The 512230-nt window shown below is 44.3% G+C and overlaps 1 protein-coding gene across 1 annotated transcript; it reads right to left on the bottom strand.

Annotated features, from left to right (window-relative positions):
* Positions 1–188739: 188739 nt before the first annotated feature.
* DRAM1 (DNA damage regulated autophagy modulator 1) lies at positions 188740–454796 on the bottom strand. The gene is made up of 8 exons (XM_078674633.1): positions 454316–454796; positions 436697–436764; positions 396381–396523; positions 338864–339041; positions 292751–292809; positions 210222–210263; positions 204332–204424; positions 188740–190884 (listed from the first exon to the last, which is right to left on the bottom strand). Exons 1-8 carry the CDS (start codon positions 454447–454449, stop codon positions 190837–190839), a joined length of 765 nt encoding a protein of 254 aa, XP_078530759.1. The 5' UTR covers positions 454450–454796; the 3' UTR covers positions 188740–190836.
* Between the last annotated feature and the right edge of the window lie 57434 nt (positions 454797–512230).

Raw genomic sequence — 512230 nt, 5'->3', positions numbered from 1 at the left:
CTGATAACAAGCAGAGATGAATTCATACAAAAGATGTGCTTTTTAAGTTAGGCAAAATATTCAATTTGAACACAACATTGAAGCATCAAAATTTACAAAAACAAGACCATAAAGACCCCTTATTCTTCAGGAAGCATAACAGTTAAAAAGCCAATTATAAGAAATGTTTGAGGCTCCATAGCCTTGATCCAAAAAGAGCAACAGTACTCGGTTTTATGACAAATATTTTCGGAATCACAATTCAGGTTGATTTCCGGATTTCTAGTCCGTGGGACAGGCGGACTCTGCCTTCTCCAACTAAGAAAGCTTCTGTCGTACCGTGGCCACGCATGGCGTCTAATTCGAAGGAATATAACTTAACAATCACAGACACTATTCTTTTTTGTAAGCCTTGAGTAAGTCACTGGATGTGACGAAACACGTGTCGACTGTTGCGCTTTTTGGAGCAAGACTGTAGAGCCTCAAACATTTCTTATAATTGGCTTTTCAAGTGGTATGCCTTCTGAAGAATAAGGGGTCTTTATGGTCTTGTTTTTGTAAATTTTGATGCTTCAATGTTTCAATTTTGCCTAAATTAAAATGCACATCTTTTGTATGAATTCATCTTTGCTTGTTATCAGTTGTATATTAAGAAAACGGAATGTAGCTTGCTTAGAAAGGCTAGACAAAAAGGAAAAAGGATATCACTTTGAGTGCTGGGGTACTTGCACTGTATATTGTATTGCACAGTTACTGTCATACAGGATCTGTGTGTTTATGCACCCAAGGTAGTAGGGGGCATTTGTTACCCCAAGTGGCACCACAATTAATTGTTTATTTGCCATTTGTGATTAGGAAAGTTAAGAATACAACTTTTACTGCCCAGTCTGAATTGATATTGGTTTTTGAGGTGCAATCTGTCAGACACTACTACCGCTCCCTTGTATTTTAAGAACAGATAGTAACAGGGTAATAAATATTCCATACTTCTATTGCTAATGGTGTTTTATGGAGTGAGGAGAGGTTACTTCTGATCGGCTCCTCTATAGTAAAAAAAGAAATGTGTAAACAGTTACTATTTGCAGATTTGTAAAGGATCTAATGTTACTTTCCAAGATGGATCACTACAGAGTCATCGTCCCCTGCCACCGCAGTTATAACACATGCACCAGAGAAGTTGATTGGTTCCCTTCTCTGCACTGTTAATTAGAAAAATGTCAAGCCATAGAGTTTCTAAAAAGCAGTGTTAAGCACACATTGGTTAGCTTTACCACTTAAACAGTCTGCATTTCTAGGCCCTATACCTATGATGCTTTCTCTATTATTTTTAAATGCGGTCGTGTTTACATGTAGTCAGCCCTGCTTGGCATGTAACATGCATCAATGTCACATGAAAGCCACATAGGACTAAACAAATGATCTATAACGTGTCCTTAGTACAGGCTTCCGGTATAATTTAAGGCTGCTCTGTAGAAGTGAAAAGAAGTACATCAGTGTTGGACCTGGACCTTTTTGCAGGCTCATCCCCAAACCTTTTGCTTTTTTGAAGTGCATAGGCTCTCTGTTTAAATTGTGATTATGATTGGTTATCCATGATTGGAATTTTTATTTACTGGTAAGTCCACATTAAAGTGCACTGCTGCTTTCTGGGAGCTAATGCCTTCCCAATTCCGACCTAAAACATTTGGGGCCCCCTGCAACTATATATCAGTGCACATGCATCAGATGAGCCCGCCTCACATCCCTTGGCCACAAGTGAATAGCCATGCCACTTGTTATAATGGTCATAGAGTGAAAAATGAGACCCATCATAGAATTCCAGTTCAATAAGTGCATACTGAACACTTCTTCCTCCCTTGTTTCCCCCTCAGACTTCCCGTTCCTCCTCCCCCAGTTGTATGTTGAGCAAAATGCTCCCTTGAACATAACAACAACTGTTAAAGACACTGAGTAAACAGCTCTAAGTTTCCAATTAGAACCCACAGTGAGATTAAAGGACAAGTTAACATGAGATACGTTAGACATTAGACCTCATATGAACAGCAAATAATGTAAAGGGCTATTTAACTGAAGGAGCATTGTATTTGCAGCCATGTATATGATGGATAATGTAAATGTGAAAACTGAATTTAAAAAAAAACCTAAACAAGGACCTGGGATTCAACTTAGGGAAAACTTAACAGCCAAGTGAAAAATCCATCACCAATGACATAGTGTCATGCTATAAATAATTCAAGGCTGCAATTAATAACATGCTGTCATTAATTCATGCTGATACCTGAAAACAAAAAGAACAATTGATGGACAGAATGCAGAACAATGTCATACATACACCCGAGTACAGAAATCTGGACCTAAATCCATTGTATTTTTGCTCACCATGCCATTCCAGTTTGAGCCCAACCATATGCAAATCAGTCTTGACACTGTGCATCATGGGAACAATCCAGCCCGAACTGCCAGGCCAGGTCCTCGCTGGATTGGAAACAGCATCCTAGGACCGGTTTCGGGGTTTCGCCCCTCATCAGCCAGGACAGCTCGACTCCAGTGCCATCGAGAGCAAGGGACCCACTTCTGGGCATACCCGTCCCACTCTGTCCCATTCGGGGTGACAAACGCAAAAAGAACAATTGATGGACAAAATGCAGAACAATGTCATACTGTGATATGTTTCCTATGGGAACTGTATCGATATTCCTATTTCTGACCCTTGTCCGGTTAATAATTCACTAATGGCCATACAATGGCACAGAAACCCGTTTTCTGATTAGGTCATAGCGCATGCTACCATGTTAGGCAAGCACTATTCCTCCAGCCCCCATAGAAAGCATACCGAGTTCTCAAAACAAATCAAACCTCCAGCAACCTGGGAAATCCCCCGCAGCTATTGTTTTGATTTAACCAAGAACTCCAGTAAAGAATGTACGAACGACCAGTTCTTATGACATCCTTATTGACGTATTTATGTCCATCCTTATGTCAATCTTGGCACCTTTCAGGTATAAATATTACCGACATTGCCCTAAGCAAACACACGGTGGTGGTGACGAGATTGGAGCAGCGATACTTGCCGAGGAGCCCAACTGATGCAGGAAGCCCACGGACGCTGCCCCTCCCTTTTGACGCGCTGAGAGAGAGACGCTGCCTTTTCTCTTGCCGAGAAATCCAGCTCCGGCGTTCCTAGCCGCCCTTGCGGGCAACTGGGATATCGAGTCCTGAGATAGAGATACCAGCCCTCCAGCCTTCTAAATCCCAGGTACTGAACTGAATAACCCCTCACAGAGAATTCTTGAATCAGATCCTTGGCAAAGCAAACTCAACTAAAACTGCTACTTATCTACTCCCGCCCACGTATTAGGCTTAGGTCAGGTACACCGGGGTAGGCGTAGTTAGAAGCACCAGTTGAGTATGATTAGTCAATGTATATATGTATATAACTTTTATCCATTTTAAGTATTATATGGCTAAGAAACCATATCAATGCTTTTACAGTATTATTTTATAATTCTGTTTTTACTGTATGCACTTTACTTAACTATAAGTATTGCAATGATAGCGATTCATTTCTCTTGTACGAGAAAAGAGACTGATCAATAAATAACACCTTTTTGTTGAACACGCCCGTCTCTTCCTTTTCTCTACAATCTGGTGAAACTAAGAATGCACGTACTGACTGAGTAAAATAAGTTGTCTTTTGTTTTCACACGACTCTAGAGATATACTCTTGATTAGGGGAGAGCAAAGTTGTCATGTTCTATGGTTGTCAGAAACTAAATCCCTTCTTGTCTATCCAGGGAGGTTAAACTCCTCCTTGCCTATTCGAGAAAGTTTCTAGTGAACTCTGAGCTAGCTGGCACACATATAACTTTAAGTCTAATATCGTCAGTAGAAGACCTAGTTAACCACAGTCCTACGTCTATACTATTGAAGATATTATTCCAATGCGCAGAGCCTATTGGGAAAATAGGAACTACACTACATGGCGCCCAACGGTTTGGATAGGCGATAAATCTAACGTAAGACATTAGAGTAACTCAGTCGTGCTTTTTCACACAGACCCCTTTTTCCCATAATACTCCAAAGACGTCTGGAGTGGGTGAAAGGTTAAATCCTACAAACTTCGTAGGAGGAGACTCCTATGTATGGTTCTTGGTTTATTCAATTCAATTCAATTCAAAATTTCTTTATTCGACTGTAGAAAAAAACAGTCATAAAAGTACAGAGAAAAGCACATATATATACAGTTCATTAGTTAAAAAGAATTCAATTTAAAACAATGGATCACATAGTAGCCTATCACAGCTCATACAAATGTGAATGTTCAGTTTATCAGAGACTTATATACATAAATAAAACAGGGCAGGTAGAGGTTATCCTTCCATACTTTTTCTAAATTTCAGGGCTGCTTTTAGGAAATTACATACGTATAAAGTGCTTTCACAGTGCAGCATTTTAAGGTAAATTAGTGCAGGCCTTAATTGCACAAATTCAGTTTTTTAGAAAGAGGTTTTAAAAACATTTTCCGTGGTAACGTATAGTAGGAGCATATAAATAAAAAGTGTGCCAAATCTTGCGGAGACTTATTGTCGCAGCCGCAAGCTGGCAACACTTGTCCCCTATGGGCTCCACTGGGCACGGCTAGCAACAGGTGAAATAAATCAAAACGAAATCTGGTCAATAAAAAGCGCTCGTATCTGGAAAGGGCCCAGGATAGATATGGTTCTGTTTGAATGCATGATTTAGTTAAAACATGACTCATCACACTACCCTTCTTCAATTCGGCCTCTTCCCTAGCCAACTGTCGGATCATTAAAAAAGTGCTCTTTACAGATGTTACATCGCTCTTAGATACTAACTGTGGTGTTAAGAAAAGATCCATCCAGCCCAGATCACGAAGACAATTACGAATATATTTTTTCCAGGGTATCTTAAATTTCCCATCCCAATCCAGTGCTTCAGATAAAATGTCTTGGGTAAAAGGTATTTCATTGTTCATCCAACAGTTTAGCCAGCACAAGAGGGGGTTTACCGCAATTTTGTCCTCTAAGTAGGGCATGCCCAGTTCCTCGTGAGTGGAGAAGTTAGCCGTGCTCTTCGGTAAACATAAAATTTGTTTTAAAAAGTTATTTTCAATAATTGCAAGATCGGACACTGGTAAGAAACCCCAGAGGTCACTCCCATAGCAGGCTACTGATATACTTTTTGCTTGGTATAGTTTCATTAGTGCTACCACTGGAGTGTTACCCATTTTACGAGCAAAATCAGTTTATTCAACGTTGAAGGATACACTGTTCCAAAATATTGTGCATCTAATCTTTGTTTCCATAGAAACCTGATCTTCAAATAAACAAAATAACCTTCCTGACAGTAAAATGTCAGAAACTGAAGAAGAAAGGGAGACAGCTAGAATAACAGCTCAACTCCTAGCGAATGACAAAAGTCTCCTACAGCAAGACCCGGAGGCAATACTCATCCCGGTCAACATAAGAAAAACTATAACCTTAAAACTTATAGAAAATGGACTAACACCGAGAGGTGGTACAGTCATATTCGTAATTGAGGCACACGAATATCGGCAGACAGAGGTATTCTACTCATGGATAAACTTTCCAGCAGCAAACGCTGTAACAAAAGAGTTCCACTATTATAAAATAGAGGAACCACCGGATATCTACACTCCTTTCGAGGAAGTGGAGATACCACTCAAATACCAAGAGCACCTGCTCTGGTTTAATGGCGCCCTAAAACATAATAATCACATCACCAGGCTCGGTCCACTAGGTAGACCAGGAGCAACGTGGCCGCTCCTAGCCGGATACACACCACATCCAGACATTGAAGAAATGTCTGCACCAGATCTTTTAGCACAGCTAAAACAACTAATTAAAATACACAGACAATTAGTCCAATATATAATGCGGACTTCAACAGTCCAACCAGCTATTAAAATTCCACAGCTGACCCCTCATCAGGAGAACACAAATAAAATTACACCACAGAACATACAGTCCTGTCTAGGTAAAGTACCCGCAAAACGGGAACAAATTCCATTCTGGTTAGCACAAAAAATCACTCAAATAGAGGCAATATTTCCGGATACCACCGCTCTTGAGAAACACAGGATTCTGACTATCTGTCTTCCAATGGGAATCGCACCACATATGGAGGACTGTGACACTTGGGGTACAGTCTTTGCTTCCGTTTACACAAAAACACATGGTGTTCCATCCATGTCAGTAATACCAGATGTGCTAAAACAAATTCAAGATGAATACGGTCCAGAACCTGCTTTAACTCTTGGTATGAAACTACTAAAAGACTTCAAGCAGGTCTCGGCAATATTATTAGCCAATATAAAGGGAGAAGCAGCAAATGTGGCGATCCGCCAGAGGTTGAAAGAGACAAATATAGCAGATCAACCATTTGAAATTACCAGAATCATAGAAAAATCCTATGAAGAACTAGGAAGAGATAGTTTGGGTGGAATACCTGTAAAACCCCAACTTATTGAAAGTCCTGAAAAGGTGTTTATTAAAAATAATCTAAACAATCAAAAGAAGAGCTGGGATGGAAAAAAACAATCCACTCCCAAAGAAAAAAGATTCCAGTCCAGAGGAAGGTCTCCTCGGCGGAGAGAAAGATCTCCGGACCAAGGACGCAAGTCTCCCCAAAGGGAGCCCTTTGTGAAAAAATACAACCTTAGAAATAGGGATGATATAAAAAAAACTGATAGATATCAAGATATTGATACACGTCCCTCTCAATCTTTTCAGACTTCCTCGCAGAAATCGGAAAGGAGAGGACGGTCAGAACACAGGGAAGAGCACGTCAAGTCCAAAGACAAGGAACCTGCTCATCAAAATAAAAAATTACAATTTCCAAAGAAGAAGGTAGCCAGTATTAAAGTAATCAACCATGCCGAGAATACTGAGGACACAGCTGAAAAGCGGAGAATGGGCTCAGACAATGCTAGACAGCGAAGCAGAAGTGAGCATAGCTCGCAAGATCCTGATGAATCATCTGGAGACAGTGGACACGAATGAATACATTCAGGTGGAAACTGCAGATACTAGAGTTAGCAAACCTCATAAAATATATGAAATAACATTGCGTATAGAGGGGGATAAGACTAGGAAAATAAGGGGTCTATTTTGGGATAATCTCTCTAAAGGCTATGACATCCTTCTAGCTGAAAAAGACTGGCCACCAGAGTTTGTCAGGGAGTGCCCTCATGGCGAAGAAATAATTATGCCTGCCTTCTCTAATCATATTCCAATACATAAAAAGTATACACTTGCAAGAAAGTGGGCAGTAGCCCAAGCTCCTGCATTATATAAAAATCATGTGGGATGGGATGAGGACTCTCCTCCTCACAAAATCCAGTTAAAATCACAACCTACTGCACAGAGGCAGTACCCAATTAAGCAAGAAGCTAAAAAACAGGTAAAAGAGATCCTAGATCAACTTGAATACCAGGGGGTGATTGAAACTTGCACCTCACAAATGAACAATCCTTTGTTTCCTGTCTCCAAACCAGATGATTCATATCGTCTTGTTTTGGACTACAGACACTTGAACTCATGTTGCAAAACTTTTGCAGTGCAAAACTCACACAGTGCAGCACTAATGAATAACATAGTGCGCAAAAAATACAAAACAACATTAGACATCTCTAACGGATTCTTTTGTCAAAATATAGCACCAGAAAGCAGATATTTGACCGCGTTCTCAATAAATGGCTCGCAAAAAAAATTCTGTCGTTTACCACAGGGGTTCAAGAATAGCCCAGGATTATTCTCAGCGAGAGTAACAGAGTTACTACAAATATATGATGACGAGGCATTATCTTATGTCGATGACATCTATCTAACAGATGATGACTTGGATACTCACTTGAAAAGAGTGAACACCATAATACTTGGGTTCGCAGCAGAGGGTTACAAATTCAACTTTAAAAAGTCAAGAATTGCCCATCTAACTGTCCTATTTTTAGGATATGAATTATCAAATGAAGGCAAAAGCCTGGCTGACAATTTCCTAGAGAAATGTGCTGTAATCCAAGCACCAAGAACATTAAAAAACTTACAATCAATTCTAGGTTTCCTAAATTTCGGAAGAACTTACATTATAAATTATGCAGAGAGGGTTAAACCCCTCTATGATTTAATAAAACCAGATTTTAAAAGAATCAACTGGACTCAAAAACACACAGAAATTTTGAGATCTTTACAAACAGACATGTTAGTTAAAACAAAACTACAAACACGTGACAACACACGCAATCTTGTGATTCGAGTCATCCCAGGAAGATGCGGATTCACATACCTGACCTCAAATGAGGGAGAAAAGGTACCAATAGCATACAAATCACACTTGTACACAGAAGCTGAAAAGAGGTTCAGCATTAAAGAAAACATTGTTCATACGGTTCAAACGGGTGTAGCAAGAGAAAAAGACCAAGCCGACGGTAGACGTATTACAGTCAGAACAGCAGAATCAGCTTTTGAGGCATTAACAACCCCATGTAATTTACCGACAACAGCATTGAATCCAGAATGGGTACAATGGGTAAATTCTATTGCTACAGACAAAATAAAATACTATTTTGATGAATTAAAATATCTAGAATATGAAAGAGAATATCCTCTGCCAATCGACATTCTGCCTTTACGACAGTACGCCTGTGTAATCTATACAGACGGACATGCTCAACCCTCAGTTTGGGGAGAGCAAGCATACAACGCCACATGCGAGATTATAAAAACGTGTGGCGCGGAGGTAAACTGAGACCTCTATTTACAAAAACACACTCAGTAGAAAATAACTCAGAACAACAAACTGAAATAATAGCGTTAAAAATGGCGCTAGATAATGCTGATCGCGAATTCCCGACACTTATAGTGTGCGACTCGTATTACTGCGTCAAATCATACAATAACGATTTACAGAAATGGATTCAAAACTTACAAAGATGACACAGGTGCAACAATAAAGCAAAAATCGCTTTGGGAACAAGTAGTTCTTTTACAGAAAGAACTACCAAAAACTCACGTGATACATTCACTGAGTCATCAACGTGATGGTGTTCACGTTGCAGGGAATTCATTGGCTGAGACAGCCACAGCGGTAGCAACTAAATCGGCTTCCGTAGCTACAAAAAAGCGTTCAGTAAAATACATTGACGGTGAAACAGTTCTGGCGGTGAAAACGTCATCAAAAGGCGACTGCTCAGCGTTACCGATCAACTATCCACTCAATTATACATACATAATCGATGCAAACTCCGTTCCTTTCGCTCGAATCCCTGGAGTGGGGGATAGAGTGATTCCAAACATGAACAGGAGAGTCTTGTTAATAGTAGACGCACATATTGGCGAGGGTCTTAGACATCGCACAATTAAGGATTCTCTAGCAGAATTACAATCAACATACTGGTGGCCAGGAATGAGTCTGGACCAACACCTATTCGCGAGAAACTGTTCAAACTGCAACAGAGATCGCAGTGGTGAACAAAACGGTGTATTCCCACGGCTTTTTGCTCAATAAGGAATAGGCTAACAACATAAACTCACCCAGTATGAATAATGCGTCTTATTAACATGTAGAGACTATTTTCACTTGTAATGTAGACCCCAACTTTCGGCTGACGTCTGAACTGTTATAAAAGATTTGCGAGTCTATAATGGCATATACGCTAGAAGCATGCTACGTCCTGACCAAAATCTTTCCTTTAGCTCTAAAAAGCTTGTGGGGGGGGGTGCTTGGCCAGAATGAGCATTGCATTGCGGGACTCTTCTCACTTCCTTCCTGAGGGAAACGGGATGGTGTAAAGAAAAAACCAAGGCATAGAGCAATCGGTAACAGCAAAGGTATTAGGCTCGGGAGCTGGGTGGGTCAAACATCTAATAAGTGTCCAACGTAGTCTAAACGATCTGCCAAGAAATTCTCTGAGAGGTCTCAGTCCGTACGAACTATTATTTGGGACTAGAATGTTAGTCCAGGACTTAGATAGTCAGACTTCAGTGGTTAAAGAAAAATGCTTTGATATCAAAGATCGCTTGGCTATTTTACAGGACTTAAATGAAACAAGAAGAGACCTGAGCAACATAAAGTTGAAACAGCCAACAACCACTGAAGAGAAACCACCTGTCCCAGCAAGGCCTGTCTGGATTCCAAAAATCGGGGATCTGGTCAGAAAGAAGATCGCGGTAAAGAAGGAATTTGGGCCTTCTTACAGAAAAGCAGTTCCTGTCTTGTCTGTCAACGGGACGAGATCAGTAGTATTACCGCCCCTTGCTGGTAAAAAGGAGAACCGAGTTGTATCCATCGACCTGGTTAAACCACAATCATGTGGCCGATAACAAGTAGTAGGCCAAGTGGACTCCCAAGAAGTAGCAGAACACCAAAGTTTGCTACAAATACAGAGGTTCAAACTGAAAGACTAATCACATTTGATAAACCTACAGTGAAACAACAAGGACTATGCAACAAAGCAATGGAACTTAAACCTCTTGAAACCCAAATCAAAGCTTTACATCAAGAAACTCCATTCTACAGTGATGTAACCACAGACTATGCTAATGAAACAAAGCAAATTCTAAAAGTAAAAAGTAATCCAGAAGCAATTGAAACAATTGACAGAACAGCATCCGGCTACTTCATCAACTTCGATGATTTTTCTGAGGATCTGAATGAACCTGACGATCATCCAACGAAAAGAACTTTTAAAGACAAAGCAAAGGAACTTTTTCATCAACTAAAAGAAACCTATCTGATTTCTCCATGGATTGAAATTTGGGTGGCATTTGGTGCATTTATCCTCATACTTTGGCTCATCATGGTACTATGCTTGGGACATTTCATTGAGGGAATATATGCTAAAATGGACACAGCAAGCCAGAATATCAACTTGGTCCTTAAACCACACACATCTTCACACGTCGAGAAAAGAAAACTTTCGTCTGTAAACTTCACAGCCAATCCTATACCCGGCGGGGTAGCATGGGACAAAACTGAATATGAAATATATGGTCCGGTTGAACTCCTGAAGTATCCACACCAATTTAAGATTTCATTGAGTGACTTTGTAAAACCAAGCATATTTGCTGATGATTGGGACTTTGAAAGTATTAATAATATGATGTCTGATCTAGTGATGTCAGCTAAATTTACAGAACATGATTATTTACAAGGTTCATCTAATTACGATCAAATGTTTTGCTATAACCATTATGGTAACCATTATCTGCATAAATCTACTCAGCCTAGAAATGTTTTAAATTTTAACCAGTGGGAACATTGTGCAACTCCACCAAAAGGCAGTTCAAAAACATTTTTTGATAAATATTCATACTTTTCAGGGTTTAACACAAGTAATGCAGAAACATTCTATTTCAAATTGTTAAATAAGACAGGAGTGAAAACCATGCTTACAAACACAAAATTGATATATTCAGACTCATTTTTTTGATAAAATGAATACATTTGGTTTTGATTTCTGGAACAATAACATTGAAACGAAAACGATCTGGGGCACAAAAGATTGGCAAGTGCAAGGTATAGAATCATTATTTAGAGCCTGCATGATCCCAGAACAAATTATATTTTTGAATGACACAATTCAGCAGACCACCTGTCTTGGTCTAGCCAAAATCAAAGACTTAAACAAACCGTCTATTCCAAAGCCAACAATGGATAGTAATAGCACCTCTGATGTTGAGATAGACATAACCAGTATTTTAAACCAAAACAGAACACATCCTGAATGGAAACAATGGTTGATCTGGCCCACAGACACAAATAACTGTCAAGACAGATTCCTGAACAAAATACAGGGGTTCACATTGACCAGGCCAGACCCAAGATACTCCCAGAGACAACATCCAGGGATAGTAACTACTTACAGTGTGGGAAAGCTCTGCCTTCAGTGGCTACATACATCTGATAGAGATCGGGGGTCACCTGACCAATAATTTTCACCATATAGTTTTCGGGCCCATAAATTTCAATTCACCATATACATTAATCGGGCGACCTCACAATCTACCATCAGCACACTAATTCCTTCCTGTTGTATTCTAGTGTACCCGACTTACCATCCACCGTTACGGGTACCTATGACCACAATGGATCAGGGAGCTAGCTGTGAAGAAAGGCAGACAAAAATACAAAACCCAACTTAAAATACCTTTGACATTTCATAAAATGACCACGGACAACTGAAAAGTTTTAAAGGTTTTATCTAGTAATCAATATCTGCTAGCATTAGGTTTACAGTTAAAATGCAATCAATAATCAAGATAACAAAGAGAACATAACCATACAAGAAAAGTGTAAGGGTAATCATTTAAGTTTGTAAATAGAGTAGACTTAAAACTGAAATTCAAGAATTGACATCTATAAATGAGCAAGCTATTTGCATGTACTAGAATTTTACTACTGGAACGTACTTCATGGAAATGGGTGGAAAATTAGGAATCCTATACATCTATCAAAAGGGGTAAAAGTGAACTACGCTAATATTCTAATATGATTATTTCAAGAATAGAATTCAGGAGAAAATATAAACCACATCTAATTTCATAAACAGTATGGGGAAGAATTGTGCTCTAAAAAGGTACGGTAACATAGAAACATACTATGAGAATAAAATGAAAATAGGTTTCCATATGGTAGATTGCGGAAAGCATGGAAAATATAACATGTGCAAGGTATGTCTTTATTGAAGCAAAGACAGAAAAATAGAAAGGTGCAGTATAGAGTTTCAGCCCTATCTATATATTTACCTAGAATGGTGTGAAAACCAACCCTGGGCACGGATCAGTCAAGGACAGGAAATACCCCAAGGAATAGCAGTCATCAATGGGACAGCAGGTGCAGAATGGACACCCCAGGACAGGACAGGAAACCCAGATTAGGATCAGGACAGGACCATCAAGGCACGACCAGCACCCGCAGTTCGGAAGCAACGCCTGCGCTCCACCCTCTCTGCAGCTATCAGTCAGAACCCCGATTGGGTTAGCGAACTCCCCAGCAAAGTGCTCCGCCAGCACTTAAGGTTTAGTAAAACCTTTAAAAGTCTATGGTCAAATTCGGACAGAGTGCTCCGCAGCGCTCTGTAAAATTCAGTCACCTATTGAGTGCGTTGGGTCAGTGACAGGTCAGCTATTCAGACAAGTCGGACAAATTCTATAGCTAAACCTAGGCTAGATATACTGTTTTCGGGTCAGTGTACCACCCCCCAATGTTGCAAAGTGTCAGAATCCACAATTTCGATTGGTCCCAAAGTAGGCTAGGTTAACACACCAATCAGAACAGACTTTTCTAAGGCCTAATTTACATTCTAGGGTACCGCCTAGTCAGTTTAGGTTTCCCACAGACAAGTAACACAGAACACAATAGAGAATTTACAATGTAGCAAGTTAGGAACACAATTTCTCCATCCTCCTGGGTCAGAGGTGGCTTTCTCAGGAGCATCTTGTCTGTGGCTGCCAGCTGGCTGAGTTCCACCGCTCAAGGCTACTGTTCCCTGGGCTGCGCGGTCATGCGCGGAAGGGACCTTCAAGATGGCTCTCGACCCATTCGGACCCCCCGTTTACCATGATACATGAAAAGTAAGCGAAAACAAATTAAAACATAGAAATAAATGAATAAACTACATAACATGATTGTGTACTTATGAATTATCACTATAAAAAATATACTATGCAATTATTTATTAGTGCAATACACAATAACACGAGAGCATCTGCACAAGCTTCACCATATTATTACACCAGCACCATCTTGTGGCTATTTCGCATGCGCACCCTTTCCCTCCAAATCACAACTACGTCACGTCACGTGAGTGTGACTAACGCATGCGCAGAAGCAATCTTCTAAACGGCGACCATTTTAGAAACACAAATTAATCGTATTAGTAAAACACATAGGCAAGCATCGCTAGGATACATGTATATAGAAAAATAAAGGAAATTAGTAAAACGTACAATTTTTATTAGAGATTAATACATAAATCGAGGTTCTTGACTTCAGCAAGTCGCGTAATGTGCGAAATCTTGCTTCATCAATCCCCTCTTTGATGATATTTACTATCATCACAAATACAAATGGAACCAGATGCCAACTTTTCACACTTTATGCATCTCAATCTCTTCCAACAAGCGATTCAATTTCTCTTTCACATCCTTATCAGGGTGAGAATTTTCACCTTTTTGTAAATCTGATTATTCATTTCTTCCAATTCAAGCTCATCCACACTCCGTTTCACACCCCTTCTATCCACCGTGTACTTCTTTGTGTGTTTGCGACATTTGCAACAGATGAATATGAGGAGTATAAGGAGACCTATCACTCCAATTGGCATCAGTACCTTAAACAATAAACTCCTACCTAAATTAGCAAACCAATGACCTACATTGGAGAGACCATCGACAAGTCTCTTCCAGGCACTGTCAACCTCCAGTGGTTTGAGTTCTTTTTCCAAATTAGTAATGTTTTTCACATATTTTTTAATCTGTACACTTTTATCCGGTATGTAAGTGCAACATTGTTGCGCCTTCAGCATCCGGCAGACTCCGCCCTCTTTTGCTAATAAGGTATCTAGCGCAAGTCTGTTCTGCAAAACCATTGATCTGATCGCAACCATTTCGGTATTGACCAGCAGGAATCCATGAGCTGTGTCAGTAGACAACACATCCACTATTGTGGACAATTTGCAAATTCTGTGAGTGTTCAGAACCACTCCCACTCCAGGTATCAGTGCACTAAAAATACTACCCATTATTTCACCTACGCTTTCTCTTCTACTACGCACTAAGCCATTAGTGTTTTCATTGCTTCCAGCTACTTCTTTCACATGGTATATTTTCGGGAAAACAATGCCAAAGTAGCAGCTTCCATACCAGTGATCCGGCAATTTGAAATAAGCCTTGTTTCCACATATATAATAAATTCCGGGAAACACAAGTTCTGACCCATTTTTGAAACCCCAACCTCCAATTACCTTGTAATTGTGTTCACATTGACTGGAACCAATAAAAATGTTATTATAATAACTAGTCTTCTCGCGATGAAGACAACGTTTCCCTTTCCTTTCGAAATCCAGCAACAAAGCAGGACCACTCCCACCATTTGAGGTGCCTTCCATATTTTCAGCCCATTTAGGAGTTTTCTGTCTCTTGTCATTTGCCTTTCTTTGGAAACTCTCCCTTCTTTTCTCTGCCATGTTCAAAAATATTTTTTCTTGTTCATGTAAAGAACAGGTCAAGTTGTCTCTGTGTGCTTCATTTAAGTCTATGGTACCTATAGTCAGAAAGTATTCTCCCATATAACGTGTAACGTCACTTTTAGTATATACAGGATTCAGATTTCCACGTATAGGAAGTTCAGAAAATATCACGTCTGAATTAGAATAGTAATACTGTAATGGTCCTCTTTTGTAAAATAAGCTTGCTAAAATGCTACAGGAAATTCCATAGGTCAAAGGTAGGTGATGATAAGTCACGCCTTCAGCTACAGAAGTAGGTAGCTTCATGCAGACATAGCAGTCTTCTATTTCCATAGTTTCTACATAGTGCACTAAAAGATTAGCGAAAACATTTAATTGTGTCTGGTTTCTAACTCCGTGGTAATGTAGTCCTTCCTCATCTGATGCTTCTAAGTCTCGTTTTGTTTGTCTGAATGCTTTTTCACGTCTTTCTACACTTCGTGTTGTCAGTTCTTCAGTGTCAGTAGTCACAGTCTGAGTAGGGTCAATATTAGTATTTTTGCTTACCATAAAAGGAATGAAAACTGTTAGCCCTATCCAAATTATTATCACTATAGCTATACTACATATACATACTTTGCAGCATGTTTTGCAACAACTGCGTCTAGGCCTTCCATTCACGTTTGAATCAGACATTTTCGTTCAGAAGAGGATTTCTCAACCCCTCTCTGTAACTTTGCACAGTTAGCTTACTTTGTGCAATTTAAGGTTAATTCGTCTTCCTCTTCTGTAGACTGATCAGCAATCGGTTCTCCGTCACTTTCGTCAGTTAAATCAAGATCCTCAAAATCTTCCAAAATTAAAAATGTCCATTCAGGATCTTGGTATTTCTCGTTCAGTCTTTTTATCCGATCACTCCTTCTTTTGGAGCTTTCTCCAGCTTGTTCTGCAATTCGAGGACTTTTTCTTCTTTCTGCAAGTTTTTCTTCTACTGTTTTTATTCTCAGTCTCAGTTTCTTAATAAATCCTGGTTCAATATTTTTCTTTTTCTTGAGTCTTTTAGCTGGCACTGTAATTTGGCTTTCTTCGAATACTCTTTTATTTTCGTTTGTTTGTGGCACTTCTGTTTCTGTCTCTTCCCTTCCTATCTGACTAATCCCAGGTCTTGTATCTATTTCTTCTGCCTGGTTACTAAGCTGGCCTGGTTCAGGTGAATTTTGATTTTGGCTTTCGAATGTCTCTGTTTCTGTGTCCTGAACACGTTCTTCTAATTCTATCTGATCCTGTTCAAGCACTTCGATCTCTTGATTTTCTTCTGCTCGAACTTTTGTACTAGTTCTAGTCTGTCCCTTTTCAATTTCAGGAGTCAGTGGAGGAGTATCGATCACTTGTTCTGTCCCTGTCTGACCTCCCTCTTCGTCCTCAGATTTGATGTGAATCTCAATGATCTGAGGGTCTTCGCCTGTGCCTATCTCTTCCTCTCTATTCCACTCTCTATCTTCTTGGCTTCGCTCTCTTGTTCTGATTGGGTCTTCCGTTAGGTCGATTATGGGTATCCAATCATCTTGGCTGGTGCTCGGTCGTTTGTCATCAGCTACTTCAGGACCGGTGTCTGCAGACCCCTCAGCTGGACAACCTTCAGCTCCAGGTTCCTTGTCCGGAACTACTTTCTGTGTATGGCTGGCATGGATCCACTTAGGAACGCCTGCACACTTCACTACTGTCGTGGTCACCAGTATTATCTGGCGTTTTTCTCCCCACCTCGGTTCCAGGCAACTCGAACGAGTATGCTTCTTGATTCTAACCCAGTCACCAGGAACCAATTTGTGAACTGGAGTTGTCGGGTTGGCGACGGCGTCTTCCCCAATCTGGCGAGAGATAGAACGCACTTGGTCACCCAGTTGCTTGCAGTATTCAAGTACCAAATCATCAGAAATGCTTAACAGTTTGTATCCTGGTACCCATGCTTGTCTCATCACTCTTCCCATCAGGATTTCATGGGGGCTCAGGCCTGTTTTCCGATCTGGAATACTTCTGAGTCCCATCAGAACAAGAGGCAAGGCAGTAATCCAATTCATGCCAGTAGAATCACACATTTTTGCTAATCTCGATTTTATAGTGCCATTTATTTGCTCGACTACTCCAGAAGCCTCTGGACGATGTGCACAGTGCAGCTTTTGTGTAATTCCAAATGCTTTACAGAGCTGAGCCAATATCTCATTCTGAAAATGTCCGCCTCTATCTGATTCAATCATGACTGGAACCCCGAACCTAGGTATCAATACTTTCAGTAACAGTTTGGCTACCGTTATGACATCATTCTGTGTGGCAGGGTAAGCTTCCACCCATTTTGAAAACAGGCAGACAATGACAAGGACATACCTTTTTCCCTCACAACGAGGCATGGTGATGAAGTCAATCTGAATTCTTACAAAGGGACCCCCTGATCTTCCAATTTTCCCCAGTTCAACTACGGTTCTTTTACCAGCGTTGAACTGTTGGCATGTCAGGCACCTCTGGCAGAGTGATTCTGCTACCTTCCTGAACTTCGGGTTATACCAAGTCTGCTGAAACACCAGAACCATGGCATCCCTGCCAGTGTGTGAACTGCCATGTATCAACCTTGCCATAGAGGAGAGCAGGTGTCTAGGTAACACAGGCATACCTTTTGGGCCCACAATGACACCATCCTCACTCCTTGGTCGACAACCAAGTTCCTTCCATTTCTCTTTCTCTTCCCAAGGCACAGCATGCTGCCATTCTCTCACTTCATCCCAGGTAGGCACTTCTTCAAACACCATAAGTTGGCAGCTGTTTCCAGTCCCTCCCAGTTTGATATTTATTGACATGCGATCCATAGCACATTGTTTTGCCACTCGATCAGCAAAATCATTTCCCAAAGATACAGCGTCAAGGCCTCCTTTATGGGCAACACATTTGACTACTGCCAATTCTTTTGGTAATTGGATTGCTTCCAGTAAATTTTGTACAATCCTTCCATTCCGAATGGGGCTACCTGATGAAGTCAGGAATTCCCTTTGTAGTAGTCATGCACAACCCCATAACAGTACTGACTGTCAGTATACACTGTTCTTTTTTTGTCTTTTCCCAATTTGCAAGCTCTTATCAATGCTATCAATTCGGCTACTTGTGCAGACTTTACTCCAAATAAACATGATGCTTCTTTAATGCTGTCTAAAGAGACTACAGCATAAGCAGCGCTTAGGCCTACAAGTTCGTGTCTCATACATGAGCCATCCACAAACCATTGCTCATCATGTACAGGCAAAGGGGTTTCCTTAATGTCTGGGCGGGGTTTAGTACTGAATTCTGTCAGGTCAATGCAGTCATGCTCGTTCTCTCCTTGGTCTTCTACAACCATTGAGTCAGGAAGTAGGGTGGCTGGGTTCAGTATATTACACCGAGTAATAACTACATTTGCAGCACCCACGAGAATCCTCTCGTATTTAGTCAGCCGACTAGGGGTGAGATACTGAGTCTTGGTTCGGGTCAGTAAAATTACAACTGCATGTGGGACATACACAGTTACAGGATGTCCCATTACAATGGATTCACTCTGCTCTAAGCTTGTGCAGGTGGCAGCTACTGCTTTCAGACATCCAGGTAATCCAGCAGCCACTGGATCCAAAGTGGCAGAAAAATATGCCACTGGGCGTCTAATCAACCCATGCTCCTGGGTTAAGACTGACAATGCACAATTGTCTCGTGTGTCACAGAACAGGGCAAACTCCTTAGAATAGTCAGGCATTCCTAAAGCAGGAGCTGTACACAGGCAGTCTCGTAATTTAGTGAATGCTGTTAGGCTTTCATCATCCCATTCAACTGGGTCCTTCGCTCCCTTTTTGGTCATGTTTATCAAGGGCTTTGCTAGGACTGTGAATCCCACAATCCATTGCCTGCAGTAACCTACAACCCCCAGGAACATTCTGATCTCTTTCTGAGTATGGGGTAATTGCATCTTTTGAATTATACTGACTCTCTCGGAAGTGACTTTTCTGATGCCTTTTTCTATCTGGTGCCCCAGATATTTCACTGATTTGGAACAGAACTGCAATTTCTCAGGGGCCACTTTATGTCCCTTTTCACCTAGGTGATTCAGCAAGGCAATGGTGTCAATCACACAATCCCTATGACTTTTAGACGCCACCAAAAGGTCATCTATATATTGTACCAAAACAGACTTTCCAGGTAAGACTACGGATTCAAGGCATTTTTTCAGGATTTGATTAAAGATAGAGGGGCTTTCTGTGTACCCTTGGGGGACACGATTCCAAACATACTCGTGACTATTGAAAGCAAATGAGAAAAGAAATTTGCTATCTGGATGCAATGGGATCGAAAAGAATGCATGACATAGGTCAATCACGGTGAACCACTCAGCATCCCAAGGAATCTGATACAGGATTACTGCGGGGTTCGGGACAATAGGACAGCAAGGAACAACGATCTTGTTTACCTTTCTCAGGTCCTGCACTACTCGGTACTTGCCACTAGGTTTCTTGATTCCAATTATGGGAGAATTACAAGGGCTGCTCATTACTTCTTGTATGATATTTGCTTCTAGTCATTTCTGTATTTCAATGGCAACTCCTGCTCTCACTTCAGCACTCATTCTGTAAGGCTTGGTATTGGGGTAAACTGCCTTTTCTTTCATGGCTATTTGTATGGGATCTACATTTGCCATTAAACCTACATCTTTTCCAGTAAAGTCCCACACTTCTGATTTCACTGTCTTTTGAAGTTCTTCGGGTAAGTCTTGTACAGTCATTCGTTTAATTTCTGAGTCAGGCCTGATTAATATTAACTTATAGATATACAAACAAAAGGGTGGGTTTGCCTAAATTAATCCGCACATCTACTCACTTGTCATGAAAAGAAGCAATTACTTGGATTGTACAAACGGTCAGTAAGGGGTGCTTACTACGATATACAACATCTACCCACTGAGATATTGCTAAAGTCAGAGATTCATAGAATTCTGATCTATCAATTTCAAAAATATATCAGAGCACACCCAATCACTATATCTATAATCCACCTATTGTAACACACATTCATAGGTCTACAGATAAATGAGTTATTTCAAGACTGTAGTATGGGATTCCCAAATTTTCAATCTCAAAAAGGGATCCAGTCACATTCTTCAATCAGATCCATGAGTTTTTTTATTTTCCAATCATAGCATTGTTGATAAGCAGCAGCCGACGCGCGTTTCGCCCACAGGGCTTTTTCAAGGCTGCAAATAGAATGTACACTAGTTTTAGATATTATATTTTCGTTACTAAACGTAATGTACACATGTTGATTGGCCATTCTAAGCAACAGATCTGGTTTATATACAGAGAGTGATAAGCTCCCGTGCAGAAGACAGTTAAATAAATCCTTTTTGCCACGTTATGATTATATGCAAAGTTAGAAAATATTAAAAACGTTTTTGGAGAGAGAGTATTAAGAGAATGTACAATGATAATTCTCCTCACCTCATTCAATCAAGTGGGGTGCATGCTCAGTATAAAATATGAGGTTACCATATAGTATGATACCCGCATAACCATCATCAAGTATATCCTATGTTTTAAATTGATATTTCCCATTCTCACCTTCAAATTAGGAATAGGATCCAAAGTTTCAAATAATGTCATAAATCCAAAAGTACGCAATGATGAGAATCAAAAATATAGAGGTGATGTCCGTAAAATCACTCTTTATATCTGTAAAGAGAAGTGATTTGGAGATTAATTCCTTGGGGTAAGGCTCTTATGAGTTTTCCTTATATGGGTTCTGCATGATATATTTCGTCTTTTTGCAGTAGTGAATAAGTGCGTGGAATAGGATACTATGAATGTTGGCTTAATAGACAGAGACACTCACATGTCTCTGACATGCGCTAAATAACAGTATAAAATATAAGTCGACAATGGAGGCACAAGAATAAAGAGAGGCACTACTTTCTTTCTTGTACATATGGAATAATTTTGTGATTGGATTGATTTCTTTTATTAGCAATGCTTTTATGGTCTACATACATGTACACTCAATATTTATCACCATGAATCGTAGTGATGGAGGAATTAATCTCCAAATCACCTCATATTTTATACTGAGCATGCACCCCACTTGATTGAGTGAGGTGACCTTTAGCATTGCACCTCCTTAGTTATCAACTGACTCTTGCCACCAGCATAAATAGGACTCTTTGGATGAGGAGAATTATCATTGTACATTCTCTTAATACTCTCTCTCCAAAAACGTTTTTAATATTTTCTAACTTTGCATTAATCATAACGTGGCAAAAAGGATTTATTTAACTGTCTTCTGCACGTGAGCTTATCACTCTCTGTATATAAACCAGATCTATTGCTTAGAATGGCCAATCAACATGTGTACATTACGTTTAGTAACGAAAATATAATATCTAAAACTAGTGTACATTCTATTTGCAGCCTTGAAAAAGCCCTGTGGGCGAAACGCGCGTTGGCTGCTGCTTATCAACAATGCTATGATTGGAAAATAAAAAAACTCATGGATCTGATTGAAGAATGTGACTGGATCCCTTTTTGAGATTGAAAATTTTGGAATCCCATACTACAGTCTTGAAAGAACTCATTTATCTGTAGACCTATGAATGTGTGTTACAATAGGTGGATTATAGATATAGTGATTGGGTGTGCTCTGATATATTTTTGAAATTAACTTATAGATGCCATCTTCATCAGGGGTCTGAATTTCGACGCCCTTTGGTGTGCAAAAGATAGTACAGTTCATTTTGCACAACAAATCACGTCCCAGTAAGTTTACTGGACTAGTGTCACAAACGACAAATCTATGCATTTCCTTAAAGTTCCCTATTGTAATCTCCATGGGCTCAGTAACTGGGGTACTAATCAATTGATTAGATACATCTACTACCTGGATTGCTTCTCCCGAGAGGGGTAGGTTTGGAACGTCCGCTGTTCTCACAGTAGAACGGGTAGCACCAGTGTCCAACAGAAAGGTGACATCATTTCCATCAACCTTTCCTTCAATGTATGGCCCTGACTGGTCTACCGGCAAGGAGGCGCCAAGTACACACTCCTTGTCCTCCCCTCTCAGGCCCCGTCAGTACTCGTCGTCACAGAGAAAAGTATCATTTAACAAATACTGCGAAGTTGCTGCATTTCTGTTCTCATTACCTCCCCAGATTTCTATGTCGTCACCCTGCGGTGATTTTCCCTTAAAATTAGGTTTTGGCGCTCGGGGCACTTGGATTGTTTTTACCTGCTGCTGTGTCTTTCTTGGTCTTTCATTCTGCGTCTGTGGAATTAAATCAGGGGTTTGGGTATTATCATGCTGTAAATACGGACACTCGTCTCGCCAATGTCTAATTTCCCCGCACTGGTGGCAGGGGAATTTCTTTTTAGCTTCTTCTCTGCTCATTTTTACTTTGGGCTTTCCCCCACCCCCAGGGCCTTGATTTTGGGTACTTTTACTCAATTTACTGAATTGCTTTTCCTGTTGTTCTGCGAGCTTTACCTGTGCCCACATCACTTTTTCCTTGAGGGCCTTTTTCTTATCTGCCATCTCGTCCTCGCAGTATTTCGCATACCGTAGGACCTCGTCTATTTTCTTGGACTGCCAACAGATTTTGTTATCTTTGATCCACTGACAAATTTCGGGTCTTAAACCGTTTACAAACCTGTAAATGAAGTGGGTCATGTCCTTCATCTCGATGTTATCTATACCACTGGATGTTTTAAACACCTGTAACAGTCTTTCATGAAAGGAGTGCACAGTCTCGTCCCTTTCCTGCGTGGTTCTATCTATTTTTGTCCAATCAGTTTCCTTTGCGGGCACCTTTAGCTTCAAATGTTGAATTACTTGATCATATTTTCTCATCACTTCTTTAGAGGGTTCCCCTGTTCTAGAGTCCCTCGGGTACTCCTCACTAGGCCAAGCTATGGCTATTTTACACTCGGTCCATAAGTCTACCGGAACTACGATATCAAAGAACCCATCCAAATCTTTCCACAGGCATTTTTGAACCTTTACAAACCTTTCCACCTGCCTGTACCAGTCCACAGGCTTCTCTCGTAATTTTGGGAAATCATTTGTAAAAGACACAATATCCTGTCTGGACCATGGGACATGTACGTATTTTCCACCTGGCACTTCACGCATAGGACACAACTGCTCTGGTTTATCAGCTTCTTTCAGAACGAACTGAGGAGTCACTTGTTTAGATCTAGCCTCATCTTTCTTTTTGGCCCACCTGGCTTTCCATCTGTCCACATGTCCCCATTTCTGTAATACTGTCAATAACTCTTTGACCTGTGCCTTCTTCCCTGACATGTTCAGGTTTTCCAGATCCTTGTCTGAGAAATCTGCTCTGTACGGCTTTTGCAAAGGCTTTGATTTCGAGATATCTATTCCCATGCTAGCTGCAGTGTCAGTTAGTTTTTCATGGAGTACCCTGGCATTTCGAGTAAGGCTCTTGCAGATAAACAACAGCTCTTCTTCTGTGTAGGTATGTAATCGATCTAATCCTACATTTCCTGCCATAAGTTCTTCTATTTCTACTCTCAGTTTGTAGAGATCTAGAGGTTTTGACTGAAGAGTTTGTTTTTCTAATTCTCGACTCCATCTTTCAATTTCTTCAGGAGTTACTACCGTGACACTCTTAGTACCTGAAGTTGATTCCATTTGAATCTCCCTCACATTAAAAGGATTATGTCTTTTCTGCATCCTTTTCCCTGGTTCCCTACTGGGCAGATCTATTAGTGAAACTTCAGATTCACATTCACTTGTTAAGTCGTCTACAATTAAGGGCTCTGATCTCGGTTGGGCTATAACTGGGGTAATAACTGGAGTTCTTGGACTTCCTTGTCGGTCCCCATACAAGGGAACCATTGGTCCAATAGTGACCGGAATTGTTAAAGACTCAGGACTTGCATTTAACTGAGAAATCCTCTGAACTATTTCAGCTCTCTGTCTAGCTAGTGCTTCTCGTTCTCTGTCCTCCAATATCCTTTCAACGGAATGGTCATGTAATACTTGGGGGGTTAAAGTTGGAGCACAACTCGGGGCAGTGGGAGGTGTCTCTCTGGGTCTTTCACCATAACTAGGTCTAGGGTGCAAAGTACCTGTACCTAGGGATCTGGGTTCCTCCTCATATGGAGGGTTTAGGAACGGTATTCCTGAACCGGATGGTCTCGCCTCACCTTCATAGGGAGATCTAGAGCAAAAGTCTCTTTCACAGGAGTATCTTGTGTCCCCACTAGCAGGCATCCTTGGATAAATATCCCTCGCATCTACGGGACCTAAACTCTCGGTATAGGGAGGCATGAAGCAACCCCCTCCCACACTGGCAGATCGGGCCTCTTCCTGGGGCTGAGGTCTTCGAGAATTATCCCCTTCACTAGAAGGTCGGTGTCCTTCATTATAAGGAGGTGGACTTCTTAAAAACAGGTCATCTAACAATTCATCATCCCGCTCTCCAATAGGCACCCAATGTTTACACTTTTCTGTCTTCTTTTCCCCTGCAGGAGGACCACCCACTGGCATCATTGAAAACAGTCCTTCTACAATCATATTCTGTCTCCACTGCTTCATCTTTTTGTCTCGGGTCTCTTGTTTCAGTTTCGGATAAAATTTAGTTAACCCTTTATCCATTTGTGGCTTATCCCTTTCAAAAGCTTCAATTTCCCACAATTCTAATGCTTCATACTGCGATATTCTAGGTCTGGGATGTAAGTCATTCATTCGGGTTCTCAAATTAAATAAAATTCTGCCATTAAATGTACCGTCTAACGGAAAAGCCAATACTCCGTCATCCTTGGTGTACTCCACCCAATTTTCCAACCATACGCAGGTATGGTACCCTTTGTCAAACAGCATGAAAGATGCGGGAGTATTTGGTGGCGGAATGACAACACCTTCTCTGGTTCTAATCGGTTTGTCCTTTTTGAAGTAATTCTTTACTTTCTTTATGAGGGACACTTTTCTTTTATTTCCGTACATAATGTCGTTTTTAACACCTTTCCACTGATCGTTCTCAAATCCCTTATACCGAGGATCAGGTCTAGTATGCGGTCTGTACGAATGCCACGTACGATTTTGTGCGAGCGGCTTTGTTTACAAGTCGCTCCCAATCCTAGTGCGTCTCTTATTTTCGTGCGACTAATGAAATGCACGAATTCAAATATTCTCGACCAATGGGTGCGCGGCCTTTCGCGAGACAGGTTCTCACGCTTCGGCACTCACCCCTCCTTTACAATTCCAGCTCCGCTACGCACCCGCTGCGTCTACCAATCCCAGCGCGGCACAGAGTGACGTCAGAGCAGCTTCGCGACTGACTCCCTCCTTCACAAGGTAACGGAAACTTTCTTTCTTTCTAAAGTGCTAGTGCTTGGTTATTTAACAACTAATACACATTCGCCACTGTACTCAAGTGTCTAGACAGGAAAGATTTGTTTCACTACAAGTAAACTACTTCCATTTACTTTTCACACACTACGGATAGATCTCTTCTGCCTACCCTTCACACAAGCATTGGAGAACCTGCTACTTCCCTAGACTCATCCAAGTTTCCGGGATATATCCAAGTCTAAAGTTTCACCAGCGAACCCCTTTGCTTTCACCCAAGCTCCGATGAACCTGCTACTTTTCCGGTGTGACCCTCACTAGGTTATGCCACAATAGGAATTTTGCCAATGAACCTCGTTGCTAACATTTATTCAAACATACATTCAGAAAAACCCTAGTTAGTGCTTCCAGTTCTACCTAACCCGCACTAACCTTCCTGGAGTAAGTGACCTCAAAGCAAGTGGATTCTCGTCACCACTCGCTATTCAATTCCCCGGGGATTTCCAACAACACTGAAGACGTTATACTAACGAATGGATAAATACATATAACAGTATAATAACAAGAATAACAATTTTAAAACATTTCATAATTTTTCAAAGCAAACATTTCAAGTGAGCGATCAATTCACCCGAACTGCCTACCCTCTTAGCAGCAACAAGGTTTGTTACTTAGCAGCATCTAACTTATCTAACTTATCTAGTCCTACCTAACTTTAACTAGTCCCTAACCATTACCTCTGCTACCAGAAATACTGATAGAGATCGGGGGTCACCTGACCAATAATTTTCACCATATAGTTTTCGGGCCCATAAATTTCAATTCACCATATACATTAATCAGGCGACCTCACAATCTACCATCAGCACCCTAATTCCTTCCTGTTGTATTCTAGTGTACCCGACTTACCATCCACCGTTACGGGTACCTATGACCACAATGGATCAGGGAGCTAGCTGTGAAGAAAGGCAGACAAAAATACAAAACCCAACTTAAAATACCTTTGACATTTCATAAAATGACCACGGACAACTGAAAAGTTTTAAAGGTTTTATCTAGTAATCAATATCTGCTAGCATTAGGTTTACAGTTAAAATGCAATCAATAATCAAGATAACAAAGAGAACATAACCATACAAGAAAAGTGTAAGGGTAATCATTTAAGTTTGTAAATAGAGTGACAGGGAACATGCTAAGTAGACTTAAAACTGAAATTCAAGAATAGACATCTATAAATGAGCAAGCTATTTGCATGTACTAGAATTTTACTACTGGAACGTACTTCATGGAAATGGGTGGAAAATTAGGAATCCTATACATCTATCAAAAGGGGTAAAAGTGAAACACGCTAATATTCTAATATGATTATTTCAAGAATAGAATTCAGGAGAAAATATAAACCACATCTAATTTCATAAACAGTATGGGGAAGAATTGTGCTCTAAAAAGGTAAGGTAACATAGAAACATACTATGGTTTCCATATGGTAGATTGCGGAAAGCATGGAAAATATAACATGTGCAAGGTATGTCTTTGTTGAAGCAAAGACAGAAAAATAGAAAGGTGCAGTATAGAGTTTCAGCCCTATCTATATATTTACCTAGAATGGTGTGAAAATCAACCCTGGCCACGGATCAGTCAAGGACAGGAAATACCCCAAGGAATAGCAGTCATCAATGGGACAGCAGGTGCAGAATGGACACCCCAGGACAGGACAGGAAACCCAGATTAGGATCAGGACAGGACCACCAAGACCACCAAGGCACGACCAGCACCCGCAGTTCGGAAGCAACGCCTGCGCTCCACCCTCTCTGCAGCTATCAGTCAGAACCCCGATTGGGTTAGCGAACTCCCCAGCAAAGTGCTCCGCCAGCACTTAAGGTTTAGTAAAACCTTTAAAAGTCTATGGTCAAATTCGGACAGAGTGCTCCGCAGCGCCCTGTAAAATTCAGTCACCTATTGAGTGCGTTGGGTCAGTGACAGGTCAGCTATTCAGACAAGTCGGACAAATTCTATAGCTAAACCTAGGCCAGATATACTGTTTTCGGGTCTGTGTACCACCCCCCAATGTTGCAAAGTGTCAGAATCCACAATTTCGATTGGTCCCAAAGTAGGCTAGGTTAACACACCAATCAGAACAGACTTTTCTAAGGCCTAATTTACATTCTAGGGTACCGCCTAGCCAGTTTAGGTTTCCCACAGACAAGTAACACAGAACACAATAGAGAATTTACAATGTAGCAAGTTAGGAACACAATTTCTCCATCCTCCTGGGTCAGAGGTGGCTTTCTCAGGAGCATCTTGTCTGTGGCTGCCAGCTGGCTGAGTTCCACCGCTCAAGGCTACTGTTCCCTGGGCTGCGCGGTCATGCGCGGAAGGGACCTTCAAGATGGCTCTCGACCCATTCGGACCCCCCGTTTACCATGATACATGAAAAGTAAGCGAAAACAAATTAAAACATAGAAATAAATGAATAAACTACATAACATGATTGTGTACTTATGAATTATCACTATAAAAAATATACTATGCAATTATTTATTAGTGCAATACACAATAACACGAGAGCATCTGCACAAGCTTCACCATATTATTACACCAGCAGCCATCTTGTGGCTATTACGCATGCGCACCCTTTCCCTCCAAATCACAACTACGTCACGTCACGTGTGTGACTAACGCATGCGCAGAAGCAATCTTCTAAACGGCGACCATTTTAGAAACACAAATTAATCGTAATAGTAAAACACATAGGCAAGCATCGCTAGGATACATGTATATAGAAAAATAAAGGAAATTAGTAAAACGTACAATTTTGATTACAGAGTTATACATAAATCGAGGTTCTTGACTTCAGCAAGTCGCGTAATGTGCGAAATCTTGCTTCATCACATCCACACTGGCAGAAATTAAGCAACACCTAACTTTACTTAAAGAAGGTGCTGACTTGCGCGATTTCATTATGGGACCACGCAAACAGCGTCAAAAACGTTTCATAGCGGCCTCTATATATGCAGCTTATAACGAAACTTGGAAATAAACTCAAATTGAGACAGCAGAAAAAATACGGGAAATTGACCGTGTTAATTTGGAAAAATCACTTTCTGTTGTGGACAATGGGTTAATGACTCTGTCTTCCAGAATATATTCACTGGACAGTATTGTGTCTTCAGCAATCGATATAATAGAGCAAGACTTACTGATGTTACAACACGGTCAGTCTCAATTACGTTCTATTGTACAGCTTGGCTGGACGTTACAAAATCTGCGTTCAGGCTATGTGCCTTGGCGTTTAATCAACACAACGTCACTGTTTAATATCTTTAACCTTACTGATAAACAAATCAGTTTGGCACAGAAGGGTGCTGACTATACAATTCTGAGCATTGAAAAACTTGAGAGATTACCATTGACAATGTCAGAACGACCTGTCATTGAATGATAATACATGGGATAATAAATATTCCGATAACCACTTTCCAGTTTCAATACTGCCAAAAATATATACAGGCAGGCCAGTATGAAAGGTTGGGTAAAGGATACATTAAGTCGACATGGGACTTGCCCTATACACACACATGTGTTAGTAATAAAGGACAGAGTGTATTTCTTAGTGGCAATAATTGTGCAAAGTCACTAAGTGGTATACTTCTGTGTCAGGGTTTAAGTTTGCATGGGGCCTGTGAAGGGACTTCAAATAACCTTTCATGTCACCAGCTAGGCACACCTGCAACACGAATAGAACCATTCTTTAGGAGACTCTCGAACGGGAGTTACATTCTAATTGTAGATCGCAGATGTTGCAGCCTAATGCCCGGAAAACCTTATCTCGTAAGCGTGACTACCAGGGTCATGTGCTGTGAAAGAGTATTGTTCCCGAACGATACTCCAGACAGGGAGGCAAGGTTATGGCCCAGTTTTAATTTCTCTTCTATTCGAATTGATACTTTAAGCAGAATGAAGACTGTGCTCCTACAGACGCCAACCAGGTTGACATCATCAAAAGAAACGTATGATCTCCAAGTTGCAAGGACAACGGCAGAGATTCATTCACTGCTATCAACGAATAGCCCCCTACACTTCGCAGAAATACTAAACAAAATCTTAAATATTTCTGATACAAGTGGTATCGCAAGTGTATTTAAGACAGTTTTTTCAGGAGCTTTGACCCCATTCAAAGCCATCCTTGGTATTTTTCGAAACTTCGTCCATTCCCTCTTTGGCGGACTACCTCTCCTGTTGGGACTAGTAGCAGGCGTCCTATTTTTGCTACTTTTGCTTCGATATGGCAAACCGTGTCACAGACATGACTCCATCAACAATGGAAGAAACGATCCTAGCTATACGCTACCGGGACCGCATAACTAAAGTCCTTGGACTAGCACGGCTACGAGATTTAAATATGACCTGGTTTCTTTCATTCAGACCTTTGTGGCAGACTTGTGTTATGCCTGTATTAAGGTGCTTGCTATGCGGCGAAGAATGCGTGTTGGACACCTGTCTCACACTACAATCAGAAGTGCCATTGGATGCAGAGACTTTGTTGAGTCCAGTAAAGGCTCATGCATTGTGCTGTCCCCAGCGGCTACCAATCCTGATGACGGCATTCGTGGAGACTTCACCACTGCGATTGAAGGGTAGTGAAGTACAAGATGAAAGCAGCATCGATCAGGTACGACCATCTGTCAGCTATGCTGATCAAACCATCAATGAAAGCAATCATGCTCATGAATGCATGGTTGCGTCATTTTCCAACCTTGTCGAACTCTCACCAGAAGCTGTTGACTGTTTTTTCGAACATCTCAATGATATGATGTTTTCACCGGAACAGAGAGAATGACTTTGAGCAAAAATTGCACACAGCGTTCCCTGAACTCTGAATTTGGCCTTCAATTTTGATAACGAAGCAACTAAGAATTTTTTTCAAGTCTGCTCCTGCAAACAGGAACTTTTTTCCAACATCCAAAATATTTACCTTTCAGGCACTTATCTTCTGCTTAAAGTGAACTATTCTTAGAGAACAGAAACTTCTATTTTAGATAACTCTAGGAAACATTACCTCGACCTCTAGGTTATTTATACATACGAATGCTTTTCTATGTGATGAAATGGTCTCGCACTTTTTCTTCTGTATTAAGAGCCATTTCATGTGTTATTTTCGCAAATCATTCATGCTGTTATAAGAAATATGCATCCCCTTCTTTGAATGATTACACTGCTTACATGCATACAGTAACTATATTCATTTTACCTGTATTACGCTAATATGCAAATTAATGTATTGTGGGGCGGTTTAAAGACACATACAAATGTTAGTTATGTTTACTATGCTTAGGTTAGTAAATATGGCCATAGATTCCGTGGAGTGGGTGTGATATGTTTCCTATGGGAACTGTATCGATATTCCTATTTCTGACCCTTGTCCGGTTAATAATTCACTAATGGCCATACAACGGCACAGAAACCCGTTTTCTGATTAGGTCATAGCGCATGCTACCGTGTTAGGCAAGCACTATTCCTCCAGCCCCCATAGAAAGCATACCGAGTTCTCAAAACAAATCAAACCTCCAGCAACCTGGGAAATCCCCCGCAGCTATTGTTTTGATTTAAACCAAGAACTCCAGTAAAGAATGTACGAACGACCAGTTCTTATGACATCCTTATTGACGTATTTATGTCCATCCTTACGTCAATCTCGGCACCTTTCAGGTATAAATATTACCGACATTGCCCTAAGCAAACACACGGTGGTGGTGACGAGATTGGAGCAGCGATAATTGCCGAGGAGCCCAGCTGATGCAGGAAGCCCACGGACGCTGCCCCTCCCTTTTGACGCGCTGAGAGAGAGACGCTGCCTTTTCTCTTGCCGAGAAATCCAGCTCCGGCGTTCCTAGCCGCCCTTGCGGGCAACTGGGATATCGAGTCCTGAGATAGAGATACCAGCCCTCCAGCCTTCTAAATCCCAGGTACTGAACTGAATAACCCCTCACAGAGAATTCTTGAATCAGATCCTTGGCAAAGCAAACTTAACTAAAACTGCTACTTATCTACTCCCGCCCATGTATTAGGCTTAGGTCAGGTACACCGGGGTAGGCGTAGTTAGAAGCACCAGTTGAGTACGATTAGTCAATGTATATATGTATATAACTTTTATCCATTTTAAGTATTATATGGCTAAGAAACCATATCAATGCTTTTACAGTATTATTTTATAATTCTGTTTTTACTGTATGCACTTTACTTAACTATAAGTATTGCAATGATAGCGATTCATTTCTCTTGTACGAGAAAAGAGACTGATCAATAAATAACACCTTTTTGTTGAACACGCCCGTCTCTTCCTTTTCTCTACAATCTGGTGAAACTAAGAATGCACGTACTGACTGAGTAAAATAAGTTGTCTTTTGTTTTCACACGACTCTAGAGATATACTCTTGATTAGGGGAGAGCAAAGTTGTCATGTTCTATGGTTGTCAGAAACTAAATCCCTTCTTGTCTATCCAGGGAGGTTAAACTCCTCCTTGCCTATTCGAGAAAGTTTCTAGTGAACTCTGAGCTAGCTGGCACACACATAACTTTAAGTCTAATATCGTCAGTAGAAGACCTAGTTAACCACAGTCCTACGTCTATACTATTCAAAGATATTATTCCAATGTGCAGAGCCTATTGGGAAAATAGGAACTACACTACAATACATTCACCCCAGTACGGAGAACGGGGCCTAAATCCATCGTTTTTTTGCTCACCATGCCATTCCAGTTTGAACCCAGCCATATGCAAATCAGTCTTGACCCTGTGCCTCATGGGAGAAGTCCAGCCCAAACTGCCATGCCAGGTCCTCCCAGGCCTGGAAACAAGCATCCTAGGACCAGTTTAGGGGTTTCACCCCTCATCAGCCAGGATAGCTTGACTCCAGTGGCATGGAGAGCACGGAACCCACATCTGGGCATACCCGTTCCACTCGGGTGACAAATGCAAAAAGATCAATTGATTGTCAGAATGCAGAACAATGTCATACATTCACCCCAGTACAGAGATCTGGGCCTAAATCCATCGTTTTTTTGCTCACCATGCCATTCCAGTTTGAACCCAGCCATATGCAAATCAGGCTTGACCCTGTGCCTCATGGGAACAATCCAGCCCGAACTGCCAGGCCAGGTCCTCCCTGGACTGGAAACAAACATCCTGCATCCTGGGACTGGTTTCGGGGTTTCACCCCTGATCAACCAGGATAGCTTGACTTCTATGGCATGGAGAGCACAGGACCCACATCTGGGCATGCCCGTCCCACTCTGTCCCACTCGGGGTGACAAATGCAAAAAGAACAATTAATGGACAAAATGCAGAACATTGTCATACATTCACCCCAGTACAGAGAACTGGGCCTAAATCCATCGTTTTTTTGCTCACCATGTCAATCCAGTTTGAACCCAGCCATATGCAAATCAGTCTTGACCATGTGCCTCATGGGAACAGTCCAGACCAAACTGCCATGCCAGGTCCTCCCTGGACTGAAAACAAGCATCCTAGGACCAGTTTAGGGGTTTCACCCCTCATCAGCCAGGATAGCTTGACTCCAGTGGCATGGAGAGCACGGAACCCACGTATGGGCATACCCGTCCCACTCGGGGTGACAAATTCAAAAAGAACAATTGATTGACAGAATGCAGAACAATGTCATACATTCACCCCAGTACAGAGATCTGGGCCTAAATCCATTTTTTTTCTTCACTACGCCATTCCAGTTTGAACCCAGCCATATGCAAATCAGTCTTAACCCTGTGCCTCATGGGAACAGTCCAGCCCGAACTGCCAGGCCAGGTCCTCCCTGGACTGTAAACAAGCATCCTAGGACCGGTTTCGGGGTAATTGGGCCCCACAAGCCCTTAAGGGGTCTATATCATTGGATGAGGGGAAGCTGGAGTGTGTTTTCAGATTAAAATATCTAGGCTTATGTTGGACAGTAGGGTTTCTTGGTCCCCACATATTGAAAAGAGGAGGGATGTGCTTCTGCACCAAGTTTCATCCATTTACAAAAGACACCAGGCATCTTCCACCAGAGCCATATTCCCTGCCATGGAAGTGTAAAAGGTTAAAGGCCCAACCTGCAGCACTTTATGGTGCAGACATTTGGGGGCATGTTAACTCTCAGCTACTGACCCTGTGCGAGAATACCTTTGCTCTCTCTCTCTTGCACCTCCCAAAGAGTACCCCTCTTATTCTTATGTTTTCTGATGTTGCACTCAAAAGGGTGAGTTGTACTGCCCGGCTAAGACCTCTCTTATACAGGATGAGGCTTTGGACAACAGAGGAGTTGTTGCCTTGTAGAAATGCTGTGAATGAACTGCTAGCCTTAGACAAGAATATTACTTTCCCGTAGTTTAGGCATATTGAAAAATGAATTGCAAAGCTTGGTCTTGCTTCTAGACAGCACTGGAAGAGTTAACCCCATCTTCTAAAAAGCAGTTGAAAAGAACTTACTGGGATCACATTGCAGTCAATTTCCTTCACAACCCTTCTTTCGGGAGATTATCAGAAAAGGTCTCGTCTATCAAGGATGCCCCACACTATGAGCCTTTTTTTGGAAATACTGCAACTACAGCTGGCAAAAAGCTTGTACTTGAGGTTTCATTATGGACCCCTAGATTTAGGATCCTTTACATCCCTGTAGCTTGCAGGAAGGCCAACCGAGTTCCAATGTGCCTCTCTTCCTTTAAGAAAAACATCACCCACGTGTTGTTCTTCTGTCATACCTATGCAAACCCAAGAGCCAAGTGAATTCGACCATTATGCATCCATCTTTGCGTCAGACACTACAAAGAGGTCTTGAGGGTTTTTAAGGGGTAACACATGAATTGATACAATGCTCTCATTGAGTAAATATTTACAGGGGTGGGGCTATTGAGCAAGTTCTAGTCCTAAAGAATAAAGGAGAAAAAGGACATTTTTAGTCTGGTTGTGCTCTACTGTTTAATGTTCCAGATTTTAGATATCATTCTCTTAGCAACTCACCATTCCTCATATTGTTCCCAACTGTCGAATACCCACAAACGGAAATGACATCGGTGCTACAGCCTGCAGATTACTGTCAAATATGCGCAAACCATAATGACATTGGTGCTATATTGTGCAGATATTGCAATTGCTCTTAAACTCTATATAGTGTGTAAGCTCTTTTATCTATTTAACAGTGATTTTATGGGCTGGACTGGAAGATAATCAAGCATAGTCATGCTTTTTAAAAGAAAGGAAAGAAAATAAGGAAAAACCTGCAAGGTTTTTTTGGGGGCTTTTAGTCCACCTCTAGTTTTAATTTCTTAAGTGTTCTTAATGATCCTACCCTACCTTATTGTACTGCTCGTCTAATTTTGACTCCAATGCGGCTACATATTCTTACATTTTTAAAGCTTTTAGTGCCGTATCAGGCTTGCTACCAGTTGTCCTAATCATATTCTATTTCATGGATTGCACTAGCACCATGGTATTTATGCTATAGACCAAATAATGGTGAAATCCCAGGTTCTATCGACTTATTGCTTACATTAGATAAATATATACTGTCTTTTAATGTCATTGTTTTACATGTTTTAAGGTTTTTATTAATTCATTATATTGTATTATGTACTGCATGTTTTATGGAATTGAACTTACGAAATAAACATTTCTGACACAAAAGGTATTTACAGGACCCATATAGATATTTAAATTAGAGTAAATGCTATGAGAGAATTACCAGGCAACAACATGTACTGATGATAAAACAGTATCATACAGAACTTAAGGGCTGGTATGATAGAGGTCTCCTTAACCATGATGAGTGTATGTTCGTTTAACAGGAAAAGCTTAGGTCGCTTGCGTTTTATACGATTATTAAGATTCACAAGGACCCTATGAAAACCCTGAGTAGGCCGATTATATCAGCACAGGGGAGTTTATTTGAAAATGCATGTAAATATATAGACAGTTTACTCATACCTTATGTACAAAGCGTATTGTCCTATACACAGGACATGAGAGATTTCTTGAAGCGGATCTTTGATATATCTTGGAAAGAAGATTTTGTGCTAGTAACTATAGACGTTAATTCATTTTATAATAGTATAATACATCAGCATGGGATCGGGGTATCCAAGCATTTTTGGAGATCCCGTCCACTACATTTTTACCATCATACCCAAATGATATTGAAAATTATGCAATATTGTTTAGAACATAATGTATTCCTATTTAATTATGATATTTTCTGTGATGGGCAGCTGCTTCACCCCCAGCATGCAGATTTGCATATTGGCTGGTGGGAGGAGCAGGTGCTCCACAGTACGGAGATGGTAAAATGGTCTACTAACAGTGTTATGACTGAGGTTTATCAATGACCTTTTTTGATATGGCTGGGAGTTGAATGTGAATACATTGAATTTGAAATTTACAGCGACTATGAGTAAAATTGAAGTCGAATTATTGAATGTCAGAGTGAGAGTGGAAGCAGGCAGGATTATTACAACTTTATACCGTATATCCATCTTGGGAAATAGTATATTACACGCCCACAGTTTTCATCCCATACCTTTGAAGGAAAGTATCCCTTATGGGGAAACTGTATGTAACACAAGGAACTGCAGCAGGGAACGGGGATACGGGGAAGTAAGTAGTAACATGATAGATTTGAAGTGAGAGGGTACAGGCAGAGTACGATCAACAGGGTAGTATGCAAAGTTGACTATAGAATTATTTTATTTGGCAAGAAAAGGACAAAACCAAGTCAGAAGGGTGAGATTCTCAGGCTAATAACAATGTATGTGTTAGCATTTATGTGTTTGTAACATAATGGCATCTCATTAAAATGACCTGGTAATAGAACAGGATTTACCTAAGAACCCTATGATACCTTTCCGCAAAGCTAAATCAGTACTAGACTATGTGATACAGAGTAAAATACCAACCTAAGGAGAAACCCAAATGGATGCAATTCAAGCCTGGAATTTTACAAGTACAGGGCCTGCATGGCATATAAGAATGGGGAGAACAGCCAAACACTGACCAACCCTTTTTCGGGAATTAGCATGGCCCTGAAGGAGATTTACAGTTGCAGAACTGAGTTCTCAGTCTGTATTTAACATGCCCTTGTACTAAGAGGTATATAGGAAGTACTAAATTACCAATGTATTCGATAATACTTCAGCAACTGATGACCATCAACAGAGACAGAAGATACCGAGTGGATAGACATTTTTGGGAACACCATGATGGAGATGAGAGAGGATTGAAGTATAGTGTAACAGATGCAATCCAACCAAGCACTAGAGGAGGAGACAGAGAAGGAGCCCTAATGAGGTTAGAATCACATTATATAATAGAATTGAACAACCATGAACCCATGGGTTTCAACATGGATAAGGAGCTACATGTTCACCTATGAGATGTTCTGGTAATTAAATTGATGTTTTCAGACAATTTGGGTATCATTAAGTGTACTTTTTTCAAGATGGTCCGTTTTTGTGAATAGATCTGTATTAAGTTTCAGAAGCACTTTTCTTTCAAATCTGTTTTATTGAAATATGCATAAAAAATATATAAGCAATAACAACAACAAACATAAAGGAAAATAACAAGAAAAGAAAGGGGGAAGAACAAGAAAGAGAAGAAAAAAAAGGGAAGGGGGAAAGGGAAATAAAAGAGGGGGCAAGTGTGAATTCTCATTCTCCGAATATAGCATTAAGGTCCAAAAACAAAATTTGTAGTAGAACCCAGTTATCATACAATATCATATTCCAAACAGTTGAAGGAAGATCAACTGATCAACTGATCTAAAGTCTTGAACCATCTAAGTAGGCAATTCAAAACTAATAAGCAATAGAGGAGGGAAAGAAAAGGAGAGACCAAAATATCGCTCCAAAGAACAGAAAACCCCCTAAGATGGGAAGGAGGAAGAGAAAAGCAAAGCACGGGGGAGGTGTGAGATAAGTAGACACATTGATATACAACACTAAATGCCATGTAACCAATTCGACTACGGACGTTCTCTGTCTGGTCCCCAGAAATCTTCTGCACATGAAGGAAGTATGTTATCTGCAAAAAGGCATCAGGCCTGAAGTTTAGGTGGCTGTAGATTAGTGTGTTCTAATGTGCAAAAATAGTCTACCAATGTCTGCCATGTGCTTTCAAAAAGTGAGCCGTGCTGTGAGAAGTTCCATCGCCATGATATGCCACAGACGGGTAAACCACAGGGTCACTGGAGGCGCTTCCGCCTTCTTCCAATACACGGCTATTGTTTGTTTAGCCTCACCTAGCATATGTGAGATTAGACGTGGGTTTGAGACCTAGAATAATTAGTGTCATGTTTTCAGGAATAGGGTAGCCAATCACCTTTCTAATATGGCTAAGGATCTCCTTCCAGTAGATGGGCAGTAGTGGACAATGCACCACACATGAAGGAAATCTCTATTTGCACTTGTGCAACACCAATAAATAGGGGAGGAGGTAGGAAATATTTTATGTAGCCTATGGGGAGTGTAGTACCACTGCGTCATAACCTTTTAAGCAGTGTCCCTCTGGGGCATACTGCGATAAACCCTCGGTATATCACGCCAGAGTTGTTCCCATGATTTAGAAGCGATCTTGTCAGGACTACTGGATTGCCATTGTGACTGGTAACTGTGCAGAGTGGTTCGGGAAAGGTGCTGAAGCGATTGATATGTGCAGGAGATAAGTCCCCTAGATCGACCAAAGGAGTGAATTTGTTTTTCAAATGAGGTAAGGGGGGAGTAGCACCCTGAATAGTAGACGGTGTCTATACTGCCCTATAATACCTGCCCTATTACTTGCGTCCTTGTCTATCCCCCCCCCCAATCAACACCCCACTTTATTACTGGGCTTCAGGAGTTGCTCGCTACTTTAGCAGTTAACAACTCCTCTGTTCTAGTTCTTGGGGACTTTAACTTCTGGCCATCCGAACCCGCGGAAGACGCGGTGTCTAAAGATTTCACCGACCTTCTTCACAGTTTAAATTTTGTGTTGCATGTCCACACACCCACCTATGTCCGGGGGCATACCCTGGACCAAATTTGGTCACTCAACGTCTCGGTCACAACCCCAATCATCACGCCCTGTTTTTGGTCTGATCATTTTCTGATCTCGTTTTTCCTTGACCTTAGCCTCGCCAAACGCCCTTCCTTTCCCAAGAACACCTGGGCCCGTAATTGGAATATGGTCGACATGCCCTCCCTTTGCTCCTCCCTTCAAGGTTCCTGTCCCGCCCTAGAGGAGCTTGTCCCCTCATCTCAGGTAGCTGCCATCAATGAATGGCTCTCTAGGGCGTGTGACCAAGTGGCTCCCTTGAGACGCGTCACAGTTAGACGCGCCCACAATGGTTCACCGATGACCTTAAGGAGAAAAAACTGGTCGTGCGCCAGGCCTAGCTCGCCTGGAGGCACGCTTACTGCCCGACTTTAAAAGCACATTATTCCCTCACACTTAACACATACCAAAAGGCTATCCTCCTTGCCAAGATGGACTACTTTTCAGGCAAAATTCTCTCGGCCGAAAATCAGCCCAGGAGAAATTTTCTCCACAGTCTATGAGTTGGCCTCGTCAGATAGAGCCTCCCTCAAACCTTCCCCCTCCCAATCTATTTGTGATTCCCTTAATAATTTTTTTCTTTGAGAAAATCGCAGTCATCAAGGCCAACATACCACCGCCTTCCTCTCCTTTGTTGCCCCTCAGCCTCCGCCCAACAGATCCCATTTGGATCATATACCTACTTTGACCAGGGAAACCCTCTCCCCCCTGCTGGCCCGGGTCAAATCTGGTTCCCCCTCCGATTTCTGCCCTGCTTTTGTATTGAGAGAGATCTTCCTAGCTTGCCCTTTTCCCCCCTTGGTTTTCCTCAATGACTCCCTCAAACAAGGCATTGTCCCTGACCACCACAAATCGGCAACAATAATTCCTATTTTGAAAAAACCCGGTGCGGATCCCTCTTCCCTCTCCAACTACCGTCCCATTTCCCTCCTCCCCAACCTCGGCAAAATCCTGGAGTGCCACATTACAACAGTCCTCACTCTATTGTCGAGGACAATGGCTGGTTAGCCCCCTGCCAGGCTGGCTTTCGTCCGCTCCACTCCACTGAAAAAGTTGTGGTCTCAGTCATGGACAAACTCAGAGAGGGGATGGATGTCAACCGGCCCCAGGCTCTGGTCCTCCTCGATTTGTCCGCCGCCTTCGACACGGTTGACCATTCCATTCTTCTTACCCGTGTCGAGGCGGCGGGCGTCAGGGGGCCCGTCCTGGCTTGGCTCACTTCTTTTCTGAGAGACCGCATTCAGGCCATCCACCTGGCAGACTTTTCTGCCTCCCCACGCATGGTGCAGTGCGGTGTCCCTCAGGGTTCCTCACTTTCCCCCCTTCTGTTTAATTTGTACATCTTTCCCCTCATTTTTGCTTTACAGCAGCTGGAGGTTACGGTTTTCAATTATGCTGATGACCTCCAGCTCATCTTCAACCTCTCTCACTCCCCTCAGTCCATTCACAGTTTTCAATCAGTTATGATTTTCATCATGGACTGGATGAACCTTAACCATCTTAAACTTAACCCAGTCAAAACTGAGTTAGTTCTTACCGGCGGTACATCCAGTCCCTGTACCCCCACGTTTTGGCCCCCCTCCCTTGGTTCCCCCCCTTCACCCTCCCACTCAGTCAAAACACTTGGGATCACGCTGAACCAACATCTCACTCTGCACTTCCAGATCAGCATGGTGGTCTCATCTTGCATTTTTACCCTACGCACCATTAGAAAGATTTCCGATTCTTTTCATTTTCTGCCTTAAAACTCATCTTGATAGAGGAGCTACGCTACCAACTGAGATGGCCGCTTAGGCGCCCGGCTCCGCTGACCTCCGTTTCCAACCGGATGATCCTGCAACTTATCCTGCTGTCCTGCCTGACCTCCAGGGAGATGACGCATTGCTGAATCGTTTGGTTCATTCCCCAGACCTTTGTCGCCAGAATTGACTGAGTTATGTCGTCTTTTGGATCCTGGCCTATCGCAGCTTGTAAGCCGGGGCCTCGAGTTTGAGCCCAGCCGGGACGTAGTGGAATAACATCGGCCGTGTGACTATGTCGGGGTCCGGTCTCAACCGTGGGAGTCTGCATGTCTGATTTGGATGGCGGTCGACGTAGTTTTCTTGATGTCGTCGGACAATTGACCTGAGACGTCTGTGGAGGTTTGGGGACTCCTGCCCGGGGACCCGGTTCGGCATCGCCGGGGTCCGCTGGGGGTGGGCCCTCGCTCGCTGTCCAGATCCATTTTGTCTGCAGGACGCCCTCAGCTGCGCTCCGCTCCGCTCTGTTATTGCCCCCCCGGGAGGACCGGGCTCTTCGGGGACTGCTACTATGTTTGTGATCGGAAGAGCGGAGTCGGATCTGACGACTGAAGAGCCGACATTGGGGACCATTTTAGCCGCCATCATGGAGCTGCAAGCTCATGCTGAATTTCGACTCGATAATATGCTTGCTGCTGGGCTTGAAGTGGACTGCACGGGCCCGGGCTCTGATTATCTACTACGACTACCAATATCGACGGTTCCCGTGAGGTCTGGGTTGACCAATGATGACCGCCCATGGCACAACGATCTGGTGCAGGGTTGTGTACCGACAGAGAGTAGCGTACTTGGTCCCCCGGAGAGTTGGTCGCACCCGCCATTGTCGCCGCCTGGGGTACTTCCGCTTGGCCTCTTTATCCTGGAGTTTTCCGTCGGAGCCGACTGGACTGCCACAACATTTCTGCCTTCCCCGTCTGCTTTGCCGCTTCCGCGGAGGGAACATCACTTGGGCGGGGTGCCGATGATAGAGGGCCTATTGATGATCGTGGCTGGTATAGACTTTGTTTTTTGGGCTTTCTGTGGACTATCCCCTGCGGTACTCCTCTCGTGTCCTGGATCTATAATGACTGCGGTGCTGCTGCCGGATGGTGTTTGCGGGCGAGATCGGAAGGGCCAAGGATGAGACTGCTTCGATGGGTTTGACTTTGGGGCCTTGGCGGACATGGGACTGGGATCTGGGTATTAGAGTGAGGTCGGGTGGGGTTTAGTGATTCCCCTGTATTTTTACTGCCATATCTCCTGGTATTACTTGAGCTGTCGCAGGGGTGGTTGGTGTCCGGCTGGGGAGAGGGAGTCCGGGTGCTCATACGCTTTCTCCTCCTCCACTTCTTCCTTCTTTTAGGGTCTTAGTTATTCGGGCGATAGGCACGCTGCTAGGGGGGTTGGGCTGTAGCCAACTGCAGGGGTGCAGGGTGGGGGGTTGGAGGGTGGGATTCTTGTTTTGCCTTTATTTTGTTTCTATGGCCTTTTTCTTTCTTTCCTTTTCTTTCCTTTTCTTAGTATAGTTGGTGAAATGTTCTAATTAGTATCGTATATCCGTATCGGATGCTCTTGTTTCTTTCGCTATCCTGATCTTTGGATGGGTGGGCTCTTGGGACTGCCGCTTAATGTAGCCTGGGTATTGTATGGCTTCATATCCTGAATAGTATTCTTAAACGCCAGCGCCGCAATAGTAGCTGTTCCTGATTTGCATATCCTGTTTCTCTGCCTAGCCACCGTCTTAGTATCTTCGATCATGTGGCGCCCGATGCGTTTAGTTAGTTAATTTAAAAATTGAACCTTTCTCACATCCTGTGACTTACCTATGCGCTCAATGCGACTTTTATCCTGAATTGCTGCCGGACCTTAGGGATGTCGGCTGAAGAGCTGTAGCATACTGCAATATATTTGCTTCTACGTTGATTAGTGGCCAGCCCCTGTGGTTGTGGGCCCATGCCTGTAATGTTGTTGAAATGACTAATAAAGGTTTTTAAAAAAAAAAAAAAAAAACTCATCTTGATGGCGATGGTTCTATCGCGCCTAGACTACGGCAACATCTTGTACAATGGCGTCCCCGCCTATGCCCTCCGACGTCTCCAATTGGTCCAGAACCAAGCTGCCCGCCTTATCCATGGTCTTTCCAAATCGCACCATGTCACTCCCCTATTAAAGGCCTTGCACTGGCTCCCCATCAGAGAGCGGGCCCTCTTTAAGCTGGGATGCACAACGTTTCAGGCCCGCGCTGGAACTGCTCCAGCTTTTATGAACTCGGAAATTAAAAACTACAGTCCCGTTAGAGAACTGCGCTCTTCTACCCAGTCTCTCCTTTTTGTACCGCGGTTCAGGAAGAATAAATTGGGGGGCATGAAATTCTCTGTTCTTAGCCCCATTTTCTGGAACTCCCTCCCTCCCACTATCAGATCTACACCCTCGTATCCTGAGTTCCGCAAGGCGCTCAAAACTTTTCTTTTTCTGCAAGCTTTCTCGCCCTAACCCCCGCACCTCTGCCTCCCAGGTTTTGCATCCCTCAGCGCCAAGAAACCACCTGGTATACGTGCGCTTAACAAATACTTTTAAATTCAAATTTATAACCGGTGTTGGAATTGAAGATATTGCATTTTCGCACCCTCTGAAAGATGGAATTCCCATTTGCACTGTTTGAAAGTTTTAAAGTGTTGCCCACAAAAAGATCGCTTATTTTTCGACATTATCCCTCAGACCAGGCCAGAAACAAATGAGGCTGAAGAGCAGGTGGAAAATTAGAGTTACGTGCAATAGGAGTGTTGGACGAATGGAAGGATGTAAGGTTTTTGGTGAAAGCAAGTTTGTCCCATATTTCCAGCACAGTTTTCGTGGGTATGTCCATATATACGCACTACGTGGTTGGGCTCCTTGCAGGAGCATGCCACAGACCTATCCATGTGGAACCAGGTTTTCTCGCTCTCCCTCACCACCCATTCTGAAATGTAGCGTAAATGAGACGCCCAGTAGTATTCTAGTAGGTTAGGACACGCTAGCCCTCCCCTATCGCGTGACAGCATAAGCAAATTTTGGGAAAAGCGTGGTCGCCTCCCTCCCCAGATGAAGGTAGTGAGTTTGCGTTGTAGAAGTAATTTTTGGCTTTGCGGTATAGAAGTGGGCAGTGTTTGAAATAGGTATAGTATTTTAGGCAACACCGACATTTTAAACGTGTTCAGGCGTTCCAGTCACGATAGTGGTAGAGATTGCCAGGTTTGCAGATCCTTCATAACTGCTCTTTTATAGTCCTGCCAATTTGCTTGCATCCATGTGTGGACTGTAGGGGTTAAATTAAGCCCAATCAATCAATCAATCAATCAATCAGGGGTTTGTGAAGCGCGCTACTCACCTGTGAGGGTCTCAAGGCGCTGGGGGAGGGGTTGGGGGAGGGGGGGAATAGGCAGTTCCGGATCAGTTGAAGGGCCAGGTCTTGAGGTACTTTCTGAACATGTGCAGGGTAGGTGAGTCTGATGTTCACAGGGAGCTCGTTCCAGGTCTTAGCTGCAATGTAGGAGAAGCCCAAGATACCTAATGGAGTGTTGGAACCACTGATAGGGGACTAAGGACTGTAGTGCAGAAATTTTGGTTGCAGGGATTGTGAGGTTTAAAGCCCAGGACTTTGCATGGTTAATTTTGAAACCCGACACAACTTCAAATGATTGTAATATTGTGTGGAGAGCCGGTAGTGAAGCATGAGGTTTTGTCAGGGCAAAGAGTGCTATTTTGTGTTTCCTCACCTCCGTGGATGATGCCACTCATATCTTTTGAGTGACGAATCATTATGGCAAGGGCAAAGAGGAGAGGGGATAAGGGGCACCCCTGTCTAGTGCCCCTATAAATAGATTTAGGGCTCGTGAGTTGGCCATTAACCCTGCCCTGGGTTGGGGGGGGAAGATATATGGTGCCATGATTCTAGAAATCATCATAGGTCCCAGCCCTATCTTCTTTAGAACAGCCCGTAAGAAGTCCCAGTCCACTCGGTCGAATGCTTTTTCAGCATCAAGTGATAGTAGATATGCGGGTATATCTCAATGTTGTGCCTTCCCTACCAAGTGGGCTATCCGCTATCTGCCCCTTGCCGATGTCGAATGTATCCAACTTGTTCAGGTTCAATAAGCTGTGGCACGTGTGGGTCTAAATGCATAGCTAGAATTTTAGTAGAAAGTTTTATGTCCATATTGAGGAGCGCAATAGAACGAAAGGAGGAGCATAAAGTGGGAGCCTTACCCGGTTTAGGGATGAGAGCTATTTCAGCCAGGGCCATAGAGGAAGATGGACCAGTGTCATCCATGAAGTAATTAAAAAGGTAAATCGCAGACTCGGGGTCTCAAAGGCAACTGTGTCATATGCCTAAATCCAGATAGCGGATGTCACCAGCATCCCCAGGCCACAGCAACACTGATCGCGTGGACTTTTCCGCGCCCCAGCGACGTGTAGGGCCATCTGTGAAGTTCACAGGCAGGAAAACTTCTCAGTCGCACAGGCCTTAAAATGGCGGCTTCGGTATTCTTTCTCCAGACTGGATGCTGTAATCAGGCGCCTTCAGGCGCCGGTCGAAGGCTGTTACTCCCTTTGCAGTGTAGCGAGGCTCCGTTTACTCTTGCTGGCAATCCGGGGGAGAGGTGCGCCCACTCGCCATCAAAAGCCAGTGTGTTAAGGCGGCGGCCACAAAACAGCCTCCTGGTCCCACCGCTGCAGAGGCAGTCCTGAGTCCTGATGGCACCCAAGGACTCGATCAGGGGGCTTCCAATCCTTCCGATAGGTATTGCTTCGTCCTGAGAGGCCTTAATGTGCCCCAGTGCCGTGGATTTGGCTATGTATGGCAGCTGCAGGCCGTAGCTCCTCAGGCGCATGTCTCACTCCATGCACAGCGAGACCACGCCCCCCTCAGAAACACTTTTGTCATGGCTCCAAGGAGAATTCACGGCAATATGCGCTAAGGGAGTAATGAGTTTTCCAAATTTATAGTTGGGTCACTGATATGATGATATTATGGTTTTTTAGAGACTAAGATATGCAATTAGGAATCTAATCTAATGATGTATGTAGCAATGGGAATGTAGCCCACTTGGGCAATAATTTAACATTTCTATATTTTATTTATTATTATTTTGATTTGTATACATGAGTGGATTTATTTTCATATTGAGAGATCGATTTTGTTGAGCAAATACGACATGTAACTCATGCATATTTATTTGGAATATATTTATTATTTTCTGGAAGAGGACTTGAACATGCATTGCTATGTAACACAAATTTCTAATTAGAGCTCACCAAAGCATTATGGAACTGGTATATTGAAAATTGAAGAACATTGTCTGTTTTCTACCATGACCAGGGTTTGTACAAAGTCTGTTTTCAATGTTAACTATCACTGTGACGTCTAGGAAATGGTGCCTTTGTATCTGTGAAAAAGGCTACAGAGTTAGCCGAAATGCCTCCGGTCCCAGGACGGGAGCAAAGAGCACTAAATCTTCCCGTGGTGTGCCGTAGCCTTTTGTTGAGCATTTGATGGCTAGAGTGGAAGCCAGTAGGTAGTTATAGTTAGGACCTAATTTTTATTAAAAAGATGTTTTGGACTTTTGGCACTGTTGATTAAGCTGTACAAAATTTTCCAAACTAATACCCCGCTTACTTCAGCTGCTATCTGGATAGTTTTGGTGTGGCCCTTAAAGCGGGGGCTGAGAAAAAGGGGTGGGGGGCGGTGTCCCATAATGCATTTTCTCCTTGTTGACTCTTTAGCTGCTCCTCCAGCCCGAACTGCTTGATGGAATTACACCACATTTGGCAGAAACCCAGCTTTTGGTCTGTAGATTGTGCTTTTTGTGACTTGGTGTAAATCCGTTCAGTAGTTTTTGAGATATTAAGTGAGAAACAAATGTGTATATATAGGGACGCAGCTCCACCTGGCACAGAAAATTTGTGGCCACCCTTTTGTTTGTTGCATCGGTTGGGGGTGGGAAAAGAAGAGTGCAAAAACAGATAAGGGGTCAGGATATGTGTGTCCCTGACCACATACCCATAGGACACATAAAGGGAACTCTTAGGGAACCCTTGTGGGCAAAACATTGCCCACTTTTTTTTAAATGTCTGGTCCATGGATTTGCGGATCCCCCGCAAAGCTCACTGTGGCCTCCTGTATAAAATTTCAGAGTATCCACGAATCCAGGGAAGATATGGAAAAAAGCACTTTGGTTTGGGTGCATCCGGTAGGGTTGGCTGCATGCGGCGCTGGTTATATTAATGTGCGAGTTAATAAGAACATAGAAATTCACTGAAAAATATGGTTACAGGGACTTTATAGTTAGGTTCTTAATTTAGTCACACAAAACCATAGAAATTCAGCAGTTATAATTATATTTATAGTTAGACTTATCTTGAGAAACTATAACTCTTGTCATTAAGTAACTTATAACAGCGAGTCATAGTTTCTTAACATAAATCCAATTATAAGTATAACTATAACTGCAGAATTTCTATGTTTTTGTACAACCTTTGTTTTTTTACAGTGAATATATTTTATATATATATATATATATATATATATATATATATATATATATATATATATATATATATATTCAGTGAAAAAACCATAGGTTTCAGTCACTTTATAGTTAGAAATTAGCATTTAAAAAACCTATAAAATTCACTGAAAAAACCATAGGTTTGAGGCATGTTATAGTTAGAAATTAACATTTAAAAAACCTATAAAATTTACTGAAAAAACCATAGGTTTGAGGCATGTTATAGTTAGAAATTAGCATTTAAAAAACCTTAGAAATTTACTGAAAAAACCATAGGTTTCAGAAATGTTATAGTTAGTTGGACATTTCACTCGTACAAAACCATAGAAATTCCCCTAACTATAGCTCGCGCACCAGCAATGCACTGCTGATGACGTCACATATTACATCATTCATGACATGGTCAGTGACATCACTGATGACATCTCAAATGACATCACTGATTACATCATCCACATGAAAATCTGATGCACCTCCTAACACTTTAATATACCCTTTAATACATCCACTCTAAAATATAGAGTATCATTTTCAAAACCATCAACACACAATGAATTTCAAAGGTTTTTTAAATGCTAATTTATATCTATAACGTGCCTGAAACCTATGTTTTTTCAGTGAATGTAACATTTTTCTTATGCGAACTTCTAATTATAATGTTCATTTAACCTATATTTTTTTCCGACACCCAAGAAAGACACAACACCCACTGCCACAACCCTCAGGACCTCCCCCGTAGCACCCCTCTCCCTACTACCACCAAGGCAGTGCAGAACAGGACAGCGAACACTTCAAAAAAACAGTATGGTCCCTCACCCATATAATAGCTAAATTTTGGGAAATGTGGCAATCGTTTTTTCAGTAAATGTAAAAAAAAAAATTAAATACTAATTTCTAACTTTAATGTTCCTAGACCTACTTTTTTGTGAATTTCAAAGGTTATTTAAATACTAATTTCTAATTATAAAGTTAAAAAAAGTATGTTTTTCTCAGTAGTTTTGAAAAAAAAGATTATATTTTGTAACTTTAATATCCTAAAAATATTGTTTTATTTATTATTTAAACCAGAGCCACATCTGAAGACCAGCACATGCCATAGACCTACTGATCAAGCAGCTCCAACACCCAAAAATACCACAACACCCACCACCACCCCAGGACACCCCCCCCCCACTACCACTGAGGCAGCGTAGAACAAGACAGCAAACTTTCCGAAAACAGCATGGCCCCTCAGCCACGCAATAGCTGAATATTGGGACAGGTGTGAACAAACTATATATAGTAAACAAACTATATGTGAAGGAAGCAATTCACCCATGAATAACATTGCACACAATGCAAAGTGTAGTGGTGATGTGCTGGACACATCTCAGTATGCACAATACACACCTCTCCATGTGTACAAATACTACTGGTGCTTGTAGTGTTGTGGAGAGTGGACCCAACCATGTTACGTCAAACATTAGGGAAGATCTCAGTCATGTAGCTGTGTCCCCCCCCCCCTGTAAGCATGAGCGTAACCGGAGTGGGCTGGTCCGACGTACGCCACTTCAGCGTAGGAGTGTGAATAAATAGGTCGTATCAGCAAGGCTCACAATTCACATCAAGTCGCGATTGCAGATGACGCAGTCCAGTAGGCAATAGACATTGCTCAAGTCAACAACACATGGGTGTGGGCCCTTCCTCACCGTTGCCTCCAGCCTACACTGCGGTGAGTAGGGCTCAAAATTCAGATTGATTAGTGATTCAAGAATACGCAGTCCAGTAGGCAACAGACGTTGCTCAAGTCAACACGACGTGCCTGTGTGCTCTTCCTGACCGCTGCCTCCATCCTACACTGCAGTGAGTAGGGCTCAAAATATAGATCGAGTTGCGATTTCAAATGATGCAGTCCAGTAAGCAACAAACATTGCTCAAATCAACACCACATGCCTGTGGGCCCTTGCTCACCACTGCCTCCTGCCTCCACTGCGGTGAGTAGGGCTCACAATTCAGATCGAGTTGCGATTGCAGATGACGCAGTCCAGTAGGCAACAGACATTGTTACCAGTAGTCCTGCCCGGACGCCGCATCATTGGTACAGTAGATCCCACATGTGCAACTGTGTCCTGAATGGCAGCGACCCCAAGTCCGTGGCAGCGACCACTGCACCAGACTCCCTTCGATGAGAGATGCATATTTCCATATGCAAGGCCGGCGACACGTGGTGCCACACTAACCCTGTACAACACAAGCCGATCCCACATGTGGAACTGTGTCCTGAGTTTTGAATGGCAGTGACCCCAACTTCGTGGCAGCGACCACAGCACCAGACTCCCTTCAGTTCTATTTGTTGTTGTTTTCTTTAAATTAAAAGATTTATATGTAAATCTATACATCACTAAGATACTTGTTTGTGCAACCGCACAGGGACACTTCCGGGCCCAAAAAGGTTGTTGTGGGTATGTTGGTAATGTGGGAAGAGGGTGCGTTACCTGCTGATGTGGGCAGACGCAGCTTGAAAGAGGTATCTCTCACCTAAAGAACCCCGGTATGTTTTCAGAAATGCCTCGGACAGATGCCAGCTCACAGACTGAATCACAAAATGGCTTTTCAATGGTTATGTAATGTGACTTATGAACAGTTCGCACCCAGTCTCCCAGAGGGACAACTGCAGAACTACAAGCCGTCTGCGCCATTGTGGCTATCCCTGCCCTGTTCCGTCGTAGCCACGCCACTCTGACTACGTTCTGACGTTGGCCCCACTTAGCTACCTGTTGCAGGCGTACTCACTGTTGATGTGCAGGTCAGTGGTCTAGTTGTCAACATGTCACAGCCACTCCCTGAGGGCAGGTTCACACACACACACCACACCCATCCGGCACATGTGACCATGCAAATATAATGGATCGACAATGTCACATCCTTTATTGCCGGTGGTGTCTGGATGGCGGTCGCGACACGGGTCTGAATCATAAAGAGTCCATGAAAAGTTGCGCAGAGGGTTAGTCGCACCCGGAGCTGTATGGCCGTCATGGGCCTACCACCACGTGGCGCGGACTTGAGTTGCACAGGGTTAGTGCCACCCGAAGCTGATGTGGCCATCAGGGGCCTACCACCACGTGGCGCGGACTTGAGTTGCACAGGGTTAGTGCCACCCGAAGCTGATGTGCCTGTCAGGGGCCTACCACCACGTGGCGCGGAATCGAGTTGCACAGGGTTAATGCCACCCGAAGACGATGTGGCCCTCAGGGTCCTACTAGCACGTGGCGCAGAGTTGAGTTGCACAGGTGTTGAAATGGTACAAAATTGGATCCAATGATGACCAGAGGTAGCCAGGAAGTATAACACAAGTATAAAGTTTATTGGTTGGTTCAGTAGAAGTATATTACAGGTCCCACCAGGAGCAGCATCTTTGCTGCTCAGCCCACTCTCTCCAACTGCCACTCTCACCACACAAGCAGGCACACCAACATTCCACTCTCTCTCTCATCAGGCATTCCAACATACCACACAGACATCACATTCATCCTGGCTGAGCAGCTAAGGAGAGGATGCACTTGAGGGAATTAAGATACAACGACAGGTTAGTGCCACCCGAAGCTGATGTAGCCATCAGTGGCCGACCACCATGTGCCACTGACTTGGGTTGCACAGGGTTAGCAACACCAAAAGCTGATGTGGTCTCTGCCATTGATAAATGAAAAGGCAAGGAGATGAGTCTCTCCATGCTGGTGGGAGCACTGTTACCAATACCTCAAGGTATTAATCCAAATAATATGTAAAATAATACAAGCTTATATCCAGAAGTTCATTCAAACATGAATAATCTTTATTCATGTGATGCATTTATCGTCTTGTGCGAGCCAGTGAGGTTAATTTTCACCAATAGTTAACATTTAACATTCAGCAGAAACCCAATGCATTTTGGGTCGTACTTCGACCCTTCGTCAGGGGTCATGTCTCATAACTAAAAGAAAACGGAAACAGGAGGCCTTTCAGTATGGCTTGTTCTAAAGTGGAAATAGTGCCCAGTGTATAGAAACCAAAAATAAGCATGCATAAGTGCATGAAAGACTCCAAACTGGAGGTTAAATGAAGGAAACAAGTGACGAATAAAATAAAATGAGAATACAGAAAGATATGTGATGCTGCTAATTCCTTCCGTGAGGGATCAAGTTGTGAGGTTAAAAAGTGACAAAGACTAAATCCGAATCTATTTAGTGGTTGCGGTGATATTAGTGCCTTCTATGCAGGTTCGAGACGCCAGGTTTAAAAAGTGACACAATTCAATCATGCTGTGTCGAAATGCAGCTCTATACTATGATTATTAAGTGCAAATAGTTACGAATGCTTTAAACTAATGCCATATATTCAAGTAGTGTAGCACTTACGAGAAAAAGCTCCGATGAATTGCCTCTATCGTTCATGGCTCCCGCAAGATGCCTCACGGCAATTAAAATGCTTAATCGCTGCGTTTGACGTCAAACATAAGGCGTCTTAAAGGAGCCTGAGTTTGTTAGTATTCATGAATCAGGGCCGTATTTAAAGGCGTATTAACAACATACGGCGTTTGTTAACAACAGAGATTAATAAAGTTTAAAAAATCACCCATGAGGATGTGTGTTTGCGAAAGGGAAAGAAAGAAACCTATGGATTATTGTGTGACAATATTGTAAGCAGGATCTAGAATATGGACATAAATACTGAAGAAGAAATTAAGGAGAAAAATGAAAAGAAAAGACTAATGTTATTAAAAATTCAATAACCTCAATACTGCAATGTTCAGCATTTAACAATTAGCAGCAGAAAAAAGATCTGTGGCACTCATCAACATATATAATCAGTTATAAAGACTCATAACTGTGTTTTATAATTATATGTTATAAAAAACAGTTATATTCGAGTCTGTCGTTCATCCCCTCTGGTTGTAGGGCATGCAGTTTTTTTTGTCCAAAAAAATTCACATCTTGCTAAAGCTTTAGACGGATCAGTGTCGTTTCTCACTTTCACTGCTTCAAGAATGGTAAACCGCAGTTGAGCTATATTGTGTCTGGCTTCAAGCCAGTGTGATGCTACTGTGGATTTCATGTTGAGGTTTCTGATATTACCCTTGTGTTCTCCTACAGGTGTTTTGATTTTTCGCTCAGTTTTTCCAACATACATTTTTCAACAAGGGCACTTCAATGCATACGTTTGATGAATCACATGTACTGGAATGTTTTAACTCAATGATATGGCCTTGTGTAGGGTGAATGAATTTGTTGCCCACTATTATGTTGTTGCAATGTATGCAATTCATACATTTTTGCATGCCTTTGTATTCCTTTTGTGGTGGACCTTTCTCTTTTTTGAGGAGCTCCTGTAGGTTGCGAGAACGCTGCATGGGGAATGTAGGATGTGCAGGAAACATGTCTTTGAAAGCCGGAATGTCTCATTATTATGGATTTGATCCGATTAGACTCTGTAGAAAATTTTAAAACACAAACTACCTTATTAGATGGTTTAGGGATGGTCTTACGGAATAGCTGTGTTCTGACCAAAGCTTCCACCCTCTTAATTGCTTTCTCCAATATTTCCTCAGGATATCCCTCAGTTTGAGTTTCTCTCTGAATTACTTTGTGATTGTATTTGTTTCTACTGGATCTGAGGTGATACGTTTCAGTCTTATAAACTAAGAGTATGGTAGATGGCTCTAAATATTTCTGATAAAAGCTCCGAAAGTGTAGAGAATTATTTCTGTCGGTTTTCTTCGTGTATACACTTGTTTTAATGTTACCTTCCTCAATCTCAATCAGTACATCCAGAAAGGCAATGCTGTTTTTTTCAATTTGATGTGTAAATTTAACTCGGTCATGAATGCAGTTAAGTTCATAAATGCTGTTCTTAAGAGTGGTGATGTCACCTTTCCAAATGACTAATATGTCATCTACATACCGCTTAAACAAAACTAGATGTTCAGTCCATGTTTAATTGTAAAAAATGTGATCCGTTTCAAGTTTGGCCATAAAAATATTGGTGTACGAAGGTGCACCAGCAAATCTCATAGAGGTTCCATTGTTTTGGGCATAAAATGTATCCTCCCATTCAAAATAGCTATGCAGTAATGGAAACTGAAGAAGTTCCAGTAAAAAAACTTTTTCAACCCTTGGTGTTTGATGTTCAAGAAAGGCCCATTCCATTGCTTCTATGCCATCCTCATGAGGTATTGAAGTGTAGAGTGCAGTAATGTCAATCGTGCATAGTAGCCAATCTATTGCTTGATCTGTATTGAGTTCCAATAGTATGTTCAATAGTGCGGTGGTATCTTGAATGTAACTGGCTTGTTGTTGTACTATGGGTTGCAGGAAACTATCTAAATATCTTCCTATCGGCTCTGACAGCGATCCACACGCTGATACAGTTGGACGAAAAGGTGGTTTTTCCGTGTCCTTGTGTATTTTATGGGAGCATGTATTGCTTTCGGCTTCTTGGGTAAATAGTGTAAAAATACTTTTTGTGTTTTCATCAATCCAACCCATTTCCAGTCCCTTTGTTAATATTTTTTGTAATACTTTCTGGTAAGCTGATGTTGGATCTTGATCAAGTTTCGAATATGTGTCACTGTCTTGGAGATGGTCTAATACACTTTGTGTGTAGAAATCTGAATCTAATACAACTAGTGCACCTCCTTTGTCAGCTCTTTGGAATGTCAAACAGTAATCTTGTGCCAGTTGTTTCAGAGTACTCCGTTCTATCCTAGTAAAATTAACCCTTTTATCCTTCTTGAAGTTGATTGACCTGAACTCCGCTTTAACCAGTCGTTCAAATGCATCGATTGATATATGGGAAATTGGTGAACAAGAGGTACTTTTAGGTCTGAATGCTCTAACCGTTGATTCATCTGCCGAAGTTGTAGTTGGCTCAATAGTATTGAAAAAATGTTTCAATCTCAGGATCCTGGTGAATTTAAAGAAATAAATTTCTGTCTCTGCCAGGTTGCTATGATACGTAGGAACATATGAAGTGCGCTTTTGTTCACCCTTCTCCCTTTCAGGCAGTGTGGTTTACACTCCTATGCTTGTTCAGTGGTGTGATGTTGGCGGGTTGTGTAACTTGTGCTCCTTGTTGGTGTGTTTCATTTTGGCGATGGTTTGTCTGTAGTTGTGCTGTACTTAATTGTGCATATGTGCCACTGTGCCCATCTCCCCTGTCCCCCCACTCCCTGCTTGTTTCTCTTCCTGATGCTGTTGTGTCCGTAATTTTGTTCCTCCACACAGAAATACATGTAAAGTACAAATTACAATAGTTCCTTGATTCTTTTAGATTGCAAAACTTCTCTCTATTGTTTTTTTGAAATTTTCCATACAAACGTTTTTATTTAATATTCAAGGACACATGGAAGTCAGAAGTTCAACGTTTTCTACCAACACATTTTCTAGAACATTCTACAACACGTGCAGGTTAAAAGTTCATCATTTTTTTTAAGTTCGAACAGTGCCTTCCAAATGCAAGTAGCAATATGGTTGAGTTGAGCACATTTTAGCCTATGATATGTACTCCACGTTTAAACTGCTTTTTCTTAACCAATCACAAAGATGCTTTTCCACAAAACGAATGTGCACCCTACTTTTAAAAAAGAATGCTTTTCACCTCCCAATTAGTTATCGTTTTGAATGGGAAAAAAAAGAAGTTCCCCATCTTTAAACATATCTCTTATTCTACAAACGGACTGCATGAGCTACAGACATCTATCCATACCTCCCAGCCATAACTTCAAAATGCTAGTGTGGATCGTAGGACATATCTATGTTTTCTGGTGCAAAAGGTATGCAGAACAGAGACGTATTGACTTAGATTTAGGTTTGCAAAATGTGGACATTAAATGGTTTGGACAGAGAGGATTGAAGTGGCACCAATTGTTGCCTTTGGTTAAAACCTGTTTGCGTCTCCAACACCCTGACCTCATGATTGTGCACTGTGGTGGAAACGACCTAGGTACATTGACTGGGGTAGGTTTGGAAATGATAATGAAGGACACCTTTAGACAATTGATGTTGCTTTTGCCTCACACTGTCTTTGTATATTCCAATATATGCCAAAGACAGAAGTGGAAACGGCCAAACCAATTTTGTCCTCAGATTGAAAAATTGAGGAAGAATGACAACAAAGCTGTGTCTGCATACCTCAGAGACCATAGAATCTATTTGTCCCACTTTGACTATCACTTTCATTGCTCTACTTTTCACACCCAATGCATCATGTACAAATCTTGAGTATTTTTCAATCTTGTCTCTGAATTTTTACAGTGATCATTTCCCTATTTGGAGTGTTGCATCCTTCCTGATGCAACCTAGAAAAGGGAACTCTTCACCTCATTACCCCGAAAGGTCTAAAATCGGTTGTATAATTTGTTGTCACCCTGTATGCTTATACCATCTTTCTCATTTCTTGTTTCACACCTTTTTGGCATTTTACCACTAATTTAAAACTTTCCACTATTTTATTACCACTAAGAAGATATAAAGAAGGCACTCTGTGCTTGTAGGAAAGTGACCCTTTTTGCATGGTTGCCACCCACTTGTTATCTAATTTTGATGCACTTTGACTGAATGTGCTCTGGGTTCCTGCCAACCAGGTACCCAGAGCCTATGTTCCTTCCCTAAAATGTACTGTTTCAAAACCCAATTGGCAAATCCCTGCCCACATGTAAGTCACTTGTAAAAGGTTCCATAGGTACCAAGGGCACAGTGACCAGAGAAGGACTCTAAGTGGTGCAGCTCCCCTTAGACGCCCTGTACTCCTACACACACACACTGCCATTGCAGGCTGTGTGTTTTGGTGCAGAGCAACGTGAAGAGTTGACATGGCACACATCCCTGAGTACCATGCTTATAATCCATTGCCCTGGCATAGGTAAGCCACCCCTCTAGCTGGGTGAACTATACCGGTGGTGAGGGTACCTGTGCATGAGCCCTGTACCCCTACAGTGTTTAAGTTTATTCTTAGACATTGTAAGTGCAGTAATGCCATATAGAGTATATGGTCTAGGAGTTTATCATTATTTACTCCACAGTGCCATAATGGCTTTACTGAAAACTGGGAAGTTTGGTATCAAACTTCTCAGTAAATTAAACCTACACTGATGCCAGTGTGGGATTTAATGAAAAATGCACTCGGAGTGCATCTTAGAGATGCCCCCTGAAAAACAACCTAACTCTAGTATCCTGGCTGAGTGGCTGCTTGCCAGGTGCCACCACCAGACATGTTTCTGGACCACTGGGTCGAGAGCCTCCTGCTCTCGTAGTCCTGAAACAAAACACATCCTGGGACGAGGTGACAAGCCCCCCCCCGCCACACCCCAGGATGGGCAGGGTCCATGAAGGGTCCGCCTTTGTGAGCTACCCCAGCCATTTGTTGCTCCCAGCAACTGGCCCCCACCGGTTCTGACCCCCACTTTGGGTGGGAGAATCAGCGGGGAAACCAAGTTTTCAGACAAGAAGAATCAAGAAGAAGAAGGACCGAAGAGCTGTTCTGAAGAAAGAAGAGAAGGACACCAACTGCCTTGGCCCCTGCCCTACCGTCCTGTCCCAACCTTAACCTGCTACAGGTGAATCCCATTGGGTCCTGCAGCCACCAGCCCCCCAGAACCCGGAGGACCTGCCATGCCTTCAAAGAAAAGACTTTGTCTCCCTTGAGCACTGGATTTGCTCATCCGCAGATTCTGGTTCCATCCGGTTTCACAAGTCTGCACCCGACGCCCATGGCCCGAGTTCAAGTGAGCCAACACCACGACGAGGTCTCCCTGGTAATCCTGACCCGAGATTCTGTGACCCTTGACCTGCCTCAAGCCTCCAGCTGACGCCTGAAGCCGGAATCCGGAGGGTCCCCCCAACCACGATCAAGATCTAATAAAAAAACCCGATGCCAAACAACACCCCTGCACCCGACGCCCCACGGCCTTGGGTGGCCCAACCAACGGTGTCCAGGCAAACCCCAGCATCCCAACTTACCTCTCCAAGTGGTGCAGTGTGTTTGCAAACCGGAGAATGGCCACTGAAAGTAACAGGGCACCCGACGCCGAAACAGCACCCTGCATCCGGCCACCCTAGTGCTGCTGTGGGTGTGCCTCAGGTGCTAACTTGAACTCCCCTTTGCCCTGTGCTTAAGTCCAGGAGCTTTGCTCCCTCAACCTTGTGGCCTGCTCGTGAGCAGCGACCAACAGGAGGCCCCCTATCCTCCATTGTATAACATTGGGCCTCAGCCCTCTGCACCCGGCCGTCCTAGTACCGCTGAGGGTGCTTTGATAGTGGATTATTGACCCTGGGGGAACCCTGGTTCTAACCCCAGAAAAGCAACTCCCACAACAAAGTACTTACCTGTTAACTAATAGCTCAATTTCCTCCCATACGATTGCATTGCCTGCTTTTCTGAAAAACAGTTCTAAGTGTGGAGTTGGAAATTCTATGAAAATTCATACAAGTGTGTTTAAGTAACACAACTGTGTTTACTTACCTTTATTCAGGAAATGTCCTAGCTATACCACACTGTGTAAGAAAGGTAGCCTGCAAAGTTATACAATCAATACTCACAAAGCAATTATAAGGTATATGTACAGTCCTTCAGCAGTTGCTTTTGACAAGTGATTTATCTGTAACCAAAACCAAGTACATACAACTACATTAAACTGTATTGTTTCTGCAAAGTATCATTTCACTTACCTGTACCAGGCTTGGCTTGGTTTTAGAAAATAAATACAACATCATAATAGTTTTTATACAAAACAAACTGGTCGGAGTTCTGTCCTTGAGTCTGTGAAATGATGTTGTGCTTGAGTGTGTACAATAAATGCCTAACACTACTTTCTGATAAGGCCTTACTGCTCGCCCACACTACCACAAATAGAGAATAAGATACTTTCTACTTAAACATTTGCCTACCTTTGGGGATCCACTGGACTCTGTGCACACTATACCTCACTTGAGTATAGTATGTTCAGAGCCAGCTTCCTACAGTGCTCAATGCCCATATTCTGTAGATAAGGTCTCATTTTACTCCATTATCACTAATGAAGGCATCCCCTAGCAAAGGAATACGCTTGTAAGAACTTCCACCAACTGTTCAGTTTTCACAGTTTCACCAACTCCCAGCTATGCCCTCTTCACAATTAAAACGACAACATAATTAAAATTCCATTTCTGGCTTGAATTGATCTAGCTGTGTTCATCAGAGCCTTCTACCAAAGGCATCCAAGCACATAAGATAGGACATAATGGTGGGTTAAAAGCCCCTGTCTCGCATCCTCACATAACATTTCCACTACTTGCCACTAGATTATATCTCTAACCACGTTTTAGAACAACAAATACTTAGCTGTTCTTCCTTACTTAGATTCACTATTTTCTGCCTTTGAGATGGTGTATAATGTTATTCATTAGCACTGCAGACAACCACATAACATATTTCTGAGCTCTTAAAGAGATTTCTCTTTTACTACTAATTCCATTTTCCTTGGCTATCCATCCGTCCTGAACATACTTCCTTATTTTCATTAATAGCACATCATATTTATAAACCTTTAACTCATGTCTATTCTTAAAATGGATATATCCGTGCAACTTCTCACAGTTGCAATCATCACAAATATCCTCCTTGTTCTCTATGAGTCCCATCATCCTTGTCAAAACAATCTGCAACTACATTCTTCATCTCAGTACCATACCACCTTTAAGGAAAACCTGCAGGTGCATAGATAATATCACAAGCTTCAGCATACCGCCTGAATGAAGCAATGTTGTCAGTGGTTTATGGTCACATTCTAGAGTAAATTCACCATCCCACACAGACAGTATGAACGGTTGCATTCTCCACGCATACTACTGAGATTTATCTCTCTTCTGCTGGTATCAATAATCCGAACGTGAATACAGTTACATTCATCCCTTTCTTTCCTCTTTGTCTTAAAACATCGTTTGCTAAATTGCTTTTCGCTGGTGTCTTTGATAACAATGTTTTCAGATTTGGGCACAAACATTGCATTCTTTGAAAACGCACATGTCTTCTGACACACATCAGACCACACAGACTTTACATTGTTATAGATATATCCCTTACGGGATGTGTTTTGTGCAAAATTAAACAGTACTTAGAATAACATTCTGCAAGGCCTCGAAGTGATTTCAACTTATCACTATACAGTGGTGAATGTTCCTCTCTAATTGCCACTCTGTCATTCAACCGTATGGCCTTACTTATTTCCTTTCATTTCATTTAGTCTTTATTTCGGTAAAACGAACCATAAAAGGTTTACAGAAAAAATAAGACAATACATAAATTTCCACAATACATCATATTAAACATAAAATACGATACTACTAATTCCTCTAGATTCTACATGGATTTGGCCGACCAGTTTTGTGATGTTCTAAAGACATGTCAAATTTCTCAGTATTACATAATAATATAAAATAAAAATAAAAAGCAGATTTGAGAAATAGACCTATCAGGACATTTAATAATACACCAAAGAAACAAATAAATACCTCTAAAATAGTCTTTAAAAAACTTACTATTAATAAAATAAGAGAATTTTATACATGATATATAAATAATGTATATTTCCTATTATAATAATAAAGTGCACGTGCCAAGCTCATTATAATTTCCTAATTCGTTTTCTCAGCCGAGAGTTTCAGACCTTCCCTTTTCCTTATCAAGCTTACGCCAAACAAATACCAACTAACACTAACAAGCATTTGCAATGCACTAGGTCTCGCATTAGGCAAAGTTTGAGCTTTTAGTATTGTAAATGGCATTGGCTATTTTTTTTTGCAGTAGTTACGTTTTGTTTTTATAAAAAGGGACATATAAAATATGTTGCATATTGACATATAATGATGCAGCCCACCTATGACTTATGCAGCAGCAAAATGGAGCAGCATTGAGATCAGAGTGCAGCTCTGGAGGCCACATGTCCACCCACATAAGAAATGTTAGAGGTTGTCCACTGACAAGTTTCCGAAATGGCGCCACCTCCTCTTCGTAACTGAATAATAAACAGATACAGAAAATACACACCACAAGCACTGCAATTTGGCAGCTGCGGCGTCTTCTGCATGATTATAGCCCCTCCCCTCCACATAATTCATCACTTGCCAAATAATGTATCACTTGCCACATAATTCATCGCTTGCCACATAATTTATCACTTGCCACATAATTCATGACACATAATTTATCACTTGCCACATAATTTATCACTTGCCACATAATTCATCGCTTGCCACATAATGTATCACTTGCCACATAATTCATCGCTTGCCACATAATGTATCACTTGCCACATAATTCATGACACATAATTTATCACTTGCCACATAATTTATCACTAGCAAAATAATTTATCACTTGCCACATAATTCATCGCTTGCCACATAATGTATCACTTGCCACATAATTCATCGCTTGCCACATAATGTATCACTTGCCACATAATTCATGACACATAATTTATCACTTGCCACATAATTTATCACTTGCTCTACAATTTGCAGATTTTAGCAAAAGCAAACATTCCTTTGTATCTGGAAAGGATCAGAAGTTACATCCTTACGGTTCCCCTACTTTCACTTATTGTAATGCGGTATTTAAAGCACATGCATGCATGTTCCCGTCCATATAAATCCCATTAACGGTTTCACCCATCTTATAATATTCCGACTGCGCATTTTCTACCTGGTGCGCCATACTCTAAAATCAATCCTTTGTATAGTTGACACTCCCAATCCATATATCTTAATACAGACATAAACACGTCATATTGTCAGTTGCCCCAACTCACGTTATTGTTATCTACCTAGATATAAATGTACACGTTCTTTCTGTCACTGGTATTAACGGTTTTCCCCAACTCTCTTTTTACGAACTGCACATTTGTTTGCTCCCAATTGTCACTATTACCTTATGTAAGTAACTTCCGCGCTATATAAAAAAAATTGATAATTAAATAAAAAATAAATACCGCAAAACATCCTCGTTACTCTGCCGGCCTGCGACCAGGAAGTCAGGCAGGCCGGCGCGACAACAGGAAACAGGAAGTAGGAGGGCGGGAGCCTACCCCGCCTCCCACGGAAGAGCCGGAAGAGCCGCGATTGGTTGCAGCACCGGAGCAGGCAGGAGCCTACCCTGCGCCCCGGTGCCGAAGAATGGAGGAAGAGTCCTGCTGCCGGTGAGTGGGGCTACGCTTTGTGGCTGGCCTGCGAGGGCGGGAGGGGGGCATGTGTGGGCGCGCGCGCGCGGCGGCGGCCTGTGTATGTGTGTGAGCGTGCGTGTGTCTTGGAGTCTGTGTGTATGCGTGTGTGACTGTGGGGGAGGAGGGGGTTGCCTGTCTGGGTGCCTGCGTGTCTGTGTAAGTGCGAGTGCGCGCGCGTGTGTGCGTGTGTGTGTGTGTGTCTGTGTCTGTCTGTGTGCATGCATGCATGCGCGGTAGGCTGGGAGTATGGGAGGGCGGCGCAGGACGGAACGTGCGCGTTCGCGCACACCAATCCAGCCTGGACTGCGCTCGTGCACCTTCTCGTCCGTCCTTCCCTCGAGACAGCTGACTATACGTCTCCAACCCTGGAAGCATCCTTTGGAGGCTAATTCCAGGGCGAGACCTAAAAACCACTGTTTGCATGGTATCAGATCGTAATAATCTTTCTGCTTCAAAGCAGGATCTAGTACCAAGCAAGTGGCAAATAGGTTTTATCCATTTCTTCCTACATTGCACAGAGGCTGAGCAGAAGAACAGCAGTTGTGCTTCATTCTCTATTGCACCTAAATCACATAAAACACATCTGCCCTCATCCTCTTCGCCTGGCGCCCATTTCACAGTATTTGACTTTATTTGTAGGATACCATAGCAATATTTAAGGTATAAAGGTTCAGCTAGCTGTGGCTGTATTTCATCTAGGAAGGGCTCGAAGTTCCAAACTGTTTTCATTTGTAGGAACCGTGTTGTCAATGATCCCACCCTTAAAGAATGGGACATAGAATCATGTGTAAAAGACCATTAGGTTTCCTTTAAAAGCTTTTTTGAGGCCGTTGTCAATCCAAACGGCTCGGACCAATAGTGCCTTAGCCCTGATTGAGCCTTATATTTATGTAATTCAAGAGAGGGTGAAACCGCTTTGGATAGACTACTTTCAATTTTCCTTATTAACCCCTTCGCTGCGGTGGCAATTCTGCCGCAGCGCTAGGGGGCCGGGGGGGCGCTCGGCGCTCACATGCTCATGACGGAACCGCTCCGTCACGAGCCTCTGGTGAGCTGTGTTTATGACGGAGCGGTTCCGTCACGGCCCCGCCCGCTCAATAGAACGCGCCGAGCGGGCCGTGACCGAACCGCTCTGTCACCAGCACAGTCCACCCGAGGTTTGTGACGGAGCGGTTCCGTCACGAGCATGGGAGGGGTTAATGGAAAGGTATTCTAGAGTAGTATGGTTTTACTTTTTTCTAGCTGGGGTCTCCAAGTCATTTTTTAATCAAAAGGTTTTATGTGGGTTAACTGCCATATATTAATTTTACTGGGGTTTATTTTTAGCCCCTTAGCTTTGCAGTATATCCCAAATGAATTTATTACATTTTGCAAACCTTTTATGTTTGGGAAATTAAGATTGTGTCGTCAGCAAAGAGGAGTGCTGGAACAGGCACCCCCCCTCTAGCCCAAGGGAGTCATGATCACAACCCAAAAGGTAGTCAGGGATGTCGTTAACATACAATGAAAATAGAGTCTGAGCTAAAATACACCCCTGTCTTAAACCCCTATTAACCCTAATTGGTTCAGTTAAATCACCTAGTGGGCCCCATCTGACCTTTGCCCAGTTGTCTTCATGTCATCTTATCTGTAGAAGAATTTCCTCCAGGACCCCTTGATCTTTTAGGGACTTCCACAGGAGATTTCTGGGAATAAGGTCAAATGCTGCTTTTAGGTCCACAAAGGCGATATAAAATTTGTCCCTTTCTAAATGTTATATATTTCCAGGCTATACAAAGAAATCTAAAAACCTGGTAAATCCTGACAGTTTATACTTTAAAACCTGCCTGATATTGTGATAAAATCCAATCGATCAATCTATTTAAAATTTGCCTAGCATATATCTTCTGTAGAACATCAATAAGACTAATTGGTCGATATTGTGAGGGATTATGGCGATCGCCTTTCTTAAAAATGGTCTTGATCTCTGCCCCTTTCCAAGTTTCTGGTAATGGTGCACCTGAAGCAAGGGAATTACACACCAAATTATTGTAGGGGCCCCACACACCTTTATCATGCTACCATAAGTCTCCAGGTATTTTATCAGGACCGGGAGCCTTTCCTGATTTCAGTATATCTATGGCTATTAGTGTTTCCTTCAAGCTAAACGTTAACGGTGCAGCATTTGTTATAGTTCCATAATTTATTGGTCAATAATCAATATTGTTAGGGGAGGAAGAGTAAAGACTAGAAAAGTGTTTTACCCAGGTATTTGCATCTAGGAAAAGGTCCTTACTACAATCGCCTTTTTTATTGCCCTTTGAAATTAGTCGCCAAAAACCAATTTGATCTTTTGCTTTTGCTGCTGCAAGTAGTTCTTCCCAAATGTTCGCCTCCCATTCTTTCGTTGTAGAGGTTAATAGTTGCTTATATTCTGCCTTTTTTCCCTTAAGGTCCCTATATGTTTGGTTTTTGAGGCCACAATGAGCTCATTTATTACAGTGCGGAATGCTTTATTGTACCATGGGCTTTTCAACTCTGCAGTCACTATAATCCCATTATTAGCTTTCTTCGGGATTTTACTCAGTATAGATACTAAATCCTTGACTAGTTTGCAATGGATATCCATAATCGGAATATCTGAGACAGGTAAATCTACATACAAAGAGACTCCGTCTGCAAAAGTGTCATAAATCTGCTTAATTGCCACTGAATTTCTCCCTATCGATGGCCATTTTAGAGCTCTTCTATTACTTAATAGTGGATCTATATTATCACTATCAAGTTCTCTTAGTCTTGGGGTGACAAGATAAAAAAGGTGAGCTGCCAGTGTCAGGCGTAATGGGTAACGGTCACTCTCTGTTCTATTGTCAACTACTAAATCAAGGGCCATCGACCAGAGCTCAATTGAGATTAATATATAGTCTATGTGGCTCTTTATGTTATTTCTAATAAATGTGGGGGCTTTTGGAATGTCAGAGGGCAAGCGGCCGTTACAGGCTCTCAAGCAGTGTCGTGAGACAAGTCTTAATAACTGCGCAACTGCTGTGTGCAAGACACTACTGGATTACTTTCCAGGAGTGGGATATTGTTAGCCAAATCTTCTTCCTCGAAGATGTTTTCTAGTCCCACCGTAGGTTCGAATTTACGGTTAAAATCTCCTCCCACAATTTTCAGCGCCCTTGATTCAATCCAGCTAAAAAGATTGTATAAATGCTCAAAAACCATTGATTGTTTGCTTGTTGGATATGATCTGGTGTATATATTTAATATATAAACTTCCTTTTTGTCCCAGGATATCCTGCGAGCATGTTTCGACTAGTTTAACATCAACACCAAGAGTCACCTTTACCCAAATGCAGAGGCCTCCTGAGGGCCTTCCTCTATCAGAGGGAATAGCGTCTTTGCTAAAAGTTTTATAGCCTACTTTATAAAAAGGTTCTACGGCCCAAGTCTCTTGAAGCATAATTATATCCTTCTGCCTAATATATTCCTGCCATACAAAATCTTCTAAATTCCTTCTAAGACCTGCTACGTTCCAAGAGATCAATGTTATCTCTCCTAGACAACCCGCCTCACTTTGTTCCATACACCCATTATTTGTACTAGGAATATACTTAGTACAATTGGTTCTAATGTCCCTTCTATTATTGTTAGCTGGGTCTTCTGGATCAGTATTTAAATTAGTAAGAATAGTCATGGCAAACCCTTCCTCTTGAGGTTGCAGCTCAACTGCCAATAGTTCTGGTGCCTGAGATGTAAATAATTGTCAGTCTTGCATGGTATCTATTTGTTAGTGGCGCTAGGTACTGTCTAGCCTTTAGATGCCATGGCTGTGGTCTAATAATAAAAACCAACAGAAGTGTACAAATTTTGGTATTCGTCGAATGCATTACCTCATTTTTATTCAGAATGTGGCGGACCAACTGAGGCCTACGAAAATTGACCACTATACAATCTCCATCCATATTTTTAATGGATTGACCTATCCAACCTACTCTACGGACCATTAGTATCTCCTTAGTGTCAGCTAGTTGGAAGCTTTTATGTTTAGCTCGCCAATCTAGGGTTTTATTCCGTAGGTCTTCCTAGCTTTCATTCTCAGTCATTCTAAGAGCAGGGACACCAGCCAATATCAGCGTATATGGGCATTAAGCAGGGGGCATGTTTAGGATGTCCAAATTGGCAGTCCTACTAGAATTATGCATCGTCGTAGGGCTCAATGTATCGTGCCACATCAGGACGTGCTCTACTACTTTCCTGTGTGTCTAAAAGTTTGGGTCCAGTTGATGCCTCCAGGGGCCTGTTTTCCGTGCTAATCTGCATAGTTTGAATAGAATTACCACCATGTGCTTCCCTAATTTAAACTGGTTGGAACAAGATCTCTCCTTCAGGACCCAGGCTACCAAATTGGCTGGTGTCTGTTTCGGTCTTCTTCGATCGATACGCAAAGTGTTGCCTCTGCTTCCTTTTCTGTCGCAGAAGCTCCTGATCCAGGGTTTGATAATATCCAGATTAGATTTCAGCAACGCAATCTATCTGGGTGCCCCTGAGACCACCTTGAACAAACTCCAGCAAGTGCAGAATGCAGCGGCATGAATGCTTTATAACATCCCGCTGTCACGCTCGGCCAAACCCGCGTTGAGGGCGCTGCATTGGCTTCCAGTGCGAGAAAGGGTGAAATTTAAGTCCCTCTGCCTTGCTCACAAGATCTTGCAAGGCAATGGCCCCCCTGCCCTTCATAAACTGGTTGCCCCATATAAGTCAGGTAGATCATTACGGTCAGACCAACAACACTTGCTCATGATCCCCAGGGTCAAAAAGGCCCGTTCAGGAGGGAGGAGATTTTCCGTTAGGGTTGCCACTCTCTGGAACTCACTTCCCCTGGGCTTACGCTCAGAGACATGTCTTCTGCGTTTTCGTAAACACCTGAAAACCTTTCTCTTCTGCTAAACCGCTCTGCTCCTCTTCTTCTTCCCCATCTTATCTGATACTCTGCTGATGAAGCGCTGGGATGCTTAAGGGTAACTACGCGCTATACAAAACTGCTCTAATAATAATAATAATAATTTGGTGTATAGTTCTATCCACCCTCTCATTGTGTCCCCTTGTTTGCTCTTCAGACATTCTGCCCTCCTTATTATTGCCTAGATTTTTTATTGCTGTTTCTAAAGTAAATCTCTCTATCCTAAATCTGATTGCCAAGGACCACTACCTTAAAGATTCTGTGCAATCAACCTTTCCAACAAAATGTCCTTTATAAACACCATTTGGTTTGCTGTTTAGGATGAGCAACATTAATTTCTCAGTGGAGATTGGCCCAAAGAAGGTTCTGAGCGGATATCAGTACAGATGCCTATGGCATAAACAATGGACCTAATTCACAAAAGTATTTCTGGCTGAAAACAAATGTATAAAGGAGAAAATACTTCATTTGCGCAGGCCAGGAATTCACTAAAGGGTTGGTAGGTGTAAATGGTTTTACTATGGTAGATGTCTCCCTGGGATGTATGACGTTATAACGCATACTTTAACAACGCATACCTTTACAACGCTATTTTTACAACGCAGGAACCATTACAACGAATTACCATTACAACGCATTTTTTTACAACGCAATACTTTTACAACGCAATACCTTTACAACGTAAGTATTGGTAAGTATATAATATTTTTTTAAATGTAATTAATTAAATTTAATATAATTTATTTTAATTTAATATTATTTTTATTTTATTTTTACCCTGTATCCTTGTATTGGTAATTATATAATATTTTTTTTAATGTAATTAATTAAAATTAATATAATTTATTTTAATTAAATATTATTTTTAATTTATTTTTACCCTGTATCCATGTACCCCAAAACCCAAACCTGGCCCTGAACCCTAAAAATACCTCTTTACCCAAAAACCCAAACTTAGCCCTGAACCCTAAAAATACCCCTTTACCCAAACACCCAAACCTTGCCCTGAACCCTAAAAATACCCTTTTACCCAAAAACCCAAACCTAGCCCTGAACCCTAAAAATACCTCTGTACCCAAAAACCCAAACCTAACCCTGAACCCTAAAAATACCCCTTTACCCAAAAACCCAAACCTGGCCCTGAACCCTAAAAATACCCCTTTACCCAAAAACCCAAACCTGGCCCTGAACCCTAAAAATACCCCTTTACCCAAAAACCCAAACCTAGCCCTGAACCCTAAAAATACCCCTTTACCTAAAAACCCAAACCTGGCCCTGAACCCTAAAAATACCCCTTTACCCAAAAACCCAAACCTAGCCCTGAACCCTAAAAATACCCCTTTACCCAAAAACCCAAACCTAGCCCTGAACCCTAAAAATACCCCTTTACCCAAAAACCCAAACCTGGCCCTGAACCCTAAAAATTCCCCTTTACCCCAAAACCCAAACCTAGCCCTGAACCCTAAAAATACCCCTCTATCCCAAAACCCAAACCTAACCCTGAACCCTAAAAATACCCCTTTGCCCAAAAACCCAAAACTAGCCCTGAACCCTAAAAATACCCTTTTACCCAAAAACCCAAACCTAGCCCTGAACCCTAAAAATACCCCTTTACCCAAAAACCCAAACCTGGCCCTGAACCCTAAGAATACCCTTTTACCCAAAAACCCAAACCTAGCCCTGAACCCTAAAAATACCCCTTTACCCAAAAACCCAAACCTAGCCCTGAACCCTAAAAATACCCCTTTACCCAAAAACCCAAACCTAGCCCTGAACCCTAAAAATACCCCTTTACCCAAAAACCCAAACCTGGCCCTGAACCCTAAAAATACCCCTTTACCCAAAAACCCAAACCTAGCCCTGAACCCTAAAAATACCCCTTTACCCAAAAACCCAAACCTTGCCCTGAACCCTAAAAATACCCCTTTACCCAAAAACCCAAACTTATAACATTTTTACTATAATAATATACTTACCAATACTTACGTTGTAAAGGTATTGCGTTGTAAAAGTATTGCATTGTAAAAAAATGCGTTGTAATGGTAGTTCGTTGTAATGGTTCCTGCTTTGTAAAAGTAGTCCGTTGTAAAAGTTTCGTTGTAACGGTAACATACCGTCTCCCTGTTGGGTAAGAAATCTGCAGTGATATGTCCCAGGCAAAGCATGTGAATGCATCCAGACGTACATTTGTGGCAAAGTGGCAGACCCTGAAGCAGAGATCGGCCCGGGACCAGGGTTCAATTCCCGACACGGCAGGGTCTTGGGTCAATGTCCGCGGACTCGATAATTCTCGCCACGGTGCCTACGCTAACCATGGGTCCCACTCTGCAACTCTGGGCAATAGCTTGCTTAATCTCCACTACGGCCCCATCAGCGCTGGGGATGCCTGGCTTCACCTTGGAGGTGCCCAGGAGGGACCATCTCACAGGGAAAGCAAGGACGGGTTCCCCAGCGGTATACAGCGCCAGGACACTCCGAGATGGAGTAACAGTGCGCTTTACAAGTATACTTACCTTTAAAACCCTTTTCCAAGGTGGCTGATTAATTCGAGCTAAGAGCTTCAATAACTCTCCTTACATGAGAGGAACAGGGACTGGTCACTCCACAATTGGTGTGTGTACAGAGTAAGAGAAAAAAATAGTTCTCATTTGGGCAAAAAAAGGCTTTTGCACCTTCAGCTGGCCTTGCCGCTATGCAGAGTTGTACAATATGTATTATTTTGCACAGCGACAGAGGTAGCCTAGAAAAATAGTAGCATGAGTTCAGTAGGCTCCTGAATCCCTGTGCCGGGCATAGCTTGCCAGAGGACTATTCCATCTGTTTTGTGAACTACCAAAAACTGTAAAAGGACGGGTTCGTTCAACTCGGTCTCTACCTTTACACTTTTCTTTGTAAATCAGGTCCAATGTTGTTTTCTCTTCAAGAAGTAATAATGATCATTATTGCATTGTAGGTGATAACACGCATAAATCAAATGGATCCAGTGCACCTGAGAGTCCTATGTTTACTAAATACATTGTCTAGAATTCTGATCACAGAAAGTAATGAAATTCATGGTCTCTATAATGACCATTTTCAACCACTATTAGGCAGCTAGTGCATTTGGTTTGTAGCTCTCTGCCTCCATTTCTTATTTTAGCTCCTACAGGTTCAGTGTCATGGAACCAAAATTGAAAAGCATAACTATGATATTCCACATAGTGCACGGCCAGGAAACTTTCAGAATCCTTGTTTTTGGGAGCCCCAACCTCATTCAATGCGACCGCACATGGTGCAGTCACAAACTCCCATTTCTCTATGGGAGCTTGTGAGGTGGGTGGAAACTGGTCACAGCAGAGGTCCCCATTGAGAAATCGGAGTTTGTGTAAATCTCTGCACTGTGTGGCAGGCATCGTGAGGGATTTTCAAGGGGTCACAACAGTAAGCCGCGGTGAGATGGGGGCCCAAATTTGCTTTCTGACAGCCTTTCCATGACGGAAAGGGCAACATGGAAAGGCTGTCGGAAACCGACATCATATTCATGATGGCGGAAACACCGTCCTTACGAGATTGTGAGAGGTTTATGACTGCCCTAAGGGCTCCTTGAACCCATTGGAACCACGTCGGATTTCCTGGCCGGTTTGGACTCCGACTGCCGACATTGAAATATGGCAGTTGGAATTCAATCCACTGATGTTGGTCAGAAAGCATCCGACCAGCAGTCGGAGGCTTTCCAACCGACATCGAAATCAGGCCCTATGTGTATTTAGCTTACAGGTTACGTTAAGTTTTGAGCAAATCTGTCAGGAGAGCAAAGATAAATGGGAGGCAGTTAGAGTTTTGTTCACTAATAACTTTAGCTCAGTTCAAATAATCTGAATGGGATTTAGCAGCTAGCAAATCAAGGCCAGGCAAGCCCTGCAACCAACACCCGCTGCACGCATGCTATATGGATGAGCACAGAGACTAACACATGGCAGCCATTGCTCAGTGGCAATTGTACACTCACAGTGGGTTTGGCACAGGGCCTAGCACTTCCACCATCTCCTACAATGTCCAGCCAAAGGCTTTGTGCAGCATAAGTTGGGTGGCCGGCCATAGTGAATTGGGAGCAGGGTACACAGACCCTGCGAGGCACAGGCATTGTAAAATCCACTGAAAAAACACAGTAAAAAACTGAGCTATGTTTTCAGCTGAAACATATAAAATCACTGAAATTAGCCAATTATATTTAAAACGCCCAGAACACAGAACATAAATAACTGTTGGGTAGCTTTCAAGTTAGCTATTTTGTTCAGGGCTGTTGCCTATGAGTTATGTAGTGTTCTGTACGTTTTAAACATAATTTGTGAATTTCTGTGATTTTATATCTTTGAGAAGCAAAAATAACTCAGTTTTTAACTGATGTATGACAACTGTGCCTTTAACCTTTATGACTACGATTAACAGGTTGGTATTTATGTGCCTTTCACTGATGGTAAGATTTCTAATTGTAAATGAAATATGTGATATGTATTGTATTAGATGTTTTAAGAATAAAATGAATTTAAATATAAATAGTATAATGAAATGTTGGTAAATCATATGGCTATTTATTTTTATATAACACATTACTGCCGTGAAGAAGTTCCAAGTCTGTGGGAACAATACATGTCAGAAGCTGAATTGTGGCTGTTTCTTCAAAGGGATTTCTGAAGATGAAGTTTTAGTAAAGGTTGTTCATGATGCAAGCAAGGACTTAACCAGTGCACTATTTTCGGTGCTGCGGAGAATTCATAGACTTTGTTAATGTTCTAGAAGCTAATTTACGGGCAACATCGTGGATGACTCTCTTTTAAGTTTCTTTCCACTCTATTCACTAAAATTGTTATTTGATATCGTTTAACTGGGATTTGTTTATCTGAACCTGAACATTGCTGAGTTCAGCAAAAGGCTAGTGCTATAAATGTCATAAAGAATTCCCAATACTTATCAAGGTTGTATGATAGAATATCTATACCAAAAATATCATCTCGTGTGAATATTGTTACCTAAATATTGTTAATGAAAATATCACAACGTTGGGTGTAGATTTTCTATAATTATCTTCCTTGGAGCGATAGTTTGGGATATTTAGGACACGTTATTTTTGTTACATATTTAGGCCACGATATTCTGGTTTCCACACCACTTATCGATGTCCTTGGTTATTCTGCTAACTGCACTTCTTTTCAGTTCCAGTTGCCTGTGGTATTTTTGTAATCTCCATTACACATACTCTGACAAAAGAAGTGTCAGATAGCCAGTCCTCTTGAAATACATGGCTGCTTGTGTTGGCAACCCAGAGAAGCTTGGTGTGGGTATCTATTTCACCGCCAACCAGTGGAAAGAATCCTTTGACAATGATTTATGACCTTAATAAGATGACTAGCATGCTAAAAATTCTACAAGTTTGATGAATGTCGAGTACTGTGGGGACAAAGGAAACGTGCGGTATGGGCTTGTGCAAAAGGACTAAACTGTTCTTGTTTTCTTCGGTTATATTGCATACCTATTAAAAATTGCATTTATTTATTATCAAAGTGCAACTTTTAACTGTCTCTGCTTCTTCATATTGGTAATAAAGCCTTAGTGGGATCTTACCAGCACTGGTCATTGTCATGTGCCTTCGCAGCTTGTCTCGACAACCAAACACGTCATCATCTGGCGTTATTCATTAAGGGCCATATGTATCATTGAAATTCGCATTCGCAAAATGATATGTATGAAGGAAATGCCGATGCAAAATAAGGAATTGCAAAATTTGCGATTCCTTATTTTGCAATTGCATTTAAGGAATCGCAAATTTTGCGATTCCTTAAATGCAATGTAAGAAGGCAAAAAAATTTGCTAAATGGCTTTAAGGAATCGCAAATTACCACCAACTTCTAGTTGGTGGTAAGTTGCAAATTCCTTGAAAAATGCACATTTTTGCATTTTTCAAAGTGCCATGTGACGCACATACATGCCCTTAGGGCATGTATGTGCACCACATGTGCACCTATGCTTATTTCAGGGGTGCAACAGGGTGTCCTTTGGACACCCCTGCACCCTTGAAATTATTCTCAATTTGCAATTGCTAATTTGCGAATCGCAAATTGAGAGAAAATTCCCATTCCTTCCTATGGGCCTCCTGGCCCATAGAAATGAATGGGAAAGTATTCCTTAATTGCGAATTCGCAATTAAGGAATATCAAGAAATCGCTAAATAATTGCATTTTTCTTGATACATACCATTTTGCGATTCTGAAATAGCGATTTCTTAAAAATCGCTATTACAGAATCGCAAAATGGTTCCTTGATACAAATGGCCCTTAATGTCTGTCTCACTGAAGGGTTTCTCACGCTAGATCCCTTGTCATCAAAATCACCATATGTGGGGTGTCAGATCTGATAATTCCCACTTGGAATTCATCAAGCAGAACCTACTTTCTAGCACCAGATACCGAGAATATATACTTCAAATAAGAGTGAAGTTCATGTATTGTGGGAGATGTTGCTTGACCACCAAGATCCTAACTGCCAATGGATACATCCTGAATGGACCAATGGGATAACTACGAGCTCAACACTGTGGCTGAAGTATATTAAAGACTTTGGCACTGCAGTCGAAGTGCATTAAAAAAAGTATGAGACGCGTGATCCTGCTTAAAATGGGGCGGGATCAGTGAGCGGTAAAAGGTGTGGCTAAAGAGAATAAAATGTTCAGAAACTACTTTGTTAGTGTTTCAGATTCAGATAACTACATTTAAAATAACAAACACCTTAAATGAAAAATAAATACAAATTAAGCTAATCAATGGGAAATGCAGTATTTTACTTTATGCAATCTCCTTTGGTTAATGTGATCACTGCAGATGCCTGTGTGTAAACAGCAAGCCAAATAACTGAATCCTGATTGGTGCAGTAGAGAGTAGTGATGCTTATTTTTTGTGCTATGAGCTCCCAGTCTGTGACAGGAAGAAGTGTGAATATGTAAGTCATTATTTTAAACTTGCATTACACACAATATGAGGGTTGGCTAGACAGTTGAAAATCAGTGTATCAAAAGAGAGCTGCAGGCAGGAAACTCATACTGTGCATGCAAGAGCGTAGCCAGGCCTTTTGCCGCCTGCAGCGGCTGAATGTAAGAGTGGGGGGTGCTGGTGATTCCTGCATTTGCCACCCCGCAACAGTCCCAGGTAAGTGCAGACGGGAGGCCGCCACCTCCAAAGCTTGTGCCGCTTGGGGTGGACTGCCACGCCTACCTCCCTTGCTACACCACTGTATGCATGGCTAATGTTCAACAGTCTTTTCTCAATCCAAAATGGTCTCAGTGAAAATGGCCCAAAAGCATGTATGTTTTAAAAGTTTTGCCCTTATTCAAGATGCCACCTGATTCTGCACATGTTTGAGACAATGCGCTATCAGTGAGTTCTGCCATATTGTTTCAACTCCAGACATGACATGAGTTGAGGACGCTGTCTATGAAGAGATGCCACAACCTAATACTCTCATAGATCCCAGCACTGACAGTAAATGCTCCACATCATGTGATAATACTGCTGAGTGGGTCCGCTTGACTAACATTTAGGCAGCCCTACATTTAGAAATTCATGGTGTGGCCAACAGCTGATCTTGTAGAGACAGCCTGGCACTGTTTGTAAATGTTCTTGACAGGTTCGCAATCAGCCTTGCCGAAAGATCCACAGGAGAGTTGAAGATTGTCTTGGAGAACAATTCACAGCAGCAAAAACACATCAGATGCAACATCAATTTTACATGCAAATACCATTGGTGAAAGTGTGGAAAAACATTTAAAAGTGCAGATTTGTTTCCAGTGCAGTGCATGGGTGCTTCACTTGACTTTCCATACACAGCTATCAGAGACATTGTTTATGCAGGTGGCGTTACATACCTAATAACCAAAAGATAACAGTGAGCCTGAAATCCTCCTCTGGCCCGACAAAACAGTGTCTGAAGGGGACTTTCTCAAACAAACTTATGGCTGAAGATGACTGAACACACATTTTTTATTGATTTAAAATATTTATCTGTTAAGATCTTTTTGACCCAGAATTGTCAAAGTCACATGAACTAGGCTTTGATCAGGATTCATAGATCCATTTGTTAAACTCACACATAAACACTGTAAGAAAATGCTTTGTTTGGCAAAATGACCCCCATTTTTCTAGACTGATGCTGCTGTTTTTTTGACTCTCTGCACTGAGACTCTGCAAGCCAGCCCCCAGTGCATGTGCTTTTACCCCTAAAACATGTAGAAAGTGACTAAACTACTGATTGGCACATTTATCTTGTCTATAAATCACTAGTATATGGTACAAAATGTACCATGGCATGTAAGTTAAATGTCACTAGTGGACTAAAGCATGTGTTGCGCCACCATTAAAGTGATAATGCATCCCATGACTGAAAGCCAGCCACCAGTAACTTGGCTGTGAAGTTTAAACTCCAAATTTGGCTTGTGTCAAACGAACTCCTTTGACAGGCCAACACCCTTATTTTCAGTATTATTACTGCTAAGTAGGCTTTAAATAAGGCAGAGTGCATGATATTTAAAAGTAGAGCATGTCAAAATTTAATGTTGAACATTTTCAAACAGTGAAATGGCCTAAAAATCTATTTGTACCGTAACAGAGTTAGCTGTTCATTAGAAAAACATTTGGATACTTTATTAAAGTTAATAAAGTTATCTCTGCATATGAACCAGATAAAAATTATTTTTTTAACTTTTTAAAATATTGACAACAAATTCCAATTCATTGGTAAAGTTGGATTTGTAATAAATATTTTTCAAAAGGTACTTTTGAAAAGTTATCTTTAGACTGCCTAAAAACCTTTAGAAGCCCACTTTGCCTGAGCTTCCAGCTGTCACACAGGAGCTGAAAAGCTCCTTTATTAGGTGTGAAATGCTTCTCAGAGTTAAAACACAGGGTTTGGGGGTGGGAAGGTGTCCCTGTTCCTCTGACAGGATGACTGTGCAGTGGCCAGGAACCTAATTATCTGTAGCTCGTGCCTGGGCCTGCCCCTTCTACTGTCCTTCTAGCCAGCCAGATACCTGGCCTAGTGGGTGAGGAGCTGCCCCCAGAACTTGTTTAGAGTGACCCCAATGAAGGGTTTACTCATTTCACTGACCACACCTCTAGGGCGGGTACAGGAGCTCTGCACACAGGAGGAAATGTTCTGCCATGTTGGATTTAGATGTAGGAGGGCATTCTGGGATTGTTTGCAGTAGGACACCCAGGAACTACTGCAAACACTAGTAGGAGTACACCTAGAACATTTTGCTTATTGGTCAGGGAATGGTCAGGAGTCACCCCCACCCACCGGCTAGTGGCAGGTATACATTTTTCACCCAGTGGCACTTTCTTCATAACACTACTGGACCTGAGGCAGACAGAAGAAGAACTGCACCTGCTGTTGAAGAGAACCCTAAGGGCTGGTCCTGCTCCCAATTGTACCCAGGACAAAGAAGTGGACTCGGAGGATCAGTTGCATGACATTAAACTACAGGGACAAGAAAGCTGCAAGAAGCCCCACCTTCTGAAGGTGCCCAACTGACCAGTTTCAACTGGACCTGAGCTGGACCCTGCTGGTTGCTTCTGCAGAGTGAATGAAATGAAATGAAATTTATATCGCGCAACTAAGCCCGTAGGCATCAAGGCGCCTAACAAAGTGAAATCAAAAAGGCAGAAACCAAGCTAAGGATATGCTATGGCAAAAAGCCATGTCTTGAGGGCCTTTCTAAAGGCCTGCTTTGAAGGAAGGGTTTTAATGTCAGAAGGCAGAGAGTTCCATAGCCTTGGGGCCAAGGTTGAGAAGGCTCTGCCACCCCACCTAGCTCTACGGACACGGGGGATGGATAGCAAGGCTTTATTGGCCGAGCGCAGGGATCTGGAGGGGGTGTAAAATTTTAGCAGATCCCTTATGCCTCCTGACTTGTTCGAGGCCAGGGCCCCATAGATCAATCAAAGGGACTTGAACGAGATCCTGGCCTCGATTGGAAGCCAATGCAGTGCTTTCCTGGCAGCCGTAGCAGAAGCCCGCCTGGGCAGATCTAATACAAACTTTGCAGCCGCATTCTGCACCATTTGGAGTCGCATTATAAGACTCTTGTTAATGCCAAGGTATAGGGCATTACAATAGTCTAGTCTTGAGCCTATCAGTGCAACTACTATTTGCTTTCTTGCTAGGGGGGACAGGTAATGTTTTATTTTCCTCAAGATGTTTAGTATGCCACAGCAGGTGGAAATGGTCCTGCTTACTTGCTGGCCCAGCCCCAAATGAGGGTCGATCATGACTCCTAGGTTCCTAGCCAGAACAGTGGGTGTGGGGCACACTCCCAGGGATGGAGGCCACCATTCCGCTGACCAAATATTCTCCTTGCCTCCGAACACCAGAATTTCGGTCTTCTCACCATTAAGCTTCAATGAATTGCAGATCATCCATTGAGCCACTGCCTCCATACAGTGTCTAAAGTTGGAGGCAGCCGAGATGACCGGTTGGGCGAGAGACATCATTATCTGCGTGTCGTCGGCATAGGAGACTACCTCCATCCCGTAAGATCTAATAAGCCTGGCAAGTGGGGTCACATAGATGTTGAAAAGGGTCGGACTTAAAGCTGACCCCTGTGGGAATCCTGACCCTCAAGTGCAGTTCCTGAGGTCCTGTAACCACTAGCTGGGGAGGAGTGTACTCCTCCTGCCAAGCACTAAAAACCTGAAACTTAGAAGCCTTTTCAATGATTTTTGCCTAAAGAACTGGCAGATAACTAGGACCAACCTGCTAATTCAATCCACTGCGTCTGCATCACCGGTGAGCCTCAATTCACCACAGCTCCCCCTGCGTGCATTATCCTCAACAGCAAATCTGATTCAGCTACCATCAAGACTTAGATTAGTGCAATTAAAAATCCTACACTGAACGTACTACACCTAAATGCTATTGCATACGATACATCGCATAGGTACACCGCTTTGCCTCAGAGAATGTGGAGAAACAGGTACATTTTACCACACCATGTGGATATGCCCTGAGATAGTGCGTTACTGGATGGCAGTGATGTGTATGCTCTCCCAAGTCACGGGTGTCACGGTACTTCCAGACCCGAGGTGCTGTCGTCTTATTATCTGGGAACCCACGGATTTTAAATACATTGCGCAGGACTGGGTAACACTAGGTATGACAGTAGCGAAATGCAACATTGCATAACGTTGGGGATCCAGACTTAGCCCTACTCTTACTCAATGATGTATAGACATGGACATGGCGGTGATTGCGAAAAAGTCTGTATATATCCATTGTGGGTGCCCTAAAAAATGGACAAAGGTCTGGGAAGGTTGGAACACCTATCGAGGCAACATATTTGAGCCGCCTCCGTTGGATGAGTCCGCGTCGGATACTAGTAAAGAAGCACAAGGTGCTGTATGATGACTACGGAACACGTTTTGAGAGTTCACTTGGGCAAACAAGTTTGGGAGGTTACGTCTCTTGTGGAAAAGGGGTCAAATTAATGTCTGCGCAATATTCCAGCTATGTCTGTACATCATGTGTAATATACTGTCAATGTAACACTGAGCGAAATGTTAATAAAAATCGTTTGAAAAAAAATCTGATTCAGCGGTCCCCCGACGTTGAATGGCATCCACTAATGTCAATCCCTCTCCGGGTACAGCCTGCCTTCTTGCCCTGTTGAAGGAATCCAGCTTCCAGAAAAGAGTTTAACTAAGGTAGAAATCTTCATCGGACCAGTCACCCAGCAGCTTTTGGAAGAAGTCAACAGCTTTCTGATGCGAACTCCAGTCTTTTCCTGCTCTGAGCTTTTCTGGCCTTTGTCGATGGCTTCACTGAAACCTCGTCCTTTATCAACCCGTCATCACCGACTCAGTCTTTGGTTCCAGCCTACAGCCTTGCCTCTTTGAGGATTCTACCTTCTGTGACAGGCCAAAGGTAAGCTTCTAATTGGAACTAACCCAGTTTTTGTATCTGACCAGCAGTCCATCACTGTTGGCCTTGAAAATGACCTTTGTCCTGGTCTAGCAAAGACCAGTTGCTTGTTATTTGTTATGTTATGTTATTTTGTGGCTTTTATAGCGCACGGCTACTCAAAAGAGTGTCCCGGCGCTTTATTAACATCCTGGCAAACACAACACAATAAAAAGAAGGGAACGAAGAAGATAAAATCTAAGAGGCAAAAATCCAGGTTTTCAAGCCCTTCCTAAAAGATAGCAGGTTAGGATTGTTACGTAGCGAGAGGGGCAGAGAGTTCCAAAGCTGAGGGGCCCGGAGCATAAAAGAGCGACCTCCCAGGCGGGCCCTCTTCACACGAGGAACAATGGCGAGAAGCTTCGATTCTGATCTCAGAGATCGAGAAGGACGGTATGGCAGGAACCTCCTCTGCAGGTATTTTGCCCCAGTAGAATAGAAGGCCTTATGCGCGAGGGTCAGAGTTTTGAAGACTATCCGCTGTCAGATAGGCAGCCAGTGAAGCGACTGCAACAGGCCGGAAACATGAACTCGCCTGTGCAGACCAAAGATGGCGCGCGCCGCCGCATTCTGGACCACCTGCATCCGTTGCAGGAGGTATTCGGGCAGGCCAAGATATAAGATGTTAGCGTAGTCCAATCTTGAACCAATCAAGGCCTGCACCGTAATCCTCCTGTGATCCTCGGAAAGCAACGGGAAAACTTCCGAAGCATGCGGAGAAGTCCAAAGCAAGTGCCCGTAAGGGCGAGAATCTGAGATCTTAAGGTCAAGCTGTTGTCAATTTTGACCCCCAGATTCTTCGCTAGCTGAGATGACTGCCTCGGAGGAGACATGTCCGCAGGCCACCACACCTGCCAGTCTGGGTCGGATTGACAGCCAAAGAAGAGTACCTCCGATTTATCTGAGTTGCACTTGAGGCTGTTCAGTTGGAGCCATTTAAAAACAGCCCCAAGGCACTCGCGGATACTCTCTCCATCAAAATCCTCCCCTTTCCGGCAGGTGAAGAGCAGCTGGGTGTCATCCGCGTAGGATACGATCTGGGCACCGAAAGACTCGGCCAGAGCCGCCAGAGGGGTCATAAAGATGTTAAAAAGAGTCGGGCTCAATACAGAGCCCTGCGGGACTCCGACTCCCAATGGCGGCATCTCAGCGGAGGCTGAGGAAACCCAGACCGTCTGTCGGCGACCAGCTAAGAAAGATGTAAACCAGCTGAACACCGTCCCCCTCAGACCGATCTCATAAAGTCTGATGAGCAAGCCCTCATGGGGAACGGTGTCAAAGGCCGCCGACAGATCGAGCATGATCAGCATAGCTCTCCCACCCAAGTCTAGCATCTCCTTGATGGCCTCAGACACCTCCAACAGCGCCGTCTCCGTACTCCGATTAGGGCGAAAGCCTGACTGAATGGAATGGAGCAGATCATTAGATTCCAAAAAATTGGAGAGCACGCTGTGCACGTGCTTCTCTAGGGTCTTGGCCAGAGCCGGAAGAAGAGAAATAGGCCTATAGTTGGCCAAGACCTCAGGAGCCAGACCAGGCTTCTTGATAAGGGGGATAACCATGGCTTGCTTCCACGCCAAAGGAACCTCGCCTTGGCTCAAAGAGCGATTCAGGAGAGGGTTAACCAGCGGGTTAACTACCTCCGCCATCTTCGCCAAAAATTCGGCCGGGCATGGATCTAGTGGCGATCCAGATTTGAGATTGGCCAGAAGTGTCAAAGACGAGGCAGTTGAAATAGGCGGAAAATCTGACAGGACAGGCCCCGAGGGGACCGATGTAATGGGACCAACCTCGGAGCCAAGCAAGGCAGCCGCCGGCCGCGGTGGAAAAGACTCCTGTATCAACTTGATTTTAGCCGTAAAGAAGCAAGCCAGATCCGACGCCCACTTCTGAGTGGGAACAGACTGGACCGCATTCGACCGCGGGGCGATATATTCCCTGACGATCGTAAAGATCTCTTTACAGGAGTTCGAGGCATCCTCGATCCTCCTGGCGAAATAGCTTTTCTTCTCAACAAGAATGGCTCGGTGATAGGCTTTGACCCTAGTTCTATATTCAAGTCTGGCCTCTGGGTTATACTGGGCTCGCCAGGTCCTTTGCGCCACCTTGCACTGCCTGCGAGAAGCAAGTAGCGCGCCAGTAAACCACGGGGCAGAAACCCGTTTGGGTAATGATCGAGGAGGCCTCAAAGGGGCCAGATCATTTAGCCTATCCTCAAACCAGGCCTGCAAGGATTCCAGATCACTATCCAGAACCCCCGTAAGAGGGCAGGGATGTTCACACAGTGCTTTAGACAGCAATTCTGGAGTCACCCGGTGCAACGCCCATGTCCCTAAACCAAGCTGCCATGGGGCACTACTCCGAGGTTTCTCCTTGCCCAGTATATAAAACTGAACCAGGCGATGGTCAGTCCAAAGAACCGGCATAAATGCTGTCACCTCTATGGGGGAGGAAGAGAAGACCTGATCCAAGGTATGGCCTTTGTCATGCGTTGGTTCGAAGAGAAAGGGGGCTAAGCCCAGGGGAGTCGTGATATCAGATAATTTAATCACTTCTGAGTCCAGCGCATCGTCCATGTGAAAGTTAAAGTCACCGGCCAGAATGCAATGATCGGCTCTCATGGCCAGCGATAGCATAACAGACTGAAGTTCTTCAAAAAAAGAGCCTGCTGGACCCGGAGGTCTGTACACTAACAAACCTTTCACTGACTGATGCGACGCCAAAGATAAAAAAAAAGGCAAGGGACTCAGACCCTTTGATGGCATCAGTGGGAATAATAGAACATGCAACAGAGTTCTTCACCACGATGGCTACACCGCCACCCCTTCCTTCCGATCTGTCCTGCCTGTAGATGCTATAATCTGACGGGATCGCCCAGGCGATATCTGAGGTGCCGGGTTTTTAGGAACCCGGTGGTGCCAGGGGACAACACCCGAAGACCTCTGAGTTCTCCCTTGTTCCGGACCACAGAAACAATGAGTCTTCTAGTCGCAGTCAGAGATCAAGTTTTATTGGTAGCTACCAAGTAACACGTGTCCTAGAAGCACGACAAACACGGGTCATGTATTCTCAGGAGACTGTACGTGTTCGTTTTTACAGAACCAGTCTTCTCCTTTTATACAGAAATAATGGCTTCAAGCAAGAATTCTTGAGTTTATGATATGGCTGTAAACATATTTCTGTAATAATACAAAGTGCGGCGTCACGTAAGCAAACCCACATTTTAGATGTCCAGTTCGTGACAGATTACCCAGCAAGATCCGGGACTCCCATCAGATATCGATGAAACACCAATAAAGGCAGGTACCACCCAGTCATAAAACTGGCCATAAAGAAGAAGTATGGACAGGTGCATGTTTGTAGAAAGCATGTTCTGTATGGGGTGAATGGTTTGTGGAATGTTATGTGTCGATAGTATCGTGTTCGGCCACTGGGCGGGGAGCCGCCCAAACAGGTTTGGCTTAAGGCAATGGAGTCAGTTTGGACAGGTCAGGGGGAAGTCAGGGAAGGTGGATGTGTCCTTTTGGATCAAGCTCGACCTTTAATTGACTTAACATGAGGGCAAGACGTAAGATGGATGCCGTTCACAAAATGGAGTCTAAGGGATTGGGACGGAAACTACGATTTAGGGGTGTTGGCTACCCTCGATTGTCACGCAAATACATAGGAATGATGTCCTAATCATTATCGTTCACGGACACTAAATTCGTCATGGTACGTTGATATTTTGTGACACGGGTATGGGACCTCGATATTGGGATAACAATAGGGTCCAGATTTTCAGAACCACAGACCCTCCTTTTGCCCTTATGTAAGGCAATAACTCATGTTAATCCGAGTCCAAATCTGTATGAAGGAATTCGTGGAGATGCTGCTGTAACATAATCCTGTTGCTTAGTTCGTCCCTTGACGCAGGCTTCCGTACACATGAAGTAGCACAGAGGCCACAGAGTGCAGGAGTGCACTGGACACATAGGCAGAACATAAACAGAAGTGTTAAGATCATCCCAATGAAGATTAGCGTTTTCCATCCCCAGGCAGCGATCAGTCCACAGAACCACCCTAGCAAGGACCAATCCCCTTTCTCAACGTGAAGGGAACCAGATATTTCATGTAGTTTAGAGATGGCCTGGTATACTGTCGGTGCATTATCAGGGATGAATATGCAACAACTGGATTGGATGACTCTACACACACCACCACGATCGGTGAGTATGATATCAAGGGCAATTCGGTTCTGAAGGGTCATAAGTCGATCCGACTGAAGCTCGGTTGTCAAATTGCCAAGTGCTCCGGCCGTTGTAGTCACGGCGGATTCAACTATCCTTGCTAACTGGCGAATATTCCTGCTGTTCACCATAGGCCCCCAAAACGGCAGAAAACCTTTTGTGAAGTCAGCGAATTCCTGACCCGCGGTGTCGTCTTTACTCACGACACCTCTAGCTGTCCTTGTCCGATGGTAATCTGCTCGGGCCGTGTAGGTAGGAGGCAGCAGAAATGAGATGAAGCACGTGCCTGAGAAGTCAGGGGGTAACCATGTATAGGCTTGGTCGTGGCAGACGAAATACGTGCCTTTGGCTGCTAAGAGTATAGGGGAAGTTCGGGAGGCGAGCACATATGTTTCTGTGCAAATGCTCTTTCCTAACTGTGCAGTGGGATCTCTACCAATACCGTGTAAACATAGGTGACCTCGGTGGGGCACTATCCAAACTGGGCGGGATTTCTTTGCTGCCTGGCTCTTGATCAGGTAAACGCCATGTTTGGTTACGTTCCAACGAGCATATGGGGTCAGTTCATCTTTGGGGATAGTCAGATATGTGTCGAACTCTCTACTCATATTTCTTATCCCTGCTATTAGTGCCTTGTTACTGGAATCGCTTTCAGTGGAACGGGTCGGGTATGGTTCTAGGGCGAATAGGAACATGGTCTGAAAAGCCCACAGAGAACCATAATAACTAAATGGCAGGATGAAGTATGGGATACCCTTATCCGTCGTGTGCGGCATGAGTCCGCATATCCAACAGTTTGATGTGTTCATTATAGACTGGTGTTGGTGTATGAGTTGGATGAAAGAGTTATTTACAAATTCGAGCCTTCTGGCAGACTCGTGTTCAGGTAGAGGGTGAAAAGAATGTGGTGAGAGAGTGAGAGAAGGCGTCGGCAGAGTGTCATTTGAGAGTAGGGAAACTTGAAATACGAATAGAGCATAACCAATCAAAAGCATCACAGTGCTACACAGCATTAGGACACATATTATTAAAAATCTTTTCTTGGACAGTATAGTACACAATTGTTTTTCAAAGTTCGTAAGCTTGACAGGTCTCTCTACCCTTGGAAACTCCATCCTCTACTTGCTGCCCGCGGTGGTAGGTTGATTCTGCCAGGGAGCGCACTCCGTTCGGTTCGGGGTGACTCCCTCGGACCAACCAGAACCGTGGACCTAAAACTTCCTTGGTTGCACTCCCTACACTTCAACCGCGACCCTAGCAGCGGAACCGGATGGCGGTTCGAAAATCAAAAAATGAGCTAGTTCCCTGGGACGAGAGAGCTGGAAGATAAAAAATAGTTCTTGGGGGAAAAGGGAAATCACATTAGATTAAGGTTTTATTAGTCCCTGGGGCTGGATCTCAGGTTGTATCGTCGCTTCTCAGGTACGGTGTGGTCTTTAAACAATGTCTCAGGTTCGGTAGTGTCCAATTGCATAGATGGTGACACACGTCCTTGCAAAATACGATCACTCTCCTTTTCGGTACCAGTCTCTTTTAAACGTGCATCGCTGAAAGGGGTGAAACGAGGTACGGATTCAGTCTTAGAGTCGGCAAGTCCTTTATCGACCCACCGGTCGTATGGAAGGGGCAGAGGGACCCGTTTGCAATGGGTCCCATGCACCCAGTTCTTTTTGCCGTCCACCCGAACCGCTGATCTCGTGGAAAGAAGTACCAGGTATGGTCCGGTCCACCTCGGCTGTCCGTTGTTGGTGCGCTGGAAGTTCCGCACCAATACCCACATACCGGGTTTGATTGTATGGCCTGGATCGCCAGAGGCTGGCGGAGAGGAACTGTGAACCTGTTGGTGTAAAACACGTAATTTAGCTGTCAATTCGCACAAATAATCAAGCAGTACGGGGTGTTCTATTTCACGGAGTTTCTTTGGTCTTGGCACGCCCCAGACGTTGGCTGGGCGGCCAAACACGATCTCGTGGGGGCTAAGACCTAATCTGGAATGGACGGTCATCCTAGTTGACAAGAGTGCTAGGGGCAAGGCGTCAGGCCATTTAAGACCTGTACTGGCTTGGATCTTGGCTAGCTTGAGTTTCAAAGTGCCATTGTAGCACTCTACTAATCCAGCTGATTGGGGGTGATTTGCAGCGTGGAATTTCTGGTGTATGCCTAGACACTCACCCACTCTCTTCATCACTCGTCCTATGAATTCACTTCCATTATCACTCCAGACAATTCTAGGCATACCGAATCTCGGGAAGAACTCTTTGACAAGGGCTTTGGCAGTTGTCATAGCAGTATTGTCTTTAAGGGTGTACGCTTCCACCCACCTTGAAAAAGCGCAAACAACAACGAGCACATACTTTAGATTGTTGCACCTTTCCATGTGAATGAAATCGAGCTGCAAAACCTCGAACGGATACGTAGGAGGTGCAAAGTGACCAGCTGGAGTTGGAGTTCCTTTACCGGGATTGTGTTTTAGGCATATCATACAGTTTCTGACCATATTTTCGGCATATTTTGGGATATTGCTATTCTGCCATACTGGGGCAAATAGCTTACATATTCCTTTCGAACTGATGTGTGCCATGCCGTGAGCCATTGTTACTACTGCAAGTACGTATGCATTAGGTAGTAGCCATCGCTGGTGTTCCGATAATTCGACCCAACAACCATTCGCATCCAATCTACCCTTACTTTCTCTCCATTCATTCAACTCATTCTCAGTTGCCTCAGCTTGTATGCATTTTACGCTTTCAATGGTGTCCTCACACATTCCCACATCAGTAGTACATCTAGCGGGACCCGCAACATACATTCGACTCATCGTGTCCCTTGCGGTCTCTTTCGCAACCTCGTCTGCAAATGCATTCCCGCGGCCAATATCGTCTTGAATTTTCTTGTGTGCACTGCATTTCATAATGGCAACTTGTAGTGGCATGGTCAGTGACTCAAGGAGCTCATTAACTAGCTGACCATGTTGTATCTTTGCACCATGTGAGGTAAGGAAACCACGTTCACGCCATAATCTCCCACAACTGTGAGCCACGCCAAAGGCGTATTGGCTGTCCGTGTACACATTCACTCGCTTTCCTTTTGCTAACACGCATGCTCTGGTAAGTGCAATAATTTCCGCAGCTTGTGCAGAGTTGTGGGAAATACGTGTGGTCTCTATAATGGTGTGTAATGTTGTTACAGCATATGCGGCAGTCGTATCACCATTCGGTAACTTGAAACATGAACCGTCAACCCATAAAGTATCATTGCATTCAGGAAGGGGAGTGTCCTGTAAGTCTACTCTCCCTTTTGTCTCTTCTTCTGTCCTAAAGCAGCAGTCATGTTTATCACTCTTGTCTGTTCCTGTCGGAATGGGTAATAACGTTGCGGGATTCAGTGTATCACACCTCTTTATGTGGATGTGGCTTGCTAGCAACGTCAGTTCGTAACTGGATAGTCGAGCGCTAGTAAGGTGTTGTGTCTTCGTCCTGTTTAGTAAAATGTCTACTGTGTGCGGAACCATAACGATCAGAGTATTATTCATGACTAATCCAGCGGATTGTCGAATGCAGACAGCTGCTGCGGCGGTAGCCCTCAGACAACTTGGTAGTGCCTTAGCCACAGGATCCAGAGTTGCCGAAAAATACGCGCATGGGCGCTGTCTGTTCCCAAAATGTTGTGTTAAGACTGATAATGCACAACCTTCCTTCTCATGGACATATAATGTAAAAGGCTTACTGTAGTTGGGGTTTCCCAACACAGGGGCTGAACACAATGCATCACGCAACTTGTGAAAACTCGTCTGACAATCTTCAGACCAGGGCATAGGATTGGGCGTATCTTTACGGAGTAGTGCCAGCAAGGGTTTAGCTAGCAGTGAGAAATTCGGTATCCATTGTCTACAGTACGATGTTATGCCCAAAAAAGCTCGAACTTCTCTCTGTGTCCTTGGGGCACTTAGTTCTGCAATTGCCTGTATTCTTTCTGGTGTCAGTCTCCTTCCCTCCTTCGACAAGACGTGACCTAAGTAGGTTACTTCTTGTCGGCAAAATTGTAGTTTGGAAAGGGAGACTTTGTGCTTCATGTCACATAAGTGATGCAATAATGATAACGTAGCTTTCTTGCAAATTTCTTCAGTGTCCGCAGCGATCAGCAGATCGTCTACATACTGAATCAGAGTTGAACCATTTTGTAGAACAATCGTGTCTAGTTGTGTTTTCAGGGCCTGACTGAATATGGATGGACTTTCGCAGTAGCCTTGAGGAGCGCACTTGAAGCGGAAGCTTCGTCCTCCTAAATTAAATCCGAAAATATCTCTACTCTCCTCGGCAATCGGGATACTGAAGAAAGCGTTCTTCAGGTCAATCACCGAGAACCAATTTGCTGAAGCTGGAACCATTGTCAATAAAGCAGTAATGTCGGGGACGACTGGAAACTGTGGGATAACTATCTTGTTTACTTCTCTGAGGTCGATCACGAACCTATACACAGGGGGTTGTGAAGGATCAGTACGTTTTAAGACGGGCAAAACCGGACTGTTACAGACATTTCCTGTCGTTTCTTCGATGACGTCTTTATCAATCAAATCATGAACAATTTTCAACAACGCTTTTTCGCATTCGCTAGATATTTTGTATTGGGGAATACGTGGCAACTTAACGTTGGCTTTCAACGTTATGACATATGGTGTTATCTCCAAACGACCTACATCATTAGAACCATTAGCCCAGAGTATATCAGGAAGTGACAATAATTCAGTTGGAATATTTTCCTTTGATAAATACATCGAAGAAATGACCTTCTTGCCTAAAGTAAGTTGTACTCCCGAGGGAGAACAGTACAAGGTCGCATATAACCTTTTTAGTAAGTCCAAACCTAGCAAATTTTCACCACAACCTGTTGTCAAAATGAGGGGTGCTTCTAATTCGCATGGGCCAACAGAAAGAGACATAGGACTAGAGATCGGGTTTCTAACAGGGGCGCCAGAGAAACCTACTGAGACATTCATTTCACCAGACAAAGGTGCGCCAGGAAGTTTCGAGTGCATGATAGAACTTTTTGTGGCACCAGTATCCAGCAGAAATGGCTCTGACACTCCTGAGGCTATTAACTCGACATAAGGTCCATTCTGATCTACCGGAACTGAGACAACTCCCTCTCTTTGTCCATGGCTGTCCTAGCAATCGTTACCCTCATTTTCGTGTTCAGCGTAATAGTCGTCAGCATAGTACTGAGCTGATTTAGACGATGAATTATTCTGTTGGTCAAAGCTATTCATGGACTTCTGAGGCGGAAAAGAAGTTGTATTCTGAGTGAAATTTCCACGGCCTCTACCTCTAGGGGCATGTTGAACACCTCTCCCCCTTACACCTTGACCACCGTTTAAACGTCGCGCAAGAGCCGGACAATTATCCTTAAAATGACCCTCTTCCTTGCAATACGCACATTGATTCGGGCCATATGTAGGACGCTGGTGGGAAAACTCGTTACCTTGCGCGTTCCTCGAATACTGCTGTAGCGGTTGATAGTCGGGCTGACTAGCCGTGCGAGGCGGATAGGCCTGCTGGAGGAGAACCTTAGTTTTCAAATCTTTCGTCTTTTTATCTGCCTTGTCTAGCTCGTCTTTACGCCTATTCTCATAGTACTGGGCTGTAGCTAAAATCTGTGCTGACGTAGAGACAGCCCAAGCACTCTCAGAGTCTTTTAGTTTATTACATAGTTCAGGGAGCAAATTATGTACGAACTTGTCCACAAACAATCTTTGGCCACCCTCGGTAGCCATATCTTGGCCACTGTGGTCGGTGAATGTTTCCTCAAATCTCGTGAAAAAGTCAGACACATTCTCATCTTTCTTTTGTTTACATGCTGATAGCTTGTCCCAATTTACGCGTACTTCAGGCATTATTGTCTTCATGTACGCTATAATTCTACCGGGAAGTTCAGCTATTAACGGCTCAGGTTTAAAACCACCGACTTGTCTAGCATCTGTAGTCGCAATGTTCGCCCATGAGTCACCTAGTTCCTGATCGTGATCCGTATGACGTATCTTGCTCCATAAAGGATGTGGAACAACGTTCCCAAATAACATGTCTACATCTGCTAAATTCATTATACATGAGCTTGCAGTTTGCGATAACTCCTTATAATACCCAGTTGGGTTCTTACGAGGGTCAGGTAGTGACTGTTTGAGTGCTAATACTTCCAATCTTTTCCATGGGACATGTACCCTTACACGCTGGAAATGGGGCAGAATTGGTGGATTAGCATTCGCATCACCTTCCCTCCAAACAGGAGGAACCTCTCTCATGGGGTACTGTTTCGCTCTTTTCCTACTAGACGTACCACATTCAGACGATGACCCAGAGTTACCACCTGTGCTTCGATATGATAATAATACCTCAACTGCTTTGTCGACATCGGGACCTACAATCATGCCTTCCCCGAATTTAAATCGTATACTACACAACTTTCGAGAGTTGCTCTCTTGACCATTATCTTCCAAATCCTCACACAGAAAAACACACATCTGTTCAAAAACATATCTTTGCGTCGGTTCATCCCATTGACGGAAAACGTTCATGACGGACTCTACATCATATCTGGCTGTATCCAGAGCCCAATTCCGTGCTAACTTATTCAGGCATTCCCTCTCTCGATAATCAGGCATTTGGCTTCATAACTGTCTTAGTCCCGTATTAGGGGTCGTTTTAGGCGACCGAAAAAGTGGTGAAGGAATGTTAGTAATAATGCTGGCCGTTTAATGCCAGACGGAAGGTGAAAGTGGAGGAATAACTGGTGTCAGAACAGAGTCACGCAAAGCAGAAACAGAAGCGTTCGCAGAACTAGTATCGGAAGAAATAGAAGGTGCGCTAGGCGAAGTTGTAGAAGGAACAGTAGGAGAAGTAGATGTGACTGGTGAGCCTTGAGGAGGCTGCACTAGAGAAATAGAAGCCAGCTGAAGAGTAGCTGGTGAGTGCTGTAGAGGAGCTGGTATAACAGCTACCAGAGGTGCAACTAAAGGTTGCGGAGGTGCTGTGGCATTTTGCGCATAGGGTGGTGGCGAACTCAGCAAATGCGCCATTAATGGATCTTTCTCACGCTCTTTTACTGTCTCTTGCTGAAGAGATGGTAAAACAGGATAGCATTTATCTATTGCCATTTTACGTTGCCTGTGCAACTGCTCACTTATTCGATCCTCTTCGTTGTCTTTAAATTTTATCACGGCTTGTATTACTGAAATACCCCTTTCCCTCTTATTCTTCTTTTCTAGTTTAATTGCCTTTTGTTTGGCCTCTTTACGCCATAAGCGGAAAGAGTCAAACATCGCCGATCGGGCTTTCTTTTTGAACAGTTTGACCTCTAGGTTATCTAGAATTTCTGAGTCGAAACTACCATATTGGGGCCATTTTAAAACACCATCTTTACGGGTGTATTTTATCCACACTTCATTATATGTGATAGGACCTACGCCATGTTTTACATAGAGCTCATACGTTGGAGTTCCAATTGGAGGAACCGGACACGAATCCTCTAATCGGGAGTCCCTATTATAACCAAGACAAAACAAGTTTCCAAGTCTGCTAAAACCAGGCATCTTCGCTCACTAGTCTAGCTTCAAACTTCAAAGGTTTATCTATTATGATATTTCTCGTGAAGACACGAGTCCTTCGTCTTTGGGGCTTGCAAGTGCCAAATCAAGTCGTATCTCCAGGATACCAAAAACTAAGGACAAACTAAGGACTGGGAGACGCTCCACTTATACTTAACTGAAGTATTTGAAGATCGGTGACGTCGCTAGAAGACTCGTCTATCGTTTCGCTCTACCAAGGATCACTGGGTCCAAAACAAGGCGATAGTCAGGGCAGCAGTCCTTCGTAGCCGTCGGGATGCGGGGAACCTCGCAGCAAAGACCTTCGGAACCACGTCGACATACAGGGGTCGCTGAAGTGGCTGGCCGTCCTCCGGAATTTTCACACGAAGCTCCTCACGAACATCTGGCTTGGACCGTCGCCGCTTGATATCGCCCCGAGTTGGGCGCCAATTGAGGTGCCGGGTTTTTAGGAACCCGGTGGTGCCAGGGGACAACATCCGAAGACCTCTGAGTTCTCCCTTGTTCCGGACCACAGAAACAATGAGTCTTCTAGTCGCAGTCAGAGATCAAGATTTATTGGTAGCTAACAAGTAACACGTGTCCTAGAAGCACGACAAACACGGGTCATGTATTCTCAGGAGACTGTACGTGTTCGTTTTTACAGAACCAGTCTTCTCCTTTTATACAGAAATAATGGCTTCAAGCAAGAATTCTTGAGTTTATGATATGGCTGTAAACATATTTCTGTAATAATACAAAGTGCGGCGTCACGTAAGCAAACCCACATTTTAGATGTCCAGTTCATGACAGATTACCCAGCAAGATCCGGGACTCCCATCAGATATCGATGAAACACCAATAAAGGCAGGTACCACCCAGTCATAAAACTGGCTATAAAGAAGAAGTATGGACAGGTGCATGTTTGTAGAAAGCATGTTCTGTATGGGGTGAATGGATTGTGGAATGTTATGTGTCGATAGTATCGTGTTCGGCCACTGGGCGAGAGCCGCCCAAACAGGTTTGGCTTAAGGCAATGGAGTCAGTTTGGACAGGTCAGGGGGAAGTCAGGGAAGGTGGACGTGTCCTTTTGGATCAAGCTCGACCTTTAATTGACTTAACATGAGGGCAAGACGTAAGATGGATGCCGTTCACAAAATGGAGTCTAAGGGATTGGGACGGAAACTACGATTTAGGGGTGTTGGCTACCCTCGATTGTCACGCAAATACATAGGAATGATGTCCTAATCATTATCGGTTCACGGACACTAAATTCGTCATGGTACGTTGATATTTTGTGACACGGGTATTGGACCTCGATATTGGGATAACAATAGGGTCCAGATTTTCAGAACCACATATCCGGGTTGGAGGAAGCTCCCAGCCAGGTCTCAGTAAGCATCAAACAGACCGGTTTTTCCAAAGTAAGGAGGTCAAAGAGCTCCTGAGCGTGACTGCGCACTGACCTGGTGTTCAATAGCATACAGAAATGCTTCACCGGGACCACCTCCCGATAAGGGGGTGGCCGTAGACCAGCGCCTTTCGACCAACCACAACCAGGGCATTTGCTCTTGCCCCTATAACGACCAGGGAAAACCTTGAAGCAACCACACGATACCCTTTGTAGGGACCGGAGTTGCACAGATGTGTAGCTGAGCATGGTTGCTACGATTGAGTACGGTCGCCCTAGGTCAAAGTCTCCCGCCGCTCCGCCCGCCTCCGGGACGCTGACGGGCGCAGACGGGCACGACTCCGGCACAGCGAAGGCACGCCCGCTGCGCTGGTCCGCTGCGCGGGAGAGCGAGCTTTAAATAGGAGTCCCTGTGGACATCCAAAGCACTACACTGCTCACTCATGCGGTTGCTGACATTCACCCCACTCCAAGATGGCGCCCGTTCCTAGCTCACCACCCAGAACCGGGAACCGGACCCGCGAAATGCGGTGATCAACAATTAAACGTGCAGGTAAGGGCCCTAGAAACTGTCCGCTAAAAACAGGGTACAAGAAACCTAAAATAAATGAAATAGGCAAACGGGAGTATTTCAAAAGAAGAGCGCGATCAAAAGCGCCCAGCGTTATTGCAGTCTTCCGGTGTCTTAGTATGGTATCAAGGGCTAATCCCACAGGTGCTCACCTTAAATAGGAGTCCCTGTGGACATCCAAAGCACTACACTGCTCACTCATGCGGTTGCTGACATTCACCCCACTCCAAGATGGCGCCCGTTCCTAGCTCACCACCCAGAACCGGACCCGCGAAATGCGGTGATAAACAATTAAGCGTGCAGGTAAGGGCCCTAGAAACTGTCCGCTAAAAACAGGGTACAAGAAACCTAAAATAAATGAAATAGGCAAACGGGAGTATTTAAAAAGAAGAGCGCGATCAAAAGCGCCCAGCGTTATTGCAGTCTTCCGGTGTCTTAGTATGGTATCAAGGGCTAATCCCACAGGTGCTCACCTTAAATAGGAGTCCCTGTGGACATCCAAAGCACTACACTGCTCACTCATGCGGTTGCTGACATTCACCCCACTCCAAGATGGCGCCCGTTCCTAGCTCACCACCCAGAACCGGGAACCGGACCCGCGAAATGCGGTGATAAACAATTAAACGTGCAGGTAAGGGCCCTAGAAACTGTCCGCTAAAAACAGGGCTTGCAGTTGGCGCTTTCTGCTTTTTGGCGCTTTTTATATTAAAAGTTAAAAAAAATAATATTTCCAGTTCCCTTTCTTGGATTTTTTTCATTTTAGGGCCAGATTGTTTGTTAAAATATTCTCTATTTTAATAAATTGGAGTGTGATTTCTATTGTACTATTTTCTTTGACTTCTAAACTTTTTGACACTTCTAAATGCTTTACACATTTTCTTAAGTTTAGCCTATCTGCTCTGTGCCATAGCTGCCAGGGTTGAACTCAGGTTAAAATTACTGAAACACTTACTGGACTTAGAAAGAATAGGGCCATTATCTGCTTGTGGTGACCCAGTCTCTGTCCAGCTTTCTGGAAAGCAACACCTGTTTGGATGTGGCCCAGTTCGGCTTCCGGCCGGCTCATGGTACGGAGTCGGCGCTGGTGGTCGTGCTGGATGATCTTCGCTTGCAGGTCGACACTGGTCGGGCAGCCTTTTTAGTGCTGCTTGACATGTCGGCTGCGTTCGACACGGTCAGCCACTCCACTCTCATCAGCAGGCTGGAGGAGACTGGGGTAGCGGGATTGGCACGGGATTGGCTAATCTCATATCTTCAGAATAGACACCAGGTGGTGGCTTTACCACCTTTCAGGTCAGGCATCAGGAGAGTAGGGCAAGGTGTGCCCCAAGGGTCAGCGATTAGTCCCATTTTATTTAATTTGTACCTCCGTCCCCGGATTAGTCTGTTTAAGTCCTTCGGCATCTCTGTGATCAATTACGCTGACGACACTCAGCTTATCTTCTCCCTTGAAGGAGAAGACGCTGTGTCCAAGGAGACTTTCCATCGATGCATGACTGCCACTGCAGACTGGTTGAGAAATAATTCTCTCCAGTTTAATGGTTCAAAGACCGAGGTACTGTATTGTTCATCTGACCGTACCCCGCCTCCTCTACCGGCAGATTTTTGGCCTTCATCCTCCTTGGGTACAGTGGTGGCGGCGGACTCTGCTCGCAACCTTGGAGTTATGTTCGGCCCTAATTTACAGCTCGATGGTTTTGTTAACAAACCATTTCCACCCGCATGATGCTACTCCGCATTCTGCGTAAAATTCTTCCCCTGCTCCCGGTTCAGGCCAGGCCAGAGGTGGTGCGTGGTATTATCCTTAGCAGGATTGATTGCACTGCTTTTGGGGGCACTCAGCACTTTGATTAGCAAGCTGCAGCGTATTCAAAACATGGCAGCGAAGCTCGCTCTTTCCAGGCCGCTCGCAGCTTCCTCCTCCCTTCCGCTAAAAGACCTTCACTGGTTACCAGTCAAGCAGCGAATCTGCTTCAAAGCATCCTGCCTGGTCTTTAAGGCTTTGCACGATCAAGGACCAGTCATGTTGCAGAAACTTTTTTCGTGGTACCATTCAGCGAGACCGTTATGCTCCTCCTCGGCATGTTTGGTGGTGGTCCCGAGAATCCAGAGGTAACGGATGGGTGGCCGCTCCTTTGGATACACAGCCACCAAACTCTGGAACTCCCTCCCCCTGTCTTTGAGGAGTCTAAGGGTATTTCCATCTTTTAAAAGGGGCTTGAAGACCTACCTCTTTCCTAGGACAGTGTAATGGTGTGATTGTGTATCTGGTTCAGTAGAGTCAAAGCGCCAGGATACCCTTTGGGTGACAGCTCGCGCTATACAAATGTGCAATACATACATACATACATACATACTAGCATCCACCCAAACTAATAATCCACTTAATCACAAACACTCCAATCAGGGTTTAAAATATGAATTTAGTATGACCTACCTCCCCATAAAATCTATGGCCAGATTTACTTACATTTGATTCAGCCTAGCAATCAAACTTGCTTCACTGCATTGCTTCAAAGGGAATGAGATGAAGAGCATCTTATCTATTACAATGTGGTGCTGTTTCTCTTTTCCCTTGTACTAGTGCACTTTAGGCTGCCTTGTGCCACACACATAATCATGCACCATAGTGCCAGAGTATGTGTGTGATGTCTAACATAGGCTTTGTACTGAGTGTATACATTCTCAGTACAAAACATTATGCATAGAAATAATTTAAAGGTTTTTAGTTTTAAATGTGTATGTTACAATATATTACATATACAAAGTTGTAACCGTTTGGAGGAAAAAACAAATTTCTCCAACAGAATTCTGGCCTCTAGGAGGTGTATATTAGTGACACATGTTTAGTAGACAGGGCTTTGCTTAAAAAACATGGGTGGTTGCACGGGAAGCCTCCTTGATGCAAAACAGCAGATACTGCTACTTTGCGCTACTTTAGGGCTACTTGCCAGCGCAAATCAGGATTTGCACTGGAAAGTAAATCCAATTGAAGCCTTTGCAAAAGTTGGCAACACTCTTTGTGACACTGCAATGTTCTAAAAGCTTGAAACCTCTGTCCTTGGAGCTTGTTGGGTAACCTGCTAGAGCAGAAGGATAATAGTGTTGCCTCCAACCCCCTGGCAGAGGACTTCCCACAGCATGTAAAACTCCTTCCTGCCTGATTGGTGTCCCTGTATTAAAAGCACCGCCACAGGTTCAGCAGATGTGAATGCTAAGTGGGCCATTGTGTTTCTTAAGGACCGCTTCACATTCTCGTCTGCGTTCAGCAAAAAAATCCTACAGTGCTGTTTATTTCTCGAAACACAGATGTCCTTGGTATGAAGAGAGTTTCCTAGTGTATATCAGGAACATTTTTACATTTTACTGTCTCTCACAACTGTTCTGGGAAGGGAATAAGTTGAGGTAGACCTGCCCCAGCACCATGACTTGTCCTTCGACTAAAGGGGTTCCCAAGAAAAACTCTGCGGTTTCCCCAGCTTTGGATAGGGTGAAGAATATGCAAAGTTAGAGGATGGTGCATCTGTCACTTTTTGGCAGATTCCCGGCATTATTTTGCCCCCTTATAAATGACTTCGTTAGTCTTATAAGTGTTTCGTCTATTCCGTACGTAGTACTATATAAAGTGCTAGTATACAAAACAACAGTTCTAAGCAGAATGTCACATTGGTTTTCATTGGGTTGAATGCATGTAAAACAGTTCGGTTCAAGAACTTCAACATTAAGGACATACCAAGGAATGCATGATAATGGTCTAGTTACCTATAGCTAATCTTCATTACTCCGAATTCCACTCTGTTGTGCCACTTGGATCAAATACAGAGAGGGCAGCAACAGTTCATTCGACTCTGAGGCTAAGATCCCTGTCAGCATTCTTGCACTGCTAGGGGATTGCTCCCTTGACCCAATTGTGCCACATCACTCCAGGGCCAGCCAAATACTGGAGAAAACTACATCTTGAAGAAAGATAAGTATTTAAATGGCGAAGTGTAATTCATAAAGTATCAAAAAACATTCTTATACAAATTCCAAAAAGTTCCTGAGCTTTCCTTTACCCTTCCTTCAGGAATGGTCCAGAACCTTCTTTAGCCTTCCAGAAAGTTTTAGAACCTTCGCTTAGTTTTCAATCTCACATTCAGAACTAGCGAGAGCCTGTATTGTCGCTCAAACTAGCAGACATCCAGGGGGTCTCGGCACTTGGACACCTGACAGTTGATTTTCTAAGTATTAAAGTCGAGTATCTGATTGAGTTCTTCCTGGATGATATCCAACCCACTCTGGCAAGGAAATTATATATCTAGTTTAGAATAGAGACCTTGCCGCTCCGTGCTTTCACCAACAAATGGCTAAAAGCCACTCCCCTTGGGTGCCATGCTTGCAATTGTGTCGATGAGTCAGAGCTTCATGTTTTTTTCTTCTGTCCTGGCTATAAAATAGCCAGACAGCGCTGGCTCGTCCCACTTTGCAGGAATTTGGGCTTTATGCACTGTGTGGAGGCATTTAGAATTTTGAAGTATGATACCCACCCACCCATTGTTTTTGCCGTATCCCGATTTTTAAACTAAATGTGGCGTACTCATACGGTGTTGGTAAACTCGCTATCACACTCACAAAATTCCCATAGTGCCTGCAATGGCATTTTTTAAACTTTTAACTCACTTTTAACCCCTTCCATAATTTAACGACCGGTTTTCCGGGTTGCGATCATGGGGGTATGTCCACCACCGGTCCGGCGGTTGCCACTGCCGGCCCAGAGTTGGCCATCCGTCCACCATCCTATTAGACCCCCAATTCTTGAGAAAAGTAAAAGGCAGAAAGGATCTTAGAGAGGAAGGCCTGGGAAAGTCGGACAACAGCCTTATTCAGAAATAAGCTGAGAAAATGTTCATCACCAGTAATGTACTGAGTTCTTCCACTTACAGTTTGAAGAAATGACAACTAGCAAAAGTAAATTTCCAAGAGAAATTTTTAGTTTACAGTCTGAAAAGTTTAAAAAAGGGGAATTTTGCAAACCGTGTTAAATTAAATGAGGTCCCAAGAAGATACTGGAGAGTGGGCACAGGACGTGTGAGAAAAACTCAGCAGCTGACTAAAATGTATCCTACCATTTCTGCAGAATGCCTGAGATGTGGGGAGGATGGAGCATCTTGTCTGCACTTGTCAAGGACCTGCCTGGGAGTCACAGACTTCTGGACAGAGATCATCACAAGACTACATAGAGGGGGATCCCTACATGGGGATCCTGCTAACTCTTTCCTCTTTCGCCATAACATTGTTTACAAGGTATTATTCTCCAAACAAAACAGAAGAAGATGCAATATACGTTTCTACGGTTGGCTTTATTGTTGGATAAGAGGGGCATTGATATTGAATGGCTAGGTAAATGGAGCCCAAGTGTTAATTTGTGGGTAAAGGATACACCGGAAGGGGCATTTCCCAGGAAACAACATGTTAAAACATCCAGGAGAGATGACATGGTGGTGGAAGACTTGTCGATATGGGTGGATGTAATGCTAGCATTTTCTGATATGACACCAAATGCTACACTAAATCGTAGTTACTAAGAATCCGGAAACACCCAGTGGTGTACTAGTTATATGCAAAGCTCTATGAGAGAAATATTTCATCCATGGGCAAAAGTTGGTTGCTGTAAAGAACTCTCATGTATTACGCGCTCTTTTAGAGAAGCAGGGAGTAGGTTCATGCAACACCTGTTTTGTCTAACTGCAATATTTGTAGTTTTGGTTTTTGTGGAAACTGCAAAAATAAAGATGAAAAAACACTAGGAGAAAATATGACCTTCTAAAGGCTCTAATACACAGCCCATTGGCATTTCAATGTGGGTACAGCAAAGCCCACCAAAAACCCATATCAAACAAATTCAGAATTTTAACCATAACAAGATGAAGCCAGAAGACCCTTTCAGGTACACCACATCTCCAAATGTCATTCATGTCTTGCATGTGCCTTCAAAGCTTCAGGAGGTCAGTACTGCTGAACGTACTAAGCAATCTCAGAGGTTCAACCCTGAGCCTCCAATGTTAACCTTTCAAAGTGCCAAGCATCTAGTCGGAGACATTTGAGAGATGCTTTTGAGCGAACTGTAGATTGATCTATGAGCTATTTCATGGAGACTGAATTGATACGTTGACCACAAGATGGTACCAAGGAAGCCTTGGACATTAAAGCATTACCAGAAGAACTTAAATATGATCATCCTGACTCTTCCTCAGCAGTTTGTGAATTTAGAGGAAATAAGGAAAAGTAGAGAAGGCCTTGAAGTGTTCAAAGAGATTGGACATGCTTCCAGGACGTTGGTAATGGAATGAGGGAGCAACAGTTGAGAGGAAGTGCATTCTTCTCTGATGCAAAGGGATCTAGCCATGGGTGACTGAACCAAGCTGACATCTTCTGAAACAGATAAGGACAATAGCTCAACAATGCTGATGAAGGGTCGGTCCGACGCAACTGGACAACAGCTAAAGGTGCGAAGAATAAAACGCATGAGCTCTCTTGGCGACTAGCATAAGATTGGGCCACCTCGTTGTTCTTTCTCACATGAACTGCTTGACTTTGTCACCTTGATTGAAAATGCACAAGGGCTCGATGGATGACAGATAGCTCTTTCCAGTTGTAACACTTTATCATCTCTTCTGAAGGCCAATGACAAAAAATACAAACTTACCAAAATATTCATGTCAAAATATCTGCTACGAAAATATATAAACGATCTATACCTATAGTTAAAGCAACCAAAATATCTAGTATCAAAATATCAACATTCAAAATGATAGTACATTTAAAAATGACCTACTACCAAAATATCTATTACAATATAGCAATTTAAATGTAACATTACACTTAAAAGATCTATAAGAATATAGTGTGCGAACATATTGATAATTTACAAACATGAATATTATATCTAATACTAACTATGCCTACTTATAATTTGTCATAGCAAACTGTGGTTTGGTTTTTGGAAGAAGAAACCAAACCAGATTGCTTTTCCACACGGGGAGCTGCAACTTAGCAGCTCCCCATGTGGAAAAGCAATGGCGGCTCCCGCAGGTCGTGCTGGGGGCCCACCCCTTCCCAGCTATACTCTGCAAACGCGCCATGTGGTGCGTTTTACAATGGGTAATTAATTCCCCTTCAATACCTGGGGGCCAACTAGCTCACCAGGTACCTCCAGTAAGCGTCACAGGGCTGCCTTGCAGAGAGGTGGTCCACAGCACACCCCTTTTTACACCTCTCTGCAATGCAGCTATGTGGCGCTTAATGGAGGTACCTGGTGTGCTAGGTGGACCCCAGGCAACCTCAGGATTCAAGGGGACTTAATCCCACAACTTAAAATGCACCACGGGCGCGTTTGCACAGAGTGAAGGGAGAGGGCGGGGTCTGAGGTGACATGTGTGCAAACATGCCCTGCGGCGTGTTTTAAGTTGGGGCATTAATTCATCTTCAATCCTGAGGGTCCCTGGGGGCCAACAACCCCACCAGTTGCCTCCAGTAAGCGCATCTGTGCTGCATTGCAGAGAGGTGGCCAAGGTAACACCCCTTTTTACACCTCTCTGCAACGCAGCTCTGTGGCGCTTTTTGGAGGTACCTGGTAGGCTAGTTGGCCCCCAGGGGCCCTCAGGATTGAAGGGGACTTTATCCCTCAACTTAAACCGCACCACGGGGCGTGTTTGCAAGTTGGTGAAGGGAGGGGGCGGGGCCTGAGGTGACATGTGTGCAAAACGCCCTGTGGCGCGTTTATAGTTGGGGAATTAATTCCCATTCAATCCTGAGGGTCCCTGGGGGCCAACAACCTCACCCGGTATCTACAGTAAGCGCCACTGTGCTGCGTTGCAGAGAGTTGGGCCAGGCCTCTTTTTACAGCTCTCTGCAACGCAGCTCTGTGGCGCTTACTGGAGGTACCTGGTTGGCTAGTTGGACCCCAGGGACTGTCAGGATTCAAGGGGACTTAATCTCCCAACTTATAACTGCCACAGGGCGTGTTTGCACACATGTCACCTCAGGCCCCCTTCCCCACTGTGCAAACGCACCCCGTAGCGCGTTTTAAGAGGTTGTTTTAATCCCCCTGCCCTATTATGTACTAGGGCCTTACAGATGAGGTCATGCTAATCACAGGGGTACCCCAACTCATAGTGCTCCCTAGTGTATGTAGGTGTTTTAACTGTATTCTAAGTGTCTTTTAGCATAGCACTGGCTCTAGGCCTGGTTAGTCAGAATCAGTTACCACCAGTGCCTGTCTGAAAAAGTTGTGGGCACAGGAATATTTTGCAACAAGGCCTCTTTCTGCTCCTCTGTTGGTTCTTTCTGCACATGTCTTGCTTCTTCCTGCACTTTTCTTCGTCTTTGAGGACTTCTGTTGCTTCTTTCTCCATTTCTTTTGCTTCTTTCTGTGCGTTTTTTTCTTCTTTCTTTACTTGTCCTACCTCTGTAGGCATAGTTTGAAACTAGCATTTTAAAAACCTTTGAAATTCACTGAAAAAAAACATAGGTTTCAGGCACATTATAGTTAGGAATTAGCATTTTAAAAACCTTAGAAATTTACTGAAAAAAACCATAGGTTTCAGGGGCGGTATAGTTAGATGGACAGTTCACTCTCACAAAACCATAGAAATTCCCCCGTTATAGTTAGTTCAGCTAACTATAACTCGCACCCCCGCAATGCACTGCTGATGACGTCACATATTACGTCACTCATGACATGGTCAGTGACATCACTGATGACATCTCAAATGACATCACTGATGACATCATCCATGTGATAATTTGATGCATCTTCTCACAACTTACTATAACCTTTGAGACACCCACTCTAAATTACAGACCATTCTCAACACCATAGACACTCCAACTCCAATAACTACATACACACTCACTGACTCTTAGGTTTACACACACATCCACTCACTCACCCGTACAGTCACTCATACCTATGGTCACTCAGTACAGAACTAGCATATGCGCTCATACACTTATATAGACACTCACACACCACCACTTATCCATAGAGGTACTCACACACCTAGTCAGTCATGCAAATAATTAATCACACTGCCATTTACTCACCAGCTCAATTACTCATACAAATACTAGCACATTCTTATGCTCTTATACAATCACTGATAAAAGCACACACTCATCTATGCAGCCACTCTCACAATTAAACACTCCCACTTATAGCCATTTATGTCTTCCAACACACACATATACTGCTTTTCACATATCTAGTTACTCACACATGTACCACTGAGATATACATTCACTAACACACCCCGACACACACTCACCCACCCACACAGTCCATCACAGATGCACTCTTGAAACCATGCTCCAGTGAATCACCCACTAACACATCTATGCACAGAGTCACACACACTCCACCTACACAAATACTCAGGCACCCATACAGTCAACCAATCAATAACCCATATAAACACTCATGCAGCTATTTGCAAACCCATGCAGCCGCATACATACCAACAGACAGACGGATACAGACATTCACACAGTTTAGTCCCATGCATTCAGTAAGATAAGTTTAATCACTCACTTATAGAGTCAGTCACTCACCTTCTAAATCAGCCATTCAGACACTTATACACCCATCCATTCTTCAATACTCCTTTGCTTTATATATTAAACATATTTAAACTTTACAGAAACACACAGTCACTGGATGATGTCATCAGTAATGTCGTCAGTGATGCTATTTAAGATTGTGATGATATCGGTGTACCCCCTCCGATCAGGTGCAACCAACTCCGTGCTTTTGAATCCAACGGCACGTGGCTGTGAGGTGTTGATGACCACTGCCTCTGGCCTACATTGCGGTCAGGAGGGATCACAATTCAGATCGAGTGGTGATTGTTTAATTACAGTATCCAATAGTCAAGTAACTACAACGTCTATTGAAATTTACACAATATCCTTTTAGTATACTTGCTTGAAGAACTTTTCTTTAGATGACTTATAGGTTTAGTACAATGACCAAATTCTTCTTGGTAGTGGAAAAGAACACTGAATAACAGTCTACACTGTGGACAGCAGAGATCGCAATTCGAATTGTTTTGATTTATTTACTGCAGAGTTTTTTGTAATTTATGTTGTATTTTGTGAAGAGGACGTGAGAAAAAGTATTCATGGATGTCTGTGTGACTACTGCCTTCAATTTACACTGCAGACAGCAGCGTTCACAATTCAGATCGAGTTGCTATTGTAGATGACGCAGTCCTGTAGGCAAAAGACATTGCTCCAGTGTGCTCTGTCCGCCCAATGCATACGCATCATCGCAGGCTCCGCAAACGCTTTTTGTTGCTTCATGTATTACAAACTGGGCAGCTCAAGTCCACGTTATGTGGCTGTGGGCCCTTGCTGACTGCTCTCTCTGGCCTACAATGCAGACAGCAGTGTTCACAATTCAGATCAAGTCGCTATTGCAGATGATGCAGTGTTGATGGCAACAGACATTGCTCCTAGTACGGCCCGCCCGCAGCACGCATCATCGCTGGCTGTGCACATGCTGAATGCTTTTGATGTGGCTATCTGAGTGCACTAGAGCTGATGAACCCTTTATGACACCATCTTTTTGTGTATCATTTCAGATCTATTGCCTGTGTCTCAGCATACCACAAGTTGTGGTTCTTTTACGATAGATTTTTTTCTGTATTATTTCACATCTACTGTCCCTACCTTACTGCAGCACAAACTATTGACTCTTTTATTATTGAATCTCTGTCTGTGGTCCAATGATTACTGTTGTAGTTGATGCTAGCTGCAACCATTCCCTGAGGGCTAGTTTACACTCACCCCACACGCATCCAGCACAGACGTCACTGGATATGTAACCCTGGTAATAAAAAGGAGTCAAGTGCACGTGCCCGTATCCACTTCCATTATATCTATCTGTGTCTATGTGTTCATTATCTATGCATGATGCTGCCCCTGGGCCGTACCACATTACATTGTGCTGTGGACAGCGTATGCAACCATGATACCTCTGGCAGTGGGGAAAACTTTGGTTATGTAACTTTTAGGTGCATGGCTATCACAGGTGGAAGGCTACTTTACAGGCCATGAATATTGATGAAGATGATGGTTGAATGTTGTGTGTAGTGTAAGATATGTGTACATAGCAAAACATTTTCAAAAAAGCTCTCTAAGCAGAAGAGGTGTGTCTCATCAAATGCTGTAGAGAGAATGACTAAAATGGGTGGTGGTCTCCAACTGCTATATTGGGAAATGTTATGAACTGATCAAAGGCTTTTTTTAAGGTCACATGGAAATAGTGCATCCAGCGCGCAAGGAGACGGCACCCGATGCAATGTTAAGAAAATATATTTACTATAATATTAGTTTATTACAGTTAGAAATGTGTAAATGTTTAAAATATTTTATATTGTTGCTTGCTCTCATATACACTTTAAAGTTATTTAGATATAGTTTTGAGACATAAAAAAAATTAGGGAATGGCGTACCTGGCGTGACACCATACGTCTATGATGTAACACAGGGCCTGGCAGCGTGCACTCGTTGCATAAGCAACGCGCAGCGGGCGCGACCCCATACGTACATGACATAATGCACTGCTTAGTACTGAGTACCCGTCGCATACCAAAGTAGCAGCTGGTGCAACCTCATACTTATATGCTGTTACGCGGGACGTGGTGCCACAAACCCGTCTGATACGAAATGCGCATCATTTACGAGTTTAGCAATATGGTGGATAGGATTCGCGTGCTGATGGAGCTTGGTACACTACCGGTACGGGAATCTAGTTTTCTCCCATCTTTGAAGATATAAAACAATACATAATTTTTTAAGTTAAAAAAAAAGGATAATAGAGTTCCAAAATATTATAAAAAATTAGAAAATATATAGGTTTTATAAATATTAAAATATGAAATGAACATTTAAAAAACCTTTCAAAATTCACTGAAACAACCATAGGTTTTACAGATGTTATAGTCTGGAATTAGCATTTAAAAAACCTTTGAAATTCACTAAAAAACCATAGGTTTCAGGGACGTTATGGTTAGTTGGACATTTGACTCATATAAAACCAGAGAAATTCGCCAGTTATAGTTAGTTGAGCTAACTATAACTCGCCCGCCCGCAATGCACTGCTGATGACGTCACATATTACATCACTCATGACATGTTCAGTGACATCACTGATGACATCACTGATGACATCTCAAATGACATCACTGATGACATAACTGATGACATCATCCACGTGATAATCTGATGCACATACTGATGACCTAATATAAACTTTGATAAACCCACTCTAAAATACAGACAACTATTTTTGAAACCATACACACAACAATGCCAGATTCTACATACCACCGACTATTTCCTAGATCTATATACACATCCAGTCACTTATACATGCAGTTACTCATTAATAGAGTACTATATTATGCACTCATACACCTATACAGACAGTCACACTCCGCCACTCATCCATAGAGTTACTCACACACCTAGTCAGTAATGCAAAGAATGAAATGGATGTATGTATGATGTTACAACACATACTATTACAACGCATACCTTTACAACGCATTTTTAACAACGCAACATCCTTTACAATGCATTCCATTACAACGCATGCCATTACAACGAATTTGAAAAAACTACCTTTACAACGCATTCCATTACAACGCTTACTACCTTTACAATGCATACCATTACATTGCATGTATGGTAAGTATTGGATAGTGTAGGGGTAAAAAATACTATTCTAACTCCAGGGGGGTGCAACAGTGGGGTAAGTGTTGGATAGTGTAGGGGTAAAAATTACTATTCTAACTCCAGGGGGTGCAACAGTAGGGTAAGTGTTGGATAGTTTAAGGGTACTATGCGTTGTAATGGTATGCGCTGTAATGGTATGCATTGTAATGACTGTGTTGTTATGACATGAGTTGTAATTGTATGCGTTGTAGTGTCATGCGTGGTAATGGTTGTGTTGTAATGGCATGCGTTGTAAGGGATGTTGCGTTGTAATGACTGCGTTGTAATGGTAGTGCGTTGTAAAAGTTGTGTTGTAAAGGTTGTTTCCCGAATGGAACACATACCCATTTACTCATGTATACAGTTATACACACCAACCCAGTTATTTATACACACACCACATCATTTATTTATGCAGATACTAACAAATACTTACTGTCTTATACAATCACTGATACAAGCAGACACTCATTTATACACCCACTCTTCAAATAACCTACTCTCATGTATAGTCATTTACATTCTCCAACACTCACATATACTGCCTTAAAACATCTGTAGTTACTCACACATATACCACTGACACATTCATTCACTCACCAACATACCCATACACACACTAATTCACCCATATATCCCTTCCCAGATGCACTTTTGAATCCATTCAACCAGTGAATCACCCACTCAGACATCTATGCACAGTCACACCCCCCACCCACCCACACAGACACTCAGGCACCCATACAGGTACTCAGACAACAAATCAATAACCGATATAGACACTCATGTAGCTTCACCAACCCATGCAGCCACTTACACACCAACTGGGAGACTAATACAGACTTTCACACTGTTTAGTCACTAACCCTTGCATTCAGTAAAACACGTTCAATGACTCACTTATACAGTCAGTCACCCACCTACTAAATAATCAATTTAAGCACTTATAAATCCACTCATTCTTCAATAGACCTTGACATAGATATATATGAAAAATATTTAAACTTTACAGAAACAGACATTCACTGGATGATGCCATCAGTGATGTTATTTGAGATGTTATTTGAGATGTCATCAGTGATGTCACTGACCATGTCATGAGTGATTTAATATGTGACATCATCAGAAGTGCATTGCAGGCGCTTGAGTTATAGTTAGCTCAACTAACTATAACAGGCGAAATGAGTCAAATGTGCAACTAACTATAACGTCCCTGAAACCTATGTTTGTTAGTGAATTTCAAAGGTTTTTTAAATGCTATTTCCGAACTATAACATCTGTAAAACTATGTTATTTTCAGTGAATATATATATATATTTTTTTTAAGATAATATATTCAACACTTTTCTCTCCAAATATAACAATTGTTTGTAATTAATATACAGTGGGAAAAATCAATTGAGATGTTTTGTGTTTTAGTAAGTTTAATCTAAACAATATACTTAATTTATAAAAAAGAAATATACTTTTTTTAGCAAGCTTATTTCACGTAACAAATAAATAACATTAACATTTTTAAAAGTAGTAAACAGTATTTTTTAATTAAAATTAAAATGTTCGATAATTACAAACATTAAGGAAATATATATCTGGTATTTTGAACACAAACACATAGATCTCAAAACATATGCTCAAGTGTTATTCAACCAAGGTACATTTTTGAAATTATTAATTATTGAGAATCATACTGTTCTAAAACTGTTTAGTAATTACCAGAAATGTTAAAAAATAAATATAAAAGTCAAATAACAGAAAAAGAAAGTAAAGATAAAAAATATAAATTAATAACCTTAATCCTAAAAACATTTAAAAAGTATATAATTTTATGTGGGGGTGACACATTTACTACTCTGACTGAAGTCCCATGAAGTGTGTAAAATTCAAATATTTATTGGGGTCAGATTTTTTATTCTAATTCCAGTCCCACAAATGTTAGGGAAGGTGCATATAATTGAATGGTCATATTGTTATTCTAACTTCGGTCCTAGACACATTGAGGAAAGTGCATACATTTTCTGGGTTCAGATTACATATTGTATCTCATACAACTCGGGGAAGGTGCATATAGGGTGACAGATTGACTATTCTATGTCCAGTCCCAAAAACACTGTGAAAATCAATATGTACAGTGGGGTCAAGGGGTGAGTCTTATTTACTAATCCACCTCCAGTCCCAAAAACATTATGTAAAGTGCATATATCCTGCCGTTAAATTATATTAAACAGTCTACCCCAGTCCAACAAACATTTGAGAAAGTCCAAAGACTTGGGTTTTGGATCATATTTACTATCCCAACTCCTGTTCCACAAATACTGGTGAACATGCATATATTGTTTGGGGGGAATTATAGTTAATATGCTTAATCATGTTACACAAACATTGGTAAAAGTGCATATTTGTGTGAAGGGTGGGTCAGATTAAATTGTCTTTCTCCATTTACACACACATAGAGGATAGTGCATTTTGGGGGATAAGAGGGCTAGTATTCTAACTCCAACCCTACATATAATAGAAAAAGTGCATATATTTTGGGCTGTGGGGTTGGGGTTCAAATTACATTTTCTGTCTCCAGTCCAAAAAACATAAGACAACATGGATATACTTGGGATGGTCATATTTACTATTCTATCTCCAATTTCAGAGACATCAGAGAAGCGCATATATTTGGAGGCTCAGATTAAATATTCTAACTCCATTCACACAAATACTAAAGTGAATATATTTGTGATTCCAATCAAACATAAAACTTGTGTAAGTGTAACTAATATGATGGGTTATATTCATTAACAAATAGTTCTAAATTATGCTGAAACTAAATGTAATGTTTTTATTTTAAATCCAAAATCCATAAAATTTAACATTTCATTTTAATGTATTTACATTAATATGTTTATAAATGAATACTCTTAATACAAAGGACATACCCAGCTCATTTCCAGAATTCTAAAAAAATTATAAATTGTAAATTGAGAACGCTCAAAAATGTAAAAAATTTTATGCTTTTCCTCTAAAAGATTGAATTATTTAATAACATTTTAAAGAATAATATATTTATATATTAATTAAAACCTATTTTAAATCAAACACATAAACCCCAAATAATCCTCACAACTGGAAAAAAATATGCATTTATAACACAATTAAAATATCTCTGAACATATATATAAATAAAAATATATATACAATAATTATAAATTATTCTTTTTTATTAAAACACTACTCCTTTAGGAGGGTTTGCATTTCTGTAGGTATTCATCAAGGCTTTCCCATAATTGTCTTGAGATAAAAAAAAATAGGTGTAATTTTGAGTATATATCGTTATCAGCACTCAAGGACCACCATTTGGTGAATGAAATCATTGATGTTGAATCCCACTCCATCAGAATGACGTTAGTACCTAGGGTTATAATTATGCTGAGGAGTGATGAGTGTTGAGCGGATAAGGTTGATGAGATTGAATTTGCAGAGATTCCCACCACAATCGTTAGTAAGTCTATTCTAAAAAGTGCTTTAAAGATTTCTTAAATCATAGATTGTAGTCTCATCCAAAAGGGTTGGTCCAGTTTACAGGAATAAAGCATATGTTCCAAAGATCCCACCACCACTTCGCATTTCCAGCAAATATCATATTTAGTGGGATCCGAAGTATGGCTAGGATCCAGTTCTGTCTAGTCCAGTTCAGGCACCGATGTAGGAATATCATGTCCCTTTCAGACAGCCTTTCCATGGCTGTCCAACCTCCATAGAAAGGCTGTCGGGAAGAGACTTTGGGGGCACCTACCCCCATCCCCGGTGGTCTTCTCCCCGGTGGTCTTCTCCCTGGTGGTCTTCTGCTATGACACCTGTGGTGTCCCCCAAAAACACCTGTGGTGCACCCTCAAACATCATTGCCTCGGGTACCTGGCACCAGATGATGCCTGGCACACGGTGCAAGGATGTTTCAAAACATCCTTTTTTCCATTGCCATTTTTGTGCCACAGCACAAGCTACGATGGAAAAAGCCATGATTGCGATGGCCTACACGGCAGTTGCATCATAATTTGGCAGGTGGGACTACCAACTACTTACAGGTCAGTCCTAATCCCGCTGCGAGGGCGGTTGGACACTCGTCCGACGCCATCGTAATCAGCCCCATTTTCACTGGTTGAAGAGAATTACGGGACTGGGTTTAAGGTTGTGGATAAGTTTTCATTTACACCCCAACATATCCCGGCTAGCTGGTTTATGAGTGTTTAAAGGGTTACATAGGTTCAGAAATTAAGAATACTAACCACTGCTTATTTTTTTAGTTGTAATGCAGAATAGTCCTTCTGATGGTATGCTAGTATGAGATGTACTAATTCAACTATTGGCAGAACGGACATAAGATTCAATATAATGGGAGAGGTGTGGCACAACGGCGTGCAGGGTTCAAGGTTCGACCCCTGGCGCTGACAGCAGCAAAGCATTATGTGACTCCATCCAATGCTTACTTAATCTCCCAAACCTTAATGGGTGATATGTTTGTTCTTTACAAAAATGGATTATTATTATATAGTGCATAGGACTGCCACTGAATATGTGTGGCTTGTCAGGGTCCATTAGCAAATCAACAATTGACAAATGGGAGTGCATTGTTCAGTGTGGCACTTATTGTGGTCTCTCAGAGCTTGCTGGAAACTGAATTTTAAATCAGGTACTGTTAATTTTCAGAATAATGTAAATATACAGAGGCTGGGATACCACTGTCATGCCTTGCTAAGAAAGTTGGCAGATATGGCCTGTCTGCCAGTGCTGCAGAACTAGTATACTCCCACACCCCATCGCATGTGTAGTTGCAAAGAAGGAGAAAAAGTGACAAAAATGCCCAAACAAACAGTGTTAGTCCGCACCTGTAGACAATAGGAATACAATATTACTGTTATTGGGTCAATTTAATTAGTGTCGGAACTTTTCCTACAGCCCCTGCTTATGCTTAATGCCTTGAAAACCAAATCGGTATGGATGACACAGTCGCTACATCTTTCATTCGGGTTGTCTTGACAAATAGCTGTATCCTCAGTTGAGGGTCTCTCTAGCATTAGCTCAACAGATCGTTTGTGCTTCAAGTATTGATTTAGCAGTTTGATCATAAGGGACTCCTGTGTTTATAGCTCTTAGCCTTTGTACTGCTAAAGTATGCGATCTAATTGAAATTCCAGGTTTGTGAAAAGTTTTTATACTTTAGCATAATATGTTCTTGCTACCACGTTGCACGAAATACACCAAGACACACATTGCCTACCATTTTCATACAGCATTCTTAAAGTCTCTTCCATAAATTAGCATATGTTGTTACAACAAGGTATTACAATGGGGACACTTTGACTACTATCCGCCAACAACACCACTACATTCCCCAGGCAGGGGAGAGATACCATGAGAGGAGCAGCAATGCGAGACGACCAGTACCATCACCCCCTGAGTCTGGGAGCGCTCATATACACAACACCAGCCCGCGGGACGCATGCCCGCATGCTCGCAGGCCCGTCTACGCCCGTCAGAGCCCGAAGGAGACTGGGATGGGGCACTTTGTTCATAGATGGGGAAACGAAAATATGCCATATCATCGCTCGGAGATGAGTCCACTAAAACCTTAGACTCCTTCCTACTAAGAGCCAATGATGCCCTGGATGAGGAGATCAATCCATTGAGCGCTGACTATCCATGGGGATATAGGGGCACCTACCCATTCGACAAGCCCTTATTCAGTGAGCCTCTCACAGTGGCTGTACCAGACACTATACAACTAATCCCAGAGACAGCCACTACTCGGTCCAAACTTTTGATTCCCCGCACAGCTAGCATCCTACTCTCCCCCTGTAGTGTAGTTCCTATATTCCCAATAGGCTCTGCGCATTGGAATAATATATCCTAAAGGTTAGACATAGGACTGAGGTCTACTAAGTCTCTATCAAATATATTAGACTCAATTGTGAGTGCCAGCTAGCTCAGAGTTCATTAGAAACGTTCTCGAATTCACAAGAAGGGATTAGTCTCTGACAACCGCATAAACATGACAACTTTGTTTCCCCAAGATAAAACTGATCTTCAGAGTCGTGGAAACAATAGATCGATATTTCACTCAGTCAATCATGCATGCTTCGTTTCACCAGAGGTGCAGAGAAATAGATAGACGGGCGTTTTCAATAAAAAGGTTTCATTGAACAGTCTTCTTTCTCAAGCATAAGAAATTAACTCCTATAATCGTAAAACTGGTTGTAAAATATAATGCATACACTATAAAGAGTAGAATAAAAAAATACTGTAAGAGCATTGTATGGTTCCTAAACCATAGATCAATACATACATAAATAACAGAGGCTAAAAGTGCTCAACTGGTGCTTCTGAAATACGCCTACCCCGATGTACCTAACATAAGCTTAGTACGAGGGAAGAAGTAAGTGAGGTGTAGCATAAATGTAGTATTCTTTTGCCAAGAATCTGTCCAAGATTTCTCTTAGGGTCTAATCAGCTCCGTACCTTAGTTTGGAATGAAGAAGGTCAGGCTCAGGAATCGATTTCCCAGCAACCCTCAAAGGTAGCTTGGAAACACTGGAGCTGGATTTCTCGGCAGGAGAAAAGACAGCGTCTCTCTCAGTGCGTCTGTTGGAGGGTCGGCTTCCTTCGGCCCTTACTGTAGCAGGATGCGTCGGGCAAGTAGATAGTCGAACTGCTCCAAACCACTGTGTATTTGCTAAGTCAAGTGTGGGCATATTTATACCTTGAAGTTGCGGAGTTTGACGTAAAGGTGGACATAATAACGTCATTAAAGACTCTCAGTTCTTTGAAAACTCCATGAGTTCTTGGATAAATCAGTACTCAAGCAAGGGGAAGTCCCTGACGGCTGAAGGCGGGTTTTTCCAAGAAATCGTTGTAGATTTTCGGAACTAGCGGAAGTAGCCCTGCCGTATTTGGACCGCATGAGCTATGACTAAATATGGTTATGATTCTTATGCCTATATAAGGACATAGTGATTTATACCTATATAAGGGCATGAATCGGGAAATTAACAATAGTGTCCTAAAATGGTTCACAACACCCACTCCACGTTATCACGTTCATCTAAGATTAAGTACTAAACATAAAAGCTAGAGCATGTGTTTTTACAATCCCACCCTAAAAATACATGAAATGTATTAAAAAAATGGTTGTATACAAAATGAGCATTTGTACAATATGCATCTAAGGGTAATCATTTCATTGTAAGCATATGATATGATATTAGCAATGCTAAGCAAATGAATCACAAAATGTACATTTATGAAATGGCTCTAGATACAGAAAAAAGGTCGAGACCATCCCATAGCAGAATATACAAGCTAGTTCTATTTGTGCATTAGGTCAATATTGTTTCTAGGAAGAATTCTTGTTCTCTAAGAATAGTTCTACTTTAAGAAGATTGCTTTGTGCCAATGTTCAGTCTGTTTTGGAAAATAGTCAAATTAAATTGTAGTGAAATAGAGTTCCAAACTTGGAAGCTTTTGTTTTGAAAAAAAGTGAAGGTTGAATTTCAGAGTTCGAAAGAACGCTGTGTGCTAATTTCAAAAGTTATTCTTGGTGTCAGGAGAAAACATTAAGTCATCCAGGCTGGCAAAGAAATCGTCTACCACAGTAGATGAAAGTTCAACTGCTTCATTAAGAAGGTCAATTGTACACAGATGTGAAGCATCGCCGTCAGCGTCAGCCGCATTAGCAATGTTAATAGCAGATGGTACCTGTGTGCCTGTTGGTCCGCATATCTCACCTCCAGTTGGATTTGCCGGTAAAGAATATAAAAATAACTTCTTGGAATGTTAACAAGTTAAGAACTAAGAGCAGGCAACGGAAAATCTTTGAATATCTAAAATCTATTGATAGTGAAATTTTAATTTTACAAGAGACACACTTACTTAAAAAAGAGTGGGAAGAGATAATTAAAACTCTCCACTGGGTCGACGCTTATGTATGCACTGATCAACAGTGTGTTATAAAAGGGGTTGTTATCCTCTTTAAAAAATCTTTGAAAGCAAGAATCTTATCATCTGAGATAGACCCTAAGGGGAGATGGGCGTTAGCTAAGGTTAGTATACTTAGTAACACTTTTATTGTGGCTGGGTACTATGGACCAAACACAGACAATCCTACTCCACTACAATCACTATACTCCCAATTGATTTCGGTAAATTCTCCTGTGATTTTGGGCGGAGATTTTAATATCATCCTAGATCCAAAAGTAGATCGAAACCCTAGAGGAAAACAGGCTAGCCTGCCAAAAATGAGGCAATGGTTGGGAGTGTACAAAAGGGATTTAAGCCTTATCGATGTATGGAAAGAGAAGGGCATCAAACAGGATAGATTTACTTTTAAGAACAAAAAGCTTGGTATACAATCAAGAATTGATTATTTCTTAATAGATCAGGGGTTAGTAGAAAACATTCATAATGTAATTCATCTTCCTGCTCACCTCTCAGACCACTCGGAGGTCCAAATGACGTTAAAAATAACTAACGATATAATGATCCCGAGATGGACACTAGATCGTTCAGTTCTCCTAGACCCTGCAATAATTGACCAACTCATACAGGAGACTGAACTATATTTCCAGGACAACATCGGGAGTGCCTCACCCCAAACGGTTTGGGAGGCATATAAGGCAGTAATAAGGGGCAAGATCTGCGGCCTAACTATTTATAAATCAAGGGAGGTAAAAAAAGAGATCTACAGAATAGAAGAAAATATAAAAACACTGGATCGTCAGATCTTGATAGATACATCCTCCCCGAGATGTCAAGACCTAAATAAGGAAAGGCTTAAACTGAAAGAAAATTTATCAGTATTACTAGAGGGCAAAATTCGGGAGAGATGGGAAAGTAGTAAACTCGCCCATTATGAATATGGAGAGGGCTGCGGGAAATTGCTCGCTTGGAAGCTTAAAACAGACCAAGCTAAAAATAAAATTAGCAGTATATACCCAACAGATAGTTCCCATAATGGGTCCGAAGAAGCGGTAATAAAAGATGAATTTTCAGCCTTCTTCTCCAACCTTTATACGGAGGACTGTAATCCTAAAATCGAAGAAATAACCAAATTTCTAGACGCACAAAACATCCCGGTTCTAACCTCTGAAGAAAAAGAAATTTTAAATAGTGAAATAACAACAGAAGAGGTAGACTTAGCGATAAGAAAATTAAAGAGAGGTAAGGCAGCAGGTCCTGATGCCCTCCCTAACGACTTCTACATAAGGCTAAAAGACATACTGGCTCCCCAATTAACAGTGCTATTTAACAAGATTTTTATAAATAATGACAGAATCCCGGAGTAATGGAATGACGCAACCATCTCTATCCTTTTGAAACCTGGTAAAAACCCGAAAAGTTGTGAATCTTACCGCCCAATATTTATCCTAAATTTTGATTACAAGATCTTCACCCAAATCATTGCAAAAAGACTAGGGAAAATCGCGGGGTCACTAATAAACTCTAATCAGAAGGGCTTCGTGGCAGGAAGACACCTTCAAGACCTCACACACAAGTTGATCGGGGCAATCGATACCGCCATCATAGAGAAAATTCCTCTATCAATAATCACAATCGACGCTGCTAAAGCGTTTGACAGAGTTAACTGGTGCTATTTAAGCGAGGTTCTAAAGAAATTTAATCTGGGGGAGAACATCTTAGAAATCGTAGAAAATATCTATAACTCTCCTAGAGCTAAAATATTAATTAATGGTAACTTAACAAATAATATCCTGATAGGTAGAGGACCCCGCCGAGGGTGTCCCCTTTCCCCCTTGCTTTTTAATTTCTATTTTGAGCCGATCGCAGAGTGCCTTAGGAATCTCCCTTCAATTTCCCCATTTTGTTATCAAGGGTGGCATAAGAAAGTAGCTCTTTATGCAGATGACCTCATGATTTTTACTTCAGACTTAGAAGAGGCTCTTAAAACAACAGAAGAGACCTTAATAAGTTTTGGGAAGATATCTGGTTATCAGATAAACCAAACTAAAACTGAAACCATGAGCTGGAATGAAAATTTTGTATCCCCTTTTTGTAAAGAGAAAATAAGATACCTGGGTATCGATCTCGTAAAAGATATTGATAAAATAACCCATATAAACCTCCGAAGGGTAGAGGTTGAGGTAAAAAACTTTTGAAAGTATGGAGGGGTTTGCCTTTAACATTTCTGGGTAAATCCAACATCATAAAAATGGCAATTTTGCCGAAATTCACCTTTATGTTTAACGCTATCCCGCTCGAGTTTGATAGAGAAAACATAAAAAAGTTCCAGGGAGATTTATCCAGTTTTATATGGTCTTCTAAAAGACCAAGAATCGCCTGGCATAAACTAAGGAGCAGGGACGTATAGCTTGTCCAGACCTCCTAGAATACTGCAGGGCCTTCCAATTTAAAAACAGTTGAGTGTTGTTGGGCTCTTACGAAAACTACCCATTATCCCAACAAAAATTAACAAATAACACCAGCCGCTTTTTGTACAAATTCGGTCACCCGAAGTTCTTTAAGAAAATTAAGTTGAAGGTCCTGAAATCAGCCGCTAGATTGTGGTATTGTGTCAGATCTACAGTAGATATCCCCTTCTATAGCGATAAGGCCCCGATTTGGGATTCTCAGACTACACCAGATTGCCTTAGGGACAGTTTAGCGATCCCCCTAAAATCAGCTGGAATAACAGAATGGGGACAACTCCTGTTTCAAAACAAGCTTCTTGATTGGGAAATATTATCGCAATGTACAAACTCCACACTTTCGAAATTCAAATATTACCAACTATTGAGTTGGAACAAGTCTCTCAAAGAAACTAGAAAAGGTAATATCTCCCTGGAAATTAAGATGCAGGCTAAAAAACCGTTCTTGAAAGAAACATCCTTCTGGTACTGGGCCCTAATTTCGGCCGGGGAGGACGACTTCCGGATTCCAGAGAGTATCTGGGGTAAAGACCTGCCGACGCTGGATACAAGTAATACATGGCATCAGCTACCTGCTTTGGCCTTCTCAGGATGCTAAAGAAAGTTTTTCATCTTCTACCCATGGGGGCTAAGCAGGTAGCCATCCAGGGTCTGATCCAGTCCCGCCTGGACTTTAACAACGTCCTCTACCTTGCTGCGCCAGATTATACACTGCGGAGACTTCAGACAGTGCAGAACTGTGCAGCTCGCACACTGCTTCAGATCCCACGTCGACAATCAGTCAGAGCTGGCCTGATCAGCCTACACTGGTTGCCAGTACGTCAAAGAATCCACTTCAAAGCGATGTGTATTGCCCACCAGGCTTTCTGGGACACAGGTCCTTTGATCACCCATGACCTAGTCTCCCACTACCAACCTAGCAGAAACCTCCGCTCAAACCAGGCCTTCATGCGTACCGCACCTAGAATACAAAAGGCCAGAACAGGCGGCAGGACCTTCACCCACAATGCCTCCAAGACGTGGAATGCCCTTCCCCTTCATCTGAGAGCCAACCCCAATCTCTCCTCATTCCAGAAACAGCTAAAGACATTCCTCTTCAACTCCCCACAGTAATTCTCTGCCAAACTTTTTCTTGCTTCCGCCAATTACCTCTGTCGGTTCCTAGCGCTTGGACGCCCCTGGGCAGCAATTGCGCTCTATAAATCCACATACAAATACAAATACAAGTATCTTTGAGCACATGCTGGTCGATTGTAACGTCTGCTGCTCTCAAAAGAAATCATTTACTCACTATTCATAGAGCCTACTGGACTCCGAAAAGGCTATCCAAACTGAACGGGGCCACAGTGAACAGCTGCCCAAAATGTGGTTTACAGATGGGTGACGACATACATATGTTTTGGCGATGTCCCAGTCTTGATGGTTTCTGGAAAGATGTGGGTATTACCTTAGAAGGGGTAATGGGAAGACAACTTTCTGTAAGTATGGATTTAGTTATTTTTGGGGTTATAAGTATGAATGTAGCAAGACCTTTTTCAAAAGCCCAAGAGAACTTAATGTTCATACTAATACTTTTGGCAAGGAGGGAGATCTGTATAAAATGGATAAATCCTGTCCCTCCAACCCATAATGAGTGGCTGGCGTCAGTTCTGAAAGTGTATAACTTAGACAAAAATAAGAAGCTGGGCTCTAAAAAATATAAATTTTGGGATATTTGGGAAGAGTTTCATAAGGGGTGATTTATATTATGGCCTTTGTATATAACATGGTAGTCATCTACTTGGATTTTCCATCAAACCCCACTATAAGTCCAATGATTACGCTATCGCAACAATATGGAGGAAGGCTTGCAAGAGTAGCCATGATGGCTAGCTCACCCCAATCCGAAACAAGAATCCTTCTTCTCCATACAAGTATATGGATGTAAGGGGTTCCCTCTCTCAGAGATGCCGGGAAGATGAGAAGGGTCCCTGAAGACCTCCTTACTTTAAAATGTTGCGTAATGAGGACCAAAAAAAAAAAAGAAATCGTCTACCACAGTAGATGAAAGTTCAACTACTTCATTAAGACGGTCAATTGTACACAGATGTGAAGCATCGCCGTGAGCGTCAGCCGCATTAGCAATGTTAATAGCAGATGGTACCTGTGTGCCTGTTGGTCCGCATATCTCACCTCCAGTTGGATTTGCCGGTGAGATCTCAATGAATGCTGTCAACAGGATTGGTAGCCATTGGGGGCAACACAACACATGAGCCGTTACCGGACCCAGTAATGCGTCAACATCCATTGGCATAGCCGATGATAGTGTTAGACAGATATCTAATACGCATTCCTCTCCACAAAGCAGGCATCGTAGAACAGGTAAGATGCAATCTTGCCAGATTGGTCTGAATGACAGTGTGGTATTCAGATCTCTCAAACGAGCCAAGCCAAGGATCTGTGTTATTCTGTCACGATACCTCATGGCCTGGAGCGCTTTCTCCATGCTGACTTGGGTACCGCTGGTCGCCGGATTAGCCATAACGGAGCAGGAGGAATAAAAATAGTATCCCTGCTAAGAGTCCCAAAATGAGAGGCAGGCCGCCGAACACAGAGTGTACGAAGTTAGGAAAAATGCCAAGGACTGATTTAAAGGGTGCTAACAGTCCCAAAAAAATAGTCTTAAATACTTGTGCAATACTGCTGGTATCAGACATGTTAAAGATACGACCTAACATGTCTGTGAAATGTTTTGGGCAGTTTGTTGATAATAATACATGTATCTCTGCAGAGGACCTTGCAACTTGCAGATCATACGTCTCTCTGGACGAGGTCAGTGGCACAGTTTTTTGCAAAAGAATGGCTTTCATTCTGCTTAAAGTATCAATTCGTATATAAGAGATGTTCAGTGAAGGCCATAGTGGCAACTCCCCGTCTGTCTTAGTTTTAGGAAACAATACTTGCATACAACAAGTGACCCTGGCTGACACACTGACGAGATAGCCTATTCCTGGCATCAAACCACACCAGCTGTGATCATTTAACATAATGTAGCTACCATTGGAAAACTGCTTAAAAATTGGATCTATCACCGCTGTGGGCAAACCTTGCAGGTTGCAAGAAAGGTTACTGGAAGAACCCTCACAGGCTCCGTGTAAATTAATACCTTGACATAACAGTGTACCGTTTAGTGAGTTTTTAAAATTTTTACCACTAAGAAATACCTCCTTTCCCCACTCCAACATTTGTGTGTGTATGGTAAATCCTATGTCGACTTAATGTATTCTTTACCCATCCTTTCATACAGGCCTGCTGGTATGTGTTTTAAGCAATACTGAAACTGGAAAGTCGTCACTGGTATCGTGATGGTACCATGTATTATCCATTCAACCGATGGCTTCTCAGAAACGGTCAATGGTAATCTCTCCAGTTATTCTATGCTGAGCACCGTGTAGTCTGCTCCCCTCTGTGCCAACAAGATTTGTTTATCTGTAAGGTTAAACACAGTAAACATTGATGTAGTGTTGATTAAACGCCAAGGCACATAGCCAGTACAAAGGTTTTGCAACGTCCATCCTAACAGCATTATAGAACGTAATTGAGACTGGCCATGTTGTAACATTAGCAAGTCCTGTTCCATTATGTCTATGGCAGAGGATAGAATGCTGTCCAAAGAATATATTTTGGACGACAGAGTTGTTAACCCAGAGAGTGATTTCTCTAAATGAATACGATTCATTTCTCTTATTCTTTCAGCTGTTTCCATTTGCGTGACTTTCCATGCTTAATTGAATGCAGCATATATACCGGCGTATATATGAAACGTTTATGAAGTGGATTACGAGGTCCCAGTAAGAATTCTCACAAATCAATGCCATCTTTAAGCAAAGATAAGTGTTGTTTTATTTCTGGAAGTGTGGATCTCTGCAGCCACTCAAGGCATAGTTTTCCTATACTATAAGTTGTTATTATCCCTGTATGTTGTCTTTGGATATATCTTGGATCTGGCCGAGTTACTGTGAACCCTTGTGTCTTGTTCAGGAATCTATCTTGACAGTTATTCATGTCTGTGGGCCAGATTAACTATTTTTTCCTTTCAGGATTTGTTCTGTTTTGTAGAAACATATAATTTAGGTCTACCTCCTCACCTGAAGTTAAATTACTATCAGGTGTGGGCTTAGATATTGACGGTTTGTTTAAATCTTTTATCTTAGCCAGGCCAAGACAAGATGTCTGTTGAACAGTTTCATTTAACAGCAGTATTTGTTCTGGGATGATGCAGGCTCTGAACAATGCTTCTAAACCTTGTACCTGCCAGTCTTTTGTGCCCCAAACAGTTTTTGTCTCAATGTTGTCTTTCCAAAAGTCAAAGCCTAAGGGGGACAATTGAGCATATATTTGTTTAGTATTTGTCAACATACTTTTCATGCCTGTCTTATTCACATTTTTAAAGTAAAACATTTCTGGGTTTGTAACATTAAAACCTGTGAAATATGGAACTTTTTTAAGAAACGTTTTAGAACTACCTTTTGGAGGTGTTGGACATTGTTCCCATTGATTATAAGTTAAAACATTTCTAGGGTTTGCCGATTTATGCAAGTAATGATGGCCAAAATGATTAAAACAATACATTTCTTCATAATTTGACGAAACTTCTAAGTATTCATGTTTTGTAAATTTTGCTCACATTTCTAAGTCTGCCATCATGTTATTAACAGTCTCAAAGTCCCAGTCAACAGAGAATGTACTAGGTGAGACGAAATCACTCAAGGAAACCTTAAATTGATAAGAAATCTTTAGCAGCTTAATAGGGCCATAAATGTCATAATCAGTTGTATCCCATGCTATTCCACCAGGTAGTGGGACTGCTGTGATGTTCACTGATGACAGATCTTGTTGTTCACGATGAGATGATTTGTGTGGCTTCAGGAGCAAGTTGATGTTCTTACTTGCTGTGTCCATTTTAATGTGTTTTCCATCTATCAGCTTTCCCAAACTTAACACAAGAATGAGCCGTAGGAGGAGATAAAGTACAACTAACACAATCCAAAGTTCAACCCATGGTGAAACCAGATATGTATTTGTAAGCTCTTACCAAGTTCCTTTACTTTTTCCTTGAAAGAATTGTTTGCTGGCGTAGTTTTGTAGTGTAGCTCCTATTTTCCCAATAGGCTCTGCGCATTGGAATAATACCTACAGCAGTAAAGGCCTAGACCAGACGTTAACTAGGTCTACTACTGTCGATACTAGACTTAATTTTTGGGTTTGCCAGCGTAGCTCAGAGTTCGCTAGAAACTTTCTCGAATGTTCAAGGAGGAATTAACTTCCCTGATTAGACAAGAAGGGATTTAGTTTCTGACAACCATAGAACATGACAACTTTGCTCTCCCCTAATCAAGAGTCAATCTCGAGAGTCGTGTGAGCACAAGGCAATTATTTTACTCAGTCAGTACGTGCATTCTTAGTCTCATCAGAATGTAGAGAAAAGGAAGAGACGGGCGTGTTCAATAAAAGATGTTATTTATTGATCAGTCTCTTTTCTCATACATGAGAAATGGATCGATATTATTGCAATACTTATAGTTAAGTAAAGTGCATACATTAAAAGCAATAGTATAAAATAATACTGTAAAAACATTGATATGGTTTCTGAGCCATATGATGTTTGAAATGATTAAAATATATTTACATACACATATACATTTGACTAAACGTACTCAACTGGTGTTTCTAAATACGCCTACCCCGTGTACCTGACCTAAGTCTAATGCGTGGGCGGGAATAGAAAGTTACAGTTTTAAGTTAAGTTTGTTTTTGCCAAGTGAATACCTAAAGAATTCTCTGTGAGGGGTTATTCAGTTCTGTACCTGGAAGTTAGGATGAATGAGGAATGGTATCTCTTTCTCTGCTCTCGATATTCCAGGCTGCCTGCGAGGGCTGCCCGAAAGCGCCGGTGCTGGGTCTCTCGGCTTGAGATAGCAGCGCGTCTCTCAGCGCGTCAGGAAGGCGGGGCTGCTGCCAGCGGGGTCTGCTTCTGCTCTCGGCTTCGGCAAGTATGGCTGCTCCGTCTTGTCACCACGCGTGTGTTTGCATAGGGCAAGGTCGGCAATATTTATACCTTAAAGGTGCCGGGATTGACGTAAGGATGGACATAGGTACGTCAATAAAGATGTCATACGACTTGCTCGTTAGCACATTCTTTACTAAAGTTCTCTGTGAAATCAAAACAATGGCCGCACGGATTATCCAGGTTGTCATAGGTTTGATTTGTTATGAGAACGTCGTATGCCTTATCAGGGGCTGGAGGAATGTCGCTTGTCTAATTAGATCTCAAGCGTTATGACCTAATCAGATAACACGTTCCTGTGCCGTAGTGTGACTGCGTCAGATAACGGTATCTGCATCATGGGGGTTTTCTTGCCTCATGGGCTGACTGTTAGTTAACTTGATAGTTAGTTTAACCAGAATAGGGTCAGGAATAGGGGGACTGATTCAGAACCTATAGAAATACACGACACCCACTCCACGCTAACTATGGTCATATCTACTAATCTATGCATAGTATAACATAGTACAACATACTATAGAGTATAGTGTATACCTTACCACCCCAAAATACATAAATGCATTTCGAAATTTTCAAATATACTGAAAAATTGCAGTCATATATATTGTATGCACTTAAGCTATGAATTAAATGCAAAAGTAAACACGCATTTTTATGCATTATTGCTTATTGGTATATGAGAAATACACATGAAATGGCTCTTAATATAGCTATACAGAAAGGAAGTTCGAGACCATTTCATCACATAATAAAATATTTGTGAACATACCAGCGGGCAGCTAAAGTCTATAAATTATCTAAAAAATAGAAATTTTAGTTCTCTAGGAATAGTTTCTTACTTTAAGCAGAAGATCAGTGTCCCGGGAAAAAATATGTAGAAAAATATTTTAAGGGGCTTGCTGAAAAAAATTGCTGTCCGTGAACTGGAGTGAAATTGTTCATGCGACTTTATTTTTAAAGTTTGAAGGCCGAATTCAGGGAACGCCGTGTGCGAGTTTACTCAAAAGTCTCTATTTCTGTTCTGGAGAGAACATCATATCATTCAGGCTTTCGAAAAAACTGTCAACAGCTTCATGGGAAAGTTCCACTAAGTCGGAAATAGGGGTAACCATGCATTCGTGCGCATGATTGTCTGCATTGACATTCTGATTCGCATTGCTGACAGAAGGTCGTACCTGTTCGGTGCTGCTTTCATCTTGAACTTCACTACTCTTCAATCGCAGTGGTGAAGATTCCAGGAATGCCGTCATCAGGATTGGCAGCCTTTGAGGGCAGCACAAAGCGTGAACCTTGGTAGGAACCAACAGTGTATCTGCATCCACTGGCGCATCCGATTGTAGCGTCAGACAGGTGTCTAACACGCATTCTTCTCCGCATAGCAGACACCTTAGTACAGGTAAAACACACCTTTGCCACATTGGTCGAAATGATAGAAACCAAGTCATGTTTAGGTCTCTAAGCCGGGAGAGTCCCAGGATTTTTGATATCCGGTCCCGGTATCCAATGGCTAGGATCGTATCTTCCATTGTCGCGAGAGTTTGATCTGTGACATGGGTTGCCATAACGAAAAATAAGGACTAGGAATAGGATTCCTGCAATTAGTCCCAGAATCAGGGGAAGTCCGCCAAAAATCGAATGGACGAAATCTGGAAAAACACCCAGTATGGCTTTGAATGGTGTTAATGCCATCGAAAATACTGTCTTAAATACTTTTGAGACCCCTTGCGACTTGTAGATCATACGTTTCTTTTGATGACGTGAGCCTTGTAGGCGTCTGAAGAAGCACTGTTTTCATTCTGCTTAAAGTATCTATTCGAATAGAAGTAATTTTCAAACTGGGCCATGCCCTTGCCTCCCTGTCTGGAAAGGAGCTGGGGAATAAAGAGCGTCCACAGCACTTGACCTTCGCCGTTGTAGTGACTAGATAAGGAGTCCCGGGCCTAAGACTGCAACATCTGCGGTCTACAATAAGAATGTAACTCCCATTATAGAGTCTTTGAAAGAATGGTTCTATTTCAGTTGCAGGTGCGCCTTGCTGGTGACATGAAAGGTTGTATGAATTCCCTTCACAGGCTCCATGTAAACTAATTCCGTTACACAGAAGCGTGCCGCTTAGTGACATAGCACAATCGTTGCCACTAAGAAACACTTTCTGTCCTTTATTACTGACACATGCATGTGAATAGGGCAGGTTCCAAGTTGTTTTAAGGTACCCCTTTCCCAATTTCTCGTACATGCCAGCCTGTATATATTTTTGGCAGTATTGAAACCTGAAGGTTGAGATTGGAATATTTATGATTCCGTGGATTATCCATTCACTGACAGGTCGTTCTGACATTGTCATTGGTAATCTTTCTAGTTTTTCAATGCTCAAGATTGTATAATCAGCACCCTTTTGCGCCATACCGATTTGTCTATCAGTAAGGTTAAAGATTTGGAATAGTGACGTTGTGTTGATTAAATGCCAAGGCACATAGCCTGAACGCAGATTTTGTAACGTCCAGCCAAGCTGTACAATAGAACGCAATTGTGACTGACCATGTTGTAATAACAGTAAGTCTTGCGATAATATATCGATTGCTGACGACACAATGCTGTCCAATGAAAAAATTCTGGAGGACAGAGTCATTAACCCATTGTCCACTACAGAAAGTGATTTTTCCAAATTGATACGGTCAATTTCCCGTATTCTTTCTGCTGTTTCAATTTGAGTAACCTTCCAGGCCTCATTGTATGCTGCATATACAGAGGCTGCTATGAAACGCTTTTGACGCTGTTTGCGTGGTCCCAGAATGAAATCACGCAAGTCAGCACCATCAGTAAGTAAAGTTAGGTGTTGCTTAATTTCAGGCAGTGTGGAAGTTTGTAGCCACTGAAGGCATAATTTGCCCACACTGTAGGTTGTTATTATCCCTGGGTGATGTCTTTGGGGATATCTAGGGTCTGGCCTGGTCATTTTGAAACCCTGTGTTTTATTCAGGAATCTATCTTGACAGTTATTTGTATCTGTGGGCCAGATCAACCATTGTTTCCAATCAGGATGTGTTCTGTTTTGGTTTAATATATGGTTTACGTCTATCTCTTCATCTGTATCAGAGCTATTGCTAAACATTGTTGGCTTTGGAATAGACGGTTTAATTAAATCTTTGATTTTGGCTAAGCCAAGACAGGTGGTTTGTTGAACAGTGTCATTTAAAAATATCATTTGTTCTGGGATCATGCAGGCTCTAAACAAAGCTTCTATACCCTGTACTTGCCATTCTTTTGTACCCCAAACACTTTTCAGATCAACATTTTGTCCCAATAATCAAATCCAAAAGTATTCATTTTTTCAAAGAATGAATCTGAATATATCAATTTTGTGTTGGTTATCATGGTTTTCATCCCTGTCTTGTTTGACAATTTAAAATAAAATGTTTCAGCATTACTTGTGTTAAAACCTGAAAAATATGAATATTTGTCATACACGGTTCTAGAGCTCCCTTTTGGAGGTGTAGCGCAATGTTCCCATTGATTATAATTTAAAACATTTCTAGGTTGTGCTGATTTATGCAAAAAATGGTTACCATAGTGGTTATAGCAATACATACTGTCATAATTTGTAGAACCTTGCAAATAATCATGTTTTGTAAATTTAGCAGACATTACTAAGTCAGACATCATGTTGTTAATACTTTCGAAGTCCCAATCATCAGCAAATGAGTTTGGTTTTGCAAAATCACTCAAGGAGATCTTGATTTGGTGTGGATATTTCAGGATCTCGACCGGACCATAAATTTCATAGTCAGTGTTGTCCCAGGCTACCCCACCAGGTATAGGATTGGCTGTGAAGTTGGCTGAAGAAAGTTCTCTTTTCTCGACGTGTGAAGATGTGTGTGGTTTGAGGACCAAGTTGATGTTCTGACTTGCTGTGTCCATTTTAGCATATTTTCCCTCAATGAAGCGTCCCAAAGTAAATACCATGATGAGCCAAAGTATGAGGATAAATGCACCAAAACCCACCCAAAACTCAATCCATGGAGAAACCAGATATGTTTCTTTCAGTTGTTTCAAAAGATCCTTCGCATTGTCTTTAAAGGATTTTGATGATGGCTGTGTCTTTGATTCACTGAAGCCTTCAGAGGAATCATCGAAGTTGATGAAGTACCCGGATGCAGTTCTGTCAATTGTTCCAATTGCTTCAGGATTTTTGTTTCTTGCATTGTCACTTGGTACTTCATTGTAGATTGGTGTGTCTCTGCTAAATGTTTTTATTTGGGATTTCAGAGGTCTTAGTTCTATTGCATTGTTGCATAGTCCTTGTTGTTCTTCTGTAGGCGTTTCGAATGTGATGAGCCTCTTTGTTAGGACCTCTGTACTGGTAGCAAACCTTGGTGTTCTGCTACTTATTGGGAGTCCACTTGGCCTACTGTTTGTTATCGGCCACATGTTGTGGTTTTACCAGGTCGATGGATACAACTCGGTTCTCCTTTTTTCCAGCAAGTGGCGGTAGTACAACTGATCTTGTCCCGTTGACAGACAAGACAGGAACTGCTTTTCTGTAAGAAGGCCCAAATTCCTTCTTTACCGCGATCTTCTCCCTGACTAGATCCCCGACTTTTGGAATCCAGACAGGTCTTGCTGGGACAGGTGGTGATTCTTCAGTGGTTGTTGGCTGTTGTTTCAACTGTATGTTGCTCAGGTCTTTTCTTGTTTTGTTTAAGTCCTGCAAAATAGCCAAACGGTCTTTGACATCAAAGGTTTTTTCTATTACCACTGAAGTCTGACTATCAAGGTCAGAGATCAACATCCTAGTTCCGAATAATAATTCGTACGGACTGAATCCCTTCAGAGAATTTCTTGGCAAGTTATTTAGACTACGTTGGACACTTATTAGATGTTTGACCCACCCAGCTCCCGAACCTAATATCCTTTCCATTATAGATTGCTTTCTGCCTTGGTTTTTTCTTTACACCATCCAGTACCCTCAGGAAGGAAGTGAGAAGATTCCCGCTGGGCTGTGCTCATTCGGCCATGTTTCCCCCCAGGCTGGTATGCCTGAGTGAAAACAATGGTCGAACGTAACATGCTCTTAGCGTATATGCCATTTAGACTCGCAAATCTTGTATAATAGTCCGGACGTCAGCCGAGTGCTGGTGATCTACATTATAAGTGGAAACTAGCCTGTATATGTTAATCGCAAGCCATTCTTTTTGCTGGTAATATTATCTGCCTTGATACGACGAGGTATTAAACTGCTTCTCTCCCCACTGCGATCTCTATTGCAGTTTGGGCAGTTTTTTACAAACATGGTGTAGTGCAGGCTCATGCCTGGCCACCAGTACCGTGATTGTAATTCTTCCAGAGAATCTTTTAATTTAAGGTGTCTGAGACCCTCGCCCATGTGTGCGTCTGCGATTAACAAGTTTCTCCTGTCCATGTTTGGAATCACTCTATCCCCCACTCCAGGGATTCGAGCAAAAGGGACGGAGTTTGCATCGATTATGTATGTATAATTGAGTGGATAGTTGATCGGTAGTGCTGAGCAGTCGCCGTTTGATGACGTTTTCACCGCCAGCAATGTTTCACCGTCAATGTATTTTAATGTATGCTTTTTTCGATCTACGGGAGCCGGTTTAGTGGCTGCCGCTGCGGCTGTTTCAGCCAATGAATTCCCCACAACGTGAACGCCATCACGTTGATGACTCAGTGAGTGAGTCACGTGAGTCTTTGGTAGTTCTTTTTTCAAAAGAGCTACTTGTTCCCAGAGCAGTTTCTGCTTTATTGGTGCATCTGTGTCATCTTTGTAACCATTCTCAATCCATGTCTGCAAATCCTTGTTATATGCTTTGACGCAGTAATATGAATCTGACACTATAAGTGTAGGGAATTCGCGATCCGCATTATCTAGCGCCATTTTCAAAGCTATTATTTCAGTTTGTAGTTCTGAATTAGTTTCTACTGAGTGTGATTTTGTTAATAGAGGTCTTAGTTTACCTCCGCGCCACACTTCTTTTGTAATCTCACATGTGGGGTTGTATGCTTGTTCTCCCCAAACGGAGGGTTGAGCATGTCCGTCTGTATAGATTACACAGGCGTAATGTCGTAGAGGCAGAATGTCGATTGGCAGAGGATACGTCTTTTCATATTTTAGATTTTTTAATTCTTCTAGTTCTGGATCAAAGTAGTAGTATACTTTGTCCGTTGTGATTGAATTCACCCATTGTATCCATTCCGGATTCAATGTTGTTGTTGGTAAATTACACGGTGTTGTTAGTGCCTCAAAGGCTGATTCTGCTGTTCTGACTGTGATATGTCTGCCGTCAGCTATCTCTTTTTCTCTAGCTATTGCGGTTTGAACTGCACGAATGATTTTTTCTGTATTACTGAATTTCTGTTCAGCTTCTGTGTACAAGTGTGATTTAAATGCAATTGGTACCTTTTCTCCCTCATTAGAGGTCAGGTATGTGAATCCGCATCTCCCTGGGATGACTCGAATCACAAGATTGCGTGTGTTATCACGTGTTTCTAATTTTGTTTTAATTAGCATGTCTGTTTGTAAGGATCTCAAAATTTCTGTGTGTGTTTGAGTCCAATTGGATTTTTTTAAGTCTGGTTTAATTAGATCATAAAGGGGTTTGACCCTTTCTGCGTAATTTGCAATGTATGTTCTTCCGAAATTTAGGAAGCCTAGAATTGACTGTAGGTTTTTTAGTGTTTTAGGGGCTTGGATTACGGCACATTTCTCTAGGAAATTGTCTGCCAGGCTTTTGCCTTCACTTGATAACTCATATCCTAAGAATAGGACCGTCAGATGGGCAATTCTGGACTTTTTGAAGTTGAATTTGTAACCCTCTGCAGCGAACCCAAGTATTATGGTGTTCACTCTTTTCAAGTGAGTATCCAAGTCATCATCTGTTAAGTAAATGTCATCGACATAGGATAATGCTTCATCATCATATAGTTGTAGTAATTCTGTTACTCTCGCTGAGAATACCCCCGGGCTGTTCTTGTACCCCTGGGCTAACCGACAGAATTGTTTTTGAGTGCCATTTACTGAGAATGCAGTTAAATATCTGCTCTCTGATGCTATGTTTTGACAAAAGAATCCATTGGAGATGTCCAAGGTTGTTTTGTATTTTTTGCGCACTATGTTATTCATTAGTGCAGCACTGTGTGAGTTTTGCACTGCAAAGGTTTTGCAACATGTATTAAGGTGTCGGTAATCCAAAACTAGACGATATGAATTGTCTGGTTTGGAGACCGGAAACAAAGGATTGTTCATTTGTGAGGTGCAAGTTTCAATCACCCCCTGGTATTCTAGCTGATCTAGTATTTCATTTACTTGTTTTTTAGCTTCTTGCTTAATTGGGTACTGCCTTTGTGCAGTAGGTTGTGATTTTAACTGGATTTTGTGAGGAGGCGAATCCTCATCTCATCCTACATGATTTTTATATAAAGCAGGTGCTAAGGCCACTGCCCACTTTCTAGCAAGTGTGTATTTTTTATGAATAGGGATATGATTCGAGAAGGCAGGCATAATTACTTCTTCGCCATGAGGGCACTCCCTGACAAACTCTGGTGGCCAGTCTTTTTCAGCTAGAAGGATGTCATAGCCTTTGGAGAGGTTATCCCAAAATAGTCCCCTTATTTTCCTAGTCTTATCTCCCTCTATACGTAATGTTATCTTGTATATCTTGTGGGGCTTGCTAACTCTGGTGTCTGCAGTTTCCACTTGAAGGTATTCATTCGTGTCCACTGTCTCCAGATGATTCATAAGGACTTTGCGAGCTATGCTCACCTCTGCTGCGCTGTCTAGCATTGTCTGAGCCCATTCTCCGTTTTTCAGTTGTGTCCTCAGTATTCTCGGCATTTTTAACTACCTTGATACTGGCTACCTTCTTTTTTGGAAATTGTAATTTCTTTTTTAGCTGAGCAGGTTCCTTGTCTTTGGACTTGGCGTGCTCTTCTGATCGTCCTCTTCTTTCCGATTTCTGCGAGGAATTCTGAAAAGATTGAGAGGGAAGTGTATCAATGTCTTGATATCTATCAGGTTTTTTAATATTATCCCTATTTCTAAGGTTATATCTATTCCCAGAGGGGTCACTCTGCGGTGACCTCTGTCTTTGGTTTGGAGATTTCTCTCTTCGCCTAGGAGACCTTCCTCGGGACTGGAATTTCTTTTCTTTAGGATTGGATTGTTTGTTTCCATCCCAGTTCTTTTTTGGTGAATTATTATTATTAAAAAATATTTTTTCTGGACTTGTAGTCAGTTGCGGTTTTACTGGTATTCCACCTAGACTATCTCTGCCTAGTTCTTCATAGGATTTTTCTATGATTCTGGCAATTTCAGCTGGTTGGTCTGCTATATCTGTCTCTTTTAACCTCTGGCGGATCGCCACGTTTGCTGCTTCACCTTTTATGTTGGCTAGTAATATAGCCGAGACCTGCTTGAAGTCTTTCAGTAATTTCATACCAAGAGTTAAAGCAGGTTCTGGACCGTATTCATCTTGAATTTGTTTTAGCACATCTGGTATTACCGAAATGGATGGAACACCGTGCGTTTTTGTGTAGATGGAAGCAAAGACTGTACCCCAAGTGTCACAGTCCTCAATGTGTGGTGCGATTCCCATTGGGAGACATATAGTCAGAATCCTGTGTTTTTCTAGCGGGGTGGTGTCAGGAAACACCGCCTCTATTTGGGTAATTTTCTGTGCCAACCAGAATGGTATCTGTTCCCGTTTAGCTGGAACTTTACCTAGGCAGGATTGGATGTTCTGTGGTGTAATTTTATTTGTGTTCCCCTGGTGAGGGGTCAGCTGTGGAAGTTTAATCGCTGGCTGAATTGTTGAAGTCCGCATTACATACTGAACTAATTGTCTATGAATTTTTAGTAATTGTTTTAGCTGTATTAACAGCTCTGCTGCAGGCATTCTTTCGATGTCTGGATGTGGTGTGTATCCGGCTAAGACCGGCCACGTTGCTCCTGGTCTTCCTAAAGGACCGAGCCTTGTAATGTGATTGTTATGTTTTAGGGCGCCATCAAATAAGAGCAAATGCTCTTGGAATTTGAGTGGTACTTCCACCTCCTCGAAAGGAGTGTACGTTTCAGGAGGTTCCTCTACTTTGTAATAGTGGAAGTACTTTGTTACAGCATTTGCTGCTGGAAAATGTATCCATGAATAGTATACCTCTGTCTGCCGATATTCGTGTGCCTCGATTACGAATATGACTGTGCCACCTCTAGGTGTCAGTCCATTTTCTATAAGTTTTAGAGTTATAGATCTTCTTTTGATGACCGGAATGAGTATTATATCCGCGTCTGCTGCTTGCATGGTAGCATCAGCATCTGCGAGTTCAGTTGCTAATCTAACTGCCTCTCTTTCATCATCACTCTCTGCCATTTTACAGACAGGATGGTATTATGTTTGTTTGCAGATCAGGTTTCTTTATGGAACAAAGATTAGATGCACAATATTTTGGAACAGTGTATCCTTCAACGTTGACTTGACCAAGAACCATACATAGGAGTTCCCTCCTGCGAGGTTTTGGAGGATATTACCTTTCACCCACTCCAGACGTCTTTGGAGTATTTGGGAAAAGGGGTCTGAGTGAGAAAGCACGACTGAGTTACTCTAAATGTCTTACGTTAGTTTTATCGCCCTTTCCAAACGCGTTGGGCGCCATGTAGTGTAGCTCCTATTTTCCCAATAGGCTCTGCGCATTGGAATAATACCTACAGCAGTAAAGGCCTAGACCAGACGTTAACTAGGTCTACTACTGTCGATACTAGACTTAATTTTTGGGTTTGCCAGCGTAGCTCAGAGTTCGCTAGAAACTTTCTCGAATGTTCAAGGAGGAATTAACTTCCCTGATTAGACAAGAAGGGATTTAGTTTCTGACAACCATAGAACATGACAACTTTGCTCTCCCCTAATCAAGAGTCAATCTCGAGAGTCGTGTGAGCACAAGGCAATTATTTTACTCAGTCAGTACGTGCATTCTTAGTCTCATCAGAATGTAGAGAAAAGGAAGAGACGGGCGTGTTCAATAAAAGATGTTATTTATTGATCAGTCTCTTTTCTCATACATGAGAAATGGATCGATATTATTGCAATACTTATAGTTAAGTAAAGTGCATACATTAAAAGCAATAGTATAAAATAATACTGTAAAAACATTGATATGGTTTCTGAGCCATATGATGTTTGAAATGATTAAAATATATTTACATACACATATACATTTGACTAAACGTACTCAACTGGTGTTTCTAAATACGCCTACCCCGTGTACCTGACCTAAGTCTAATGCGTGGGCGGGAATAGAAAGTTACAGTTTTAAGTTAAGTTTGTTTTTGCCAAGTGAATAACTAAAGAATTCTCTGTGAGGGGTTATTCAGTTCTGTACCTGGAAGTTGGGATGAATGAGGAATGGTATCTCTTTCTCTGCTCTCGATATTCCAGGCTGCCTGCGAGGGCTGCCCGAAAGCGCCGGTGCTGGGTCTCTCGGCTTGAGATAGCAGCGCGTCTCTCAGCGCGTCAGGAAGGCGGGGCTACTGCCAGCGGGGTCTGCTTCTGCTCTCGGCTTCGGCAAGTATGGCTGCTCCGTCTTGTCACCACGCGTGTGTTTGCATAGGGCAAGGTCGGCAATATTTATACCTTAAAGGTGCCGGGATTGACGTAAGGATGGACATAGGTACATCAATAAAGATGTCATACGACTTGCTCGTTAGCACATTCTTTACTAAAGTTCTCTGTGAAATCAAAACAATGGCCGCACGGATTATCCAGGTTGTCATAGGTTTGATTTGTTATGAGAACGTCGTATGCCTTATCAGGGGCTGGAGGAATGTCGCTTGTCTAATTAGATCTCAAGCGTTATGACCTAATCAGATAACACGTTCCTGTGCCGTAGTGTGACTGCGTCAGATAACGGTATCTGCATCATGGGGGTTTTCTTGCCTCATGGGCTGACTGTTAGTTAACTTGATAGTTAGTTTAACCAGAATAGGGTCAGGAATAGGGGGACTGATTCAGAACCTATAGAAATACACGACAGTTTTAGGTTCACTGGGATCCTCAGCAAAGTTATCGAAGTTGATAAAATAGCCAGAGACAGTTCTGTCAATTGTTGGTATTGCATCCGGATTCTTTGAAATCGCTGGAGCTGCTTGTTCCCTTGACATGTTTGTATAGTCAGATGCTACTTCATTGTAGACGGGTGTTTCTTGACGAAATGTTATTTGGGTTTCAAGAGGCACAAGTTCCTTGGCTTTGTTGCATACTCCTTTTTTTCTCACTGCAGGTTTATCAAAGGTGATAAGTCTTTCAGTTTGAACCTCTTGGATAGTAGCAAGATTTGGTCGTCTGCTACATCTTGGGAGTCCACTAGGCCTACCACTTATTATCGGCCACATGATGTGGTTTTACCAGGTCAATTGACACAGACTGGTTCTCCTTTTTTACCAGCAAGGGGCGGCAGTAACACTGTTCTTGATCCGAGGACTGCTAGAACTGGTACTGGTTTTCTGTAAGAAGGCCAAAATTCCTCCTTGTCCTCTATTTTTTCCCTGACCAGATCCCCAGTCTTTGGAATCCAGACAGGTCTGGCTGGGACAGTTGGTTTTTCCTCAGTGGTCATTTGTTTTTCGCTGGTATTGCTTAGATTTCTCCTTGTTTCAATTAAGTCCTGTAAAACAGCCAAACAATCTTTGATATCAAAGGGTTTTTGTTCCACCACTGAAGTATGACGGTCGAGATCCTCAACCTACATTCTAGTACCAAAGAGGATTTCATATGGAGTGATTACACCAAGAGAATTTATTAAGACTACGTTGGACATTTATTAGATGTTTAACCCAACCATCACCCGAACCTAATACCCTAACTGTTATAGATCGCTTTATGTCACGTTTTTTTCTCTCCACAACCGAATTTCCCTCAGGATGGAATGGACTCGAAAATCGCAATGCAACGCCCAAGCTGGCCATGGCCTCCTTGTAAGCCCTAGAGCTAAACGCGGGACCCTGGTCAGAATGTAGCGTGCCGATTGCGTATGTGCCGATAAAGACTCGCAAATCTTTTATAACAGTTCGAGCATCAGCTGAGCGCTGGGGCCACATCAAAAATGAATCTGGTCTTAATATTTGTGGGACTGCATCAGTCCATTCAGACGTCCGCATGTAGATAGCCTTATGCTGTCTAACTGTGGTGTCTGTACTGGGCTGGCTACACTGTAGTCAGGAATCTGGTGGTGTTCAAAGCTGTGGTATTTGTAACAGTCATCGCAATTAATTCCGAATTCGTATATGTGAGCTTTCATCCCTGGCCACCAGTACTATTCTTCTAATTCTACTAGAGATTTAAAGATCCCTTGATGTATCAGACCCTCTCCCAAATGTGTTTAGAAAATGAGAGCACCTCTCCGGTTCCTGTTTGGAATTTCCCTATCCCTCACTCCAGGGATTCGAGCAAAAGAAACAGAGTTTGCATCAATTATGTATTTATATTTGAGTGGATAGTTTAGAGGTAACGCAGCTCCACTGCCTTTGCTCGTGGCATTGACAGCGAGCATCGTTTCACCGTCTATCGTTGTTTTCGAACGATTGATTGTTGCTACGGAAGCCGTTTGCACAGCTGCCTTCGCGGCTGCATCAGCCAAAGAATTCCCTGCAATGTGAACGCCATCATGTTGATTACTCAGTGTATGAATCACTTGAGTTTTTCGTAGTTCTTTCTGCAAAAGAACTACTTGTTCCCAAAGCTTTTATGCTTGATTGTGCCACCTTTTGTATTTTTAAAACCATTTTGAACCCAGGTCTGCAGATATTCATTGTATTTCCTGACGCAGTTATACGAATCGCACACTATGAGTGTGGGGAATTCGCAATCGGTATTTTCAAGCGCCATTTTGAAAGCCTGTAGTTCAGCTCGCTGAGCTGTACAGTCCCGGAGAGATTGAGTTTTTGTTACCATAGGTCTGAATTTACCATCGTGCCAGCGACCTTTAACAATCGCGCACGCAGCACTGTAAGCTTGTTTGCCCCCAATAGCGGGCTGTGCTGATCCGTCTGCATATATTATACAGCCGTAATGTTCTAGTGGCAGAATTTCAGTCGGCAGAGGACATTCTTGTTAGTATTGGAGAAATTCTTGCGTCTTCAAGTTATGGTCAAAAATGTATTCAACGTCTGTTGCAGCAAGAGAATGTATAGCTTTTGCATTTGGAATGCTTGCTTTTGTCACTGTCTAAGGCAGGTACAGGTGTAACGATTTTAATGCTGAAGTGAATTTCATTTCAGCTTGTGTGTACAAATGTGACTTGTAAGCTATTGGTACCTTTTCACTTTCCTTAAAGGTTAGGTATGTGAATCCGCATCTCCCTGGGATGATTCGGATCACAAGGTCGCGTATATTGTCGCGAGTTTGTAAGTGTTTTGTTGCTAACATGTCTGTTTGCACTGAACAAAAAAATTCTGTGTTTTTTTGAGTCCAATTATTAGGTTTAAAATCAGGTTTGATTAATTCGTAGAGAGGTTTAACCCTTTCTGCGTAATTCAGAATGTAAGTTCTTCCAATGTTTAGGAATCCTAGAATTGACTGTAGGTTTTTCAGCGTTTTTTGGAGGTTGGAGCAGCGCACATTTTTCTAAAAAGTTTGCTGCCATGCTTTTGCCTTCACTCGAAAGTTCGTATCCTAAGAATAGGACATTGAGGTGGGCAATTCGTGATTTCTTAAAATTGAATTTATACCCTTCTGAGGCGAACCCAAGTATTATGGTGTTCACCCTGTTCAAGTGCCTGTCCAAATCATCATCTGTAAGATAAATGTCATTGACATAAGATAATGCCTCATCATCATACGTTTTTAGTAACTCTGTTATTCTGGCTGAAAATAATCCTGGATTATTCTTGAATCCCTGGGGGAGACGGCAAAATCGCTGTGTCCCCATGATTGAGAAAGCGGTCAAGTACCTGCTTTCTCGTGCAATGTTTTGACAGAAGAAACCATTTGAAATGACTAATGTCGTTTGTATTTTTTGCGCACGATGGTATTCATGTATTTTGTACTGCAAAAGTTTTGCAACAGAGTTTAAATGTCTGTAATCCAAAACTAGACATATGTATTGTCTGGTTTGGAGACAGGAAACAAAGAATTGTTCATTGACGAGGTGCATGTTTCAATCACCCCCTGGTATTCAAGTTGATCTCAGATCTCCCTGCCTTGCTTTTTAGCGTCCTGCTTTACTGGATACTGCCTCTGAGCAGTAGGTTGATTTTTTAACTGGATTTTATGGTGAGGAGAATCCTCATCCCATCCCACATGATTTTTATATAATGCTGGAGCCTGGGCCACAGCCCATTTTCTGGCATAGGTGTATTTTTTATGAGTAGGAATATGATTAGAGAAGGCTGGCATAATGATTTTTTCGTCATGTGGGCACTCCCTGACAAATTCAGGTGGCCAGTCTTTTTCAGCTGGAAGGACGTCATAACCCTTAGATAGTTTTTCCAAAAAGAGTGCTTTTATTTTCCTAGTTATATCCACCTCTATTCGGAGCGTTACTTCATATAACTTATGGGGTACACTAACCCTGGTGTCGGCAGTTTCAACCTGGATGTATTCATTCAGATCCACTGTCTCCAGATGATCCTTCAGGATCATGCGAGCTATGGTGACCTCTGCTGCGCTGTCCAGCATTGTCTGGGTGAATTGGGTTTTCTTATTTTTTGGAACATGTTGATCGTCTTTGGACTTCACGCGTTCTTTTTGTTCTGATCGTCCTCTTCTTTCGGATTTCTGCAAGGAAGTCTGAAAGGTACGAGAGGATCGTGTATCAGTATCTTGATATATATCAGGGTTTCTTATATTATCCCTATTTCTAAGGTTATATCTCTTCTCAGAGGGCTCCTTCTGAGGAGACCTTCCTCTGGACTGAGAAAACTTCTTTTTAGGAAGTGTCTGTTTAGTGTTCTCCCACTTCTTTTTAGGAGTAGTGAGATTATTTTTGATAAAAACTTTTTCAGGATTTTCTGTTAGTTCGGGCTTTACAGGTTTCCCTCCCAAACTATCTCTACCTAGTTCTTCATAAGATTGTTTAATAATTCTGGCAAGTTCATATGGGTGCTCAGTAATATCTGTTTCTTTTAGCTTTTGGCGGATTGCCACAGATGCTGCTTCACCTTTAATATTAGCTAATAGTATAGCCGAGACCTGTTTGAAATCTTTCAGTAATTTCATACCAAGATTAAAGGCCGGTTCTGGACCGTAATCATTTTGAACCTGTCTTAGAACGTCTGGTATTACCGCCATGGACGGGACACTATGTGTTTTCGTGTAGATTGAAGTGAAGATTGTACCCCAAGTGTCGCAGTCCTCTACATGTGGTGCAATCCCCATTGGTAAACAGATTGTTAGAATCCTGTGTTTCTCATGAGGTGTACTATCGGGAAATACTGCATCTATTTGAGTAATTTTCTGGGCTATCCAGAATGGAATTTGTTCCCTTTTTATAGGCAACATACCGATTACTGACTGTATAGTCTGTGGTGTGATTTTGTTTGTGTTCCCCTAAAGAGGGGTGTGCTGTGGAATTCTTACAGCTGGTTGGACTGTTAAAGTCTGCATGACATATTGTACCAATTGTCTATGTATTTTAATTAAGTGTTTTAGCTGAGTTAACAATTCAGTTCCTGTCATCTTTTCAATGTCAGGATGTGGGCATAGCTGGCTAATACCGGCCATGTAGCTCCTGGTCTACCTAGTGGACCGAGCCTGGTAATGTGATTTTGATGTTGTAGGGCGCCATTAAACCAGAGCTGATGCTCTTGGTAAGTTAGTGGAATTTCAACGTCCTTGAAAGGAACGTATTCCGCTGGAGGTTCCTCCATTTGATAGTAGTGGAACTCATGTGTTACTGGATTTGCTTGTGGAAAGACAATCCATTAATAGAATACCTCTGTCTGCCGATATTCATGTGCCTCTATCACAAATATTACTTTACCACCTCTTGATGATACTCCATTATTTATTAGTTTGTAAGTTATAATTTTTCGTACATTTGCCGGGATGTGTATAACATCCGGGTCATTTTCATTAAAACCTGTAGTATCTAGATTTTGTGTAAGTGCTGCTGCTGGAGCTCTAGCCAACTCTTCGTCACTCTCCGTCATTTTTAATGAAGGTATGCAGAGCAAGTTTCAAGGAAATAAAGATAAGGTGCACAATATTTTGGAACACTGTATCCTTCAACGTTGAACAAAAGCAAAAACTAATACATAGGTTTTTTCGCCCTACTCAGTTTGAGGTGCATATTTTATCCTTTAACCCCTTCCATACTTATGACGAGCTCAGCTCGTCATGCAGTACAGTGCTCCTGTGCTCATAACGAGCTGAGCTCGTCATGACCACACCCGTTTTTATTGCTGTCCAGCACAGCAGAGGAACATGTGCAGCAGCCATGTGGTTAACCCACTCCAGACGTCTATTGGAGTATTATACGGGAAAAAGGGATCTCTGTGAAAAGCGCGACTGAGTTACTCTAGCATTAAATTAGTGACTTACCAAACGTTGGACGCCATGTAGTTTAGTTCCTATATTCCCATATATTCCTATATAGAGCGCGCTACTCACCCGTAAGGATCTCAAGGCGCTGAAGGGAGGGGGGGTGCTGCTACTGCTCGAAAAGCCAGGTCTTGAGGTGTTTCCTGAAGGTGAGATGGTCCTGGGTCAGTTGTAGGTTGGCGGGGAGGGAGTTCCATGTCTTGGCAGCCAGGTAGGAGAACGATCTTCCTCCGGTGGTGGTACTGCGAATCCGTGGGAGAGTGGCGAGGGCGAGGTTGGCGGAGCAGAGCGGAGCTTGCGGGTTGGAGTGTGGAACGTGAGGCGGTTGTTGATGTACTCTGGGCCAATGTCGTGGAGCGCTTTGTGTGCGTGGGTGAGCAGCCTGAACGTGATCCTTTTGCTGACGGGGAGCAAGTGCAGGTCTCTCAGGTGGGCAGATATGTGGCTGTGGCGAGGGATGTCGAGGATGAGTCCTGCGGATGCGTTCTGTATGCACTGGAGTCTTTTATGAAGTTTGACTGGGGTTCCTGCGTATAGGGCGTTCCCGTAGTCTAGTCGGCTGGTGACGAGGACCTGGGTGACCGTCTTTCTAGTTCCGGTAGGGATCCACCGGCAGATCTTTTGGAGCATGCGCAGGGTGTTGAAACATGAGGATGAGGTGGCGTTGACTTGATTGGTCATCGTGAGAGAGGAGTCCAGGATGAATCCCAGATTGGGTGCGTGGTCTATGGGTGTCGGTGCGGTGCCCAGTGCTGTGGGCCAGCACGAGTCGTCCCAGACGGATGGGGATGGACCCAGGATGAGGACCTCCGTCTTGTCTGAGTTCAGTTTCAGACGGCTAAGTTTCATCCATTCCGCCACGTTTTTCATTCCTTCCTGGAGGTTGAATTTGGCGGTGACTGGATCTTTGGTGAGGGAGAGTATCAGCTGGGTGTCGTCGGCGTATGAGATGATGTTGAGGTTGTGTTTGCGTGCGATTGCGGCGAGGGGGCTCATGTAGATATTGAAGAGGGTTGGGCTGAGCGACGAGCCTTGTGGTACGCCGCAGATGATCTCGGTGGCCGCGGAGCGGAAGGGAGGGAGGCGGACTCTCTGAGTTCTGTTGGAGAGGAACGAGGTGATCCAGTCCAGGGCTTTACCTTGGATCCCAGCGTTCTGGAGGCGGGTTATTAGGGTGCGATGGCAGACTGTATCAAAGGCGGCTGAGAGGTCTAGGAGGATGAGATTGGTTGTTTCCCCGTTGTCAAGCAGGGTCCTGATGTCGTCGGTGGCTGCGATGAGGGCGGTCTTGGTGCTGTGGTTGGCTCGAAATCCAGACTGGGATGAGTCGAGGGATCCATTGGTCTCAAGGAATGCGGTCAGCTGTTTATTGACGGTCTTTTTGATGATTTTTGCAGGGAAGGAAAGAAGCGAGATGGGGCGGAAGTTCTTGAGGTCTTCAGGGTCCGCTGTGGGTTTCTTCAGTAGGGCGTTGATCTCTGCGTGCTACTAGCTCACTGGGAAGGTGGCGGACGTGAGGGAGTTGTTTATGACATTCCGGAGGTGGGGTGCGATAATGGTGTCGGCTTTGTTGAAGATGTGGTGAGGGCATGGGTCGGAAGGAGAGCCGGAGTGGATGGTGTTCATAACGTGGGTGGTGTATTCAGGGCTGATGGGAGTCCAAGCGCTGAGGGTGGTTGTAGGGGGCGTTGGTTCAGAGGCTGGGGGCAGAGTCTGGGCACCGAAGCTGTCCTGTATATCGGCAATCTTGCGGTGAAAGAACGAGGCGAGGGAGTTGCCAAGGTCTTGCGATGGTGTGATGTCGTTGCTGCTGGCGCTGGGGTTGGAGAGCTCTTTTACGATGCTGAAGAGTTCCTTGCTGTTGTGTGTGTTGTTGTCCAGCTGCTCTTTGAACGATGTCTTTTTGGTGGTGCAGATCAGCTGGTGCTGTTTGCGAGTGGCGTTCTTGAGAGCTGTCAGGTTTTCTGTCATCTGTTCGCGGCGCCAGGTTTTCTCGAGGGTTCGGCAGGATTTCTTTGATTCTTTGAGGTCGTCGGTGAACCATGTGGCTTTCCTGTTGCCGGGCTTGCCTGGAGGGTTCTTCAGTGGTGCAAGGGCGTCGGCGCAGTTGATGATCCACTGTGTGAGGTTGCGGGCTCGTCGTTGGTGTCAGCAGTGTTAATTGGTGGGTTCTGGCTCAGTGATGTGGTTAGCTGGTCTGTGGTGACTTTGCTCCAGCATCTGTGGGGAATCTGTTGCAGGCGGTGGTGGGATGTGGTCTTCTTAAAGGTGAAATGGATGCAGCTGTGGTCGGTCCAGTGTAGTCCAGTGGAGTGACTGAAGGTAACGTGGCCGTTGGCAGAGAAGATTGGGTTGAGTGTGTGGCCAGCGTAGTGGGTGGGGGTGTTCACCAGTTGCTTGAGTCCGAGGTTGGCGAGGTTGTCGAGCAGGGTGGTGGTGTTGTCATTGTTGTTTTCCAGGTGGAAGTTCATGTCCCCTAGGAGGATGTAGTCTGATGAGGCGAGGGCGTGCGGGCTGATAAAGTCGGCGATGGCTTCACTGAATTGTGTGCATGGGCCCGGGGGTCTGTAGATGAGGGTTCCTCTGAGGGTGGACTTGGGGTCGGTGTGGATCTGGAAGTGTAGGTGTTCGGTGGTGGTGAGGGCATCTTCGGAGTTGGTTGTGACGCTGATGGTGTTCCTGTAGAAGATGGCGATTCCTCCTCCGGTTTGTTTGACGCGGTCCTTTTGAGTGATCTTGTAGCCGTCCGGGATGGCTATGGCGATGTCGGGGGCTGAGGAGGCGTTCATCCAGGTTTCCGTGAGGAAGGCGATGTCTGGTGCTGTTGTGTCGAGGTGGTCCCAGAGTTCGACAGCGTGCTTGTGGACGGAGCGGGCGTTGAGCAGGATGCACTTGAGGTGGTTGTTGTTGTTGCCTGGTCCAGATGGTGGGGTGCAGGTTTGGACGGAGGTGAATTTGCAGACTTGGCAGGAGAAGGGTCCATGGGTGCGCTTCGGGGTGGCTCGGTAGCAGGCAGATGGTCGGCCGGTGTTGAGTGCGTGGAGGGTGGTGGTGTCGTATCTCAGTCGGGTTTCTTAGTTTCGGCGGGTGCCACTGGTTCTGGCGCTGGGCGTGGTCGAGGCGCGGATGGGCGCAGACGGGCTTGCCTTTGGCGTGCCAGCGGCGCGCCCGCTGTGCCCGGCCGCTTCCTGTCCTCCATATGAGGGGCTGTGGGAGGGAGGAGCAGATGGGAGGTGGGAGCGGGGCGGCGAATGGGGCACCAGGGTGGCGGGGCAGCAGGGAAGCAGCGGTGGGAAGCACGAGGGAGGGGAGCGGGTGGGGGGTGACACAGAAGGCAAAAAGGGGCAGGGGGAAAGGGCACAAAGGGCACCAGTAAGCGACGATAAACAGTAAAAACAATCAGTGGCAACAAAAATGAAAGGTCGGAATCAGGAAGTAAACAAGCACAGGCAAACCAAGCAAGACCGGCTGCTGAGCTGGAGAAGGCGGTCAGGACACAGAGGGTAGCGGCAGCAGGAGAGCGGCACAGGAGGACCGTGTGGCCGCTGAGGGGGGTGACCTACCTGGTGACAGGGTCAAGGGTCGCTCCCTTTACCACCGCGCGCCTCCATATGAGGGGCTGTGGGAGGGAGGAGCAGCTGGGAGGCGGGAGCGAGGCAGAGAATGGGGCACCAGGGTGGCGGGCCGCAGGGAAGCAGCGGCGGGAAGCGCGAGGGAGGAGAGCGGGTGGGGGTGACACAAAAGGCAAAAGGGGCAGGGGGAGAGGGCACAAAGGGCACTAGTAAGCGACAATAAACAGTAAAAACAATCAGTGGCGACAAAAATTAAAGGTCGGAATCAGGAAATAAACAAGCACAGGCAAAACAAGCAAGACCGACCGTGGAGCTGGAGAAGGCGGCCAGGACACAACGGGTAGCGGCAGCGGGACAGCGGCACAGGAGGAACGTGTGGCGGCTGAGGGGGGCGACCTACCTGGTGACAGGGTCAAGGGTCGCTCTGACAGGGTCAAGGGTCGTAGCACTGAGGTTGACTGGGTCTCTACCGAATATACTAAACTTAATTGTGTGTGCCAGCTAGCTCAGAGGTCACCAGAAACTTTCTCGAATTCACAAGAAGGGATTAGTCTCCGACAACTGCATAAACATGACAACTTTGTTTCCCCAAGATAAAACGTATCTTTAGAGTCATGGAAACAATAGATAGATATTTCACTCAGTCAATCGTTCATGTTTGTAAAATATAATTGGTGCAGTATAAATAGTAGAATAAAATAATACTGTAAGAGCATTGTATGGTTCCTAAACTATAGGAAAATACATACATAAATAACAGAGGCTAAAAATACTCAACTGGTGCTTCTAAAATACGCCTATCCCGGTGTACCTAACCTAAGCTTATTACAAGGGAAGAAGTAAGTGAGGTGTAGCATAAATGTAGTATTCTTTTGCCAAGAATCTGCCCAAGATTTAGCTACGGGTCTAATCAGCTCCGTACCTTAGTTTAGAATGGAGAAGGCTGGTCTCGGGACTCGATTTCCCAACAACCCGCAAGGGTAGCTTGGAAACACTGGAGCTGGATTTCTCGGCAGGAGAAAAGACAGCGTCTCTCTCAGTGCGTCTGCTGGAGGGTCGGCGTCCTTCCGCACTTGCTGTAGCAGGCTACGTCGGGCAAGTAGATAGCCGAACTGCTCCAAACCACCATGTGTTTGCTTGGGCAAGTGTGGGCATATTTATACCTTGAAGGTGCCTTGTTTGACGTAAGGTTGGACATTATTATCAAAGAGTCAGTTCTTTGAAAACTCCATGAGTTCTTGGATAAATCAGTACTCAAGCAAGGGGAAGTCCCTGACTGCTGAAGGCGGGTTTTTCCAAGAAATCGTTGTGGATTTTCGGAACTAGGGGAAGTAGCCCTGCCGTATTTGGGCTGCATGAGTTATGCCTAAATATGGTTATGATTTCTATGCCTATATAAGGATATGGTGAGTCATACCTATATAAGGGCATGAATCGGGAAACTTACAATAGGGTCATAAAATAATACATAACAGTGGAAAGAGAGACCCTATACTGCCAGTGGACTTTAGCAGGCTGACAGCAATAATAGGGACAACAGTGACTGAATGTAGCTCAAATTAGAATCAGAATTACTTTAGTAGGTTCACAAAAAAAAGAACATGTTGTAATTGTTACCAAGCCCCTACAGTGATCAGCATCACTATCTGTTGGCAGAGGTAGCCACCGATGGAGGCAAGAGGTTTTGTTGTGTTGGTTAATTGTATGTGGCCAGGCCCCGCAATGAGCAGCTAAAAGAAGACCATGTAAGTGGCTATCCTTGCAAACACAAATGTTAAATGGTTCTGGTCTTCTGAAATGAAACGGAAACTTTTGATACCAGTGCTGAGGGGAGACTCGCCGATCGGGACCGGACAGATATCTTTATAGTACACTAGGAAGGGAGGGGCTTAACATACCTGGGCAGGGAGGACTGTGGGAAAAAGTAAGAAGATTTACCAATACTGCTATGTCAGTGGGCACAACCACACTTGTAATGTCCAAGATTATACTTAGGTTTGAGTGGAGAGACGCAAGCGTAGGCATAGACGTGTGCCTTTTAAGCATAGTGAGGGCACTAGAGTTAGCAGGATGCAAGTAAGGTTAGGTAGGGATGCGGAGCAAAGCAGGGGAAACAAGGGGAGCAGCAATGGGGCCTTAACCCGTAGCACCATGGCAAATGATCAAGCCATCAGATTCAGGTTATGAAATGCTCCAGTCTAATGACAGCCAGAGGAGGGCGTTAGGCAAGTCAGGGGCCTCGAGACGCCAAACGACAGGCCTTTTTGAAAAGACTGTTAAACAAAGTTCCCCCATTACAGACACAAAAGCAATCTATAACGTAGCATGTTACGCCTAGAATCTGTAAAGTGGGACAACTAGCTCCTAAGAAAGATCTGAAGGAGGGACAATATTAATGAGATTATTTTAATATCTGATCTTTTGATTATGAAATTGATTGAGACTATATATATATATATATATATATATATATATATATATATATATATATGACAGAATGTTGACATCTGTCAGTCGAGCCAGAAGCTTCACCTCTCAATCCATTATACTTTAGGCCAGACCAGTGCTGGTACAGTATATAGCCTGGGTGAACAGATGACATTGTAACTGGGTCAGATGAGGCACCATGCAATGGCCGTAGATACCGTGCCACTTACAGGCATGCGACAGGCATGAACGAGCTGCGCAAGGGCACAGTTATCATTGATAACTGCATTGAAACAGGCTGTGGAGAGGTTCATACATACCAGACCATTAGAAATCTACAATCCTGTAACACTTGGACCTCTAAGGCAGAAACATGTTTGATGTTACTTGTGTTCCTGTACAGAAGGATGCGATCCACCTGTTCAGGCTGAGGTGTTCTGTTTTGGTCAGGTCTAAGACTGATTTTGGCAGCTATCTGGAGTGACATGATTAGTAACCTGCAAATGGACTTCATGAAGCCCAGAGTGCTTATCAGTGTCTGAAATTATTTCAAGCATTACATTCAGACTGGCAAAAACACCACAGTCTCAATACCAGGTGGAGTGGAGCGCAATTTCCGAATGGATTTCCGCTCTACAGCATTCTAATTTTATATTGGGGCAATCATGTGTTGGCAAGTATTCCAGGATTTGGGGATTTTCTGGCTGAGAGAACAATAGACCCAGTTTTACTTGCCAGAGATTCCCAATGGGTTACGGCTGCATTGCAGCCTGGATGTTCGCCAGCCAACATCTTTCTCTTCTCTCAACACTTCCAATACCCTGCTCCCACACCCCTCAAGCTCTCATAGACGCTTACTGTCCGTTCTTAGCAGGTGGTAAATGTCTGCGTTAAACCCCATTGAATCAGAAACTCCATACAAAATAGAAACCAGAAAAAAATGGTCCGTAAGTTATTCCCCTTTCGGGAATTCAATTTGGAAATGACTTCAAGGATTGTAAATTTCCACCAGGAATATCCATACAGACCTCCAAATGGAGACACATTCATGTAGCTGTAAAGCAGTTGTGCCCATGTTAGAACACACTGTATTGCACAGCTCTCTCCAGTAAGCAAATCATACTTGCATTGCTTTGTGTGCTCACTAATATCTACAGGAGACTGCACCCGGAATGCTGAACCAATCATTCACCCCCAGTCACAGGTCTGGATTTAATACATCATTTTGTTGCTCACCGCGCCACTCAAGTTTGGACCCAACCATATGCAAATCAGTCTTGACCCTACTCCCCATGGTAACAGTCCAGCCCGAACTGCCCGGCCAGCTCTTCCCTAGCCCGTAAACAAGCGTCCTGGGACAAGTTTTGGGGCATCACCCTTCATCAGCCAGGCTAGCTTGAATCCAGTGGCACAGTGAGCAGGGGACCTTTTTCCACTTAGGGCACCAAAAGGTGCATGGTGCTATGTTATACCTATAGTGACATTATAACTAAGACATTCAATAACTTAAAAAGTTCTTATTCACTTTGCTTGAAGAGCAGTATCTACAGAATTTAAGCCAACCTTGACTTTAGTGGCATTTTAATGAGTCAGCTCTGTCTCTTACTAAAAAAAGAAATTAAATTGAAACATTTGCTGAGTTAGTGCTATTTTAGCATCATGTTGCTATTATACCTACATTTAAGCGTTTACTTGTTACAGATTCATCTGTTTCCATTTTTAAAGCAGCAATGACATCTTGTGGTCGAAGAAATACAATAAAAAATCTTTGACCTGAATATTCTACATTGGTTTATTCCTATAATTTTTTGAATGTACACAAACAATTTTGGAGCTGGATCTTCAAACATGGGAGAATGGTTCCAAAATGGCAGAAATTGCACGACCATATGTTGGTTTTTAAAAATATAGTCATGTTTAAGGCTATACTCCAAGAAGGAAAAAATACTGTTCTATATTCCAAAAGCAGATCATATTCCTAAAACTTCTTTTCATCTGACCAGTGTGAAGTCTTATTTTGAGATTCTGCGGAGAAGATGGTTGGGAGGGTTTTCTTCAGCCAGACGTTAAACTCAAAGCCAAAGGCAACTTGGTGTAAAGGGGTAACTTGTCAAAAGACACCAAGCTGTTTAGGTTGTGTTACCAGGCCGGAAAATTATTTTTTCTTTAGATTGATTATTGATTGAAAAAGTATTGTCATTTAATTCGTTTGGAAAATTATCTAAATTCGTTATTTAGTAGGGGAAATAATGAATTAAGAGATTAATACAGGAAAATTGAAAAGTAAAACAGCTATAAGGTATGAGACTACTTGCATTTCACAGCCAACATCCGATGAGAACCTCCTGTGAAAGACACGCAAACATGTCTTCTATTAAAATATTGGACTACTACAATGGCAATCAATTTTTATGAACCCTCCTACAAAGGCGAGTCTGGGCATGAAGAATCGATTGTACCTTTATTTGCAGATTTATTTCCTGGAAGTGAAATTCTTAGGCTCTTTTAAGGTCATGCTGCAGGTAACTTTAGTTGTCTGATTTGAGAATTCATGTCATGCATTGTCGAAAACCCCCCACAAAGTACAGATAGCTACAGTTGGTTTTGGGTCAGCCTCCTTCAGCCATTAGCTTTCCTCCTTTTTTCCGCATTAGGCATCGCTTAGGGGGCTAGTCAGTGAGTGAGCTCCACAGCATTTGCAAAATGTATGTTTTCATTCCATTTATAGCTTTGGTGATGTAGTATAAAGTAATTACTTACTGTGACTGCAGTGATCAAGTTTCTGTTTAATCAGGGCTGGCTTAAGTGCTGGTGGCGCCGGGTACGACAATCTTTCTTTCTGCCCCCATGAACTCCTTCTTCACGGATTCCCTCACTAACACCCTCCACCAGTGCCCCTCATCTCTCCATAGCTCCTCTATCACACGCATTTCATTTGTTTTGAATCGCTATTCATATCAGGATAGGGTGTCAGGGCACTTTACATCACACACATTATACTGAAGCAATGAATCATACTTGTGTAAATTAGTCTGTAGGAAATGCTACATAAAACAATGAGGATTACAAGGTGTAGGAATCACACTTCATCCATACAATATGCAATAATATTTTTTAAGAGTATTTGTTCTGGTGAAGCATAAACCTTAGATTTAGAGCATACTACAGATGTTGGTGTTGGTTTTACTAACAAGAGTGTACTTCTATCCATACTAACCCTTTTTTTAGCAACATTAGGAATATCGATTTCCTAATTGTGATTGTCCATGAATCGCAATTAGGTCATCGGTATTCCTAATGCATGAAACTCTTTTGAGTTTCGTAGCGATTCCGAGTGGGTCACAAATAGACCTACCTCATGAATATTAAACGCTCTTTTATGAAAAGACAGTGGAAGAAACTAACCCCTGCCTCCATGGGTCCAGTCCTAGCCCAGAATACACCCACCCTCACCTGCAATGCCGACTTGGATGCCCGGTTGCTCAATGACTGGGTTGGGAATATGGTGTCCTCAATCGCACCGGCTGCACTAGCCATATCTAAACGTAGCTCGCCCTCGGCTCCCTGGTTCTCGCAGGACCTTAGAGCTCAGAAATCCGAATGCAAAAGGCTGGAGAGGCTTTGGAGGTTAAACTACGATCCTCTAAATAAAGCCAGATATAAGGAAGCCACCAAAAAGTTGCACAAAGCGATCAGAAAAGCAAAAAAGCTGTTCTACGCGGACTCGATTCTGAAAGCAGAACATTCAAGTAAAGAAACATTTAAAATAGTACAATCCTTCCTCAAACCCCGCTGTATCGAGAGGGAGATTCAACCGTCAACCGTGATGTGTAACAGGATCTCAGACTTTTTTGACTCAAAAATCAAACTAGTCTATGAGTCCTTTGGGCCTGATAAGAAAACTCAAAAAACTGATCTAGCTGAATCAGTATCAGACTGCAGCACCTTGTCACAATTTCAGCCCTTAACCCTGGACACGGTCTTGCAAGAATTAAACCGTTGTAAATCAGGCTCACCAGATGATCCATGCCCGCCAAAAATATGGAGCACTATAGCTGTCTTTGTAGCCCCCACAATCCAGCAAATATGGAACACGTCCATCTCCTCCGGGATCTTCCCGAATGTCTGGAAACATGCCACTCTTCTCCCACTAAAGAAAAAACCTAACGGGGACCCCCTGGACTTGAGCAATCTGCGCCCAATTTCTTTATTGGCTGCTCCAGGCAAAATGCTAGAGAAAGCAATCCAGCGCCAACTTAACAACTTTATTGAAGAGAATAAAATTCTGCATGAGACACAATCGGGCTTTAGGCCCGGTTTTAGTACAGAAACAGCACTAATCAAGGTGGCAGAGTCGGTGAGGTGGTCGATGGATTCAGGTAACTCAGCAATGCTGGTGCTCCTGGATCTGTCGGCCGCCTTCGACACGGTCGACCACGATAGATTGCTGTTACGCCTGGCTGAGATAGGCATCCAGGGTCGGGCTTTGAACTGGCTTCAATCCTATCTGACCCAGAGAACACAGAAGGTAGCACTGGGGACATCCTCCTCAACACCGAAGCCCCTTAGTTGTGGCGTTCCTCAGGGGTCGGCTCTCAGCCCTTTGCTATTTAATTTATATCTTGTCCCTCTATTTACGCTGATTGCCAACTGGGGAGTCAAAGCAATGTCTTATGCTGATGACACCCAGTTGATGTTCCCGTACTCAGAGGTGTCGGAAGCATCCTTTTTGCGCTTTAAAGGTTGCCTCCAAGATATAGCCTACTGGATGAACACAAACAAACTGAAACTTAACGCCAATAAGACAGAAGTAATCTTTTTTGGAAATGGCCCTCCCCCTCCTTCTGATCTTTGGTGGCCGACGGAGATGGGAGAAGCTCCCTCACCCAGCCGGGCGGCAAAAAACCTGGGAATACGGTGGGATGACAAGCTATCCTTTACATCCCACATCCAGCAAACAGCTGGCAATTGCCTATGTAAGCTGAGGAATCTACGTAAGATTCTGAGACTCTTACCGGTAAATTGCCGAAAAACTGTAATCCATGCCACACTAACCAACGGCTTGTACCTGGGCCTTCCCAAATACCAGGTACAGCGATTACAACTGGTCCAAAATGCGGCTGCGAGACTGTTAATGCGAATCCCTTTCAAGCAATCAGTCTCTCCGCATCTCCAACTACTTCACTGGCTACCGGTAGCTAGCCGAATTAAGTTCAAGGCACTCACACTGGCATACAGATCGTTGTATGGCACATGTCCAAACTATTTGAAAACCATGTTTACCGAGACACAGTCAAGCCCGCTCCCTCCGATCCAACAGTCGTGCTCAGATTGCTGTTTCTCGAGCAAAAAGAGCTCGGCTAGGAGGTCGGACGTTCTCAGCCAACGTGGCAAAACTTTGGAACTCCCTGCCCCCAGCCCTCCAGCAGGCCCCCTCTGAGCCTTGCTTTAAACGTATGCTGAAAACATGGCTCTTCACCCAACCACGCTAGTCACTTACCCTGCTTAGTCCTCACGGTCAAAATGTGCTCTGTAGCGCCGGGACACCTCCTGGTTGAGGTAGCTGTTCGCGCTTTAGAAAATTCTATATTATTATTATTATTATTATTATTAAGACGTAATTTGAGAGACTTTATGAATCGCAGCCATCACATGAATGGTAGCCTGTTGAGGTCTGCAAACCACCATGTCTGTGATTACTTTTTAATAAAGCAATCCTTTGTTTTTTGTTAAATATAGCCTGTTTCCCTGAAAGGAAAACAGGATACATTACAACAACAAAAAATGAAACTTTCCAGTTTCATTTTTTAAGAGTAGGCAGTGGCCCATAGGACCTCTTTCTGCTCTTAAACCTATTTTATTTACATTCTCAAAGGTCCCTTGGGGACCCCCTACTAATGCAAATGGGTTACCACTTATTTGAAGTAGGTTGTAAAATGTGGATGTTTTCTGGATGCATTTCAGTTGCAAAACATTTTTACATACCTTTGCGATTCAGTATTAGGAAGGGATGCCTAAAACCGAATCGGTATGTATTCGTAATTTCAAACTGCAATTCGTTAAAATATTACGGAATCACAATTTGGGATTTATACATACCAAAATAAATGTTTCCAGTCGCAAATGGCCCGAGTCTTTGACTTGGGCCGTTTACGACTGGAAAAATGCTTGCTATGTCTAGCCCATTATCTGCATGGTACATGTTCTTTGCAGAGTCAAATTTCATCAAGGCAAAACTCCAATCCCTCTCCAGCAGGAGCATTAATTAACAAAGTTATCTTGGCATTTTTACTGTTACCTAAAAACTACTGATGAGTAAGAACTTTCCAGCAGGTGCTTTTGAATCCTTCAATAATTTATAAACACAGCGCCCCACGAGCTGAACTTCAGGTGTGGCTACACCAGTTGCGATGCCCTAAAGCAAGCACTTTGCTTGATGTTGATGCAGCGCTTTGGGCCAGTCCTCTTACAATTCGTCCTCTGATGGACCTTTTCTTTGCCGACTGAGAGTTGATAGGTGTCATCCTTACATTGATCAAATTCAATTAACAGTGTACCCCATTTGGCTACACAGTAAGGACCAGGAATCAGTAACTATAGATAAGGAGTTTTAATACAAATTAGTGATCAAGATAAGGTACACAAATCTTAGCACCACACAATAAAAATACAGGATAACAACTGGTAAACCCAACCTTCTAAAGAAGTTTAGGCGTTTAAGTATAAAGCAAACAAGAAGTTCAGTCATAGCAATACAAAAGATCAATCATACGATCTGGTACTCAGAGAAAAGTTTCTGGTCTTCTCATCTATACATGAAGAACATCTAGAATCATCTAGGTTCAAATCCAAGCTTACAGGATGATTCATTTAGTCTAAGAAATTTCAAAATTCAGGGAAGTGCAGAAAAATAGGAAAAACCGGGCATAGGAGGAATAGTGAAGGTGTTACCATTGCAGAAGTTCAGTCAAGGGTCTTCTTGGGTCAGAGGAATTTGAGTGTTAGCCTAAGCCACACTCAGCAAGAATCAAAGGGAATAAGCATAGAGGTCTAAACCTTTCAAAGTCCACCAAGGAAAAGTATTTCCCTCATCAGACAGTGTAGACTCCAGTTATTTGTACTAGCATCTCTCAGGCGCCACCCCTCAGTTCATACCATCAGGGGTTCCATTGTCCTTTTCCATTTGCACTTTGTAAGCTGCAACATTCACAAAATGCCCCACAGTGAACATAGGAACAACATCGTCCTTGCTCAACCAAGCCATGTCGCAACTATGCTGAACAGGACTCTTCAGATAAAGCTCTGGCTCTCCATGTTCCTTTCCAAAGGTCTGCTTCTCAGGCTCTCTCTTTATCACTAGTGCAATGTTGTATGTATTCTCAAACTAACAATGTATGGGAACGCGCCTGCAAGGGAAAGTTATGTAAGCAGAAATGGAAAACTGTATTTTATGGAGACCGGAAAAGAGGCCTACTTAAGGCAACTTTAGAATATTAAATCAATGGTGCACATTTAATATGCATGCGCACTTTCAAACACAAATTGATATAAACTTGCCCATGCAATGCATTCGGCATATAGTAAAATGTTTAATATACATGGGTAAGTATGGCTAAAACTACATTTTATATGAAATAAATGAAACATTATTGTATACATTACATAAATCAATATCGTTTCTAATGTAAATACATTCTAAATATGTACGGATGGTTTATTCATCAAGTCTCCAAAGAATTTTTAATTTTGTAAAGTTAAGGCACAGAGTGTTATGTATGAATTCTCCAATTCTACAGTAAATGCCTTTCTATAATGATGTCAAGAGCAACATCTATTATTAATGACATTAGGTAAACAGGAAACATATGCTAAGTGCACGTTTATATCATGTATTTGTGACGTGCCAAGGTGGAGCTAAAATTACGCTGCTCTTATTTTCTCAATGATACTACTGGAAATAGAGCTTGGAAGCACTGGGGAAGGTAGAAGCATGGCACATACATAGAAGGAAGTGAATTTTTTAGCAGCATTTATGGCACTTGGCACCTGAGCAACATATAGAGCATCATCCAGGCTATACTTTCAACACTCCTCTCATGACTTTATTGTAAGGAAGGCCAAGAAGTGTAGAAACTCAATGTGATGTGAAGATGTCCCATCTGTAACAGTTCTTCTGTCACTTCTGCTTTCCTCTACCCCCACTTCGAAGAGGGTCATTTCTTCAGCTCTGTCTTCAGACCCCTCTCTCTTTTGCTGCCTGCTTCTTTTTCCCTGTGCCTTGATACTGCTGTGCTACTCCACGCATCCCTCCTTACACCCCATCTGTATTCACCCTTTACCACTCTCTTACCCATGCCGCGCTGGAGCTGGACTGTGTGGTATCTTCTATAACCCCACCTGCATTCAGATGCAGCAGGAGACAGAAGTAGAGAGGCTGTGTGCTGCTACCTTAGTGCTGCATTTAAGGCTGGATGGTGCGCCAACTCTTCAGCTCATCCAATCCTAAAAGAAACCCCATGTCCTCAAGTATTCTCCAGGAAGTTTCCTGTGTCCCACTTTAGATGTACAGTCGTTGCTGTTTAGGGAGATTCCCATATCTCACTTACATCTGCTAAGCACATCAATTGCCAGAACGTGAGAGTATGCTTAGATTTTGCTGATCAATGTTCCAGAGAAGGACAGGTCAGTGTTGTGTTCCCTGAAAGATTTGGAATCACAACAGTTAGATTTCCTGAAACCCAAAATGAAATTACAACCTTTTCAGAGGAGAGTAAAACAGGTAGGTGCATCTCACCCCTATCAATATATGTTATATATGTGTTAAACAGGGTGTTAATAGAAAGGCAAGAACCTATCATAGAATCAGTTTCATATGCAGGTGATATTGCGGGGTCACACCCTGATCCTTGAAATTAGTACACACAAATGTTGGTAATTTGTTATATCATCAGTATTTATTGTATGCTACAATTAAATAAATCATATTAGCAAGAATTAGATCATGAATACAAAAATCTAAGCAAGTATAAACAAAATAGGAGTGAAGCCTAAATACAGTTCAAACATCATGTTCATTCCTATTTTAGTAGAATTCTATCCTATCAATTTTTGTTTTGCTGGTTTACAGCTTGATACTTTAAATGAGCATATTATTTTCTGAGTCATGTAATAGCCCCCACATAACAGTAGATGTTAGCATCTCTACCCAGCAACTGATCAGTTTGTTTGGTCTGCCCCTATAACCCAGGTTTTTTTATAAACTTATTCTGGCCAGGCTTGATAGCGCAGCTATACACAATGGGAGGGATGAGGGCCTATTAGAGTGTAGGTCCAGCATACATGCACATATACCTAGAAGTGAACCAGTACGTATGCAGGTCCTATTGGGTAGTCTAGAGGATCAAAGGGAGACAGGATTCCAGGCGAGAAGGAAGGAATGGAGGGGAGAGCTTCAGTAAGGAGCAATGGCCCTCGAGAAGTGTCATGCTTCATCATGGGGCAGCTCCTCGATGGGCCGGTGCTGCAATGCCCAACTGGCCCCGCATGGGGGGCTCTTTGCCAGAGGTCTTATATGTTGTTTGCAAGGAGGCCTAAGACTATGGGGTGGCCGAGCAAGTGTGAAGTGAGTAGAGTGGGTGTCAAAGTGAGTCTAAAAAACGTTATGAGTGTCCGAAGAACCTTTATTCACTGGAAACTGATGATATGGTTAAAAGCTGACTAGGATAGTCGTGGCTGGCAAGGAAAATTAAACCTCCTGCAGCCCAGTATGTGAGGTGAGAGGTGAAACGTGGTCAGTAGGTCGACATGTTTCCTGCCTTGATTCTCCTAAAGGATGAGCAGCATTTCATCAGGACCTGGGTGAACAATAATCCTAATCTACTCTAAAGTGTCGGGGATGGTCAAGAGGATGTCCTAAGGTGTATCGCCCCTGTGTAATGGATTCATCAGTATTACTTAAGCTTCTGTGTGGCGGTGGGATGGTGATTACTGGCAACATATCCCAATTTCATATTTTGCCAATAATAGTGCGATCGCTGTGAAGCATCAGATCACCTTTGGGACAACACGCACATACCCTAGCAGCGCCAGCTATGGCTGTGGTAATGGAACCATTTCCACCTTCAGGGATAGTTGTGCAAAAATATTTGTCCAATATTTCTATATATGCAGACATGCCCACGCGAGATGTAAGAAATCTGCGTTTTCAGCGTGACATTTAGGGCAGGTAGAAGGACAGTGAGGATCTATCTTGGCCATGAAACTGGGCATAATATTTGTGCGTCAGAGAAATTTAAAGTGTATCCATTTTAGTCTGTGGTTAGGGGAGACAAATATGGTTTGCTGACAGCAGTAGTACCAAACATCATCTGGGAGAGGACGCTGCAGGTACTTTATCCAAGCCCCTCGCAAGCAATCATCCACTGTGGGCAGCATAGTCAGGCATGTCTGGTACAGTTTAGATACCAAGTGTCCACCATCTGTATCTTCTATGAGGTTTGTGAGGGGGTGAAATCCGTGGAGCAATGGGGTAAGAGGGAATCTGGGCATGTGATGCACTTTGGGTACGAAGTAAAATAAATCTGTTGATTGGGATAGCCATGGCAAAGCATGTGTCCTCCGCCCAGGAGATGGCGTGGCCATCTGGAAATAGATCCCTGGCTGTGTGTAATACATAGTGCTTCAGAGTACTTTTGACTATGGCTTCTGACAGAGGGGGTAGCCATCAATTATCAGCAATCTGTAGTGCAGGGGAGTATAGCCGCTTCATCCCCAGGAATCGCAGGAGTCTGTTCCATGCCCACCATGTGGTAGACAATGGCTGGATATCTATGGGTTCTAAAGGAAGGGTAACAGGGGGTATGGCTTGGAGCAGGTTCCCACCAGCATGAGCTCTTTTCACATGTTTATAGGGAAGTTGAGCATCTCTATGGTACCAGTAATACACGTACTGGCATTGCGCAACTAGATAAGAAAGGTGAAAATGTGGTAACCCGTCGCCATCCCTTTCATAGGGGAGAACCAGTGCACACTAGCCCAACCTCGGTCTGCAGCCTGCCCAAACAAGATGTAGTAGAAGGCGCCTCAATGTACTAAATAAGTCATTGTGAGGAGAATGGGTATACTGAGAAACAAATAAAGAAATCAGGGAAGATCCACCATTTTGATAATGGTGAATCAGCCAGCTATTTACAGTGACAATTTAAACCATCTCTCAATCAGTGTTGTCAGCTTATCGGATGCAGGTCATAGTTCAGTCGAAGGATCTGCTCTTTGTCCTGGTGAATATGAATTCCTAGATATTTAACATTGTCCCCCCGCCACTGCAAAGGATAAGCACAGTGGAATGCGTCATCACCATGGGTCAGCGGAAACAACTCATATTTCCCCCAATTAATTTGAAGCCTGGAGTAAAGGCAGAATATTTAAATTTCTTGGATGATGCGATCGAGTTTCGTAGTGGGGTGTCTAAGGAAAACCAATATTTTATCTGCATACAATGAAAAAAGTAGTAGTGGACCAGGGCTGAATTGCAATCTGCGCTGGAGGTGTCTCTCCTGCAAATGTTGTACCAGGGTGTCCGTGGCAGTAATCAATAAAAGCAGGGAGAGCAGGCAACCCTGCTTTGTGCCCCTGACCAAGGTAAATGAGGAGGTCAGGGACTCAATGACCCAAATGCGTGCCATCGGCAGGGAGTAAAAGAGCATGATAAGGGACGTAAATCCCGGCAGAAGTCCAAGTTTCTGAAGTATCATCAATACGAAAGGCCACTCAAGGGAGTCAAAGGCCTTTTCAGCATCAACCAGTGCGACTGTCGCTGAAACGTCAGGAAACATCCTATTCAGCAGTGAGAACAATGTACGCAAATTGATGGAAGTGGACCGAAGTGGAATAAACCCAGACTGGAGAGATAATGGTTTCAAGCAGAAGAGAGAGTCTGGTGGTGAGAATTTTAGCAAAGATTTTACTGTCAAAATGCAGTAGAGACAATGGACAATAAGATTGACAAAACTTAGGGTAGGGTCTTTCCATGTACTACCAAAAGGAAACACAATCACTTCCTGCAAGGTGGAGGGGAGAATGCCTACCTCCAGTGCTTTAGCATAATGCTCCAGAAAACGGGATGCATGTAGGTGTATATACATTTTATAAAATATTTCAATCAGTTATTCAGAGCCCAGGGCCTTAGGCCCATCCATGGGGTCATTAGCAGAAACAATACACTGTTAATGGCTCCATAAGGAGTTCAAAGTATTCAGTGATAGCAGATCAAAGTTCTTCCTGGAACAGTGAGTCTGACATGGAAATCTCCACACATATGCCACACCCCTCGGAAAAGGAATGTTTAACAGTATGATCACAGAAGTTTGATCTGACAGTGTGCAGGGAAGGCAGTTGACCTCACTCAGCCGGGGCAGAAGCGACATCGATAGCAGTTAATAATCTAAGGGGGACCAGGTGCTCTGTGGTGCAGAGTAGAAGGTATGACCCTGGGTTAGGGTGTGCCGATGTTGTCATGCATCCCTAAGGGAGTACATGGCACATATATCTTGTAGCACCTGAAATACGCTTGGTTTCCCACTTGGGTCACTCACCATTGACTCCTGAGCAGTATTAATACATAAATTAAAGTCGCCCCCCATTATGATGTGGTCTACATCCACCCTCTCCAGTATAGCCAGCAACTCCCAGAAAAAAATCTGGTGAATCTACATTTGGTGTGTACATGTTTGATAACAGCCCTTTCTGGTCCGCCAGGCAGCCAGTGACTGCTACAAGCCTCGCAGAAGCACGCTGAATTGTGAAGGGAACTGAACAGTGGACTAAAATGCAAGCCCCATGGGCCCGATACACAGAACTAACTTAAGACAAAATCCTAAACTTACTACTTTTGGTATTTACAGAAGGCATTTAGTAGTAGTAAAGTTAGGATGTTGTCTTAAGTTTGACTTAAGACATACTTAAGACAGACTTAAGACAGACTTAAGACAGACTTAAGACAGACTTAAAACAGACTTAAGACAGACTTAAGACCGACTTAAGTTAGGATTTTGTCTTAAGTCTGTCTTAAGTCTGTCTTAAGTCTGTCTTAAGTTTGTCTTGAGTAAAACTTGAGACAAAATCCTAACTTTACTACTACCAAATGCATTCTGTGAATACCTAAAGTAGTAAGTTTAGGATTTTGTCTTAAGTTAGTTCTGTGAATCGGCCCCCATGAGAGTAGGTGCTGTAGGTGGAGAAGAATCTGTGTGGGCCCCAAGTGGCGGCATAGGACATGGTGGATAAAAGAGACACATGCTTGTCCTGTAAAAACGCTACCTTCACCTCATCCTGGACTAAATATTGTAGCACTAGCTTGCCCTTTTGGGGTTATTGATACTTATAATGTTCCAACTCATAAATGGGACCACCACCCCTTTGGTCGCCATGTTTTGAGTCTTGGGCTCTTCCTCCATTCTCCATGTAGAACCTGCGCAATCGAGAGCCAGAAAAGTCCTTCCAGTGTGGTCTACAATCATATCTGTCATAAAGACATCCTACCCCACCACCACCCCTACCCAACCCAGGCAAAAAATAGCCCAGTGAGTCCCCATTCTATAGCAAAACAAAAAAATCAAACAATAAGAACAAATAACCATAGTGGTGTACACCTCAAAGGGTGGGCAATGTCTCGACAGCCAATCCCCATTATATACAGGGAACAGTAATTATAGAACTGGATAAAGGATACATATGAGTATATAATGGTAACCATAAGTTAACTAATGTAGCCATGGCCGTATAATGTATCACAATATTGTTTCGCTGCTGAATCTCTGCAAAGGCAACTCAGTGGTGACCATCCCGTCGAACAGCACCGTGATCAATCCATGGGAAACAGGCCCGAGCTGTTAGTAGCCTGGAGGTCAGGAGGTGAGGGGGAGTGCCTAGGAGAGTTTCCAGCATCGGGTCGGTGTTCTTTTGGCATATTTTTTACAATTGGCCTGGCCTTATGCGAGGGAGTAAAAAAACTGTGGTTTACCATGAACGTCCATATGGAGGCGGGATGAGTACAGCATGCTACAGAGAAGCCCAGACCCCTAAGTGCAGCCTTCACCGCAGCATATTTACGATGAGCCTCCTGGACCAACAAGGTGAAATCTGAGTAGAATGAGATAGTGATTCCCTGATATTGTACCTGACCCTACTCCTGTGCCAGATGAAGTGCAGTGTCTCTGTCCCTGAAATTCAGCATATGGGTGATGATGGGCCGTGGCGTCACCCTAGGAGGGAGTCTAGGGCCCAAAGATCGATGGGCCCACACCACGAGGAAGGCAGATGAAAACTCCTCCCAACCAAACAGATCCACCAGCAATTTTTCAATGAATAGGACCAGTTAACCAGTACCCTTTAAGTAGAGTTGTGAACTTGTGAGTTATCAATGTGTCGATGATTTTTGATGCTGGTAATGGTGAGTCTGACTGTACTACAACAAAGACCTAGTCCTGTGGGCAACATATTTTCAAGACCATTCAACACACATGGACTGTCAGGAGAATCATTCCCAATACACCTCTAAATATAGAGATTGTTACAGTGTCACAGTCTGTTACCATAATAAAAAATAGCCTTACTCTGATTAATTACATAACAACACAGGACGAACATTCACTAGAGGGACAACAAAAAATTGTGAAAAAGCTGGAAGTCACCTCACGGGCGCACCACCAATGGGACCCCTGGTTGGTACTCACCAGGATGGCCCTGTTCTCATCATTGGTGACTACCAGCTTAACGTAAACGTGTCCGACACCCAAAGTAACAGTGAATGGTGCAGTGTACATACAACTTATATGTGAACAGGACTAACAACATTCAACATATACCACGAACAATACTGTGCATACAAGATACAAAAACCTTTTATTCGCACTTTTCTTGTTGCAGACAGTATACACTTATACGTAAAAAAGAGAGTGGCGAATACTACCTATCGACCTACTACCTATCGACTCGCACTCTACTTACAGCCTGGCAGTTTGGCTGTAAGTAGAGTGCGAGTCGATAGGTAGTATTCCAATGGGGAAAGGATGAAACACTGAGACTTCACTAGCAGACACATGGGCATCATCGCCATCGTACACAAACAATCAATCACCTTCACCACCACTGATGACAAGACCATGGCAATTATGGAACATATGTGCTTCCAGCTCTGCACCGATGACAAAACCCCCATAAAAGGTACCCTCGCCTACAGACACCCCATGACCAAAAACTGGCTTCAGCATCACCATCATGGAATTCATCACCCTGCTCGCCATCGAATCGGAATACTTAGTATTCCTGGGAGACCTCAACTTCCACCCGGACGACCCCACTGACACCACCTCCACCGACCTCCTGGAATGATTGTACAACATCAGACTCAAGTAGCTGGTCACAGATCCCACACACAAATCAGGAAACACTCTGGATTGTGTCTTCACATCCAGCAACAGAATCAAGTAGAGCCACACCACGGAACTCCCCTAGTCAGACCACTTAATTGTAGTCTTTGCCATCGCCGAACCTCTCTGCACCACCCCTAACTGCCACAGTGCCCCCTTCCACAGCTGTACCAAGGTCACCCAACACGAAAGGATAAAGACACCCTCAGCATCACCCAGCCCATCAGCACCACAAACCTGAACCAGGCAGTAGAGAAGTTCAACGCCTGGATCACAAGCCCTACCAACCGAGTCACTCCCCCCAAACCGGCCAGAACGCGCAGATTCACCAAATAAGCCAGTTGGTACACCCTGGAACTTAGCAAGGCAAAAAGCAGATGCAAACAATTGGAAATAAAGTGCCGAACAAGCAGGAACAACACAGACCGAGCCACCTTCAAGTCAGCCCTCAACAACTACCACCACCAGCTCAAAGCTGCAAATAAGAAGACCCAGACATACCAGATTGAGACTAGTGCCAACCAAACCAAGGAACTCTTTGCTGTCAAAGTTCACCTGCCCATCAGCCACCGAAAATTCGATCCCTACCTCACAGGAACTCTGTGACACCCCCATGACCACTTCCACAACAAGACAGCAACCATCTACAGAAACTTTGATCCCCTGCCCACCGACCTCCACAATTTCCCATCAACCACTGCCACAACAACCCGCTCACCACATGGGAACCGCTCAGCAGTTAAACACAAACACTCTAATGAACTCCATCCACTCAAGAGCACCCACCAACCCAAGCCCCCATCACCTTTTCAACCTTGGAAGGGGCGAGATCACCAACATCCTAAAATCCTCCATCGTCACCTTTCCCAATGCCTAGAAACACATAGAGATCATACCATGCCTCAAGAAATCCTCTGCAGTCCCCAGCGGGCTCCAGAACTACAGTCCCATCTCACTGCTCACGTTTCCCACCAAAGTACTGGAGAAGACCATCAACTTCAAAGTCACTAAACACCTGGAGATAAACAACCTGCTAGAGCATCCCCAATCAGGATTAAGAACCAATCACAACACTGAGTCGGCCCTGATCGCCTCATCAGACAACATGCTCACCCTACTCAATAGAGGAGAACCAGCCGCCCTTATTCTCATGACCCACACATCTCCTTCCACATATATGAACGCTGCAGGCATCTCCGCTGCCATTCCCTTGGCAAGGCATTGCATGTATACATTTCAGATATTGAGTTGATTATGGCTGAACAAAACACAGAGTCGGTTTGGGCTCAGGGGCTATTCTGGAGGGGCATATGTTCTTCTGTTGTACTTTCAATGTTGTATCTTTCAGTTGGCCTTTATCGAGACTACATTGCCCAGAAGTGTGTGCTGCCTCACAGGGCACACCATTTTGGGCCACTCATAGGCCGAACAGTTTCCTGCCATTGTTATTGATGACTCCTAGGAAGTTACACCATGAATGCCACAGTGATTAATGACTCATAGGAAATTACACTGTGTTACCTCAGTGATTGATGAATCATAGGAAGTTACACCAAGATTGCCATTTTGATAGATGACTCATAGAAAGTTCCACCATGATTGCTGACTCACAAGAGGTTCAACATTAGGTAAGACTGCCCTATAAATATGACTGTGCCCTATCTTCCTTGCTTGTTATTTTCCAACCTTAGCCGAACTAGTCGAAGCCGTGGAGAACTCCCAATCCTGAGATAAGAACAAGACCGAGTGAGCAGGGTCCCATCAGCGCCTTCGAAGAATCACAGAACAAGAACAGCTCCAAGACTTTATCAAGAACATCACTTCAGTCGGAGGAGTGGGATAGTCTTTACAAGTTGACCCTGTACAGTTGCTGGGAGTTCAAACACGGACAACCCATGCTGGCACAACAAACAAAAGGCAAGTGTAGGTCAGTTTGGAATACAGGGGATCTGCTTTTGTTGGCAAAAGAGCAGGTGGGGTCCGCTAAAGACTTACTTAGATAATTTGGATTAGCACGGAGTGAGGAAACTTTGCTTTAATCAAAGCTTGAACAACCCTGTAGACTGTGCAAATAACTGTAATACAGAGTGAGTGAACTATTAGCATGCAGGAATAAAGAATAATATTTGTCAGATCACCTGCCTTTTGTCGCTAAACAGGAAAAGGGTGAGTAAAGACATTTCCTGTGCCTTTTTAGCGATTAAGAGTCAAGGGGAGAATCCATCCCATTAAAGGTTTATAGTACAGGTTCAGCTGAACTCATTTTCTTTTCAGGTAAGGTGGTATTGATCACAAGTCTGGATACTAGGAAAGTACTTAAATGGTAATAGCAGGGACTTATACAGTGACTTTGTTGTGTCTTTCAGATCTCTCTCCCAGCTGTCCCCTGCCTTTCCTTCTCTTGCTTGATCCTACCAACTGTCTGTGCTTTAACAGCAAGCAACAGTTGGGAAGATCGGGAGGTGGACCCACTTGAGCATCGCCTTGATCCTGAGGAGTTCGTCTGGCTGACATAATAACACGCCCACTCATTAATTCTCCTCCCGATCAAGGAGAGTCAACTTGGCCACTTTAGAAGATATCCTCAAGGCTCTGTCCATGGTCCAGCAAGACGTGGAAGCTTCTAGAGCAGAAACAGCTGCCTTATGAGATAAGGTGGATCATTTATATAGAAACCCTTTTGATGCCGCTTCGGCTCGTTTTGTGGGCAGTCAAACTTGGTCACCAGGAGGTACCACCACACCTGTAATGTTTCCACCATTGTCAGTAGATACCAACCCCTATTTTGTTAGCAGCTCCAGAAAGGTACATGGGAGATGTGAATAAGGATCAGGTGTTCCTTACTCAAATCATACTTCATTGCACGTGTCGGCCTAGGGCCTTTTCTTCAGCTCCGTCAAGAGTAGCATTTTTGATCTCATATGTAGGGGGAGATGTGGCCCAGTTGACAGTACCTTTAGTTAGGTGTAATGATCCCATGTTATACAATTGGGATGTTTTTTGGACAGAGTTCGAACAGATTTTTGATTGACGAGCTATGTGCTTTTCTGCAGATTGAGAACTGTTAGAAATAAGATAGGGCAATAGGGATCTAGTATCCTATCTTAGTGCGTTCCAACATTTGTCTGCAGAAAGGGACTGGTCAGAGGCTAAGCAAGCTGCACTGTTTCACCAAGGGTTGCAAGATGAATTAAAGGTGGTTATTGCTCAGATAGATTCACAACCATGAACAGGCGCGGATCTCTTAATTTGGCTCTAAGGTTGGATCATCACCTTAACGAAAGAAAGGGTGTCAGAAGGCGAGGAGAGAGACCGAGTCTTGGGTATGACAAAGGACGAGCAGTAGTAGCTTCAGAACCCCCTACCAAACCAATGGAAATAGGTACAGTTTGTGCATCCCTGTCCAAGGAAGAAAGAGAACAGAGAAGAAAAAAATGGGCTCTGTCTGTGGTAACTAGTCAAAATATTGAAGTTTTTTTATCGACTAGACATAATATTGAGTCAAAAATATAGAATAGACATAATATCGACTAGACATAATATAGACTACCAAAATATCGACTAGAACATTTTAATATCGAATAGAATGGACATAATATCGAATCAAAAATATAGAATGGACATCATATCGACCAGACATAATATAGACAACAAAAATATCGAATTTTAGGTAAGTTAATATTAATTTTTATTTTTTGTGTAATATAATTCTGTAGCGGGTTGTGGGTTTATAGGGGAATAGGGTGGGAAGTAATTTAATTATAATTAATTAAATATGTTAATTTATTTATTGTTATTTATTTAGAATTAATTGTTAATTAATTATTAATTGGTAATTAATTAAAACATAATTGGTAATTCATTTTAATTGATTAATTGATAAATAATTTAATTTTAGTCATTTATTTTATGTAGCGGGTTGTGGGTTTATAGGGGAATAGGGTAGGAAGTAATTTGATTATAATTAATTAAATATGTTAATTAAATCATTTGTAATTATTTTGAATTAATTGGTAATTAATTTTTAATGGATAATTAATTAATTGTTCATTGATAATTCATTTTAATTAATTGTTTAATTGACAATTATGTGAATAATATTTTTTTTCTGTAGCGGGTTGTGGGTTTATAGGGGAATAGGGTGGGAAGTAATTTAATTTTAATTAATTAAATATGTTAATTAATTAATTGATTGGTATTTATTTAGAATACATTGTCAAATAATTTTTAATTTGTAATTGATAATTAATTTTTATTAATTGATTAATTGATAATTATGTGAATAATATTATTTTATTTTTAGTAGTGGGTTGTTGGTTTATAGGTGGGAAGTAATTTAATATAATTAATTAAACATGATAATTAATTAATTGGTATTTTTTAAATAAATTGGTTATTCATTTTTAATTGGTAATTAAAATGTATTAATTGATTAATTTATAATTATGTGATTTATATTAATTTATTTTCACTACAGTGGGGATATAACAATTTACCCCTACGCTATCCTGCGCTTTCCCTACTAGTGCACTCGCTGGAGTGGGAATAGTAATTTTTACCCCTACGCTATCCAACGCTTTCCCTACGGTTGCACTCTTTGGAGTGGGAATAGTAATTTTTTCCCCTATGGGATCCAACGCTTTCCCTACTGTTGCACTCGCTGGAGTGGGAATAGTAATTTTTACCCCTACGCTATCCAACGCTTTCTCTACTGTTGCACTTGCTGGAGTTGGAATAGTAATTTTTACCCCTAAGGGATCCAACGCTTTCCCTACTGTTGCACTCGCTGGAGTGGGAATAGTAATTTTTACCCCTACGCTATCCAACGCTTTCCCTACTGTTGCACTCGCTGGAGTGGGAATAGTAATTTTTACCCCTACGCTATCCAACGCTTTCCCTACTGTTGCACTCGCTGGAGTTGGAATAGTAATTTTTACCCCTACGCTATCCAACACTTTCCCTACTGTTTCACTCGCTGGAGTTGCAAAAGTAATTTTTACCCCTACGCTATCCAACACTTTCCTTACTGTTGCATTCTTTGGAGTGAGAATAGTAATTTTTACCCCTACACTATCCAACGCTTTCCCTACTGTTGCAATCTTTGGAGTGGGAATAGTAATTTTAACCCCTACACTGTCCAACGCTTTCCCTACTGTTGCACTCTCTGGAGTGGGAATAGTAATTTTTACCCCTACGCTATCCAACGCTTTCCCTACTGTTGCACTCTCTGGAGTGGGAATAGTAATTTTTACCCCTACGCTATCCAACGCTTTCCCTTCTGTTGCACTCACTGGAGTCGTTACAGTACATTTAAACCTCTTGCTATCCTACAGTAAAAATATTGTATATGTTTTGTTAATAATATGTATATATATATATATATATATATATATATATATATATATATGTTTTAAAAATAAAAAATAAATTTTAAGTTATATTAATTATTTTTTAATGTTACGTTTATTTAAGTATTTTAAATAAGTTAAAAATAATTTTTTTATTATTATATTACTTTTAAATTACTTTTAAGACATTTAAAAAAATCAATATTTTGACAGTCTATATTTTTTACACTCGATATTTTGGAGTCGATATTTTTTTACTTACCTGTTTGAAGATAGGAAGTCGATATTTTGTAGTCGATATTTTGACCTCGATATTTTGTCATCTCGATATTGTGACTGTCGATATTCTGTCAGTGATCCCTGTCTGTATTGTGGGCAGAAAGGTCATTTTGTTAAAAATTGCTTAAAAAAGCCCAAGGGATGATTTTGGGCCTTCCAAGATTGCTATTGTTGAAAAAGAAAAGAACAATCTGGTTCAGGAAAACTAGGGGGCTCGAAGGCCATAGAAGGGATACCTTTGAGCAGTTTTACAGTCCCTTCTTTAAACACTTATGATGAAACAATGATAGAACATGTTAAGTTGCCACTTTGAATATGCATAAAAGGTGAATAGCTTGCAGCCAAGGCCATGATTGATTCAGGAGCTATGGGAAATTTTGTGGATAACATCTTAGCAACTCACTTACAAATTCGCAAAAATATACTACTAAATCTGCATTGGCCATAGAAGGCAGTCATCTGTCTTCTGGACCTATAATGCACTGCACTGCCTTAATAAATGTAATCATTCAGGACAATCATCATGAAACCTTACAATTTAATGTAGTCAACGCTCCACAATATGGTATCATCTTAGGAATTCCATGGCTAAACAAACACAATCGCACAATTGATTGGTCAACAAGGACCGTCAGGTTTCAATCTGACTTTTGCACAAAAGAATGTTTAACATCCATGGAATCAGAAGTCCGAGCCTTAACAAGGTACCAGAAGATTGCAACTGCGGCAGAAAAAGAAACAGCCTTGCCCTCAGTACCCGGAATTTAAAGAGGGAATTTAAAGAAGTATTTTCAGAACATCAAGCAAAGCAATTACCGCTTCATCAGCAATACGTCTGCCAGATAGACTTGATTCCTGGGGCTGTAGTACCTTGAAGAATGATCTATGTCTTATCTGAAACAGAGAATGTACATTTGAAATAATATTAGGATAAATACTTGGCTAATGGGTTTATTCAACCATCTAAATCTCCGGCAGCGTCATCTCTCTTTTTTTTTTATTCCTAGGGGCGGCGGTGAACTTGCATTGATTACCGCCCCTTGAATAATGTGACGGTAAAAAATCGTTATCCTTTGCCATTAATACCTGTGCTTCTGGACCAAGTAAAAAATGCTCTAATTTATACTAAGCTGGATTTAAAAGGAGCTTACCATCTGGTTCGTATTCGAAAAGGCGTCGAGTGGAAAACTGCCTTTCGAACTCGCTTAGAATTATTTGAATATAGGGTTATGCCCTTATGGATTATGTAACGCTCCAGCTGCGTTTCAATTCTTCCTAAACAATGTCTTAGATTTATTTGTCATAGTTGATATAGATGACATTTTAATCTTTTCCCCTTCAGTGAATGAACATTACCAACATATCTGTACTGTGTTACAAACAATTTGACACCACCATTTGTTCTGTAAGATCACAAAATGTGAGTTTCTCGCGACCAAGATAGAGTTTCTGGGAGTAATACTGTCCATTATGGACCTTCAAATGGCCGAACGTAAAATACTGTCCGTTAAGAATTGGCCAATCCCTTTGAATATTCGAGATGTCCAATGTTTCTTGGGGTTAGCAAATTTCAACCGTCTGTTCATAGATAATTTTTCAATGGTACTCCAATTACCAAATTGCTGCGTAAAAACACCTTCTTTACTTGGACTCGGAGGCTAATGAAGCTTCATCCACTTAAAAAATGCATTCACGTTCGCACCAATTTTAGCACATCTAAAAGCGTTTATTGTTGAGGCAGATGCCTCCAATGGTGCCATTAGGGTGGTCTTATCCCAAAGAAATTCTCAAACTGGGCAATTACATCCTAATGCAATTATAGATCAAGGTAAAGTCATATGTGGGACTCAAGCTCACATCACCTACGAGCAGCTATGCAAAAGACTTGTGGAAAAAGTGGCTTTTGGGACATATGGACTAGAAAGTAAAAAAAGGAGTATCAACTAAGGGGTCTCAAATTCTAATTCAGGGTCTTGGATTGGTGTCATTCAGTCCCTTGCACTGGAAATAACAGATTCAAGAAAACCTTGGAACGTGTTTCTAGGCAATTTGGGTGGCCCACTGTAAAACCAGATGTTAAACACTTCATGCAAACATGTGTCACTTGTGCTCAAGCTAACTCTAACCATACTAAACCTCAGAATCTTCTTCATCCTTTACCAATGCCCAATTTATCTCGGGAGAGCTTTTTATTAGATTTCATTGTTGGTCTTCCAAAAGGCAAGGGTTACTCTATAATTTTAGTAGTGGTTGACAATCTAACCAAGATGGGACATTTCATTGGTTGTCAACAGCTACAAACTGCAGGACAATTAGCAGGTTTGCAGTTGACTCATGTGATTTGTTTACATGGGTTAACAAAAGTAATCATGTCTGATCGTGGACACAGTTCATTGCACGTTTTTGGAAACAATGGTGTTCCTCCGTACAATTATCTCCCGCACTGTCTACTAGCTTCCACCTACAAACTGATGGCCAGACTGAACGTGTAAATCAAACCCTTAAACAATATCTATAGTGCTACGTCGACTTCATCACTGAAGCTTGGGTAGATTGGTTATGGTTGGCGGAAGTAGCGTATAACAGTGCTCAACATGCATCTACTCAATTTACCCCCTTTACACCAATTATGGGTTTTGTCCTCGATACATTCCCTTATATCATATGACTAAACTGAAAAAATTCCTTGGAATTCAACAACAAAGTAAGCACATGCACATGAAACCCAAGGGGCATCTCCTGGAAGCTAAGAAAAAATATAAAATACAAGCAGACAAACACCGACGAGAGAGCCCAATCTATAAAAAAAGAGATGGGGTATGGTTATCTACACAAAATCTACATTTCAAAAGACACAGTGTTTTCCATCCTAGATTCATCGGGCCTTTTAAAGTGGTAAAAACTAGCAAACCATGCGGCAGTAAAGTTGTCTCTTCCTCATTCACTATAAATTAATTTGGTCTTTCACATTTCTTTGATAAAACCTGCTCGAGGAATCAAGGCAAAGAAACCACAACCCATTGTAATCAATGGCAAACAGGAATATAAATTCAAGGCAATCCTTGATTCCAAATGGAGGAGTACCAAGTTATGGTATTTGATAGCTTGGAAAGGCTTTGGTCCAGGGGAAAAATCCTGGAAACCTTCCTTCGGTATACATGTTCAATGCTCTAAGGAATTATATCACATCAAGTTCCCTTTTAAGCCTGGACTCTATCAGCCTTCTCCTAAAAGGGGTATACTGTCTTTCAGATCTCCCTCCCAGCTGTCCCACTCCTTTCCTTAACTCGCTTGATCCTTCCAACTGTCTGTGCTTTAACAGCAAGCAAAAGTTGGGAAGATCGGGAGTGGACCCTCTTGAGCATCACCTTGATCCTGAGGAGTTTGTCTGGCTGACACTTATCCTACTCGACCTCTCCACAGCCTAAGACACCATCTCCTACCACACACTCATCGATCAACTGCGCCAGATCAGAATCACAAACTACATGCTCATATGGCTGACTTCCTTTCTCATGGGGAGCACCCAGAGAATCCATCTCCCTCCTTTCACCTCTCAACCCAAGCATATCATCTGCGGCTCATCCTTAAGTCCAACCCTCTCAACAGCTACATGACATAATTCATGGACATCGTCAGAACCCCTGACATCAACATCGTCTCCTATGCTGACGACACCCAGCTTGTCTACTTGATCTCAGCGGACCCCAATACAACAAAGAATACTTCCACAACTGTATGAAGAACATCTTAGCCTGGATGAAAAACAACTGCCTGAAGCCGGACATGGACAAAACTGAAGTACTGATCTTCGGAAGACACACCTCCCTCTGGAATGACTCCTGGTGGCTATAATAACTCGAACCCACATCCACTCCCAAAGAACACGCCCGCAACCTCTGTATCATCCTGGCCAGCGAACTCTCCATGAAACGTCAAGTCAACGCTGTCTCCTCAACCTGCTTCTGCATTCCTTCACATGCTCCGCAAAGTCGTCAAGTAACTTCCCATCAGCACCAGGAAAACTGTGACACAGGCCTTTATCACCAGTCGACTGGACCTCTGCAACACACTCTATGCAGGTACCACCACCGAACTCATGAAGAGACTCCAGACAATCCAGAATGCTGCAGCCGGACTGTTCCTCAAACAGGCAAAGAGGAATCACATCACCCAACACCTGAAAGACCTCCACTGGCTCCCTTTCCAGAAAAGATGCTAATTCAAGCTCCTGACCCACGCCTACATAGCCCTCCATGACCAAGGAACTACCTACCAGACCCACCACCTGAAGTTCCACCTATAACCCAGGAACATCTGCTCACCTCACCCTTGCAAAGGTACCATGCATCCGCTGCTGCCATACTGGAGGACGCTCCTTCTCCCTCCTCGTTGCCAAGACCAAGAACATCCTTCCCCTCCACCTCTGCACCTCACCCTCATTGACCCACTTCAGAAAGGGTCTCAAGACCTGGCTCTTCAACTGACTCCGCAGGATAGCTCCTCAATATTCTTGTGGGTGATACGCAGCACTTTATAAATATCAGCATGAAGGAATGAATTAAGTAGTGTCCCAAGGGACTCCATGTATAAGCCTAAAATGACATGGGACAAGAAGGAACCCTATGGGACTTGGCAGATGATAAGGGTCTGCTGGAATGTTCATATGTTGTCAGTTGGATTGGAAGGAGGAAAACCTGTGAAGGACTTTGGGCAAGACATATCATTCAGGATTTATGGGTGCCAAGGAGGGTGGGAGATTCAACAGTGTCAAAGGTGGCTGAGAGGTTCAACAATATCAAAAGGCAGGGGTACCTTTGATTTATTTGTGGTCAGGTGGGTATTATCTATGATTTGTAATGTAGCTGTCTCTGTGCTGCAGTGTGATCTAAAGCCAGATGAGACGTCATGCTGGAGACTGTTGATACAGATGATGTCTTGGAGTACTGCATACACTTTTTTTCAGTAATCATATTAATGATTGTTAGGTGAGTGATGGGAAGGTAGTTGAGGTCATGAGAGTCTGGACTTCAGATGTGGGAGTATTCTAAGGTTGTATGACAATACAACACAGGTAAAAACCATACATGCCTTTACAAGTTACGTAAGGTAAGTATTATTAGGTTAAGTTTATTTCTATATGTATGTATTTTTTTTATATATATATATATATATATATATATATATATATATATATATATATATATATATATATATATATATCTTTTTTGTTTTTACTAAGGGGCACATCAGAGCGAGCATTTAAAGCCACAAGGTTACTAGACCGGGTAAACAGCCTCATGTGATCAAGGCTCACAACTGAGCTGAAACACGTTAGGAATGAGGACTTACTTTTACAAAGGCATGTTGCTACTTTTGATTTGAAAATAAAGCTCCGAGATATGGCTTCAGCGTTTTCTGTTTTGTTGGATTTAAGTATGGGCCTCCATTCCCGTTAGCTGAAGTCACCCTGTATGTGTTTTGAGCTCCCTTAATAGAAGGATGTATGTTGCTGCTTTCACAGACTTGGGAGACTGATTCAGCTTGCTGTTGGGTCAACACAGGATTTTCCTAAAATCGTGACAGTATGAGGCAAGTAAGGGAGGGAGAGGTAGCATGGAGCTGCACTCTCCTGTTTTCAGAGGTTTCTGGGATGATTTATAAGTGGGACAGAACGTGATGAAATGTACTTTTTTAAAACTTTTAAATGCACGTAGTCACTTTATTTCTCCAAGCATGATTGAATTTGAACATTAAAAGCCACTTCGATGTTTAATGGTGTTTAAGCTGAATGTAAACCACCGCAAATATGCTGCCATAAACTGATTATGTTATCCAGATGCATGCTGGGCGTTGTATTTTCTGACTACTAAGGGGCACATCGGACCCAGCATTTAAAGCCATGTGGTTACTTGACCTGGTAACCAGCCTCATGTGAGCAAGGCTCACAACTGAGCTGAAACGCGTTAGGAATGAGGACTTACTTTTACAAAGGCATGTTGCCACTTTTGATTTGAAAATAAAACGCTGCCATTTGGCTTCAGCGTTTTCTATTTTTATTGGATTTAAGTATGGGCATCCATTGCTGTTTGCTGAAGTTGGCCTGTGTGGGTCTTGGGCTCCATTAATGGAAGAATGTATGTTGCTGCTTGCACGGATTGAGAGCATGATCCAGCCTGACGTTGGGTCAACACAGGACTTTCCTAAAATCATATCAGTATGTGGTAAGTAAGGGAGCGATGCTCTTTTATTTTCAGAGGTTTCTGGGATGATTTATAACTGGTACAATGTATGATGAAATTGACTTTTTAAATGTTTTAAGTGCATGTAGTCACTTTATTTCACCAAGCATGATTGAATGTGAACATTAAAAGCTACTGCAAACTTTGAGGGCATTTAACCCACAAATAAGCTGCCATAAGAATATCTTATCCAGATGAATGTTGGGTGTCGTATTTTCTTACTACTAAGGGGCACAACGAAGCCAGCATTTAAAGCCACATGGTTACTTGCCCTGGTAACAAGCCTCACCTTTGATCAAGGATCGCAAATGAGCTGAATGCGATAGGAATGAGGACTTATTTTTAGAAAATGCATGTTGCCACTCTTGATTTGAAAATAAAACTCTAAGATATGACTTTGCCGTTTTCTGTTTTTGTTGTATATATATCTATCTATCTATCTATCTATCTATCTATCTATCTATCTATCTATCTATCTATCTATCTATCTATCTATCTATCTATCTATCTATATATATATATTACCTACTGGCGGTCGCCAGTAGGTATATATAGTTAGGATTTTTTCTCTATGGGATTTTTGAAAATTCTATGTCTAATAACTTTGGCGTTTGTGGACGGAATTGGCTGAAATTTTCAGGAAAATGGAACATTTTGTTTCTGAGCAGCCCCTGAAAATTTGGGGGGGGGTTTGTCAAGGGGGGGCCGAGAAAAAAGGGGGGTCCCAAAACGTGTTTTTAACATTGAGTTTTCCATAGGGCGGTTGGCCTCACTTTTAGCCCGAACGGCTGAATGGATTTCCACAAAACTTGGCAAAATTGTAGGGACTGGTAGCCCGATGTGCCTTTGCTAGGTCTCAATATATGTGCTTCAGTGGATTTTGAGAAATTAACGTTCAAAAAAAGATATATATCTGTAATAGCGGACCGGGCAGCGCTCCGGTTCGCGGACTTTTCGCGGTACGGAGCTTTGTGAAGCGAAGCTGATTGGTTCTCCGGCGTCTGTGAACATTCCAAACAGTCCGTAGCGGCCGCCATCTTGTCTCTCGGTAGGATCGAGAGACAAGAGGAGGCCAAAGCGAAGGGGCAAATGACCATAAGGGGGCATAGTAGATCCTCGCTGACCCCCTAGGTTTGATGTGGAGGTTTTAAAAGGGCCCCGCGGGGCAAAAAAAAAAATAATAAAAATAATCGAACGGCTGAATGGATTTGCACGAAACTTGGCAAAATATTAGGGACTGGTAGCCCGATGTGCCTTTGCTAGGTCTCAATATATGTGCTCCAGTGGATTTTGAGAAATTAACGTTCAAAAAAAGATATATATCTGTAACAGCGCTCCGCTTCGCGTACTTTTCGCGTTACGGAGCTTTGCGAAGCTGTTTGGTTCTCCGGCGTCTGTAAACATTCCAAACAGTCCGTAGCGGCCGCCATCTTGTCTCTCGGTAGGATCGAGAGACAAGAGGAGGCCAAAGCAAAGGGGCAAATGACCATAAGGGGGCATAGTAGATCCTCCCTGACCCCCTAGGTTTGATGTGGAGGTTTTAAAAGGGCCCCGCGGGGCAAAAAAAATAATAATAATAATAATCGAACGGCTGAATGGATTTGCACGAAACTTGGCAAAATTGTAGGGACTGGTAGCTCGATGTGCCTTTGCTAGGTCTCAATATATGTGCTTCAGTGGATTTTGAGAAATTAACGTTCAAAAAAAGATATATATCTGTAACAGCGCTCCGCTTCGCGGAGATAAAATTATCTCTGTATTACCTAGCTGTTGCTAACACCAGTTAGCGACCGCTAGTAGGAGATAGCGACCATCTTGGGCCCCACTTTGCATGTCAGTGATATTTATCACTAATGACATGCAAAGTGGGCATGCCAAGATGTTAGCGACTTGAAACAGTCGCTAACATCGCTATCTCCTATTACCAACTTTTGGAGATATTCGTGCTAAGCGCGAATATCTCCAAAAGCTACCACCTGCCCTGAGCAGTTCTTAGCCATGTTATCCAATGGGAGGTGGATAACATGGCTAAGAGCATTAGCTCGGTAATGCATGAATATCGCTGAGTTTTCAGCGATATTAATGCATTGCGGTCGTTTTTTATGGCATTTGCGATAAACCTTGATAATAGCAAGGTTTATCTGCGATAATTTCTGACGATGCTTAGCGGTAAAAAATTCGTTGCTAAGCATCGTTAGGGACAAATATCGCTTAACTTTGGTAATATGCCCCAACGTCTGTTAACGTTCGATTCGAAGGAAATCAGGAAGTGTTGAAAAACATTGTCTGCGCCATCTTGCCTTTTTTCAAATGCCACACTTTTGTCGTGCACGGCAGCCATTTTAGATGACTTGACCAGACCCACTCTCTGCACGCTGTCGATCCTTAGCATGGCTCCCCACCCTCGCAAGCATCTCCCCCAGGCACTGGTTACCCCCGCTCTCTGTCTTATGCATGGGTAATAAACCTCCCCCCATCTGCGCTGTTCTTCCCTGAGAATCACACCCTGTGCCCGCCCGACACCTCCCTTTCGCCCTATTCACTACCGCACCCTCTGACACTCCTTTTCCTCTGTGTCCGATTGTCCAGGCCGGTCCTAGGCTATCAGCTAGCCCTGCAGATGTAGTTTATGGCCCCAGCTGTAAAGAATCACCCCTCTTCAAAGGAGTTATAGTAGATCAAGGCCCACACTCGATGAGATCCGTCACAGCACACGCGTTCCTACTATCTGAAAACCATCCTGTATTGTGATTGGGGAGGGGACCGAGCCTGAAGCGGAAGATTCCAGGGATGACTCTTTGTACATCAAAGTTTTTACAATTATGTGTCACATTAAAAATATATAGCACTCCAACAAAGTAGTAAGATTATAAAACTTTAATAACTTATAAATATATACAACAAAACAAAAACAGTAAAAACATATAAACATTTTTAGGGAAAAACAACGAAGTAGCGGTCGGCTGTGCGAATAGTCCCAACGCAGCACAACGTCCAGATTTCTGGACGGCACCCAGGTGATGTTGCCTGGGTGCCGCACTGATTTCGGCATCCGGCGTGGGGCGTCGCGGGGGGTGGGTCATCAGTAGCAAACTGTTGTGCGAATAGTTCCAAGGCAGCAGAACGATGGCACCAAGGTGATGTCCAGTAAGTTGCCGCACTGGTTTTGGTATCCTACAATGCTGCTCCGAATAACGGCGTGGGGCGCCCCGGGGGGGGGGGGGAGGCGGCGTGAACGGGCCTCTCCAGGTGGAGTCTCGTCTGTTGTAGTGGGGCGCCCCTTTACCGTTTCAGTTGCCATTCCGTCCGCTTTTGGTCCACTGTGTCAAAATCCGCAATTCAGCTGAGTTGCGCCCACTCTTGCGGTGCAGCGATAGGCGGCTGCCACAGGACTCTCAAAATGGCGGCAGGCTCTTTTCTTTTTGGGCCTGGTCCACTGAAATGGCCCTGGGACACCTTGGAAATCGGACGACTGTCTGCTAGGTCTTGGACCCCATTCTCGAAAGCGTCCCCTCCGCCTTGAGGATTCAACAAAAGTTTTGGGGGCCCCCGACTCCTGCAGGCTTCTGGTGGGGAGCGGCTGCCATGATTGCTCGCGGAATGACCACGATGGAGCCACGAGATGGTGGTGCTTTCATGCTGACGCCAGCTTCAGTCTGAAACATCCAGAAACAAGGTGGGGCTTTCATCGTTTGGGAAAAAAAAAGTTTTCATCCAATGAAAAGTGTTATTTTTAGGTCATATGATCAAGCCTTCCATCATTAGGAAACCAAAAGTAAAATGAACCAATGAAAAGTTTTATAAACAAGTCACATGACCTGTTATGCGGCATAGGGTATAAAATGCGGAGAAAATACGTTGGCACGTGAGGCGGCGTCAGTAGCGGACCGATGTGCGAATAGGCCGAAGGCAACACAACGCGCCAAGATCCGGATGGCACCGAGGTGGTGTCCAGCAAGTTGCAGCACTGGTGTGGCCATCCTACAATGCTGAAAGTCGGCGTGGGGCGCCCCGTTGGCCTGTGAGTTCGCGTCAGTAGCGGACCGATGTGCGAATAGGCCGAAGGCAGCACAACGCGCCAAGATCCGGATGGCACCGAGGTGGTGTCTAGTAAGTTGCCGCACTGGTGTGGCCATCCTACAATGTTGAAAGTCGGCGTGGGGCGCCCCGTTGGCCTGTGAGATGGCGTCAGTAGCGGACCGATGTGCGAATGGGGCCAAAGGCAGCGCAACAATATTTTCGGAATAGAAGACACCACAAGGCGCTGAGATGCCAACATCCGGATGGCACCGAGGTGGTGTCTAGCAAGTTGTGGCACTGGTGTGGCCATCCTACAATGGTAAAAGTCGGCGTGGGGCGCCCTGTTGGCCTGTGAGATGGTGTCAGTAGCGGACCGATGTGCGAATGGGGCCAAAGGCAGCGCAACAATATTTTCTGAATAGAAGACACCACAAGGCGCTGAGATGCCAAGATCCGGATGGCACCGAGGTGGTGTCTAGTAAGGTGCACTGGTGTGGCCATCCTACAATGCTGAAAGTCGGCGTGGGGCGCCCCGTTGGCCTGTGAGATGGCGGCAGTAGCGGACCGATGTGCGAATGGGGCCAAAGGCAGCGCAACAATATTTTTGGAATAGAAGACACCAGAAGGCGCTGAGATTCGGTTAGCACCGAGGTGGTGTCTAGCAAGCTATGCAGCTGAGTTGCGTGTGCACTTGCGGCGAATAGGTCGAAGGCAGCACAACAATGTTTTCTGAATAGAAGACACCACAAGGCGCTGAGATTCGGTTACCACCGAGGTGGTGTCTAGCAAGTTGCTGCACTGGTGTGGCCATCCTACAATACTGCTCCGAATAACGGCGTGGGGTGCCCGAAGGGGGGGGGGGAGGCGGCGTGAACGGGCCTTCCTAGGTGGAGGCTCGTCTGCTGTAGTGGGGCGCCCCTTTACCGTTTCAGTTGCCATTCAGCTGAGTTTTGGCCGCTCTTGATGCTACAGCGACAGGCGGCTGCAACAGGACTCTCAAAATGGCGGCCTGTTCTTTGGATTTGGGCCTGGTCCACTAAAATGGCCCTGGGACACCTTAGAACTCGGACGCTCGATTTTTTTTTCCTTTCCTCTACATGCAAAAAAAGGTAAATGCCCGGTACGTTATACGCTTCATCTGCCACGATGTACTCTCCAGAGGAACCGAAAAAAAATATAGTTATGGTAACTATACCATGCATCGTCATATGGAGAGGTGGCACCAATTAATTATAGTGCTGCATAAAAGAGAGATTTGGAGGAGAACCCCCGACCTGCCAGTACATTCACCAAAGAAGTGGCACTGACAGCATCAGAGGCAAGGGAAACGGTCCCAAATATTTAGAAGAACTTTGCAAAGATTAAAATGACATGTTTAGATTGTTCAGAAAAGGGGGTGGTGATGAACAGAGTGTCTGAATTAAGCAGACCACTCTTACCCAGTCCAAAGATCAGGGCTTGATCCATCACCGTTATTTAGCTCACTGCCCCATCCCAGCTCAGAACCTGGCTATATGCAAATTAGTCTGTCCCTGGCCCAGTGCATCATGGGAACAGGGTAGACCAAACTACCAAGCCAATTCTTCACCAGAAAGGCGACAAGCTTCCGGGGACCGGTTTCTGGCATTTCAGCCGTCGTCGGCCCGGCTTGCTTGAATCCTGATGGAGCAGTGAGCAAGGGACTCATGTCTGAGTATACCCTGCCACACCTATAGTGGCCAAAAACGATTCAGAAAAGGGGGTGGTGATGAACAGAGTGTCTGAATTAAGCAGACCACTCTTACCCAGTCCAAAGATCAGGGCTTGATCCATCACCGTTCTTTAGCTCACTGCCCCATCCCAGCTCAGAACCTGGCTATATGCAAATTAGTCTGTCCCTGGCCCAGTGCATCATGGGAACAGGGTAGACCAAACTACCAAGCCAATTCTTCACCAGAAAGGAGACAAGCTTCCGGGGACCGGTTTCTGGCATTTCAGCCGTCGTCGGCCCGGCTTGCTTGAATCCTGATGGAGCAGTGAGCAAGGGACTCATGTCTGAGTATACCCTGCCACACCTATAGTGGCCAAAAACGATTCAGAAAAGGGGGTGGTGATGAACAGAGTGTCTGAATTAAGCAGACCACTCTTACCCAGTCCAAAGATCAGGGCTTGATCCATCACCGTTATTTAGCTCACTGCCCCATCCCAGCTCAGAACCTGGCTATATGCAAATTAGTCTGTCCATGGCCCAGTGCATCATGGGAACAGGGTAGACCAAACTACCAAGCCAATTCTTCACCAGAAAGGAGACAAGCTTCCGGGGACCGGTTTCTGGCATTTCAGCCGTCGTCGGCCCGGCTTGCTTGAATCCTGATGGAGCAGTGAGCAAGGGACTCATGTCTGAGTATACCCTGCCACACCTATAGTGGCCAAAAACGATTCAGAAAAGGGGGTGGTGATGAACAGAGTGTCTGAATTAAGCAGACCACTCTTACCCAGTCCAAAGATCAGGGCTTGATCCATCACCGTTATTTAGCTCACTGCCCCATCCCATCTCAGAACCTGGCTATATGCAAATTAGTCTGTCCCTGGCCCAGTGCATCATGGGAACAGGGTAGACCAAACTGCCAAGCCAATTCTTCACCAGAAAGGAGACAAGCTTCCGGGGACCGGTTTCTGGCATTTCAGCCGTCGTCGGCCCGGCTTGCTTGAATCCTGATGGAGCAGTGAGCAAGGGACTCATGTCTGAGTATACCCTGCCACACCTATAGTGGCCAAAAACGATTCAGAAAAGGGGGTGGTGATGAACAGAGTGTCTGAATTAAGCAGATGTTGGATCTAGCCCTGATCTCTTGACTGGGTGAGAGTACTCTGCTTAATTCAGAGACTCTGTTCATCACCACCCCTTGTTGTAAATAATGTTTAGATTGTGGCAAATTAATTTCATGTGGACAGATGAGTGTTACTCTATAAATACAGCATATGAACATCATCATAGTCGATGGTTGGTAGAGACATTTTGACTATATCCTGGACCTGCCCGTCCTCGCCCAAAATGGCGCCGGAATAAATGGGACTCGTAACTCCTTGTTGTGTACTGGTTGCAGAACCTTGAAATCACGAGATACGTATGCAATTTTGAAGCACATGGCGGGCGGGGACGAGAATTGATTGAGTATTTCGACATCCCTATTGATATTAAGTTATGATGTGTTATTGATTACTGTACTATTGAAAGTTCGAATTAACGTCACGCATGGTACTTGCCCGCAAATGTATATCTAGATAATTTTATTGTAACTGGCCCTGTCGTATTTTAATTATAAAATGTACGTCCACCGATTCCGCAACTGTTAGACACCTTAGTTCTTGCAACCTAATGGCCCGCCCGTTACGTTCCTCTACAGTGTAAATGTCTACTCATCATATACGATTACAGTTTGCTCCGTGGCCGGCCCACGTGGTTATAGGCTCGTATTTGTATAATGAAATTTTCACAATAAAGGTTTTTAAAAGAAAACATGGTAGTAGTATATACATTGGTAAAGTTTTTAATAATAGTCACTGTTTTAGAATCATTAAAAGGCAAGTGAAATAAAGCAGACCAATCACATGAAGGGTAAAAGGTATAATACGCAGGAACGCAGTAAAGATAAATGGTCAAGGGCTGTTGTGTTTTCTACTCCTGCAACATAAAGTGATCGATAAGAATCTCATATTCAGGCGTATCGGCGACTAAGACAGCAGGTCGACCCTCTTTTGCTCAACGGCTCCGTCATGGGACGAAGAAACGCCCTTTTTCTCGAAAAAAGAATATATTTTACTTGCAGGACAGTTGTAAATTTTCCGGGAAAGTACATTAGCCTGGAACATTATAACATATATTTAAGAAAAAATAATGTTCGGAAGTAATAAAAAGCGTAATTTTTAGGTCATATGACCAAGCCTTTCATCATTAGAATAAGAAAAGTAAAATGAACCAATGAAAAGTTTTATTAACAAGTCACATGACCTGTTATGCTTACGTTACGCGCTGCACGTCGCGCCCCGGATGACTTCCGGATGCGCTAACGCGGCGCGTCATATGACGCATTACGCGACAACGCAGGTCCAGAATATAGTCAAAATGTCTCCACCAACCAGCGGTCGGAACACAACCTCTTTCAGCAGGCTAAATAGTTCTGTTAAATGACAACAGAAGGGACAGGCAACAAGAACCATCAGTCAAAGAGGGGAGGGCTAGTTCTTCTCTACCGGGTTACATTGGGGCGCTACCGGAACTGATCGAATTGGTAGTCTACAGTGTTTCTGGATGTTTCAGACTGAAGCTGGCGTTAGCATGAGAGCACCACCATTTCGTAGCTCCGTCGTGGCCATTCCGCGAGCAATCATGGCAGCCGCTCTTTATCGTTATTTTGGGCGGGGTGGGTGGCGGAGCCGAGCTGTATTGCAGCCATCATGGTGTGGAGTTCAGTTCATCTCACTAGTTTCGTATTTGTCATGAGGGGTTGTTCTTAATGTTTCTATTTTAGCGAGGTCAAAAAGAGATCCCATTAGTAGCCTACTGATTTTGCTCGATTCCTTTTGTTTTTTTACACGATTTTTCGTTATCTGCAAAGACTAAACAGAGTATTGCGACTCTGTGTTTGTTTGTAAATAGAGAATGAACCAAAGAGAACCAATTCTAAAACAGTAAATGCTTGGATAACAATCAATCAAATGGAGAGAGAAGCAGGCACGACGTATTACAACGGGGGCAAAGGCCTGCGTTAACTACCTTTCACTATCTGCAAAGAGAGAGTACTCCTAATAGAAATGAGGGGGGGGGGCAGCATTCAAAGCAGATCAGTGTGCATAAACACGAAAATGTTTTTACTTACCACGTACTTGACATTCGACAGCTTATGATATTTGCTATTAAAAAAACATTGAAATTCACTGAAAAAACCATAGGTTATAGACCATATATAGTTAGGAATTAGCATTTACAAAACCTTGAAAATTCACTGAAAAAACCATAGGTTATAGACCATATATAGTTAGGAATTAGCATTTACAAAACCTTGAAAATTCACTGAAAAAACCATAGGTTATAGACCATATATCGTTAGGAATTAGCATTTAAAAAACCTTATTTTACCCACACAAAACCATTGAAATTCCATATATAGTTAGTTGCACTAACTATATATCGCGCACCCGCAATCCACTGCTGATGATGTCACATATTACATCATTCATGACATGGTCAGTGACATCACTGATGACATCACTGATGACATCTCAAATGACATCACTGATGACATCTCATTTGACATCAATGACCACATCACTGATGATATCATTCATGTGACAATACAATGCATCTCCTCACATTTTATTATAACCTCTGTTTCACCCAGTGTTAAATACAGAGTATAATTTTTGAAACCATTGACACACCAATACTAGTTACTACATACGCACTCACTGATTCCTACGTCTACACACACCTTCACTCATTCACCCATACAATCATTCATACATACAATCACTCATCTTTACAACACTATCATATGCACTCATACACCTATACAGACACTCACAGTCTGCCACTCATCCATGGAGTTACTCACTCACGTAGTCAGTCATGTAAAGAATCAATGACACTTCCATTTTCTTGTCTATACAGTTAAACATAGAGCACCTTACATTTTCAAACATATACTAACACATACTTACCTTCTTATACAATCATTGATACAAGTACACATTGATCTGCACAGAGTCACACACCTCCCAGCCAGCCACACACACACTCAGTCTCCTATACAAATACTTGGGCAATCAATCAATAACCCATATAGTTACTCATACAGCTACTGATCAACACATGCAGCAGTTTACAGAGCAACAGACATAATGATGCACAAATTAAGACAGTTTAGTCACTAACCCATGCACTCAGTGAGACACATTTAATCACTCACTCATACAGTTAGTCATGCACCTATAAATCCTTCGTCCAGACACTTATACATCCACTCATTCTTCAATATGTAAGACATATTTAAACTTTACAGAAGCAAAAAATCACTGGATGTTGTTATCAGTCATGTCATCAGTGATGTCATTTGAGATGTCATCAGTGATGTCATCAGTGATGTCACTGACCATGTCATGAATGATGTAATATGTGACATCATCAGCAGTGGATTGCGGGTGCGCGATATATAGTTAGTGCAACTAACTATATATGGAATTTCAATGGTTTTGTGTGGGTAAAATAAGGTTTTTTAAATGCTAATTCCTAACGATATATGGTCTATAACCTATGGTTTTTTCAGTGAATTTTCAAGGTTTTGTAAATGCTAATTCCTAACTATATATGGTCTATAACCTATGGTTTTTTCAGTGAATATATATATATATATATTACCTACTGGCGGTCGCCAGTAGGTAGTTATAGTTAAAACCTAGTTTCCATAGGAAAAGTATTTTTTGAGTTGCTAATAACTTTGGCGTCGTTTAACGAATCTTTACGAAATTGTCCAGAAAAAAGTCTATCCAGGTCAGCTCATATCCTGAAAGTTTGGGGGTGATTTATCAAGCGGGGGCTGAGAAAAAAGGGGGTTCCCAAAACGCATTTTCCCCATGTTAATTTCCATAGGAAATTTTGTGACGATCTACAGCATGAACTGCTGAACACAATTACCCCAAATTTGGCAGAAAGGTAGAGCTTGGTTGAGAAAGCGACCTTTTTTTTAAATGGTGTAAATCTGTTCAGTAGTTTTTGAGAAATTAAAAAAATAAGAGTGAAAAAATCAGTTTCCCATAGGAAACTTTGTGCAAGGCTACAGCCGAAACTACTGAACGGAATTATCCCAAATTTGGCAAAAAGGTAGTGCTTAGATCAGACTTACTTTTTTTAAATGGTGTAAATCCGTTCAGTGGTTGCTGAGAAATTAGAAAAATAAAAGTTTCTATATCTGGGCGGAGCCTAAGTTCCGTGCACGAGCTTCACTGTGATTGGCTGCGTACACTCCAAACCAGGAGGTGTTGGCAGCCATCTTGTGGCTCGGTAGAAGCGAGTCACCAGAAAACAGAGCAACAAAGGTATAAAACAAGAGAAGGGGGTAGGGTAGTAACATCCTGACCCCCTAGGCAGGCTTAGGGGGTCTCAAAAGAACCCCAAGGGCCCTAAAAAGTTTTTGTTTTTTTTTATTCATAGAATTCGCGCTGGGGTTGCGAGTTCCCTTGTTTTATTTTAATGAGGCCCCTGGGTGGGCTAGGTCCCGGGGGCATTTCTTAAAAAAATATATTTTAATGAGGCCCCTTGGTGGGCTAGGTCTCGGGGGCATTTCTTAAACAATAATAGCGGGGTCCGCTGGGGCCCCCGCAGCCCCTGGGCTTTACTCATGTTGGGAGGGGGATTCAGTAGGCTGTAGAAATTATATCGGGAAAACAACAACCTGGGCCCTAAGTACCTCAACGACTGCCTGACCTTCCACATGCCCACCCGCCAGCTACGATCTGCCAACCTTGCCCTCGCCGCCGTACCACGCATCCAAAGAGCCACCGCCGAAGGCAGATCCTTCTCCTACCTGGCGGCCAAGACATGAAACTCCCTCCCCATCCACCTTCGGCTGACCCAGGACCACCTCGCCTTCAGGAGGCAACTCAAGACCTGGCTGTTCGAGCAGTAGCGAACCCCTTCCCCCAAGCGCCTTGAGACCCTCCCGGGTGAGTAGCGCGCTATACAAGTGCTGTGATTGATTGATTGATTGATTGATTGAACAATGCGCCGTATTGCGGCCTTCCTTTAATATAATGCGGAATAATGTTTACTTATAATGCTGTGTTCACTTTTATCACGGATAGTGTCACTTTGTTACAGTAAATGTAATAATAATGTAATGTTCATTGGTTGCGAACCAGTGAAAGTAGAAGTGCTGCTAGATATTTCTTTCTCTTCTGCGGAGTAGGAGGGACATCAGATTGGCTGACGTGGTCTAAGGAGGACTTTCCCAAGCTTAATGTTGATTGGCTGTAAATCATTGAAAGTAGAAGTGTTGTCAGCGATTCCTTCTTCCTCCACGGAGTATTAGGGACATCTCATTGGCTGATGTGTTCCAAGGAGGACTTTCCCAAGCTTAATGTTTATTGGCTGTGAAGCATTAAAAGTAGAATTGTTGACGGCCATTCCCTCCCCTTCTGTGGAACATCATGGACATTTTATTTACTAAAGTGTTCCGGGTACAAGTTTGTTCATGATTGGGTGGGAACAGTTTACTGTTATCAGCCATTTTGTGATGCACTTCAAAGGAGTACGGGAAAACAAAGTAGTAGAGGGGAGTGTAGGAACACTATTAACTCTGTACAGTGGCCACAAGGTGGTAGACAGGGACTGTGAAGGTATTTTTTAAAAATATATTTTAAGAGCCATTTATATAGTTTGCGTGGGGCCTACAAATCATGTCAGGGAAATAACAGTGTGTTGTGGTCTTCTTTTTATTAAATCAGCGGGTGGGATACTTCACAGGAGCAGTATTTACTCTTAATGTGGTGGTTACTTTTCTGACGGGAGTGCTACATCTTTTAATATATATATGTCATATATGTCTAGGGGCAACTCTTTCTTCTCACATATACGGCCAGCCCAGGTTGTGGAAGGCACGCTGCGTAATGCGGATCCGCCGCTGTTGGAGATAACAGCGGGACACGGAGCAAGAGGACGGGGAAGGTGGCTTGAATGGGAACCGTGCTTTTAAAAACTGTGCATCTGCGAGTCACCAGCAGCCCACATGGCTTTCATTATGGACTTCCAATCCCAGAATGCCTGGGGATTCACTCACCTGAATCCAATCATGGAAATAAAATGGGGAAATACTGGATACCGTGAGTGTTGGTGATTCTTGAGCAGGCTACCTTTGAGGAAGGGAGCAAGCCTGAAACGCGTCAGGAGCAGCAACCACAAGACCTTCGCTGATTGACATTGGCCTCCTGCGAGTGCTTCTCAATCTAGGGGCAACTCTTTCTTCTGACATATACGGCCAGCCCAGGTCGTGGGAGGCATCGCCGCTTGATGCGGATCCGCTCACTGATGGAGATAACAGTGGGACATGGAGCAGGAGGACGGGGAAGGTGGCTTGAATGGGAACCGTGCTTTTAAAAACTGTGCATCTGCGAGTCACCAGCAGCCCAAATGGCTTTCATTATGACTTCCAGTTCCAGAATGCCTGGGGATTCACTCACCTGAACCCAATCATGGAAATAAAAAGGGGAAATACTTGATACAGTGAGTGTTGGTGATTCTTGAGCAGCCTACCTTTGATGAAGGGCGCAAGCCCGAAATGCGTCAGGAGCGGCAACCACAAAACCTTCACTGATAGACATTGGCCTCCTGCGAGTGCTTCTCAATCTAGGGGCAAGTCTTTCTTCTCACATATACGGCCAGCCCAGGTATATTGTTTGGGGACTGTCCTTTGTAAAAATGCTTTCCTAAATAAAGGTGGTGAACATTTGGCGACTACCTCATAGCTAGAAGAAAGAGGAGTGTATGGAATCTATAAGTTATAGTACCCCGCATTCATTTAAAAAGTAAATAACCTGAAAATAGGTACCTTTGAAACCAGGTCTTGGAGTTTGGACGTCTCACATATACGGCCAGCCCAGGTCATGGGAGGCACCCCCACGTGATGCGGATCCGCCGCTATTGGAGATAACACCAGGACACGGAGCAGGAGGACGGGGAAGGTGGCCTGAATGGGAACCGTGCTTTTAAAAACTGTGCATCTGCGAGTCGCCAGGAGCCCACATGGGTTTCATTATGGACTTTACCTTTACCTTTACACACCCCAAACCCTAAAAGACCTTTTCCACCCTATACCCCTACACAACTCTAATCCTAAAACCCTTACCCAACCCTAAACCTAAAACCCCTACCCAACCCTAATCCCAAAACCTTAGATGTGTACATATATATCTTTAGCTAAATATGTATTCACAAAAAAAATGGTTACAAAGACGTTATAGTTAGGCTCAGGTTTCACTCGTATAAAATCAGTGAAATTCAGCAGTTATAGTTACCTGGGCTAACTATAACTCGCACTCCTGCAGTGCACTGCTTATGACCTCACATATCACTTCACTCATGACATGGTCAGTGACATCACTCCTGACATCTCAAATGATATCACTGATGACATACGGGCGCCCGGAGTGCTGTTCTGTTGTTGAATGAGACGGAAGTAGCTAGATACAAATATATACATACACACACAAACATTTATACTTACCCTATATGTGTGGTAAAGGCATGCATGGTAAAGGCACATATGTTGTAAATACATTTTTGGTAAAAAATGAGTGGTAAACATCCTGTGTTGAAAAGAATTAGCTCTAAGGACTGTCTGTCTTGACAGCTTTTCAGAAGGTTCCTTGAGTGTCAGAGGTATTGATGCTGATGGGTAAGGGTGAGAAAGCTTTTCTGGAGAGTCCTTTTATAAAAGTTGAGTGTAAGACATCATTTTAGTCAGAGGTGGCTTTCAGGGAATTGGCCAGGTCTGTGAGAGATATGGGTTAGAAGGATCACTTGTGGGATGTAGCATTTAAACGTTTGGTGTTACAGATGCACTGTTGAATCTTTTGTGTTTTTCACTTAAAACACCTTGAAAGAATTGCACTTGTCGGTGAAATGTGGGGTTGGTAGGCCAGGTAAGGGAATGGTGCAGTACTCAGTTGTCCTGAAGAGTATTCTGCATCTGTTCACAGCTATCTTAATTCATCAGTTTGGCTGTGTGTGGCAGTGTCTGTATTTCACTGTGAGATTCGATTGGTAAAGTATGTATTTGTGGGATTTAAATGTAACATTGCTATTCTTCTATGTAAGCTCTTTTTCTCTTTACTGATTGTATCTGCATGTTTTTCCAATGCGCTTTTTTTATGTGTGCTTTTACTTACAATGGTTTATACTATATTTACTGGGTTACCTAACACAAATACCTTCACATGGGTATTTACAAGGGTATTTACAGCTGTTTTGCTAAGGAGATATTTCTTTGATTTCTTGGGAAGATTCCCTTCTTGTTTAACTAACTATTGTATCTCCATAGTTTTTTTTTGTAGTTTTTTTTTTGTAAAACCTTTATTCGGAATTATATCAGAATGGTACATTCAGCAGTTCAATAAACAAGTTTAAACAAACACCTTCTCCTTTCTGGTTCTCATTATGACTAATTGGATCTCCGCCGTTACATCACATCATTGTATCATCATGCTAAGGACTTCATTTCTGTCTTTTCCTTCCCACCTCCCTCACTCCCATTGTACATCCCAGCCAGAGTAATCACTTTTTGCCCCCCAACATCCATCCTTTAATGGTATTAAACTGCATATCCGTGCCAAGTTCACTATATACTGTCCTCTTTGTGCCTCGGCCTCCCTGTGTCCTCATCATCCAATCCCCACCTTGTCCCATGGTTGTTCCTGGGCGTAGACTGCACAACACATACACTTACATTACATGTGACTATGGGTCACTTTCGGGTTCCTCTGTGGACTGTGGTGGTTCACAAATTGTTCCACGTGATTCGTTCCATTTCCCCCATATCCTAGACCACTTTCTGGGGCAGCCTCTATGTAAATAGACCGCCCTTTCCGCTACCATCGCTATGTCCATGTCATTTTCCCACTGCGTTCATGTGGGGGCTACGCCAGATCCCCAGTTTCTTGCTATATTCCTTTTTGCAACTGCTAATCCCAGTGTGGCCCAAGTTTGTAGAGCCCGGTTGAGGTCCGTAGGCTTCCAGATGTTAAGGAGGAAACACCCCGGTTCTAGCCGTATCTCGGCCTCGCCCACCTCAGAGATCTCAGTTAGTACTCGTTCCCAGTATATTTTAATGACAGGACATTCCCAGAGGATATGGTAAAATGTTCCTCTTTGTCCGCACCCTCGTAAACAAACTGGATCTGGGACATGGCCCAGCCTGTGCAGTAGTACCTCCATAGTTTGATTCAAAAGCAGCAGACAGGTTATAAAGTGTCACTTTGTTTTAGGGATGTAATTCAGCCTCTAGCAGTGATATGATGAGTACTTTTTACAGCACATAAATGAAAGTTAAGTTATGCTCGCCAGGTAGCACAGTGCATCTACTGGTTCTCTTTGTAAAAGTTGTTTGCCTGCATACCAAAAGTAGTCTACAGTGGTTCAATAAATAATATATCATGTATGTTTAGGCACAGGGGTTCCAGATGAGAACATGATCATGAAAGGAAAATATTTGCAATCATTGCACACTAATATCTGAATAATCGTTATACATAAAAGTGGCGATGAAAGCGTATTTTAGGTACATTTACACTCATCAAAAATCGAAATCTGCAGATCTAGAAGAGTACTGTATTTGACTGTATCTTTCCTTTATTTAGCAATCAGTGTCTTAAACTGAATTCAATAGTATAAACATACATTTGATTTGATTTTCCCTCAGTGTTGTGTCTTAAAAGGTCAAGGATAAGTCAAAAGGAAAAGCAGACGAATACAAAAACAATAGCTTGAAAAGGTGTACTGCGACCACTGCAAAAACACGTGGGCTTTAATACACATTGACAACAATAGTGTGTTTTGTCAAGTATGCCTTGAAGTATAAAGTGGATTATAATAATTATTTCATAAAAATAAAAAAGATTGCAATTAAAAATCGCACTCCTCAAAGAAATCTATATGTGTTTCACTTAGACTCACTTGCTATTGAGTGATTCACGTTATTCTGAAGAGATTTCTATGTTATTATTATTATTATTATAGGCTTTTATAGCGCGCTCTGTTACTAAGAAAATAGTATCCTGGCGCGAAGAAGGTGAGAGGCAAGGCAGAGGGGGACTCTATATAGTGATGTTGAAGAGGTGGGTCTTCAATCCCTTCTTGAACAGAATGATGGATGGAGCTGTTCTTAACTGCTGCGGGAGGGTGTTCCATGCTCTCGCCGCTCTGATTGAGATGGATTGGCCGCCGAGCCTGCTGTATTTGAATTTTGGGACAGTCATTTGGTGCAGATTAGCTGATCTGAGGGGGCGGTTGGGAACATATATGGAGAATCTTTTCCGCAGGTAAACTGGACCAGCTTGGTGGACCGCTCGATAGGCGAGGACAAGGATTTTAAATAAGATCCTGTGGGCAACCGGGAGCCAATGTAGGATGCGGAGAGGTTGACGGACACTTGAACTTTTTGGGATATTAAACAAAAGCCGTACAGCGGCATTTTGTATAACTTGGAGGCGATGGATCAGATAGGCAGGAAGGCCGCAGAAGAGGCCATTTGCGTAATCCAGTCTGGATAATATAAGGGCATGGATGACGGTCTCTTTGGCCGCTCTCGGGAGGAGTGGAAAGAACCTGCGTAAAGTTTTAAGTGTAGAAAAGCAGATCCCGGTGAGTTTTTTTAAATGATCCTCGAATCTGAGGTCATTGTTAAACCAGACTCCAAGATTTTTAGCAGGGCCTCCGATGGATTTGGGGCAAGGTAAATCGGCCGGCCAAAGAGAGTTGCCAAAATTATCTGGGAAGGAGCCATATAGCAGAATTTCAGATTTGCTTTCGTTGCATTTTAATTGTGCGAGGGCAAGCCAGCGAAAGACAGATGACAAGCAGGTTTGGGCTCCTGATGTATCCAGGTTGTTTTTGGGCCACGTGAACAGGAGTTGAGTGTCGTCAGCGTAGGCCATTATTTTTGCTCCCAGTTGTTCAGCGAGGTAATGTTAATAGGGTCCCTTAAGAGGATCCCAGGGGTGCACCTTTAGAGAGCCTTGAAGCTACACAGAAATTCACTTGCTTTAGAATTTTTATTACATCATTTGTTTTCCTTACACACCAGATAAGAAGGGAGGCACAAATGCGGACATGAAGGCAAGAACAGGCAAAGCAAGGGCTGCCATCATTAAGCTAAAGAAGATCTGGAGCTCCAAGGACATAACACTGCAAACCAAGATCAGGCTTGTTGAGATCAACGTAAAATGTGTCCTTCTGTATGGAGCAGAAACTTAGAGGACCACAGTGACCACCACCAACAAAGGAAAGACCTTTATCAACACATGTTTGAGGAACATCCTCCAAATCCACAGGTCAAACACTATCAGCAACAACCACCCATGGCAGCAGACTTCCCAACTCCCTGTTCCCATCTGTGGCTGGATAGGTCACATCTGCTGCAAACCTGCATCAAACACCACCAGGCACGATCTGATCTGGAATCCTCAGGGGAAAAGGAATAGAGGAAGACCAAGGAACACCTGGCGCTGAGGCTTCGCGCTCATTGCAAGGAGATGGTTTACACCCAGAGTCAGATTGAAAGAATGTACCAGGAAGAGATGGCTGGAGAGTCTTGGTTGATGGCCTATACCTCAGGAGGGGTAGAAGACATAAGTAAGTTTTACCTAAACAACCACCACTATTGTTAAAATACACTTCACTTTTAGACTTGTCCATAAACTTCCTTTTCTCAGACTTTGCAGAATTATTCAGGCACAGTCTTGATAAGTACGAATATTGCAGCACTTCTTGGGGTAGAAAGCTGATCTTGTTATTTTGATAACTACCTTTCTGAATGGGAGTGCTCTGTCATTTTTGTTATAACTCTTTTGATTAGGTTTTGCATGAGATGACAACATTGACACGTAACAATGGAAGCGCTGCACCCCCAACACCCTACCTCCCCATTCCCCCCGCCCGATCGACACCTGTCATTAAACTATTGTCTCTTCCTTCTTTAAGCTGTTTTCCAACAACCCTTACTTAGGCATCTAATCATCAGTCCCTCACTACTTGCCTGTTCTGTCTCTGCTCTACTGCCTTACACATCTCAAATCCAGCCCAGACCAACCAGCAAAGTGGAAAAGGAACAATGTACTACTAATCATACCATTTGACCGAATGATTGGAAAGCCTACCTTCAACAATCTCTGCCAACTTCATATCGTTTGTAAGGGCAACTTTCTCTTCTTTAATTTTCAGCAGCAGAAAATGATCCTGAATCTTTGCTTTGTCACACGTTCAGGCTTTGTCCAACCTAATAGTAGACCCGTTTACGTGCAAAACGCATCTAATGTTACCACTTACATCTTTAGAGGCTTTTCTGGCACCATTTCACCTCTCCTTAGTGGAATGCTGTTATGGCTGCAAATCATTCAAAGAAGAAACCTAAGGAAGCAGTGCACTAAAACCACTTATGGAAGATATATTAAAGAGAAAAGACCAAAGACGTATTAATAACTCAATTACTACAGCCCTTGCTAACATCGGGTTTCTTAGCTCGATAACAGATCTTAACATTAACCAACTTTACAGATCTCATTACAAATAACAAATCACTCAAGGCAAAGGGATTAGAACTAGTTTCATAAAGTGTGCGAAGGTTTCCGCAGATGGCATCTTAACTTAATTGGTTTGAAACTAGTTTAAGTTTCCACCACTCTCAAAGCAGAGCGATGACAAACTGTTTACATCATTCAGGCACACATTGATAAATTGCTTCTAAAGTCATAATGCAGTATGCTGGCACAATGATCTCAACGTGCAGAGCCACTCGGCTAGTACCAATAATCTGAAAATAACAAAATCTAAAACGAGGCAATTAAAATACAGGAATTTTGTAATTTACAAGCGCTCATGATTTGGTTATTAGCCATACAAAAATAAATAATCTTCATCAGTATTATAAAAATATATACGTTGATGCCGAGGGTCAAACATGTAAATAATGCCCCAGAAAAAAAGCAATGTAAAAAGTGATCTTTAAAAAATGTCTTGGAAGAAGCCACTATTAGTAATATTTTTGTATTATGTCATCCAGATAAAAGTGCTTCTTATTCTCTTCTGTCTGTCCTCTACTCCAAAATATACTTATAGTCAAAGATGTCTTCTATCATCTGTAGCCATCATTGAGTTCCGTTATTATCCTGAGTTTAGCCCCCTGTAAAGAAAAACACATTGAAGTGAAATGTCAAGAATAGTACACAAGCATTCATTGAAAGAGACTATGAGTATTACTACTCATACTGTTTTTTTAACACTTGGAACAATGCTTCAAATCATTTTCATGTTTTTGTGCTGAATGTGGATCAATGTGGTAGTAATGATGTTCATCAACTATAGTAAATCTTAACTAATGCTTTCTGATTCACCGTTCCGAATTCCATGTCATGCACAGATTACATTTTACCCTTATTATTGCAAAAATTAACATTCACAAATGGACAGAATCTGATAGGAATGCATGGTATCAGAATAACATTGTCAGAATACCATCTGACATAAATATTGTGTCCAAAATATCACCTCTGTGGAGTTCATAATATAACATCTTCCCAAAGGATCAATATTTTTTAATCAACATTTAGCACACAATCTTTATGTCATATCCTATCTAAAGCGTTTGAAAGGTATCCATATGTTTCAACCAATAAAAAAGATCATTCATTCTGGATAGAGGGGAGGAATTAAATGAACTCAAAAACATGGCTTGATAAAAGAGTAACCTTAATTAATTGATGATCTGCAAGCATTAGAAATATTACCTCCTGCTCCAAATGATGAATATCTAAGGCTTCCTACTCAGTATTTTAAGCCTAATAAGGTAAAACATAACTTCTATTTTATATTATAAAGCCATGGTGATGGCAAAAGTGTTACTATCCAACCCATTTTACCACTTTCTTTTAGCAAAGACTACTCCTAGGGGAGTTCCGGTCTTCGATCTGAAATGATACAGCTCAGAAACCAATACTCCTGCAAGTTCTAGATGAGCTCCCATAACAAACTAGACAAAGGCGAGTCCTACCTATTAGTTCCAAAAAATCTATTTACTGCACGTGGTACTGACAATGACACCTCTTCTTAATCCCTAAAAGATGCTCCCACTCCAGTGCTGTTTACTTACTGAGTCCAGAGGGCTCCTACCCACCGCCTATGCTCTACCTTTATGTAGAGCCTCTCAAAAACTTACTTTAAATTCTGAGGCTCTGTTCCACCAATAATTACATATGGTACAGTCATACTTTATTAGAGCTCAATACAACCACCCCTCCAGGACTTTAGAACCCATTTAGAACTGTATTTTGCAATACCACCTACACCCCATTCCCACTGACTGGGGAACTTGCTTTTAATGAACTGGCTTTAGAATTTCGTAAGAAATTATCCGATATCTTCGATACCTTTTCTAGTCAAGGTCCTTTAAATTTACAAACATCCGACACAGACCTAACTGTCTTATTGCCCCTTCCCTCCAGAGGCCCTAATCATACTGAAACTGGCCCTATTTTTAATGAGTTTCCCACACTATCAACTGAGCAAACTTATAACCTGCTAGCTATGATAAAATCTGGTTCCCCCCTGGATCCCTGTCCTCCCAGGGTGATTGGCATAGTTGCAGAATTGATATCACAGCAACTTACTCCAGTTTTGAATCTGGCTGTGGAACATGGTGCATTTCCTTTAGCCTGGAAACAGATCTCGATCCTTTAAAAAAAAAAATCAATCTGGATAATGCAGAGACAGGTAATTATCGTCCTATTGCTCGCCTCCCCTTACCGGCTAAGGCTTTGGAAAAACACATGAATTCTCACCTCTCCCTCCATCTTGAGAAAAATCGTAAACTAGATCCCTCTCAATTCAGATTTAGAACATCTCACAGTACTGAGCTGGCTCTCATTACTGCCATTGAGGATGTTAGGAAGGCAGTCGACTCAGAAGGTACTGCTGTATTGATTCTCCTTAATTTGTCGGCCGCATTCGACATGGTGGATCATGTTCTTCTTTCCCATCGTCTTCAAGCAGCAGGTGTTGGAGGCACTGCTCTTGCTCTGCTGATTTCCTTTTTGACTCAAGGCGTCAGTACGTTGAAGTGGGAGGGTTTAAGTCTGAAGAGTTTAGACTTCCTTGTGGGGTTCCTCAGGGCTCTTCCCTGAGCCCTACTCTTTTTAATGTTTATGTAGCCCCCTTTGCTAACTTAATAAGAAGTCATGGTTTTAATTTAGTTTCCTACGCTGACGATACACAGATCATTGTGTCTGTCTCCAGTAATATTTCTGAGTCAAAAATGTATGAGTGATATCAGCAGTTGGATGGATACTAATTGTTTAAAGCTTAACTCTAATAAGACTGAGGTACTAATTTTCGGAAAGGACGCCTCAATGTGGTCTGGTGACTGGTGGCCCGCCGAGCTTGGCCTCACCCCACTTCCGGTAGTAAAAGCTAAAATCCTTGGTGTCATCATTGATTCCTCTCTTGGTTTCTCTCAACACATAAACATGTTGACATCCTCTACTTATTACACCCTTCGTATTCTTCGAAAAGTGTTTCCTTTTATTCCAGTTGATCAACAAAGAACAGTGATGGCAGCGCTGGTCATGTCCAAGTTGGATTACTGTAACGGGCTGTTGGTGGGCGCTTGCAAATCTGTGACTGCTGAGTTACAGGTTCTCCAAAATGCAGCGGCCCGCCTTTTGTTCGGACTCTCCCGTTTTCTTCTGCAAAACATGCCTTAAATGAATTACAGTGGCTGCCTATTATAAAGCGTATTCGCTTTAAAGCCCTGTGCATCGCCTTCAAGGCTTTACACGGTACTGGCCCGGAGTCTTTGCAGAATCTTTTTCAATGGTATCTACCCTCTAGGACGCTTCGTTCCTCATCGGCCAATAATGTCAAGATTCCCAACTACCGCCTACAGAGATGGAGAGGGAAAAGCTTTCATCTCATTACGGCCAGGTGGTGGAATGCACTTCCCATTCATCTGAAATCAGCTCAAGATCTTTTGCCTTTTAGAAAAGATTTCAAAACTTGGCTCTTTACCATCTAATCTTCTGTGCTCTTTCTTATGTGGCAGTTGTGATTTGTTTCCGCCAGGTTAGCGCCTAGATGCCTTCGAGTCGTAGTGCGCTATATAAATAAATAAATAAATAAAATATCCTTACTTTCCCATTTCTTATCCAGATGTGATGATCAACGTGTTTTATTCAACTGATCCATTTGATTCTGATTTCAAAAGCAAGCTCTCCATCCACTCATTCTGGACAGCAATTTAACCATTACGCATTTGGACATAAAAACTGTGGCAAATGAAACTGCAATTGTGCTGTAAACGATATATGATAAACTATACATCTATAAGCTCCACAATGAGATAGGATATGAGAAAAAAGGAACCGGTCCTAACATTATAGACACTGATGCTAGCTTGTTGTAGTAGGGCTGCCACAGGAGGCCAAAAAGTCTTCATGATTTGTTTCAGTTTTAGCTTCCTAGAGGGCCACAGCACAGTATTTGCATTCGGGTCTTTGTGACCAAGGAGCTTGTGAGTGGGCACACGCAGAGATGTTCCATTCCATTAAGATTGTTATATGGACTGATACTGAGGCATTAACCACAGGGAGACTTATTTACAAACCCATTGCGCCGCCGGTGCGTCACATTGTGTGACACACCGGTGGCACAACCTGCTTCGTGATATTTCCTAGCACAGGTAAAGCCCCTTTTCACGCAACACTTTGCGTGTTACAGCCGTGACAAGGGTGTTCCCACACAACACCCATGTCCACTGATTCATTTCCAGATTTACAAGCTTTCATAATCCTGGAAATGGGTCTGAATGCTCGCCACCCCAGGGGTGGCGTAGCAAGGCACACGTGTAGAAATGTTTTAATTTCTCCTAGTTTTTTTCCACTTTCAATGTGTGCTGCATTCTACAGCATTCTACAGCATGGATTGGAAGCCAAAATCACCTCAATTGATTTTTTTTGTGCAGGAAGGCGCCCCTTCCTGCACAAAAACAATCTCCCCACGACGCAGGCATCCTTGCACCATGGTGCAAGGGTGTCTGCGCTGGCGCATTGCAGCAGTTTGTGCTCCAGCGTAGGGAAAAGCACAGCGATACAACATATTGTATTGGATCCCTACTAGAGGTGCGGATAACCGAACTGGCAGGCTTAACTACCCAAGCTGCGAAGTGGGGGTAAAGTATGATCAGCCGCTTCACTGCATACTGCTTAATATGCGATCATTGGCTAAACATAAGTACCAGTTAGAATGCTTACTGCAGGTTTCGACTCCAGATCTAGTATTTCTAACCGAGACGTGGACGAATCAGTCCTCGGACCCTGATTGGAATATTTCTCTCCTGGCAGGTTACTCAGTGGCCAGCCAAGATCGGGTATGGAGCAAAGGCGGGGGAATATTTAAATATTGCGCAACCACCTAAAGGTACATGTAGTGTCTATCTCACATCTACTGGTGGAGGCAATGTGCTTTGTTTTGAAAATCAACAACCACTCCACTCTTCATATTATACTTTTCGCCTAGTCCCAGAGCCTCCTTCACTCAAGCCATACAGTCTCTACTGCAATCGTGTCTAGAAACGAAATCGCTCATCATCTTGGGTGACTTTAACTATTAGTTGGAACTTAATAACAACTCTGACACCAGTAGGTTATTTGATAATTTAGCAGGTTATGGCCTACTTCAAATAGTGTCGGGACCTACACATTCTGCCGGTCATACACTTGACGGCATATTTACTAATAACACTGACGTCACGTTGATTAAAACCTTTCTTCTTTCTTGGACTGACCGTAAGTTGATATATTTCAATATCAAGACCACTCAACCAAACCTTCCCGTCACAAATAAATCTGCCAGTTTAAAAATTAGACGATAGAACAAAGTACAAGGGACGGAATTAGGGAAGGCCCCAAATATTTGTCCTTCCATACCGGTCATGGATAACAATGATGCAGCTATCCAGTTTGTGAAATGGATAGCTACCGCAGTTAACCAGGTGGTGGCAGAAAAAATCATTAGAGTAAGAAGATCCTAGGCGACTTCGCCATGGTATGGACTTGAGCATAAAAGCTTGAAAGCCACGTGTAGGAGAGTTGAGCGCATACGGAGATCTGATTATAGTAGGGAGCATTGTCTGCATACAATTTAGTCCAACAATACAAAGAGGCTATTATAAAAGCAAAAATCACCTACTTTACTGAAGAAATGGAGGCAGCTAATAACTCCTCTAAGGAGCTCTTTAAAACCACCCAAGTATTATCCAAACCGCAACAGGTCAGTCTATTTAGGCCAGATAAAGCCTTCTGTGATAAGATGGCGAATTTCTTTTACACTAAGGTCCAACTAATTTATAACGACCTCCTTAATAATGTGCAGATTGCTGAAAATGGTCATGAATCCGCATTGGAGGAGAAGACATTGCAGTGCCAGTTAACCAGCTTCAGCTTTCTTACTCCAAAAGAAGTGAATAAAATCTTAGTATCAACTAAACCTGGGTCTCCTAAGGATCCATGTCCACCGTCCATCATGCACCTTGATTCCGGAATGATTAGTCTTCATCTAACCCCCCTCTTAAATCAAGTAATTGAGTCTGGGACCTAGTCGTCAGTCTGGAAAAAGCTTGCATCAGACCAATTTTGAAAAAGCCAGCCCTAGACCCCATGGAGGTCAAGAATTATCGACCTATTTCATGTCTGCCAATTGCAGGTAAAATCCTTGAAAGGTCGGTAAACCAGGAGCTAACGAATTATCTAGACTCCAACAACCTGCTTGATTCAATTCAGCATGGTATCTGTGTCATTCGACTGAGCTGATCATGGCAACTGAGGAGATTCGCAGACAGGTGGATGGGGGGGGTAGGGAGCCATCAATCAATAAATCAATCAATCAATCAATCAATCAATCAATCATAGCATTTGTATAGTGCGCTACTCACCCGGGGGGTCTCAAGGCGCTTGGGGGAAGGGGTCCGCTACTGCTCGAACAGCCAGGTCTTGAGTTGTTTCCTGAAGGCGAGATGGTCCTGGGTCAGTCGAAGGTGGATGGGGAGGGAGTTCCATATCTTGGCCGCCAGGTAGGAGAAGGATCTGCCTCCGGCGGTGGCTCTTCGGATGCGTGGTACGGCGGCGAGGGCGAGGCTAGTAGATCGTAGCTGGCGGGTGGGCGTGTAGAAGGTCAGTCGGTCGTTGAGGTACTTGGGGCCCAGGTCGTGGAGAGACTTGTGTGCGTGGGTGAGGAGCCTGAACGTGATCCTCTTGTTGACGGGGAGCCAGTGCAGGTCCCTCAGGTGGCCGGAGATGTGGCTGCGCCGGGGGATGTCCAGGATGAGTCGGGCAGAGGCGTTCTGGATGCGTTGGAGTCTCCTCTGTAGCTTGGCTGTGGTTCCGGCGTAGAGGGTGTTTCCGTAGTCCAGTCGGCTGGTGACGAGTGCCTGGGTGACCGTCTTCCTGGTTTCGGTCGGGATCCATCGGAAGATCTTGCGGAGCATGCGTAGGGTGTTGAAGCACGATGAGGAGACGGTGTTGACTTGTCTGGTCATCGAGAGGGAGGAGTCCAGGATGAAGCCCAGGTTGCGTGCGTGGTCTGTTGGCTTGGGAGCGGTGCCCAGGGTGGGAGGCCACCAGGAGTCGTCCCAGGCGGAGGGCGATGGTCCCAGGATGAGGACTTCCGTCTTGTCTGAGTTCAGTTTGTGGCGGCTGTTCTTCATCCACTCGGCGACGTCTTTCATCCCTTCGTGTAGGCTGGTTCTGGCGGTGTCGGGGTCCCTGGTGAGGGAGAGGATCAGCTGGGTGTCGTCGGCGTAGGAGATGATGTTGAGGTTGTGTCCTCATCCTCTTAGACCGATTAGCAGCATTTGACACCGTGTATTATACGGTGTTAGTGCGGCAGCTGAAGGCAGTGGGGATTGGGTATACTGCTCTGTGCCTTCTCTCCTCATTTCTGGCTTAGGGGGGAACAGACCATACATTGGGAAAATCTGCAATCCGAATCATTCCTTCTCCCGTGTGGAGTGCTGCAGGGATCTGCACTGTCGCCAACTCTGTTTAATATATATGTCACCCCACTCACCAGACTCGTCAGAGTACATGGATTCTCTCTGATCTTGTACGCAGACGACTCACAGATTGTCATCTCTGTATCTAAATAGTCCACTGCCGCTAGCTTCCATGCTTGTCTGACTCACATCATGAGTTAGATGAGTCAGAATTATCTTAAGATCAATATGGATAAAACAGAGGTGATGGAGTTTGGCAACGGTCCATCCCTCTGGAATCAAACCTGGTGGCCAACAGAGGCTGGGGAATGTCCCGTTCCATCCGACAAGTCCAACAATCTGGGGGTGATCTTCGACGACCAACTTAATTTTGCTGCCCAGATCAACCGTGTAACCTCTTCCTGCTTCTTTTTATTGAAGCTTCTTCTGAAGATTTTCCCCTTCATCCCTCAGGAACTAAGGAAAACGGAGGCAGTGGCTATTATTCTCTTGAGGTTAGATTATTGCAATGCCCTTTTTATAGGCATTGCTAAGGCGCATAGGGCAAAATTACAATCACTACAAAATGCTGCAGCACGTTTATTATTAAATATTCCTAAAGACCATTCTACCTCTGCTGCCATCAGGTTACTACACTGGCTCCCAATTCAGCAACGGTGTAATTCAAAGCCCTATGCTTGGTCCATAGGCCAAGTGGAGGTGGAGGGGCAGCAGACTCCTGGAAATTATTCTCATGGTATACTCCCATGGGAAACCTTATATCAGCAAACACTGGTCTCATCTGTCTCCCCAAAATTCATAGAGCCAGATGAGGAGGCAGGAATCTATCACACCTGTACAGCCAAGCTGTGGAACCAGCTGCCTATCACCATGAGATTACTATCAAATAGGCAGCTTTTTAGGAAACTGCTAAAAACGTGGCTGTTCCCCGTAATCTAAGGTCTGGTATAGCTGCTGCAGTCCCTCTATCTCACCTCTCAGCGCCAAGACGCCTCGGCATTCGAGCGCTTTAAAAAATGTATCCTATCCTAAATATGTTGCAGCGTGGTGCAGCAAAATGACTTGCAGCATCGCACTGCGTTAACTTTCTCCTAAATCGGAACAAGGGTATTTATATGAATGGACCTAACTGCAGGGTAGTAGAGAGCTGTGCACAGGAGCTGACCATTTTCTGTCGCCACATACAGTTTATGGGAGCACCGGCAGCCATTCACAAGAACAGAGGAGGAGCAAATTACATCACAATTACAGTTTGAGTTTTAAGTGCTTTATAAATTATACAGACTACAAAACATAATATGCATTAATTACATTGCGCTTTCTGGGAAAGGTGGTGATTGAATGGGGGAAATGCAGTGAGAAGATTTGGGCCTTGAGTTTTTTTCTGGAAGTAAGATGTAATGGTGCTAATCTTAGTTTAGGGAGAGGTTGTTGCTGGAGGGAGCAAAATAACAAATTCTTGTGTTTTTTTTTTTACCTTCCTGGTTTTGGGTGCAACCAGAATCACTAGATTGGTGCTGTGGGTGGTAGGTACATGGTCAGTTAAGGGCAGTTTTCCTGCGAGGCGGTCAGGAGCGTGTGAAGCACGTTCTGGTACTTGAAGCCAGTCCTGATAGAGTGACTAATGTCGTGAAATGAAGGATTAATCAGGTAGCGTTCAGTGTGGCTTCTGAGCCACCAGTGAGGAGAGCACTGCCATCATCAATGTGGGAGAGGACAAGGGCTTGCCCCGTCATGCGGAGGGGGCCCAGGATGAAGGGTTTTACATTGTGTACGAAGCTGATGCTGACCAAGCCGTCTGTAAGTGAACGCTCCGAGTCAAGGCAGATGAGAAGTGATTGCATTGATGGAGAGGGTTGCCTTTTATTCAGCCAACTTTCTATCTTTCGTCATAATATGCCATCATTAAAGAGAACGAGTTCTGTTGTCAGAATATGCTCGACAAATAATTTCCTGTAACAGATGTGCTTGGAAAGGTTAACAAATGTAATTAACTTTTAAAACATGATATCTCAAGAAAATATTTGTTTGATGATAGCCTGGGACGCTGAAAAATACAGTTTTTGTTTGTTAGGCAGGGGAGAACTGGAACTGTAGTGCGTTAGAGGGTCTTTACATGTACATTTGTTAGAAAGAAGCAAGGTGAGGGAGGACTGGCTACGGATCATATACAGAATTTATATGATAATGTGTAAAGAATGTAATGCTGACACCACTTATTTTACTTTATTGAGTCAAGAAGACGACTTTGTCCGGGAAAAGATGCTAATAGCAGGAAGAAATTAACAATAAAGTCCTTTTCAACTATGAAGAAGAGGTGTTACTGTGAACTTGGGGATGGCTATATTTGATTTTAGGGAAGGTTTCTAAGTGTAAAGTGTATTATACAGTGTTTGTTCTTCCATGCGTATATCATAATGTTACATCTCCTAGTACAGTATTGCTCATTTTTGTCTTTATAGTAGTACATAATTGAAAACAAATAAATAAACTTTGCTCTTTTTCTTACTGTAAATAATAAACAATTTAATGAAAAGAAAAGAATGAACTACAAACTGTTAAGAAAGGAAAATTGTTATATGCTTTCATTTCAGGAAGTGTTTCAAAATAAAGATGAATTCTCAGCTGTAATTATCCAAGGGAGTCTAGAAGAGAGGTGTGGTCCGCCTTTGTTTTTCATTGAAAGCAATTTCGTCGAGAGAGGATGGAAAGGCCCAGGGGTTGGTCGGTAAAGGCAATTTCTAAAAATACTTTGGTGTTAGAGTGGAACGTTTAAACCAAGAGTGGAAAGACTCCAAGTTTGTTTTTTATTATTAAAGAAAAGGGAAAATGGAAAGACCCCATCTATTTTTTAAAGGGAAGGAGGGGTATCCGAACGTAGGGGCCGATTATGATTGCAGTTTTTCCGCATCCTCCGGGCCGGCGGAAGTGTCCGCCGGCCCGGAAGATGCGGAAAAACCGCTGCAGAGCCTTCAAAGACCCCCTGCCAGATTAGAATGGCTGGGGGGTCAGGAAGACCGTCCGCAGCTTTTCCGCCGCGGTCGCCTTCCGACCGTGGCGGAAAAGCTCTAACTTGTCTGGCGGTGTCTATCAGACACCGCCAGGCCTATTAGGATGTCTGCTTTTCTATGCCTTTCCACGGCGGCATTTCCGCCGTGGAAAGGAATACGGACTTTTGTTTGGGGGCCTGTTGCGGGCCCCCAGGGGTGAAGGGGAGGTGGGGGGTGCACATGGGGGGTACCTATGGTACCCCCCTGCCTTTGCGTGCACGAAGCGGCAGGCACCGCACGGTGCCTGCCGCTTCGTGCATGCAAATGCACTGCTTTCATTTTTAACATTGCGGCGGGTGCTGCTTCAAGCAGCACCCGCCGCAATGTTAAAAATACAGGATGTATACAGGGTGGCGGTCACATCCTAATTTGCACGGAGGGACTGCCGCTGCCCCTGCGGACGGTCCCTCCTACTCTGGGGTGGCGGACGGAAGGTAGATGGGATTTTGGAGGAGCGGGTGTGGGTTACAACATAACATTGTATATGGGTAGCTGTAATTAATGTATTTTCCACTTGGGTTGGTTCTAGGTGACATCATAGACATACTGAACTTCGCTCTCATTTAAGATATACATTGGAACCATTTGGTGGAAAACTTACAGAATTACAGATGGATTAGAGTGAATAACGAATGTTTTCCAGAGCTCTGAGTGAGATCAAATAGACAATGAAACAAAAGGTACAGCTGTCTTTGATGAGCCCTGTCAAAGCCCTAAAAACCCTGTCAGAGCAATCTGGAATTCATTTTTTTTTTTTAAAACAAGCTTTATTGCACCTTATTAGAAATACAAACAATGGTTGGTGCAGGACCAACCGCACCCCGACCAACAATTTCTGATCGCCGCCAAGCATGTAGTGCCTTGTAGAATTCGGCTAGCCAACTGATCAGCCTGCGGCCATCCCCTAGGGTGTGTATGGTTTGAAGGAGTAGATGAGTAGCAGGCTCTTCACCCTGGATTCCCCAAAGGTCACAAAGCATACCAGTTAGTGCTGCATTTACCAGAAAATGGCCCTTGTGAAGGGCCATTGGTCCATCAGGGCTGCAGAGTCATTGGATGCATGAGCTGCAACGTTGAGGGCCACCTGAAGTAGGCATCGGGATTTTGGCTAAGGTCGGGTACTGGGGAGCATCCACTGTAGCAATTGCGTCTGAAATACAGGGGTGTCAACCGTGCCCATGTCTGCCAAATAGAGCCCGCTAGCCAGTATGAAAGCCATTTTAGTTGGGCTGCTAAGAAATAATATTCAAAATGTGATGCTCCAAGGCCTCCCATGTCGGGATGGAGTTGTAATTTTGGGGGAGCGACTCATTTGCGCGCGGTATGCCATATGAGGTCTCCTGAGAGGGCGTTTGAGCTCCAGAAGAATTCACCGGGGAGAATAATTGGGAGGCTCGCGAAGCAATGTAGAATATGGAGGAGCATAATCATCTTAGAGATCGCTATCCAGCCCATCACAAACAGTAGGAGGAACCTCCAAAATGTCACCTGGGAGCAAAGGGTCACTACATCTGCCAACAAATTAGCTTCTAGTATGTCTGGAATTAGGTGGAATATTTGGATACTCAGGTATCTGAAGGAAGTGGGTTACCAGCAGACCAGACCCTTCCCCAGGTCAATGTGTACTGGTCGCGTCGCTGGGGGTAGGGGGAACACACAGTATTCATGTCAGCTGACCAGTAGACCTAAACATGGAATCCCATTATGACATAACAACAATGAGAAGCACTGTTGATAAATCATAGCAGTAAATAAGCAGTTTTTTTATTTGGCATTCACACTACCGATTGCCTGAGAGCCATACATAGCACATAGAATTTTAAATGGGTAACTGTGAGTTACGTAAATGTTTTTCACTGAGGGCTTCCGAGTGACATCAAGTTGTCTATGAACATCCCGTAGATCACTTTCCCATTACTCAAGTTACCCATCTATAATTTTATGTTATCTATGCCCTCCCACCACAAATAATCTGCCACTGCTTATAACTGCTAGACTGAGGCAAAAAGTAATGGATGAGCCATATATAACATGGCCTCTCCTCCCAGCCCCAAAAGGGGAAAAAAGACTTTACTTGTCATCCTTAACCAACTCCGACTACCTTCCCTGCCTGCCTTCCCCTTCTGCCAGCTGTGCTTTCTACTTCCAGTCATAGAGAGAATGAGCCCTGTACTGATAGGGTCTCAGAGAGCCTGTCCGCCTGGCCTGGAATCCGTTATAGTGTACCATCAGTGGGTAACAAGTTTTGTTATCAACTGTTGCTATTTCATAGAAGTGAATTACCACATTTAGAATATGTTGTAAATGATAGAGGCTTCCTATGGAGGCCATGCATAGCATGTCGAATGATAGTTGGGTAACAACTTCAGCAGTGCATAACTATATTTAGTCTAGTAGACAAGATACTGGTGCTCAGTGGGAGACACACATAACACATTGAATTGCAGATGAGACTGTCAATAATACAGAGGGATTCCGAATGACATCAAAGATACAACAAGAGCAAAGCTTGAGTTGCTCGGATTCCCAAGGTCAAAAAAGGTTCCCTTTATTGACAAATATTAATTTACAATATCCAGCCATACCCATCCAATGGATCAGTAGTTCAATGGCTGTGAATAGACAATGAACATTGTTACATCACTGCAGTAGAAAGCTAGTTTTATTTTCCACTGCTGTGACTAAATTGGTGCGAATACCAGCATTTAGAAACGTCTGTACATTAAAGTGGAAGAATAAGTGACCTATTTCTAACAAGCCCATTATTGGTTTTAAACAAAGATATATCTTGATGGTTTTAAACATATCATAAATTATATGTTGCCACGCTTCCTACAGTAACAATAGTTATAATTAATACAACATAATGTAAATCAGAATAACTTTATATTCTTATCATATGGTTCTGAACCCAATTACTACCTAATAATAGGGCATATTTGTAATAGAGATCATATACTAAACAGTAAAAATATTAGGGAGCACTAGCTGCGTCCCCCATTTTCTAATTCAATAGTTTGTGTGCTACACAAATGTACAAGCAGCACTTAGATGGACATACTACTGAAAGCTAAAAGGGATTTCAGGGTTAATTCATTACAGCTTTTGTTATCTGTTTAAAAGATGTAACAGCTAAGAACAATTACTTAACTGACACAGAAAGTCAATACGAACGCAAGTACATTAAAAAAGCATAAATAAGATTTCATTTTCAATGCCTTGTAGACAGAGGTGTTCAGTTTAGCTTGCTGTCTACTTCGTCGTTCAGTTCAGAAGGTGCTACAGTTTAACTCCTCCATTTCTCTCCTCCATCGACCCATCTCATCTACCCATGAATACTCAACAATGTAATAGATCACTCTAGACTCTAAGGCTTCCACAATTAATCCTGAAAAATGTGAAGTTCAGTTTTTTTTATGTTCGTTGCTTTTCTGAAACGATTATCGTATTTGGATTTAGAAAGTCATTTGTCCACACTTTTGGCTCTGGAGGATTATGAACCAATTAATCAATGTAAGATGTGTTTCAATTACACTTACCTGGAACTCCTGAACATATGTTAAGAAGAATGTAACAAACCCAAAGGCCACGATCCACTCACAGACTGCACTGGCCATATGGACTTTATAATACTAAAAGAGATGAAAATAAAATACATTACCTGACCTGATACTTCCTATGAGGCATGCTAAAAATATAGTCATAATTATACCTTCAAAAAAGATATATTTTTGCAGTGTAACAAATTATTCTGCCGCTTTAACTAGTTTCTAATTTATGCAGTAGACTGGGTGGAGGTGTCGCAACATACGGTCTGCATTACCAGTTTCAGTCTCAGTGTTAAACTGAAAAATTAGCACCAAGTTCTTTTTCTTGTACACATTAAGCATGTGGTTCCTACAGCACTATACAAATGTCTATTTCAGCTGCCACAATTCGTGGGTACCAGCATATCGCAGGCAGAATATCATTTGACATAAACATCATGTCCCACATATGGGCCGATTTACTAATGCACAAACAAAAAGATTCTATCAATGTGAAGTTGCTAAAAATATTTTAATTCTGTGAATTGTGGGATGATTCACTCTCTCTTAGGGTGGTAAAGATGAGAGCACAATGTGCTTGTTAAAATACCCCTCACACACTAAAAAAATCCAATAGTGTCATGCTTCATCATTGGGGTCTTCCCGTCCCTCTACGGGGCGGGGCGTGCTACGACCTGACGAACTACGCGGGAGCACTAATAATGTGACGACGCTCTGGAGAGCGGCAGGACGGATAGAAGTAAGGTAGTACCCTTACGCGGCTACTATTACCGCATTGAGACACCTATCGACTGCCAGCTCATGAGGCACATCCATTCCGCCTCAGCAAGACCTATTCAGGTCCCCCTTTTTTTGAGATTTTTCGCTTCCTTGGGCCAGCTCATGCCCTGAAGCATAAAACTATCAGTTGATTTTTACTGCTATTTTTTAGGACGACAGGCTTACTATATTTAGTAACTGAGCTATTTCCAGTAGGGGCCACGAGAAGGTCCTGATGAGTAAGCAGTAGGGGACTGCTTACGAAACATGTAGACCAGGTAGTGGCTATTTGCTCTACCCCAAAACCCCCTTCTTAACGTCCCCAGCTAGGGAAGTGAATAGATTGTTTTTTTCCACTAGCCAGAAGATTTTTAGTTTTTGTTTTTCCCACACTTTATTAGGTCCCTACACTTCACTGACACAACTCACCTTGCACCATCACATAGCCTCGTCACATTATTAGTGCTCCCGCGTAGTTCGTCAGGTCGTAGCACGCCCAGCCCCGTAGAGGGACGGGAAGACCCCAATGATGAAGCATGACACTATTGGATTTTTTTAGTGTGTGAGGGGTATTTTAACAAGCACATTGTGCTCTCATCTTTACCACCCTAAGAGAGAGTGAATCATCCCACAATTCACAGAATTAAAATATTTTTAGCAACTTCACATTGTTAGAATCTTTTTGTTTGTGCATATCTATTTGGAGGGTGATTCTATCAGCACCTCTCTACTTCCTCTTGTGTTTCCGATTTACTAATGCTCTGCGTCGGGTTTGCGCACAAATGTAACATGCAAAGTGTCAGGTTCGGATTTTCTATCCAACGTAATCAGGATTTGTTTGGCTAGTCTCTCAAAGTAATGCAATGTTGCCCTTTTGCTGCTTTGCATTACTGTGCCTGCAAGCAACCACTCTGGGGTTTTGACACGAATCCTTATCTACTAACAATCGTAGACAGGGAATTGTGCCAAAATTCGACACCTCCTTGAGGCAGGCGCAATGAGGAGACATTTTTTCATTGCTCGTTGTGCACTATGGCACAGGGGTCTGTGTGTGGCACATGCCATGGTACCAAGACAGAAAAAGAGAAAAACAGTGCCACATCTTAGTAGATACAGTGCTGTTCTGCTCTCTACCTTTCAGGCAACTCAGCGCAGCAACTTTAGTTGTTGTGCTGCATTACCTTTTGGTAAATTTGGGCCACGGTGTTGAAAACATTTGTCCCATTTGCGTTAATAATAGAAAATCTACATCCAATGGGGCAATTTTTTGTAAACCGCATTTAAGATGTCATATTCTGACATACAAATCCCCTAATGGCAGGTAAGGTTAGCGAAGCAAAGCCTTTCCTGGTGAGGCCTCGGATTTCGACTTACAGGTTTTTGCAAATAGCCTTAAACTCTTTCACGTTGTAGGATTCCAACCTTTTATCCTCAAAAGCTACCTCTAGGGATGCAATTGATGATGCTCTTGAATCAGGCATGATTCCATAGAAAGTTCAAGCTCAACCAAATGGAAAGATAAAATAAACCAAAAGAAAACAGTATGTGGTACGTAGTGGTCTGCGATATGGTAGTAGTGTACACCAATCGCTGTAGGTCAAATGCAAATGCAAATCCTATCCTCACCTCTGACAACCAACGTTTAAGATGGGGGTCTCTAGTTGGCAGAGGTATGCATCTCGACCAAGTAGGAACCTTTCCTTCTAGTAAGGTAAGGGGACTACACTTCTAAAATAACCCCTGCTCACCCCCTTGGTAGCTTGACAAGAGCAGTCAGGCTTATCTCAGAGGAAATGTGCAAAGCATTTGCACATAACCCACAGTAATACAGTGACAACCCTACAAAAGGACAGCCACACCAGTTTTAGAAAAAGAGCCAATATTTATCTGTGTAAAATAAGACTAAAAAGATAAACATACAGTAATCAAAATACGTATACTGCAAAACACAGACTTAAAATACAGTTCCTTGAAGACCATAGGTCAGTCCGGGGCTATCATGGCGTTGTGAACAAACAAATCCAACAGTTCAGGCTGATGGCGGCTTCGCGGTCAGATGTGGTTTAGGAAACACCCGCAAACAGTTCCAAAGAAGCAGCATCATGGGTTCAGGAGGTCAGTGAGGGAGTCGTCGGGCCCTTGAAGTCACAAGCATTGCATATCGAACTCCGTGAGGTTGAAGTCAGGAGCGCCGGTGTCAGCAGGCAAGGTGGGGCGGTGCTCGTCGCAGTGCTCACAGGCCACGGTGCAAGCAGCTATATGTTCATTGCTGAAGCGCTGTCGTCAGTAGACGATCTGGAGTCGATGTCGCTGGCATCGGTGGGCCAAAGCTGCAGTGTGGGATAGGGCTGTGTGTCAACGTATGATAGGTGCCCCCATGCCATGGTGCAGGCAGCGGCGCTGATGTCGGCGAGGAACAGCAGCATCAGGGATACCAGGACGGCGATGTGAAGCGAGGCACGCAAAGTGGGGTGCCCTCAGGTCATGGTGCAAGCAGTGGCTCAGTGGCGGCTTCGGTGAGATCAGGGTTGCCGTGCAAAGTGAGGTGGTGCTCTATGCAGTGACAGCAGGTCGTGGAGCCAGCAGCTGCATCATCGATGGCGTTGGGTTGCTTTTTCTTCTGTTGCAGCATAAAACACACAGTTCCAAGTGCTTGTATTAGATGATCCTGAAGTCTTTGCTGTTCCTGAGACTTCCTGAACAGAGGGCAAGCTCTACCTCAAATCTTTGGAGAAACTCAGGAAAATAAGTTGCAGAAAGTCCAGTCCAGTCCTTTCACTGCCCAAAACAGATTCAGCCAAACTCAGGAAAATAAGTTGCCGAAAGTCCAGTCCAGTCCTTTCACTGCCCAAAACAGAATCAGCCACTGCATGCCAACACAGCAAAGCATACAGCAAAGTGGTGGTTCTTCCTCACCGCTTTCCAACCTCTTCTTCTTGGCAGGTTCCTTAGTCCAAACGCATTTTAAAGTTCTGGGATTGGGGCCCAATATTTATACTACTTTTCCCTTTGAAGTTTTAGGCAGAAAGTCTCTGAGTTCAGTAAAAAACAGTTCTGTCCTCCTTGGTCAAGCTTCATTACAGGAGGTGGAGACAGCACAGAGCACATCACACACAGCTTATTCAGGTGCTAGTGAAAAACTCCTCCCACTACTATAAATGCAGTGAGGTCTATTCATCCTGGCTATGAGTCACACAGGAAAGGCAGGACACACCTCAACCCCCCTTGTGACTGTATTGTGTGAATGCACATCGCTCCTGTCACTCCAAAACTAGACAGTGAGTACACAGACATGCAGAGGCACACAGGATGGTTAAGTAAAAAAAACCTACTTTCTAAAAGTGGCTTTTTCAAAAACACAATTTAAAAACCACCTTCACTAAAAGGTGTGTTATTACATTCTGAGTTTATGGAGCCTTATCTCCATTTAACTATCTTGTCCCAATGGAAAGTTACACTTGTAAGATATCACAAGGCAGCTCCCATGTTAACCTACGGGAAAGACAGCCTTTCAATAGTGAAAAATGGAATTGGCAATATTTAAGTATCAGGACATGTAAAAAGCACTACTATATGTCCTACCTTTCACATACACTGCACCCTGCCACAGGGCTACCTTGGGCCTCCCTTAGGGGTGACTTACATATTAGAAAAGTTTAGGGCCTACCAAGTGGGTGCACTGGCTAGGTCAACATGGCAGTACAAAAAGCACACAGGCACAGCAGTGGCAGGTCTGAGACACCTTTGAAATGCTACTTGTGTGGGTGGCACAACCAGTGCTGCAGGAGCACTAGTAGCATTTAATTTAAAGGCCTTGGGCACTCACAGTGTACTGTACTAGGGCTTTGCTAGTAAATCAAATATACCAACAATGGAAAGCCAATCGTAACACAATTTACAGTAGGAGCACGTTCACTTTAGCCCTGAATAGCAGTGAAAAAGTGTACAGAGACATTAAACGCGCAAAACGAAGTCAAAAACAGGAGGCCAAAAAGCAAAAAAAGGGAGGGGATATCTGCCAAAAATGACAAGTTCAACACAGAGAGACCAGGAAAGATTCCCTTCAAGCACTGCACTTAGGCCGGCAGAGATTACATCTGTTGGTGTGAGTGGAGGATCACCTATACCACCCAGGCAGAGGAAAGTAAACCACATTTAAACATGGTCACCATACCAGCTATGCTTTTCCCTCCAGGCAGCTTAAGCCATCACAGTGGGAGCCACCCTGGGAGAAATCTCTGTATTACAAATTACATGGTGCAAGGGCAGCTTGGTGTAATAGGTGCTGCAGCTTGTGGGTACATCAAATCAACTCCCAAACTCGGAGTATATTTCTAGTACCTACATAACAAATGTCGCTTATGTAATGGGAGCTTTATCTCAGCACACCAGGGGCTGTTCTCTGAAGTTCATTGTAAGACAACTATAGTTTACGTAGAATTCTTGCATAAAGTCAGTGTGCTACAAATGGTGGTGGAATAACAAACCTAAATTTAGCAAATTGTCACATTGCTTACATGACACTCACAATGGCTGGGCTGGTGGTGGCTCTGCTGCCGGGAAGGCCATCCTGCTCCATTCTTCTAGCATGATGGGGGAATGCAGAGAAGAGCCAAGGGGACTTCTGAACTTTTTTTGAGGAAGTTCCATTGCTGTACACAATTAGTTTTTTTTAATGAATTGTTATTCAATGGGGTGCATAGCATTGTACTTCTCATTTCTTTGCATTTTAGGAGCCTTTAATACAGTGTAGTACTAAGAAGTGTATTAGTATCTATCTCCTATTACACCTTCTTAGCAGAGGTCACGTGAGTTCATTAAGCGACCTGTGGTCCACTGTGGTTGGTTTGTTTTCTCTTGTTTGTTGTGGGAACATGGACTGTAAGTTCATAGCATAGAAGGTATGTGGAGTACTGCGTGCAATTCAGATTTTATATTACAAATTCAAAAGTTGATGTGTGAATCTTGCAGTACACAATACATTATATCTGGTATACATTTGAAAAATATATAATCTTTTTCTCCTAAAGTTCTCTCATTAATTTTAAATCATGATTTGCTAAGGGAGTACTACATTTGTCACATATTAACTACACAGAAAAAAATGTATATTTGTACTTACCAATTCAGATAAACTGTGATGTTTTCCATGGGCTCTTGCAGTCTGCAATGAATACAAGAAACATGAAATTTCAAAAGTATAGAACAAATGAAATAGCACTGGGTGTAGCTGTGATCTACCATATCCATCCAGCAATACAGGCCCATCATTTTGGGTTCTATGGTAAATTTGTGTCTACACTATGCAAACAGTCTGTATGCGGTGATTGCTAAGTACCCGGTTAACAAGCTACAGATGGCTCAGAACACTGAAATTAGAATGCCATTGGGATGAGTAAATTCAAACATCTATCGAATTACTGACAGAATATCGACGTCAAAAATATTGACGTTAAAAATATCGGAGGCAGAATATCGATGCCAAGAATATGGAAATCCTATCTACATCATGGTAAGTACAAAAATATTGAAAAAATATATTGTTGTCAAAAATATTGTTGTTAAAAATATCGTTTTTTTGTTTAACAATAATGTAAAATTAAATAAATAAAATATATATTTAGAATAAACATACTTAAAAATATGTTTAAAATTATAAGTAATACATGTAGGGGTCGATTCCGATCCGGTAAAAAAACCGTCCATACGAATCGTATCCGGAGCCCTCTCCGTACAACTCGTACACACGCCGTACGACCCGACGAGTACGATCCGGACCGGGGCATCAGGACGCGATCGCCAGGTTATGTTGATTCATACAGAAAAGCGCACAATCACATACACACTGTACGGTGCGTACACCCCATGATCGCAGGGGTACGCCCCGTACACCCAGCGTACATAGGGTACGGTGCGTACCCCTGCAATCATGGGGGGTACGCACCGTACCCCATGTACGCTGGGTGTACGGGGCATACCCCTGCGATCATGGGGGGTACGCACCATACCCGGGGGGGCCGTTCCGTACCTGTTTCAGCGCGTACTCTGGTTTTACGGCTGTTTACAGCTCCCGTAAAAAAAGGGTCGTACGGTGCGTAGCCGACACGTATCGTACTTGCTGGGTCGTATAAACCACCCGCCAGCCGTACAGATGTCGCGTACAGCGGGTTCCGACGGAGACTCATACGGGGATTCGAGTCGTACGGTCTCTGTACGATTCGTACGGAGTCCGGCTCCTGGTACGAATCGTACTTCGACGTACATACGCGGGATGTTGCAGGGTACGATTCGTACAGGAAAAACGCTCCGAACGGCTATTCGGACTGGTTTTTCCCGAATCGGAATCGACCCCATAAAGTTTAAAAAAATTAACATATAAAATATAATATATATGCTTACTTAATAATATTTACAATTAATTATTATAATGACTTACAAATTGTTAAAACACATTTTATAAATTATAAATACATACATAACATACAACAATATAAATTAAAATATTAAAACTATACATAACAAATTAAAAAATATAAATAAATTATACACAACATTAACTAAAACAGTAAATATTGGATAGTGTGGGGGTAAAAATTACTATTCCAACTCCAGAGGATGCAACAGTAGGGAAAGTGCTGGATAGTGTAGGGGTTAAAATTACTATTCTAACTCCAGAGGGTGCAACAGTAGGGAAAGTGTTAGATAGCGTAGGGGTAAAAATTACTATTCCAACTCCAGAGGGTGCAACAGTAGGGAAAGTGTTGGATAGCGTATGGGTTAAAATATCTAACTAATAATTACAATATTTTTTCATAATAAATAATAATTTAATTAATAAATAACAATAAATTAATTAACAATGCCAATAAATAATTACTTACAAATAATTACCAATTAAAATTAATTAACAATTAAATTAATGATAAAAACAATTAAATAATAATTATTAAAAATTAATTACCAAGTAAGAATGAAGTAAAATGAATTAATTTTTGAAAGCAAGAAACAATCATTATAGAAAAATATTTAGCAATGAATAATTAATTAACAATAAATTATTAATAAGTACCAATACATTATAATCAAATGTAATTACCAATTACTAATTAATGAACGGTAAATTAATCTCCCCGAAACAGTATTAATTATTAAAAAGTTATTACCAATTAATAATTAATTAACAATAAATTCATTATCAACACTCAACAATAAAATAACTACTTAATTGCAATTAAATTGCTTCCCACCCTATTGCCTTATAACCTCACAACACACTTCAATAATAAATTAATACACTTAATATAATTACCAATTAATACATTAATTAAAATGAATTACCAATTAATACAAATTAATTACCAATTATTAATTACTTATTATAAAATAAATTATCAATACCAATAAATAAAAATTAATATTTACTTAATTACAATTAAATTACTTCCCACCTTATTCCCCTATAAACCCACAACCCGCTACAGAACTAAAACACAAAATGTATTAAAAAATAATTACTAATTCCTAATTTAAAAAAAATGAATTTACTATAATTAAATTACTTCCCACCCTTTTCCCCTATAAACCCACAACCCGCTACGGTACTAAAATGCATAATTTACTTAAAAAAATATTACTAACTTCTAAAAATGTAATACATATATTCTAAAACTAGTACAATAATTAAAAAACATAAACACAAACATATAAAATATATAATAAAATACATAACACTAATAATAATCTCGATATTAGTAGAATAGATATTTTTGCTATCAATATTACTAACTTCGATATTAATAAAAACTATATTTCGTACCTTCAGGTAGATATTCTGGTCATCAATATTTTTGATTTCGATATTCTGTCCCTACGATCTTTCCAACTCGATATTTCGAAGTTAAAAAAATCAATATTTAGACTGTTTACCCTGTTATGTATCATTTTAGGACCCTATTGTAAGTTTCCCGATTCATGCCCTTATATAGGTATAAATCACCATATCCTTATATAGGCATAGAAATCATAACCATATTTAGGCATAGCTCATGCAGTCCAAATACGGCAGGGCTACTTCCACTAGTTCCGAAAATCCACAACGATTTCTTGGAAAACTCCGCTTCAGCAGCCGGGGATTTCCCCTTGCTTGAATATTGATTTGTCCAAGAGCTCATGGAGTTTTCAAAGAACTGAGACTCTTTGATGACGTTATTATGTCCAACTATACATCAAAGTCGGCACCTTCAATGTTTAAATATGCCCACACTCGCCCAAGCAAACACACGGTGGTTTGGAGCAGTTTGACTATCTACTTGCCCGACGCGGCCTGCTACAGCAAGTGCCAAAGGAAGCCGACCCTCCAGCAGACGCGTGGAGAGAGACGCTGTCTTTTCTCATGCCGAGAAATCCAGCTCCAGTGTTTCCAAACTACCCTTGTTGGGAAATCGAGTCCTGAGCCTGACCTTCTCCATTCTAAACGAAGGTACGGAGCTGATTAGATCCGTAGAGAAATCTTGGACAGATTCTTGGCAAAAGAATACTATATTTATGCTACACCTCACTTACTTCTTCCCTTGTACTAAGCTTAGGTTAGGTACACCGGGATTGGCGTATTTTAGAAGCACCAGTGAGTACTTTTAGGCTCTGTTATTTAAGTATGTATTTATATATGGTTTAAGAACCATACAATGCTCTTACAGTATTATTTCATTCTACTATTTATACTGTACGCATTATATTTTACAAACAGTGTTAGGATTGTAGCAGTTCATTTCTTATGCTTGAGAAAGAAGACTGTTCAATAAAACCTTTTTTTGAAAACGCCCATCTTTCTACTTTCTCTGCACCTCTAGTGAAACGAAGCATGCACGATTGACTGAGTGAAATATCTATCTATTGTTTCCATGACTCTGAAGATACGTTTCATCTTGGGGAAACAAAGTTGTCATGTTTATGCGGTTGTCAGAGACTAATCCCTTCTTGTGAATTCGAGAAAGTTTCTAGTGACCTCTGAGCTAGCTGGCACACATAATTAAGTCTTGTATATTCGATAGAGACCTAGTCGACCTCAGTCCTACGTCTAATCTATAGGATATATTATTCCAATGCGCAGAGCCCATTGGGAATATGGGAACTACACTACAACCCATCTATCAGAAGGACATGAGTAGTTCCACACGCTGACAGTGGTCGGGTTGGGCTGTTTGTTCCAGAGTTCACGTGAAAGGACTAGGGTATTATAGGGCAACCTTAACATCTAAAATTATTGAGAATAGCAAGAAAAATATTTTGGTTACATTTGTTTACAAACTGATGCCACTGCCAGAAATGAGGGGGGAGAAAGCCTTGTTTCCTGCCTCCACGTTCCTGGAATGCTCCACCATTTGAGGTCAGAAAAGAGGACCACTGCCTGAAATCCCTCTACATAATAACAACGTTACAGTAGATTATTTGCCTGTTTTTCAATATAATGGTTTAAGGATTTTAACAATGAATATGAATGACTTCTCATATTGACATAGCACTCCATCATGTGTATATATATATATATATATATATATATATATATATATATATATATATATATATATATATATTGCCCAAGACGTCTCCTCCAACAGAAAGAAACAGGCAGCACACGGGGCTTGTGGAACATCCGCCTTTTATTTTCCTCATAAGACCATGGGCATGACGCGTTTCGGGGGTTTTTCCTTTCTCAAATGCCCCCCTGGTCGAGTTGTGTCTCTGCTTGCAGTTCCCAATTATAATTATTTATTGTCCATCCCACCTTCTAAAGTAGTGTGGGTTGCCTGACAAACACGGCATGGAATCGCCTCTGCCTTTGATAGTAAACTGCATTTCCCAGCATGCAGCATTGGTAAGCATGCCGGCGGCGAAATCAATTACCGGCTCAATTTCTTGTATTGTCCGTAGCCGGTGTGTCATGTCGTCTGGCGGGAGCTGTGGCGCTGGTTTGGGGTTCAGGTGATGACATCCACACTCCTCTCCCCCTTCCTCGCACTTCGGACTGTTCTGGAGAAGGAAACGCCTATGAAGTAGGGGCGTAGCTCCATGCAGGTATGGACTGTATTTACAGCATTCTCCAATGCAGGCGTGATGCGGGGTAGTCCGAGGGTCTACCTTTTTGCGACCCCCTTTGGACACTTGTGGGGGGTGCACACCTTGCGTGTGGTTCAGCACAGCTGCCAAATACTTACAACACGCTGAATATTGCCCAAGACGTCTCCTCCAACAGAAAGAAACAGGCAGCACACGGGGCTTGTGGAACATCCGCCTTTTATTTTCCTCATAAGACCATGGGCATGACGCGTTTCGGGGGTTTTTCCTTTCTCAAATGCCCCCTGGTCGAGTTGTGTCTCTGCTTGCAGTTCCCAATTATAATTATTTATTGTCCATCCCACCTTCTAAAGTAGTGTGGGTTGCCTGACAAACACGGCATGGAATCGCCTCTGCCTTTGATAGTAAACTGCATTTCCCAGCATGCAGCATTTGTAAGCATGCCGGCGGCGAAATCAATTACCGGCTCAATTTCTTGTATTGTCCGCAGCCGGTGTGTCATGTCGTCTGGCGGGAGCTGTGGCGCTGGTTTGGGGTTCAGGTGATGACATCCACACTCCTCTCCCCCTTCCTCGCATTTCGGACTGTTCTGGAGAAGGAAACGCCTATGAAGTAGGGGCGTAGCTCCATGCAGGTATGGACTGTATTTACAGCATTCTCCAATGCAGGCGTGATGCGGGGTAGTCCGAGGGTCTACCTTTTTGCGACCCCCTTTGGACACTTGTGGGGGGTGCACACCTTGCGTGTGGTTCAGCACCGCTGCCAAACACTTACAACACGCTGAATATTGCCCAAGACGTCTCCTCCAACAGAAAGAAACAGGCAGCACACGGGGCTTGTGGAACATCCGCCTTTTATTTTCCTCATAAGACCATGGGCATGACGCGTTTCGGGGGTTTTTCCTTTCTCAAATGCCCCCCTGGTCGAGTTGTGTCTCTGCTTGCAGTTCCCAATTATAATTATTTATTGTCCATCCCACCTTCTAAAGTAGTGTGGGTTGCCTGACAAACACGGCATGGAATCGCCTCTGCCTTTGATAGTAAACTGCATTTCCCAGCATGCAGCATTTGTAAGCATGCCGGCGGCGAAATCAATTACCGGCTCAATTTCTTGTATTGTCCGCAGCCGGTGTGTCATGTCGTCTGGCGGGAGCTGTGGCGCTGGTTTGGGGTTCAGGTGATGACATCCACACTCCTCTCCCCCTTCCTCGCACTTCGGACTGTTCTGGAGAAGGAAACGCCTATGAAGTAGGGGCGTAGCTCCATGCAGGTATGGACTGTATTTACAGCATTCTCCAATGCAGGCGTGATGCGGGGTAGTCCGAGGGTCTACCTTTTTGCGACCCCCTTTGGACACTTGTGGGGGGTGCACACCTTGCGTGTGGTTCAGCACAGCTGCCAAACACTTACAACACGCTGAATATTGCCCAAGACGTCTCCTCCAACAGAAAGAAACTGGCAGCACATGGGGCTTGTGGAACATCCGCCTTTTATTTTCCTCATAACACCATGGGCATGACGCGTTTCGGGGGTTTTTCCTTTCTCAAATGCCCCCCTGGTCGAGTTGTGTCTCTGCTTGCAGTTCCCAATTATAATTATTTATTGTCCATCCCACCTTCTAAAGTAGTGTGGGTTGCCTGACAAACACGGCATGGAATCGCCTCTGCCTTTGATAGTAAACTGCATTTCCCAGCATGCAGCATTTGTAAGCATGTCGGCGGCGAAATCAATTACCGGCTCAATTTCTTGTATTGTCCGCAGCCGGTGTGTCATGTCGTCTGGCGGGAGCTGTGGCGCTGGTTTGGGGTTCAGGTGATGACATCCACACTCCTCTCTCCCTTCCTCGCACTTCGGACTATATATATATCTATTACCTACTGGCGGTCTCCAGTATGTAGTTATAGTTAGGAATGATTTCCATAGGGAAATCGCAACATTCTATTTGGAATAACTTTGGCGCCGGTTGAGGAATCAGCCTGAATTTTTCAGCAACTTTGCCTAGCGGCTCTCCGCTCCTTCCCTGAAAGTTTGGGGGGGATTCGTCTAGCGGGGGCCGAGATAAAAGGGGGGTCCCAAAACGTGTTTTCCCCATGTTAATTTCCATTAGAGTCTGTCGCACTTTTAGCTCGAACGGCTGAATGGATTTTCACCAAACTTGGCAAAATTGTAGGGACTGGTAGCCCGATGTGCCTTTGCTATGTCTCAAGATATGTGCTCCAGAGGATTTTGAGCAATTTAGGTTCAAAAAAATTTATATATCTGTAAGCGCGCCCCGGTGTGCGTACCGGGGAGCGCTCCGGGCGCGCCACGCGACCTGCGCATAGGAAGCTGATTGGCTCTCGGGTGTCCGTAAACATTCGAAACAGTTCGCAGCGGCCGCCATCTTGTGTCTCGGTAGGATCGAGACACAAGAGGTGGCAAAAAACAAAGGGGGAAATGACCAAAAGGGGGCAGGGTACACCCCCCCAGACCCCCTAGGTTTGATGTGGGGGCCATAAAAGGGTCCCTCGGGTAAAAAAAAAAAAAAAAAAATTTATTTTCGCGGGGGGAGCGCCCTGTACGCGCACCGGGGAGCGTACTTTGGTGAAAAATAGTGAAAATAATAGTGTAAAATAATCATTTTGAGTGATTACAGGTAGGGTAGCTCTGAAAGGAGCTTTTGGGTTCTGTGGCTGTTTTAGGTACCTACAAGTACGTCCCACACACACCCACACGCACACAACCCCACACCCCCACACCCACACACTCCCCACACACACCTCACACACGCACACCTCCACCCACACCCAAACACCCCACACCCCCACACCAACACCTTACACATCCACACCCACACATCCCACACACCCAGACACACACACACACCTCACCCCCCAACACACACACACGCACACACAGATACCTCACAGACACACCTCACACATCCCACACACCTCCCCCCACACACACACGCACACCTCACAGACACATCCACACATCCCCCACATACACACACATCCTATACACATACTCCCCACACCCACACACACCCCACACACACCTCACACACCCACACTTCCACCTACACCGAAACACCCCACACACCCACACCCACACACACACTTTACACACCCACATCCCCACCCACACCCACATACCCCACACAGATATACACCTCATCCCCCCCAGACACACACACACACACACATACACACCTCACAGACACACCCCGCACATCCCCCACACACACCTACCCCACCCCCACACATGGGGAAAACTCAGTGAAACACTAAAATATTAATTTAAAGTGCTTAGAGGTAGGGTATCTCTGAATAGAGTTGTTGTGTTGTGTGGGTGATTTAAGTACCAACATGTAGGTACCAATGCAGAGTCTTAAATTCAATGTACACCGTTTACTCTGTAGATAATTTGCATGTTGTTATAGAAGTTATTGTGGTATATGGAATCCATACCATAGTCTGTCAGGAAAACATAAAGAACATGGAGGCAGGAGATGAAAAAGAGATGTCAAATACAGTTTGGAGATAATATAGTGGGAGAAAGGAAGTATCTATGAGCAAAATTACTATGTAAAACAAAAAAGTTGCACAGTATACTATAAGTTTGACTTTACATTATAATCAATTTGGTAGTAGTTTAAGATTTACATATAAAATGAATAATGTCTCAAACAATTTTAGAATTATTAAATATAAATTTATTTTTGAGATTCATTTTCAAAATTTGATAGAACGTCTAACATTTGACTGTCCGAAATGTCCTCTTTTTGAGTGAACATAACTTCCAACATTTGACTGTCAGAAACGTCCCATTGTAGAATTTCATGGTCCCGTGATTCATCCATGAATTCCAAGTCATTGGGTACAATGATTTCCTCATTGTTCATCTCTAGGACAATTTCAAAGGAAACGTTCTGTTCTCCTTCCATTTTTGTGCTGAAATTTGCATATAAAAAAAACTACTGGAAATATGGCACTGTTGGGTTTAAGTTCAGACAGGTAGTTTTGATTTTTTAATAGTGAAGTTAACTTTGGGCAATGTATGGTAACAGGCAGGAAGTAGAAATATAAAAAAGTGCCTGTGAAGAAGCGTAAGTAAATTCATAATTATAGCAGAGAAGCCTAAGTCAATCCATAAATATAACAGAGGAGCCTATCTCTATCTATAACTATAGCAGAGGGACAGTAAATAACTATCAGAAAACATTTTTAAAAAATAACTTAAAGTGCCCCTTACAAATTATCAACTTACTTTACAGAGAGGTGAAGAAGACAAAATGCGAAAATCCTTTCAAGATGTACCTCAGGTAGTTGTAGTCAAAATGGCCGTGTTTCCCTCTCATTTTTCATTTATATTCATGTACATAACCAATCAAATGTCAGGAAAAAAAAATAGAAAATGAAAGTAACATTTTAATTGGTTGTCAATTCTAACACTTCGAATGTGTTTTTGTGAAGTAATTTACCTCAGGGTATTTAGAGAGGTCTACAGGCTAAATGGCTTAATGGAATTCGATCGAATTTGGGAAAATGGTAGGGATTGGTATGTAGTATGAGCTATTCTATATTTGGTGAAAGTGTCTCCAGTGGTTTTTATGTAAATTAACTTTTAACGGCAGCGCTACGGGAGTCCTCCATTTTGTGTTTCGGTAGATTTAAGACAGAAAATGGAGGACAAACAACGTTGGGAATGGGTATAAGGGAGCATCGTAGGCACTCCTTGACCCTCTAGGTTTTCTGAGGGGGTCTTAGGAGGCCCAAATAGGCAAACAAAAAAATATATATATTTTTCGCGGGGGGAGCACCCGGTACGCGCACCGGGGAGCGTACTATGGTGAAAAATAGTGAAAAAAGTTAGAAAAAGATAATCATTTGGAGTGATCAGAGATAGGGTAGCCCTGAAAAGGGCTTTTGGGTTCTGTGGCTGATTTAGGTACCTACAAGTAGGTACCAATGCACAGTCTTAAATTCAGGAGGAATATTCTATTCCCCTCATCTGAAAAGTGCACACCATCTTCCCTGTAGATATCTTGCATGTTGTAACGCAAGTTATTATTGTATATTGAACCCATTCCATAGTCTCTCATGTAAGCAGAAACAGATTTATTCACATGTTTCCGTGCTTTCTCAAATTGTGGACAAAATTGATTGGACCACTTCCATTTCTGCCTTTGGCATATATTGGAATATACTAAGGCAGTTTGAGGAAAAAGTGCCATCAATTGATCAAAGGTGTCCTTAATAAGCATTTCCAGACCTACCTCAGTCAAAGTGCCCAAGTCATTGCCTCCATAGTGCACAATTAAAAGGTCAGGGTGTGGCAAATGCAAAAAGGTTTTCACCAATGGTATCAATTGGTGACATTTCAATCCTCTCTGGCCAATCCATTTAATCTTCACATTTGGTAAGTCAAGGTTGTGAAAATGTCTGGTAGCTGCATACCTTTGAGCCCAGTGGATATAGCTATGTCCAATAATCCAGACAGAATACATGGTGAGAGGAGATTCTGATGCAGTCAGATGAAGTGTGGAAAAGAAATGGCAGTTGGAACAATAGGAGTTTGCAAAAAAAAACTGTGGAGTTTCAGTGCTCTTGAATCACAAGCAATGATTGGTAGAATGAGATAGTTGAAAACTGAAAGTTAGGGTGCATGGTTGTGTTCTGTGTAAGAAGTAATTTGAATGGTTAATAAAAAGTCATTTAAAGAAACCTTGCACCAGAAAAGCTGGTGTATTCGCAGGTCAAACATCCTTGATGAGGTGATTTGCAACATTGTAGAATAAACTTTTAACCCTGGGAGCTCAGTGAGGAGGGAGTTGCTATGGTAACAGGTAGAAAGGGCTGAGGGGGGGAAGGGTGCTGGTTTGAAAATACAGAGGGAAGAGATTTGATTGGTTACCATGAGCAATATGTGTGTAGAATTAGAGGTTTTCTGTGCCTTTATGGTTTGCAGTGTCTGGAGAACATACCTTTTGCTCTGCTAAAGAAATATTGGTGTGTGTATCTGACACTGTTCTGAATCTCCTAAAATATTTGTAAAGGTGAGTTATGAATCATTTAATATATATAGAGACTTGTATACTCTATGGAGAAGATTTGGAAGCAAATTGTGGTTTTTTAATGTTGCTTTGTGTCATGCTTTTTGATAATGCTTGGTAAAAAGTTTTTACTGCATAGAGTAATTGTATTTTGTAAAATTGTGAAGTTTTAGTCGTGACATGGAATGCTTCTACATAGGATCTGTGCTGTGTTTTGTAAATGTGATGTCAAAAACGATTTTGGGAAAAATGAATAGTTTTTACATTTTTTAAAAGGAATAAAGAATTTCTGCATGTTTAATAGAAATACATTTGACTCTTTACAATGATGTTACCTGTGTTAACTCAGTGTAGGTAGCATATTGAGTTTGTTTGCATAGAGGAATTGTATTTTGTAAAATTGTGAAGCTCCATGTGAAAGCTTTTGCCTCAGTCTTATCCCTGTTGTGAGGCAGATGTTTGTAAATAGGATCTGTGACATTTTGGGGAAAATGAATGGTTTTTACATTTTTGAGTATAATGTGGCGCAAAGGTTTAAAAAGTGACGCATCTACCTACATGCGTCACTTTTTAAATATGGGGAAAAAAGGTACATGTTTGGGTTTTCCTGGGGAGCCTAGGTGGTGAGGCTTGTATCTAAGAGTGCAGTGGACTAGGCTTCATGAAGTATATACCTGTCTGCATTCTTAGACGCAGGTGTCAATTTGACTCTTTACAATGATGTTACCTGTGTTTTAAATCAGTGTAGGAAGCATATTGAGTTTGTTTGCATAGAGGAATTGTATTTTGTAAAATTGTGAAGCTCCATGTGAAAGCGTTTGCCTCAGTCTTATTCCTGTTGTGAGGCAGGTGCAAGATTTTGCCTCAGTCTTATCCCTGCTGTGAGGCAGATGATTGTAAATAGGATCTGTGCTGTGTTTCCTAAATGTGATGTAAAAAAAGGATTTTGGGGAAAATAAATGGTTTTTACATTTTTGAGTATAATGTGGCGCAGAGGTTTAAAAAGTGACGCATCTACCTACATGCGTCAATTTTTAAATATGGGGCAAAAAGGTACATGTTTGGGCTTTCCTGATGAGCGTAGGTGGTGAGGCTTGTGTATAAGAGTGCAGTGGACTAGGCTCCATGAAGCCTATCTCTGCTGCATGCTTAGACACAGGTGTCAATTTCACTCTTTACAATGATGTTACCTGTGTTTTAACTCAGTGTAGGAAGCATATTGAGTTTGTTTGCATAGAGTAATTGTATTTTGTAAAATTGTGAAGCTCCATGTCCACTGCACTCTTAGATACAAGCCTCAAAATGTTAAAAGTTAATTTACATAAAACCACTGGAGACACTTTCACCAAATATAGAATAGCTCATACTACATACCAATCCCTACCATTTTCCCAAATTCGATGGAATTCCATTGAGCCATTAAGCCTGTAGACCTCTCTAAATACCCTGAGGTAAATTACTTTACAAAAACACATCTGAAGTGTTAGAATTGACAACCAATTAAAATGTTACTTTCATTTTCTTCCTGACATTTGATTGGTTATGTACATGAATATAAATGAAAAATGAGAGGGAAACACGGCCATTTTGACTACAACTACCTGAGGTACATCTTGAAAGGATTTTCGCATTTTGTCTTCTTCACCTCTCTGTAAAGTAAGTTGATAATTTGTAAGGGGCACTTTAAGTTATTTTTTAAAAACGTTTTCTGATAGTTATTTACTGTCCCTCTGCTATAGTTATAGATAGTCTCCTCTGTTATATTTATGGATTGACTTAGGCTTCTCTGCTATAATTATGAATTTACTTACGCTTCTTCACAGGCACTTTTTTATATTTCTACTTCCTGCCTGTTACCATACAATGCCCAAAGTTAACTTCACTATTAAAAAAGTATAAGGTGGCGCAGAGGTTGAAAAAGTGACGCATCTACCTACATGCGTCAATTTTTAAATATGGGGCAAAAAGGTACATGTTTGGGCTTTCCTGATGAGCGTAGGTGGTGAGGCTTGTGTATAAGAGTGCAGTGGACTAGGCTCCATGAAGCCTATCTCTGCTGCATGCTTAGACACAGGTGTCAATTTCAATCTTTACAATGATGTTACCTGTGTTTTAACTCAGTGTAGGAAGCATATTGAGTTTGTTTGCATAGAGTAATTGTATTTTGTAAAATTGTGAAGCTCCATGTCCACTGCACTCTTAGATACAAGCCTCAAAATGTTAAAAGTTAATTTACATAAAACCACTGGAGACACTTTCACCAAATATAGAATAGCTCATACTACATACCAATGCCTACCATTTTCCCAAATTCGATGGAATTCCATTGAGCCATTAAGCCTGTAGACCTCTCTAAATACCCTGAGGTAAATTACTTCACAAAAACACATCTGAAGTGTTAGAATTGACAACCAATTAAAATGTTACTTTCATTTTCTTCCTGACATTTGATTGGTTATGTACATGAATATAAATGAAAAATGAGAGGGAAACACGGCCATTTTGACTACAACTACCTGAGGTACATCTTGAAAGGATTTTCGCATTTTGTCTTCTTCACCTGTCTGTAAAGTAAGTTGATAATTTGTAAGGGGCACTTTAAGTTATTTTTTAAAAACGTTTTCTGATAGTTATTTACTGTCCCTCTGCTATAGTTATAGATAGAGATAGTCTCCTCTGTTATATTTATGGATTGACTTAGGCTTCTCTGCTATAATTATGAATTTACTTACGCTTCTTCACAGGCACTTTTTTATATTTCTACTTCCTGCCTGTTACCATACAATGCCCAAAGTTAACTTCACTATTAAAAAATCAAAACTACCTGTCTGAACTTAAACCCAACAGTGCCATATTTCTACTGATTTTTTTTAATGCAAATTTCAGCACAAAAATGGAAGGAGAACAGAACGTTTCCTTTGAAATTGTCCTAGAGATGAACAATGAGGAAATCATTGAACCCAATGACTTGGAATTCATGGATGAATCACGGGACCATGAACTTCTACAATGTGTAGAATCTGTGGATTTGTTATTTCAATATGAGGACGTTTCTGACAGTCAAATGTTGGAAGTTATGTTCACTAAAAAAGAGGACATTTCGGACAGTCAAATGTTAGACGTTCTATCAAATTTTGAAAATGAATCTCAAAAATAAATTTATATTTTATAATTCTAAAATAGTTTGAGACATTATTCATTATTCATTTTTATATGTAAATCTTAAACTACTACCAAATTGATTATAATGTAAAGTCAAACTTATAGTATACTGTGCAACTTTTTTGTTTTACATAGTAATTTTGCTCATAGATACTTCCTTTCTCCCACTATATTATCTCCAAAGTGTATTTGACATCTCTTTTTCATCTCCTGCCTCCATGTTCTTTATGTTTTCCTGACAGACTATGGTATGGATTCCATATACCACAATAACTTCTATAACAACATGCAAATTATCTACAGAGTAAACGGTGTACATTGAATTTAAGACTCTGCATTGGTACCTACATGTTGGTACTTAAATCACCCACACAACACAACAACTCTATTCAGAGATACCCTACCTCTAAGCACTTTAAATTATTATTTTAGTGTTTCTTATGCTCTCCTTCTCTTGTTTTTTTTCCTTTTTTTTTTTGATTGCGCTAACGGGGCGCTCACCTGTGCGCGCACCGGGAAGCGAACCCATGAGAAAAATGAAGTCAAGAGTGCTAAAAATGTTAGTAATTTTTTAAAAATGGGAGGTAGTTCTGAAAATAACTTTTTTTTAATGTTTTTGTTGTTTTATATTTTTTTATTTTTTTTTATGAACATTTTCTTTTTGATTTTTTGAACACTTTTATAATTTTTTGGGTGTTTTTTTGGGGGAACAACAAAAAAAGGAATTACAAATGGCTCAACAGTAGCAAAAAAAAAAAAGATTTATTGCTTCTTCTTTTGGTTACATTGATGGTTTTCCACCGCATTGCTTATTAAGATCACGCTTAGTTCCCCATAGCACAGTGTCTTGCCACAGAAGACACATACAATTTTGATACTGCCAACATTTTTTTGAACATTGGGCACCATTTGCCGTCCTTCAGGTGCTGCATGTGATACTTTGGCAGAGGAGGTGATGGGCTGTGGATTATTCTGATTTTGCGCCATGGCACGAACCTCTGCTTGGGCAAGATTATTAGGATGCAACCTTTGCATGTGGCGCATCATAGTATAATTGCCGAAGAATATTTCTTCTTGGAATTGCCCCTGGAAAGAATATCTCCACAAATAAGGCACTTAACCTTAGGGGCATTCACTTTCTTCTGCCCAGGAGGGTGGGAGAAGAAGTCCCAAATAAAATGCACTTTTATGTGACTCTGTCTTGGCTCTTCAGGCAAAAATTGCCTGGGTTGTTCCTCCTCCTCCTGTTCTTCCTCCTCATCCTCTTCTTGTTCAGGGACAAGGAACTGGGATGGTGGTCCTTCCTTTCTAGGTGGTTGTGGTGGTGGAGGGGGTCCACCAGCTGCAGCTACTAATGATGCCATTTTCAGAATCAGATACAGGTCTTCCTCTCTCAAAGTAGAAAGTCAGAGTGAGGAAAAAGGTGGGGGCTTTCATCATTTGAAAAAAAAAGTGTTCTGGACCAATGAAAAGTGTTATTTTCAAGTCACATGATCCAAGCTTTCATCATTTGGAAACCAAAACTGATCTGCACCAATGAAAAGTGTTATTTTCAGATCACATGACCCGATGCGCTTACGCTACGGCCCCGGGGCGCGTCGCGTAAGCGCGTCATGACGTTGCGCGATCGTATGCGATCGCGTGATTCCGGGTGCGCTTACGCAGTGCGTCATATGACGCATCACGCGACTACGCGAAACGTCATGATGTTGTTTTCGTTCGCGGGAATAGCGCTCTCGGGATGCTCCCCGGTACGCGCCCCGGGGCGCGCCGTAACATTGCGCTTACCCGTGCGTTCACCGGTACGCGCCCCGGGAGCGCTGATATTAAAAAAAATCTAATAACCCATATACCTACACATGTAGCTACTCACCAACCCATGCAGCCACTTATACACAAAGTGAAACATTAATACATATATTTAAATATTTAAACATTACTCACTAATATTTATTTTTCAGAAAGACACACATTCACTGGATGGTGTCATCAGTGATGTCATGAGTGATGTCACTGACCATGTCATGAGTGATGTAATATGTGACGTCATCAGCAGTGCATTGCACGCGCAAGTTATAGTGAGTCCAACTAACTATAACGTGGGAATTTCAATGGTTTTATGCGAGTAAAAGTTCCAGCTAACTATAACTGGTGTAAAACCTATGGTTTTTTCAGTGAATTTAATAGGTTTTTTAAATGCTAATTGCTAACGATAACTGGGGTGAAACCTATGGTTTTTTCAGTGAATATATATATATATATATATATATATATATATATATATATATATATATATATATATATGGCGAAGAATTCCTTGGGAGAAGAAATCAGAGGCCGGAGAGGAATTCAGGGTAAACAGCATGCTTTAATGAAAAGATCACAGTTGCGGCGGATGCATTTCGGCGGGATAGCCTTCTTCAGCGCCCAACACTGTGGTAAGTCCTTCACCTCTAAACTCCATCCTGTGTATAATACGTGCTTGCACCCAAAACTCCTCCCCCTGATGAAATTGGCACACCTGTGTAGAGTTCGTAATCAGTTCATTGGACCTACACATCCCAGCATGCACTGTGTCCTGTGTCGGCCTGGCTGAGATGGTGGCGTGGGAGAGCGAGTAAGGACAGTGGGTCCGTGTAAGCTGCAGGTGAGTGGCGAAGGGACCCTCTGGATCAGATCACAGTCCACGGCGGCTCCCCTTAGTGTTGGGAATTAGCCGGGTTGTATCCTGACTCACTTTGCCTTACCTAGTCCTCTCTCTATGCGCATGCACCTGATCACGCCCCTGTTCCCCCTCTTCCCGTGTGATGTTATTTAAAGCTGTTTGGCCAGGCACTCTTTGCTTGGTTTCTAACCGGTCACGTTGTCTGTTGGGTACTTGCCATTCGTCACCGCATCGTAAACAGTCCTCCCTTGTTCAAGTGGTGCGTTGTGTGGCAGGCTTTTTTGGTGTGCAAAGCGAGGCTTCGTTTTTGCGTTTTACTCGTTCTACTGGTAGTTCTGGAAATTCGTCCCGGAACCTTTGAAGCTGGTTTCGGGATTGTGAGCTGAACTTTTGAACGTGCCTGGGGATCCATTATTGTCTGTACGCGGCTGCGTGCAGGCATAAGGAATACGAAGGAAACAATACTTCCGGGACTTGAGCAGTTTATCCGCATTCTTGTGTGCATTTTTGGATGTTTTCACGGACCGGTGGATAGTCGGAGTTTTCTTGTTTTTTTTTCCGTTTCAGTGGCCACTGTTTTCGGGTTTACGGGGAGTAGGTGAATACCACTTACCTCGTAGGAAATATCCTGGTTTTTTTTTTAGTCTAATGACTTTTTTCCCCAATTAATACACCTCAAGAGAAAGACCCGTGGGACCAGCCGATTAGGAGGCTCAAGACATTCTATCGCTTGCTAGACGTCTCTGAATTGGATCTACTGACTCCCGCACCGGGTAAGAAAGAAAAGGGGTTGTTGCTGACAGAATAGTTGAATGTTGTATGCGCAAAGAGAAAGGACCTACCTGTTATGTTGACTTTTTGTTCTTGTTTCTTTTCTATCCTCTACAGTGTGGGAAGCCAGTCCCTTTCTATATCGAGCCTACCAAGAGTTGGAATCGTTCAGGGTCCATTGAAGTCTTTCTTTCCCCTCCTTGTTTTTCTTACCCTTCCCTCTCCCCGAGCTCAGACTGTAGTTGGTTGTTGTGTATAGTCTGGCAGACTGCAGTCGGGGCGGGGGTAGAGGGTCGGGAATATCGTCGCTCCTGCAGCGTGGTTCCAAGTGGGTGACAATCTGACACTTAGCCCCCTCGTACCGCTACCGCCGTTCCTCCCAGGTTTACATGTGGGTAGGGGCTGTCTAATGGAGACAACACTCCCAGTTGAGATGAAATACCTCCGTCTGCCCACATTAGCCTGAGGTTCCTGGCTGTCTCCGGACACATTGATACCTCGATCACGAACACGCTGGGGGCAGCGTAGAGCCTGTAAGAATCCGGGACACTTTATGTAGCAGGGCCTGCTGTACTGCGTCTCTGGCTGGTGCAGAATATATGGCGAAGTATTCCTTAGGAGAAGAAATCAGAGGCCGGAGGGGAATTCAGGGTAAACAGCATGCTTTAATGAAAAGATCACAGTTGCGGCAGATGCATTTCGGCGGGATAGCCTTCTTCAGCGCCCAACACTGTGGTAAGTCCTTCACCTCTAAACTCCATCCTGTGTATACTACGTGCTTGCACCCAAAACTCCTCCCCCTGATGCAATTGGCACACCTGTGTAGAGTTCGTAATCAGTTAGCAGAACTACACATCCCAGCATGCACTGTGTCGGCCTGGCTGAGATGGTGGCGTGGGAGAGCGAGTAAGGACAGTGGGTCCGTGTAAGCTGCAGGTGAGTGGCGAATGGACCCTCTGGATCAGATCACAGTCCACGGCTGCTCCTTTTAGCCCCCTCGTACCGCTACCGCCGTTCCTCCCAGGTTCACATGTGGGTAGGGGCTGTCTAATGGAGACAACACGCCCAGTTGAGATGAAATACCTCCATCTGCCCACGTTAGCCTGAGGTTCCTGGCTGTCTCCGGACACATTGATACCTCGATCACGAACACGCTGCGGACAGCGTAGAGCCAGTAAGAATCCGTGACACTAGATGTAGCAGGGCCTGCTGTACTGCATCTCTGGCTGGCGCAGAATATATGGCGAAGAATTCCTTAGGAGAAGAAATCAGAGGCCGGAGGGGAATTCAGGGTAAACAGCATGCTTTAATGAAAAGATCACAGTTGCGGCGGATGCATTTCGGCGGGATAGCCTTCTTCAGCGCCCAACACTGTGGTAAGTCCTTCACCTCTAAACTCCATCCTGTGTATAATACGTGCTTACACCCAAAACTCCTCCCCCTGATGCAATTGGCACACCTGTGTAGAGTTCGTAATCAGTTTGTAGAACTACACATTCCAGCATGCACTGTGTCGGCCTGGCTGAGATGGTGGCGTGGGAGAGCGAGTAAGGACAGTGGGTCCGTGTAAGCTGCAGGTGAGTGGCGAAGGGACCCTCTGGATCAGATCACAGTCCACGGCTGCTCCCCTTAGCCCCCTCGTACCGCTACCGCCGTTCCTCCCAGGTTCACATGTGGATAGGGGCTGTCTAATGGAGACAACACGCCCAGTTGAGATGAAATACCTCCGTCTGCCCACGTTAGCCTGAGAATACTCTTCGTCTCCGCTTTCTTTGCGATGGATATGAAGAGCACGGACCACAACATTCTTGAAAATACCTTTCTGTTTATTTACAAACAAACAGAGTAGGCAGCCATGACGTGTTTCATCCCTCCCTGGGGACTTGATCACATGACGCAGAGCTTTTATGTTTTTTACAGTTCACGTTCTATATCAAAGTTTCTTTAACTTTGAGCTATGCAGATGACTTTTTTTAAAACCATGGGATGAAAGTGAGGTTTTGCAGTATTTTTTGGCATTCCTTTTTAGAGGTTACACTTTTTTTCATTTTTTAAGGACATGTTTTTTCATTGGGTGATAGCATACCACGTGATATAAAGTGCAAAAAGTGCTCAGTGTTATCCATTAATTTAACATTTGATTACAATGCTTATTTCATCCATATCACATTGCAAATTTTAACATTTGTTTTGTAATTTGTATTTTACCAATTACATTTAGTGCCATGAACATTTCCTAAAAACAAGAACCACAATTGTTTTGCTGGGTATTTGCATCAATGCATTTTTGCGTTAATGTTGTCACGCAATTCATCCTTATGACAACCAGATAATAATAAATACATATATATAAATAAATAAATATATAAATATAAATAAATATATACATATATATAGAGAGTGGTTTTGATCATGTATAAATTCATAAAACAAACGTGTTAATGTTGTTACGCAATTCATCCTTATGACAACCAGATAATAATAAATACACATATATAAATATAAAAATATAAATAAATGTATACATATATTACCTACTGGCGGTCGCCAGTAGGTAGTTATAGTTAGGATTGTTTTCCATAGGGAAATCGCAACATTCTATTGGGAATAACTTTGGCGCCGGTTGAGGAATCTACCTGAAATTTTCCTTAACTTTGCCTCGCGGTAGACCCCCCTGACCCCTTAGGTTTGATGTGGGGGCCATAAAAGGGTCCCGCGGGTGGAATTTTATTTTTTTTTAAATTCGATTTTCGCGGGGGAGCGCCTGGTACGCGCACCGGGGAGCGTACCAGGGAGTGTACGTTGGTGAAAAATAGTGAAAATAGTAGTGTAAAAAAATAATTTTGAGTGATTAGAGGTAGGGTAGCTCTGAAAAGAGCTTTTGGGTTCTGTGGCTGTTTTAGGTACCTACAAGTACGTCCCATACACACCCACACGCACACAACCCCACACCCCCACAGCCACACACTCCCCACACATACCTCACACACGCACACCTCCACCCACACCCAAACACCCCACACCCCCACACCGACATCTTACACATCCACACCCACACCCACACACCCCACACACCCACACACACACGTCACACTCCCCCCAACACACACACACACACGCACACACAGATACCTCACAGACACATCCCACACACACACCTCCCTCCCCCCCCACACACACACACCTCACAGACACACCCACACATCCCACACATACACACACATCCTACACACATACCCCCCACACCCATACACCTCGCACACACACCTCACACACCCACACCTCCACCTACACTCAAACACCCCACACACCCACACCCACACATACACCTTACACACCCACACCCCCACCCACACCCACATACCCCACACACCTACACACACCTATACACCTCACCCCCCCAGACACACACACACACACACACACCTCACAGACACACCCCACCATCCCCCACACACACCTCCCCCCGCCACACATGGGGAAAACTCAGTGAAACAGTAAAATAATAATTTAAAGTGCTTAGAGGTAGGGTAGCTCTGAATAGAGTTGTTGTGTTGTGTGGGTGATTTAAGTACCAACATGTAGGTACCAATGCAGAGTCTTAAATTCAATGTACACCTTTTTTTCTGTAGATATCTTGCATGTTGTTACAGAAGTTATTCTGGTATTTGGAATCCATACCATAGTCTGTCAGGAAAGCAGAAACAGATCCTTTAAGTACTCCCTGAGAAGACCTAGGGGATCATGGGTAGTCTACCCTGCTCCTTTATGATGTTTTAAAATTGCACAGTATACTGTAAGTTTCACTTTATACTATAATATACACATACATCCTTTAAGTACTCCCTGAGAAGACCTAGGGGATCATGGGTAGTCTACTCTGCTCCCTTATGTTGTTTTAAAATTGCACAGTATACTGTAAGTTTCACTTTATACTATAATATAAACATAATCATTTTGGTAGTACTTCATGAATTAGATATAACAAGCATTTGCAATGCAATAGGTCTCGCATCAGGAAAGTTTGAGCTATTGGTATTGTAAATGACAAATTTTTTACTTATGTGTTGGTTTTGAAAATAGCGAAATTAATAGCTTTGTCATTTACAATGCTAATAGTTTTAACTTTCGCAAATGTGACACCTATAGCATTTGTAATGCAATATGTGTTGTAGTTAAGTGACTTAGATGTATTGATATTACAAATAACAATGGCTTTTAATGTTTTTTAAATAATTAATACTTAAATAAAAGGTATTGTAATTTATAATGGCAATAGCTTAATAGCTTAAACTTTTGTAAATAACTTTTGTGAAGATTATGTTCAGTGTATTTTATTGTGACAAAATCCAAGAACAGAAGTGAAATATCAACATCTTTTTGTGACATTTGTAATAAAGCTTGAAACATTGAGAGAACATATTTGAATCCGTTGTTGTTGAATGGTTGCACAGATTGATGCTGTGGTGGCTCTGAATGATGTTGTGGCGGCGACGAGTGATGCTGTGGCGTTCAGTGATGCTGTGGTAGCGCATAGTGAAGTTGTGGTGCCCCTGAGTGATGCTGTGGTGATGCGGTGGATAGTGAGGGCGATAGATAGAGGGAGGGCGAGAGATAGAGGCAGGGTGAGAGATAGAGGAAGGTCAAGAGGGCGAGGGATGGAGTGTGGGTGAGGGATGGAGTGTGGGCGAGGGATGGATGGTGGGCGAGGGATGGAGTGTGGGCGAGGGATGGGGTGTGGGCGAGGGATGGAGTGTGGGCGGAGGAGGGATGGAGTGTGGGGCGGGGGAGGGATTGAGTGTGGGGCGGGGGAGGGATGGAGTGTGGGGTGGGGAGGGATGGAGTGTGGGGCGGGGGAGGGATGGAGTGTGGGGCGGGGAGGGATGGATGGGGTCGGGGGAATGGATGGATGGATGGATGGAGTGCGGGGATGGATGGAGTGGGGGGATGGATGGATGGAGTGGGATGGATGGATGGAGTGAGATGGACGGATGGATGGATGGAGTGGGGGATGGATGGATGGAGTGGGATGGATGGAGATGGATGGATGGAGTGGGATGGATGGAGTGGGATAGAAGGAGATGGATGGATGGAGTGGGATGATGTATGTATGGATGGATGGATGGAGTGGGATGGATGGATGGATGGATGGATGGATGGATGGAGTGGGATGGATGGATGGATGGAGTGGGATGGATGGATGGAGTGGGATGGATGGAGATGGATGGATGGAGATTGATGGATGGAGTGGGATGGATGGATGGATGGAGTGGGATGGATGGATGGAGTGGGGGGATGGATGCAGCTCTTGGCAGCTTCCTCTGGAACAAAGGCAGGAGAAGAGTATCACTGCATAAATTGCAGCTGCCATCGGACAAGGAGGGTATGTGGGCGCCAAATTCAGAAAATTATTCTTTGGAAGCACAGTTACAATGGCTGGTCTGTTGGCTAGCAGGGCGGCAGACAGAGGAAATGTGCCCCATGCCGGTGACTAAGGCAAAATAAATCATGGGCAAATCACTGCTCCCGCAAGCTCGACTCCCCACAGGGGCTAACGCCTTGACACAAGTGTAAGTGGCATACAACAGTTAGAAACAGGCCTTGAGACGCACTGCTGCAAGATTTATAGGTCTACCAATACACTTTGACCACTTGAGAAGTAGTTACCCCCACCCCTCAACTTACATTGTTGGGCATCGAATGACCCGTGCTCCATCATCCTAGGTGGAGCGGGGGTCCCCCTCACCCCCCCTCCTATTCCACCTGGCTGTCTTTATTCATAATGATGAGTGGATGGGGCTAGCCAATGGGAAATGTACCACCTGGATTGCTTATGTTCTTAGTTGCTGTACTATAAACCCATAGCCAGCACCTACCATGTAATACCGCTGTTTTATTATCCATATGTCATGCAGGGATCTGTAGTTTGCTTCCTGTTTTTTAAAATATTGTTACTGAGCCATCGGCTCCAGCCACACGGTCAAGCCTGTATTTACTAGAGATCGTAAGTAAATGTCGATAGTTGATGTAACAAATTGTAACATGCTTGAAATATCGTCAAAATCAATTAAAATGGTTTAAAAAACACATTGATTTAACGCTTAGAAAGTGCTACTTCAAAAAAAAAAGACCAAAAACATTCGAAATATTCAACCCATAAAAAATTGAAAATCAGGGAGGAAAGGAAGGAAGTATATTATATATTCAGGAAAATAGAAATAGAAAACCGTTGATAAAAGAGAAGGAAGAGAAAAGAAAAATGGAAGAGACAGGGGAAACCGGGTGAAGAAGTGAAAAAATAAGGGAATAGACAAAAGTGAGCAAGGAGGGCTACCCGGTTAAGAAAGTACTGAATAGGAAGAAGAAGAAAAAATAAAATCGGAGGAGGAAAAGGAACTAAATTGGGCAAATTCCGAAGTGATTAATAAGGATGAAAGACAAAAAGAAGTGGGAAATTTGAAGTAAACTAATTTAGAAATAAAACATAGAAGTAATGAGTTATATTTCCTAGTATACCTGCAGAATGTTAAGTTCTAGACGTCGTCTTCACAGCTGTCCTTCTGGGCCTCCTTCAAGGGTTTGGAGTTGTCCAGGGCTTTATCTGATTGAATTTACGCGGAGGAGCACGTAGTAAAGCTGAGTTTGAGGTGCGAGTACCGTTGTGGGCTGTGTGGGGCCGCATCTTCCCACTCCAGCCCTCTCTGTTTTTATTTTTATTATACTTCTGTCTTGGGGTTACCTGGTTACCTCTACAGGCTTCAGTTGTGTTTCCTACACAGTGACAGCACTGTAGCATAACATAAGACATGTGGAAACTAGTGTGTACTTTGTCGAAATTAGCGGATATTAGGCAATGGCACGTTTGAAAGGAAATGCACTTTATATCCAGTAGTAGATACATTTTGTGTGACCGCCTATCACAAGGCGCTTGACTGTACAATGTTTGAACGATTTCAGATGTGTTGTTTTTAGTGACGTAACTTATTTATGTGTACATTTAAGCCTGTTGCTTCCGGTTGTGCCCTTGTAAAAAATTGTTAACCATAAAAGCGGAGTTAGGCGAGAATAGTAATTAGATCATCGACTCTGCTGCAGGGGAACAGAAATATTTCAGTGTCTCTCTGATCTCCCGTTCTTTGAATGACCAGAAAAGGTCATACAAAGGGGAGAGGATGTGGCCTCGCTGCTAGAACTGTCTACTTTGGAGCTGGGGAACCAGGTTCGAGCCTCGGCGTTGGCTCAGCATCTTGTGATTCTGGGCAAATCACTCAATCTCCCCCCGCCTACCAAAAATGTAATGCGTCCTTGTGTAATTTAACTGCTCTTGTAAAGGGCTCCAATACCTTCGGGTCAAGTTCGCGCTGTATAAATGTGCACACACAAAAAAACGGAAAAGAAAGAATCCCAGGTAAGCGCAGTGAGCTGAACGGAAAGATTATGGGGCAGATGTATCATCCGTTTTTTTTGTCGCAAACGCTGCGATTCGCAAAATAGCAGCGTTTGCGACCAAAAAAACGGGATTTGGAATGTATCATGCAAAAAGCCTCGCAATATTAAGGAATCGCAAATTTTGCGATTCCTTAATATTGCGAGGCTTTTAAGAAATGGCAAATTGCGATTTCTTAATTGAAATGTATTAAGCATTTCAGTTTTGCGATTGTTGACTAAGAATTGGCAAATTACCACCAACTTGTAGTTGGTGGTAATTTGCGAATTCTTTTCAAAATGCACTTTTTTAAAATTCTAAAGGTGCCATATGACGCTCATACATGCCCTTAGGGCATGTATGTGCACCATATGCGCACACATGTCAAATTCAGGGGTGCAGCAGGGTGTCCTTAAGACACCCTTGCACCCTTGAAATGATTCTCAATTTGCGATTAGCAAATTGCTAATCGCAAATTGAGAATAATTTCACATTCATTCCTATGGGCCTCCTGGCCCATAGAAATGAATGGGAAATTATTCCTTAATTGCGATTAGCAATTTGCTAATCGCAATTAAGGAATTTTAAGAAATCGCTAAAAAATAGCGAATTTCTACATACATACCATTTTGCACTTCTCAAATAGCGATTCCTTAAAAATCGCTATTTGAGAAATGCAAAATGGTATCTTGATACATCTGCCCCTTTGAGTGCTCGGTAAATCGCTATTTCATTGGCAACTAAGGAAGTCTTCCGGACTCCAAATTTCACCAGCTTGGAATGATTTTGGGGAACAGGCCAGGCCAGAGGCGCAACTACTTATCAGGTGATTCTTTGCTCCTCTATGGTCTGCTTGCTGGGGGATACACTCGCCTGCATAAATGTAAAACCATCAATAGACTTACGGTCTTAGCTCTTCTTGCGAAGCCAGCAACACAATGCATTGGAAGGCCACCAGACATCCCAGAGTAGTTAGATGGAGGGAAGAGCTTGATAAATGGGCAGGGTTTGAGAGTGCAGTCCTGCTCCAAGATGTGAAGAGCGGGTGCGGCGCAATTGACCGGCCTCGCGACTGGGAGAACCTCATGTTTGGGGGACCCTGATTTGGATACACCAGAGGGACCCCCACCACTGTAGGCAGATAAGATAATGGGGCTGTTTAGATATATTCTGTACCCAAGCATTGTAGGGGTTAAGAAGATGTGCACATATATGTGGGCTGAGCAGCAACTGACAGTAGTAGTGTTCTTGGACAGCATGGCAAGGGGCACGGGGTGGTGAGGGTTGGGGAGGGGGGTATGTTTTCTATGAGTGAGAAGGGCCTGATATGCATAACAATGTATACACTGTCTGCTTGCTTGGTGATGACGAATACTGCATCGATTTACTCTCGATGCACTTTATGTAACGACTTTCTATTGTACTGAGCCCTTGGACCACTTGAAACTGAAAATTAAAATGATGTTTAAGAAAAGAGTGGAGTAAGAAGACTGCTAGCCTTCCAGTGAACAGAGTACATGCCAACTAGTGGTTGGTGAGTCACTAAATTAACAGGGCTGAGCTGAGCCCTGAAAATATTACAACAAAAGTCACATAAAATATGATAAAGTCTCTTTAAAATTCAAAAAAGTTTATTTCTTTAACACGTGGAAGCTTTAACATTAACAAGGCACAATATAGCACTGTACTGAGACGTACTTATTAAAAGTGATAGTTGTGTACAACTGGTAGTCAAAACTTCAATATTTGAAAGTGCGATAATGAAATAAAAAAACGTTTTTGTGAAATTAACTATGCTTAATATCACACAATGTAAGTGGGGAGGCACCCAATTTATCCAGGTTACATTCCGTAAGGTCACATGCATTGTTTATAAGCAGGGGGGAATTAAGTATTGTGCCTAGAATCGCAGGATGTTGAGCAGACGCTGAGGCTGGAATCTGGTTCCCCAATTCCACGGTCGGCAGCTCTGACAGTAATGCCACATCCTGGGTTGAGCGAGACTCGAGGCTCACAGCTCACCCACAGTGGGGTAACAGTAGCCCCTGCATCCCTGCAGTGCGGCGGCCCAGGCTCAAGGGGGCCCCCCGGTACTGTGCTCGGGCGGGGAGCTCCTGGCCTGAGAGCTCCAGACTGGGTCTGAAATATGGGGGGCCACCTCCATGTACTTCGCAGGGGGCCCCCTCAAGTTTCTGTACGCCGCTACGACTCGCCCACCTCTAATGCCAACAAAGACATGGTGAACGCCGGACACAGTCTCAAGGCTCCCGCCCTCCATAGCCTCAACAGACCTTTCTGCACAAACTCCACTGTGAAGTATAATCGCGATTTGCAGGAGCAAGACTTTTACTTCTGATAAATACTCGGAATCTTTCCTGAGCCCTTACAGCCGCTTGTTAATTCCATGATAAAAAACGCCCAGATTTAAAGACATTGTTTTTTCATAACATATCCCAACCTTCCCTGCAGTAATAACGGTTCATTTATTCCACGATTTTAATATTGGGTGGGGGGTGAGATGGTGGGCAGTGCATCACCAAGCTATGTCTGAGTATTCTTTAGCCTGGAAGAGGAGAGTGTGAGTGTCTTAAGCCAGTGGTCTGAGCTGCATTTCTCAGCAGTAGCAAGAACCTTACGTTAATGTCTGCAGCAGATACAACGACTGGACATCTTCAGGTAGCTAGAAATCACGAGAGCTGTCACGAATCTTAACCCCACACGCTACATTTGGAGGGGTCGAGCAACATTTTGTCGAGCAAATCCTCCCTGTCTGAAGTGATCGTTGCCAGAGATGGAAAGATTACTCGGGAGGAGGGAAGATCCGCACTGTGGCTAACTGCAATGTTTCACCAAATGACTCCCTCCCCCTTGCTACCTATGTGATGTCGTTTCCACAGCAAAATGAAAGTAGTAAACACATTTCATTTCATTGATTGCTAAAACCTAAGTTTTCTAAATAAATGTGCACTAAATGCACATGTATTCTTTAGGCTGCAGGATAGATCACTGCGTTAAGAGTATGCTGTTTAGAGTAACACTCACGTTTGGATATAGCATCTTATTCCACCTGCTGCCACCTCTAAGTACTGTAAACAGTAGATGCTACTATTGCCCATTGCATTGGTACTCAGTTTACCGAGCTCAGATGGCTAGATGGCTGTATGGGCCTGGCCGGCATTTGAACCTACAGGCAGCCCAGCGCGTGTTGCAGCTCAGTGAGCCATGCACCTGCTCGTCTGCATCTGTGTGCTGCCAGCAGCTCACTGGTTGGAATCCCGGCGTGTCCGACGACGCCTCTATTTCCTTGAGAAGTCGGTAAATTGACTAACAGTGATGAGAGCCGCAGTAGCACTTTTTATTTATTCTGCGGTAGCAGGCACTATATAAATGGGGAGTTATTAAGAGGCTTTAGTTGAAACCGCACGATTCTTATTATTTAGAAGGCGTGTGTAGCTTTGGAGTTTACGTGGTTCTGGCCTACAAACTTTTCATCAGTGGTAGGAGCTTTCCATTTGGCGCCGAGGCAATTGTGACGCGGAGGGGGGAGCTTTAAAAATAAGTTTAACTACAAAACCAATATGCAGCAGCGATCCATTTACAATACCCCAAAGACCGTGGTTGCTCTAAGAATGGAGTTGAAGCTCTTTCCAGCACTTGGAACAATAGGAAATGAATTCAGCGAAAGGCAGAGGACAAGCAGAGCATCAACAATCATGGACACCGGGGAGCAGCGAGGTGGACGGACAGCCACACAAATCGCCAGCAGGCCTTAATGAACATTGGGCGTGGGCACCGGCGTCCTGTCAGGCTTGACACCGCGTCCCAAGTAGCTTAAAGCCCGCAGCTCTGGGAAGGTGGAGGCCTCGTCGACTGTCCAACATCTGGGATTTTAGTTGTCATCCTGGCATGCCAAGCAAGCGTAAACGAAAGAGTAAAAGGGGATTATCCTGACAACGAAATGAGTTACCGAATCTGGTGATAATGAAAAGCAGAAGCGCTCTAATTCCCGGCCGCAGTCCCCGAGGTGGAGGTGCGTTTATAGCTGCAGGAGTAAAATGTTGGCGGGACGAACAGATGGCCTGCCGACAATGAAACTCGTGGCCGCCTAATCCCGCACGGCTTCCTTACCATCACTCCGTTGCCCGCTCCAGAGTCGCTACTGATGAACTGCCATCTTGGTAAAAAAAGTTTGACTCTAATAAATTGATGGTACGTCGTCTTTAAGTGCATTAGTCTACAAAATGACGCAGCTTGTACCATAGTTCCAGCAGACAAATGTAGGGAGGCTAGTTTAAGCCCCACGTGACTCCAGTTGAGTATCTTAAAACCCTGTTCTTGCTGTGTACAGACAAATAAATGGCCTTCACCATAAGAAGGTGCTTAACACCTTGCCTGCTAAGGCAATTCCCGCTGGGTGCTGATGATTATGTTTTCCCATTGTTCATGACAAGGTCAGCTCGTCATAAGCACAGCTCCAGTAAACTGCATGACGAGCTGGCCTTGTCATTAGCATGGAAGTGGTTAAGGGATCAAAGATGGATAAATACACAGTGACGTTTGCCGAAATGTGATGTTGAGTTCTTGACAGCTTTGGAAAGCATAGATTTCTAACTCCATGTTAACAAGCCGTGAGCGTGCATGCTCCCGAACTTCCGGTTTCGGGAACACTCCCGAACTTCCGGTTTCGGGATGTGCACACTCACGGCTGTCGTGGGGCGGGACTTATGTCTTTCGGAGAAGCCCGCGCGCACGGAGTGGATGGCCCAGAGGACCGGTGGCAGCCGAAGGAGTGGCGGCTGAGGCCACTGATGCGGTAAGTGGGGCTTGGGGGCTTGGCACGTGTGTGTGTGTGTGCGCGTGTGTGTGTGTGTATATGTGTGTGTCTGCGCGTGTTTGTGTCTGTGTGTGTGTGTGTGTGTGTGCGTGCCTTCAGAAGCGCGTCCACAGACCCTGGTCGGCTCGTGCACCGCTCCGTCTCCCTTGACGGGCAACTCGGCTGCAATAGGTTTCGAGCGAGACCTAAAAATGAATAATGTCTCAAACAATTTTTAATTATTAAATAAAAATTTATTGGTTAGAATTTTCATAGTTCAATAAAACTTGCAGCATCAGATCATCTGGAATCTCCTCAAAAATGCATATTTCTATAACTTGTAAACATTCAATAAATTGTTGATCCAAAGACTGATCCATAAAATCTTGTTCAACAAAATCTTCATTAAGAATCTCCTCATATGTAATCTCGAAGGAAACATTGATGTTTTCTTGCTCCCCTTCCATTTTTTTGCTGTAAATTGCATAAAAAATAACTATATCAGTAGAGTTAGGGCACTGTTGGGTTTAAGTTCAGACAGGTACTTCTGATTTTTTAACAGTGAAGTTAACTTTGGGCAGTGTATGGTAACAGTCAGGAAGTAGAAATATAAAAAAGTGCCTGCGAAGAAGCGTAAGTAAATTCATAATTATAGCAGAGAAGCCTAAGTCAATCCATAAATATAACAGAGGAGCCTATCTCTATGTATAACTATAGCAGAGGGACAGTAAATAACTATCAGAAAACGTTTTTACAAATTAACTTAAAGTGCCCCTTACAAATTATCAACTTACTTTACAGAAAGGTGAAGAAGACAAAATGCGAAAAACCTTTCAAGATGTACCTCAGGTAGTTGTAGTCAAAATGGCCGTGTTTTCCTCTCATTTTTCATTTATATTCATGTACATAACCAATCAAATGTCAGGACAAAAAAAAAGTAGAAAATGAAAGTAACATTTTAATTGGTTGTAAATTCTAACACTTCAGATGTGTTTTTGTCATGTAATTTACCTCAGGATATTTAGACAATGCTACAGCTGAAATGGCTCAATGGAATTCCATCAAATTTGGGAAAATGGTAGGGATTGGTATGTAGTACGGCCTATTCTATATTTGGTGAAAGTGTCTCCAGTGGTTTTAATGTAAATTAACTTTTAAAAAATGTTGGGAGCGCTTCCCGGTGCGCGCCCCGGTACGCTTACTGGTAGCGCTACTGGAGTCCTCCATCTTGTGTTTCGGTAGATTTGAGATACAAGATGGAGGACAAACAACATTGGGAATGGGTAAAAGGGGGCACGGTAGACACTCCCTGACCCCCTAGGTTTTCTGAGGGGGGCTTAGGAGGCCCATATAGGCCCCAAAAAAACAATTTTTTTAAAAATTTTCGCGGGGGGAGCGCCCGGTACGGGCACCGAGAAGCGTACCAGGGAGCGTACTTTGGTGAAAAACAGTGAAAAAAGTTAGAGTAAAATAATCATTTTGAGTGATCAGAGGTAGGATAGCTCTGAAAAGAGCTTTTGGGTTCTGTGGCTGATTTAGGTACCTACAAGTAGGTTCCAATGCACAGTCTTATATTCAGGAGGAATATTCTATTCCCCTCATCTGAGAAGTGCACACCATCTCCTCTGTAGATATCTTGCATGTTGTAACGCAAGTTGTTGTTGTATATTGAACCCATTCCATAGTCTCTCATGTAAGCAGAAACAGATTTATTCACATGTTTCCGTGCTTTCTCAAATTGTGGACACAATTGGTTGGACCACTTCCATTTCTGTCATTGTCATATATTGGAATATACCAAGGCAGTTTGAGGAAAAAGTGCCATCAATTGCTCAAAGGTGTCCTTTAAAAGCATTTCCAGACCTACCCCAGTCAAAGTGCCTAAGTCATTTCCACCACAATGCAGAATTATGAGGTTAGGGTGTGGCAGATGCAAAAAGGTTTTCACCAATGGTATCAATTGATGACATCTCAATCCTCTTTGGCCAATCCATTTTATGTCTACATTTGGTAAGTCAAGGTTGTGAAAATTTCTGGTAGCTGCATACCTTTGAGTCCAGTGGATGTAGCTATGTCCAATAATCCAGACTGAATACATGGTAAGAGGAGGTTCTGGTGCAGTCAGATGAAGTGTGGGAATGAAATGGCAGTTGGAACAGTATGAGTTTGTAAAAAATAAAACTGTGGAGTTTCAGTGCTCTTCAATCACAAGCAATGATTGGTGGATTCAGATAGTTGAAAACTGGAAGTTAGGGTGCATGGTTCTGTTCTGTGAAAGAAGCAATTTGAATGGTTAAGAAAAAGTCATTTAAAGAAAGATTGCAGTGGATAAGCTGGTGTATTCAGAGGTCAAACATCCTTGCTTAGTTCATTTGCAACATTGTAGAATAAACGTTTAACCCTGAGAGCTCAGAGAGGAGGGAGTTGCTATGGTAACAGGTAGAAAAGGCTGAGGGGGGAAGGGTGTTGGTTTGAAAATAGAGAGGGAAGAGTTTTGATTGGTTACCATGTGCAATATGTGTGTAGAATTAGAGGTTCTCTGTGTCATTCATGGTTGAAGTGCCTGGAGTACATACCTTTTGCTCTGCTAAAGAAATATTGGTGTGTGTGTCTGACACTGTTCTCAATCTCTTAAAGCATTTGTAAAGGTGAGTAATGGTTCATTTAATATACATAGAGACTTGTATACTCTATGGAGAAGATTTGGAAGCAAATTGTGGTTTTTTAATGTTGCTTTGTGTCATGCTTTTTGATGATGCTTGGTAAAAAGTTTTTACTGCATAGAGGAATTGTATTTTGTAAAATTGTGAAGTTTCAGTAGTGACATGGAATTCTTGTACATAGGACCTGTGCTGTGTTTCTTAAATGAAATGTCAAAAACGATTTTGGGGAAAATGAATGGCTTTTACATTTTTGAGAAGCAATAAAGAGTGTCTGCATGCTTAAAGAAATAAATTTGCCCCTTTCACAATGATGTCACCTGTGTTACCTCAGATTAGGAAGTAGATTGTGCAGATGAGGTGAGGCATGTCCAGAGGTACAGAGGAGGTGAGGCCTTTGTTCAAGACTGTAGTGGGAGAGAGGGCTTTCCTGGGGAGCATAGGTGATGAGGCTTGTGTCTAAGAGTGCAGTGGACTAGGCTTCATGAAGTCTATCCCCGACTGCACTCTTAGACACAGGCGTCAATTTGACTCTTTACAATGATGTTACCTGTGTTAACTCAGTGTAGGAAGCACATTGAGTTTGTTTGCATAGAGGAATTGTATTTTGTAAAATAGTGAGCTTTCAGTAATGACATGGAATGCTTGTACATAGGACCTGTGCTGTGTTTCTTAAATGTGAAGTAAAAAACGATTTTGGGGCAAATGAATGGCTTTTACATTTTTGAGATGGAATAAATAGTGTTTGCATGCTGAAAGAAAGAAATGTGACCTTTTCAGAATGATGTTACCTGTGTTAACTCAGTGTAGGAAGCACATTGAGTTTCGTTGCATAGAGGAAATGTATTTTGTAAAATTGTGAAGTTTTAGTAGTGACATGGAATGCTTGTACATAGGTGTTGTGCTGTGTTTCTTAAATGTGATGTCAAAAACGATTTTGGGGGAAATGAATGGCTTTTAGATTTTTGAGAAGGAATAAATAGTGTCTGCATGATTAAATAAATATATTTCAACCTTTCACAATAATGTCACCTGTGTTACCTTAGATTAGGAAGTAGATTGTGCAGTTGGGGTAAGGCATGTCCAGAGGGACAGAGGAGGTGAGGTCTGTGTTCAAGACTGTAGTGGGAGAGAGGCCTTTCCTGGGGAGTATAGGTGGTGAGGCCTGTGTTTAAGAGTGCAGTGGACTAGACTTTATGAAGCCTATCCCCCACTGCACTCTTAAACACAGGTCTCACCTTCTTTGTACCTGTGGACAGACCTCTCTTCCACTACACTCTTCAATACAGACCTCACCTCTCCTGCACCCCTAGACAATCCTCACCTTATCTGCAACCCTGAATAGACTTCAACTAATCTGTATCCTTAGAGAGGCCTCAGCTTATTTACACCCTTGGACATGCGTCACCTCATCTGCACCCAGTTACCATCATTTATACTCAATACATTGAGGCCTGTCCAGAGGACACAGATGAGGCAAGGCTTGTCCAAGGGTCAGAGGAGGTCAGTCCTCTCCACTGTACTCATGGACACTGAATGCTTGTACATAGGACCTGCAGTGTGTGTCTAAAATGTTATTTAAAAAACGATTTTGGTGCAAATCAATGAGTTTTAGATTTTTGAGAAGGAATAAATAGTGTCTGCATGATTAAATACATATATTTCATCCTTTCACAATAATGTGACCTGTGTTACCTGAGATTAGGAAGTAGATTATGCAGATGAGGCGAGGAATGTCCAGAGGGACATAGGAGGTGAGGCCTGTATTCAAGACTGTAGTGGGAGAGAGGCCTGTTCTGGAGAGCGTAGGTGGTGAGGCCTGTGTCTAAGAGTGCAGTGGACTAGGCTTTATGAAGCCTGTCCCCCACTGCACTCCTAGACACAGGTCTCACCTTCTTTGTACCCGTGGACAGTCCTCTCTTCTACTACACTCTTCAATACAGGCCTCACCTCTTCTGCACCCCTAGACAATCCTCACCTCATCTGAAACCCTGAATAGACTTTAACTAATCTGTATCCTTAGACAGGCCTCAGCTTATTTACACCCTTGGACATGCGTCACCTCATCTGTACCCAGTTACCATCAATTATACTCAATACATTGAGGCCTGTCCAGAGGACACAGATGAGGTAAGGCTTGTCCAAGGGTGAGAGGAGGTCAGTCCTCTCCACTGTACTCATGGACACTGAATGCTTATACATAGGACCTGCAGTGTGTGTCTAAAATGTTATTTAAAAAACGATTTTGGTGCAAATGAATGAGTTTTAGATTTTTAAGAAGGAATAAATAGTGTCTGCATGATTAAATACATATATTTCATTCTTTCACAATAATGTCACCTGTGTTACTTCAGATTAGGAAGTAGATTGTGCAGATGAGGTGAGGCATGTCCAGAGGGACAGAGGAGGTGAGGCCTATGTTCAAGACTGTAGTGGGAGAGAGGCCTTTCCTGGGAAGCATAGGTGGTGAAGCCTGTGTGTAAGAGTGCAGTGGACTAGACTTCATGAAGCCTATCCCCTACTGCACTCTTAGACACAGGTCTCATCTTCTTTGTACCTGTGGACAGAGCTCTTTTCCACTACACTCTTCAATACAGGCCTCACCTCTTCTGCACCCCTGGAGAATCCTCACCTGATCTGTAACCCTGAATAGACCATTTGCTTTTTGTCATTGCTTTGTTGTTTGGTAATAGTGGTCTATAATGTGCTATCTTTTTCTTTAACACAGATTGAAATCAAGATTTCAAGAGTAAGGAAAGATGCCCTCAAGGCAAAGGAGAAGAAAACATGATAACCGCAAAAAAACAAAAACAGCAACGGAATTACAGCACTCTTCCACAACAAATACTTCAAAAAACAGGAACAAAGCTCCTGGTAAGCCAACTAAGTCTTTCTTACGGAACATATGTAGATAAAAAAAAAAATGTTGGACAGCATGTAGAAAAAGAGAATGAGAGAGTAAATTTGAAAAGGAAGGAGAGACCCTCAAAAAATCTTACAACTGGAGCAGGAGCGAATAATATGTATAGGAATAGAAGGCAGAATCAGTTTAGAGACATTCGTAAACGAATGTTTCGCAATAGGGTGGTTTTAAATTTGTTAAAAAACATTAGGAAAGGTAAACAGAGAGCTGCTTTTTATAAGAAAAAGAAAAGTGTGGAGAAGATTGTTGATCAGGCTTTTGAAGTTAAGAAAAAAATATTTATTTTAATAATCAATAGAATTAGGACACTTAACAAGACAATTGATGTTTTCAAATCAAACAGTAGATGGAAAAGAGTAATTAATCGGACTAATTTTTGTAAAGTTTTTTCAGGAGAATGGATGCACAGTTCAAGTTGTAAGCCATTTTTTAATGAGGAGAGTTACTTCCAGGAGAATGATTTAGTGCATGCAGTTGACACCAGTGGTCGAGCTTATCAGGTGAAAGACGGTTGTCCGATTGAAAAAGAGAAACTTGTGCCTAGAGAACCAGAAGAGGTGTTAACTGATGAAGTTTTAGGGAGACGTACTAAGGGTCCAGTGTACACTTGGAAGTGTAGTCGTATTTGTAGTGTGCGACAGGAATCAATTGATTTGTTTTGTAATTTCTTACCTACATATAGTAAGAAAAGTCTAAAGCAGAAAGTGAAGTTGTTGCAAGACTTAGATCCTTGCAGAGTGAGAGAAAACACAGGTTTGCAAGGGCATTCACTGGCTTGTCTTTCTAGAAAAGTCTGTCAGAGTGTTTTTCATCATTTTAGGATGTTAGCAGTGCATCATACCAAAATGAGGAAATTAGTGAGAATGTTGTATTATGCAAAAAGTCCAGCACTTAAGCTTAAACAATTAAACAGTGCTCTTTTGCATGGAACTGAATTAGATGTGAAGAAGATTTGTGAAGAAATTGAGATTTGTTATTTTGGTGAAAAAGAGGACAGTGTAGAAATTGACACAGCAATTCAAGGTAATGTGGAAGACAATGTACAGATTTCAAGTACAGAAAAGTTTGACCAGGAAATTACCAGGTTTAAGGTGAAATCAAGTGAAAGGCCGAATTTTACTTGCGTGTGTTGTCGACGAAGTCATTATAAGCATCAAACTAGATTAGTTGATTTATACGTAAAAAGTGAAAAGATAAATAATTATGAGTGGAAGGATTTTGCAACTTATTTGTGGGTGGAGAATTGTTTTGATTTGAGTTCTGATCAGCGTATTTGTAAATATTGTTATGATAAATTAAATCAAAACAGAATGCCTGCTAGAGCTGTTCATAATAATCTGGAGTTGGTAGACATTCCCCGTGAATTGATGGATTTAAATACATATGAGTCTATTTTGATTCAATGTGTCCATCCTTTTCAGGCAATTGTTCGCATGGAGCCTAAGATAGGGAAATTGCCTCCTACAGATTTGCAGAGAGGATTAAAGGGAAGAGTTGTTTATTTGCCTCTAGATGTCAAAAAAAATATTGATACAATTGGTATAGAAAAAGTAGAAGAGGAACCTTTAGTTATTCTAGTTAATGGGGTTCCGACAAAGAGTAAGAAAATCTGGCAAGATTTAGTGGATGTTAGGAAAGTCAAAAAGGCAACGTTGTATTTAGTCAAAAACAATGAGTATTACAAAGATGTATGTGTTGCAGCAGAGGAAACAGCTGCAGATGAAGAAAGTGATTGTTCAGGCGGCCAAATTGAAAAAGTTGATGTGTCTAGAAGTGAAGAAATATATGAACATTATACTGTTCATCCTTTGCATTCCAAAGAAGTAATGGGGAATGCAATTGAATTGTTTCAAATGAAAGCAGCAAAAGGAAGTCCCATTAGTGTATGGGAAGAAAGTTTGGAAGCTCGTTGTTTTCCACAGCTATTTCCAACAGGTCGAGGTGAACGATATGACGATTGACCACTTCAAATTCCTGCATCTGAATATTGAACTGTAAGATTATATGCTGAAGATCCAAGGTTTCGTCAATGCATTCCCTATTTGTTTCATTTACTGTATGAAAGTGACTTGTCTGGGCTTTCTTATGCAGTAAACCATATACTGAAAAGTGGGTCACATCTGCAAAATGTTTCGGCGAGGGACTTTATGGAGAAAGTGAATCTGCAAGATAATATTTTGGAATCTCATTTAATCAATCTCATGGCATGTCAGCGTGGTACAAACGAGTATTGGTACCCTCGTCATGGGGAATTGAAATGTATGCTAATAAACTTAGGAACTCCTACATGGTTCCTCACTCTTAGCTGTGCCGAGTATGCATGGGACAACTTACTTCAATTTCTACGAGAGGCAAATGCAAATATACAAAATATAGAATTCAAAACACCTGGAGAACTGTGTTCTTTGGATCCAGTGAATGTATGCAGATATTTTAATCATAGATTTGAAGCTATGATGTCTTTTATTACCAACAAAAAAAATCCTCCCCGTGGAGAGGTTTTGGATTTCTTTTGGAGAAAGGAGTATCAAGCGAGAGGGGCTCCTCATACACAAATGTTGTTGTGGATTAAAGATGCACCCAAATTTGGAACAGATTCGGATGAGACAGTGATGAGCTTCATTGAAGAGTATTCAACATGTGCTGTTCCGAAAACTACCGAAGAAAACAGTTTAAGGCAACAAGTTTTATGTTTTCAATCCCATCGTTGTGGAAAGTACTGTCGTCGAAAATTCAGAAACAAGGACAAGTTCTACACAAAATGTCGTTTCGGATTTCCACGACCAGTGATTCCTAAAGGAAGAGTAAATAATTTGATGTCTTCTCTGCGACATACTGTGACGAGGAAATCACCCAAAAATACATACAATTTAAAAAGAAACGAAGAGTCCAAGTACATCAACGACTACAACCCAGTGATTTTGTCCATGTGGAATGCTAACATGGATATTCAATTCGTTGCTGACAACTCTATTGCTGTGGCTCGATATGTGACGTCTTACATCACAAAAAAAGAAAAAACAGAACTGAAGGAAATGTGGGAGGACATTTCACATGAAAAGGTTTAAGCAAGAAATTATACAGTTACAGTCTGAAGATGTTGTCGCATCGAGAAATTGGAGCATATGAATGTTCTGATCGATTGTCATCAGCAAGTCTCTATGCCTTATCATTTGGATAAGTCTAGGTCTTGCTGCAACACGAAACCGAGTTTTAAAATCTGTACAAGAGATAGAGTATTTGGCGGAGAAAGAACCAGAAAGTACAGATATTTTGAAGACAAACATGCTGGATACATACTATCCAAATAGAAGTCCTCACCTTGAGAACGCTTGTCTCTATGAAGTTCTTCAAAGCTATATTTATAAGAGGAACATCAGAGAAGATATCAATAATGGAATATATGCTGTCATTGGATGTGAAGGATGTCTAGTGAAACAGAGAAAAGGTCATTTGATTAATCATCGAAAATTGAGTTGTGAAAATCCAGACAAAAGAGAATTTTACTATTTGGCTCTTTTGCAACTCTTTAAACCATGGCGTACAGAAGAGGAACTACTTGGAAATTTTCTCTGTTATGAAGACTCTTTTAATGCAACGAAGGATACCATAGAATGTCCTGTTTTTCCAAATTATCTGCAAATGTTGAATGAAGAAATAGAGCAAGAATCAACAATTGCTGCAGAGATTGCGAGAGACAGTTCTCAAGACAGTCAGAGTTCTGCTTCATTGAGTCAGGATCCACTAGGAGGACCAATTATCCAAAATGAAGCTGCCACTGCCATGGATGAGGTGGAAAGAGCTATGGAGCAAGCTCAAGAGGATGTAATTAATTTAGAAGATTTGGTGAAACAATTAAACCTTGAGCAGAAACAGATATATGACGAAGTCACAGAACAGGTTGAACATGGATTGAGTCATGAGAAGAAAGAGTGCTCATGTACATCATTTAAGCCTGTCTGACTGTACGTGAGTGGAGAAGCGGGAACTAGAAAAAGTTTTCTGATTAAAGCAATTGCAACTTATCTGCAGAAAAGGACTGATTCACCGCTGTCTTGTGTTGTTACCGCTCCAACTGGGCTGGCAGCACATAATATTAAAGGGATTACTTTACATCGTTTACTGATGCTGCCAGTGGAGCATGATAACAAATTGCAATACCACAAGCTATCTGGAGATGCGTGTTCTGAAGTTTCCAGAGTCCTGAAGAAAATGAAACTTCTTATCATTGATGAAGTAAGCATGGTCTCAAATCTAATGCTTGCTTTTGTGCATTTGAGAATGCAAGAAATTCTTAAAACAGACTATGATGTGTTATTTGGAGGCAAACACATAATTGTTTTTGGAGATCTACTGCAACTAACTCCAGTGAAAGGACAGCCAGTGTTTAAAATGGTCACGCATGAAGATACCAGGAAGTGCCTAGGAAGCATTGGAAACGTTAATATATGGTTACATTTCAAATATGCAGAACTACTCCAAAATATGCGGCAGGCAAAGGATGAAGATTATAAAAATATTCTACAAGATGTAAGAATCGGAAAAATAAGTCAGCATGGGAAAGAAGCTTTACATGGACGATTAATTTCAAATTTGTACCCAAATGAAAACATTCTTCCAGAGAATATTTTTAAGAAAATTACCGAGAAGAAATCTGGCATATGTTTGATGCCTACTCTGAAAGAATGTTCCATGTTCAACAACAAAATGTTAAAGTTAGAAAATGAAGCGATAGTGAAACTGGAAGCTATAGATAAAATAGAGCATATGGGAGCAACAATTATTTTGTCAGAAAATTTGAAATCAAAATTGGATTCATTAGAGAAGACTATATCTAAAACTGCTGGTTTTGAAAAGACTCTGAATGTGTGTTTAAATTGTCGTATCATTTTGAGAAGGAATTTAAATGGTGAAAGAGGTCTGGTAAATGGAGCAATGGGTCATGTTGTTGGTTTTGTGAATTACAAAAATAGAGATGGAATTGAAATTTTAAAAATTAAATTTGATGGCATTGACGAAATAGAACAAATTTGTCGTTGTTCAGCTAGATTTTTGCTTGTGAAAGACTTATATGTTCGCCGAAAACAGTTTCCTGTTTGTTTGGCATATGCAGTGACAATTCATAAATCTCAAGGTTTAAGTGTAGATAGTGCTTTGGTGAACATTGGAAGTTCTGTGTTTAAAGAGGGTATGGCATATGTGGCATTATCACGAGTCAGAACTTTATCAGGATTGTACTTGATTGAGTGTGATGAAACAAAGATTTGTGCTGATCTAGATTGTGTTACAGAATACAATAGGTTAAGAAGAGAGTATGCTCCACATTTGCCTCAATATCCTGTGTTTGAAAAACGTGTGGTAGGCCGAAAAAGAAGAAATGAGAATAATTGCAGTGAGGTACTAGCAAAAAGACAAAAAGTAGATGAAACTGTAATTGTAAGGAGAAAGAAAAAGGATTCTGTTGAAGATGTTGTTGGATTTCAGTTTGAAAACAGTTCTGGTGTCAACTGCTATGCTAATGTAGTAGTTAATGTTGTTGTTTTTCTTCAAAATTTACAAGAACAGATTGTTGAAAATCGGGATCAAACATTCTGCTGTTTATTGAATTCTGTATTTGAGAAATGTAGCAGTGATAGAACAAAAATAGAAAGTGTTTCAGAAATTAGAAATCTTCTAGACATATGTTCTGGTCAAAAATCAATTTTCACAGATAATTCAGCAGGATTGTCAGGAATGTTTAATGTATATGTTTGATGTATTGGAAGATGAAGGAGTAGATATAAAAAATCTTTTTAACCTTTCTTATCAATGGCAGCATGACTGTGATAACTGTACTTTATCAAGTAGTACTAGAATAGACACTGAAAGATTTATATATTTGAGTTTACCAGACTGCAAATCAGTGCCTTTTAATAATCTCGTTAAAGCAGCTGATCACAATATGGTGTGTACCCAATGTAAGTCTGCAATGCTGTCCACATTATTTCTACGAAGTTATGGTCACTATGTCATTTTAATGTTCCAACGATGTAGACCTGATGGAACGAAATTGACAACTTCTATTAAAAATTTGTGGCTTCTCAATTATCAATTTCAGGAAGAACGTTTGCAACTGTAGCTATTATTTATCATGACGGTCCTTCAACAACATCAGGGCATTACACATGCTATTTAAAAAGTTGTAAAGGTTGGACCCTTTGTAATGACACTCATTTGACTTTAAAACAACGTTTGCCTTTTGACTTAAAAAATTAATATCTAGTGTTTTTACAACCAAACATTAAGTAAAGACAATTGGCCTATGAAGACGGGAGCAGTTAATAAAGGTTAGTTTGCTGTTTAAAATTATATTCTGAGTAAAACTGATCAAGATAATATAAAAAATGGAGTTGTCATATAGGTACTGTAAGTGGATCTCATAGTAAGTGATATCAGTATTATAGGAAATGATGAACATGAATGAGTCAGAGATAGAATTACGAAAATTTAAATATTGTGAAAATGTTGCTTGAGTCTTTCTTTCAGAACGTCGGAAAAACGGTAATTTTAGAGTTTGTTTTAAGTAATTTGAAAATATACTGATACATCTGACACTATTTGGCCTTAAGGAATGGTGAAGGAATGAGTAAAGAGTCATGACTGAAAAAAGGAGTATTTGAAAATAATGAAAATATTTCAGATGTTCTTGGAGCTTTTCTTCTAGAAAGTTGATTAAATGGATTTTTTAGTGAACAGCAGAGTACTTTCCAACTAGAAAAGGACCTTCATGATATACTATTTGGCCTAAAGGAAAAGTAAGTGAATCAAAGATCAGTGTATATTTGTCATGTCAGTATCTAAGGTTTTTTTTTAAAACACAACCTTTTAGATAGTGGGGTTTTTTTCCCGCTGTCATATGATGAGTAATTTGAACTCACTGTTTTAAGTGAAATTCAATATATTCTGAGAACAGCAAAAATAAACTATGTAACATGTTGTACAAGTTATTCTATACTTTGGATTGTGTACATTAAATTGTATTCCCATTGTCTGACACTCACTTTCCTTTTTCTATCCTCTTTCAGCTCTTTTCACTCACTTATAATTTCTTTCTCTCACTTTCTGTAACCCCGTTCCTTTACTCCAATTCTTTCACAACCCCTCATTCTCATTTCAACTGTCTGCATCCCCTCTCTCCCTTGCATAACTTTTCAGCTTTCAGTCTCTCTGCTTTACTTCTCTTTTCCGTATTTTTCTCCTTTGCTCTTTTAGTAATTCCTCTTTACTCACTCAGCAGTATTGTCGCACTCTATCACTATAAATCACCCACTCTCTCTCTCGCTTATCTTTGTTTGCTCTTTTCTTTTGACCTCTTCTCTCTATTTTTCGTTCACTACCTCTATGTCCTCAGTGCCTCACTCTCCTTGTGTTATGTTCACTTGTGTTTATCTACCTTCTATCATTTCTTTTATAACAACTTCACTGCTCCTCTCTCATCGTTCTTCATCCCATTTCTTTTAGTCTGGTTCCATTACTATCCCTCATTTCCTTTCTTTCAATGTCCTTCTCTTTACTTTCATCACTAAATTATTTTTTCTCAGTACCACTGTTTTAGTCGTCTTCTCCTCTGTTTCCTTTTTTTGCTCTCTTACTCATTTTCTTTGCTTACTCATTGTACTCCACCTCACTCAGTTTTTCTCTTAGTGTGTCTGTCTACTAACTTCCTCACTCCATTTCCCTCAATCATTGTATATTATCCTCTCTCCCTTCATCCCTTCACTCTATGACTGTTCTTCACTTACTCTCAGTTATCTTCTATTCCTCATTCTTCTAAATGCATCCTTAATTAGACTCTTTTCCGTCTCTGTCATTATCTTTTTACTTACTACTGTTTCCTGACTAACTCACATTGTTTTAGTATCTTTCTTACCTACAGTTCATTTCTCTGTTCTTCTCTTCCTCTCTGTCAGTGAATCTATATGCCTTACTCTTACTAATTTGCTCTCCTTCTATTTCTTTTTCTCTCTTTTTGTCCTTCTACCTTACTTTATTTCCCTTTCTATGTCCTTCACTCTTACTTTATTTCTAAATACACTGTTATGCTTTTTAACCTCTTCATTCGTATCTTTTAATTTAAAATACATTTTTAACTAATTCACTTTTTTTTCTTCTCTCTTTCACAGATACAAAGTGTAGTAAAAAAATGTAATTAAAGTTACATTTATTAAATGGTAAGTGTGACTAAAAAAATGTAGTTTGTCATCACCCTTTGCTTTAAGCTCACTAATATTTTCTCAACCAACCTCACTCCTGTTTCTTTACTCTGCTTCCCTCACTTATTCTTATTCTCCATGTTTACTCCAATTTCCATATTTCCCCTCTCATATTCAACTTCTTTCGGTCCCTATTCTTTACTTCACTTGCCCTCTGTTCCCTTCCTTTGCTTCTTCACTCATTCTGTTTTTCTTAATTATTTACCTTACTCCTACACACACACCTCATCCCCCCCAAAACATACACATATCTTTAATATACACCCCACACACACACCACACACACACCTCATACACACAAAAAATCCCCCCACACACACTCCTCACACACACACACACACATTCCATACACACACATACATCCCACACATATACACCCCACACCCATACACCCCTCACACATATTTCACACACCCTCACCTCCACCCACACCGAAACACCCCACACACCCACACCCACAGACACACCTTACACACCCACACCCCGACCTACACCCACTGACTCCCTATAAGTCACACACACTGCATTACTTACCTTTCTTTGCTGTTTCACTCAAACCCATTCAGGCACTGTTTCCTTTACTGTCTTTGTCCTTTCTCTTTGTCACTATCCATGTCTTATCCTAATTCAACTTTTCACCCTCTTTCACCCCTCTTTACTTACACTAACTGGTCTTTTGTCACCCTCCTTCACCGTTCTTCATTTATCCCGGTTCCGCCACTACCCTTCATTCTCCATTTTTTACTGTCCTTTCTTTTTCTTTCAACACCCACTCACATTCTCCCACTATCTCTACTTTAGTCTTCTTCTTCTCTCTTCCTTTCTTTCGCTTCTTTAGTCATTTTACTTTTCTCACTTTCACCCTATTACACCTTCTCTGTTTTTTACTATGTAATAAAGAATCCCTCTGTGTTTCTCCCTGTAGCTCTCTTTCTCTTAACATTACTCTGTTTGTGTTCTTCCCTCGTGCTAACTCCTTCATTAATTTTTTTTTTCTTTTTTTTGGGTGCGCGCCCCGGTACGCGTACCCTAAGGAAAAAAAATTAACAGAGATTCTTTAAAAATATAGGTTTATTTTGATAAATTAAAGGTAGTTCTAAAAAGAACTGGTTTTTTTCTTCTTTTTGTTGTTTTATATATTTTTTAATGTTTTTTTGAACATTTTTTACTTTTTTGGTTTTTCAAAACAGTTTTATATATTTTTTGTATTTTTTATGGAGAGAAACAAAAAAAGGGAATTGAAAATGGCTCAACTGGAGCAAAAAACCAAAAACGGAAAAAATTAGGGTTTTTGGGGCAATTGTGATTGTCACCAGCAAGGACAATGACCTTTACGCTCTTTTCACCATAGGAGATGAGTTTGCCACAATAAATACATGTTACTCTAAAATCTTCAAATCGTTGTTGAATGCAAGGTATCGTCTCCGTTGTTTCTGGTCCCGATGGAGTGGGTTCCTTTCTTTTGGAGGTGGTCCTTGAAGACTGGGGGAGGTTACTGGCCAGTTCCCTCATCTCTGCACGAGCATAGTTGTTTGGATGCTTGCGGGTCATATGTCTAATCATGGTATTATTACCAAAAGAATATTTTTTGTTTGGGTTGCCCCTTGAGAGTTCCATGCCACAGATTAGGCAAGTTAACTTGGCCGCATTGACTTTTTTCTTGCCCTCTGGGATTGAAAAAAACTCCCATACAATGTGTGGCCTTGGCTTGTATGGGGTATTGTCTTCAGGCAGCCATCTTCTACCCTCCTCCTCTTCCTCTTCCTCCTCCTCCTCTTCTTGACCACCAATGTACTGTTGTGGTGGTCCTCTTGGTGGTGGTGGTGGTGGTGGTGGTGCAGATGCTCCAGCTGTTGCTGCTACAGTAGCCATTTGAAAGTACAAAATAATTCTCTTTATTGTTGAAACAGGTCTTCCTCAGTCAAAGGACAAAGTCAGAATAAGGAAAAAAGGTGGGGTCTTTCATCATTTGGAAAAAAAAAACTGTCCTGAACCAATGAGAAGTGTTATTTTCAAGTCACATGACCCGGGCTTTCATCATTTGGAAACCAAAACTGTTCTGCACCAATGAAAAGTATTATTTTCAGATCACATGACCCGACGCGCTTACGCTATGCGCCCCTGGGCGCGCCCGGGGGCGCGTAGCATAAGCGCGTCAGGACGTTGCGCGATCGTATGCGCTTGCGTGCTTCCGGGTGCGCTTACGCAGTGCGTCATATGACGCATCACGCGGTTACGCGAAACGTCACAATGTTGTTTTCGTTCGCGAGAATAGCGCTAACGGGACGCTCCCCGGTACGCACCCCGGTGCGCGCCGTAACATTGCGCTTACACATGCGTTCACCGGTACGCGCCCCGGCAGCGTCCCAGGGCAAAAAAAAAAAACATAATTATACAATATAAAATTCGTTATAACATTTTTTACTTTTTATACCTATAGAGATTTGCTATTAAAAAACCATTGAAATGCACTGAAAAAACCATAGGTTTCACACCAGTTATAGTTAGGAATTAGTATTTAAAAAACCTATTAAATTCACTTAAAAAACCATAGGTTTCACACCAGTTATAGTTAGCTGGAAATTTTACTCGCATAAAACCATTGAAATTCCCACGTTATAGTTAGTTGGACTCACTATAACTTGCGCGCCTGCAATGCACTGCTGATGACATCACACATTACATCACTCATGACATGGTCAGTGACATCACTCATGACATCACTGATGACACCATCCTTGTGACAGAGTGACAGACCTCCTTTCACTGTAATGTAACCCTTGAAGCACATATTTAATAATAGAAACTAACATTTTCCAAAAAATGGAGATACCCATACCAGTAACAACAACCAATTCAATAATTCCACCATCTATATACACATCCACTTATTCACCAACAGTTCTATATAGTCACTCATACATATACTCACTCATCATATGTAGTGATACACCTATACATCCTGATACACACCGACAGTCATCTAAAAGATACTCTGACACATACTCACACATGCAAATAAACTATTGAACATCCATTTATTTGCATATACAGCTATACACACAATACCACTTTACTTCTAAGGAAACTTACACGTACTTACTCTCTCAAACAATCACTTATAGAAGCGCATACTAATTTAAACAGGAACTCTTAAAATCCCTCACTCTCACATATACTCACTTATATACATCAATATTCACATATACTAGATTAAAACATATATATTTACTGATAAAGACACTAGTGAGATAGTCATTCACTCACTAACACACACATATACACTCATATCCACCCATACAGTCCTGCACATATGCTGTCTTCAAAACACATACAAAGAGAGAGTCAGTCATTCATGCATCTATGTGCTAAGTAATACCCCCACCAAACCATACAAACACTCATACTGATACTAAGAAAAACATCTAATAACCCATATACATACACATGTACCTACTCACCAACCCATGCAGCCACTTATACAGAAAGTGAAACAATAATACATATATTAAAATATTTAAACATTACTCACTAATATTTATTTTTCAGAAAGACACACATTCACTGGATGGTGTCATCAGTGATGTCATGAGTGATGTCACTGACCATGTCATGAGTGATGTAATATGTGATGTCATCAGCAGTGTATTGCAGGCGCGCAAGTTATAGTGAGTCCAACTAACTGTAACGTGGGAATTTCAATGGTTTTATGCGAGTAATATTTCCAGCTAACTATAACTGGTGTGAAACCTATGGTTTTTTCAGTGAATATATATATACATATATATATATATATAGAGTGGTTTTGATCATGTATAAATATATAAAACAAATAAGTATACATAAATAAATACATAAATCTTCACATATTTATAAATAGTAGTATTAAAACCAATAAATATTTATTATATTATATTAAACACAGTTCGTCCACATAGGTATGCATGCAAATTTTGTCTGTTGAGAATTATCCAATTGTGAGAATTAATTAAACGAATATTATTGTGCAAAATTGGCATATGAATGCTATTACTGTGTATAAATACACTACCCTCGCTAGTTCCTCTTGGACTGCTGGTATTTGATTTAGAGGTAATTGTGGGATAAATCCCTGTTGTCTAGTGTTGGATCCTTAACTTTAAACCCCAAGAGTATATCTCATTGTCCAGTCCTTTTGTTTATTGTTTAACAGGATGCTATTATAAATACTGGATGTGTCTGTGCAAACAAGTGCATGTGTAAAATATTGAAAAAAGAAAGCTAAAAAGTGTAAGTTGTGTCTTATAGAAAAGGTTAAGATAGCTTAAAAGAAAAGGGTATTTGGGAGGAAGTTTGTCAAATATAGAGAGTATAAATACATCTGGACGGTTTTAAATCAGTGTTAAATTCTTAAATTTCTAATTTCATTGTTTGGTGCCTAGCTGGACAGGGCCACCTAGTACTAGAGGTTAATCTAATCTTCAAAAAAGTTTTAGAAAAGTTTAGAAGACTGGTACCGGACTTAGATCATTAACCATAGATCTTTAGGCTTTTTGGATTAATGGCCTCAGTATTTATAAGCTGGCATGTAGTTCCTCCGAACTGTTTAATACATTAGGATGCTTACTATCCAGACTTAAAATTTAATAGTCTGAGGGTTTTCTCTCTATCACCCCCTCTTTTTTTCTTGGGGACCGAATCGATAAGAAAGTATTTAAGGTCCTTTGGGTTGCCATCATGCTGCTCATGAAAGTGACGGGCCACAGGGTATGCCTGATCGAGATTTTTGATAGCTCTGATACGTTGGAGCACCCTTTTGTGTCCTGGTAAGATGGTGCTCCCTATGTATCTTAGTCCACATGGGCACTCCAACACATATACCACATGATCGGTTTTACAATTTAATGCCTTAGTTATTTCTCTGTTAGGTCCCCCAAAGGGTGTCAAATATTCTGTGGCATTTACCCCATGCTGGCAGGCTTTACAAATCTTACATTTGTAAAACCCCTTCCTTTGCGCCAGCCAGGAGCCCTTAGCTGGCAGTCCGCAAGGGTCATTATCCATAAGTACATCTTTCATGGACGCCCCCCTTCTGTATGTTATTGCTGGTCTTTTGGGAACAGTTTTGCCAATTATAGGGTCCTGCTTGATAAAATGCCAATTCTTCTTGATTATCTTTCTCACGGCTGTGTGTTGTTTATTGTAATCTAGTATGAATCTAAACGTATTAGAGATTTCATTTTGGATACTTGGGACATTCTGGGTCTCAAATAGCGAGTCCCTATCTGCAAGATTACATTTCGTGAGTGCATTCTTTAGACATTTGTTGCTGTAACCTCTCTCTTTGAACCTTAAGGTGCATTCACCTTGCGCTTTTTGCAATGCTTCATTATTGCTGTAAATTCTTTTAATGCGCAAAAGTTCACCGTAGGGAATGCTCTGTATGAAGTGGATAGGGTGTGCACTGCTGGCATGCAGGATGGCGTGACCTGCCGTGGGCTTTCGTTGTAATTTGGTTTCCATTCTCCCTTGATCTATATATACCTCAACATCCAAGAATGTTACTGTGGTTCGACTTATGTTGGCAGTGAAATTTAGATGTAAGTTGTTTTGATTGAGGGAGTCAATAAACTCCCTTGCCTATTTTTCTGTACCCTGCCAGACCAAGAAGAGGTCATCGATAAACCTCCACCAACATTTAACATGCCTAGTCAGTGTGTCTGAGTATTTTGCCATGAGAACCTGCTCCTCCCACCAGCCCATGTGTAAACACGCATAGCTGGGGTGAAGCTGGCCCCCATGGCAACACCCCTCAGTTGTTGGTATAGTGCATTTTGAAACATGAAGATTTAATTGGTTAGACACAACTTGACCATGTTATCAAGCATTTTGATGTGCTCCTCATAATGAGGCCCTTTCCTTGCCAGATAGTATTTTGAGGCCCTGAGTCCGTCACTGTGTTTAATGGACGTGTACAGCGACGTTACATCTAAAGCAATCAAAAGATATACGTCATACCATTGGAAATCTTTCATTTTAGTTAAAAAATCCCCTGTGTCCTTGATATATGAGGCTAGGTTTTGAACATGTTCTTGTAGGAAGAAATCCACATATGTAGATGTGTTTTCGAAAATGTTGGTGTTAGCTGATATAATCGGCCTTCCTAGTGGATTTGTTTTATCTTTATGTACTTTTGGTATACAGTACAGAATTGGGATTGTTGGATTAGGAGTCCACAAATACTTGAATTCATCACTTTTCAGCATACCTTTCTCTCGCCACGCCATTAATTTAATCCGGAAGGCTGTGTCATTTTATTGCTGTTACCATAGCAGGATTCATCACTGAGATGGTTCATTGCATCCTTAAGGTAGTCCTCCCTTTTCCACAGGACCACGTTGCCGCCCTTGTCGGCATTTCTCACTACAATTTCTTTGTTATTCTTAATCTTGGTCATTAGCTGATGATACTGTAATTCCTTTTTGTTTTTGTTTTGCCTGGTTCCGGTTTTTGCCTTATTAGCAGCTTTAGTTAGATTTTTTAGGTCAGTGATGACTTGTTCTTGAAACATGTCAATGTTATCCTTGATCATGAGTAGGTAGAACTTCGAAGGTGGTTTGAAGGATGTTGTACAAGGTACTGTTAGGCTTCTTTGAGTAAGGATTGGATTGTCACCAAATTTGTTTTGCTCTTGCATTAAATCAAACAGCGTCTCCACCATTTCTTGTGAATTTGGATTCTGAGTAGCATCTGTTTCCTGCACTTGTAAAGCATTGGTGTTTATCATTGAAGATGTTCCGTTACTTGGTACTTTTTTAATTTGTGCATGGAATTTACGAAGTTTAAGTTTCCTTACACTCTTGTAGATATCAACTCTCAATTTTGTGTAATTAAATGAGCTTTCTGGACAAAAGGAGAGTCCTAAGGCCAATAATTGTGTTTCAGCAGCATCAAGAGTCATGTCAGATAGGTTGATTACTGTCATTTTGCTTGTTTCTTTAATATCAGTTTGTGCTACTTTTTCCAATATTTTCTCTGTTGTTTTTATGCTGTTTTTTGTTGTTTATTGCTTCTTCTGCTGGCCTTTCTTCTCTCCCTCCTTCTTTTGTTCCTCCTCGATTTCCGCTGGCTTGTGGTTTCCTTGGTCTTTGTGATTGGAGGTGCTCCATACATAAAAAATCAACTTCTTCAGTTAAAGAGTGTTGGCGCCCCATTGACGGTTTTGTTTTATTGCGTGTATCTGCCTCAGATCTGCTTTCTACTGCTGAACTGTCTTCAGATGCTGATGTCAAGTCTGGATGTTGATTTTCACCCTCAGCCCTTTGTTTTAATGTCTTGTTGTCAGCCTTCAACGCATCGAACTTGCAAGCAAATGTGAAGATTCTTCTTTGCTCGTAGTCACATCGATCTCTGTGAAATTTGTATGTCTTGCGCTCTCTAATCACATCCTCCTCTTTTTTTAGGCATTTTTTCATGTCAGCTTCAAATTTGTCAATTTGTTCCTGCTGTTCCAGTAAGTCTAATTCTTTGGTTTAATTTTCAATGTCCTCGGCCAATTTAGTACAATCTTTTTCTGCGTATTTCACAAGGATAAAAAACAATCCAGGTTTGTTTCTGCCCATTCCCGCATCATCTCGCGATCGGGCACTTCATAGCTCGGAGCGATTAGTGTTCTCAACCCGCGGGGCACACGCCCCACATCAATATAGCGTTGCAATGACTTCGCCTCCTACCATCTTTTTTGTTCTGTTCGCATTGATTTCTCTAGTTGTTTGCATTTGTCTTTTATCCCTGCGTTACTGCTTGTTGCTACTGGTTTCTGGGTAATGAAGTCCTTGCTTGGCACCACATTATTGTTAAACATAACGGTCGCCGCTTCCTCCCTTACTTTCATTGCGTCTGCTGCCAACATTTTGTTTGTACTGTATGCCTCGGCTTGCAAAATAACGGTTACTGGCGGGATTGTGACTCGATAAGGTAGTCTTTAAACAACACAGTTGCCGTGTTGCCACAATGACCCCCAGTGCGAATTATTCTACTTCCAACGTAATATTAGAGTATAATCTTCCACCCTGCAGGGCACCGGTCCTGCGTAAGTCGCGTCCTCTGACACGTCTCCCGCTTACCTCTGTGCTTCTGCTGGGTTTCCGATCTCCACTCGTATTCCTTGTTCGCTCCGTTGGAGGTCTCGGTTGCTGTAGATCCTTCCAGATATTGTGTTAACGCTTGTTACCGAGCAGGAGCTCCTTTGCAGCAGGTGAGCCCGTTGTGTATATATGTATATATATATATATATATATATAATGGAAAAATTGAAATCAAGGACACACATAGTGATCCGACAATTGGACAAAGGGGGAAATGTAGTGTTATGGCCCCTGAGTAAATACGATGAGGAAGCTAAACTGCAGCTAGGGGACATTGAATGCTATCAGCGAGTACCACAAAGTAACATCATGGAGGTCAAGAATAAAGACCATAAAGAATTATCGAGATGAAGGGGTATGGGACTCATTACGGAAGGAGAATATCAGTATTTGAAAAATAATAATCCTGTAACATCAGTATTGTACCTTATACCCCCCTGGCAGACCAATAATATCGGCCATTGGCAGTCTCTTCAAAACCTCATCACGCTATATTGACTATTTCCTACAGGTCCTTGTAAAGTCCTAGCCTTCCTATATCCAGGACACTAGGGATTTTTTAAGGAAATTGCATGAGATCCACTGGGAAGAATCAGATCTCCTGAATACTGTAGATGTAGCCTTGTCGTAAACGAGTATTGCACACAGAGATGGTCTAAGGGCTCTTAGACACTTTTTGGGCACCAGGCCGATAAAGTCCTATCAACACTCGGAGATGCTGATTAAAATGGCCGAACTGTGCCTAGAAAACAACTTCTTCCTTTTTGTGAATGACACCTATAGGTAATTAAGGGGCACAGCCATGGGCACCTGCTTTGCCCCCACATATTCAAATCTACACATGGGCTGGTGGGAGAAGCAGGTGCTCAGGGTCGAGTATGAAGCAGAGTGGCAAAATAACATCAAGGTCTGGTGTCGTATTATTGATGACTTGTTTATTGTATGGAGAGGAGTTGCTGAAAGGGCAAGCGATTTTATAGCAGCTCTAAACAATAATGAGTTAAATTTGACCTTTACAAGTAACATCAGTCAATCACAAGTGCACTTTTTGGATCTTGAAGTTTTTATCAAAGTTGGTAAATTGCACATACACACTTTTAGGAAACCTACTGCAAGGAACTCCATTCCCCACTCAAGTAGTTTCCATCCTCAAAAGTTAAGACAAAGTATCCCCTACGCGGAACATCTACGCATGAAGTGAAATTGCAGCGAGGCTAGCTCTCTTAAGCAAGCTCAAACTATTTAACAGTAAGATTCAAAGAGTGACGCTATATATACAGCTAGTTTTGGACCAGGCATTGGTGAAGTAGATGGGATACTTAGAGATGACATATTATTCAAAGAGTAAGAAAAAGGAGTGAAGCTATTGAAAAGTGAAAAGGCACAGAACGTGGGGATGATAAACCTATACAATGCCTATCATACAAGGTTGATAGACTGCATGAATAGGCACTGGCATCTGGTAGAAGGGGACTCAGTGCTGAATACTCTAGTTTCCCGCAAACCGCTCATCTCATTTAGACGAGCTATGTCCATGAGGCAACAACTGGTGAAAAATAGCCCAGAAATAGTTGAAACAGAGAGTTGGTTGAAGGCCAGTCCAGGTTTTAACAAATGCTTTAAATGCAAGGCATGCAGATATGGGGTTAACAGAAAGGAAATTCAACTACCATTTTTTAACAAACGTGGAAAATTCCACGCTTTTTCAACTGTAAAAGCAACCATGTGGTGTTCGTCCTCCAGTACACTTGCCCCAAGCACTATGCAGGGAGTACAATCCACATGGTCCATGTCAGGATCCTACAGTACCTTAGGTCAGTGAAGAACGAAGATAAGTCATACCCTGTTGCCCGCCACATAAATGATATCCATGCAGGAAGAGTTGAAGACCTGAAATATTTTGTAGTGGATTCTGCCCCCAAAAATAGACGAGGCGGGAATCGTGAAGGCAAGCTTAAGCAGCTAGAATCCCTATACATACTTATGTTTGATTGTAAGACACCTTGAGGCCTAAACTCTGAAGAAGATATTTATGTCCACCTTGAATAAGATTAACGCAAATATGACCAATCCTAGAAGAATGAAATCCAAGAAAGGAAAGCAATTCATGAATCATGATATCCATGCTTGTACACTGTTTTAATGTTTTTTTTATGTGATTTATCACTGAGGTGGGAAAAAAACTTTTATGTAAATAACTTATTCTTAAGAATAGGTACCAATGTTGTTTTCTCTTTTTATATGGATTGTATTAAGAAGTTAGGTACAGATGCTATTAGAGCAATTAGAATACACAGGAAATGTTGCTAATGTTATGCCCAGATCAGATGGATTGCAATTGAAAAAAGTTTCCTTATGCACTTGCACTATATGTCAAATTCATAAATATTTTCCAGCCATGCTTTTGCACTTTATAAGAAATGATATGCATGGAAGTACTTGCACTTCATCATATAAGAAACCATACAACATTGTATCTTACAATTAGCACTATGTTATGTGATATGGTCTTGTTCTTAGTTTATTTCATTTTATTTTATTGGTTCTCCTAAAGTAGAAGCATCTGCATTCTATCTAAAGTCAAATTTGGGGGCGTGTCCAAGATGGTGACCGCATAGGACGTGCTTTGCCGTCGCTCCGGCCCGCCGAGTACTATAGCTCTTCAATCGCACTCCATCCATCGTCCTTGGAGGCGGGGGACACTCATACTGTTTGGTCGACATTCAGCCACTGCCCTTTGAGTCCTGGACGTCCACTGCGATCTCGCCAAGTGCAGAAAAGAGCCGCATGGTTGTCGAGCACAAAGCACCGGCGAAGGAGCCCAACTGCCGCAATTCACCGTGGAGTGGCCTAGGACTAGAGTTCGTGCCCTTCCCAGCTGTCGAGGCCTGCCCGCAGCCTCTTTGAGACATACCTCGCCCCCTGGGGCCTCAAGGTATTTACCAGCGTGCTACTCCCCCACCGTGGTGAAGGTTCTGCCGGCGTAGGCCTGGCCTGCAGGGCTGCCCGCGACAGAAGGCTAAGACAGCGACACTGCCCTGAAAAGCCCTGACAACTGCAGCATAGTACCCCCGCAGTGCCTCACCTGATTCCGGCGGTTCATCGCGGGGGCGGGTGGGCTGCACGGAGACCGTGGTTGGTGCTGTGCCCCCCTGCTGTTCCCTGTAGCCGCCTGGGAGCATGTGCATCGAGGCGGGGTCAGTGCTTGTGGACCACGGTTAACTGAGGAGGCGGGGGCGCCCGCCACTCCTGCGGGGCCTTGTCTGAAGTGGGGCCTGCTCCTGGGCCCACCCCTCATCAGCCCAGCTTATTTCACCCCCTTGCTGACTCCCTTCTACAGGACCTGATCTCCCCCTGCGCAGGATCGCTCCTTGAGAGCGGCCTTGCATATGGGCTCGATCTATTGCGGGGACCTCATCGCGCCAGCTGCAGGGGAGCCTATTGGACTCGGAGGGATGCCATGCTGATCTTCTGCACAGAGGGCACAGTGGGGAGAGTGCTTCATATGGTTGAAGCGGCTCAGGAGAAGGTAACTCAAGCATGCGGTGAAGCGCGCCCCCCCCACGGCTCTGAAACTTGCTGCGATTTGTCTGCACAGCTGGACAGTAGGTCGGCTATAACCTGTGTTGTTGTTTCCACAGGGGAGAGGTAGGCCCTGAAGCTTTTCATCTGAGCACCCAGCGGCTGCGTCTACGCGCACACCACACAGGCCTGCAGGCAGGATCTACGAGTTCTCCTACAGGAACAGCAACCAGCCCTGCCCCAAAAGCAGAGCACTTAATCTCTCCGTGCCCAGGGTCTTGTCCATCCACCCCCAGCGCTCACCCCATCCAAGTCCTACGTTTTACCGCGGCCTCTGGCATCACTTGGTGGTGGAGCCCCATCATAAAGGGTTTACCAGGATTTAGGCCCCCATGGCATCGGGGCGGCCTAGGAAGGATTGCTCAGTATAAGACGTGCTACAGGCCAAGACCGTGAGTCAGGGTTCAGAGATGGCGGCAGGGGCAACGGACAGAGCAGATGCACCGGCCACGTAGACGTTCATGACATCGCTCTTCTCAGCACTTAAGGAGGATCTTCTGGAACTTAAGGACCAATTGGCGTGAGGCCCGCCGCGATGTCTCAGAGACAGGAGACTGGGTTGCGACATTGGAGGAGCACAAAATTGGGAGCGAAGAAGAACTTGAAATGATGCAACAGAAAATTCTCCTTCTCAAAGAGCAGCATGTTAAACTACAGGGGCAGGCGTAGGACTTAGAGAACCGCTCCCTCCGCAACAACGTGCGTATCTGCGGATTACAACAAGGAGCGGAGGAAGGTGATATTGGGGAATGTGTCCAAGCCCTTTTTCGACATATCCTAGGCCCGGAACACACAACTGAGATCCAAATCGATAGAGTGCACTTGGTTGGCTTGCACCGCCGGAATAATGCGCCTCCACTGGACATCCTAGTTTGTATTCACAATCATCAACTGAAAGAACTTATCCTGCGCAATGCCAGAGACTCACACCCTCTACAATTCCATGGCCTTACTCCAACGCTTGATCAGGACCTCTCTGTGGTCACATTGTTCAAACTGAAAGAATTGCGCCCCATCACTCAACACCTGAGGGAAAAAGGGATCCCCTGTGCATGGGGCCATCCCTTCCACGTCATATTTAAATTCGACTGGAAACTAAACCAAATGAGATTTTTACAAGAAGCCTCCGACCTTCTGGGTCTTCGCCTCCAGCCCCGTCTGGTCCACAAAAGGCGTTCACGTCCAGCAACAACAGACCTGATCGCTGGGGCACCGTGGGCATGCCCTCCTCACCATACCATGGGCCGAACGCAGCAGCATGAGACAAAGAGAGGGAAAACGTTCTAGCCTCACTGGCCGGAAGCCCTGCGAATTCATCCCTGCCTGATCCTCTTACCTAGCTCAAACATGGAATTCTCAACTTGGGCGGGCCAGAGGGCCGTCACCCTTATGTCTACGTGAACCTGATTCGTCACCACACCCGAACTGTGTTTCTATGACGGACATGTGTCGTTCCCGCACCGTTGCGGATTTTCCCTTTATGATACAGAGGCTGGCCGCTCCAGGATCGGTCTAATAACGCCCTTGCTATTCACGTTGTTTTGTATTTGAGGTTGTTTTTTCCTTTTTGGGGCAAGGTGGCTCCTTTCCTCAGTGAGACCTTTTGTCAGCAGCGTACACAATGACTGCACACACCTGCCCATTCCCATCTGCCCTCTTTCCACCTTGGGGCAGCGCGCCCTCTCATAGAGCTCACCTAACTTCTCCCTTCCCATCTGGATCTTACAATAATCACTCTCAACGTTCTGGGTCTTAACAACCCAGTTAAGCGGAGGGTGGTATTATCCCTATTGGAAAACTTGTGGGGAGAAGTATGCCTCATCCAAGAAACCCACCTATTACAAACTGATACCCACAGCTTGCGCCACAGTCACTTTCCTTACCAGTACTGGTCCTCTACAAACAGCAAATGAGGAGGGGTGGCCATTCTAGTGGCTAAGCATTTTAGGGGCACTGTAGTGGGGACCGTATCGGAGATTAAAGGGCGCCTTCCAACACTGCGACTCCAATTCGGTTCCTCCTCCTGCACTATTGCTTCCATCTACTCCCCTAATGATCGCACAGAGAAATTCTTGCTAGAGGCCTGAACCAAGGTGTTGCATTCTCCTGATCCCATGGTAGTGGTGGGTAGCGACCTCAATCTTGTGATGAACGGGGTGCTGGATCATTCTGGTTTCCGCACTGGGGGCGCGGGCGCCCTCTCAGCAAAAGGAGGAGATTGGTTGCGCGATGCAGGGGGTAAGGGATGCCTGGAGCGGGTTACATCCAGACGAGAAGGATTTCTCATATTATTCGGCCGCACACAAGACATATGCCCGTCTTGACCATTTCCTAGTCACCCCAGGTGCCTGGACGTTGGTTACTGGGTCTACTATTGAAGCGAGGGCCCTCTCTGACCATGGGCACATTACCCTGTCCCTGCGCTTCCCCCCTGAGCTTCAGCCCCGCTTCCTGCGAGACTCACTGCTTAGGTCCCCAGAAGTAGTTGCGGATATCAGGTGATGCATCACTGACTATATAGAATCTAATGACGGGGTAGACGCACCACTCTCCTCGGTATGGGAGGCGCTTAAATTGGTTGCTTGAGGAGCTCTCATAGAGAAGGCCACCTATGAGAATAAGACCAGATGGACGAAATGTGCAGAACTACAGGCTGCAGTTCAAGAATTAGAGGCCCTACATTAACGCATGGGTGCTCCCTGAATAATGCGGCAGCTGAAGAAAGAGCGCCTTCAGCTCCGCCGTCTTGATCTAGACCGAGCCGAACATGCAGTGGTTCGGCTGAAACACAAGTACTTTGTCGGCTCCAATAAAGGAGGCCGCATGTTAGCACATTGCCTGCGCAGCCAGCAAGAGGCCCACTCGGTTACAACGTTCCGCGATGAGACTGGTCAATCCCTCTCCTGTGACGCCCACATAGTGTCGACCTTTCGATCCTTTTATAGATCACTCTACGCTGCAGATCCCTCTCTGCGGCCTGATCCCTCTGACTACCTCAAAGCAGCTGCGGTGACACCCTTGCCTACAGGCGAGGCTGACGCCATGGAGGCGCCTATCTGCATAGAAAAGTGATATCTGCGATTGCCCGGCTGAAGTTACCGAAGGCCCCAGGGCCTGACGGCTTCAGTGCCCTTTTTTATAAAATCTAATGCGCTGAACTCGCCCCATTGCTAACCCGCTTGTTTAATTCCTTTGCAGACAACGGGTCCCTCACTCCCTCCATGCTGCAAGCCTACATTTTGGTTATCCTCAAACCAGGTAAGGACCCGGAGCTTTGCAGTTCCTACCGGCCGATCTCTTTACTGAATATATAGATGCCAAATTGTTCTTTAGTATACTAGCACACAGGCTAGACCCCATATGCTGGGCCTTGTTGACCCGGACCAGTCCGGTTTCATCCCAGGAAGGCAATGTGGGGACAATACCAAATGTAGTTGTCACCTAATTGATAAGGTGCACCAGTCAAAAGAAGAAGCCCTTCTTCTAGCGATTGATGTGGAAAAGGCGTTTGATCGCGTGCATTCGCCATACCTCTTCGCGACTCTCGAGGGTTTGGTCTGGGACCATGGTTCCAACGCTGGATCGCGAGCATTTACAGAGCACCTCAGGCGGCTGTTTGGGTCAATGGCCAACTCTCTGATTACTTTGAAGTAGGGCGAGGAACATGGCATGGTTGCCCCCTTTCCCCCCTGCTTTTCACCCTATATATGGAGCCGTTGGCCCAGCGACTCTGAGATAACTCCCTTGCGCGTGGCATCCCATTTGGCTTAGACCAGCACCTCATTAGTTTATACACAGACAACGTTATTTTTTCGGTGGCACACCCTCTGTCCACTCTACCGACTATTGTGGACGACCTCCAGACATTTAGTTAGTTCTCCGGCTTTAAAATCAACAAGCAGAAGTCACAGGTACTCAATCACATCGCTAATCAACTGACTGTGGAGACTCTCCGGAATCGCTTTGCCTTTAACTGGGTGTTGGAAAGAATTACATACCTGGGGCTGGTCCTCCACAATAGTCTTGCGAAAACTGCAGACGTGAACTACTGGGCCTTAATAACACGGATCCGCACAGACATACACCGATGGCGTCACCTTCCTCTGACTTAATTTGGGAGACTGTCCGCTATTAAAATGAATGTACTGCTGCATGCTCTATATTTATTCCACACACTAAAATTTGAAACCCCACAACACGCCCTGCGACAGATACAATTGAAGGGTTTGTTGGGGCTCGTTTGCGTCGCGATTACAGAAAACTCAGCTTCAACGACCTAAGAAATATGGGGGTTTACCCTTCCCTAATATCACTCGATACTTCCACGCCTCGCATAAACATTATTTGGTGGTGTGGAATCGCCCCATGACTGAGAAATATTGGGTATTCCTGGACCAGACAGTAGTGGGCCCTCACATTTGGTGCAATGCCTGGATGCCGAGACCTGCCCGCGCTTGGGGCCTCTATTCCTTTTCCGTCATGAGTCCCACAATGCTCTCATGGGACAGGGTCTCCCAGAGGGCCAACCTGACCACATTCCCCTCTCCCTTGACCCGCCTTTCTCGAACCCCGCCTTTCAGCTGTGGATGAAGAATGGGGCTGCCACACGTTGGATTGAAGGGGGTTGTAAATGCTTGGGGCATCTATTTGACCTTCGGGGCCTTATCCCCTTTAAGGAACTCCAATCAGACTATAATCTGTCTGCAACCGATTTTTATTTGCACTCCCAGATGATACACTGGATCTCTGGGGCCAAGACGCGATCCCTTGTATCGATGTTGCCATTTGAGAAATGGATAATTGGTAAAAAGGACCACAAACGCCTTATCTCGGAAATATACTCCTTCCTTACCACAGCCCTTCCTAGGGCTCGCACTGCCGGACAGAAACGCTGGGAGACAGAATTAGGGCGCACGCTATCTGACAAGGAATGGTAAGTTGTTTTTTATCAGGCACACCACACCACAAACTCCTCGAGCCACACAGAATCAGCTTTTACGATCACGACATACTGGTACTATACCCATGATAGGATCTCCAAATGGCAACCCTAATGTGACGGACTCTGTTGGCGGGGACCCGGTAGTCCCGGGACTCTTCTCCACCTACTCTGGCACTGCCCAAAACTAGGTACAAAAGGGGGTGGTGATGGACGGAGCATCTGAACCAATCAAACACTCACACCCAGTCAAAAGATCTGGGTTTGATCCATCACCGTTCTTTAGCCCACTCTGCCACCCCAGTTCAGACATGGCTATATGCAAATCAGTCTGGCCCTGTGCCTCATGGGAACAGTCCAGCCCGAACTGCCAAGCCATGCCTTCCCTGGACCGGAAACAAGCTTCCGAGGACCGGTTTCTGGCATTACAGCCGTCTTGAGCCCGGCTTGCTTGAATCCAGTGGCAAAGTGAGCAAGGGACTCACGTCTGAGCTTACCCTGCCACACTTATGGCGGCCAAAGCGGTACAAAAGGGGGTGGTGATGGACGGAGCATCTGAACCAATCAAACACTCACACCCAGTCAAAAGATCTGGGTTTGATCCATCGCCGTTCTTTAGCCCACTCTGCCACCCCAGTTCAGACATGGCTATATGCAAATCAGTCTGACCCCTTGCCTCATGGGAACAGTCCAGCCCGAACTGCCAAGCCATGCCTTCCCTGGACCGGAAACAAGCTTCCGAGGACTGGTTTCTGGCATTACAGCCGTCTTCAGCCCGGCTTGCTTGAATCCAGTGGCAAAGTGAGCAAGGGACTCACGTCTGAGCATACCCTGCCACACTTGTGGCGGCCAAAGCGGTACAAAAGGGGGTGGTGATGGACGGAGCATCTGAACCAATCAAACACTCACACCCAGTCAAAAGATCTGGGTTTGATCCATCACCATTCTTTAGCCCACTCTGCCACCCCAGTTCAGACATGGCTATATGCAAATCAGTCTGACCCTGTGCCTCATGGGAACAGTCCAGCCCGAACTGCCAAGCCATGCCTTCCCTGGACCGGAAACAAGCTTCCGAGGACCGGTTTCTGGCATTACAGCCATCTTCAGCCCGGCTTGCTTGAATCCAGTGGCAAAACTAACCTGTTACTGGGAGCAGATATTGGACGACATTGATATGGATTTCAACACCTCCATACCCCGGCTCCCTGTGTACAGTCTCTTAGGCCTCCCTAATGCGATAACCTTTCCCCTGCGCTTGCTTAGGGGGAGGCAAATGGCGCTTGCATTGAACGCTGCACTCAGAGTTATACTGACAAGGTGGAAATTGGACAAGATACCGGAGCATATACACTGGATAAACCAGGTATGAAATCTCTTAGTGATGGAGAAGCTCCCTAGGGCACCAGCAGGGAAGAGTAAAGACTATGCCAAAACCTGGGCCCCTTTCTTAGCTATTCTCGCCACGGAATTTCAAGAATTGACCTGCCTGCAATACCTCTGCATCCTAAAATTGGTCCCTGACGACACCACTATCATCCCATAAGAATGCGTATTACTGGTTCCCTTCCACTCCCTGACATCGTGGTTCTGCTGTAACATACAGGGCACATGAGCCGACATCTACCCTTCCTTTGATTGGCTCACTGAGGGAAAGGGGTGGGGAGGGAGAGGGTTATGTTTTGATGTCTTTATCGTTTCAGTTTATTTCTTGTTCTGTTCAATGTTTAAATTTGGAATACTACTCAGTGCATACCGCCACAAGGGGTCGCCATGCGGCTCCCGTGGCCTCTTGCTTCTCAAATGTCATGGGTGCTAGCCCGTAGCACTGTCAATCGGGTACTATTTTCTCTTAAGACGCGGCCGGCCCTGTTGGGTTGTAGGCGGCTTGCTGTGTTTAACATTGAGAAGCCATATTCTTATTGTTGTCTTGCTTGTACAGCTGGATTACAACGAGCCAGCCCGCTGGTTTCTAGGCGACTCAATTCTGTTTTTCTGCTTCGTATTCGGTCAATAAAACACAGATTTAATACTAAAGTCAAATTTGCACAGAAGCACTTGCACTTTGATGGTCATAAGTTTGGAACCAAGAAACCTTATTCGGAATAGACATGAAGTTTGAATACGGTGGCAGTCAGAAGATCTAAAGGAAGGAACATCTCTGTACCCTCATTGCGCAATGGCACACTAAGAGCCAAGGTTAGGCCAAAATAACAGAGTAGTAACCTAAATTCCTCTGCTCAATGGGTGGGGTGTCTGATTTCGACTCAACATTTTAGATGGTAGCTAGAGCACTTGCTTGTTATGTGCAAGACATGCGGTAACTGCACTCACATTTTATGGGAACTACCCAAGGAGGGAATTCATATACAGATACACACAAAAAAGGGCTCCTAGATGAGGCACATAATTGATAAAACTTTTACATGTGTGGTTTTGGGCAAAAGGGAATTTTATTCATTCACTTATTTGCACATAAAGGGTAACATTTTCCAAAATTTAAATTAATAATAACCACAGAAAATAACGAAAAATAACAATAATAAAATTGAAATTAAAAAATTTGAAAATGAAAATTAGAAAATTAAATATTGTAACAATAATGTTCAAAAAGGTATGAAGAAGATTATCATATGTGCAAAAATTGCAAAACACCAGAGACGGTCAAAAGTTGAAATGTAATTGACACAATAAGAGAACCTAGTATGTGTCTTTGAAACTATGTTGTCTATATCCATGATATTATGGCACAGTTTTTTCAAACAACATAAAAGAAATTGCAGTATGATGGCTCACTGTGTGAACAAGGGGATCCCGCTGAAATGCATTACAGCCCTGTAATGAAATAAAGAAAAACTTCTCTGGAAGACTGGAACTGCAGTGTCGGTGTCTGGCTTAAGGATTTATTTTGTATGCTGAATGAGTTTGGATATATATATATATATATATATATATATATATATATATATATATATATATATATATATATATATTGTAACGTTGGTCTGTGACAGAATATTTAAGACCAAGACTTAAAGGTGATGAAGCCCAACAGTGCTACAAAGCCACACTTATGCTAATAAAGTGAAATACAAACCTCTATTACCATGACAACTGTTGTGTTTTGTGTTTATGTGTATTAGGACTCTAACAGACCTCACCATACTCATTTCAAGTATTACGGAATCGGGTGGTGTGACTGGGTGTGGTTAATAAAGTGTGTGACGCAGTGCACTCACTTAACGGTGTCATACTGTCAAAGAAATGTATGCAAAGCAGAGCTCGTGTGTGGGGTGCTCTGTTGCATGCTCCTGGGGTTGGGAAGATGCTACAACTGGCGACAAGATAGGGGACATGTGCTTCACAACAATGAGAGTTTGCCATGGTCCAGTACCTAAAGGAGTGGTCTATAATTGGCGTATGTGGAGTCAAAGCGCAACTCCAGCTTTTGAAAGGCCATCGAAGGAGGCGAAGGCCCTACATAAGAGCACTGTCAGTAAGCCTGCCAAAAATCTACTGATGAGGCCGAAAGAAGAGATACTGCGCTACTGCATAACACAGAGCCAGCACCGATACAAAACAGAAAGCTAAAGACAGTGACAAAAAAGGTACAAAGAAGTACTAAAGGCAGCAACAGTCATAATGCATAAAATTGAGAGTGGTGAAGAGCACGTGCAAGAAATGAAATCATTACTCACCCTGAAGAAGGCGCCCACCAACTTCAGCTCTGGCGCAACAACCCGAGTACTAGTGAACAGGCTGATTCTTGCAGAGGTGTTCCTGGGCAAAGTGACACTGAATAACAAACGCTCTCTGAACAGCACACACTAGAACAAATAGAGAACAGGAAAAGCACCCAATGCAGCAGAGGTGCATTCCTGAAACCACCCCCTCCTTTCGATACTGCCAAAAAGCTGAATAGTGACGCCAAATGGACTACCTGGATTGAAATAGTGGAGGACTTCATAGATGCTATAGAAGAAGCAGATAATAAAAAGATCAACAAATACTTAAAGAACCTTGCAGGTGACAGATTAATAGAGCTGTTAAAGAAGATTTCACAAGCAGCTGACATAGCATACCGTCAGATCAAGAAGATAACGGAGGCCCATTTCAATCCAATGCCGAATGTCGACTATGAAAGCTACATTTTAAACTAAGCAAAACAGCAACCTGGTGAGATGATGGATAAGTTTGTAGACAGATTTGATAAGCTTATAAAGCACTGCAAGTTCAATGGATTTAACGATGATGAAGCCACGCGTCTGAGTTATTGATGGCTGCCTCTCTGATTCATTCTAACAACACATGCTGTGAGAAAAACTCATTTTGGAGAAGGTGCACATGGCTTCAAGTGCGGAAGACCTTGCTGATCGACAAGCTGCTGCTGCTGGAGCAAGACCACTGACTCATTGTCAGTGAAACTGCTCTCCCACCCTCGCAGCTCCACCATTAAGTGAGGCATACCCCTGCCCCTGCACTCTCGAGTGTTGGTGATCGAGGCCCTCCTCCACCTGCAGGTTTCCCTGTACCTCATCCCTGGTGGTCCAGTGGACCTCTGTGTCCTTCCTCTCGCTCTGCTCTTTCACTCGTTTTAATAACCTCTTTTATTTTTCAACCTTCTGCGCTTTTCTGCATCTCTGCTCATTTGTGCCTTATTTATGCTTATTTTCCCCTTTTTTGCTTTATTTTAAACTAAGCAAAACAGCAACCTGGTGAGATGATGGATGAGTTTGTAGACAGATTTGATAAGCTTATAAAGCACTGCAAGTTCAATGGATTTAACGATGATGAAGCCACGCGTCTGAGTTATTGATGGCTGCCTCTCTGATTCATTCTAACAACACATGCTGTGAGAAAAACTCATTTTGGAGAAGGTGCACATGGCTTCAAGTGCGGAAGACCTTGCTGATCGACAAGCTGCTGCTGCTGGAGCAAGACCACTGACTCATTGTCAGTGAAACTGCTCTCCCACCCTCGCAGCTCCACCATTAAGTGAGGCCTACCCCTGCCCCTGCACTCTCGAGTGTTGGTGATCGAGGCCCTCCTCCACCTGCAGGTTTCCCTGCACCTCATCCCTGGTGGTCCAGTGGACCTCTGTGTCCTTCCTCTCGCTCTGCTCTTTCACTCGTTTTAATAACCTCTTTTATTTTTCAACCTTCTGCGCTTTTCTGCATCTTTGCTCATTTGTGCCTTATTTATGCTTATTTTCCCCTTTTTTGCTTTATTTCCTTTATCCCTTATTTCCCCGACGCTGCTGTCCCCGGGGCCCCTCCCACCCCAGCGCGACCTGCCCAATCCAGCTCCCTTACCCGTTCCCGCCTCTCAGCTGCCTAGCCCTCCCCAACCCCTACTTAATGGTGGCCACGCTGCTGGCGCACTGAAGGCAAGCCAAAGGCAAGTCCGTCTGCGCCCATCTGTGACCCGTCTGCGACCGGTGCCAGGAACCCTGGCCCTCCACCAACCAACGCTACGACCCAGCGGCACTCCACACATTCAACCCAAGCCACAACAACAACTGCAAGCTAGCATCACCAGCCAACACACATGGACCCTTCAGCTGTCACCGCTGCCGGCACACCTGCAGCACCGCCAGGAACACGGACCCAGCACAACCCGCCCACAAGAACATAACCAAACTGAAGACCCTGAAATGCATCCTCCTCAACGTCCGATCCCTCCACAAACATGCCACCAAAATCTGAGACCTCCTCGACAGCACCACCCCGGACGTAGCGTTCTTCACTGAAACGTGGACCAACACCACCTCGGGACCGGACGTCGCCATTGCCATCCCCCAAGGATACAAGATCTCCAGGAAGGACCGCCCCACCCACCCGGGAGGAGGAATCGCCATCGTCCACATATCCAGCCTCAGCCTGAGAACACTCCCCGACGAGCCAACAGAACTGATGGAACACCTTCACTTCAAGATACTGGCCAGCCCAACCGCCACCCTCCGTGGAACCCTCATTTACCGGCCCCCTGGACCCTGTGGACCTTTCACCAACTCCATCAAGGACATCATCTCCCTGTAGGCCATCGCATCCACCAACTACACCCTGCTGGGAGACCTCAACTTCCACCTCGACAACCAACTGGACCCCAACACCACATCCCTCCTGGACAACCTCCATAACATTGGACTATGCCAGATCATGACTGAGCCCATGCACTCAGCAGGACACACCCTCAACCCCATATTCACTACAGGAAACTCCATCACCTTCAGTCACAACACCGAACTCTCATGGACTGACCATCGATGCGTCCACTTCACCTAAAGAACACCCACCATCCACAGACACCAGCACCTGCTCCCACGAATAAACTGGACCAAAATCACAGGTGACCAGCTCACCTCCACACTCAACAATTCCACTCCAACTATCGCGGAAAACGATGACCCCACCACTGCAGCCCGAACCCTGCATAGATGCATCTTGGACAGCGCCAACACCATAGACCCCTCAAGAAAAACCTGCGCCAAGAAAGTCAGATGGTTTACCAACGAGCTTTGAGGGTCCAGAGGTACTTGCCGCCGCCTCGGCAGGAACACCAAATCCACAGAAGCCCACAACAACTTCAGAGCCGCCACCAACGCCCGCCATCAACTCATCAAAGAAACGAGGAAAAAAGCGATTGAAGACAGAATCTCCACCCACGTGCACAACAGCAAGGAACTCTTCAGCATCATCAAGGAGTTTGCCCAACTCACCAGCGAGTCTAATGACATCCTTTCCTCACAAGAACTCTGCGACAAACTGAGCACCTTTTTACACCACAAAATCAAGAGCATCTACGACATCTTCGACAAAGACAACCAACAGACTGAACACTCGCCAACCACACCCGACGCCCGGAAACCAGCGATTGACAACTAGACAGCCCTCACCACCGAAGACACACTGAAGACAATGAAGTCAAGCCACTCAGGGCCCCCCACAGACCCCTGCCCCCACCACATCTTCAACAGAGCAGCCGACACCATTACAGCCAGGCTCCGCCAGACCATCAACCGCTACCTGGCGACCGCCTTGATCCTCGACCACTGGAAACACGCCGAGGTGAACCCTCTCCTAAAAAAAACCTCGGCTGACCCCACCGACCTCAAAAACTACAGATCCATCTCCCTGCTCCCGTTCCCGGCAAAAGTCATTGAGAAGGCCATCAACAACAAACTCACCACATTCATTGAAGAACACAACATCCACGACTCCTCCCAGTCCGGTTTCAGAAAAAACCACAGCACGGAAACCGCCCTTCTCGCCGCAACAGACGACATGCGCACCCTACTGGACAAAAGAGAAATAGTAGCCCTCATCCTCCTCGACCTATCAGCCGCATTCGACACAGTCTCCCACCGCACTCTAATACGCAGACTCTACGACGCAGGAATCCAGGACAAGGCCCTCGACTTGGTCCACTCCTTCCTCTCCAGCAGGAAGCAGCGGGTCAGACTCCCCTCTTTTCTCTCGGATCCTACACCTATCACCTGCAGAGTCCCCCAGGGCTCCTCCCTCAGCCCGACGCCCTTCAACGTCTACATGGCTCCACTCTGGCCCATCGTCAGAACATATGAACTCAACATTGTGTCATACACAGACGACACCCAACTCATCCTCTCCCTGTCCAATGAGCCAATCACCGCCAGACACAACTTTCAAGAACGCATGGAAGCCCTCGCCATATGGATGAAAAACAGCTGCCTACAACTAAACACCAACAAATCAGAATTACTGATCATGGGCCCAAACCCAGATGCCTGGAGCGACACTTGGTGGCCCCCTGCCCTCGGAAACCCACCAACCCTACTGACCATGCACGCAACCTGGGAATCATCCTGGATTTCGAGCTCAAAATGGACGGCCAAATCAACTCCGTCTCGTCTTCCTGCTTTCACACCCTCCGCCTCCTTCATAAGACCTTCAAATGGATCCCCCTCCAACACTGAAAGACAGTCACTCACACCCTGGTCACCAGCTGACTTGACTTTGGCAACACACTCTATGCCGGAATAAACAAAAACCTCACCCGCAGGCTACAGAACATACAGAACACCGCCGCAAGATTAGTCCTAAACCTGCCCAAACACTGCCACATCTCCCAGCACCTGGGCACACTCCACTGGCTCCCCGTCAAAGCGAGAATCACTTTCAAGATACTCACCCACGCACACAAGGCCCTCCACTGCATCGGACCAGCATACTTGAACAGCCGACTCAAATTCCACGCACCCCAAAAGACCCTACGATCAGCCAAGCTCTCCTACGCCGTGGTCCCCCGCACCAGAAAGACCAGATCGGGAGGATGCTCCTTCTCCTTCCTCGCGGCTAAAGCATGGAATGCCCTTACGCTCCACGTCTGACAGACAATATCGCTCCCCATCTTCGCAAGAAACCTCAAAACCTGGCTCTTCAACAGACCCCCTCCTTGATGAAATGGAACCTGCAACCCCCACCCCTAGCACCTTCAGACCCTTACGGGTGAGTAGTTGCGCTTTAACAAATCCCTGATTTATTGACTGACTGATATGGAAGCTGTAACAACCCAAAATGAATCAGAATTCAGCATGAAAAGTAAGCAGAATCACAATGCCGAGGCCCAGCAAGTGATGTGGATTCTCCTTCCCACATGAAGGTAAATGTCCTGCTATCAGACAAATATGCAAAGACTGCCGGAAGGAAACCCATTTCATATTAGGCTGCAAATCGAAAGAGAAACTAAGTGTGTCATGAAGAGACGAGTAGATGGACGCCAGATAGTTCCAGAAGCACTCTAGCCACTCTCACAAGGCCAAACTGAAACATCAACTGAGGCAAGTGAAAACGGAGAGACGAGCAGATGGACGCCAGATAGGTCCAGAAGCACTATAGCCACTCTCACAAGGCCAAACTGCAACGTTAACTGAGGCACGTGGAAACAAAACTAAGTCGATTGCTATCAGATTCATCTTCCAGTGGTTCGTTGATGTCATCATTGAGTGACAGTGAGGAAAATTAATGTGCGATGGTGATGTCGGTCACAGACCGACATCCGCTTGTAGGACTGGCTGCTTGCAAGGAGAAACACAAATCTAGGAAGAATTGCCACATGAAGCAACAAAGTTCATTTGAACATTGTCCTAAAATCATGCTCAAAATGAATGGTTGCCCTACAACTTTCATTATAGACAGTGGTGCATCAATAAACTTCATTCCAGCCGAAAAGTACACTTTCACACCCTTGCAAAGCAAAGGATCTTTTGTGGCGACCATGCAGCACAAGAAAACGACAATGCAAGCGCCAATTCATGTATTTCCAGGTACTTCGTCGCATGCATGCTTACTACGTTTCGAGACTGCTGCTGACATGAGACTGATCTCTATTAACTACAACTTAAATGCACATTCTGAAATAGTGAGCCAATTCCCGACATTGTTTTATGGACTTAGGAAACTAAACACAATAAAGGAACAGCTTCACATTAATGAAGATATTCACCCTGTTGCATGAAATTGCTTTTCACTTACAGAAAGAACTAGAAACACTACTAAAACATCATTAAGTGCACTACTGGTCTATCACCGTAGGGTTCCCCATTGTGGTGGTGCCAAAATAGGACAGTGGAGGTTCTGTGTGCATTTGTGTTGATATGCAAAAGGCCAACAAAGCAATTGAAGGAGAAAGACATCCAGGTCTACACATTGAGGACATGATTATGCAGCTGAATGGTGCCAAAGTCTTCTTCCGCCTTGATCTGGGATAGAAAGGATAACACTTGAACTGGAAGAAAACTGTAGGTACATTACTACTTTTTCAATGCATATTGCTTTGATCAGCTATAAAAGACTCCGTTTTGGTGTGTCATCAGCAGCTAAATCTTTCAAGATGTCAGTCATCAAGTAATTCAGCCTGCCACACATGCTTTTCACTACAGTGATGATATACCGGTGTTTGGGGCAACACGAAAGGAACATAACAAAGCACTCACCCTAGTATGCTGTCTGCTTACTGATGCAGGTTCCACACTAAATTCTGAGAAGTGAGAATTTCACAAAAAAACAGGATTACATTCTTTGGGTATATTTTCTCTGAAAAAGGTATGTCTCCTGACTTCAAAAAGGTACAAGCATTGTCATTTACGTGCCTTTCAGAAGATATGACCATGCTCCAATCTTTCTTAGGCATGGCAAGCTGTTGCTCCAGGTACATTTGTGATTGTGCCACCATAAGTGCCCTTTAAGAGAACTAACAAAGGGAGATGTTCCATTTGAAAGGTCATCTGAATGTGACCAAAGCTTCAAGAAAATAAAACATGCAATTGAAAATACAACAGAAATGGCTTACTTTGATCCAAAGTTGCATACAAAGATTAATATAATAATCCATATTTGTAAAGTGCAAACATATCACCCCTTAAGTTTTTAAGGAGCTGTTGGCCGTCAGGGAGATTAATGAGCTATTGCCCAGAGTCACATGATGCTGAGCAGGGCTGGGCTGCCAGCGCCGGCATCGAACTGTGATCCCCAAGCTCCAGAGTCAGCCACTCTGACTATTGCTCCACACCTCTCCTTCAGATTTTGTTGGATGCAAGCCTGGTGGGGTTGGGAGCAATCCGTGCCCAATACAATGGGTAGCCCGATGCTCAGAGACACATTGTGGCCTATGCTAGCCAGAGTCTATTTCAGACTAAACATACTTACTCTCAGTCGGAGATAGAAAGCTTAGCTGTTGTGTGGGCATGTGAACACTTCCATGTGTTTCTGTACGGAAAGTACTTCACCCTTTTTGCAGATCATCAAGTGTTGCTCACCATCTTCAGAAATCCGAATGCCATGATGCCCCCTCACATTGAGAGGTGAGGGTTTTTGTCTGTAGGAATATCATTACATTATTGTGCACAAACAGGGGAAAGATCGAAGCCCCACAGACTAAGTTTCACAAGTGCCGCTACAGTGTCATAGCACAATGTCCAAAGCAGCTGAAGACTATATAAATTTCATAGTAAAGTCAAGTGCACCTGCAGTTCTTTCTATTGAACAAACAAACTGACAAAGTCATGATTTAGCTCAAGGAAATCCTTACAGGACAATCATGGGGAAAGTATACTCGACCTCTTACAGATGATGTTGAGTACAAGAAATTCAAACATGATTGTGAAGAGCTTTCTGTTACACATGATCCTGCCAAACTAAGAAGGGCAAGAATAGTTATCCCTGAAGCCTGAGGCAACAAGTTATTGAACTAGCACACAAAGGACATTGTGGCATTAGGCAACTAAAAGAGGGCTCAGGAATCAAACATGGTTGTTGTGTCATGAAGAATGAGTTGAAAGAGTGCTTAAAGCTTGTCATCTATGTAAGTGATGTCTCCCAAAACAACTCAACACACGTTGAACATGTCTGATCGATCTAATCATCCTTGGGGGAGGATTGCAGTTGATTTCTTCGGACCCTTCAATAACGGACATCATTTAATGGTAGTTGTCGATGAGTACACACACTTTCCTCTGTGGAAGACTTATCATCAGCCACACATGGCAAAGTCATAGAGAGGCTGCATAACATTTTCACAACCTGGGGTGTTCCCTCCATTCTCAAATCTGACAACGGTCCACCCATCAATAGCAAAGAGTTCAAAGACTTTCTTAATTGTTTGAACATCAAGCATCAGAAAAGTACACCTCTCTGGCCACAGGCAAATGGTGTTGTTGAATGATTTATGAGTACTTTGAAAAGGGTGGTTCAATGTGGTGCACAGGAAGGCATTGACCTCAAGGCTGCTTTATGCCAAGATCTTTGTGCCTACTGTTCCACTACTCATTCCACAATAGGAGAAAAGTCATACCACCTAGCTGTTTGACAGAGTTCTTGGAACTAAGATACCACAATGGACAACCAGCTGGTCTATAGACCCTGACGAGATTCATGTCACTGACACCTCTTGCAAATGCAAAATAAAGGCTTATACCAATAACTGCTGATGCACCAATAACTGCTGATGCACTCGAGACATGGTTTTCAAGAAAGGAGACCGAGTTCTTGTCAAGCAAAAGCGGATATAGATGGACACTCAGTTTGATGCTGAACCACTAAGAGTTGTGGTAAGCAAGGACATATGGTAACTGCCCAACAACCTGGAAAATTCATTGCCAGAGACTCATCACACTTTAATCCTTTGCCTTGATGTTCATTAGCTCCAGACATCGCTAGTGAGGCAAGTCCACCTGAGTGCTCAAGCCAAGCATCCAACTCTTCTCCAGAGATGACAGATGAAGGTGCCCTTCCTCTATCTCATACAACTAGATCTGGACTAATCGAGGAGTTGTAATGTGTATATGTATATATATTTGTTCTAACTTTTTATTTAACAAAGGGTGGCAGATGTTGTGTCTTGTGTTTATGTGTATGAGGACTCTAGTGGTCCTCAGCAGACTCTTTACAATTATTACTTAATCTGGTGGGTGTGACTGGGCGTGGTTAATAAAGTTTGTGATGCAGAGCGTTTAGTTAACAATTACATGCTGAAGAATAAAGCTGTGCAAACCAGAGCTCCATGTGTGACATGGTCTGTTGCATGCTCCCGTGCTGGGAAAGATGCTACAACAACATTGTGCCACGTGTAAATATAGTAGGGTTTCCTTGGATCACTCTGGGATCCTGTCTTCAACATCTCATGCTCATTAGTCCTGCAAGGATCCAGGCACATATATATAAACCACATTTATGGATTTTATAAACAGCTCTAGTCCACTATACATTTCCATATTTCACAGAGAAAGAACAATGCACTGATAGAAAGCTATTAAAATATGGAGCTTTGAAGAAAGTCTCATAGCTTGCATCTCCTTATTTCAGCTTGTTCTATTCAATGTTTTCAGCTGACCTTCCTCTGCGTTTTCTTGAAGCAACACACTTCCAAGCTTCAGCTCTGCCTAGAGGCTCTTGTGTTGCACTGTATATAGTTCCCCAGTATTTTCTGTCACACTTCTATACAGCACAGTAGTATCAATTACATTTGCTTCGGTTAATATGAATGTTTTTTCATGAGATCCAGGACAGCTTTTCTCCAGCTGATCCTTTGCAGATGTAAGAGATATTCCTGATGCCTCAAATCGGCTCAATTTTTTTCAACCATTTGATTCTCATGTCACATGACTCTCTCTGCCATCTAAGCTCAATTAACATGTTCCTGCTCTCTGACACTAAGCGGAGCTCCAGCTTGGTCCGGAAACCTTTTTCTAGATGTCTTCTTCTGTGTATTTTCCTTTGCTCTGTTAGTTTACAACCGGTTCTATGTGACTAACATTTCCCCCCTTTTCTACTCCAGACCCCCCTTGTAGTCCTTCTACTCATCTGAAATAAGGCCATAGATTGCTCCGATGTGTTTTTCCCTCCACCTGTTTTACCTTTCTTCTTATGTTTCTGCATGTTTATACTTTCTAGTCTACCACGTACCTCAGTTCACCTGCCCTGCCCACTCCCATGTATATTGGCAAAATCAGGTGCATTTTAAAACCTCACTGCACAAAAACTAATTTGCAATTGCAGGGGTTATAATATGCATAATAATCAACTCTGATTTGAATTCAGTAGGGTATCCTAACCAATTTAGGAGCACCTCCTATCTAATTCCTGAAGACATATATTATTGAACTCTATAATTATGGGTCAAATCGCAGTGCCAAGGTTTGTTGTTTCTGTACAGGGCCCCAAATAACACCCTTGGATCTAGACTTGCACTAATTAGAGGAAATAATAGTCCCACAAGAAAAACTATTCCCATGGGGTTTCTGAAATATCTTTGAAGGATTATGAATCTCTTTGTGGCAAAGATCCACACCTAATGTCAACAAATATAACTCAAAATGATAATAACTAGAGAGATCCTAGAGTGAAGATGTAACTTCATCTAGCAGCAACATCATGGGAAAATATTTGTTATAAGCTAAACATTCCATCAAACAGCTCAATATCAGCCCCCTCCCCCAAAACAAAAACCTTAAACACCCAACTTCAAAATATCGGTTACCAGGACAGTGAATGCCTCTCCTCCTCTTCCTATATTCCTGATGATTAGTCTACACAGTGGTTTATCCCCAGGGGGAGCCTTACAGGAATTATGCTGATGAAATAGAGTGTCTCTCCCATGATAGATTCAATGGCGATAACCTGTTTTCTAACGTGCTACAGCTCCCTATTCAGAGTAGTTGACTCATGCTCCAAAAAGGAATTAATGGACGACCTTATGAGGGCCTGATTTAGAGTTTGGTGGGAAGTAATTCAACAGCCAGGGTCGCAGAGGACATTACATGGGCCAGCGCGATAGACTTCCACCGACCAAATTTAGAGATCTCCGCCAGCCCAGCAGTGATCTCTGAGCTTTCGGAGGTACTGACAGTATGGCAGTTCCTCTTAAGGTAGCAAAGGTCTGTGTGCCCACCACCAGTTACAACAGCCTCCCACAAGCTTTTTGTTTTTTAAAAACTAAATTCGAATAAGGAGTTATTTTTTATTAAAAAAATAACTAATGACCCACCCATTCTCAAGGAGTTTTTTTCTTGAATGTTGGGGTCATTATTATTTTTTCCTTTAAAAGAAATTGGTTTGTCACCCTTACTCTGATGGCCAGTTCTCCAGCAGGCCAGTTTCCATCGAGTGAGTCAAGGGGAGCACCACCAACGGAAAGCTGATGGTCCCCCAGCTCTAAATAGTCGGACGGACCAAGAGGTTGGCGGACAGGGTACACCTCCATGTTTGTGATGGAGTACCCTGTCCGCCAAACTCTAAATCGGGCTCCGAGATGACTAAGACTAAGGTAAACACTGACCTGCTCCTGCAGCGCCGTGATTGGCTGGGAGAGTCCGGAAGCCGGGGTGCCTCCGCTGCATCCAGCAGGCCGTCCTTCCAGGATGGAGGAGAGACATGCCGTGGCGGGAAAGGCGGCACGGCGGAGAAGGTAAGTTTATTTATTTATTTATTTAATTCATCCCTGCCCACCACCGTTTCGAGGCAGCCGCGACTGGTGTTCAGCATTACCTAGGTGGGCAGATGAAAACAGAACCTTTAGAGGAGAGCTCTGCCACACTTTTACTCCACTGGAGGCCAGATAAATGTATTGAAAGAATGTGGAAGGTGCACCAGGATTCCGTATATATTCCAATATAAATTCTTTATTCAGTGTCAATTAAAAGGATGGACATCAGCCAACGCGTTTCATTCCAGACAGAACTTCGTCAGGGCTGAAAGAATACATAGACGTTTTTTAATGTAATGTATATGTGTTTATTGATGTTGTCTAGTTTATATACATGCTGTTGATATCATTTGATTCTTTGTACTATGTGGCAGTTATACTTAGTTTGTCTTTTTATCTATGTATTCTTTCAGCCCTGACGAAGTTCCGTCTGGACGAAACTCGTTGGCTGAAGTCCATGCTTTTAATTGACACTAAATAAAGAATTTATATTGGAATATATACGGAATCCTTTGACTTCATCCTGGTGCACCGTCCACATTCTTTCAATACAACTCTAATGTCTCTCATATTGCCCTTAAGACATACACTGAAATCCTTGTGCTAGGAAATGTCTTAATTCATACATCACAACAGACATAATATGCAAAGCTCTTTCCACATCCTCTATTTCACTTATTTAACTGACTTGCCGGGCCATTCACTATGTTAATGAGTCCCTGTGCACGTGTATGAGCCATCCATAGATAAATAATGCATGTGTTCCTGAAAGAAACCCTAACACATGCATTAGTACATTCTTGTGACTGTTAAAATACTGAACAACATTCAGAGAATTGAATTAAATTCTGACGCAAAGCCAGAGTGCAGTTTTGCAGTATTTGACACTTGGTCAGGCCACTACCGCAGCGCCCATCAATAGCTCTGATGCTTACTGTCAGAGGCCGGCTTAGTATATGGTGCTCACTTATGTAAGTGTAGCATCCTGACTAATCCAGACAACCCTCATGGTGATTTTAGTGGTCTTAGACAACCTTAGAAAACTCTCTAAGTGGTAGCTGTGGACAGCAGTCTTCAAGCTTAGTCCAGGAGTGTAAAGCAGCTTGTTTTACCAGTACTTAATCTTATGGTATAGATTAAGTGAAAAAAACTACACAGTGTAGTTATACAAATAGGTATTTATTATTAACACTTACTAACAGAATGTAGTATCTCCTACTCGGAGATACAACACAATACACATAATACTTTGTCAATAGAATACATAAATAGCATAGAATACTCAGTGGTCCCCAGGGGAGACCAAACCAAATACTAAAATAGTGGAGTGCGAACCATGACCTAAGTCTAGAATGGACCCAGAAGACGTAGAAGAGCCAGGGACCCAAGGAACCATCAAAGGTGAGTATCTAGGAACCCCACTGGGGTCATGTGTAGAGTGAGAGCACAACCGCATGCTCACTGTTAGTCAATAGGTAAGTCGTGGATGCAATTTTAAAGAAGAAGGCCCCTTCCCAGTGGACCTTGAAGAAACCCAGTGGAAGATGGAAGGTTAGAGAGACACCCGACCCGTGGATACCCCTAGAACCAGGATACCTACACCAGGGACGCCAAATGCATAGGTGCGAAATTACGTCTGAAACCGGCATAGACCACAATGGAGGACTTAAAAAAAGTTGCCGCTGGCGAAGAAGGTGAAAGTGTCCGGTGGAACCCAAAGGTGGATTCAAGGTGAGAGGTACGGGCAAGCAGAGGGGACAGAGTCTATGGCACTCAGGAGTGACCCGGAGGCACAGAGAAGAACGGCCACCGATGTCGGAGGTGCAGGAGAGTTGACGGTGGCCTTGTAGTTGAAGCTGTATTGACCAGGCAATGCAGAGGAGGACCAGGAGCCGTGTCCCACATTAGATGTCAAGAGCCAAGGGGTCAGTGTCCAGCAGGGGCACCAACAAGCCTTGGCAATGGCAACCAATGCAGTTGAAGAAAAAAAGGTGCAGTGACCACCATAAGCAGGTAAGTCAGAACAGGCCCGAGCAAGCAGGGGAGCCCACTGGAGCCAAAGTAGACCCTCAAGACTACCCATGGCCCAAAGGCACAGGAGTCACAAGAGGACCTCGAGCAGCTCACCAAAGGATGAAGGCCCACGGTGCAAAGGATGAGATGCAGACGAAGATCTTGGCTGCAGGAGAGATTTGAGGTTGGAGCTTTTTGGAGCCCGAAGAGCACTGGAGGAGAGAATCAACAAGCCTTGGCAACTGCAAGTTGATGCTGTGCACAGGGGTTCTGTTCCAGAGGTTCTCACGAGGTATACTGGCCTCAAACTCAGTGAGAAGACAGTGCAGCCCTTGACAGAGTTGCAGAACCACCACCTGTGTACATGAGTCTTTTGGAGTCCGTGGGAGCCCAGGATCAGCAGACTGGTATGCTGTGTTGCGGGGCCTGCAGATGCAGGGGAGTGACTCCTTCACTCCAAGGGTGATTCCTTAGGGTGTCTTGGATGTCCACAGGCCCTCTGAAGAACCTGTATGGGGCACAGGCACAGGCGTTGCAGCAGACTTGCAGGACAATAAGACCAGGAGCAGCAGGAGTCTTCCCAGTTGCAGTCTCGGTTCCTAATGCGAAGACCAACGAGGTTCAGAGTGCCCAGACGGCTCAAGTTGAATTGGTATGTGATCTGAATCTTGTCCCACGGCGAATCTAGGGACCCACCCACAGGTAAGCCCTTACGTACCCTAAGGAAATGGTTGGAACAATTCAGGGGTCCCTCCCAGAGGAGGGGCTGGACAGTGGGGAGGAGACTACTGTGTCCTTTGTCCAGTTTCTTGCCAGAGCAAGACTGGAGTATGCAAAGAGGGCACCAAATGTACTCTTCAAGCAGTCTGAGTGGTGCTGGGAAATGCCCCACCCTGTCCCAATACACTAAGTCATGTCTGGGAGGTGGTCACACCTCCCTGTGACAGGCTACCTATTGTACTGCCTTCCTCTTCTCAAGCTTGGTACAGCAGCAGGAGGTTAGAATCGTGTCTCCGGTCGGCAGCAGCCTTGGTTTGCTGCCCAGGTCTAGAAGACAGGTACTTTGAGCACTGAGTGCCTCCCAGAGGAGCTTTACAGTGCATGGAATTATCCCCCACATCAACATGTTTGATACCAAACATGAGAGCATTGGTTACAGCCATTTTAGAGATGGTCATAGCGTAATGACATGTGGCCACTCTAAGTATCTAAAGGCTGATGCACTTACAACTCGGGAGAATGGACTCCAAAGGTTGTATGGGTGTCCTACTCATGCTATGTACCCTCACACTTAGAACAGAGCATCCTTCGTTCAGGATTGAAAGGCCTGCCTTATGGGTGACTTACAGGTTTTAAGTGCAGTGACCTCAGATATAAGCAAGCTTATATCTGTCATAAGTGGCAGGCCTGTAGTCACAATTTGAGTGGTCTCTCATTGGTGGCATAATGCATTCTTCAGCCTATGGGAGACCTCTGATGTACCTATGTCCTGGGTACCTTAGTACCTTACACTAGGGACTTACCAAGATGTACAGGGTACACCAGTAGTCAATCTGGAGTGTACCTAAGTACTCACCATGTCCAATTTACCGAAGAGGCACAGAGACTGGGGTCCTGATTAGCAGGATCCCAGTCAGACTAGTCAGAAAAGCATAGCAACACCAGGCAAACATTGGGGGTAACCATGCGCGCCACCATATTGGGGTGTTAAGTCAATACATCGGTACCGGCACCGATATGCCTAAATGCACTCTACCCTAGATTGTTAAGTGTCTCGATATTTACAGATTTAGGCATATCGGTGCCAGTACCGATGTATTGACTTAACACCCCAATATGGCGGCGCGCATATGAGGAGCAGTAGTCCTCTTTCTATGCCTTGTACCTCTAGCGAGAACCCAGAAGGGAATAACGTGACAGGGAAGGCTTGGGAAAAGGGGCGTCCCCGCGCCGCTAAGTTCATCGGCGGAGGACGAGTGTTGGTGGCAGAAATCCTGGTACTTCTCGTGACTAGTAAGTACCGAAGGTTGAAGACGGGACCCGGGGCAGAATGCACGAAGGCTTGCCGGTGGGATTAACTAGTGTTACCTAGAACTGACACTCGGTGTATGTATCACAGGGTGGAGTGATAGAAAGAACACAGAATGGATGGTATTACAGAAACGAGTTATAAGCACAGAGTATCTCTGTAAAATTAAGAAAAAGAATGAGTAAATTTGTCTCCCCCACAGTGTGACGGCGAGAGTACGTCCCCACAGCGTCCCGGGTTCAGAGAATTTTATATGAACTCGTGTAAGTACATGAAATAATTCCTTTGGGATAAGATGTAAATTGGGTGCTAATGAGAATGTGTGAGAGTGGTGCCTTAGGGTTTTTAAAGGACTAATGGCCACATGATAATCTAAGTGTGGACAGATTTTAAACATGGCTGCTTTCTGCTTTTTGTCTTGTGGTAACAGGGAGAGGCTATACACAGGTGTGTGTTTCTTTGAAATACTGCTGTTGAGAAATGTAAAGATACAGACAGGGGAACGCGTTTACAATTATGTTCTATGTCTCTCCTCTGTGTGCCTTTTGTATACTTTTCTCCATTCTTTTAGGAAGTGGTTCCCTCACAGAAATCCTGGAGAGACCCTAGTGTAAAGAAAAAATTACCTACAGACCATAAGGTAATAAAAACTCAAATCGGGTAAGGAGTAATACAAAGGGACCAACACCCTGATGAAAGCCAGTGCCACCCATATGGGGGCTTAGAGTTGGCAGAAACATGTTGGTATCTGCAGTGGGGATATAGGGACCGTTACCTTCCCTTTATACCCGTTTCCTTAGAGATTTTAACCCTTCCAGGGGCCCACAACTAGAATAAAAATATATATGTAGACCTTTAGGTTGTTTAATTTTAAAATACTGCACTATTTTGGTCCCGAGTACAGGGGGTAGCAAAAATCTTGCCCTCTGACCTTGGTGTTTGTCTAGTATGTCACATTATTTTTTGTGTTGTATGTGTTTTCACCACATTTTTTTACTTCCTTCAACCTCACCACTTGTTCTTCATCTATAAAAAACTTTGCGCTCCATTCAGTGTGTTGGTCTGCACCTGGTTATATGATGGGGCCCAGTGATGAAGCATGACACTGCAAAATGTGTGAGGGCAGTATTAATACACGTGTCATCTCGCCCTGAGGTGTGATAAGATCATACAAACTCTGTACTTCTGTGGGCCTAGATGTAATGTTATATGGACCCTTTTTCTTTGTCTTAAAAATAATATTGACTTTTTAATTTTTGTAGTAGCACTTCTCTGTCGAGTGAGTTCTAACAGTTTAGCATCCACAGATTCTATTGGAGGAAGCCCTTTGGTTGTCACAAACTGGCAGACAGTGTTGCTTAGCCATTCTGTAAGTGGCCTTTGATCTTGAGAGTGGTGGTGATGGGTTGAACTGTTCTTGGCACACCATTGCATGATGACTAAGCCTACAACTGTCTGTATGGATTGGTACTCTATTCTGTTTTTTCATGGTGTTTAAGGGTGAAGGCTCTCGTTTCATTTTAACATATTGGTGTTTTCTGGTCTGGCGTTCTTTGTCTTTCAGATGTGCACACTTTGGTATTCACTGGGAGTACGATTGCCATGTCTATGTGTTTCTTGAGTGCTTCAGTTGACACCCCTGTATGTTCGATTGTTTAAAATATTTGCTAAAGGAAATTGGAATTCATTTTTATCTTTTCAGAGGCCCCTGAAGAAGGGATTAAATAATTCTTGACACACCATTGCATTATGACTAAGCCTACAACTACCTGTATGGATCAGTACCCTATTCTGTTGAAGGGATTAAATAATTCTTGACACACCATTGCATTATGACTAAGCCTACAACTACCTGTATGGATCAGTACCCTATTCTGTTGTTTCCTGCTGTTTAAGGGTTAAGGTTCTCATTTTTTTTTTAACATATTGGTGTTTTCTGGTCTGGCGTTCTTTGTCTTTCAGATGTACACACTTTGTTATTCACTGGGAGTACGATTGTCAAGTCTATGTGTTTCTTGGGTGCTTCAGTAGTCACCCCTGTATGTTTGATTGTTTGAAACATTTGCTAAAGGTAATTGGAATTCATTATTATCTTTTCAGAGGCCCCTGAAGAACGTATTAAATAATCCCAAAATGCATTGGGCGAAGTTCATATTGTTAGAATGGCTGCTTCTGATTCACGTTACAGGGATAATGTGATTTTTTCATTGTATTCATTTACTGTGATGTTAATGTGCAAAAAAGTTTTTTCAAAATAGTTGCTTGAAAATTAAACCATATGCCAAACATAGGCAAAAAAAGTTTGGTGAAGAAAGTTACTTACTATTTTTTGAAGCAATTTATATAAACTGTTTGTTTATTGGATAATGTGAACTAGTTGAATGTACGCAGTGCATCCAGACCCCGAGTGAAGACTCACTCATTTATTACTTCCTGAGAACAAAATCCCAGGACAGATGATGGAAGACAACTTCAAAACATCACCAATTTTTGCAGGTATAAAGTAGCCGTATTCAACTACAGTTTTAGCAATTATATAAATAAAAAATAAAAAATACAAAAAAAGAGTATTAAAAAATAAGCACAAAACCACCCAAAACCTCTTTTCAGGCCTACAAAATATGTTAAAAAGAGTTTTTTTAAATCTCTACTTATTCCCTCACATTTCATAAACATCATAGTATTTATTTTCCAAGAACCTAATACCTTTGTTAAAAGGACTATTAATGAAGACAGTTCACAACAGGCCACGGATCAGAGATACCTGGTGTATAGGACTGCCTAAGGCTAGCCCATGAGTCCAAACTCAGCTGGAGGCTATGCACATCAGGCAGGCTCTGTGCCTAACCCCTGCTGTGACTAACACAAGGCAAGGCCTGATCCTTCAATTGCTATAGGGAACCTCAATTGCACTCAGCATTCGGTGCAGCAGGAATTGCTTTAGTAGAAGGTAGAAGTAGTATATTGACAACATTCTCACAAAAAACTGTTTTTGGTATGGTCTGTTAAATAAATAATATGGAGTTATGGTTCAAGAATGAACTTGGAAAGCACTTCAAATTGGCGAGTTATGGTTAATTAAGCAAACCATACATTTTTACCCCTCACTAAAACCTTAGTTCGTACCACAAACATTAACTAAAAAAATCCAATTTGAGTTTCAACACAAAGATCTAAACAAAATACATAAATAAGCAACTGTTGATGACAAAAGGTCCACCCTACCTTTTTTCCCGTTTCCCATTCTCGATGCGAGAAGAAGATGAACGCGGCACATATAATCACTAAAAGCAAAGTCAAGGAAATTAAAGGACCAGAAAACACTAGAACATGGATCGGCTATTATTTGTAAATTGATCCCTTTATAGACTTTTACAATATATTTACACTATAAGAATGTGTACAATGATCTATTCAGTATACACCCCCCCCCCACAACCCCCCACACACACACACACACATACACACAAACATACAGACCACGGTCTAGCTTTCTGCCAAATTTGCTGTAATTCCATTTATTCATTTTGGCTGTAGCTATATATATATTACCTACTGGCGGTCGCCAGTAGGTAGTTATAGTTAGGACCTATTTTCCATAGGAAATCCGCAACATTCTATTTGGAATAACTTTGGCGCCGGTTGACGAATCTTCGCAAACTTTTCAAAGCTGGTGGGGTGCTCCGGTCCGCTCCTATCCTGAAAGTCTCGGGGTGATCCGTCAAGCGGGGGTCGAGAAACAAGGGGGTCCCAAAAAGTATTTTCGCCATGCAATTTTCCATAGGTACCTTTAATCGCAGCTACAGACCGAACTGCTGAACAGAATTACACCAAATTTGGCAGAAAGGAAGACCTTGGTTCAGAGTCGTGCCTTTTTGTTAAATGATGTAAATCTGTTCAGCAGTTTTTTAGATATTAAAGGAAAAAAATACCCATATCTGGGCCGAAACTAACCACACATCTCATCGTGAGATCGGATTGACTGTCAGCACTTCATACAAGAAGTGTTGGCAGCCATCTTGGGACCAATATACATGAAAGTACCTCATTAAAAAGCATTGCAGTTAATTGAAGGTTTTAAGACTTTAGTTACACTATAAATCATTTGTTGATTGTACCATACTCATTTTAGGAATTGAGGTGTGTTCTAAGGTGATTTTACCATGTGAAAAAGCCTTCTGCTGGGATATCATGGATCATGTTTGAGAGAAAACTATTTTCTCATGCTTTTCCCACAGAGGTTTGGAAGGTGATCTATAAGCTAAATTGAGAGCATATTTTCTGTAAATTCTCATTATCTTTCTCAGTCATGTGAGAATGAAGTCTGACATTCTCAGTAAAACATGAACATCCAACAAGGGCAGAGACTGTCAGTTGATTCCTTTGTGTTCTACTGCAGCTTCCCAGAGTGTTCTAACATAACAACTAGAGCGCTAACAGTCCTACTTATGACGAAGCCATCTTAATTGGAATAAAGTGGTAACTCCTAAAACATTTAATTTAAAAAGGAACAAAATGAGGAGGTTCGTTTTGCCATAGAAAGTATGATTAGTGCTGCAGAAAGAAAAATTAGGGCACATTTTGAGTGACTTAACAAATTCTGACATGCAGACTGAAACATGCACTTTCAATACCAGCAGTGGACTTCCCTGGTGAGCAGTAGCTTTACTACAATGATCTAATAAGCAATTAGAGTGCTAACATTCTGAATGTATGGCAAATGTGTGACACATCTGAATGCCTTCTTGATGGAATCAATGTACAAAACTGAAAGTATTTCCTACTGAGGAGACTGTAGTAAATGAGGACATTAAGAACAAATAAATCTCCCAAGATGGCCACCAGAGACAAAAGAGCCCAAATGTAGCACAAATATCACCCAGTTGTAGCCCAAGTATTGCCCAATGACAGAATGTCCCAGAGTGTTCTAAAGAACAACAAGAGCGCTAACAGTCTTACTTATGACAAACGTATTGCACACCTGAAGCCATCTTGATTGGAATAAAGTGGTAACACTTAAAACATTTAATTTGCAAAGGAACACAATGAGGGGGTTCATTTTGCCATAGAAAGTATGATTAGTGCTGCAGAAAGAAAAATTAGGGCACACTTTGACTTCTCAAATCCTCTTCTATTTAATTAAAAAATTCTGACATGCAGACTGAAACATGCACTTTGAATACCAGCAGCAGACTTCCCTGGTGAGCAGTAGCTTTAATACAGTAATCTAATGAGCTGGTAACTAGAGTGCTAACATTCAGAATTTATGGCAAATGTGTGACACAACTGAATGCCTTCTTGATGGAACCAAAGTAAACAAGCATTGAAAATGCAATAGGTCTCGCCCTTGTTTAAGTTAAAGCAATTGAATTTGAATTTGAATTTAAAAACATTTATATAGCGCGCATTTACCACGCGGTTTCTTGGCGCTTTTAGATTGCGAGGAGGCAGCAGGAGCGGAGGGGGTTTAGACAGCGTGGGCTCGGGAGAAAAGCAGGGTTTTAAGACCTTTACGGAACTCAGTGTAGGAGGGTGTCATGCGAAGTTCCGCAGGAAGGGAGTTCCAAAACATGGGGGCGAGAACTGCAAATTTGGTTCTGCCCGCCTTTTTCTTTCTGAACCGGTGAGTGGTGAGGAGTGCCTGGTGGGTGGAACGGAGCTCTCTGCCCGGTGTGTAAGGCTTAATGGCGGAACAAATAAACTCCGGGGCAGTGCCCATATTAGCCTGAAAGGTGAGGCAGCCAAGCTTGAATAAGGCTCGCTCTTTCACCGGCAGCCAGTGCAGTGCCTGCAGTAAAGGGGTGGCGCGATGGTATTTAGGCAGGCCATGGATCAGGCGGGCAGCCTGGTTCTGCACTAGCTGCAGTCGGTGGGTGGCGTAGGCCGGAGCGCCATTATAGATGATGTTACCATAATCAAGGCGCGAGAGCACCATAGCCATCACTATAATTTTTAGGGCGGGTAGGGAAAAAAAGAGAGAGATCTTCCTAATAGTTCTGAGGGAAAAAAAACAGGAGGAGACAACCGAATTAACCTGTGAGTGAACAGAGAGTGAAGAATTAAGGAGGATGCCAAGGGTTTTGACCTTAGGGACGGGAAGCGGGGAAACACCAAGTGAAGACGGCCAGTGAGAAGGGGACCAGGGACTGCAACCACCTCCGGTCAAGACTAACTCCGTCTTGTCCGGATTGAGTTTGAGGTGGTTGCAGTTCATCCAATCTTGGATGAACAGCATAACAGATTGAACATTCTGGGAAGATGAAGGGGAATGAGAAAGGTTAAAAATTAGCTGGAGGTCATCGGCGTAATTGAACACCGTGACCTCGAGCTGCTGTAACATAAAAATGAGGGGGTAGATGTATAAATTAAACAAAAGAGGGGAAAGTGAGGAACCTTGGGGGACCCCGCAAGCAACCTTACGGGGGGCAGCCATGAAACCAGCTAGGTGGACCGCCTGAGCCCTGTCACTCAGGAAGGACTCAAGCCAAGTGAGGGCTAGGCCCTCTATGCCCGCCGCCCTGACACGGGTAAGAAGAATGGAGTGATCCACCGTGTCAAAAGCGGCGGACAGGTCTAAAAGGATGAGGGCCTGCGGAAGATTGGTGTCAATGCCCTTGCGTAGGCTGTCCATCACTGAGATCACCACCTTCTCCGTTGAGTGGAGGGGGCGGAAGCCCGCCTGCCGACGGGAGAGGCAGTGATTGATTTCCACGTAGGTGCTCAGGGTGCTGGTTACATGGGTTTCCAAGACCTTGCCCAGGTAAGGCAGAAGGGAGATGGGACGATAGTTGGAAGGGGATGAGGGGTCGGCACCAGCCTTTTTTAAGATGGGGATAACAGCCGCGAATTTGTGGGCAGCGGGAACCACTCCGTTCCTGAGTGAGTCATTCAGGAGTGTGAGGGGTGGGATTGGACAAGCTAGGAAGATTTCTCTCAGGATGTAGGCAGGGGCAAAGTCCAGGGGGGAACCTGACTTCACCTTTTGAAGCAAAGGGGGGAGCGTGACTTTAGTCAGGAGGGGAATGGAAGTGAGTTTGGAAGTGACAGCAGGTGGGGAGGGGTTGATGAATGTGGGGGATGGGGGGGGATATTGACCTTAATCTTTGCGACTTTATCAACGAAGAAATCGTTGAGCGAGTCGCAGAGCGGTTGGGAGGGGGGGATCGAAGCCGTGGCTCTATTAGATGAGGCAAGCTCGTGTACCGTGGCGAAGATTTCTTTAGGTTGTGACTCCGCTGACAGTATCCTGTTGGAGTAAAACACGGTCTTAGCATCAAGAATGCCTTGCTTGTATACCTTGAGCACGGAAAGGTAGGTAATTTTTTGGACGGGGCAGTAAGCTCTTCTCCATGCGCGCTCTGCTCTGCGTGCGGCCAGCTTTTTCTCCTTGAGATCAGGGGTGAACCAACGGTTAGCAGCATGAGTTCGCTTAACCGTGATCCGCCTTAAGGGGGCAAAGTCGTCGCCTGCTTGGGTCAACCAGTTGTTGATAGTGGCCAGTTGGGCCGGGGCGGCGAGGCCGGTAAAATTGGGGCTAGAATTGGCCAGGAATGAGCAAAGGGATGGCATGTCGGCTTTACCCCACTTTCTGACCCAGCTGTTCTTAGGGAGAGGGGGTTTGACAGCTGGGGCTAAGGCAAGGGAGAAGGAGATTAAAAAGTGGTCAGACCAAGAACAGGGGGAAATGGTGGGTGGAGTGATGGGAATGTTCAGGGTCCAAACCTGATCGAGCGAGTGGCCATGTACGTGAGTAGGGCTATGGACATGAGGGGTGAAGTTGAGACTGATCATAAGATCAGAGAAGTCTTTGGAGGGGGGGCTTTCGGCAGGATCATTAGGCCAAAAATTCAGGTCGCCTAGGACTAACACTGACGAGTTGTTTACTACCAGTGTTGCGAGAATGTCCTGGAGACTTGAAACGAAAGTGGGAGTGGGGTGGGGGGGACGATAGATGAGGACAACAGTTAAGGGAGTCGAATGGGAACTAGAGCGAATTATCAGGCAGTCGACTTCCGGAATGGGGGGGAAGGGAAGAATCTGAAAGTGGAGATCAGTATGAGCTATCAAAGCCACTCCGCCGCCTCTCCTGCTCTCCGGTCGATCCGCTCGGATGGTAGAGTATGAGGGAGGTAGTGCAGCTAGGACATTGGGCAGGGAGTCGGCCTTGAACCAGGACTCTGTTAAAAACAAGAGATCCGGTTTATGAGTATCGATGTAGTCGAATAGCTCATACTGATGACTGACAGCTGATCTGGTATTAAGAAGCGCGGCCGTGGTGTTAAAGGCCGGAGTGTGAGGGGCAGGTAAAAAGGAAGGGGTGGGGGGGACAGTGCAGGGCAAGGGGAACAAACCAGCTATGGTAGCTGGAGGAATGGACGGGAGACTGGAAAGGAGACCTAAGTGTTTCAGCCGATCGGAGACAGACAAGCTAATGGTGCCAGGGGTCCAAAGCGACAGAAGACCGAGGGAGGAATAAGACAGCAGTGGAACATTAGGAGGTGCCCCTAGCCCCGGCCTGCCGCGGACGGGCGCAGACGGGCTGGACTCTGGCGTGACTCCGGCGCGTCTACGGCGCGCCCGCTGCGCTCGTCCGCTGCGCTGACACATGAGGGACGTTTAAATGGAGAAGCAGCGTGGGGGGAGTGGCGTGGGTGGGGTTGGGCGATCCAGCCCAAGCCAAGATGGCGGCCACGGCTGGTGCAAGCCCGGGATGGAATTAGCTGCCGGCCAGCCCTCACAACCCCTAGGAAACAAGGTGGGTGATTAATAAACCTGTTGATTGTAATTAGGTGGCTTTTAAGCTTTGCTTTTATTAGTGTTTTTCAAACTTTCATGTACATAACATGCATGTGTACACATATATGTATATGTATGCATGCATTTATATTTGTATTTAAATAGATATGCAGATTATATATATGTTTATATATGTATGTATATATATATATATACACATACATATATATAAATGCATATGCTTATACCTGCATATATATATGTGCATATGTGTGCGTGTAGAGAGCGGTAGAGGTGTAGAGATGTAGAGGTAGAGAGTAATAGAGAGAGAGGTAGAGTGTAGAGGATGAGTAATGGAGAGTAAGTAGTAGAGTAGTAGAGAGTAGTAGAGAGAGTAGCAGAGAGTAAGTAGTAGAGACTAGTAGAGTGGTAATAGAGAGTGAGTAGTAGAGAGTGAGTAGTAGAGAGTAGTACAGAATGGGTAGTAGAGAGTGAGTAGTAGAGAGTAGTAGAGAGTGAGTAGTAGAGAGTGAATAGTAGAGAGTGAATAGTAGAGAGAGTAGTAGAGAGTGAGTAGGAGAGTGAGTAGTAGAGAGTATTAGAGAGAGAGAGTAGTAGAGTGAGTAGTAGAGAGTAGTAGAGAGTGAGTAGTAGAGAATGAGTAGTAGAATGAGTAGTAGAGAGTAGTAGAGAGTAGCAGAGAGTAGTAGAGAGAGAGTAGTAGAGTGAGTAGTAGAGAGTAGTAGAGAGTGAGTAGTAGAGAGTGAGTAGTAGAGAGTGAGTAGAGAGAGAGTAGTAGAGAGTGAGTAGTAGAGAGTAGTAGAGAGTGAGTAGTAGAGAGAGAGTAGTAGAGAGAGAGTAGTAGGGAGTAGTAAAGTAGTAGAGAGTGAGTAGTAGAGAGTAGTGGAGTAGTAGAGAGTGAGTAGTGGAGAGTAGTAGAGAGTGAGTAGTAGAGTGATTAGTAGAGAGTAGTAGAGAGGGAGTAGTAGAGTGAGTAGTAGAGAGCAAGTAGTAGAGAGCAAGTAGTAGAGAGTGTGTAGTAGAGAGTGAGTAGTAGAGAGTAGAAGAGAGTGAGTAGTAGAGAGTGAGTAGTAGGGAGAGTATTAGAGTAGTAGAGAGTGAGTAGTAGAGTGAGTAGTAGAGAGTGAGTAGTAGAGAGAGAGTAGTAGAGAGTGAGTAGTAGAGAGTGAGTGGTAGAGAGTAGTAGAGAGCCATAGAGTGAGTAGTAGAGAGTAGTAGAAAATGAGAAGTAGAGAGAGTAGTAAAGAGTAGTAGAGTAGTAGAGAGTGAGTAGTAGAGAGTGAGTAGTAGAGAGCAAGTAGTAGAGAGTGAGTAGTGGAGAGTGAGTAGTAGAGAGCAAGTAGTAGAGAGTGAGTAGTGGAGAGTGAGTAGTAGAGAGTAGTAGAGAGTGTGTAGTAGAGAGTGAGTAGTAAAGAGTGAGTAGTAGAGAGTGAGTAGTAAAGAGTGAGTAGTAGAGAGTGAATAGTAGAGAGTGAGTAGTAGAGAGAGAGCAGTAGAGAGTGAGTAGTAGAGAGTAATAGAGGGAGTAGTAGAGAGAGAGAGTAGTAGAGAGTAGTAGAGAGTGAGTAGGAGAGAGTAGTGGTAGAGAGTAGTAGAGAGTGAGTAGTAGAGAGTAGTAGCGAGTGAGTAGTAGAGAGTGAGTAGTTTAATTTAAAAGGAACACAATGAGGGGGTTCATTTAGCCATAGAAATTATGATTAGTGCTGAAAAAAAGAAAAATTAGGGCACATTTTGAGTGACTTCTCAAATCCTCTTCTATTTCATTAAAATATTCTGACATGCAGACTGAAACATGCACTTTCAATATCAGCAGCAGACTTCCCTAGAGAGCAGTACCTTTACTACAGTGATCTAATAAGCAACTAGAGTGCTAACATTTTGAATTTATGGCAAATGTGTGACACATCTGAATGCCTTCTTGATGGAATCAACGTAAAAAACTGAAAGTATTTCCTACTGAGGAGACTGTAGTAAATGAGGAAATTAGGAAACTTCATATAACAAATAAGTCTCCCAAGATGGCCACCAGAGACAAAAGAGCCCAAATGTAGCACAAATATCACCCAGCTGTAGCCCAAGTATAGCCCAATGACAAAATGTCCCAGAGTGTTCTAAAGAACAACTAGAGTGCTAACAGTCTTACTTATGACAAAAGTATGGCACACCTGAAGCCATCTTGATTGGAATAAAGTGGTAACACTTAAAACATTTAATTTGCAACGGAACAAAATGAGGGGGTTAATTTTGCCATAGAAATATGATTAGTGCAGAAGCAGCAGCCTTCCCTGGTGAGCAGTAGCTTCACTACAGTGATCTAATGAGCAACTCGAGTGCTAACATTCAGAATTTATGGCAAATGTGTGACACATCTGAATGCCTTCTTGATGGAACCAAAGTAAACAAGCATTGAAAATGCAATAGGGCTCACCCTCGTTTAAGTTAAAGCAATTCTGTTTATAATTCGGTGGCTTTTTAGCTTTGCTTGTATTAGTGTTTTTCAAACTTTCATGTACATAACATGCATATGTATGCATGCATTTATATTTGTATTTCTATAGATATGCATTATATATATGTCTATTTGTATGTGTATATATATATATATATATATTTATATATATATTTATATACACATACATATATATAAATGCATATATATGCATGTATATATGTGTGCGTGTAGAGAGAGGTAGAAAGGTAGAGGTAGAGAGGTAGAGTTAGAGAGGTAGAGAGAGAGGTACAGAGATGAAGAGAGGTAGAGGGTAGAGACTGAGTAATATAGAGTCGAGAGTGAGTAGTAGAGAGTAGTAGAGAGTAGAAGAGAGACTAGCAGAGAGTGAGTAGTAGAGTGAGTAGCAGAGAGTGAGTAGTAGAGAGTGAGTGGTAGAGAGTAGTAGAGAGTGTGTAGTAGAGAGTGAGTAGTAGAGAGGAGTAGAGAGGAGTAGAGTGTGAGTAGTAGAGTGAGTAGTAGAGAGCAGTAGAGAGTAGAGTAGTAGAGAGTGAGTAGTAAAGACTAGTAGAGAGTGAGTAGTAGAGAATGAGTAGCAGAGAAAGAGTAGTAGAGTGAGTAGTGGAGTGAGAAGTAGAGAGTGAGTAGTAGAGTGAATAGTAGAGAGTAAGTAGTAGAGAGTGAGTAGTAGAGAGTAGTAAAGTAGTGGAGAGTGAATAGTAGAGAGTAGTGAAGTAGTAGAGAGTGAGGAGTAGAGAGTAGTAGAGAGTGAGTAGTAGAGTGAGTAGTAAAGAGTAGTAGAGAGTGAGTAGTAGAGTAGTAGAGAGTAGTAGAGAGTGTGTAGTAGAGAGTGAGTAGTAGGGAGTGAGTAGTAGAGAGTGAGTAGTAGAGAGTGAATAGTAGAGAAAGTAGTAATGAGAGAGTAGTAGAGAGTAGTATAGAGTGAGTAGTAGAGAGTAGTAGTAGAGAGTGAGAAGTAGAGAGTGAGTAGAGAGAGAAAGTAGTAGAGAGTGAGTAGTAAAGACTAGTAGAGAGTGAGTAGTAGAGAGTGAGTAGTAGAGAGAGTAGTAGAGAGTGAGTAGTAGAGTGAGTAGTAAAGAATAGTAGAGAGTGAGTAGTAGAGTAGTAGAGAGTAGTAGAGAGTGCGTAGTAGAGAGTGAGTAGTAGGGAGTGAGTAGTAGAGAGTGAGTAGTAGAGAGTGAGTAGTAGAGAAAGTAGAGTGAGTATTAGAGAGTGAGTAGTAGAGAGTAGTAGAGAGTAGTGGAGAGTGAGTAGTAAAGAGTGAGTAGTAGAGAGAGTGTAGTAGAGTGAGTAGTAGAGAGTAGTAGAGAGTGAGTAGTAGAGAGTGAGTAGTAGAGAGTAGTGGAGTAGGAGAGAGTGAGTAGTAGAGAGTAGTGGAGTAGTAGAGAGTGAGTAGTAGAGAGTGAGTAGTAGATTGAGTAGTAGAGAGTAGCAGAGAGTGAGTAGTAGAGTAGTAAAGAGAAGTAGAGAGCGAGTAGTAGAGAGTGAGTAGTAGGGAGTGAGTAGTGTAGAGTGAATAGTAGAGAGTGAGTAGTAGAGAGAGAGTAGTGGAGGGAGAGTAGTAGAGAGTAGTAGAGAGTGAGTAGTGGAGATAGAGGAGTAGAGAGTAGTAGAGAGTGAGTAGTAGAGTGAGTAGTAGAGAGTAGTAGAGAGTGACAAGTAGAGAGTGAGTGGTAAAGACTAGTACAGACTGAGTAGTAGAGAGTGAGTAGCAGAGAAAGAGTAGTAGAGAGTGAGTAGTATAGTGAGAGTAGTAGAGTGAGTAGTAGAGTGAGTAGTAGAAAGTGAGTAGTAGAGTGAGTAGTAGAGAGTGAGTAGTAGAGAGTAAGTAGTAGAGAGTAGTCGAGAGTAGTGGAGAGTGAGTAGTAGAGAGTGAGTAGTAGAGAGAGAGTAGTAGAGTGAGAAGGAGAGAGTAGGAGAGAGTGAGTAGTAGAGAGTGAGTAGTAGAGAGTAGTAGAGTAGTAGAAAGTGAGTAGTAGAGAGTGAATAGTAGAGAGTAGTGGAGTAGTAGAGAGTGAGTAGTAGAGAGTGAGTAGTAGAGAGTGAGTAGTAGAGAGTGAATAGTAGAGAGTGAGTAGTAGAGAGAGAGTAGTAGAGAGAGTAGTAGAGAGTAGTAGAGTGAGTAGTAGAGAGTGAGTAGTAGAGAGTAGTAGTATAGAGTGAGCAGTAGAGAGTGAGTAGTAGAGAGTAGTAGAGAGTGAGTAGTAGAGAATGAGTAGTAGAGAGAGAGTAGTAGAGAGTGAGTAGTAGAGAGTTAGTAGAGAGTGAATAGTAGAGAGTAGTTGACAGTAATTAGTAGAGAGTAGGAGAGAGAGTAGTAGAGAGTAGTAGAAAGTGAGTAGTAGAGAGTGAGTAGTATAGAGTAGTAGATATTGAGTAGTAGAGAGTGAGTAGTAGAGAGAGAGTAGTAGAGAGTAGTAGAGAGTAGTCAGTCAGCGTCAGTCAGTCAGTGTCAGTCAGTGAGTGCCAGTCAATGTCAGTCAGTCAGTGTCAGTCAGTCAGTGTCAGTCAGTCAGTCAGTCAGCCTCAGTCAAGCAGTGTCAGTCAGTGTCAGTCAGTCGGTGTCAGCCAATCAGTGTCAGCCAGTCAGTGTCAGTCAGTCAGTGTCAGTCAGTCAGTGTCAGTCAATTAGTGTCAGTCGGTGGCAGTCAGTGTCAGTCAATCAGTGTCAGTCAGTGTCAATCAGTCAGTGTCAGTCAGTCAGTATCAGCTAGAGCAGCTCTGCTGACCTGGTTCTCTGGCTCTAAAGCAGCTCTGCTGACCCGGTTCTATGGCTCTAAAGTAGTTCTGCTGACATGGTTCTCTGGCTCTAGAGCAGCTCTGCTGACCTGGTTCTCTCCCTCTATAGCAGCTCTGCTGACCTAGTTCTCTCCCTCTAAATCAGCTCTACTGACCTGGTTTCTCTGGCTCTACAGCAGCTCTGCTGACCTGGTTCTCTGGCTCTACAGCAGCTCTGCTGACCGGGTTCTATGGCTCTAAAGTAGCTCTGCTGACTTGATTCTTTGGCTCTAAAGCAGCTCTGCTGACCCGGGTCTATGGCTCTAAAGCAGTTCTGCTGACCTGGTTTTCTGGCTCTAGAGCAGCTCGGCTGACCTGGTCCCTTGGCTCTAAAGCAGCTCTGCTGACCTGGTTCTCTCGCTCTAAAGCAGCTGTACTGGCCTGCAGTAGAGAAGTGTGGCTCACTGGTTAGAGGAGGCAGACCCTGAAGCAGAGGTCAGACCCGGGACCAGGGTTCAATTCCCGACGCGGCAGGGTCTTGAGCCCAATTATCCACGGACTTGATAATTCTCGTTTCGGTGCCTACTCGAATCATGGGTTCACACTCTGCAGCTCTGGGCATTAGCCTGCTTAATCTCCACTACGGCCCCATGCGGCGGGATGCCTGGCTTTCACCTTGGGGATGCCCAGTATGGGTATCTCACAGGGAAAAGCCAGGACGGGTTCCCAAGGCAAGCGCCGAGATGCCTACGGGTAATCGAGCGCTATATAAGAACGCATAATAATAATAATAATTCTCTGGCTCTACAGCAGCTCTGCTGACCTGGTTCTCTGGTTCTAGAGCAGCTCTACTGACCTGGTTCCTAGGCTCTAGAGCAGCTCTGCTGACCGGGTTCCTAGGCTCTTGAGCAGCTCTTCTGACATGGTTTCTCTGGCTCTACAGCAGCTCTGCTGACCTGGTTCTCTGGCTCTAGAGCAGCTCTGCTGACCTGGTTCTTATGTTCTAGAGCAGCTCTGCTGACCTGGTTCTCTGTCTCTAAATCAGCTCTGCTGACCTGGTTCTATGGCTCTAAAGCAGCTCTGCTGACCTGGGTCTCTCCCTCTAAAGCAGCTCTGCTGACCTGGTTCTCTCGCTCTAAAGCAGCTCTACTGACCTGCGTTCTCTGGCTCTACAGCAGCTCTGCAGACCTCGTTCTCTGGCTCTACAGCAGCTCTGCTGACCGGGTTCCTAGGCTCTTGAGCAGCTCTGCTGACCTGGTTCTCTCCCTCTAAAGCAGCTCTGCTGACCTGGTTCTCTCGCTCTAAAGCAGCTCTACTGGCCTGCATTCTCTGGCTCTAAAGCAGCTCTGCTGACCTGGTTCTCTGGTTCTAGAGCAGCTCTACTGACCTGGTTCCTAGGCTTTAGAGCAGCTCTGCTGACCGGGTTTCTAGGCTCTTGAGCAGCTCTGCTGACATGGTTCTCTAGCTCTAAAGCAGCTCTGCTGACCTGGTTCTCTCCCTCTAAAGCAGCTCTACTGAGCTGGTTTCTCTGGCTCTACAGCAGCTCTGCTGACCTGGTTCTCTGGCTCTAGAGCAGCTCTGCTGACCTGGTTCTTATGTTCTAGAGCAGCTCTGCTGACCTGGTTCTCTGGCTCTAAAGCAGCTCTGCTGACCTGGTTCTATAGCTCTAAAGCAGCTCTGCTGACCTGGTTCTCTCCCTCTAAAGCAGCTCTGCTGAGCTGGATTCTCTGGGTCTACAGCAGCTCTATTGACCTGGTTCTCTGGCTCTAGAGCAGCTCTGCTGACCTGGTTCTTATGCTCTAGAGCAGCTCTGCTGACCTGGTTCTCTCGCTCTAAAGCAGCTCTACTGGCCTGCATTCTCTGGCTCTACAGCAGCTCTGCTGACCTGGTTCTCTGGTTCTAGAGCAGCTCTACTGACCTGGTTCCTAGGCTCTAGAGCAGCTCTGCTGACCGGGTTCCTAGGCTCTTGAGCAGCTCTGCTGACATGGTTCTCTGGCTCTAAAGCAGCTCTGCTGACCTGGTTCTCTCCCTCTAAAGCAGCTCTACTGAGCTGGTTTCTCTGGCTCTACAGCAGCTCTGCTGACCTGGTTCTCTGGCTCTAGAGCAGCTCTGCTGACCTGGTTCTTATAGTCTAGAGCGGCTCTGCTGACCTGGTTCTCTGTCTCTAAAGCAGCTCTGCTGACCTGGTTCTATGGCTCTAAAGCAGCTCTGCTGACCTGGGTCTCTCCCTCTAAAGCAGCTCTGCTGACCTGGTTCTCTCGCTCTAAAGCAGCTCTACTGACCTGCGTTCTCTGGCTCTACAGCAACTCTGCTGACCGGGTTCCTAGACTCTAGAGCAGCTCTGCTGACATGGTTCTCTGGCTCTAAAGCAGCTCTGCTGACCTGGTTCTATGGCTCTAAAGCAGCTCTGCTGACCTGGTTCTCTCCCTCTACATCAGCTCTGCTGATCTGGTTCTCTGCCTCTAGAGCAGCTCTGCTGACCTGATTCTATGGCTCTAAAGCAGCTCTGCTGACCTGGTTCTCTGGCTCTAGAGCAGCTCTGCTGACCTGGTTCTCTGGCTCTAAAGCAGCTCTGCTGACCTGGTTCTTTCCCTCTAAAGCAGCTCTGCTGACTTGGTTCTCTGGCTCCAGAGCAGCTTTGCTGACCTGGTTCTCTGGCTCTAAAGCAGCTCTGCTGACCTGGTTCTCTCCCTCTGAAGAGCTCCGCTGACCTGGTTCTATGGCTCTAAAGCAGCTCTGCTGACCCGGGTCTATGGCTCTACAGCAGTTCTGCTGACTTGGTTTTCTGGCTCTAGAGCAGTTCAGCTGACCTGGTCCCTTGGCTCTAAAGCAGCTCTGATGACCTGGTTCTCTCCCTCTAAAGCAGCTCGGCTGACCTGGTTCTCTGGCTCTAGAGCAGCTCTACTGACCTGGTTCCTAGGCTCTAGAGCAGCTCTGCTGACCTGGTTCCCTGGCTCTTAAGCAGCTCTGCTGACCTGGTTCTCTACCTCTAAAGCAGCTCTGCTGAGCTGGTTTCTCTGGCTCTACAGCAGCTCTGCTGACCTGGTTCTCTGGCTCTAGAGCAGCTCTGCTTACCTGGTTCTTATGCTCTAGAGCAGCTCTGCTGACCTGGTTCTCTGGCTCTAAAGCAGCTCTGCTGGCCTGGTTCTCTGGCTTTAGAACAGCTCTACTGACCTGGTTCCTAGGCTCTAGAGCAGCTCTGCTGACCTGGTTCTCTGGCTCTAAAGAGGCTCTGCTGACCTGGTTCTCTCCCTCTAAAGCAGCTCTACTGAGCTGGTTTCTCTGGCTCTACAGCAGCTCTGCTGACCTGGTTCTCTGGCTCTAGAGCAGCTCTGCTGACTTGGTTCTTATGCTCTAGAGCAGCTCTGCTGACCTGGTTCTCTGGCTCTAAAGCAGCTCTGCTGACCTGGTTCTATGGCTCTAAAGCAGCTCTGCTGACCTGGGTCTCTCCCTCTAAAGCAGCTCTGCTGACCTGGTTCTCTCGCTCTATAGGAGCTCTAGTGACGTACGTTCTCTGGCTCTACAGCAGCTCTGCAGACCTGGTTCTCTGGCTCTACAGCAGCTCTGCTGACCGGGTTCCTAGGCTCTTGAGCAGCTCTGCTGACCTGGTTCTCTGGCTCTAAAGCAGCTCTGCTGACCTGGTTCTATAGCTCTAAAGTAGCTCTACTGACCTGGTTCTCTCCCTCTACATCAGCTCTGCTGATCTGGTTCTCTGCCTCTAGCGCAGCTCTGCTGACCTGGTGCTATGGCTCCAAAGCAGCTCTGCTGACCTGGTTCTCTGTCTCTAGAGCAGCTCTGCCGACCTGGTTCTCTAGCTCTAAAGCAGCTCTACTGACCTGGTTCTTTCCCTCTAAAGCAGCTCGGCTGACCTGGTCCCTTGGCTCTAAAACAGCTCTGCTGACCTGGTTCTCTCCTTCTAAAGCAGTTCTGCTGACCTGGTTCTCTCGCTCTAAAGCAGCTCTACTGGCCTGCATTCTCTGGCTCTACAGCAGCTCTGCTGACCTGGTTCTCTGGCTTTAGAGCAGCTCTACTGACCTGGTTCCTAGGCTCCAGAGCAGCTCTGCTGGCCTGGTTCTCTGGCTCTAGAGCAGCTCTGCTGACCTGGTTCTTATGCTCTAGAGCAGCATTGCCGACCTGGTTCTCTGGCTCTAAAGCAGCTCTGCTGACCTGGTTCTATGGCTCTAAAGCAGCTCTGCTGACCTGAGTCTCTCCCTCTAAAGCAGCTCTGCTGACCTGGTTCTCTTGCTCTAAAGCAGCTCTACTGACCTGCGTTCTCTGGCTCTACAGCAGCTCTGCTGACCTGGTTCTCTGGCTCTACAGCAGCTCTGCTGACCGGGTTCCTAGGCTCTTGAGCAGCTCTGCTGACCTGGTTCTCTGGCTCTAAAGCAGCTCTGCTGACCTGGTTCTATGGCTCTAAAGCAGCTCTGCTGACCTGGTTCTCTGCCTCTAGAGCAGCTCTGCTGACCTGGTTCTATGGCTCTAAAGCATCTCTGCTGACCTAGTTCTCTGGCTCTAGAGCAGCTCTGCTGTATGGTTCTCTGGCTCTAAAGCAGCTCTGCTGACCTGGTTCTTTCCCTCTAAAGCAGCTCTGCTGACTTGGTTCTCTGCCTCCAGAGCAGCTCTGCTGATCTGGTTCTCTGGCTCTAAAGCAGCTCTGCTGACCTGGTTCTCTCCCTCTAAAGAGCTCTGCTGACCTGGTTCTATGGCTCTAGAGCAGCTCGGCTGACCTGGTCCCTTGGCTCTAAAGCAGCTCTGCTGACCTGGTTCTCTCCCTCTAAAGCAGCTCTGCTGACCTGGTTCTCTGACTCTAGAGCAGCTCTACTGACCTGGTTCCTAGGCTCAAGAGCAGCTCTGCTGACCTGGTTCTCTGGCTCTAAAGCAGCTCTGCTGACCTGGTTCTCTCCCTCTAAAGCAGCTCTACTGAGCTGGTTTCTCTGGCTCTAGAGTAGCTCTGCTGACCTGGTTCTATGGCTCTAAAGCAGCTCTGCTGACCTAGTTCTCTGGCTCTAGAGCAGCTCTGCTGTATGGTTCTCTGGCTCTAAAGCAGCTCTGCTGACCTGGTTCTTTCCCTCTAAAGCAGCTCTGCTGACTTGGTTCTCTGCCTCCAGAGCAGCTCTGCTGACCTGGTTCTCTGGATCTAAAGCAGCTCTGCTGACCTGGTTCTCGCCCTCTAAAGAGCTCTGCTGGCCTGGTTCTATGGCTCTAGAGCAGCTCAGCTGACCTGGTCCCTTGGCTCTAAAGCAGCTCTGCTGACCTGGTTCTCTACCTCTAAAGCAGCTCTGCTGAGCTGGTTTCTCTGGCTCTACAGCAGCTCTGCTGACCTGGTTCTCTGGCTCTAGAGCAGCTCTGCTTACCTGGTTCTTATGCTCTAGAGCAGCTCTGCTGACCTGGTTCTCTGGCTCTAAAGTAGCTCTGCTGGCCTGGTTCTCTGGCTTTAGAACAGCTCTACTGACCTGGTTCCTAGGCTCTAGAGCAGCTCTGCTGACCTGGTTCTCTGGCTCTAAAGAGGCTCTGCTGACCTGGTTCTCTCCCTCTAAAGCAGCTCTACTGAGCTGGTTTCTCTGGCTCTACAGCAGCTCTGCTGACCTGGTTCTCTGGCTCTAGAGCAGCTCTGCTGACTTGGTTCTTATGCTCTAGAGCAGCTCTGCTGACCTGGTTCTCTGGCTCTAAAGCAGCTCTGCTGACCTGGTTCTATGGCTCTAAAGCAGCTCTGCTGACCTGGGTCTCTCCCTCTAAAGCAGCTCTGCTGACCTGGTTCTCTCGCTCTATAGGAGCTCTAGTGACGTACGTTCTCTGGCTCTACAGCAGCTCTGCAGACCTGGTTCTCTGGCTCTACAGCAGCTCTGCTGACCGGGTTCCTAGGCTCTTGAGCAGCTCTGCTGACCTGGTTCTCTGGCTCTAAAGCAGCTCTGCTGACCTGGTTCTATAGCTCTAAAGTAGCTCTACTGACCTGGTTCTCTCCCTCTACATCAGCTCTGCTGATCTGGTTCTCTGCCTCTAGCGCAGCTCTGCTGACCTGGTGCTATGGCTCCAAAGCAGCTCTGCTGACCTGGTTCTCTGTCTCTAGAGCAGCTCTGCCGACCTGGTTCTCTAGCTCTAAAGCAGCTCTACTGACCTGGTTCTTTCCCTCTAAAGCAGCTCGGCTGACCTGGTCCCTTGGCTCTAAAACAGCTCTGCTGACCTGGTTCTCTCCTTCTAAAGCAGTTCTGCTGACCTGGTTCTCTCGCTCTAAAGCAGCTCTACTGGCCTGCATTCTCTGGCTCTACAGCAGCTCTGCTGACCTGGTTCTCTGGCTTTAGAGCAGCTCTACTGACCTGGTTCCTAGGCTCCAGAGCAGCTCTGCTGGCCTGGTTCTCTGGCTCTAGAGCAGCTCTGCTGACCTGGTTCTTATGCTCTAGAGCAGCATTGCCGACCTGGTTCTCTGGCTCTAAAGCAGCTCTGCTGACCTGGTTCTATGGCTCTAAAGCAGCTCTGCTGACCTGAGTCTCTCCCTCTAAAGCAGCTCTGCTGACCTGGTTCTCTTGCTCTAAAGCAGCTCTACTGACCTGCGTTCTCTGGCTCTACAGCAGCTCTGCTGACCTGGTTCTCTGGCTCTACAGCAGCTCTGCTGACCGGGTTCCTAGGCTCTTGAGCAGCTCTGCTGACCTGGTTCTCTGGCTCTAAAGCAGCTCTGCTGACCTGGTTCTATGGCTCTAAAGCAGCTCTGCTGACCTGGTTCTCTGCCTCTAGAGCAGCTCTGCTGACCTGGTTCTATGGCTCTAAAGCATCTCTGCTGACCTAGTTCTCTGGCTCTAGAGCAGCTCTGCTGTATGGTTCTCTGGCTCTAAAGCAGCTCTGCTGACCTGGTTCTTTCCCTCTAAAGCAGCTCTGCTGACTTGGTTCTCTGCCTCCAGAGCAGCTCTGCTGATCTGGTTCTCTGGCTCTAAAGCAGCTCTGCTGACCTGGTTCTCTCCCTCTAAAGAGCTCTGCTGACCTGGTTCTATGGCTCTAGAGCAGCTCGGCTGACCTGGTCCCTTGGCTCTAAAGCAGCTCTGCTGACCTGGTTCTCTCCCTCTAAAGCAGCTCTGCTGACCTGGTTCTCTGACTCTAGAGCAGCTCTACTGACCTGGTTCCTAGGCTCAAGAGCAGCTCTGCTGACCTGGTTCTCTGGCTCTAAAGCAGCTCTGCTGACCTGGTTCTCTCCCTCTAAAGCAGCTCTACTGAGCTGGTTTCTCTGGCTCTAGAGTAGCTCTGCTGACCTGGTTCTATGGCTCTAAAGCAGCTCTGCTGACCTAGTTCTCTGGCTCTAGAGCAGCTCTGCTGTATGGTTCTCTGGCTCTAAAGCAGCTCTGCTGACCTGGTTCTTTCCCTCTAAAGCAGCTCTGCTGACTTGGTTCTCTGCCTCCAGAGCAGCTCTGCTGACCTGGTTCTCTGGATCTAAAGCAGCTCTGCTGACCTGGTTCTCGCCCTCTAAAGAGCTCTGCTGGCCTGGTTCTATGGCTCTAGAGCAGCTCAGCTGACCTGGTCCCTTGGCTCTAAAGCAGCTCTGCTGACCTGGTTCTCTCCCTCTAAAGCAGCTCTGCTGACCTGGTTCTCTGGCTCTAGAGCAGCTCTACTGACCTGGTTCCTAGGCTCAAGAGCAGCTCTGCTGACCTGGTTCTCTGGCTCTAGAGCAGCTCTGCTGACCTGGTTCTTATGCTCTAGAGCAGCTCTGCTGAACTGGTTCTCTGGCTCTAAAGCAGCTCTACTGACCTGGTTCCTAGGCTCTAGAGCAGGTCTGCTGACCTGGGTCTCTGGCTCTAAACCAGCTCTGCTGACCTGGTTCTCTCCCTCTAAAGCAGCTCTACTGAGCTGGTTTCTCTGGCTCTACAGCAGCTCTGCTGACCTGGTTCTCTGGCTCTAGAACAGCTCTGCTGACTTGGATCTTATACTCTAGAGCAGCTCTGCTGACCTGGTTCTCTGGCTCTAAAGCAGCTCTGCTGACCTGGTTCTTTCCCTCTGAAGCAGCTCTGCTGACTTGGTTCTCTGGCTCCAGAGCAGCTCTGCTGACCTGGTTCTCTGGCTCTAAATCAGCTCTGCTGACCTGGTTCTCTCCCTCTAAAGAGCTCTGCTGACCTGGTTCTCTGGCTCTATAGCAGTTCTGCTGACCTGATTCTCTGCCTCTAGAGCAGCTCTGCTGACCTGGTTCTATGGCTCTAAAGCAGCTCTGCTGACCTGATTCTCTGGCTCTGGAGCAGCTCTGCTGACCTGGTTTCTCTGGCTCTACAGCAGCTCTGCTGACCTGGTTCACGGCCTCTAGAGCAGCTCTGCTGACCTGGCTGTCTAGTTCTTGAGCAGCTCGGCTGACCTGCTTCTTAAGCTCTAGAGAAGCTCTGCTGACCTGGTTCTCTGGCTCTACAATAGCTCTGCTGACCTGGTTTCTCTGGCTCTACAGCAGCTCTGCTGACCTGGTTCTCTGCGCTCACGATGCACGCACCCGACTTCGCGAAAATATATTTAAAAATAATATGTTTATTATAAGTACAAATATATTATTTTTATGAATATCTTACATAATCTCTTGCCCTAGTATGTATATTAAAGACACATATATATCATTTTGGAACATAATATTTTTTTTGCGGGAATCGCGCACCTAGCGGGCCCCAGCACGTATATGACGTCACGCAGGACCCACCATTGTGCAAGCGTCTCATACCGTAATGCGCATGTGTTGTGAATGCGCAGGAACAGGAGTCGCGGAATAGTCGCATACCAATCACGCACATCACGTAATATGAAATGTATATGATGTAACTAAAAAACACGCAGCCGTCGCACACCGTACCCGGATCCTTCACAACTTTCCTAAAATGGCGGCTAGAATCCGTGCACCCACCGTGATGTGTAAGCTTTGAGTGCGTGACTCCGAAAAAAAATTGGGATTTTTTTTTAAAGAAAAGAATATAAATATATTAAAATTAAAAATTAAAACAAAAATATTAATCAATATTTCAGTTTAAATTTTTATTTTTTTTGCAATTTTCAGAAAAATATATAATGTTTTTTAATGAATAAAATATTTCTAAATAAACACTTAAAAACTATAGAAAATCAGTACAAAAAAATTGGTATAACTACTATCACACTTAAAAAACCATTGAAATTCACTGAAAAAAAACATAAGTTTCAGAGACGTTAAAGTTAGAAATTAGCATTTAAAAAAGCTTTGAAATTCACTGACGAAACCATAAGTTTCAGTGACGTTATAGTTAGAAATTAGCATTTAAAAAACCTTATTTTATTTATTTATTTTATTTCAAAAGTTTTATATAGCGCTGGCTAGACCCGGAGGTATCAGAGCGCTTTACATGAGCATCAGATCATAGTTACAGGTTACATCATTACAAAGGTTACATAGTTCGTACAGCATGGCCACATAGTAACTTGTAAGGTCGAGATAAACAATAAGCACAAATACGAAAGGGGAAAAGAAGGCAAGGTGAGAGAATCAGGGGAGGGGGGGTTGGAGCAGGGGAAGTAGACAGATAATGAAGGCGGGAAAGAGTAGGGTAGGGTGAGAGACACAGCATGGGAAGAGGAGGGGAAGGGTGACGGGGACACAAACCAGTAGACGAGTCAAGGCAAACGTCCAAAGTCCAGTAAGCTGTGATCCCAGGGGAAGTGGTATCACTTCCCTAACTCTGTTGCGAGAGGCTCCCTTTGCGCAGTGGACTCTCTCAGAGTGGTCTCTGAGACTCCAAGGCCTACATACTGGATCCTTCCCCAGAAAGGGGAGAGGGAGTGCTTTGGCAAGGGGTGCCATACCAAACCTTAAGTGTGAGTGGCTCCCTTGGCGCAGTGGACTCACTCAGCGGGTTCGCTGAGACTCCAGAGTGTAAATATTGGATCTTTCCCCAACAAGGGGAGAAGGAGTGCTTAGTCAAAGGGCACAAAGGGCAGGGGGGTAGGCAGAGTAGCAGGCAAGGGGAGAGATTCGGGGGAGAGGGGATAGGAGCTAGGGACGAGACAATAAGGAGAGACGAAAAGAAGTCTGTCTAAAGACCGACTGGGTAGGTGACGACCAAGGAGGGAATCCACGGCCCATCTCCCCCATAGCTAAACCAAGTAGCTCCATCGGGCATCAGACAAAATAGTTCTGTCTCAATACATTGAGAGAGGAGGGAAGGATAGAAAAAATAGAGGGCGGATGCGGTAGGAGACTGCAGGAGAGACGAAAGGAAGTGCAACAATGTGGTTCAACAATATATCAGGAAAAGATCAAACAAGTAAACATTATATCAAAACAATCAGCAATACATTAGGGGAGGAGATAGAGGAGCGTGGTGTGGAGCGGTGGTGGGCTAGGGAGGGCCTCCGCGTGAGATCCTGGGGACGAGGAGAGGCCTGAGGACACCCCGGCGGTTGCGGCCTGGCGGAGGTGCGGAGGCCTGCGACCTCACTCAATGCTGTTGACGACCAGCCTGACAACTGGATAGTTTTTCCCCCCTTTTGAAGACTGGGTGTGCCTGGGCAGTCCCCGAGCCCATAGCAAGGTGGACAGAAGGTGCTCCAACACATCGTGAACCAGTGGGAGAGACCCTGAGGCCTGGTGAGGGGGTCTCCGAGGAGCCGGGGTGTTGTGGCCTATCATCGCCCTGGTGGGGTCGGCTGGACAGTACCTGGAGGACCCGAGCGGCGTCCTTTCACGTGGGGCGCTCGGACAGAGGGGTCACTGGTGAGTCGTGGTGTGGTGGGCTGGAGGAGACCCTTAGGTGGCACTTGGGCCGGCCTGGGCTACGAGGAAGAGACTGAGACATCGTCATTGAGGCTGGAATGTGGCCCAAGGGGTGGTCCCGGCGTGTGTGGGACTGGAGGACAGTTGGCTGGGTCGTGAAAGACGCCTAGGTGACCCGTGGGGTGACTGCTGTGCCCGGGGGACCCCCCCGCCTACTGACAACACAATTCCCTGACGCGGTATTCTGGAGAGGCCACGCTGGATATGGGGAAGGACAGGTCCACGCGAGGAGCCCAATCAAATAAAATAGTGCAATACACAGTCCCAGGCCTGACGGCGATGGAGCGACTCGGAACTGATCGGGAGGTGGGGGCCCGCCAGGAGGCTGCATCCCAGGACTAAGCCGATATCTTGGAGGCGATCCGGGACTCAAGGGTGGCGTTGGAAACCAAAATGGACGGGATGGCAATAGATATCAACCATTTGCACCTGGACCTCCGGAAGGTGGCGGACAGGGTTACCACCACTGAGAAGGACGTGGGCGCACTGGATTCTGAGGTTCACCAGTTGAAGGACGCGGTGGCTTCTCTCCAGGAGCACGTGGCCCGGCTGGAGGATAGGGCGGAGGACGCAGCAGGGAGGTCCAGGCGGAATAATCTTCGCTTTGTGGGATTTCCGGACCGGGCAGAGGGGCCAGCGGTGGACCTCTTCCTTGAGGACTGGATTGGCAAGGTATTCCCTAATCTACGCCTCTCCAAAATGTTTGCAGTGAAGAGGGCACACAGGACTCTTGGGCCACCTTTAAAACCGGGATCCCCACCTAGGGCCATATTAGCCCGGTTATTCATTTTCAGGGACCGGGACACCATCCTTCAGCACATCCGAAACGCTGGCACCCCCAAGTACGACAATCAGGCCATTCATATCTTCCCGGACTATACACGGAAGGTACAAGATTTCAGAAATGATTTCTTAAGGGTTAAGCGGAGGATGCGGAGCTAGAGCATTAAATATAGCTTGCTGTTTCCGGCCAGACTCCGAGTGCAGCACGGAGACAAGACGCACTTCTTTGTTCACCCGTCGGAGGTGGAGGAGTGGATGGACTCGCTGGGTCTGGCAGACCATGACCGAACGCAGGACTGGCAAGAACAGAGACGCCGAAGTGGGAGGCGACGGAACCGGCGAGGTGGAGAGAGAGCCCAGCACCCGGGAAGGCAGAATCCACAAGAAGGGGGACGTATCACGGTGGGTCCGGATGGCACTCTTCAGGCGGAACTGGAGGCGATCCCGACCCAGAACCAGTTCTCACCATTATGTTTGGTACAGGAAACACAGTCGGGGTCGGGAGGTGCCCCTAGCCCGGCCGTGGAGGACTCAAGAGACAAATAACTGATGATCCCGGAGGTAAGAGTCAGACTAATGGGGTCACGGACACTGTAAGTATCTCTATATTCTTTTTGGCCCACGGCAGGAATATCCAGGCCCGAGAGACTTGCATTGGGGACATTTGCCCAGAGACTCAGGGGGACGGGGAGAGGGAGGGGTCTTGCAATATGCTTTCTAGCAGTGATTACACTACTGCGCCAGTTACTGGCTCAATTGGCCGGCTGAAGAGTGCTGAGGCGACCGGGCTAGACCTACGGTCAGGCCGGGCTGCGTAGTACCAGTCAGTCGGCTGCACGACACTTGGGGGGGAGGGGGATTTCGTAGGAATTGGGAACGTGAAATTTCTGTGTTTTGGTATTCATTGATTACAAATTGAGGGTTGTATAAGGGTGGGTGGAGTTTTGGGGTGGGGTTCTGAGTCCTCTGGCCAGGGTTGGGTTAGGAGAATGCAGTTCTACCGCCTGTGGGTGGCGAGTATTGGGGGGTCTTGTTCTGGTTTTGTTGGGGTTGCTGCCGGGTCACAATGTAGCTTTATTGTAAGACACACGCAATGTTTGTATGTGCGGGGGTCACACTGCCGGGTTTGGGAGGGTCCCTGGTGTAATAGAAGGGTGCTGTGATACCACCAACTACTAACAAATGGCGGGTGATGCCCAAAGATATAAGTTCATAACGTGGAATGTCAGGGGGCTCAATAACATGATTAAGCGGATTAGGGTGTCCACTTACCTTAGGCGCAATGGGGCTAGCATAGCCTGGTTACAGGAGACGCACCTTTGGGCCAGTTGGTATATACTTAACATGAGATCAATAGTGTCTTCCGGACCCATCTCAGTAAAATATATTCTGAGTCTCGACCCCATACGGGTCTTGAGGGAGTGGAGGTGTACCTTGAGGGATTGCAACTGCCCTGCGTGGATGCGGATAGTCAGGAGGACCTGGGAGGCCCCCTACGGGAGGAAGAAGTAGGAGCAGCGATTGCCCAGTTGAAGACGGCCAAATCCCCCGAGATGGACGGATTGGCTGCCAAATTTTATAAGGAGTATGAGGGGGTCCTGATCCCGAAGCTCCTCGAACTCATGGTAGAAGCCTACAACAGCGGCTCACTCCCGGATTCCATGCGGGCAGCTACGATAGTTATGATCCCCAAGCCGGGTAAGGATCCCCTTCTTCCCGGCTCATATAGGCCTATATCCATGTTCAATGTGGATCTGAAAATTGTCAGTCAGGTACTGGCAAGTAGGCTCCTCCCTCATCTCAGATGGCTGGTCCATGATGACCAGTCGGGATTTATTCCAGGTTGGAATACGCTGCGCAACATTAGTTGCCTGGCCCATGTAATTATAAACACACACAACAGAGAAGCCCTATATATAACACTCTCATCTGTACACTGTCCAACCACAGATTGAGATTATTGATCCTATAGTGATCCAATAAAGGAAGACAGACAAAAGAATATGTACTGCTCCCTAGAACAGAACTGGGGAAGACAACACATGTCTTAATACTGCCCTCACACGCTTTGCCGTGCCATGCTTCATCATTGGGCCGCATCATACATCTAGGTGCAGACCAACACACTAGATGGAGCGCAATCTTTTTTAGACGAAGATAAGTGGTGAGGGTAGAGATAAAAAGGGAAAGATGTGATAATACAAGCAAGCTATGGAGTAATGCAAGCTCTGGAGAGTCGAGCCCAGCAGAACACCCTAGTATTTCTCGACATTGAACAAGCGTTCGACTCAATCCGGTGGGCTTACCTGTGGAAGGTACTCCTGAAAATGGGTGTAGGGAAAGGGTTTATACAGTGGATATGACTGCTTTATGCAAAGCCAGAAGCCAGGGTTCGAACGGGGAGATGTGTGTCGGACATCATATCCATAATGAGGGGGACACGCCAGGGATGCCCGCTCTCCCCACTACTTTTCGCCCTGGCGATGGAACCGCTGGCGTGTAATTTCCGCAGGGTGTTGGAGGGACAGGGCATACGGTTGGGAGACATGGAGCATGTGGTGTCACTGTACGCCGACGATGCGTTGATCTACTCGAACAAGCCGTCACAGTCGCTGCCGACTTTGATAGCTGCACTGTCGCAGTTTGCGGCTGCTTCGGGGCTTGCAGGTAATAAAACAAAATCATAGCTGTTTGTGATTGGAGACCAGATAGAGTGGTAGGGGGTCCATCGCCCGGAGTTGGGACTCCCGTGGGTAGAGGACACGCTCCGCTATTTGGGGGTGTGGATCGGACACAACGCGACAGTCTTCTTCCAACATAACATGGGGAGGATACTCCGGTGGGGGTTGAAAGGAAGTATCGCTTTTTGGAACAGCCTCAAGCTTTCACTGATGGAGAAGATCACCCTTATAAAAATAGTGGTCCTCCCGCGCTGTCTATACACAATGCAGGGTTCTTTCTATGGACTGCCGCTCCGGGTCTTCAGGGAATTAGATTCCCTGTTACTCCTATTACTGTGGAATGGGAAGCGCTGCAGGGTGAGTCTCGAGGTTCTGAAACGCAGATGGGGCAAGGGGGGCTTAGAAGTCCTGGATCTAGAACTGTATTATTTTGCGTCACACCTGCAACATGCGATAGCCTGGTTGGATACAAACCCATCTTGGGAGAGGTCCTTAATGGCAGGTACATATGGGAACGAGCAGTTGGGAGGGCTGGTGTGGCGGGTCAGGGGGCGGCGGGAAAACGGCCCTCTGCTGGTCCGGCTGGTGGCCACGATCTGGAATTGTGTGACACGCTGCCTAATTCGTGACAGGCCGTTCACCCCTGAGATGGATCTATGGCTAATGCCTCCCTTTTCCCGGAGAGATCAGCTTATGTCGACGGACAGATGGAAAGAGGGGGGCTGCCTGATGCTGGCCGACCTTTATCTGGACGACAAATTCATTACCTATCAAGAGGCGGCGACAGCCTTCGAGTTAGGACCGGGGCAATTTCTGCAATATGCCAAAATAGCGGCGACGGCGCGGCAATTATGGCCCCAGTTTCCTGAAGCCCCGGTGCACACCCGTACTCTGGTTACCATGATAGCGATGGCAGGGGGGCGTAAGTTAGTGACGCATCTCTACAGAGCTCTGAGGGAGGATAAAAAGTTGGGCCCCCTGGCGATAGAACACAAATGGCAGCAGGTGTGTCCGCAGGAGGTTACCCCACGAGAGTAGGAAAAAATACACGAGAGTGTGCGGAAGGTGTCAGTAAGCAATCGCATAACATTGTACACATGACCTATCTTTCACCCGCGAGACTTCAGGCCATTGATAATAGTAGGGACGCGCACTGCCCGAGATGTCGTAGCTCACAGGCGGATTTATACATATGGTGTGGGCGTGCCCTGAACTCCAATCACATTGGGAGGCGGTCCTGATGGTACTGACGAGGGTGACGGGATGGGTGGTGGAGATGGCTCCGCAGGCGTGTCTCTTGGGCTTGATCCCTCGGGACCCTAAACAGAAAGTAAGCAGGTGCTTTTTGGTGTTGGGGCTGGTTGTAGCCCAGCGATGCATCACGATCCACTGGTTGGCCAAACGGGGCCCGTCACTCACGAAATGGAAGACCGACCTGCAGAAATGGGCACTGGCAGAGGAGGGGCACATGCGGAACACTAGGAGGGATGGCGAACTACCTGAGGTCCTACTGGCGTGGAGGGCAATGCTACAGGAGATTACGGGACAAGACTCCCAGGTGACACCGACCAGTTCCGGGACAGTGCCCTGTGGACCACCTTACCAGGTGACCCAACTCAGGGATAGGGAAACTTAAACTGCATCACTATGGGCCTGGCAGCAGGGGGGGGAGAAGGGGCGTTGGGGGAGTTGGAGGGATTGGGGGGATGGGGGTGGGTTTTCTCCTTTGTTCATAGCCTTTACAAGGTGTGGTGCATTTGAACGACTCTGTAGCTGCACACTAAGGTGCCAATGGAAGCTTTACAATTTTACCTATGACTATTCGACTGATTTGGCATTGTGGCTCCACTAAGAACCACCTCAACGGAGGCGGTCCAAATGTATGGCTGTACCTTGATTGTTTTCATGATTTAGAGATGTAAAAATAATAAAGAAATTTAAAAAAAAATTCAAAACTATAACTTCCCTGTAACTTTTGTTTTTTTTCAGTGAATTTCTAAGGGTTTTTTTCAATTCTATTTCCTAACTATAACTTCCCTGTAATCTTTTGGTTTTTTAAGTGAATTTCTCTGATGTCTATGGTTTTTTAACTAGTAGTCACGTTTGCAGAATGGTGGAGAAATGTAGCGGGCCTCCAACCAGCTCTCAGGAATCCCGCTGTATGGGACTTACTGGAGGTAACAGGAGGGGTTCTTGGCCCCCAAGGTCCCTCAGTATCCAAGAGGACTTCATCCCCCAACCAGTCGTGCACCAGGTGGCGCGTTTGCAGAGTGGTGGAGAAAGGGGCAGGGCCTCCGACCAGCTCTCAGCAATCCTGCGGTGTGGAACCTCCTGGAGGTTAACAGGAGGGGTTCTTGGGCCTGAAGAAAGTTCAGCATCCAATGGGACTTCATCCCATAACTGCTGTGTGGGACTTGCTGGAGGTAGTGCTCTCGGCATCCAAGGGTACTACATCCCCAACCAGTACTGCGCAACCAGTACTGCACCAGGAGGCGCATTTGCAGAGTGATGTAGAAAGGGGGTGGGGCCTCTGACGACCTCTCAGCGCTCCCTCTGTGTGAGACTTGCTGGAGGTAACAGGAGGGGTAGTTTGCCGCCGAGGACCCTCAGTAGCCAAGGGGACTTCATCCCCCAAGCAGTTGTGCGTCAGAAGGCGTGTTTGCAGAGTGGTGGAGAAAGGGGGGTGGCCTCCAACAACCTCTCTGTGGGACTTACTGGACGTAACAGGACAGTTTGCTGGCCCACAGATCCTCAGCAGCCAAGGGTACTTCATCCTCAAAACCAGTTGTGCACCAGGAGGCTCACTTGCAGAGTGGTAGAGAAAAGAGGCGGGGCCTCCGGTGACATGTCAGGCTGCCTTTTTTAATGTTTTTGTTTTATTATGGAAGGGCGACCAAGTGGGCCCCCTTCCCTAGGACCATTTCAGCCCAAAGACCCCATCCCCCGGGGCCAGGCCTTTTTGAATGGAGGATGGGGCATGTAGAACCTCCTCCCCGGGCCAAATTTGGCCCTATGGACACCATCTCCCAGGGCCTGGCCTTCTTAAAGTGGTTGCCTACAAGGCACCAACTCTCCATTGGGACCGCGGGGAAGGCTGAAGGCACCTGCACTCCCTGCTGGCTCCCCGCCACAGGGAGCTGCTAAACATGCAGCTCCCTTTGTCTAAAAGCAATTCTTCTCCGCTTCCAGCAAGCAAGAGCTTTCAATGCTCTCGCTTGCTGGAAGCAGATTGTTTGCTGTGGCTTGGCAGCAGTGGTAAAGCCCCCGCCAAGCCACAGCAAACAGCTATACCTCGGGGGTGGGCACCCTGGACATAGCAGGAGCCGACCATGGGAGGTGGCAGCCCCCATGGCCACCCATGACTCCCCCTCTTTTCTTGATGTTCGGCCTGCAAGAGGATACCACTATTTTTAAATAAATAAGCCTTGGGGAGATGGTGGTCCACGGGGCATTAATAAGCCCCAGGAGGGGGCCCATGTGCCCCCTCCTTCACTATGCAAATTCCTCCCGGACCAGGCCCACCGGGGCCAATTATTAACGAAGAACAGGAGTATCTGCTTTGTTTTTATCAATTTTCAGCGGGATCCGTGGATCCAGCGCGACTCCCGCTGAAAGTATTTATATTTTCTTAATGATTTTTTGCACCTGAGCCCCCCCCCCCCCCTCCACCCCCACCTCACCCAAGAGGCCTAGGGGTCAGGGTATTTCTACCTTGCCCCTTTTCTTGTTCTGAAACATTTTTCTAAGACGCGGCCCAAGATGGCTGCCAAAATTGGTTTGAAGTGTTGGCAACCAATCAGATCCCAGCACGAGATTGTGAAGGGCCCGGATCCTCTGCACCCCTGCATTTAGAATTGGAAATTTCTTTAAATAGCTCTGCAATTACTGAACAGATTTATACCAAATAACAAAAAGGCACTTCCCTGAACCAACATCTACCTTTCTGCCAAATTTGGTGTAATTCCGTTCATCCTTTCAGCAGTTCGGACTGTAGCCATGTCTAAAGTTGCTATGGAAATTAACATGGGGAAAATGCGTTTTGGAATTCCACCTTTTCTTCTCGGCCTGCTTGACGGATCACCCCAAAACTTTCAAGACAGCAGCTGAAATGAGTGGCAGAGAAGTTTTGAAAATTTCGCAAGGATTCAGCAAACGACACCAAAGTTATTGGCAAATGAAAAAACACTGTTTCTATGTTAACTACATTCTAACTATAACTACCTACTTGTGACTGCCAGTAGGTAATATATATGTGTGTATGTAAATATATATTATTTATATATATATATATATATATATATATATATATATATATATATATATATATATATATATATATATATATATATATATATATATATATATATATATATATATATTCACTGAAAAAACCATAGGTTATAGACCATATATAGTTAGGAATTAGCATTTACAAAACCTTGAAAATTCACTGAAAAAACCATAGGTTATAGACCATATATAGTTAGGAACTAGCATTTAAAAAACCTTATTTTACTCACACAAAACCATTGAAATTCCATATATAGTTAGTTGCACTAACTATATATCGCGCACCCGCAATCCACTGCTGATCATGTCACATATTACATCATTCATGACATGGTCAGTGACATCACTGATGACATCACTGATGACATCTCAAATGACATCACTGATGAGATCACTGATGACATCATCCAGTGACTGTGTGTTTCTGTAAAGTTTAAATATGTTTTACATATTGAAGAATGAGTAGATGTATAAGTGTCTGGACGAAGGATTTAGTAGGTGCATGACTGAATGTATGAGTGAGTGATTAAATGTGTCTCACTGAGTGCATGGGTTAGTGACTAAACTGTCTTAATTTGTGCATCATTATGTCTGTTGTTCTGTAAACTGCTGCATGTGTTGATCAGTAGCTATATGATTAACTATATGGGTTATTGATTGATTGTCCAAGTATTTGTATAGGAGACTGAGTGTGTGTGTGGCTGGCTGGGAGGTGTGTGACTCTGTGCAGATCAATGTGTACTTGTATCAATGATTGTATAAGAAAGTAAGTATGTGTTAGTATATGTTTGAAAATGTAAGGTGCTCTATGTTTAACTGTATAGACAAGAAAATGGAAGTGTGATTGATTCTTTACAGGACTGACTAGGTGTGTGAGTAACTCCATGGATGAGTGGCAGAGTGTAAGTGTCTGTATAGGTGTATGAGTGCATATGATAGTGTTGTAAAGATGAGTGATTGTATGTATGAATGATTGTATGGGTGAATGAGTGAATGTGTGTGTAGACGTAGGAATCAGTGAGTACGTATGTAGTAACTAGTATTGGTGTGTCAATGGTTTCAAAAATTATACTCTGTATTTAACACTGGGTGAAACAGAGGTTATATTAAAACGTGAGGAGATGCATTGTATTGTCACATGAATGATATCATCAGTGATGTGGTCATTGATGTCAAATGAGATGTCATCAGTGATGTCATCAGTGATGTCACTGACCATGTCATGAATGATGTAATATGTGACATGATCAGCAGTGGATTGCGGGTGCGCGATATATAGTTAGTGCAACTAACTATATATGGAATTTCAATGGTTTTGTGTGAGTAAAATAAGGTTTTTTAAATGCTAGTTCCTAACTATATATGGTCTATAACCTATGGTTTTTTCAGTGAATTTTCAAGGTTTTGTAAATGCTAATTCCTAACTATATATGGTCTATAACCTATGGTTTTTTCAGTGAATTTCATTGGTTTTTTAACAGCTAATATCTGTAGCTGTAAAATGTATTCTTCTTTAAATCCAAAAATATATTTTATATGTTTATGAATAATTTTTTTTTTAAATATTTTTTTTTCTTCGTTCCCGCTTCGCGAATCGGGAAGCTTCCCGTTAGCTGACCTTGATGCCGCGAAATAGACCGCGAGCCGGTAAACGTTTCTTTACCGCAACTGCCGCGTTAGAAAACAACATCGTGACGCCTCCCGTCCGCATGACGTTTCGCGTTGTCGCGTGATACGTCATATGACGTGCTACGTTAGCGAACTCGTACGCTTACCGAGTCGCAAAGCACAGGTTTCTGGAAGCAAACCGGGAGGCCCTGCAAAGCGCGTAACGTAAACACAGCAGGTCATGTGACTTGGTAATAACACTTTTCATTGGTTCATTTCACTTTCGGTTTCCTAATGATGTAAGACTAGGTCATATGATCTAAAATGAACACTTTTCATTGGTTGAGAACTATTTTTTTTCCCAAATGGTGAAAATCCCTCCTTCTTTCCTCACTCTGACTTTCATCATTGTGAGAGAAAGACCCTTTGTTACCAGTGAGCAATGGCTTCTTTACTAGCTTCAGCTGGTGCTTCCCCACCACCTCCACCACATCCAAGGAAGAGTGGACCACCTGCTAAAGTTATAATTCAGCAAGAAGAGGAAGAAGAGGAACAGGACGACCTAGATAATCTCCCTATTATGGCCAGAAGATCTGTTGTACCGGAAGTAACGGGACCAGAGGGCAGGGAGATGGTGCCAAATATACAAACGAGATTTCGTGAAGTAAAACAAGTCTGCGTACATTGCAGTGGAATCATTTGCTACGCAGAAAGTAGCATCACTCTGATCAACAGAGCTATTAACAATCATGCTCATGTTTGTCCGAAACTCCCCAAACAATAAATTCTTTTTTTTGTTTTCTTCCTCCTGTTGAGCCCTTTACAATGAATCGTTTTCGTTGCCCCCTCCGAAAAAAAAACAAAAAAAATATAAAACTGTTCAGAAAAATTCAAAAAAAGTAAAAAAATGTTCAGAAAAATAATTAAAAAAATATAAAACAACAAAAACAATTTAAAAAAAAGTTCTTTTCAGAACTACCTCCCCGTTATAAAAAAATTGGTACAATATTTGCAACTGTGCCAACCTCTATTTCTCTTAGTTCGCTTCCCAGTTCGCTCCCCGGTACGCGAACCGGAAGCGAACCAAAAAATTTTTTTTTTTAAAAAGAACAGTAAGTATAAGGGAAGGAAACAGACAGTTATGTTAAAAGAAAGACAGCTATAGGGGAGTAAACTAGAGATACTATTACCCGTAATCCACTGCTGATGATGTCACATATTACATCATTCATGACATGCTCAGTGACATCATCAGCAGAGGATTGCGGGTAACAGTATCCCTAGTTTATTCCCTATAGCTGTGTTTCTTTTAACATAACTGTCTGTTTCCTTCCCTTATACTTACTGTTCTTTTAAAAAAAAAATTTTTAGATCTGTCAGAAACAGTGAAAGTAATGAAATATAAAAGACTACGTAGAATATGAGCACTGTATGCAACAACTTTGACACTGACAGAAGCCTCACCTTCTCCATGCCTCCTACACAGTTCTACATGTACATCATAAATGCAAACAGAACAGAATTAATTATACATGTTAAATGGTTTATTTTTGCTGTTCTCAGAATGTATACAATTTCACTAAAACAGTGACTTGAAGGTATTCATCATATAACAGCGGGGAAAAAAAAAACACAATCAAAATGATTGTGTTTAAAAAACCCATACATTACAAATCAGAATTCAGAACTCCTTAAAGTTAACTTACTTTCCATGACGGCCAAGGATGTCCTATGAACAGCTTACACTCTGTTGTGCTGTTATTACTTTCAACCCGCCACTTTCTGAAAGAAAACCTCCATCGTTTTCAAAAACATGTTACATACAATAAATGACTTCTCGCTCTCTACCACACGATTCCACAAGGCCAAATCGTGTCAGAGCCATGTATAACTCTTGGATTTCTTGTAAGCCAATCCCGTCTTTTCGCATTTCCGCAACTTTCAGAATTAAAATGTTGAAGATCATTTACACAATCCTGGACTAGTAATATCTTCCCCTTCTTGCTCAATCATGTTCTACATTTCCTATCACACTGATACTGCTTACTATGAAGCAGACTTACACTACCTTTATGACTAGTACAATTATTTAATTCTCTACATCACTTTTAATCACAAAGCAATGTAAAACAGTAGACAGCATTGCAGACTTACATTCCCTCTACTCCATGTTTTGATTCGCTGCTTCAATTAGCTTATAAAAAGAAATAGTTTTTCTGAACTCATTCAAAGTGCACGTATTTCTCAATAACGTCCAGTGTTATGGTAAAAAGTTATGTCTCTGTACTACACTTATCGTCAAGGCCAAATAGTGTAGGAGCCATGAGAACTTCTTGAAATTCCTCAGAGCACATCCCGAGATTCTTTCCCTAAAATTTTGGTTTTAAAAACACCAGGTAAGAGTTTTTAAGGTCATATGGCAATTTTTTTTTGAAAATTAAAACAGAATCATTGCAGAATGACCAGCCATTTCTACACTTTAAATAAGCTGTATAATGTCCTGATGTTATTGAAGGACCATCATGATATATAATTGCTACAGTTACAAAAGTCCTTCCTGATATTGACAACTGTGAAGCCACAAACTTTTTAATTAAAGTTGTCAATTTTGTTCCATCAGGCCTACATCGTTGGAACATTAAAATGACATACTGGCCATATGTTCGTATAAATAATGTGGACATCATTTCAGATTTACATTGGCTACACTCCATGTTGTGATCAGCTGCTTTTACTAGCTTATTAAAAGAGACTGATTTACTGTCTGGCAAAGTTAAATATATAAATCTTTCTGAGTCTACACTAGTAGTAGCTGATACCCTACAGTTCTCGCAGTCATGCTGCCATTGATAAGAAAGCCCAAACAGGTGATCTACATCTACACCTTCATCATGCAATACATCAAGCATATACATTAAAAACTCCTGACAATCTTGCTGACTATTTTGAGAGAATTGTGTTTGGCCTGAACATCTGTCTAACAGATTTTGAATTTCAGACACACTTTCTATGTTTGTTCTATCAGTGCTACATTTCTCTAACACAGAATTTAACAAACTGCAAAATCTTTGATCCGAATTGACCACAATCTGTTCTTTTAAAGTTTCTAGAGAAAAGACAACATTAACCACTACATTAGCATAGCAGTTGACACCAGAACTGTTTTCAAATTGAAAACCAACAACATCTTCAACAGAATCCTTTTTGTTTCTGCTTATAATTTCAGGTTCATCAACTTTTCGTCTTTTTGCTACAACCTCCCCAGTATTGGTCACATTTCTTCGTTTCCGGCCTACCACACGTTTCTCAAACAAAGGATACTGAGGCAAATGTGGCGCATACTCTCTTCTCAACCTATTGTATTCCTTAACACAATCTAGATCCGCACAAATGTTTGTGACATCACACTCAATCAAGTACAATCCCGATAAAGTCCTAACTCGTGACAATGCCACATATGCCATACCCTCCTTGAACACAGAACTGCCAATATTCACCAATGCACAGTCTACACTTAAACCTTGCGATTTATGGATTGTCACCGCATATGCCAAGCAAACAGGAAACTGCTTACGACGAACATATAAGTCTTTTACAAGCAAAAATCTAGCAGAACAACGAGCAATTAGCTGTACTTCCTCAATGCCATCAAATTTAATTTTTAAAAATTCAATTCCATCTCTATTTCTGTATTTCACAAAATCAACAACATTACCCATTGATCCATTTACCAGACCTCTTTCAACATGTAAATTCCTTCTTAAAATTATACGGCAGTTCAAGCACACATTCAGAGTCTTTTCAAAACCCGCAGTTTTAGATATACTCTTCTCTAATGAATCCAATTTTGTTTTCAGATTCTCAGACAAAATAATTGTTGATCCCATATGCTCTACTCTGTCAATAGCTTCCAATTTCACAATCTCTTGCTTTTCTAAATGCAACATTTTGTTGTTGAATTTGGCACATTCTGCAAGAGTTGGCATCAAACATGTTCCAGATTTTTTCTCAGTAACTTTCTGAAAAATATTCTCAGGCACAACATCTTCGTCTGGATATAAATTTGTCAGTAATCGTGCATGTAAAGCTTCTTTCCCATGCTCGGTCACTTTTCCAATTCTAACATCTTGTAGAATAGTCTTGTAAACTTCATCCTTTGCCTGACGCATATTTTCATGCAGTTCAGCATAATTGAAGTTTAACCATATATTGACGTTGCCAATACTCCCTAAGCACTTCCTGGTATCTTCATGCGTGAGCATTTTGAACACAGGTTGCCCTTTCACTGGTGTCAGCTGCAGAAGATCTCCAAAAACAATGATGTGTTTGCCACCAAATAACACATCATACTCTGTTTTGAGAACTTCTTGCATTCTCAAATGCACAAAGGCAAGCATGACATTGGAAACCATGCTTACTTCGTCAATGATAAGAAGTTTCATTTTCCTCAAGACTCTTGAAACTTCAAAACAAGCATCTCCAGATAGCTTGTGATATTCTAATTTGTTGTCATGCTCCACTGGCAGCATCAGTAAACGATGTAAAGTAATCCCTTTAATGTTATGTGCTGCCAGTCCAGTTGGAGCGGTGACAACACAAGACAGCGATGACTCTGTCCTTTCCTGCAAATAACATGAAATTGCTTTAATAAGGAAACTTTTTCCAGTTCCCGCTTCTCCACTCACGTACAGTCGGACAGGCTTCAACGACGTACATGAGCACTCTTTCTTGTCATGACTTAATCCATGATCAATTTGCATGGTAAGTTCGTCATATATTTTCCTCTGCTCAACGTTGAGTTGTCTTTCCAACTCTTCTAAGTTAACCGCATCCTCCTGAGCATGTGCCATGGCTCTTTCCACTTCATTCATAGCAGTGGCAGCTTCATTTTCGATAAGAGGTCCTCCTAGTGGATCCTGACTCAATGAAGCAGAACTCTGACTGTCCTGAGAACTGTCTCTGGCAATCTCGGCTGCAATCGTTGCTTCCTGCTCAATTTCCACATTCAACATTTCTACATATTTGGGAAAAGCAGGACATTCTATGGTCTCCTTGGCAGCATTGAAAGAGTCTTCGTAACAGAGGAAATCTCCAAGCAGTTCCTCTTCTGCACGCCAAGGCTTAAAAAGTTGCAAAAGTGCTAAATAGAAAAACTCCTTTTTTTCAGGAGATTCACCACTCAATTTTCGATGGTTTATCAAGTGGCATTTTCTTTGCTTGACCAGACATCCCTCACTTCCTATTACAGCATACACTCCTTTCTCAGTATCTTCTTTGATGTTCCTCTTATATATGTAATTTTGCAGAACCTCATACAGACAAACATTCTCGAGGTGACTGCTTCTATTTGGATAATATGTATCCAACATGTTGCTCTTCAAAATGTCGGTACTGTTTGGCTCCTTTTCCGCCAAATACTCAATTTCCCGCACAGGTTTCAGAACTCGATTACGCGTTGCAGCAAGACCAACACTCGCCCAAACGATACTCCTGGACTTGGCATAGAGACTTGCTGAAGACAACCGGTCAGAACATTCGTAAGCTCCGATTTCTCGATGCGACAACATCTTCAGACTGAAACTGTACAACTTCTTGCTGAGGCTCTTTTCATGGGAAATGTCCTCCCACATATCCTTCAATTCTGTCTTCTCTTTTTTGGTGATGTAAGATGTCACATACCTAGCCACAGCCATACAGTTATCAGCCACAAACTGTATATCCATGTTAGCATTCCACATGGACAAAATCACCGGGTTGTAGTCGTTGATGTACTTAGACTCTTCGTTCCTCTTCAAATTGTATGTGTTTTTAGGTGATTTCTTCATCACATTATGTCGCAGCGAAGACATCAAACTGTTCACTCTTCCTTTAGAAATCACCGATCGTGGAAAGCCGAAACGACATTTGGTGTAGAACTTGTCTTTGTTCCGGAATTTACGACGACAGTACTTTCCACATCGATGGCTTTGGAAACGTAGAACTTTTTCTCTTAGGCTTTTTTTCTCCTTTACGTTTGGAACAGCACACGTAGAATACTGTTCTATGAAACTCATCACTGAGTCGTCTGCATCCGTTCCAAATTTAGGTGCATCCTTGATCCACAGCAACATATGTATATGAGGAGCACCTCTTGCTTGGTACTCCTTCCTCCAGAAGAAATCCAACACCTCTCCAAGAGGTGGATTCTTCTTATTCATGATGAAAGACATCATACCTTCAAATCTATGATTGAAGTACCTACATACATTGACTGGATCCAAAGAGCACAGTTCTCCGGGTGTCTTGAATTCGATGTTTTCTACGTTAGCATTTGCCTCTCGTAGAAATTCAAGTAAGTCTTCCCAGCCACTCAGCACAGCTCAAAGTGAGGAACCATGTGGGAGTTCCTAAGTTCCTCAGCATACATTTTAAATCACCATGACGACGGTACCAGTACTCATTAGTACCACGCTGACACGCCATGAGATTAATCAGGTGAGAATCCAAAATACTGTCTTGGACATTGACTTTATCCATAAAGTCACTTGCCGAGATGTTTTGCATGTGTATACCACTTTTCAAGATGTGGTTCACTGCATATGACAGTCCAGACAGATCGCTTTCAAACAGGAGATGAAACAAATAAGGAATGCATTGTCGAAACCTAGGATCTCCTGCATACAATCGCAAAGTCCGGTATTCAGAAGCAGGAATTTGATGAGGTCGCTCATCATATCTTCCTCCCTGACCTGTTGGAAAAAGCTGTGGGAAACACCGAGCTTCCAAACTTTCCTCCCAAACACTAATGGGACTCCCTTTCGCTTGTTTCATTTGAAACAACTCAATAGCATTCCCCATGACTTCCTTGGAATGCAAAGGATGAACACTATAATGTTCATATATTTCTTCACTAGTAGAGGGTTCTACTTTCTCAATTTGACCAGCACACAAATCGCTATCCTCTTCCTCACTTACTTCCTCTTCTGCAACATATACATTTTTATAGTATTTATTATATTTTTTCAAATACAATGTTGCCCTTTTGACTTTCCTAACATCTACTAAATCTTGCCATATTTTCTTATTCTTTGTCGGAACCCCATTAACTAAGATAACCAGAGGTTCCTCTTCCACTTTTTCTACTCCAATTGTGTTAATGTTTTTCTTCAAATCTAGAGGCAAATAAACAACTCTTCCCTTTAATCCTCTCTGTAAATCTGATGGAGGCAATTTCCCTGTCTTTGGCTCCATTCTTACAATAGCCTGAAAGGGATGGATACTTTGAATCAAAATAGATTCATAAGTATTTAAATCCTTCAATTCAGAAGGAATTTCAACCAATTCCAGATTATTATGAACTGCTCTAGCAGGCATCTGGTTTTGATTTAATTTGTTACAACAATAAGTACACACACGTTGATCCAATCCCAAATCAAAACAATTTTCTACCATCAAGTATGTTGTAAAATCCTTCCATTCACTATTATTTTCCCTTTCACTTTTTCCATATAAATCCACTAACTTAGTCTGATTCTTATAATAAGTGCGTCGACAACACACACAAGTGAAATTTGGCCTCTCACTTGATTTCACCTCAAACGTCGCAATTTCCCTCTGGAAATTATCTGTACTGGAAACCTGTACACTATCTTCCACATTACTCTCTTCTTCTTGGTCAATTTCAACATTCTCCTCTTTACTTCCAAAGTAACAAAACTCAATTTCTTCACATATATTCTTCACATCTATTTCAGAACCATGCAAAAGAGCAGCGCATAATTGTTTAAGCATAATTGCTGGACTCTTAGCATAATACAACATTCTAACTAATTTCCTCACTTTATTATGATGCACTGCTAGCATCCTGAAATGATGAAAAACACTCTGGCATACTCTCCTGGAAAGACAAGCCAGTGAATGACCATGCAAACCTATCACTTCTCTCACTCTGCAAGGATCTAATTCTTGCAACAACTTCATTTTCTGCTTCAAACTTTTCTTACTAAATGACCGTATAAAATCACAAAGCAAATTGATGGAATCCTGTCGTACACTGCAAATACTACTACACTTCCAGGTGTACACAGGACCCTTAGGACGTCTCCCTAAAACCTCATTACCTAACACCTCTTCTATCTCTGTTCTCACAAGTTTTTCTTTTTCAACTGGACAACCATCTTTCACTTCATAAGCTCGACCACTGGTGTCAACTGCATGCACCAAATCATTATCCTGGAAATAACTCTCCTCATTAAAAAATGCCTCAGAGCTTGAACTATGCATCCATTCTCCAGAAAAAACTTCACAAAAATTACTACGATTAACTATTCTCTTCCATCTACTATTTCTTTTGAAATCATAAATTACCTTGTTTAGCTTCCTAATTCTATTGATTGTCAAAATAAATAACTTACGTTTAATTTCAAATGCCTGATCAATAACTTTCTCAACTATTTTTTTTCTCTTATAAAAAACCACTTTCTGCTGACCTTTCTTAATATTTTTTAACAAATTCCCAATTATCCTGTTGCGGAACATTCGTTTACGAATATCCCTAAACTGTTGTTTCCTTCTACTTTCATGCATAGAGTTATCTCTTACTCTAGCAGTAACATTTCTCATTGGCCTTTCCTTACCATTTGAATTCATTCTCCTTTTCTGGAGTGAAACATTTTCTGTAGTAATATTTTTTTTACTACACATATTTCTTATGACTGTTTTTCGACTCTTACCCGGTGCTTTCTTGGTGACTTGACAAATCTTTTTGTTAGAGGACTGCTGCAATATTCCATGCTCCTGCTGTCTTTGACGTTTTCCAGCCTTTCTTACTCTTTCTTTGCTAGGCATCCTAAAATCTTGAAATAATCTGCAGTTGAATCTGTGGTAAAATATAATAAAAAATGTTATTAACCACTATTACCCAACAGTAAATTAATAACAGTCATCAAAAACTTAACACACTACTTAAGTATATAATATACTGAAGCCTATCTCCAATTTTTCACTGAACAGGACTCATCTCTTCTTAACCTTGGATAAACCTCACCTACTCTGTGTCCCCTGCACATAATTAAATGTAAAGGGGCAGATTTATATTAACTAGCACATCCCCAGGGATGCACCAGTTAACGTGCACCGCTGCTCTGCCACCCACGGTGTGCCGCATTTACAATCAGATAGGACAAAGCTACATCAAAACCCTGCGCCTGCTTGAAGCAGGCATAGATCTTGACGCAGGTAGGCTGAAAGCTAAAGCAACAACTAAGTGTCGTGTGCAGAAGTTACAAAAAAGGAAAAATGGCGTTTAAACCAGTAATGAGACCATGCTAACGTAATACAGAGTAAAAATATCCAGGATCTACATCAGTTTGGGGTTCACGAACCTGGCAGGTACAAGGCACTGAGGCTTTCCACCGTGCATGTCTCATCCCAAAACATATGTTGTTTGTGAATGAAACAATTTCCCAGACCAAATGCTTTGGATTGGCTACTTCTAAAAAATTAAACACCCCTACTATCCCGGAGTTAGAGGAATACGATGGTTGGAGTAATTTTACTCGTTGTCTATTAAAGATTTACAGGCCCTACTCCGTAATTCTTCCTTTAACATTTCCAGTATAAATCCAAAAGGTTGACTGCTTTGGCAACGTGCCTTATCCACGGTTTAATAACGCTGCCTTTTGCTTTATATAAGTTTTCAAAAATTGTATGAAATATATACCAATAGGTCGTTATTAACCTTTAGGTAGTGGTTTTCTTCATCAAGTCTGGTCGCTTCCATACACATACAGATTTTCAAAGATGATCAAGAACTTTATCTGAATGGAGAGGAATGCACTGAGACGCCAGATCATTCACTAATGTGTAGGCACATACAGTTACACGGTTCATGCAACAAACACCGACCAAATATGGCTTGCGTGTTGCAAGGCACACCAGTTCCTGCTATCATCCCCACGTTCAAGTTCTTGGAAAATGGTAGTTATTTGATGCTCAATAATGAAGATTGTTCTGGGTTAATTAAAAGTATTCATTTTATCGTAACAGTAAATGAACGGGTTATTTGCTGCAGAAATGTTCTATTTCCTCCCACACATGAACATAGGGAGTTTTCAATCTGGCCACAAATACCAACCTTGGCAGCACATTTCAACGGCATGGCAAGAATAAGAGCTATTTTGTCTCAGAGAGAGGTGGCCTTGAGTTCGGCCCGTGAAACTTTCGTCCTTCACACAGCGAACACCCGTACAGAGCTGCAGACCCTTTTAAATACAGATTCGCCTTTCCATTTCAGCAAGATGGTTCGGACTATCTCTAACGCATCCTCCACAAAGAGCCTGGCGCACTTTTTTAAAGTTGTTACCAGTGGTCTCGTGACTTCATTTGAGAAAATCTTTGGAGTCATCCCTGCTTTCTTACATTCTATTTTTTCCACTCTGCTTCGTGGATTCCCATTTTTACTTGCATTACCAGCGGACGCTCTTGTGCTTTTTTACATTTTTAAATATGGATGTCCCTCCTGTGCAAGCTCCCGCCCTGCAGCTGCTGACACTGTTCCGCAATCGCATGCTAGAATATTATGGCACAATGCCGTTGGCGATATTAAGCACGGCATATGGATTATCTTTTCTATGCTGATGTGATTCCTTCAAATCTAAGACACTAAAGTATCGGCACGCCCTAAACCAACACAAAGAGACCTTCTTAGCAAATAATATATTATGTGTATTAGGGAGGGTGAGATATAAGCAGCCGCGGGCCGTGGAGGGAGTTACGGTGGGGCAGGGAGGCGGGGAGGGGGAGGGGCAGGGTGAAGCCCTCTCCACCCTGCCCCTCCCCCTCCCCGCCTCCCTGCCCACCGTAACTCCCTCCACGGCCCGCGGCTGCTTATAAGTGTTGCTAACTCTTATTCATTTACAGCATGTTAACATACTGTCACCATTCGCTTTTTATGTACTATTAACTATGCTGGTAATTTTGCTACTGATAATATGTGTACTTGTATAATCTAAGATACTACGCCTGAGAAGACGGCATTAGTAAATAAACATTTCAAATACACATGTGTTCTTCTTAACTCCATGTTCTCGTTTCTAAGAAATATATAACGACCGACTGTTCATGAGTTCCACGTATCCTGAGGTACTATAAGTTCATATTCTGGATTGTCTAAACATTGAGAGTTTGTTATATCCAATGTGTCACTGTACCTAGCTTGCTAAGGGGTTTTGATTACTAAGGTGAGTTTTGGGACACCCTAATTCGCCGAGGTTCCAATCCTCTGTCCACAGTTCTGTGTCAGAACAGAAACCCTGCGACAGGGGCACCCCTCAACCTTACTGGAGCTTCATCACACTTGCGATACAACTCCAGCAATGCGCCAACTTTACGGCACAAATACGTCACGCATCTGTGCTGTTTTTGCCCCATGATGCGCCGCATTGTAAATGCAGCACACCATAGGTGACGGAACAGCGGCACAGAATGACTAACACATCCCTAATGATGCGCCAGTCATCATAAATCTATCCCTATGCTTCTTATCTTGTTAGAGATAAACCGCCATATGTATCATCAAAGTTTTTTGCATTTCCTAAATAGCGAACTTTAAGAAATAAATAGCGATTCTTTACCATTCCTAGTTTGCGATGACCTATTTGCTAATTACAAATTACCCATTCATTTCCATGCAGCAGGAGGCCCATAGGAATGAAGGTACAATTTGCGATTAGCAATTACCTCATCGCAAATTACGAATTTTTCCGACGGTGCAGGGGTGTCTCAAGAACACCCTGCTGCACCCCTGAAAAAGAAATTTGGGGTCATATGGCGCACATAAATTTTGAAAACATTCCTTTACCTCAAAAACGATTTTCAACTCATAATTTGAAAACACTGCACATGGGGAAATGACTTAAAATGTCCTTAAGACACATAAAAGCATTTTTTGATTGCCTTTGCAGCATTTTCCGTCACCTTTAACATGCCTATGTAACGGAAACATTCAAAATCTAAATTTGCCATGCACAGGTGGGAGCATATTTACAAGCAATTTGCTCCACAGACAAACTTCTTACATTGAAATGGGAAAAATAACATCACAGACTCTCAATTACCTTATAAAGAAGCAGACACCATTATGTCCTTCTCATCAATATTAAAACCATTGCTTTTTCTCAAAAACGATTTACAAGTCATAATTTGAAAACACTCCACAGCTCCTATGCACATAAAAGCCCTGTCAGTACTAATACTTCACATTTTCTCCAATTACAATTTCTCAAAGAAACAAAATCTATTTGTGAAACACTTGAGACAAAGCAACATTTGAAAAACACAACTTTCTTCATAATTTTCTCCTTAAAGCACACTATTTTCTATCTAAATTAAAGAAATCTTTTCTCACCTTAGCAAATACTTTGAGTTTCAAAACAGTCTCAGAAACACACCAATTTGTCTTCAGCAGAGCAAAAGGTATTCACTCCAGAGTCTGCAGCTATCAAAAGCACAGAAATGCTGTAATTCCTCACACATATCTCTCATGTCACCCAATCAAAACTCTTCCCTCACTTTTTTTCAAAGCAAAACCCTTCCCCCCTCTGCCCCCTCTCTGCTTTTTCTGCATAGCAACCACCTCTTGCAAGACCTCTCACACAACATTGTTGCAATTGAACTCTGAACTCTCAGTGCACCTGCATATCCAGAGCATTCTTTCATTTAATGATTTTTTCTTCGCCACTCAAAATACATCTTTCAACGAACTCATCCATTCACACTAACTTTCTGTTTTCAGCAATCAAAATCCACCAATCACTCTTACTGCTTCATTAACACAGAAACTCCTCAGTTTTTTTCATTTTACACTCTCATTTTTTCAACTGCCATTTCATTGCCACACTTCATCTGACTGCAGCAGAACCTTCTCTCGCCATGTTTTCTGTCTGGATTGTTGGACATAGTTACATATATTGGGCTCAAAGGTACGCTGAAAACAGGAATTTACCTAACCTCAATTTACAAGATGTGGAAATTAAGTGGTTTGGCCACAGAGGATTAAAATGTCACCAATTGATACCATTGGTGAAAACCTTTATGCATTTGCCCAAACCTGACCTGTTAATTGTGCACTGTGGAGGTAATGATTTGGGCACTTTGACTGGGGTAGGTCTGGAAATGCTTTTAAAGGACACCTTTGAGCAATTGATGGCACTTTTTCCTCAGACTGCCTTGGTATATTCAAATATATGCCAAAGACAGAAATGGAGGTGGTCAAACCAATTTTGTCCACAAATTGAGAAGTCGAGGAAGCATGTAAACAAATCTGTTTCAGCTTACATGAGAGACCATGGAATGGGCTCCCTCTACAACAATAACTTGCGTTACTACATGCAAGATATCTACAGAGGAGATGGAGTTCACTTCTCAGATGAGGGCAACAGAGTTTTCACTCTGAATTTAAGAATGTGCATTGGTACCTACTTATAAGTACCTAAATGTACCATAAACCCAAAAGCTCTTCTCAGAGCTACCCTACATCTGATCACTCACAATTATTATTGTACTCTAACTTTTTTCACTAATTTTCAAGAAAGTACGCTCCCCAGAACGCTTCCCGGTTCGCGAACCGAGCGCACTCCACGCAAAAAAACTAAAAAAACGGTATATATTTTTTTGCCCTGCGAGAACCTTTCAAAGCCTCCACATCAAACCTAGGGGGTCAGGGACGATCTACTATGCCCCCTTATGGTCATTTGCCCCTTCGCTTTGGCCTCCTCTTGTCTCTCGATCCTACCGAGAGACAAGATGGCGGCCGCTACGGACTGTTTGGAATGTTTACAGACGCCGAAAAACCAATCAGCTTCGCAAACCTCCGTAACGCGAAAAGTACGCAAAGCGGAGCGCTGTTACAGATATATATCTTTTTTTGAACGTTAATTTCTCAAAATCCACTGGAGCACATATATTGAGACCTAGCAAAGGCACATCGGGCTACCAGTCCCTACAATTTTGCCAAGTTTCGTGCAAATCCATTCAGCCGTTCGATTATTATTATTATTTTTTTTTTTGCCCCGCGGGGCCCTTTTAAAACCTCCACATCAAACCTAGGGGGTCAGCGAGGATCTACTATTCCCCCTTATGGTCATTTGCCCCTTCGCTTTCGCCTCCTCTTGTCTCTCGATCCTACCGAGAGACAAGATGGCGGCCGCTACGGACTGTTTGGAATGTTGACAGACGCCGGAGAACCAATCAGCTTCGCTTCACAAAGCTCCGTTGCGCGAAAAGTACGCGTCCTGGGCCGCTGCCCGGTCCGCTGTTACAGATATATATCTTTTTTTAAACGTTAATTTCTCAAAATCCACTGGAGCACATATATTGAGACCTACAAAAGGCACATCGGGCTACCAGTCCCTACAATTTTGCCAAGTTTCGTGCAAATCCATTCAGCCGTTCGGGCTAAAAGTGAGGCCAACCGCCCTATGGAAATTAACATGGGAAAAACGCGTTTTGGGACCCCCCTTTTTTCTCGGCCCCCCCTTGACGAACCCCCCCCAAATTTTCAAAGGCTGCTCAGAAACAAAATGTGCCATTTTCCTGAAAATTTCAGCCAATTCCGTCCACAAACGGCAAAGTTATTAGACATAGGATTTTTTCTCTATGGGATTTTTGAAAATTCTAACTATATATACCTACTGGCGACCGCCAGTAGGTAATATATATAGATAGAAGATAGATATATATAGATATATACACACACACATGCAAACACACACATATTTATTTGAGGCTGCCCCACTGGATAGCTATGCTTAGGATCTAGTTACCATAGGAAATAATTGTTTTCGTTTTGCTTCTAACTTTGGCACTGTTTGTCAAATCTTTACAAAACACAAAACTTTCCAGGCTGGGGCCAAGAAAAAGGAGAGTTCGAAAAGCATCATTTCCCCATTCACTTTCCATATTTTAAGCACCTTGTCCAATATTTTTAAAGGTTATATTTAAATAAATCTGTTTCAGATAACAATTAGAAGGGAATTGGGCTCTCACAATATTTATGAACTCCAATAGTATGGGAAATGTGCACGTTTCTCATTGTTATTTTTAAACGTGTTGATTGGAGCTACCTATAGAGGAGGTACACAAATAGGCTTCGGCGGGAAGTTAATAACGGAGTACGGGCCCATGAATAGGCCAAAGGAACATTTTATTTTTACATTCATAACTAAATAATATAAGCATACAAAGCAGTACAATAACAACGAAATGAACAGTTGCAGAAGAGGCACATGAAAGGATACTTGGAATAAGAGCAGCAAGAGACACCATAGCGATAGCCATTCTGATACGACAAAGACGAATACTACTCCAGCGTGGAGATGACTTAAAGGAGATCACAGACTGCAGCAGGATGTAAAACACACCACCAAGAAAAGTCATGAGGGCTCCGACGTCATGGACGATAGGTACCGATCGTTCCTTGAAAAAACAGAAGAAGGACAGGTTATTAGGTTGATGAATTGTGAAGAGTTCAGTTTCAATTCAACTCTGCATAAGAATTCTTCAGGTTACTTTAGAAACTGGAGTTTCAATGATCTGCATTCTTATAGTGCTCACGAATTACAAGGATCAGTTCAGAAGCTGGGGAAAAATGAACACGACTTGAAGAAGCAGTTTAACTTTTAGTATTAAATCTTTTTATTTTATGTAAGAGAACCAAAAGGGAAAAAAAAAGACATCACAAGCGGTACAGGGGCTCGCGGCTGAAGTGGCACGGGCTCATCAGTGATAATAACGGTATGTAGGCAGGTCTGTAATGGGCTCCTGACATTTGCGTTATACACAGCAAGCCGCCTACAACCCAACCGGGCCGGCCGCGTAATAAAGGGTCAGGAGCCATCTTCGGATGCGTCATGTCAGAAACCAAAAGAAAACTACCCCAACAAGTCTCCCTCCCCACTCCACCCGTCCCACCCCCCTCCTTGTCCACCGAGTAAGAAACAGCAGGAGGCTAGCATCACCTCAAGGGTTTCTTGGAAGGTATCTCACTTTCGGGCTTTCGTCCTATGTGACTGTGTTTTAGGATCTGCCAGTGGGGTATCTGCCAGTCGCACCAGTCGCAGGTAGCGGGGGCAGCTCAGCTCCCTGAACTCCTCTGTGAGTAGGGTCAAGAACGGCCGCTAGAGTTCCGCAAACTCCGCACTCCTCCCTGCCCTCGCCAACGATAATTTCTCCATACCTAGTACCATCCAAAGCCTATGTAACCACCCAAGCTGCAGAGGGGGTTGAGTATCCCTCCAATGTGCCACAATGTTCTGAATCGCAGCCCCCAAAGCAATCGCTATAAGTCTCCCCCTCCTGGACTTCAGGGGGTACATCAAGGAGTTAGGGAGGCCAAGCAGCACATAGGCGGGGAATCGGGGAAGTTGTGTGTCTAGGTGCATGTCTATTAAGTCTAAGATTGAGGTCCAGTAAGGTTGTAAGCGTTCACAGCTCCACAGTAGGTGTTCTAGTGTGCCGAGCCCCCCACACTCCCTCCAGCAACGGTCGCTAACTCGGGGGTCCCAGCGGTGGAGGCGTTCAGGCGTGTGATACCAATAAGTGGCCACTTTGGTCAGTGTTTCGGTAAGGCCCATGTGGTAGGCAGAGTGTCTGGCTCTGTGGTATATGCCCTCCCACTCCTTGTGTGTGAGCTCTCTCCCCAGATCCCTCTCCCATCGGGCCCTCCCAGCATTGTATGAATGGGTGTTGGTGAGAAGTAGGTGCTGGTACAGGTCAGAGAGCAGCTTTTTGTCGGAAGTACGCGTCAGCAGCCATTTTTCATACGATGTGAGGGTTCGCTGTGCGCCAGGTTTAATTGACGGGTGACGGACCTGTAGGTAGGGCAGGCGGTCCGCCTCCGGTACGCCGTAATCTTCTTTCACCTTATGAAAGAGAAGGATACCGCTAAGGTCAAACATGTGACCCACCGCTCTGCAGGGCGTCGTCCTCTGAACCGCAAACGCCTGAGGGTCGAGACCGGGGGAAAAGTCTGGATTGTCAAAGATCGGTGTCATTGGGGAGGGAAATGAAGTGAGACCCCGCCGTACCGCTGCGCTGTCCCATGTGTTCAGGACCGTGCTCGTGATCTGTGACACGTAGAGATTGGGTGGCCTGTGGCGGCACAGTAAGAATGGGATGCCCTGAAGCGGCCGGCCTGCCACCGCTTGGTCTTGGAAGAGCCAGTGTTTACTGGACTCTAGTTGGTGCCATTCCACAAGCGTGCGTAGCTGGGCAGCCTGAAAATATAGAGTGAGATCAGGTATTCCTACTCCGCCATGCGCAGGAGGGAGTGTAGCAATCAAATGTTTAAAGCGCGGGCGGCGGCCATTCCAAATATAGCGAGCCAAGTCTGACTGCGTTTTTGGAGCCATCCCGCTGGCGGGCGCAGAGGAAGAGTTTGGAAGACATAAAGAATCTGCGGCAGCAAGGTCATTTTGGTGGCCGCTATGCGGCCCAGCCAGGAGAGCGTGAGGTGTTTCCATCTCCTAAGTTCCTCGTTAAGGCGCGAGCTGAGCCTCGGGTAGTTGGCGTCTGCCGTAGCCCGCACAGTCGGCGCCAGCAGGACCCCCAAATATGGAATGGGAGAGTCAGACCATTGTAAGTCAAATTCAGCCTTGGCTTCCGTCAGTACGTCTGGCGGTAGGGATATGTTAAGGGCTTCTGATTTCCCCATTTTGACCTTTAAGCCCGAGGCCAGCCCGAAGGTATGAAGCTCCACGAAGAGCGCCCGAAGGGACTGCATTGGTGTCATCAACGAGAGTAAGATGTCGTCTGTGTATAGACTGACTTTATGCGTGTCACCGCCGAACGGGACGCCCTCGATGAGGTCGTGCTGTCTTATACGTTGCGCTAGCGGTTCCATATATAACGCGAACAGTAGGGGGGAGAGCGGGCAGTCCTGTCTGGTCCTACGGCCAATTGAGAACCGTGGAGAGGTATGGCCATTGACTCTGACCGTCGCGGTCGGCTGCCGATAACAGTTAAAGATACGGTTGCGGAGACTCTCGCCCATGCCGAACTTCTGCAGTGCCAAGTCCAGGTACGGCCAGTGCACTCAATCGAATGCTTTCTCAGCATCGATGGTAAGGAGCATACAACCTGGTCTCGTCCGAGACCCAGCCTCTATCAAGTGAAGAACGCGCCTAGTATTATCACTGGTTTGCCGTCGCAGGATAAACCCGGCTTGATCGGGTTCCACCAATTGCTGCATATATGGGGCGAGTCTGCTCGCGATGATTCCCGTATGCAGCTTGAGATCTATATTTAACAAGGATATTGGCCGGTATGAACCGCACCGGGTGGGATCCCGACCTGCCTTGGGTATCACCGATATCGCGGCCTCTAGGAGGTCTGGTGGTCCAGCACCGGGTTGATCGAAGGTGTTAAAAAGGTCACGTAGCAGGGGGGCTAATTGCGGGCAAAACGTCTTATAGAAGGCCGCCGAATAGCCGTCCGGCCCCGGGGATTTACCCAGTTTGAGGCGGGATATCGCCGATATCACTTCCTCCAGGCCTATAGGGCAGTCGAGAAACTCCGCTTGTGCCTCATTCAAGAAGGGGAGGGTCTCTCCCTGCAGGTAGTCGCTGCCCGCCTGCAGGTCCAGCTGGTCTGCTGCATAGAGGTCCGCATAAAAGTCCCCAAAGGCAGCGGCAATAGCCGCGTCCTCTTTGATCGGGTCACCGTGGCCAAGCTGGAGGGTCCGGACGTGATGTCGCTGTTCCTGCTCCCGCAGCCTGCTCGCTAGTAGTCTCCCGCAGCGATCCCCTCCAGTGTAGTACGCATGGCGCAGCCGCAAAGCGGCGTATTCAGCCACGTCTTGGTCCAAAGCTGCAAGCATCTTTCGTTCTGCGCATAGTTGACGCCACGCTCTGGCCGCCCCCGTGCGCTGATGCATTTCTTCCTGCTCTGTCACACGTTGGGTGATCTCGGCACTTTTCTGTGCGCGCTCCTTGTTGTTGGCCGCAGCCAGTGAGATGAATTCGCCCCGGAGGACTGCCTTGAGTGCTGCCCATTGGGTGGCTTTAGTGGTGTCCTCGTTAGCGTTGTGGGCTAGGAATTGGCTGAGGGCAGTCTTGATTCGTTCAAGTACCGCCAGACTCTGCAGTAGGCCATTGCGCAGTCGCCAATGCCGCTGGGGTCCAGGTGTGGTTGGCATCAGAAAGGACGCTACCACCGGAGAATGGTCCGACAGGGAGGCGGGGTGTATCTCGACATCTCGTGCGCAAGACGCTAAGTGAGAGAAGCACAGAAGGTAGTCGAGCCTTGCGTATGATTTGTGAGCCGCTGAGTAGTGAGTATACGCTGTGGCCTGTGGATGTGCATGCCGCCACAAGTCGATTAGGCCTAGGTCAGCAAGGCGAGTGTGACCCGCCGGCGAGAGCGCCCCCACCTGGCCATAGCGCTGGCCCGATCGGTCCCCTGTGTTGTGAAAGACTAGGTTAAGGTCGCCTCCCAGTAATAAGTGTGGATGCGTGTTGGCCATGACCGTCTCTAAGGCCTTATGCAAGAATGCCTCCTGTCCGTCGTTGGGTGCGTATATGGAGCCTATCAGTTGTGTTTGCCCTGCAATGAGGAAGCGGTGTGCCATTAGCCTACCTTTGATCTCTGCTTCCTTTTGTAGGACCCGTCCCCCGAAGGATTTGGCCACCAGGATCGCTACCCCAGCCACTTTCTTGTGTGCAGAGGAGAAAAATTGCCATGGGAAGGAGCGTGATTTAAGTCTGTGGCGGTCTCTGGGGAGTAGGTGTGTCTCCTGTAGAAGGCAGATGTCTGCCCCCGAGTGCTCCAGGAGAGAGATGATCACCTTGCGTTTGACTGGGTTATTCAGTCCTCTCACATTGAGAGAGAGAATAGTCAGTGGGCGTGTCATGTCAAGTCTGCAGGTGAAGCCTCTGCGTGGTGTGCTTGTGTCGTGTAGGTGAGAAGGGTCGAACAACCCCGCTCAGTACTCGTGGACAAGGAGGACCCCCCACCCGCTCCCCTTCCCCCCCTCCCTCCCCCCAGATCCAACTTTCCCAACTCGCCCCCCCAACCCTCCTCCCCAATCGCAGTCGCTAGCCCCCCAACTCCCTCACCCACCCCGCAATATTCCCCTGAACAATCCCCCATAACTTTTCCCATAGTCTCGGGCCTATCGGGACACAGTCCAGGTCCGTAGAGTATCAAAGTAGATGAGGACATGGCGGCGGCCGACTCGTCGTCCCCCCGACCCCATCCCCCCAGTGAGCCAATTGCATGAGGGCAAACCCTTATACAGGAGCACCTTACTGATTAGCCGCTGTGTTGTCCGCCGCCTCTTGCACAGCCGCCTCTCGCTCTTGGGCCGTCACAAGGGGGACCGGCTTCCGAAAGGATTTAGGAGAACGTCGTCTTCGCACGGTCTGCCATCCGTCTCTGGATCGTCTCGCAGGCCCTTCCGGCGATCGGTGTGAGGAAGTCCCCCTAGAGTCAGCCTCCTCCGGTAGGTCAATGTCCAGCACCGTGCACGTGTCCCGAAGGGATCTGAGCTGGTGAAGTGCCCCCTTCCATTTGAAGATGAGGCGGAATGGGTGGCCCCATGTGTAAGGTACTCCTTTGTCTCTTAGGAAGTCCGTAGCTACCTTGAAGGCTCTTCGTTTCTGCAGGGTGATGGCAGAGAGATCCTGGAAGAGGGCCACTGGGTCTCCCCGGAAGGTGATCGGTTGTCGAGCTCGGGCCTCCCTCAAGATGCGCTCCTTCAGAGGGAAGTCCGGGAGAAAGGCCAGTATATCTGGAGGGGGGGCCTGTGTGCGGCGCGCCGGGCCGACCCTATGTGCTCGGTCAATCCGGATGTCGAATTCACCTGGTTCCCCGATAATCTCTCGGAAGAGCTCTTGCAGGTAGGTGACAATGCTATTCCCTTCCGATTTCAATGGAACTCCCCGGACCCGTATGTTGTTCCTCCGGGAGCGATTCTCGAGATCCTCCGAATGTGATTGGAGATCCACCTGCTGGTCCTGGAGGCGGAGGATTTCTTGTTGAAGTCGCTCCACTTCCATGCTGCGGGTCTGGTCCGCCTCTTCCACCGCCGCCACGCGCTCCCCCAGACCGTCCATGTCCCTGCGCAGTTCTCGCTGTTCACCCGCTAGCTCTTGCTTCAAGGTCTGGAAGTCGTCCCCCAGGGTGTTGAAGAGGGAGGCCAGAAAGGCCTCTGTGATGGGCGCGGAGTCCTCGTTTGGGCCCGCGGCGGTAACCGGTGTTTTAGGGGGCGATTGCGCCGGGGCTTTCTTTGCTTTCGGGGCATTTTTATGGAGCATGTCCGATATGTTGCGGTTGCCTTTGCGTCCCGCGGTGGCCATGGTGTCGGATTTTTAGAGTCGATGCCGGTCGGGGGCTCCCTTCAGGCTGCGAACGGCGCCCTCACCAGTTTAGGAGGAAGTTCCAATTGTTGCCCTGTTCCCGATGCAGGAGCCTGGGAGCGTGGAGTCTTTTCCCGTCGACGGTGTAGGGCGGCGTGGGCCCATCTCGTAGAGTAGCCCAGTGGGGGGGTTTCACTTCGCATGAGGGGGTCTCAAGTGCAGTCCCCAGCCCTATATGCCTGTCGCTGTGGGGGCCCAGTGGTACAATTGCTGGTGCTGACCCCCGTCCTGTGGGCAACCGGGTTATTCCGTTATCGGCTCGCTTTCGGTGTCCCGGATTCAGGGGCGGGCACAGTCAGGGGGGCACACTCCTCACCTTCCGGCCACAGGGACGTCCCCTCACCCGCCAGGCGCAGGAACGCCACAGCTTGGCCTGCCTGGGCTTCCGTGTAGATCTCAGCCCACCCTGTTGCCTCTCTGCCGGTTCGCCTCCTTTTCCCTTGCCTCTGCACCGGTCAGCACTCCAGCCACAGGGGGGTCACCTCCGCCACTTCCACTCAGGGCCAAGGGCCCGACGTCCGCTCGCCGGCCCGCTCTGGGCGTAAGAATCAGGGTCCAGTCGCTGCCCTCCGCAGATGGGGCCTCAGGTGCAGTCCCAGCTCTCTACAGCCTATCCCCGCGATGGTCCGGTGTGGCCAGATGCTGGTGTTGTCCCCCGTCTTGTGGGCACCGGAGTGTTCCGTTACCGGCTCGCCCCCGGTGTTTTGGGTCCAGGGCCTGGTGCAAACAAGGGTGCACGCTCCTCACCCTCCGGCCACATGGGTGTCCCTGCCCCCGCCAGGCGCAGGCACACAGCAGCTTGGCTGGCTGGGCCTCCGAGCCGACCTCGGCACTTCCTGCTGCCCTGCCGCTGGTTCGCCTCCCTTCCCTCGTCTCCTCACCAGTTAGCACGCCGGCCACAGGGGGCCACCTCCAATGCTCGCACCTCGAGCCTCGGTCCCCGATGTCCGATCTCCCGCCCGCTCTGGGCGTAAGAGTCAGGGCCCGGTCACTGCCCCTCGCGGACCAGGCCCGAAGCCGGGGGCTCAGTTATTGCGGCAGCCCACCCGGCCTCCTTCGGTCGCCGCCGCGACCCAGCCAACCCGCGTCTCCGCCATTTGGAGCCGCAGCCGCTCAGGTGCCGCTCCGTGGATCTTCTCCGGCAGTTCGCTGCTCTCGACCTCCGTGTGCGGTCCGATTCACCTGCCGCACCAGGCCCTGAGGCTTGGAGAACTCCCTGGTCGCTGGGTTCACGCCGCCGCCATCTCGCAGTTTCGCGCCGGCAAAGGCCGGAGCCAGGCCACTTCGTCCCCCGGCGGTGGCGTCTTTCCAGTCAGCCCGCCGGTAGCGCCGGAATCGATGCTGCTCCTTTGGCGCGGATATTTGTGAGAATTTTAGGGTATTGCCCGCTATTGAAAGGGCGGTAAGGGGTTTAGGACCGGGGAGCCTCGGAAAACGCACCCAGTCAGGCCGCCATCTTAGCCACGCCCCCGCAGTTTAACTTTAAAAAAATATGTTGCCGGCTTGTTTGCATCATCTAATGATACCAATACTCTGCTTATTTCGTTTTGTCATGATCTAATTACTTTTAAGTAGATTATTTATTAAATTTATGCCTAAACTACTTATAAGCTAATGACAGAACTATTAAGCCACACTATTTGCATATGAATACAGCATGTAATAACGCTATATCAATTACTACAAAAACATACTTCTTATTTACAAATTTACCCCTCACAGTCTCATTAGAAATTAAGCTTGTTTTAAAACACATGCAGCAATAGGAAGACAGATGACAACAGCTATACACCACTATTATAAAACAAACAGCATGAACACCCCAACTAGCTCAGTGGCACACAAACACCATCACAACATAAAGTAAACACCACAAGAAACTACACAAATGCTGTAAAAAATTAAATAGCCAACTATGACACACACACACTGTGATTTAGAAACACTCCCATGTCATATAAACATCTCATTAGTATCCTATGACCACACATCATATAAATACAAAGAGAAACTACTGCAAGTAAGATACATAACAGTTCCACTAACTTAACTACCACTCCCTCACCACCTTCGTCCACTATCCCCCCTACCCAATTGGCTACCATTCCAATTCTCTTAGGAATAAGCAGACTCCCCCTTCCTCCGACTTCCCCTAGAACACCCCAACAACTTAGACCTATCCCCCCTTGTCCCCCCTCCAAATCGCCCGACCCCACTCCCCTCTGTTGCATGCTGATTAATTGCAGATCCACCTCCTGGCACGCTACTGAGATTGCTGAAACCATTCTTAGTGAAAATATTGACATTGCATTCCTAACTGAAACCTGGCTCACTGCCCACTCCACTCCCATCCTCGACTTGCTTATCCCCCCTGGTTACTCTATCATTAGAAAAGATAGAATCAGGGGCGTGGCCAGCCAGGGAGCATGGTGGGCGCAGATTTGTAGAGCTCCGCTAGTGAGGCCCTAATTTATCCTGAATCTCGACGGAAAGTGTGGGGAAAGCCTGCCCGAGACGAGCGGAGTGGACGCGGCATAGCCAGGGGGATCTAGCCGGTGTCCCCAGAACTGTGCGGCGAAGCCGGGAGCTGCGACTTCCCCGCCGCGTGAGAGCTGCTGGCAGCCGGGCGCACAGCTCACGGAGGGGGAGAATACTAGCTGCTGCGGGGGACGACGGGGAGAGCTAGTGGCGGCGTTGCGGATGCTCCGGAGCGGTGGGCCGGACGGATTGACCCGCACCGCTGCGGGCAGACGGAGAGGAGGAGCCTCGCGGCGCCCTGTGACGGCCTAGACAGTGAGCCGCCATCTTGAGACCGGTTCCCCCGAGCGGCTGGAGAGCGGACCCACCCGCAGGTCAGACCCGGAGATAGTCACCGGGACAGGAGGGGACCTGCAGAGTGAGGAGCGGGGAAATAGTCGGAGGTGGGAGGCAGCTGCACGCCATCGGTGCTCCCGGAACGAACTAGAGAGATACGCCGAAGCAGTGGGGCCTGGGGGCAGTGGGCGAGAGAGGCGCAATTGGAACTGTCCTGCGCTATCGAGGAGAGGTCATAACCCAGGCGCCATTTGGAAGATCCTGCGCTGCCGCCCTCACCCCCTCCCGGGCCTGCAGTGTTGAGTCCTGCATATTGAGTGCACTGCCGTCTGCGGAGGGGTCCGCCTGACCTGCTGCTACGGGGCCTGTCGGAGGGGTCCGCCTGACCTGCTGATACGGGGCCTGTCAGATACGAGAGTGCCCAGACTTGAGAGCTGGATGTGGTGCTGGGAGCAGCCCTAAGCCGTCCATCGCAGCAACTTGAAGGGGGAGGCCACCTGGAGTGATTTCTCTTCTGGGACGTGGATAACGCCCTTGCCAATAACCTGCCTGTAGCTTGGCTGATTGTGGGTTACTGGAGGTGACTGTTTGCCCTGCCTAACTGAGCACACCTGGAGCCACACTGGTAACCGCAGGCACTGCTCTTTGGGAAGTGGCGGGAAGACTGCAGGCGACGCGCACGGACACTGGCAGAAGGGAGTACGCGCTGGGTGGACAGCCACAGGATTCCTGATCAGACAGTTGACTGACTGAAACAAGAACCTCACCCTCCAGGGACGACGCCCGGCCGGGGGTGACCGGTGGTGAGTGGCCGGAAGTGTAGATGCCCACAGCGCAGCAAATTGTTATGGGTCGGCTTAGGGACAAAGGACAGCTGCGGCAGCAGGAGACTACCAGACCAGGCGAGACACAGGATCAACGGCAGTTGGCCATGGACCCGGGTGCAGCACTGGCGGCCAAGATGGACACAGTTCTGGCAGCGGTGGAGCGCATCGGATCGACCCTGGAACAAACCAAGTCGTCGCTGGAGGGACGGATCGATAAAGTTACGTCCGACTTCATATTACTGCATGCAGACCACCGTAAGTTAGCGGAGACCGTTACAGAACAGCGCCAAATCGTTCAGGAGCTGCAACCTGTGACGCGTAGCCATGCCGCGGCCCTGCAAGACCTGATCGATAGAGTCCACGTGCTGGAGGACCGCGCCGAGGATGCGGAAGGGCGCTCTCGGAGCAACAATGTCCTCGTAGTGGGCCTGCCTGAGGGAGAAGAAGGGGCAACACCTGAGCATTACACCGAGGTGTGGCTGAGAACGGTTCTACCGCCCGGGGTGCTGTCTCCGCAGTTTGTGGTGGAAAGGGCACACAGGGTCCCCGCACAGGCCCGAGGGGTGGGAGACAGACCTCAACCGTTTCTCTTCAAGCTCCTCAACTACAGAGACCGGGACACGGTACTCCCGGAAACGTGGAAGATAAGCGACCTGCAGGTGGGCAACAGCCGTGTCTTGTTTTTCCCGGACTACACGGCGGCGACGCAGAAGAGGCGGGGTTCCTTCTTGGCAGTGAAGAAACAGCTCAGGGAACTGGACTTGCCCTACTCGTTTCTCTTCCCCTCACGGCTGCGAGTGGTCACAAACGGGGGCACACGCTTCTTTGATACCCCATCGGAAGTCTGGGACTGGCTGGAGGAGTCTGGACAATGGTCGGGGACGCAACCAGAAACCTCTGGGGGTGAAGGTTGGCAAGAGCAGCGCCCCAGGAAGAGGAGAAGGAACAGAGGGGCCAAAAAGGGAAAGGGCCTGAGGCAAGCAGCTCCCAGCCCGGAGAAGATACGGCAGGAGCGGCAGGAGGCCCTGGAAGCGGTAGCAATGTTGGGAGCGGGGACAGGAAATGGCAGGCCAGAACACGAGCAGCAGCATGGAGCCGAGGCCAGCGGCCCTTCCTCGCCGTCCACAGTAATGCCGGACGACACTCTGCAGCCGTTGGTGACGCCCCAAACAGCGGACTATATAGTGTGATGGCTGTCGAATACACAATGGACTATCTAGTGACTGGTGTTCTGTGCTAAGATTCTTGTTATCCTTTGAATGTTTGCTGTCACACACTGATGGGTACTAATGCTGCCCTGGAGTTGCACACACACACACACGCGCAGGCGCAGAAACAGGTCCTGCTACCTTGCTGCAGATGCATAGCCGCGCACTCCACTAGAACGTAAGACCACGCTTTCACGCGTGAGGAGACACTCACAGGAGACTCACTTGAGCCGGCACGCTCAGATGCGGGGGGCAGACTAACCCCACCCCAACAGCGCTGGGGCCTTGTCGAAAGGGGTCCACCGATACCACCACTGACTGCGATTCCCCCAAACGCACGCACGCTGCGTTCATAATACACTAAGCGTTAGTTTCATTGCTCTGTCTGGACGCACTCTCCGTTGGGAGTGTGCCCATAAAGTTACACAGTTACTTTTTATTTACATGCTTAAGATGCGGCACTTAGAGATTCCCGACCGAATACCCACCCTTAGACCTCACAGACTGCGCCTCCGGCCCCCCCGGGCGAACGCGTCACAGCACCACTCATGGCATGCACTAACATACTGACCTGGAATATCCGAGGCATGCACACCCCATCGCGCCGGTATTCCATTTTTGCGTACATGCAGCGCCATCACATGGGGATTGCGCTCCTCCAAGAAACACACATGTCTGGGGTGGAGTTGGAGAGACTTCGCAGGCGATGGAGGGGACAACTGTATGGCACGACCTACTCTGCGCACGCGAGAGGCACCCTGATATGGGTGAAGGCGGGAGTTCCCTTCGTACATGCTGACACGCAGGTAGACACGGAAGGACGATACACTCTAGTGAGGGGGAAACTTAATGGGCTAGAAATACTACTGGGCTCTATTTACGCCCCTAATGCGGGGCAGCCTGCCTTCCTGGAGTCCCTAAATCACGCCCTTCAGCAATACGCGGGGCTGCCCTGGCTACTGGGAGGCGACTATAATATGGTACTAGACACACAGTTAGACCGCTCATACCCGCCCCTGCACGCAGTAGCAGCGACTTCAGCGGCACAAGCCCTCAGAAACTGGCTAACGCACTGGGGCATTCAAGACCTATGGCACACCCAGCACCCCACAGATAAAATATACTCCTATTACTCGCCGGTGCACGGCCTCCATGTTAGGCTGGACAGAATAGTGGGCTCCCAGTCCCTGCTCCCACTCATAACCAAGTCAGAATATCTGGGTAGGACGCACTCAGATCATAACCCCCTGTGGTTTCAGATTAGCTGGGCGGCAGACAGGCCTTCGGTGTCCACGTGGCGGCTGCAGGCGGCTGCAGGCGGCTGCGCTGGAGGATGCAGAGTTCAGATCATCCCTAGGTACTGTCATTCTCTCATACTTTGAGGAAAATGGGGGCACAGCGAGCAACCCTATGGTGAAATGGGACGCCCATAAGGCGACTATACGGGGGCTCTGCATAGGGGCCACGTGGAACATTCGAGCACAGGTATCTGTGTCCTTGACCCGCATAGAATCTGAGCTACAGGATTACGAACGTGAGGGGGAGGGAGCGGGTAGACAAGCCCTTAAACTTGGGGAGCTTCGAGGGGAGCATGCGGTCCTCATTGAAAGATTGCGGTGCCACAATTATGCAGCGCACACAGCCAAGGCGCATATGAAAGCGGACAGGGCAGGGCGATTGTTAGCCTGGCTGATACAGGCTGCGGAGCGTAGGGTACCGATCGGTGCAATTCGACTGGGCGATGGTAAGGTGGTGTATACACAGCGCGAAATACACCAAGCATTTACTGAGCACCACCGAGACCTCTACAGGGCCGAGGCACGGCCGGGCACATGCGGTGGCTGAACTGCTTGAGCTGGTTACATTGCCCAAACTCACTGGCACACACCGGGATGACCTAGGTGCCCCGCTCACACTGGAGGAGGTGGGCGACGCGATACAAGCGCTGGCAACTGGGAAAACGCCGGGGCCAGATGGCCTGCCAGCCGAATACTATAAAGCAAACAGAGATGTCCTAGCGCCGTGGCTACTTAGGATGTGTCAGGCATCGTTAACCAGTGGCAGGTTTCCCCCTTTCCTGAGAGAAGCGTTCTTGGTGTCCTTGCCCAAACCTGGCAGGGATCCGCTGTCCCTGAGCTCATATCGCCCGCTGGCGATGCTCTACACGGACTATAAAATATTAGCCAAGATACTAGCTGAACGCTTGGCACCATTAGTCCCACACCTGGTCCACTCGGACCAAAATGGATTTGTGTTGGCGAGGTCCACATCACTGAATCTCAGGCGGTACTTTCGTGTGGCGGCGGAGGCATCAACGGTGTGGCCTAGAGCAGGGTGCCTGATACTAGACCTGGAGCGGGCTTTTGATAGTCTCGAGTGGAGTTACCTTCGGGCGGTGTTGGAGGCGTATGAGCTAGACAGGGAGTTCCTGGAGATGGTGGGACTGCTGTATAGGGACCCCGTGGTCCGTGTCAGGCTGGAACCATATGTCTCAGAGGGGGTGGCGGTGGGCAGGGGCACTCGACAGGGGTGCCCTCTGTCGCCACTCCTTTTTGCGCTTGCTATTGAACCACTGGCGGCGGCCATGAGACGATTCTTGGCTGACGGGATCCCATTAGGAGATGGCACACACCAGGTGTCCCTGTACGCCGACGATCTCTTAATCTTTGTCAAAGACGTGAACAGTATACCGGAACAACTTGCCCCTCTGCTGAGCCGCTTTGCCGATCTCTCCGGGCTTCGAGTCAACGTGGGCAAGTCAGGCCTATACGCCTTTAACAGCGGGGTGAATGATCCAGAGTATTGCCTACAGGGCACGAGAGTGCAGTGGCATGCGGACACGTTCAAATATCTGGGGATCCAGATATACCGGCTATCAGAGGACCTGCTAGACGGCAACTTAGGTAGGGCGGTTACAGCACTCAAGGCGCAGATGGGCTTTTGGTCCACACTCCCCCTGACGCCCACGGGCAGGATCGCTTTGACCAAAATGGTGATGCTCCCTCGCCTCCTCTACTATTTCACAAACCTTCCCTTGTTTGTGCCTGCTTCCTTCTTCTCCAAGCTCAACAGAGCCCTACGTGATTTCGTGTGGGGTGCGTCCCGACACCGGCTGGCCTTGGGGAAATTATTTCTCTCCCCAGACAAAAGTGGCCTAGCAGCTCCCTGCTTTGAGCACTACTACCTGGTAGTGCAGCTTCAATGAATTGCCTGTTGGCTGGCAGACAGGGGGAGGGAGGACACCGCCACAAGCGAGCCGCCATACACCATGGAGAGGATCACGGCGCTGTTTCACCCGCTGGCAGCCAGGGCCAGACCTGCTCCGCTCTTATTGGGGGTGGCATACAAGTGCTTCCGCAGGGCACTATACCTCACGAGGAAGGTGCTCCCATATGTGCCCGCGGTGCCGTTGGAGGGCTCCCCGGGAGGTGAGGGAGTTCTCACGCGCCGCATGCTTGGACAGTGGCAAGAGGCGGAGATACAAACACTGGGCGACCTATATCAAGATGGAGCCCTGATCCCCTTCGGGACGCTGGTCACGGAGGCTGGGCTGCCCCCTGGGGGATTCTTAATGCACAGGTCGCTCACTGCCCGGATGGCGGTGGAGTGGGGCGATGTAACAGAGGAGCCGGCGCAACATCTCACGATGCAGTACCTCCATGTCATGGGCAAAGGCAGGCATCTCATCAAATGGTTCGCTGCGTCCCTACGGTTGCATACGGAGCTAGACTTGGCCCCCCTCCGCGGGAAGTGGGAGCGGGACATGGGACGGCCACTGGCGGATAAAGAATGGGAGCGGATGCTTAAGAGTCCAGTGCGCATCCCTAGAAACATGCGCTTTCGCCAGATACAGGTTTACATAGTCCACAGGGCCTACCTCACCCCAGCTTCAATCAATAGACACTTTCATAGAGTGGATGCGGCCTGCCCCGATGCGGTGAGCTAGACGCGGACCTCCTCCACCTATTGGTGCGCTGCTCGCGACTTTGCACTTACTGGAGGGAGATCCATGCCCGGCTTGTGCAATGCACTGGCCGCGCAATCCCCTGCGACTGGCCTGAATTCCTCTTACACCAGTTCAAGCGGTCGCCAACTACCAAGGCGGCGTCCCGCTTCCTGGACCTAGGTTTGATCACGGCGGTGAGACTCCTCACAAAACGATGGAAGGCGAGGGACCCGCCCAGTGTGCAGGCATGGACCTTGTCTCTCCTGTCGTGGGGGCGCGCTGAGTGGACTGCAATCAGGAGAGAGGAAACAGTGGGACTCCGCAGAGAACTCATGGCGGAACGATGGGAGGGTATGCTCAACAAGCTGCAGACAGCAGGGACTGACATTGCTGAGGAAGGGGCGGGGGACACAGTGAACGAGATGGGTAGCCACGGAGGGAGGTGCGCGGCGAACACTGATAGCAACAACACGGCTAGCAGTAACACCGCCACTACCGCGTAGGCGGGGGTTCATGGTCAGAACACTGTGAGGGTGCAATGGACATGGGGAACATGCATACACGGAGAGTGTGGGGGCAGGGAGTAGGGGGGCGCGGGAGGCCGGTTGACGCAATGAGGAAATAAACACGCATCTACTCACCGGAGGAGGGAGAGGGGGGCCTCGGAGATGGGAATGGAGAAATGTAATGTGTAGTATGGGCGCAGGTGATAAAGCTGTATCTTGTTATTAACGTTTTTGTTTTGCAAATGTTGTGGTTGCAACTGAGTTATGTCTAAATGTACTGGCACTCCAAGCAAAATGGAGACACAAAGACTCACACAGGATGCGACTATGTGCGTAGAAATGGGACTCAGTCACCTGGTGCATATGTAACACTAAGTCCGCGTCTTAATAGAACAGGGCACTGTTAAAGTACTGTTAACAAAATATGATGCACGAACTGTGTTGTTGGAAACAATATAGAAATGCCAATAAAAAAGAGTTGACAAAAAAAATTTAGAAAAGATAGAATCGAACAAACAGGAGGAGGACTCGCCATAATTTTCAAAATTGAACTTAACATCTCGCTCGTTCATCTGCAAGACCCTTCATCCTCTGAATACCTTTGCGCTGATCTCATTATGCCTGACTCCCCCACCACCCTGTTGCACACTATCTACCATCCCCCTGGAAATAACATCCCCTTTACAGAAGAGTTGACTGATCTTATCATACAATCATCGCTCTCACATTCTAAAAATCTCTTCCTCTGTGACTACAACATCCATTGGAACAAAAATGATGATCCTACTGTCATCCTATTTAATGATACAATGGACATCACCAATATGACCCAACTCTGCTATTCTCCCACCCATAACAAAGGTGCCACCCTTGATGCTATTATGACTAACAATGACCTGGCCTCCCTCTCAAATATACTTCCAGTAGACTGGTCTGACCACTACCTTATCCTCTTCACCATAAATAGATCCATGACTCACCCCCCCCCCCCCCCATCAGCTCTTTACCTAAGAAATCCACACGCAACCTTCAACTTATTCCTCCTGGCGAATTGGAAGCCACAATTAAGGCCCATTTACTTCTACCCCCTCTCTCTGACAGCACCACCAACCTAACTAACCATTATAACAATTCTATTCTTGATGCCCTCGACCTAATTGCTCCAATCAAACTCAAACAACAAAAAAGCAACCCTCCTAAGTCTTGGTTCAATTCTGAACTTAATAACGAAAGACATTCTGAACGGGTTTGGAGGAATCATCCAACCGTTGACAATATGGCTCTCTTTAGAACTGCCAGAGCCCAGTACAAAAAACATATCTTTAATGAGAAAGCCTCCTTTCTACGATCACAAATTGATCAAGCCAGAAACCGCCCTAGAGAACTCTTTAACATTGTTAAAAAACAAACCTCCACTGGCCCTCCTAAAATATTAGCCTCTATTGACAGATGCGAAGAAATTGCCAGTTTCTTTACGAACAAAATCAACAAGATCGAACTATCCTTCTCTTCCCTCCCACTCTCACTACAACCTACCCCTACCCTATACACCCTCCCCAACACTCCTAACTCTCCTCCGTCCACTTTTTCCACACCTCTCGATCCCTCTCATCCCCTCCCTGCTCTCCCCCAACAAGATACCTTTCCGAAAATAGCCCCCCTGCTAAAAACAATGCCTCATGGAAAGATTTTAGTACAGTTATTGAATCTACGATCACTAATATCATTGCCAAACTAAAACCCTCCTCCCACTCCAAAGATCCTCTTCCCGCCCTTTTGGTTCAAGAACTTAAATTTATCATTGCCCCTATATGGACCAAAATCATCAACTCCTCTCTTTCCACTGGCTGTGTCCCCACCTCCCTTCAGCTTGATAAAATCTCACCCATTCTCAAAAACACCACTGCTGACCCCAATGACCTTAACAACCTTCACCCTATCTCTAACCTTCCATCCCTCTCTAAAGACCTCGAAAAATGTGTCCTACTGTAATTAGAGAAACATATTGCCTCCTTCAACCTCCGTGATGTTTTTCAATCTGGCTTTAGAAAGGGATGCAGCACAGAAACTGCTATGCAAAATATTCCATGACGATATTCATCGCTCCTTAGACAAAGGGGAATCCTCATTACTAATCCTCCTCGACCTATCAGCTGCATTTGATACGGTCCACCACCCCACCCTTCTCCACACTCTCAAAGACCGGTTCGGATTAGATGGCAATGTATTCAAATGGTTCTCCTCATTCCTTCAAAACAGATCACAGCAAATCAAGCTCAGACACTTTCTCTCTAAACCTCAACCTGTCTCACTCGGCGTCCCTCAAGGATCCATCCTCTCCCCAACCCTATTCAATCTGTTCATGGAACCACTCATCCTCAAACAAGCTAATATCAATTACCACCTCTATGCCGATGACACCCAATTATATTACAAGATCAAATCCCACAAAGACATTCTCCACCTCAATGAGACCTTGACCAGAATTCAAACCTGGTTCCATCGGAACCATCTCAAACTGAACCCAAATAAAACTGAAATCATCCTTTTCTCCCCCAAAAACAACTCCCTTCCCATTCAACTCTAGATAAAGGACATCAAAGCTCTTAACTGCCCACTCTCCACCTCTAATTCTGTCAAATCCCTAGGCATCAGTATCGACCAGAATGTAAATCTCATCCCCCACATTAAAAATGCATCCAAAAGTGCGGTTTTCACCCTTCTCCACCTCAAGAAACAAACCATTTATTCCAGCAGACGATTTCAAACTTGTTGTCCAATCGCTTGTCCTTTCCAGGACTGACTATGGCAACGCCACTTTGGCTGGCACCCCTAAAATCCATCTTGCACCGATTAAATCTGTCCTCAATCTAGCTGCTAGACTCATCTCTGATTGTAAAAAATTTGATCACATCTCCCCTGTCCTCAAAAATCTCAATTGGCTCCCAATAGAAGGAAGATCCACCTACAAGATTGCCTGCATCACTCACAAAGCTCTTCACCAAAACACCCCTTCTTACCTTACAACGAAACTACACAAAGCAGGTTGCTCCAGGTCCCTGAGGAGCACAAACTCCCTTGTCTTGATCCCACCCAGACTCAAATGTGAAAAGACCCAATCCTGTGCGTTCTCTGGTAACGCTCATACAATTTGGAACTCTCTCCCTAAGGATCTTCGCTGCAACCCCTCTTACCCTCTCTTCAAAAAGGAACTCAAAGTACTCCTTCTCAACAAATACTGGGGTATCTAATGTTACTGACTCTGAACATGTCCACTCCTCTCTCTTCCCTTGTCCGCTCCTCTTCCCACCCCCTCTCAATCCCTTCATTTTTCTCACTCCCCCTCTCTACACCCCCCTCTCTCTCCTAACTTTTAATAATCACTTTCCACTTAATGTTATCTCTCTGTTTCTTTGCCCCCTTAGCCCTGTTGAATGCATTATCATACTGTAACTTAATTGTTAATTTTATCTCATTATGTTCACCATCCTTGTAAAGCGCTCTGATACTCTTGGGTCCAGTAGCGCTATATAAAACCTTTGAAATAAATAAATAAAATAAATAAATAAAATAAATAAATAAAATAATGGTCTACACTCTATCACTAAGTAATATATATTAAAATGCAAAGAAGGAAACAGAAAAGTAGCTACCAAAACCCATACCCATTTCTCTCTATAGCATCCCCCAAAAATTAAATATACACTTAAATCACTATTACACAAACAACTATTGCTTCTGATGAAAAGACCCTCCATTATGATGAAAAATAACATACTTAACGAATACAAATCTATTAATTACTTTTAAATTATACTGTCATCATAGATAGAAGATCTAAAACAATGTACAACAAAAAATACTGAAGTTGTCATTCACATAATTGGAAACATCAAAACTAATGTGAAAAGTTGATACCATTCAAAATGTCATCAGTGATGTAATCAATGATGTAATTTTGCGGGGCCAACTGCAGTTTGTGTTATCAGCAGCACAGCAATCACATCAACATAGTAGCAGCACACCTATACCAATCAGAATCAACTGTCTCTTTCTCTGGAGGAATCTCTGCCCTGGAGATCCCATCATATCTCTGAAACCTCTTCAGGCTTCCCACACCTTTTCAAACTCCCATGAGCAGCCCCGGGCCCTATACAAGGTGTTCTCAGCCTTCATACAACAACCCAAACTTGCCTTCAAGAAACCGAATTGTGGAGGCTAGCTACTTCCTCACAGACGAGCAATGTCTCTTCTGGCAACTACAAGCACCATATTGCAGAACAGCTGAGCATTTTGGTACCCTGTTTGCTCCCACCAAATGTCAAGTGTCGCCAGTTTTGCATCTATTATAAGATTCTCTTCGGTGACCTCTGCAATGCATCGGCCCACTCGCTGACAGCAATCGTTTAGCCTGAGCCAGTGCCTTGACAACCTCAGCCACGTAAACATTTATCTTTCTCGATCTTCCCCATACAGACAGTCTGGTTCTCGAATTCTACACACAGTGAAATAGTTTAAGATGTACTTGTCTGAACCCTATTTTAATGTTAACCTCCCACGGGTGACAGCAGGCTTCCCTCCCAACCTCATCCTCCAACATCCCCAGATCACATTCCCATTTGTCAAAAGATAGTTGACTATTGTTCAGTAGTGTTCTGTGAGAACCTAGTGCTCCAGAGGGGTTTCGTGTGTCATATCTCGTAAAACATCACTGTAATTTGCTAAAGCATGCTTAATTTGTGTATATCGGACTGTTAGCTAGATTGTATTCTTTCTGTAATTCTCCCAATAATCCCCCAGGGATGACTCCCACAATAGTTATTTGTTTACTACAGGGTTCTTGAGAAGATGGGAGGTTTCACCATACTCAACTGTATCATTGGTTGAAGTGGGTGGGGGTGGAATTCGGGGATTGTTTTTTAAGTCGAGCCTAGGCAGCGCGCATGCGCTGTCTGCAAGACCTGTGTAATCTTTATACGGAGTTATCCCGCCTGCTGCTTGCCATTTGTTCACTGCTCCGTCGCTCTTGTTTACTGGGTCCTTATTGGTTCATACTCCGATTCATCACTTCTGTTTTCAATCCAACAGCACGGACCAACTACAGTTTTCTTACACTGTAGGTGTTCATGTGTTTGTCTGGAGACTACTTATTTACAACCATGGCGGCCGCTTCAGGGGCCACCATGCACATAGGTTTTATAAACATGGGCGCTTGTTGTAATCCGTTCCTCGTGCAGTACAATCCAGTGGTGAATACTCGATGCGCTTAACTTTTTACTCCCTCGAATCGCATATTAATATCTGCTGCCTGTTACAGGCACAATACAATCTCCCCGCTTTCACAAAGCAGAGTCCATGTGTTTTCCTGCCTCAGTGTGGTGCCCAAGCATGGACGCCATGCTTCCTCAATGCTTTTTTTTTTTATCGGCTTCGTCTTTACCAGTGGCGGCCACACCCCTTTTTTGGCATGCGCAGGTCACCAAACTCCTTTAAAAAATATTACATGTGCTTTTTAAGCAGAAGCTGTGGCACACTTTACTTTGCGCAGCTCAACAAACTCTTTTTTTATATATATATTGTTTATTAGCCAGTGCGGCATGTCACTTTCATTTTGCATGCCGGTAGTTTGGGGCGGTGCTGCAGGGAGAGGGCGGGCAGAAGGACCACCACCACAGGGAACAACAATATGGCTGAGCTCTTCAGTTCAACGCAGCTGCCTGAGGACACTCTGAACCAGGTGAGAGTGTGCTACTGGCCACTATGATTCGTCCACTGCTCATTTTTTTAAATGTTGAGGGTTTGGCAGCTCCTTAGTCACTTCTATAGAGTGCTTGTCGCCACCTGCGCAGTGTTGCATCCTGCACATGCACTGCCTTCAGCCACGATCTCTGTAAATGCATTCGATACCACAATGCATGCTCATGCTGGAACACTTTTCGTCCTAAGTGGGATGGGTATGCCCAGACATGGGTCCCTTGCTCACTGTGCCACTGGATTCAAGCTAGACTGGCTGAAGAAGGGTGACATACCCTGAAACCGGTCCCAGGATGCTTGTTTCTGGTCCAGGGAGGACCTGGCCAGGCAGTTCGGTCTGGACTGTTCCCATGGGGCACAGGATCAAGGCTGATTTGCATTTGGCTGGGTCCAAACTGGGGTGGCGTAGTGGGCAAAAGAAGGATGGATTTAACCCAGATCTTTTGACTAGGGGAGAATGTTTGCATTGTCAGCATTCCGTCCATCATTTGTTTGCTGTAACACATGTGCGCATATACACAGGCAGACGTCTTTAAATGGATTTCCATCCCATTCAAAGGTGTTAGTCTGCCCATGTGTCCATAGGCAAGACATGCATGTGTACATGCTGCTCGAGAATTATGCGACCCCTGTACCTCTAACTGTGCAAACTCAGCACCTGTATAAAGTGAAAGGCCTACAGCATCAGGAAATCTGCTGCAACCTAGGTGAATTAACATACAGTTGTAGCATGCTGCCCATGTAGGCATGGGCTTCAGGGTCCAACTCAGGGATAGATAAAATAAGTGCTATATAAATGTTGCCGCACAGTCCATACAGCAAAGCCTCACTTCCCGCCCATACATAAATCTGTCCTACCTCTCCAAAAATGTACAATACTCCACGCCTCTACTCCAAACATACATTCCCCAATTCCCCTGTGTCTCCCTATAGATATAACTCTCCCCCACATCAACCCATCACACCTCCTCGTCATATACATAATACTCTCCTCTTCCCTCCATACATACCCCCCATTAACCCCCCAAAACTAAATCTTGCAGCTGCTGCTCTGCACTATACATTTTTTTTTTTGCAGAGTTTTATATAGCGCAAACTAGACCTGAACCGAATCAGGTATCAGAGCGCTTTACATAGCACCAGTTACGTTACATGATGACACACTTTCATTTTAGGCACGGGGAGATTAAGTGATTTGCCCAGAATCACAGGAGTTTTTGGCGTCGTTACCGAGACTCGAACCCAGATCCCCAGGTCCGAGGTCGAGCGCCTTAGCCGTTAGGCCAACTACCTCTCCCCGGTATACATACACTGGTATACTACTTCTGTCCATCAGTAAACCCGAAGCCTCTTTAAGGCTTCCCAGACTCCCGCCTAGTACTGCTAGCTTCAATTTCCCTTGTTTCCAATGGAGCATTTGCAATGCAGTAGGTCTCACATAAGTTAAATGCACAACTATTGGCTTTACAAAAGGAAAAGTAATACGGCGGGCAAACATCTTTTTCTTTTATTAATTTTCTATCAATTGACTTTTGTAGTAACAGCGGCACGCCGCATGGCCATTGTTACAAAACTGAATAAATAGAAGATAAAATTGTCCGCCATATTACTTTTACATTTGCAAAGCCAATAGCTCTGCTTTTAACTAATGCAAGACCTCTTGCATTTCAAATGCTTGTCTGTTGTTTACAGTTACACTGTTTCTCCCCTTGTCCTTCTGCACAGTACAAGGATTCACATGCGCCCTCCCATGGGAGGCCCACCACATGATTCATTACTGCTCACTCCTACCCCCTATCACATGACATCATGACCGCAACCAAATGTCTCACATGTGCAATGGTGCGGTGAGACTCACACTTCGCTATTCTCCAATAATGTGTTACTGCTGTACTCCTGTGTAAGGGCCTGCAGAGGCAAGCAAGACGTGCACAATGCGATTGCGATAACAATGGCTGCTATGTGCTACTGGCTGGTATTCTGTGTAGGCAGCCGGTGATACTGGCAACTATATACGGCTCTAACACAGTTGACCCAGACTTCTTCTCTGAAGTGTGATGACTCATATCCACCCTCGGTCCAGGCGGCATACTGTGGGGACCGGATTTCAATGTCATACTAGACGATAAGCTGGACCGGTCCGGTACTTGTATGCGCCCACACCCGCACACAACACTGACATTCAACACTAAAATCCAAAACAATTTTTGTACATGATGCTTGGCGGTACACCCACTGCATGCAGACAGAGGGCACATGCATTACGGCTGGCCATAACACCTGGTCATAACACCTGGTCAATGATCGACTACTGGCTGGTCTCTCGTGACATCCAGACCTTGGTCACCAAAATTTCACACCTACCTCGTACACTTTCTGACCATGGACCTGTACTGATGGAGCTTCTGATTCCTCTGTCAGACCCCTGCACTTTCTCATGGCACTTGTCCTGCTTTGCACTACAGGACTCAGTATTCTGCGATAAGATCCGCAAAGAGACATCGGAATACTTTGCATAAAATAAAGGCTCGGTCACGTCCCCTATACACTTTCAGAGAGAGTGACCGCCGGGGTAAGACCATTGTAGGTTGCTGTGCGGGCCATGGGCTTCCACATACATAGCAATATTGCAAGATGACCAACAGGATCTCCAATCCTCTCCCAAGCCTAACCTTGACATAACTTCCATTTACATTAACCTCTACTCCGCCACTTCGGCAAAAATCAATGGTGACCTACAAAGTTACCTGGATGACATGCAGCTCATCTGGCTAGATCAAGCGCATTGGAAATATCTTGATTCCCCCATTACGGTGGAGGTGTAGTGTTGTTCCTATACCCCTTATAGGCTCAGCACATTGGAATAATATACACTATAGTTTTGACATAGGACTAAGGTCAGTATGTCTCTATCGAGTACATTAAACTTAATTACTTGTGTGTGCTAGCTAGCTCAGAGGTCAATAGAAACTTCTTGAATGAACAAGAAGGGATTAGTCTTTGACAACAGCATAAACATGACAACTTTGTTTCCCTTAGAATCGGAACAGTTCTCTCAGAATAGTGGAAACAATAGATAACAGTTTCACTCAGTCAATCATGAATGCTTTGTTTCTACCGAGTTACACAGAAATAGGTAGACAGGCGTTTCAATAAAAAGGGTTTATTGAACAGTCTTATTTCTCGTGCAAGAGATATGAGTTGCTACAATCATAAGACAGAATGCAAAGTATAATACGTACAGCATTAGCAGTAAGATAAAATAATACTGCAATAGCATGGTTTGTAGCCAGGACATATATTCATAAAATACATACATAAATAACACAGGCTAAAATGTGTATACTCGTCTGGTGCTTCTAAATAGTTCTACCCCAGTGTACCTAACCTAAGTGTAGTACGAGGTAACAAGTAGGTGCTGTTTTCTATAGTCTAGTTTAGCTATAGTTAGTATTTGCCAGAAGTCCCTCTAGGTTCTAGTCTGCTCCATACCTTAGAATGAGAGAGGTTGGAATCTCTTTCCGGGTCTCGATCTCTAACACCCCGCGAAGGGAGTCCGAAACACTGGAGCTGGGTTCTCCGCGAGGAGGATGACAGCGTCTTGTCAGTGCATCAGGCCGTGACTCGAATTCCTTTCGAACCTGCCGTGGCAAGCCGTGTCGAGCTGTGTAGCCGAGCCATGGTTTGCCATGGCAAGTGAAGGTATATTTATACCTTGAAGGTGTTTAGGAATGCCTGTATTGATGTAAAAGTCCGGCAGAGGAACGTAATGAATGAACCCCTAAGGAATAGATGTTCATGCATAATAAATGAGTTGTTGGAGAAATCTATAATCCAAGCAGGGGAAGTCCTAAAGGCTTAAGAGTCTGGTTTTCCAAGAACTCGTGATGTAGATGGACGGATGTAGGTTGTCGGGATGTAATGTGAGAAGTTGGCCTGATGTGCAGTGCTCACTATTCTAGTGATCACTATATATCAGTCCAAACAACCCTTATTGATGATTGGTTGTAAGTCAACCTTATAGACCAGCTATCCTAGTAGCATGGATACGAGCAGTCTAAGGCTAAGACTCTAGAGGGCGTGTTAAGCCAGCTGTTTTACCATCACATTACCCCTTGAACACCCAGTGAAAGGACACCACACAAGTGTTATGAAAATAAACAATGTATTTATTAGAATCACAACAACCCTGTACTCTTTATGAGGACAGGGTGCTAGGCACACAACAAAACTCTTACGAAAATACTTTTAAGTTAGCACGTTACACAAATGCCCGAGGGGCACGAAAAACCATATACGCTAAAAGTGGAATGCGAATTACTAGCAGGTAAGTAACAGTTCTAATAGGCTTTGGAATCGCTAGGACTGGACTAGGGAATCGTTAGATTACTACTAGGAGGCCCAGGGGACTCGGGTGCAGAGTGTGCACTCTCACGCGGGATGCGGGACAAAGTCTATGGAAGCTAGAATTCACAAAGTTAGTGTTCACGGGCGAACCCGACCTGGTAGGGAGAAAATGACAGTGGATCCTGACCCTTGGATAGTGAGGCTATGCTGGGACACCGGAGTGCCGAAGTTACCTAGCCCAGGGGCTGCAGCTGCATAGGTCTGAAAAGACGTCGGGGATCTCGTTGCCGGACCAGGAGCCTGGAAGGAAGAAGTTGCTGGCAGGCGACCAGTGAAGGAAAGTTCGATGGATCCAAGCCTGGATCAAGGAAGAAGAAACCTGAAAGCAGAGGGGACCAAGTTCTTGAATCACTAGCCAGTGATTAAGTGGGCACCAGGATGGCACCGGGCGAAGTCACCGCAGTCAGGTGAGTGGGCGCTGCTGGGCTCTGCAGTCTCTCGGACCAGGAGGCGTTGTCGGCGACCAGGATGGAGGTGCGAGCTGTCCCACGGAGGATGAAGTCGTTGGCGTCGAAGTTACCCAGGATTGGGCAACAAGCCTTGGCTAATTCAAGCCCACGCGGTGGACTCAAAATGGCGTCTTGAGTGGACCAGGAGGGTCCGGGGTGCTCCTCTTCTGGAAGGGAGCAAGGGCCAGTCTGGAGCAACCAGACCAGCAGCAGAAATGTCGTCGGGCGTCGTCAGGAAGGCCACAAGCCAACGGGCTAGTAGCCAAACAACGCGGTGAGCAGCGGAAAGCAGAAGGGCCCCACGCAGATCGTGGAGATGCTGGGGGGGCTGCACTTCGGAGCTGGAGCTGCTCAGAGTCGGGGCTTCTCGGACCCCAAAGCACTCACCAGTAGATTACTCGGCGGGCTTGCTGGAAAGAAGTCGTGCAGTCTTGCAGATGGCCGGTCCCTTGAGGTCTCGTCGCACCCACGGTTCTCAGCTGGGCTGTAGAGGTGGGTAGAGGTCAGAGGTGCCAGGGAAGCCGGTTCTCGTCGAGCTGGGCAGTCGGATTCCGGAGGAAGGACGTGCAGCAGACCGCAGTGTTCTGTAGATGGTGCCTGCGGGTGCAGGGTGACTACTCCTTAGTCACAAGGGAGAAATCTTAGGAAGAAGTCTTGAGTTCCTTTCGCAGAAAGTAGTTTCAGGATTCAAAGATGATCTGATTTGGAAGGGGGCCAGTCTCTACCTTTATCCTGTAAAAAGGGGCTGGCACGCGACTAAGTCCTGCCCTATGGGTGGGACTAGGAGGGGGGTGGTTACACCCACTTCCTTGGCGGGCTTTTCCCCAGCACAGGGTCTGGAGGGACCCTGGAACTGGTTCAAGCCGGCCTATGCACAGTGAGCACCGGGGTGCTACTTGCAGTCACCTTCCTCTAAAGCCCTGCCTACCTACAATACACAAAACCCTGTCTGGGACGGTGCTGGCACCGCCCCTGGCAGGAAACCCTTTGTCCTTATCTCCTGCTCTGGGAGGACTCCCAGCAGCAGGAGGGCAGACTTGTGTCTCGGTGGCAGCATCCATTTTGTGGATGCTAAGGCTCTGTCTGACTTTTAACCGGGTTATAGGTTACAGGCATGTCGTGTCCCTCTAGAAGGGTGGAATGCTAACCCCGTCGCCAGAATTGGCGAGGGGTTAGTATTCCAATTCGTATGACACCTTACTCGACATGTTTTGATAAAACGATACCAGAGTTGGCATTTAACCGCGAGGATTATAATGCACTTAAGAGTATATGGTATGCGATATCATGGAAACGGCTAAGGGATGGATCCCGAAAGCCGCAGACAGGCTCAGCTCATGCTAGAGCACCATCTCACACGATTCCAAGCACTCTGCCTTCAGGATTGTTAAGGCCTGCCATAGGAGTGACTGATAGGAGATCTGTGTGTCCATTTTAGGGTTAGATATAGGTATACTATATCTAAAGCAAAGGGTGATTACACCACCTTGCCCCAGCTGTCAAGCAGCCAGTTGTGTCAGATTTGGATGGCCAGCCAGGGGTGGCATAATACATGCTGCAGCCCCTGGTAGGCCCTGGGTACACCTATGCCCTGGGTACCTAAGGTACACTGTACAGGGACTGATAAGGTGGCTCAGTATCCAATTTAGATATGTACCTAAGGTACATGGAATCCATTTTACAGAGAGAGCAGTAGGCCTGGGGCCCTGAATAGCAGGGTCCCAGGTCAACTAAGTCAGAAAACCAGCAAAACACCAGGCAAAAAGTTGGGGGCAACCATAGTCAGGGATCAACCTTCCTACATAACCCCCCCCCAAACGAAAGGAGATAAGGCTATCCTTGTCCAGGTAAGCCTATATTGCCTAAGTGGCCATTTAAGGAAGTGCCAGCACTGGCATGGTTACCCCCTATGTCATGGTCCACTAAGCAATCCCTCACCCTAAGGGTGTCTGAGGGTCTCCACCATAGGGAATCTCTACCTGTGGTGTGTTTTGTCAAAGAAAAAGGCTGGTGCTGAAATGGAGTACTGAAGTGAGGCTCCACTAACTTTGGGCTCAGCTTCCTCCAATCATTATCCACCATAGAGGCCTTTCTTTCCAAGACTGAGTTGTTTTGGGCTCTCAGGGTCAACCTCTGGCTACCTACAGCTGGAGGTTGGGTCCCTCTGTTTGGCTTACTGGAGGGACAGTTCAGGTCTGGGGCCCTCAGGTCCCAAGTTTGGCTGTGCCCAACAGTGTCCATCTGTGGGAGGTCCCTAACTAATTTTAAGGGGGATCCCTCAGGAGTGTGTCTTATTTTCACTTGGCTAGGTCTGCTAGCTTCAGTGCCCTTAATCTGCTGATTGGGAAATTCTTTTGGACAGGGGGCCCTTTGGGGTCCAACACTGGCCTCCCTGACCTCTACAGCCCTGGGCTGACTGAGGCAGGGTAGAGAGGGGCAGGTTACCTGCTCCAGACTGGGTCCCACCTTGGAAGGGTCCACTGACATCAGGGGTTCTGCCAGGCTAGGCCTGACTACCTCTGTGGCAGTTTCTTCACAAGGGGTCAGATCAGTTCCCTGAGGAGGCTGATCCTTTCCTAAAGTCTGGTGGGAGGGAGATTTCTCTTCCTCCTCAATACTCTCTGTCTGAGTGGAGTGATCCATAGTTTCAGGCTTCACAACACTGTCATCTGTCTGAGTTTGAGCTGTGGCCATCACAACTCTCCCAACCTTTTCAGGAGGGGGCTCAGTTTGGGTGTGGGCTGTGACCATCACAGCCTTGACAACCTGTTCTGGGAAGGAAGTTGTCTGAGATTGGGTTGTGACTGGCACAACCCTCCTGACCTGTTCAGGGAGGACATCTTGGACTGGGGCTGTGGCTATCACTGCCCCACTAACCTTACCATGGGTATTTACCATTTTAGAATGGGTTTCTTGCTCAACTTCAGCCCAGGCTGAGAGCTCTAAATCATTCCCCAGTAGGCAATCTACAGGCAAGTTTGGTGACACTGCCACTCTCTTGTGGCCAGTGACACCTCCCCAGCTGAGATTGACCACTGCCATGGGATGATCTCTCTGCACTCCATCAATATTGGTCACCTGGTATGTGGCACCAGGTAAAAGTTGCCTTGAGGGGACTAGACTCTCAGTCACCATAGTGATGCTAGCCCCTGTATCTCTATAGGCCTCAACTTTTATACCATTGATGAGGGGCTCCTGTCTGTACTTGCCCAAAGTGTTGGGACAAGTTGTGAAGTTGGCAAACCCCATGCCAGTCTCACAGACAAGAGTATCTAAGTTTGGGGACCTGGTTAGGCCAGAGTCCCCAGGACCTCCCAAAGTAAATGCACCCAAATTCTTGGGGGCACTCCCACCACCTGGGGGATTACTACTAGTAGTAACAGGAGGTTTGGGAATGTTACTTGGGGGTATGTTTTCCTTATTGTTATTCTTTGGGCAACTGCTGTCAGTTTTTAAATGACCCACCTGTTTACAGGGATAACAATAAGGTTTCTTCTGGTTGTTGGAAGGATTCTGGGACCCACCCCCCTCAGAGGATTTTTGGGGCCCTGATGGGGTTTGATCTGTAGATTTATTCCCACCCTTCTCTTGAGGCTTGGTTGATTCCTTTTTCTGGTCACCACCTTGGTTCTTGGGCCTAATCCTGGTTCTGACCCATTTGTCTGCCCTCTTACCCAATTCTTGTGGAGAGGTCAGATCAGAGTCTACCAGGTGCTGGTGTAATAACTGGTTCTGACAATTATTTAAGACTTGCTCTCTCATAATTAGATTATACAATCCTTTGAAATCAGTAACCTTACTACCCAGTAGCCAGCCTTCCAGAGCCTTAGTGGCACAATCAACAAAGTCAGACCAGTCCTGAGACTGAGTTTTCTGGGTGTCTCTGAACAGCAACCTGTACTGCTCAGTGGTTAAACCAAACCCATCAACCAGTGCATTTTTCAGGACCTGGTAATTGTTAGCATCCTCAACTCTAGTAGTGAGGAGCTTATCTCTACCTTTACCATCAAAGGAGAGCCACAGTATAGCTGCCCACTGACTCTGGGGAATGCCCTGCACAGTGCAGGCCCTCTCCAGAGCAGCCATCCATTTCTGGATGTCATCCCCTTGCTTAAAGGGGGGCACTATTTTAGTCAGGTGTTTAGTATCTAAACCCTTCTCTCTATCTCTTGGGAGATTGCTGCCACCAGTGGGAGCTAGCCCACCCATCTGCTGCTCTCTTGCCAGGGCAAGCTTCTCTTTGGCCAGGGCAATTTCTTCCCTTTCAATCCTCAGTTCAGCTTGTCTCATCCTAGCTTCATGCTCCTTTCTCTGAGGGGAAGTAAATCTCCTCTGTGGAGGATTCCTTCTCCCCTGAGAAGAGGCATTAGAGTGCAGAGATCTATTGGAGTCCCTAGAAAGAGATCTATCTCTCCTAACTCCAAGGTTAGGCCCACTTCGGGTTAGTACTGGGGGGCCCCCAGATCCTAGCCCAAGTAAGTCTAAGTTGGTCCTAGTTAGCCTTCTGACTACCTCAAGACCCTTGTCTACCTCATCCCCAGAGAGTACCTCCTCATCCTCCTCCTCAACTGCTGAATCAGTGTTGGGGAGGTCTGGATCCCCAGAGGTTCCCTCTAAGGCTGGCATGCTCTCATGTAACTGAGAGAGCTTTCTGGCATCATATGTCTCTAAGAGACCTATCAGAAAGGGTAGGGTGGGGTTAGACCCCTGTTTCAGTTTCCTGGAGACACAGAGTTGCCTCATCTCCTGAAAATTGAGAGCTGCATATCTTGAAGTGACCTGTGGAGGGTCAACACTGACCAGGGGAGTCTCAGTAGAGTCCCCCTGAGTCGACATGCTTTTCTAGTGAGGTGTAAGTGGTGCACTTACCTACACTATATGTTTGCCTACTGATCCCTTGCTAGAGTTGTAGTTTAGGGTGTGCTAGGCCCTAGGAGCTACAACAGCTGGTTCAGTAGAACTCAGAGTATTCTAAGCTAAGTTATATGTACCTTTAGTACTTATGTGATCTTTCACAAGATATTCTTAGGGCATGTGTGGTAAAACAACAGCAAGCTCAAATCCCAACCGCTGCTCACCAATGTGAGAAGTTGGCCTGATGTGCAGTGCTCACTATTCTAGTGATCACTATATATCAGTCCAAACAACCCTTATTGATGATTGGTTGTAAGTCAACCTTATAGACCAGCTATCCTAGTAGCATGGATACGAGCAGTCTAAGGCTAAGACTCTAGAGGGCGTGTTAAGCCAGCTGTTTTACCATCACATTACCCCTTGAACACCCAGTGAAAGGACACCACACAAGTGTTATGAAAATAAACAATGTATTTATTAGAATCACAACAACCCTGTACTCTTTATGAGGACAGGGTGCTAGGCACACAACAAAACTCTTACGAAAATACTTTTAAGTTAGCACGTTACACAAATGCCCGAGGGGCACGAAAAACCATATACGCTAAAAGTGGAATGCGAATTACTAGCAGGTAAGTAACAGTTCTAATAGGCTTTGGAATCGCTAGGACTGGACTAGGGAATCGTTAGATTACTACTAGGAGGCCCAGGGGACTCGGGTGCAGAGTGTGCACTCTCACGCGGGATGCGGGACAAAGTCTATGGAAGCTAGAATTCACAAAGTTAGTGTTCACGGGCGAACCCGACCTGGTAGGGAGAAAATGACAGTGGATCCTGACCCTTGGATAGTGAGGCTATGCTGGGACACCGGAGTGCCGAAGTTACCTAGCCCAGGGGCTGCAGCTGCATAGGTCTGAAAAGACGTCGGGGATCTCGTTGCCGGACCAGGAGCCTGGAAGGAAGAAGTTGCTGGCAGGCGACCAGTGAAGGAAAGTTCGATGGATCCAAGCCTGGATCAAGGAAGAAGAAACCTGAAAGCAGAGGGGACCAAGTTCTTGAATCACTAGCCAGTGATTAAGTGGGCACCAGGATGGCACCGGGCGAAGTCACCGCAGTCAGGTGAGTGGGCGCTGCTGGGCTCTGCAGTCTCTCGGACCAGGAGGCGTTGTCGGCGACCAGGATGGAGGTGCGAGCTGTCCCACGGAGGATGAAGTCGTTGGCGTCGAAGTTACCCAGGATTGGGCAACAAGCCTTGGCTAATTCAAGCCCACGCGGTGGACTCAAAATGGCGTCTTGAGTGGACCAGGAGGGTCCGGGGTGCTCCTCTTCTGGAAGGGAGCAAGGGCCAGTCTGGAGCAACCAGACCAGCAGCAGAAATGTCATCGGGCGTCGTCAGGAAGGCCACAAGCCAACGGGCTAGTAGCCAAACAACGCGGTGAGCAGCGGAAAGCAGAAGGGCCCCACGCAGATCGTGGAGATGCTGGGGGGGCTGCACTTCGGAGCTGGAGCTGCTCAGAGTCGGGGCTTCTCGGACCCCAAAGCACTCACCAGTAGATTACTCGGCGGGCTTGCTGGAAAGAAGTCGTGCAGTCTTGCAGATGGCCGGTCCCTTGAGGTCTCGTCGCACCCACGGTTCTCAGCTGGGCTGTAGAGGTGGGTAGAGGTCAGAGGTGCCAGGGAAGCCGGTTCTCGTCGAGCTGGGCAGTCGGATTCCGGAGGAAGGACGTGCAGCAGACCGCAGTGTTCTGTAGATGGTGCCTGCGGGTGCAGGGTGACTACTCCTTAGTCACAAGGGAGAAATCTTAGGAAGAAGTCTTGAGTTCCTTTCGCAGAAAGTAGTTTCAGGATTCAAAGATGATCTGATTTGGAAGGGGGCCAGTCTCTACCTTTATCCTGTAAAAAGGGGCTGGCACGCGACTAAGTCCTGCCCTATGGGTGGGACTAGGAGGGGGGTGGTTACACCCACTTCCTTGGCGGGCTTTTCCCCAGCACAGGGTCTGGAGGGACCCTGGAACTGGTTCAAGCCGGCCTATGCACAGTGAGCACCGGGGTGCTACTTGCAGTCACCTTCCTCTAAAGCCCTGCCTACCTACAATACACAAAACCCTGTCTGGGACGGTGCTGGCACCGCCCCTGGCAGGAAACCCTTTGTCCTTATCTCCTGCTCTGGGAGGACTCCCAGCAGCAGGAGGGCAGACTTGTGTCTCGGTGGCAGCATCCATTTTGTGGATGCTAAGGCTCTGTCTGACTTTTAACCGGGTTATAGGTTACAGGCATGTCGTGTCCCTCTAGAAGGGTGGAATGCTAACCCCGTCGCCAGAATTGGCGAGGGGTTAGTATTCCAATTCGTATGACACCTTACTCGACATGTTTTGATAAAACGATACCAGAGTTGGCATTTAACCGCGAGGATTATAATGCACTTAAGAGTATATGGTATGCGATATCATGGAAACGGCTAAGGGATGGATCCCGAAAGCCGCAGACAGGCTCAGCTCATGCTAGAGCACCATCTCACACGATTCCAAGCACTCTGCCTTCAGGATTGTTAAGGCCTGCCATAGGAGTGACTGATAGGAGATCTGTGTGTCCATTTTAGGGTTAGATATAGGTATACTATATCTAAAGCAAAGGGTGATTACACCACCTTGCCCCAGCTGTCAAGCAGCCAGTTGTGTCAGATTTGGATGGCCAGCCAGGGGTGGCATAATACATGCTGCAGCCCCTGGTAGGCCCTGGGTACACCTATGCCCTGGGTACCTAAGGTACACTGTACAGGGACTGATAAGGTGGCTCAGTATCCAATTTAGATATGTACCTAAGGTACATGGAATCCATTTTACAGAGAGAGCAGTAGGCCTGGGGCCCTGAATAGCAGGGTCCCAGGTCAACTAAGTCAGAAAACCAGCAAAACACCAGGCAAAAAGTTGGGGGCAACCATAGTCAGGGATCAACCTTCCTACATAAGGGTTCTAAACCGAAGACCCCTTTTTTTCCCCAGGAGCGAAGAGGGTGTCCTTTCCTTTCCCAGAAATATCGCCACCCTGTGTTCGAGATTACAACCACACCAGGGAGCCAATATATCCAAAAAAGGAGGGACCAAGAAGAACCATCCAAGAAGTCCCAAAGGCAGCCGACAGGGAGGGTGCCAGGTCCAGCAGGAAAATTAGGAAGAACTACTGGGAAAGAGAAATAAATAATAACTGTCAGTGCTGGAGAGGCTTAAGCAAACATTAAACTCCCACCATAGATATTGTGCACTCTTCCACTTACTGTAAATGTAGGACTGGTAGCATGTGATGGTCTTCTGTAACTGTATAGAATTCACAGCCAAAACCATAAATCGTGAAGGTATGAGGGCTGGAGTATAGTAAGAGCTTGCAGAGTTTCAAAAAAAAAAAAAAATAATGTCCGAATAACACATGTTCTGCGCTGCTGCGCTTTACTCATAAATCATATGTAACTGACAAGCTCCACACGAAGTTCAAATATAATCCACGCGCGGAGGCGCGTTACAGGTATTCAAAGTACAAGCCCTTAAACAGGACGGAAACAAAGGCAGGCAAAAATCTCTTCACTCGGAGCTATGAGTAAAGGAAGGCGGGGCGTCACCCGGAGGAGTCAGCTGCTAATAATGAACACAACGTGAACTCAAGTAACACCAAAATCGAAGGAAATCCAAAAAGAAAAATTAAAGCGAGGGCAGAGATGAACAACACACTCAGCAAGGAAGGAGGACTCCAAGCGTGTCCACAACAATGGGAATTCCATGGGGGCACGAGAGCTTCTTCGAAGGCTTCTGAACTGGCAGGGGGGAATGCTACCAGGAGCTGGAGGGAAAGTGAGCGCTGGGGAATTAGCGCGTCCTTGTAATTGGCAGCTTGCAGAAAGGGAGACTGGATATAGCACGACCGTGAACGATAGTAGTATGACAGAAAACAGGAATCCAACGTCGAGGCTCAAAGAAAGCAAGAATAGGAATCCAAATTAGCAAGTGAGCTGGGCTACAGCAGAACGAAGAAAGCCAAGCACAGGAGATTGGTAGCAGCTGACTATATCTTCACCATCAGCTGACCCTTCCTAGAGCAGCATGGGAGAGTGCACAATCCCCTAATGCCTCTAAGCCTTATGGGAGATGTAGTCCATCAGTTACGCATACCGCCCGATTCCTGACATAGGTGACCATGCCTGTATTTGGGTAGCATGAGTAATGCCTAAATAAGGGTTGGATTTCTATGCCTAAATAAGGGCAATGAGAATTGTGCCTATATAAGGGCATACATCGGGAAACCTATATACGGGTATCTAAACTGACACACCACAGAGGAGCTCACGCAGGTTATTTGCAGTCTCCCGGGTGACAAAACCCTGGGCCTGGATGATCTAACCACCACTTTCTATAAGGAGTATGCATCCACCCTTGCACCTTACAAGCTCGCAATGTTTGAAGAATCCTTGGCAAACTGCGCTCTACCTCCATCCCTTCATGAGGCAGTCATAGTGACACTACTCAAACCAGACAAACCAACACAACAGTATGACTCTTACCTCCAGTTATCTATGATCAATGTAGATTACAAGATCTTCGCCAAGATCCTGGCCAATCCCCTGCTCCCTCTGATACCAAAGATGATACAACCAGAACAATCTGGTTTCATTTTGTGCCAATCTACTTCTCTTAATCTGCGCACCATTTTCACGGTCATGCATCATTTAGACCCCCGGGTCTCAGGATTGGCGGCGTTACTTGACTCCACCCAGGCTTTCAACTCCCTCGAATGGCCCTATCTCTTTTCATTACTGGGGTGTATGGGCCTCAGCCCCATTCATTAGACAGATAAAGCTCCTCTATACTCTGCCAACCGCCCGGGTAAGGCTAAGCGACATTTTGTGCAATCCATTTGCTATTACCCATGAGACATGACAAGGGTGTCCACTGTCATCCATTGTTTTTGCCGTGGCTATGGAGCCCCTAGCAGCTAAACTTATGCAACATCATGCACATCTGGGCCACGGCTTCACCACCAGAGGACTGGTGATCTCAATGTACACTGATGACATCACTTTACACATTGGCAATCCATGGGCAAATTTGGCATCATTGTCTCCTGTGATCATCAGATTTGGCGGCTTCTCTGACATACAAATGAAATGGTCAAAATCAATATTATTCCCCCTTACAGACAAAACCCTGGCTTTCTCTACAGAATACCCATTCAAATGGGCTTCCAAACCTGTGCGTTACTTGGGGTTATGGCTCAGCCATGACCTTGACTAACTTTGGCGAGCCAACTATGGCCAGGCTATGTCTTGGCTTGAAGACAGAATCCTAATCTGGCCCCGATTGCCACTGTCCATCTCTGGGTGGATTGCCATAGCAAAAAATCCTGTATCTCTTCCTCAATCTGCCCACCACCCTTACTGTTCAATTTTTACACCACCTGTGCTCCAACCTCATCACACTGACTAGGGCGAGTAGATAGCCTTGTATCTCCTGGGAGGTCCTAACGTCACTTTATGCCTTCTGTGCCCAGGCACATTACCTGCACTACTGGCTCCACCCGACACTTTCCGACATGGCCATTTAGACCAGACTATGGCCTCTATTCACAGCACTCTACCTCACAATATATCTCGAACAAAGGTGAACATGGGGGGCTACGTGAGATGGGCCTGGGACGGTCTAAGGAGGAATGCCAAAGTACATTATCTTTATGATCTGTCAATCCCGCTCGACCGAAATCCACAACTGCCCCTCTTATCAGATACAGGTGTCTGAGCCTGAGCGTGAGGTGCATGTGATCGTGATCTTACAACTTTCTCTGACCTTCATCCAGATAACCAGTTCATGACGCCCTTTGAGACCTCTACCGCTTCACACCCAATGATATTGGAGATGCTGCTCTATCATCAGCTCTGGGAAGTCTGTAGCGCACTGCCCAGCACATTTGCAACCCCCCACGATCCTCCCATCCTTGAAGTACACACTCACAAACACTTCACCGTGCAGGCTAGTATCTCGTCTCTACTCCGACATGCAGATTTTTGCACCGGTTGCCACCCCAGCCCCTCGTACTGCCTGGACGATAAACACAGACCCACTCCTAAATGATGCCCAATGGATCTACTGTTGCAACCAGACATCATCCCTCAACTACAGGTGCTCTGATTAATATACTTTAAGTTCTTGCTCTGACTGTACCTCAACCCAGCGCAGCTACTTAGGATAGGGCTCATCGAGGATGTGCGGTGTCTGAGATGCGCATCACCTCTGCCCACCTTTCTACATCTGGCATGGGGATGTCTGCAGGTAGAAGAATACTGGGGGGTGCGTTTTCTCACCAATCAAGCAATCCCTGGCCATTGCTTAACCCCACTACGCTAATGGCCCTTCTGGGCTATGTCAAAGATGTTTTGGTGTGTACCCGCCGAATTGTAGGGATGCTTCTCCTACTAGCTACCTGCAGGGTGGCCATGCAATGGGGCCGGAGACCTGCTCCCTCCATCCACACCTGGTTGCATGATGGGGCATACTGCCAGGAGCAATTAACAAACAATTGGGAATTGATGCCCCCACGTCACACCCCACGGTTATTTGGGAACCCCTCCTCTCCTACCTCAGCCTCAGGGATTCTCCTCTCATCTCATCATAAGACTCTAACCCTGGTGATTACTCCCTGTGTCCTGACTCCCCCACCTCATCATTCCCGAATGCTACAGGGAACTCCGGCGCTCCATTATAAACAACACAAAGATTGAGACAGAACTCCTCATTGTCATTCTCCACCCCGCATGATCCATTGAGGATGAACATGTACCACTGTTACTGTTCAATGGCGGGGATCATCCGAAGGGGTTCTCTTCTGCCAAAAATGATGTATCAAATACCTATGTGATCTCGTGCTTCCTTCTCTCCCTTCCTCTGCCCCATTCCCGACCCCTCAGTTTAGCATTTTGTACTGTGTACTTTATCTCAGATGCCAATAAAAACAATGTTTTAAAAATGTATGTATTACATATGCACTATTAACAACAGCTCTAAGCAATGGCCGAAGTAGTCTGGCCCAAGCCCCTATTTATGAATTAATAATGCATGCTTTATTTATGTAATATTAACAATAGCTAACTAAAATTAATAACTAAACAACTAAATTAACGCTTGAGCACTGCATATCGGGAACTGCTTCCAATTTACAACACGGCATGTGATAAGAACATATTTTGAAAATAAGACTTATTAATGGTCAAGAAGTTAGTGCTCACATTTTTCCATGAGGTGCATTTTACTTCGATTGAAGTTAAATACAAAAAATAAAAAGCAAGTTAAATATGTAGGTTGCAGGCTGGGGAACTTAGTTTAAAGTTGTACTGTATATGTATTTTACTGATAGTAATGTAATTTCATTATTGAATGTTGTATGGCTGAGAAGGCAAAGATCTCTCTCTGCAACCTGTCTACTTTCAAGAAACTATAGAAATGCTGCCACTATTACATCAGAGACCTAAAACTCTAATTTATGTTTCTTCTGTTGGCCATGTGACCTATCAAAAGAAACTATTCAGTTAAAGTCTTTAGCTAGACATTTTGTTTGCGTTGTGGTGTACTTCCCCCTCCCTTCCACACCACGCTTCCACCACAGCCCTTCTGGTGTAATAATCAGATGGTTAGTGGTTGATGCAATCAAAATTTCCAACACATTTCCCCTAACAAAAGCAGGGTCAGAAGTGCATGAAAAGCAGAACATGAGAAGAAAGACCATTTTTCTGTGTTCGGAAATAAAGAAGCAACACAATATTGAAAGCAATCCAGTCACTCTGTCCTGATATATTCAGGGGGAAGAAAGCAACATCTAAATCAGTCAAGGGGACAGAAACCACACCAGCTGCTACAAGAGGAAACAACTGCACTCCCTACACCAGCTCGTGGAGTCCCCAAGTTGATGACTAAATATGTTCCCATGACCGCTTGCCAGGCCTGCCTGAGCTCCGTCTCTGACGGAAACGCCTGAATAACTTTCACACTCCCAGCTCTGGCTACTATGCTCACTTGTTCGCTCTCAATATCTTGCAGTCTGACAAGAATCTCTAATAGTCTGCACGAAATGCACTATCCGCATTATTCATATACACCAGGTGCAGGCCAGCTGGTATCCCTGATATCTCAAGGACCAGTGACAATCATTCCAAAATCACACAAACAGCAATTAGGAGTAAGAGAGTCACTCAATCAATCACCTAACCGTGCTCATTCCATCAACACTTGGAGAGCGGTTCCACATAATCATAACCGAAAAATTGTATGAAAGAAATACCATCCACACAAATATTATCTGGTTGGAATTAGTAATATAGCATTATAGCTGGCTTCCATGGGACATATGGGTTGCCTGTGAAGTGGAGGTGTTCCCTGTCCTGGTGTGCAGTCTACGATTCTGCAAATGAACCCCTATCTAATCTGCATACATTGCAACATGTATCTGTATATATTATTTGCATTTAATAGAAATATATTAAAATATACACATCTATGTATTAATTACATTGGTTTGGCACATGTATCCTATGCACAATATATTCAAAACAATCTAATGTGCTAAGGGCTACTTTGTGTGCATTGGTGGAAAAAAACAATTTTCTAAATATGTTTTAAAAGTTGCAAACTATCTACTTCCTCTTTATAAAGCAAGGGGAGAGGTACTGATTTCAGATATAGGTATGTGAAAATGTATGAAATAGGAATAAAATGTACCCAATACACTATTTGATGGCTTACATTCTGATTTCTAATTGCTGAATCCTACCTTTGCGGCTTGGTTGCCTTTGTTTTTTCGTTTGCTTTCAAGCTATTTCTCATTTCCCCAGTGATAGGGGCCTTTAACAACCAATATACCCGCCCGAGACAACAGGGTTATAAAGCTATTAAAATGTCCTTGCCATTGAGGGAAGAATGTTCTAAAATAAAGGAGAAACAGGAGGGCAAGCATTGGAATGTTGGATTGAGGTTTAAAAGACACCAACAATTATTGGCCCTGAGCCACATCATTGTCTTCAGTGACGCTTCCAACATTCCAGTGCCCACAAATGGGATGATATTTTTGTAAACAGTATTTTGGATATGATATTTAAGTCAGGTGATATCTTTGCTAATTATTTTTTAAGATACAACGACATTCAGGGTCCATTGTACCTCAGCTCACTCCATCGGCCTTCAAATCCCCTTATGGTCAGTTCCCACTATCATTATAACACATCTGGGAAAGGGCAAATATTAACACAGGGTGTCTTTTCACTCGATGGCAGATTATCTTTGTAATGCAGCTAGTAGGAGCCTACTTACCATCCCTGTGAATTAGATTCTTGTCACTAGCAAGCAAATCGCTATTGTACCTTTAAAGTCAGCATTTGCTGCTTTCACGTGTGCTTTATTTTTCGAAGGGCGTCATATTCTATTACTGAAAATGCTGACAGGCTCGTCCACTAAATTGGAGCAACTGAACTCTTTTGGAACTGAAAAAATGCCTGGGCTTATGCAAATGGATAGTTATTTCTATCCACAGAGCATCTGTGCCTGCTAAAATACTTTAATTAACGGAAGTTACTATATGACTTTGGAATGCTGCACTTGGTCACAGTCCTTGCTGTTGAAGGCAAAATATGTTCTATATATAAGTGTAGTTGTTGAGTTTGTGTAGTCACAGTCATGCTGGCGAGCAGCCATCAGAAATCGGATTAGGAACAATTTACCACAACAGACTACATCCCAGGCCGAGACTGGCTATTGATCTTTTCCATTTTTGGATGTGTATTTTGAGTGGATAAGAAATGGGAGAGGCCACACAGGCAGAGCAGCACGCAGGCATGGATGCTGGCAATGCGGCTTGCAATAAAATGGGCATTTACATACTCGAGTCTGGCAAGGCAATGGTGCTGCACAAACCTGAGTGTTGTGAATTGTGGCATGACAATGACAATGAGCCTGTACACAGCTAGCAGTGCAATATGGAACCTGGCATGATTACTTATGATGCTTTACAAACCCCAGGGCAATGTGGATGCTTGACCTGTAGTGCCCACTTAGGTACAGGCGCAATGTGGTTTGTGTAATGACAACTCTGAGTTACGTACCTGTGCAAGGTGAAGTTTGGCCTGACAATGGTGTTTTATATATCCATCATGTGCATAGTAGTGGTGTTTTACATGCCAGAGCAAATTGTCCCCTGACCCATGGAAATTAACTGCCAGCTAATGGAATGGATTGAGGTTTAAAAGTGTTCTAGACCAGCTCTATCTGTGAGCGTCAGTGGGCACCAGTTACAGGACAGCATTTTCAGAATCATATGACATTGAGACGTCCTTAACGGGCACAGGCGGCGAGGAGCTCTATTGTGGCAGGCAGAGAGTTTACAACTGTAGTATTTCCTGCCATATGGTTTGTATGAACACTGACTTAGTTGGGCATTCTCTATCAGGTAGGCACCGCTCTCCTACAGCATGAATATTATGTACCTGCTGTGCATCCACTGGGTGGTATCTGGCACATCATTTCCTTATTGGTACATGCACGATTCTCTGCTTTGTACAACTACAGCTTCTGGGTAATATGGAAGACCCCAAAGTATTGGAATATTGCATTAGTCCACCTTCTGAACTGTCTTTAAATGCTGTGTCCTTTTAACTAATATACTTGAAGGAAAATGTACAGTAAACGCACCCTTAGAATGCACTTCTAACGCGCTGATGAGGCTTGTGCTAGCTTGCTGCACTCGCTGCCCTGGTGTACAGGGGTGGGGGGATGATCTGAAGATGCTTGCCAGGGTGATTTTAGCAATTTTGAAAACAACGTTGGGCTTATGTAGTACCATCTGCATAGAATGCTATTCTACTTACATTACAGGCGCTTCATACTAGTTAACGTTGAGGGATGAACAGTCTCTCATAGCAACTCTGCCATAAATGTTAGTTTTTACTGAGAGACTATGTGGATTTACTAGATGCTAATATAGTACGATGTCCTCAGTTTGTCAAAATGAGAGATACCCTGTGATTACCAGAACCCTGTTCCTATAACCTGTCTTATTGAATTGTGTTTCTTTCTTACACGAGCACTGGCGTCTCTAGAGGGGGTCCCAGATAGGGCTCATGCTCCAGCTTCAGTTGTTCAGCCCCCCACCCTTGTGCCCCAGCGCCACGGCTGTTCAATGAGCGGGAGGAGACACACAAAACAAGCATTGGCAAAGTCAAGAGGTCACACCTATGCAGGGTTTCTATAGTATATGGCCTATCATTTAATACTATAGCAAGGTATGGCCTGTCATTCTGTAGGATAGTATGGCATGACCTGTTATTTCATGGTACAGTATAATATGAAATGGCTTGTCATTGTATAGAATGGAATGGCCTGTCATTTTATTGCGTGCTGAGGTATGGTCTGCTTTTGTATAGTAAGATGGTGCATGTCATTGTATTGTTTGGCATGGAATGGTATGGTATGACCTGTCATTGTATAGTATGGTGTGGCTTGTCATTCTATAGTAAGGTATGGCCTGTTGTTGTATAGTATGGTATGTTATGGTATGGCTTGTCATTGTACAGTACGGTATGGCCTGTTATTGTAAAGTATAGGATGGTCAGGCCTGTCGTATAGGATAGCATGATAGCATGGTGTGGTATCGCCTGTCATTGCATATCCAATTCATTTCAATTCAAAATTCTTTATTTTAAAGAAATAAATTCTGACAGAAAAAATACACATTACTCAATTCACTGACATATACAATTACGAAAATCATAATATCAGCAATACATAGCACTTAATGGAATCAATTCGACCAACCTATCTCATTGTATAGTATGGGATAGGGAGCCATTGTATAGTTTAGTATGGAATGGTATGCTTTGGCGTGTTATTGTAGAGTTTATTATGGTTTGTTATGGCCTGTCATTGTAACTGTCATTGTATAGTTTAGTATGATATGGTACGGCCTCTCATTGTATGGTATAGTATGGACTCTCATTGTATGGTACAGTATGGCCTGTCTTTCTATGTTATGGTACAGGCTGTCATTGTATGGTATGGCCTGTCATTCTATAGTATAGTATGGCTTGGTCTGTCATTGTACAGTATAGTATGGTATGGTCTGTCATTGTATAGTATGGTATGATATGGCCTGTTATCATATAACATAGTATGGTATAGTTTAGCCCATCATTCTAAAGTATAGTTTGGTATGGTATGGCCTGTCATGGTATGGTATGGTATGGCCTGTCTTTGCATAGTATGCAACGGTTGTCATTGTATGGAATAGTATAGTATGGCCTGTCATTGTATAGTATGGTATAGTATGTCGTTGTATAGTATGGTATGGCATGTCATTGTATGCTGTGGTATGGTATGGTATGGCATGATTTGGTAGGGTATAGTATGGCCTGTCATTGTATAGTATGGCATGGCCTGTCATTGTATAGTATCGCATGGTATGGTATGTCATTGTAGAGTTTAGTATGGTATGGCATGGTATGCCCTTGAATAGTTTAATATGGTATGGTCTGTCATTGTATAGTTTACTATGGTATGGCCTGTAGTTGTATAATATAGTATATTATGGTATGTCAAGTCATTGTATGGTATGGTATGGCCTGATTTTGTATGGCATGGGCTGTCATTATATGGTATGGTATGCCCTGTCATTGTATAGTATGGAATGATATGTCATTATATAGTATAGTATAGTATAGTATAGTATAGTGTAGTATATTATAGTATACTATAGCATTTTGTATCATGGCCTGTAGTTGTATAATATAGTATGTTATGGTATGGCAAGTCATTGACTGGTATGGTATGGCCTGTTTTTGTATGGCATGGGCTGTCATTACATGGTATGGTATGCCCTGCCTTTGTATAGTATGGTATGATATGTCATTGTATAGTATAGTATAGTATTTTATGGTCTGCCGTTGTATAATAAGGTATGACATGACATTGTATAGTATGGTATGGCCTGTCATTGTATGGTATGGTGTGGTATGGCCTATCATTGTGTAATATGGTATGGTCTGTCATTGTATAGTTTAGTATGGTATGGTATGGCTTGTCTATGTATAGATGTATGGTATGGTCTGTCACTCTATAATTTAGTATACAGTATGGCCTGTGATTGTATAGCATGGTATGGTATGGTCTGTCGTTGAGTTTAGCATGGTATGGTGTGGTGTGGCCAGCCACTGTATAGCATAGCATGGTATGGTATGGCCTGATATTGTATGGTATGCTATGGTCTGTCTCGTTGTATGCCGATGATCTGCTTTTGTTTCTCCGGAAACCCGAGGAGGTTTTACATGGGGCGACCTCTATGTTAACCAGCTTTGGGAGGGTCTCTGGTCTTAAGGTGAACTGGTCCAAGACATGCCTCTTCCCGGTGCGACGGAGCCTCGCTCCGCCAGCTGAACTGGGTAACGTTAAATGGGAACCTGCATGCATTATGTACTTGGCGGTCCAAAATTATCACGTAGACCAAGATATACTGGAGGGTAATGTGGCCCGGGGTATTAGAGCTCTGAAAAACTGCATGGATTTCTGGGCGACGCTCCCTCTGTCGGTTATGGGCAGAATTGCACTGCTTAAGATGGTGGCGCTCCCCAGACTCCTGTACTATTTTCGTACACTGCCGATCTGGATCCCAACGAGAATCTTCAGGGAACTGAGGTCGTTGATGGGGGGTTTCATCTGGGGCAGCGGTAGGCGGCGCATAGCTCTGGCAACATTGATGCGGCCCAGATCGGAGGGGGGCCTGGCGGTGCCAGACTTTGAACTCTACTACCTGGCGGCCCAATTGCAGGTTTTGACGCAAAATGTGGCGAGGGAGTATCGAGGCCCGGAGAGTGGATGGGGAAGGGGAATCCCTCGTCATGTGCAAGTCTACATAGTTCTGCAGCAAAAGCTGGATCTGAGAGACTTGACGGGGGAAGAACGGACCCTCAGACTCTGCTGGAATAGGATGCAAAAAAGAGCAGGGACTCCCCACCCATACGCACCGGAGATACAGTTGGGCATGCTGACGGCACGGCCGCATGGTGGGGACTGGACTCCGCTAGCGGACTGGGAACAGATGGGGGTCCAGGTGGTGGGAGACCTATATGTGAACCAGGAATTGGTGCGCCATATCTCTCCGTAATGGAACGCCATATCTCCCCGTAATGAAATTCATTTATTAAACTAAACATAATCTTTGCAAAGTAGTATGTGATTTTAGCATGGTGGCACGCAGCAGTTGCAATTATGTGTTCATTGCAGTGGTTTGATGCATTTCCGGTTCTGAACGCATTCCCGGGATTGTGTGGACTACGCAGCGTACTCGCTGGAGACTGCAGGAAACGTTCGGACTGCCTGAGGGGGACTTCTTGCTTCATGCTGCGGTCACGACTGCGATTCAAAAACACTGGAAATCCGGGAAATTGGAACCAGTGGAAACCCTTGCTTGCCAATATGTGGTAATGGCGGCGGGCACGGTTAATGCAGTGACTTGCCTCCAATCTCGGCTTCTCCGGGAAGGCATACGTCCTTTGGATGCCCTTAAAGCGAAATGGGAAACAAATATGGGTCGACAGATAACGGATACCGCTTGGGCCCAAATCCTCCAACGGGCATGGAAATGCACGAGAAACGCGCGTTTCCAGCTAATTCAGAACTGTATACTGCATAGGGCCTACCTAACGCCAGGGAAAGTCCGGAAATACTTCCTGATCCAGGATGCTGCATGCCCGCGATGTCAAGAGGAGGGTGTTGAGTTGGAGCATATGCTGTGGCTTTGCCCACTCATGGGGAGCTACTGGGAAGAAGTAGGGGAGCTTCTGAACATGATCACGGACAGACACATAGAGTATGACATGGCCACCTGCTTGCTGCACTGGTTCCCACACACGTCTAAGACCAAGGTAACCAGCAAAATTATTGACTTGGGGCTTTTGCTGGCGAAACGCGAAATTACTTGCATTGGAAGGCGAAGGAGGGCCCGTCATTTGAGAGATGGAGAGGGGAGTTCTGCAGGTGGGCTAGTTGCGAGGGTGTAGTGCGGCTCCGACAGGCTACCCGCTCAGGTCACGAGAAAGCGTTGGAGGTCGCACGGTCTTGGGAGGCCATGGTCCAATCCTTGAAAGACAGCCAGCTGCCAGAGGAGGAAGAGTAGGTTTCACATCTGTGTGATGGTTACTATTATAGCGTAGTTTCTGCTGACCCGGTGATGAATCAGCTGAGTTCTATCATGTGGATTGGTAAGCGCCCACACCACCACTCATGTTTTGGGGGGAGGGAACCGGGAGGGGAGGAGAGTTGAAAGGAGTAATTAAGTAGAACTGTTAGTGATAGCTCCAGGGGTAGTTTTAGCTTGTTTGTTGGTAATTTGGGGGGAGAAAAGAAAAGCAGATGCAGTCCTCCGTCTGTTAACCAGACCTGGTTCTATTATTGTGACACGTACACATGCGTTCAGACTTTGAAAATTGCCGCCCGACCCCCGGGTTGTGGGCTAAATGGCTGTGTACTTCAAATGTTTCTGTTCCAAGGACTACAAACGCTGGTTACAAAGTTGCCGAATGGCATACATGTGTAATAACATATCTGCAATAAAAATATATTTGCACAAAAAAAAATGGTATGCTATGGTCTGTCATTGTAGAGTTTAGTACATGATCTGTCACTGTATGGTATGGTATGGTCTGTCATTGTAGCGATAAGTATGGTATGGTCTGTTATTGTATAGTATAATATTGTATGTATGGTACAGGCTGCCATTGTATGAGATGGTACGGGCTGTCATTGTATGGTATGGTATGGCTTGTCATTGTATAGTATCTCTCAGGCGAGACCTAAAAAAAGTTTATATGATCTCTGAGACAGGCCAAGATCTGAATTACACAATTCACTGAATGCTTAAGCTTCACACAGACAAACATGAAATTGGAAAGACAAAAGCTCGCATTGGCTTCAGATGATATTTACTGCTTGTTGGATTTAGTAGCAGCATCAGTACAGTGATACTGTATTGAATATTGGCCTCTATTTAGCTGTGTATCTGTCAGAGCTTGAGTATCCATTTGAGGGTAGGCGAGCTGAAGCTGAACCATGGCTTTTCATGGCTGTGGGCACGGAGGAGGATGTGAGCTAATGGCGATTGAATAACAGCAAGCTCTGTATTGGGTGGGGGAAAAACAAATCAAGCCAGGCTCACAAATACATGTTAATACCACAACAAATATTAATGGTGGATGTCCAGTGTATTTGTTAACAGATCTGGTTTTTCAGGCTTTTAATTAAAATGTGCTGCAATTGGGTTTGTGGAACTTCTCTTTGGGTGCTTTTCTCTCCTCGCTTCTCATTGGGAAAATCTGAGGATGGCAATTAAAGTAAGTTTATGGTCGTTTGTTGTTTCATCAGCAGGGTTTCTGCATCACATCAAAATCTATTTTTTGTGCAGTTTTAAATAGCACAAATTCGCCCCAAAAGTACTGTCATGAAGTCATTAGGATATTAAGTAATTTGCCAAGAATCACAGGCTGTTGAGCCGACACAGAGACTTGAACCTGGTTCCTCAGCACCATGGTGGCACTTTGGCCATAACGCCATATCTCTCCGTAATGAAATTCATTTATTAAACTAAACATAATCTTTGCAAAGTAGTATGTGATTTTAGCATGGTGGCACGCAGCAGTTGCGATTATGTGTTCATTGCAGTGGTTTGATGCATTTCCGGTTCTGAACGCATTCTCGGGATTGTGTGGACTACGCAGCGTACTCACTGGAGACTAGTTTGCATCTCACATCGGCCTTCCTGCAATTTACTACCTTTCACACTGACACTACTTGAGTGACTGTTACAATCCATTTCAAATGCCTTTATTTAAAGACTCACGGCACAGTAATATTTGATGGGATACATTGGATTACTTATACCCAGCCGGGTCACAATTATCACCGGTTTTTGGGACTAGGATTTCATACGCTTTACGTTACAGCCCTGAAGAAGCAGAGGGTTTAATACCCTAATGACGAAACACGTGTTGGCTGGACTTTGTGTTGTCATTTGAATAAAAAAAAAAGAACACTTCAAGAGATACTACTCTCCTCTGTCTTTTCACTTTCAATCAGTCAAACTTTTGTATCACTCTAATGCGTGTGCATAGGAATTGACATTGTCCTTTACAGACCCTGTGGTCCCAACTCTGGACGTTTAGGGGTTTTCCCTCACCTGTGGCACATCAAAAAATATATATGTGTTTCATATCACGATACCTGGCGAGCGTCATTCTTTTCCTGTGTTAATACCCCTTTGTTTGTGGTGATGCATTATGATGTTCAGCTCAAAAACAGCAATTCTACAGGCATGAGACGGACTAAATCCACATAAGATCCCTTGAACCTCGAAAGCACATTGGGTAGCACCTTCTACAATTCAACGTCACGTTAGGGCCAAGGGCGGGGGCCGTGCGCGCCGTTATAAATATGCAAGTCTCGCTGACGGGGAGGACTTCAGACAAAAAGGACTTCTGAAATGTACTTTAGACTTTGGATACCGATTTCACTCTCGACCCCATCGGACCTCAGTGACGAAATCATATAAAGCTTGCTAAATCGCAGCCTTCCACCGGATCATCACACGGGAAGAGCCTCTAGGATGAAGCATGGACGGATCGAGAGCCGCCACAAGAGACAGCGCCAGAAGTCCCGGGATCGAGCAGCACAAGACCGAAAACTAATTAATTTGTGAACAGTCAGCCAATTTGAAAAATTCTGTATTGCAAGATGTAAAATGGGGAAACCCCGACTTTCAAAAGCAAATTGTGTTCATACATATGTATGACTGTGTCTGTGTCTGTAAAGTGTAATCATATTTAGAAGAGGTTTGGAGCACCATTTTTTTTACTTGCTCCGCTCCACAGCAAAATACTTGCTCCAGATCCGCTCCTTGCTCTGCTCCGGTCTCCACTTAAAAAGTTTTAATAGGAATTATATTTACTATTTAATTTAAAATCGTTTCCCTAATTTGTTCGTAGCTCTTCGTATCCTTTTGACTTTACCGATATCAGTGGCAAGTGCAGAGAGGAGTTTTTCAAAACTCAAATTAATAAAAACCTATCTGCGCAGTTCCATGAGCCAAGAGAGACCCATGGGACATGTCACAATTTCAGTAGAAAAATACATGGTTTACCAGTTTCACATTAGAGATCATGAACAGTGCTTATTTAGTTATTTAATGTTTGATGTGATTTATTGTTTAATGTTGAATACAAGTTCTTTTATGTCTAATGCATTAATTCTTCTAGCCTGGATGACCAGGGAGAGAGTGGTGGTAGTAAAAGGGAGGGGGGCGGTATTTTTCAATTCTCGCCTAGGGTGGCAAAACACCTAGAAACGGCCCTGTAGGTGAGAATCTTGGCAACAAAAAAGATAAGCTGTTGGAAGCTTTCAGTACAATCCACAATGATTGACCACAAGGTGGCCCAGGGACCCATGGGTTGCGGTGCGCTGGATTCGGCCCTCACCGCAGGGTCACCCCCAAATGTTTTACCCTATACCTCCTTTTTTCTGAACCTGTTTTTGTTGCCTTTTAGGACTCTGTGCACTTTACCACTGCTAACTAGTTCTAACGTCCTTGTCCTCTCTCCCCTAAGCTTGGTAAAATTGGTGTAAATCCAACTGGCACATTTTTTTTGCTGGTAAATGCCTATTGAAGTGGTACTAGATGTACCCAAGGACCTGTAAATTAAATGCTACTAGTGGGCCTGCAGCACTTATTGAGCCACCCACTTAAGTAGCCTTTTTAAACATGTTTATGGTGTGCTATTGCAGCCTGTGAGCCATTTTAAACTGCCATTTCAACCTGCTGAAATATTTTTTTTTGCCAGGCCTAAACCTTCTTTTTAATACAAATAAGCCACCCCCAAGGTAGGCCCTGGACAGCTCTCAATGCAGGGTGCATTGTATTTAAAAAGTTGAACATGTACTTTTCAGTTTTACGTGTCCTGGTAGTGAAGAACTCACAATGGTCATGCGACCATTAAAGTGTATAGCAATAAACTACATACAATACATGAGAATATAGCAACAAAAATAACAACACCATTAAAGTGCATGACAATAGATACATACAGTACATAAAAATATAACGGCCAAAATAAATACACAATACCAGACTCAATGGAGTTGCCAGATGGTCATATACATTGGCCTCTGTACAGTCAGTGAGTTCACATGTCCACAAAATTAGTATGTGTCAAAAAAAATGTTATAAAGGAATCATGACTGATTCAGCATTATTATAATTTCGTCACTTAGTTCGAGCCATGCACAATAAATAAAAAAGCAATCAGCATTAATAAAATAAAATAGCCTGAGTTGTACATCCAAGAGAAACCCATAAAAACTCCTTTAGATAAGACCATGCCAGTAGCATACTGTCATATCCATAAAGTGCTGGGTGCCTATAGTTTTCAAACAATCCTAAAGTAGTGAAGAACTCTTAAATTCATTTTTCACTGTTGCAAGGCCTACATCTCCAGTAGAATAATATTGGGTTACCTTATTACGTTTAATAAGTGATCATTTATGGTAGAATTATCATGTGTAGTGTCTAAGCAATCATAATTTAAAACCCACTTTAATTGAAAAGTTGAATTTTAATTTACTATTCTGAAAATTACAGTTTTAGAAAGTTGCCATTTTCTTGTCCTAACCAGTTGGTGTCTTAATCCTGGGTCACATGACTAGGTGTAGTTGTAAATTAGTCTTTGTGTATTCTGCCTAGACAGTATCACAAAGGGGGACTGGTTGTTAGCAGGATGGTGCTTCCTGACCTGATGGAAGAGTCGGAGCTGTCACCTACATTTACATTTGCAAGGAGCTGCCTCAGCACACACATAGAAAACCTTACACTAGACTTTTGTGATTCCAGACATCCTGAGACAAGGGCAGGGGGGAAGGAAATTCCAGAACCAGATGGGGGGGGGGGGAGTCTAGAAGTTTCTCCCACTTCAAAGCTGCCACCTGGTATAAATATTGGACCATCAGACTAACTCTTCAGTACACTGCTGTACCTGTGGATACCACTGAAGGACTGCTCTGCTGCCAGCGGACTGCCCTGCTGCCTCAGTCTGCCCTGCTGTCTGAGAAGGAAGACTGGACTTTCCCAAAGGTCAGCTGCGTGACCTCCTGTGCAGAGCTACATGGACATAACAAGGTCCCGGGCTATTAGTTGGCATCAGAGTGCACTTCTCCGTAAAAGGAGACATCCTGAAGTTTTGAGCTCTTCGCACTCACGAACAGGACCATTCACACCGAGATCTTGTCACCCACAATGACCACCAATGTGAAGCTCTGGTGGATATGACTCTTCACACTACAGCGAACACCAGTGACAACCAGCAGTACGGGATCTGCACTACAGCATTAACAGCCCACGTTCACCATCAAAATGAAATTCCAGCAACGACCGTCCACGACGCCCCAAATGACCTACGCTATACAATGAGGACGATGAGTTCCAGCTTGCTCTTTGCGCTATAGTGAGGACCATCTGTGAATCTCCCCCTGCTCCTCGCGGCCTCTTCCACCGCAAACTGAACTCTTTGCGGCTGACTTTGAGAAGGTAACTTTTTCAGCAGTACTACCCTGATCCCTGTGTTTGGCCAGTGCTCCATTGTGGTCAGCTTGAACTTGTGATCTAGCACAACCACATAACTGCTAGTGCAGCTTTGTGCTTTAAGGCGCTTTACTTAGCTAAATCTATGAAACTGCACATCTCTGGTTCTATAGATTGGATTTTTGTTTGTTTTTGTGTCAAATATGTTTTTCAATTTTACTCTGTTTTTCTAAATTGGAGTGAGATTTTTCTTGTGTTGTGTTTTCACTTTATTACTGTTTAAGTGATTCATAAATACTCTATGGATTTCCTCTGTTAAGCCTGACTGCTTTTGTACCAAGCTACCAGAGGGTCAAGCGCAAGTTAATTTAGTGACTCTTGAGGTTCACCCTTCCAAAAACTGTACTGCTGCTTGCAAAGGGCCTATCCACCCCACTCGCAACCAACACCCCAATTTGTCACAGGAAGGGTGTGGGCAGTTCCTGGTGACTTACTGGAGATATGCAGTCCTAGCACTATCACCGGTAAAGAGATTGGTGGCGTGATACTGGGGGATAGGGAGTTCACCCAAATAAGAACTATATCGATTCTCTAACATATTGCAACAGTTTGCTTTACATGTCGCGTTGCTCCCATCATCATCCTGTGTTTGCGAAGATGACTTTCTTGGTTGCCAAGAGGGACACAGCATGCAAATGAGCACCACCTCCCACCCTGGTGGAATGGTGAATCAGGTTGGACTGGTCCGCCCAACAAGAACTGCCTATATAGGTGGCCTGTGGTTATCCGCGAAAGCACCAACGGATTTGGGGCGAATGGCGAGACAACTATGGATTACAATGGGGAATCAATTGAATTGTGGTCTGTATGGTGCGGGGAGTCCGGGGTTGAAGTTGTGGCCTGGAAGTCTTGATGTGATTTTCTTTTGTGTTCCTATGGAAAACAATAAAAATGTGGTTATCAAAAAATAAATTGAAAATGAGGCGGGGCCTCACAGGAGACAGCTGTGCTGCGTCCTGAAGCCCCTGATAAGGAATCTCTGCTGTCCTCCATATTCTGCTAAGCTGACATAAGTCAATGCTGCCCATTCAGGATGACCTGTGAATCAAGCTGTTCTATTGTGTAGCTCCTGAGAGGAATTTTACACCTCATTTACACATTATTCAGGCCAATTACAGTCTGGGATTCGCTGGGGAACCTGCAGGAGCTTCACGCAGGATTAAAGATAACGTTCTAAAAGTTACCTTTCCTTAATCTTTATAGAAAATCTGACTCCACCATTGAATTGGATTTTAATAGCTATTAACAATAGTTGTTTAAATATGTTTCTAGCTGGTCACATTCCAAAGTTAGCAATATTAGTAGTTTAATCTGTTCTGTTGGTTTTCTACATAGAACAGCTAGGCCTGCTATGGTGAAAATATATGTTTAGACCTGTCACTGTAGAGACACTGTAATATACATTTTCTACCTGTCCCACTTTTACATACCATGCTCTCTACCATCTGTGCTACAAGGCCTACATAGGGATGACTGCTAATGTTTAAAGGGGGATCTCTCTGGTCGAAAAGGATTATTTTGATATGTCACACTGCAGGATTTACACTGCTGGAGTCAGACTCTATAGGGTAGGCCTGTAGCCATCTTTGCTCTATCACTGACGTAGATGGCACAATATGTGCTGCAGCCAATAAGGGGAATTCAGACACTGGGTGTATCTTTTACACCATTAGTAGATACCTACAGGCAAGTTAAGTGTGCTAATAAGGAATAGGTCAATTTATCAATGTTTACAGGGGGGGCATAGGCAGGGATGTTTCAAAGCATAGAAAAAGTGGGCACTTGCCCCCTGCCCCCACTGGGAAAGTGAACTTTCTCTCTTTGACCTGTGTCTTTTCTATTTCTAAACTTCTCTCTGCCTACCTCTACCTCTGACTCTGTTTTTCTACCCCATGTCATATTAAGGATTTTTGGGGTCCCTAGTAAGACATATTTCCTGCTATTGTGTGGCCCTGTTAAAGTTTAAAATACAACTTAGTAGTGTTTGGTATCATGCTGGCTTGAGTTACCATGAAATGGGTAATAGCATTCAAATCTTGTTTCGGACAGGAGCCCCCAAAATATGTCTTGCCCAGACCCCCTAAATCTTAAGGATGATATTGAGCACAGGCACTTTTTTTGCATATTTCATTTTGTATATGTCAAAAATATATGCCAATTAAAAGGATGAAGGACAAAACAAACTAGGAAGTTCTTCCACCTTCTGAGGCAAAAATAATACTGCAAACAATTTTCTGGAGCCTACACAGCAGCATAGAATAGTTCAAGTAACATGTCCATCTATGGACAATATTATTTTATGGAGAGCGGGTTTGTGAGTTCTCAGCTATCGTCAAGAACCTTGATTTGATTTCATTTCATTTGAGATTTATATAGCGCATGGCAAACCAAAGGCTTCCCCTCATTGACGATGAGAGCTGTGGTGAGCGACAGAGTCCATTAGTGGTTTAACAGGAATAGCCAGGTCTTCAGCTTTTTCCTGATTGCCAGTTCACTTTGCAGCCCTCTTAGGTCCAGACGTAGCTCATTCCATGGTTTTGGGATCAGGTATGAGAAAGATCTGCCTCCCCATCATTATTTTTTAATTCTGGGGGTGCTGAGGAGGTATGAGAGGGAGGACCTTAGTGGCCTGATGGGGGCATATGCAGAGATCAGATGTCTGAGTTTTTCTGGGCCTTTATTATTTACATTGCTTTGCCCTGTGGGCAAAGATAAGTGATTTGAATTTTACTCTTGCCGCGATTGGTAGCCAGTGTAGTACTTTCAGGGAGTCTCTTGCAGACGTGTGTCTGTAGAGTTTGAACAAGAGCCTAGCCGCCACATTCAGCACCATCTGGAGCCTCTTGATCACATATTTAGGCGAGCCAAAGTAAAGAGAGTTCCCATAGTCCAAATGGGAGACTATCAAAGACTGCAGGACTGTTTTCCTGAGCTTCTCCTGGATAAGTTCCAGTATCTTTCTGAGTATTCTCAGAAGTCCGAAGCAGATACCAGACAATTTGTTTGACTGTTGGTTGATTGAGAGTGATTTATCAAGCCAGATGCCTACGTTTTTTACCACCGGTTTAGGGACCGGAGGGTCTCCCATACAGGGTGGCCAGTTATTCAGTGGGGCTGGGAATGGCCCTGTTACCTAAAATCATGAGTTCGGTCTTTTCGCTGTTCAATTTTAGGTAGCTGTTTGACAGCCAGTGGGCCAGTTTATTAAGACAGGGACCCAATAGAGAGTTATCTTGGTTGTGATCTTGGGACAGAGAAACGATCAACTGGATGTCGTCAGCATACAATACGCCTATGATGCCAAACTCCTGCATGATGGTGGCAAGCTGTCTAACATATATATTAAATAGGGTATGGCTGAGGGAGGAGCCTTGAGGCATTCCAAATTTTGTAAGCCGGCTGTCTGAGAGACAGTCCTGTTCCATCACTTGGAGCGACCGGTCTTTGTCCCGGAAACCTATTTCCCTCAATCTTCAGGACACTGTTCCCTCACTATAGCTTTCTTGAATGACCCCCGTCAACGCAACAAAGGTAGCAGATCGATTGTTGCAATGTATCAACTATGCTATGGGCCAGGATTAAGGCCGAACACTACCCACTATTTCACCACAGTCATTACTGGTGGGGGAGGGTTTAATGATACCGGTGGAGGCGGGCAATGGAATACCGTCATTTGTGGCAACCTGGTACAATGCATGTGCCCTTTGCCCCATATCTAAACATCCCCGGGTACATCTTAGTGGGTCTGGGACAAGGCTACTCAGAATCTGCCAAAATATCCTAATGACCAAAATATTTCAAACATCCAAAGTTTACAGGCACTTTTGACTTCTTGAGGCAATCCCCAAATGTCATCTCTTCTTGAATTTTGGCAACTCTTGGTGAATCCTCGAAAAGAGAAATGCAACCTCAGATGCCAGAAACTGTTTAAGCCTGAGTTCTACATAGCTATCATTACCAAGCAGTAGTTTAGTAAGTGGTCTCATTTCCTAAATTAGAGTGGTTGCCAGACTGCCCGAGATATCACCCTTGACACCCCATCCTCCAGCTGCAAATCCTGATTAGGATGAGCTTGGATTGGTGTATTAACCTCAATACACAATGGGTGAACCATCTAAATATCCTTTATCATGTCTGGGCCCAATATGAGGATATAGAGCTTAACATCTCCAACCAGGATATCTTACCCTGATGTGTGATATCTACACACCTCTGTGTGCGCCAACATACAGTGGCGCTAGGTGTGCAACCCTGGGGGTTCAGTTGCCAATCAGATTTATTATCCAAATCAACTCAAACATAAATAATACTATTGTTTTTAGCATCGCTGTTATGTGTAATATTGAAGAATTTAACAAATTATATCACTGTTTAAATGGAATGGTATTAGCGAATTGAAAGAATTATATAAATGTATTATGTATTTTCCGAGTGTTGCACACCGAAATTGATAACTAATGTGGAAAGTAGTATAAACAAATGCTGAGAATGGTTAGTCTACATCGCTGCTTGCTTTCACACCTCACTTTGGGGCAGATGTATCAAAATACCTATTTGCGATTCTCAAATAGCGATTTTTTGAGAATCGCTATTTGAGGATTGCAAAATGGTATGCATCTAAAAAGAATCGCAATTTTTTTTGCGATTTCTTAATATTCCTTATTTGCGAATTGCAAATTGCGAATTCGCAATTAAGGAATATTTTCCCATTCATTTCTATAGGCCCATTGGAAGGAATGGGAAGTTATTCTCAATTTGCGATTCGCAATTTGCTAATCGCAAATTGAGAATAATTTCAAGGCTGCAAGGGTGTCTTAAGGACACCCTGCTGCACCCCTGAAATGTACATGTGTGCGCATACGGCGCACATACATGCCCTAAGGGCATGTATGAGCTCCACATGGCACCTTTACAAATGCCAAAAAGTACATTTGTAAAAGAAATCGCAAATTAACACCAACTACAAGTTGGTGGTAATTTGCGATTTCCTCTTACAAAGCATTTAAGGAATCGCTTTTTGCGATTCCTTAAATGCTTGCGCGAAATTAAGGAATCGCAAATTTTGCGATTCCTTAATTTTGCGATGCGATTTTCATCATACATCACATTTGCCGATTTTTTTGTCGCAAACGCTGCTTTTTTGCGAATCGCAGCGTTTGCGACAAAAAAAACGGATGATATATCTGCCCCTTTGTTCTAGATGCAGGTAAACATATGTTCTCTGGTATATTCTGCACTGAATTTGTTTCTTGATCAGCATTCTTTATGGTAAGGCCATATTATGTTAAAGTGAGAAGGTGCCCCCCCCCATCAGCATTGGTTACATTGTGCCCCTTCTGCACAAGACACACACATCTTTGTGGGTCTTGGTCCATCTTCATACACATGCGTTTCACTTGATTTACCATGCTCTAATGTTGTCACAAGTCTTGAAGCGATAAGAGGCTTCCACAGATACCACTCGGAATGGCGACTCTACAGTCTGATTTAGGTTATGTGCAATTAAAAAGAACAATAAACATTGTATATAACATAGTAAACCGGATTTCCACTAGGCTCCTGAATAGAAGATGCTATTTTGACCTATCTCATAATTGCTCGTTTTGTCTATCTCATAAGAGTTACAGGCTCAGTTGGCTATGCCAAGATTAGAACCTGTGACCTGCTAGTGATTGATAAGTTACCGGGCTTCGAATCCCAAACCACTTTAACATGTAACATTTCAGCAAATGGGCGTCTAGGAATCTGTTGTGAACCCGACCTGACTAACCGCTAGGATTTCCCAGTTTTTTTTTATTAAATCACTTTTGCAGTTACTCAGCCAGAGATTTTAAATTGGCTTATTCGAATGGAAGATGTTTAGCAAAACATATTAGCATTATTTATATATTTAGAAATCAATTACGTTTAAGTTACAAGTTCACATAACATTATCTGAAATGTACCTGAAAAGTAGCTACTATCACCATTCCAATGCAGCCAAGCACGCCGATTATTAATGAGAACCTGTTCAACCAGTTAGGAATGTAAGTGGCCGCTTCGTTTTGCTTCTGCACAATTTTGTATCTTGCGTACATTGTGAAGGTACCTGCAGTAAAACACAAGTGCAATTGTATGAAACATTCCAGCAACTTCGGGTCATCCTAAAACACTGAATACTTTGCTATTTTTGTATTCGTTTTTTACCAAACATAATCAAACCACAGATATTTCCAGGGGCACAGCTTTCCTTTGTGAATCGAGTAGGGGAGTCTTAGGGGAGCTGGCAGTAGTTAATGGCACTACGGCAGGCTCCCCATGATGTATTTCGAAATGGGCGACATTTTATGTAAAAGCAAAGTCTGTACATTTAATGGACGCTTGATGCTCAAAAAATACATTTTGGAAAGAAAATGCAAGGATAGTGGGACATTGTGCCTTGTCGGCTACTGTCCATGCGTTTGTAACCATTCATAGTGGTCGTAATATTTAACAGACAGGTCTTTTGAGACCCTCTAAGCAGATTAACAGTTTTTCAATGCCACTATCCATATTTGCACACCAAATAGTGTGAAATTTGCCCAATCCTAAATGGTGAAAAGAATAGCATATCAGTCTTTAACGTATAAATTGATCAAAGAGGTTCTGTGGCCTCTCCAAAACTTGCCCTAAGTTGATTGGCTGGCCCCTTGAGTATGTTGCAAGTTTATAGTTTCTGGTGCATGGATACACATAAAACACTACATACTTTGATGGCACCCTCATTGGGTCCCCCAGCCCTACCTGTGTTTTCGAGTAGTACCGCATGTGGCGCGGTGCAGCCTGAGGGTTATCAAGGAATAGAGCAGCGCGGAAATAATGACACATTACTCGTTGGTATCATTGAGGCAGAGGGACCCGATGCGATCTCCCGTCCTTTATTTATTACCTTGGGATGAGCCCGCCCCGAGGAGTGTGTGCTTGGCTACAATGTAAGGGAGAGCCCAGACGGCTCGCTACACCCCTCCTTTTCTTTAGCACATGTCCATCATGTACCACAAGCTCAGGGGGACATGCACTCAAAGTCTCTGAATCTTTGGCTGGGTACAGGGTTCGGCCGGAGACCATACTTCTGACTCTGGGAGCTGGAACTGGTCCCTGTTTCAGCTGGAATGTTCGGTGCTGGTGCAACCGTGATGTCTTGGCTGAGCATCTCAGAGCTCTGCGCAGCTTCGCTATCTCTTGATCTGTGGGATTCATGAGTTGAAGCTGTGGACCCTAGTGGACTGTTGCCTGTGTGACTTCCAGTCCGATCTGGCTCCGTGAGTTCTTCCGGGTCTGCTTCCTGCTCATAGGCCTTCTTAAACCACGCTACGTTCCTGGTGACCACTTGCTGACCCCTTTGTGTGGAGACCATTGTTCCTTGGACGTGGACCACCCACTGTCCACACCTCCGGCTCGTATGGCATTCGAAACTTCCAACCAGGGTGTCTGTCTTTGACCACAACGCGATCTCCCACACTCACCCATGTGTCTTAGCCCGTCTAGCCAAACTTTCCTTTTGATTTGTCACTGTCCTCCAGGCTTGTATGGCCACATTGTCTCTGTCTGGAGGCTTCCATGCAGGGTCAGTCGGGATACTGTCTCGCAGGGCCTGCCTGAAGAGTAAGTTAGATGGTGCGCAGTGAGTGGTGCTGTAGGGGGTCTGCCTGTAGGCGTCTAGGAATTGGTTCAGCGCTCTTTCCGCATCCTACCCTTGCTCTACTGCAATGCGCAGAGCCCGGTTGAGTGTCCTCATGAAGCGCTCAATCTCCCCATTTGCTTGTGGGCACTGTGTGAGGATTTTCCGGTGTCGAATAGCTTTTCTCTCAAGGTACTCCTGGAACTCTCGGCCTTGAAAAGGAGGCCCGTTGTCAGACCGGATCTCTTCAGGGAGTCCCATGAACGCAAAGGTTTTGTCAAGGATCTTTTGCACGTGTGATAACACCGTGGAAGCAACCACTTCCTGTATGGCAAATTTGGAGAATGAGTCAACCAGCACCAGTGTGCTGCGGCCGTCAGGAAAACTGCCAAAGTCGATGCTGATTTTGGACCAGGGTATTTCACTCGGTTCCTCTGTGTTAAACGGTGCTGGTGCGGGGTCGATACCCGTTATTGTGCATGAATGGCAGTGTCCTATTTTTTCCTCTACCATGATGTCCATGCCGGGAAACCATACCTTATCCCGAAGGCAGGCTTTAGTTTTCACCATCCCTTGAAGCCAGACATGTGCCAATTTTACAATTCGATCCTGAAACACTTCCAGGATTACGATGACTTGGCCTCTTAGCACAATTCCGTGCTCTCCTTCGCTTACTTCGCAATGGACTCTCCACAGTTGTTGCCGGGCATGGTTGTCTTCGGCGAAGAGAGATTGTGCACCATCCAGGAAGTCTGCCCACCTGTTGTGTTGCATCCATGACTCTTGTCAACGTTTCGTCATTGGCTGTGGCCAGCCCGATTTCCTCAAGTGTGACGGATTTGGGACATGTGTCCCGAGTGACCCTTCTGACAAACTCTTCTGTGTGGTCTGCATCTGGGGGCGGGTGTTGTATATCCATCACTTCTGGGTGCCTGGAGAGATAGTCCGCTGGGTTGTGTGTTCCCAGGCGGAATATGACTTTAAAGTTGTAGGCTTGTCTCGAGGTCCCATTGAATAAAGCAATCAATGGCTTGTGGTCGGTCAGTATGTGAAACTCTTGCACATAGAGGTACAGGTGGAAGTGCTGGCACACCCACTTGATAGCGAGAGCCTCTAGTTCAATCTGAGCATACCGTGTTTCCATGACTGACAGGGTTCGGCTTGCGTATGCAACCGGCGCACAAGTTTGTCGGCTGCTTTCCTGGAGAAGGACCGCTCCAAGGCCAACTGGACTGGCGTCCACGACCAGTTTGGTGCGCCATCCATTTATCCATCTATCCATTTATGGCATGGCGCCTGCATACATCAAAGATCGTCTGGCAGTGTACAGCCCAAAGAGAGCTCTTAGATCCTCAGACTCTCAGCTACTAGTCTGCCCTCGATACAAACTTGTCACCAAGGGCGGAAGAGCCTTTTCGGTGCTGGTTCCGCATCTATGGAACACACTGCCTGAGCCACTACGTAAGGAAGGAAATCTCCTACGTTTCAGAAAGGGGCTGAAAACGTTGTTATTTAGGAGAGCCTTATGAGCCACTTAGGCAAATGGATGCCCTCTGTACTGTCGAAGTTGTTGATTACCATCGATTCCCGAGCGCTTAGAGGCCTGTAGGTGATTGAGCGCGCTACAAATCAAATATAACAATAACAATAACAATAACAATCCTGGGTGAAAGTATGCCATAACCGTTTTGTCCATTATGCCTTTTTTGGCATTGAACGGCACATTTGCTGCGGCAGTCCATTCCCAGGTGCTGCTGCTGCATGTGAGGGCCCACAGTAGTTCAGACAGAGAGGTTCGATTTGTTATGAATCGGCCGCAGTAGGTAGCAATTCTGAGAAAACTGCGGACTTTGGTTGGCGTGGTTGGGGTGCTAGCTGACCAGATGGCTGTTGCGTTCTTTGGATCCACTCTCAGCCCTTCTCATGAGAAGATGTACCCCAAAAAGTCTATGGACTCCTGGTAGATGGATCACTTAGCCTTGTGGAGAGTCAGGCTGCAATTCTCCAGGCGTTGAAGAGTGGCTCGCAGGTGTGTATGGAGAACACAAAAATGTTGTCACTTAGGTTAATGACTCCTTGTAGGCCAGACAGAGCTTCCTTGATGGCGTTATGGAACACTTCATGCGACTGAAGATACTCAGAAGCTCAGTCTCTTGTACCTCCGTAGGCCCATGTGGGTGGAGAACGTTGTGATGTATCTACTTTCTGGCTCTAGTTCCATCTTGTGGTATCCTGCGTTCAAGTAAAGTTTTGAAAACCACATGGCGCCATTGAGATCTGCCACTATGTCATCTATTGTGGGCGTCAGATGGCGTTCTCTTTTGACTGCTTGATTTGGGAGGCGCATGTCCACCCACAGCCTGAAGGCTCGATGACATTGAGGTCCTCTAGCTTCTTCACTTCCACTTCCACTTGAGGGCGTAGGTGGAATGGCACCCTTCTATGCCTTCTGAGCTGTTGGTGTGACGGTTGCGTCAATGTGAAGTTTGAATTGTTTTCCTTTGAGCTTTCCTAAACCCTTAGTTTTGGGAGCTCCTGCAAGATGGCTGTAGTGTGAGAGACGCGCACTTGGTTTGCAAAGAAAACCAGGCCCAGGTCTTCCTCTGTGTGGCAGCTGAGTAAGGTCCCCTTCTTTCCTTCAGTGATATGAAACCTGGCCGTTGTGGTGTGTTTGTCGCTGGTGACTATTGCTTCGATCACCCCTCTGAGGGGGGAGTGGATGATTCCCTCCATAGGTTTATATTCTGGCCTTCATGGGGGCAAGTGGGGGGCGGTGAAGACAAACGGTCATATTGGTCTGAGTCCATGACATTTACGGATGCTCCTGTGTCAATCAACGCCTGAATGGTGGATCCCGCAACTGTGACAGAGCACTTGGGGGAAGGCCTTTTCTGTTTGTCTGACAGGCTGACAAAAGAAATTACGAATACGCCGTCATCGTCGCCTTCCATCGTGAAGCTGTGGCCCTGTGTCAGGCCTTTCTTTTGGGTCTGTGGGTTGTTGAGTAGCATCTGCGGTAGTTGTTGTGTTGCCCCACAGGGCCTGGCATAGGTTTGTTGAAACCTGCCGCTCCTACACACTTTTGCAAAGTGGTTTGGTTTTCCACCCTGAGAGCATATCTTCCCTTCTGCAAAACATAGGCCAGCTAGGGGATATTCCGTTCCGTAGTTTCCACATGTGCCACTTGGTGGTGGCTTTGCGGTAGCGTGATGGTGTTTGGGCGATGTTGGATGGTTTCAATCCTCTCTTCTTTGACTTGCGTGTATCTGGGAGCAGGAGACATGGTGGCACTTCTGTTTAGGGCAGCCTCTATTTGCTCTGCACGAGCGTCCGAGAGCTCATGAGATCTGGCTAGGATGAGTATTTCGTCTAATGATATTCCTGGTTGTCGGAGGATCAGCTTTCGTAGGAGGACTGAACGGCACCTTTGGATCACTTGAGCGCGTATCTCTTCCCTTTGGTTGGCGACAGTGAATGTATTTGCCAGCCACAGCAGCCATGCGTAAAACATATCCACCGACTCAGTGTCAGACTGCTTCGCCTGCAGTAGTTTGAATCGCTCAAAATTGGGCTTGAGCTGGGGGTCGAAGTGCCGATTGAGCCCGGCTACAGCAGCCTCATAGTCGTTGTCGTCCCCAGCGTTTGGGAGTGTATTAAAGAGGTCAAAAATCTCCCCGCCGCCATAGTATATAAGCAGCGATCTCTTCACTGTTCTGTCTGTTTTCCGTGTACCTATCCACGCCTTCCAGTGCGGGGCTGCTGTTGCCGGGTCTGCCGTTTCACTGAAGAGAGGTAGGGAAGAGACTGCCACGTGTCTGTGCACCTGTGGTGAGGCTGCAGTGCCCACTCGTGGCTCCCCAGCATCTGACTGATGGTCTGCTACGCCTGCTTGTGGCGGTGCGCTCATGGCTGCATGATGTACTGCGGCCTAAACGTTTATAGGCGTGGCTCCAGCAGCGCTTGCCCCTTTTGTGTGGTAGGCAGTCAGTGTATTCGCTCTCTGAGTCTTTGGTATGGGGATGTCTGGTCCTGCCTCTGTGCAAAGCAATGTAGTCACACGCCTGTTATGTGCCAGTTGCAGTATCCGATGTACTGACAAGTGTTGTTTCTTTTTTTTCTTTTGGAGGCAAAGTTCATGCACTTGAGCCCTCTATTATGCTGTTCACTATGCCTTGTGGTGAGTCTGCACCGCAGTGTATGGGGTGTCTCCTGCTCGCCGGGTGCAGGGAGCAGACGGCTATAGTACACTCACCTGGAAGTAGTCGAGCATGTGCACTGTTCCGCTGTCCTCTCGGCCGCACGCTTCTTCCAGGCAGCAGTGTATGTGGTACAGGACGTGGTCACTTGTAGGACCTGCAGCCCGCGAAGGTGTTGACCTGAGAGCAGCACAGCTTCACTGTCTCCCGGTTCAGCCATGTGGGTGTGCCGAAGCGCTGACGGCTGCCGCAGACCCAGGGGATGATGCGGAGGGGCGCGTGGTGAGCTGGTCCAGCTGGGCTCTGACGGCCGCTTCCTGTAAGGCATTGTAGCTTCCGCAGATGCCGGAGTGTCGGGATGGGAACGTCTTGGTCATCTTCACAGGTACTCTGGAGAGACGCGGTGGTTCGTACCGGCCTCGTCACCAATGTGGCCTGGCGCGGTCTAAGGGGTATCAGGGCCTAGCGCAGCGTGGAAATAATGACACAATACTCATTGGCATCATAAAGGCGGAGAGACCCCAAGCAATTTCCCGTCCTTTATTTATCACCTCGGGACGAGCCCGCCCCGAGGAGTGTATGCTTTGCAACAATGTAAGGGAGAGCTCGGACAGCTCTCTATACCGTAGGACCCCTCCCCCACCTCCAGTTTCACTCAACATTGCTACTAATTGGCTTGTACACTGTGCTGCATGTTCCTCCCTTCTCCATATGCCATCAGTTTAAAGCTGCAGATCAAATAAGAGGCATACAACTTATGAAGATTTGCTTGCAATTCTTTCTTTTACTGTAATGACTTATGTTAGAAATGTTGTGCTACATGTTGCAATACGATTATGATGGTTGGTCATTGCCTATCATACTCTGTGTTGGACCTCCCTTTCAGCAGGGCCTTCTCCAGACATTTTACCTTCACCCCTCCTCTTTTCTGACTTTCATTTTTGTTGGCATTTGACTCTGTGCACTTTACCACTGCTAATAAGTGCTAAATGGTTTGCACTCAGTCCTTTAAACTTGGTAAAATTGGCTTGCACCTAATTGACACATTTAATTTACTTAGAAGTCCCTAGTAAAGTGGTACTACATGTACCCAGGGTGGTATGGTTCTTTGCCATCCAGGGGGTCCAGGGTTAAGGGGTGCACACACTAGTAACGTCCCACTTTCTCTATATTCCTGCATGAGTGGGGCATGTATGTTGGTCTTGTCCAACTGTAAAGAAAAGGGGAAGGAACTACACCTCCCAGAATGCCTCTGAGAAGGGAACCGGTGTTTCCCCCTTAAGTGAAGACACAGCGCCTATATAAACCCCTCCCCCACATCAATTCAGTGCATGGCAATCTAGCTAGTTGGTTTTTGCTCACCGTGCTGTTCCCGCTCTGGATTTCCCAGTGCATTTCCAAAGCTTCAAGCAATTCTGCCTTAATCGGACTTCGGGGAAGAGGTGTTGCACTGGCGCTTTTCCTTGCTGCCTGCTTTCAGTACAGGCGGTCCTCCGTACCGCGTCCGTGGAATCCAGTTGCACCCGGCGAAGTCGGCCTGCCACGCCTCTGTGGTTGGGACTCCCCGCTGCTTCCCTGAACCTTTCCAAACTCCAGGGAGTGGTTGTGTCTCCACACGGGACGCAGACGTTTGTGTCAGGTGCTTCAAAAAGCGCTGCCGTGCCTTCTGCACATCCAACTTTTCCTCCTGTGATGGAACAGGGAAAGAGCCTCCCTAGCCATTGCACAACATCGTACTAAAGATAAGTACTTGAGTAGCGCGTCAACGTTGGCTGGGGCTTGACATTTTGAAGTATCATTTTGTGACATTACAAGCAACGACAACTCCTAGTTGTCCATGACAATTCTGTTTTTGGATAAGAACTTACTCATCCTTTACAAACCTGACTAATTGTTTTCCCTGCGGATTGTGCTGTCTACATTGCAGGATGTTTATGTTATGTTACCATTAATACCAGCTGGCTGTTTGGTGAACGGATGTGAGTACATGTATGCATATGTTCGTGCAGAATAATTGGGTTCTTTTATGATCAGGGGGAGTAAATGACCCTAACCTGCTGTCTCCTTTCTTGCATGCATGGCCTCACACCAGGACCTTTTCACTTCCCAAGAGGGAGTCACCACACGAGGCCTTCCAGAGCAGTGCAGCAGCCTTTTTTTTATTTTATCCATTCCCCTTTTCCCCGGCGCACTTCCCTGCATAGTAGTGAGTTACATTCACTTTTTGTGGGGGAGTGCTACAGGGGAGTAGTCGGACATATTCTTCGCCATCACTCCCGCTGGTGGATCCTGAAGGTCAGTGACATTTCAATCTGACATACCTGACACAGGGTATGTAAAATAAATGCTATCAGTGGGCCATAGTGAGCACTTCTTGTACCAACCATTTAATTAGCACCTTTAAAAAGTCCCAGGACTGCCATTCCAGCCTTTGTGCAGTTTTAAACTGCCATTTCAACCTGGTAAAATAACCCTTTTGCCAAGCCTAAACCTTTCTTTTTATAAGTCAGCCCTAAAGTAGACCCTAATCAGCCCTTAGGGCTGGGTGCCATGTATTTAAAAAGCTGGATATGTACGTTTAAGTTTTACAGGTCCTGATTGTGAAAAAATCAAATATTTGTTTGTCACTATTGTGAAGCCTACCTCTCTCTCTTGGGTTACCTTATTACATTTAATAAGTCATAACATTTGTTTGGGAACAGGTTGAAATGTCATGTTTAGTATCTAGAGAATTGTAATTTTAAATCCCCTTCAATGGTAAAGTCAGATTTGAAGCCACAATTCTGAAAATAGTACTTTCATAAAGTTAACATTTCCTTGTCCTAGAAATTTGGCACTTGCAGTCTGTATCATGTGACTTATGACTAGGTGTTGTTGGCAGTAGGCCTTTGTATATTCCTCTCAGACAGTGACACAAAGGAGGATTACATGTTGGCAGAATGGGAGGGGTGGAGCTGTGCATAGCCCCACATACATTTCAAAAGAGCTGTCTCAGCACACAAACAAAGTAATTCACACTAGCCTTTTGTCACTCTAGACAATCTGAAACAAGGACAGGGAGGAAGGGAATTCTAGAGCCATCTAAGGGGAGAAAACATTTTTTCCACTTCAAAGCGGGTACCAGGTAAAAAAAATAGGACTCTCAGACGCACTCTTCCATACACTCCTAGACCTGCAGTAGACTACAGAAGGACTGCCTTATTTCTCTGAGGACTGCCCTGCTGCTTAAGGCCTGCCTTGTTTCTGAGACAACTGCCCTGCTGCTTCAGGCTTGCCTTGCTCTACAGAGGACTGCCCTGCTGCTTGAGGCCTGCCTTGTTCTTCAGAGGACTGCTTGAGGCCTACCTTACTGCTTGAAGGACAGAGGACCATCTCCTTGAACTCAGGACTACCAGAGTGAATCCAAGAGTCAGTTGGCTGGCCTTCTGTTTTGAGCTACAGAGACCCAACAAGCTCCACTGGCCTCCCTGCAACAGCCCAGCTGACCTGTTCCAACTGGCCCTGCCTGGGCCTGCATGAGCCCTGCAGTTCTCTGCTGGCGTGAGTTCCTGGGCCCCACAAGTTCACCTCAGGTCCTAGAACCTTGGCTAGCATCAACTCAGTTCCTCCTGTGGTATCCTGAAGTTTTGAGCTCTGCAAGCTGGACTTTGAGAAAGTAACTTTGTCAGTTAGACAAACCTGGTTAGAGTCTCTGGCGCGCATTGCAAATGGTCAGCCTGTGACTTTGTCTCAGTCTAGCGTGACCAGATACCCAGAGTTAGCACTGCTTCTTGGTGCTATTTTTATTTAAATCATTAAAATTGCCTATCTCTGGTTCTACTGATTGGAATATTTTCACTTTGGTCTCATTTTATTTATTACATTTTACTCGACTTCGATTAGGATTCTCCTTGTGTTGTGTTTTCAATTTATTACTATTTGAGCACAGCATAAATACTTTACAGATTGCCTCTAAGGTAAGCTTGGTTTTGTGCCAAGCTACCAGACGGTCAAGCACAGGTTAATTTGGTGACTTTTGTGGTTCACCCTGACAACTTTGTTGCATGAAAAGGGTTTCACCCCCCTCAACCAATGACCTTCAATTTCTCATACTCTGTTATATTGTCATGGCAAAGGGATTTTGTCTTTCAAAAAGCTAATAAAGAGATTTACAACAAAATTTGCACAATCCATCATGCAATAGGCCCCTTATTCCTGCTGATGGACTGGGGTGAGGGTAAGCATTGGAAGCAACAGAATATAAACATAGCTTTCACCACATTGCTTTCTGTTCTTGCCTTCATCATCCCCGGAATGGGGCTAGCATTAGCACTGGCAAATATTGGTCCTGAAGAAAGCCCCATAGTCCCGGCTGGGCATAGTGGGGCTGAAACATGTCGGCCTAATCTGTTTATTGTATACAGGATCCAGTAACTAGATCCATAACTACACATTGAAAAGTTTAGATTTCTTGAATCACCTTTTTCTAATAAATATTTTTTAAGATGATCCAAAGAATTTTAACTCACCATTTCTTGAGCACTTAATCTTTCTGGACACTACTATGTAGCCAGTGGTTACATCTGGGTAGAGGTTAGCATACAACAAAAAAAACCTATGATGATGCACTAGCGCAACGTAAAACGGTGGATAATCAAGATATACCGCCTTACCATCTACGTGCGTGTATGAGGGTTTTTTATGAGGGTCAACCAGCACCATAAAAAACCCTGGCTACATAGTTTCAAGTGGTCCATTCCCCCCAATTGATTTTTGGATATATAGCTTGGAAGCTGACTGGATCTCAACTTCTACCTTCCCTCCATTTTTTGATTGAAAATGAAATGAAACACATATGGCCACTCCAAGCTGTCAAAGGCCTTCTCAATATCTGTTGCCAAGACATCAGTAGATGCTTTGTGGTAGGTGTCCGCTTCTAAAATACTAACAAGGCGCCGCACATTCTGGGCTGTATTCAGGGTCGGTATGAACACCGCTTGATCCGTATGTATTAGTTGGACCATATATGGGAGCAGTCGGGTCACCAGAATCCGACTTAAAATTTTATAATCTGCGGTCAGCATTGACAACAGGCGATAGGCCGTCCTGACATGGGGAGGTTTCCCCGTTTTTAGCAACAATATAATTAGCGCCTCGCGAGTAGTAGCAGGCAAAGGGCGTTCCTTTCTTGCAGTATTATACAATGTCGCCAGTCTAGGGCCAAAAGATCGACATACGCACTATAAAATTCCACCGGGAGGCCGCCCACTCCAGGGGTCTTTTTCCAGGCCATATGTTTAATCATGCCACGGACCTCTCCCAAGGTGATGTCCTGACCCAATAACTCCGCCCTCTCCCTATCTAACGCTGGAAGATCTGCCGCCTCCAGGAAATCTCGAATGGCCTCCCCGCCAGGGGCCACCTTGCTTTGATACAGATCATTATAGTAAGCAAAGAACAGGTCATTTATCCCCCGCTGCATGTAATGGGCCTCCCCAGCCGGGGCATTATGTTCCAGGATGACCGTCCCCATTTGCGCTGGATTAGCTAGCCATGCCAATAATGCCCCAGACTTATCGCGCTCTGAATGCGCACGCGTAACATATTTTTTTAAGATCTAAGCAGTGCAGCCGTTCTACCTGCACAGCACCCCCTTCCCTCGCTGCTATTAAATCTTGCTGGCGATCTGGTTGTTCAGGCCTCTCCCTTTCAACGTCCCGCAACTGCTGATCCGCTCTCTCTAAATCCTGCAATAATACTCTATGGACTCCCAGATTATGCGCAATGCAATGCCCCCGTATCACACTCTTAAAAGCGTCCCACTCCACCGCCAGCGATGAGGCAGTACCAGTGTTGTCTCGAAAATAACCAGTAATGCCAGTCCCCACCACCTCCCAAAATGCCTGATCCTCCAACAATTCTGGGTTTAAGCGCCATGTCGGAATCTAAGAGCAATCGGGCAACAGGTTCACATGTAATAGTAAGGGGTTATGATCAGATAGCGTTCTAGTGAGATATTCGCTGTGCTGTACCGCAACATGAAAGTCAGGAGAGCAAAGCATCACATCAAGCCAAACATGGAGGTTGTGCATAGCAGAGAAAAACAAATAATCCCGAGAGGTCGGGTGGTGCGCCCTCCAGGTATCTACCAGTTCCCACCTATGCTGCCATTCCCACCTGACCCTTGAAAGGTTATGGATAGGTGCTTCAAGGAGAGGAGGGTGAGATCTATCCATTGGTACATCCGTGACAGAATTGAAATCCCCACCCATGAGTACTTACCCGGTTAAAAATGGAGCTAATTTCCCAGACAATTGTGTAAAAAAGGCTGATTGTTCCGTGTTTGGAGCATATATGCTGCCAGGCACCACGTCCCTACCATTCCGTTGGCCCGCCACTAGTATATACCGGCCCTCAGGATCCTTCCGTTGACGAGTGGGATGAAAAGGGATGCCCGCCCGGATCCATATCAAGACACCCCGTGCAAAGGCGGAATAAGTCATGCAAAAAAACATGTGCTCTCCATCCACGCTGTAATGCCACTTCCTCTTTTGGCGCTACGTGAGTTTCCTGAAGGAAAGCCAGTTGGACTCCCCTACGGACTAAATATGCATGTATTTTATGCCTCCGTAACATGGTGTGCATACCCCTGACGTTCCAAGATATACATTTCAAGTCGGATATTGAACCCATGGCATTCCTCCACACTGGTCATTCTCAGCTAGTTTTAAAACGTTACGCCAAGAACCCTGACACATTCCCTTATAACAAAAAAAACAGTCCCAACAACCCCACCCCAGGACAGGTACTAAGAGACTAGCCCCCATCCAAACTACACTGAAACTGAATTCTCTCTAGTAACTACAGAGGAACAATGGGGAAGAGTGGCTGCAGTCTGTCAATTACCAGCAACAAGATTATTAAGAATCAACCACGCCCGTGCCCCACATAGTGCAATCCGCCTCCACCCCCAGGAGGCATCGCACCAGCAGGAGTATATAAGCTCCCATCTAGCTACAACCAACAATCAATATCACAATAATAACAGAAATCATACAGCACAAGGAAACATAATGGCATACAACTCGTATAGCAGGCCTGCAAAGGAAGTGAGTCAATGAGACATAATAGCATCAAACAATTTCGTCAGCAGTGCCTGGTGTGATATGCGGCAACTGTACACTATGAGACTGGGACCCGTCCGTGCCCTCAGGAGTTTTATCCGTCTCTGTGCCTGCCCCGACCCCTTGTCACAGTCCCGGAGTAATTCCGACACCACCCGCAGAGCCTCAGTTCTCTCCTTCTCCGTCTGGGAAGAGCTGGGTGTTTTCAGGGTGACAGGGCACCGCCGCGACCTTCGGCAGCGCTGGGGCAGCCGCTCCGAAGGTGCGCATGGCCCTAGACTCCACAGCCGGCCTCTTGCCTGTCTTGTAGGCTTCCAGCCAGTCCCATGCTTCCGATGTGTCCTCGCAAAAGTGTGTTGTGCCATTAAGAATAATCCGAAGTCGGGCCTGAAACATTAAAGAATATTGAAGACCCTCTCTTGACGGCCAGGAAAGAAGCAAGGCGTTGTTGGACCTCAAATGTATAATCCAGGAAAATGGAAACCTTACTGTTGTCCACTGTGTAAGGCCCAGAGGTGCGCGCTGTCTGCAGCAGGAGGTCTTTGTCCTTATAGTGGAGGAGTCTGGCGGGCGCAGAGGTAGACCCGGCGCCAGTGGTCAGGCCGGAACTCCATGAGAACTGTGTCAGCCCTTCCGGTGCCACCTTGTCGCAGAGCCAGTCCTCCAAATACTGAACCATATTGGACCCTTCCATCCCCTGCGGCAGGCCCAAAATGCGGATGTTGTTCCTCCGGTTTCTTCCCTCAGCATCTTCGGCTCGTTTCTCCAGCACCGAAAGCCTACGGGAGACGTCTCCTACCTGGTCAGTGAGGGATCTCTGCGCCGGCTCCTGGGGCGCCAAGGATGTTTCGCCCTGCTCCAATCTATCCGCCAACTTGGTGTGTTTGGCCCACAACAGCCCCAATTCTTCTTGATCCGGCGGGCCATCAGCTGTTTCCCTCTAGGTTTCCCCATTATGCAGTTGGGGATCAGATCAGTCCCTTCAGGACAGAGCACACTCTGCCATCAGCGTTGTTCTCTCCACTCCAAGCACCAAGCTAATGCCCTGCAAGTCTCCAACAGGACATTGTGGGGCCCACGTTATCTGAGCCTCAAGGACTCCCAGAGCACCCTCTCCTCAAGAGTACCAGCATCGACCACTGTGAAGAGGCTGTCCCGGAGAGCAGGCAGCCGTCCAGATCCGAGCTGAGATGTCCCGGGGGCACAGGGCACCCCGCGTCTTATCCAGGCAGTCCAGGCCTGATTCACGGTAGACCAGTCTCAGCAGCACAGGGCCTGTGCAATTCCCCAGGCAACCAGCAACAACGGGCAGCACGCAGGAGAAGTAATGAGGGAAGCCCCCTCCAGCCCCAATGTTCGGTTCTTTGCAGATCGCGTGGGATAGCACTCCCCCGCAAGCGCCAACGATAATTCAGGGCCTCATGCAGTGGTCTCCCGTGCGGCAATCAGGCCTTCTCAATACAAACAAAGAAGCTCCTCCACTCAATGGTTGCCGGTTCTCAGAGTGTCTCAAGCAGGAGCTTCAAGCCCGCGGGCACTACGTGTACACTCGTCGCTCAGCTCGGCGCCACCTTGCCTGACTCGACAGGAGACCTCTCGAGGCCGTTGCTGTAGGTAGTGGCTGCAATCACCTCCCCAGGGCTTCCCACTGCAGCGGGGACATTCCGCGATGCTCTCCCGGGGTCAGGACGGCATTTATTGAGGGTAAATCAAGGGCCGGCGCAAAGCTCCGAGCTCACGCATCCGCCTCCATCAGCCTGCAAGCCATGCCCGCCAGGAGGTATGTACTGATGATGCAAAAATTCTCTCTCTGCCTCTCTGGTTTCTCAGGCTCAACAAATCAAATCTACCACACCAAATTCCCCCATAACCTCCCTTAGAACTTTGGCTGCCTGCTATCATGGACCACAGTATGCAGTGATTTGTAATGTTAGGGATCAAGAGGTGTATTTAGAGAGCCTCCCCATATTTTTGCTGATGGGGCAGGGACCGTAATTTGTTCCATATTTGAGTAAAGAACTCTGGGTCATCCACATTTGGTCCGTACAAAGTTACCATTGAGCCTGGGAGTATTCCCTGTAGAATGCCATATCTGCCCTGGTCATCTATTATAGTGCTGGTAACAGTGAATGGGACACTTTTTTTGACCAATGTTAGCACCCCTCTGGAGTAGGATGAGAACTATGAAGCCAGCTGGACCGCGGCCCAACGCACCCCAACCGCATCCTCTGACCTTGTTAGGTGTGTCTCATGAAGGAGACCAATTTATATATGGTGTCCATCTAGGTAAGCGTCTCGCTGGGATTATTTAGTCCAGTGACATTCCAGGTAATTAGAGAAGTGGTGTTCAGTGCCCTGGGTCTATTTTGTCAGTCACATGGGCAGGTTAGGAACCAGCGTGTCTGTAGTATAGTAGTGTGTGTGCCATCTTAAGTGTGTCGCAAACAATTGAAGCAGCAACATTCAATAACAATTACCCCACTTATGCTAAAGATTGCCCTGCAGATTACAAACAATACACACATTGACATTAACCTTTGTCGGCAGTTGAACGCTACCATCTTCTTACTAACTGTAAAACTGGTTTAGGGTGTACCCTCGTTGGGATTGCCAGAGTCCCGGTTACCCTCCTATTTGAAAGGGACGTCCACAAGACTCTTGGGTTTCTGACGTGCAATGCTTATGGTGGATGAGATGGACCACGGAGCCAGGGAGGTGACATAGTTTTATAGATATGTGTGAAACTTGCCCCTATCCCACTCATGGCTGAAGCTTGTTATTGTCACAGGTGTCTATATAGAAAAGAAGTTGCTCTGTCCCGCAGTCCACTCACCACACCTCTGCAGCCCACAGGTCTGGGGCCCGGTTGGTCATCTACTCCCCCTTAGTAACTGAAAAAATGTGAAAGGTGATTGGGGAACAGTAGCCATGCTGTCAGCATGTCCAACAAGTCCACGGTCTCAATCTTTGGATCTATTGTTCCCATTGTCGAGGGGAGAGTTTGTTAATGTATTCCATTGCTTTGGGCATCGAAAAGACAAATCTTGCCTTGGTAGTCGATTTGCAGCCTGGCCGGATACAGCATAGTAAATGGAATTTCTGCTTTTTGTAGCTTTTTTGACGGGTAAATATTCCTTCCAGGCAGCTTGAAGTCTGGGAAGAATGACACAGCATTTCCTTGGTATGTGATTTTGCGGCATTCACGCACCAGCTATAAGACTGTGTCTCTGTCCCTGTAGTTTAAAAGCTTGACGATTATCGGCCTGGGAGTGGCCCCCGGGATCGGTCATGCTGCCAGAGATCGATGGGCGAGCTGCACCACATGCAAGAGCAAGAGGCTATCAGTGTCAAACGCTTCAGTCAGTATGCGCTCAACATAAACCTCCATTTTGCCTGTGTTCATCGATTCCAAGATCGCTGTTATGTGTAAATAGCTCCTCCATGAGCGTGCCTCCAAGTCGTAATTTTTTGCCTGAATAACTGTGAGCACCTTTTGCATGTTTAAGCACTTGTTATTCACAAATTTGCATGGTGTTCTCCATGGTAGATATTCTCTGTTCAGCTTCAATCAGTTGTTATCAAAAAGAAGACACTGTTCCTGTAGCGGGGTTCAACAATGTCACCCTCGCATAGGGGTGCAAATAGTCACCCGTGCACAACCAAAGAAAATGTGAAAAAAGAGAAAAATAAGAGAAAAAGACATCCTAGGTTGATGTGACCCATTAGTGAAGTGGAACAAACACTATTGTCCTCTGTTGCCCTCACACACCCCGAAGAGTGTCATGCTTCATCATCGGGCAGTTGCTCCTCGTAGGGCCGGCGCTGCAATCCCCTACGGGTCCCCCGAAGGGTCTCTTTGTCAGAGATCTTTTAAGGACTGCCGGAAGGTGCATGCGGGTATGTGGGGTATGGGTCTAGTGAGGGTTAGGAGAGTGATGTGCGTGCTACGTGGTGAGAGAATCAATGTTAAAAGAAGGGTAAACATGCAGCAAATGTATGAATTGTAAACCCTTAGCAGATAAACTGCTAGCTAAAATCTTGTCCCTAAGGCACACTATGCCCAGGTGTCATGAGATCATAGGTCAACATGTTTCGCGCCTGTGTCGCCATAAGGGTCGTTGGCGCTTCTTCAGGACCAGGATAATAATGTATAAAGTGCACGTGAAAAAAGTAATTAACCCTCTAAAAACATACAGGGCGAGGCAGCGCCCTGTATACCTGTTGTAAGGTTACAGCTGCATGATGGTAGATCGCTCCTGATGGAGTCCTAGGAAACAGAAAAAAGTAAATGACAGCTAAGCGCATCAGTAACAACTTGATGCCTTATAAGTGCATCAGTAACAACTTAATGCCTTATAATGTGCCACACATGTGTGCACATCAATTAAAATCAAGCAACATTATTTAAAGAAACAGGCACAGGAGACACATCAGCATCATCAAGGGGGCCTGACTTGTGCAATATTCAAAGCACGCCAAGTTAATTACTCTTTGTAAAAACTGTTTGTATCAATCGTGACCTCCCTTCGTATAAACTACGACAAGTGTCCATAAAGTTTCAACAATTTGAAATATATGTGAATCTTATACCACCCTATACCAGTGCCAATAGGTAGTTGGCTCTAAAAGATGGTTAGCTCTAAAAGGTGCTTACCTCGCCATGTTATTAAAACACTTCCACCGGCGAGAGCAAGGGACGCCCGTACATTACTGGGCTGTTGAAAAAAGAAGAATCGTATAAACAGAAACGTTTAGCAACAGGAACCCGGCGCATGCTCAGATGGGCATGCACTCACCATGTCCCTAATCAATGCCACCATGATCTACTTACAATTTCATCCGGGTATTGACTCCTATCCACCTACCCCCTCCAAGCGTCTGCCGGAGTATGAACGTTAGAGGCAAGACGCGAGTCAAATTAAAGAGCGTGGTCAGGTGTGGGCGGTACCCCTTTCCGGGTTGTCCTCACAACATCCAATGTAGTGCGCATTGGATGTTGTGAGGACAACCCGGAAACTTTATGGACACTTGTCGTAGTTTAGACGAAGGGAGGTCATGATTGATACAAACAGTTTTTACAAAGAGTAATTAACTTGGCGTGCTTTGAATATTGCACAAGTCAGGCCCCCTTGATAATGCTGATGTGTCTCCTGTGCCTGTTTCTTTAAATAATGTTGCTTGATTTTAATTGATGTGCACACATGTGTGGCACATTATAAGGCATTAAGTTGTTACTGATGCACTTATAAGGCATCAAGTTGTTACTGATGCGCTTAGCTGTCATTTACTTTTTTCTGTTTCCTAGGACTCCATCAGGAGCGATCTACCATCATAAAGCTGTAACCTTACAACAGGTATACAGGGCGCTGCCTCGCCCTGTATGTTTTTAGAGGGTTAATTACTTTTTTCACGTGCACTTTATACATTATTATCCTGGTCCTGAAGAAGCGCCAACGACCCTTATGGCGACACAGGCGCGAAACATGTTGACCTATGATCTCATGACACCTGGGCATAGTGTGCCTTAGGGACAAGATTTTAGCTAGCAGTTTATCTGCTAAGGGTTTACAATTCATACATTTGCTGCATGTTTACCCTTCTTTTAACATTGATTCTCTCACCACGTAGCACGCACATCACTCTCCTAACCCTCACTAGACCCATACCCCACATACCCGCATGCACCTTCCGGCAGTCCTTAAAAGATCTCCGACAAAGAGACCCTTCGGGGGACCCGTAGGGGATTGCAGCGCCGGCCCTACGAGGAGCAACTGCCCGATGATGAAGCATGACACTCTTCGGGGTGTGTGAGGGCAACAGAGGACAATAGTGTTTGTTCCACTTCACTAATGGGTCACATCAACCTAGGATGTCTTTTTCTCTTATTTTTCTCTTTTTTCACATTTTCTTTGGTTGTGCACGGGTGACTATTTGCACCCCTATGCGAGGGTGACATTGTTGAACCCCGCTACAGGAACAGTGTCTTCTTTTTGATAACATATGTTGAAATGAGGAGCATGGACACTGGACCTTAATCGCTCCTTGGCCCCCCCTCTCTCTTTTGCTAAACAGCTTCAATCAGTCACATCGTGTGCTTATCTAACTTAGTGGTGAGGTGGTCCACTTTAAGATTGAGACAGTCTATTTTGCTGTCCATTGATTGCAGGCTCTGTGGTATCACCATCAAAGTGCATTCTAAAAACCTAGCGTCTGGTTGGAGTCTTCTGTGCCCAGCTCAGTTGTTGTTTCTGGAACCTTCCTCACACTTTTCCTGCTTTCAAACGTTAATCTGGAATGTGATTTGTCTGTTATTCCCATTGGCGCCATGGGGCATGGGGTGTGCACCAATTTCAGCTGGGTCTTGGCTGTGCTTATTGTTGTGCGCTGTCTGTGCTACGCCGTAGGCCTCCGCTTTTGCAGCTCGGGCTCTTTGGCCTTAAAAAACGGGTGTTGGTTCTGTCTCCTTCCTCCCGAAATACATCTTGAGAATCAGAGTCCCACATTGGAAGTGCACTGCAATATTTCCAGCACCTTCTCTCAGATTAGGTGTTCTCCCCTACTGCCTCCCGCTTTTGCAAGGCACCACTGCATGCAGCAGTATCAGGACGATTGATTCACCTTCTCCGCACCACTGCTTTGTATTTTGGGGAGGCGCTAGTGCCTAGTCCCATCACGCCAGCCCCCCCACTAACTGGCATTTAGTTCTTCGCCGGACAGTTTACCCGGGCTTCCCAGGAGATATCTCACTGGGGTCTTGATACCTCCTACCGGTACCCGCGGGTCCACTTAGCAGGTCCGGAGCGCCATCAGAAACTTGCAGGCGGAGTGTCGAGACAGGTCGCACATGTACCATCGATGGTGGCCAGAGAACAGGATATTGCAAGAATATTGGCTCGCAGCCACACTTGGGTGCAACCATTTTGCTGTGGGCGCTCTAGCGACCTCCTTCAATTTCTTAGGTTAATGTGCTTACAAAAATCCTAACTTCCTGCTGAGTTTCTTCATTTTTTTCATTGTGTATTTTTCTCACCTAAGCTCCAGAGGCATTCTCTTTACTAGATTTAAAAACGAGTTCAATTTGCTTAATCCGTGTTTCCAACTGTGGGCCCCATTCACAGAACTAACTTAAGACAAAGGGCCTGATGTAGGTAGGCAAATACCGGTCGGAAACGGCCGAAAATACTGATTTTAGGCCGTTTCCGACCGGTATTTGGATATTGAAATGTAGGGGCATGCTAAATTACAGAATCAGTAATTTTACCGAATCTGTCATTTTTCCGATTCGGTAAAATACCGAGGGCCAGATGTAGGTAATTCATATTTACTGACTCTTAAATACCGAATTTTACCGATTCGGTATTTAAGAGTCTGTAAATATGAAGGGGGGAGATGTAGGTATTACAGATTCTGTAAATAACGAATCGTTAAGATTCGGTATTTACCGAATCTGTAAATACCGAATCGGTACTGCCCATTGATTCCTATGGGCCTTGAAGCCCATAGGAATCAATGGGCAATACCGATTCTGTAATTACAGAATCGGTAAATACCGAATTTTGCAAGGGTGCAGGGGGTGTCACTTTGACACCCTCTGGCACCCCAAAAATAGGCATGTGCGCCATGTGGCACACAGACATGCCCTAAGGGCATGTCTGTCTGTCACATGGCTAGGTGTGCATGCACACATGTGCATGCACACCTGAATTCGGTATTTTAACACCCAATTGGATTGGGTGGTAAAATACCGAATCTGAAAGGCCTGCGGCACTCAAAGATGTGCTACCTACATGTGCTTTTACAGAATCGGTATTTTTACCGAGTCTGTATTTACCGATTCGGTAATTTTACCGAATCTGTAAATACAGATTCGGTAAAATACCGATTCTGTAAAGCATGCTCCTACATTAGAAAACCCTAATACCGGTCGGAAAGGGCCGAAATCGGCCGTTTCCGATCGGTATTAGGGCTCCTACATCGGGCCCCGAATCTGTAAAATTACCGATTCTGTAATTCAACATGTAGGTAGCACTGTAATCAGTGCTACAAGGGTTTAAGAATTCGTTATTTACCACTAACTAGAAGTTGGTGGTAAATAATGAAAACCCTTCAAAAAGCATTTTTTTGCTTCAAAAAATGTGCCATGTTGCAGACATACATGCCCTAAGGGCATGTATGTCAGCAACATGTGCACCCATGCACAATTGAGGGGTGCAACAGGGTGTCAAAGTGACACCCTGTCCCCCTTTCAAATTCGGTAATTTTGCCGAATCGGTATTTACCGATTCGGTTATTGGCATTGATTCCTATGGGCCTCAAGGCCCATAGGAATCAATGGCAATTACTGAATCGGTAAATACCGATTCGGTAATTACCGAATCATTCCGATTCGGTAATTTCAAAAGTAAAATTACCTACATCCCATTTACCTACTCTTAAATACCGAATTGTTATGATTCGGTATTTAAGAGTAGGTAAATCGAGATTACCTACATCGGGCCCAAAATCCTAAACTTACTACCATTTTGGTATTCACAGAAGGCACTTACTCATTTTGGTATTCACAGAAGGCCCTTACTCATTTCGGTATTCACAGAAGTTAGGACTTCTAACTTTAGGACTCCTAAATGCCTTCTGTGAATACCGAAAGTTTTAAAATTAGGATTTCCAGTTTAGTAGTAGTAAAGTTAGGACTCCTAACTTTAGGACTCCTAAATGCATTCTTTGAATACCAAAAGTCTTAAAATTAGGATTTTTCTTAGTTTAGGAAGTAAAGTTAGGACTCCTAACTTTAGTACTCCTAATGGAGGATGTGGCCATCGCTTGGCTTTCAGACATGCAGCGGGAGAATCTCTCCCTACCTGTCACGGTAGAAGAAGTCACAGAAATAATCAAATCTCTGCCCAACGGGAAAGCCCCAGGCCCGGAAGGGTTTACGGGAGGATTTTATAAGGCTTTTGTAGATCTCTTGGCACCGCACCTGGTTACCATGTATGGCGACGACTTTGACAAAGCAATTCTTCCTCCGTCTTTACGTGAAGCTGTCCTGATTGCCCTCCTAAAACCTGCGAAGGACCCTGAAAGTTGTGATTCTTATAGGCCATTATCACTCTTAAATGTAGATTCTAAAATACTGGCCAAGCTGCTGGCAGTGAGACTGCAACCCCTCATGACTAACTTGGTACTGCCGGACCAATCAGGGTGTATCCCGACGAGGTCTACAGAGCATAATACCCGTACTTTATTTGCCCTCTCGCATTACCTGGTACCTACTACGAAAGCGGCGGTGGTCATGTTGGACGCAGCCAAAGCTTTTGATTCCATCGAGTTGTCCTATCTCATGACCGTACTTAAGAGGTCGGGGTTCCCCCCTGTATTTCTACAGTGGGTTCAGCTCTTATATACTGCGCCAGTGGCTCGTATTCGTATTAATAATTATATATCAGAAAGTATAACCATAGAGCGGGGAACTAGGCAGGGATGTCCCTTATCCCCATTGCTATTTGCATTGGCTCTTGAGCCTTTAGCTTGTAAGATACAATAGGGTCATCATTATTCTGCCTTGCAATTTCCCCAGAGACCGTTACATATCTCCATGTATGCGGATGATATGTATATGTGCGCGATCCGGAAACGCATCTAGCCCCTCTGTTAAGAGAGTATATTAAATTTGGGAGACATTCAGGCCTCCAACTTAATTGGGACAAATCTATCATCATCCCCCTGACAGACTCTACTTCTCCGCACGCTGCGGAATTCCCCTTAGAGTGGCAAACAGATCCAGTCCGGTATTTGGGAGTCTGGTACCATCGGGATCCAGAACTTGTCATTCGGACCAATTATGGTCGTGCAATCAGTACGATGACGAATAAGATTAATCGCTGGATCCAATTGCCTCTCTCGCTCGCGGACAGATTGGCTATAGTCAAAATGGTAGTTCTACCTAAATTTTTGTATCTATTTAACAATATCCCCATCACACCCCCCTCAGCAGTGTTTCGGCACTTATCCTCTTTAGTGACCAAACTTATTTGGGCTGGCAAACAAGCTAGAATTTAATTACGTGCGCTAAGTCTACCATACTCACAAGGGGGTTACAAGCTCCCGGATTTCTTTCTTTATTATCTCTGTGCACAGGCACAGTATGCGCACCACTGGTATCAACCCACGCCTTACCTCACACATGTAGCCATCGAAGAGGGAGATGCATTGCCTATTCCGCTGAATTCCATAGTCACCCATTAGAGACCCCCATTACACGCTAAAGGTATTAATACGGTGGATACTACTACCATGGGCATGGCGGACTATAGGTAGATTAACTAATAAACTTCCATTGTATGCCCCTGCCCTTCCATTACATTATCATCCAAACTTGTCTGTCACACAAGAAGAGGTTGGCATGGGGTTATTGAAACAAGTTGGGATGGTCACACTAGGTGATCTTTTTACCGATGACAAGTTTCAACGCATTGAGGACTTGGGTTATATTAGCAACCAGACGCTCCTCTTCCGGTTCACCTACCATAGACTTCAACAGGCAGTCAAACAGCACTACCCTACCTATCTGGAGGAACCATTGCAGCTCCGCGTCCTCCAATTGATCATAGCTTCTTATAACCTCACACATTTAATATCACGATTGTACACCATTATTCAAGAGGAAATTGCTGACACAACACATAGGGCATGGACGAGGTGGAATGAGGTGCTTGAAACTCCACTTACGGAAGAGGAGTGGAAAATAACTTCCTCTTTAACGGGTATGCTAACGCCGAACGGCAATCTAAGAATATTACATTATAAGTAGCGGCATCAAACGTATTATACACCAGCCAGGCTTCATAAATATGGACTTCGACCGAATGCAATGTGTAAAAGGTGTGGACTATTGGGTCAAAGTCACGCGAATCCTGAGTGATATGGTGGGGGTGTTAATCCCTTGCTCTACTCGCACATGTTTGTTGGGGTTGTTGGGGGATGAACAGGCGTTAAAACGCAAATACCGTATGGTTGCCTTGTTGCTTGCCAAATGTAGAGTCTCACTGTGCTGGGATAGCAAGAATATACCCTCGACTCATCAATGGCTTAGAGATATGGCCTATTGTCATGAAACGCTCATCACGTATGAGGGAGAACTGCCAGCTGGATCACGTCCGCGTGATTATTGGTCGTATTTGGCTTACTACTTGCAAACTACTTCTTTGGATTCTTGATAAATTGCACTGTATGCTATTTAATGTTTTTATTTACATGTGGGTTATGGGTGGTATTTTGACAGCACAGTAATTGTGTAACTGTAAAGAATTGTTGTATATGGGGGCGGGGTGCGGTAGCATGATGGTCTGTATTATTGTATTTTTTGGACATATGTTGTCCTAAAATGCTAATAAAAAGATATATATAAAAAAAAAACTTTACTACTCCTAAACTGAGAAAAATCCTAACTTTACGACTTTAGGTATTCACAGAAGGCATTAAGGAATCCTAAAGTTAGGACTCCTTACTTTACTACTACTAAACTGAGAAAGATCCTAATTTTAAGACTTTCGATATTCACAGAAGGCATTTAGGAGTCCTAAAGTTAGGAGTCCTAACTTTACTACTACTAAACTGAGGAAGATCCTAATTTTAAGACTTTCGATATTCACAGAAGGCATTTAGGAGTCCTAAAGTTAGGAGTTCTAACTTTAATACTACTAAACTGGGAAAAATCCTAATTTTAAGACTTTCAGTATTCACAGAAGGCATTTAGGAGTCCTATAGTTAGGACTCCTAACTTCTGTGAATACCGAAATGAGTAAGTGCCTTCTGCGAATACCAAAATGAGTAAGTGCCTTCTGTGACTACAAAATGGTAGTAAGTTTAGGATTTTGTCTTAAGTTAGTTCTGTGAATCAGGCCCGTTGTCTTTAGGTCGCCACTGAAGCTCTGGTTATTTTCGGACTTGACAGATTTCAGAAAGGTAATATCCCAGTTCCACTCTGGCCCTGTTCAACTTCGTTCTTCACACTGCAACATGACACCCTGGACTACCATCATCTGTAGTATGACCAAAATACTCATTCTAACACTACCGAATGTTTAAATCATAATTCTAATTGAATGAAAGAAAGTAATTTCTGTCTTAATGAAACTAAACCCTGTTTCCTTCACTGGACAATTTTTACAGACGGAAACATTGGCGGAGGACCAAAAAGGAAAATATTTGGACATTTCAAATCAATCCTTGTCCCTAGATGAACACATTTGCAATCCCCTTCTTTTAAAACAACCATCTGACACTTCTAGGATTCTGAAATTGCTACAAGATGAAATATTTTGCACAATTTACAAAACTAACAATAAGGAAATAAACACATGCACTAATTAGTGACTCTGGCATTATAGGATATAAACCCCAGCATTATTTAATATAGAAGAGACTATGCACTGAATTTCTTGTTTTTTTTAGTTCTGCAGGAATGTGGGTGTCGGTCGCAGGAATACTGTTGAGTGCTTTTCGTTTTTCTGGCAGGTCACAATACCAGATAAACATGTCTGCTGATCACCAACTATCACTGATTCTGTTGAATGTTTTCAGGCTTCCTATAAATGCTTAAGCCCAGAAACACTGTGCAATTATTGCCATGCTCTCCTTTGTCCCTCAAACGTCTCCTATCTTTTTTAGCAACGGTTTGTATGTCCCCTAATCCTAAGGGACATCTTAAACAATTAACTGGTATTTCTCAGGGTGATTATGGCGAATCCTTAGTGGGGAGATTCTAAAGTAGTCTCTACACCCTGCAAACTTAAGGGGGTAGTCCCCCTTCACCAACCCTGTACAAGCCACACGCTTATTCTTATTTTTGAAGTGGCCTTCCCATGTGTGTTCTGTCCTGTTGCTTGGTCAAATAGGGGTTCATGTTTTGAGCAAATCTAATGTTCATGAACATTACATTCTTAGCCACTGCTGGAACCGTCACAAACATTAGAACAAATGCATATGGTAAATGCTTTACAAATGCAATCGGGACATCTGACTTTAGGATTAGACATATGCCTTCATGATAATTTACTTTAGAGTTAGGAGGGTATTTCCAAAATGAAGGTTGAACACCACCCACCGAGTATAATCTTTTTGAACTGTGAGGTCCCTGGGAGGACCTGGCCTGACAGTTCCTGCTGGACTGTTCGCTTGAGGAGCAGAGTCAAGAATGATTTGAATATGTCTGGGTCCAAACTGGGGGGCATAGTGAGCAAAAGAACAATGGATTAAACCCAGATCTCTTGACTGGGGGTGAATTGGTAAAAAGTTTCAGCACTCCGTCCATCATCTTGTTGTGTTTGCTATGTTCATCCTAAGTGACCATGGGCATGCTCAGGCAAGGGTCCCTTGCTCACTGTGACACTGGATTCAAGCTAGCCTGGCTGACGAGGGGTGATACTCCGAAACCGTTCCCAGGATGCTTGTTTCCAGTCCAGTAATGAACAAGTCTGGTAGTTTGGGCTGGACTGTTCCCTTGAGGAGCAGGGTCAAGACTAATTTGTATATGGCTGGGTCCAACCTGAAGTGGCATAGTGAAGAAAAGAACAATGGATTCAACCAGATCTCTTAACTGGGGGTGGGTGGTTGAAATGTTTCAGCACTCCATCCATCGTCTTGTTGTGTATGCTAGACAGAAAACTCCAGCCAACCTCCAGAAGAGACCAGAAACAACCATAACTCTGCACCTCAAAACATGATCTATGTCTTACCAAATATTGGAGGATGTCTGGCCTAAGTATAGTCTTGCCAACTGCATATTTCAAAAAAATCTTTTGAACCCTATTGAACCTGCTAAGAAAGATTGAGCTGAACTGATGTGAGATTGCTACATGTGCAGGTGATACTGACTGGTGACTGCAGAATATACTTTTGTTGTTTTCTATTGTTTGACCAGGCTTTTGCAGTAGTTCAGCAACTGGTTGGCTAGGCTTGCCTGTCTGGTTTCAGTAAATGTGTTGCCCTCTGAGACACTGCCTCAGTGGGTACCTCATAACTTATTTTCTGATGCTTTTGTGCGTGGTGTGCTGCTTTAGGCATCTGTGCACCTCCAGGGTCACAAACCTTAAACACTACTGATTTGTTACAAAGTAGCTATTTGGATGGGAATATTATACTCCCCCTATTACAGTAGCTTGTGTTTTTTAGCCATGGCTCCTAAACATTTGTTCTTTGCAAACAAAGTATCACTATATTTCCATGAACTGGTCCACCGCCCCTGGCCTAGATGGCTTTTCCGGGGATTTCTATAAAGCAAAGACCTGCTGGCACCTCACCTGTTGGAAGTTTACAACGAGGCTTTAGAGAGAGAGCAACTCCCCCCTACCATGTGGGATGCTGTAATAATACTGCTGCCCAAACCAGGGAAAGATCTACTCAACTGCGGATCGTATAGACCTCTTTCACTTTTAAATCTAGACTACAAAATGCTGGCCAAGATGATAGCACTACGGCTGGCGCTGTTGATGGACTGTGTTATCTCTCCTGCACAAACAGGTTTCGTCCTACACAGATCGACTGCCCTTAATCTCAGAACGCTGTTCGCAGTACTTCATAGGATATCACCTGAGCTACCAGCAGCAGCGATTCATTTGGATACTGAAAAGGCCTTCGATTCCTTGGAATGGCCCTTTTTCCTGGAGGTGATGAAGAGGATGGGCACGACAAGGGGCTTCATCAACCTTACAGCGATGCTCTAATCCTCCCCCACTGCCCGCCTGAATGGCACTATTTCTCGTTCTTTCAGCCTCTCCCGAGGCACCAGGCAAGTGTGCCCGCTTTCCCCGTTACTTTTTATCTTGGCTATGGACCCCCTGGTCCGACAGTTTCAGGTATGACATCTGCACCCAGGCCTACAATTCCAGACTGGTCCCTTGCTCATATCCCTATATGCAGATGACATTAGTCTATATGTGAGGACCCCAGGTGATAATCTAGAACCTCTGATAAAGGAGATTATTCGGTTTGGTGGCTTCTCAGGCCTTAATCCATAAAGATACAGAGCAGATTCTTCAACTAAACTACAGCCCGCTATGCTCAAACTTGAAGAACAGGTGGACAGGTGGACGAGACTTCCAGTCTCACTGGCAGATCGAGTCGAGCTAATAAAAATTATTGTACTCCCAAGGTTCGTATATTTATTCAACAACATTCCTGTCCCACTCCCAAATAGTTTCTTTCAAAAACTGTGATCTCACCTCATTCGGTTGGTCTGAGGGGGCAAGAATCCGAGGGTCTCAGGGGACGCTATGACTTTGCCGTACTCAATGGGGGGATTTGGAGTCCCTAACTTACAAATGTATTATTTAGTAGCGCAGTGCAGCTACGCACACTCCTTGTACCATCCGAATACACGGATTCTCTAAGCCAGACCCCAAGCCGATCTCGTCCTGCCTGCTGCCCTAAACAGCATATTGTCGCAGGAATACCCCAGGGACCCACGGGATATCCAGACGGTCTCCTCTACCAGTTGAGCTTGGCGGAAGCTACTGAAAGTTACCAAGGTAGCCGCACAGTACTCACCCGGCATTCTATTAATGAACAACCCATGGATACCCATTATGTACGAGAAACTAGTACAGCACACAATCACTAAATATGACATAACAACAATAGGGGACCTTCTCACAGAGTGACACGTTTTCTCTAGTATTGATGAGGGGAGGTTTAGTGAGGCAACATTCATAGACCACTTTATTTTTAACAGGATCCGCCGTGCGTTGCAAACAGTTATTGCTGAGTTTCCCTAGGAGCCTGCGACCCATACCCCGTTGTCCATTGTCATTGTAGACTCTGTAGGTGAACACTTAATCTCCAAAATGTACAGGGCATGTATGACCCTGGTCCCCAGTAGAGATTCCAAAATTAGAGAAGCATGGGAGCAGACCTGGGCTGCCCAATTCAGGATTCACACTGGGAATATTGCTGTACACAAATTAAGGAAGTATCCCTCAATAGTAGACACAAATTATTGCATTTCAAGTTTATATGGCGAATCTACATGACCCCTGGAAAAATGCATTGGCTTAACCCAGACAGGCCACACATGTGCCTTAAATGTAGAGCTCCGCATGTCGATTTGTCACATATGGTCTGGAACTGTGTCAAAATTGAGTCCTAATGGTGGGCGGTCGGTAAGGAAGTTGAGAAAATGATTGGCTTAGATGTTGAGCCATTACCGGAGGTTGTGCTGCTGGGTTATGTGGCTGGAATCCCCAAGGCGGTGCGTCGGTTTACGGCAATAACACTATTGTTGGCAAAAAGAGAGATTGCCCTGGTTTGGGGACGGAGGCCTTCTCCCACGGTCAAATCATGGTTACACATTCTCACATTCTGTAATATGAATAGTGAGTTATTTGCTAGCATGCAGCCACCGACCTCTCGGCCAAAAGATATCTGGGGGTCCTTCAAAAAACTACCTCGTACCATTGAATGCTGACCCAATCATGCAACAGCCCGATGGAGTTGTGCCCTCTGGTGTGTGCTAGATGACCTTAAATTGGGATGTACTCATTCTGGATTCATATATTTCGATATACCTGCAGTATACCACGCTCTATCGTTGACATTGAATGTGTTGCTTGTACTGGTTGCCTGACCTAATGTTATTGCTCATAATTAGGTAGCGGTTTTGCCAGCTGTGTATCCCAAATTGAAGACGGGTTGGAATGCTTCTATATATGTAAATTCATGTCATTTGAATGAGTCATACTTGCCTTTTTTTATCCCTTTATGGTACAGGCTAAAAGTGAGTACGCATACAATGTCTGTATTACTATGAAACTGATCAAGTTAAAATGTACTACATTATACAGTTCCTGTGCCTTTTCCCATTGCAGCTATGTTTTGAGTTTTTGACCACAGAACTGTTGATAAAATAGACTTTGGTGAACATTAGAACTTAGCAAACCGTATATTTAGTGTATAGTCATGGGCCCTATTTTAAATACCTAAATCACTATTTTCATGCAGTATTGCGCTACATATTGTATTTTGTTAATACTGTGAATATAAGCCCCAGCAACTTGCCACCATCTGACTGGAGAGAAGTGAAAAAAAGAAAAATATCACAGACCATCTCCATTTATGCACCAGGATCTGGAATGGCATTGCCATATCCACCACGACAGCCTCAACTTTGCTGCAATTTAGGGAAAGTGCTGAAGACACACCTCATATTCGAAGACTACTTCTGTGCGAGAAAATATATTCCTTGAAAACAATTGAATATAATGCCTGACGTTTGGAGGTGTCCATATATGGCCCAGTCGTGTACATGCAATCCTACTATTTCCTGTGGTGATAGATGTTTTAGATTATTTCAGCTTGGCTACTTGATGATTGCTCATACTCTGGTGTTATCCTGCAAATTCCGTTTCAAGTGTAAATCTGATGAGTCCATTGTTTGTCCATATATTTTCTCAGATGGCCAAGGAGTTCATTTATTGACCTTCTAGACATAAACATATTTGTTTTCCTGTTGTCTCTATTTGGCATGAGCTATTCTTTCACGGCATTGAATAAGTCCTAAGTAGCATGAATACACTGAATATATGTGGTGTTTCATCCTACTGTATGCAACCAACATTAGAGGTCAAGCTGAAACACAGACAGTACATTGCTGTAATTCATCTCATTAATACAATGCTTGACTTCTCCTATTAAATAATACTCTGGGATAAATCTAGCTGATACTAGTATGTATTTTGTCAACAATACTAGACCATTCCCAGCTATTTCTTATTTGTTGTTCTGTAGTTGCTGTGTCTTTTATTATGTATAATGCTCAGATCACAAAGTATGTGATTTCTGCTTTAGTGAATTACTCATTTTTCATTCTTTTAAGATTCATTGCCAGAGAGGGCAGAATTGCAGAGTTGGGAACAACTGATCTTACACTTTTCCAGGGCTGCACAGCCACCTTCCCTTCATGGGAAGCAATACCAGAAGGAACATAAATCTACACTGAATGTATAGCCCTTCTGTTAATAACCTAATATGGAATGATTTTATAATGTTCAATATATGTTAATAAAAATAACATTTCATTTATAATATTTCATTACGTATGAATTGAATGATGGTCTTGTTTGCTCCATTTTTTTTCTAATTTATCTTGAGTGAGATTTCCAGATAGTTTTATTCATGTCTTAGTATATCAAATGTAGTTTGAAAAAGTTGTTTTCCTACAGCTTCTTGTTTTGTATTAGTACTTTTATTTTGAATACTTTCCTTATTGCTTAGTTACACCATCATAAGTATTTCTTATCAAAAGTAGTAGTCTATACATATATTATTAAGGTGTTTCATAACAATCTTGGTATTTCATCTAAATGATTTATTGCCAACCTTCTCATCATCTGAATATATATATTATTCATCTTTCAAACCAAATGACAAATTCAAGAATGTTGTCATGGACTGTGTGAGTAGTCAATGCTCCAGTTAAATTATTCGCATGACTTTAAAGGCAATGAATCTTTGTATCAGGTCTACAATAAAATCATGTTACCTAAGTATATACATTAACACATGAGTTATATGACAGAGAATATTATAGTACCACTGGTAAATCAAGAAGAATAAATATAACATATATAATAAATATACTTTCATCACTACTTAAAAGCATATGAACAAGCTGTATTAAGGATCTTGAGGTTCTATCTGTGACATTATATATTTATTTCTAAGATGTCTCACTAATGTTGCATAATGCTTAATCTCATATTGCAGGTAAAGACAAATTCCTATGTGAGACAGACCATCTCAAAATTGGAAGCTGATAAAATAGGACTTTCAATATAAAATGTGACAAATATAAATATTGTATATTTAAAATACTGGAGCCTTTTTAATTAGAAGGATGTTTGGCAACTATTTAAGTTAGAATACCTGGGATTGTATATTTCCAGGTTTATGGCATATATACATAGTAGATTTCATTTTAATGCCAAAAGCTTTAATAAATTGAATTGTACTGTCTTAAATATGGAACTCAGTGATTTTTCAGCATGGCCCTGTCCTAATTAATGAGAGTCTAATCTGAATCTTTCTGCGCAATAGGATGTAGCCACAATATTTCAGTAATAGAGGGCAAGCAACTTGTTAATCATTTGAAAAAAGAAATCAAATGATTTCGAAAGGAAAATGTTATTTTTGTAGGGAATCTAGCTATAATGTTGCATACTCTAAAGCCCTTTTACATAGGCAAAGTAATTATGTACGCTATAGCCAAGAAGGGCAGTGTATAAAAGATTATAGATTTAGAACAGTAAATAAAGGCCTGAAGGAAACTGTTGAGTTAACTTAAAATTATGACAATATTGCACAACGATTTAAAAGCTGCTTTAAATAAAACACACTACATACTAAAATATGTATCCATCAGGACTGCCCCAATGCTCCTCCAATTTAGCAGAGCTGAAGATAAACCTTTCTATAATCAATACATCACAATGCATTGAACATCCACAACCCAGCTACCTCTCATTTCACTTGTTGACATTATACTTATCTTTGACTCTGTACAGTGCTCTGCTTCCTTTTGGCTAGTTTCGCGCTACATCAGGACAAAATTGTATTTACTGCATACTGCATACTCATCACCTTTACTGAGACTTTGAAAAGAAAGTTAAATTGCTAACTCGCTGGATCCTGAATAATGAGGAATGAAGAATTGTATTCTCTATAATAAATTACCATTACTTTGGAAAAAGATAACTAAATGAAGTATTTACTGATGATTTAGAGACAATTTTACAGGATGGATGTAAATCCCTCAGTTAGTAATCTGAAGGATTTTATTTTAAAGGAAAAGCTTCTCTGCATAAAAACTGAATAAAGTGATGTTTCCCTAATTGGTATACCAGTATGAAAATAGAGAATGCTACCCTATTGAAATGGATTGAAAATTCAACAGATTTGCATGGCTATCAACACCTTGACATACTCACATACTAGGTAGTGAGGCCAATCCCACCTTTCACCTTTTAGGTTAACCTGCCTTCGTTATAGCTACTCTAGGACAGTGAATAAAAGCTAATACCAGGGTAAAAGGGGCCCGGGATGAGAAAGCTATACAAAAAAATATTTTGCCAGCAGGCTGGATAGTAGAAGACCTCCTCTGAACTCTTTAGACCATAGGAGTCACTGCAACACACAAATGTAACCCAATTGTCTGTTAAAACACAGAGCAAGTGACTTAAGTACTGCATCAGATATTAAACAAACAGACATACACAAGACTTGGTGGCCTATCTGATAACCTGAAAGACTCACTGTAACTGGCCCCAATGCAAAATCGGAACCTTACCAGAGAACTGAAGAGGGACGACCTCCACAGGACTTGGCAGGATGAGCAAGGCTGGCTATCCAAGAAGAGATGAAAGAGTGTAGACACTTATATAACAAATACTGTAGGTAACTAGGCTGGAAACCCCAGAAAACAGTCACACAGGACAAGCTAAAGGAAAAGGGACCAATGGAAATAAGGATGGAAAAAATAAATGTGTGGGAACGAAAACAGGTGCAAACTAATGTGACACTGCTGTTGCCAGACACACACCCTCAGTTTAAACAGAGTCTTTCTAGGACTCTACTTGTTCCGGTACGGAAGGGCCTCTGATCAATCAGCCCTAGAGTAGCTGGAGCAGCGTACATGTCCTACTGACTTGGAAGACTCTGTAATGCGTAGTTGTAGTCTCCACTGCCCTGTCCTCCATCTGGAAGGTTTTCAGTGGCTCATTAAGAGGGTCCCAGTTAGGAGGAAAAAGCCACAAGGCCAAAGAATCTACTTGGCTTTCTTAATTACAAAGATATGTGATGGTTTGGGGGATAGACAACGCACACAGAACACTAAGTAAAAACAATTTAGTCAAAAACATGTCACATAAAGCCCGAGTGTTACAGCAGGTGTTCCGGGGGAGAGGCATTAGCACCCAAACACCTCAAATTTAGACAAAGTCCAAGATTCCCAAGAGATCTCTCGGCACCCCAATGTAGAGACCTGGAAATCAAGTGTCCACAATCATATTGCGTCTTCTCGTGAGTTTTATTCACACCCAAGTCAATCCCCGTTTCTCAAATTCTAGCCAACACCTGTTTCGTTGTATTTCAAGTGTTCTTGACTTCATCAGGTCTAAAGTAAATACATAAAACCAAATTATAATAATTATTGATGGAATTCTGGTGTCAGTAAATTATAACCCATCACCAGTGCTGCGATCCATTACAGTGTAAACAATCAAGAAAACATTGCAGGAAAAGGAGCAGGTGGGATTTACAATAGCAGAAGAGCCCAAACTCTAACAGTGCACAATTTTTCCCAACATATGCCAACATCACTGTGTATTGTAATATTAAATACAAATTCAAAGACTGTTACACATTAGAGAATCATCATGAGTTCAAAGTAGCGTAAGCGACAACAACTACCTAGTAGATAAAAAAACACCATGAGACAGGTAACAGTTTACCCGTGCAAAGTACCATATACCAATCACCATAGTCTACAAGTTGGTTTCTTCCTTGGCTATAAAGCATATGAACAATATCTCTAAGAGATGCTAATTGTTCTTGTATCTCTCACAAATAAATAATTGCATGGTAGTTATGCATGAGCCAAAATCAAAGTGAGTATCTCTGGCATGCTTGATTGTTGTTCAGAGGCAAAGCTAAAGTTGGTAAATAAGGCAGCAAAACCAACCCAAGTCAGGGTTGAGAAAAAGCTTAGCATAAGTCTTCCTAAGGGCCAAATCTATAAGAAATCCTAAAGGGAAAAGGTAAAAAATTAGCAACTGGAATGAAAAGCAAAGGGGTGATGAACATGAAACAAATCAGGGAATTAATGTGTTGTGATACATCTTTGTCAAACCCAGACCTGCTTTTTTAGGCTTTAGACAGGAAATTATAGCACAGTAATTAAGTTAAATGCCATATTGACTTGGGATTTTCAAACATTAAATACTGGATAGGTGTAGAAGTAAGGATAGATCCGTCTACTCTTCCAGAAAAATGGCATTTCTGAATAATATCTTGTGGAGGAAAAACATTCCTCATACCTCCCCATTCCTCATACCTCTGAAGCTTACCATCCAAGTCCTGCTCTCAGTGCTCAGCATGGCCTATGAAGCAGACAAGACCAAGTAGACACTGACACCGACTAAGTTGAGTAAAGAAAAACCTCCAACTGTTCACCAAGCATGAGTACCAGAGATGGACTGTCTTCTCACATAATGCAAGGACAAAATAAAACACTTCTGCTAGTGAGTTCTACTCTGAATCTTTCTCAGAGAAGTTACAATCAGACGTACCAATGGCAGCATGGAGCTTTGATGAGATAAAGGTATCTGACTGGGTCAGCTGAATGTTTTTTAGCAGCAGTCTAGTCTAGAGGCATTTGGTTTCTCAGATAACTTTGATAATTGTATTAGCACTTTACAAAAAACGTCTAATTGTAGAGCTCTGACAAACTGGTTTACATCTAATAGGCTTGTGCCATAAGGTGCCCTAAATGTGGCTCTTACATTTTCACACAACTTTTTCTTCTTTTTGATATTGCTTAAGAGTCATTGCTAAAAGCCATACCAGGTAACAAATTGGAATACAAATGAAGACTCTGGATTATGAAATATTCACCTGGGCAGATGATGTTCTACTCTTACTAGTAAATTGTGAGTGACTGATGGGATATTTATACTCATTATTAAATTGATACAGTACAATGTCAGGGTGTAAATTTAATTTGACAAGAACAGGACATGGTCTTTTTTCCAGGTCACATTTTGAAGGAACTATTTAAAAAGTAGCATTAAATGTTCCAGTTAAGTATTAGTTATTTTTGAATTTGTGACTATAGTTTTTTTATTTGAAAGAGATTTTAAGAATGAATATAAACAAATGTTTATGTCTGTCTCGAAACCATGTACATTAGGACAACAACATTTCTTAAATTAGAAGTCTTGCTTTGTCTTCTGTTTTTAGTAGTTTCACTAATGGTGGGTACTTATGTTTCTAAGTTAATTTTGTTTGCATCATCCATACGTATGTAAATAGTTGCCCAAGAGGAAACACACATAGCATAAAATACATTTGATCATGACTAATAGAATTGCACTTATCAAATTACTGTATGTTATTTTTGGCATCCTTGGCATGGTTTACGCCTAGCTTTTAGCCTTCAGACCTCCTGTTTTTTCTTACTTCGTAATTTCTGGCCTTAGGACTCTGCATACTTTACCACTGATACCAAGTGCTAAAGTGCTTGTGATCCCTACTCAAAACATGGTAACATTGGTTTATATATCAATCAAAGAAGAGGGGGGACTCGGAGCTAGTTGAGATCCAGTACTCGTGCTCCATGTAGCAATCGAAGTCCAAAGAATGGGTACTGTTCCTATGAGGACACGACTATTGTCCAGAGAGAGGTAAAAAAAGTGGGGAGAAGATTTTCTAGGTTCTATTCTCACAAAATGAGACAATCACAGATGTTGTCTCTTGTTGCCCTCACACATCCCAATGGATGTCATGCTTCATCATTTGGCGTTGCTGCTTACAGGGCATGCTTTGCAATGCCCTATGGGTCCCCCAAAGGTGTTAAATTTAAATATAGAGAGGTTGTGAAAGGTGGGTGAGTGAGTAAGTATATTAAAACTGACTAAGGGATACCTTAAAAGTTTTTTAATGTGTTGGTTCCCCTGTCAGAGTAAAAGGCCTGTAGGTTATTTTTACTAATGGTGTAATGATGTACCCTAGTAACTAAAAGGTCGACATGTTTCACACCCTTTGGTGGTCAAAACGATGCTTGGCGCTTCATTAGGACCAAAAATAAATATATATATATAGTTGTGAAATTTAAAAGTGAATAACCCCTGTATATAAAGTGGTAGAGCAGTCCCCTTTGTGTTATGTGTAGGGTGGCGCCAGCTCATAGTTACCACTAGTATTCCGACGTAGAAAAATCAGGAAGAGATAAAAAAACACACAGACGATATATGGACAGACAAAGGAACATGAAGACATTGCGGGTCGTCACAGGGATTAGGAACATCCGCCTATATGGCGGCGGTCCCGAAAGTGCAATTACAATCCGACCATCAGTGTGGTGGTCGCATTTTGCATGTTTACCATTACAGAGGGTGCTGCTGGCTGCAGCACCCGCTGCAATGATAAAAATTCAAGTTTTGCATTTCCTGGCACTACGTGGCAAGGCTCCAAGTGTTGCCTGCCACATGGTGCAGGGAAATGTTGGAAGGCACAGTGGAAAACGAACATGCCCCTGCTGATGGGGGGCCCGCTACGGGCCCCCAAAGTACATCCCCGCCTATCACTCAGCCACCTTTCACAACCCCTCTATAAATAAATCTCACACCCTCACTCATCATACAGCATATTAAAAATATCTCCGCTACAGTGACCCTTCGGGGAACACATAGGGCATTACAGCGCCGGCCCTACGAGGAGCAACACCCAATGATGACGCATGCCATCTCTTGGGATGTGTGAGGGCAACAAGAGACTAAATCTGTCACTGTCTCATTTATTGAGAATAGAACCTAGAAACTCCTCTCCCCACTTTTCTTTACTTCTCTCTGGACACTAGTCGTGTTCTCATAGGAACAGTTTACCCATTCTTTGAACTAACATTGGCTTATACCCAATTGGCATATTTAATGTACTTAAAAGTCCCTAGAAAAGTGCAGTAAATGTGCCCAGGCCTGTAAATAAAATGCTACTAGTGGGCCTGCCCTTGTAGAGCCTGTTTGTGCAGTTTTTTTCTGCCATGCCAACCTGGCAGGATAAACCGCTAGGCCCAAACCTTCCTTTTTAATACAGGTAAGTCACCCCTAAGGTCCTGGACAGCCCCATGGGCACGGTGCAATGTATTAAAAAAGTTGGACATGTACTTTTAAGTTTTACGTGCCCTGGAAGTGAAAACGCTCTCTAATTCGTTTTTCGCTACTGCAAGTTCCATATCTCCCAAAATATAACACTGGAATTGCCTTATTACATTTTATAAGTGTAATTTCCAAATGGGAAGAGATAACTGGTTCATGGTTAGTATCTCTGGAATCCTAATTTAAAATCTAATTTATGATCAAGTCGGATTTTAAATTACATTTCTGAAAATACCACTTTTAGAAAGTTGGCATTTTCTTGCCTTAGCCATTTGGTGCCTGTAGTCTGCCTCTGCTCACATGACTGGGTGTAGTTGTCAGTTAGGCTTTGTTATGTTATGTTTTGTCAATGTATTTTATATAGCGCAAAATCACCTTCAGGTCTCTAAGCGCTTTTAGAGAAAGTGACCAGAATCACTGACGGCAGCTGGAAACACAAGCAGCAAACAGAAATTACACTTGTGTATTTGTCCTAAACAGACACACAGAATGGGAGCTTAGGTGTGACTGGATGGGCCATCATTGGCAGAATGGGAGAGGGGAGCTGGGCACAGCCTCTTTTACACATTAATAGGCTAAGTCCTGTCTCCACACAAAGGCCTGTATACACCCTGTAGATATTCTGGAACCAGGGCCAGGGAGGTACAGCATTTGTGCACTTCAAAGGCATGCCTCTAGAAGTTTCTCCCCACTTTAAAGGCTCAACTGTGTGTAAAAGAAGGACCTCAGACACCACCACTTCAGTATACTTCTGAACCTGTGAATACTCTGCCAGGAAAAAGGACTGCCACTCTGCTGGACTGCACTCTGCTTGACTCCTGATTTACTGTGCTGACCTGCTGCCTGCTGCCCTATTGCCTGGCTACATCTCTTGAACCCAGAATCCAAAGTAACTCTTAGGGTTAGTTGGCTGGCCTCCTGATCTGGAGCCTCAGGGACACAATAGGCTTCCAACAACCTTGCATTTGCACCTGAAATGTGAGTATACCCAGCCATGCGGTGACACCCCAGTCCTTGACACTTGAAAGTGGGCTAACGGTGCTTTGCCAGTCTCTGTGGTACCAGCGGAACCAACACATCTCCTCTGATGTGAGGCACAATCCGGAGCAGAATCGATGCATCTCTGGTGCAGCATTGATTGGACCCGTCGCAAAGGCTTGCATCACCACCGCAGCCCACATCGCCCTCACTGCCACTGGACGATCCAGCCTCGGCGCAGGACCTCAGATCTCTTGTTGATGGCAGTCTTGACAATGACGATGGAGTCTGCTTTGCAGTCTCACAACTCGCCAGAACCGACGCACCACTCAGACTGCACGATGCATCCCTGACTCTGAACTTTGCATGGAAGCCCTGCTGACAAGATCGTCAACACAACAGGACCTCACATCATAGCCTTACTGCATCTCGGAACCAACGCATCACTTCAACTGCATGACACATCGTCGCCACAGCTCCACACAACACTCCGCAAACCAGGATTTAAGGTACTCCATTCAGTGGGCCTAACTGGGTGCCTGTAGCAGGACCACACCCCATCCCAGTCAGCCTGAACTTGTGACTTTGTCTCGGTCTGGGGCAGTCAGATATCCGCAGTTGGCACTTTAAGCCTTTTGGCGCTACTTTCTCTAAAACTATTTAAAATTCAATGTCTCTGGTTCTACTAATTAGATTTTCGTCGTCTTGGTCTTGTTTTATTTATTAAATTAAGCTCTATTGTTCTAACACTGTTTTACTGTTTGAAGTACTGCACAAGTGCTTTACAAATTGCCTCTAAGTTAAGCCTGACTGCTCTGTGACAAGCTACCAAGGGTGTGAGCACAGGATAATTTGGGTTCGCTTGTGCCTTACACTCACTAGTACTGTGGTTGCTGCTTGATCAGGGCTCACACCCAGTAACCCAATTTCTAACACGGCATGAACTGAAATATTGTAAATTGACGATGAAGATTTAAATGAGAATTCATCAACAATTTAATTCTATGGAATAGTTGGATTGACACCTTTGTAAATCTGACGCTTTCCATACAGTCTGATGAAATATGGGCTTATTATATTAAGATCCTTCATTTTTAAGCAGGGTTTATAAGATTCCTAGACAGCTCACTTTCACTAACACATCAGTATTGCTCCTCTGTATTTTGGTGTTCAAACTCCTGTTCCTTTATTTTCTAATTTCGTTTTATTTGAAACACTCACAATTATTTATGAATAATATTGCTTAGCACTATTGTGTGTGCTCTACTGTCAGTGCAAAACACATAAACTACCCATCTGGTTTCAGAAAATAGTGAGGAAAGTCAGTACCTGGAATGCATAAAAAGAAAGTACATTAAACATACCCTTTTCATCATATTAGACTGATTTAAGTTTACGATGTATATACATTGGTTGTCTTTTACACACCTAAAAATGATGTAATACTTATCATGAACCCGAAGATGGCACTTTCTGGAGGAGTTGTTCCGGTGTCACTAAAAAAAGATGAAAGTCATGTTTAGGTTTAAATGCATTTTATGCTATTAATCATCATATTATCAGCAAAGTTCCTTGAGAAAAGAATGTGAGTATTCTTAGTCAGGCCACACTACGAACATAATCTGCTTTTCTAGGCTATTTTGCAAAGATCACGCAGGGCCTTAAAAGGGTATTTTATTTTACTCGAAAGGGTTGGCGGCTATTCCCACTTCCAACACATGCTGTGGGAAGAAGGGGGAGGATCCGGGAGGGAGGGGGTCTATCCGTTGAGGGGGGATAGCTGTCAGTACTAGTCTCCTGTCTGCAGGGACTAACTAGTAATGGTGCAGGAGGTGTAGTGACACCCGGACCTTGGACGGTGAGGGGCCCATATTCCCAGCTTGCATTGGCTTCTTACTGCCCACTTGTACCAAGAAACAGCGCCCACCTGTAGATGAGCAAGAGACTCTTATAGCAGCAGGTATGCGGATGCGAGTTTTTGGAGTGTACCTTTTTATACATTTTATATGCTGCCTTTGATGCCGACCTTGCCCAATCACAGGCATGTCACTGTTGGGGCAAATGACCGTTTGGGCATATGTTGATTTACATCAGGAGATGCTTAACCACAAATGCCACTGTGATTACGGTTCATTTGCGCAATCAAAGGAGTAATTATTATGTCATTATTAGCAAAATGCTCTCTGCGTGTCATTTTACATCATGAAGAACCCATATTAGTACTTTAATGAGAGTGGTCCTATGAAGTAGACTTTCATTAATAACTGTTAGCCCGAAACCGGTCCTAGGATGCTTGTTTCCCGTCCAGACTGATTTGCATATAGTTGTGTCTGAACTGGGGTGGTGAAGTAAGCTAAAGAACGATGGTGGATTCAATCCAGAGCTGTGACTGGGAGTGATTGTCTGAAAAGTTTCAGCGCTCCTTCCATCATCTCCTTGTGTTTGATTAGTAGACTTGCATTGTGCCGGACTCCATCCTGTGTGAGCACAGATCCCAGCATCCTCCTCCAGCACCGGGGCGGGTAAGGGCAGAGGCAGCCATAAAAGTGCCAGGGATACATATCCTAAAGCTATTCTTCAAGTTTAGAAATATGCTCTCTCTTTCATACGAAAGAGCTATGCACAAAGGATGTAGATGGTTTGTGGAAAAGGTGATGTGTGACCATGTAATTGTGAGGAATAAAGTACCCCCTGCTGTATATTGCCAGTCAGCTTGGAGTTCCACAAACGTATAAAGTGACTCTATATGGTCATGGAAATCTTCAGTGATTTGCAGTATTCTTTTTATGTATATTGTAATGTTTTTATAAGGGGTATTTTGCGCCATATATCACTCGTTTCTGTACACATTTACAGTATTTATTACAAGGGGACTTAAGAGATAACTAGATAAACTTTAATCAGTAACCCCATCATTGGTAACAAGCGATATATATATGCAAACATTTCAGCACTTATCCTTTATGGGTTCCGGAGTAGCGTGCTACTCTCTGAAAAAGTGCTGCGTCACCTTGTCAAGGGTAATAAGCGCTATATAACTGAATACAATACAATACAATTAACATAACGAGAGATGGACACAATGCTGCATACTGTTTTAATTACACAACTGCTGAAGTTAAAGTTTGCAGAAGTGACGGGAAAGGCCCAGGTGCTGCCAGTAAAATATTCAACTGGGAAATACCCTGGCACGCAGCCATGTCGCCGCATTGCTCCGGTAGTGCAACCCCGGAAGAAAAATTGGAGACCTACGTACTTTTGTATTAATCAAGCAATTCCAAGAAGTGTTTTTCATGCTTGGAATATCAGTAACAAAAATAGTTCTATTTTGTAAGCATAAAGAGTAATAAAACACGGGAAATGAAGTGCAAAGAGCATTAGCAAGTGATCTTGATTTGAACTTCACGCGGGCGTTTCATTCTGGTTCGACGAGGCAGTCCACTGCCACAACTCGTAACGGAGAGAGAACCGCAGGAGACTGTTAGCGAACCGGAGGTTACTAGGGCACCCATGTTTTCAAGGCACTCCGTGGGTTTTGGCTGAAAGGACGCTCTCTCTGTGGTCGCACTTTCATTTCTTTTCACCTATTGAACTTGTATAGCACTTTTGTCAAAGTGCGAACCCAATATTAATAACACCCGTATAAAACCAATGCAACATAAAGTTACAAATACTGAACAGAAAATATTGGCGAGAAGGGCATGACAGAGGTAATTAAAAAAGTGGGGTTTGAGGGCTCCTAAAAGGGGGTTGCCTACATAGATACAACAAACGAAACTTCTGTGATTATTCACAGTGTGCCACCCAACCGGTATTTTGGTCCCGCTACAATACATCCATACATATCGCACAACGGCTGACATACACCTTCAGCCGCCTGTTACGGTTAATCTGTGTTAAAGACGTCGCCCTTTTTTCTCTACATGTCGGCCTTCTGCGTATCTTACACCTTAGCCCCTTTCCTCTTCAGCACCCTCTTTTAACTCTCTCCTGAATGCACTCTGCGTCTCTTTCACTTCACTTCACCACCACCCAAACACACAACACACCCACACCTGTTAGCACTGCATTTGTCTTTAGTCTTGTCAATATTTTACGACACGTGCACCTCCTTCAAGAACATTTGCACAGCATCACAACTGCAACGCCAATATGTGACCATAGCTCCGTGCGCTCTGCAGAGAGGCCAAGGATTGGATGACCAAGTATTCTGGATATTTGTTTGGCCCTCTTGCAGGCACTGTCAGAAACTCACAATGCCTTTAGCCTAAACCCCAGAGATCTTAATTGTAGCAGGTTATAAAAACCTAGAGGTGACTCGGTTTAAAGTTCACAAGATTAATTTGCTGAACGAAAAAATATAGAGAAACAAACCATCCTAGAAGTAGCTAACACTCTCAGGGGATGAAAGATTAAATAAAACATGTGAAATATAAAGTGGAACTAATTCACTGACAATAATTTCCTTAATATGTTTTGCATTCATTGTTCAGAAATCACTCCGCGTTATTGACAGTAAATTTAAGGGCATGAATCTAAGGCCTGATACGTCCCCGTTTTAATGTTGGTTTTTAAATACTTCCGGGTCTGGGATCCAGAGTGACCCGGGCCACTTGAAGCCCTGTGTAATAGGGAAGGCTAGAGGAAGTGCAGGAGGGGGAAGGGGAGGGGGTGGGGGTGCGAGAGGTAATTACTTCCAGTACTTAGAAGCCAAGTGAGAAAACGATCAAAAGCAGTACTGCACATAGTGGCAGACGGTCTTGTATGCACTGGCATAGTTTCCATTGGTGCAGCAGGTGCAGTGGCACCTGGTCCCAGAGGCCTGAGTGTACCACTGAACCCTGATTTTGCTGTATTTCAAAGTTTAAACAGAGGCCAGGGGTAATAATTTCCTTCCTTGCACTAGGGCCCATGATGCACTGCTACCACTGGGTGTACGCCAGAATGTCATATACACGAATACACTGAAGTATCAAGTCCTAAATATTGTTTACCAAAATATCATCCCGTTGATATGTTATAGCATAGTTTGCTTTACTTATAGAACACTCGTACACCACAGTTTATGGCACTAAATAACCAATTACTGACACAGGGCACTGACCACTAATTATTGAAAAGGTAGGTTTTTGAAGGTTTCCTAAAGCGATGTATTAAACATTTCACCCCCAGGTTCATAGGAAGGAATTCCAAATGTTGGAGCCAGTAATGAAAAAAGAAGGAACACTAAAAGTCATGGTTTGTGCTAAAAGACATTGACAGTTGCATCTTAATGGTAATTCAGATTAGATGCTATAGAATCAGGGAATACTTGGCCCTGTGGACAATGACATCTGCTTCAAAACAGTTAAACTCTACTTCACATAGGCAACCAATGTAACTGTTTTGGAATGTGAGAAATACTGTGGTGTGTGGATACGTTGCAAATTAGACGGGCATGCATTTCAAGATTTTTTCTGGAGCAGATAGATAAAAGGCATGCCATAATCCAAAAGAGATTGGACTAGAGCATTCTTAATGGGGACATGACCCCTTTTTTCAAAGAACATGCCAAGAGTTTTCAGTTACAAAAAACAAGAATTTGCAACCTTTGCTACGCAGGAGTTAGGAGATATGTTAGAATCAAGATAAATACCGAGGTTTCTCACCACAGTGAAAAGAATAGGGACTTATAATAGTTTGTGTAATGTTTCTATTAACGCCAATGGGCTATATTATTGTACATGATATTTACCTCATGTGATACTGTGACAATGATGTTCTGGTACTACACAGCAGAGGGAGTTAGCTAGAAGAAATTGGAATGCAAGATGTAGATTGTAATAGGGAGCATGTAAAGGAAGAGAGATAAGGGGAAAAGAGCTAAGCAAGGGATGCTTTTGAGAACAACATTTTAAAAATTAAAAAGAATATCGTAAGAGAGATGATGTAGAGACGCCAGAAAGACCCTGCTACGTGTTGTTGTTGTATATTTGTACTGAGAAGAACATGTTAATAGATAAACAATGCGTAAAAAAGAGAATGAAACAATAAATCAAATTATAGCCACACAACAAATTACTATGAAATGTTAACTAGTCAGATTTCTAAACAGAAAAAAATCATAATACAGATATCAAAAGATACAATATCTGAGATACTCATAAAACTTGTAAAGGAAGAAATAGGAAAGGTAGACAAGGGAGGAGATGATGTAGATAGTATACATTATGTATTAAACCATATATTATAGGTAGAAGATAGTACAAATAATATCATACAAATCCACAAATATAGCATTTCAAGTGGAGATATTATGACTAACTCAACAATCTCCAGTAGGTGAACAGTAAGTCCTAATTAAAATAACAGTGTTAATGGCTAAAGCATCAACAATCCTAATGCTAACTGCAACAGCATAAATAGACGCTGCTACTTATTAAGGCCCACGAATGGGGTGTAGAGCTTCATGTATGTTTGTATATAATTTCGCTGCATGCAGGTGACGCCTTGCTGGTCCTGAAGACCTCACAAATAGCTTACCGGAAGTGATGCAGGTTCTAACCGACTTTGTGAACATTTCTGGCCTGAAAATTAATTGGTGAAAATTGTTGTCTACTTCCCCTGAGAAACCACGCCCCCCAAGTGCAATGGTCCCGGGGGGACTCTCCCCTTCAATGGGAACCCAATATGTTTAATTATTTGAGGGTCTGAATAGTTCGTGATAATGAACAATTATTTGTGGTAATCTGTACAGGGCCTTGACATCAGTACGGCAGTTGTTTCCCTTTTAAACTAGGCTGTCATTGTCCCCACCGGTTTGGCTTCCGTCACTAGGATGCTGTACCTGCTCCGTTTGTCTTATTACTTCTGAAGCTCGCCGGTCAATTTTTAAGGGAAATGAACACGCTTTTAGGGGTAATTTGGGGGCACAACAGGGGAGGACTCTCTTCGGGGAGGGACTCGACCTGCTGGACAACGGAGAAATGGATGCCCCTAATTTTGAAAGTTATTATTATTCAGCGAAATTGCAATAGCTTAGTTGAGTAGATGATGCAGAGGCCACTGACGTGAAACAGAGTATGGGAGATAGTTCTGGGCAAGACATTTTAAAAGGTGGCTTGAAATTAGCAGACACAGAGCTTTGCATGTTGTGCAGTGGTGCTGGCAAAACTACTTAAAGCTAGTGAAGATAGAGACAGCATACTCCCCAGAGATACAGCTTTGGTGTCTCGCCAGATATAAAGATATTGTTAAAACCTACAGTATTGGGGGCGTGGCCTGGCGCCAACGAAGATGGCTGCTTAACCCGGAGCTCCCCGTAGCCGCAGATTTCCATCACGCTAATATCTGCTCATCGCCTGCCCCACACACACCCCACGCGCTGACCGACCTGGGGGACTGAGGCGGAGGGCAGCGACCCTGCTCCGGTGTGAATCGGACCTTCAGAAGTGGAGCTGTGGGCAGCCGGCCGTGCGCCAGCTACCAGCTGACACTGCTGGTGCTCTCCGGGTGGCCCTGCCCTAAATCTAGGCCCCGGCTTCCTGGCCTGGTCGGGCCTAGGCCTGGGGATCGGCCTGGAGACGCGACCTTGCTCCGGAGCTGCTGATCCACAGGCGGGGACTCTGAGGCCTCCATAGACCTAGCGCAGGCACCTGCTGGCCTCCTGCGCGCTGGTAGGGAGACGTGCCGGCTGCGCTCACCCGGGGCCCCGCGAGTGAAGCCACCCTGGGCGCCATCTTGCGTCACTGCCGTGATGGCCGCCTGATTGCGGTGGTCAGAGGGGGATGCACCCCTTGCCCGCCCTCGATCCACGGCCGTGTCTAGGCCTTGAGGTGGTGGACAGTCTTGGGGCTATCTCACCCACAGCAAGGGAGGATCATGCAGCTTCCCGGGCGTTTGGGAAGGACAACAGCAACCTTGTGGAGGAACCCAGTTGCCACACGTAAGGCCTGGCGGCGGTTTATATTTAGCCGTGCCCCCTGGGGACAACTGAGGAACGGCCACTAGCCGCTGCAGTGGTGGTGCGGACATACTGGTGGCATTTTGACAGTGTGCCTTTTCTGAGGCCTCTTCATACTGGGGCGCAGTGACTTGTGTCCGGGCTGGCGTGAAATTAGTGGTGGAACCACGAGGGAAGGACCCAGAGACCCCTACGCGGGCCTAACTCCACGCGGGGCCTGTGACTTGGAGGCCGGCTGGGAGTGGAACCACTTTGCAACCATGAGGCCGAAGCAGACGACGGCCTCGCAGTCCAACAAGTTGGACAAGTACACGGTGCAGAGGGGAGCACCGCAGGCGGACGGCGCCACGGGCGAGCAACCTGGGAAAAAAGAACCTTCCTTGACCTCCATCTTGTACGTCATCCAGACGCTTGGCGCCACGTTAGAAACCAAGATCGACAAGGTCTCCATAGAGGTGAATCTACTACGGGCGGACCTCAACAAGACCTCAGAGAAAGCCAAGACTAACGAGGCTGACATCCGCGAGCTCCAGACTGCGTTTAAGGCAATGGAAGAGCGGGGCAACTAACTGGTGCACCAGCACCGACAGATGTCCATGCGGCTGGAGGATCAAGAAGGGAGGGCCCGCAGGAGCAACATTCGAATGGTAGGACTTCCGGAGGAACTTGAGGGGCCCAGTGTTGAACTATTTCTTGAAAACCTGATCCTCATTCACCTTAAACCTAAACGTCTGTCGAAATTCTTCACAGTTGAGCGTGCTCATCGAGCTCATGTCCGTAAACCCAAACCGGGAGCTCCGCCCAGGACAATCATAGCAAAAATCTTGAACTATAGGGACAGGGACGCCATCCTGCAGACGGCTAGGCAGGCCAGAGACTTACAATATGAAAATGCCACAATACGTTTTTTCCCGGACTTTACTATTCAGGTGCAAAAGGAAAGGCGTTCCTTTCTGGGTGTGAAGGCAGCGTTGCGTGAGAGAGGGATCAAGTACATGATGTTCTTCCCGGCCAAGTTGAAGGTCCTCTCTGGTGGCAAGTCCTTGTTCTTCACTTCGCCGGCGGACGTGCAAGACTGGATCGATAGGCAGTCACCGCGAGCCCGGGATCGCTCGGAGGGCGAGAACTGGAGGGACACTCAAGCTGCTTTGCCGGCATCAACGGTCGGAAGGTTGGAGGTGGATGCACAGAGCCAACGCTCTTGGAGATCGAGATCGGCGAGTCCTGGCCATGGGGCCTCTGTGGAGGTGACGGAGCACTGACGGCGGCGAGACTGTTGCTGATTCCCACTGATACAGTAAAGTACTATGTGTTGTGAACCGAAGGGGCGGGCCTGTTGGCCTCCAGGGTCCTACTGTTAGGGAAGGGGTCAGACATTTCTTCTTCGCATCCAGAGGGGGTACTTTTACAGTTTTAGATGTCCCCTTCCAGGCTATACTGTGCTAGCGATCCGTAGAACCCTTAAGGGTGGCAATATGGCCCGTTCCGACCGCGGAACTACGTTAGGAGATGATCGGACTCCTGTGGGGTGTTGGGGTGGGGGGGTCAGGTGATGATGGTTCACTCTGTGTTCATTATTTTTCGGGATGGGGGGGGAGGAGGGTGGCGGCTTGAGTTGGGGCTGGTCCACGTACCGAACAGGGAAGGTACTGATAGGAGGGAAGGCAGGGAGAGTTCTGTGCTAGTTTTTCTTTCCTTGGGGTAGGTCGATAGGCACCCTGCTAATTGGGGATGTGGGTAGTTTTGAGCCTATGGAGCAGGGCAGCAGGGAGGGGGGTGGAGAGGGACCAGTTGGAGGGTTGGGGTGTTGGGGGGGGGGAAGCTTGGAGGGGAAGGGAGGGTGAGAAGTTGGGGATTGTTTGGTGAGGTCACGACAGATATCTGTATTTATAGATGTACACTGTGCCTGGAACCCTGTGAAGTCAGTAGCGGGAAGGAATACTTACCAGAATGAGGTGGGATAAGAGCCTCATGGTCATGAGTTGGAACATCAACGGGCTTGGGGATAAGCTTAAGAGAACTATTGTGATGCAATTTATCAAAAGACACGGGCCTGATGTTGTGCTCCTCCGGGAGACCCACTTACTGGGCAACTCCTGCCACGCTCTTAACAGGTGTGGGTACTCGCTTGTGGCACATGCTGGGTTCACCTCGGTGTCCCGCGGGGTAGGCCTCATGGTACGTCGCAATTTGCTGTTGGTAGTAGACAGCACAGAATTAGACCCTCTAGGCCGCTATGTTGCTATTTCAGGTAAATGGGAGGGCCGTGGGGTGAGCCTGGTTTCCACCTATGTCCCGCCTGGGCTGCAGACTCAATCGTATCAAGACTTAGGGCAGTTGCTTCTGTCCCTCCCGGATGGGCAACTGGTAGTGGGGGGTGATTTCAATGCACTGGCCTCTGGCAATCTGGATAGGCACCCCCGATGGTTCTGCCATCGGGCCACACATGGCTGGCGGATTTCATCTACACATTTGGCCTCACTGACCTATGGCGATTTAAACACCCACAAGACACCCAATACACCTTTTTCTCGGGCCCACACCGCTCCTTCTCCCGCATTGACTACATCTTAGCACCCATGCGGCAGGGCACTACCGTGCAAGAGTCCACGCACTTGGCAAGAGGCATTTCAGATCACTCCCCAGTGCTGGTACATCTCACCTTGGGCGAAAGAAGGGTAGGTAGCATAGCACCGATTAATGCATGGTACCTCCGTAATGAAGACACAAGGAAGACGCTGACTCTGGCCATTACCCGTTATTTCGCTGAAAACGACGGTACAGTAGACTCCGCGATGGCGCTATGGGAGGCCTTCAAAATGGTAATCCGAGGGGAAGCCCACTCGGCGATCGCTGGTCGCCGCAAGGAGCGTGAAGCTCAATTGGTCCAACTTGCGACAGACCTTCAGGTATTGGAAGCGGCGGCGCTGACCCGGGGCGACCCATCAGATGCAGCTCAAGAGCGCGGAATATAGAGCGCTGGCCACTGATGCCGCCAAAAATGTCATCAGGGACAAGGAAGGGAGGATATACGATCAGGGAGATAAGGCGGGCAAGCTGATAGCTTGGCTTGATAGGAAACAGCAGATGCAAAAAGTGGTAACGGAGCTTAGAACTGAGTCGGGGGCCATTGGCATAGAACCAGCTGATATTATCCGGGAGTTTGAACTGCACTACCGGTAGGTCTATAGCAGGGGGTCGGACAGGCCAAAGGAGGACTCCACTGACTTGCTGGTGGACATCCGATTGCCAACCCTGACGGAGGAGGAACGTGAGACCCTTGAAGCGCCACTCACCACCGAGGAGGTGAGTCGCGCTATCAGTGACCTTCGTTTGGGAAAAGCTCTCGATCCAAATGGTCTGCCTATTGAGCTTTTTAAGCTCAAAGCTGACACTATCAGCCCTTATTTGAGGCAAATGTTCGAGGAAAGCAGGGATTGGGGTCAGCAACCGCGTGACCAGCGCATAGCCACCATAGTGGCCATCCCCAAAGACGGCAAGCCAAGAGACGCATGCGCTTCATATAGACCTATTTCGCTGCTCAATGCGGAGCCAAAGATTTTGGCCAAAGTGCTGGCTAACCAGCTTAGGCCTGTCCTTCAGACGCTGGTCCATCCGGATCAATGGGGTTTTATGCCCTGTCACAACACTGCACTTAATCTTCGCCGCATACATGGAGTTCTAGGGCGCTGCCACACTCTTAGGGAAGACGCAGTAGTGGTATCGCTCGATGCCACAATGGCTTTTGACACTCTGGAATGGCCATATATGATGGCGGTCCCCAGAAGCTGGGCTTCGGCCCTGAGTTCATGAGATGGGTTTGTCTCCTCTACGCTGAGCCTTTGGCCCAGTTGACAGTCAACAACAAGCTCTCCGAAGTTTTCACTCTGGAGAGGGGGACGCGACAAGGGTGCCCCCTGTCCCCTCTTTTGTTCACCTTATCCCTAGAACCGCTTGCGGCCTGGATCAGGCAGGAACCTTTCCCTGAAAGGGCTCCGCTGGACTGATGGGTGGGAGGACAGGATTTTGGTGTATGCGGACGACATCCTGCTTTACCTCTCGCGACCTCGTAGATCACTTATTGTAGCTATGGATATTTTTACAAGTTTCGGAAGAAACTCGGGATATAGTATTAATTGGGGCAAGTCAGTTATGTATGTCTTACATGGAGACCCTCCGGTGGCCCCTCAGAACTGTCCTATTACAACCGCCACGGATGGGTTCCGCTATCTGGGGATTTTAATTTCCAAAGATAAGACCGCTAGATATGAACATAATCTCCTGCCCCCACTGCAACGCTTCAGGCGGGACTCTGCTTCGTGGAGGAAGTTACCGCTCTCTCTCCTTGGACGGGCATCGCTCTTTAAAATGATGGCTTTGCCAAGATTTTTATATGCCCTACAGAACCATCCTGATTTGGTTCCACAATCCTATTTTGCGTCTATTGAGTCAATACTACGAGAGCTACTATGGATGGGGGTGCCTCGCATCTCCCTTCAGAAACTCACCCTGGGCTGGTTCGACGGGGGTATTGCTCTCCCGGACATTCGGAAATATTACTGGGCCGCCCACCTCTCGGCCATTAATTATGGCACGTACGCAGACGGCGCCGATCCAGGTTTTGCAATGGACCGTTGGCTCCTACCGGGCGGTAATTTTGAGGCTGCATTGTATTCTAGGCCCGGCAGGTATCCCCTTACAGGGCCCACCAACCACTCGGTTAAACTATGGCATACGGTCCAGCGAAAACTGGAATGGACTGTCACCTTGACTATGGCTACCAAGCTGTGGGTATCAGAAAAGTTAGGCACCCTCGGTCGTACTAAGGGATTTCACAATTGGGACCTCATCTGTCCCTCACAATAAGAAGAATTGTGGTTGCTGCTTGAGAAGGGTTCCAACTAGGATCAGCAGGAACGATTAGCAAAACGAATAGGTTCCAAAGGTGTGAACTACTGCCTTTGCCCATTGCTTGTCATTCTTGGGACCAGGCTTGAGGACGATGCAACTAGCCTTCCGAATCAGCCTACAACAAAGTAGGGAGCCTTGCTGTTGGACAATAAACCACATCAACAAAGATAATAACCAATATACACTTCATCCAGTAAAGTGTGATGTGCAATTTAGATAGATAAAACCCATGCGGCAAACCTCTCCCCATTCTCTAGGTCACTCACATCCCTAAGATCCTGTCATGTATCTGTGCCCACAAGATTAACCCTCTTTTCTTAGCCGCAGTACCTTTTTGTGCAAACCCTGCTATTTCAATATGATACATAGATAAGAGCTGGACAAGCCATTCATGAAACCTAGGGGGTTTGATCCAACCAAGACATCGCTATACTGTCATTGCTACAAACATAAATGCCTGTACGCTGTTTGGAACTACTTCCTTGCGAACCCCCAATAATATAAGTTGAGGAGTCATTACAATATTTAGTCCTAGCTTTTTCCCTAGAAAATTGAATATTTTCCCTATCAGCCCCCCCAAAGCCAAGCATTATGCAAATATATGCAACTGATCAGCGCCATGGAGATTGCACCGGGGGCAATGTGCCCCAAAAGATTCGCCCATTCCGCAATTCGAACTGGAGTATAATATAGCCTAAAGATTGTTTTAAAATGCTGGGCTTGTAAATTCATGGAAACTAATATAGAAGGAGCACGATCCAAAGAATCACCAAAATCTCCCTTCCCTGTCAGCACCTTATTTGCCACCATCTATCATGTTTATCAATGTCATCGGACATCAGACTGTTGAGAACCAGATATAAAGACCCTATGGAGGTCTGTCTCCATATTATTATATCCACAAACTCTTCCCTAAAAAATATAACAGCAGCTCTCTTTCTTCCTAAGTAAATCACGAATCTGTAAATACTTTAAAAATTCATTAGGTCCCAGATTAAAATTCCGTTTAGGAGTCTCAAATCTAGCCCATACATATTCGTAGAAAAAATCCCCTAGCTTAAAACGGCCTTGCTCTTTCCAACGTCTCACGTGGGAGTCCCTAAAGATTTCTGATAAAATAGGGTTATTTTGGATAGGGGTGTAGTAATTAACCCAACCGATGCCCAACCTTCTCCGGACTACCAACCAAATTTTATATGCACATTGAAGAGTCTTAAATCTTACTCTTTTGAAATAGCCAAATTCTAGCTCCCATAACAAACACCCCATGCAACAACTAATAAGGTGTAGGGAAGTAGTTCTTGTTGACCACGTCCTCCTCTTTCGTCCGGAAACAAATTAGCCCCCTGTTGCACAACAGTAACCCAATAATGCAGTCTACAATTGGGGACTGCCCAACACCCTCAGTCTCAATTAAGAGTCAGGTTTTTCAAAGCCCTTCTAGGCTTAGTATAGGCCCACAAAAATCTTGAAATCATCCCATCTATCGTTTTAAACCATGAGTACCTTACCTCGAGGGGGATAGCCCTAAATAAAAAAGTAAAGAATTTTAGGTAAAAAAAGCATTTTGACTGCATTGCTTCTCCCTATCAGAGACAACTGTAAGTTATTGATTTGACCCTAATCCACTTTTGTTTTCTTAATTAGAGGGTCTAGGCTGGTCTTGACTATTTTTTCTACTTCAGCTACAATGTTAACTTCCAAATAGGTCGCCCCTCAACAACTCGTCGATCCTCATATTGCACATTTCTGTTGATAATTGAGTTTTATCCTTATTTAGCAATAACCAGAAAACCTACTAAATTAACTGGCCTCTTTCTCTATTTCTATCATTGCCACCTCAGGATGTGGTGTAACAACAGCTACATCGTCAGCATATGTGTGGATTTTAGTATCCCACCCATGGAACTGTTAAATGTAAGTAAGTAAGTAATATTTTTATTGTTTGGTTAATTAAAACCTTTACAATTTCCGTGTAAAAAATGTAATAGCAGCAGAATTCATATTCTAAAACCATTTAAATAAAACATATAAAAGCTTTCATGAATTATATTAACATACACAGAGCAGTTGTCAGTAAATATTTACACAGACCATAAGTTAAGAAAAGTGAGGCTCAGTTTTCAATGAGAGAGGGACTGTTCCGTCGTCAGTTAATTGTTGACAGCAATGGAAGAATATTTGCTGTTAGCTTCAAGGGGCCATGTGATGCCAAGATTAAGCAGTCTGGTTGGTTATCGCAAGAGCTTTTGCCCCTGCTGCTTCCATGAATTGAACAAAGTGACACGCTAGTTGTACATCTCCACCTCCGAAACATGCCTTCACAGCTTGTCTGCAGGTTCTTATCCGCTCACTTACAAAGAGTGGCTTTAGTAACTGTCGCCGTTTGGCCTGTAAATTTCTGCATATACATAGTATGTGTAATACACTTTCGTTAGCATCCTCACATATGCGGCATAATGACTGACCCTGGAGTCGCTTCCACATGGGAAGATGCAGTAAAGACGGTAAAATACCCAGTCGAAAATGAAGATATTTTTCTTTCTTCCTCCTATCGAAGCCCGTGCCTATGTAAGGTTGTGGAGAGGATTTATCATAGCTGTGAACCACAAACCATCCTTGGACTCTTTCTGTAAGTGTCGCCTTGTCTTCAAGTAGTGATAGCTTTTTCACTGTTTTGTTACCAATTTGTTTAAAACAATGATATGACCCTGAGGAGGCCCAGAGTTCCTTGAGTCCCAGACGATCTATTGATGCTGTCAAATAAGACCTTGCAGCACACTCCCTCTTTAGATGTATTTCAATCCATAAATGTGTGTTCAGTGTGCCTGCTTCAGATTTTATTATCCTATACCAGGTCTTAGCATAGGCTCCTTTGCAGCCTATTTCTTGACTTTGCATGCCGAATTCTAGCCTTATTTAAGCTGGCGAGACGTACTTTGGTAAATTGAATATTATTCTGGCAGCTCTTGAGAAAGTTCTGTCCAAAGTCAGTGCATCTCTTCCCCTCAGACACTCACTCCGATAAGAGATTGCCAGGATGAGTTTCGCTTGCCAGACTCGTAGCAGTGGGATAAGGCTAGGGCCGGCGATTTTATGGCCACCGCGATCGAGTTGCCTCTTCTTTTAATTGCTTCTTTTTGTAAATTAAAAGTCCCCTTGTTATCCATGATCACACCTAGATACTTGTATCGGTCAACTACTTCAATTGGACTGTCTGCCATATGCCAGCAGTATTTGGAGGTTTCCTTCTTCAGATGTATCCTCATCACCTTCGTTTTGTCATGGTTAATGGTTAATCCATTAAATATTGAATAAGGACTAGTTGTGCCCAATAAGCGTTGGAAACTGATGGGGGTCTGTCTGACCAGTACGAGTTTGTCTACGTACAAGAGGTTGGAAAGTGAAAGCCCACCCAGCTTAGGCGGATGAGAATTGCAAATATCCAGTTCTGACGAAAGGTCAGACATAAATAAGTTAAAGAGAGTGGGTGCCAGTACGCACCCCTGTTTAAGCCCCATGGTTGTTGAAATTTTCCTGGACAAGTACTTTCCATCCACTAGCTTTACTTGGACCCACGTATTTGTATGAAGGAGTATTAACTGGTTTAGGAGAGCAGATGGTAATTTCATTTCCTTGAGTTTGTACCAGAGTTTACTTCTATCGATTCTGTCAAAAGCTGACGAATAGTCGATGAAGCACATGAATAGAGGAAGTGTTGCTATCCTAGCCCTATCTACCAATAGGTTGTCCCCATGCCCTTGCAGAAGCCTGTTTGGTTGATTGGTATAATAGATTGATCTTCGGCCCAGGCCCAGGCAGTGAGGTCGTCCAGAAGGAGGCCAGCGAAATATTTCGCCTCAATGTCAATTAAGGCCACAAGCCTATAACTCTTTGCTAAGTTCTAGTCCTCTTTCTTATAAATTGGGGATATGATTGAACCCCGCCAGGAGTCCGGGATGATGACTCCTCCTGCTATTTGGCCATACAGCGATGGAAGCCCAGTATTCCAGGTCCATTTTGAATAGAATCAGTGGAATCCCATTGGGGCCCGGAGCACCATCCCTCTTGCCCTTGGCTATCCTATTCTTAATCTGTGTAGTCATGAATGAGAGAGGACCGTTTCCAGTTGGCTCATTTAAATGTGGATAGGATGCCTCTAGCATATTTCTGAGGATCAGCCTCCGTGGAGCGTTAAAGTGTTGGTGCAGATGCGAGGCCCAGGCTTCTTCCGACAAGTGGGAATTTACTCTTTGCACATTCTGGTTGGCTAAGCTATTTATTGTTCACCAAAATCTTGCGCTGTTGTTCGTCTTAGAATCGTGCAATAGCCTTGCCCACAGGTTATCATCCTTTCCCTTTTTGCCTGCCAGATTTCTTTTTTCTTTTTTGCTTTTAGTTACGATAACTCCCTTTGTAAAATGGGATCTTGACCTGTACGCCGAAGATTAAGTATTAACTTTTTATCGCATCTTGAGCTTACGAAGGTTTGAAGTATTGAAATTTAGAAATTGGTTATCCTGGCGAACTTGCAAACTGCTTGTCATTGAAGCTGGGGTAGCACTTATCCTATTCACTTCTCCCAATGTTTTGGTTAGGTATTCCCAGTATGCTATCATATTTTCGTTTAAGTCTATCTGTTCCTGTTGCTCCCATATTGCCTTTGCTGTTGATAATAGATCCTCTGGATGATTAGTTTTAATTTTTATCCTCCTGAAATTGTTTGTGTAAATAGACTCAGGGTCCTCTACTGGCATATCTAATGATGTTCTAGATAGTCTTGTAGAAATTTCTTGTGGCAAGTGATCGCTTTGATCTTGGGCCACGATCCTGAAGCCTGTGATCTTGCTGAAGAATGAGAGGGATACTAAAGTATAATCTATCAACGTGCTTGAAGTTGTGCTGTTAAATGTAAGATTTTTATATTATTTTCTATCCTCCTTATCAGTGGTTCAATGTATAAAGTAAACAGTAGTGGGGAGCACGGACGTCCCTGCCTTGTTCTCCGTTGTATCCCCCAGTACATCGGAATACCCACCCATCAATGAGATTCTACCTCTCAGATTCTGATATAATTTTTTCATAGCTTGTACGTGCACTGGCCCTATACTCATCTACCCATGATTGTCCAGACGTACGCCCAGGAGACCCTATTGAATGCCTCTACCACATCCAACAGAATTAAGGCCATTGGGTCCCCAGTAACTGCCGATGCATCAAACAGACTGAGGGCCCTTCGAATATGATCCGTTGTCCCCTGGCCAGGAATGAACCCATGCTACTTGGGTGACACAACATTGCTAATAATCCCCCGATAGTCTCATTGCAAGTGCTTTTGAATAAATCGTAGAGTCACTATTCATTAGCATGATGGGTTGATATGAGCCTAGCTCTTGCAGGGATTTTCATTTCTTGGGGAAGAGTATTATGTTTTGCAGAGGCCCAATACTACATATATCTTAATATGTGGAAAATGTACATATGGCATTATGATAGGAAACTTTCTATTCAAAGTTATTTACACAAATATGTAGAAAAGACAAGTGGCGCTAGGATAGGCCAAACTACTTAAGTTATTTACACAGTTGTAAGTGTGATAGCATCTAGTCTAATTTATGCTTTTGTATACCACTAACGAAGGAAGAAAGCATATATATATATTTTTATAGCACTAATAAAAATGGAATGTGATCACTAACTTTGAAATCCTTCAATGGAAAACTAAACTCCTTCTCCATTGCACTTTATTTTATCCATTACAAATACATGTACCATTCACTGCTGCTTTGCAAAGACGAATTAGCTGGTTGACATGAATTTGTGGTTTATATATGATATGGTGCATTGTGTAATTCCCAAATGTTAACATGCATATTCAGTATATATAACGTGTGCAGCTCGAATGTGCTGTAAAATAAATCTAGAACATTTGAAGTGAAGAGTTGACATCACTTCCTGTCGGACAACAAAATACAAAGGATCTGAGGGGTGTGCAGACAAACTCAAGTCTTATTCCCATAGCCTCCCACAGGACCAGAGATGGGTCCGACCACTAATCTGGTGAAGCCAGCTCCCATGGTCAGCAGTAATAGTGCCAGTGACCATCATGAGTGAACTTCTTAGACAGTGGCAGCTGGCAGGCAGCATGACGCGTTAACCCCTCACCCGACTGAGGGAGGCTGCGGGGGTCTCACCTGATATAGGGCACCAGCGGCTCCACGTGGCCAAGGCTCACCGACGTCACATAGGTTATGATGAAGGCAGCTCCGGACCAGATGACCAACAGGTACGGGATGTAGGCAAGGCTCTCCGGTAGGCCAAGCATCATGCAGCCGCCCGTACAGGGTAGTAAGGGCTCCAGGTACCGTGTCAGGAAACCGCGCGTGAGGAGCACAGAGGGGAAACCGCGGTCTCAACCTCACACCTCAGCCGGGCTCCCCTCCTTCACGCCAGATTTTAGCCCCCTCGAGCCAGGATTACTCTGTGCTGGGACAGCGAGTTACCTTGGCGTGGGGGCGGGCGCCGCGGGGTTGTCTCAACTTGTCTGTTACGGAGGCCGTGACTCACAAACCGTGGACAACAACCGCGGCCCGGCTGCGGACCTCCCTGGCTGCTCCCCCTACTGAGTCCAACTCAAACTCCCTCCCCGCTCCCGTCCTCCCACAAAGAAAAGTCTTTTGTTTCGTTTCTCTCGTACTTTATTGTATTAGATATAAGGTGACGGAGTACTTCCTTTTAATACTTTCTTCCTGTTTCTTTTTCTTCCCCTCGCCAAAAATCCCATCATGTGCGAGCTTGAGTCGAGGATGGTGTGCAGGGGCTTAGCTTGTGTGTGTGTGTCGGGGAGGGGGCGGAGGGGGGTGGGGCAGATGTAGTTTGTGATTAAAAGCTGGGTACAGATGCTACCCGTCGGGTATTGTCTGTTGGACTTCACCAGGAATGTTTACATACACACAGACTAAAACGCACACACACTCTTCCTCTCTGTCCTAAAAAATGTTGGTTATTTTACTCGTGTTTTCTCTCAATTAGTGCCCACTGACACTGCCCGTGCGCCCTTCTCATGCTTGTTGTATAATGTATTTTAACAATGTATGCCAGTCTGATTGTTGGAACCCCCACCCCACTCTTACAGCCAGTTTGTGCACCATACAGTGTCTGCGAGACAGTGGGGGCATGCCGGTGACCCTCAGCGGGTGTGTGTCAGGTGATACCAATGCCCCTAGCTAAACGTGTGAAATGTGAGTTCGGATGTCTCGCCTCAGTGAGTGAGCCGCAATGAGTGAGCGTGTCAGGGACCCCTCTGATCGAGGGGGTGTCAGTGGCTCTAAGCATGAATGCGGTGGAGGAGCTGTCTGAGTAATGAGATGTGGCGGTAACCCTGTCTAAGAGACCTCGTGCCAGAGCCTCTAAAGTGAGGGTGTCAATGGCCCGAGTAAGGTGGTGTTTCTGCCCCCAAGTAAACGTTTGCCAGGGACTCTGAGAGTGTTTGTGGGGCAGAGGAGCAGAGATCTGTGACCCTGTGTGTGCAGAGACTCTACCAAAGCAGGTGTCAATGACCCTTTCTGGGCGGGAATGTCATCGGGGCTTTAAGTGTGGTTGGTCGGCAGCGATTACAAAACTAAGGGACAAGGGTCGCTAACATATCCTACATTCATACCCTTAGCTTCACAGGAAAAACCTTTTCTAAACAATGTTGTAAAAAACCCTTAAGGTAATCCACGTCCGCAATGCAGACCCTATTTACATTTCACGTTTTATTTCGTTTTGATTCCCCAAGAGTACTTGTTTTTACCAGAATTTGTTTCTGGAGGTTTTTTCATTCAACGCGAGTCTTGCATAGTGCATACGGTGAACTGTGTATCCTCCAGATGTCTGGGTGAGTTATAAGGTTGTCGTTGGGTGACCATGAAAGCAGGTTTGGGAGTTTAGGCTGATGGTAGTTTTAACATGGGTATTTTTCCTGAAGGGTAACTGACTTTGTGTTGTTTTTGATTTGTCTCCTGCATTCTACATTTTGCTTGAAAGCACCCGCTTTGCCATACAAACGCTTTTACAGCACTGGGAGATAGACTATCTGCTACATGAGGCAGAAGATGTACTTAGCATGACACTTATCCTGTAGTCTCATACATCTGGTCTCTGGGCTACCACAGAAGACGTTTCAAAACAGAAACCAGTTCAGTTCATATAAACTTTATTTCGGTCAGAATGACCTAAAAAGTACAGTACACAGTGATCACACGAGTTTTTAAAAAAAATAGATCGAAAGTTCCTCAATAATTAACAATCACATTAATGGGTAAACACATGTTTTACATTCTGAGCATCCGAATGAATGGTGTGTTGGAGCTAAACCAAGAACATAAAGTTAATTCAGGAAAGTGCGTAGTACATTAATAAATATATAATTAATCTAAAACAAGCATATATTAAAAAAGCAAATTTCTTATTTTAAAAAGGAGTACTGTAATCCTCCAATTTTGCACCACATAGAGAACAAAAAGCCTGCAACTGAGTAGAAAAAAACAGAAACCCTTTCAGAGAGAAAAGGGATTCAGAGGAGGGGGACAGGGAGCTAATTTAGGAGGTCCAGAGGCACATGGTCCTAGTGATCAATACAAAAGATAAACAAAGGGCTTGTGTTCCTTGGTGAAGTTGAAGAGTGAGAATAGCACAAAGTCTCACAATTGTTGAGTGTGCCTCTGCTAGGGTGACGGGAGTGGGCAGTCAACAAAACTGTTCATGTTGCCCTCATACATCTCCTGGAGGATGTCATGCTTCATCATCAGGCGTTGCTCCTTGTTGGGCCAGCGCTGCAATGCCCAACAGGTCACCCGAAAGGTCGCTCTGGCGGAGATCTTTTTCGGGGTTGCCGTATGGATGAATGCAAGTGAGGGGGGTTATTTCTAAAGTGGGGTGTTATGTGTGAAGTTAAAACTGGTAAGGGGATTTCCTAATTCAACACTTTGATAGGAATACCCTTCCAGGGATAAAAAAGCCTATTCAATGTTGTGGTTACCTCAGGTTTTAAAGGACACCATGTAGTCAATCAAGTGTGAAGACAGATAAGGGAAAAGCACTTCCTGTCTAGAGAGTGGGACCTAATGATAGTAACCCCTCAACAAGTTTGTTTTTGTCGACATGCTTCGCACACATTTCTGAAACCAGTGGAAAGTAAATCACCTCCTTGTCCTTCTTCTCGCCCCATTCCTTACCCATGAGCAGTTTTCCTGCTCCACAGAAACTATTACCTAGCTGAGGTCAAATACTTCCCCCAATATGGTGCTGCTTTACAGCATGCATAAAGGGGAGGCATGTCACTATGACATCCTGTTCTTTTATTTCTGTACTGCATGTGTGTTGCCTAGCGACGTTCGGTAAGTTGATCATGGTTTTTGTTTACATGTCTTTGTCTCTCATGTGACTTGCTTTTTTAGCAGTCTGTTTATAGGGGACCTGGCTGCCCTGCACAGAAGGTGTTGGTCCATGTTTCTGGGCTGCGGCGCTGAGCATCCTATGCCCATTCTCGTCCCTGCGGGTGGGCAGTTCCATTTTCCTTATGGAGCCGCTACAGACTGGGGTTTGTGGCTCTTTTCCTGCCTGGGCTCCTGGTTTGGTGGGCATTGTTTGCTCCACAGTAGCAGCTAGCCTCTCTGCAGGAGTGTTAGATCTGGGGGTCTCTAGTTGGCAATGGTATTCACCTTTGTCCAAATAGGGACCCTTACTTTTAAGTCAGGATAAGGGGATTACACTCCTTAATAACCCCTGCTCACCCCCTTGGTAGCTTGGCACGAGCAGACAAGCTTATCTCAGCGGCAGGGTGTTAAGCATTTTTGAATATACACAGTAATACAGTGAAAAATACTACAGATGAACACAACACAGGTTTTATAAAAATAAGTATTCTTTATATGGACTTAACACAAGACCACCAACGACAAAAATCCACAATACTACACTTAAGATTGCTTTAAAGATGATAAAAGTTACTTACCGGTAGTTCAAGTTGATGATAAATGCGACAAAGTTCTCAAAAAGTACATGGATGCGTAACGCAAAGTAAACAAAAGGCTTGCAAAAGGGGAAATGCGTTGGTTCCATGATCCAGGGGAAGTGATGCGTCGTGCCTCAATGCTTTCGCAGAGTAGGGGATGCGTCGTAATCCTTACCGGCGAGGAGGTGATGCGTAGATTCTCGGCCTGCGGGCCCATTGCGGTGGCAAGAAGGCGCCTTGATGCGATGCGATGATCCAGTTGCGATGCGAGAAGATGGCGCCCTTGATGCGACGATGCAATGACGCTGTGATGATGATGCGCAGGGGCCCTGGCAGCCTTGCGACAACTCTGTACTTTGGAGCCATGACAGGCCCTGCGACGCGCTTCTCCGGTGATGCGGTGGCGACTCTCTCGATGGCGTCATGCTTCTACGGTGATGCAACAGCAGGCAGCTTCGATGAACACACGCTTCCAGGGAAATGCAGCAAAGGCTCGCTTCTCTGGCAATGCGACGATTTTAGCTGCGGCGGCGACACACTTCCTCTCGATGCGTCGTGCTTCCAGCTCCCAGTGACACGCAAATGTCTGTAGATAGAATTCCCAGCAAGGAAATTCACAGGGGGAGCTGGAGATGAAGTCTTTTGTCCCTGAGACTTCAGCAGGAGGCAAGCCCAGTTCAAGCCCTTTTAGAATATTCTGTAGACGATGAAAGTCCTTAAAAAGTTCCTTCTCCTTTCCTTGGCAATGAAACAACCACTGCAGGCCAACCCAGCAAACAGCACACTGGCAGAGGGGCAGTAAAACTCCTGCAGCTTCCTTGGTTCTTCTCCTTGGCAAAAAGTTTCTTGTTCCAGAAGTGATCTAAAGTTCTTGGGCCCCGGTCCCAATATTTATACCCCAAAATCCTTTGTTCTCTGAAGGCAGGGAAGCCTCTGCCTAGTCCAAACCAGTTCCTGAGCACTTTGTTTACATGACTCTCTCCTTCCTTTCACTGTGCAGGGCAGAGACATCAGCCGCCCCACAGAAGGTGGAGCCAGCACAGGGGAGGGAAGGCACAGCCCTGGAGCACTTTGTTGACAAGATTCCTTCTCTCCTTTCACAGCGCAGGGCAGAGACATCAGACAAGCCACAGGAGGTGGAGCCAGCATTGTAGAGGGAAGGCCCAGCCCTATTCAGGTCCCAGGTGCAATTCCTCCCTCCCATCTAGATGCAGATCTCCCTATTCACCACTGGGCTGCCCCAGCCTGTCTCCTGGAATCGCCCAGCCCTGTCACTCACAAACCCAGACAAGGAATACACAACCTACCAGAGGCAGGCCTGGGAAGTTAGGCCAGAAAATACCTACTTTCTAAAAGTGGTATTTTCAAACACAGAATATTATAACCAACTTTACTAAAAGATATATTTTATTATTCAGAGTTCGGGCATACTAAATTCGAATTTCTACCATGTTCCCTGAGTCAGTTAGGATTATAAGAATGTAATAATCTAACTGCCCATTCTAGCCTATGGAGAACAGGTAGCCTTGCAATAGTGAAAAACGAAAATGGCTGATTTCACTATTAGGACATGCCACACACAGCAGGGCATGTCCTACCTTATACTTACAATGCACCCTGCCCTTGGGCCTACCATAGGGGTGTCTGACATGAAGAAAAGGGAAGGTTTAGAGACTGGCAAGTGGGTGCACTTGGCCAAGTTGACATGGCTGTACTGGACTGCACACAGGCCTTGCAATGGCAGGCCTGAGACACACTTTACATGCTGCTTCTGTGGGTGGCACAAACAATGCTGTAAGCCCACCAGCAGCATTTGATTTACAAGCCCTGGGCCCACATGATGCATTGTACTAGGGGCTGACAAGTAAATCAAATAACCCAATCATGGAATCACCAATTAGTAAATCAATTTAACATAGGGAGCACTTGCACTGTGGCACTGAATAGCAGAGGCACAATGCCCAAAGCATATAACCAGCAAAAACATATCAAAACAGAGGAGGCAATCCGTCAAAATGGAAGGGAGACTCACCCCAATGATGCCAGGTCTAACACGGAGCATTAGCTCTGTTGTATCCTTCGCCATGCTATAGCGGGCCAGGCTTGCTAGATGGAGTCTTCTGTGGGTATGCGCTTTTTGTGCGATGCTCATGCCTAATCGCTCCCGCCGGTAGCATACTTCTTCGGCGGGCGAGCCCGGCGCACCTCTTGCACGGTGCTGTTGTGCTCTTTTCAGTTTCTCCGGCCCATACTTCTCTGCTTTAGAGCGCCAGGCCTGGGAACTCCAAGTTTGGCACATTGGAGTCTCCTGCCCGATGTACTTGGCATTGGTGGACCGTGCTTTTGGAACTCCACATACTGTTTGCTCTACTGTCATTGGCATGTTGGTTGTATCCCTCTCGCCGGGACTCGCAAAACGGTCTTTGTGGCGAGAGGGTTGGGTTTGCTGTGGCCTGATTTGTTCCCCCCGCATGTCATTTGGGTATTTCATTAGGTTGGCTCCTCCCCCCGTTTGACCTCTCCGGATGCCATCCTATGGTATAGCACAGGAAGTAGCCTATGGTACCTCATGTTTTGTCATATGGGTCACTCTTGGTCATGGTTGTTGGTTTGTGGCTGTTGCTACAATGGAGCCATGGGAGGCTTGGTCTGGTGGTTCTGAGGACTGATCCATCCACTCCAGTGACTAGCGCTTCAACTCATGGCCACAGGTTCAACTATTAATAAGCCCACTTAGCATTTCACCCTTCTGGGGATTGATTTAACAAGTTCCTTTGTGCTATGTCACTATAAACATTTGTCAATCATTTCGATCAGATTGTGCCTGAGTGTGTGCCCTTCTATTCTTCTGTTCGACCAAGTCTGGAGACGTGGTGTACTTATGCGATCCCTGTAGCGCCCTGCATTTAGCCTTATGGTCCTGTGTTCTTATCCCTGCGGGTCCCCTCAGCCTTTCGTTCTTTTGTGGTCACTATTATGAGTCCCATTAAGTTGGTTTGTGATACACTTCTGTTGTTTCGCCCGCATGGTGCCCTTCTGGGTGTATGTGCACTTTGCGCTTACACATGTGTTGTATGGATGCTGTCGCATGTTTGGCAGGTGGTGGACAATTCCTTTTTCCCTTGATTTCTGTCACAGTGTTTTCCTGTGGATGTGTTTGCAGCTGTTTTCCCATTGGTGGTGTCTCCGGCATTGGGTCCACTCGCACACCAGGTTTGGCATGACGTGCAGTGGTGTCTGTGCCCAAATGCCCTCCCCAAAGGTCCTCAGTTGGATTTGCCCCTCCTGCGATGGGTTTGGTGCAGGGGTAGTCTCTCCTTTTTCTGTCTGGTAGACATTGACTCTGGTTCGAACTTTCATGTCCTTCTCTCTGTCGGGGATCAAGGGGTGTGTATTCAGATGGAAGCCCAGGTGCCATGGTTCTTATATGTGTCGTCAAGGGGGGGTTGTTGGCTCCCTTCCTTTTTGTTTGATCCCAGATACGGAGCATGGTCGTGCGGTTCAGTTCAGTCTACACTGTACTCACAGCTCCTGTGGAGTGCATCCTCGCATCCCTCGTCCTGTTGGATGCCTGCCTATGTATTCCCATCCATCTGGCTGATCTGCTGTTTATTCGATTTTCTGTGGGCTCAAGCTCCTGCCTTTTCAAGGTGCTTCTTTTTTGGCTTTTTGTTGACGCCATCGTTTTGCCGACCCTTTTGGCCCCACTGGCTCTGATATATATTGGGGCGCTTTCCTGTCTTTTCCACCATATGTCCTGGGTTCTATCCCAACCTTGGGTGTCTGCCCGTCTTTGACTGCCCAATCTGGGAGAGATAGCCTCTGCACTTCCCGCACTCTCCAGGGACCATCTCCATTTGTTCCCTGGTTTCCGGCTTCTCATGGATCAGAGGCTTTCATTCCTGGGCCCCCGGAGGTAGGGGGTTTCTCTGGTGATGACTGTTGCCTCTCGCTCCCCCTGGGGCTCACTCTTTCTCCCTCAGTGGTCTTGCAGACCGAAGCGTGTGCCAGGGGGAGAGACACTCTTGGAGATTCCTGAGCCCTTGGCTGATGCTCCCTTTCTGGGATCTCCAATCTTCATACTGGTGCGGTTTGATGGTGTTGTGGTAGGCACTGTCTTTGTTTCGCTCCTCTCCTTTGGCCCGGTGCTATTTGTGGTCGGTCAACCGTCCAGGTCGTCGTGCCTCGGTCGACTGGCAGAGGGAAATGTACTGATCTCTATTTTCTATTTTCTCCAGGGGATTGTTGGATTTGTGAGCCTTGAGGTGTCTCCTGTCTCTCTCTGCAGTCTTGCTTTGGGGGTGGTGAAGGGGCCTGTGGTTTCTTTTGGACTGGGTGTGCCCCTTCTCTTTCGGCCATTTCTCTCCTGGCTCGGTCTTCCCTGGCTGGGTCTGTTTGCCTCAAATGAATTGGCCTTCTCCCTCTGCTTGCGGCCGGATTTCCTGGGCCTGGGCTTGCCTGGGCTTTCAATGCTTTCTTCGTCCTTGCTTTCCTGGGTCCTTGGGGGATTTTGGTGGTTTTGACAGCAGTTCTTCTGCTTGTTCCGTACTGGTCTCGAGACCGTGGATTCCCCTTCTTGAGGGTTTGAATGTTTGTCTGCATTTGTGGGATCCGAAACACCCACCTTCGCAGCTAGCTCCACTTTTCTGTCCATCCTCTCTTCTGCGCCTCCGCCTGGGACTTTGGCTCTTGTGAGGTTATCCCTGATGACTCAGGGTTGTTTACTTGCAGTGACTCAGACCATCTGGTTCACTCATGGACCTTTAACCTTGGCATCTTGCAGTCGTCTTTGGTGGAGCTTTGGCACTTGGTGTAGGGGTACTTGTCTGTCTCCTGTTTCCTGTGAGGTTTTCTGTTGGGTCTGTCGATCTCATCTCTTCAGTCCCGATGGGTCTCCATTCTGGTCTCCAGGGGCTCCATGGTGTCTTCTTTATCTCCATTGGTGGCTCGCTTTTTGCTGATTTGTATTGCTCCAGTCCCCATCCGGGGTCTTCCATTGGTGCTTCTGGCGTTGCCCGGTCCTACTTTGCACCCCAGGTTTCAATTGCTCTTGAGGATTTTGTCCTTCTGGTGTTTTCTCCTGCCACATCTTCTCTGTAGGTTGTGGCTCTCCGTTCTCTGGATGTGTTGTTTGCCTGCATTTGGGCGGCAGCTTCCCTATGGGTTGCCTGTGGTATCTGTGGGTGGGGTCTTGTACCTTCTTTGTTCCTTCTGGCTCGTTGAGTGTTGTTTTCCTCGTCCTTGGCATTGTTTTGGGGGCGTCACTGCATGCCATTTGTACTGCTCCTTCGTGGACTTATCCCCACACTTTGGTTTCCCACTACCGTCTTTGGTTGAGGACTGCTGCTATGTCCACCGGTTTGGCACTGATGTTTTGTCGGCAGTACATGAGCTGGGGTTTGTGCTATTTTCTACATCGCCTTTCGTGTATGTTGCGACATCCTGAGTTTCTGTATGGATCACCATGCACTTGGGTATGGGCTCATGTGTAAGGAATGGGACCGGAAGACGGACAAGGAGGTAACGCCGGTTTACTCACCAGTAATCTTCATTACTCCAATGCCTAGTTTTACCATTCCATTCCTGAGCCTGTCCCTCCCTCTCTGGTTTCTGTCTATGGTGATTTAGTTTTTTGTTTTTCTTTCTTATAAGTTTCATTGGTATTCTCAGGATGTCCTAGTGACATGCTTCCCCCTTTATGCATGTTGGGTAGGCAGCACCATATTGGTGGAAGTACAGAACAAATACCAAATGCACACCAATATACAGTACAGAAAGAGATGTCTCAATGGGCATAAATTAGTACAAGTGACAAAGTTCAGAACAAAAGAGGGGAAGCGAAGTAGTGCGATTCCTCTTTAATTGTATGGATGGCCAGCCGACACGTGTTTCGTCGTCAAGCGGTAACAATGCTTGCACGACTCATCAGGGCTGTAACGCTGATCACAAGAACCTTAACTATCACTACGGATCGTCCTACCCAGTCATTCCAGCACCACGAAAGCAGAGGCTTTGTTGTATTTCGTTTGTGGCATTTCATATACCAGAATCGCCTGGAGCACTGTTTCTTGAACACAAAGCGTCGCCCAAACTACATGACCCTTGAATTCTGGAGCCACAACCACCGACGAGCGTCAACCTGGTCTCGAGCAGGGGCCGGGTCGGAAGTATCACCGGCTTAGCGACCTATGGTCCTAACCCATCGCGTTACAGCCCTGATGAGTCGTGCAAGCATTGTTACCGCTTGACGACGAAACACGTGTCGGCTGGCCATCCATACAATTAAAGAGGAATCGCACTACTTCGCTTCCCCTCTTTTGTTCTGAACTTTGTCACTTGTACTAATTTATGCCCATTGAGACATCTCTTTCTGTACTGTATATTGGTGTGCATTTGGTATTTGTTCTGTATTTATCGAGCGTGTGCCCTGCACACTCTTAAGAGGGGTTTAGGGCCTTTTCCCCTCACCTATTTGCACCCAGACCTAACCATTCTCTACACTAACGTATGCTGTGCGCCCAGTATCTCCCTGAACTTCTAAAAAACCCGAGTTCTCCATAGCCTATATTGGTGGAAGTATTTTGACCTCAGCTAGGTAATAGTGTTTGTGGAGCAGGCAAACTGCTCATGCGTAAGGAATGGAACGGAAAGACCAGGACTCGGAGTAATGAAGATTACCAATGAGTAACCAGGCATTAGGCCCCAGCAAGTGCTTCCTTTTACATTATGACACCTCCTAATTCTTACTCAATTCTGTTCAGCGTTTCTTGAGTGAAAACTATGCGAAAACTATACCATAACAGTAATAAAGATTGAAAACATAAAATTCAATGTATAGTTTTGAGGTACCACAGGATATGGGTTTGCCTTTCCTCCAGTATTTTCATTCTTTTCTTTCCCTTTTTTGTTTTAAACAATACTTTACAGATAAACATTGGCAAACCAACAGGTGGGCACTTGCATTATAAAGGCAAGACCAATTTGCTTTGCCAATGCTGCTTGTATACTCCGGGATACAATGAAAGGCAGTAGAAACGAGATCTCTCACTGTTAGCTAGATATATTATGCAAAAGCAGACATGCTGCAGGGATGTTCATTATTCACAGGCAGAAGGCGGGAGAAGCTCAGTCAGAGGTACTATAAACGTGTGTTCTATTTTTATTCTGTTATAAAAAAAAAGACGCAACACCTCACCCGAATTCAATATTCCATACTTTGCATATCTTTTGCTCTTTATTGTAACTCAGTGGATCAGAATAATCTCAAACTATGACAATGTTTTCAAATGTTCATATTTGTTTCTTTAAGGTATGGGATAGAACACAGTGTATGCAAGCGAACATATTTAGTGCCATTAATTTGTACTTGTAAAATTGTAGCCAACATGTTATTCTGTGCATACTTTATGATCTATGTTGGACTTGGCATCTTTTGGCGTGTTTCCCCTGAGTTTTTGCTTTCGCCTTCCTGGTTTTGACTCTGTTTTTGATGGAGTAGTGTTTCTGCGCACTTTTCGCACTGCTGATCAGTGGTAAAGTGCAAGTGCTCCTGTGGTAAAGTATGTCAAGGATTGGTGTTTCCCTGATTGGCTGTTTGGTTTTCTTGTCAGCCCCTAGTAAAGTGCACTGAGTGAGCCAGGGCCTGGGAATCAAATGCTACGCGTTGGCCTGCAGTACGGATTGAGCCACCCACATGAGTAGCCCGGAAAAGGTACCTCAGACCTGCCATTGTAGAGTCTGCGTGCAGTTTGTAACTATTATGTCGACTTGGCCCATGCACACACTGGCCAGTCCCTAACCTTCCCTTTTCTTACATGTCAGGCACACCTAAGGTAGGCCCAAAGTACCCCTTGGGCAGGGTGCAGTGTATGTGAAAAGGTAGGACATGCTCTGGTGTGTGTGGCATGTCCTGATAGTGAATTACAGCCCATTTTGTTTTTCACTATTGCAAGGCTACCTGTTATCCATAGGACAGAATGGAAGTTTGTTTATAACATTTTATAAACATAACTGGCCCTGGGAACTAGGTGGAAAAATAACATTTACTATGCCTGAACTCAGAATCTAACGATGCATCTTTTAGTAAAGGCGATTTTCACACTCTGTGTTTGAAAATACCACTTTGAGGAAGTAGGTATTTTCTTGCTCAGTCATCCCGTGTGCCTCTGCTGGAATGTGGATTGCCTGTCTGGGTTTTGGACGACAGAGGCTAGGAAGCAAGGGTGGCTCCCGATAGTCTAGGTAGGTCAGGAAAGGGGTGAATAGACCTGGGCTGCGATGGGAGAAGAGGGAGAAGATTTCCTTGCACCTCAAAGGGCCTGCTCTACCTCTGACAATGCCGTCTCCACCCCCTGCCGGGAAATCACACCAGAGAAGGCTGGGCACAGACACCCTCTGCCTAGAGGATCAAAGGACTTTTGGATACAAATACTGGGGCCCGGACCCCTGAATTTTATAACTCATCTGGATCAAGAAGACTGCCAAGAAGAAGAGCCGGAGAAGCTGTAAGGAGGAACGACCTCTTAGCTGAGTGCTTTGCTAGGCTGACCTGCAGTGGCTCCTTCTGTCTTGGGCAGTGAAAGGCCTGGACTGGACGTTCTGCAACCTAATTTGTGAGTCTCTCCAAGGGCTTGAGGTAGAGCTTGCCCCCTGTTCACGAAGTCTCAGGAACCGCAAAGACTTCAAGATCTTCTGCCCGCATCACTGGGGACTGTGTGCTTTGTGCTGCAACAGAGGAAAAGTAACTCGACGACATCTGCGATGTCGCTGCCAACTCCGCAACCCTGGTCAAAGTGACGATGCCTGCTGATGCCGCCACCGAGCCACTGCTTACACCGTGACATGTGGACACCGCACTCCGCACCTCCTCTCTTCACACCGAAGCCTGGGCACCGCAGAGAGCCCAACCGCAATGCCGCACCGCGACCCTTGTCTCACCGACGATGCCTGCTGAGGCCGCCACCAAGACGTTGCTTGCACCGCGACCTGTGGGCACCGCACTCCTCACCGCCCCCCTTCACGACAACGCCTTGGCTTCCCCGACGATGACGCTCCATGCCAAATTTGATGGCGCTGCTTGCACCGTGGTTTTAGGGCACCACTTGTAAAGGTACACGACGCACCGCCCTCATCCCGCACCTCAGCCTTGGTCTACCGACGCCGGCACCATCGACTCCCGTTCGTCAGCCGACAACAGCGCTTCAGCAACAACAACAACGCTGCTTGCACCATGACCTGAAAGCACCGTGACGAGCACTGCCTACACCTCGCACCACGACCCTGGTCTCACCGACAACACCATCTGATGCCGCAACCGAGCCGCTGCTTACACCGCGACCTGAGGACACAGCACGCCACACCGCTGCACTTCGCACCGCAGCACCTGACGCCTGCCGACGCCAGCGCTCCTGATCCCAACAGAAAGAAGCTCGGACCTGCAACGCGAGTGACTTCAAGGGCCTCGGGGTCCTACATCTCTAACAAGTACTGTATGCTGGTCCTCCTGACACCGTAGCTGGTCCGTGATGCCGCTACCAGCCTGAACTGTTTGGATTTGTTTGCTCACGACGCCGTGAAAGCCCCTGACGGAGCTATCGACATCAAGAAACTGTTTTTAAAGCGTATTTTGATAACTGTAGATTTTAAAGTACTGTATTGTGGATTCTTATTGTGTTTGATCTTGTATATAAAAATATTGGTTATTTTTCTAAACTGGTGTGGTGTCCTTTTGTAGTGCTTACACTGTATTACTGTTGATTATGTGAAAATGTTTTACACACTGTCTCTAAGGTAAGCCTGACTGCTCGTGCCAAGCTACCAAGGGGGTGAGCAGGGGTTATTTTAGGAGTGTAACTCCCTATCCTGACAAGGAAGAAGGGTCCCTACATTTCCAGACACAATTTCAGAAGTAGCCACATACATGACATCCCAGAAAGGAAAGAAGTTATTATCACACATGGAATATACATTCAGCCAGGGGAGCACGAGCACAAAGAATATATATAGGAAATGTGCTAAATATTATGCTAATACTGGTTTTATGGGAAGTCTACAATGAGAAAATATGTTGTAATTAATGTTAGGGAGCTCAATCACCCACCAAATATAACTGAGATACAAGTAAGAAATGGATCACAGTACCTAAGCGATGGAAGCACTAGCTCCCACCTAAGTGAGGGAAGCACTTGCTGCTAGGAACACACAGCAAGCATCTTAAAAAAGATACTACCAAAAATCCAGAGCACACCACAGAGCAAAGGCCAGGAATCCTCAATTTAAAAAGATTAATTACACAAACTGAATAATCCACAAAGAAAACTAAGCATGGGCGTAAAATCGGTTCCGCTCGCGGAATTTGCGGATTTTTGGCAAATTCGCAATCCACGAACTCTCGCGAATTTGCCGAAAATTCGAAAATTCGCGCGAAGCGGATTTTTTTGCTTGGTCGCGCTTGACAAATACAATAATATACAATTTTGCGGCGCGCGGCGTTCACTTACCGTCATTCAGCATTTGAAGAGTTGTTTTTCTCCATGTTTGCGTGTGCTGCTCCATTTTGGATCTTGCTGCGGGATCCCGCGGGAGTTTGTCGACAGCGATTACTTCATCGCGGCTTGCCACCTTGCACAGCGAGAGTTTGTCAACGCGAGTACGTCATAAAGGCCCGTGATCACGCATCGCGGGAGTAAACACTTGCGAACACGTAGATGCGGCGGGCAGCGACAATCTCGCAATCGCGAGATTGCAAAATTTGCAATTTCGCACAAGAAATCCACCAGCAGGCAGCATAAACCTTGAAAATGATGATTTTTATCAGAATAACTCCTCAGGTTGACATTTGCCTGTACTTTTTTTTGCAAGGGGTACTCAGTGGTGAATGGACCGAGTCTTTCTGTGGGGTCTCTTTAATGTAAACATCATGGAGGGCATGGATGGCATTGGATTGTGGTGATTTTTGTGTGTTTTTTTACTTTTTGGGGTGGTGTTGGGGCCTGTCCACGTGGGTGGGGGCCATTTTGAGGCCTGGTCCAGGCAGGGCCTGGCCATGTGGGTGGGGGTCTAGGGGCCATTTTGAAGCCAGGCAGTGTGCTTTGTTGTGCCACAGGCCTGCACCCAGTCTGCCATGCTTTCATCCATTATGCCCAGGGGTACTCTGTCAGTGGTGCACTTTATTGGTCTTTCCATTTTGGGGGGTGGGTATAATAAAAATGCTTACATGCAAACTATTAATTGAAGCGCTACATATGCAACATTTATTTAACTGATGTTCCTCTGGCTTCGTTTGCTTTTAGGTGCAGAAAGACGAATCATCAGCCTCATCGTTCCTCATCAGTGCCAAGAAGAAGTCCTGCTCCGGTGTGTGCAGCACAACGTCACGTGTGGCCACAGACAACTCTGCAACTTGTGCAACTGCGGCCTGCTGTTCTGACATCGGAAGAAGATGGCCCCAAAAAAAGTTGCCCGTAGCTCCTCTTGCCAGTAAGGAGCAGAAGAAGCAAGTGGCGCCACTTGCCAAGGAGACTGGTGTGCCGACCGCCACATTTTTTGGGAAAAAAAAGTACGCCTGCAGCAGCAGCGGGGTCTACTGGGGACCAAGCTGGGAGCAGCACCTCCACTCCATTGGGCTCAGTGCCACCACCACCACGCCAACTTAGGTCCAAGCCCTTGAGTGCTGCAGAGGCAGCCAGTATAGTTGTTCAATCACCATCGACCAGTGATGTTGGCTCATCGCAAGAAAGTAGCAGCATCCCTCAATCAACACAGGTTGTTGTAACTCATCTGACGAGTGTTCAACAACCACAGCCGCAACAACAACCACATGTGCTGCAAGTACAAGCCCAAGTACATGTGGAAGGAGAGGCGGCGCAAGGAGAGGCGCAAGCAGAGATGCATGGAGCGGCACAAGTGCCCACAATAGTTGTTCCTCCCGAAGTAGGGGCACATCAGGAAATCGACATTCAAGCCGAGGTATCATATGAGGAAGCCACTCCTCCTGATGATTCATTGTCTTCCAGATCGCCAGCAAGGAAAAGATCAAGGATGGTGTCTACATCTTCTTCAAGCCCCCTTCCTTCTGATGATATGGATGAAAATTGGGAACCACCAGGCCTGTCTAAGAGTGAGGCTCACCATGATCTAACAAAGGTAGCTAAGCGTCAAAGGAAGGTCCCCGAAAGTCTCAGAGTTATGGAGTGTGATGATGACGCTGAACAAGAAGTGGCGTATACTCCTGCTGAATGTGCTGATGAAGACTCTCACGACGACGACGCAGTCATCATAGACGTCACTCCAGCCTCAGCAGGCATGCAGCAAAAAGACATTCATACCCTATCCCGAAATGCTGCTGAGCGTGATGTTGGCGACGTGTCAATGGGACCACCACCAATGCAGTTAACTAGTACACCACCACCTACAGCTTCCATATTTTCTCGCCAGAAGGGACCTCCATCCACCTCGACCTCCATTTCCTCAATTAGTGGTGCTATAAGTGCACAACGTACTAAATTTCGGCAACACACATCCTCCACTTCATCTGGCATTAGCAGCATTCCCAGTATCGCCTCCTCCGCCCCCCACAGACATTTGAAGTCCGCAGTTTGGGACTTCTTTAGTGTTAGCCCAACAAGGGAAAACATAGCCATTTGTACCATTTGTAAGGTTTGAGTTAGTCGTGGTAAGCTTGGTACCAACTATGGTACCGGAGGCCATAGAGGTCATCTTGAGAGACAGCACACTGTCAAATGGCATGCGCACCTAAGGGAGATCAAGGCAGCCCGAATTGCAAGTCAACAAATTGTATCCATTGATGTTTCATCTGCTGATGACGAGGAGGAAGAAGCGTCAAACATTTCTTCAAATACACCCAGTACCCCTGTCAGCAGCACACCCCTTGGAAGATATATGAGCCAAACTAAGAGTGTGGGAGAGAGTGAGACACCAATGCGAAAAAGTTCATCATCACTGAGCGTAACTGGGTCGAAGAAGTCATCATCATCCCGTAAAATGGTCCAGCCCACCATTAGAAGCATGTTGTTTTCAGATGCGCCATTTGAAAGCAACCACCCAACGGCGCGTCTGTACAACACTAAGCTGGCTAAAATGCTAGCGCTGGACCTTCTCCCTTTTTCTTTTGTGGAAGGGGTGGGTTTTCTTGAAATGGTGGCAACGCTCTGCCCTAAATGAAAGGTTCCTAGCCGGTTCTATTTTGCCAGAGTTGCGGTTCCAGCACTACATGACGATGTGCTGGAGGTGATTGGGGCAGCTTTGCAGAAGAGTGCTGTTCACACTGTACATCTGACAACAGACATGTGGACCAGTTGCGCAGCCACTGATTACATGTGCATCACTGCACACTGGGTCTCTTTTTCAGGGGTTAAAGCAAAGCTAAACGCAGGTGTTGACACGGACAAAGTTTATAAAGCTGCTCGGAAACATGCAACAATAGCCATGTTTGCCATGGAGAAAACTCGTACAGGAGAAAACATTTTGCATGAGTTTAACACAAAGGTCTTTGAATGGCTGTCCCCAAGAAAACGCATGATTGGTTATGTTTCCACGGATAATGGCGCCAATGTAGTTAAGGCCATGGATAAGGGTAACTATTTCAGAGTGCCGTGTTTGGCGCACTGTATAAACCTGGTTGTTAAAAAATTCTTGAGTGAAGAAAGTCCAGTCTCCGAGTTACTGACCACCTGCCGAAGAATGTGCACACATTTCAACCATTCTTTTAAGGCCCGGAAGCAGCTGAGGTGCCTGCAACATGAACGTAAAGTGCCAGTGGAGAAGCGTGGCTCAGTGGTTAGAGGCGGCAGACCCGGAAGCTGAGATCGGCCGTGGACCAGGGTTCGATTCCCCGCCTCGGTGGGTCTCGGGCTCAAAAATTCCACGGACTCAACAATTCTCGCTCCGGTGCCTACTCGACTCACGGGGTCACACTCTGCGACTCTGGGCAATAGCTTGCTTAATCTCCACTACGGCCCCTCGCGGCGGGATGCCTGGCTTTCACCTTGTGAATACCCTGTCGGGGTATCTCACAGGGGAATACCAGGACGGGTTCCCTAAGCAAGCGCTTAGATACCGGGTCGGTGATTTGCGCTATATAAATACATGTACATTTACATTTACAGTGAAAGCACTCATCCAGGAGGTGGCAACACGTTGGAACTCAACCTTCTACATGCTTGAGCGTCTGTATGAGCAGTATGCGGTAGTCGATCAGTATTTCTTTAAACTGGGTACACCTATGATAGACATGAGGATACAGGTGGAGCAATGGGAGCTAGTTAAAAGCCTGACAGACATGCTTCGTCCTTTTGAGGTCTTCACGCGTGCAGTCAGCAGGGAGGACTGTAATTTGGGAAAAGCTATCCCATGGTTGCGCATGCTAGAGCACCAACTGAAGGCGGTGTCTTTTAGGTTTGAAAAAGATGGAAAGGAAGAAGCATTGGAGTTGGCGGAGAAGTTATTACAGCGCCTACTTCGCGATGAACGTCTTGAAAAGATCCAGACAGAACAACATTACATTTCTGCTACTATTCTGGATCCACGGTACAAAAAGGCAGTGGCAGGCAGAGTATTCTTTCCTTTTGATGACGCAGATGTTACAAAGTACAAACATTGTCTAGCTGTGACAGCCACTCGGTTTGAAAGAGAATGGCAGGAAATTGAAGGAAAAGGCAGTACATCAGCAGGCCATCCGCAGTCAAAAAAATCCACTTCTGCATCTGTGGCTGTGGCAGAAGTGAGTGATTTTCCCTCTCAGCCATTAACGACACCAGCAACCGTATCATCTGCACCAGACACAACAGTAATATTGTGTGAAGAAGAGGATTGGCTAACTGAGCTTGGGTTTGCTTCTCAAATGGTCTCAGAAAAAAGTAAGCAAAGTGGAGGAACCCTAGAGAACCTTGAGTCGATGGTGCAGGCCTATCTGAATGACTCAACAGAGGTCCATCTTTCTCATGACCCATTGGCGTATTGGCAAAAAAAAAAAAAAAAAAAAAAAAACTATGGATTTAGGCCCAGATCCTTGTACTGGGGTGAATGTATGACATTGTTCTACATTCTGTCCATCAACTGTGTTTTTTGCAATTTTCACCCCGAGTGGGCTGGGTATGCTCAGACGTGAGTCCCAGGCTCTCCACACCACTGGAGTCAAGCTATCCAGGCTGATGAAACCGGTCCTTGGATGCTTGATTCCGGTCTGGGAAAGACATGGCTTGGTAGTTCGGACTGGACTGTTCCCATGAGGCACAGGGTCAGAGCTGATTTGCATATAGCCAGTGTCTAACCCAGGGTGGTGTGGAGTGCAAAAAAACGATGGATTTAGGCCCAGATCCTTGTACTGGGGTGAATGTATGACATTGTTCTACATTCTGTCCATCAACTGTGTTTTTTGCAATTTTCACCCCGAGTGGGCTGGGTATGCTCAGACGTGAGTCCCAGGCTCTCCACACCACTGGAGTCAAGGTATCCAGGCTGATGAAGGCTGATAGCCAGAAACCGGTCCTTGGATGCTTGATTCCGGTCTGGGAAAGACATGGCTTGGTAGTTCGGACTGGACTGTTCCCATGAGGCACAGGGTCAGAGCTAATTTGCATATAGCCAGTGTCTAACCCAGGGTGGTGTGGAGTGCAAAGAACGATGGATTTAGGCCCAGATCCTTGTACTGGGGTGAATGTATGACAGTGTTCTACATTCTGTCCATCAACTGTGTTTTTGCAATTTTCATCCCGAGTGGGCTGGGTATGCTCAGACGTGAGTCCCAGGCTCTCCACACCACTGGAGTCAAGCTATCCAGGCTGATGAAGGCTGATAGCCAGAAACCGGTCCTTGGATGCTTGATTCCGGTCTGGGAAAGACATGGCTTGGTAGTTCGGACTGGACTTTTCCCACGAGGCACAGGGTCAGAGCTGATTTGCATATAGCCAGTGTCTAACCCAGGGTGGTGTGGAGTGCAAAAAAACGATGGATTTAGGCCCAGATCCTTGTACTGGGGTGAATGTATGACATTGTTCTACATTCTGTCCATCAACTGTGTTTTTTGCCATTGGCGTATTGGCATGGGAAAACAGATGTGTGGCCAGAGATCACCAACCTGGCTATAAATTACTTGTCTTGCCCACTCGCAAGCGTGTCTTCTGAACGTGATTTCAGTGCTGCTGGTGGCATTGTAACTTCCAAAAGGACCCGCCTCTCGCCCAAAAATGTGGAGAGGTTAACAATGATCAAGATGAATCAGCACTTCATACCACCAGATTACAAAATACGAGAATGCACGCAGGAAGAAGACGAGGAGGACACCGAGCCCTGAAAATGAGTCAATGAATCACTAACTTTCTTTTTCGTCCTTATTCACTTTTATTCCTGTGTGTCTGTCTTTCTTTGTTTTGCAAAATCTATATTAAAAAAACTTTAATCACCTAATCACAAAAACAAGCCCATCAGCAGAACTGTCTTCACTTATTTGCTTATTGATTTGAAGGTGCCGCAGTCTGCATTCCTCAGGCTCACAAGTTCACAAGAACATGCTCCTCTATCCTCCTCCTCCAGACTCCTATTTCCCTCAAAGCAGATGGCTGGATTACGCCCAATGAAGAAAGACTTTGCACTTGTGGGGGTGTTCTACTTCTTTGCGGGTGAGTTGACGGGTCTGGGGCACCGCTAAAAGTGGTTTGGAGAAAATCGGAGCAGAAAAAGTTTTTGCGCTTTTGATCACTTGCCTGTCTTTGGGGTGCTGTTTGGGGGGCTTTTAGGTTGTTGGGGGTGGGTTTTGGGGTCTGTGAGTACTGCTGGCACATTCTGATGTTGATTGCATTTGTTTTACAGGAAATCCATGGTGGAAAAGGGGAGTTAGGGCTTAGCTGCAGAGCTCATTTGGACTGCATTCCAGGTAGGCCCACAGTTTCCTAAGTGTGGCTTTTCCCGGTTTTGCTTTTCGGCTTTTTGGGGGGGGTGAAACTTGTTTTTGCCCGGGTTCACGGGTCTGGGGGCCTTGCTTGGAAGGTGTTATACCGGCTAAAAGTGGTTTGGAGAAAATCAGAGCATAAAAAGTTTTTGCGCTTTTGATCACTTGCCAGTCTTTGGGGTGCTGTTTGGGGGGCTTTTAGGTTGTTGGGGTGGGTTTTGGGGTCTGTGAGCACTGCTGGCACATTCTAATGTTGATTGCATTTGTTTTACAGGAAATCCATGGTGTAAAAGGGGAGTTAGGGCCTAGCTGCAGAGCGCATTTGGCCTGAATTCCAGGTAGGCCCAAAGTTTTCTAAGTGTGGCTTTTCCCGGGTTTTGCCTTTTGGCTTGTTGGGGGTGTTAAACTTGTTTTCGCCCGGGTTGACAGTTCTGGGGCTATTGCGGGGAAGGTCTAATACCCGAAAGAAAGTGTTTTGGAGACAATCCCTGGGGAAAAAGTTTTTGCATTTTCTGAGATTTCGCTGACTCTACCGTTTTCAGGGGGCTGTTTGTGGGGGTTCCTGGTGTTTGTGGGGGGGGGGGTTTGCGAGTCTTGGAGCAATGCTGCTGGGTATGGATACTTTTGCTTGCTTGCAAGTGGTTTGAATACAATCCATGGTGGGTAAGGGGGGATTTGGGCCTACTTTACTTTCAAAGTACGTTTGGTCACCATTTTCTACTAGGCCTCTGACAGGTAGCAGTATCGCACGTTTTTGAGATCTGATTGGGGGTCTTCTACATTTTTGCGACTGGGTTTAGTAAGGGTCTGGGAGCACTGCTGGGAAGGTCTAATTTTGTTCTAAAACACAGTTTACAGTACACCTAGCTTGAGGGGAAAGATCCGCTAAATTAATTCGCCAATACTTATTTATCCTTCAAAAGGAGACTCAGACAGAGTACGCACTTTCAAAAATATTGTACTGTCTATTAGGAAACTCAAAGTGTGACTTTTTGCACTACACAGCGTACATACCTTATATTTATTTGTCAGTGGTGTTCTAATATCACTTCCTGTTTTTCCATCAATAATTACAGGCCGGGTTTCAGCCTGTGCAATGGGAAAAAAAGGATGAAGTCAGGCTTCACATTAGCAAGCCGCAATTCAGCATCCGCCAGGCAGGCAGTGGACAGGGTGTCTTCTGGTCACCAACATTGATGGACGGAGCGTCAGATGGAATGGAGGAGTCCCGCTAATAAGAGGAACGGTTGGATGCATGCAACTTACCAAATTCAACAGGACAACTACAACAACATACAGATACAGTATCCGTTCTTTTCTAATTATCTTTTAAGTAATGTTATTGCTGTGAACTTCTATGAGTGGGACTCTGCATTTCTTTGATCTCTGCTTCTAAATTCATCCCTACAGCCATTCTATAGGTTTTACTTCTGCTATTTTTTAAACCTAATTTAATGTAAGAAGTGTTTCTCTGAGTGCAGAGATAGGCAAGTGAAAACGCATAATTATTACTGCAGCCCTGTACTGTCGCATTCTTTCATTCACGGTTGTCGAAAGTACTACTTACTTTTCAGTAACCATGCATGCAGTAGTGCATGCACTTCCTTTATGTCACTTACAAGATTTATGGATAGCTTTGTACCCAAAGATTTGTTTATCTTCAATTATTGTTTGTCCATGCTGTGCTTTTTTTTCATCTCTCAACAAAACTTTCCCTAAAACCCCCATTCCCATCCATTTTCCAAACCCTAACCCTCTTCCCCCGGGCTGTGTGGTTTTGATTGATGTGTGACTAAATGACAGCAATAATTCCACACACTTGCTGGGGAGGATAAGGTCATAGCAACAGGCTGGTGAAGGAATCCGAGGATATATTCTTACTCAGCTTGACACTGAGTCACTATTGGCAAATGAAAGCAGATTTTCATGTGCGCCATCAACTTGATTGGTCATCAAGAACATTCTCCTCCTAGACGTGGCAAATTATTACGCTGCTGTGTCCTTCACCTTCAGTACTATTTCTTGTAGTAGTAGCCAATGTCAAAGAAATTCAACGCAAGTACTAGTTATACTTTCAATACTTTACCATTTGTTAGGCTACATTGTGGCACTGTTCTAGTGTACTGTCACCTGCTATATTCTCTATCGTACCGTTCTAATGCTACGGTAAGGACAAACGAGGTTTCATTTTCTTTTTTTTCAGATGCTGCAACTGCCACTGTGTAACACCACAAGTACCACCGCAACGATGACATTTCATCCGCCCAGGATTGCCAACCTTAATCGCCATTTCCCATGCAGCCAGCCCTGTGCCTAGCCCTATTTCCAAACACAAATTACAGGTAAGATAAGCGTTTGGCGGGAGGTAGTATAATGGAGTATTAGGAGAGACGAGAGACTGACAGTCCTAGGACAATTGAATTCACTTACTCTGTGACAGGCACTTAGTTTTGAAAACATTTGGGCAATTACTAGTACTTACACAACTTGAATCAAGATGCGACTTAAGTTTCAGGAAAACAAACTTACTGTTAACCCCCCACCCACCAGCCTCAAAAGCAGTAAAAAACACGTATGCTGAGATAAAGTTTAAAGTATATTTATATATCCCTAACATAAATAATCTCCCGCAAGACCCAACCCACCCCCCCTCCCGAACCCCAACTAATGTCCGTGAAAACTAAGTCCAAAAAAGTAGAAAACCCAACTCCCAATTCCCACCCCCCAGAAGTCTTTAAAAAAGGGGCAAGGGACAGTCTCCTCCTACTGCTGGCTACTGTTGACTTTTCGGACCAGGTCGGCATGGTCCTTGCTGAGGGTCTCGAGCAGGGTTTTGGTGTTGAGGAGCTCCTGCTCGAGGCAGGACACCCTAAGTGAAAGGCGGTGCACGCGTGCCTTGCACCTGCTGTGGGGGGCAGCTGATTTCTTTGCTGCTCGGCGGTGGCGGGTGGCTGCGGTACCCCGGCTCCGTACCGCTGGAGACCTGCTGCGCTGACTGGCTGACCCAGGGAGCGCGGAGGAGGATGCAGGTGTCGCCGTGGATGTTGTTGACGTACTCTGCTTGTCCCCCTCCTCCTGGGCCACCAGCCGCCGATATTCGGCGACTGTGGCCTCCAGCCTCCGTTGCCGGGCCCTTTTAGCCAGCTCCTTCCGTGTTGGTTTGGAAGGAGCATCTATATGAAGAAAGAAAGACATAGTCTGTAACCAATGCTCTTTAAGATTAACACAAAATGATTCAGCAGAAAGGTGTGTCACAGTAGAACTAGCAACTTGCAAGCGCAGTACATAACTATTGTGGCCAGTATCTATCTAACCTCCCACATCTTCATCCTTGCTCTAACATTAGTGGGAGTTTAAGGAATCAATTCTACAAGCACTATGGACTCACTCCATTGGAGTCGACTATGACAGTACACCAGTCTTATTCTTCTTCTTCTCTCTTGTTTAGCAAAATTGGTACGTTAACTTCTGCAAGCCGGCATAATGCCAGCGCAGTCAACTTGCACCCGAGAAAAACAGACGCCCGCCATGATGAGTGAGACAGACTTGCGTTACTGTACCAGTCCAGTACATGCAGGTGGTGATGCTCTTACTTTTCTATTACGGGTGGCACTGAGAATACTCTGTTACAAGGGCTACTGCTTAATTAATTTAACTTTTACCCTACAGTGCCAATGAATACTACAAAAGGAAAATGAAGAAGATAAATAATCAGATTATCTATCACTGCACATGGTATGTATTTGCTTACATATGGGATGACTTTAGATGCTTTGCTTTTTATTGAGTCAAAAGTGATACATCCACACATGAATGACCGAGTTCTACTAAACTTATTAACAGAGGTAGTGAGTGGCCATCGTAATATCCGGATATATGCTGTGCTTGCAATACAAACTACTGCTACTATTCATGGTAGTATTTGGACAAAATTACAACTTCTTTTCGTTGCCTTTCCTACACTGGGACGGACATGCTCTTCAAAGTAACACTTAGTTCATCCAGTGACCGTCTACTCTCTCTAGATACACATATGCTATCTAAGAGTCAGATAGTACCATGATCCAGGCATCCATCCATTCAAACTATATGTCAATCATTCTTCTTCATGTCTCTCATCTGGACAAACCTTACGTTTTCTCACAGGAAAACAACCTTTTAATTTTATTTGGGAAACCGCAAGCCATACATCCGTGCTTGACTTGCATTTGAATTTCAACCAAAGCATATATTGCGCACACATACAGTTTCTGTTTCACCCACCCAGGCTGTTCTCCTTCCACCCATCCTTGCTTCATCCTTCACCCAGCCATGCATCATATTCCTTCCCAGCCACCTCGGGCACCAATCAAACACGTATCATTCTTCTTTGTCAGTCATCATTACTTTTAACTTGCTCGTCCTTCCACACTTACTTACACCCTTCTTTCGCTTTTTGTTCATCCCATCCATCAAGTTCATCTCAGATCTGATTTGGATTCTCGAAAACAAATTCGCCGCTGAGTTGAAGTAAATTTGATAAAAACTTTGTTCTAAATTTGAAAGTCTGCTTAACAGTATAGTAACTTAACTGTAGAACATATATACTACACCCGTGCAGAGAGCACACTATGCAGTCTGCAATCTCAATATGTAAGGAATATAAGAGCTTACCACTGGCCGCCACTACCGTGGCAACCCGCACAGCAGTTTCGTCCGGCACTTGCACCGCCTCCTCCCCAGAAGTGTCCTCCTCCACCTCCGCGCTGGGCCCAGCACCAGATGTTCCACCTACAAAGTACATTTAAGAATGTTAGATGTCATAGACATACATCACTCACTAGTAATTTGTCTAGGAATGAAGAAATGTGAATACAGAAACCAATCTAATAATTTGTGACTGTCTACTCTAAAGTAAAAATGTCCCTTTTTCCAGGGAAGGGTGTTGTCTTGCTGCACTTTTTGGCACAACTGATGAATGCTTGCTTTTTAACACGCACCATTTTTCTCATAACAGACAGAAGCTTCACTTCTAAGAACAAATCATCACTAGGACGGAGTGACCAACGATTCAGCACCAAAAAGAAAAATTAAAGTTCAAATCAGGTGAGGGCTCGGCTCGCCCACAATAAATGTGTTAAATAAATCACTAAGCACTTTTCCATTTTTAATCAACCGTTTATGTTTTATGACAAGCTTGATTTTAATAAATATTTTTACTTTTAATAAAGCTTTAAAACTTAAATAGACTCTGTGGTTTTTGGTCAAGAGTGAATGAGCAAAATGTTTTGCAATTTGCAAGCATGAGTCCGTGCCTCTGACACTTCTGGACTCTGACTCCGTACTCTTGTCCTGCGTTGGATAATCATCATTGGGGATCACTCATCGATGAATTCGGGAGCTAAATGACTCTGCCACACTATCTAGTCAGTAAGGAGATTGGGGGTTCTTCAAAGTCTGATATCACTGAGGTATGTGGAAAGTCTACCTGCGCCTATTATAATTGATAAACAATGCACTATTTAGTGTCCATAGTTCTGTTTGTGCAGATTTGTCCCTGCAACAGTAGTAGTATGGATTGTCCTCCTATCAAACCAAAAGTAAAGTAGTATCTTATTCTTTCTTGGTGGTCATTCACCTTTTTATTGTTGGTAATTGTCAAAGCATAAACATTTAGAAGACTTGAAAAGACATTATGGACAATCCCAGAGGACTGCACTCAGTGCATAGAGCTATTGCTGACTAGAATGGGAGTTTCGTTTAACACCTTTTGCCAAATGTGCAATCTTAGTTAGCTACACAGACAGACTAATAAGAACAATCTAGTAATACCACAGGGAGTCATAGTAGAGGCAGGATAAGAATTTAGATACAGTCTACAAGAAGATCAAAGACGATTTAGAAAAAATCGAACGAGGAACGCTAGGAAAAAATAGGTGCTCTATATTAAAATTAAAACTTACCGGGGCCAGCAAAGGAGCCCTCGCCTGACCGATCCTGGCTTTGAAAAGCAGCAGCAACCGATAACCCCTCCTCCTCTGTCCTCTTGCCCCTTGGGGGAGCTGATGTACAACATGAAAGAAAGAAAGACCCAAAAACATGGATGATTGTTGTCAACCAAATCAAACATTTCAAAAGAACAATAACAAAATATTTTGGCGAAATAGCAAATAGACAACTATTCCACGGGATATATTGACCTATCTCATGTGGTCTACTACGATATTAGTATTGCTTGATTTGCGGACCGTCGACTTGGAAAGTTATGTAACTCACTAAACAAACTACTAAAAAGGTTCGCCTAGGACTGGCAGGCAGCAGTCCGCAGCACGCGAAGTGACAGACAAACTCCATCGTGATTGCAGATCAGCGACAACACTAAAAAGTTTCCTACTACATTAACCAGTCATTAAAATACTCAAACTATCAATTTCTTCTTATTGCCAGGTGTACAAAAGAAGGACTGGACTTGAGTCTGTAGGGGCAGAATTACAAGCCCCTTGCGGCTCTTTTGCTCCATTGTTGCGTGACTTTTGTGACGCAGCGGCAGAACAAAAGAGGCGCCATGGTGCGGCGTATATTAACAACGTGACGCATATGGGAGATGCATCACGTTGTAAAGCCCTGCGCCATCAGGGGGCGTTCCGGCGCAAGGGAGGGCGTTCCTGCGCAGGAACGCATCCTAAAAGTGGCTGAGGGAAATCTACAAGATTTCAACCAGTCACTTTTAGGACAATGATGCGTCACTCAAACCCTGCGCCTGCTTGAAGCAGACGTACGGCTTGACGCAGCATTGGGGAGATAGGGCACCCCAGAGCATTGCTGGAGCTGCGCCATCGTTGCGACGAAACTCCAGCAATGCGCCGCCTTTACGGCACAGATGCGTAACGCTTCGGTGACGTTTTGGGCCCATGGTGCACCGCATTGTAAATACGACGCACCATGGGTGGTGGTGGTGTGGCGCACAATTACTGGCCCATCCCTGCTACTTTGCAGGGATGCGCCGGCAATTGAAAATCTGACCCTTAGTGTCTAGCATTACGCAGTTCTTTAAACTACACTCATACATAATTTCTCAGCCCAATGAAATGAACACAAAATCAAAAACAAATAAGCATAGTTGCAACGCTACTGAGAAGGAGAGCAGTGCACCTGAAATGCACAGAAGATTTTGAAATATAATTTACCTACAATGTAATCAGCAGCATTATTGCTCTTGATAAAAAACAAAAATTTGCAATATAATAACACACAGAGCAGGAGAAAACAGAGTAGTGATGAAATAGCTACTACTACTCACCAAGCCCGGGGATCTCGATGCCGAGCAGGTCGAGCAAGTCGCGTTCCCGGTCCAGGAGATCCGACCAACGGTGGGTGGCCTGGTTGTAGGTGCGCCGGACCCGAGAGTGTTGATACATGGCCCGGCACACCTTCTCCCACCGCTTCCGGCGCTCCCGGAGCCCGGAGCCGCTAGCGATCTTGCCGCCTGCCATGATGGTCCTGGGGAGGCGGCGCTGGACATAAAACACTAGTGCAGCCACCTCCTCCGCGCTAAAGATCTCCCCTGGCATCACTAGCTCCCCCCTCAAACGCCCGCACGGGAGCCGGGCACGGGGTGCGGGACCCTTCCCCTTCTCGGGCTGCTTCCCGGCTCCCTTTACCATGGTCTGGGCAGAAAGGAAGGTAAATAAGAAATAAGAAATAGAATAGGGAAGAAGAAAAGAAAAGAGTTTAAAAAAGTAGTTTAAAATTAACCAAAAGTAGCAGAAAACACAAAAATATAGAGCTAGAAAAATAGAGGGATAGATAATAAGTAAAACAGATCAAAAAAAACTTCAAACAAGCAAAGGATGGCAGAGTTGACAGAGGATACAGAAAGCATGCCCAGAACCATAGCAATGAATGACAAACAAGATGGCCGCGCCCGTTCACGACCGCGTGGGTAAGTTCGCGCGAGATTTCCCTCGCGATCACACGCGAACTTGTACTAGCGAGCTTACACATAGCGCCCGGAAACGGAAATACGTCACGCAAACAAGATGGCCACGCCCATGTACGAACGCTAGGGTAACTTCGCAACGTTGCACTACAAGCGGCTTGCGAAAACGCAAAAAATCACGCGAACTAACACGCTGCAAAAAAACAAATCGTATATTCGCACGAATTCCCGGCTTCCGAATTCAATCTCGCGCGAATTCGTGCCCCGCGAATCGCGCGAAATTGCAGAAAAACGATTTTTGCTAAACTGAAAGCACATAGCAGGTGCAAAAGTTCAATCTTATCATTAGTAACCATTCCCTGTAGTGCTTCCTGAGGGGCCCCTCCAGAGTTCAGTTGCCTACTTGCAACTATTCTATGACCCTGCTCTGACCCTCACAGCAGGCTCAGAGAATAGCTACAAGTATGCCACAAAGGTCCTGTTAACAAAAATTACACTGCAACAGAAAGCAATTACAGATAAGGAAGCAGGTGCCAGACTGGAAGTTCAAATTCAGTGACACATTAATCAGCCCCTAATTCATTCATGTCAGTTGAGACAGGGCAGGTGTGCTAACGAATTTTACAAAACTGAAAGCACTTAGCAGGTGCCAAAGTTCAAGCTCATCATTAAAGAGGAAGCACTTACAGCTAAGGAAGCAGGTGCCAGCTCAAATTCAGTGACACATTCATCAGCCCCAAATTAATTCATGTCAGTTGAGGCAGGGCAGGTGTGCTTTCCCCCCCATAATCTACAGTGATGAACCAGAGGGTGGCATGGGTGAGCCAGAGGGTGGCAGTGGTGAAACAGAGGGTGGCAGTGGTGAAACAGAGGGTGCTGTGATGAACCAGACGTAGAAACAACATGGTCGCGACCGTTGCTACCCGACAAGTAAGTTCGCGTTTGCGAACTGGTAAAAAACCCTTGCGAAATGGCAGAAACACTTGCGGACAAAAAAACAAAATCCGCAAAATTCGCGAGAGTTCGCGAATTTTGCAGATTGCGAATCCGTAAATACGCAATTTCGCGTATTGCGAATTCGCAAAATTCACCCATACTTAAAGAAAACACTAGCTGTCCCTATTACTGAAAGTCTAACCATTACACATCCTGAAAAACACCTTCCTCCTGTAAGAAAATATAAATAATGAAAGATGAATAATAATATGCAACTGAAAATAACCTCCTCGGACTAAGACAAACGCAAACATCAATGATGGAGGGCACTTTTAAATTGTCCCCTTCTCCATTCACACAGACCTTCCCAACAAGCAAACTGCTACCTACTACACATTACTAAGCCAACTTAAGATAAGGATTAACAACAGTTACTCAAAAAATCATAATAGACTTTGAGTAAGCAATGATACAAACTATTTTAAAAATGTGCCCCCTCACAGCCATACAAGGATGCTACTACCACTTCAATCAAAGCTTTTGGATATACTCGAAAAATCTGCACTAAGAACAGAATATGTGACAGTCTATTTACTTACAAAATCAAAAATATAATATCCCTAGCATATGTATCAGTCATAGAAGTAGCTAACAACCACAATCTCCTTCTAGAATTTCTAGAAGCCCTAAAAAAGAAACAAAGCTACCAAGATATAAGGATAGTACAATCTTTAACCCAAAGTAAACCTAAAATATCCAAACAACAAAGGCCCCCCCACTTCCTAGAAAGCATAGCAAAAACACTACGATAAACTACCAAAAAAATCAATTAAAATCACACCCAAAATAATCCTACAAAATCAATATAACACATATTTCTTAATATCATTTTAATTATTTTTATTATTCAGTCTAACTTAAAAAACGTAATTACAAAATTATTTTAAAAGACTGACCGATAAACAATTAAAAAAAGTTCCAATAAAATAAATACATTCATTAAACAAGCATTGGCATAGCTTTTAGGATCTTATAAGTATTTAGTTATGCAGCACAATATCCTTTGTGCAACAACATTAATTGTTGCATGGTTAAACACTTATAAGGCCCCAAAGGCAAGACCTATTGGCTATATCAATGCTTGTTATCCAAAGTGTGAGCAGAGCTTAGTTTTGGGCACTTCTTACGGGTTTCTTCTTTTTCACTGTTTTTGCAGTTGTTAAAGAGCCCAACGCTGAAGAATAAACTGTACCCCGCTAAGTGCCTGGTGTCTTAAGGCGAGTGATAGTCTATGTAGCAAGCCACCCATGGTAGTAGTGTCCACACGAGAGAACCAGCAGGCACTCAGAGCTTACAGCCACTGTGAGAATCCCAGGGATTAAAGACCACAATCAGACTTCATGAGTCTAACAGACATCACCACACTCCTATCAACCACTCACCCTTCAAAAGAGAGACAATCAGACATCCAGAAAGCAACAACCACTGTCAGGGACCCAGAGGCCAAAGTACACTTCCAGACACCCAGATAGGAACAGACATCATCAGGCGCGCGGAGATCAACAGATGCTGATGAATTCCAAAATACCTGTGAGATACTAAAAAAACACACTCAGAGAACCGTCTGCTCTGCCGAGCAGGTAATGCCCAATACAAACTGTAAGATACCAACAGACCTATCAACAATGCCAGACACCCAGAGGGCAGTAGATACTATTACCCACTCTGCATGATACCAGAGAACAAAAGTTACAGCCAGATACCTCGAGACCAACAGACACTACTATGCACCCGTAGACAAATGCACACTATCAAATAACCAGAACAGAAAAGATGCAGTTCCCCACCCAGAGTGCAACAGACACTATCAGACATCGCAGGACCAGTGAAGCTGTTAGACTCTTAGATTCCGATGCAAACTCAGGAAAAAGAGACATCAATCAGGGTCTGAGACGGTGACAACTTTTACAATACATGTGCACAGGCTCACGTCTGTAAACACAATTACTGTGCAGAGCTTTGCCAATTCTTTTAAATGTGGAAGTCTTGCAAAGGCAGCATCGTTGGAGAAGAAGAGGTAATAAAAGGTAAAGAAAGGAGAAGCTGAGAAAGAAGGAAGAGAGAAAAATGCAGCATCGCTAGAGTTGAAGAGGTAATAAAAGGTAAAGAAAAGAGAAGCCGAGGAAGAAGGAAGAGAGAAAAATGGTGAAAGAACAAAAAACTAAAAGAGAGACAAAAAGTTCAGGGGTTTAAGGACAGACATTTTTTCCTCATTGGTCTATTTTAAATAACCAGTTGTTTATGCGTATTAATTAAATGAATCAGACATACAAGCACATCCTGAAAGGTAATTTTCTGCAGGTGTAATAAACCTTAAAGCTGTAGCAGTGCCAAAATAAACAAGCATTGGCCACGCGGCCGTAAAAGTAACGCGGGGCCGTGAAAGCGATTGCGAGGAGGAGGGAGGAGCGGAGCGAGTCGCGCTGTAAGGGTGCCGCCAGTAAAGCCAGATAACTGCTGCGCGCGTGCTCGCGTGCATGCTCACAAGCTTGAGGCCAGCAAAAGCCTCTGGTAGCACTTTCAAAAGCCACTCACTAAATTTCTCGCAGGGCAGCGCATGCGCTGGCTCAGCGAGACCTAAAAATGTAATAAAAGATATATTCAAAAATTCAATGCAACACACATCAAAACAATACATACAGTACACATGATTTTGTTTAAAAATAACAAAATAATTTAAAAAAACAACCATAGCAAACATTTCTCACCCACAATAACAAATTAAAATCAACTTATTGAGCTGTAGCGGATGTCCGCGGTACTTTTCCAATCCATCAAAAACAAATCCACTAAAATAGATAAAAGTCTTCCAAAACAAATGTACAAATTTAATAACCAAAAAGTAAATTTACCAAGTTATTCTACAGTGCAACAAACCATTAAAAAAACACAAATAAAATTAAAAACTGCTCCTAGAAAATCCAAAATAAAAAGAAATTAAAAAGTAATCTTGGTTCAAATATCACTATGTAGACCAACATCATTATATTGCGCTTAGCCCTCTCTGCAGGGTCACCCCATAACTTTTTGCATTCACCCCTCTTCTAAACATGTTTGTTTTTGCTTTAGGACTTTGCATACTTTACCACAGCTAAACAGTGCTAAAGTGTGTATGCTCTCTTTTTTAAACATGGTAAAATTGGCCTACACCTAAATGGCTGTAAGAGGGATTGGTAGATGTATGGAAAAGGAGCCGGCGCTGCATTTGTTTCTCAATGTTGATTTTATTTGGGTTAATCAAGGGAAATCAAGTCAGGTCTCCCACTTAGCGGGGTATCGACAAGGAAGGAGACTTCAAATGTGTCACCTTTTTGCTAGACAGTGACAGGTTTATCTAAGTCTCGCCGACTGGCTATATGTAGACTTTGGAAGAAACGATTTGTACTCAAAGCTTAATGCAACCAAAAAGAAAGACCCCTCGTGCTTTTCAGTGTGGCGCCTAAAACAGATACACTACGTGAAATGTGATATAAAGAAAATCAGACACCATTCTTGTGATTCACTCTCCCCTCTACCGAACAGACCCTCCTCCCACTCACTCCCCTCGGGACTCACCCGCTAGGCTGCAACTCCCCTGAGCTGTGGCGACTCAGCAGCATCCTACGGGGCGACCATCACTCCCGTTCCAAGCCTCGTCACTTTCCTCCCAGGTAGCAGCATCCTGTAGGCTTCTTCGATGTCGGCGGTTCTTCATCAACACTAAAAATTAATTACACAATGGTATTGAAAATATGATACTTGAAAAACAATATACACTAAAAATAGTAAAAAAAACACATTTACAAAAATAAAAATATTAGTAAAATTATATTTATACATTACAACCCACCTTTAAATATTTTACCATTACATTTAAACAATGTTTTAACAAAATGAGAATTGTTTATAAATATAAACATTTTTAAATTACCAATATATTAAAATATCAAATTTATAAATAAAAAATTAATATTAATAAATTATAAAAAATATAAATTTGCAATGAGCTGCATTTAAATAATGCAACAAATAAAAAAATATAATGATACCTCTGTCATAAATGAACACCCAAATAAAATAAGACAAAGAAACATCAATTATATTTTCAGAACTCATGTAAAGAATTGCTTAAAACATTTAAAGATCGGAATATACAAAATTTCCAAAAGGCACACGTGCACACATGCACACACATACATATATATGTAAATAACTCTCCACTCATTTCCCCTATAACCCCAAATCCATCTACTAAAAAATAAGAATCACAATTAAAAATACCCCAAACTGGAGGAGCCTAGCCTGGAACCATGATGGCCGCCTGAACCCTCGGCTCCGCTGCCCCGCTCTACTCCCCTCCGTGCCGTCCCGCATCCTGTCACTTATCCGATCCTCCTGAGACGGTATCGGACTCGGGGAGTGCTGCTGATTCCTGCGGTGTGCTTCCCGACGTGATCCCTTCGACGGAACGGATTGAGAGTCCCTGTTCACTTTCGGCTGTTAATGGCGGCGACCGGGTCTTTGTTCTCGGAGCAGACGACCTCCGGCCATCACAATACTGGCCACAGACAGCAGGGCGCAGTCGACCAGCAAGAAGCGGCGGCCGCTTGAAGTTTCTGCAGTGCAAAGCTCTCACTTCTTGTTACCCCGGCACAGTAGCGGTTTGTGCTACATTTGTATCTCCTGCGCCTTCCCTCTGCGAAACAGGGAGGGGGGCCATTTTGTGTCCTGTACACAGTGATTGTGCCTGGTGGACTACCCGACTGCCGGGGTGTTTGCTATACCCGACGTCACACTATCTTCGTGTGCCACATTGCTATGGAACTTGCTGCCCATGTCCCCGTGACCTGGCTGTGCTTGCCGGGGCGCCCGTGGGAGGACGACTTGCGAGAGGGGGATGCCGGCGTGTTGGCTCTGGGACTGCCCCTGGCCATCGACCATTGTCTCCATGGAGCTGCATTATCCTCCTCTCCGGAGGTTCCCCTCCAGATCGCTGAGATTCTGAGCGCCCTGGCTGCCTTGCGTTCCGATTGGGTTGGTCATGCCCGGGACCTGGGGGGCCGCTTGGATTCTGTCTTATCTACGCTATCCTCAAATCGAGAGGGGGATCGCATGCTGAGCGCTTCGCCACATCCTGAGCCTGTGCACGGTGAGCCGTCTATCCGGATGTGCATGGAGGCGCTGGAGGTGCGAACACTGGCTTCTGCAACGGCACTGTCCGCTACAATCATGGAGTGGTGTGATAATCCTGGTCCAGCGCAGCTGCGGGGGAGTCGCCTTTGGGCGCCATGTTTTGCACTTTATTCTGGTCCGGCTGGATATTCTTCTTGTGGTGTCCTGGACACGCCGCTTCTGCTTCCGCTGTTCACCAATGAGGACCCGAAGTTGCGCATCGCTCTTCTTTGTGCACCGCTGACTTTGTGTTGGACTGGCCTTACCGGACTGCGCCCTGTTTCACTGTGGTACTTGCAGTTGTTCACATTACTCTGGTGGGTGGTTTTATTTTTGCCTCTCGCTGCCGCTCTGGATCGTCAGGGACAAGGTTGACATTGCCTTTCATTATTGTTTCCTGTTGTTGGCTTGCTGGGACTGTGATGTGTAGACAAGGGAACTGGACGATGGATCTGTTCTAACGGGGGATCGATGGGTTGGGTGGCCGCACATATCCTGGTGTTTCCTTTTAGGACACGTAATTCTGGCCCTCCTCCGGTTTCATATGTGTATTTTCTTCTTCCTTTCTCTTCTTTCTGTATTTCGGGTATTCTTTATTGGGCGACAGGCACGCCGTTACGGGGGGGGTAGGCCGTAGCCGCTACGTGTGTGCAGGGTGGGGGGTAGGGGGGGGGGGTCTTTTTTCGTTTTTTGTTCCTATGGGCCTTCTTTTCCTTTTTATTCTTTAATTCCTTTTTCTTTTCTTTTTCCTGGGGTCAATGGTTCGGATCGGGGTTGGGTGGGAGGTGATCGGCGCACTGCTTATTATGTGAATTTTAATCCTGCTCAGATATCACAGTGCGGCCATTTTGCTCCTGTCTTAAGGCTTGTGGACTTCCTTGCTTAACATTGCCCGCCTCTGTTCGTGGAGTATATTGCGACTTTTGATCCTTTCTAACGTCTCTTAATTGAATTTGTTTTATGAACATTATAAAATCAAAACCTTGCTTTCTCCTGCTTCTCGGTGGTATACATGCTTCTGTGTGACTTTGGTCGCTTGTGCTTGTATTTACATTGCTACTGAGTTGCCGTACTGCTTGCTATTGTGCACCGCTTTCTGTCTAGGCCGGCCGGTGGGTTGTGGGCCCGTAATTGTTTCTGATTTTGTGCAATAAACGTTTTAAAAAAAAAAAAAAAAAAATACCCCAAACTTTTAAAAACATTTTCATCTTAAAAATATAAAGACACATATACACATATTTTATAACAATATTCTTTTTTTTTAAGCTAAACTAAAACACCAATATAAAACACAAACAATTATACTAAAAAGTAATTTTCAAAAATATAAAACAATGATTTTTAAAAACAAGATGTTTAATTAACAACATTAAAAATAACACAAAAAAATCGATATTCATACCAGAGATGTTCTTGTTGTAATATTTTCAACACCACGATATTCTTGAGACGATATTAAAAACTTGCTATTTTGTCCTAACACCCAAAGGGTGTACTTGGGTTTGTTTTGTGGGAACTTTCCAGTCTAATGCAGAGTAAACCTTTGGATTTGAAATGATAACATACGCTGACAATACTCAGCTTATTATCTCTTTAGATAAAGACTTGGATGTAGTTTAGGACCAGCTCTCCAATGGCAGGAAAGTGGTTGCAGAATGGATGGTAACAAACTGCTTACAAATAAATTCCAATAAAACAGAGGTCATGTGGGTTTGTAAGGCACAGCAACTTTGGACTTCGGAGTTGTGGCCTATGGTGGCCTATGGAACTAGGTCCTGCTCCTATGCTTAAAAAGGTAGTTAAGAATCAGGACCTTAATATAGAATAGTCTTTATCTATGAAAGCCATGTTGTATCCATGAGTGGTAGCCGCCTAAATGTGATTCGTCTGCTGAAGATATTTTTTTCTTATCTTCCACTTTCTTCCAGGAAAACTCTTGTTCAGGTTTTGATTATTAGAAAATTAGATCATGGGAATGCTCTTCTTGAATCAGCCAATGAGACTCTAATATCCAAAATGAAGATAGCCCATAACACACCTGCGCAGCTTGTTTGTAATCCCCCTTCCGGCTCTGCATCTGAACGTTTACTGAGAGCCCTGCGTTGAGTGCTAATTAGGAAAGGGACACTTTTTTAAATGTGTTACCTTACACACAAATCACTAATGGGTAATGGTCCCAGCTATTTACTTCAGAAACTCAATTACTACTTTTCAGTTAAGAATTTGCACTCCAAGAATAAAGCCTTGATTATGGGTTCTCGTGTTTGTCTGACAAGATGCAGTGGTAAGTCTTTTTTTTTTAAATTAATTTTATTTTTCATTTGAATAAAACGTCACAAGCAAAACATAAAAAACAATACCAAAAACATTTTTTTAAAAAGGGGGAAGAATTAGAAATGCAAAAGAATATAACAGAAGAAAGGGCTCAGTTTCTACTTTGCAACCCAATACATACACAATATCAACATAATCCACGTAGATACATCATCCAAATTCATTTTGGTTGGTGCAATCCCGCATTGTCAAAGAACCGACCAACACCCAGATCATGCAAGATTTTATAACCCACTTCGTGAACCCCTCATGGGACAAGAAGGTCATAGGCTTATCATTGTGGCTGCTTTGGCCAGTTATCCTGTTTGTATTAAACTCATCTCCCTTTGCTTTAACCATGTCTATTGTGCCAGCAAGTCATCACCCACTATCATAGGTGTTGGAACTTGATCCATGGCTTTAGCCGCAGTGTAAGTAGTGTATAGGCCTCCAAAATTATTTTGGCCGGTTTCTGTTTGCTTATTACAATACAGCATATCTCCGGACCATTGTTTCAGCAGGGGGGAGGCCTCGGGACCAGTGTATTGCCAAAACTTATTTTGCAACTAGTAGCGCCATGTCTACCAGGCGCCTAATGGATTTCTGTATCTTCTTAGAGTACCCTAGTAACACCAGTAATGGATCTGGGTTAAGGTCTACTTGCGTTATCGACTGAATTTCGGTGAAGGTTTTCATGCAGTATTGATCAATCTGCGGGCAGAGCCATGCTAGATGTAGGAAGTCAGTCTCCAGCACACCACACCGATCGTAACTAGTCATGTCCCGTAGTCCATATGTGTGAAGGCATTTCGGTGTGTAATAAATACGGTTTAAAAATGTAAACTGGATGAGTCTATGTCGCCCGTTTAGTGAGATACGCTTAGTTGCCTCACAGCAGTATCTCCACATGTCGTCATCGATTTCCAACTCTAAGTCCATTTGCCAGTCTAGTCGGGCTTTGTTATGGCGGTCTCTACAAATTCCTGCACCTGGGAATATATCCTTGCTATTATTCGTTTAGGGGACGTTGCTTGGGTCATTGCCGTAAAAGAACGCACCTCCGGGGGTTGCAGCATTTCATCGCCCAGCATTCGCCTTAGCGCACTCCAGGCTCTAAAGTAATGGAAAGTATTTAAAAGCGTGGGCCTGAAGTTCCGTTTCTAATAAATCTGCTCCCTCTATTCCCTGACCATCATTGAAAAAGTCTCCTATTGTGTTTAACCCCAAAGCTTGTAGAGCAACAACCATCTCCGGTGAAGTTAGCGTCGGCAAGTGTAATATGGTTGCCGCCTGTCTGTTTATAAGGTTGTGCCATGCATGAACTGTAGCGTTGATTGAGTCCAAAATAGTGGTAGTTCTGCTAGGCACGTGGTGCAAGACAGTCGCTAAGTGTGCTGGGGCTTGTGCTATGCGCTCTATGTGCAGATGTGGTGGGCTGGTGCAGCGAGAAGTAGGCTTGTGAGGCTTGGGCCACCCGGTGCTCCCAATCTGCCCATCGAATAGGGTAGGGCCAATAGTTTCCAAAAGGCGCAGGGTTGTTTATTGGCCCATGCCAACTTAATCAACAATGAGCTAATATGTTTGAGGAATTGAGATGGTAGGACCATAGGTATGTTAGTAAATAAGAAGAGAAAGCAGGGAAGAACTACAGTTTTCATCAACGATATTCTACCTAATAGTGAAAGGGGGAGACAAATCCATCGCGCTATGTCATCTTCTAACCTTACTACTGCACGGCCATAGTTCTCTTGGAACACGAGTTCAGGATCTGTGTGTATCTGTATCCCCAAATACCGCACCGGGTCCTCAGTCCACTGCAGCGGGTAATCCAGTTCCTCTGTGGTAGTGACTTGAGTAAGGGGGAATATTAGCGATTTTTACCAGTTTATTTTAAGGCACGATAATTCTCCAAAACGTACTATTTCACGCAGCACCGGAGACACATTGGTGGCTGGGTCTCTAATATAAAGGAGAGTGTCATCAGTGTAGGTGGAGACAAAAGATTGTAGTTCAGGAATCGTATACCCCTATGGCTATGGTACTCACGCAGAGCACATGTCAATGGCTCTGCCACTAAGGCATATAGTAATGGCGATAGGGGGCAGCCCTGTCTGGTACCTCTGGAAATTGCCAGCGAGGTCATGATCACATCACCCACTTTCACTCTGGCCTCTGGACGTTGGTAGAGCGTGCTAATTAAACTTAAATAAACACTTCCCAATCCCATACGCACCAAGGTCAGCATCATGAAATTCCATTCCACCGAATCAAATGCTTTTTCAGCATCTAAAAATATTGCTGCTGCTTTTTTTATCTGGGTCAGTGTGTTGTATAGCACCAAATACCATACGGAGATTGTATGTAAGTGTGCATTCTGGGATGAAGCCCGACTGTTCTATTCCCACCAATGTTGGCATTAATGGGGCGAGCCTATTTGCCAGTACTTTCACAAATATTTTAGTATCAACATTCAACAAAGAGAGCGGGCGATAGGACGAGCAACTATTTGAAGGTTTGCCTGGTTTCAATATGACTACAAGGAGCGCTTCTCTCATAGTGGGGGGCATTGTGCCCTCCTCAGCCATCCCTTCAAACAGAGACAGCAGGTGCGGTGCTAGAATGTCCTGGAACGCTTTGTAGAATCCCACCGTGAGCCCATCCTGCCCTGGCACACTACCTGCTCGCATCGAAGAGATGGCTGCTGTAATTTCCCACGTCTCAAGAGGACGCATCAGATATTCTCTATGACCATCTAATAGCCATGGCAGCTTAATGTATTGTAAATATTCGAGGATTTCAGATTGTGCAGTATTAGACCTAGTTTAATAGAGATTCATATAATAGTCTCTAAAACAATTCGCCACTTCTTCCTGGTCAGTCAGTGCTGCTCCGTCTCTGCTGACAATTCTATGGTATGTGTCGTTGCTCTATGGCCTTTGGTGAGATTAGCTAGGGTGGCGCCTAGACGCTCTCCCTCACCATATACCCTGGCTGTTGCATATTTACCCAGGAATTTCACTTCCCTATGAGCCTCCGTGTGGTATTCCTCTAGCGTATCTTTAAGTGTGTCCAGCAGGGTGGGATCATCGTTGGACTGCATCGCCTTTTCTAAACCTGCCAGTGTTTGTTCTAAGCGATCTCTAATAGATTTGAGCACACCAGAGTGTTTAGATATTGCCACTCCCCTAACATAAACCGTGAACGTTTCCCAGACCGCGGTAAAGTGCAGGACAGAGCCTATATTCACCTCGAAGGTTTCCATAGCCTCCTGCATTTCCGCTCGGAATGGTTAATCTAAAAATGCATAGGTGGGGAATCGCTATGTAAACGGGGGTGGCCTTTTGTGCAGGGCAGTCAAAGACCAGGAGCACCGGAGAGTGATCAGAATAGGTGCGGGGGAACACCTCCCAATCTTTAAAAGAGTTCTGTAGTGTCTGTGAGAGAAACCAGTAATCTATTCTGGTGTGTAGGTTGTGGGATGCAGAATAGTGCTTGAAGCCTCCAGATAGGGGCGATCGGAAACGCCATACATCTAGCATGTTTAATTTTGTCAGCATTTCCAATATGACTTCAGCAGTCTGAGAGCGACGTCGTGGCAGGCCACCAGAACAATCGGTCAGGGTTGATCGTACAATTAAAGTCTCCCCCCACAAATCTGTGGTGCATTAGGCAACAGTCTAGCAATCTTCAGGAGGTCGGAATAGAATTGCAGGCAATCATAGTTAGGGCCATATACATTAATCAGGAGTTAGTCTATGCCCTGTCCTCTGCATCTAGATATCTGTTAGCGGGTTAGAGGAACTCACGGACGCAGGTAATGCTTTTAAGCTGGCCTTTATTGGCTTTAATAGTTTCTTTCGTCTTGGACTTAGTCTATAATACTGTAAGGTTTCTTCAGGGTCTTTGTTTGGAGATGTACGTCCTCTCAGAAAAGGGCTTTCCTTTCTTCCTCCACTCCAGGGTGCTCCAGAGGCAGCCGCCGGTCCGGAAGGCAAATATATGGGAGAGCCATTCTTCTCCTGACGTGTGGCTGGGCGAAGCGTTGAAACGTTGGCCTCCTGGCTCAGTCGCACGGTGAAGGGACTCGTCTCTTCTGGATTCCTCCGGCGGTCCTTCCTCCTCTTGCTTCGCAGCTTTTCCACGCTCTCGTTCCTTTGCTGGTGTCGGACACACCTCCTTCTCTGTCCTTCCAGGTTTTGGGGCCTCTGATCCAGTGACGTCCCAGTGGGCGGGGTCTTCCGCAAACTCAGCCCAATTAAAGAAACACGGTCCTGCTTCCTCTTGTGGTAGGAAGAGTGTCGTTTCTGCCGTGTTCCAGTTATCGGGTCGCTGTGGGGAAAGAGGTGAGACCGGTATAGTTCTGGTATTTTACTCATTGTTCTCCAGTGTACCGTACTTGCCGCCCTCGTGACAATATCACATAACGGCCATTTGAATCTGTATGTAGTTCTTGTAGGGTTGATCCATGTCAGCACCTCTCGAGCGTGTGAAGTGAATCCCGCTGCACGGAGCGTGCCCCTCATGCTACTTCTGAGTCTTGGGAGATCCGACATCGGGAGGAGTGTCTCCTGGAGGAGTGCCACATCCACATTGTGCCGTTTGAGATAAGATATAATCTTTCTAGTTTTACGTTGGTCGTTAAGGTCTCTGACATTCCACGTCAAGAGCCGCCGATTAGTACCCATTATTAACATCAACATTATAATGGCTTGCGAGTATTGTTATTGAGAGGAGCGATCCTGTCATCGTATATAGTATGTTCGGGTCTTGTATTGTCTTGTGTGACATGTGGGAAGAAGCACCATATTCAATGTACATAATTGCAAGTGGAGGCCCTCGTGGAATGCAACTAGGATGAAAAGGAACAAAAAACCACAACAATAACATAATCACTAACATACAACGCCCCCACCCACCACCCACACCATGCTCCCCCCCAACTGTGCATCGTGAAGTTCTCCACACACCCCTCCCCAATTGAAAAAACATCCCAATGAATGACTATACGGTGTATACCACGAAGGGGCAGATGTTGCCAGAGCACCTTTGCGATGCCGTCATCAGATCCACATACATTGAGTTATATAATAGCATGCCATTTAACCACCTAAAACATTATTATGTAAAACTGCAATATATAGCAAAGGAAGAAGAAAAGATGGGTTGTGTAAAGAACCCATCACTCTGTGCCAAAACGTGGCTACTGGGCACATACTATTCCTTTGCAACACAGTGTTATCAAGCCAACATTACAAATCAATGCTATAAACTTGCGGTTAGTGTGTACAGGTGGAATCCTCTGTCTTCCAGTCAGCCGCAGCCCAGTGTCATCGAGAGAGTGGAGCAGTCTGGCGCTAATAGCAGAAGGGAACCAGCAACTCAGGGATAGTACAATACTGGAGAGTCATAAATGATGCTAAGATACGAAGCCAAAATCCTATGTCCTAGTCAGTGTCATCTAGTGAGCTGCCTCTCTCTCCCATCTCCGCCACCGTTGCATTGTCTTGTGCCAGTACCTTCCTCTTGGTCTTAAGCAAGCCCTTCAGTGCCTTCTGCAACAGCTTCGGGTCCGTGAAGATGCACGCAGATCCGTCCATGGCGTCTTTCAGCTTGGCAGGGTATAGCATGGCATATGAGATGTTGTGATCCCGGAGTTGTCGTTTGAGAGGGTTAAACTTGCGACGCGCTTCCTGAACTCTTGCTGTGAAATCTGGATAGAGGGAGATGGTCGAGCCCTCATATTTGAGCTCTCCTAGCTCTCTAGCACGTTGCAGAGCCGAGTCACGGTCACAGTAATTCAGGAGCTTAGCTATTACCGGGCGTGGCGGGGCACCCAGTGCAGGTCGCGGGCCCAGGGAACGGTGTGCCCTCTTGACCACAAACATATCCGAGAAAACCTCCCAGCCCAATAGAGTAATCAGAAGCTTTTCAGTGAAGTGCTCTGTATTCCCCATGGAGGTTGCCTCCAGAAGGCCTATGATGCGCAAGTTACTCCAGCGTGAGCGGCCTTCTAAATCCTCCGCCTTGTTCTGCAGGTTCGATATGGTTTAAGGCATTTGCCTCTGCACTTGGTATTATGTGGTGTGGGCTTCTTCGACCTCTGTGATGAACCTTTCCGCCATATCCGTGTGTTCCGCCTGCTTATCAAGCCTCTCCGTCATTCTATCCATACGATATACCAACAAGTCTATTTTCCCTTCCATATTTGTTAGGCTCTTTTGTATTGTGGCGAACATCTGTCTAACATCACCAATCTCTAGCATCTGCAGATCGAGCCCGGTCAGGTTCCTTATGCCTAGTGGCTTTGGCGTCGAAAGGCAACTTAGTCTGCGTTTTGTCGACGCGCCCCATGGTTTCAGATACTATATGCGCAGTTCAGCAAGACAGAGCTTCAGGCACAGAAGAAACCGTAACCAGCCAGCTCTAGAGTCCTAGTGAATGTGAGCCAGCAATCTGTCCTGTCGCACCCGTGGTATTTTGCCCACTTAGCTAACGTCAGGGTATGGCTGAGGTTCGGCGTGATAGAACACTCGTGATTCCAAGGCAGCAGACAGGGCGTAGTTAATACATTCTCAAGGAAGCGCTGCCAAAAATACGGCTTCCAGCACTCAGCACCCCTCCCAGTTGCGTGTGAAAAGTGAATAGCAAAAGGTGGATGTTGAACTGCACCCAGGGGGGGCCTCCTCTTGCGGGGTGACCCCCAGTGGGGTAGCACCTCTCTCGCCGCACGTTGTATCACTGACTGTGATGCTCGTGAAGGCACTAGGGCCAATGCACACTGCGCCTCCCCACAGCAGTGTCTTTACATTCAGCAGCAATCACTTTGGCTCTGTAGATCTGCCAGGAATTAGATGTTATAGAGGGAACAGATCACTTCTCCAGGCCCCAGCTCGAGTGCCCTGCATCAGAAGTAGAACAGCGCGGCAGCTCCCCCAAACTCTGCTGCTCAGCGGGGCGCACAAGGTCCCGAATGCACACAGATCACGAGCCTTCACTGCAGCACTCACCATGCGAAGCTGCGCGTCGCGTCCAGCGGAGAAGCAGGGAGGATCGGCCCAAGTCTCTCAGCTCCGCTCCCACCTCGCCGCAGCAGGCCCGCAGCAGCAGTCCAGCGAGGGTCGCACCTCCGGTTGAATGTCGTCGCTCACCACGGGCTGTACACAGGTCTCGTCGCTGACACCAATGCCCCCGCTCCCCTGTCTCAGCTCACGCAGCCCACAGGCAGGGCGTCAGCACAGCGCTAGGAGTGGCCCGGCTTCGTCTGGCTCACCCCGGGGTTGGAAGGCTGCTCCTCACACTGCCGCCTCGCAGCTCACGCAGTCGGGCTCAAACCTGTAGAATTTGCGGCTCAGCAGTTCGAAAGTATTTTCCTGGAGTATTACTTTGTCAGACGGTGATTAATTGGCCGGATCTAACATTTGTGGTGCCGATGGCTTGCGAAGGTCTTGTTCTACGCGGCCATCTTAGCTCACGGCAAGCTCCGCCCCCCCAGCAGTGGCAAGTCTTTTATTTAACTGGCCCCAGACTATTGGAGTAACTTGCCTTATCATGTTCACATCTGTTCTGATTATGTTAAATTCAGGAAGCTGCATAAGACAGTCCTCTATTAATTCCAGCATTCTGTCTTGCCTGTGTCTATCAACAGCACGAGATACCTGTTTGGGGTTGATTCGAGTGCTATACTAAACAATATTAACATAACATAACCTTGGCTTCCAAAGTACAAATCTTCTCAGTGCCAGCCTGATGCTCATAGTAGACTACAGAAAAGTGGTCCACTTGGCACTTTGTAGCATTTATAGTCAGTTTGCCCCCTCACCCCCATATCCTTTCCAACACCTCCTCCAGGTGCTTCAGGTCATTCTCCCAGGAATTACTGAAGACAGCAATGTCATCCAGGTAGGCCCTAATTTTTCAAGCCCTGGCATCACAAATTTGACATGGGGCTGAATAGCGGTGGGAACATCAAATGGGAATCAGACTAAATTGGTGCAAGACATTTGGTGTTGGGAACTCAATCTTCTTTTGCACTTGGCACCACTGCAATCTACTGGTATCTGTTGGTCTTTACGTACGTACATATTTAATTGCACACAGATTGTCCACTAGCTCTTCAGCATGGATGATCGGGTGTGCATCAGTCTTGTTCACCTCACTAAGAGCTCACAAATCCATGCAAATGTGCAGGATCATCAAGTGTTGCTATGGAACCAACAACTGCGGGCTAGTCCATGGACTGGGGGGGCACTCAGTCCCTACCAGATTCAACATCTTGGCAGGCTTTGCCTTAATGCATTCCTGGACCCAGTGTGTCAGCCCATAGGTCTTCATTTTCAAGTGCAAGTCCCACCCAGGTCAAAGTCATGAACACAGATGGGTCTCAGACAAGGGGCCAGAAAGAAAAGGTCAACAAACTGTCCAAAACATTCTTGTACTCTTCTTGAAGTCTAGGAATCAGTTCCAGGGACACTTCACCCCATCTACAGAGACTACTTTCTCATTGCTGTGCAACAGTTCTTCTCAACCTCCTCAGTCATTGGCAGGATCTTCCAATGACTGATGTACAACTTAAGCCTGTTCGTATGGAACACATTCTTAAGTTCTGTGTGGTAACTGTGTTAACAGGGGCATAGCTTTCATTGGCATGGCAGGTGCAGTGACACAGTGGCCCGAAGGCCTAAAGGGCTCACCAAAACCAGATTACTGTTATATTTTATAATACAAACAGCAGCCAGGGTGCCCATTTCCTTCCTTGGGACCTAATTACTGTTGTATTTTATAATTTAAACAGCAGCCAGGGTGCCCATTTCATTTCTTGAGCTAGGGCCCATGACACACTCACTATGACAGTGTCAACCAGGTTATTAATGTCAGGCACTTTATGGACTACCTTGTATGGCCTGCACCATTTATCCTCTAATGCTTTGGAACAAATGGGCTACAGTACCAGCCCATTTGATCCTCTTGGTACCTAGAAAGTGTTTTGTTTTGGTCTTACCACTCCTTCATCAGCTCTTGCCTGTCTTGAGGGTTTTTCTTTCCTAGTCCATGTATTGCTTCATCAGCTTTCTGAGGGCAATCACTTAATCCATTTAATCTTGTGCAGAGGACTCAGGGCTTCCATCCCAACCCTGTCTGACCATGGTTAGTAGACAATGACAGGATGTTGAAAGGAAGCTGGGAGGGACTGAAACCTACCTCCTTCTGTGCAATCTCCTGAAAAGCAAACTGGAGACATTTGAGGACAATATAATACTTCCTCGTGAAGTTTTTGAGTAAAGTAACCATTACTCGCTAAAGGGTTTTGTTACAGAGTTCCACCAACATACTGGTCTGTAGGCGGTATGCTGTGAAAAGTGGTATGTTAACCCTGCTTGCTCCTACATATCATTTCCCTACATATCTCTCTTATAAGAAGAGATGGAAATCCAAATCCTGAAAAGATCCGTAGGAGTGCCCTCATGACTGCCTTAGAGGGTGTGCTTGTAATGCTAGCTACAATCAGACTATGGGACATGACAGGGGCGGAACCGACTTGCATAAAGAGTGGACGGCAACGGCAGGAAGATGCTTGGCATTCTAGGGATTTTCGTGCCTGCAGCTTCCTGCCATCGAATTCACCTACCTTTTGCTCCTGGGTCTTCACACGCTGTCAAGTCGATCCCGGCGTCTTTTTAGGGTTCCTGTGGCGTCGGCTGTCCTTTTCTTTTTACCTACGATCGAACCCCGCAACTCTCATCGCATTTTGTTTCACTCAAATCCTGGAGTACTGGGAAACCTGAAATGACACGATCAGAAAAGAACATTTAAAGTATCGGTGACCATACAAAATATGGTAACGTGCTACGTATTGAAATGAAAGTACAATGTAGAGATACTTATCTGATAATTACGCTCTGTGTGTGATTGTAAAATAAATTCATGATTCTTGTGGGCAATATCACTTCTACGGAAAAAAAGACAAAAACAAAGGCTGATCAGTGAATGTGTTGGGACATTACATATTTGGAAAGCATAACTCAGTTTACCTATTTTATGACAGAAGGTCCTTTAGTTTTGTTTTTCCCCTTTTGTTTTTTGGAACAGCATTAATAGCAGACATACACGAAGTTAATGAATGGCATTAGTAATATTTAGTGGTACGTTGTTGGGATCTATTTCCTTACTTCACAGAATAAAGTTAGGTACATGGAAAATATAAAGTTAGGTACAAGGAAAATACTAAAGAGACTACATTCAGTGACCAGTTAGTAGTTCTTCATCTTATACATATGTTTTCCTGTTTTCCTCGAACAACACATGCAGATACTGATAAGCCTTTATTCCGATCTATCCTCAAGGGGTGAGGGGAGCAACAAGGTACACGTGTGTCTTAGCCATTGAATATTTTTGCACTTACAAATACCTTAGCTATCTCTCATTCTCTCTTACCTCTTATAGGAAGAATCTTACCTGGCCGGAATGAGCAGTCACATCCCAGAGCAGTCTGCGAGGGACAGTTGTTTTGCACATTATCTGCTGGCCTCCAGAACTGGAAGAACCTCATGTCCCAAAGAATGCGGTAAAACATCTGGGAATATGGCTAGACGACAGTCTTTCTATGGAGACTCAAGCCAGGAACTTAACAGGCGCATGCTTTGGAATAATGTGCATGCTACGGAAGATCTTACAGCTCATCCCTGAGCATACTCGCAGAACTGTGGTTAAGGCCCTGGTGGTCTTGCGGTTGGACTACAGTAACTCTCTTTATCTTGGCGCTCCCAAGTATGTCATAAACCGATTGCAAGTGGTTCAGAATGCTGCAGCTAGGATATTACTGCGTATTCCCAGACAAGAGTCAGTAAAAGCAGCCCTGAGGACACTGCACTGGCTTCCAATCCAGGCCAGAATCAAGTTTAAGTCATTCTGCATTGCCCATAGAGTATGGAATGACAAAGGCCCGGTCTTAATTAAAAATCTTGTCACACCCTATGTCCTGGGAAGATCCTTAAGATCTTCTACAGATCGACTTATGAAAAAGACAAGAATAAAGAGATCCAGATGGGGTGGTAGATCCTTCCCATATCTGACTCGCAGTCTGTGGAACTCCCTCCCTATAGAAATGCGTCTGCTAACTGACAAACTAGATTTTAGGAAAAAACTTAAAACTTGGCTCTTCCGATAACATCCTCTGCACCCTGACTGTACCTTCTCCTTAGCGCTGGGAAGCGTTCAGGCAGCCATGCACTCTATAAATACATAAACATTAAAAAAAAATCCCATCTCCTCTTCCCCATTGAGCTTAGATAAAGCTGACTGAGTTGGGTTTCCTAGTTCAAGGGTGAAGTTGGGAATTAGCTTTGTGGCATCCTGTCACTCCTGCGGAAGTACGAGGTGAGAATTTGAAGGTGCTCCTCAGAGGGGATGTATGACGGTACAAAGCGGTATAAAACACCGCAGACCATCACAATGCAGGTTTTACAACGCAAGTCGTTACCACGACTTGCGCTGTAGGGTGCTGGACTTAGGAATAGGAAGATTTACTATTCCAAAACCAACCTACGTACAATAGGGAAGGTGCTGCAATAGTAAACCTACTATTCCTTAGCCTAGAGCGCCCTCCAGCGCAAGTCGTGGTAACGACTTGTGTTGTGAAACCCGCGTTGTAATGGCACTGCGGTGTCATTACCACGTTGTAAAGGATGTTCCCCCCTCAGATGTATTGCTTCTGGTTACCTTGTGGCATGATTCACCACAACAAGGATGTACCTGCCTGGTGCCTGACACAGAGGAAGGAAGGGTGGCAAAAGAGACTGACAATGTCTGTGCCCATCAGCTCAAATGTAAGCAGGAACAATTCCCAACAGGTATTATTTAAAAGGCAATTTCAACAATGTATGCAATTTGCATTACATGAACAAACAACAAGGAGTCTCTAAGGTTTTTACGAAGGGGTATTATTCACCAATTCAGAAAAGAGGGGTCTTGGACATGATAATACAGTTGAACAGCACTGTACAGAACAAATCATGTGACAACCCGGTGGCACTTGGTGAATAGTGATATGTACAGTAGGTGATAGTGAAAGTGCAAGTGCTAAGGTGAACAGCGTGGTCGGCGCATAGTGACAAATTATAAAAATTATATACACAGTAATGGCTCCAGAGGATCAAGTAGTAATCACTAAAAACATGAATAGATGAATGTTTTAGGAGTACAAAACATAATGTGCGCCATAATGTTAGGCTGTGAAGTCGACGGCGTTTCGATCCCCGTGAGTCGGGATCATCATCAGGACAGGGTTGTCGATGAAGGCAGTGATCGTCACCCGAGTGGTGGCGTGTGGATGCAGTCGTTCAAGCAGTCATTTAGAGGTCCGCGGCTGATCGTGGGTTTTCAATTTCGGGTCAGCGGGGACGGGCGGCACCTGTATAAATCCGGCCGATTGAGGGCGATGAGGGCTCTCTGGGGGTAGCTTGTCTCGCAATGAATGCAGGAACTAAGAGCCGCTCAAAGGCGGCAGCCTAGGTGATAGGAAAGGGAGGCGGTGGGCGATCACTGCCTTCATCGACAACCCTGTCCTGATGATGATCCCGACTCACGGGGATCGAAACGCCGTTGACTTCACAGCCTAACCTTATGGCGCACCCTATGTTTTGTACTCCTAAAAAATTCATCTATTCATGTTTTTAGTGATTACTACTTGATCCTCTGGAGCCATTACTGTGTATATAATTTTTATAATTTGTCACTATGCGCCGACCACGCTGTTCACCTTAGCACTTGCACTTTCACTATCACCTACTGTACATATCACTATTCACCAAGTGCCACCGGGTTGTCACATGATTTGTTCTGTACAGTGCTGTTCAACTGTATTATCATGTCCAAGACCCCTCTTTTCTGAATTGGTGAATAATACCCCTTCGTAAAAACCTTAGAGACTCCTTGTTGTTTGTTCATGTAATGCAAATTGCATACATTGTTGAAATTGCCTTTTAAATAATACCTTCTGGGAATTGTTCCTGCTTACATTACACACCCATCCCAACGTGGTTTATGGGTTTCCTCCTGTTATTCTTACACATCAGCTCAAATGGCACAGCTACTACAGGTAAAGGAGACAAGAGGTCTGTGGTCCTAGCTCCAGACTAACCACCCATTTGGTAAACAGACCTGGTCCTACAGAACAGTTCTCTATCTCACTGTAACTGGTCAATAGAACAGAGGGTCTAACCTGCTGTGAGCGTTCTGATGCCCAAATGTCCCTCTAACAGAACCTTTGGGCCAGAGACAGCAGGAAATTCTTATGCAACATCTCACTTGCTCCTTTCTTCGGATCACTGGCTGGCTCCATAGTAGTCCATCCTCCCAGACCACATTGTGTTTATCCACCACTCCCTTCCTCATCAGTTCCTTGGCTACTGTCTTAACTCCAAGAAGAGTAGAGCACTCAACTTGTGCCAAGCAGAACGTTTCCCTGGACAGCCTAACAGCAGCTAACAAGCCCTGCAGTTCTAACAGGTACTCACAGCCCGCCTTGGGGCCAATTTCTTCTCTCTGTCTCGAGCAGAGCCAATGGGTGTCATGGCCGGTGCATTCTCAGGGCCTGCCCAGTTCCATTTACTATCCTTCTCTTGACCTTGGAATCCTAGGGTGATCAAAGTCTTTACCGGAGAGTGAAGTGCAGCCTGTTCCCTGGCATGGTCTAAGAGATGTTGGTTTCTGGTCATGGGATTAACCCAGGTGCAAACTAGTCATTACCTAAAAGGCAACCACCAGGTTGTTTCTCTTGCAACACTACATTGACTATAGCGATCTTGCCCTTGACTTCTATCTCAACGCTGGTTATTGGTTACTCAAAGTCATCTCCACTGGTATCAGGGAGAAGCTCTTCGTTTTTAAGATACTTTTTCTCAATCATAGTTCTATAAACGCCAGTATCTGCTAGGGGTGGAATGTTCTTCACATTACCTGCTGCTTGCAATACAACCCTCCATTGGTGTTTGGATGAATGCGCTTGAGAGCATCTAGGGCCCTCTCCCAGAAGTCTGTTTCTACTAGGTTGAGTACTGTGGTCCCTCTCTGGTTCCCATTTTCATAAATTGCATGCTGCCTATTATGGGGTTCACTAGTACAGGATCCTTGACAGGACAATCCTTCTTGCAGTGCCCTTCTCAAAGGCTTGTAAAGAATGTTACTGCATAGAAACATAGGAGAACTTTTTCCCTCCTTTTAATTCTGGATCTAATTTAGGTATCTGTCATAGTCTCCACCTCTGGGGACCACTTTGACTCGTCCGTTCCAGTTTGGAACCAGTTTGCTGTTTTTTTCTCCCGTTGGACTTGAAACTATGCTGGCCAAGCCCCTTGTTTACCCTTTTAGATAACCAATTGTTAGCCAACTTTACAAGTGTCTCTGGTTACCCTTCTATTAAACCAGAAAAATAATGCCTGAGTGGGAGAGAGCACTTCGCAGAGTTGCTTCGCTACCATGAACTGGCTTAGAGTATGAAATTCCATTGCCTCCTAAACTCTCACCCACTCATTCCATACACACAACACCTCACAAATCCAGATTTCAAATGAACACCACCACCTCTTTTGTACTCCCTAAATCTCCGAACTAACTGACCTGGCTACATCCCAAAGTGTCAGAGCTTCTTTCATTCACTCAAATGTCTTGTTATCAGCGACAAGCATTTTCTCAATAACCCTTCTGCTGGTATCTGGCTCTGTTCAGTAACTGCCACGGACTGCTCATTCAATCTTAGAGCCATATAAGCGATCTAAAAACTCACAAACTATCCTAAAACATCATAACAGTAACTAGTACATATGCACAAGCTCTTGAGCAACTTTGGCAGGCAGTTCCTTAGAGTTGGAGGAGGAATTACATTTCCCAGATCTATCTTCTCTGCTGCAGTCCCAACTTTCTCTCTTTCTAAGGCTATATGCTCTCTTTCCAATTCATCTCTTTCTCTTTTTCTTGCATTTCTATTTCTTCATCCTGCATTTAATTTTTCTTCTCTCTCCTCCCTTTCCCTTTGTCTCTCTTTTTGTCCCATTCCTACATTCTCTCCCTTTTCTTCTCCTTTTGTTCTTGGCAAGCTAATCTCAACACCCCACTCTTAAACTTCCTGGCCTTCTTTTCTTCTTTATCCTTAGCAGTCTGAAAGACAACTACAGGGACAAGGTCTGAGCTAGACATAACCCACCTAAGAAGACAATTATTGGAAATGGTGACGTGTACCCTTGAGAAATGGGTGTGGGATTGTTTCAGAAAAAATCTGTAAGGCAACCTAGAGCCTAGTAGAACATATACTAATGGGAATGGGAGCCTGACTTCACAGTGCTCTCTTTATGTGCCCCTTGTATGGCACCCTTCCCAGAATCCATTATAGTTTTCCATTCTTTATTTATTAGTAGATATTTTGCCCTGACTAAAATGTTACCCACTGCTTATGCACATAGGTAAAATTTGACCTGTGTCCTTACTGACACTGAAAAGAAATCCCTGGAGCAGGTAGAGGATAAATATATAGAGCAGTAAAGAAGTAAAGACTAATGCAGCAAAAGGAGTTTGTGTTAGGAGTTGGTCACAAGAAGAGGTAGATCATCAAGCTACAGGCAAAGATGGAGCATTGACATTAGATTGGCAACACCAAGGGAAATTGTGCATACACAATGATAAGACTAAATACGATACTATTCATGTAGGGGAAAGTGAGTATGATCATACTTCTGAGATTCGAGGATCTTGGAAGCTGTTTCTGGGTGGAAGAGACTATGTGATTCCTGACGTTTATTTTATTTGTGGCAAAATGCTTATTTTAAGTTGCTGAAAAAATGGTATGGCGCATGTTATGTTGGAGTACTGTTTCCAAAGATCTATCATGCAGAGAATTTTGATCATCCTGTTTGGGAGGAGAAATCTAGGTCCAAACAAGGTGCCACTGCTGAAGAGATCATGGGTGATATTTTTGGCGCAATAATTCCAAATGCAGGGGTGCTATTGAGTGACATTAAGATTAGAAAACTCTCCACTGTTGTTAAGTAGTCTACTAATACAGCTGGAGCTTTATTGCTTGTAAATACTGAGATGGTTGCTATTAGGTCTATGGTTTTGCAGAAAAGTCTTATACGTGCGTCCAGACAAAAGTAAGGATTTACAGAAGATTATAAAGAATATTACTGACTTACATAGTGAAGTGAGTGGATTGGCAGCAGAAAGTGTTTTGTATTCAGTTGGACATGGAGTTAGTGCTGTAGGTAGATGGTTTGCAGATTAGAGAAGTGGTATAGTGGGTTCCATTTTGAAATAGTTGTTGATTATTGCTATTTGTCCAGTAATCTTGATTGTGGGTGTGAAGGTGTACAGGAGATACAATGTGAAGAAAGGTGACTCTCGAAAAAGGGATGACTTGAAGCTAGCGGGGAAACAGAATGGATATTACAAAGAGATGAAGGGTTTGGAGGAGTTCAAGAGAACAGCAATTGACAAGACAAAGGTTTAATTTGGTTAATCTGATAAGATTAAGAGATTATGTGATGGCCTGAATTGCCATTAGAGGGTGGCCTGGAGGAGCGTAATCGTGATCCCATTGGAGATACCGTAGGAGTGCATCATAATCATGAGTAGTCAGCACTGAAATATATTATGTGTGATCAACGTTTCTAAGGAGAGTGGATTATTGCATGTTTAAAGTACGCCACTTGAAGAATTTGTGTATAGAATGTGATTAATAAAGGTATATGTACCTGTATAAAGTAATGTGATAGGAGAAGTTAAATGGATTCCATTGTGAGGTTCATAAATTAGAATGTGTATGTGTAAGCTTACATTTAAACATGTATACATGTAACAAGAATTATTTTCATGCAGGTGCATTTAAAATGACATCTTTGTAATCCTTTACAATTTGTATGTGTCTTAAGAAGCTGCATTTATTGAGTTGCAGAAATGTGCTTGTATTCTGTAATGTTGTGTACTGTTAAAGTTCACTAGAGTGGGCCTTGAGAAACTAGTTCAGTTCATGCTCACGTTTAAAATCTAACACGTAATTCGTATTTAGCCTTCAATGCAGAATGTGTCTGCTTGTATTTTGTTTCCACTGCAGGTATGGAGAAAGCCTCATTAGTTAGCATAGAGGTTTTTGTTTTCATTAGATAGCAAGGTATGAGAAGACGAAGTTGTCAAGGAGAATCGTGGTAATAAGCAAGGAGGAGAGTTCTTATGGGAGAGGAGAGGAATGACCAAGGACAAACAAAGTTGCAACTTAACAATGTGGGAAAGGCTGCGCAAGTGTCTAGTTATGCTGGGGCCATAGAAAATCATTAGCACGGATCAAGTTGGGTTATCTACCCTGAATGCAATTAATACTTTATGCTGAACGTAGTGAGGGACAGGTAGGTCATTTTTGGATTTAGGAGAGCAGATCTATGCTTCTGATTTTGTGGCTTTATGCTACCTGACCCATGGTTGGAGGGCCTTCTACGGAAGACTCCAACAGCTGACCCCTTTCTGATTTTACTTAGGGGTGCCCTTTTAAGGTAGTGTAGGGAGATATAGCTTGTTCATGCCTACTTTTGAAAATCATCTAATGCAAGTTAATACTCAATTCTTTTTCCTGATCATCTATATCGTCATCATAGAGTTAGTAGTCTGCTGTGTATTATATAGCTTAAATCTCTTGAGGAGATTTGGACGTTCTGTATTTCTATAGATCATGTTGAGATTGGGCTACATGGCTTAGTTTCTAAATTTATAATTCAACCCTATGAAAATCAGATAAGTTGTCTAGGGGGTTATTGTCTGACAACATTGGTCACACTGTATTTAGATGTAAACAAGTGATAGTTTTCTCCATTTACATCACATGCAGATATAACGATCATCTATCTGGAGATAAAAGTTTGAATAGGCCCGAGCTCCCTCAGGCACATCCTGCACTAGGTAAAGATGACTATCAATGCTGGTAACTGAGTTCAGGCCTTCATTAACCTTCAAAAAAGCTCTCAACACAGTGCTCCATTCACCAGCTAGCCTGCAACTGCTGGCAAACAGAACACCAAGATGGTTCACCATTCTAATAGATTTCCTGTGCGTACTTACATTCTAATATTTAAAGATACAGCTCAAAAGCACTATGAATCTAATTTAAACACATCACCATTTGTTACACATATAAGAGAGACAATCATTATTGAAACATACCTGTAATAACTATGACAACTACATAAAAATATTTCCCTCGGAGATCACATGTCAATGCTGTCTTACACACAATAGGTATTTACATATATACATGTATCCAGTGCAATGGAAACTATTTTAACAGCATTCACTGGATACAAAATATGACAATTACGGTAAACTCAGGTCATCATTTTACATAATCTGGAGATACGGGATAATGGTAGCGTGAGGTGTTATCCGGTCTAAGTTTACAGAACCTATTTGGGTGTGGATATTAAGCTGCCTTATCTATATGGCCTTCCATTATTCTCCTATGATACTAAAAAGAATATATGAGTATTCAAATAATTTTTGGTAGAGCTGATTCCCTTACACTTACACAGGGATTGGATACTACTGCAAAGAAATACTATCTATATGACATTCCATTATTTTCCTATGACAGCAAAAAGAATATATGAGTATTGAAAAGATTTTTGGGAGAACTGACTCTCTTTTACTTACACATCGACTGGATGTAACTGCAAAGACATACTTAACCACTGATTAAGTACTGTTTGCGGACGAAACATGTTGGCCGGGCTGAGTCATTGATGTTTTGAAGAATACAAAGAAAATAGTTTTGAGACTTCACACTATAGCTCCCTTGTTATTTTTATCCTGAAGAAGAATATATTGATAATGACAACATTGAACAAGTGTATTATCAGACAAAAAAGAAAGAGAAAAGTCTCTGTAGTTAAATTGTTGGACTATTGCGCACTCGCTTTTATGTTTTTTCTGTTTATTTGTACTTATGGTTTTAGAGTATTTTGACCATTGAAGGGTGAGTACCAACGACTACCATTTAACAAGATTAGCATCTGTGCTGCCGCTTACAGCCAGACTATTCTTGCTTTGGGATTAATGTTGTCTATGAGCTGGTAAACGGACAGTTGTCCCAGGTAAAAAATAAAACAGGCCTGGGGCACCCCTCCAGACCACAAAGGCCCGCTCTTGGACTTTTGAACCTATACAGACAATGGTGTCATTGCACATGCATGATTGTTGCGCTGGACACCTAAAAAAATCAAAACTGCCATGCCTGCAGTTGTGTAAATTAGGGTAGGTGGCACATTCACAATACTATGCAAAGAACATTCAAATTCCAATGTGAGTGCAGCTGTTAGCTTACATTCTTGGGTGATCCCTGGTGTGCTATGAAATGGGTGCATAAATGATGACAGAGTGAAGTTTGGTCAAATGTCAGTTTTTCTATTGTTTCCCATTTTGAGAGAAAACTGAGTGTGGAGTAGGGCAATTGGCAGCGAAGAAAATTATCTTTTTGGACATGCAATGGCCTGTAGTGAGCAGACTGCCAGGTGCTTGCATAGGCTCTAAGCCCGCTGAGGGCTTTCATTTGTTAGGCACAATGTGACGTTCACAGGGCAATTCTTCCAGGGTTGCACAATTAAAACCATGAATGCTCCTTCTCATTTTAAGTAGACAGGATTTTGGGTGCTGGCTTTAGGTGTGGTTAACAAGATTATTCTTTCCACACTACCTCTTACAGGTGGGCGAGCCACTGAAAACTGGAGCCAGGCTGGGGCAGATGTCTGACTCTGGCACTGCTCGACGTCCTCTTATTCTTTGAGATCAAACTGAGCCAAGCTTTCTTATGGCGTCTGCCTGCACCTGTGTTCTACCTTCAGAACCCAAACATTACAGGCAAAACACTATGAAATACCCATGATCGAGTGGCTGAACTGAACAATGTGAAACTAGAAATCCCTTTTCCCCACTTGACCAACTTGAATCATCCTAGGCAAATATTTCATTTCCATGGGCCCGATTCACAGAACTAACTTAAGACAAAATCCTAAACTTACCACCATTTTGGTATTCACAGAAGGCACTTACTCATTTCGGTATTCACAGAAGTTAGGAGTCCTAATTTTAGGACTCCTAAATGCCTTCTGTGAATACCGAAAGTCTTAAAGTTAGGATTTTTCTCAGTTTAGGAGTCCTAAAGTAACTTTACTACTCCTAAACTGAGAAAAATCCTAACTTTAAAACCTTCGGTATTCACAGAAGGCATTTTGGAGTCCTTCTGTGAATACCGAAATGAGTAAGTGCTTTCTGTGAATACCAAAATGGTATTAAGTTTAGGATTTTGTCTTAAGTTAGTTCTGTGAATCCGTCCCAAAGAACTTCCCTTTTCTTTACATGTAAGAGCACCTTCAAATACCTGCTTTCACATACAGGGTACACATGGCAGCCGCCTGCCTCACTAATGGCATTGACAGGAGAGCGGTGCAGTAATGTTTATGTTAATGTTTAAAAACTATCCTTTACAATAAATAACTCTGAAAACAGAGATGTAATCTGATGTACTGAGTCGAAGCATTTCCGCATGTTAAGTTTGAACAGTCTTTATTGTATTTTTACATGATACGTTGCATGGTTTACTGTTTTCAGGGCTCTTCTCGCACACAAGCTCTTAGCGACACGTCAGACCCTGGGCTCCACTCTGGCTGGCTCTTCCTGTTAATTTGCTGGCTCGCCTACCTCTGCTATCTCGTTAGCATTTAATATCTGGGATTAACAAGCTAAGCCCGAGATTACTTTAGGCACAATCTGCAAAAATGAAATGGGCATAGTGGAAGTCAGTC

Source organism: Lissotriton helveticus, chromosome 1_1 (assembly GCF_964261635.1).
Source record: "Lissotriton helveticus chromosome 1_1, aLisHel1.1, whole genome shotgun sequence".
Lineage (NCBI taxonomy): Eukaryota > Metazoa > Chordata > Amphibia > Caudata > Salamandridae > Lissotriton > Lissotriton helveticus.
This window is presented reverse-complemented; position numbering and strand designations above follow the sequence as displayed.

Coding starts and splice junctions, on each gene's coding strand:
- DRAM1 (XM_078674633.1), bottom strand. CDS start 454,449: ATGATGCTTGGCCTACCGGAGAGCCTTGCCTACATCCCGTACCTGTTG. Junction 339,042..396,380: donor TGATAGTAGCTACTTTTCAG/GTACATTTCAGA, acceptor TGTTTTTTCAAG/GAACGATCGGTACCTATCGT. Junction 204,425..210,221: donor ATCACAGTTTATCTGAATTG/GTAAGTACAAAT, acceptor CATCTCTTTTAG/TATTATAAAGTCCATATGGC.